The sequence below is a fragment of the Giraffa tippelskirchi genome, chromosome 5 (assembly GCF_054371585.1).
Source record: "Giraffa tippelskirchi isolate mGirTip1 chromosome 5, T2T-mGirTip1v1.2.pri, whole genome shotgun sequence".
Taxonomy (NCBI): Eukaryota; Metazoa; Chordata; class Mammalia; order Artiodactyla; family Giraffidae; genus Giraffa; species Giraffa tippelskirchi.
Genome location: NC_137279.1, coordinates 73,938,630 through 74,469,371, shown reverse-complemented (window position 1 = coordinate 74,469,371; position 530,742 = coordinate 73,938,630). Strand labels below are relative to the sequence as shown.

General features: G+C 45.1%; 6 protein-coding genes, 1 long non-coding RNA gene, 1 other non-coding gene and 2 pseudogenes across 70 annotated transcripts; 4 read left to right on the top strand and 6 right to left on the bottom strand.

Annotated features, from left to right (window-relative positions):
* Positions 1 to 17,191: 17,191 nt before the first annotated feature.
* Positions 17,192 to 23,032, bottom strand: AVPR1B (arginine vasopressin receptor 1B). The gene is made up of 2 exons (XM_081495551.1): positions 22,090 to 23,032; positions 17,192 to 17,520 (listed from the first exon to the last, which is right to left on the bottom strand). The coding sequence occupies exons 1-2, from the start codon at positions 23,030 to 23,032 to the stop codon at positions 17,192 to 17,194; spliced, it is 1,272 nt and encodes a 423-aa protein (XP_081351677.1).
* Positions 23,033 to 67,299: 44,267 nt separating this feature from the next.
* On the bottom strand, positions 67,300 to 69,194 carry LOC145506106 (14-3-3 protein zeta/delta-like; annotated as a pseudogene).
* A 38,267-nt stretch (positions 69,195 to 107,461) lies between these two features.
* Positions 107,462 to 121,076, bottom strand: FAM72A (family with sequence similarity 72 member A). 4 transcript variants are annotated; one of them, XM_081492051.1, is made up of 5 exons: positions 120,754 to 121,076; positions 120,117 to 120,296; positions 117,788 to 117,865; positions 112,468 to 112,592; positions 107,462 to 108,948 (listed from the first exon to the last, which is right to left on the bottom strand). In XM_081492051.1, the coding sequence occupies exons 2-5, from the start codon at positions 120,266 to 120,268 to the stop codon at positions 108,854 to 108,856; spliced, it is 450 nt and encodes a 149-aa protein (XP_081348177.1). In that variant the 5' UTR covers positions 120,269 to 120,296; positions 120,754 to 121,076; the 3' UTR covers positions 107,462 to 108,853. The 4 variants fall into 4 exon arrangements, with proteins under 4 accessions (XP_081348177.1, XP_081348178.1, XP_081348179.1 ...); XM_081492052.1 differs by having other exon boundaries at positions 120,750 to 120,949; XM_081492053.1 differs by lacking the exon at positions 120,754 to 121,076 and having other exon boundaries at positions 120,231 to 120,351.
* Positions 121,077 to 121,408: 332 nt separating this feature from the next.
* SRGAP2 (SLIT-ROBO Rho GTPase activating protein 2) lies at positions 121,409 to 379,453 on the top strand. Of its 50 annotated transcripts, none has more exons than XM_081492020.1 (24): positions 121,409 to 121,747; positions 123,556 to 124,164; positions 227,466 to 227,658; positions 257,561 to 257,723; positions 297,742 to 297,804; positions 304,915 to 305,130; positions 305,704 to 305,832; positions 313,135 to 313,356; positions 317,314 to 317,415; positions 318,416 to 318,613; positions 328,451 to 328,535; positions 331,277 to 331,304; positions 333,003 to 333,027; positions 341,717 to 341,777; positions 350,478 to 350,555; positions 351,470 to 351,604; positions 353,223 to 353,328; positions 362,400 to 362,624; positions 366,146 to 366,225; positions 368,271 to 368,451; positions 369,888 to 370,034; positions 373,223 to 373,258; positions 373,467 to 373,791; positions 376,123 to 379,453. In XM_081492020.1, exons 2-24 carry the CDS (start codon positions 124,098 to 124,100, stop codon positions 376,504 to 376,506), a joined length of 3,249 nt encoding a protein of 1,082 aa, XP_081348146.1. In that variant the 5' UTR covers positions 121,409 to 121,747; positions 123,556 to 124,097; the 3' UTR covers positions 376,507 to 379,453. The 50 variants fall into 50 exon arrangements, 25 of the variants coding, with proteins under 25 accessions (XP_081348146.1, XP_081348145.1, XP_081348150.1 ...); XM_081492019.1 differs by having other exon boundaries at positions 313,132 to 313,356; XM_081492024.1 differs by lacking the exon at positions 373,223 to 373,258.
* LOC145506738 (uncharacterized) lies at positions 194,845 to 195,453 on the bottom strand. The gene is made up of 2 exons (XR_014054269.1): positions 195,342 to 195,453; positions 194,845 to 195,210 (listed from the first exon to the last, which is right to left on the bottom strand). It is a non-coding gene; the product is annotated as an uncharacterized LOC145506738 (long non-coding RNA).
* On the bottom strand, positions 269,255 to 269,327 carry TRNAC-GCA (transfer RNA cysteine (anticodon GCA)). The gene has a single exon. It is a non-coding gene; the product is annotated as a tRNA-Cys (tRNA).
* Positions 379,454 to 384,709: 5,256 nt separating the features above from the next.
* On the top strand, positions 384,710 to 408,905 carry IKBKE (inhibitor of nuclear factor kappa B kinase subunit epsilon). 3 transcript variants are annotated; one of them, XM_081492018.1, is made up of 22 exons: positions 384,710 to 384,878; positions 385,460 to 385,533; positions 387,194 to 387,432; positions 388,096 to 388,236; positions 388,581 to 388,710; positions 389,839 to 390,020; positions 390,776 to 390,936; positions 391,698 to 391,808; positions 392,117 to 392,296; positions 392,940 to 393,136; positions 394,628 to 394,692; positions 394,781 to 394,866; positions 394,997 to 395,083; positions 398,238 to 398,313; positions 398,429 to 398,541; positions 400,281 to 400,357; positions 402,725 to 402,764; positions 403,480 to 403,581; positions 405,039 to 405,135; positions 405,837 to 405,949; positions 406,139 to 406,210; positions 407,857 to 408,905. In XM_081492018.1, the coding sequence occupies exons 3-22, from the start codon at positions 387,346 to 387,348 to the stop codon at positions 407,888 to 407,890; spliced, it is 2,151 nt and encodes a 716-aa protein (XP_081348144.1). In that variant the 5' UTR covers positions 384,710 to 384,878; positions 385,460 to 385,533; positions 387,194 to 387,345; the 3' UTR covers positions 407,891 to 408,905. The 3 variants fall into 3 exon arrangements, with proteins under 3 accessions (XP_081348144.1, XP_081348142.1, XP_081348143.1); XM_081492016.1 differs by having other exon boundaries at positions 394,781 to 394,872; XM_081492017.1 differs by lacking the exon at positions 385,460 to 385,533 and having other exon boundaries at positions 394,781 to 394,872.
* Positions 408,906 to 417,647: 8,742 nt separating this feature from the next.
* On the top strand, positions 417,648 to 490,783 carry RASSF5 (Ras association domain family member 5). 3 transcript variants are annotated; one of them, XM_081493274.1, is made up of 6 exons: positions 417,648 to 418,169; positions 444,599 to 444,720; positions 484,305 to 484,415; positions 485,486 to 485,783; positions 486,614 to 486,729; positions 488,279 to 490,783. In XM_081493274.1, the coding sequence occupies exons 1-6, from the start codon at positions 417,707 to 417,709 to the stop codon at positions 488,429 to 488,431; spliced, it is 1,263 nt and encodes a 420-aa protein (XP_081349400.1). In that variant the 5' UTR covers positions 417,648 to 417,706; the 3' UTR covers positions 488,432 to 490,783. The 3 variants fall into 3 exon arrangements, with proteins under 3 accessions (XP_081349400.1, XP_081349401.1, XP_081349402.1); XM_081493275.1 differs by lacking the exon at positions 486,614 to 486,729; XM_081493276.1 differs by lacking the exons at positions 417,648 to 418,169; positions 444,599 to 444,720 and adding an exon at positions 459,341 to 459,834.
* Positions 442,803 to 444,440, top strand: LOC145507482 (replication protein A 14 kDa subunit pseudogene; annotated as a pseudogene).
* A 2,579-nt stretch (positions 490,784 to 493,362) lies between the features above and the next one.
* EIF2D (eukaryotic translation initiation factor 2D) lies at positions 493,363 to 517,871 on the bottom strand. Of its 7 annotated transcripts, none has more exons than XM_081493267.1 (15): positions 516,822 to 517,871; positions 515,698 to 515,888; positions 513,819 to 513,902; positions 513,255 to 513,345; positions 510,475 to 510,582; positions 508,448 to 508,692; positions 507,884 to 508,001; positions 506,209 to 506,254; positions 505,697 to 505,800; positions 505,427 to 505,576; positions 504,972 to 505,061; positions 503,944 to 504,039; positions 502,581 to 502,701; positions 495,144 to 495,318; positions 493,363 to 493,572 (listed from the first exon to the last, which is right to left on the bottom strand). In XM_081493267.1, the coding sequence occupies exons 1-15, from the start codon at positions 517,268 to 517,270 to the stop codon at positions 493,502 to 493,504; spliced, it is 2,139 nt and encodes a 712-aa protein (XP_081349393.1). In that variant the 5' UTR covers positions 517,271 to 517,871; the 3' UTR covers positions 493,363 to 493,501. The 7 variants fall into 7 exon arrangements, 6 of the variants coding, with proteins under 6 accessions (XP_081349393.1, XP_081349394.1, XP_081349395.1 ...); XR_014054691.1 differs by lacking the exons at positions 493,363 to 493,572; positions 495,144 to 495,318 and adding exons at positions 499,453 to 501,357; positions 501,472 to 501,680; XM_081493268.1 differs by lacking the exon at positions 505,427 to 505,576.
* Between the last annotated feature and the right edge of the window lie 12,871 nt (positions 517,872 to 530,742).

Below are 530,742 nucleotides of genomic sequence, written 5' to 3'. Positions count from 1 at the left end.
TTCAAGAGCATGGTATATCTCTTATCTGTTTGTGTCATCTTTGATTTCTCTGATCAGTGTCTTAGTTTTCTGTACACAGGTCTTTTGTCTCCAGGCAGGTTTATTCCTAGGTGTTTTGTTTTTTTTCCAATGGTGAATGTGATTGTTTTCTTAATTTCTCTTTCTGATTTGTCATTGTTAGTGTATAGGAATGTAAGTGATTTCTGTGTGTTAATTTTGTATCCTGCGACTTTACTAAATTCACCAACTAGGGCTAGTAATTTTCTGGTGGCATCTTAAGGATTTTATGCATAGTATCATGTTATCTGCATACAGTAAGAGTTTTACTTTTCCTTTTCTAATCTGGATTCCTTTTATTTCTTTTTCTTCTTTGACTTCCAAAACTATATCATAATAGTTGTAGGAGTAGGCATCCCTGTCTTGTTCCTGATCTTAGAGAAAATGCTTTCAGTTTTTCACCATTGAGAATAATGTATGCTTTGAGTTTGTCATATATTGCCTTTATTATGTTGAGGTAAATTCCTTCTCCACCCATTTTCTGGAGAGTTTTTATCATAAATGGGTGTTGGATTTTGTCGGATGCTTTCTCTGCATATGTTGAGATTATCATGTGGTTTTTTCTTTCAATTTGTTAATATGGTGTATCAAATTTATTGATTTGCTTATATTGAAAAATCTTTGAATCGCTGAGATAAACCCCACTTAATCATAGTGTATGATACTTTTAATGTGTTGTTGGATTCTCTTTGCTAGAATTTTGTTGAGGATTTTTGCATCTAAGTCCATCAGTGATATTGGCCTACTTTTATTTTCTTGTAATGTCTTTGTCTGGTTTGGGTATCAGGGTGATGGTGGTCTTGTAGAATGAATTTTGGAGCATTTCTTCCTCTGCAATTTCTTTGAAAGAGTTTGAGCAGGATAGGTGTTAGCTCTTCTCTAAATGTTTGATAGAATTCACCAATGAAGCCATCTGGCACTAGATTTTTGTTTGTTGGAAGATTTTAGATCATAGTTTCAATTTCAGTTCTTGTGATTGGTCTATTCTTATTTTCTATTTCTTCATGGTTCAGTCTTGGAAGATTGTACTTCTCTAAGAATTTGTCCATTTCTTCTGGGTTGTTTATTTTGTTGGCATGTAGTTACTCATGATAGTCTCTTATGATCCTTCATATATCTGCATTGTCTGTTGCAACTTTTTTCTCATTTCTAATTTTATTGATTTGAGTATTCTGCCTCTTTTACTGATGAGTCTGGCTAATGGTTTGTCATTTATATATTTCTTCTCAAAGAACCAGCCTGTAGTTTTATTTGTCTTTGCTTTTGCTTTCTTCATTTCTTTTTCATTTAGTTTCTGCTCTGCTCTTTATAATTTCTTTCTATCTACTAACTTTTGGATTTACATGTTGTTGGGCTTTTTCTAGTTGCTCTAGATGTAAGGTTATGTTGTTTATTTCATGTTTTTCTCATTTCTTGAGATTGGCTTGTACTGCTATAAAATTCTCTCTTAGCCCTGCTTTTGCTGTCCCTAAAGCTTTTGGGTTGTCATGTATTCATTGTCATTTGTTTCCAGGTATTTTTTTTAATTTCCTCTTTGACTTCCTCAGTGACCTCTTGGTTATTTAGAAGCATATTGTTTAGCCTCCATGTATTTGTGGTTTTTTTACATTTTTTCCTGTAATTAATATCTAATCTCAAAATATTGTAATCAGAAAAAAACTGCTTGATACAATTTCAATTTTTTTTTTCAATTTACCAAGGCTTGATCTGTGACCCACGCTGGGATCTATCCTGGAGAACACTCTATGTGTACTTGAGAAAAAAGTGTATTCTGCTGCTTTTGGATGGAATGTCCTGTAGATATCAATTAGGCTGAACTAACGTATTTAAGGTTTGTGTTTCCTTGTTTTCTGTCTGGATGAACTGTCCGTTGGTGTGAGTGGGATGTTAAAGCCCCCCACTATTATTGTGCTACTGTCAATTTCCCCTTTTATAGCTGTTAGCATTGCCTTATATATTGAGGGCTCCTTTGTTGGGTGCATATATATTTATAATTATTATATGTTCTTCTTGGATTGATCCCTTGGTCATTATGTATTGTCCTTCCTTATCTCTTGTAACTTCTTTATTTTAAAGTTTATTTTACCTGATATAAGTACTGCTTCTTCAAATTTCTTTTGATTTCCATTTGCATGGAGTATCTTTTTCTAGCCCCTCACTTTCTAGTCTGTATGTGTCCCTAGATCTGAAGTGGGTCTCTTGTAGACAGCATATACATGGGTCTTGTTTTTGTATTCATTAAGCCAGTCTGTGTCTTTTGGTTTGAGCATTTAATCCATTTACATTTAAGGTAATTACTGATATATCTGATCCTATTACCATTTACTTTATTATTTTAAGTTGTTTTTGTAGACCTTTCTTCACCTTGTATTTCCTATCTGAAGAAGTTCCTTCAGCATTTGTTGTGAAGCTGGTTTGGTGGTATTGAATTCTCTTAACTTTTGCTTACAAGTAAAGCTTTTAATTTCTGTGAATCTGAATGAAATTCTTGCTGGGTAGAGTAATCTTGGTTGTGAGTTCTTTCCCTTTTATCATTTTAAGTATATCCTGTCATTCCCTTCAGGCCTGCAGAGTTTCTACTGAAAGATCACCTGTTAACCTTATGGGGATGTCATTGCATGATATTTGTTGCTTTTCCCTTTCTACTTTTAATATTTTTTCTTTGTGTTTAATTTTTGTTAGTTTCATTAATATGTGTCTTGGCATGTTTCTCTTTGAATTTATCCTGTATGGGACTCCCTGAGCTTCCTGGATTTGGTTGGCTATTTCCTTTCCTGTGTTAGGAAATTTTTTGACTATAATCTCCTCAAATATTTTCTCATACCCTTTCTTTTTCTCTTCTTCTTCTGGGACCCTTATAGTGCAAATGGTTGTCTGCTTAATGTATTCCCAGCAGTCTCTGTTACTATCATCATTTCTATTCACTCTTTTTTCTTTATTCTACTCTGTTTCAGTTATTTCCACTATTCTATCTTGCAGTTCATTTATCTGTTCTTCGGTCTCAGTTATTCTGCTATTGGTTCCCTCTAGTGTATTTTTTTCTCAGTTATTGTGCTGCTCATCACTGATCGTTCTTTATTTCTTCTAAGTCCTTGTTAAACACTTCTTGTATCTTTTCAGTCTGTGCCTCCATTTTGCTTATTTGTGCTTCCATTCAATTTCTGAAATTTTGGATCATCTTTACTACTATTACTCTGAATGCCTTTTTAGGTAGAGTACCTATTTCCTCTTCATTTATTGTTCTTGTCTGTTTTTACTTTGCTCCTTCATCTGCTGCATGTCTTCTTATTTTGTTCAACTTCCTGTGTTTGGGATCTCCTTTTTTCAGGCCACAGGATCATAGATCCTCTCACTTGTAGAGTCTGTTCCCAGTGGATGGTGTTGGACTAGTGCTTTGTGAAGATTTCCTGGTGAGGGGACTGGTGCCTGTGTTCTGGTGGGTGGAGCTGGATCTTGTTCCTCTGATGGGCATTGCCATGTCCAGTGATGTGTTTTAGGGTATTTGTGAGCTTATTATGGCTTTAGGCAGCCTGTCTGCCATTGGGGTGATCCAGGACTTAATGTTGAAATGGAGGCCTTTACGAGAGTCCTCACTGACTAATATTCAGTCAAGTCAGGAGTCCTCTGGTGTTCAACATCTGGCGCTCGGGTCACCTACCTTGAAGGTTCAGGCTCAACCCCTGGCTGGAGCATCAAGACTCCACAAGCTGCACAGCCAAAAAAAAAAGAAAGGATTCCCCATTTAAAATCTGTTGAGTTACCTGCTCAATATTATGTGGCAGCCTGGATGAGAGGGGAGTTTGTGGGGAGAATGGATACATCTATCTGTATAGCTGAGTCCCTTTGCTGTCCACCTGAAACTATCACAATATTGTTAATTTGTTATATTCCAATTTAAAATACAAAGATTAAAAAAAGTAAAATCTGTTGAGCTATTAAAAAAAAAAAAGAATCAATCAAACAAAGAAAAGAGAGACAAAACCCCAAGTCAACTCCACCTATCAGCAGATAATTGGATTAAAGATTTACTGAGCAAGGCCTTATGCACCAGAACAAAACACCAGACTCAGTTTTTCCCATGACCAGTCTCTCCCATCAAGCTTACACAAGTTTCTTAGTCTCCTCCATCTGGGAGCAGACAGAAGAAGCAAGAAGAACATCATTACAGAAAATGAATCAGCACGAAAAAGCAGAAGTTATGTCCCCAATTAAGGGACAAAATAAAACAAGATAAACAGAAAAACACACAAAGAGAAATTCACACACTCACACTCACTAAAAGAAAAGAAGGGAAAAAAAAGAAAGAGAAGAAACAAAAAGAAGAGAGTGATCAAACCAATAAATGAAAACCAACAGTAAAAACTAAACTAGAAAAAACACAAAAGCAAGAGTAAATCAAATGCAGAAAGCAAACAAAAGTAAGAGCAAAAAAAACATAAAACAACCACATCAATACAATCAAAAGAAAGAAAAGTAAAGACAAAAGCGAGAGGAGAACAGTGTGGAGATTGCTCAAAAAACTGGAAATAGAACTGCCATATGACCCAGCAATCCCACTGCTGGGCATACACACTGAGGAAACCAGAATTGAAAGAGATACGTGTACCCCAATGTTCATCGCAGCACTGTTTATAATAGCCAGGACATGGAAGCAGCCTAGATGTCCATCAGCAGACAAATGGATAAGGAAGCTGTGGTACATATACATAATGGAATATTACTCAGCCATTAAAAAGAATACATTCAAATCAGTTCTAATGAGGTGGATGAAACTGGAGCCTATTATACAGAGTGAAGTAAGCTAGAAAGAAAAACACCAATACCATATACTAACACATATATATGAAATGCAGTAAATCAGTAAAGATAATCCTGTATGTGAGACAGCAAAAGAGACACAGATGTATAGAACAGTATTATGGACTCTATGGGAGAGGGAGAGGGTGGGATGATATGGGAGAATGGCACTGAAGCATGTAAATTATCATATGTGAAACGAATCACCAGTCCAGGTTTGATGCGTGATACAGGGTGCTCGGGGCTGGTGCACCAGGATGACCCAGAGGGATGGGATGGGGAGGGAGGTGGGAGGGGGGGTTCTGGAAGGGGAACACATGTACGCGCATGGTGGATTCATGTCAATGTATGGCAAAACCAATACAATATTGTAAAGTTAAAAAATAGATAAATAAACTAATTTAAAATGTAAAAAATTAATTAATTAGTTAAACTGGATTTCCCACCATAATCTGACTAAAGCTACATGATACCCATATGATTGCAATAAACCTGCAAAACTGGGAGAGATAATAAATCATTGCTTTAAACCAAAAAAAAAAAAAAAAAAAAAAATCCAAGAAGTGAAGATAGATCAAGGTAAAATATAGTTAAAAAAGAAGGTCAAAACCAAGGGGGAAAAGCAATATAATGAAAACATACTGTGGAAATTGGAAAAAATAAATGTACTTAAAAATAAAAGCATAAAAATAAATTAAAGGAATAATAAAAAAGAACTACAATAGAACAAAACAAAAAAGAAGGAGTAGTAATAGACCTACAACTACTGCCTTTCTACTTCTTAGAAAGGTCTCTGGATGTGCCGTGGGCACTTGTGGGGTCAGTTCAGGTTCTGGTCTGGCCTTACTCCAGCTTGTACTTTTTTCCAAAGTCCACAATTGCCCCCAATATCCACAGCCTCAAATGTGGGAACGCATTATTTATTCAGATATTGCAGATGCAGGGCTTCCCATACCAATTGTGGAGATTTAATTCACCGCTCCTGCATTCTTGCCTGGAGAATCCCAGGGATGGCGGAGCCTGGTAGGCTGCCGTCTATGGGGTCGCACAGAGTCGGACACGACTGAAGCGACTTAGCAGCAGCAGCAGCATTCTTCTTCCTTGTCACACAGCTGGTGCTCAGCTTTGGTTCTGGCCCACCTCTGTTTGCATGCTGCCCTCCAGTGTCCGATTTTCCACCGAGACAAGAGAGGGGAAGGCGGCTGCTGGTTAGGGCTCACTTGCTCACTCAGGCTGGGGCAAGGGACATATGCAGCAGACAGGTTTGGGATGTGCAGGGAATGCCTTCATCGGAAGGGGCCGCAGAGAAGGTGCTACAGCCTGGGGCAGGGCCTGCGTTCTCCCAGGGGAATCAACCCCTGGGCACAGATCCCTCGGTGCTGCCAGGTGGCACAGGCTCCCAGGAAGGTGTGGGCAGTGACCTGTGCCCGCTCACAGCCTAGTGGAAGTGGGGCAGCTGTCATGCCCACCTCTTGGGTCAGAGCTGCAGCTCGCCCCACCTCTAGTGCTTGTGAAGGCGTGCCCTGTCGTCTGTGAGTGCGCGGAATTACAGCATCCCTGACCGGCCTGCCCTTTCCCTCGTATACGCTGCGTTGATGCTCTCTTGTCTCTCTGGCGAGCCCAGGCTTTTCCCTGGACTCCTGAAGCTATGTTGCATCTGTGCCCTCAAACTGTCTTCACGGCAGTCAACTCCAGTCCTCTCCCTGGGGTCTGACCTCTGAACCCGAGTCTCAGCACCCAGCCCCCACCCGCCTCAGCAGCCTTGTAGACAAGCATTTCAGGCTGCGGGGTGCTGTTGGCCCTGATCTCTATGCAAAATTCTCTCCACTATGCCCTCTGTACACCTGCTGCCGCACTCTCTTCTGAGATTCTGAAGCTTCCCCCATCCCCACTAGTGAGGGGGTTTCTGAGTGTATGGAAGCTTTTACTCTTTCATAGCTCCCTCCCAGAGGCACAGGTCCCATCCTGATTCCCTTGTCTCTCTATTTTCTTTTTCTTTCCTTCTTTCTTCCTACCTGGTTGTGTGGAGATTAGCTTGCCTTTTTGGAAATCTGAGGTGTTCTGCCAGCATTCAGTAGGTGTTCTGTAGAAATTGTTCCACGTACAGGTGTATATATTTTTTAAAGATTTATCTGTTTATAAATAGATAAATTTATCTATTGCACTGGGTCTTCATTGCTGTGCATGGGCTTTCTCTAGCTGTGGCAAGAGGAGCTACTCTTCCTTGTGGCGTGCAGGCTTCTCACTGTGCTGGCTTCTCTTGTTGCAGAGCATGGGCTCGTGGGCTTCAGTAGTTGTGACACATGGGCTCAGCAGTTGTGGCTGGTGGGAGTGCTGGCTCAGTAGGTGTGGTACATGGGCTTAGTTGGGCCATGCATGCAGACATAAATTTGATGTATTTCTGGGGAGGAAGGTGATCTCCAAGTCTTACTCCTCTGCCATCTTGAGAAATGGTCTATTTCTATACTTTCAAAATGGTCACCACAATAAGTCTAGCCACCCTCTGTCACCATACAAAGGTATTATATAATTACTGACCATATTCCCCACACTGTATATTTCATACCTGCAGCTCATTTATTTTGCAACAGTAAGTTCGTACCTCTTAATCTTCCTCATGTATTTCTCCCTCCCCTCCCCTTTTTCCCTCTGGCTACCATGTGTTTGTTCTCTGTATTACTCTGTTTATGTTTTGTTATGTTTGTTCATTTGTTTTTTATATTCCACATATAAGTGAAATCATACAGTATTTGTCTTTCTTTATTTGACTTATTTCACTTAACTTAATACCCTCTAGGTCCATTCGTATTGTTGCAAATAGCGAAATTTCATTCTTGTTATGGCTGAATATACATTCACACATACACACACACACACACATATATATGTATTTATATCTTATTTATCTGTTCATCCACTGATGGGCTTTCAGGCTGCTTCCACATCTTGGCTACTGTAAATAATGCTGCCGTGAACACAGGGGTATATATATATTTTTCAATTAGTGTTTTCATTTTCTTGGATAAATACTAAGGAGTAGAATTTCTGGATCACATGGTATCTCCACTTTTTATTTTTTGAGGAATCTCTGTACTGTTTTCTATAGCAGCTGTACCAGTTTATATTCCCACCAATAGTGCACAAGTGCAGGCTCCCTTTTTTTTTCACATTCTCCTCAACACTTATTTGTTGTCTCTTTGATAACAACCATTCTGACAGATGTAAGTTGACATCTCATTTTGGTTTTGACCTGCATTTGCCTTGAAGACTAGTGATGTTGAGCATCTTTTCATATGCTCATTGACCAACTGCATGTCTTTTTTAGAAAAACGTCTATTCATATCCTTTGCCATTTTCAAGCATTTTTTGTTGAGTTGTATGGGTTCTTTGTATATTTTGGGTATAAACTTCTTACTGGATATATCATTTGCAAATAACTTCTCTCATTCAGTAGATAGTCTTTTCATTTTGTTAATAGTTTCCTTTATGGTACAAAGTTTTTTAGTTTGATGTAGTCTCATATGTTTATTTTTGCTTCTGTTTCCCTTGCTTGAAGTGATGTATTTAAAAACCGTTGTTACTAAGACCAATGTCATAATGTGTATTGCCATTTTTTTCCTAAAAGTTTTATGGTTTCAGGTCTTGAATTTAAGTCTTTAATCCACTTTGAATTTACTTTTGTGCATGGTGTGAGAAAGCAATTGAGTTTGATTCTTGTGCATGTAGCTGTCCAGTTTTCCCAACACTATTTATTGGAGAGGCTGTCCTTTCCCCTTTTTATATTTTTGCCTTCTTTGTCATAGGTTAATTGCCAGTATAAGTGTGGGTTCATTTCTGGGCTCTCTATTCTGTTTCATTGATCTATGTTTCTGTTTTTGTGTCAGTACCATACTGTTTTGATTGCTGTAGATTTGGATTATAGTTTGAAACCAGAGATTGTGATACTTCCAGCTTTATTCTTCTTTCTCAAGATTGTTTTGGCTATCTGGGGTCTTTTGTGTTTCCATAAATTTTAGAATTATTTGTTATAGTTCTGTGGAAAATGCCATTTATATTTTGATAGAGATGGTATTGAGTATGTAGATTACCTTGGGTGTCATTTTAACAAGATTATTTCTTTCAATCAATGAGCACAGTATACTTTTCTGTTTGTGTCATCTTCAATTTCTTTCATTAGTGTCTTACAGCTTTCCAATTACAGCTTTTTACTTTCTTAGTTATATTTATTTCTAAATATTTTATTATTTTTGATACAACTGTAAATGGAATAATTTTCTTAATTTTACCTTCTGATAGTTTGTTGTTATTGTATAGAAATGCAACCAATTTCTGCATACTAATTTTGCATCCTCAACTTTACTAAATTCATTGATGAGCTCTTGTAATTTTTTGGTGGGAATCTTTAAGATTTTTCATGTATACTATTATGTCATCTGCAAACAGTAACAATTTTACTTATTCCTTTTTAATATGGATTCCTCATTTCTTTTTCTTGTCTAATTGCTATGGCTAGGACTTGCAATACAATGTTGGTTAAAAGTGGTGAGAGTGGGCATCTTTGTCTTGTTTTTCATTGTAGAACTTTCTTAGATGCTTTTAGCTCTTCACCACTGAGTATGATGTTAGCTATAGGCTTGTCATATATAATCTTTATTATGTTGAAATATGTTCCTTCTATACTCACTTTGTTGAACGTTTTTATTGTAAAGGGATACTGAATTTTCTCAAAAGCCTTTTCTACATCTATTGAGATGATCCCATGATTTTTATTCTTCAATTCATTAATGTGGTGTATCACATTGATTGATTTTTGGACATTGAAAAATCCTTGCAACTCTGAAATAAATTTCACTTGATCATGCTATATGATTCTTTTAATGTATTGTTATATGTTTTGCTAGTATTTTATGGAGGATTTTTTTCATCTATGTTCATCAGTGATATTTGCCTGTAATTTCCTTTTTTTGTGATATCTTTTTCTGGTTTTGGTACCAGAGTGAGGCTGGCCTTGTAGAATCAGTTTGAAGGCATTACTTTCTTTGCAAATAATTTGAGAAGGGTAAACATCTGGCTGAAGCAACTTAGCAGCAGCAGCAGCAAACATTAACTCTTCTCTAAATGTTTGGTAAAATTCACCTGTGAAGCTGTATGGTCCTGGACTTTTGTTTGTTGGAAGTTTTTTAAATTACTGATTCTCATTATTGATAGTTGGTTTGATCATATTTTCTATTTTTTCCTGATTCAATCACGGGAGATTGTACATTTCTAGAATTTGTGCATTTTTTCTAGGTTGCCCATTTTATCAACATATAGTACAATTCAAAGTAATCTCTTATGATTCTTTACATTTCTGTGGTGTTGGTTAGAACTTCTTTTTCACCTCTGATTTTATTTATTTGGCCCTTCTCTCTTTTTTTCTTGATAACTCTGGCCAAAGTTTCCTCAATTTTGTCTGAGCTTTTCTTAATGGGGAAAAAGAGTTTCTACTGATTAGAGAAACAGAATGAGGACTAAACACCACCAAAGCCAACAACAGTGACACTCTCTTTGCGTCCAGAAACAGAATTCTAGTTCTTATTGATCTCTTTTAAAAAGAAAAAAAAAGAATTAAAGATATGCTTAAGAGATTCAGATAGGTTATAGCACACCCAAGAGAGACTGGGAAGAGATACTGCTAAGACACATTCCACACCAGGAGAAAGGACAACTGTGGTAGCATGGACAGAATGCCTGCCTTCTGCTTTCTCCCAGAATAGACCCTACGAGTTGGGAGCATCATATATAAAAATAAGACTTTAGCATCTAGATGAGCTTAAGCGGTGCATCACCTAGTTGTGGAGACAGGCAAGAACATGTACACAACAACACATGACAAAGGAGAATTAACACAGAGCAACAAAACCAGAGCTCATCAGTGTTTACATTGGGTATAAGAATGTTAAGATCAGGTGGACCTAATCAGAAAAAGTAACTAGAGAGAGATGGTTTCTGATCTCAGTTTAGAAAAATGGGTGGCTGGATGGAAGAAGAGGCAGAAGGAAAGGGGGCAGGCCTGACCCAATGTAGGCAGGCACTCGATAAATTCTGCAGGGACTGACCTGAACTGAACTGCATGGAGAAATGTCTGAGTTCAGAAGCAGTGATGATACTGGGGAGCAGGAATTTGATGTCAGAGGAAAGAGAGACAAGAATGCCACTGCCCACCTGATTAAGGGGTATAATGAACTGTGCTAGGATTGGTTTCAAAGGCATGATTTTCAAGACAAATAAATATATCACAGAGGTTAACATTAGCACTCACCCCAGTTGCTTATAAGAGGAGGCCTTCTTTGAGAGTGCTGTTCAAGGTTAAAGGTGAAAGTGTGACTCCAAGTGACTCACAGAGATTTGATTGACCATCAACAGTGCAGATGACTTAGATGGTCTGAAAAGTGAACAGGAGAGTTTGGGCCAATAAGATAACGATTGGGGCCAGGTAATAATTTGACCTGATCCACATTGCTAGCCACATAGCTAGAAATAAAATGGCCTTTTAAATATATATATATATATATATATATATACCCTCCATGACCTTAAAGGGTTAGCTGCCTAAATCTGTATAAATGGTTTCCTGTACAGGTAATCACCCTTTGAGGAGTACAGTTTCTGGTACAATAAAGTCACTTTCTCCAGTAACGTATGTACACTTTCTCTGTATATCATCAGAACCTCCAGGGAAGAATTACGCTGCCCCGCTCTCGGTTCCTCTGTGAATAAGGACTGGATAAAAATCTCTCCAAAACTGTCTTATAACAAGGTACAGACAAACTGATTTGCTACTAGCAGCCAGTATAAGGCTGATTACATGCCAGTGATGAACTGGGAATGCACACTAGACCAGACTAAATGTGACCTGTCTGCCATGAAGTTTTAGTCTAAAGGAGCAAGCACCCACTGCCCACCATGGAATTGCAGCAGAATTCCATGAGGTAAACTATCTTATCGACCAGCAAGACCCACAGGGTGAAGAGGTATTTTATGCTCAACACCTGTTGGGTATTTGCCCTGGCCCAGAGGGGCTTCAAGAGGCCTTCTAACCCAAGACCCTGGCCTCTAAACCAAACACATAATGACTCCATCTTATTGGCTTTTTTTTTTTTTTTGAGGTCCCACTAGCTCCCTCATGCACTCACCCTTTCAGAAAAGAATCTCTATATTTAGATCCTCAACCTGCAGAAGAAACCTCTTGCTCTTTGCCCCTCTTTGCTAAATACATCCTCTGTGAACTTTGGGAGAAAGAAGTACATGTAAGCTGCTGAGAGCATGTCAGCTCTCAGGAGAGCATGTCAGCTCTCAGGAGAGCATGTCAGCTCTCAGGAGAGCTGGGTCAAATGCAAGACCAAGACTCTAGAACCTCAGGGAAAGTTAGTCTGGCATTAGAGCTGGGAAGACGCCCTGCAGGCCCCTGTGGGTCATTCACTGCGTCAGACCCACTTTTAGCTCCACACTGCCACCGTGTGGTCCCAGGGCAAATCCCAGGTCACTTGTCTTCTTTCCCCTTCAAGTGGGTGAGGGGCACCAGGAAGGTGGCTCGCCACAACTTGACATTTCCCCTGCCCCTGCTCTGCGGAAAGCTATCACAATTTTATTTTAGCTCACATATCTCGTTGTCATTGCCCGTAGGAAGCAAAAGTGACTGGAAAGTTGCTGGTTATCAAGCAGTTTTATTGGCCAATTTCTACCACATCTTTGGGTTCTGGACTCAGGAGTGAGTTGCTATGGCCTAGACGGAGGCTATAGCTCCTCAATAAATAGGAATACCTATTTGCATACAAAACACAAGTCATCTGGAAAATTACTGATGTAGACCAAACGACACAGAAAGCCACTCTGAGAAATGCCCGCAGTTAAGCAATTAACCTCCTCCTGCCATGTTCAGGCTCCTCCTGCCACCCCACAGTCCCCTGCCCCCCTACACAGCCCTCTACTTCCACATGGGCTCACAGGACTGAAGTACAGTAATTCACAGAGACCACAGGACAGCATAAACAATTCACAAAGGTGCTCAGCCCAGGGACAGTACAGCTCAATTTCTCCTGGGGTGAGCTGTCAGAAACGAGATTGACCCAGAGAGCGCCGAAGAATTGATGCTTTTGAATTGTGATGCTGAAGAAAACTCTTGAGAGTTCTTTGGACTGCAAGAAGGTCAAACCTGTCAATCCTAAAGAAAATCAGTCCTGACTATTCATTGGAAGGACTGATGCTGAAGCTGAAGCTCCAATACTTTGGCTACCTGATGCGAAGAGCCGACTCATTGGAAAAGACCCTGATGCTGGGAAAGATTGAGGGCGGGAGGAGAAGGCGATGACAGAGGATGAGATGGTTAGATTGTGTCACTGACTCAATGGCCATGAGTTTGAGCAAACTCCAGGAGGTGGTGAAGGACAGGGAAGCCTGGAGTGCTGCAGTCCATGGGTTTGAGAAGAGTCAGACATGACTTAGAGACTTAACAACCACAACAGAGAGCATGGGACCTCCTTCTTGCTCCCCATGGTGACCCACCTTCCTGGACCCTACCCAAGACCCTACTGCTGTCTCCGAATGCCTATGAGAGCTTCCTACACAGACTGCAAAAGACATCAATCATAGATCCAGACATCATCCTGCCATTTCCTTCAGGAGCCTCCTGGTTTATATTCCTGAGGCTCCCAGCCTGGTGTTCAGCTGTTCCCCATTGGCCTCATTACAGAACAGCACCAAGTTTCTGGAAAAGATCAAGTGTAGCCTTTCCATCGGAGAAGGCAATGGCACCCCACTCCAGTACTCTTGCCTGGAAAATCCCATGGACGGAGGAGCCTGGTAGGCTGCAGTCCATGGGGGTCGCTAAGAGTCTGACACGACTGAGTGACTTCACTTCCACTTTTCACTTGCATGCATTGGAGAAGGAAATGGCAACCCACGCCAGTGTTCTTGCCTGGAGAATCCCAGGGACGGCGAAGCCTGGTGGGCTGCCATCTATGGGGTCGCACAGAGTCGGACACGACTGAAGCGACTTAGCAGCAGCAGCCTTTCGGTGGGAGAAAAAGTGAGGGTCCCAAAACCACCATCACAAGTAAATCCCCCTTGTATAAAGGAAAGCTGGAAATATAATAGTGGGATTATATGCTACTCCTTGCTATAGGAAGCACAGAGTGGGCATGCGAGGGGCTCTGGCCAACCTTGATCCGGTCTCTTCTCTCCTCTCTACTGTAGCGTCTCCTGGGCCCAGTGCCTGGAAGCCAGCCACTGGATGTGATCCAGAGCCAGGCCACCATCCTCTCTAGCATCAGGAGAATGTTGTACAGTCTACAGCCTCACAAATGCCTCCCAGTAAGGCAGACATTGTTACTTCCATTTAACAAATGAGGTGCCAGTTGCTCAGAGAGATTAGATAACTTGCCCAAGTCCATACAGGTAGAAAAAGGGTGAGATCGGGACTCAAAACCAGGTTTGGGTTACAAGGCCAGTATCCCTTCTACCTCCCAGTTATTGTGATGAGCAAAGATTTACTTACTATCTACTGTGGCCCTAGGGTTAGAAACTGTGGTCTGAGGTGAGGATGGCTTATGTAAACAGGGGAAGGAGCAACTTCAAAAGCTTAGGCTGGCATGTGAGGTTCATAAGCCCAGCTCCAGCAGGACAGATGGACTGGGAAGAAGCAGTTGGATGTCAAGGGCTGACACAAGCAATGGCTGCAGTGAAGAGAGATAGTGGGTTCCCAATCTGCCTTGAGCCTTGATCCCATTAGGGCCTGCATCCCAGTTTCCAATTCTCTAGTATTGAAAGGCTGGGATGCTTTGCTCACTCACAGCACTCAGCTTAGTTCTTTTCTCTTAATGAGGCCTAAGGAGACTTCTTAGAGCTAAGTGGCCTCTTAAGTACTTCCCCAAAGCCACAGTCACTCCTCAAAGCTTCCCTAGGAGTGGAGGGCAGAGAGTGACTCTGTTCCCTAATGCTGCTCTCAAGAGCTCTTAATTAGATTAGCAATCCATACAGTAGCATAGCTTCATGGGTTTAGAAGTTCATGGGTTTACAAATTGCCTACATACTCACAGTCCTATTTGACCCTCATGATGAAGAGAGATTCCTTGGTAGCTCAGCTGGTAAAGAATCTGCCTGCAATGCAAGAGACCTCAGTTTGATCCCTGGGTCGGGAGGTTCCCCTGGAGAAGGGATAGGCTACCCACTCCAGTATTCTTGAGCTTTCCTGGTGGCTCAGATGGTAAAGAACCTGCCTGCAATGCAGGAGACCTGCATTCAGTTCCTCGGTTGAGAAGATCCCTTGGAGGAGGACACAGTAACCCACTCCAGTATTCTTGCCTGGAGAATTTTATGGACAGAGGAGCCTGGCAGGCTACAGTCCATTGGGTCACAAAGAGCTGGACACGACTGAGTGACTAAGCACACAGTGAAGAGAACCAGGTCACTGGTGGTGTCATGGTGTAGAACCAGGGCCTGACTTCAGCTAATGCTCTTTCTACCATCAAGACCATCACTTAGATTAGAACCAGAATCATGGAGGGAAGGTTATTCCAAGGTATAAATGCCACTGGAGATAATGAGGAGCAGAACAAAGTCCCAGCTTCCACCTGCCAGGGTCTCTTGGCATTAGCATCATGTAACTGCTGGCGATTGATGCTTTTGAACTGTGGTATTGGAGAAGACTCTTGAGAGTCCCTTGGACAGCAAGGAGATCCAACAAGTCCATCCTAAAGGAAATCAGTCCTGACTATTCATTGGAAGGACTGATGTTGAAGCTGAAACTCCAATATTTTGGCCACCTGATGCGAAGAACTGACTCATTTGAAAAGACCCTGATGCTGGGAAAGATTGAAGGCAGGAGAAGGGGACGACAGAGGATGAGATGGTTGGATGGCATCACCGACTCAATGGACATGAATTTGAGCAAGCTCCGGGAGTTGGTGATGGACGGGTAGGCCTGGTGTGCAGCAGTCCATGGGGTCTCAAAGAGTCAGACACAACTGAGAGACTGAACTAAACTGCTGGCAAAGGTGTACAGTATAGCCGTGGCAGGACCCACAGTCACCAGAATTGAGTCAAACAGTAAAAATGTCACTATCATGAAAATCCAACAATTCTTCTAGAGCTTATGGGTTAGGAAGTCCTTAGAAAGCGCTTCTCCAGTCTTGCAAGTCATGAAAGGTTTGAGCTGGGAAAGACCTTACAGAGCATCTCTATTCTGCAGGTGAGGTGCTGAGGTCCAGAGAGGGAGGTAAGTTCCCAAGGTCGTACAGATACTACCAGGCAGAGCCAGGTTTCCCATCCTGGGCTCCTGACTTGATCGTGGCAAGCATGTGATTTGTGTGGAAGCTCTGAAGAGCCTCAGACAAATCCAGAGCCATGACTAAGTCACACTTTCTCAAAGGATGTCCCCTCCATGCAGCCCAAGAGGCAGGAGCCATGTGGACCTCGTGAAGGGTGGGGAGTGTGTGTGTGCGACCAATCCCTGCTGCTTCCAAGACTTCCTCCCACTCAGAATTTGGTGACCATTTTCATCTCCTCTCCTCACTCATTCTTCCCACACTCACCTCAGTGGGCCATTCCACTGAGAATATGCAGTACTTTGCCTCATCACCCGTCCCAACTATAAATGAAGGTGTTTGGGAGAAGATAAGCAGCATTTGCAGAGTTTTTACCAGTTACCACGTGCTGTGCTACCCCTCAGCCCCCTTTGGTAGACTGGTGAGTATAGAGGCGAAGCCCCCACACCTGTTCACTTCTCTTCATCAAGCACATCTCTCTACCAACGCCCCCCTCCCACACACCCATCTCAGGATTCAAGTAGGGTCCACCTTGCAGTCATTCACTCCTTCTCTCTCCTGGCTGAACTGGGATGCACTAGTCAGATTAGGCTGGGACAAACAAGATAAGATACCAGCCTTTGAAGCCCTGCTGCCTGTGGACTCCCAGGCAGGAGAGCCCAGATCTGCAGCACCACATCTATCACACACGTGGTCCCCAGACACGCTGTGAATATGGCAGGATCAAGGAAGTAGACAGTCTGAGTCTCCTCGTCTCCCAGCAAGTGAGGTTGGGCGGGCAGCTATGACACCAAAGATAGGAGCAGCCTTTCTGGCCTCCTCACCTGCCTCAAGCCGAGTCAAAGGGCATAAATGTCATTGTCATGAAAATCCAACAATTCTTCTAGAGCCTACTGGTTAGGGTGTCCTTAGAGAACGCTTCTCCAATCTTGCAAAGTCATGAAGGCTTCTAACTGAAAAAGACCGTAGAGAGCATCAGTCTGGGCAGTGCTGAGATGGACAGAGATCCTCTGCCAGACTCTGGGGCGTGCTCCCTAAAAGATGCTGGTCTCAGTGGCGGCATCGCCTTCTACCTGCTCTGTGTCCTGCAGGGAGTCTTTGGGCCCAGGCCTCCTGCTGAGTCTGGGGCTGAGGCCACGGGCAGGCGGGCCACTGGAGCGGGTCAGCAGGGTGGCGTGGTGGCTGGACAGACTGCCGTTGGAGAGCCGCCTGCGCATCCTGGGCCCAGCGCCTCCACAGCAGGCCAGGCAGCGCAGGGAATGCAGCCACAGGTGGCTGTTGAAGCCCATGTAGATCCAGGGGTTGCAGCAGCTGCTGAGGTTGCCCAAAAGCATGGAGATGGTGAAAGCCACATTGGTTGAATCTGCCGAGGGAGAAGCACAAGGATTTCAGAGCTGGAAGGGACCTGGGAGAGAGTCCGCTCCCTGCGGAATTCACAGAAGGCAGCTGAATCCCAAGGAGGACCACGTGGGGTTCTATGATCAGAAAGGATCACAGCTGGAACTCAAACCTGGGACTCCTGACTCCACGGTTTTGCCTCACTGATTTATTTATTCATTTTGTGCCACAGGCTGATGACAGAAGCTGAGGCTTACTCTAAGCTGACTTTAGAGACACAGACATAGTCAGTGACAGGAGCAGCCCGAATCGGGTCACTATCTTTGTTCTGAAATCTTGAATCGTGAACCCCCTAATGGATGCTAAGCACAGGTGAGGCAATTGCTATAAAACCTGCTGGAAAAATGACCATGATTCTACCCAGTTCGGGCACACATACCTGCATTCTCATTCATGTCATAGATACAGGTACACACTGCCCTCTGAGGTCTTTGCTCCTTGACCCCTTAGGGTCCGTCCCAGTCATTCTGTCATTCAGTTACTGTCCCTGTGAGTATTGACTGTGCCAGGCCAGTGCTGGGGACCTGGTAGGGCAATCAGTGGCGCCTGACAGCCCTACAGGTCCCATGATGCCACGTCCAGCTGTGCAGCTTTTAGGTGCAGGGCATCCAGGCATCTCGTTCCTGGCCAGTACTGTTCTCTGTCGTCAGAAATTACATCCAGAGAATGTCCCTCCTGCAGGGAAAACTAATTTCTCTCCTGGACAGTCAAAATGTGAGCCTTCAAAGACTCTGATAAGACTCCTTCCAGATACAATACTCTTTCTGAAAACTAAATGAAACTTCTCGTGCCAACAGGAAAGCTGCTGGGATGGGCCCCAGCCTTCTGTCAGATGCACCATGGCTATAGCTATGGCATGGGTTGCCCACTGAGTTGCCCAGCTCTTTAGTGGAGGCTGTAGAATCACTGAGTGCCATGTCAGAGCTGGAAGGAATTAAGGGCTATGGCACAGATATGAACCTAGGTCTTCTCTCTTTAAAGCAGCAATTCTGCACCCTGCCACCATTTCAACCAGGTAACTCAAAGGCAAAGCTCAAGTGCCTGCTCTGTAAAGTGTCATGAAAGCTTCTGATACGCTGGTTCCTTGGGTGCTCTCCAGGGTGGTGCTTACAGCCCAAGAGAAGGGAAGATACAGGGTCAGGATGTTTGAGAGAAGGCCTGAGTCACAGAGTTGGGAAGCACAGGACAGCACAGAAGTGAGCAAGGAGGGAGCACTTGTAAGCAGAGGAGGGACCAGCCTCAGCAACAAACACAGGCTCCTGAAGCAGGAAGTCTTCTGGCCTGCAAATCAGTTAACTGAACACCTGGGGGCTGCAGAACATTTGAGAAGTTGCTTTGGCTAAGGGGTGGTGTTCATCCCATCTGCTCCATCAATATATGTATAGTGCCTAATCTAGGCCAGAGACTGAGGGTTTCCACAGGTTTATTCACTTGGGAAGCATCTGTTTGATTTGGCTCCCCGGAGCCAAGCCCAGGTCGGGGCTCAAGATGCGCCTGGAGCCCTGGAGTCTTCGGAGGCTCCAGCTCTCAGTCCTGGAGGGCAGACCCGCTACTAGTCACAGGAAGCTGCTACAGCACAGCCTGGCAGGAGCTCCACTGACAGTTGGGAGTGGGGCAAGGGCAAGGAGACAGCTTCCTGCCAAAGACTCGGGGACAAGCGGCCAGGAGGCCAGCATGTCGCGGAGGGACACTGGGTGTACTGGAAAGTAAGCTTAAAGTAGTGAATGTCTGCTCAACTCAGAATCCCCAAAGGGCTTCCGGTTTTCTGAGGGACACTTCTTTTCCTGTACTGCTTACTCGGAGAGGCCCTTGATAAGTGATGTCACTCTATATACGGGTCTGAGGGACAGGTTGATGATGGTGGTGACTACAGGAGGCAAGCAAGAAAGCTTCTCGTAGGTTCCTTGATAAAGGGCCTTCTCATCCCTGGTGCCATCAGCTCAACAATGATTGTTGGGAATAAGACAATAATAAAAGTTTGGATAAAGTTTGGCTTAAGAAGACTTTGATTCAATTCTTGGCTCCATCTCTTACTAGCAGTGGCAACTTGGACCTGTTATTTCACCTCTCTGAAGCTCAGATTACTTAGATGTCAAGGGGAGAAGGTCACCTTTAAGTAGCACAAGGCCTAAATGTGCTTGGCACATAGAAAGCCCTCTTTCCTTCTATTCTGTGCTTGACTTGAGTGGCTGCTGCTGCTGCTGTTGCTAAGTCGTTTCAGTTGTGTCCGACTCTGTGTGACCCCATAGACAGCAGCCCACCAGGCTCCGCTGTCCCTGGGATTCTCCAGGCAAGAACACTGGAGTGGGTTGCCATTTCCTTCTCCAATGCATGAAAGTGAAAAGTGGAAGTGAAGTCACTCAGTTGTGTCCGACTCTTCGTGATTCCATGGACTGCAGCCCACCAGGTTCCTCTGTCCATGGGATTCTCCAGGCCAAAAGTACTGCAGTGGGTTGCTATTGCCTTCTCTGGACTAGAGTTGGGGGGGGGTGGTGGTTAATATGGAGAAGGTTAGGGTTAATATGCTCATTGCTTAGAGGGTAATTTTATAAATAGCCTCTGGTCCACACTAGTGTCTGAAAGGTGGTTAAGAAGGGGTACAATCGGATTGTAATAATTCAGTGTTGCTGAACTCTTATTTTTTTAGTTTAAAAAAAATTATTTTTAATTGAAGAATAATTGCTTTACAATATTGTGTTGGTTTCTGCCATACATCAACGTGAATCTTGCTGAACTCTCTTGCAGAGCTGTGTTAATGTCATGAACAACCTTCCCCTTACTTCATCTTTCCAGAAAAGCAAAGTGTTTGGCTTGAGCGTGCCCTAGGATGAGCAGATTGAGATTAGAAACAATAGCACAGGGAAGGGGGATCACTCTAAGAGCTGGTAGGAGGTGGTAGTCTGAGTCCTCAGGAAATTTCTAGAGCAAACTGTGCAGAGGGCTTCCCTGGGGCAGTCATGTGCTGCACCCATCATATACCCCAAGCTGTGCATAAATTGTCTGCTGTACTACAGAGCACACAGTCACCCTGACAGGTGACTGCACACTTGTCCCCATGCCCTCTTTTTAGGGGAAAAGGAATAGACATCTTTGAATACCACTCTCCAGCATTTTGGCTGCCCAGAAACAGCACTTACCTTTCTCAGGACAAGCTCACCCCCAAATGGCCTGACCAATTGTCAGTATCTGAAACTTAGGCTGCCATCTATCTCACTCCAAAAAATGACCAGAATCAGGCCTCCCACATCCCAACTGGAACACAGTCCCCTTGGAAGGTCCCATTTTGTTATTCATGTAGGAGGAAGGCCCTTCTCTTCATCACTTCCACACCTAAAATGTGGAAAGCGGGGGCATGGAGTTGAGGAAAGAAACAAGGAGATTCCAGGCCTAGGTTCTATTTGTCACTTCGCCACTTCCTAGCTGTGTGGCCTTGGGCAGGTCATGTTTCCTCTCTGAGCCTCTGCTTTCTCATTAACAAGACAAAAGGGTTGAACTTGGAATTTCAGGGTTGTGCCCCAGGGCTAATTAATCGAAAATGGCTGTTGAAAAGGAGTTGAAAGTCTTGTTCAGGTGCAGGGGGGAAGAGTGCTGAGAGACACCCTTCATGGGCCACGAACTGCCATCTGGACCAAATCGTTGGAAAATCCCTTTCAAACAGTCTAGCAAACTGTCAGGTGCTCGGCCAAATCAGCTCATGGTCATATCTTCATTAGGGCCAAATAGTATTTTCAAATGCTTAAATTAGTTGCCAAAACTGTAAAATACGGAAATTTCACATAAAGATACTCACATGGCATGTTTTGACTGGCTGGGAGTTACAGCTGTCCCTTTTCACACAGGGACAGGCCCCGTCTTTAATTGCTTCACCTCTTTGTTGCCTGCCTGACCTTGGCAGCCACTGTGCTGTGCTGCCGTGCTGAGTCGCTTCAGTCCTGTCCAACTCTGTACAACCCTAAGGACTGTAGCCCGCTAGGCTCCTCTGTCCATGGGATTCTCCAGGCCAGAATACTTGAGTGGGTTGTCATGCCCTTCTCCAGGGGATCTTCCTGATCCAAGGATCAAACCCGCATCTCTTAAGTCTTCTGCATTGGCAGGCAGGGTTCTTTACCACTAGCGCCACCTGGGAAGGAGGCTCAAATGATAAAGAATCTGCCTGCAATGTGGGAGACCCAGGTTCAATCCCTGGGTCAGGAAGATCCCCTGGAGAAGGAAATGGGAACCCACTCCAGTATTCTGGCCTGGAGACTCCCATGGACAGAGGAGCCTGGAGGGCTACAGTCCGTGGGGTCACAAAGAGTCAGACACGACTAAGTAAGTAACAGGCACATAATACTAAATGAGATCTTCAAACAGCTTTGAAAGGATTGATGAGTGCATAGCGGAACAGGCACAGTCTTTAACTGCTTCGCCCATTTGTTGTCTGCCTGGCCCCGGGAGCCACTGTGACCCTGTCCTAATACCCTCCTTCTCTCTTCTCTGCATTTTTCTGCCTCATGCTCCTGCCTCTACCCTCCCAACCAGACCACACACTTGCCTTCATTGGGGGCATTCTCATCCCACACAGACCACATCTGGACGCTGAAGAAAGGTGCCCAGCAGGCGATATAGGCCAGTACAATGACGAAGGTCATCTTCACAGTTCGGATCTTGGCCCGCGAGATGGTGCTGATGCTGCTAACCCGGGAGGGCAGCCCCCGTGTGGCTGCCACCGGGCCACGAGGAGGGGAGGGCCTGTTCCCAGTGCCCCAACTCCCTCCTTCGGCCTGCCCAGCCTCTGTCTTGACTTTGAGGTTCTTGCAGATTTCGTGGCAGATGAGGCTGTAGCAGGCTGTGAGCATGGCCACAGGCAGGATGAAGATGGCCAGGGTGGTCCAGGTGATGTACGCCCGTGGACCCCAAGGGACGCGGAAGTCTGCCCAGCAGTCCAGCACTCCAGAGCCCTGGATCACCTCTCGTACAGAAAAAATGAAGACTTGAGGGAGGCTGAAGACAGCAGCCAGCAGCCAGGGAGCTGCGATGAGCGGGTAGGTGGACCGGCTGTGCTGCTGGAGGCTGCGCAGGGGGTGACAGACAGCCAGGTAGCGGTCCAGCGTCATGGCCAGTAGCATGTAGGTGGAAGCAAACATGCTCAGCACCTGCAGGTACTTGACGGCCCGGCAAAGTGGGTCGGGGCCCCGGAAGCGGTAGGTGATGTCCCATAGCAGCTGGGGCAGCACCTGGAAGAGCGCCACGCCCAGGTCGGTCAGGGCCAGGTGCAGCACGAACACCTGCATGCGGGAGCGCTTGCGGACTGGCTGTCCCACGGCCAGGAGCACCGTCAGGTTGCCCCCTGTCGCCAGCACCAAGACTGTGGCCAGGACACCGATCTCCACCTTAGCCAGCTCCTCATCCCGGCCCAGCCAGGGTGTGGTGGCGTTGGCGGCAGAGAGGGTGCTCCCTGGGGTAGAAGCAGCCATCCAAGGAGGCCTGGAATCCATAGTGGAAGTTTGCTGGGAGAGGAGGGGGCGGGGAGGCAGGGATGGACGCAGAATGTGAGTGCAAGTAGAGAGGCTGGAGGAATCAGGTGGAGTGGGCAGGAGGAGGTTAAAGATAGAAGAAAGGGGAAGGGTGGGGTGGCCAGAAGGAGGCTGAGACTGTGTGGCAAGAGTTAAGAGGGCAGGGGTAGAGAGGATGAAGGAGAGTGAGATAAGGAAGAAGATGCTGACCCAAGAGAGGGGAGGGGGAACCCGGGAGCCAAGGGAAGCAAGGGAAGCAAGGGTCAGGGAGCCAAGGAGTCGGGAAGGGGAGAATGGGCGAGGCTGTGCAAGGCGAGCCTTCTGGAAGGGTAAGAAGGCTGGGGGAGCTGGCACCACTCCCAAATGCACCGCAATCCACTTTCTCCAAACTGTCCTGGAAGCGGAAAGCAGGTGCCCCTAAGCCTGTTTGCAGGAGCGCTCCTGGCCAGAGGAGTCGCTGGAAAACGCAGCTGAGCCCACACGCCCCGGGTGGTAGCTGGGCGGGAACAGGTTTTATGCGCTCGCATCCAAGAGCAGCGGCAGATGGCTCCTGCCGGGGAGGGCGGGGTGACACCCATAAGCGACCAACCGCGGGGCCCAGAGAGGTTGGCTGGGGGCGGGGGACTCGAGGGAGGGTCCGGGAGGAGGGACAGAGGAGCAGGGGGACCCCGGACAGGGAGCCAGAGAAGCGGACGACGTGATGAGCGCTCACCGGCCGGCGGAACCCGTGGACAGATAAGCTCCCCTTGGCTTGCGCCTGGAATCGTCAGACTGTCTCCCAAGACAGGTGCACGCCCAGGGGATGGGTTGTGGCTGCCCACCTACTGGGGACCCCGAGGCCGGCAGCGCTGGTGGGTCCCTGTCCGGGGCTCCCCAATTTGCCCCCCAAGGGTGGCCAGGTGGGCGAGGGAGGGCCCCAGACGGAGCCCTTGGCCGTCGGCGTTGACATCTGACCGCAGGCTTGGGTGGAAACTTGGAGCCATAAAAGCGGGAAGAAAATAAAGTCAAGGCTGTGCGTGGAGAGGATGTTGCGGCTGGATGGGAGAGAGCGGGGTGGGAAGAGTCAGTCTTGGAGACCCGGGGTCCAGGGGAGGGTTTCGCCTCCAGGCTTCCCGTAGTCTTTCACCAGCAGTCACCTCAAGGCAGTTAACCACCCTGGGAGGTAGAAAACTGAGGTGGTGGAAGTTACAGGACTCACTCTTGAAGATCACAGAACTAGTGAAGCAGTGGAGGCAGGACTAGACCCAGTGCTTTTCCCAGAGCAACCTTTGCTAACATCCATGAGAGGCACAGGTGCAAATAAAAATAAACCACCAGGGCCCAGAGGAAGCTTACAGTTCAGTGGAGAAAGTGTAATAGTGCAGTGGTACTGGTTGTGGAATTCATTTTATTTTTAGTACATAGAGGAGGTGGATTACTGGGACTCCAGAGCAGAAGTTCCTTAGGAGTGACAACAGCATCGTCTGCTACCCTCAGAAAGTCCAGGGCCCATCATCATACCAGAGGTCCGCTTGTCTTGCCTTTTAATCAAACCAGACCCCCCTTTATAGTGTCATCCGTTCACCCATGTATCCAATTAAGGTCCCTTCTTGACTCGCCTCCATCCTACACAGCCTGCACATTCATCTCCAGCTCATCCTTCACAGTTCAAACACTCACCATTCCTCACCCAAAATAAGTTAGCATCTTCCTTTTGTGCTGTGCAACCCAAACCCTAACTTTGCACAGAGTTTGTTCTTTGTGAATAATCTTTTTTAAGTCTCTCTGCTGGATCATTCCCATTTTCAGGTAAACAAACTCTAGTGTTGTGCATTTAAAAAACATATACATAACCCACCTCAGATACTAGACCCTCACCTGCAGCTATTACAATCTCTTCCCTTTGACAGCAAAACTCAGAAGGGCTGTTTGTCTCCATCTTCTTACTTCCATTCATTTCTCGATGTATTTATTCATTTAAAATTATATGTAGTTAAACATATGATATCAAACTATATGTACCATTCTGGAAGTTGCTTTTTAAATTCCACTTTATTTTTTAGATCTGCCCATGGTAATACATAGATCTAGTTTATTTAATTTCTCATGCACACTACTGAAGTATGTGAATATAATGCATTTTGTTTATTCATGATTTTAGGTTACTTTCAGCTTTTTTAGCTATTTATTTTTTAATGCTACAATGAACATTCTTTATATATGCGTCCTTATGTTCATGTGTGAGACTTTCTCTCAGGTGTACATACAGATCTATATCCTTGATGTAAGTATTATTGGACCATACAATGTATGAATTTTCAATTAGATAGGCCCATATCTTAAATTTTGTCTCTAAATGTGTTGTGCTGATTTAGTCTCCCACCAGTTGCATTTGAGTTTTCCATCATCATCACAGTCAGACTTAATTTTCACCAATTTGATAGATATGAAATAGCATCTTATGTTGCTTTTATTTTCAATTTCTCTGACTATTAATTATTTTGAGTATCTTGCCATGTGTTTATTTGTTGTTTGGACTTTCGTGAGTTGTTTATATCCTCTGCACAATTTTTGATTAGATGCTTTTTCTTATCAGTTTGTAGGAAATCTCTATGTGTTTTGATATGAATCTTTTATGTATTCTGATACACTGCATATCTTCTCTAATCTGTCACTTATCTTTTGTTTATGGAATCATTTGTTACAAAGAAAGTTTAAATTTTAATGAAATCAGTATTTTCTTTTATCATTTCTGCTTTTTGTGACTTGTGTCCCCTATCTCAAGAACAGAGAGGTTCTGTATTTTTTTCTAACCCGTTTAACATTTGGTTTTCATTTTCTAGGTCTTAATCCATTTAGAATTTATTTTGTGTATGTATGAGGTAAGAATCACCTTCACTTTTTTCCCGCATGACGAATCAATTCTCAGCTTATTGAGTATTCCATTCCCACTGTCACCTGTATAATAAATTAAGTTTCAAAATCTGTATATGGTGCTATTTCTGGGGTCTCTGGTCTGTTCCATTATTTTATTTTTTATCCCTGTTCTATTATTTCACTGTTTTATGTTCTAAAGCTTTATAATAAACTTCAATGTATAGGGAAAAAGCCAACAAGCCTCCCTCTTGTTCTTATTGTCCAACCATTTTGGAAATTGTGAGGTTAGGTATCAGTTTGTCTAGTTCCACAAAAATTTCTATGAGTTTTCATTTGAAAGCATTGAATTTAGAGAATATTTGGGGGGAGAACTGACATATTTATAATTTTATTCAGATCTATTTTATGTCCTCCAATAATATTTAATAATTTTCTTCATAAATGTCTTCCCACAGAGGAGCCTGGTGGGTTACAGTCCATGGGACAGAAAGAGTTGGACACGACTAAGCGACTGAGCAGCAGGCACTTTTTCATAGGTTTACTCCCATGTACCTAGTAATTTCTGTTGCCACTTTACATAGAATTTTATTCTATCATATTTTCTAATAACTATTATTTGTTGGTTATTGCCAGTATTTGGGAGTAATATTGATTTTTTAACTTGCTCTTAAATTTAGCAATTGGCTGCACACTCATATTAGTAAATTATTTTGGACTATCTATGCTTATAATGTTCTCTGCAAACAGCAATCATTTTTTGTCTTTCATTCCAATTCTATTTAGCTCTTATTTCTTTTCCTTGTCTTAGTGTAATAGCTAAGAGCTCACTACAATGTTGAATAGCAGGCAGTATTGATTTCTGACTTAAGTGAAAATGCTTCTTAAGTTTCATCATTAAATATCGTACTTATGGTAGGTCCTCTTCATGTTGTAATTTTTAAAATATACTCATTTTTTACGTGCACATAGTTTAAAGATTTTATGTTCTTGGGCTCCAAAATCACTGAGGATAGTTGCTGTAGCCATGAAACAAAAGAGGCTTGCTCCTTGGAAGGAAAGCTATGACAAATCTAGACAGCATATTAAAAAGCAGAGACATTACTTTGCCAACAAAGGTCTATCTAGTCAAAGCTATGGTTTTTTCAGTAGTCACATATGGATGTAAGAGTTGGATCATAAAGAAGACTGAGTGCTGAGGAATTTATATTTTCAATTGTAGTGTTGGAGAAGACTCTTGAGAGTCCCTTGGACAGCAATGAAATCAAACCAATCAATCCTAAAGGAAATCAATTCTGAATATTCATTGGAAGGGCTGATGCTGAAGCTGAAGCTCCAGTACTTTGGACAACTCACGCGAAGAGCTGACTCATTGGAAAAGACCCTGATTCTGGGAAAGATTGAAGGCAAAACGAGAAGGGGCAGCAGAGGATGAGATGGTTAGATAGCATCACTGACTCAATGGACATGCATCTGAGCAAACTCTGGGAGATAGAGGAGGATAGAGGAGCCTGCAGTGCTGCAGTTCATGGGGTTGCAAAGAGTAGGATGTGACTTAGTGACTGACAGCAACAACTATATTGCCTTCCTCCTCCTGGAGGAGGGCATGGCAACCCACTCCAGTATTCTTGCCTGGAGAATCCACATGGACAGAGGAGCCTGGCTGGCTACAGTCCACGGGTTCTCAAAGAGTCAGACATGACTGAGCAACTAAGCTCAGCAATCTTCCCAATAGAATAATGGAAATAGTGAGTTTCCATCTGAGGCTGACTTTGTATGAACTGAAAGCTGAATCTGTAAGGACTAATAAAGATTGATAAAGTCTCTCACTCAAAAGATTTAAAAATTTTAGAAAGACCTGGTTCATCTTCAAATGATTTAATCTAATCCTTTACAAAAGGATTTGCTTCCATGGATTTGAATGTTGGCTATTATGTTATAACTAGTAGACTAAGATGCAGAGAAATCACAATTGAAATCCTTAGATGCCACTTCAAGTAAAGAAGAAAGAAGTGTTCTATTTTCATATGTTCAACTTGAGCGTAATATTTCCGGAAATAGACCTACAATGAAAAAGAAAATTTATTTGTATACCTATCAATAACTCTTCTGTTAATTATCTTCCATTTTGGCCAGAAGGGTGAACTCAAAATTCTTCCCACATTATTATTGGCCAGTGAAGAATGGAAAATGTGTGTTCCTCTTGTATCACACCAAGACCTGGGCAGAAGAAAGTAAATAAGGGTATTTTCCTCCTTAGCCTCTGGGTGCCAGGCATGCAGAGGCTTCTTCTTGGTTGGAACTCAGAATGCTCTTAGCATGTTGAGTTACTTGCCAGAGCTGGCACTTCAGAGAGATGCTTGGTTCCTTGTCTTCACACTCATCATCCACCAGGCGCTGGCCTTTCTCCTTCCCTGGGTAACCCTTGATTCAATGTCCCATAAGTGTCTAGATGGAGTAAGCGGTCTGGGAAAGATGGGCATTATGGGGACTAATGGACCTTTTATAGCCTTGTTGTAGCCATTGTCTTCTGTTAAGTTGGTTTAACCCTGAGACTGATGGAAAGCCAATGGGTAAAATAAGTTGGTATAGAGAATGGGAAAGGCATCTGAACAGGTGTTGAACTCAGGGACTCTCCAAAAGCCTCCAGGTCCTCTCACCACAAAACATCTTGAAAAGTCCTAGAATGTAGGAGTTGAAAGGGACTTATACCTTGGTTCAGACCAAGAGACTTAGGAGTGATAGAAAGAAACTCAGAGACCATCCAATCCCATTCTCTCCTTATCCAGAAATAAGTCCAACCTGAAAGCCAAAGACATGAGTGAGGTTCTCAACACCACATGGATATCGAAAGTGAGAGCCTGGCCGAGTCTGTCCGTGTGCTGTTTGCTCCATCACTCCCTCGGGACAGTGATTCTCCACCTTGACTGTACAATGCAAATCTCTTGAACAAACTGTAAAATGCTGAGGCCTCACCCACAGAGATTCTATTTGGATCCACTGCTGAAGGGCAAACGTTTTAGCACTGAAGCTGATAAAACACTGCTTGACCCATACTGAAAGGCCAGTAAGTTTTTGTTTAATATTAATTCAGAACTTAATGAGCACACACAAACAAATAGATTATCCCCAGCAGGTAAGGTTTTATTTCTCAACTTTATTGTAGACATTTAAAAATAGTCACAGAAGTAGAGAGACTACTGTAATTATTTTTATAGTACATAATTTGCCTTTAGATAGAGGTTTTCTGAAGAGTAGATCGGAGAAGTGACTAATGCTGCTGAGAATTCTGACACCCCCATGGGGCCAGGGTTGAGTTACCTGCATGCAGTATGTTTGGGAACCTCTCAGACCACATCCCCCCGAATATGTGGCTGTGAGAGATGCCGATGGGGGGACCTAGTGCCCAGGCATCCTGGCAACCAGAAACATAGCAAGCCACTGAAGATCAAGGGCCTTTTATACAATATGCATGTTTCCCAAGCCTGGCCTTAGGGCAGTCCTCAGTTCCAAGCAGAAGCAGAGTTAGTGCTAGACAGTGTCACCGGGGCGAGGGCTGTCTCCCAGAGGTATTCAGCTCTCTGGGGTGGCTTTTTAGAACAGGAAGTGATTCTGTTATGTTCAAATAACACCGCCTTTGACACCCATTAGAGGACGGTGAAACTTTCTCCATTAATTATCATCAGTTCATGAGAAAGTCTTGGTTTTGTTTACAAGCTCACTGTGGCTATCAGAACTCTAAATAAATTTCCTTGAAGTTTAATGAAATGAAAGCAGTGACTCACCGAGGATAAATGCACAGCATATCTCTCTAGTTTCCAGGTAAGCTAGTCCCCAGCCAACTTAGTGGTCTTGGCTGTTTGAGGTTAGGAGCCCTGGAAAGGGGAGCCCTGGGGTGGGGCACAGCTGCTGAGCTCATGAGATGAGGAAGGTGGGGGACAGCTGCTGAATCCTGCTTCTTCCTCTAGTGCTCCCCACGCCTCCAGAGAAGTAGAGTCTTGTCATTAAGCAGGTCCATGTACATCCCCCACCGGACCTCTGTTCAGCTATGTGGGAGGAGGGCAGTTTGCTTTCAGTGCCTTCCAAGCCTGCTGTGGGGATCTCTGTGCCTCTTTTCCTTTACTTCTTGCCCCACGCTCCATCCACGTTTCTAAACCCTCACGCTGTGCCCAGCAGCCCAGGGATCCCCACGGCAAGTTTTACTGCCCAGGTTGGGTAGGTAGATCGGTAAGTGACAGCCCTTGTTGGAGATATACCTCTTTATTTCTCCTCTCATCCACACTTACCTATTTGGTGACCTACTAATGGAGGGCAGTGGCAGGGAGCCCATTAATCTATATTGTTAACGCATACAGGTAGGTAGCGTGAAATGGTCAGGGCATCTATTATTCATCCCTGGTGATAACAATATCCCCAGCTTTAACCATAGCTCTTGGTACATAGTGGGTGCTCAATAAATGTTTATTAGAAAGACGGATGAAAGAAATGGAAAAATCACTGGACCTAAAGCCGGACCCACATTCTCCTCTTGGTGCTGTTCATAACTCAGTGTGTCTTTGATGATGTCACCTCATCACTCTGGCCTCAGTTTCCTCTTACATAAACCAAGGTGGTTGGATGAAATTTCCTGCATTGTCTCTTTTATGGTTCTAAGCTGGTACAAGTCCTGATCCGTCCTGAGAAGATATTAATACTTATGTTTAAAACAGACCTGAAAAACAATATTTAACCCAAGGAGAAGATCTAGTTCTGAAAACTCAGAGCCCACGCAGCCAGGAAATTCAAAGTCATGGGCCAGATTAGTTTTCTGGGGGCTGATTCTGACTCAGTGTCCCAGACAGCAGCAGGTATCAGCAACTGCCCCACAGAGGATGCCTGAAGGTCATGCAGCAGGACTAGATTGCAGGCGGTGCTGTGCAGGGGGTTGTGCAGGGGGTTGTGCAGTGTGACAGGCTCATCTCTGTGAGATGCCTCCCACCCCGGTCCATGCCCATGCCCTTCCCAGGGTCGACCTAAATTCACATCTGATCTCTAACATATTTCTACCATCAGAATTAGGTGTCCTGATTGCCTCAGTTCAAGGAACATCACTGTGGAGCCATCAAGGACTAGCTTAAAATGGAATTACCGATAAACAACAAGGACCTACTGTATGGAACAGAGAGCTATATTCAATATCGAACCCAGCCCTCCCAGAATTGCAGGCAGATCCTTTACCATCTGAGCCATCAGGGAAGCCCCAAGGTGAAAGTGAAAGTCTCTCAGTCGTGTCCACCTATTTGCAACCCCATGGACTATACAGTCCATAGAATTCTTCAGGCCAGAATACTGGAGTGGGTAGCTGTTCCCTCCTCCAGGGGATCTTCCCAACCTAGGGATTGAACCCAGGTCTCCCACATTGCAGGTGGATTCTTTACCATCTGAGCCACCAGGGAAGCCCATTCAATATCTAATAACCTATAATGAAAAAGAATCTGAAAAAGAATATATGTGTGTATGTGTGTATAACTGAATCATTTTGCTGTACACCTAAACAAAACACTGTAAATCAACTATATTTCAATTTAAAAAAAGAAATTACCAGTCTCTACAGTGAAGGCTTAATGAAAATAAAGAAGATATTGTGGAACAAAGATTACATAGGAGGGTGGATTTGAGTGATGTACAGACTTGACATGTATTAATTCTCACTGCAACCCTGAAAAATAAACACTGCGTTATAATCCTTTCTCTCTCACTCTCTTAATGGTAAGGAAATTGAGATGATCCACAGAGGTTAACTGACTTGCCCACAGAACCAGTAAGTGAGGGACCAAGATTCCAAATCTTTTCCAGAAATGACTCCAGAACTCAATCTTTCCAACGTTCGTAGGTACTTCGAAGCGGTGACAGAAAAAGATCACAGCATCCCCATTATCTACTTAATAAAACAATATTAATAACAATTAACATTTACAAACTCTTTGGAGTTGAAAAATTATTTTACATTATCTCACTTAATTCTCACCATAGTTCTTTCAGATGGTTATATCAGCCCTATTTTTAAGGAGAAGGATAATAAGGTTCAGAAGACCTAATTACTAGGCCAAGATCAGTTCAGTTCAGTTCAGTCGCTCAGTTGTGTCCAACTCTTTGTGACCTCATGGACTGCAGCATGCCAGGCTTCCCTGTCCATCACCAACTCCCAGAGTTTACTCAAACTCATGTCCATCGAGTCAGTGATGCCATCCAACCATCTCATCTTCTGCTGTCCCCTTCTCCTCCCACCTTCAATCTTTTCCAGCATCAGGGTCTTTTCAAATGAATCAGTTCTTCACATCAGGTGGCCAAAGTATTGGAGTTTCAGCTTCAACATCAGTCCTTCCAATGAATATTCAGGACTGATTTCCTTTAGGATTGACTGATTGGATCTCCTTGCAATCCAAGGGACTCTCAAGAGTCTTCTCCAACACCACAGTTCAAAAGCATCAATTCTTCAGCGCTCAGCTTTCTTTATAGTCCAACTCTCACATCCATACATGACTACTGGGAAAACCATAGCTTTTACTAGACAGAACTTTGTTGGCAAAGTAATGTCTCTGCTTTTTAATATGCTATCTAGGTTGGTCATAACTTTCCTTCCAAGGAGCAAGTGTCTTTTAATTTCATGGCTGCAGTCACCATCTGCAGTGATTTTGGAGCCCAAAACATAAAGTCTGACACTGTTACCATTGTTTCCCCATCTATTTGCCATGAAGTGATGGGACCAGATGCCATGATCTTAGTTTTCCGAATGTTGAGTTTTAAGACAACTTTTTCACTCTCCTCTTTCACTTTCATCAAGAGGCTCTTCAGTTCTTCTTTGCTTTCTGCCATAAGGGTGGTGTCATCCGCATATCTGAGGTTATTGATATTTCTCCTGGCAATCTTGATTCCAGCTTGTGTTTCTTCCAGCCCAGCATTTCTCATGATGTACTCTGCATATAAGTTAAATAGGCAGGGTGACAATATACAGCCTTGACGTACTCCTTTCCCAATTTGGAACCAGTCTGTTATTCCATGCCAAGATCAGGATTCCAAGGGTAGAATTTGTAAAAATCATTGCTCTAAGCCAAACTTCTTCTCAATTTTGTATTTCTGCCTCTTTTTTTTTTTTTTTTACCAGTCACACAGAATTGAAATTAAGGAATAATAGACGCAGGAGCTTTAAACATGGAAAGACTCTCAAGGTGACATCAAAGTGAAGCCTGAAAGCTCCTCAAAGGTGCTCCAGGGGCTGTCTTGGGGTGAAGGGAAGGTCAAGTTGGGGGAGGGGTTTCCAAGAAAAATTGTTATTCATAAAACTGGCACCAGAGTCTCTCTTACATAGAACTTGACTTGGCTTAGGAAAAGACCTAACAAACTTTAGGGAGATAGAGGTAAGACCCTAATGGTATGATCTGAAAGGCAGCAAGGAAGAGATGGTTGAGCCACTACCATAAAAAACAAGCCAAGATTTGGAAAGTGATGAAGAGAGAAGGGGAAAGGAGGGAGAAAGGATGGATATTACAGGTGAAGGCTAGTGCTGACTCAGCAGAAATGGCCCATGGGCCTTTTGAGAACAGGGAAGTCTCATTTTAGCTATCTGCTCCAGGGATTCTCTGATGTACACCTGTCCTTCCCATGTCCTCTTCATTCTACTACACAAACCTGCCTGGTAGGAGGACATTCCCTGCCTGGATGGGAAGAGGGTGGAGAAAAGGTTGCATCCTACATTTTGGTCAACATTGGGGTAGAGAGGAAGATGCAGAACGAGCATTCAGTAGAGCTAGATGGTGGAGCCCAAGGTGACTCGGGGTAAGCAAGGGCTTTGAACCTCATGCAGTGTGTGGGGTGAGGTTCAGAGGGTCTTCCCTGGATCTCAAGGAGCAGGTGACCTTGCTCCAAAGCAAGTGCTCCAAGTCGGGCTCCTTGCCTCCAAAGGCCCCTCAAATGACCCCACTTTTTCTACCTCCTGATTATTTATCCTGAAACACTGTTCACAACTCCTCCCTGTGCGTGTAGCCACGTGGTTTTCTGCTTATTAAATAAAATCAAATTTCTTAAGCCTGGCCTCTCCCACCATAGTCCACGAACCTTCTGCTCTTGTCAGGCTGTCTCCCCTTATATCCACACTGCTGCCTCTGTCCCCATACCTTGGCTGTGTTTTTCCTTTCAGCTGAAAAGTGCTGTGTGGGGCTGATGTCGGCAGGGGGCTAGCCCTGAGGCTGATGGCTGTTCTCGAGGCTCAGACCTTGAGATGCGGGGGATGGATACCTCTCTCAACACCCCAGAAGTTGTCCCAGATGGAAAGGCGCTCATCAAAAGGGGAAGGGACAACAGTCGTTGTGCGTAGGAGAGACTCAGAGCAGCACAGCATGGTGGGGCTAGAAGCCTGCTGGGCTGGGAGCCTCAGGGAGAGGAGTTTTTATGAGCAGGAAGAGCCCTGCCACCAGCTGTGCTGAAGGACACAGAGTGGAGGCCCCTCTGGCTGGTGACCTTCTATCATATCCCGACAATCGGGGCCGCGCTCAGCGGGCTGGCTGTGGAGGCAGACAGAGAAGTCAGCACGTGTACGTGGAGTGACATTCCTGTCACACAGGCCAATGTGTCAATCCTGGGACAGGAGAGCCTGGGGAGGGGAGGGTGGTGGGAGTGTAGGAGAGCTGCCAGACCAGGAGTCTGGGAACCACCTGAAGAGCGTGTGGAACCACAGACATGGGATCTCCCTGGTGGCCAGCAGGACCACAGCTCAGAAGCCTGGGTGAAGAGGACACCCAAGATGAGCAGAGATTTCAAGCCTAGGGTTATAACAATATTGCTGATGGGTGGTCTGAGCCAGAGAGCTGTTTGCTGTTGTTTTTGTTTGGGGATTTGTAATATTAATCTATTAAATGGAATTTGTGCCCCAGAAAGGGTCAATTGCTTTTAATAACTCATCTATGGCTGGTAATGAACTGAACAGATCACAGAGTTCCCAAGCACCTCAAGACCTGTTTGGGGGTAAGGTAAAGCCAGCCCATGAGCGCTTGGGATCAGAAGGGTCGTTTCCCATGCCTTTAAAAGGAAGAGCCTTCAGACTGAGTTTTCCTTCCCCTCTTAGGCCCTTTCTCTTTCTAAATCGTCATTACAGACGTGCCCAAGGGTTGACTCTGAAATGTGTGGTTATCTTTTCAAGCATTGTTTTTTCCCAGTTTCCTTTGCTTGAGTCATGGCAATGTCACAGGAGGAAGGCAAACAGTTTCCTTTTCCACAAAATGGGACAGTCAATATCTACTTGCAGGTTACTGTGAGGATATTGATTACCTGTGTGTGGTGCCTAATGGAGCTTAGCACACAGTAGGTGTTCAATGAAATACATGTCATATTATTTTTTAATCCTGCTACTGCTCTCCACTGCTTCTCCTGGCTCTCTCTTGTTCCCTTTCTCTTTTTAGGGAGTGAGCATGAAGTTTGGCAGTTAGGGCTTAAAATATATTTCAGTTAACTGTGGCCTCTTTTGGCAGTCTGCTATAGAGGGGTAAATGATAGTGTGGGCAGGCAGAGATGAAAAAGACCTTTCTTCAGTGATATAAGCACCTGGGTTATACCCAGACATCATTGACAGGACCATTTATCACCTTGATAATTCTCCAGGTGCACAGTGAAAGCCATTTATAAACTCCTTCCTCCTCTTTTCTCTTCTGAATATTTTAAAAAATCACTTCAGTGTGAAACTAATCAAGGATATTCTACTAGATACTGGAGTGAAGGAAATGGGGAACTAAAATCTTTTCACAGAAGATGAAATAGAGGTGCATTGATTTAAAAGCAACTAAACTCAATTTTTACCCATTTATTAGGTCCCTGCCAGATTTAAAAGAGAATCATTCTCAGTTTCAAGTCTGTGGACCCCCAGCACCACAGTCTCCTGTGAGTACTTGTCTGGAAACAAAAGGCAGGTTCCTGACCTCACTCTAGTCCTACCAGATCTATCTTTAATTGCAAGAGTTGAGGAGTCACATTTTAAATAAGTTCCCCATCAAACCTGAGAATCACAGCAACACAGGAAATATAAATGTGTACAGTTTGTATCTTTAGGCAACTTACAGTCTAGGTGGAGCTAATAAAAATGCAGGACAGTGACAAAATCACTGTGTGTTTAGGAAGAACTGGCAGCAGTGCACAGGATGGACTGGACTGTGAAGATGGACGTGGGGATCTGTTCAGAGGTGTTGGCAGTAAGCCTAGAGTGAGATAAGTGGAGGTAATGAAAAGGAGGGATAGTTGCCACATGTCAACCCCACATAGATGTGGGTTGTTCTTTTTTTTCAGTTGCAGGCAGTCACCAACTCCTTTTGGAAATTGGAAGGCTATAGATGACAGACTAATAAAAAGTATGAAATAGTATGAAAAAATTGATTCCATTCATGCTAACAGAGGCCCCAAGCGCTGGAAAGAGGATGATCTTTTTGAGTGTAATTCAGAATAAAACAACACTGAAGCTCACATAAGTGCTGAAATTTAAAAAGCTTTCTGAGTCTCCAGTTAGAATATTCTGGAGAAATTCACTAGAGCTGCTTTTTGCTTCTTTTTGGTTCCTCTGCTTTGCTGGGGCCTAAGTATGGGCTTAGTCTTTCTGTGAAATTGTCAGAACCAGCTACAGAGGCAAGGTGGGTAGAAATAAGTCAGGGGGTACTTTGGGAGAGGGTTCGAGATGGCGAGCTTTGAGCCAGATTTTACATGGGATGATGAACATAGAATAAAAGTAAGAAGGAAAGTGATTATAGGTGAAACTGACAGGTGTAGAGGAACCACAGTTTCTAGATAAAGATGAACTCAGTCCACATGGTTCTAGACTTTAGATAAGTGAGCCGGATGAGAAATGTGAATATTCCTCCAGAGCGGGGACAGGATGACTTCATTGTTCCGCTCCATTGCTGTCAGCGTTGGGTGCACAGGGATCTGAGACCTCAGAAGAAAGTACCTCTTAACTTAGGGGAAAGGGCCAGAAAATGCCCCTGGCAAAAATGTCAACTGGAAATGGATGCACTTGGCCTTTTTAGACACTGGGTTGGGTGGGGGGAGTGCCTTGTATCCATGAAGTCAAGAGCCCGAGTTGGAGATCCAAAGACACATCAGGATCTAAAAGGCCATGATAACATTTACAGTTAGAAAATGACAAATACCTGCTTATCTTTTTTCTGCCTATTTAATTTTTTTTAATTAATTTATTTTTTAATAAATTTATTTATTTTAGTTGGGGGCTAATTACTTTACAATATTGTAATAGTTTTTGCCATACATTGACATGAATCAGCCATGGGTTTACATGTGTTCCCCTTCCTGGACCCCCCACCCACCTCCCTCCCCATCCCATCCCTCTGGGTCATCCCATTGCCCCTTTAAACCAGCATTTTCTAAAACATTTCATCATAAGATCCTTTAAAAAATATGAAGAAGGAACTTTTCTGGTAGTCCAGTGGTTAGGACTCCCAGCTTCCACTCCAGAGGGGGAGGGTGGTGGGGGGAGTTCCAACCCTGGTCCAGAAACTAATATCCTGCCGGCTGTAGAAGTTGCCATCTAGCTCGCTGATTGAATCTGGCCCTGACATGTTTTGTTTGTTTAGAGAAACATTTTTCAAAACTTTGAATTGGTTGCTAATATTCTAAAAAAAAATCAGATGATTTCACCTAAAATCCGGAGTATTAACTTTTCTTGAAAATACTTGCAGCTGGTAACTTGGGGACCTCATTCCCACAAGGCCACAGTTGCTGGGTCATCATGAGAAGGGAGACAATCTCTCCAGGTTGCCAGAGTCCCCAAGATTCACCTTGTCCCCAGGACTTACTTTGTCCCCTCCCCACTGAGCATCAGCTGCCATTTATCCTCACACCTGTGCTATTATTTTCTTATAGGGAAGAGCACTAAGAAGCATATTTATGCTCAAACTGCTATTGAGATTATTCTTTTATTCAGCCTGATTCACTCTGCTACACACCTGGTCCCTGCTGCATATAAGCTGGCAAGCCCTGATATAACATCCATTCATGTTGCACAGAACCAGATGAAGGAAAGAGCCTGCAGGCTGCAAACCTCCCCAACAATCGCTCCATACATTGGTGTAGAAATGCCAGAACCTACACTACTGCAGACAGCCTTGGGCAGGGGCATTTCACATTAAGTCTCTTCCGTTTCCCAGAACCTCAAGATCACCTCCAGAAAGCATAACTGGAATGAAACTAATATGAAGAAAGCTGTCATCTTTTGAAATGGTGCTATAAGTGGCTAACAAAAAACTAGTTGTTTAGTCAGGACTCCCTGGTGGTCCAGTGGCTAACTTCCTCTGCAGGGTTCCATCTGTTCCTTGCAAATAAGACACTGCATACCATGGACCCTGACCAAAAAAAAAGAAGAACAGGTGCTCTCACAAAGAGGCGCATCTTGAGAAGAGCCCACTTAAAGGGTGTTGTGGAAAGAGAACAAAAAAAAAAAAAAAAAGGGTGTTGTGGGTGTAAAAACATCCGAGGAGGCTCGTCCGTGACCTCTTCTATTCACGTACACTGAGTAAAGTCTCCCTCACAGTCACTCCCTTTCTTTGGGCTGATTGTGTTCGCCAATCAGCCTCCTGTTATAAGCTCCATTAGGGAAACGTATGTCTTGGGAAGCTGCTGCTGCTGCTGCTAAGTCGCTTCAGTCGTGTCCGACTCTGTACGACCCCATAGATGGCAGCCCACCAGGCTCCACTGTCCCTGGGATTCTCCAGGAAAGAGCACTGGAGTGGGTTGCCATTTCCTCCTCAAGTGCATGAAAGGGAAAAGTGAAAGTGAGGTTGCTCAGTTGTGTCCGACTCTTAGCGACCCCATGGACTGTAGCCTACCAGGCTCCTCCATCCATGGGATTTTCCAGGCACGAGTACTGGAGTGGGTGCCATTGCCTTCTCTGGTCTTGGGAAGCAGGTGTGAATATTCTGGTCACAGGGCAGCCATGCTCATGCATTGCTCACTTTTAGATCAGTCTCCTGGAACACAGGCTTGAATCCCCCAAGACCTGAATTAATAAAACTGAGCTCCTCATCGTGCGAAGCTCAGGACCAGAATATTGACAAGCAGCATCTCACGAAGCAACAGGCTCCCTGGCCAGTCAGCCACCTTTCACTGCTATAGTGAGAGGGATCTGTTCAGTCCCATGAGCTCCAGGGTCTGCAGCTGGAGACCAGTGGGTCTAAATTTCCTGGGCTGCAGGAGATTTCTTGGTTCATTTGCTCCTGAGTTTTCGCTGTTCCCAGGAGATGTTACTGGTCTCTGCTCATTAGTTCCTCCTGCTGTACCTGACACAGAGGAGCATTCTGTAAACATTTATGGAACGAATTTTAGACAGAAACATATTAGCAGAAGCCAGATGACCCCACCGCTGCAACAGAGATGCCTAAGGGCATTCTTGCTCTGCTTAAGTGGCTATGCTTCTCTCTCAGGTTCTACGATTCAGCTTACTGCACTGACTGTGGCAGAGGGCAGAGCAAGGAGAGGTGAGAACAGAGCTGGCACTGGGCCCATCTAAAGTGAGGCCCTGAAGTGAAAGGGCAGCATTGCCCCAGCAGGCATCTCTCAGCTTCCCGGTCACGAGAAATCCTCCTGGGATCCCTGGATACCTGGGAGAGGGAAGGGAGAGGGGGAAGAAGGAAGGAGCATGTTCATCAGCTTGGTTTTCCTCTGAGACAGCAGGTGTCGGGTTAGAGCAGGGCGCAGAGGGCATCCTGCCTACTCAGAGGAGACAGGTGGCGGGGGGAGGGGGGCGGGAGGCAACACCGGGGAGGACGTGCATGCGGCCAGCCCTGCCCATAATGGTGAAAAATGCTATGTGCCCTTTACCTTTCAGTCTAGCAGGGTGTCCTGCCAGCCCCCCACAAGTGGTGAGTAAATGGAGGGCGCAGCAGACCCCCACCCTCACCTGGATCTCAGAGGAAAACTGCACATATAGATCAGTTCCTACGATGATGCCTGGGACTCCTACAGTGTTAGGTGCTTCTTCTGCGTTTTTCAGAAAGAATATTATAATGAACCCCTATGCCCACCACCTTGATTTAACATTATTTTTCATTCTGTCATAATTACTTCTTTTTAATGAAAATTCCAGACATCATGGAATACAAAGCTTTAAAAAATAAGGACATAGTTAAAATAGTATGTTTTATATTATGTGACTTTTACCACAATAAAAAACATTTAAAGGACATTGTTCTCACATAACCATGATACCATTATCATACCTAACAAAATGAATACTCAGTCCATGTTCAAATTTCCCCAACTGTCTCAAGAATAAATTTGTATGGTTGGTTTGTTGGCAGCAAAGCCTTTAGAACAGTGTTCCCAGCAGCCTCAGGCTTTTGCACAAATGTCTCAGAGAGCAGCAAGGGTGAGCTAAGGGGGAAGGAGACCTCCAGCCTGCTTCAGCCAGAGCAGGTTTATTATTAGGAACAAAAGGGGTTTTCTGTGAAGAAAAAAATTAGATTTGAAAATCATTTCCACAAAGCATTGCTTCTCTCAGATTTTTAAAGAAAATGTCTAGTGCATCCCTTGTGCCTCAGACAGTAAAGAATCTGCTTGCAGTGCAGGAGACCCGGCTTTGATCCCCAGGCCAGGAAGATTCTCTGGAGAAGGAAATGGTTACCCACTCCAGTATTCTTGCCTGGGAAACCCCATGGACAGAGGAGCCTGGCAGGCTACAGTCCATGGAGTTGCAAACAGCCGAACACAATTGAGCCACTAACTCTGTTTCTAGTGCTGTAACTGCCTTAAATCAAGGGCATAAGTTCCTAGTGGTGGTGTAGTGGGAACCCAGGGTGCAGGCAGGGAGATTTGGCTGAGTCCAGTGGCTGTAAATTGAGAGATTTTAATCTCTCTGGGCATGAACCGGGACTCACAGAAAAGACCTAGCCAGTGCCTGGAGTACTCTGGATCCACATGGTAGTTTTCCCCGCTGTGCTAACACACCTAATACTTTGCCCTTTCCCTTTCTAGATCTCAGTCTATGAATCTCACCTAGTTCTTGCTCATTTGTAGGGCAACTTTGCATACTCTGAGGCCAAAGAACTTTGAAACCCTTCCTGCCCAGTTTCTATTTTCAACTTTCTTAGGTCCTCTCTAAAGAACCTAATCTGGAGGAATGGTCTTCCAAAATTACATTACAGTTTGGCATTATCAAAGCCAGGTTAATAGAAAAGTATCAATAACATAGACCTATCCATTGCAAGGGCTTCCCAGGTGGCACTGATGTTATAGAACCCATCTGCCTATACAGGAGATACAAGAAACTTGATCTCTGGGTTGGGAAGATCCCTTGGTTGGGAAGATCTCCTGAAGAAGGGAATGGCCACCACCCCAGTATTCTTGCCTGGGAAATCCCATGGACAGAGGCCTGGCAGGCTACGGTCCATAGAGTTGCAAAGAGTCAGACACTGAAGTGACCGAGCGTGCACAAATGCATCTATTGCGAAGCAAGTGGTATTGAATCACAGATACAACACATAAGCAATCTGACCCAGCAAGGGGATGCAGTTGTTGCTGTAGCAGTCTAAAGACAAGCCTGGATAATGAGAGTAGTCAGAGATTCTAGTAAATGGTCATCTTTTCAGGGAATCTCAATAATCACAGCTTTCAATAACAAACAACTCAAGACCTTTGTCCTTTTTCAGGATATATGCCCAGATTAACCTGTCAAAATACTCAATTTGCTTTTGAGATGCTTGAAATTATATTTCACATGATGATATTTTCCTACCAGGTCTGTTCAACTGCAGAATTCAAAGCTCCATAAAGATGGTGACAATAGAGACTTCCCTGGAGGTCCAGTGGTTAGGACATGGGTTTAATCCCAGTCCAGGAAGATCCCATGTGCTTCAGAGCAACTAAACCTCCACACCACAACTACTGAGCCCTTGTGCAGCAACTACTGAAGCTCCCACACCTAGAACCCAGGCTCCGCAACAAGAAAAGACACAGCAATGAGAAGCTTGCACACCACAACTAGAGAATAGCTCCCACTTGCTGCAACTAGAGAAATGCTTATCCATTAATATGTAGATTATACACGAACAGTTTGGGCATAGGAAAAATCTGGGAATATGTGAACTGAGTCATCCTTTCCCATGGAGAAGGCAATGGCAACACACACCAGTACTCTTGCCTGGAAAATCCCATGAACAGAGGAGCCTGGTAGGCTGCAGTCCATGGGGTCGCTCACTTTCATGCAATGGATAAGGAAATGGCAACCCACTCCAGTGTTCTTGCCTGGAGAATCCCAGGGATGGGGGAGCCTGGTGGGCTGCCATCTATGGGGTCGCACAGGGTTGGACACAACTGAAGTGACTTAGCAGCAGCAGCAGCATCCTTTCCCAACACCAATATTTTCATTAATTACTTAAATAACAAGTAAATGTTACACATGAAAATATGCTCTCTGCTAACAAAACAGTAAACACCTGAAAGATTGTGACCATATCTTATATTCTTTTGCCATCCCCTCACCAGCTCAAATTTGGATGTGGAACTTATTGACTAAAGTTTGAAAAGTTGGGTTGTGTGGAATTTTCAGTAAACATGAAAAGCTATAAATTGATAGCAAAATTAACAGAGGAATCTTAAAACACTAAGAACTCTCACCCTCCCTTCATAACTCATCTCAGAGGTTACTTCCTTCAGACTGCCTTCCTTCACTTACCCAGGCAGGCTTGGTGCCTGCCTATTCTCTCTATTCTCTCTGAGTCCACCTGCTTGGTGAAGACCTCTGTAGATTAAAATATAGCACAGTTACTATAATGATTACCTTACCTAAGTTTCCCCCAAGACAAGCTGTTAGGTGTTTGAGGGAAGGGGTGGGGTCCCCTAGGCTGCCCAGGGAGATAGCTTCTCCTTATTTTTTGGATGGAGGGTTAATGGAGGACACACACGCCTGGCAGGGTTTTGTTCTGATAAGTTGGCAGGCATGCACAGAAACATTTGCAGGATTACTGCTCCATGTAAATATATGACAGTCCTCTCTACTCTCTTTTTCCTAAGAAGGTAAGAATGAAATGTTCTGGGAGGAGGAGAAAGGGAAAGGTAGTAGGCAAAGGTTACTAAACTTCAGCTGTGTTAACACAAGATAAGTAAGCCCTAGAGACACACTGGGCAGCACAGGGCCTGTAGTAAACAGTGCTGAGCTTACACATTTGCTAAGAGTGTAGATTTTGTCTTAAGTGTTCTTGAAACACACTCAAACAAATAATAGTAGATAAGAAGTGCAGGAGGAAACTTTTGAAGAGATGAACATGACATGGGGTGTACTGATGGTTTCATGGTTTTAACCAGCTTTCTGCAAGCTTATTGTGTTCTTAAATATGTACAGCTTTTTGTATGTCAGTTGTATCACAATAAAATGATTAAAAAAAAAAAAAGAATTCTAGGCCTTTGTGAGAGGAAGATGGTTTAGCCAGACATTGAAGATTTGGAGGTTGGACTTGCCTACCAGAATGAAGGCAGGAGACTTGGAGAGGGTTCACTCTGTTGTCCAAAATGGGAACAAGAGGAGCAGTCGGTAACACTGGCTGTGAGGAGAAGGGGCAACATCTCAGAGGACTCCACTAGCAGGGCCAAGGAAAAATTTCATCGGAGAGTGTGGGCCTTGAGAAAGAGGGGTCTGGCAGCCACAGATGGTGTAGCTGACAGGCCCCAGTGAAGGAGGTTATGGCTGTGAGCTGAGGGTGGCAGGAATCTAATCTTAGGAGCTGGCAGTCAGAGACAAGACAGTGACCCAGAGGATCAGGAGAAATGAAGTAAGACTCTGATTCCAGGTACTTCGTTACCAGACAACTAATCAAGGCAGGAATTCAACCGTGAGGGACAAGGCGGGTTCCAGACACTGCAATTGGAGAGAAGGGCATTGTGTTATGGGGTTTGGAGTGTGCAGCCTCAGAGTCCCATGCACAAGGCTCAAGCCTCTGCCGAGAGACCCAACAAGTTACTTAACCATTCTAGGTCCCAATCCACATCTGATAGGGTGAGGCTATTAGATGAAGCTATTGAAAGGAATGAACAGAGTTATGCTCAAGCAGGGCTTAGGACAGAGAAGGCAATGGCACCCCACTCCGGTACTCTTGCCTGGAAAATCCCATGGACGGAGGAGCCTGGTAGGCTACAGTCCGTGGGGTTGCTAAGAGTCAGACATGACTGAGCAACTTCACTTTCACTTTTCCCTTTCATGCACTGGAGAAGGAAATGGCAACCCACTCCAGTGCTCTTGCCTGGAGAATCCCAGGGACGGCGGAGCCTGGTGGGCTGCCATCTATGGGGTCACACAGAGTCGGACATGGCTGAAGCAACTTAGCAGCAGCAGCAGCAGGGCTTAGGACAGTGCATAGAGCATAGCAGGTGCTAAAATAGTAATTACAATAGTAATGATAATTCTGAAGGTTAATAGGAGTTCATAGTGTAGTAGTAGAATAATAGTGGTGATAATGGTAACAATGACTAACTAGCTAAGAGATCATGGCATCCAGTCCCATCACTTCATGGCAAACAGAAGGGAAAAAAGTGGAAGTGATGACAGATTTTATTTTCTTGGGTTCCAAAATCACTGAGGACAGTAAAGTAAAAAATGAAAGTAAAAAATGCTTTCTCCTTGGAAGGAAGGTGATGACAAACCTAGCTGTGCTGTGCTTAGTCGCTCAGCCATGTTCAACTCTTTGTGACCTCTTGAACTGTAGCCCTCCAGGCTCCTCTGTCCATGGGGATTCTCCAGGCAAGAACACTGGAGTGGGTTGTCATACCCTCCTCCAGGGGATCTTCCCAACCCAGGAGTTGAACCGGGTCTTCTGCACTGCAGGTGGATTCTTTACCAGTTGAGTTACCAGGGAAGCCCTGACAAACCTAGACAGCATATTAAAAATCAGAGACATCACTTTGCCAATAAAGGTCCATATAGTCAAAGCTATGGCTTTTTTTCCAGTAGTCATGTATGCATATGAGAGGTGGACCAAAAAGAAAGCTGAGGGCCAAGAACAAATAACCCCCGTGACAAAGAGTGCAGGCAGTGAGACAAAACAAATGCACACAAACCCCGGGACGCAGAGAGTGGACATGGGGAGCCGAAACAAGTCCACACTAGCTCAGCAACGCAGAGGCCAGCCTGCGGAGCTGAAACAAGTGCACACAAGCCCCGCCATGCAGAAGGTGGACCTCGGGAACTGAAAGTCCAGTGCACACAGCTATGCGACACAGAGGTGAGTGTAGGGGGCTGAGGGAAGCCCATGCAAGTCGCCACAATGCAGAAGGATCCACACAGGCACCTACCTAGAAAGTTTCAGACAGCAGCACAGGGCGGGACAGGAGAACAGAAGCACCAGCAATGATCCCAGGGACAAGCAGGGGCTGGCGACACTGCAGTTATGCTGAGAGAGCCATTTTGAAGCAGCTGCAGAAATAGATGAACCTAACACTGAGAAAGCTAGAACGACTGCCCAAAGGCATACTGAACCCATGGACACTCTAGAACCTACTACTCGACACTGCACTGCCCTTCAGAGGACGAAATCCAGCTCCATCAACCAGAACACAGGCACAAGCTCCGCCAACCAGGAAAACATCACAGGTCAGTAACCCAACCCCATCCACAGAGACAGACTCCACAACTAAGAACTATGACCTTAAAAACCCTTTTTAAAATTTTTCCTTTTTCATCTTTTTCTTTTTCTCTTATAAATCACACTGTTTATTCCCCCAACATATCTCTACCTTCACACTAGCATTTAGCGGTGCTGTGGAGATTTTCTCTTTGTTTTTTTTTTGTTATAAAAAAAATTCATTTTAAGATTCTTTCTTCTTATAAATCACACTGTTTATTCCCCAAAATATTTCCATCATCACATTAGCCGTTGCGGTGCTGTGGAGTTTTCTTCTTTGTGTTTCCTGTCAAAAAAAAGCAAGAAGAAAATTCATTTTAGGGTGTTTTTTTCTTCTCCTTCTAACTTTTTTTTCCTTTTTTTTGATGAGTTTTTTGGATTTTGTTTTGGATATAGTCAACTGCTTTTCATACTGTTCTTTACTGGCTGTAGCTATTCTTGAATATATATAAATCTTTTATATATATAAATCTTTTCCACACACGTCTCTTCATCTTTGCTTTTCAATTTTTTATTTTCTCTCTCAGTTTTTATTTTTTAAATTCTCTTCTCCACCCCTTCCTTTTCTCTTTTCCCTCCCTTCTTCTCTTTCTTTGTTCTCTCTCTTTTTTTATTCTCCCTTTTTTCCTTTACTCTTTCTTCTTTCACCAAGTAAGTTAAATGGTTGAGCTCTCTATGCTATATTCCCGAGTTAGCCTTCCACTCATGCTCAGATTTCCAGATTGAGCATTAGCTAACTCTGCTTTCAATTGGTTGATATCACCTCTGGTTTCCCTTGCTCACCAAGTCAATCTCCTGTACTCTTTTCTTTAGAATACTTTGGTTATAACTGTATGTGTGGAAGTGTGTATGTATATGTCCCAGTATTTCTGTAATTACCTACTTGATCTCTTCTCATTAGAACACAGGCACATCACCCCCAACAAGAAATCAACATAAACCACCCAACCAATGTTTCTCTCCAAGGGCAGAAATCAAAAGGAAGAAGTAATACAACCCTAAAGCCTGGGAAAAGGAGACCTCAAGTGGAGAAATTTAGAAAAAAAAAATGATGAAAAGACAGAGAAATACATCACAAATGAAAGATCAAGGTAGAAACTCACAAGACCAAATAAATGAAGAGGAAATAAGCAATCTCCCTGAAAGAGAATTCAGAATAATGATAGTAAAGATGCTCCAAGACTTGAAAATAGAATGGAGAAAATGCAAGAAGCATTTAACACAGTTAATACGATCACCAAGGGCATAGAAGAAATAAAGACTAAGCAAACAGAGATGAATAACACAATTACTGAAATTAAAAATACTCTAGAAGGAACCAATAGCAGAATAACTGAGACAGAGGAATGGATAAGTGAGCTGGAGGATAGAATGGTGGAAATAACTGCTGAAGAGCAGAATCAAGGGAAAGGAATGAAAAGAATTCAGGAAAGCCTCAGAGACCTTTGGGACAATACTAAACACACAAGTATTTGAGTTATAGGGGTCCCAGAGGAAGAAGAAAAAAATAAAGCACTAAGAAAATTTTTGAAGAAATTATAGTTGAAAACTCCCCCAACATGGGAAAGGAAATGGTCAATCAAGTCCAAGAAGTGCAGAGAGTCCACTACAGGTTAAACCCAAGGAGAAATGCATCAAGGCACATATTAATCAAGCTAACAGAGATTAAGCACAAAGAAAGAATATTAAAAGCAACAAGGGAAAAGCAACAAGTAAGATACAAGGGAAAACCCACACAATTAACAGTGGATCTTTCACCAGAAACTCAGGCCAGAAGAGAATGGCAGGATGTATTTAAAGTACTGAAAGAGAAAATCCTACAGCCATGATTACTATACCTGGCAAAGATCTCATTCAAAATTGATGGAGAAATCAAAAGCTTTATGGACTAGCAGATATTAAGAGAATTCAGCACCACCAAACTAGCCTTGCAACAAATACTAAAGAGGCTTACATAGCCAGTAAACACAAGAGAAAGGAAAGACCTATGAAAACAAACTCAAAACAACCAAGAAAATGCCAGTAGGAACATATGTATCAATAATTACCTTGAATGTAATTAAATTAAATGGATTAAATGCACCAACCAAAAGATACGGACTGATTGAATGGGTACAAAGACAAGACCCATATATATTCCACCTACAGAAGACCCACTTCAGACCTAGAGACACATACAGACTGAAAGTAAAAGGATGGAAAAAAATATCCCATGCGAATGGAAACCAAAAGAAAGCTGGAGTGGCAATCTTATTTCAGACAAAATAGACTTTAAAATAAAGAATATCATAAGATACAAAGAGGGCACTACATAATAATCAAGGGATCAATCCAAGAAGAAAACGTAACAATTGCAAATGTCTATGCACCCAACATAGGAGCACCTCAATACATAAGGCAAACACTAACAGGCATAAGAGGAGCAATTGACAGCAACACAATAATAGTAGGGGATTTTAACACCCCACTGTCATCAATGGACAGATCATCAAAACAGAGAATCAATAAGGAAACACAAACCTTAAATGAGACATTAGACCAAACAGACCTAACTGATATCTTCAGGACTTTCCATCCAAATGCAGAAGAATACACTTTCTTCTCAAGTGCACATGGAATATTCTCCAGGATAGACCCCATCTTGGGCCACAAATCAAGTCTCAGTAAATTTAAGAAAACTGAAATTGCATGAAGTATCTTCTCTGACCACAACGCTATAAGACTAGATATCAACTGCAGGAATAAAACAGTAAAATACAAAAACTCATGGAAATTAAACAATACATTACTAAAAAACAAAGAGGTTACTGAAGAAATAAAAAGAGAAACCAAAAGATGCCTAGAAACAAATGACAATGAAAACACGATGGCCCAAAACCTATGGGACTCAGCAAAAGCAGCTCTAAGAGAGAAGTTTGTAGTGATACAATCATACCTCAAGAAGCAAGAAAAGCATGAATAGACAGCGTAACTCTACATCTAAAGCAGCTGGAAAAAGAAGAACAAAAAGCCCCCAAAGTCAGCAGAAGGAAGGAGATCATAAAAACCAGAGCATAAATAAATAAAAAAGAAATGAAGGAAACAATAGCAAAGATTAATAAAACTAAAAGATGGTTCCTTGAGAAGATTAACAAAATTGACAAACTACTAGCCAGATTCATCAAGAAAAAAAAACGGAAAAAATCAAACCAATAAAATTAGAAATGAAAAAGGAGAGGTTATGACAGACAACACAGAAATACAAAGGATCATAAGAGAATATTATGAGCAACTATATGCTAATATGTTTAATGTGGATCACAATAAACTGTGGAAAATTCTAAAAGAGATGGGAATACCAGGCCACCTGACCTGCCTCTTGAGAAACCTGTATGCAGGTCAGGAAGCAACAGTTAGAACTGGACATGGAACAACAGACTGGTTCCAAATAGGGAAAGGAGTATGTCAAAGCTGTATATTGTCACCCTGCTTATTTAACTTATATGCAGAGTATATCATGAGAAACGCTGGGCTGGAGGAAGCACAAGCTGGAATCAAGATTGCTGGGAGAAATATCAATAACTGCAGATATGCAGATGACACCACCCTTATGGCAGAAAGTGAAGAAAAACTAAAGAGCCTCTCGACGAAAGTGAAAGAGAAGAGTGAAAAAGTTGACTTAAAGCTCAACATTCAGAAAACTAAGATCATGGCATCTGGTCCCATCACTTCATGGCAAATAGATGGGAAACACTGGAAACAGTGGCTGATTTTATTTTGGGGGGCTCCAAAATCACTGCAGATGGTGATTGCAGCCATGAAATTAAAAGACGCTTACTCCTTGGAAGGAAGGTTATGACCAACCCAGACAGTATATTAAAAGCAGAGACATTACTTTGTCAACAAAGATCCATCTAGTCAAGGCTATGGTTTTTCCAGTAGTCACGTATGGATGTGAGAGTTGGACTGTAAAGAAAGCTGAGCACAGACGAACCGATGGTTTTGAACTGTGGTGTTGGAGAAGACTCTTTAGAGTCCCTTGGACTGCAAGGAGATCCAACCAGTCCATCCTAAAGGATATCGGTCCTGGGTGTTCACTGGAAGGACTGATGTTGAAGCTGAAACTCCAATACTTTGGCCACCTGATGCAAAGAGCTGACTCATTTGAAAAGACCCTGATGCTGAGAAAGATTGAGGGCAGGAGGAGAAGGGGATGACAGAGGATGGGATGGTTGGATGGCATTACTGACTCAATGGAAATGAGTTTGGGTAAACTCCAGGAGTTGGTGATGGACAGGGAGGCCTGGCATGCTGCAGTTCATTGGGTGGCAAAGAGTCGGACGCAACTGAGTGACTGAACTGAACTGATATGCTAATAAACTGGACAACCTAGAGGAAATGGACAGATACTTAGAAGAGATAAGCCTCCCAAGACTGAACCAGGAAGAAATAGAAATTATGAACAACCCAATTACAAACACTGAAATTGAAGCAGTGATCAAAAATCTCCCCAAAAACAAATGCCCAGGGCCAAATGGCTTCACGGGGGGATTATATCAAACATTCAGAGAAGAGCTAATGCCTATTTTTCTGAAAATCTTTCAAAATACTGCAGAGGAAAGAACACTTCCAAACTCATTCTATGAGGCCACAATCACCCTGATACCAAAACCAGGAAAAGACAACACAAAAAAATAAAATTACAGGCCAATATCACTGATGAACATAGATGCAAAATCCTCAACAAAATTCTAGCAAACCTAACTCAACAACACATTAAAAAGCTCATACACCATGATCAAGTCGGATTTATTCCAGGGATGCAAGGATTCTTCAATATATGCAAATAAATCAATGTGATACACCATATCAACAAATTGAAACATAAAAGCCATATGATCCTCTCAATAGATGCAGAAAAAGCCTTCGACAAAATCCAGCACCCATTTATGATAAAAATGCTTCAAAAAATGGGCATAGAAGGAATCTACGTCAACATAGTAAAGGCTATATATGGAAAGCCCACAGCAAACATTATTCTCAATGGTGAAAAACTAAAAGCTTTCCCTCTAAGATTAGGAACAAGAAAAGGGTGTCCACTCTCAGCACTATTATTCAACATAATTTTGGAAGTCCTAGCTACAGCAATTAGAGAAGAAAAAGAAATAAAATTAATCCAGATTGGAAAAGAAGAAGTAAAGCTCTCACTCTTTGCAGATGACATGATACTATACCTAAAAACCCCAAAAGAAACCATCAGAAAATTACTAGAGCTCATCAATGAATTCAGCAAAGTCATGGGATACAAGGTCAATACACAGAAATCACTTGCACTCCTATATACTAATGGCACCCCACTCCAGTACTCTTGCCTGGAAAATCCCATGGACCGAGGAGCCTGGTAGGCTACAGTCCATGGGGTCGCTAAGAGTCGGACACGACTGAGCAAATTCACTTTCACTTTTCCCTTTCATGCACTGGAGAAGGAAATGGCAACCCACTCCAGTATTCTTGCCTGGAGAATCCCAGGGACGGCGGAGCCTGGTGGGCTGCCGTCTATGGGGTCTCACAGAGTCGGACACAACTGAAGCGACTTAGCAGCATACTAACAATGAAAAATTAGAAAGAGAAATTAAGGAATCAATACCATTCACCACTGAAACAAAAAGAATTAAATATCTAGGAATAAACCTACCTAAGGAAACAAAAATCCTGTATAAGAAAAACTATAAGACACTGATGAAAGAAATCAAAGATGACATAAACAGATGGAAAAATATTCCATGTCTTTGGGTGGGAAAAATCAATATTGTGAAAATGACTATACTACCAAATGCAATCTACAGATTCAATGCAATCCCTATCAAACTACCAATGGCATTTTTCACAGAACTAGAACAAAAAATTTCACATTTCATATGGAAACACAAAAGACCCTGAATAGCCAAAGCAGTCTTGAGAAAGAAGAATGGAGCTGGAGGAATCAACCTTCCTGACTTCAGATTATACTCCAAAGCTACAGTCACCAAGACAGTATGGTACTGGCACAAAAACAGAAATATAGACCAATGGAATAAGATAGAAATCCCAGAAATGAATCCACGCACCTATGGGTACCTTATTTTTGACAAAGGAGGCAATAATATACAGTGGGGCAAAGACAGCCTCTTCAGTAAGTGGTGCTGGGAAAACTGGACAGCTAGGTGCAAAAGAATGAAATTAGATCACTACCTAACACCATACACAAAGGTAAACTCAAAATGGATTAAAGGCCTAAATATAAGACAAGAAACTATTAAACTCTTAGAGGAGGACATAGGCAGAACACTTGATGGCATGAATCAAAGCATGATCTTCTATGACCCACCTCCCAGAGTAATGGAAATAACAACAAAAATAAAGTGAGACCTAATTAAACTTAAACGCTTTTGCACAACAAAGGAAACTACAAACAAGGTGAAAAGACAACCCTCAGAATGGGAGAAAATAATAGCAAGGGAAACAACTGATAAAGAATTAATTTCCAAAATATACAAACGGCTTATACAACTCAATACCAGAAAAGCAAACAACCCAATCAAAAAGTGGGAAAGGGACCTGAAGAGATATTTCTCCAAAAAAGACATACAGATAGTTACCAAGCACATGAAAAGATGTTCAACATCACTCATTATCAGAGATGCAAATCAGAACTACAGTGAGATACCATCTCACACCAGTCAGAATGGCCATCTTCAAAAAGTCTACAAACAATAAATGCTGGTGAGGGTGTGGAGGAAAGGGAACTCTCTTGCATTGCTGGTGGGAATGTAAACTGACACAGCCACTATGGAAGATGGTATGGAGACTTCGTAAAAAGCTAGGAATAAAACCACTATATGACTTAGCAATCCCACTCCTAGGCATATACTCTGAGGAAATAAAAACTGAAAAAGACAGATGTATCCCAATGTTCACTGCAGCTCTATTTACAACAGCTAGGACATGGAAACAACCTAGATGGCCATTGACAGATGAATGGGTAAAGAAGCTGTGGTACATATATACAATGGAATACTACTCAGCCATAAAAAGGAACACATTTGAATCTGTTTTAACGAGGTGAAAGAAACTACAGCCCATTAAACAGAGTGAAGTAAGTCAGAAAGAGAAATATAAATATCGTATACTGACACGTATATATGGAATCTGAAGAGATGGCCCTGATGAATTTATTTTCAGGATGGCAATGCAGAAACAGATATAGAGAACAGACCTATGGACAAGGTGGGAGGAGAGGAGGGAGAAGGGGAGATGTATGGATAGCCGATGGGAATTTGCTGTAAGACTCAGGGTAACTCAGACAGGGGCTCTGTGACAGGCTGAAGGGTGGGGTGGGAAGAGAGATGGGAGGGAGGTCTGGGAGGGAGGGGACATGGGTATAACTACGGCTGATTCTTGTTGATGTATGACAGATAACCACAAAATTCTGTAAAGCAATTATCCTTCAATTAAAAAATTTAAAAAAAGAAAGCTGAGGGCCAAAGAATTGATGCTTTCAAACTGTGGTGCTAGAGAAAACTTCTGAGAGTCCTTTGAAGTATGAAAAAATCAAACCAGTCATTCTTAAAGAAAATAAACCCTGAATATTCATCAGAAGGACTGATGCTGAAGCTGAAGCTCCAATACTTTGGCCACCTGATGTGAAGAGCTGACTCATTGGAAGAGACCCTGATGCTGGGAAAGATGAAAGAGAAAAAGAAAAGGGGGCAGCAGAGGATGAGATGGTTGGATAGCATCACTCAACGGACACAAATCTGAGCAAACTCGGGGAGATAGTGAAGGAGAGGGAAGCCTGGTGTACTGCAGTCCATGGGGGTCACAAATAGTCAGACACGACTTAGCAACTGAACAACAAAAGTTAAGGGTCTGATTGCTAGACTTGAGGAAGCTGGGAATTGGTGCTGAACTTGAAGTCAGACACCGGATTCCAGTGCTAGTTTTGCAAAATGATAGATATGTAATCTTCAAGCCAATCAACCTTTCTGAGCCTCAGTTTCCTATGTTGTCAAAAGGAGATGTTGACACTGGCAGTGCCCTCCTCCCAGAGCTCCTATGATTTCATCAGACCCAGGATCTGCCATCAACAACACGGCCCCTGCACCTAACAGACATTAATAGATGAATATGGCCTGAATCTGATGGTCAGGACTCTCCAAGCCTGACCTGAGGCTGATTTGAATGGGCTCATTTTTCCTTGCTGAGGCAAGATGAGGTCCAGGTGTGGGAGCAGGTTGCATCTGCCAATGTGTTTAAGTGGCCTCAGCTGAGTGACTGTGGCTTTGGTGTGGGTGGCACGGCAGAGACTTAGGCAGGTCACCATTTCCCCTTGGGCATAAACTGCCTCCAAATTATCCTGGCCATGACAATTAGAAAGCCTAAACTCACTCATGAAACTAGGCTTTGAGTTAAAAGGAACTTGTGGTTCTTTCTTTGACTTCTTCATCCATTTAGGTTGTTGTTATTGTGCAGATATTAAGTAACACATCATCAGCTTAACACCTCCCGCCTCTTTTTGGAGCGGACTTGGGCTGGAGGTTGCTCTAATGAGGGACCGGCTTTGCAGTTCCCTGCTAGATGAGCTAAGTCGTGTCTCACTATTTGTGACCCCATGAACTGCAGTACACCAAGCTCCCCTGTCCTTTACTTCCTGGAGTTTGCTCAGATTCATGTCCATTGAGTCAGTGATGCTATCTAACAATTTCATCTTCTGCTGCCCTCTTCTCTTCCTGCCCTCAATCTTTCCTAGTTGGGATCTTTTTCAGTGAGTTAGCTCTTCACATCAGGTGGCCAAAGTATTGGCGCTTCAGCTTCAATATCAGTCCTTCCAATGAATATTCAGGGTTGATTCCCTTTAAGACTGACTAGTTTGATCTCCTTGCTGTCCAAGGGACTCTTAAAAATTTTCTCCAGCGCCAAAATTTGAAAACATCAATTCTTTAGCATTCAGTCTTCTTTATGGTTCAGCTCTCACATGACTACTGAAAAAAACCATAACTTTGGCTATACGGACCTTTGCTGGCAAAGTGATATCTCTGCTTTTTAATATGCTGTCTAGGTTTGTCATAGCTTTCCTTCCAAGGAGCAAGTGTCTTTTAATTTCATTAATTTAGGTTGTAAATTCATTCATAAATGTTGGTTTGTTGGGAAATCTGGATGATCCAGCTTTGTGATTTTAACATAAAGCCAAATTTCTGGCCTTTTTTATTGCATACCAAGCTAACTGGAAAATTTGAAAGTAAATACATTTTAAAGAGAAAAAAAAAAGATAGAAGTGCCTGATACTGTGATGGGGTTTTTGCAACCTGCACATGTTGTCATTGTTTTGTTGCCTGTAAAAGAACTGGACAGAAAGTTCTATTTTCATTTTCTTCCAAACTGTTTATGTGACTAGGAAAGTGATAGTGTGTCTCTCAGAATATTTTAACTGCCTTGATGCAACCCTTTTAAAAAAACAAAGTCAATTATCCATGCAGAGCTCGCAGTGAGGTGGCTCTGAGTAAGGCCCAGCAGTGTTGCATTTGCAGATATCTGAAGTGGGAGCCATGGAGACCAGTATATCTGACGGCCTCGTATCTGTCCCCAAGACTTAGGAGAGCTGTTACATGGATGTTGGATCAGAGGTCATGAATGTACTCATCACACTTTATTCAATTTGTCTGGTGGATCTGGGGTCTGAGTTTTAAAAAGTTCTAAAGAGATGAGGGGCCACCTGCCCTGGTTGCCAGGACTGAGCATTTCCAGTAAATATGGGACAGCCTCCCAAATCTGGAGAGTGGTCCCCCTACTAAAGATCATCCCATTTTCTTACTGGTGGTGCCCACAAAAGGAGACCAGATAAGATAAGCAGAGACAGCACAACGCTTTTTAAAGCAGTGCCTGAATCAGAATCACCCAGAGGGCTCATTAAGAGCAGGTTGCTGGGACCTTTTATCAGAGTTTCCCTTTCAGTACATTTGGGGAGGACCCGAGAACTTGCACTTCTAACAAGTCCCCAAGTGGTGCTGATGCTGCTGGTGCGAGACTTCATTTAAGAGCCTCTGCTCTAAAGCACTGGAGTCTTAGCTACACGTTGAAAACACCTGAAAATTTTATAAACGGAAGTGGTGGTTGGGTCTCACTCCCAGATGTTCTGATTTGTTTGCTATGGGAGTTCTAATCCCCTCTCAGATGATTGTGTTCAGTCACTTCAGTCATGTCAGACTCTCTGCGACCCCATAGACTATAGCCCACCAGGCTCCACTGTCCATGGGATTCTCCAGGCAAGAATACTGGAGTGGGTTGCCATTTCCTCTTCTAGGAGATCTTCCCCACCCAGGGGTCAATCCTGCTTCTCCCGCATCTCCCACATCTCCCACATTGCAGACGGATTCTTTACCGCAGAGCTATCAAAGAAGCCCTCATGGGATTGTAACACGCAACAGAGTTTGAGATCACTGCTCTAAAAGGCCCTGCCACTCTTGAAGTGCTCTGACCTGAATTCATTTCCTGACACTTGTTCATCTGACATTCAACACATATTTGTAGAGCAACTACTGTGTACCATGCATTGTGTCAGAGGCTGGTTGATAATCCCTCCGTCCAGGAGCTACTATTTAGGGGGAAACATAGTGTAAACATGGCTTCCTAGGTGGCACTAATGGTAAAGAACCTGCCTGCCAATGCAGGAGGCATGAGAGATGATGGTTCAACCCTTGGGTCAGGAAGATCCCCTGGAGGAGGGCATTGCAACTCACTCCAGTATTCTTGCCTGGAGAATCCCATGGACAGAGGAATTTGGCAGGTTACAGTCCATGGGATTGCAAGAGTCAGACATGACTTAGTGACTGAACACAAGCACACACATCAATAATGTACAATTAAAAATAAATTGGAGATTAAGAGAAAGTTGTTAGGAGTCAGAGAGAAGAAGGGCATGCAAAGCAGAGTGATCTTGGACAGAAAAGTTACTGATGTTGAAGCTAAAGCTTGAAAAACTAGGAGCCAGCCATGCTGAGTGAGGGGAGAGGATGTTGATCACCAGAACTGAGGTCCCCTTTGTGCCCTGTGTGGGCTAATTCAGCAGATATTAAGTAACACACATCAATTTAACACATCCTGCCTCTTCTCTGAGTGGACTTGGGCTGGAGGTTGTTCTAATGAGGGCCCGACTTTGCAGTTCCCTGCTAGATGAGCTGGAGGTTCCAGGACTGCCAGCCAAGCAGGGAAGTCCAAAGCCAGGCCCTGTGGCTCAGGACTCGGGAGTCCCAGGTGCACAGCCATCTGCAGCAGCCCTTTGCATTATGTGGGGATTTTTAATTTATTGCCCAGACGGAGAGTTAGATTAAATGGTTCTGGCAGGTAACCAGAGACCCGAGGAGGGAGGGTGGCAGCGGGGGCAAAGCCTGGCTTGAGTGAACAGGTGTGGACATCCTCAGGGCAAGAGAAGGGGTGCATGTATAAACCCTTTGTCACTGAAAAATAATTGCAGAATACATGTGAGCTGAAACTGAATCCTTCTAAAGAGTAAATGAATATGCTTCATGCAGCTTTGCATGGCCAAGAACTTTCACCCTGTCCTAAACTGCACACAAAGGAGAAGAGAAGGGAGTCTTTGCTTCCTAGTTTTATAGTCAGTGATACAAAGGCTCAGAGGAGAAGGACTGTCTTAGGCTTCATGGATGGGGAGATGGGATGGATGCGCAGGCTTCCATTTGCCATCCTATCCTAGTTCCCAGTACTCTGACAACCTTGGAAAGAGCTCTGGGAGAAAGGACTTTTGCTAGGGGTGCAGCTTGTCTGGGACCTATGGAAAGAAGAATAAGAGTGAAATGAGCAAAAATGGGACAGATAAATGGGTCCCCATCATGTACTCAATAAACATTTACTGAGGGTACTGGGTATAAGAGAGACTCTACCCTAGGCAAGGGAAAGAGATAAAGGAGTCGTGTCCAACTCTGCATCTCCATGGATTGTAGCCCTCCAGGGTCCTCTGTCCACAGGATTTTCCAGGCAAGAATACTGGAGCAGGTTGCCATTTACTACTCTATATTTTACTTATATCTGCATTATTAACATCTGTCACATAGTAAAACCTCAACACATGGCTATGAAAAGAAATGATACAGATTTACTGAATTCACTCAAGTAGCCCTGACTATCAGTAGGCAGGACTGTTTTTCAAACACAGTAAAGTGTTTCCTTGACAGCGGTCTCTGTATGGAAGATCCTTGAGAAGAAGGGCACCTGAGAGAATAGGTAAGAAGATTAAGATTTTGAGAGAAAAAAAAAGAGATGAAATGATACTGCTTATATGTGGGATTTAAAAAATGATACAAATGAACTTATTTACAACACAAAAATAGGATCACAGACATAGAAAACAAACTTATGGTTACCAATGGGGAAGTAGGGGGATAAATTAAGAGTTTGGAATTAATACATACAACCTGGTGGTTGTGGTTTAGTCGCTAAGTCGTGTCTGATTTTGTGACCCCATAGACTGCAGCCTGCCAGGCTCCTCTGTCCATGGGATTCTCCAGGCAAGCGTACTGGAGTGGGGAGCCATTTCCTCCTCCAATATACACCCGACTGTATATAAAATGGATAACCAACAAGGACCTACTGTACAGCAAAGAAAACTATACTCAATGTCTTAATCATAACCTATAAAGAAAAGAATCTGAAAAAGAATATATATAGTTGTGTTAGTTTCAGGTATACTGCAAAGTGGTTCAGATATCTGAATCTAACAGAACCTTGTAAACTAACACAGCATTGAAATCAACTATACTTCAATTTAAAAAGCAATCAAATAAATGAGTCACACACATATACAAAGAACCTGTTTGTGACTCCAGGCAAATTCTGTTTATTAAATAAATGAAAGTTTTTTTTAAAAGAGGTGAGGTGAGAATCAACGCAAACAGAATAAGAAAAAAGAAAGAAATGTGGAAACTCGATGGAGAAAATCTAGAAAATAAAAGAGACATAATCAGACATACTACATATTCTGGGGTCAACAGAATTTCAAGGTCATAAAAGCCTAAACACTATACTGGGTAGATGGAAGAGAGGATCTCAGCACCCCTAAATGTGTGAAAGATTCATCTACCATGACTGGAAATAAATATATAATGTCTAAAATTGAAAATTCAAGACAAACTTCTAGATATTTATTTTTCAGATAGAGGAAGGGCAAAGAGTTCAAAGTGGTGGCTCTTGAACGAAAAGACAGAAGATACTCTAAAGATTTCCTCCACCCCTAGGTTAGTCTACCGGCTCTAACATTCTCCTCTGCTCAGACCTAGGCAGCAACCAGATCTGAACCCTTGGGCAACCAATCCTGTCCAAACAGAAAGAAGAGGTGCAGACAAGAGGTGTAAAGTGAAGAACAAAGTCAGGCCTTCGAACAGAGGGGGATTGTGAGGTTCCCCAGGCAGCTGTAAGGCTAACTTCCCAAGTCAAGATCTTTTAAAATGGTATTTGATTTTCTGAGTTGATTGGGAAACTTCAACCAAATAAAAAATACCTTCCTTCCTTCCTTCCTGAAATAATGGAGGAAACAACAGAAGGGAAGATGGGTCAAGGTAGGGTCAAAACTAATCTGGTTGCTCGTTGCTCAGATGGCCCAGTTTGCCCTGCACTGATTGGGCTTCACACAGCTTGAAGACAAGGAGAAGAAGCCCTTAGAAGAGAAATCACAAAGCAGAAGCAGAGAACAGAATGCCAGGGCTGGCCTGATCTCAGTGACCATCTTGTCTGATTGTCTCTTTGCCTGAAATGCAGGTGGTGAAGTTCAGTGCAGTTGGGCATGGAGGCAGACAGGGCAGAGTCTGACTCTTCCTGGTTCTCTTTCTTCTCTAGGGAGAGAGGAAAGATAAGCAGAACTTGTTCTATATTGTGAGCACTGGCTGGAAAGTAGGAGACCCAGATTCCAGCCCCCAAGCTAGTGAAAATCAATTGTTTAAACTTGGGAAAAATCACTTAATTGTGAGCCTGAATTGTCTCATTTGTGGGCTAGATGACATTCCATGAGATTCTGGGTTCACCCCCTAGAAAGCTGAGTGGCAAACTTGGAAAGAGATGTTTTATCCTCATGTCATGCCCAGAAGGCCTAATTCCATATAGAGAGGGCTAAAGTACACATATAGAAGCCCAGGTTCCAAAACCAGAGAGCCAGGTTCTATGCCTAGAGAGGTGGGATCCATATCAGGAAATACTTCTCAAGCCTAAAGTCAGATTCCACACCTAGAAGGCCAAGCTCCCTGTCTATAGAACCAGGTTTCACTTGGAGGACCAGATTATTTGCATAAAGGGAAGATTCACATCTACGAGAAGTAAATCAATGCCTCAGAGTCCAGATTTTATAGATGGAGTGCCTGGCAGACCAGGTCCCATGCATGTTAAACCAAACTTTCTTTAGGGGTACAATGTACTCACCTTCATAAGAGTCTTTCCATAAATTTCAATTACAATTTATACAATCCCATATCTTCCTAACCAAAATCTTCACTTTAACAGTAGATATCATGTGAGATTGGGAGTTTGACTTGCATTATAATTCAGCATGCCCCAGGATGATTTTCCAAGCTTGATTTTCAGCAATTATAGTCCTGTGGCTATAGGAGATAAGGATCTCTTTGAGAGCACATATAGAAGCTCTTTGTCATTTATACTGTGCTTGAGCTGGGAATTTGAATCCTTGAGCTCAACTTTTCTTTCACTATTCTATGCAGAAACATTAAGAGCAGCCAACCAATGTAATTATATTCTTTAGTTTTCCAAAAATGTTCAAAAGTATCATGCCACATCAGCAAAAGAAAAGACAAAAATCAAATTATCATCTCAGTAGGTGCAGGAAAAACATTTGATAAAATTCAACACCCATTCATGATAAAAAAAAAAAAACCTCCCACCAAAGTGAGTATAGAGAACACATTTCAACATAACAAAAACCGTTTATGACAAACCCACAGCCAACCTAATACTCAACAGTGAAAAGTTGAAAGCCTTCTCAACTAAATTCTGGAATGAGACAAGGTTGCCTACTCTCACCACTTCTATTCAATATAGTATTGGAAGTTCTAGCCACAATAATCAGATGAGAAAAAGAAATAAAATGTATCCAAATAGTATGATAAGTGGTGAAATTGTCATTATATGCAGATAACATGATACTCTATAGATAAAATCCTAAAGACTCCACACAAAAACTATTAGAACTGATAAACGAATTCAACAACGTAGCAAGATACAATATTAACATACAGAAATTTGTTGCATTTCTTTACACTAACAATGAAATATTAGAAACAGGAAATTTTAAAAATCTCATTTAAAGTCACATCAAAAAGATAAAATATCTAGGAATAAACCTGATCGAGAAAGTGAAAGACTTATATACAGATAACTATAAAATATTGATAAAGGAAATTAAATATGATGGAAAAATAGCCCATGCTCTTGAATTGGGAGAATTGATATTAAGGTAGCCATACTACCCAAAGCAATCTATGGATTTAATGTGATCCCTATCAAATTACCCATAACATTTTTCACAATACTAGAACAAATAATCCCAAAATTTATCTTGAACCACAAAAGACCCAGAATTGCCAAAGCAATCTTGAGGAAAAAAACAAAGCTAGAGACTTCAGAGAATTTCTACAAAGCTACAGTAATCAAAACAGCATGGTACTGCCAAAATAGTAGACATATAGATGAATGGAGCAGAATGGAGAGCCCAGAAATAAACCCACACATGGTCGTTTAATCCTTGACAAAGGAAAAAAGGCAGTCTCTTTAGCAAGTGGTGTTTGGAAACCTGAACAGCCACATGTAAGTCAATGAAGTTAGAACACTCCCTCATAACATACACAAAAGTAAATTAAAAATGGCTCAAAGACTTAAATATAAGAAACGACACCATAAATTCCTCAAAGAGAACATAGGCAAAACAGTCTCTGACATAAATTATAATAACATTTTCTTAGGTCAATCTCACAAGGCAAAAGAAATAAAAGCAAAAATAAACAAATGGGACCTAACCAATCTTATGTTTTTGCACAACAAAGGAAACCATAAACAAAATGAAAAGACAACCTACAATTGGGTAAAATATTTGTAAATGATGCAACCAATCTATACAGACAACTCACACAACTCAGTATAAAAAAAAAAAAAAAATGAGAAGACCTGAATAGACATTTCTCAAAAGGGCATACAAATGGCCAACATCATTGCCATGTTAAAGATGTTCAGTGTTGCTAATTACTAGAGAAATACAAGTCAAAACTACAAGAGGTATCACTTCATACTGGTCAGAATGGCCATCATCAAAAAGTCTATAAATAATAAATGCTGGATAGGGTGTGAAGAAAAGGGAACCCTTTATACTGTTGGTGGGAATGTAAATTGGTACAGACACTATGGAGAATATCATGGAAGTTCCTTAACAAGTTAAAAATGTTACAATATGATCCAGCAATCCCACTCCTCAGCATATATCCAGAAAAGACAAAAGTTCTTATTTGAAAAGATGTTCATAGCAGTGCTCTTCACAATAGCCAAGACATTGAAGCAATTTAAATGTCCATCAACAGATGAATAAAGAACATGTGATACATATATACAATGGAATATTACTCACTTGTAAAAAAGAATGAAATAATGCCATTTGCAGCAACATGGATAGACCTAGAGATTATCATACTCAGTGAAGTAAATCAGACAAATATATGATATCACTTATATGTGGAATCTAAAAATATGATACAAATGAACTTATTTACAAAACATAAACTGACTCACAGACACAGAAAACAAACTTACAGTTTCTGAAGGAGAAAGGGGAGGGAAAGGGCTAAATTAGGAATTTGTGATTAACAAATACACACTATTGTATGTAAAATAGATAGCCAACAAGGACCTACTATAAAGCACAGGGAGCTATATTCAATATCTTATAATAACCTGTAATGGAAAAAAATCTGAAAAAGTATATACATATGGATAACTGAATCACTTGGCTGTACAGCTGAAATTAACACAATATTGTACATAAATTATACTTCAATAAAAAGCAAAAATGAATAAGTATCATATACGGAGTCACCCAGCTCCTTGCTTCTTATAAATGGTTAATTAGATATGCAAATATGTTGCATATCTCTATAAACTGTTCACACTGTGGACTATCATTACTTTGCTTACTATAGGAAATAGAGTTATTAGTGTCTTTAGCATCTTTAAATCTTATCAGATCAGAGAGTCAATTCTAGAAATCCCAGAACCAGTTCAGAAAACTCATCCTTAAAATTCTGTTTTTATAGAAAACACTTGATTTTAAAATCTGTATTAGGGTTTTCCAGAGATACAGAAGCAGAAAATAGAATCTTATCAGATACACATAGGTAACATAGATGTATATGAGATTTATTATCAGAAATTGGCTGATGCTATTATGGAGGTTAAGAAGTCCCATGATTGGCCATCTGCAATTTAGAGACCCAGAAAAGTAAGTGGTATAATTCAGTCTGAGTCCGAAAGTCCAAGAACCAAGGAGCCAAAGATGTAAATCCCAATCTGAGGACCGGAGAAGAGACAAGAATTCCTATTTCAAGCAGTGAGTTGAGGGGAAAGGGATGACTTCCTCCTTTCTCCACTTTTTATTATATTCAGGCCCTCAACAGATTGGATGATGCCACTCACATTAGGGAGGGCAATCTGCTTAACTAAATTCATGGATTCATCTGGAGATAACCTTGGAGATGTATCCAGAAGTAATGTTTGATCTGGGCACTCTGCAGCCAGACGGGTAACACAAAAAATTAACAATCATGTGTTCTGTATACATAAAGTGCCAAATTCAGTGCTAGTAGTGCAGGCTCCATGCTCAGAGGTTGAGGTTCCAGACTTGAAAAGTTAAGATTCAAGGCCTAGATGACCAGGTTCAATACCCAGTAGGCTAGATGATATTCAAGTTCTACCTGAATGCCACAGAAAGCCAGGTTATAAGCTGAGAGGGAATGATATCACACAGTTTAGTAATTTATGGTGGGCTTTCCTGATAGCTCAGTTGGTAAAGAATCCATCTGCAACGCAAGAGACCCCAGGTTTAATTCCTGGGTCGGGAAGATCCTCTGGAGAAGGGATAGGCTACCCACTCCAGTATTCTGACCTGGAGAATTCTGTGGACTGTATAGTCAGTCCATGGGGTCACAAAGAGTTGGGCATGACTGAGTGACTTTCACTTTTCACTTTATTAATTTATGGCATGCTTGAAAGGCCTATTTCCATGACATAGAATATAGGAACTTTGGTTCTATATCTAGTGTGCCAGGTTATAGGCCTAGTAGGGCAGTTTTTATGCATGGAGAAACAAACTTTATGACTGAAATATCAGATTCCACATCTGGAATTCCAGCCTCCAGCCTTGTATGGCCATGTTCCATGTTGAGACATTGAAATTCATACATGGAGTGCAAGGTTCCAAACCATGCTTGGAGGTTGAGATTCCACATATGGAATGCCAGGTTCTAGTTTTGTGACTAGAGAGTCAAATAACTACTTTGAGATTTATGTTTCCACAGTGCAAAATTCAGGGTGTTTTTTTTCACATTTTAGGCCTACTTACTTATTTAGAGAACCAGATTCTACTTCTATAGATCAGTTCTTATGAATGTAAGACCTTGTATCCTTGTAACCTACCTAAAATTCTGGGTTCCATAATTGGCATGGAAGATTCCAAGCCAGAGTGACCAAGTTCCATGCTCAGTGGGCCAGATAACTTGCCTCGAGGTTCAGGTTCTAACCTAGAAGACCAGGTTCCAAGCTTGGAGAGAGCACTTTCACATAGGCTTCCATGAAATGACTGTAAGGCCTAATTCCATGCCTAAAGGGTCAGGATCCACATATAAAAGCAGAGGTTCCAACCCCAGAGTGCCAGATTTTACAACTAGAGAGGCAGGCTCACACCTGGAGAGAGTCTTCATGGATGGAATTCAGAATCCACATTTGAGGGCCAGGTTCCATGTTTGAAGGGCACATTCTATACCAGGAGGGCAACTTTTCATGCTTAGATGTTTAGGTTTCATGCCTAGAGGTCCAAGTTCCATGTCAATAGGCTTGGGCCTTGTGGACCAACACAATATATGACTGGAAAGGAAGACTCAACCTCTCAGGTGGTAAAGCATCTGCCTGCAATGCAGGAGACTTGGGTTCAATTCCTGGGTCAGGAAGATCCCTTGGAGAAGGAAATGGCAACCTACTCCAGTATTCTTGCCTGGAGAATCCCATAGACAGAGGAGTATGGCAGGCTACAGTCCATGGGATCACAAGAGTCAGACACTTAGTGACTAAACCACCACCACTACCACACGTAAATTAATACTTGCAATTCCAGATTTCATACACTGACTGCTATGTTCCATGCTTTGGGGACTATTCCATGTTTAGAGATTGAGATTCCTTTCATGCAACGTCAAGTTCCATGATTATAGCATCAGGTTCCATTTTGGGATATTGTGATTTTGTACTTAGAATGCTAACTTCCATGCCTGGGTGACCAGGTTCCATGTCTTAGGCAGCCAACTTCTATGACTGAAACACTGGACTTAGTCTCTGGAGTGCCAGGTTACACACTTACAAAGCCACATTCTGTACTGGAAGATTGAGATTCCACCTACTGTGTGCTATTCCACTTCTGTAAGTTTTAGGGATAGAGAGTCCTATGTGGGGTACCAGGATCCATGTTTGCAGGGCCAGGATCCATTCTGGAAAGTGATACTCCACACATGGAGCACCAGCTTCCATGCTTGGATATTGGAGTATCCCACATACATCAAATTTTATGTGTGGAGAAGCAGGATTCACACCTGGATTCATTCCATGTTTGGAGAGCTTAATCCCATAGTTGGAAAGTCATGTTCCATGTTTGAAGGGATGTATTTTTTTTCCATTCATAAAACTTTTATTCCACTTACATGAACTTAATACACATGTTCTTAACAATTATGCTTGGATTATTCATGAAAATCTCACAAGACATTAAAAAAGCTGGCCATCATCTCAAGTTATTTCCTGTTAACTATTTTTATAGCACATGCATGTTAGGCAAGTATCAAAAAAAAACCCAAAAAAGCAAAAAAAAAAAAAATCTTAAAAAGATAGTTAAACACATAGGTTTTTTTTGTTTTATTTTACTGCTTCACTTGATATCCATGAAGTAACAGATATCAAGCAATTCATTTTTACTGCATCTTTGCTTGTACATTTGTTCTTAGGTTGCTAATGCATTTAAATACAAATAAAATGAGTGTAGCTAAAATAATGAAAGCGAATAGCAGGTAGCTTTACAAATAATGGAACGTGAACCATTTAACCTCAGATATGCAGATGATACTACCCTTATGGCAGAAAGTGAAGAACTAAAGAGCCTCTTGATGAAAGTGAAAGAGGAGAGTGAAAAAATTGGCTTAAAGCTCAACATTCAGAAAACTAAGATCATGGCATCCGGTCCCATCACTTCATGGCAAACAGATAGGGAAAGAGTGGCTGACTTTATTTTGAGGGGCTCCAAAATCACTGCAGATGGTGATTGCAGCCATGAAATTAAAAGATGCTTACTCCTTGGAAAGAAAGTTATGACCAACCTGGACAGCATATTAAAAAGCAGAGACATTATTTTATCAAAAAAGGTCCGTCTAGTCAAGGCTATGGTTTTTCCAGTAGTCATGTATGGATGTGAGAGTTGGGCTATAAAGAAAGCTGAGAGCCGAAGAATTGATACTTTTGAACTGTGGTGTTGGAGGAGACTCTTGAGAGTCCCTTGGACTGCAAGGAGATCCAGTTAATCCACCCTAAAGGAGATCAGTCCTGGGTGTTCATTGGAAGGACGGATGTTGAAGCTGAAACTCCAATATTTTGGCCACCTGATGCCAAGAGCTGACTCATTTGAAAAGACCCTGATGCTGGGAAAGATTGAGGGCAGGAGGAGAAGGGGACGACAGAGGATGAGATGGTGGGATAGCATCACCGACTCAATGGACATGAGTCTGAGTAAGCTCCAGGAGTTGGTGCTGGATAGAGAGGCCTGGTGTGCTACAGTTCATGGGGTCGCAAACAGTCGGACACGACTGAGCAACTGAACTGAACGGAACTGAAACATTTCTGCCCTTATCCAGAGTAAACTGGGTCACAACCAAAGAACACTTCTGTAGCTGTAATCAATGGTGTGAACACTGAAACTGAGTATTGCACACATAACACAGTTTAACATGCACTATCTATAGGATATGCATTTCTACTACAGCCTTGGGAGTGCTCCAAACCTAAAAGTACCCACAACTATACCTGTGACTGGAACCAATTAGCCCTTTTAATCCCCACCAGGACAAACCAATATATATGCAGTTTTCTTTGCTTAGATATGGAAGCAGTTTTAACACTGGCCCTTGTGAAGCCACAATGTACCGAAAGTACTATACCAAACATTTATAACGTGTATAAAAATTCCACATCCCTATATTGACCACCTCAAGACGGTGTTTCAAGATAAAAACAGATAACTCCCCAAATGTTAACTGGCTCTATTCCCTTAATATTAAACATAAAAATCACATGGGAAATGTAGAAATTCAAATAGAAGTAGCATAAACCTGTCATAAATCATAAACAAAAAACTATTTGTGGGACAGCACAGATGACAAATGGTCCACTGTGTAAATTTCAGAATGAGGCAGACAAAAGTTAGAAGTTCGGTTAATTTTCCCCTCCTTCTCCTGCTTCAGCTTTGTCTCCTTGGGTATCCCATGTCCACCATGTCAAGTTGTCTCCAGGTAACTGCACTATTAGCATGCTACCTTTGTATGACTCTTCACTTAATGCATCAAGTTCAGCAATGGCTTCACCAAATGCTGTCTTTGCAAGACAGCAGATTTTCTCAGGGAAGTTGAAAATCTCATCATACAAAACAGAAAAGTTAAGGGCCAGACCCAATCTGATAGGATGTGTTGATTGCATTTTCTTTTTGCTGATTTCAAAAGCTTCTTGGTATGCTTGCTGTGACTGATCCACAATCCCTTTCTTGTCATCACCAGCAGCAACCTCAACCAAGGAACGGTAGTAGTTTTCTTTCATTTTCAAACAGAAGACTTTGCTCTCTGCTTGTGAAGCATTGGGGATCAAGAACTCTTCCAATAAAACCAAAAATAAGCAAAAGGGACCTAATTAAATTTAGGAGCTTTTGCACAACAAAGGAAACTGTAAGCAAGGTGACAAAGCAGCCCTTAGAATGGGAGAAAATAATAGCAAACAAAACAACTGACAAAGAATTAATCTCCAAAATATACAAGCAGCTCATGCAGCCCAATACCAGAAAAACAACAACCCAGTCAAAAAGTGGGCAAAAGACCTAAACAGACATTTCTCCAAAGAAGACATACAGAAGGCTAATAAACACATGAAAAGATGCTCAACATCACTCATTAGAGAAATACAAATCAAAACCACAATGTGGTTATCATTTCACATGATGGTCAAAATGGCCATCATCAAAAAGTTTATAAATAATAAATGCTAGAGAAGGTGTGGAGAAAATGGAACACTCTTACACTGTTGGTGGGAATGCAAACTGGTACAGCCTCTACAGTGTAGAAATTTCTTTAAAAACTGGGAATAGAACCGCCATATGACCCAACAATCACACTGCTGGGCGTACACCCTGAGGAAACCAGAACTGAAAGAGACACATGAACCCCAGTGTTCACTGCAGCACTATACACAATAGTTAGGACATGGAAGCAACCTAGATGTCCACCCGCAGATGAATGGATAAGCAAGTGGAATATTACTCAGCTATAAAAAGAAACACATTTGAGTCGGTTCTAATGATGTGAATGAAACTGGAGCCTATTATACAGAGTGAAATAAGTCAGAAAGAGAAAGACAAATACTGTATATTAACGTATATGTATATATATATATATATGGAATTTAGAAAGATGGTACCAACGATTCTACAGGCAGGGCAGCAAAGGAGACACAGATGTAAAGAACAGACTCTTGGACTCCGTGGGAGAAGGCGAGGGTGGGGTAATTTGAGAGAAAAGCACTGAAACACATGTAAAATAGATAACCCATGCAAGTTGGATGCATGAGGCAGGGCACACAAAGTCGGTGCTCTGGGACAACCCAGACGGATAGGATGGGGAGGGAGGTGGGAGGGGGGTTTAGGATGGTGGGGACAGATGTATGCCTGTGGCTGATTCACGCTGATGTATGGCAAAACCATCACAATATTGCAAAGTGATTATCCTTCAATTAAAATAAATAAATTTAAAAAAAACAACTTTTCAAAAAGAGACAGTACATCATTGCATATATCTCCTGGCTTGGTCTCTATTTTTTCTCCCTATTCTCAAGTCATCTTCTGTTTTTTTCTCAGCACCTTCCGTCTTCTGCCCAATACTTGAGATGACCCTTCAAGATGACCTATGGGCTCCTACAACATTTTTACAAGCAACTGAGAGAAGACTCCTCTCCTTATCGGCTAATTCGGCTCCTTGCTTGGTTACAGACTCCATGCAGGCTGCCATGTCATCATATCGCTCAGCCTGCTTGACCAGTTTAGCCTTCTGTACCAGCTCATTTTTATCCATGATGGGATGTTCTGTGTCCAAAGTGGGTGGCGGCAGATGGGCAAGACTTTGACCGGACATATTTTATACCTGCTTTATAGGTTTTCAGGGTTAGAGAACAAAGTTCTAAGCTGGGAGATCTAAGTCCCATACCTGTTCAGTGGATTATCATGTAGAGGATCAGATTATATGCTTGGAAAGGTAAAATTACACCTAAATCAGATTATATGCTTGGAGAGGTAATACTAGACCTAAAAAAGGCCTAAATCAATGCTTGAAAGTCCGTATTTCATATAGGAGTATCAGGTTCTATGCTTGGAGATTGAGATTCCATACATGGATTTTCTGTTTCCAACCTTGAAGAACAGGTTCCATGTCTTACATTTTTGAGAATCGATTTCTCACTTCCTAAATTCTAACAGTACTCTTTCTTAAAATTAATCTGCCTTGTAGCATGTCTGAAGTCAAGGTGTTATAGTAGCTCACTTTTCTACTTCCTCTTTCAGAACTGCTATCCTCTATTTTATTAAAAATGAATTAATGTGAAACAAAACACCATTCCAGGTTCGATGCATGAGACAAATGCTCAGGGCTGGGGCAGTGGGATGGCCCAGAGGAATGGGATCGGGGGGAGGTGGGAGGGGGGTTCAGGATGGGGAACACATGTAAACCCATGGCTGATTCATGTCAATGTATGGCAAAATCCACTACAATATTGTAAAGTAATTAGCCCCCAACTAAAATAAATAAATTTATTTTAAAAAATGAATTAATGAAAAAATGAATGGTGAACACTCTTAATGAGCTTACTTGTAGTTCATTGTACTGGAGTGAAATAACCTACAGGGTAGTGATGGGCAATTCAACATTTTGTAGTTAGGGAAGCCTTCTTTAGGCAAGATAATGTAAACCTACACTAAGCTTGTGTTTCTTTTCTATCTTATCCATATTTCTGATAAGGGCAAATTAAGGACTGTGTGGATCACAACAGCCTGTGGAAAATTCTTCAAGAGATGAGAATACCAGACCACCTTACCTGCCTCTTGAGAAATCTGTATGCAGGTCAAGAAGCAACAGTTAGAACTGGACATGGAACAACAGACTGGTTCCAAATTGGGAAAGGAGTACATCAAGGCTGTATATTGTCACCCTGCTTATTTAACTTATATGCAGGGTATGTCATGCAAAATGCCAGGCATGAAGCACAGGCTAGAACCAAGATTGCTGGGAGAAGTATCAATAACCTCAGAAACACAGATGACACCACCCTCATGGAAGAAAGTGAAGAAGAGAACTAAGATCAAGATGGCGGAGGAATAGGACGGGGAGACCACTCTCTCCTCCACAAATTTATCGAAAGAACATATGAACGCTGACCAAACTTCACAAAACTACTTCTGAAGGCTGGCAGAGGACGTCAGGCTTCCACAAAGACAGCGCATTATCTTCAAAAGAGGTAGGAGAAATTATAAAAGATAAAAAGAGAGACAAAAGAGTTAGGGACGGAGACCCGTCCCGGGGAGGGAGTCGTAAAAGAGGAGGAATTTCCAAGCACCAGGAAACCCTCTCACCGGCGGGTGTGGGGGAGGATTTCTTATCTCGGAGGGCAACGTAACTGGGAGGAAAAAATAAATAAAATCCAGATTACGTGCCTAAAGCAACTCCCAGCAAAGAACCCCAGACGCTCGCATCATCCGCCACCAGCAAGTGGGGGCTGAACGGAGAGGAGCGGGCGGCACTGCCTAGGGTAAGGACCGGGCCCGAGTGCCCCGAGGGCAATCTGAGGGAGCTAACGTGAGATAGTAACCTAAACTGTGGGGCAGCCAGAGAGAGAGAACTATCCCGCGAAAAGCCCAACTCTAAGGCACTGCCGGCCCGCTCACAGAACAAAGGACTGAGCGATACCAGAGGAGAGCTAGCCGGCTGCGGACCGCCCCATCCCCCGCCGGACACAGCGGGCAGGCGGGGCCCGCCAGAGCCGGAAAGGGGCAAACTCGGCCCCAGAGAGGGCACCCCCTACCAAACTGCAAACAGGCTCCCAGTTTCTAAGCAAAGACTGCCTGAGATCCCGGAAGGTCGACAGCCGCCGGGAGGGTCGCAGCCAGAAACCAGCTCCCCACAACCGACACAAAGCACACCGGAGCCGGGCGCGCCCGTAAACCGAGGCGGAGACCAGGGAGGTGATAAGCCGCACCGCCCCAACAGGGGGGAGCGCGCTCGCCAAACTCCTGGCCGCCTGAGCAGCTCCGACCGGGAACGGCACAAGCCGTGGGCGAAACCGAGTCTGCGCCTTTGTGGAGTAACCGGGAGCCTGAACCTGAGCGGCTTAGACCTGGGAAGTGCACGCATCTCAGGGCCCACTCCCCAGCCCACTCCCCGGGGGAGTAACCTGAAGCCTGAGCAGGGTAGACGGGGAAAGCACACACGCCGTGAGCGGGGACGAACCCAGTGCGGCCGAGACACTGCGAGCCCACCACACACACGCCAGATTTGCAGTGTTCCTTCCTCCCCACAGCACGATTGAACAAGCGAACCTAAAGAGATCACCTCCACTGCTTTGTTGCAGGGCGGAAATTAGTTACTGAAGAGATCTCCAAACAGAAGCCAAATAAACAGAGGGAAGCGCTTTGGAAGGGACAGGCCAACAGATTAAAATCCCTGTAGTTAATACCGACTGCATTGAAAAGGACCTACAGATCTTGAAAAGTATAAGCAGGAATAAGGATCTATCTGAAACTGAGCAGATCCCACACTGCTCACAACAGCTCCAGAGAAAGCCCGGGATATATATTTTTTTACTATTATTATTATTTTTTTTAATTTTTTTTTTAAATTAAAAAAATTTTTTTTCTCTTCTTTCCTTTTTCTTCAAGTCCTCTATTACACCTTTAACTTTCATTTTCATAACTCACTATTAACTTGCAAAAAAAAAAACCAACCCTATTTTTGAAGCAAACTACATACATATATCTTATACCTTTTGTGTTTTCTTTTTTTAATGTTTTTTCCTGTTTTACTTTTTTTCCTGTTTTACTGTTTTTTTTCTTTTTACACTGTTTCCTTTTTTTCTTTTATATTGTAAGTTTTATAAGAGTCTAACCTCTACTCTAGATTTTTAATCTTTGTTTTACATATTTGATATCAATTTTGTACAATTAAGAACCCAATCTTTAGGACCCATTTTTACTCAGGAGTGTGATCACTGGCCTGATTACTCTCTCCCCCTATTGATGCTCTTTCTTCTCCCCCAGGGAACCTCTATCTCCCACCCTCCTCCTTCTCTTCTCAACCCAATTCTGTGAATCTCTGAGGGTGATCTGGGTACTGGAGAACACTTCAGGAACAGGATACTGCCCAGATCTCTCTCTCCCCTCTTGATTCCTCCCTTTCTACTCATGCTCACCTCTATTACCTTCCTCCCCCCTCTCTATGTATCTCTGTGAACCACTCTGAGGGTTCCAAACTGTGGAATGCACAGAGGGAAGTGCTTACTGGCTAGATTGCTCTCTCTACATTTGAACTCCCCTCTTCCCCTCCTGGTCACCTCAACCCCCACCCCCCACCTCATCTCTCCATGTAACTCAGTGAACCTTTCTGGGTATCCCTCACTGTGGAGAATCTTTTCACCATTAACCTAAAAGTTTTATTATTGAGGCTGTATGGAAGTAGAAGTCTTGAGGCTACTGCAAGAATAAGACTGAAAGCCAGGGGAACATTAATTAATAAGAGACCATCCAATAGCCTCCATATATACACTGAAACCAAGCTCCACCCAAGAGCCAATAAGTTCCAGAGCAAGACATACCACGCAAATTCTCCAGCAACGCAGGAACATAGACCTGAGCATCAATATACAGGCTGCCCAGAGGCACACCAAATCCATAGACATCTCCAAAATTAATACTGGTCACTCCATTGCACTCTAGAGAGCAGAAATCCAGCTCCACCCATCAGAACACCGACACAAGCTCCCCCAACCAGGAAGCCTTGACAAGCCACCTGTCCAACCCCAACCACAGTGAGGAACCTCCACAATAAAGAGGAACTTCATACTACCAGAATACAGAAGGGCCACGCCTAACACAGCAATCTAAACAAGATGAAAAGGCAGAGAAATACTCAGCAAGTAAAGGAAAATGAGAAATGCCCACAAAACCAAACAAAAGAGGAGGAGATAGGGAATCTATCTGAAAAAGAATTTAGAATAATGATAATAAAAATGATCCAAAATCTTGAAAGCAAAATGGAGTTACAGATAAATAGCCTGGAGACAAAGATTGAGAAGATGCAAGAAATGTTTATCAAGGACTTAGAAGAAATAAAAAGGAGTCAATATAGAATGAATAATGAAATAAAGGAGATAAAAGACACTCTGGAGGGAACCAACAGTAGAATAACGGAGGCAGAAGATAGGATAAGTGAGGTAGAAGATAGAATGATGGAAATAAACGAAGCAGAGAGGAAAAAAGAAAAAAGAATCAAAAGAAATGAGGAAAACTTCAGGGACCTCTGGGACAATATGAAACACCCCAACATTCGAATCATAGGAGTCCCAGAAGAAGAAGATAAAAGGAAAGGCCATGAAAAAATACTCGAGGAGATAATAGTTGAAAATTTCCCTAAAATGAGGAAAGAAATAGTCACAGAAGTCCAAGAAACCCAGAGAGTTCCAAACAGGATAAACCCAAGGCGAAACACCCCAAGACACATATTAATCAAATTAACAAAGATCAAACACAAAGAACAAATATTAAAAGCAGCAAGGGAAAAACAACAAATAACACACAAGGGGATCCCCATAAGGATAACAGCTGATCTTTCAATAGAAACCCTTCAGGCTAGAAGGGAATGGCAGGACATACTTAAAGTAATGAAAGAGAATAATCTACAACCCAGATTACTGTACCCAGCAAGGATCTCATTCAGATATGAAGGAGAATTCAAAAGCTTTACAGACAAGCAAGAGCTGAGGGAATTCAGCACCACCAAACCAGCTCTCCAACAAATGCTAAAGGATCTTCTCTAAACAGGAAACACAGAAAGGATGTTTCAACACGAACTCAAAACAACAAAGTAAATGGCAACGGGATCATACTTATCAATAATTACCTTAAATGTAAATGGGTTGAATGCCCCAACCAAAAGACAAAGGCTTGCTGAATGGATACAAAAACAAGACCCCTATATATGCTGTCTACAAGAGACCCACCTCAAAACTAGGGACACACACAGGCTGAAAGTGAAGGGATGGAAAAACATATTTCATGCAAACGGAGACCAAAAGAAAGCAGGAGTCGCAATACTCATTTCAGATAAAATAGACTTTAAAATAAAGGATGTGAAAAGGGACAAAGAAGGACACTACATAAAGATCAAAGGATCAATCCAAGAAGAAGACGTAACAATCATAAATATATATGCACCCAACATAGGAGCACCACAATATATAAGGCAAATACTAATAAGTATGAAAGGGGAAATTAACAATAACACAATAATAGTGGGAGACTTTAATACTCCACTCACGCATATAGGTAGATCAACTAAACAGAAAATTAACAAGGAAACACAAACTTTAAATGATAAATTAGATTTAATTGATATTTACAGGACTTTCCACCCCAAAACAATCAATTTTACCTTTTTCTCAAGTGCACATGGAACTTTCTCCAGGATAGATCACATCCTGGGCTATAAATCTAGCCTTGGTAAATTCAGAAAAATTGAAATCATCCCAGCCATCTTCTCTGACCACAATGCAGTAAGATTAGACCTCAATTACAGGAAAAAAACTATTAAAAATTCCAACATATGGAGGCTAAACAACACGCTTCTGAATAACCAACAAATCACAGAAGAAATCAAAAAAGAAATAAAATTATGCATAGAAACGAGTGAAAATGAAAACACAACAACCCAAAACCTATGGGACACTGTAAAAGCAATACTAAGGGGAAGGTTCATAGCAATACAGGCGTACCTCAAGAAACAAGAAAAAAATCAAATAAATCAACTAACTCTACACCTAAAGCAACTAGAGAAGGAAGAAATGAAGAACCCCAGGGTCAGTAGAAGGAAAGAAATCTTAAAAATTAGGGCAGAAATAAATGCAAAAGAAACAAAAGAGACCATAGCAAAAATCAACAAAACTAAAAGCTGGTTTTTCGAGAAGATAAACAAAATTGACAAGCCATTAGCCAGACTCATCAAGAAACAAAGGGAGAAGAATCAGATCAACAAAATTAGAAATGAAAATGGAGAGATCACAACAGACTCCACAGAAATACAAAGGATCATAAGAGACTACTACCAACAGCTATATGCCAATAAAATGGACAACTTGGAAGAAATGGACAAATTCTTAGAAAAGTATAACTTTCCAAAACTGAACCAGGAAGAAATAGAAGATCTTAACAGACCCATCACAAGCACGGAAATCGAAACTGTAATCAGAAATCTTCCAGCAAACAAAAGCCCAGGACCAGACGGCTTCACAGCGGAATTCTACCAAAAATTTAGAGAAGAGCTAACACCTATCCTACTCAAACTCTTCCAGAAAATTGCAGAAGATGGTAAACTTCCAAACTCATTCTATGAGGCCACCATCACCCTAATTCCAAAACCAGACAAAGATGTCACAAAAAAGGAAAACTATAGGCCAATATCACTGATGAACATAGATGCAAAAATCCTTAATAAAATTCTAGCAAACAGAATCCAACATCATATTAAAAAGATCATACATCATGACCAAGTGGGCTTTATCCCAGGAATGCAAGGTTTTTTTAACATCCGCAAATCAATCAATGTAATACACCACATTAACAAATTGAAAGAAAAAAAACCATATGGTTATCTCAATAGATGCAGAAAAAGCCTTTGACAAAATTCAGCATCCATTTATGATAAAAACCCTCCAGAAAGCAGGAATAGAAGGAACATATCTCAACATAATAAAAGCTATATATGACAAACCCACAGCAAACATTATCCTCAATGGTGAAAAATTGAAAGCATTTCCCCTAAAGTCAGGAACAAGGCAAGGATGCCCACTTTCACCACTACTATTCAACATAGTTTTGGAAGTTTTGGCCACAGCAATCAGAGCTGAAAAAGAAATAAAAGGAATACAGATAGGAAAAGAAGAAGTAAAACTCTCACTGTTTGCAGATGACATGATCCTCTACATAGAAAACCCTAAAGACTCTACTAGAAAATTACTCGAGTTAATCAATGAATATAGTAAAGTTGCAGGATATAAAATTAACACACAGAAATCCCTTGCATTCCTATACTCCAATAATGAGAAAACAGAAAGAGAAATTAAGGAAACAATACCATTCACCATTGCAACAAAAAGAATAAAATACTTAGGAATATATCTACCTAAAGAAACAAAAGACTTATATATAGAAAACTATAAAACACTGATGAAAGAAATCAAAGAGGACACAAACAGATGGAGAAATATACCGTGTTCATGGATTGGAAGAATTAATATAGTGAAAATGAGTATACTACCCAAAGCAATCTATAGATTCAATGCAATCCCTATCAAGCTACCAATGGTATTTTTCACAGAACTAGAACAAATCATCTCACAATTTGTATGGAAATATAAGAAACCTCGAATAGCCAAAGCAATCTTGAGGAAGAAGAATGGAACTGGAGGAATCAACCTGCCTGACTTCAGGCTCTACTACAAAGCCACAGTCATCAAGACAGTACGGTACTGGCACAAAGATAGAAATATAGATCAATGGAACAAAATAGAAAGCCCAGAGATAAACCCACGCACATATGGACACCTTATCTTCGACAAAGGAGGCAAGAATATACAATGGAGAAAAGACAATCTCTTTAACAAGTGGTGCTGGGAAAACTGGTCAACCACTTGTAAAAGAATGAAACTAGAACACTTCCTAACACCGTACACAAAAATAAACTCAAAATGGATTAAAGATCTAAACGTAAGACCAGAAACTGTAAAACTCCTAGAGGAAAACATAGGCAAAACACTCTCCGACATAAATCACAGCAGGATCCTCCATGACCCACCTCCCAGAATATTGGAAATAAAAGCAAAAATAAACAAATGGGACCTAATTAAAATTAAAAGCTTTTGCACAACAAAGGAAACTATAAGCAAGGTGAAAAGACAGCCTTCAGAATGGGAGAAAATAATAGCAAACGAAGCAACAGACAAACAATTAATCTCAAAAATATACAAGCAACTTCTGCAGCTGAATTCCAGAAAAATAAACGACCCAATCAAAAAATGGGCCAAAGAACTAAACAGACATTTCTCCAAAGACGACATACAGATGGCTAACAAACACATGAAAAGATGCTCAACATCACTCATTATTAGAGAAATGCAAATCAAAACCACAATGAGGTATCATTTCACACCAGTCAGAATGGCTGCTATCCAAAAGTCTACAAGCAATAAATGCTGGAGAGGGTGTGGAGAAAAGGGAACCCTCTTACACTGTTGGTGGGAATGCAAACTAGTACAGCCACTATGGAGAACAGTGTGGAGATTCCTTAAAAAACTGGGAATAGAACTGCCATATGACCCAGCAATCCCACTGCTGGGCATATACATCGAGGAAACCAGAATTGAAAGAGACGCGTGTACCCCAATGTTCATCGCAGCACTGTTTACAATAGCCAGGACATGGAAGCAACCTAGATGTCCATCAGCAGACGAATGGATAAGGAAGCTGTGGTACATATACACAATGGAATATTACTCAGCCATTAAAAAAAATACATTTGAATCGGTTCTACTGAGATGGATGAAACTGGAGCCCATTATACAGAGTGAAGTAAGCCAGAAAGAAAAACACCAATACAGTATACTAATGCATATATATGGAATTTGAAAGATGGTAATGATAACCCTATATGCAAGACAGAATAAGAGACTCAGATGCATAGAACAATTTTATGGACTCTGAGGGAGAAGGTGAGGGTGGGACATTCTGGGAGAATAGCATTGAAACATGTATATTATCATATGTGAAACAGAACACCATTCCATGTTCGATGCATGAGACAAGGGCTCAGGGCCGGGGCAATGGGATAACCCAGAGGGATGGGATGGGGAGGGAGGTGGATGGGGGGTCCAGGAAGGGGAACACATGTAAACCCATGGCTGATTCATGTCAATGTATGGCAAAAACTATTACAATATTGTAAAGTAATTAGCCCCCAACTAAAATAAATAAATTTATAAAAAATAAAAATAAAAAAAAGATAAACTACATTCTTCAATTAAAGAGTGAGATGTTTTATTGTTTTCCATGATTATTTAATAATATGTTCTATGATCATTTTAAAACCTTGCCATCAAGAAGTATTCCATAGCATAATTTTAGATGATGCCTAACATAATAAAAAAAAAAAAAAAGAAAGAAAGTGAAGAAGAACTCAAGAGCCTCTTGATGAAAGTGAAAGAGGAAAGTGAAAAAGTTGGCTTAAAGCTCAACATTCAGAAAACTAAGATCATGGCATCTGGTCCCATCACTTCATGACAAGTATATGGGAAAACAATGGAAACAGTGAGAGATTTTTTATTTTGGGGGCTCCAAAATCACTGCAGATGGTGACTGCAGCCATGAAATTAAAAGATGCTTACTCCTTAGAAGAAAAGCTATGACCAACCCAGACAGCATATTAAAAAGCAGAGACATGACTTTGTCAATAAATGTCCGTCTAGTCAAAGCTACGGTTTTCCCAGTAGTCATGTGTGGATGTGAGAGTCAGACTATAAAGAAAGCTGAGTGCTGAAGAACTGATGCTTTTGAACTGTGGTGTTGGAGAAGACTCGAGAGTCCCTTGGACTGCAAGGAGATCCAACCAGTCAATCCTACAGGAAATCAGTCCTGAATATTCACTGGAAGAACTGATGCTGAAGCTGAAACTCCAATACTTTGGCCACCTGATGTGAACTGACTCATTGGAAAAGACCCTGATGCTGGGAAAGATTGAAACCAGGAGAAGGAGGATGAGATGGTTGGATGGTATCACTGACACAATGGACATGAGTTTGAGTAGGCTCCGGGAGTTGGTGATGGAAAGGGAAGCCTGGCGTGCTGCAGTCCATGCAAAGAATTGGACACAACTGAGCAACTGAACTGAACTGAACTGATAGTATAGAAATAAGGTGTGTTGGGATGTCCTAAATTCATGTATATTGTGGAATGAAGTGCAGGGAGTAACAAGAAATTATGTTTGATGATCTTATATCTTGCATCTCCTGGTTACTGTCAAAGAAAGCATTAATTATAGAAGAGTTCTATGAGATCAAAGCAGAAAGGATCAAAATATTGAGCTTAGCAGAGTCATTTCATCTAAACAAACTCATGGCAAAGCAAGACTGTGCCTTATTCACCCTTCCTCCTTCCCTCTCGCCCTTCTTTCCTCCATCCCTTCTTCTCTTCCTTCCTTTCCTTCTTCTGTCTTCTTATGCAGTTTAGCATTGATATCAAGATTTGTAAAATTTATGTTGGAGAATAGCAGTGTGCTATCAAATTTCACCTGCATTTATCCACATATCCGTTGAGAATTTTGCATTATTTCAAAGAGAAGATGAGAAATCCCATGTTTATTTCCAACAGATCAACATTAGACCTTTGTTAGGAAAATATATTGAAAGTAGAGGCACTTCCTTATTTCCTTAAACATTCATTCAAACTTGTAGAAGAAACATTTCATTCATTTTGGCCAAAAGATTATTGATATCATAAACTTATATTTAGTTTTTACTGGGGTGTAATGTCCTGCTGTTCCTCGTTAACCGCTATTCCAGTTAGTCATTTGTATTATGTACTTACTAGATTTATATTAACTTAATGGAGATATATTGTGAACCCAACTGTAAATAATGCACTTAAAATCATAATTACTATGTCTTTTGTAAACATCACACTTACTAGTAGCTCAGTCCCTTCTTTTCCTTTTGCTATTTATTCCCACAAGGTAGATTAACCTGCACTCTCAATGGAACATTTACTTACATAGAACAAAATGTTCCTAAAATGCAATTAGTATGTAATGATCTGAACACTTTAGAAAAGGAACTTCATTAAATTAATTTTGTTGCTATTGTTCAGTTGTGTCCAACTCTTTGCGACCCCATGAACCACAGCACGCCAGGCTTCCCTGTCCATCACCAACTCCTGGAGCTTACTCAGACTCATGTCCATTGAGTCGGTGATGCCATCCAACCATCTCATCCTCTGTCGTCCCCTTCTCCTCCTGCCCTCAATCTTTCCCAGCATCAAGGTCTTTCCAAATGAGTCAGCTCTTGGCATCAGGTGGCCAAAGTATTGGAGTTTCAGCTTCAACATCAGTCCTTCCAATGAACACCCAGGACTGATCTCCTTTAAGATTGACTGGTTGGATCTCCTTGCAGTCCAAGGGACTCTCAAGAGTCTTCTCCAACACCTTAGTTCAGAAGCATCAATTACTCGGTGCTCAGCCTTCTTTATAGTCCAACTCTCACATCCATACATGACCACTGGAAAAACCACAGCTTTGACTAGACAGACCTTGGTCAACAAGTAATGTCTCTGCTTTTTAAATTTATTTTGGAAGTACATAAATTAAAATCTTTATAGATCATTATTTAAAGGATATTACTAAGACATTTGCATAATCTCAAGAAGAGACAAGCAGAGAACCAAGTTTAGAATCTGGGTAGCCAGAACCAATCTAGCTGCCACTGTCCCTGTCACTGGACAGGCTGAAAGCTGGGTGGGAACACAATGCCAAGCCCCTGTTTCTACTTGGTCTAGAAGCTGGATGTCTCTCTGCCACCATCTGAATGAATTCTACCAGCCTCATCTTTCTGACAGTGTCATCCACACTGAAATCATGTGTAAGGACACTGATGGGAGGAGCCCAGGCCATAGCCTCGCCCTCTGGCTTCAAGGGAAGTTGGGAAAATGTGGCCATTTTCAAAAGGCGGGTCTCACTAGATGGAAGAGCTCCCAAATGTAGTGAGCTCTTCAAAGCACCTAGATGGCTAAAAGGAATGAGAAGTGCTACTACGCAAAGTTAGGTAGTAATGACATGATTTTTAAATACAAATATTTTGTTTAAATCACCATGTGATCAAGGATTGCATTATAATGTTCTTTTCACTATAATCTTTTTTATAACACAGACAATTTCCTGCTTTTCCCCATTAACAAACAATGCAGGCTTCTAGATTTACTTTAAATTAATTGAATGAAAAGGAAGGATTTAGTTAACAAGTAAGTCTTTAAAAGACATGTCTGTGTGTTGGTTTGGGGTTTGCAATCTAAAGTGGACATTGAACTTCTCTAAAGTAGACACTGAACTTCAAGGCTTGATTGTTTCATTTTGCTTTTGAGAAATGGGTTTACTTTAATAGAATTCCTTTTCAAAAGAAAGAACTTTTTATTGAAGTACAGTTGATTTACAATGTTGTATTAATTTCAGGTGTAAAAAAAGTGATTCAATTATATATATATATATTATTTTTCAGATTCTTTTCAATTATAGATATTATAACATGTTTAATATAGTTCCCTATCCTATATTTATAAATAAGTTCATATGCATCATTTTTTAGATTCCACATATAAGTTTTATCACAGCTTGTCTTTGACTTACTGATAATCTCTAGGTCCATCTATGTTGCTGCAATTGGCATTAGTTCATTCTTTTTTATGGCTGAGTAATATTCTATTGTACATATGTGTTACATGTTCTTTATCTTTTCATATATTTATGGACATTTAGGTTGCTTCCATGTCTTGGCTGTTGTAAAGAGTATTGCTATGACCTTTGGGATTCATGTATCTTTTCAAATTAGAATTTTCATCTTTTCTGGATATATGCTGAGGAGTCAGATTGCTGGATTACATGATAACTCTGTTTTTATTTTGTTAAGGAACTTTCATACTATTCTCCATAGTGGAGAATAGTACATACAGCAATTTAAATTCCCACCAGTGGTGTACAAGAATTCCCTTTTCTCTATACCTTATCCAGCATTTATCATTAGTAGACTTTTTGATGATGGCCATCTTAACCAGTATGAAATGATACCTCATTGTAGTTTTGATTTGCATTTCTCTAATAATTAGTGATGTTAAGCATATTTTCATGTGTCTGTTTGCCATCTATATGTCTTCTTTGGAGAAATGCTTATTTAGGTCCCCATTTTTTAATTGTTTGTTTAAATTTTTTTAATTTACTTATTTATTTTTGGCTGCATTCAGCCTTTGTTGCTGTGCATGGGCTTTCTCTACTTGCAGCGAGCAGGGGCTATTTTTTGTTGCAGTGCATGGGCCTCTCATTGCAGTGACTTCTCTTGTTGCAGAACATGGGCTCTAGAGCATGGACTTCAGTAGTTGTGGTGCATGGACTTAGTTGTCCTGTGGCATGTGAAATCTTCCTGGACCAAGGATTGAACCCATGTCCCTTGCATTACCAAATGCAAGATTCTTAACCACTGCACCACCAGGGAAGTCCTGAGTTGCTTGTTTTCTGATGTTGAGCTACTTTCACAGAATTTTAAAAAGTGAAGTAGATGCCAATCCCACTTTAAGGATGGAAGCCCCTGTGACAACATGATGTCAGGCAACATGAGACACTAGTTTAGGAAACATTGCTTTACTCTTCTCTGGGAAGTACTTGAATCTCAACTTCCTGCGGCTTCCTAAGTCAGCTTCTGACACAATCACAGCTGGGATGAAAATGGCTACACAGACTTGCCCTGCTGCCTGAGGTTCAGGTGGTCAGCCACCTGCTACCTCGTCTGAGCCTGCTTGCTGTTGAAATCATATTACATGCTTGAACTGATCAATGACGATATGGTCAGGGATATTTTGAGTGACTGCCTTCCAGTCTTCTGAAACAAAACATAAAGCTGATCTAAACCAAGAAATCAGAGGACTCTTCAGAGCAAGAAATCCATACTGCCCCTAGAACACCCACAATGTGGAACTGGGACCCTAGATGTCTGTGATGCAGGGTCAAGGGCAATCAGGCTCAGGTGGACCCTGTAACATCCTATTCTGTTTGGTTTTTCATTTACTGGGAATGAAGACTGTCTATACCCACAGTTTGCTGAAAAGCACTTACAAATAGCAACCTGAAACCTTTTATCTCATTTAGAAACAAAACAGTCAGAACCTTATCTTTACTTAATGCATATGGTGTTCCGGTTGTAACCAGTGATGTTTTAGTTTAAAAAATGACAGCAGCTTTTGCTTTTAACCAACCTATAAAATGGAGATGAAGGAATAGATTAAATAGTAAACTCGGGACCTAATCCCTTAGCAGCCTGTATAAGTCAGAAGTGAAGGCTCCTGCTTTTGAATAGACACCTGTTTGGAGTGATGAAGGAGCCTACCTTATCTATCACCTCTCCTCAAAAAGTCTGCAACCCAGGGCAGCCAGTGCCTGTGATGTGAATGGTGCCTAGGGAGGCTGAGAGAGAATCACTAGCTTCACTTACTAGGTCATGTGCCCAGTGTGGGGCCATCTGCCATGTGGTGGGACATGGTCCCTTGTTTCCCCATCACACCATAAGTTGCCACATTCAGAGTCCATCAACAGCTCCAAGACATGCAAGGGATAGCTGTCCTTCTTCTAACATAGTTGAGGAGATTGGAAGGCATCAAATAATAGTTCCTCTGAAATTTTGCACTCGACTGGACTCCTAGGCCAGGAGAGATGCCAGTCATGTTTTAATGGTCACCCTCCTCCATTCAGGCCTCGGACCCCTTTGAGAATTCAGTGAAAACTCTGAATACTCTCGGCTAAAACAATCACATGGATGCAATACACATACCAATTACATGTGCTGTTACAAGCCTGTGAAGCTCATCTACAGACCTCAGTTCTCATCTAAGTCCTTTCTAAACTGTTCTCCATACTGCTGCCAGGGTAAACTCGAAAAAAAAAAAAATGTGGAATTCTAAGTACATTCAGGAAAGACTCCAAGTTCCCAAGCATGGTGCTAACCCCCTTCACACACTTCTCACATCTTCTTGACCCACTGTTTTACTACAGCCATTGCTGCAGTGACTAGCTGTGTGCAAATGTGACCCGATCCCAGCCCTCCTCAGCTATCCCTCCCTTTTGTTCTGTCCTAGGCCTTCTGTACAAATGTTGTGTGGACCTCCGTGGGAACCTGCCCAACTACACTGTGCATGTGAGGGGGGAAGCATGAAAGAATTATTACCCCCTGAGACAGCAACTCTTGTCCAATGAGAGCCAGGAACTGGTGCATAAACATCCTCTCTTTCCTCTCTCAGGCAGACAACTCTGATCTTTTGTGGGATCAAGGCTTTCAGGGGAGATCCGCTCCATATATGCCCTTGGATTAGTTTTCCCTCTTTCCTTGTTTCACCTTCTAGGTTTCTCACTCCAGCTCCTTGGGAATTTCATCGCAAGGTGGACTATTTGAACACCAATCCTTCTCCAGGCTCTGCTCTTGGGAGGAACCAGGCCTGAAGATGGCATAAAAGGTCTTGCATGCCTTTCAAATCTTATCCTCTGCAGCTCCAACCAGCACACAGGGACTGTGGACTGCCCCATCCTGTTGAGCTGAGACTCAGCTGAAACATGCTGATGCTCCTCCTTGAGATGAAGTCTTCTCTGTCTTTCAAGTTATAGCTTGTCACCTTTTTCAGTAAAATGTCCATAAAAACCTCTCCCCAGTTTGTATTACCTGTCCTTCCCCTGGGTCCCCTAATCCCAAGATTCCCTATTCATGGCACTTATCAGATCACACTGTGATTACCCCTCTGCCCATCTGCCTCCCTCATTGGACTGAGAGCTTCTGGAGGCAGAGCCAGTGGGTTTTCTCTGTTTATCCATCTCAAGCCTAGGACTGTCTGGGACTCAAAATTGGAACTGAGTAATTATTTGTTGACAGATTGAACAAACAATGTATGAGATTTCTGAGATGAGCCTGGGGCAGGCAATATTTGGGTTTTTATCACATCTGGGCCCAAATGAAGCCAAGAGTAAAGTCCAGGTAGATGGCCCGCCTCTGGGCCCTGCAGAGATAGGACCTAGTCTGCATGGTTAGTATGCAGGACAGGCATCTTTTACAGAACAGCTGGTAAAATTCTGGTCTGGGTATTTTCCCCAATGGGCCTCCTGGGACTTTGCATGCTCTGCTGTGGGAAGCTGATCTCAAACACAAAATCTGTCGATGCTGTCTCTTTTCTAGGTCATGCTTCATAAAACAATTCAAGAAGTCACTTCTTCAGGTTTTACTTAACAGGATCCCTTTCAGAAGCCAAATTTGAAAGTTTGCAAAGGTGTGGGACATTTGGCTTATTTACCACTTATTTGCTGATGCCTTTGGGCAAATTCCCTGAACTCTCTGGGCTTCAGTGTCCCCATGTGCATGTAAGCCAATGTTGCAGGGCCTCCCACGCCCAGGGGCACCAGTGAGGCCACATTAACATCAGTGCTAGATCGTGTTGACCACCCAGCCTCTAGCCACACAACTGCACAGTCTTAGACCGTCTCATCTCCCCTGTCATTTCTGAGGTAGAGAACATAAAAACTGAGACATAAAGAAGAGGCTAAATAGCAGAATATCTGAAGCAGAAGAACGGATCAGTGATCTGGAAGATAGAATGGTGGAAATAACTGCTGAAGAGCAGAATAAAGTAAAAAGAATGAAAAGAACTAAGGATAGTCTCAGAGACCCCTGGGAAATATTAAATGCACTCAAATTACAGGGGTCCTAGAAAAGAAGAGAGAAATAAAGGCTATGAGAAAATTTTTGAAGAGATTATAGTTGAAAATATCCCCAACATGGGAAAGGAAATAGTCAATCAAGTCCAAGAAGTGCCAAGAGCCCATATAGGATAAACCTGAGGAAAAACACGCCAAGACACATACTAATCAAACTAACAAGGATTAAACACACAAAAAGAATAATAAAAGCAGCAAGGGAAAAGCAACAAGTAACATACAAGGGAATTCCCATATGTTTAACAGCTGACCTTTCAGCAGAAATTCTGCAGGCCAGAAGGGAGTGGCAGGATATATTTGAAGTACTGAAAGGGAAAAATCTTCAACCAAGATTACTCTACCCAGCAAGAATCTCATTCAAAACTGATGGAGAAATCAAAAGCTTTACAGAGAAGCAAAAGTTAAGAGAATTTTCTACCACCAAACCAGTTTTACAACAAATGTTAAAGGGACTGACATAGTCAAGAAATACAAGACAAGAAAAAGATCTACAAAAACAAACCTCAAACAATTAAGAAAAATGGCAATAGAAATATATATATATATATATATATATATCAATAATTACTTTAAATGTATATGGATTAAATGGTCCAACAAAAAAACACAGGCTGGCTGAATGGATACAAAAACAGAACTGTTATAGATGCTGTCTACAAGAAACCCATTTCAGACCCTAAAGACACATATAGACTGAAAGTGAGAGGATGGAAAAATATATTTCATGCAAATGGAAATGAAAAGAAAGCTGGAGTAGCAATCCTCATATCAGACAAAATAGACCTTAAAATAAAGAATATTACAAGAGATAAGGAAGGACACTATGTAATGATCAAGGAACAATCCAAGAGGGAGACATAACAATTGTAAATATCTATGCATACAACATAGGAGCACCTCAGTACATAAAAGAAACACTAACAGACATAACATAACAGAAGGAGAAATTGACAACAACACAATATAGTAGGAGACTTTAAACCCCACTTATACTAATGGACAGATCATCAAAACAGAAAATTAATAAGGAAACACAAGTCTTACATGGCACATTAGACCAGATGGATCTCATTGATATCTTCAGGACATTCCATCCAAATTGCAGATGAATACACCTTCTCAAGTACACATGGAACATTCTGCAGGATAGGCCACATCTTGGGTCACAAATCAAATCTCAGTAAATTTAAGAAAATTGAAATCATATCAAGCATCTTTTCTGACCGTAACACTATGAGACTAGATATCAATTACAAGAAAAGAAAAAACTGTAGAAAACACAAAAGCATGGAGATTAAACATTACTTTTCTAAATAATGAACAGGTAACTGAAGAAATCAAAAGGGAAATCACAAAATTCCTAGAAATAAATGACAATGAAAATACAATTCAAAACCTATTGGATGCAGCAAAAGCAGTTCTAAGAGGGAAGTTTATAGCAATACAATCCTACCTCAAGAAACAAGAAAAACATCAAATAGACAACCTAACTTTACACCTACAACAACTGGAAAAAGAAGAACAAAAACCCCAAAATTAGCAGAAGGAAAGAAATCATAAAGATCAGAGCAGAAATAAACAACAAAAGAAATGAAAGAAACAGTAGTAAAGATTAATAAAACTAAAAGCTGGTTCTTTGAGAAGATAAGCAAAATAGACAAACCTTTAGCCAGACTCACCAAGAAAAAAGAGAGACAAATCAAATCAACAAAATTAGAAACGAAAAAGGAGAGGTTACAACAGACAATGCAGAAATACAAAGGATTATAAGATACTATTATGAGCAACTACATGGCAATAAAAAGGATAACCTGGAAGAAATGGACAGATTCTTAGAATCCAAGACTGAACCAGGAAGAAATAGAAATTAAGAACAACCCAATTACAACCACTGAAATTGAAACTCAAAAATTTCCCAAAAAACAAAAGCCCAGGACCAGATAGCATCACAGGTGAATTCCATCAAACATTTAGAGAAGAGCTAATGCCTATTCTCCTAAAACTGTTTCAAAAAATTACAGAGGAAGGAGCAGTTCCAAACTCATTCTACAAGGCCACCATCACTCTGATGTCAAAACCAGACCAAGACAACACACAAAAAAGAAAATTACAGGCCAATATCACTGATGAACATAGGTGCAAAAATCCTCAACTAAATTTTAGCAAACAGAATTCAACAACACATTAAAAAGGTCACACACTATGATCAAGTTGGCTTTATTCCAGGGATGCAAGGATTCTTCAATATATGCAAATCAATCAATGTGATACACCATATTAACAAATTGAAAGATAAAAACCATATGATAATCTCAATAGATGCTAAAAAAGCCTTTGACAAAATTCAGCACCCATTTATGATTAAAACTCATCAAAAACTGGGCGTAGAAGGAGTCTACCTCAACATACTAAAGACTGTATATGGTAAGCCCACAGCAAACACTATTCTCAATGGTGAAAAACTGAAAGCATCAGGAGCAAGACAAGGGTGTCCACTCTCACCACTATTATTCAACATACTTTTGGAAGTCCTAGCTATGGCAATCAGAAAAGTAAAAGAAATAAAAGGAATCCATATAGGAAAAGAAGGAAAGCTCTCACTCTTTGCAGATGACATGATATTATACATAGAAAACCCTAAAGATACTATCAGAAAATTACTAGAACTAATCAGTGAATTTAGCAAAGTTGCAGGATACAAAATCAATACACAGAAATTGCTTGCATTCCTATATACTAACAATGAAAAATCAGAAAGAGAAATTAAAGAATCAATTCCATTCACCATTGCAACAAAAAGAATTAAATATCTAGGAATAAACCTACCTAAGGAGACCAGAGAATTGCATACAGAAAATTATAAGAAACTGATGAAAGAAATCAAAGACAACATAAATTGATGGAGAGATATTCCATGTTCCTGGGTGGGAAGAATCAATATTATGAAAATGACTATACTACCAAATGCAGTCTACAGATTCAATGCAATCCATATCAAACTACCAAAGGCATTTTTCACAGAATTAAAACAAAAAATTTCATATTTCATATAAAAACACAAAAGATCCCGAATAGCCAAAGCAGTCTTGAGAAAGAAGGATGGAGCTGGAGGAATCAATCTTCCTGACTTCAGCTTATACCACAAAGCTACAGTCATCAAGACAGTATGGTACTGGCACAAAAATAGAAATATAGACCAATGGAACAAGATAGAGAGCCCAGAGATAAACCCATGCACTTTTGGGTACCTTATTTTTGACAAAGGAGGCAAGAATATACAATGGGGCAATGATAGCCTCTTCAATAGATGGTGCTGGGAAAACTCAACAGCTACATGTAAAAGAATGAAATTAGAACACTTCCTAACACCATACACAAAGATAAACTCAAAATGGATTAAAGACCTAAATGTAAGACCAGAAACTATAAATCTCTTAGAGGAAACCATAGACAGAACACTTGATGACATAAATCAAAGCAAGATCCTCTATGACCCACTTACTAGAGTAATAGAAATAAAAACAAAAATAAACAAGTGGGACCTGATTAAATTTAAAAGCTTTTTCACAGCAAAAGAAGCTATAAACAAGGTGAAAAGACAACCCTCAGAATGGGAGAAAATAAAAGCAAAGGAAATAACTGACAGAGAATTAATTTCCAAAATATACAAGGAGCTTATACAACTCAATGCCAGAAAAACAAACAACCCAATCAAAAAGTGGAGAAAAGATCTAAACAGACATTTCTCCAAAGAAGACATACAGATGGCTAACAAACACATGAAAAGATGCTCAAGATCACTCATTACTAGAGAAATACAAATCAAAACTACAATGAGATATCACCTCATACCAGCCAGAATGGCCATCATGAAAAAGTCTACAAACATTAAATGCTGGAGAGAATGTGGAGAAAAGGGAACACTCTTGCACTGTTGGTGGAAATGTAAATTGATACAGCCACTCTGGAAGATGGTATGGAGATTTTGTATAAAACTAGGAATAAAACCACCATACGATCCAGCAATCTCACTCCTTACCCTGAGGAAACCAAAATTGAAAAAGACACATGTATCCCATTGTTCATTGTAGCACTATTTACAATAGCTAGAACATTGTAGCTAGCAATGTAGAAGCAACCTAGATGTCTGTTGACAGATGAATGGATAAAGAAGGTGTGGTACATATATGCAATGGAATATTACTCAGCCATAATAAGAATGCGTTTGAATCAGTTCTAATGAGATGGATAAACCTAGAGCCTATTATATAGAGTGAAGTAAGTCAGAAAAAGAAAGATAATTATCGTATACTAACACATAAAGATGGAATCTAGAAAGATGGTACCAATGAATTTATTTGCAGGGCAGCAATGGAGAAACAGGCATGTAGAATAGACTTATGGACACTGCGGGTGGGCAGGGGAGGTGGGAGAGGGTGAGATGCATGGAGAGAGTAACGTGGAAACTTACATTCCCATATGTAAAATAGATAGCCAATGGGAATTTGCTGTATGGCTCAGGAAACTCAAACAGGGGCTCTGTATCAACCTAGAGAGGTGGGATGGGGAGGGAAATGGGAGGGAGGTTTAGGAGGGAGGGGACATATGTATACCTATGGCTGATTCATGTTGAGGTTTGACAGAAAACAACAAAATTCTGTAAAGCAATTATCCTTCAATTAAAAAATAAGTAAATTTTTTTAAAAATAAAAATTACACACACACACACAAAAGAAGAAGAGGCCTAAATATATAACAAGCTCAGCAAATTCAGATGAAAAAAGACCTCATCGTTTCCATAGTTGTTTCTGGCTTTAAGGACAGCAGGTGGCAGCAGAATCAAGCTTTTTCATAGCAAGAAGCTTCTGGAGCTTCAGATGGTTTTCATAGGCGAGAAGCAGCTTTTAGTAAAACCCTTCCATCTAAAAATCTAAACACAGCAGGAGAACAAAAACAAGCAGAATGAGAAGCCAGTGTCATCAGCCTGGGCTACTAAAGACCCAAATGTCATCCTTTGCTGCCATCCTTGTCCTTCCAAGGAATTCCGAGATTTCTGTGGACCATGGCCTGGAAATCAAACTGGAGTGTGTCTCTCCTTGAATAGGATTCCTGTCCTGATGGTGCCTTTGTTGATTCTCCAGGAAACAGGCTGTCTTCAGGGTTGGGCTCCCTGGAGAGGTCAATCTAAATTCAGAACAAATTTATGCATGAAAAAGGGTTTCTTTGTTTTTTTGTTTTTTTAAAAAAAGAAATCTTGCATGTAATAAAAAGAAATGCAGTACTGCTATGTGCTGTAACACAGATGAACCTCCAAAACATCATGCTAAGTAAGTGAAAGAAGACAGTCACGAATGTATGATACCATTTATAGGAAATGTACAGAATAGGCAAATCAAGAGACAGAAAATAGATTAGTGGTTGTCTAAGGCTGGGGAGGTGGTGATTGTGGAGTGGCTTCTAATGAATACAAGGTTTCTTTTGGGGGTGATGAAAATGTTCTAAAATTAGATTCTGGTGACAGTTGCATAGCTCTAGAAATACACTAAAATCTAGTGAATTGTGTACTTTAAATGGGTGAACTTCATGATATGTAAAGTTATCTCAAAGCTGTTTAAAAAGAGAGAAAAGGAAAAGTATACATGGCTCGCTAATATATTTCAAATGAAAATAAATCTCAAATAACTATTCAAGGAGAGAAACAGAGACAGATGCAGGCAGGGAAAAGAAGAGACTCTGCAGCTGCCACAGAAAAGAATTGGAGGTTGGTTAGAAATAGGACTCTGGTTCATTGGGGAATTTTACTTTTTGTTTAGATACTGGTGTAATGATGGCATAATATGCTTCCTGCTTGGGCAAAACACTTTCAGTTCCTAAAGACTACAAATACTTACCTTAAGGAGTGACTGGATGTGGGGGGTGGCCATCTCACTGTTTTAGAGGATGAAGCTCTTCCTGGAAAGAAGACAGAATAAAGCAGTAGACACAGCAAATCTCTGAAGTCACACCTTCAAATCCTAGATCCTCTTCCTATTAGCTTTGAGGCATTGGTTCCTTTTTTATATCCATATCTTGAGGTTGAATAGGAATGACTTAGCACAAAATATGAAAATGCCTAGCCTGTAATAAACATGGAACTTATGTTATTTGCCTAGAATGTCCAGCCTTCCCAGCAAGAAGACACTATCTTACAGCTAAGCTGTGTCATGCTCTCCTGTTGCTCTTATGGCTCTAGGACTCTGAAGGTCTTCTCTCCTGAGCCCCAAACCTGCCCCCCCAGTTCATTTTCCATAAACAACCTCATTATCACTTTTTGCAGCAATGGCAATTCCCTGAGAATGGAAAATTAGTCGAAGAATCTGAGTAGAAGGGAACCCCTGTCCCTGACTACCTAAAGCACAAGATTAGTCAATAACACATGTCTATAATATAAGCCTGGATGCCAACGCTGCAGTGGAAAGACTGCCCACACCAGAACAATAGTGCCTGTATTAGAGAATTTGAGGTGTTATTATCAGAAGCACTTCTAGAAACTATAGAATATTACGATAAAATGTTAACACCTTAGTCAATATTGTACTTAAAATCCATGCACATTTTCAACTCCATAGTCATTCCAGTAGCTTTGGGGGAAATTATACTCGTTCATAGTGTAACGGATGAGAAAATGGACTAAGGAGCCAGACTGCCTTAAGGAGCCAGACTGCTTTGTTTTCAAGCTTGGCTCTGTCTCCTGTGAAAGCAGGGTAACTACTTATCCTCCTGGTACTTGTTTCCTCATATATCAACTGAGGGAATAATAGGATCCATTTTATAAGGTTATATAAGGATTCTGTGTGTTGATGTAGTATCCTTAGAACTGTGCTTGACATGTAGTAAGCACTCAATAAATCTGTTACAAATAGACAAGTGTTTATTGAATATAGTTGTGGCTTAATATGTGACACTGTTTTATGTTGGGAATACTAATGTCAAAGAAACAGAATGAGTCCTGCCTTCATGGAGCTTGCTTCCTGGTGGGAAGAGGCAAGCAACAACAACACATACATATGTGTCACTATGGAATGAACTGTGTCCTCCTTCCCCCAGTTCCTATGTTGAAGCCCTAACCCCCAATGCAATGATATTTGGAGGGAGAGCCTTTGGGAGGTAATTAGGACTAGATGAGGTCATGGAAGTGGGTCTTTCGTGAAGGGATCAGTGCTGTTATGAGAAGAGGAAGAGACCAGAGCTCGCTCTCTGCCATGTAAGGACACAGAAAGATGGTGACCATCTGCAAGCCAAGAAGAGCGCCCTCACCAGGAACCAAATCCACCAGCACCTGGAGTTTGGACTTCAAGTCTCAGAACTGCGACAAAGAAATATCTGTTGTTCAACAACCCAGTCCCTCTTATGTTGTTATAGTAGCCTGGGCAGGCTAATACAGATTTGTTTGTTAAATACATATTTGAAATAAGAACCTTGAATAGACACGTATCTGGTTTTACTGATGGAAAGAACCCTATACTAAACTATGGTGGGGAGCCTCCTTTCGCATCTTAGCAGTGATACCCGCTCTCCACAGAGTAGCCATGGACAAGTCACTTGATGACTCTTATTTTAGATGCCTGATCCCTGAAATGTGTGGTTCTGCCCATTTTATGGTTGGAATAGCAATTCACCTGGGTAATTTACACACATGAGTGTGCTAATACTTAGGGTGACTTAGAGTAGACACTGATTATCTCAACTGTGCTTTTCAAATGAGAGTTAATTGAATCCTAAATTTGGATTTGACTTCCTAGTTAGCGGTGTTTCCTTCCTGGAAAAGAAATAGTGTGTGTCAGACAGAGCAGCTCCTTCAGCTGATTTTTTTCTTTCTTCCTGGGCTTATTGTGAGCTCTGACTGTGCAGCTCTCCTCGAGCCTCTTCCTTTCCAGATAACAGCTGAGACAACAGAGCTCATGGTCTTCCCGAGGTTCTTTTGATAAATGGCTGACACATGATTGATTCATTCTCATTTCACCAGATACTTGCACAGAAAAGCCTTAGAGAGTGTAATAGCACAAGATAATCATTTTAAAAATTTTCAGACATTTTGTAAGATTTGATTTTTCTTCTTCCCTCACCTCTGAATGCTTTCACTGGAGTGTCTTAGATGTAAAAGATTCTTTTAAGTTCTTTTGCTCTTGGATCCTCCAATTCTCTGAGCAGGTGACAGCCTCTGGAAATGCATCTAAGGAAGCATCTTATCATTTCTGTCCTTTGATCCCTGGGAGCCTTCCACTACCAAGTGTGCTAAAGGAAATAAGAGTCTTCCCTGTTAGCTGCGATACAGTGGAATTGAGGTACAACCACAAAGAATTCAGACTAAATCCTATAATGGAGCTGCCAGACAGCTTGTGATGGAAGAAATATTTTTTCCTAGTGATGAGACTAGAAAGATCTTCATAAAACCAGAAAATGTATCATGTGCACTTCCAAAACTCCATCTTAGATCATTTGTCACAATGGAAAAAAATGAGATTTTTGAAATATTAAAAAGTAAGCTTAGTCTTACTCTTAAGATAAATACAAATAAAAATTACAAGAGGATGCTTAGCAGATTGGCTAAATTTTAAAATAACTTCCTCTGTTTTCATTTACATGTAAAGGTATTAAGAGTTTAATCTGCCTAGTGGAAGACAATTTACAGTATCTATCAAATTTTGTAGTGCACAAGGATTAGTAATTACTTGGATACAGTAATTCTACTTGCAGGAATTTATCCCACAGATCTTCCAGATGTGGGCTTCCCTGGTGCTTCAACGACAAAGAGTCTGCCTGCCAATGCAGGAGATGTGAGTTGGTCCCTAATGTGAATGGAGAAGGGAAGGGAGAAGGGAATGGCAACCTACTCCAGTTGCCTGGGAAATCCCATGGACAGAGGAGTCTAGTGGGCTACAGTCCATGTGGTCACAAAAGAGTCAGACATGATTTAGCGATTAAATGACAACAACAATCTTCCAGACATGTGCTCAAAGATGTAAGTATAAAGATAATTATTACAGAATTATTTGTAAGAGGAAAGAAAGAAAGAAATTTTAGAGGCTCATGAAGAAGACTGGGTAAATAATTTGATAAGCTAGAGTACATCCATATAATAAGATACTGCTAGAGAATTATCTTCATGATGTACAGCTATAGGGAGAAAAGGTAAAGAAGCATATGTAGGTAATCCCATTTGTTTAATATTCAGAAATGAGTGACACAGGTGTCATCTGGGGAGAGAAACTAGAAACCGGTTTTTCTTTTACACCCTTATCTTTCATTGTATACTTTTTTTAACATTTAGATTTGTGTACCATTTGTATGTATACTTCAAAAACTAATTAAAATTTCAACACTCACAGTAGTGACACAAAAACTCTATATGAATAATAACTTACATGTATTGAATTTTGCTGTATGTCAGGCACTGATTTTCTAAACCCTTTGCATGTACTTTTAAATTTAATTCACACCTTGTAGCATGGGTACTATTATTATCTCCATTTCACAGAGGGGAAAAATTGTGGTAGAGAGAGACTGAATAACTTGCCCAAGAATTCACACCTAGTCAGTGACAGAGCTGAGATTTGAGCCCAGACACCTTTGCTCTAAGATCAGAGTCTTAGCCGCTGAGTTATACTTCAGTTCAGTTGCTCAGTTGTGTCCAACTCTTTGCAACCCCATGGACTGCAGCATGCCATGCTTCCCTGTCCATCACCAACTCCCGGAGCTCACTCAATCTCATGTCCATTGAGTCAGTGATGCCATCCAATCACTTCATCCTCTGTTGTCCCCTTCCCCCCCTGCCCACAATCTTTCCCAGCATCAGGGTCTTTTCAAATGAGTCAATTCTTTGCATCAGGTGGCCAAAGTATTGGAGTTTCAGCTTCAGCATCAGTCCTTCCAATGAATATTCAGGACTGATTTCCCTTAGGATTGACTGGTTGGATCTCCTTGCAGTCCTAGGGACTCTCAAGAGTCTTCTCCAACACCACAGTTCAAAACTATCAATTCTTTGGCGCACAGCTTTCTTTATAGTCCAACTCTCATGTCCATACAAAACTACTGGAAAAACGAAAGCTTTGACTAGATGGACCTTTGTTGGCAAAGTAATGTCTCTGCTTTTTAATAAGCTGTCTAGGTTGGTCATAGCTCCTATGCGATTTCAGATCTCCATGACGAACTCTTCATTATAGTGTAGCCAATATGAAACTTAGGAAACAAACTCAGATGTGCAAGTATGTTTATGTTTTCTTTGAATCAACTTAGATCTGATTCCAAGTCCCCGTCTAACTTTCATGGCAGAAAATATAGTCTTAGTCATTATTGGGGCTCCAATAATTGTGCAAGGATTGTGCAAGGTCCTGGGGCCTTTCTTGCATGGTAGAGACCCTGTCAGTTGTCAACCAACCCTGGTCACCTCAGAGATGTCCACTGACCTAGTGCAAGACTCTCCAGCCACAGCTTGTAGTCTTACCCACTCTCACCTCTACATTTTGAGCTTCTGCATATTCTTGGGAGATTTTCTCCTTCCTTTTTCCTGCTACCTTCAAAGGCATGCTGAATACTCTCTTCAGTGAACTCAGATTTTATCTCAGTACAGGAAAATCATTCTGCAAAAAATCTCTAAGGTGAGAAATTACTGAGGGGCTTTCTAACTTGCTTAGATCAAAGGAGAAGAGAAAATACAAGAAGAAGACAGAGAAATTCATATTTCAATAAACTTTCTTGCCACAGAGTCATAGACATGGAAAACAGAGTAATTTTGGATTTGGAATTTACCTCCTTCTTCATTTCCTCTGCAAGTGTTTGGACTTGTGTAGTTCCAGAATGATGATTTTAATATTAAAAAAAAACCCATGTCTTCCATTGATAATAGATGTGGACTGAGACACATTTAACCCCTGTGATTTGAATACAAAGACATTGCTTTCCAAAAGGGACAAAACTCTGATGGCAAGCTGAGGACAGTCTCCGTTTACACCTTAAAAATAAATATCGGTCAAGTACCTGGCCCCTGCTCAGCTAACCAAAAAACCATAAATGCAGAAAAAAAAGATAAGATTGGGATCTAAGGAAGGAAGTGTTATTCCAAAGGCCTGGAATCAAAGAGAAGATATTTAAATAGAAACCAGTTTGATACCAAAATTTTAGGAGGGTTATTGCAGGCAGGAAGAAGATATATGATCTAAGTACAGAATCTTTGGACTACAGGAGCCTGGGTAAGAGGTCTGCCCCAAATTCCATCTGCCACCAGTGAAAGCAGAAAGGAAATGTGTAAAGCGAGCCAAGCCATGGGGAAAGAGTCCAAGATGGGTGTGCCTTCTGTGTGTTCAGTAATCGCATCCAGCTCAGCAAAGCTGAGTTTCTTTCCTCTTTGGACTACAATCCATTTTAATGAGCAAGGAGCATTTGATTAGAAGTTTCAGAAACTCAAATTTCCCTCAGCCTTTGTCTGAGTTTTGTAGAGGAAAAGGAATAGTGGCAAACATGCCTGTGAGTGCTCCTGGTCAGCTGATTCCTGGTCCTTTGCTCCACCTAGTGGATTTCCTTGCTGGAGAGGCTCTGAAAATAATACCTTGTTCCACCCCATTCTGTCCTGGTTCATATCAAGTGAGCTCTTTCCTTTATTTCCACTAAAGTCAAATGTACAGCTATGAGTCAGCAAATCGAATGCATCCCTTTTTTCTCTTCTTAATATAGAAATAGCATTATATGCATTATATGATCAGGAGTCACATATAGGCACGGAAAAGCATATTCCACTCATAATTGTATCCTCTGAGAGCCAAACTCAGTCAAACCTCAACAGAGTCATTTAACTGAATAATGGCTTGCCTACTTGTTAGATCCCAGGAGGCTTCTTGGAGAAATAATTGGTTAAATAGTCACAGAACTTTTTCAGGAAGTTTCTCATTCAATCATAAAAACAGATGAAAACATTGTAAAATACAGCAAAGCTAAGAATCTCAGGTACAAAGGGATTCAGAGCAGATTCTTAAGCAAAATCCATATGTGGAGATAAAGATTAGTATTGGTGTGGGTTTACACAATTAGAGTATAAAAAATAAACTCAACAATCTATACTTATTTGCTAGCTGATTTTCCCCTTGTTGGTCATAAGCCTTAAAGTCAATCAAATAGTTATTCTTTATCTCTTACCAATGGTTGATATTTAATTGCTGCTATGAATTGAATTGTGTTCCCCAAATATTTATATGTTAAAGTCTTAATCCCCAATATCTCAGAATATAACCTTATTTGGAAAAAGGGTCTTCACAGAGGTCATAAAGTTAAAATGAGGCCATTAGTGTGGGCCATAATCCAGCATGATTGGTGTCCTTATAAAAAGCAGAAATGTGGAGACCGACATACATCAAGGAAGAACACCATGAAGATGAAGACAGCTATCTACAAGCTAAGGGGAGAGGCCTGAAACAAACCCTTCTCTCACAGCCCTCAGCAGCAACCAACCCTCCTAAAATCTTGATTTCAGACTTCTAGCCTGCAGAACTGTGAGATAATAAATGTATGTTATTTAAGCCACCCAGTGTGGTACTTTGTCACAGCAGCCCGAGCAAACAAGTGCAATTGCCTCTGGCAAATGAATAAGAATCTCTCTGAAAAAACAAAATTAATCCGTAGAATAATAACATGTAATAACACATAATGTAATACTAACTCATGTCATATTATCTCTAATGGTTTAAAAAATGTCTTTTCAGTCATGATGTCATTTAAATTTTAACATAGACCTGTGAGACAGGCAGGATAGCATATAATAATCTGTAATCAAGAAAACACTAAAATATTAAAATTAACTAATCAACTTAGTTTAGAAATTTAAAAAGTAAATGCTAAATAAAAATAATTTTGCTTAAAAAAAATTAAATTAACCCATAGGATGCTAGAGTTGGAAAGGATCTTAGCATTCTAACAAATTGCTCAATCCCTTTGTTTTGAAATAAGATATCTAAAGTCACACAGCAAGTTGGTGATTTAGCCACTGTCTTAGCTCAGCCTTCAGTCCTTCCATTTCTCTCATAGGCTGCTGGATATTTCAAAGATGGTGGCAAAATGAGCCTTTGATGGTGATTAGATCCAGAACTTTTTGGAAAGAATTTCCTTGAGGACAATATGCAAACATAGACCCTTTCTCAGTTCAGTTCAGTCGCTCAGCTGGGTCCGACTCTTTGTGACTCCATGGACGCGGCACTCCAGGCTTCCCTGTCCATCAGGGACCCTTTCTAAGTATTTGCTAATGGAAGCACTTGCTAAATAGGAGAAATAACTGTTGGCTAGATGCCAGCCAGAAGATTGATGCCCACGTGGAACAGAGAGACAGGTAATTTGACCTCTGGCTGGGCTGATAGGACCCATCATCCCTCCAGACAGGTACTTGGTTGTGGTAAAGGTCTAGCTCTGGCTGGAGGGCTGCCCCCATACCACTGAGGGTGATTCACCAGAGTGACTTAATCATCTATGGGTCAGAGGCTCAGTTTCATGTGAGTGGGGTGGGGGCTGAGGAAACAGAGTCTGAGTAATGTTTCATGGTGGGTGTGGAGACTTGTTATAATAGTAAGCATGCTGTTTATTAGAGTACATGACACAGGTAATTGCCAGAGATCCCAAACCAGCTATCACCTAGGATTATGGAGATCTGATCTAACATGAGACAGAGAGCCCAGTTTCAGCTCCACAGCATAAGCCTTTGAAAAGTGTCCAGGAGTAATTGGCATTTAATCAATGCAATCATTATCCTAGCACATGGCTCCTGGAGCTTCAGGCCCTCTTATAAACACTGAGCTGCGAAAGGGAGAATATGTCCATTTAATTTCACCAGCAACAACATTTGATTTACAGTCCCGGATGAGGTCCAAGTGGAAATACATTCACACATTTTTATATTTGAGAAACACAGGTTCACTGTCAGTAAGAATTCAGTCTTGTATCAATGATAGTATAAACAGTGATGGGCATTTTCCCTTTACAGAGGCCTGATTAGCATTAATTTTGACAGACAGGAGAGTAAAATCTGTAACAGGCTGCTAAGCATTTGCTTTTCATTTAATCTTCTCTAAGCCTTCAATGAAACATGGGGAAGAATATGACTGCTCGTCTCTCCCCAAGATACAGAAGGAATGTATGCTACTTATAATTAAGGGACTCATAAATATTGATTTTGCTTTTGGTTTTGCTTCTTGAAGGGTTATCATTGGGCATTGAATTGAGTATTTAAAGGAGAATATACTTCTCTTGAAGGGCAGACACTGTTTTTAGGCCTATATCCTCTCTCCTTTTCCTAGCAGGAGTTCAGTTCACTTTCAACCACCCTGTAAAAGACAACTAGAAAAAAGAGAAGGCCCAATTTTCCCTCTTAGCATCTCACAAGTCTTTCCTGTAGGATCCTTAAGAGAAAGCAGGGAAGGAGAAAGAAGTATTCTTTAATTTTAAGGACCTATAAAATGGTTTCTTAGATCAATGGTAGTCTATTTCAGTGTTTTTCAAAGGGTACTCACAAATTACCCACTTCAGAATGACCTAAAAAACTTGTCGGCAACATAGATTGCCAGACCTCCTTACATGTTCTGAATCAGAATCAACGGCAGTAGGCCCTGGAGTCTACGTTGTTAACAAGTGTCTCCAGGGACTCCGATATGCACTAAATGGATTCTACTCACCTTCCCTTTGTCTCAACATTGCTGTTCCAGGGCTCGATCTCTTCTCTGTCTACACTTACTCCCTCAATTGCATCAAGCCTCCTGCCTTTAAAAGTTTTTATAGGCAAATAGTTCTCAAATGTGTATCTGCAGCCCACACCTCTTCGCTCAAACACCGGAATCCAACATCTAACTGCCTGATTGGTGTCTAATAGTCATATTAAAAATCAAACTCTAATTTTCTCTTTGAATTTGTTCTTTCTCATCTCAGTAACTGAGATCACAAATTCTTGATTCTGTCCTTCAATCTTCCTCACTTTCTCTTATACTCACTTCCAATCCTGTGAGCTCTTTTAAATATGCTCCAGATCTTCCTCTATTCCACGGGTTACTACAGCAGCCTCCTATTTGGTCTCTCTGCTATATCAGTTTCCTGTATCAATCATAGTTCAGTTGCAGATAACAGAAGCCAGTCTAGTTACCTGAAGCAGAAAGGGATTTAATGCAATTGTGGTAGATCCATGCTACAGAAATCCTTCCCATCCTATATACCTTTTTACAATGCAACTTTGTCATAACTCCCAAAAGGAAATGGAGTCTATATTTCCTTTCCCTTAAATCTGGGCTAGCTCTCTGATTAGCTTTGGCCAATAGAATGAGGCAGCTGTGATACTGTATGACTCCCAGACCTAACCGTAAGAGTTTTTTGCAGCTTCCATTTTTACCATCTTGGAAGGCAGCTTTCACATAAAGCAGCTTAAGCTAAATTACTGAAAGATGGAAATAGACATGAAGCGAGAGGGCTCAGACTTTTCATCATCCCTACCAAAATCCAAGACATGTAAAGGAGGCCATTTAGGACCTTCCAGCCCAGCAGAGCTGACAGCTACATACAACAACACACGTGAGCTCAAGTGAAATAATAAAAATGCCCAACCAACTTATATTTGGGGGGCATTCATTCACAGCAAAAATAACTGAATTATCAGTGAAGTTAAGACTTACAAAACCTTTGAAGGGCTCTAGGGGTATGCTCTAGGGTAGACCTCTAGGAACGACTCTCAGAATAATACTGCAGATGGCCTACTGGGGGAGATGCTACTTCTGCCATAATCTAAGAGTCAGGAAATCATCAACCACTTTCTAATTCCAGAAACACATCACCTTAGCCATTATTCAGGCATTGGGACGTTGCTACAAGATCTTCTGGCTGCAGAGCTAAATCACAGTCATTTTACATTAGCAAAATGAATAATTAATGTGCTGTCATTGCCTTTTCCCACTTAAGTTAGTTCTGAATTCAAGACTTGTGCAAATGCATATGACTAGCAAAAAGTAAATTATATTTGAATTTCTAGAGGCAGGAGAGTCTTCAAAATGTAATTTTTAGCTTTTTAGCCTACGTACTGCTGAAAGGCACAAAAGGAAGAATTTTTTTAATTGTTTTGTTTCCTATTATAGCACCTAATATAATACCAGTACTTAAGGGATGGTCATAAATATTTGTTAAATAATTGAACTAAAATTTGATAAAGGAGAGACATCATTTAGAAATGAATGCCCCTAGTTAGCCTAGAGGATGACATTCTGTACGTCTAAAACCCTGTTCCTGTCATTCCTTTTCATGAATATATCCTGGAGTATGAAGAAAGACTTACTTTCTTTTTAAGATTTTTTTGTGGACCATTTTAAAGTCTTTATTTAATTTGTTACAATATTGTTTCTGTTTCATGTTTTGGTTTTTTGGCCGTGGGACATATGGGATCTCAGGTACTGACCAGGGACTGAACCCACACCCCATGTACTGGAAGAAGTCTTAACCAATGGACCACCAAAGAGGTCCCAAGAAAGGTTTATAATTCAAGATTTTTTTCTTTCTGGTACTTGCCAATTTGACTATCATTGTGCAATTATCTTGAGTCAAACACATTAGGTTTCTTATGTAATAAATTTTCATCAAAAAGATGAATTTGGGAGGAAGGAAAAAAGTTTTTGAAGGGCAAGCTCTTCCATCTTTCCTGCTTCCCATGGCCTTGGCCACCATCTCTCTTTGAGGGCTTGTTCTTCAGGATACTGACAGCTTGATTTCTCTGGGTAACATCATGCAAAGGAAATTAGCTCAGTATGTCTTCTACTGAATCCCATCTGTAGTTCAATGTTTTAACGTATTTATGAACAAGACTACAGAGCAATTTTGATAAGACAAGGCAATGTTCCAGTCTCTGAGAATATTTTTCTCCAAAAGACATTTTCTAAAATACCACTGAACAGCCTGGAAATCCACCCCCACATGAGCAATCTCCAGAAAGCTTTTCAGGTGTCACAGCCATAATAGCAGGTGGTTCCTTTGGGTAGAAAAATTATGGCAAGGATAAGAGATAGAAAGCAAACTGTTTTGATATTCTGGGTACAGTTTTCCTCAGTGAATCATTCCCATATGCCTACTCTTACCATGGGCTCCTTTCCAAAGGGAGTAGGTTGTGTGAATGGAGGTGTAGATATGCATTCTGGTGGGCAAACTTCAAAGGTACCCATATTTGGCAGATCCAATTAATCTTTAGATATTTGTCAATCCACTCTTCTACAAGTCTCAAAAGGCAAAATTTGACTATGGATTTGATACCTGTTTTTGCTCCTCTCATAATAAATACTTAATCTTGTTATGAAGATCTAGTAGTGATCATCTGAGGCAAGACTGCTTCTGAAATTCCATATAAAAAGATTTTAAATGCAAGCATGTAAGGAACAGTAAGACCAGAACAATTTGCAAAAGATGGTCATTTAATTCACTTTTCTCTTATGAAATATTTGAGACATAAAAAAGTTAAGAGAACAAGTATTTATGCTCTAGTGATATTTTGTTGCTTGTAAGATAAAAATTTGGATTAATGAAAAAGACTTTGTTTCCAAATTAGAAATGCTAGAAATTAACAGTTTTGCCTAGTTTTTTTTTTTTTCTTTCTCTCTAGTGTGTAAGATTAGCATTCTTGTCATTTACAGGCATACCAAGTCTCCCTTACTGAAAAGGGAGATGCTATTGTCACCATCTAACTTAAATCAAAAACCTATCAAGGAAAAGATGTGTATAGGAAGATTCCTGATGGAAAACTTGACTTTACTCAGATGGAAGACAGCCACATTAAAAAGTAAAAGGGAAACATAGTCAGTCAGCTAACTAGTTCTGGCTTTTTCCAAATCTTAGAGTGGTGTCATTTACTATCTGTGTGACACTGGGCAAGCTCTTTAATGTCTTCACACTTCAGTTTCCTGAACTGTATGGTGAAGATCCTCTACCTCTTAGGGCTGCTACGTGTAGAACTCTTAGAATGGTGCTTGGTGTACAGTAAATCCTTAATAAATGTTAATTCACTTTCCTCTTCTTCCTCAACAAAATGTTAGCTCCACATGAGAGCAGAGAATTTGCCTGGTTTCATTCTGGATTCTCAGTTTCTGTTTTGCCCACAGTAGGTATTCAATAAATATTTGTTGGATGGACTAACTAATGAAAGTAGCTAGGTTTTGAGGCTAAGAGTGAAAGAGAATTTGTCCTAAGTTTCATAGCTAGTGAGGGAAAAACAGACCTCGGGTTTAAGGCAGGTTAGGGAGGTAGGAAAGAATCCGAAACTAAGATGAGCAGAGCAAGATTCTAGTTTAAATTCTTCTAACTCTCCGAGTGTTGAGATCAAGGTTTTCTTTCCTGATTTCTAAAATGTAACTTCCAATCATCCTGAGGATTAAATTAAACTGTGTATGAATGCTCACAATAAAATATAAAGGGATATACAACACAGATATTATTAATTTTTATCTCAGTAAGTTTGTCCATTGGATGATAATCAAATGATTCTATGAGAGAATCTTGGAAGAAAGAATCTTTAGCTAAGATTTAAGTACTAAAAATATTCAACCCCAGAGGTACCACAGACATAGACTAATTTTTTCCATCTGTGCAGTTTAGGGTAGATTTGGCATACACTCAATACCAGGCAAGAAAGAAACTATGGTTTAGGCTGCTTTTAAAGTAGAAAAAAAAAAAAAGGCAGAAAAAGAAACTATTTCCTTTTATAAGCATGAATGTTAGAATAGAGAAAGCCTTCATCGAGCAATTCTTCACTGAAGAAAGACTGTTTGATCCATATGCTCTCCTGCGTTTTCCCACTCCCCATTTTTGTTGTAAATAACAGTTGTTTTGTATATCATGATTTATGTATTATGATCACTTCCCTTTCACCAAAGAAAAGTAATATAGGCTATTCTTTATCAGCCACATGTGACTCCGAGGTCAAATGAGCAGTTCGTTGTAAGGTAAACTTCTTAGATTAGCAGTATTTAAAGACCTGGTTTCTAGAGTTAGGGATTACTCAAAACATTATGGCTTTAAGATTAGGCCCCACCCAAGATGCATCACCAGAGCCTGGGTTTGAGTTTGAGAAACTGACTTGAGAAAAAAGATAAAGGAGTAAAAAAAAAGTCATAATGGGTGAGCTGATGACTCACTGCCCCTTCCTTGAACTTCAAGAATGACAAGAAAGGAGAACATAGGGTCGTCAAGCTTCCAAGAACGACAAGACAGAAGAGGGAAGAAAGGCAGTGCCCCACTGCAGACCAGATGTTTCAAGAAAGAGAAGAAATTCAGGGCTTAAAGATTTATGTATGTTCTTAGAATATAGGCAACAAATATAATTTCCACAGTCAAGTTGTTAAGTGCATCAAAAAAAGGATACTAGAAACTGACTCTGTGTCACCCTATGGACTGTAGCCTGCCAGGCTCCTCTGACAATGGGATTCTCCAAGCAAGAATACTCGAGTGGGTTGTCATGCCCTTCTCCAGGGGATCTTCCTGACCCAGGAAGATGGTTTTCCAGTAGTCATGTGTGGATGTGAGAGTTGGACCATAAAGAAAGCTAAGCGCCAAAGAATTGATGCTTTTGAACTGTGGTGCTGTAGAAGACTCTTGAGAGTCCCTTGGACAGCAAGATCAAACCAGTCAATCCTAAAGAAAATCAGTCGTGAATATTCATTGGAAGGGCTGATGCTGAAGCTCCAATACTTTGGCCACCTGATGTGAAGAAGTGACATATTGGAAAAGACCTGATGCTGGGCAAGATTGAAGGCAGAAGGAAAAGGGGATGACAGAGGATGAGATGGTTGGATGGCATCACCAACTCTATGGACATGAGTTTGAGCAAGCTCCAGGAGTTGGTGATGGACAGAGAAGCCTGGCTGCAGTCTATGGGCCTGCTGAGTCGGATGCGACTGAACAATTGAACTGAGCTGAACTGACAATTCTTGGAAGGCATAGGGGACCACTTATAATTTACCAAATAAACTAGATACTTTTAAACTCCAGTCCATTGATTTACACTGCTCTCTCTGCCCAGAACTCTCTTCCTAGCTGGCAAGCCCCTAATGGGCTTCAAAGCCTGGCTCAAGTGGTTTTTTTCTCTGTAGGTTTCTTAACTTCTATTCTCTCCTACTACTCAGAATGATTATTCTTTTGTTTATGGAGCCATTGAACATTAAGCACCTCTTTTATTAAGTAGATTCACAAGGTTCTCTCCTTTCTCAAACTTACTGAATACTCCACAGGGGTATAGGTGAGCCTGTCATTGTGCAATTCTTGGCACACCATATGAGTATAATACAGGTTTGTTGAATTGATTCAAATATTATCAATAGAAGAGGACCAAAGCGTAAATAAATTTTCTAGGCCTGGGAATTATGTTAGGTATGAAAAGTGTATGCTAAATCCACATATAAGATTCTGCTTTTCGGTCTTACCAGAGAGCATGTAATTTATTCTTATTTTTTTAAAGTGTCATGAATATATTTCTCTAGATAAAACATTATTCACTTTTGGCTTAGAACTGGCCCTCCCATAACCCAGTTAGCCAAAAGGTAGCTGAGTAGTTTGAAATACTCTCCAGCTGGAGTGGAAGTACATTCGGGTTTTGCTTCAATCAGTGAAACCCTGCCTTGCTTTGCTTTTCAAAGAGCCTCTCAGTCAACCATAGCCTTTGAAAGCATGAGCAGAAGGGAAGTCAGATGAGCTCTGTTGAATTCTAAACTTGCCACATTTTCAACTCTAGTATTAAACTTTTCTTCTATAATTAAACAAATTAACTAAAGTAGTATATAATGTAGTATCAGTTTACTCTTTTATCTTATCCATTATGCCACTTTGTTCCAGAAAATCTTTAAGAGAGGTTCGGTTAAACGAAAAAAAACAAAAACCAAATTGTTCCACACTCGTCTCTTTGGTTCTTTTGGTGATCTTCTGTCAGTGCTGATAGTCAGGGTGAAAGAATTTTGGAAAAGTTTTCCAGTGCTAGTAACAGCATTTCTTGAAGCATCTTTTCTCTTTATACAGCAAATGATTATGCAATGCCCACAGGTCAGTTTTACCCTAAGACCCAGTGAGTTTCTTCAGCCTTGATTAGTCACGAGGCCCTCACCTAGGGCACAGAGCAAGGTAGTTGTTACCCAGAATGTGTCCCAGCTAAATAAAATCATAGCTGAGTCATGTCTGAGGGTGCTCAGAGGGAACAGCATAAAGATTAAGAGCAGGAGCTCTGGAGTCAGTGTGCTGTCTGAGTTTGAAGCTGGCCACACCTCTGACTGGTTATGTGACCTTAGACAAGCTTCTTAACTTCTCTATGTCTCACCTGTCCTATCAGTAGAAAAGAAATAATAATGGTAAGTGAATTAAATGTGTAAAGCACTTACATGGTAAGCATGCAATAAATGTTACCTCATATTATACACTTTATGTTTTTAGGCTACAATAAGAAATATTTTTCTCCATATTTTTATGTAAGAAAAGTGGATAAAATTAAAAAATTAAAACAAGGCTGGACATTTTTAGAACAAAACTTTATTTACAAAATCATAACTTGGTCTGTGTTGGTATCACTACTGACAAAATGCCTTTGGTTGAAATATAAGTTAAGGTGACAGATTGATTTTAGCAGTTCATAAAACAAGAAACCAACACTATCCCATTTTCCTATTTCTGTGTGGTTCTGAATACAGTTAAACAAAACAAAATTAAAAAAACCTTTATAATGTACAATGGCTTCAGCAAACCACTTCTCTAATTTTTTTTTCTATTTAAGTGTTGGGATGAGACAACTAATCTAAAATTTTCTATTTACAGAGAAAGCTCTAGAGAATGGGATAACTTAAAGATGGAGGTTAAATGGCTTTCACAATACAATATCCATATGATTTTATAAGAATATAAATAAATAATATTAGTCAACAGTACATATTGAAAATTTTCTGACAAATTCATTTATCCAGCATCATGCTGAGGAATCAAGAGGATTTCTCCATACATTTTCGAGTTTTAATTTATTTTATTTGCTGATTCACAAAGTCTTGCTCCATATTAACATAGTTATTGCCAATATAACATGTGATAACCAGTACCTCTGGAAACCAAATTTTTATTTTTAAAAATTCCCTGCTAAGCTTTACTTCCCAGCTGTGCTTCAAATATATATACATGCTTATACGCATGTTTATATGCATGGACTATGCATGCATATAAGCATGGTGATAAAGGTGTGGGTATTTAATGCCCCTTATTCAGGAATGTCAGAGAAGGCAATGGCACCCCACTCCAGTACTCTTGCCTAGAAAATCCCATGGATGGAGGAGCCTGGTAGGCCATGGGGTTGCTAAGAGTCAGACACAACTGAGCAACTTCACTTTCACTTTTCCCTTTCATGCACTGGAGAAGGAAATGGCAACCCACTCCAGTATTCTTGCCTGGAGAATCCCAGGGATGGCAGAGCCTGGTGGGCTGTCATCTATGGGGTCGCACAGAGTCAGACACGACTGAAGCAACTTAGCAGCAGCCGCAGCAACAGCATTCAGGAATGTAAAATTAAAGGCATCTGACATCTAACGGTAAGAAAAAATCACCCAGGTTGGAAGATAGTGGAGCGACATGTAAAAGATTCTTCTACCTGAATTTAAGAATACATCTATACTGGGAAGAGGGGTGGAGAGACAAAGGGTAAAAGTAGAAGCAGATGTAGAAGAAAAGAACTACATTGGTTCAATAAACTCAGGTAATTAATTTGAGACAACAAATAAATAAATCAACAAATGCTCCATTTTTGTCTTCCCAAAAAAGAAATCATTGACAAATCCTTACTAACAATTTTTAAAATTGGTCCATTAATATATTTTTTACAAAGGAAAAAGTTAAAATATTACATATTGAATATATCATAATTACAGTCATCTAATACACTCCTCCGCTGAGATATCTAACACGTCTTCATCTGTATTCTCTTCTACCTCTGGCAAGTTGCCCCAAAGTAGGAAATTTACACCTGAAAACAAAAGGTCATAAAATTATTTTGTGCTGACTACTGTCACAACTCAGAACAAGATATATAAAATCTTTTATGTAAACATTCTTATCTGAAATCATAGTGTTAGCAGTTAAGAGAAAAGCTAATAAAAAATGAACTGCAAATAACATGATTGATACCTAGATATTAAAACTATCTAACATCTAGAACATAACCATTCTTTAAACTCTTTTAATTAAGGGCTTGAATTCTAGGATCTTGGAACTCAAAAAGATATCAGGAGTTGATTTACTCAAACCTTGCCTCTAGCTACATTATGTCATAATCACTCTACACTGATAATTTTCAAATCTATTTTAATGACTTTTAAGAATGGGAATCTCACAAGATCTTTTTAGATTAAATGTCTCTTTGGAGGATGCATGGAAGGACTTGAATAAGTTTCCCCATCTCCTCAACAAGCATGGAGCTGCTGGTGCCTTTCTTCTGATTAAAAAAGTAGGGTGTTGGAGCCAGTTGTAATATGAACTGGGCTTCTCTGGTGGCTCAGATGGTAAAGAATCCTCCTGTAACACTTGAGACTTGGGTTCAAACCCTAGGTTGGGAAGATCCCCTGGAGAAGGAAATGGCTACCCACTCCAGTATTATTACCTGGAGAATTCCAAGGACAGAGGAGCTTGGTGAGCTACAGTTCATGGGGTCACAGGGTCAGACACGATCAAGTGACTAACACACACACAGACACATACACACATTGTATTATAACTTGAAAGCACTAAGTTGAAAAAAAATATTATTATTAACTGATATCTTGGAGAGCCAATAAGAAAGCAAATCTCAATGGTCCAGTTGTCAGTATGGATACAGGGAGGACTCAGCAACTCTGGATATCCACACTACACAGTGGGCTTCCCTGGTGGCTCAGGTGGTAAAGAATATGCCTGCAAAGCAGGAGACCCAGGTTTGATCCCTGGGCTGGGAAGATGCCCTGGAGAAGGGAATGGCAACCCACTCCAGTATTCTTGCCTGGGAAATCCCATGGACAGAGTAGCCGAGTGGGCTACAGTTCATGAGGTGACAAAGAGTCAGACACAACTTAGTGAGTAACACTTTGACACTGACTTGATATAGTGGCCACATGGTGGAATGGAATGAGCCAGGGTTTGGAGATTTGATTTGAATTCAGTTTCCACCACTAACAGTATACCATGGATGTGTTTACTATTTTTACTACAAATGTATATAACCACAGGCAATATACATTATTATTTTGTGTATCTAAATTTTTACAGTATAGTATTATATGTATCTCTTCTAATTTGCTTTTTTCATTCAATATTATGTTTTTGAGATCTGCCTATGTCCATATGTGTAGATTTAGCTTATTTAGCTCATTTCTTTTTATTTCTGTTGGACATTCCATTGTATGAATTAAAAAAAAATACAATCTTAAATTTAGCCCATCACTTATCCTTTTCTCTAACTGTCCGTTTTTCCCAGGTGCCCAAGGAGACATGCACAAGGATATGCACTGCTACGGTGTTAAACAGTGAAAACAATTAACTGTCTCTCTAGGTTAAGATACTGGAACTTAACCAGGCAAGAAATTAGCATCTATTTGATGCATAATGATGTCTATCATATTATTTTATATAATTTTTGTATGTTTGAATCATTTACAATAAAAGCACTTCTTTTCCCCCAAGAATGAATGATGTTTTGCTTTTGAACAGATGAAAGGATAGTAAGGAATCTCTAGGCTGAAATCTAAGGGACAATTAGAATGCATAAAGGTAAATGGAGAGCTGAACACAACTTATGTTTGGAGGGCATTTGCCAATTTCAGGGAATCTGAACTGAGGTCTCCCAAGCCCCCTCAAGAGAGTCTCAGGAAATCAGGTCTAGATGTGAAGGCTAACCTAGAACATAGACTTTCTGGGGCCCTTTCAGTCTAAACATTCTAGAATTTTATAAAGCTTGTATACAGATTCCTTTGATGTTGCTGATTCAGGTGATTCAAGGACAGCTGCAATGCCATGAGCAATTCTGCTTTATATGAACTGTCTAGAAAAATCTTCCTTCAAATCATAATATTAGGGTTACAGAGGAGAAGTTTGATATTGTTGGAGTCAATACTAAGAGACATGAGTGGCTCAGCACAATTGGTTCAAAGGAGAAAAAATAAACTGAGAGACTGGATCTGACAGAAGCAGCACCTTCCTTTCTCTGTTAAGAAGGAGGAAGGAAATCCTCTGATACATCTGTTTCTCATGGATTAGATTCAATGCAAATGGATGAATGCTGGGCTTTTCTCTTTGAAAAATTGACCAATATTAAAAAGTAAATCAAAACTGAAAAACCTCCACCCCGTGTTTTGAATTCTATGAAGCAGGAAAAACAGTATCAAAGCAGAAACTTCCTTTAATGTGTTCCATGAGCAACACAAATATAAAACTGGAGGCCTAAATTAGGAGCCTATATCTCACTTAGGGGAGTTCAGAGAAGTCTTCACTCAAAAATGGCCTTCTTAACATTCTAGAGCCTTAAATTAAGGCCTCCAAATGATGGGTTGAGAGTCACAAATGAATGTCAGGTGATTTTTTTTAAAAAAAGAGTCTATAAAAACCCAAGCATAATTGAAAGGTTTGAAGATCCTGACAACCTAGCTAACAACTCAAGATCTCGTAGTCTATGAAGGCAAATCATACTTCTAAAAAAAAAAAAAGAGTGTATTTTAAGTTCTGAAGAAAACTAAAACATACATTTAAAAACCTGAGAATGCCAACTTAGATGGTCAAATTATCTAAACTTGTTCTGTAAACTAAACTTCTATAAACTTTAGTTCTCACTGAAAAAAGTCTCAGTAAACTCAATGTGGTATGTCGTGTCAAGCAGATCTTAGACACTGAGAACGTGCGTCCACAGCAAACTGAAAGGCTGCAGACAATGTGAAATGCATTGTGTAGATGCACCTTAAGGGTTTGTTGTGTATGTTCCTATGGAACAAGCAGTTCAACGCATTGGTATGAAATATTTTCCTTGACTAAAATTTCATCATAATTTATTAATATAGATGTCAAAATGTCTATTTTTATCCTGAAGCAACATTACCAAATACAGTTTACCTAGTTATCCTTCCTCCCAGCTCCCAATGACCCTAGCCTCTTCCCTTGTCTTAAACACACACACACACATACATACAATTGGCTGTCAAATCTAAATGATTCCAAAATTTTCTGGAGCCATATTAAATATCAAAGCAGCAATTTAGAGCAATTAAAATATTAATTTTAAAAGACCAAGAAATCCAGCCAAGTTTGAGGCTCTTAAATATGATGTTGAAAACAGAAATGCAGTGAGTTTTGGCTAGTATTTGTTTCCATAAGCAAATGTTTGGGATTAAAGTTTCGAAGTTCTACTCTAGTAGATACAACCCAGGTGAGAAAGTCTCAGAGGGGATCCTGAAATGATCTATGGAGAGGTTCACTCAAATATTGATAGACAAATGTTACAGGAATTAAATTAATTGTTTCTTACCAGTAGAGTCTAATCTGTTAATACCATAAACTGCCTGGCTGTGAAACATCCAGAAGTGTCCGTTGTTGCAGGAAAGAAGGCAGGAACAACATGGAACAATCACGTGATAACCTACAATATTCCCACTAAAAGGAAAGTAAATATTATTAGATACAAGGTAATATCCGACCATGCAAACTTTTTAATGTGCTAATGTGAATAGACAGACCATATAAAGATCTTTTTTCCTCCTAACAACCTCCTTTGCTGGGATCTTTGGGATAGGAGTTACTCTGATAATAGTTAGAGTTCTACTATCAAGTGGGAAAGTAGTCTTAAATGAAATAATAGTAACATATTCTCAATTTCTTTGTTAGTATTGTTTTATGTGTTGTCCCTTCACAAGCTAGTTTCTAGTTGCCATAAGCTTGTGATTAGTCCAAATTTGATGGGCTGTACGACAAAATGCATTAAATAAACCCTGATGTGTGGATGAAAGGTTTTTGCTCTCCCCAGGACTATGGTAAGTTGGGTTCTTATATGTTCCAGCTCCATGCCAGCACCTAAAAACTGTTTCAACAGATGGAGGAGTAGGAAGACAGCATGAGCCCATGAAAACTGAACACAAGCTGGCTGCTCTAATTTTAGTCTCAGTGTTTTTGAAGAAATTCAGGAATGAAGCAAATCCACAGCTTCTAGAGAAAGTTGCAAAAGTTTTTGCTGTCTCCAGGGTTATCCTTATTAGAAATACCTCACTCTTCCATAGGTTTTTCTTCCCTATCTGAACACTTTAAGTAGACTGAATATACAGGGAACATTTTAGCTAGCAGTGTTTTGTTTTTTAAATGACAACATGAACTGCTTATACCTTGAGTTGTAAAACTTCCTATTATAGCTTGTTCCCATCCTATGAAATGTGAGTCAGTCATTTTTTCAATGCCCTACAAAAAATACTATAAAAGGTACCAGTCTACCTAAAACATGTCTTTTAATCATAATCTTCTTGAAAGGCAAACGAATGAAAGCAAAAGCTGTTCTTGCATTAGACTGACAGTTATTTGTAGGGCTATATTACAAGAATAAATTTTACAGCTTTAATTACCACCCATATTCATTCATTCATCCACTCATACTGCTAATATTTACAGAGCATCCACTATGTGTCAGGTACTGTTCTAGGTGCTAGGAATAAAGTCCTTGTGTTCATGGAGCTAACATTCTTGTAGGCACATCTCATATCATTTAGCTCCCTTATCAAAACTCCTTCAATGGCTTTCCATTGGCCAAAAATAAAAATCCAAAACCTTTCCTACCAAAGTTTGAAAGTGAAAGTGAAAATCGCTCAGTCGTGTCCGACTCTTTGGGACCCCATGGACTATACAGTCCAGGGAATTCTCCAGGCCAGAATACTGAAATGGGTAACCTTTCCCTCCCCCAGGGGATCTTCCCAACCCAGGGATCACACCCAGGTCTCCCGCATTGCAGGCAGATTCTTTACCAGCTGAGCCACAAGAAAAGCCCAAGAATACTGGAGTGGGTAGCCTATCCCTTCTCCAAACCAAAGTGTAGATCTGCGCTATCCAAAATGTGGCTACTGAGCACTTGAATTGGCTAGCCTGAATTGAAATGTGTTGGAAGTATAAAAAATAAACTTGATTTCAAAGACTAAGAATAAAAAATAAGAATGTAAAAATATTTCAATAATTTTTTATGTTAGTTACATATTGAAATGATAATACTTTGGATATATTAGGTTAAGTAAAATATCCAATAAAATTAATTTCAGGACTTTCTTGGTAGTCCAGTGGTTAAGAATCCGCCTGCTAAAAAAAAAAAAAAGAATCCGTCTGCTAATGCAGGGGACATGGGTTCAATCCCTGGTCCAGAAGATTCTACATGCTGTGGCGCAGCTAAGCTGTGCGCTGCAACTACTAGGCCACGCTCTAGAGCTCACAAGACGCAAATCCTAGCCTATGTTCTAGAGCTCATGAGCCCCAACTGCTGAGGCTGAGTGCTAAAACTACTAAAGTCAGTGTGCCTCAGAGCCTGTGCTCCATAGCAAGAGAAGCCACCACAGTGAGAAGCCTGCACACCACAGCTAGAGAGTAGCCCCTCTTGCTGCAGCTAAAGGAAGCCCATGTGCAGCAATGAAGACCCAGTGCAGCCAAACATAAATTAAAAACAACAAAATTTTTTTTTAATAAATTTATTTATTTTAGTTGGGGGCTAATTACTTTACAATATTGTAGTGGTTTTTGCCATACATTGACATGAATCAGCCATTGGTTTACATGTGTTCCCCATCCTGAACCCCCCGCCCACCTCCCTCCCCATCCCATCCCTCTGGGTCATCCCATTGCCCCAGCCTTGTGTCTCATGCATCGAACCTGGAATGGTGTTCTGTTTCACATATGATAATATACATGTTTCAATGCTATTCTCTCAGAATGTTGCACTCTCATCTTCTCCCTCAGAGTCCATAAGATGTCTATGCATCCGTATCTCTTGTTCTGTCTCGCATAGGGTTATCATTACCATCTTTCAAATTCCATATATATGCATTAGTATACTGTATTGGTGTTTTTCTTTCTGGCTTACTTCACTCTGTATAATAGGCTCCAGTTTCATCCATCTCAATAGAACTGATTCATATGTATTCTTTTTAATGGCTGAGTAATATTCCATTGTGTATATGTACCACTGCTTCCTTATCCATTCGTCTGCTGATGGACATCTAGGTTGCTTCCATGTCCTGGCTATTGTAAACAGTGCTGCGATGAACATTGGGGTACACGTGTCTCTTTCAACTCTGGTTTCCTCGGTGTGTATGCCCAGCAGTGGGGTTGCTGGGTCGTATGGCAGTTCTATTCCCAGTTTTTTAAGGAATCTCCACACCGTTCTCCATAGTGGCTGTACTAGTTTGCATTCCCACCAAAAGTGTAAGAGGGTTCCCTTTTCTCCACACCCTCTCCAGCATTTATTGCTTGTAGACTTTTGGATAGCAGCCATTCTGATGGGCGTGAAATGGTACCTCATTGTGGTTTTGATTTGCATTTCTCTAATAATGAGTGATGTTGAGCATCTTTTCATGTGTTTGTTAGCCATCTGTATGTCGTCTTTGGAGAAATGTCTGTTTAGTTCTTTGGCCCATTTTTTGATTGGGTCGTTTATTTTTCTGGAATTCAGCTGCAGGAGTTGCTTGTATATTTTTGAGATTAATTGTTTGTCCGTTGCTTCGTTTGCTATTATTTTCTCCCATTCTGAAGGCTGTCTTTTCACCTTGCTTACCGTTTCCTTTGTTGTGCAAAAGCTTTTAATTTTAATTAGGTCCCATTTGTTTATTTTTGCTTTTATTTCCAATATTCTGGGAGGTGGGTCATGGAGGATCCTGCTGTGATTTATATCGGAGAGTGTTTTGACTATGTTTTCCTCTAGGAGTTTTATAGTTTCTGGTCTTACGTTTAGATCTTTAATCCATTTTGAGTTTATTTTTGTGTATGGTGTTAGAAAGTGTTCTAGTTTCTTTCTTTTACAAGTGGTTGACCAGTTTTCCCAGCACCACTTGTTAAAGAGATTGTCTTTTCTCCATTGTATATTCTTGCCTCCTTTGTCGAAGATAAGGTGTCCATAGGTGTGTGGATTTATCTCTGGGCTTTCTATTTTGTTCCATTGATCTATATTTCTATCTTTGTGCCAGTACCATACTGTCTTGATGACTGTGGCTTTGTAGTAGAGCCTGAAGTCAGGCAGGTTGATTCCTCCAGTTCCATTCTTCTTTCTCAAGATTGCTTTGGCTATTCGAGGTTTTTTATATTTCCATACAAATTGTGAAATGATTTGCTCTAGTTCTGTGAAAAATACCATTGGTAGCTTGATAGGGATTGCATTGAATCTATAGATTGCTTTGGGTAGTATATTCATTTTCACTATATTATTTCTTCCAATCCATGAACACGGTATATTTCTCCATCTGTTTGTGTCCTCTTTGATTTCTTTCATCAGTGTAAAAACAATAAAATTTTTTAAAAACAAATTTCACTTGTTTTTATAAAGAAGAATACTTTTCTTCTTTATAAAAATACTTTTTATAAAGTATAAAAAGAAGTTACTGAAAATTTTAAAATTACATATGTGGCTTGCACACTTCTATTGGATGGTGTTGCTCTAGACTATCTGGATTCTGAGCGCATCTCTAATCTACCCAAACTTTCTCACCTGATGTTCACAATGTCTCAGCCACACTGGACATTGTCTTTTCTATTAGTTGATATGTTCTTCTTGCCTTGGCTGTTCCCTTGGCCTAGAACATTCTTCCTTTGGCTTCATCTTAGCTCATTTTTTAGGATTCAATTCCAGTGTTATCTTCCCTGACCATGTTATCTAAAATAGCTCTTACCCACTCTCTCAACCTTTATTATTCTGCATCATTTATTATTATTATTTCCTTTGGAATACTTCCCACCCTATTCAAGATCTTATTTATTTAAATATCTTATTGATTGATTGATTGCCTTCCAACCAGAATATAATGTTCAAAGGCCTTTGATTTTGTCTTCTTTATTGCTGAATTTCAGCCTCTAGAACAATGATGAGCACATGGTAGGACCTCAATATATAGTTTAAATGAATAAATGAAAGAAATTAGTCATGACCACACAAAAAGAGTTTGTTAATTTAAATGATTAAAATTTATAATCCAAATCCTATTTAAATGAGAAAATCTCATCTGTTTTTTCCCTAGGATTTAATCCCATAGGATTAATAATACTCAAGTCCGTTTGCCTCTCAAAAAATTATAGTAATAGCTTTCGTCTGACTTGTAATTTATAGTTTACCAAGTCTTTTAGCATTCATAATTCATTTGATCTTCACAACTCTATAGATAAATACAAAAATATTTTAATTTTTATCTCAAGAAGACTTCTTCTTTAGCACTTTTCCTCTAGCACTTCTGAGTGCTAAAACTACTAAAGTCAGAGGTTCAGAGGTTTAAGACAGTTATTCAAGGGAATAAGGGTAGGGCCAAGAGGGTAGAGCTCAAACCTGACTTTTATTACTGTAAATCTAAGTGTTTCCCCCACCCCCGAAACTACACTACCATTTTCTGAAAGTTAAAGCAGGTATTTGTTAACGCACTTCAAATAATTGTAAAGTCATATACAAATGTTAAGTGTCATAAGACTCTTTTAAAAGACATTTCTAAGTAACAAATGGTTTTTCACCTGTTCACTGCATGGGTGATAACCACTGCTTGATGCAGCCCACTGAACCTTTCTCTGTGCTTCAGTGTCAACAGTCATCTCCCAAACCCAGGGGTATTTGGAATATTGCCACACGTTACCATTTTAAACATGCAATGTCCTTCAGCTTACATTTGCAGATTTCAGTGAAATAGCATCTTCCAATGAAGTCCACTGCACTAGAGGAAAAAGTTTAGAGATAGTCAAATTTACTTTTAAAAGAATGTTGAGAAAATGACATAAAGTAAAATTTGCTATTTTAACCATTTTTCAGTGGATAGTTCATAAGTGTATTCACATTTTTTGGTGCAACAAATCTACAAGCTTTATTCATCTTTCGAAACTGAAAGTCTGCACCAATTAAATAACAATTCCTCATTTCCCTCTTCCCCCAGAACCTGGCTACCACCATTCTACTCTCTGTCTCTATGAATCTGACTACTTTAGATACCACAGATAAGTGGAATAATACAGTATTTGTCTTTTTGTGATTGAGTTATTTTTCTTAGCATAACATCTTCAAGGTCCATCCACGTTGTAGCAAATAAGAGGAAGGATATCCTTCCTTTTAAAGGATGGATAATATTTCATTATATGTATATACCACATTTTGTTTATTCATTCATTGCTGGACATTTGGGCTGCTTCAACATCTTGATTATTGCGAACAATAAGAACTTGAGTGTGCAGATATTTCTTCTAGATCTTGCACTAAATTCTTTTGAATATACACTCAGAAGTGGGATTGTTGGATCATATGGTAAATTTATTTTCAAGTTTTTGAGGAATTGTCATGTTATTTTCCCTAGTAGTGGCATCATTTCACATTTCTACCAACAGTGCACTAGGGTTCCAATTTTTCCCTACCTTTGCTACAATATGTACTTTTGATTGTGATTTAGCATGAATTTTAAAGACTCAAAGAGCTTAAAGGGACACTAAGAGAAATTGTAAGAGAACTATAGTATATGCTGCAAGGGTAAATAAATATTTGTGAGCTCACTATAAATATGACAAACCTTCCATTCAAAAAATCTTATGCATTCATTGGTTCACACACATCTTAGTACATTAATCCAATACCATTGTAAGCCCTACATGGAAGAGTAGTAAAGAGGAAACACTTGGTTGTATTAACAATTCACATATCGGAGCCCTCCTTATAACTATTCTATACTTACCATAGCTATTGCAAAGACGAATGGGTTAATATTTAAAACTGTTGTTTCTGTATGTGTTACTGAAAAGAAAAAGCACTAGACAAATCACTGAAACTTTGCAATAGTAGGGTCCAGATTTATTGTCTAGTGCTTTTTCTTTTTGCAACACATACACACACAGACAGAGGTAGTTATAATAATCCACTTATATTTATACTAAATGAGGGCCTTTGGCTTTGCCATTATGCATGACCACACTCAAACCAATGCAGATAAGATTTCAAGGGAGGAAAAGTTCACAGCTTTGAGTATATTTAATTTTTTAAAAAGTTTCTATCATCATCATGAAATTCTTTTTAAAGTATTCTGTTTATTGGTGTGTTTCGTCTGGCTCTGTGTCCAAAGAAGAGCTGTCCATGTATATTTTGGATAATTTCTCCTTTGCTTTCGTGACGAAGTTTCAATAAAGAGTAATATCTTGAAAACCATGTAAAGGCACACACGTGTTGACTATAGAAAGTACCTTTTTGAGTTAGAAAAAGGTATATTTAAATCAAATAAAGTGGCTATTTTTCCAAATAGGAAGCAAATTCTTAAAGATTCTACACCCAAACCTGGGTAGTGACTGAAAACAGAATTTAAAGGATTTAAGTATGCAAACAAATGCATAATATCTAAAGTAGGCTTTATGGGAGACACAGATTATTTTAGGGCTGTCTTTATTTCATCCCATAAAGATCTGTATGTCTTGCTCATTCAGAGTGAGGGAGATTACAAGGAAAGAGTATTGAATTAGGTGGACAATAGATCTGATTCAGCATGCCCATTGCCCCCCCCCCCCCCCCGCCGCCAAAACAAAGGTAGAACACTAGGAAATGTTTTTTGGAGTAAAAGTTTATGAATAAAAACAAAAAACTTAAATGATCTCTCTTCTCCAGCAGTACAGAGAATCTTGCTTAAATTACCTAGCCTCTCAGTCATGGGCTTGATCCAGTGAAAGGATGGTTGGGTAGGGCCAGGGATTCAACTTAAGGGATCACATGACTATAATTGAACTAGAAACATTACATCAGGACTGACCACTCTGGTTAAACCACAGACTTTGTCCAGACAGTCTACCCCCTTAGTTAAACTCCAAGGGGATCATCAGACTGCTGGGAGTGGCTGGAACACCGAAATGATAACCTCCTTGTTGACTCCAAGAGGTTCAAGCCATACACTTTTCCCATTTAGTTAAAGGCTACCGTTGCCCGCCACTAGCATGACTTACTTGGTAGGAGGGATGTCTGTAGAGAAAAGGTCTATTTCAGTGTCAGCCAGCAAAACAGCCTTCATTCCCCTAGAGCTGAGCACTTGTTTACAGAATTTGCAACACAGGATAGACACGCGACGGTCCTTGAAACTACAGCTGCTTGTAGACATGGCGTCTCGAAAGCTTTTCTGTTTTCCCCTTCGAGGGTAAAAGTAATATTTATTGAGTAGGAACAGAGAAGCAACAATCTTGGCTTTCTCTTTAACCTTCGGGGGTAAGGGAGAGCAATTTGAAGTGGGGAGCAGGCAAACTGCAAGATGCCTCGGGGAACTTCTCTACAGTTTTCCTGTCCTCCTCGTTGAAGGATCGTCTGTTCTTTAGTTCCTTTTGCAATTCCCTTAGCTTCTCGCTGACAGGCTCTTTTATCTACAGGTTCCTACTCAAGCCCCCTCGCTCGGAGCGCTCCGATTCCTCTCTCTCTCGGATATGGGGCTACCCACGTCTCCTCTGTGGAAATCTTTCCCCTCTCCTCAGGATTCAGAAACCCCCTCAGTTTTTCCCACAGGCGAGCGTGGGTATCCCCTAACCCTCCCACGACCCTCCTCCTCTCTGCCAGTTCGCGAGACCCCGGCTTCACTTCTTTCCCGGCACAGACCCCAGCCCTCAGCGTGCGGGCTCTCGCGTCGTTCCTCCTGCGTCTCCCTCCCCTCAGCTTTCCCTCGTGGCCCCCGCCGATCCCTGAAGTCTTTCCAGAGCGCGGGGGGCTGTCGGCTGGGTGGGGCAGAGGTCGCTTTGCGGGGCCCTCGGTCGGCGTTGGGGGTCTCTGCCACAGCACACGTCGCTTTTTGCTCGCTCTTCCGCTCTCTGCCTTTCCAACCCGCTGTCAGTTTGAATCGGCCGGCGCCGCGCACCGATTGGGAGAACTAGAGTTCGCCCACGTCCCGCATTGGAAGGCTCGGGAGCTGGCCTCTGAGGCGATCTCAGTGGCCAGGAACGCCGACGCCCCGCCCCAGTAACGGTGCCTAGATAAAACTCGGCTTGCTGGTTGGTAGAGCTTGGCCCCGTCTCCGATCTCATTGGTCCGGTCGCGAGGATTCGGCGAGCCCGCCTCTCGCCCGAGTAAGCGAACAAGGCACGCCCACCACGCTTCTCATTGGTAGACGTTCCACAGGACCCGCCGCGCTCTGCTCTGCATTGGTTAGAATTCTCCGCTACGCCCCGCCTCTCTTCCCCCGGTCCAATCAGCCGCGCCTCCCCTCAGAAGTGTGTGTTTGGCTGTTGGTTCTCTCTTAATCCCGCCCTTCCATTCTACTGTGGGGCTCGGCCGCCCGGGGAGGAGTTTAACTCTGTGACCACGCCTCGACGGTGCTGGTCACACCTCCAGGGTTTCGCCAGCTCCTCCTCCTCATTCCTGGTCTCGGGATCAGCTGTTCCTATTGGCTGCGGGCCCCATCGGTCGCTAGAAAGAGGGCGCTGATTGGCAGGAGGGCGGGCCCTGCTTCCCGGCGGGGTCCTGTGGAGTTGGCAGAGGCTCCTCGGGGGACTAGGGGGACCGATCTGCGTAGAAGCGGGTGGAGGGGACAAGAGGGGAGGAGAGCTCCGAATGGGAAGCGGAGCCGGGGGCGCAGGACCCGTCGCGTCAGAGCCAGGTAAAGGCTCCGTCCCTCTCCCTTTTCTTCTCGCCCGCCGCGGGAATGGAGCCCAGACTGGACAGACCGGGCGGCAGAGGCGGGAAGGAGAGGGCGCGGATGCCGCTCTCGGCATCGCCCTCGCTCTGCCGCCCGGAACCCCTCAGGCCCCCTCCCTCCGGACCCACTCCCCGTCTCCCGGTGCAGCCCACAGTGCTTCTTTAGGGCTGCATCTACGCCCTTTACCTTCCTGCCGGGGACCCTGCCTTGGCTCTCGCGCCGCGGCACCGTCAGCTCCCAGCCCCCTCCCCCAAGCCCCCTGCACACGCGCAGCCTCGGTGCACCTTTGGGCAGCCGTCGTTGGCATCATCCGTGACCGACGACTGCCCTCTGCCTCCGTCTCCAAGCCCTGGCGGAGAGCCCAGTCACAGCCCTGGACCCAGAAAGATGGGTGTTCCGCGCTGCTTCCGGGGCTCTTCTCCGGCCTCAGCCCCCCGGCCCGCCCGGAACGGGCCCCTCTTCACGCACTCGCCTTCCCAGACCTGCCTCTGCGTCCCCAGAGTTGCTAATATCCTAGCGCCGCCTGTACCACTGCGGCCCACGATAGTCTCTTAACGTCCCCCTCACCCCCAAGGTAGCCCTTCCCCTGCCCGCTCCCCGCCTATCAAGCATGTGCAGAAGCTCCACTCATCCCCCGTTTGCGTGCAGTCTTCGGACCCCACCTCTCACACCCCCCCTCCCCCTGCTTCCTGCCCGTCTGAAGCACCACACCGCCCCTCCGGCTCCCTGCTCCTCCCTCGCTGCGGCCCTTTCTCCAGGCGCGGGAAGTGGGAGACTCCCGGCGCGGAAGGGGAAAGGGGCGGCCAAAGAGGAAGGGTCGCCGCCGCGGCGCGTCCCGGAGCGAGACGCGCGGCTCTGCACTCGCGTCCTCGTCTCTCCCGCCTCCTGGGCCTGGGTTCGAGCGGAATCTCCTCGGGGACCTCCTGGTGCCAGGAGTCGGGGCTGCGAACCTCAACGACCTCCCCCTGCCCCCACCCTTCAGCCTGGGATTGGGTGCGGTGTCTGAGATCTCTGAGCTTAGGTGATCAATGAGGGGTGGCATTTAGAGTTGCTGTGGTCCCTGACTTGGGAGAGGCGGTGGCTGCCTTCCGTACCCCCCGCCCCCGCCCGGCCTGCCGTGTTTTCCCGACTCCGACCCTCGCCTCTAACCCGTTTCCTGCTTCTGCCGACCACATTGTTTTCCTGGATGTGTCCCACACCGAGCAGCCTTTTTTTTTCCCTGCAGATCACTCCCTCCCCCAACACTCCCCCCCCCCCCACATTTTGCTGCCAAGAGAAGCTAGTAACCAAAACAAAACAACTGGCAGGAGAGGCGGAGGGGAAGAAAAGTTGTGCCCGGGTGACTGGTCCCTTCCCGGCTTTGATCCCCTTTGAAGTCCAGTCAGTTGCCCCCGCCCGGGGTCGGGGGCCGTGTCGGAGGCAGGGCCGGGAGGGTTCCCTCCGGCTACCGCTGCCCAACGCTGGCAAGGCTCGGGAGGCCATCGAGGTGTCGCAGTCCCAGCCCGGAACCCCGCGTTCCCACCGCAGTCCCCACCCCAGGCCCGCGAAGGCCGCTGCTCCAAAGTGTTTTCTTTCAGCCTTAAAACAAAATCCGGAGGGAGCTTCCTTCCTCCCCACCTCGCTGCGCAGGGCTCTGCGGGCCGGGCGGCGTTTGGCTGAGATGAATGGGCACAGGCCAGGCTGGGAGCGATGTCCCTTACCTCACCCCCGCAGCGATTAGGATCTGCATTGGGGTTGATAGCCCCCTCCCCTTTTCCCTGCATTTACAGGCAAGTGAACCGGAGCAAACGACTTCCGATCCAGTCTGCGCTGCTGCGACTCCCGTTTGGGATTTGATTTGCAGCATCTTCGAGCCTGTGCAACAAAAACCCGCGAAACACGCCCAGCCCTCCCCCGGCACCCCGATACGCACCCACTCTCTCCCGGGGACCCAGCTGGGCGAGTCCACACCCCCGCACCCTCACACCATGTTGTGCGGAAGGACTTCCACTCCCCGCCTGTGTCGTTGATGTCAGACCCCAGGCCAGCCTCCGGGCGCTGCAGTTCTCCCGGCTAATGCTGAGGCTGCGGCTCGGGCTCTAGCACAGGAACCAGCCGCCGCCGCGCCCGGCCCCAGCGTCCACCGCCTGCATGTGCCCGCCGTAGCCGCCTGCCCAGCCCGCAGCCCGCGCTCCCCGGAGCGCTGGAGACCACCGCGGGGGGCCCCTTCTGCCCTCTGGAGAAACGGTCTTGGAGGTATTGATTTCGGCGGTTGGATTTTTCCCGTGGATCTATCAATTCACAATTCGAATTTGGAAGAAAGAAGGAAAACATGACGTCTCCAGCCAAATTCAAAAAGGATAAGGAGATCATAGCAGAGTACGATACTCAGGTCAAAGGTAAGGGCTTTGAAAAATAGCATAATGCATCTTCTCTGTAGACCATGGAGACACATTTCCCTGATTTGCAGGGTGTTCATTTCTTTGGGTGGAGCAGGTGGGGGCAGGCTGACCCTAGAAGTGGTTTCATAGGTGGGTCTGCGCCTCCGAGGGATTGTCCGTGGCAGGGGCCATAGGCTCTGGAAAGGCATTTTCGGAGTGGACTTTACAGTTGTCTGTAGGGCTGGTCATTATTTTGGTAGTCTTTTTCCCCAGGCTGAATAGAATGGGGGGAGGGGCAGGAGGTTCTTGGAGAGAAAAGGCGGCAATTTGCCTCTGGGTGTCTGGGTCAGGTTTCCTTGAAGGACAGCTGAAATCTGACAGGTGTTTGGGAATTTATTTCAGAGGTTGAAGAGGAGTCCAGGCAGAGAAAGGCAACCTTGAGAAGGTGTACCATTTGGAGAGCCCTGGGAGAGGCTGGGTGTTTTTTTCTGATGCACTATATCAAAACATGGTATTTACTATGCCATCAGGCACAGAAAGTCTGTAGCCACCTTGGGTGCACCTTGTACCTGCCTGGTCTTTGGTTGTCTGCATTCTGTCTGAGATCCAAGAACAGAAAGAATAAGGTCACTCACACCCAGTCTCCACCTTCACCTAAACCTGAATGGAGTTGGGATGTTGCCGGGTGGTGCTGATTCCGGAGAATGGGAAGACATCATTGTTTAACCCTTCTGTGCTGTTGTCTTCTGCTCCAGAATACGTGCGTTTAAAGGCCCTCATCCCTCTCTGCAAAATTATGAGGGGTAAAGCAAAATGTGGACCCAGAGAAAGCAAGTGACCTGTCGGCACATCTTTTCCACTGCCTGACTTGGCACATGAATCAAAACCCCTTCCCAGATAGCCTTTTTTAACCAGCAACACCCATGGAAGGGGTTCTTGCCTGTTAAAGAGCCCCAGCTTATGGTTGTATAAGGCACTGTCCCTTCCTGGCCAGTCACTAGAAAGAGCCATGTGGCTCTAGCCCATTGAGACCTCAGCTGGGGAGTGGGAGAGGTGGGTGGCCTTGAATGTTACACCACATGGTTGGAGCTCTGGGTTTTCCTTTGTTTCAGAGTGCAGAGGGAGGGGCCCCTCCTTCTTTCCCTGCGCCAATGCAAGGAGACCTTTTCCTATCCTAGAGGACTTAGGAAGGGCCATGCCTCCCCTCTTATGATTGCTGGGGGTATGAGTAGGGCAAGAGTTTGAAATGGGCAGCTGCTTTATCTCTTGGAAGGTTGGACGGTAGTTTGAGGTCCACATTGTGCCTGTGGGATCTTTTTAATGTCATTAGCTTGGTCAATGCTGGAGGTACCCTGAGGGACCTTCTATCCACTGGGCTGCAAAGAGATGGGGGAGTTGGCTGATGAATAGCTTCAGTTGAGCTGGGACTGGGAGAGGTATAGTTGTGAGGTATAATTGAGGTCTTGGCCTCTTGTCACTGTTCATAATCCCAGCCTATTTCTGTAAACAATAGGCTACTGGCCTCAGTGTCCTGTCCAGATGTACTGCAGTTTGCTGTTGGAATCCCCCCTGCAGTTTTAACCAGATATGTCAGTTTTGTTTTGTTTTTTAATACCTTCTATTCTTAACTGTTGCCATAGGGAGGAGCGTTAATAACTTTGACTTTCCCAGATTTCTCTCCAGAAGCATGCCATTTGACTCAGGTGCAAAGTGATTTCACACATTTATTTTTTGGAAGGTTCAGGACCGATAGGTGTTGAATTGTATCTGCTGATTCTCTGTTGGTGAAGGATTTCTCTCACAAGTGTCTCAAAATTAAACACTTTGTATATTTACAAACATTGCTCTTTGAGATGATGTAATGCAGTTGACTATTTGGGGTTTCTCTTCAGCCTTGCCACAGCAGGGGACTGCTTTGCTTTGCTTTGCACTGATATTTTTTCATTGACACTATTCAGCAACATAGAATTTTATAGGTGGCTGAGCATGATGTCTTACTCAGAGAATGTGCCTGATGAATGCTTATGAGACTGATTTGAATGGTTTAGTCCCTCATTTATAGCTGAGACAAGTGGAGAGAAATTAAGAGGCCTGTCCAAGGTCACACAGCTAGGTGGTAATTGATCTGAAACTAGAACCAGGTTATCGACTCCCAATTATCTGTTCTATTCTATTCATATTTACTATGAGATGTCATTTGACCAGAGTAGGGTCAATGTATCATTGATCATATCAGAGTAGGGTCAATTAAAAAGCCAAAATGTATCAATGGATAATAGTAGAAATAGTGATAATAATAGATTATATTTTGTGTGATCATTGTGTTCCAACCTGTCCCAAGTGCTTTGTAAGAATCGTCTCACTTAATCTTCACTTAAAACCTGGAGGTGAATCTTACTTCATTCTCTATTCACTGCATGAAGAAACTGAGGCTTAGAGAGGATAAAGAAGTCCTTCCAAGGTCACATAGCCAAACCACAGCAGCTGGACTCCACTTCTTTATTCATCAACTAGTTATTGAGTGTCTTGAATGGGTTCTGGGCACTGGTAACGTAGCTGTGAACAAGATGAAGTCCTCTCCCTCTTGAAGCTTTCAAACTAGAGTCTGTGTTCCCCATGGAAGATCTTGGAGATCTGTGTTCTTTGTAGAACTTGGAGACAAAGGACCTGGGTTTTGGGTTGGCTCTGCTCCCCTGCTAACTGGAAGCCCTTGGTCAGATTTATGATGTTTCAGCTTTTTATGTGTTGTGTGGGACTCATTGTGCTGCCAGTCTTACTTCTCTTACAGATGCCAGGATTAAAAAGAAAACTAGTTTTTTGGTCTGATGGTTAAGAGCGCAAGTTTTTGAGTCAAAGGGATCCAGGTTTAAATCTCAGTGCTGTCACTCGCTTGCCTCTCTCCCGGGGCAAGTTACCTGACTTGTCCAAGCCTCAGGATACTAACTTGAAAAACAGGCAGCATGATACATGTTTCCTAAGGTGGTTGTGAGGATTCAGTGAGATAGTGTATCAAAATCATTTAACACAGTATCTGGCAGTTGTAAATGGTCAGTAATAGTAAAGTGAAAGTGTTAGTTGCTCAGTCATAGCCAGCTCTTTGGGACCGCATGGACTGTAGTCCGCCAGGCTCCTCTGTCTGTGAGATTTCCCAGGCAAGAATACTGGAGTGGATTGCCATTCTCTTCTCCAGGGGATCTTCCCGACCCAGGAATTGAACCTGGGTCTCCTACGTTACAGGCAAATTCTTTACTGTCTGAGCCCCCAGAAACAGTAAGGTCTGCTTAATTGGGATGAACATTCAGTCCGTATTGCCTTTTCACTCCCAGAGTGTCAGTTGTAATGATAAGAAAGGAATCTAGGAATAAAACCTGGGTTATAGTTTAAGTTCCTCCAGTAGTAATGAAAAATATCCTGGTTCGGTCTCTTAAACCCTCTAGAACTGTTTCTCATTCTGAAAAGTGAACAAGTGAACTGTCTAATTGTTGGTCACTGTTATTCTGTGTATCTCTGACCGGAGTCCTGAGTCTTGCTTTTCAGTCAGAATGGTTTAAATCAAGAGGACCCTTAATGGACTTTGGGGAACCCTGCCTGTCTGTGGTTTTGGCTCCCTTTAAACCACCTGCTTGCACGTGCCCTGAAGGACTTCTGAGACTGCAGCCCCAACCCTACCCCAGTGTGGTTTTATGAGGGGCGTGCCTCCTTAGTCAGCCTGCCTCAGAGCTGCCTTCTTAAAAACTATCATTGTTTCTGGTTTGTGGGTGTTCAGATTCCTTTGAAAGTTCATGCCTTTCAATCTCTAACTCGAAAGCAGTAATATTCTTAGTACTTGTACATGGCTCAATTTACAAAGCGCTTCGTATACATTAATCTCTGGAAATTCTTGACAGATTCATGGTTATAACCTGAGGTCTTTTGGCCTCTAGTCTGTTAGCTTCTTTGGGGATTGGAGCAGAGAAAAGTGGTAAGGTGTGGGGCATAACCTTCACAAGAGGTGGTAACCTGGCTGGTATTTGGATGAGCTCACCTCATGGCAGACCCTCCCAGCTGTTGTCCTGAGCTTGTCCAAGGCTCCCTTTCCTATACCCTCTCCATACCTTGAGTTTCTAACATCCCCCAGAAAGCTTGAGATCCACAGTTAATGCAAATATTCCAGGAGGAATCATCTGAAACAGTGGCACTGTGTGCTGAGCTGTCAAATTCTCTTTCTTGAGAACATTAGGGGTCTTGTCTTTTTTTTTTTTTTTTTTAATGTCTTAGAAGAAAAGTGTATGTGCACCACAGAGCTGAGAAGTGAAATTTTGTAGTTTCCATCTGGAGCATTTTGATAGAAAAGCCTCAGGCCTTTGCCTGGAACAGTTTAACCCTTTCAGGACCCTTTCAGAGCAGATGAAATTTAAAACTCTAGACATATTGTGTGTGCACACACTTGGGAATGTGGATTGCTGGTATTTAAACAAGCTTTTTCTCTGGGGAGGTGAGAGCAGTTCTTCACTCCTGCCAACAAAGGTCTTCTTAGAATCTTCTTTCCTCCCAGCCCCCATCTCTCAAGGGAGCTTTAAATATAATCAGTTTGTGAAAAGCTGTAGTAAAACATCTCCTTGGAATCCCCAAGCAGATGCCATCATCTTCCTGTGAGATGATGGAAGGCACCTCTTCCGCTACTCAGGGAAGATAGAACTCTGTGGTAAGGTGAGAAAACGAAGCTCTTGGAATAAGTCTAGTCCTGTACTCTGTATCTCCAAGTTAAAAGGCCCTGGAGGAAGGTGGGGGGTAAAGAGCTGGGCCTGCTGTGTGCTGTGCAGAGAAGCAATGGATAGAAATAGGGTACGTGAGGAGTCCTTAACTTTTCCAGTTTCAGGCATTCTCTTGAGGAACGGGAACAGAAATTCCCTTTGGAGAACCCCATCTGGTAGTTATGTACCACACAGATTGAAAGCCTGGACAAGCCCTGATCATTGCTCTGTTATGAAATTTAACAGAGTTTGACTTGACCCTGCGATGTAGGGTCCACACCCTTTTAAAATCATCAGGTGCCCAGCCCCTGACTCATAAATGCCCATTGTTCACTGGACGTAAACGCGGGCTGCCAGTGGCACCTGTAGAGGACTCCTTCCAGAAGAGAGGTTTTCTTCACGAGTCATGATTACCTTAGACCCTAGACCTCTGAGTTCTTTGTTAGGAAAATATAATGTCATGTTGTGTGGAAAAAGAAGTTGATATTTCGATTTCGACTAGCAATAAAATTCAAATGAATAGTTTTAACTGGTGTGAGCTACAGAACTGGCCTTTTGGGGAATCTGGGAAGGTTACCTCAAAGTTGTTTGATTTAAAAATAAATAATGAGAGCACTTAAAATGTTTCTGAAAATTACAAAATAACACCTTTACTGATTTTACAATAATGTATAGGAACTCTCTTCTCTCTCTCTCTCTAATTGTGGTGAAATACACATATCATAAAATTTCCCATCTTAATCATTCTTAGGTATACAGTTCAGTGGCATTAATTACGTTCACATTGTTGTGTAACCATCACCACCATCTATCCACAAAACTCTTCAATGCAGAGTTGAAACTCTGGACCCATTAAACAGTAACTGCCACCCCTCCTCTGTTTGGTGACTCTAGGTACCTCTGTAAGTGGAATATACAGTATGTATCCTTTTATGACTGGCTTATTTCACTTAGCATAATGTATTAAAGGTTCATCCATGTTGTAGACACATGTTCATCCATGTGTCAGAATTTCCTTCCTTTATATATATATAATCCACATTTTAAAATTATATGTATAATATACATTTTTAAATCCAATCATCCATCCATGGACACTTGGATGGCTTCTCCCTTGTGGTTATTGCAAATAATGCTGCTATGAACATAGATATATTCTTATTTTTGAAAAATCTTGTCTACACTGAAGTTTTATAGGCTGCATATACATTTCTACATACTAATCACTTGTCTCGATTAAATTTTTAGAGTTAACATTAAAAAATACATATTCATAGTTCCATATTATGAATATATATTTATGTTCATAATATAAGCATTGTATATTAATAAAAATTTTATACCTTTTAATAACTACATAAATGACTAAATTTTCATTATATTTTTAACAACTTTATTGAGGTTTAATTGACATATAATAAACCACACATGTTTAAGGTATACATTTGATAAACTTTGACCTGTTATTTCTCCATGAAAGTATCACAATCAAGATAAATGAATGAAACCGTCACAAAATTTCTTCATCATAATGTGTTAATAAATGAATAGTATAATACCATATTATAGAAATGACATTAGGTTAAAAATTAATAAATAAAAGCTGAATATTACCAAGTTTTAAAAGGTAATGAATAAATGATGATCCAAGCCACCTAGATTGGTGCCTGGAAATTTTATTTAACCTTAGTAAATAAAAACAGTCTCACAGGGAAGTTGAGTTAATAATTATGTCACAGCCATTACTGTGTGTTTGGGAGGGAGGATACAGAATAAGGGAAGAAAGAAAAAAAATTCTTGGATATGTTATAAGTTGAAGTGTGACAGTGTCTCTTTTCCTATAGTCCTTGCTTAACTAGTTCTCTGGGCCCTGGGCCTCTTCTGAAGGGGTCACAGATGAGCCAGATGCCAAGGTGAGGGGCTGGGAGCCCCCTTGGGAGACCTGCTCAGAATTGTCTGAATATGGCTTCTTTCCCCTGATGACTGATTCTCTATTGTCCGTTGAATAGAAACTAACTTTCCAAGGTGAACATTACTTGGTCTTCAATACGGTTGCAACCTATCATTTCAACCATACTTTTTCATTTTATTTAAAATGAATTAGAGGCCTGTCTGGACTATTTGCCATTCTTCAGATGCATATACTATTAACTAATATTTTGCTGTTTGTTTGGGGTTTAATGTACTTAATTCTTACACCAACTGTGGTGGTTTAGTGGTTTAGTCGCTAAGTCATGTCCAGCTCTTGCAACCCCATAGATTGTAGACTGCCAGGATCTTCTTGTCCATGGAATTTCTCAGGCAACAATACTGGAGTGTTCACCAACTGTAGGAGGAATATATTGTTATTATCCTGTTTTGCTGATGAAGAAAATGAGGTGTAGAAGATTTAGTGACTCACCTAGGGTTTGTAGCTGGTGAATGACGAAACAGGAATTAGAGCCTTGGCCATCACTGGAGTCAAGTTTTTCTTCTTCTTTTTAAAAACTATTTATTTATTTAATTTATCTATTTGACTGCACTGGGTCTTACTTGCAGTACATGGGATCTTCAGCCTTTACTGCAGCGTGCTGGATCTTGTCTCCTGACCAGGGATGGACCCTGAGCCCTCTGCATTGGAAGTATGGAGTCTTAGCCACTGGACCAGCAGTGAAGTCTTCCCAAGTCAAGTTCTGAGTGCTTTCTCAGAATACTTCATCCCTGCACAGCCCCACATCTCCACCTACTGAAACCTCACCCTTCTAATAAAGCCCAGCTTTTCTGGGATGCCTTCTTTGGTCACACTGATCAGAAATGACCCTTCTCTCTAATTCACTCACTCACGTAGCACTATAGTTTATACTGCCTAAGGTTTTCAGTATTTGTCTTTCAGTCTTCTCTCCTCTCCTAGGCTTCTGGTGGGGATGTTTTGAGGTTTGGGAGTGCAATGCAAAGAGCATAGGCTTTGAAAGTAGCCCTTAGCAGGAATCATGTCAGCATCACCGCCTTCCCCTGCGTCCTTGTTCACTTAACTTCTCTTTCAAACCTCCTCTTCTGTGACATAGAGATAACAAAACCTACCATGCTGGTTTATTCTGAATGTGTGTAAAATTCTAGCTCTGTGTATGGCAAATACTAAGTGTTAAATAAGTAACTCTTATTATGTGAGGGGAGGAGAGTCCCTTCAGATGGAACAGGGTTGTAGCCTAAATGGTGGCTCTTAGTATATATATACTGGCTGTAATGATGAACACCTAAATGAATGACCTGGACTACTACAGGTAATATTTAAAAAAAAATAGTTTCTTAACTTGATGGTAACAATAAATCTTGCATAATACCACAAAAGTGATTTTTTAAAAAAACAAACTTATTGTTCTGCTGAGGTCATGGCATGAAAGACTGTTTACATCCATCACTGCCCACTTACCTTGCTCACATTTTATACTACTAGAAGGCTAAACTGCCTCTCATTTCCTTACTGTGTTATGTTATTTCATGCTTCATGCTTTATCCATGCTGTGTCTTTTTTTGGAATGGGTCCTTCTGAACCTGGAAAACTTATCCTTTAAAACCCAGCTCAGATGTCACCACCTCCAAGAAGTCTTCCCTGCTTATCTCTACTCTCTGCATAGTAACCCTGGGCAGGATTCCAAGCAGGATTCCTTAGTGTTTCTGCACAGGGCTGATCAACCCACCTTCAGCATCTCCTTAGCAGTTTCTTTTTATATTGTACTCATCATATTACATTGTAATCCCTTCATTTACTCCTCATTATTTACAACTAGCTGAGTACCTTGTGGACAGAATTGTCTTTTATTTGTTTCCATGTTTCTAGGCACAGAAATGAATAAATGCTTATAAATTGAACGTGACCCTTTTCTGAGTTGAGGTTGGATGTGGCAATGCCAGGATGCCTTGCTTCTGCATTTCTCTCCCTACTCCAATAACAAGCCTTCTCCTGTGTTAATGTTATTTGAAATTCAAAGTAGCTCAAGCATTGTGTATAATATCATTAGACAGGGACAGATACAAACTATATTGTGCTATGGAGGCTCCCCAGTGAGGGTGAGTTTTTCCTTATTTACTACCTGCTCTCTCCCATTAGAGTCATGGCCCTAGAGCTATACTTGAGTTCTTTAATCATGTCTCTTTCCTTAAAAATCTAGGAAAACATTAACTCTGAAATTCCAAAGAGTTTAATACAAAAGTAAGATTTTCTGGAGTTGAAGGAAAACACATTCTATATTTCTCCAGGATTTATTCATCATTCAAAACCAATATCCCAAGTCTAAATTTGAGAAAGTTTAGGTCTGTTTTGACCAGAAATTCAAACAGACTAGACCTGAAGAAGAATTGCTGGGATACTTCTTTGATGCATGGGTTTGGAGAGCTGCTGCCTCATTGGAAGCAGCTGCATAATCAACAGTAAAGGGGGAAGAAGAGTCCAAAGGGACAAACAGAAAAACTCTCCCCTCTAGTTTTTCAAGTCATTTGGTATTAAGTACCCTTGACTTTATTTATACATTGTGAATGAAGGGTTATGAACTTGAAATATATATTCGTGAGGAAGGAAAAGCAGCTGGGATGTGCACCTTCTCCATTTCTGTGGGTATTTTAGGATGCCATCTGTCAGGGAGAAGGCAAAGCCTTTTTTTTTTTTGACCTTTCTTCTAAAAAATGTGCTAATCCGCAGGCAGGTGACCCAGAAGGCACTGTGAAAGTTGGGACCTTGTCTTTGCTTCCTGAGCCCAGACTCTGCCTTTCGAATCAAGTATGATGGATAGGGTCTGAGTGCTGTCCCTAGAGAAGGTGACCTCACCAGCCATGGGCTCCACAGGAAGACACAGCACAGAAAACAAAGAGGTCCGGGAGCGTGAGCTGGCCTCAGAGCCGGAGATGTGCCAAGAGCTTTGAGAAATACATCCTGTTTCTGAAGAGTGGACAACAGTTTCTCCAAATATTGAACCCCCTTGGAGATCTGCTCCTTTTCCCCACTAGTGTTTTTCTTGTGTTTATTTATTTATTTGGGGCGAGGGTTGAGGATAGTTGAGCCAGATCTTGTCAGAGTAAGCTGCTCTTTGGGGAAGCATCTTGACTGAGGTACCTATTTTGGAGCAGTATTTCTTTGGGACCATAACAAATTGAACTACAGGACTGCACGGTTCCCTGGGAAACAGTGCTGGATTTGGAGTCAGAAAGCCTTGGTTCTCGATTGGCTTTGCCACTTACTGCTGTGATTCTGGGGGTCACTCACTTCAGGTCTCAAAATTGCTAGTTTCCTCTTCTGTAAAATCAGGATAACAATTCTTGGCCTTGGCTGATGATTGATGATGTTGTTGAAGATGACTAGCACTGAGTGAGTTCTTCTTATGTCTAAATTGTGTTTTAAGTGCTTTTGTTGTTGTTTAGTTGCTAACTCCTGTCCAACTCTTTAGCGACCCCATGGACTGTAACTCGCCATGCTCCTCTGTCCATGGGATTCTCCAGGCTAGAATACTGGAGTGGGTTGCCATTTCCTTCTCCAGGGGATCTTCCCAACGCAGGGATCAAATCTTCGTCGCCTCCATCGGCAGGCGGATTCTTCACCACTGAACCCCCGGGTAAGCCCTTTAAGTGCTTTAGGTACAGTCTTAACTCATGAATCTCCCAGCAGCCCTATGAGGTAGCTACTATTATTATCCCCAGTTGACAGAGGAGACTTGGGGAGGTTAAATAACTTACTCCAAAGCACATAGGTAGTCAGTGATAAAGGCAGAGTGGGGAACCAAGCCGCCTAAACATTGTTGTGTGGCTCCAATGAAAGAATTCATTTGAAATGCCTTTGAAACTGAAATGCTGTAGTCATTTAGTTGATTGTTCTCATTTCCTAGTATCTTAATGCAAAAAAGGAGTCCTAAATGCAGTAGTCTAAAGTCTCTGCCTGGTATACACCTATTTGATTTCTCATCTAAGAAAATAAAATTAGAAAATTTCTAAGGTCCTCCCCAGCATTCATGGTTCATTATTTTTGCTTATTTAAGATATTGAAGATGACAATTTTGCCCCTATTAAGCAGACACACGTGTAAGTACAAAACCCATTGTATTCTCTGAATGACACTCTCCCCAGTCTCAGGGCTTGCCATGTCTGTGTGGCTACTGCATACACCGAGGGTAGACCCCAGTGGTGGCACACCCAGGTGTGAAATTGAGGGGCGGGGTAATGACTTGAAGGGCTTCCCTGGTGGCTAAGATGGCAAAGAGTCTATCTGCAATACAGGAGACCCAGGTTCAATCCCTGGGTTGGGAAGATCCCCTGGAGAAGGAAATGACAACCCACTCCAGTATTCTTGCCTGGAGAATCCCACAGACAGAGGATCCTGGCAGGCTACAGTCCATGGGGCCACAGAGTCAGACATGACTGAATGACTAACACTTTGATAGTGACTTGGTGGGCCCCGAGGTGGACTTGTGATTGGGTTACTACGAACAATAAATGCTTTAATTAGGATAAATATAGTAAACCTAGGGATTCCACTAAGCTCAGAAACTTACAAACTGAGACAATCCTCTCCTGATAAGTTTTTCTCATCAATGTTGGTGGGCCAGAGATGGAACTTGTGTGACTCTTGGTATTTTAGTCACTTATGTTATGTGCAAAGCTTGAATTTAAAAGAAAAAGGAAGTTGGATGATTGTCTCTAATTAAAAGTAAAGAAATAAGGAAGTGAGAGGTTTTTAATTCCTGACATCTGGGCTGGGGCAAACTAGGGGGAGGTGGTGTGGATGTGGAACTGAGTAGGATTGATGTAAACATCTGGGCTGTGGGGTAAGTGACTTCAGGCTCTGCCAGGATACGGGGATGGCCTCTTGCATCTTCTATTCCTCTCCACATGGTAGGCCCTTGTCAATAAAGGGATTCCTTTGAGAAGTGTGATGAGGTATGCTGTAATACAGAATGGAAGTGTTTCCACGATTATGTTTGTTTTCTCTCCACGTAATGAATAGGCTAAGTAACAGTCTGTTGTTTTAAAATGAGTACTATTAATAATGATGACAGCTCATATTTTTTATCATTATAGCATTTAAAAAATATCATTCACAGGGAGGGGAGAGAGGGCTGTGGGGCCATGGAGGACTAGCTACATCGTGTTGGATGAGTCCTTCCACCTTTGGGATTCTCAGCTATAAAGTAGAAAGATAGATTACTGGTTCCTTGCTTCCTCATTTTTATGACATATGATCCAAAATGGTTATCTTCAAATGAGTTGACACACAGAGTTTTCACGTTGATAATTGTCCCGAGAGAAGGCTAGAAACCAGAGAACAGATATCGTAGTTCTTCCTACTTATTTCTCCTACTTCTGGTTTATGGTTTCATCTTCTTTTAAAAATTTTATTGGAGTATAGTTGATTTATAATATTGTGTTAGTTTCATGTGAACAGTAGAGTGATTCAGTTATACATATACATATTCATTCTTTTTCAGTCTTTTCTCATATAGATTATTACAGAATGTTGAGTAGACTACCCTGTTCTATATAGTAGGTCCTTGCTGATTATCTATTGTATGTATAGGTTAATCCTAAATTCCTAATTTATCCATTCCTACCATGTTTCTCTGTTGGTAATGATGAGTTTACTTTCGAAATCTGTGAGTCTGTTGCTGTTTTGTCAGTAAGTTCATTTATATAATTTTAAAAAATTAGATTTCACATATGAGTGTAAGGTTTCATCTTCAAATGAAATTAATAGGCTTTATGTTTTAGACATCCTTGGAGTCAGTTGTGCTGTATCTCTTGATCTCTCTCATTTATTCAGTGATTTGTGGTGATGTAAGTTCTCTCAGCTCTTTGCTGTCAGCAATTTTAAACAAACATTGAAGCATTTTGGGTAGATGATATCTGCTGCTTTGATTAAAGAGGTTCTTGATCTGGATGTTTTAAGACCAGTGACAACACAATTGTAAAACACCTAGTCTTTAAACCTAGCCTTTAAAACGACCATAGTGCTCCCACTGCCAGGCTAACATAGGTCGACCAGTTGGTTCTTTCTGATGGTGCATGTGTACCCATGAGTTTTTGCTCCCACTCAGTCCAGGGAGCAGGACTGCCAGTCCAGAAATGCTAGCTCTTCTGGATTCACCAGCAAAAGGTTAATCATTATCCAGGCGGAAACAAACCTCCCAAGTTTTTAACCTTCCATTGCCTCAAGCCTTGCTCCTCTCAGAAGACAATGTGTGCACGCTCACACACACACACACACTCTCTCTTAACAAAACTTAGTGTCAAACGATCTCATGTTCATGAGAGCTGGACTTACTTGGGAGGGGTACTTGTGTTCTGCAGGATCAGTGGGCATGATGTAAAAGCAGGGCTATTTAGCCTGTGGAGATTGAAGATAAGACTGTGATATGTAATTGAGTAAGAATTTGAAAAATTATCCGATAACATTAGGAGCAGCAGAGCACTCGCTCGTGTTCTTTTTTCTTTTTTTAATGCTTGAAACTATCTGGAGGAGGAGTAAGGAGCTAGCATTGTTTTCAGGGCCCGGGAACCCCCTCCAAACAGCCACACCCGTTTGCCTAGGCAGAGAGTGTGAGGTCTCTGAGAGATCCTGACAGATCATTTTTTCTTCTGGCCCTGGGCAATTCTTCAGTCTAATCATGTCAGGAAAAGGTATGTCAGCTAACCTTTAAAATCTTTTCCAGAAGAGTACACTGAACCCTACCTTTCCATCTTGTTCCAGTGACCTGTAAATGGTCAATTCCTTCATTTGCAGAGCTTGAAACAAGATAAAAAAGGAGGATAAACTGAACTCGTGCTTTTGCTTCTGCTACTGTCCCTTTGGACAGCCCTTTGCTTCACGTGGATTCTCAGTATCCAGGGGAAGGAGGAGGTAATTGACGAAACTTGTAAGGTGTTGGCTCATGGCTGCCAAGGTGTTCTTCTTCCCAGTCCCCTCCCCTCCTCTGTGCCACCAGGTTTGGTTCACCTTGTATTGAACGAGGAAATCATGAGCTAATTTCAATCCAGCATCCATTTATTGAGCACCTACTGTATGCTTTGTATGTGCTAGGTTGTGGGCATATAGAGGTAAATAACAAGGTTTTCCGGAGAAGGCAGTGGCACCCCACTTCAGTACTCTTGCCTGGAAAATCCCATGGACAGAGGAACCTGGTAGGCTGCAGCCCATGGGGTCGCTAGGAGTTGGACATGACTGAGCGACTTCACTTTCACTTTTCACTTTCATGCATTGAAGGAGGAAATGGCAACCCACTCCAGTGTTCTTGCCTGGAGAATCCCAGGGACAGGGGAGTCTGGTGGGCTTCCATCTATGGGGTGGCGCAGAGTCGGACACGACTGAAGTGACTTAGCAGCAGCAGCAACAAGGTTTTTGCTTTCAAGGAGCTTCAGCCTATTAAAAGGCATGGACAGATCATACAAATATGTGGTAGGACTACAGTGGAGGGATATAGAAGGCCCAGAAGGGGGAGAAATGAGTAACACTGATAAGGTTGTTGGGGGCCGGGGGCAGGGAATGGACTGTGATTACCTCCTGGTGTTAATAGAGCACTTGACAGTCTGAGAAATGCCTTTCCACACTTTATCTCATTTAACCTTTAACTGGTACTATATAGCAGGGTAGAGTGATTTCAGGCCTTTTTGCTTTTTGTTTTCTGGACTTTATTTAAAATACTTTAAATAAAATACTTTATTTTGAGATAATTATACATTCACATGCGGTCATCAGAAATAATGCAGAGATTGCATATACCTTTAATTTAGTTTCCCTCGATGGTTAACACTGTGCAAAATGATAGTACAGTGTCACAATCAGGACACTGAGATTGATATAGTCACAATGCTGAACAGTTCATCACTAACATTCATCACCTCAAGTTGGCCTGTTATAGGCCTGTCTTCCCCTTCACTTCATCCCACTTCCTTTAGTCCTTATTCCTTAACTCCTGGAAACACTACTAGTCTGTTCCCCGTGGTATGATCTTATCATTTCAAGATTATTATATAAATGGAATCATATAGTATACAACCTTTTAGGATTGGCTTTTTTTCCACTCAGCATAATTTTCTGGTGATCCTCCTAGGTTGTTGTGTGTATCATTAGTTGGTTCCTTTTTATTGCTGAATAGCCTTCCATTGTATGGATGTACCACAGTTTGTTAAGCATTTACCCATTGAGGGACAGCTAGGTTGTTTCTAGTTTTTTTTTTTTAATATAAATTTATTTGTTTTAATTGGAGGCTAATTAACTACAATATTGTAGTGGTTTTGCCATATGTCAACATGAATCCACCATGGGTGTACATGTGTTCCCCATCCTGAACCCCACTCCCACCTCCCTCCCCATCACATCCCTCTGGGTCATCCCAGTGCACTAGCCCCAAGCACCCTGTCTCATGCATCGAATCTGGACTGGCGATTTGTTTCACCTATGGTCATATACATGTTTCAATGCCATTTTTTAACTGTTATGAATAAAGTGGCTGTGGACATTCATGTATAGATTTTTGTGTGAAGATACGTTTTTTATAAAGTGTAGGTAAATTTTTTAATGAAAAGTTTATAGATTAGATGGTGAAGAATCTAGATTTTGCTATTCACTAGGAAGTGACTTCCCTGGTGGCTCAGATGGTAAAGCATCTGCCTACAATGCGGGAGACCTGGGTTCAATCCCTGGGTTGGGAAGATCTCCTGGAGAAGGAAATGACAACCCACTCCAGTATTCTTGCCTGGAAAATCCCATGGACAGAGGAGCCTGGTAGGCTACAGTCCATGGGGTTGCAAAGAGTCAGACACGACTGAGCAACTTCACTTACGAAGTGATATGTATTCCTAAAACTGATAACTTCTTGAGTCTTAATTTCCTCATTAATAAAGTAGCAAAATATATGTTCTGCTTACATCCTAGAGTTACGTAAACTGAGATAATATAAAACTAATAAAATATAAATGTTTCTAAGTGGGACAAGTTACCACCTCACTGTGTTTTCTAGGAGAATTGAGCTGGAAACATACCCAGAGTAGTTCTTAAATTAAAGTCTAGAAACAGCTTTTTTTTTAGGTGGTCTTTCTTTTACTTGTTATTGACATGTGGGTGTTTCTTATATACTGTGGTTACTTATCTTCTATTGGTGATATGGCTTGCAAATATCTTCACCCAGAGTTGGCTTATCTTCAGTTTTTATTGGATTCTTTGATGTATAAGAAATTTAAAATTTTAATATATTCAAATCTATCTAGCTTATCCTTTATTGTTTGGGCTTATTTTAGAATGCACATACACATAAACTTTCCTATCCTGAAATCATAAGGATATTCTCCTTTGTATTCTTTTAAATGTTTTTTAAGTTTCACCTTTCACAAATCTGACTTGCATAAATGCAGAATTTCTTTTTGTGAATGGTGTGAGGTTGGGATCTAACTTTATTTTCTGTTCTATGTGGCTAACCTTTTGTTCTGCTTCTGTTTGTTGAAAGGGGCCATCTTTTCCTCCATTAATATCTAATGTCACGTTTGGCCATGTATTAAGTTTACACATATTTGTGGGCAAAATGAGCTTGCCATCATGCTTAGTGGTGTTTAATACTGGGACGTGCGACAGGGGCTGTTGATGAAGAGCTGGATGTCTGCCTCCTGAGGTAGGCAGCTGTAGACTCTCATCATGTCTCCAACCATATCAACTCTGCTTTTATATTTGCTACATTGAGTGTCCACCTCAGATTTTATTTGAAGAGCTTCTTACATTAAAAACTTCTTTGAAGGTTTTAAAACTATAGTTTTAGTAAATTCTTGTTGGAAAGTGTTTCAGAGATAGCTGGAGGTCCCCTCTCTCATTTTGGGTTGAATTCCAAGAGTAAGCCTTGCAGAAGTCAGGACCTAGCGATGAGGGGAGAATGTATTTGCCAAATAAATACAGGATTTTGTGATTGACAGTAACCCTGAATATATCACCTATGTTACCCATAATTAGTGTATTGGTTCCACAAGAGATTTGGAGCTATCTAGAAACTAGCGGGTATCCTCTGCAGTTGCTTAAAGCAGTGGCAAAAAACAGCCAGTGTATGCAAAAAGTAATTTAAAAAATAATTTAGCCAACAGCAATACGAGAAATGACATCAGCCAGTGGATGACTGAAAATGAGTAGTATTGATAAGAACTTGAGGAATTCGGAGATGGGAGAGGTGTGGGCCAGAATGAATAGGACCTTGACCTACGGAGTAGGATTTGGCTCACTGGGGAGTAGGAGGAGAGAACAGAGGCTGTGTGTGCGCCTCCCTCAGTGGTGTTCCCACAGCCCCTCCGTGCTTGCCCCTCCCGCTTTACTTCCTACACCGAAATACAATGACAGTTCTATCCACGCTTACCCCGCCCCCAGGCCCTTCCCGCAGACACGCACTCCCTACCAGAAAGGCGCTTGTGAGCTCTTTGAGGGTGGGCAGCCTTTCATTTCCACGTTCCCAGCATCCAGCAGCGTGTTGGCATGTGGTGGGCACCCAAAAATGTTTGCTGAGTGAGTGAGTGAGTAGATTCTGGCTGGACCAGAGGAGAGTGAGATGGGGCTAGACGGATTTTGATGATCTTGAAGATTAGCCAGAGTCTGCCCTGTGCTGAAGTGGTCAAAACGATAGAGGCTGTCTGGGTTGAAGGACAGGGCCATGCAGTCCTGTTTCAGAGAGACTCTTTAGTTGCTCTGGGCTGGAAAGGGAGACCTGTCCATGCCCACACACTGCACACTACTAGTCTGTGCCCAGCCTGGAGGTTGGTGCTCTGAGTATGTTGTTAAATGTCAGTTCAGTTCAGTCGCTCAGTCGTGTCCGACTCTCTGAGACTCCATGGACTACAGCACGCCAGGCCTCCCTGTCCATCACCAACTCCTGAAGTTTACCCAAACCCATGTCCATTGAGTCGGTAATGCCATCCAACCATCTCATCTTCTGTTGTCCCCTTCTCCTCCTGCCGTCAATCTTTCCCAGCATCAGAGTCTTTTCCAATGAGTTAGCTCTTTGCATCAGGTGGCCAAAGTATTGGAGTTTCAGCTTCAACATCAGTCCTTCTAATGAACACCCAGGACTGATCTCTTTTAGGATGGACTGGTTGGATCTCCTTGCAATCCAAGGGACTCTCAAGAGTCTTCTCTAACATCATAGTTGTTAAATGTGACCTATTCTTGATGTCACCGACAGGGAGAATACAGTTCTCCATTTACTGAGCTAGCAAGCTGTGCTCAGACAGATGATCCAAGGTGACAGGTGTCTGGGGTGGGGCGGTAACTGAGGCCCAGGTCTGTTAGGCTCCCAAACCCACTTGTTCTTTTCCCATCAGTAGTACCATGTTTGTCCACATTATAGTTGGAGACACTACTAAGGTGGGAGAATAGGCTGTAGAGTCGGGTGTGGGAGCCAGGGCCAAGATAAGAGTTAGGAGTGCCTGGGGTTTCTAGCTTGGTAGACAGGATGATGGTGGCCGTGGCAGGAATAGACAAGGGGAAGTCAGGGTCGCTGCGCTTGCCAAGAGAGGGAGCATTATTCTAGACATCCTGAGTTGGAGGTGACAGTTCCATTCAAGCAGGCATTGCATCAGGCAAGTGACAGTGCCATCCCTTCCCTACTCCCTCCACCCCACTTTCATTAAATCTGTCATTTTCCTTTCTTCTAAATTGGGAATATTGCAGAGAAACGGTGAAATAGATGACACCTCGTGCACTTGCCAAATACCTGACCTCATTTGCAGCTTCTTTGCCTTTCAGTTTGAGAAACATTCTCCCTTGAAGGGGACTTACTGTTTGTGTCCAGGAATTAAGCATTTTCTTTACCCACTCCCTGTAGGGAATGAGTATGCCTAAACTAGGAAAGGAAAAACTGGAGCTCCGAGCTCCCCTGTTCTCTGATAAGCCTCTCTCCTGCCCGAGATTCGGTTAGAGGCCCCATCTGAGGGTCAGCCTGTGAGTTAAAGAATAGTCAAGTCAAACCCTGCCACCACCCTCCATGGCCTGGACTCCCATTGTTGATGAAGAGCTGGCAAAGGAACAAGTTATTTTAAAAGCATCCCAGGGAGTGTGGGAGAGGCAGAGTTCAGCACTGCATGGTTGGGTGGTGCCCGTGCTGTTTCAAGGTGTGGAAGCAGAAGTGGCTAATCCTCTTAATTTTCATAACTCTGGAATGATGAGATAGAGGGCTTGATTAGAGATTGTGATGTGGAATTTGTTGAGAGAGGAGATCAGGCTAAAGCTATTTATGGGAAAATATATTTGTGATATTGGCAGTTGCACTAAGTGGATTCCAATATCACCTCCAAAGGCTTTGAATTTTTAGTGTTATTTCTGTTTTGAGCAGAATGGCCTATGATTGCTTCTCATCCAATGTGCTGGATCCAAGCAGACTGTAGGAATTATTATCCTCCTCTTTTTTTCATCTCTGAGTAACCAGGATTACCTACAGTTGGCTTGGGAATTTTAAGCAACTGGATTTTAAACAGTTCAGTAGAAAAAAACCACCCAAATGGAGGTTAGAAGGCTTGCACACCAGTTCCAGTTTGACCCTTGCATTAACTACACATGTGCTTGCTCAGTCTCTCAGTCGTGTCCTACTCTTTGTGACCCTATGGACCATAGCCCTCCAAGCTGCTCTGTCCATGGAATTTCCCAGGCAAGAATACTGGCGTGTTTGCCATTTCCTACTCCAGGGGATCTTTTCGACCCAGGGATCAAAGCTGTGTCTCTTACATCTCCTCCATTGGCAAGCGGGTTCTTGCATTAACTCCATGGCCCTGAGTAAATCTGTAACCTCTCCTGACCTCAGTTTCTTCAAATATAAGATGATCCTGTAATAAGCATACCTAGGGATTGCTCTGTTGATTAAATAATATAATATTTGTGCATCTGCTTTGGAAATTACATGGTGCAAACAAGTATGCGTTAAGACTTTATTTGCTGTGGCAGAAGATGGTGGACAGTCTCCTGGAGTTTGTTTTAAAGGGGCTTGACCTATATAACATTGACTCCGGATGTTTGTTAAGGTGAATCACCCTCTGGGCCATGCTTGAAATGACATGCCATGTTATGGTGAACCTCTTTTGCAGTGCCCCAAGTCTAGGTTTGCTCTTACACAATTTGGGCGAGATTTATGTACACACCCATTCTTCCCCTTTAGGAACAAAACAGCAGCTTGGGCAGGATAGGCATCAAAAAAGTGACTTAGCAGGCAAATATGTGATTAATAATGTAGATTTGGCCTAAATATTAGTGTGGGCCTCTGTACAGATGGGTAAATGATAAACAGCAAGTCTGCCAAGTAAAACATATCAGGGAACCTATTGTCCTCCGTCTATGCTTAAAGCGAATATGCCGATGCTGTAGTCCATGTTCAAATACATTCATACCAGTTGCATTACTTTGCATTCATTTATTCACATCCTTTTCTCACATACTAAACTGTGAGCTCCTTGAAAGCAGGGACTGTCTCTGTTTATGTTTGCTTTTCTGGATCCCGTGTGATGCTTTGGCATACAGTAAATGTTTATTGGATGAATGAATGAATGAAACGCTTCACACTTTTATTCACTTAAAGGGATTTTTGTGAAAGGTGTAGATGTGTGATTATCTGTGTTGTCATCTGCTAATTTTATAGATATCTCAAACTGGAGACCCTCACTGCAGAGCAGGGACCTAGATTTATGCAAAGCTGACTTGTGGCAGCTACTGCCTCCTCCTTTGTCTGCCTCCAGCCAAGCTGCCTAGGCTGGATGGTGCAGAGATGAACGTGGACTCTATACCAGCCTGTGGTCTCTTAATAGAATAATGGCCTCCCTCAGTCCTCATCCCCTTTGCCTTCCTTCTGCCTCAGTCTTTCTTATGCACAAGGTTGTATTCATCACACTTCTTCCTTCCCTTCTCTTTTCCAGTGCTTATCCGTTCTCAAAGATCTTTCCAAATCTTTCTTGGTATTGGTGTATTCTTCATGAGTTAAAACCCAAACTGAACACCCTCCTCCAACATACCTTAATCATAATGGATGGACTAGTGATGAACCTGAAAGGAGAAAAACCCCTCCACAAGGTTCACAGTGAAATGAAAGCAATAAAACACCAGTGTTGTCAATGTTGGAAGCTTCTAAAAGTGCCCCTAAGCCTCCTGTGGAATCCCTGAAAGTTTCCATTTACATCCTCATCTTTCTCAAATGAAATTTTTTCTTTCTCAGGCATCAGTCTTAAACAACAAAGAAGGCAAAGCCCTCCACAACCTGTTTCTTAGTTTTGCACCAGTGAACAGTCCTATTGCCACTTAGTAGCTTTGTGACTTCGAAGAAGTTTCTAGGCTGTCTATGCCTCCATTTCCTCAACTGTTGATAATATCACCATGTTCTACCAAATACCACCTATTCACAGAGTCATGGTGAAGTTTCTGTTTTTGGAAAACTCTTTGTAGCTAACAAAGCGCCATATACATGTCAGTATTTCTGTTCTTACACTGGCTTTTCTATATCATGTTTCATTTGCACATGCTGGATATTTCACTTACATTGTGGGCTAAGTCAATTTCTTACCAGCCTGAGAACCGAAACACTATTGCATGCCTTTTATGGGGAAATGTGTTTGAACTTCAAATACAAATTTACAGATAATCTTATTATGCAGAATACTCTATTGGTAAATTAACTAAGGGCTATCTCTGCATTGTTAGGTATGGGTGACAGGAAGTCTATTTTATATTTCTTTTGTACCTGCCCTTGATGTTTTGCACAGTGCTGGACATTTAATATATACTATTGTTGATAGTTTGAAAAGCAATCTACTTATGACCTAGAATTGTTCTTGTTTAACAGCAATCTCAATGTCTTGACTTAATGTAAAACTGACTAATTTATCTTGGAGCCAGGAATGGGGAATTGGAGGACCTTCCTCTTGGGCAAAATAGACCTTCCTCTATTTTGGTCTTGAAACCTCCAAAGTTGGATACATTTGGAAACGAAAATCAAACCTACTTGCAAAAATGCTGTCTAAAAGAATGATGTATGTTTGCAGGCTCCTTAGGGTTATTTCTTTTCTTTTCTTTTCTTTTTTAAGATATTCTTTTTTAACTAGCCAAGGGAACCATTTCCCAACCACTTATCTTGTTGGAGGTGTTTCTGAAAAATATATCAAGTGTGGGAACCTGTGAGCATGGAGTTTATTTTTGTTGTTGTTCAGTTGCTCAGTCATGTCTGACTCTTTGAGACCCCATGGACTGCAGCATGCCAGGCTTCCCTGTCCTTCAGCATCTCCCAGAGCTTGCTCAAACTCATGTCTATTGAGTCGGTGATGCCATCCAGCCATCTTGCCCTCTGTCATCCCCTTCTTCTCCTCCTGCCTTCAATCTTTCTGAGCAGGATCTTTTCTAATGAATTGGCTCTTCGCATCAGGTGGCCAAAGTATGGGAGCTTCAGCTTCAGCGTCAGTCCTTCCAGTGAATATTCAGGATTGATTTCCTTTAAGATTGACTGGTTTGATCTCCTTGCAGTCCAAGGAACTCTTAAGAGTCTTCTCCAACACCACAGTTCAAAAGCAGTTTATTAAACTGCTTAAAACCAGTTTTCCTTCAATTGGGTAATCTTTAATGTCAACCACTGTACTTTTGTCTATAGAAACAACTCAAGTTTAGTCTTGGCTTACTCAGATTTAGACTATAGTACAGTTGGACTAGGGCTTCCCAAGTGGCTCAGTGGTAAAGAATCCACTTGGCAATGCAGGAGACTCTGATTCGATCCCTTGGGTCGGGAAGATCCCCTGGGGAAGGAAATGGCAACCCACTCCAGTATTCTTGCCTGGGAAATCCCATGGACAGAGGAGACTGGAAGGCTACAGTCCGTGGAGTTGCAGAACCAGACACGACTTAGCAACTAAACAACAACAACAGTTGGACTGGGCTGTAACTCAAGCAGTTGCTTAAGTCCAAATGTAAGCAATTGAGAGGTAGGGTTGACATTAGATAGAAGCCAGGTGCTTGTGGAGAAGGAAATGGCAACCCACTCCAGTGTTCTTGCCTGGAGAATCCCAGGGACGGCGGAGCCTGGTGGGCTGCTGTCTATGGGGTCGCACAGAGTCGGACATGACTGAAGTGACTTAGCAGCAGGTGCTTGTGAAGCAATAGTGTGAGACTACAAAGAAAGGCTATTGAATACTCTGTTCAAGGACTTTTAAAAAAAGAATAGAATATTTTTTTAAGGAAGGGTATAAGGTGGGATGTAATGGGGCTGCTTCTGAGTGGGGGAAGAAGGCTGGACCATAGGATCTTACAGTCTTAGTTCTATTTTGGAAGCTTCCTAAATTTGTGCCAAAGTTGTGTAATGACATTCACTACTGTTGAAGATCTTCTTTGTCTTATCTTGCAAGAATATCTTGATGAATGCTTAAATCATTAACAACTCATTAAAACTCTTTTGGTCATTTTCATTTTCTCCCAAGCTGAAACCTGGGTGTGGTGGAAACCTGTGCAGGCCTGCTTGGCTGGACTGCACCTGAACGCCCAGCAACTCCTAGCATCTTGGCTGTCAAAAAGCCACTGAATAAACAACCTAATTGTGATGGTGGAACTGATCACTGACTTGAAAAAGAAGAGAGAATGGTAGTGAAGGAGGCTCTCTTCAACCTGAAGGACTCTTCAGCAATTAACACCTTGCCTTTCTTTTTATGCAGTGTCTTTTTTTTTTTCCCTCAGAGACTGTATATGGGTTTTTGTTTTTTGTGTGTGTGTAATTTCAGAATTTCTATAGCTTCTTTCTTTCAGAGACTCAAAATACTTTTAGTTCTGTCATCTCATTTATTCTCTGTAGGAGCAGGAATTAGGTGTTGATGGAGATGAAGTGGTACATCACTCACTGGACTATGGTGTCCGTGTATCCGGCGATTACGAATAGGCGATTACGGTAGGAGTTCTTCTAGTTACTTGTTGTTCTAGTTCTTCTAGTTGCATAGATATAGGTATATCTATATATACATATGTATATATAGAGATATATATATATATACATATGTATATATATATATATATACGCACATACACACACATACCATACATGTATATGTATTTTACCTTATTTCGAACAAAATGGATGACAGTGTCACAGTTTAATGTCTCCTAAGTTACATATTAGTAATTTTCTATATTTTAAATATAGTATCTTACTTAGGCCTCATAAGGAAAGAAAGAAAGAAAAAGAAAGAGAGGAAAGATTTCTGCTTTTGTCTTGAGTTGTTGAACTTATTTGTCCCTTGGTAAGCTGATCAGTTGCCACTTGGAATGAGAGAAAGATGTTCAATCAATCAAAGTGTTTCTGCTACATTGGCATGCTTTGTAATGGAAATGAAAATGACAGCATGTTTTTGTCAGTTTAAATGAATAGGTTTCCTTCAGATCGATGCTAGAGTTGCTATTAGAGGTAACTCAGCCTGTGAATGCCGATGATTAATTATGGAGATGCCTGATGGAGGCTCTTGATTTTACCTCTGCATCTTGTAGATGTATTTCCCTGTTGGTGAAGTGTGTACCAGCTTTGGCATTTCTTGTGAGTACTGGAGTGAACTAGGACATCATCTCTGTGGGACCCACCAGAGGGCCTTACCCTGTTTTTGAAAGACTTCAATTTGATTTGTTTAAAATATGTTAATTCATTCATTCATTCATTCATGCACTCACCATGCATTGATGCGTGTCCACTTTGCACTGGGCTTTGGTCTGGTGCTAGAAATGGAGATACCACAAGATAGAGTAACTCTCTGCTTTCATGGAGCTGTAATCTTAGTGGGAGAAATATACAGTAAAGAGATACATGGATCTATTAGTAGCATAATGAAAGGTAGTCAAGTGTTCTGAAGGAAATAAAAATCAGATGGTATCGGGGTTCCCTGGTGGTCTAGTGGTTAGGATTTCAGGTTCTCAGTGCTGTGTCCCAGGTTCAATCCCTAGTCGGGGAACTGAGATCTTGCAAGCTGTGTGGTGTGCTCTTTCCACCCACTCTCCCAAAATATAAAAGAAAAAAAATAAAAGAAATCAGGTGACAGGTTCATGAGTGGCTGGCAGGGACTGGGGTGTGGGTGGAACTTACTTAACCTATGTGTGGTCAAGGAAGGCCTCTTGGATATGACTCCCAAGCTGACCTTGTAAGGGCAGATCTGGGGGCGAGGGAGCAAGGCTGCTAAGGTCTGAAGGTCCACAGAGCTGTGTATGTTTGAGGAATAGAGGCGGGGTCTGTGCAGCCAGAGGTAGAGAGCAGGTGGTAGAGGGCTATGGAGTGAGGTGGACAAGGCACACGGAGTCAGACCACATGGCTGGCCTAGAGAGGACTCTGCACTGATTCCCGTGGGTGCAATGTGAGGCCATAGAGGGCATCTGCAGGGGAGTGGCATGTCTGATTTACTTATATTTTTAAGATCATGCTACTTGCTGGGTGGAAAACAGGTATGGTTCCATTTGTTAACTGTAAGTTTGTTTTCTATGTCTGTGAGTCAGTCTGTTTCTGTTTTGTAAATAAGTTCATTTGCACTATTTTTTAGATTTCACATAAAAGTGATAATCATATGGTATTTGTCTTTCTCTTTCTAACTTACTTTACTTAGTATAATAATCTCTAGGTTCATCCATGTTGTTGCAAATGGCATTATCTTATTCTTTTATATGGCTGAGTAATATTCCATTATGTAGATAGATAGATATACCACATCTTCTTTATCCCAGAATGAATGGTATTCTCAAGATGGATTTAAAGGGAGCATTTGCAAGGATAAGTGGCAGGACTGTATGTGGATCTCTGATTTCCATTAATGCAGGATGGATAATACACCTTTCTGTGGGGCAGTGTTGCCACTTATAGCCCAAGCTCTGCAAGATGATATGGCAGGCTTGCAGATAAGACCTACATCTCTGCAGGCCCACTTGAACTTCTTTGTAAAGCCACTTGAACTTATCTGGAACAGTTTCAAGCTTTAGTTCTCCATTTGCCTGAGGCTGGGCAGAAAACTGGCTATTGGGTGTGATTGGGGGCTGTTGTCACGGTCCCCTGTCGGGGGGAATGGGCTAAAGATGTCTCTTCCACTCTTGGCTTTACCTGTTACAAAAACAGGTTTATGGTCTCTTTCCTTCCCTTGCTTGAAAGTGTTATTTATTTATACTTGAGAGTGAGATTGTGTCTGTTTCCTGTAAGAAGTTTTGATAAGGGTCCAGGTCTACTTAGATGCCAAATTAGGGAAGCAGAGTATCTCAGGGAAAAGTGCCCATGTACATACAGCCAGAGCTAGGAGACTGAGGCACCTGCAACTGAACCTACTTACCAATTTTGCTTAGCCTTGAACTCTTGCCTTCTGAGACAATTAGATTTCTAATTTTGATAATGACGGAGTTAGATTTGATAATCTCAGTCTCTTTTAGCTAATTTTAGCTGAGTGGGTTTGTACCTAACCTCCCAGGCTTCCAAGTTTTTCCCTTTGTGTCCTTCTGTGAGAAGCTCCTGCATTTTCTTTCCTTTTCCTCTGCCTGAAAGAGTGCCCTGTGGGCCCATGTAAGATGCCAGCTCACTAGTTTCCCCATGAAGGGGAGGGTGCCTGCTTCCAGAATGATATCTGCTGTGGTGTCTGCATTCTGGTTGGGTGGCCATGCTCCATGTTTGGCGCTTATCTGTGGGAACCAGAAGGGCCCCCACTCCCACAGTAACTGACTTTACATGGTGAGGGGGTGGGCAAATGGAAAGAATACTCAGGTCAGAGTTTTCCAGAGGGAAGATTTTTGAAACCATCAGCTATTAAATAGAATTTCCCTCCACACCTGCAGATTATCAGGAAATATATAGCAAGGAGATCCCAAGAGTCAGGGAGCAAACATGATTGTAGTTATGTCATAACAGCTTATCATTTTGTGCTTTTTGAAATTGAGTCACATATATGATGTCATGTGACCTTAAAATTCTGTAAGGTAAGCGGGGCAGAAATTATTAAAACCATTTAATAGATGAGGAAGGTGAAGCATTAGGTAGGTAAGTGTCTTGTCCAAGGTCCCACAATTAACAAGGGTGAACTAGAATTTCTGGTAGCTCAGCTGGTAAAGAATCCACCTGCAATGCAGGAGACCCCAGTTTGATTCCTGGGTCAGGCAGATTACCTGTAGAAGGGATAGGCTGCTACCCACTCCAGTATTTTTGGGCTTCCCTGGTGGCTCAGACGGTAAAGAATCCACCTGCAATTCGGGAGACTTGGGTTCTATCCCTGGGTTGAGAAGATCCCCTGGAGAAGGGAAGAGCTACCCACACCAGTATTCTGGTCTAGAGAATTCTATGGACAGAGGAGCCTGGCAGGCTACAGTCCACGGGGTCGCAAAGAGTTGGACACGATTGAGCAGCTTTCACTTTACTTTCAGAATTTTAGAATGCAGATTAAAAAAAAAAAGATTTTGTTAAGGTGTGATTTATATACTAGAAAATTCACCTGCTTAAAACCTAGAGTTTGGTGGGTTTTGACAAGTGTACACACTTGTGTAACCACAATCATGCTCAACATATTGAGGATTTCTATATCCCCCCAGATTCCCTCTCACTCGTTTGCATTAACTAATCCCCCCTATAAGATCTTTTGATGTCTAATCCAGTGCTCTCTTCACTGTCCCACACTCTGATTTCACAGCCTTTTCAGCTTTATCTTGCTGCAGAGAATACAGGCTGGCAGCCTGCCAGCCTTGTCATGTTGAGTTATGAGTGAATGGGAAGCTGGTGGATTGGTTACTCCACTGTTGTTGCCTTCTTCTCTTCTTCTTCCAGCTCCAGTCTACAGAATGTTCAAGTGGGTTCTCCTTCTTAGTAGAGCTTGAAGAACAGGACACCTGTCTGTACTGGTTTCCCTGTAGTCTGCTGAGGGGAGCTGGAGGTGATGGGTGGTGGAGGAGATTGCCTCTGGAGGCAGACTCCCGGATTGTCTGCTCAGTCTCCTCCATGGGAACCAGCTCACTGCTGCTTAGTTGCGGTTCCCCAAGGCCTGAAGCAATCCGAATCCCATGTCTGATGAATGAATCCCCAAAGTGTTGAAGATCCCAGCTCTGAAAAATGAGCAAACCCTGAAATTTCATAGTTATGTAGGGCGGGTCTGGGAGAGAACTCTCTCTTTGCACCTGAGCTATGTTCTGAGGAGAGACACTTGCGGAAATGCTGATCCTAAGTCCTGGATTTTGACCAGAGTGTCTGGCACATTCCAGAGGGTTCGGATGTCTGGCCAGGCTGATGTGTGGCGTCCAGCAAAGGAAGGAAAGGTGCCTGCCCCTTTTCATAGCTGGCATTGCCCCCAGACCAACAAGATAGAAGGTGATGTCCTACCTAGCAGAACCCCTAGAGCGTCTGCAGGGGTGACTCAGGATGCAGTCTTGCTTTTCTGAGGTGACATTGCTTCTATTTCACTGCCCATTTGGGGGCCAGCCCGTGTATATTAGCAATGATGACAGTCTTATCTTTCATTTGTTTTGGGATGCGTGGGTTTATAGGGTGCTTTTCTATCCATTATCTCCTCGTTCTTCTTGGTAAGGTCTAGTTACCTTCTGTGAGGGTAAAAGCACCATCTCTTCTGACTAGGACAGTGGGAAGGACAGAACAGACTCAGATTTCTCCTCTGCAAAGGCTCCTCTTAAATCAGGGGCTCTGCAGTATTGATTTTCTCCTAGTTATCTTTGCAAATTTCTCTGGCTTTGCAGAAAGGGGAAAAAGTCACTAGGCTGCATGCTTGAGCTTTGGGTTTCTCCTTAGCTGGCATCCCCCACCAGAAGAAATTCTTCTTTGAAGAATTGAGCCTCGGGCACTGGTTTTACCTTGCACACCCTTAACTGTCTAGCTCTCAACAGCTGGTGACCATCCCTCACCTCCATCTCTAGTTTGCTGAAGACAGCTCGGTGAGTCCCTGCTGTTGACTCCTTGACCTCACTGCTCTCCTGCAGGGGCCTCTTGTACTATATGGGCTTAGAAAACAGTGGGCTTCCTGTGTTTTGTCTACCAGCAAAGTTGGGTACCCAAAGGCCCCTGTGACAACACCATGTGGCTGATTCCAGTGTGCTGTGGGAAGACAATGTCAGAACAAAGACTTAGTTATGTGTATTTGATGTGGTTGCACAGAGATGGGGTCAAAGGTTGGCTCACGTCTGCAGAGAGAGGGACAACTCCAATTTTGCAGAGGTTACAGGCCGCAGTGATGCTGTTTCTTGCATTTCCCATTGGAGTTAGGTTTCTAAAGGTCCATGAAGGTTTCATTCCTTTTCATGCCCCAAGAGAGCTTTCCATAGCAAGCAAAGAAATGCAGGAAGTGGGTAGGATTTCAGGTGGCCAAGCAAAGAAAAGAGTGCCTTTTAAAGGAAAATTTTTTGGAAGTGCTCTGTGGGTGCTGCTGATCACCTGGGAGATGTTGGATTTATTTGACAGTTCCCATCTTCTGCTTAGGCTTCATGTATACACTGGTTTGGGAGCTAGGGAGGGGAATAATACCCTCCCCAAGGAGCTGTGGCTGAGCTCACCGTCCCCAGGACTAAAGCGAGCTGCTGTAGCTGAGAAGCAGTTTGGTTCAGCTCTCCCCAAAGAGCTCAGAGCTGTGCGGTTATTTCCGGTCTTTTTCCCCTCGTATCTTCCTCTTTTCAGTTTAAATCTTCCCTTCCATAGGGATTCTCAGCTACCTAACCCCCAGCTTTACAACGAGGCCCAGATGGACTGCACCCTCTCTCCTTTTCCCCTCAACAGCCTAATCACTTCTTCGCAGACTAGCTCGGAGGGAAGCAGCGTTTGTTCACCCGCCTCTTGGAAGGGCTGCACCCTACCAAGACAGATGGCGGCAGCCTAGCCTATTTTTATCTGTCTCCAGGGAAGAAGATTCCACAACCTATTTTGAAACCTGTTCCGTTGATTGACAGCCCTCAGATTAAGAATTTCTTGCTGATACCTGGCCTAAAATTTAACGGCTGTCATTGAAACTCATTTCCTTTTATTCCTTTGGAAGGAGAGGGATCCTTGAGGTCATCAGGGCCCACCCCTAATGAAGGAAATTAGAGACCCACAGATTTTCTGACTCCAAACTGAAATGGGAAATAGCTACTCATCCTCTCATTGAGGATCCCATTAGTTTTGGGATATGCCTTTGAAAGCACACATTTGGGTGCCATTGTGTGAGAATCAATTTAATTTTCTGGGGGAAAACAGTGATTCTGGAGTGGGAATGGGAGATGTAGAATACAAGGCATTAACTGCCTTACTCTATTTTGTTTCTAGTGAGAGAGTTAAATGATGCTTATAGAATTACCTTGCCTCTGTTGGCAAAGAAAATAAAAATACACTCAGCTCTCAATATACAAAGGCTTCTCCAGTTCTTTTCCCTCCTCTTGAACCATTCCCCTGTCTTTAAATGGAAAAAAAGGGGGTTGATATTTTTCTCTCCTCCATCAATGAGATCCTCTATATGTTAAATAAGTCTTTTAAAAATATTGTCAGGAGACTGAAACTCTGCTGAAGCCTCCCTTTTCACTCGGTTTTCTGATCCCGCAGACTTCTCTTGACACGAGGCATCGTGCTGCCTCCCTTGACAGATCGCATCTTGATGGCATAAAGCGCTGGTGGGAAGTTAATGATGTTGGTTCAGTTTCAGTGCCTGGTACCTTGTCATGTGGGACAGAAATCCAGCGTTCTATGCAAATTAACAGAAACGTATTAGACTGACTATCAAGGGGTTCTGCGAATGGATCTTGCTCCTCCTTAATAGTTAGGACTTTTCTCAATAAAACATCACCTGAGACGTTTCTCCTTGCAGAGATGACATCACATGCCAGGTTGGAACGTCAGATACTTGAATCAACAAACAAGCTGTGTCCAGAGCGGTGATCAAGGCTGGCCTGGCGTTTGGGGCATGCTTCATCTCTTGGCCCATGCTTCAGGCTCTGAGCAGTCAGTGTGCAGCTCATGCTTACAAAGGTTAGCATCTCAGTCTCTGGACATATGGCTAAAATTCCACCTGCATTTTGTTTGAGAGACATGTAATGAGTCTATTTTATAAAACCCCAGGTCAACCTTCTCTGCTACCTGGTTAGTTTGGACCAAGAGAATATAAACCCATTTTGCTATCAGCCTGAGAGAAACAGGCAAGTATAGTGGGGACACGTTCTTCCCTGGGTAATTGGACAAATAGTTGGTCAGTCAGCCCCAGAAGTCAGTTACAGCAGAGATTCTTAAAAAAGAAAAAAAGACACAATCCCTAAGCATTTTATTTAAATTTGTAAATAAATATACATACATTCACAAATCTTTTGATGTGGACCAGGGCTTTTTCTTTGTGAGGGTCTTCTGAGTAGAGTTCTGCTGACTTTCTTTCATAAACTCCACCTTTAACACATCATCTGTGATTTCTAAATTGTCTCTTTAAGTAAAATGAGTTCTTTAATACACTTGAGATAAATGCATAATGTTATAAAATGCATAACGTTTCTAGATTTTTTTAGTCCCACCAAAACAGTTTTTTACTGTGTCTTGTGTCTTGCCCATACCTAATTCATCAGCAATTTCTTTTACCAATTTGCCTTCATTAAGTCTTTCCAAAGCATTCAATTCATTTTTCATGGAAACAACTTTTTTATTCATGTTTAGTCACTTTATATAATACATAATTAAAATAATAAGTAAACCTATTGTGAACAGACTACAGACCCTAAAGAAGTACCCAGCCTGGCTGATGGGGCAGAAAGGAGCAGATACTAAAGAAAAAGGCCTACTACTAACAACCCAGCTAGTGTAAGTGTAGAGAGCAATTGAAGTATGTTGCATAAGCTGCCAAGTTAATTAAGAGAGCATCATCTGTATATATCTCTCCTTTTTGCATCTAGTGCTTGTTATATGAAATTTTACCTTAGCATCTATAATTGTAATTCCTCTATTAGACTATAAGTTTAGGAAGGACAAGACCCATGTCTTATTTATCAGTGTATCTCTAGTTGCCTAATATAGTGCCTGGCCCATCAGTTCAGTTCAGTTGCTCAGTCGTATCCGACTCTTTGCGACCCCGTGGACTGCAGCTTGCCAGACTTCCCTGTCCATCACCAACTCCTGGAGCTTGCTCAAATTCATGTCCATCAAGTCGGTGATGCCATTCAACCATCTCATCCTCTGTCGTCCCCTTCTCCTCCTGCCTTCAATCTTTCCCAGCATCAGGATCTGTTCCAGTGAGTCAGTTCTTCACATAAGGTGGCCAAAGTATTGGAGTTTCAGCTTCAGCATCAGTCCTTCCAATGAATATTCAGGACTGATTTCCTTTAGGATTGACTGGTTTGATCTCCTTGCAGTCCAAGGGACTCTCAAGAATCTTCTCCAACACCACAGTCCAAAAGCATCAATTCTTCAGTGCTCAGCTTTCTTTATAGTCCAGCTCTCATATCCATACATGACTACTGGAAAAACCATAACTTTGACTAGATGGACCTTTGTTAGCAAGGTAATGTCTCTGCTTTTTAATATGCTGTCTAGGTTGGTCATAGCTTTTCTTCCAAGAAACAAGCATCTTTTAATTTCATGGCTACACTCAACAACTGCAGTGATTTTGGAGCCCAAGAAGTATAAATTTTCTAATTGATTCTACATGTGTGTGTATGTGTATATACACATTCATATTTAGTATAGTACTGTACACATAGTCAAAGCCCAAAGCCTTTGACTGTGTGGATCACAACAAACTGTGGAAAATTCTGAAAGAGATGGGAATACCAAACCACCTGACCTGCCTCTTGAGAAATCTGTATGCAGGTCAGGAAGCAACAGTTAGAACTGGACATGGAACAACAGACTGGTTCCAAATAGGAAAAGAAGTACTTCAAGGCTGTATATTGTCACCCTGCTTATTTAACTTATATGCAGAATATATCATGAGAAATGCTGGGCTGGATGAAGCACAAGCTGGAATCAAGATTGCCAGGAGAAATATCAATAACCTCAGATATGCAGATGACACCACCCCTATGGCAGAAAGCAAAGAAGAACTAAAGAGCCTCTTGATGAAAGTGAAAGAGAAGAGTGAAAAAGTTGGCTTAAAGCTCAACATTCAGAAAACTGAGATCATGGCTTTCAGTCCCACTTCATGGCAAATAGATGGGGAAACAGTGGCTGACTTTATTTTTGGGGGCTCCAAAATCACTGCAGATGGTGATTGCAGCCATGAAATTAAAAGACGCTTACTCCTTGGAAGAAAAGTTATGACCAACCTGGACAGCATATTAAAGAGAAGAGACATTACTTTGCCGTCAAAGGTCTGTCTAGTCAAGGCAATGGTTTTTCCAATAGTTATGTATGGATGTGAGAGTTGGAGTATAAAGAAAGCTGAGCACCGAAGAATTGATGCTTTGGAACTGTAGTGTTGAAAAAGACTCTTGAGAGTCCCTTGGGACTGCAAGGATATGCAACCGGCCCATCCTGAAGGAAATCAGTCCTGTTTATTCGTTGGAAGGACTGATGTTGAAGCTGAAACTCCAATATTTTGGCCACCTGATGTGACAAACTGACTCATTTGAAAAGACCCTGATGCTGGGAAAAATTGAAGGCGGGAGCAGAAGGGGGCGACAGAGGATGAAATGGTTGGATAACATCTCCGACTCAATGGACATGAGTTTGGGTAAACTCCGGGAGTTGGTGATGGACAGGGAGGCCTGATGTGCTGCAGTCCATGGGGTCCCTAAGAGTCGGACATGACTGAGTGACTGAACTGAACTGAACTGTACACATAGTTGGTGCCAGACAGCTCTTTCTAAATAAATGGATCTATATGTATATCACTGCACATAATGTACTCAAAATCCAAATAAGAACCTTCAGAATATCTATTGTTTGGATTTTTTTGTTGTACTTGTTCCTTCTGTTTGCACAAGAGACTGAAATTGATCATGGGTTTGCCCTTGGGTTAGAATGACATATCTTTTAGGAAGGTCTTTCTTAATAATAGCTGTACTTCATTCTTAGAATAATAAAAATAATATCAATAATAATTAGTATTTACTGAGTGCTTACTGTGTGGCAGGCACTGTGCTAAATGTATATTATCTAAGTTAATTATCACAACCTAGAAAGGAGACACAACTAAGCATGTTGTGTTATTTATTCTTACAGATGTGGAACTTTTGGAAGGCCTCATCTTGGAACAATTGAATGATGAGTATAGTTTGTTTTCAGAGTGCTGCTTCTTGTTTTGGGGGTTTGGTCTCTCTAGGTGGGGTAAAAGGGGTCTTTGACTCCAAAGAGAAGGCCTAGAGGGAGAAGCTATACTTGCTTTCAGCTTTCTGGGAACCAGGGTAGGCACTCTCTGGACTCAGGAGAATAAAAAGCATCCTTGTGACTGTGAGTTGCTCAGGGTGTTTGAACAGCTCCTGGCAGATGGTAAGGAAAAGCAAAGGTGGCAGTGAGAACAAGCTACTGCAGAACATTGAATCCTGCCTGTCACTTCCCTCCCAGGCCTTTCACTGGTTGGAGGGCCCTTCTGAACTCCTGCTTCACTGGTCTGGATGTGTATGCACAAGCTGCTTGCAATCACCAACACAAACATCAGTGTGGGTCCTGGAAGCCTGGGGGCTGGGAGCTGGGCAAAGGGTGGCAGGGCTCCATTTTGGAAAGGTGACAATGGAAATAATTTTCCTAGCTGTTGGCATGAGATTGGTTCTGAGCTGAATTTAAGAGGAAGGTAGGGTCCTTGGTCTGTCTGTACTTTTGGGACCCAGCACATAACACAAGAGCTTTCCCGGAGGCTCAGTGGTTAAAAATCCGCCAGTATTGCAGGAGACACAGGTTTGATCCCTGGGTCGGGACGATCCCCTGGAGGAGAGCATGGCAACCCACTCCGGTATTCTTGCCTGCAGAATCCCATGGACAGAGGCTCCTGGCGGGCTATAGTCCATAGGGTTGCACAGTGTCAGACACGACTGAAGCAACCGAGCATACACACAGGTAACACAAAGCTTGTCTTCACAAATTCACTCACAGACAGAAGTGAATCTTTAAAAGTGCTAGTCTATCAGCCTGTTGGTCGAGAACAGTGACAGGAACAACAAGAAACCAAATGCCCATGAGCTGGCAAACAATTTCTTGTCAAGGCTACATCTGAATGTCAGACTTGTCTCTTTTGTAGGCTGGAAGGAGACAGCATTCAGAGACCACCTTCTCTAGTCCCCCTTCTCAAAGGAAAAGCTGTAGCTGATTTTGTGGTTACCTTTAACTTAATATAAAGACACCTTGGTCTGGAACTTAAAAGAAACGATTCTTGATGTACTTTTCAGCCAAAAAGCTTTTATGCCTCTGTGTGGCCATTTTTTCCCTACTTGTCTGCAGCAATTACAAGTTTTGACAAGAGTTGTAGATTTTGATTGAGGAGAGTGATCTTAGAATGAATTCTCTAGATCCTTTTTGGATTGTTTTATGTTCCTTGACAAAAAAGGCATTGATAACTGGTCTTACCAGTCCTTGGGTTTTATTCTGAACTGGATAAACCTGGCCAAGTCAGGGATTTCAGAGTAGGGAGAGAATGTTGCATAATGTGGGTCCTGTTGATGGAAATGTGTTGCCCCTGTCATCGCAGAAATCTTCTCCAGTTTGGCTTTAAACCCGCAGAGATGGATGAAACACCAGCATCCTAGTTGTGCATGTAAGCAGGACGTGTTCACACCTCATCCATATCTGTATATCACTTTTCTTCAGTTTCACATCCAGTTTCTGCTTTCCTGAGACAGAATGAAGTCATATAGCCCTCACAAAACCACTGGCCTTAAAAGCTCCCCTAGACAGAATCCTTACAGGGGCCTTGAGAGCTGGGGATCATTATCCCCATTTTACAGAGAGGAAGCTGAGGCTCACAGAAATTAAGTAATATGCTCAAGGTCATATAAATCCAAGGAACTGAGATCTAGGATTCCAAAGTCTGACTCAAAGTCTATGCTTTTCCCACAGGACTTCTGAACTTGACCTCAACCCTGTTTGCCATTTATGTTGCCTCTTACATTCCTTGGAAAAAAATGAACTAAAATGGGTGTGAGAGAGAAATAAGAGAAACCTAACTGTGAGTGTTCAGTTAGATGTTTGTGGGGGACCCTTGCTGTCAGATGGGAGCAGCCAGCCCTGTCATTTTCGTTTATGCTGACGGACTTCTTTCTCCTCCTGGGCTGACAGCCACTGCGTAGAAATAAGGATGCTGCTCAGAGGAGAGGAGCTAAATGTGGCTTCCTGTGATTTACATAATAAAATTAGAATCTCCCTAGTGGCCCTGTCCTGTCTGCTGGTGGCTGTGATGAACTGCACCACCCTGGGGACAGCTTCACTTAAGGGCCTCTCTGGGGTCATCAAGCCCACAAAGGGGCTTGGCATCAAATGTGCAGTTAAATTGATGAGATCAATTCATTAGGATAAAGACTTCCTTTACTTCCAAAGCAGTGTGGTGCTCGGACCAGTCTTTCCCCTTTAGAAGTAAAATATATAGATGAAAGATTTCATATTGGGAAGAGCTCTGAGCTGCCCTTTTTCCAGAGCTTTGATTATTTGAGGAGAGAGAAAGACTTCTTGAGCTTACATCAAAATATTCAACAGTGAAAGATGAATTTTTTTGAGGCTAGTTTGCTACCTGCTGTTTCTTTTAGAAACGATTTCTCTGTAGGTTTAAATGGTGACCCAAGTGCCTTTTTTAAGTCTTAGAGGAGTTTTACAAACATTGTGTGTGTGTGTGTGTGTGTGTGTGTGTGTGTGTGTGTATGTTTTACCTCTTTCAACTCTGACCACCTGACAGTCAGTCTAATGTCTTCCCTCATCTTGATCTTTTAATTCAACATTTAATTACCTATTTTGGTACACAATATGAATTAGACTTCTTTTTCTTTTTCTGAACTCATGAAAGGTATTCTAGCCCCCAGAAGGAATAATACTCCCCTCCCCCTACACCAGTGAATACTCCTTTCCAAAAGACAAATAGAAAGTGGTTTGGGTTTGTCCTTTTGCTTTAGTTCATAAAACATTGTTCACTTCCTTTGTTGTTGATGGTCTTAAACTTATAAAGTAAGGAAAATCAGTTGAAATCAAAAGATATTATTGAGAGAGAAAATGCTGCGGCCATACTCTCAGCTAGAGGCAGGCTTTTTAATTCATAATTTTCGACTTATTTGATTACAAAGTATAGTGACCCCTCTTCTTTTTTCTTCTGCTTTTCTTTCTAGTTCTATAATCAGGAGTCTGCTCTTATCTTTCTAGAGCTATAATTAGTAGTCTGGTTTAAGATATAAGAGCCTTGAAGTTCTTAACAGAAACACTAACTCACCTCATTTTACAGAGAGGCCACTCAGCCCCTACGAGTCATTCAGTCATTTGACAGACATCATTGAGCACTGACTATGTGTAAGAACTGTGATGGATGCCAGGGCTTTACAGACAGAACATGCTTCCTTCCTCTGAGTGTAGTATCTGATACAAACAACCAGGCAAATTCAGTGTGAGAGAGGTTGCAACTGAGCTGCACTTACAGCTCTGATTTTGTACTTTTCTGTAGAATAGCAGGTTCTATCCTGTGTTCTATTTTCCTGTTCACTTGCTTATTTCTCTGAGTTCTTGAGGGCCAGGAATGGCTATGAGTGTGGATATGAATGTGGATATGGTACAGATATGGAACAGATGAGTGAGAGGATGTGTGTTACCAATGGCGGGTGTGTTTAACAAGGGGTCCCATGGCTTTTAATGTACTTGCAAAATGTTGTAGTTCCTAAAGACTAACAGGATATAGTCTTGGGTAGAGCCACCTGGGAAACAATGGGTTTTGCATTCTTGCTTATTGCAATGTCCAGTTTGCTTTTTAGGATTCTATTAGGTTAAATGATATGAAATCATCATTTTGTAGGTAATTGCACATGGCTCAACCCAATACAAAGAGGCCAGTTTTATGGCCTTCTGGTCTTCTTAATGCTTAAGACATGCATAGAAATGAGGTTATTGGCAGGTATAGTGCACCCTAAACACTGCTACCAGGTTCCCATCTCTGAGTGTGGGTCTCTATTTGGAGCTTCAGAGAGGGAGCCTGTGCCCCAGCTGTTCTGTGACACTCAGCTCTGGAGTGTAATTGCTCAGTGCAGCGCCTTTTTGTAGACTGGACAGGGAATAAAACCACTGCTCTGTGCCCATTTAAAAATATTTTTGTTTACCTTGGAGAACATACAAGAACAGGGTTTCATGCATATATAAGAGAAAACAGCAAGTGAAAATGATGTGTACACAGCGGCATGAATGGGGTGCTATTCTTAGCTGGGACTCTAACCTAGAGAAGAACAGGAAACAAGATGTTTCTGAATGTGGACTCTGGCTGCCCCAGGCTAGAGCCAAGGGGCTTTTAGTCACAGAGAAACTCATGTAACTGCTAGTGTCCTCCACACCTTCCTCCTTTGGTAGAAAATTTTATATTTGTGTGTCTCACACTGAGATGGAGGAGGGGATGGCTTTCTCTGCTAAGGCATCTGGAGAGAGAGTAGAGAAAGGCTTGGGAAAGCAGGCTTCCAACCTGTCCTGCTTCTTCCATAGGAACGATCTGCGTTTGCGTGCTGGAGCTCCTCCTCTCACTCTTGAGTGGTTTAGCATCTGGGAAAGAGAGGGCTGCCTTGGCTGCCTGGATTCAACCTTCTTCAGAAACTTGTGTTCTTTGGTTCATTGTTTAGTCTCTCACATTGGGATTGAACCTGATTTTCCTTTGTAAGCCCAGGACTAGAAATGCCTGGTGTATGTTATAGCCACAGTGGATGCTGGCTACTTTCTAGTTGCCCAGTGACTGCCAGTTGATTTGAATCTATCAGGGTCTGGAGGCTGGACCAGTCACCCAGCTTCCCAGTCTGAGGGTGTGATTGATAGGGAGAATGTTTCTAGGTCGCATTTTCCTGGATTAGGATAGTGATAGTGTTAGCCAGGATTTGTATTGTCACTGTCATTACCACTGTCATTACCATTACTGTTCTTTATTATGAACATTCTTAGACTGGGCTTAGGGAGGTGATGTAAATATATTCAGTCCCCACCCTGTATGCTTGTTGTCTACTTTTTAAACATATTTATGTATTGGCTGCACCAAGTCTTGGTTGCAGCACCGGGGATCTTTGACTTTCGTTGTGGCATATGAGATCTTTAGCTGTAGCATGCAAACTCTTAGTTGCAGCATGTGGGATCTAGTTCCCTGACTGGGGATTGAACCTGGACCCCCTGCATTGGGAGCGCAGAGACTTTTAGCCATTGCACCACCAGGGAAATCTCTACTTATTGTCTAACACTGACAACAGCTCCAAACCAACATTTACAAGAGCGTGTCTTTGGGTAGAATCCAATATTAGATGGGTTTTCTTCAAGGAGGGCCTGAAATTGTGGCATTACGATTTATAGACTGTCTGAAAAGGGTCGGGCCTGTGTAGAAACCATTTCACTTCCTCATTTCTCTAAATGGAAAAAAAAAAATCTCATTTCCTTTCTTTCTTTCTTTCTTACTCAGAACCCATGGTCCATTCAGCCTACCCCAAAGTTATTATAGCCAGGTCACCCCTCTTAGAAAATTTTTTCTTCTTTTAGAGTGGTACATGGGAACCTCAGAATCAACTTTTACCTCTTTCCTGATCTGATTAAGATTGTGCAAAATGAGTATAGGGAAAACATCAGTTATAGACTTGACAACTGGTTCACAGCATGTTCCTGTTTGTGGTATCTCTGTGCTTAGACTATCTGAGGTCCCCATATTTGCCAGTTGTCAACGCTATATCACTGCTACAAGTTAGCCCCCTTAGGTAAGACAAGTGCCAATTAACATCATCTGATGGGGAGGAAGGGGCTTCCCAAGTGTCTCAGTGATGAAGAACCCACTGGCCAATGCAGGAGACACAGGGGGCGCGGGTTGGATTCCTGGGTCAGGAAGATCCTCTGGAGGAAGAAATTGCAACCCACTCCAGGATTCTTGCCTGGAGAATTTGGACAGAGGAATCTGGCAGGCTGCAGTCCATGGGGTCGCAAAGAGTTGGACACAACTGAACGACTGAGTACACGTAAGAGGGGAGAAAACAGAATTATAAGCTTCTGCATGGAAGTTGGTGACTACATCAGCACCAGACCTTGCAGACCTGGCTTGAAAAAATGTGAAGGTTACTGCCAAGAGTCCTTGTGAATCCAAGACCTCACCATCTTGATGCTGAGTTTGATGAGTAAACTTCAGGTAAAGCCTTCAGGTAAAGCCATTTCCAAGGGATCCTGAGAATGTGCCCCACTTGGTTGGATTGTGTAACATTTACTTTTTCTGACTTATGTCTGTTATTGAATTCTTTTTTGCATGCTTTCTTTCCCCTAGCTGCTGTTGATGATCTATGGGACACCAAAAATCCCAATGAAGGTAACTTTCTCTAAGAGCTATAGAAACAAGAGGCTATAGGATTGATCTTGCCCCTGATCCAACAATTGCAATCAGTTTTGTTGAACATGGTCAGGCCCGAGGTTGTCACTTTAGGTGTGTTCTGAGAAATGTGAAGTCTGACATGAGGTATGTACCAGGGAGGCTGGATAGGGAAATGGCTTCATAAAATAAAATAAAATAAAATATTCACATTGATGCCATCCCAAAGAACTTGTTTTTGGTTTTATAAACTCCATGTGGATCACAATATGTAAAGCCAGCTGAAGTGAAAGGGTGTCTGGATAGGAGAAATGAGATGAAGTTTTATCAGAGGCTGAAGATCTTCTGTTGCTTCCTAGTAGAAGTTCCTTTGATGTGGAATTTCTCTGTTTTGTCTAGCTAATTGAAATTATAGTCTGGTTTCTGTCCCTAAAGATGCTGCTATTGGCCTTATACTGCCTAATTTTCTTTGCTCATCAAATTGATGACATCAGGAATAAGACATGAGATCTAGTGTCTAAACATTAGTGTGGTTTTGGACGATAGGTTCCTTGGGTTCATAAGTTAGCAGAGAGAAACCAAGAGAGGCAGTATGGTATAACTCAGTTCAGTTCAGTCGCTCAGTCATGTCTGACTCTTTGCGATCCCATGAATTGCAGCCCGCCAGGCCTCCCTGTCCATCACCAACTCCCGGAGTTTACCCAAACCCATGTCCATCAAGTCGGTGATGCCATCCAGCCATCTCATCCTCTGTCATCCCTTCTCCTCCTGCCCCCAATCCTTCCCAGCATTAGGGTCTTTTCCAATGAGTCAACTCTTCACATGAGGTGGCCAAAGTATTGGAATTTCAGCTTCAACATCAGTCCTTCCAATGAACACTCAGGACTGATCTCCTTTAGGATGGACTGGTTGGATCTCCTTGCAGTCCAAGGGACTCTCAAGAGTCTTCTCCAACACTACAGTTCAAAATCATCAATTCTTTGGCGCTCACCTTTCTTCATCATCCAACTCTCACATCCATACCTGACCACTGGAAAAACCATAGCCTTGACTAGATGGACCTTTGTTGGCAAAGTAATGTCTCTGCTTTTAAATATGCTATCTAGGTTGGTCATAACCTTCCTTCCAAGGAGTAAGCATCTTTTAATTTCATGGCTGCAATCACCATCAGCAGTGATTTTGGAGCCCAAAAAAATAAAGTCTGACACTGTTTCCACATCTATTTTCCATGAAGTGATGGGACCAGATGCCATGATCTTAGTTTTCTGAATGTTGAGCTTTAAGCCAACTTTTTCACTCTCCTCTTTCACTTTCATCAAGAGGCTCTTTAGTTCTTCTTCACTTTCTGCCATAAGGGTGGTGTCATCTGCATATCTGAGGTTATTGATATTTCTCCCAGCAATCTTGATTCCAGCTTGTGTTTCTTCCAGCCCAGTGTTTCTCATGATGTACTCTGCATATAAGTTAAATAAGCAGGGTGACAATATACAGCCTTGACGTACTCCTTTTCCTATTTGGAACCAGTCTGTTGTTCCATGTCCAGTTCTAACTGTTGCTTCCTGACCTGCATACAGGTTTCTCAAGAGACAGGTCAGATGGTATAACTAGAAACAAACAAAACTCCAGACACACCTGGGCTGGGATCCTGGCTGTGCCATGTGTAAGCTATTTCACTTTGAGCACATCGTTTGATCTCCTAGAACCTCAGTAGTCTCAGTATAAAATGTGAGCAAAATAACTGCTTACCTTGTGGGGAGGTTATGAGATTAGAGCGAGTGAAGGTGGAAAGCCAGGAAGGGGCTGGCATATGGAAGCACACATCAGCTTCAGCTGTTTCTGTTACTAGCAATGGACTTAGCAATACACATGTCTGTCCCTCCATGCTTCCCACTTTTCCATTTGTAAAATGAATTTGACATTTCCTACTCAATGATTGACAGGGAGCCAAGTGAGATATCTGAGCTGGTGAGGATGGATCTTGGGTCCCAAGTTGGGGTTCTACAAGTTGTAGAACTGTATTAAAAACATACCCTGCTCATTTCCCCTTTTCCATCTCCCATTCAGAGTGTGGCTCGCTGGCCTTGTGCTTTAAATAGTCCTCAGATGGTGACTTGAATAGTGGATGAACACAATCCTTGTGGATCCATTTGCCTCGTGCTTGGGAATTCTATTCTTAGGCCACAATTGCCGGAATAGAAAGCATCTGACCCGACATCCCACTGGAGCCACGTGTGCCTGGTAATGGATTTCTTTGGGAAGCCGGAACAAAGGACTGGGTCTGCTTCTGTCGTTGAGTAGGCCAGGTAGGGGGCAGTCCATGAAAAACCAGCCTCCTCCTAATTGCCTGGAGTTTGTGAGTCTAGCTTACCTGGGACATCCCACATTATGGTCCTAGTTAAAGTTGACTCTGTTTACTCTGCTCCAGTCGAGGGGTCACAGGAGAATAAGGGCAGATAAGGTATTTACGGGTGAAACCTTTCCTGTTTTTCTCTCTCTCTCTCTCTTTTTTTTTTCCTTTCTGGATTTGTGATTAAAAGATTAGCAGCACTTGTTATTTATTGAGCAGAGCCCCACAAGGGAGGAGGGCTTTGGCATTTATTTTGCTCCTTCTATGAGTCCAGGGCTGTGCCAGCAGCATTTCATATCTTCATTTTTTTTTTTCCTCTTTATTTTTAGCCCCATAATACAGAGGTGGAAATTGAGGGTCAGAACTTGCCCAGGGGTTCTTGATGATGGGCCTTCTACTATCTCATACCTTGCATGCCATCTCTCCTGATAGATAGAAAACAGTGTGGTCATGTCAGGAAGATCCTGGTAATTTAAAAGTATCACTAAATGTTCATTAAACACCTGAATGTAGTTATTACATATGTGAGAGGCTGACCCCAACCCTGACTTTGGCATTTATGCAGTGTGTTGGTTTTCCAACTCTGGAGCCATGATGCTGATATCCTTCATAATATGGGGGTGTTTCTAAGAGCAGCCCAAGCATTTAATTATCTTACTAAAGACGTTGCTCTGTCTGTAGAGTATCTTTCTCCAGGAACCCTGGAGCTTCCAGAGACAAGATCTCAGCTTTATAACATCCCTGTCAAAACAGGAGAGTCTGAAATCATTTGCTCTCCTTATAGTGAGTGGGAGATTCAGGCACAGATGGGAGACAGAGGCACAGAAGTTAAATAAGTAGTCCAAAGTCACATCAGATGATTTTTGGCTGAGCTGACGAATCCGTCTAGGACTTGGTCTCCCGAATGTTGCAGCTCCCCTTACAGTGAAATTTGGTCTCTGCCACTTTACTTGTCTTATCTTTCTTCCTCCTTTTTCTCATTTGGTAAATAAGATGTTTCTCACACCTACTCCCTGATTACTGATGGATTTTAATTTAGCCCTTCAAAGTGATCAATGTCTTCACCAAGAAAACTGCTGCCAGAATGTGGTTTATAAAACACACCTTTATTGTTATTTCTCCTGATGCTGAATTTTCTGCTCCTATATTTTACACACTGTAAGAACCTTGGGTAACTTTGACAGAGAAGTTTCTCTAGTTGGGAATTGTTGCCTTTTCCAACAGTGCTATTCGGGGAAGGGGGAGGTCTAGAAATTTCTGTCCTCAGCTTCTCAGAGGAAGAGCATCAAGCACAGTCAAGGATGGCTGTGTCCTGTAAGAAATAGTACGGATTTGGCTTGTTTTATTTCTTGCCCGTGAATGTCCAGGAGTCTCCGGCGGAGGCACGGATCAGCGGTAGCCTGTTGCAGGGTTGGGGGTACTGAGTGCAGCAGTGCCTGCATGGGACCTTCTTTACCTCCACCATAGTTTGGCCTCAGGTCAAACAACAGGGAGTGAACACAGTCCCACCAATCAACAGAAAATTGAAGATTTACTGAGCATGGCCCCGCCCATCAGAACAAGACCCAGTTTCCCCCCAGTCAGTCTCTCCCTTCAGGAAGTTTCTGTAAGCCTCTTATCCTTCTCCATCAGAGGGCAAACAGAATGAAAACTACAATCACAGAAAACTAACCAATCTGACCACATGGATCACAGCCTTGTCTAACTCAATCAAACTATGAGCCATGCTGTGTAGGGCCACCTGAGACAGTAGGGTCATGGTGGAGAGTTCTGACAAAATGTGGTCCACTGGAGAAGGAAATGGCAAATCACTTCAGTATTCCTGCCTTGAGAACCCCACGAACAGTATGAAAAGGCAAAAAGATAGGACATTGAAAGATAAACTCCCCAGGTCGGTAGGTGCCCATTATGCTACTGGAGATCAGTGGAGAAATAACTCCAGAAAGAATGAAGAGACAGAGCCAAAGCAAAAACAATGCCCAGTTGTGGATGTGACTGGTGATAGAAATAAAGTCCGATGCTATAAAAAGCAATATTGCATAGGAACCTGGAATGTTAGGTCCATGAATCAAGGCAAATTGGGAGTGGTCAAACAGGAAATGGCAAGAGTGAACATTGACATTTTAGGAACCAGCCAACTAAAATGGACTGGAATGGGTGAATTAACTCAGATGACCATTATATCTACTACTGTGGGCAAGAATCCCTTAAAAGAAATGGAGTAGCCATCATAGTCAACAAAAAGAGTCCGAAATACAGTACTTGGGTGCAATCTCAATGACAGAATGATCTCTGTTCATTTCCAAGGCAAATCATTCAATATCACAGTAATCCAAGTCTATGCCCCGACCAGTAATGCTGAAGAAGCTGAAGTTGAATTGTTCTATCAAGACCTATAAGACCTTCTAAACTAACACCCCCAAAAGACGTCCTTTTCATTATAGGGGACTGGAATGCAAAAGTAGGAAGTCAAGAGATACCTGGAGTAACAGGCAAATTTGACCCTGGAGCATAAAATGAAGCAGGTCAAAGGCTAACAGGGTTTTGCCAAGAGAATGCACTGGTCATAGCAAACATGCTCTTCCAACAACACGAGAGAAGACTCTATATATGAACATCACTCAATACTGAAATCAGATTGTTTATATTCTTTGCAGCCGAAGATGGAGAAGCTCTATACAGTCAGCAAAAACAAGACCGGGAGCTGACTGTGGCTCAGATCATGAACTCCTTATTGCCAAATTCAGCCTTAAATTGAAGAAAGTAGGGAAAACCACTAGACCATTCAGTTGAGTTGAGTTCAGTTCAGTCTCTCAGTCCTGTCCAACTCTTTGCAACCCCATGGACTGCAGCACTCCAGGCCTCTCTGTCCATCACCAACTCCTGGGTTTACTCAAAATCATGTCCATTGAGTCGGTGATGCCATCCAACCATCTCATCCTCTATCATCCCCTTCTCCTGCCTTCAGTCTTTCCCAGCATCAGGGTTTTTTCAAAGACCATTCAGGTATGATCTAAATCAGATCCCTTACTATTATACAGTGAAAGTGACAAATGGATTCAAGGGGTTAGATCTAACAGAGAGCCTGAAGAACTATGGATGGAAGTTCGTGATATTGTACAGGAGGCAGTGATCAAGACCATCCCCAAGAAAAAGAAACGCAAAAAGGCAAAATGGTTGTCTCAGGAGGCCTTACAAATAGCTGAAAAAAGAAGAGAGGCTAAAGGCATAGGAGAAAAGGAAAGATAAACCCATTTGAATGCAGAGTTCCAAAGAATAGCAAGGAGAGATAAGAAAGCATTGATCACTGCAAAGAAATAGAGGAAAACAATAGAATGGGAAAGACTAGAGATCCCTTCAAGAAAATTAGAGATACCAAGGGAACATTTCATGCAAAGATGGGTGTAATAAAGGTCAGAAATGGTAGGGACCTAACAGAAGCAGAAGATATTAAGAAGACGTGACAAGAATACACAGAAGAACTATACAAAAAAGATCTTCATGACCCAAATAACCACTTTGGTATGATCACTCACCTAGAGCCACACATCCTGGAATGCAAAGTCAAGTGGGCCTTATGAAGCATCACTTCGAACAAAGCTAGTAGAGGTGATGGAATTCCAGTTGAGCTATTTCAAATCCTAAATGATGATGGTATTAAAGTGCTGCACTCAATATGCCAGCAGATTTGGAAAATTTAGCAGTGGCCACAGGACTGGAAAAGGTCAGTTTTCATTCCAGTTTCAAAGAAAGGCAATGCCAAAGAATGTTCAAACTACCACACAATTGCACTCATCTCACATGCTAGCAAAGTAATGCTCAAAATTCTCCAAGCCAGGCTTCAACAGTACGTGAACCATGAACTTCCAGATGTTGAAGCTGATTTTAGAAAAGGCAGAGGAACCAGAGATCAAATTGCCAACATCCGATGGATCATCGAAAAAGCAAGAGAGTACCAGAAAAACATCTACTCATGCTTTATTGACTATGCCAAAGCCTTTGACTGTGTGGATCACAACAAACTGTGGAAAATTCTGAAAGAGATGGGAATACCAGACCACCTGACCTGCTGCCTAAGAAATCTGTATGCAGGTCAGGAAGCAACAGTTAGAATTGGACATGGAACTACAGACTGGTTCCAAATCACGAAAGAAGTACGTCAAAGCTGTATATTGTCACCCTGCTTATTTAACTTATATGCAGAGTACATCATGAGAAATGCTGGGTTGGATGAATCACAAGCTAGAATCAAGGTTGCTGGGAGAAATATCAATAACCTCAGATACACAGATGACACCACCCTTATGGCAGAAATCGAAGAACTAAAGAGCCTCTTGATGAAAGTGAAAGAGGAGAGGGGAAAAGTTGGCTTAAAACTCAACATTCAGAAAACAAAGATCATGGCATCTGGTCCTATCACTTCATGGCAAATAGATGGGGAAACAATGGAAACAGTGAGAAACTTTATTTTTGGGGGCTCCAAAATCACTGCAGATGGTGATTGCAGCCATGAAATTAAAAGACACTGGTTTCTTGGAAGAAAACCTATGACCAACCTAGACAGCATATTAAAAAGCAGAGCGATTACTTTGCCAACAAAGGTCTATCTAGTCAAGGCTATGGTTTTTCCAGTGATCATGTATGGGTGTGAGAGTTGGAGTATAAAGAAAGCTGAGCGCCGCAGAATTCATGCTTTTGAACTGTGGTGTTGGAGAAGACTCTTGAGAGTCCCATGGACTGCAAGGAGATCCAACCAGTCCATCATAAAGGAAATCAGTCCTGAATATTCATTGGAAGGACTGATGCTGAAGCTGAAACTCCAATACTTTGGCCACCTGATGCGAAGAGCTGATTCATTTGAAAAGACCCTGATGCTGGGAAAGATTGAAGGTGGGAGGAGAAGGAGACGACAGAGGATGAGATGGTTGGATGGCATCACCGACTCGATGGACATGAGTTTGAGTAAGTTCTGGGAGTTGGTGATGGACAGGGAGGCCTGGTGTGCTGCAGTCCATGGGGTCACAAAGAGTTGGACATGACTGAACGACTGAACTGAACTGAACTGATTTCTTATATCTTGTAATAATGTTGTTATTCATAATCATACATTTCTAGTTACCCTCATGAGTCATTATTCATTAAAATATATGAGATTACTCATGAAACATTTCTCCCTATATTTTAGACAGGAGGTGCTAAGGGGGTGTGATTACATATGGCCACTTAGGAAAATAGCCATGTTGTTCAGATTCTCAGCTACATTATATGAAGTTTTCAGTCAGTTTCCCTACTTACCACTGCAAAGTTACAAAGGGGAACTTTTTCCAAAAAGAGATAGGTTCAACCAGGGGAAGGGATCCAAAGTTAGTGGATCAGTTAGTTAGTAAAATATGTCTAATGCCAAACGCTTTTTGTTTCCTGATGAACTATCCAACTGCAGATCTTCTGGCTTCATAATATATTTAGTTCACATTATTCATTCAGCATTTTCTGTATACTCATTCTGTGTTGGGTACCATGTGGGGCACTGAATGACAGAGATGAATAAACTCATAAGTCTCAAGATCTCACAGTAGATGTTGGAATGTAGTGTCATTTAGCGTCATTAGATTCTGCAGTAGTTCCAAGATGTCTCAAAATCCTGTGCCCCAGGATCCTATGCACTTCAGAGTATGCCATTCTCTGTCCTCCGTCCTTCCCTCTGCCCCTAGTCATTGCTACCCTGGGCCCAGCTGCTATCACCTCTTACCCGGACTATCTCAGCAACCTCCTAACTGGTCTCCCTGCCTTTTGCTTGCCACTCTTGCTTCTTCAGTCTACTGTCAGCACAACAGCTAGAGCAATCTTTTAAAAAGGAAGTTCAGATCATGTTACTCCTTGGTTCAAAACCACCAGTGCTTTTTTCATTCCATACATGATTGGGCTCCAACTATCTACTTGACCTTGCCTTCTACTGTTCTCTCCCTCTGACTCCTCTTCATCACTGTTGGGTTCATGGTGTCTGCTTTAACATGTCACCCATCCTGGACCTAGTCCTGTCTTAAGGCTCTGCTTTTCCCTTTGCCTGGAACATTCTTCCCCTGGGATCTACATGGCTCAGTGCCTTAGATCTCTGTTCAAAAAACAGATCTTTCCTGACCACTCTCTATTAAATGTACCCTCACCTTGTACTTCCTATTTAATTAGTCTGATTTGATTAGTCTGATTCCTCTTTCCCCTCACTAGAATATGAACTCTACAAGGGAAGGGATTTTGCTTGTTTTGTTCATGGCTGTAGCCCTAATACCTAGATGGTGCTCGGTGAATGTTTTTTGGTTGAATGAATGAATCAGCCTATTGCTGAATCACACAGTGAATTTTCTCTGTAGAGGGGGCTCTTGGACCAGTGGTGCACATCTCTCTGATGGCTGGTGTGGGGAGGACCTGGTCAGATTGGCTGTGTCTATATGGGAGGGAGTTTCAGTTTAGCATCATCACAGCTGGCTCCTATTGGGTGGAAGCCCACAGCTTTAGCCTTATTAGTATATCAATTTTTAGATATAAAGTCAGAGAATGTTAAGATTGAAAGGGATCTGAAAGACCATTAGGCCTACTTCTCTCTTACTGATGTGAGAATAAAAGTCTCGAGAGAGTAGGTGAATTACCCAGAGTCAAAACTTGTTAGGGTCAATCTAAAACCTCTGACATCTGATTTCATAGTCTTGACTACATCTAGTCTCCTCTGGCTAAGAGAGTTCACCGACTTTCAGACTGATAGTTTCTCTCCAGACTCCAAACAGGAGCTTTATCTGGATTACCTGGTTGGTGTAGATGGATGATGACCCTGCAATGTGTGGAAAATCCCGACGACTGACCGGCGTGAATGGGAACCACCCCAGATGTGCCAGGAGCACCACAGTCAGGCTCACTCTTCCATTGGCAGGAGCCGCATAGCATGGAAAGGAAACCAAAATCAAGATCCTTTGCCGCTCCAGTTGTTTTATTACATGTCACAGTCAGAACGTGTCTTCCATTTAAATTCAGAGTTTTTGATGAATGGCCAGACCAGCTGCAAGCCCTTTAGGCCAGAAGCCTTGATCTTGCCAACTGTTCATTTTCTCGATGGACTTCCTTATTTCGGGTATTTGTATCTAGCCAGCCTATTGTGGGCTTGTCAGAGGGGTGTAGAGCCCTCTCTTTGCCACAGTCAGTTTCCCCCATGTAGCATGTGTCCTGAAGCTGGCCTGCCTCCATCTTCTTTTTAAGTGTGTGTGTGTGTGGTCTTTTGTTAAGCAGGGTGAAGCGAGAGAGGACCCTCAAAAAGAGAAAAACTCCTCCAGCATTTGCGAGAACATGTTTGGGAGCTGACCAAGCTGTAATTGGGATGGCAGAAAAAAAGACTTAAATTTATTAATTTCTTGTCATCTGTTTTTGTGACATAAGGTACCCTGATTTGGGTTTAGAAAGCACTTTGACCACATATGAAGAATGTATCATATTAATTCCACTTTTGGTGGCCTCTTTAACTGTACCTATCAAATATATTATTGTTTCTGATATTGTTTATTACCTTAAAAAGCTTTATTTTGGTTCGGTTGCAAAATTTATTTTAGCTTAGTTTTCTTACATGAGATGGGCAAAATAAAGGCCAGAAAGTTTAGAGCTGTGTCCTGAGACACTCAGCAAAACACTAAGACCTAGAATTAGGAACCAGAGGTATTACTCTACTTACAGATTATTTCTTTTCAGGCTGGGCTAATGGAGTTTCTGAGCACCACTGAATTCTCCCTTCTACATCTCCAGATTTTGTAAGGTTGCATTTAGCCCTCTGGGGCTTGGGTGATTCTTAGATCTGGATTGCAGTGATTCACAGGAGCACTCAATATGGACAGGATGGACCTTGAGTAGTTGAATTCACACAAGGGTGGTGAGAGGGTCTCCTATCTTGGTTACTGTACATCTTCTTACCAGAGAGCTAGAGGAACAATCTTGACGTTAGGGGAACTCACTCTGATGTCTTGGGTTGTCCGGGATTGTCCTGGATTCTGACATCAAATACAGAATGCCCCGATTCTTAGGGGCAGAGACAGCTCTTCAGCCTGTGGGTTCAGGAACCAGGAAGTGGAATTCTTATCCATTCTTGTTTTCTATGCTACAAGTTACACTTTGAGATTTGAACCTGCCTCTTTCTTGCTTTCTCTTTTTGTTTCTCCAGTAGCAGTTGGAATTGGTTGCTCATTCAGACAAAAGCAAAAGGTATTTACCCAGCCTGGAAAATAAATGTGAACCCACATGGTCTTTTCCCAGCTTTTCTTTTTGCTCTCTTGATAGTATGTTAATTGTATTTTCTTTAGCAAACTTACCACCACCCCCCCCGCTCCATTCGCCCCCGCCTGCTGTCCCCCATTCTTTTGGCAGACATTATTACTGAAATTGGAGGAGCAGGTGAAGAGCTGTTTTAGGACTCTGGAAGAGTAGAGTACAGATGACAGTCTCAGCTGATAGTAGCCAGAGCCAGGGGGCTGGGGTCAGCCTGAGCTGGAATCAGTCAAATTAGCACAGCACTGACTCTTAAGTGTCAGGAATATGAGTGACCACAAAGTGTTAAACACATCTGGAAAGGGAGTCTGACCTCATCCCCAGCATCTGTGGGGAATACACACAGCCTTTAGACCCATTCCTCTTTGACCTTATAAAGATTCTTTAAAGAGGAATGCCCCTGAGTGGCTTTCTGGCCAGCTCACTTGCTCATTTATCTTGGAGGAGATATAAGGAGACAACCTGCCAGAGGGGCTGCACAGGTCCCGGAGGCAGATGGATTCCACGTCTAAAAGTGCTGAAGCTAAGAGACCAGGTCTTAGGGAGTTCCCAGGGGTCTGCTTTTCCTTTCCTCATTGTCCCTACAAAACTTTTCCTGGCAGCCAGTGTTGCTGTTTAGACGGTTTGTTCTCTGCTGTTTAAGTTGTTTGGCAGTGGTGTGTCAGGATGCGGGTTTTCTGAATGCTTTCCCAGCTGGTTACTTGAATGGTGGTTAGGGCGGGGTGTTCTGAGCCGCTGAGGCCAGTCTCCTGTCTGGACACTCACAGCTGAATTGGTGTGAGAACGTCATCTTTAGTCAGCGGCCTCTGGTGCTGCTGTGAGTGGCTCTTGAGATGTAGAGAGGGGGGAGCTGGGCAGTGATAGGTCTTTTTTTATTTCTTTTTTGTTGGTGAAGGAGTCCAGACCGCGAGTCAATGTGACTTTTACCCTTATCCTACGCATACTTCTCTGCTACCTGTTGCCACCTTTCTCAGCCTATAATATCCCTATTTCCCCTTGGTTGAATTTATTTAAGGGCTCCATTTTCAAAACCAGGTTCCTTTTTCGTTCCTGAGCCAACTATGACTAAAAAGTCAGTTCTATAAGCAGCCTCAGATCTACCACCTGGTAAACCATGCTGCCAGCCAGACCTGTGATCTGGGGTTCTTGATCCAGGGCTGGATCCCATAAAGCCCCTGTAACTTAGCACAAATCCTGCGAGTTGACTCAGCCCATCACAGCTAAACTTACCCCTCATATTCTAGCCTCTCTTAGAGGCAGAGGCCTTGCCTAAACCCTAAGCTGCTTGACTCCAGTTTCTGAATTGCTCTTTTTTGGTGGTGGTGGTTGTGGCCAGGAGAGGGTTTAAATATACACACAAGAAATATGATGAATCTCCATTTACCCAGCACCCAGATAAAACAGTTATTCCCATTTTGCCAAATTGGTTTCATCTTCCCCAAACCCCTTAAACATTTACTGTTATATAGGATATTCTAAATAATTACTTAATTCCTCACCTTGTCCACCTTTTAAAATCATTTTTCAGAATAATAAGTTCAGTTCAGTTCAGTTCACTCAGTCGTGTCCAACTCTTTGCAACCCCATGGCTAGTAATTTCAACAATTTTTTTGGTTTTTTCAAAAATATTATTATGAACTCAAAGATTTATTCTGTAGTGGATGTACCTCAACTGATTGCATTCATTATTTGTTGTTTTGGATGCTCACATTGCCTTATCGTACGTCAGTGGACATCCTTTCAATTTCATCCCATGTTCTTTTAAACTTCTTAAAAAATGTGTATCTATTTGTTTCTGGCTGTTCTGGGTCTCCATGGCCACTTGGACTTTTCTCTAGCAGCAGGTAGGGCCTGCTCTGTTGCCGTGTGCGGTCTTCTCATTCAGACAGCTTCTCTTGTTGCGGCGCGCAGGCTCTGGACAGAAGCCGTAGTTGCAACTCCCAGGCTCTAAAGCACAGGCTCAGTAGTTGGGGTGCACGGCTTAGTTGCTCCGTGACATATGGGATCTTCCAGGATCAGGGATCAAACCCATGTCTCCTGCATTGGCAGACAGATTCTTTACCACTGAGCCACCAAAGAAGCCCCATCCCATGTTCTTTTGACATTACCCCGTTGAACTTTGATAGCTTCCTTGGTTCCTGGCACAAGATGTTCCAGGCTCTGCCCGAGATGTGGAATCAGCTATCTCTTCAGGGGGCTTTGATTTCTTCCAGTAGAGTACACAGTCTGAGCTCTAAGACTGAATGACTTTTGTTAAGTGTCAACCTCCTCCTTGGGGACTACAGCCTGCTCCCTGCTCGTAGCCAGTGTGAGGTTTTGTTGAGAATCAGTGGATCAGTAGTCACCCACTGTGGAGTTCTGCCTCCCTCTGGTAACAATTCGTCTCTGAGAATCTTGTGTTCTACCCCCTGGTTCTGACACTCTTGCTTCGATCACCCTGAATTTGGCTGGACTCTGTGTGCCAACATCCCAAGATGGAATAGTTACCCGAGCCCATGCCTAATACCCAGTTAAGCAAGATTCTGTCTGGACTTAGCTTAACTTCTGCCCGCTGTGGGCACTGTGTTCCACCAGTTCCCAGCATTTCATTCATCTGAAACTCTGCCTTTCTCATCAAAATCTTATCTGGTCTTAAAGATTTACTGCTGCTTCCTGGGTGGTGAAGAACCAGCTCAGATGTTCCTGTGTCAGTTTGAGACTCTATAGGTCTGTCTCATGAGGTGAGTCCAACCCAGGTAGGATTAGACAGAGTAGGCTGGGGGGTTAGAGGGTGCTGTTGGCACAGCATGTACTTGGCTGACTTATTCTTAACTTTTTCTTTCCTCTTGTAATCCATGGGTTTCAGTACCTTCAGAGTGGTGTTTGGTAGGTTATCCTGTTGATTTTCAGCCAGGAAGTAGGATGTTCTGACTCTGTACCACTGGCAAAGGGATTTGAGAATAATTAAGGGGCTATGGTTTTGTTAAATGGAACAGTAAGAGGAGATGGCTTTGTAAAGAGACTGGGCAGCAGGGCCAATTGAATGGTTGGTTCTCAGCTCCCATATTGGCAGATCCTTGACAGGAATTTTGAATGGTCTCAAATCTAACAGATCTCTTGTACTTAACTTCAGAGGAAAGATTGTACTTAACTTCAGAGTAAAGATCCTTGAGATTGACTGTATACCTACCTGCCTTGAATGCTGTTTTGTGGCTCTCTGGAGGTTCTGTGTATAAGGTTTACTCATTTTGTTATTTTAGTTTAGCTTCTTTAAGTAGCCATTAAGATTGAGAAACCCAAGAGCCTTGTTCCCTCCCCTCCCCTCCTTGGGTTCTGCAGCTGGGTGCATTGGTGAACAGAGAGCAGCTAAGCTCGAAATGAAGTCAGCCAGGATCTAGCTCTGCTTCGTGCTTGCTCCAGGCCTCAGTCAAATTTACTACAGAGTAGCATGTGAAGTGGTTTAGGACGGCACTAACTTGCACTTCATTATATCCAGTGGGAGACTCAGTAATTTATAGCCTATCATTTCTGGAGTCTGGAGATGGCTTTGCTGAAGCAGATTCGATTACATTAGAAGAGAACCTAGCTGGGTGTGCCCAAGACTCAAAGCTTTTAGATGCTGAGTAAGGAGGCCATGTGAAGGGAACAGAAAGACTTGGAACTCAATCCCCCACCTGAGAAAGAGAGTAATAACATTCTGGGTTGGCCTCTTTTCATTTCCCTTTGATTCTGAGTAATAAATTCTCTCCTTACTTCCCGACTGAACAATTTGGGAGTCTGTATTCCCTAGAAAGACCCTGTTCTTGCACCCATCAGATTGAATTAGGTGAAAACTCCTTGGCCTTAATGAATGTTGAAGGATTTCAAAAGGCTAATGGAAATTCTTCTAAAAGTAACAATTTCCATTCTGTTGGTAAGACAGTTCTGCAGAAATTCCCTAGATGTCGTGAGCTATTTTATAAAGCAAAATAGCCAGCATTGGATTTTCTTTGCTAATAGATGACAGAGAGAATGCAGACATTTGAAATTCATGGAGGGAGACTCCCTGAGTTGCATTTTGGCTCAGGTGTTCTGCTGCCTTTCCTAACCCTTTTACCAGAGCTGCTCGCAAGAAAACAGCATGGGTAGATATGCTTTACTTCTTTCGCTGCCTCCTCCTTTTAGAAAGTGGTGAGGGGCTGGCTGCTTGCCAGGTAAAATCTGGATGACAAAATCCAAAGCTAGATTCAGAATTGTAAGCATAACCCCCACCTTGGTTGCTTACAAAGGAAAAACAAGAGAAGTCTTGTACACAGTTTTGCTTCATTGGGTTTAAGTGTATTTTTTCTTTAATTTTTATTTATTTATTTCTGACTGTGCTGGGTCTTCCTTGCTGCTTTGACTTTTTCTCTAGTTGTTATGTGTGGCTTCTCATTGTGGCGGTTTCTCTTATCGAGGAGTATGGGCTCTAGACACTCGGGTTTCAGCAGTTGCAGGTCCCAGGCTCTAGAACACAGGCTCAATAGCTGTGGCCCATGGGCTTAGTTGCTCCACGGTGTGTGGGATCTTCCCGGATCAGGGATTGAACCCATGAACCCTGCATTGGCCAGTGGATTCTTTACCACCGAATCACCAGGGAATCCCCTTTATTGGCTTTAAATGTGGTATTTGTTAAGTTCTCAAATTTTAATTTAGCCTTATAGTAGTTGCTATGCCGTTTTGAGAGTCCCTCTTGAGAGTCCCTTGGACTGCAAGGAGATCCAACCAGTCCATCCTAAAGGAAATAAGTCCTGAATGTTCATTGGAAGGACTGATGCTGAAGCTGAAACTCCAATACTTTGGCCACCTGATGCGAAGAGCTGACTCATTTGAAAAGACCCCAATGCTGGGAAAGATTGAAGGCAGGAGGAGAAGGGGATGACAGAGGATGAGATGGTTGGATGACGTCACCGACTCAATGGACGTGAGTTTGAGTAAACTCCGGGAGTTAGTGATGGACGAGGAGGCCTGGTGTGCTGCAGTCCATGGGGTCACAAAGAGTCAGATGTGACTGAGTGAGTGGACTGAACTGAACTGATGCCCTTTTTGGTTGATTGATTTTGTTCTACATTTATGGTGGGCCTACAGAATTCCTGGCACTCTGCTGGGAAGCTGAAATGAAAAGATGAACAAGACATGGTCCTTGCCACCTGTAGCTTGCAGTCTTAATGGGAGAGCATCAGTTGTGATAAGAGCTATAGTAGTCTTGAAACATACCTAACATTTGTATCCTAAAACCAGTGGGGAATCATGGGATTATTTTAAGCAAGGAAGTGACATGATTCAGTTTACATTTTAGAAAGATCACTGGTGGCAGTGAGGATACCAGTGATTTAGAAGGGGGAAGCTGGAGGCAATAACAATTCAGACAGATATTTATGAAGTCCCTGCTTGGTGCTAGGCATAGTTCTAGGTACTGGGAACCTCGAGATGAACAAAGCAAACAGTTTTTGCCCTCAGGAAGCCCACATTCTAGAGTTGGTGTGAGATTGGATAGACAGACAATATATATGTAACAAATGATATTTTTCAGGTGGTGATAAGTAATTTGAAGAAAATAAATAGAAAATAGATAAATGGAAGTTAGAATGGGCATTGGGGTAGGTGCAGACCTATTGGGGTAGTTAGCGCGGGCGGCTGTGAGAAATCGACGTCAGAGCTGAGGCAGCTACAGGAAGAAGTGGGGAAGAGTGGATCTGATGGGATGCACAGCAAGGGCAGGGACCCTGAGATGGGAACATGTTGGCACAGTGTTTGAGGCCTATAAAGAAGATCTGGGTGGAGCATAGGAGGAAGGGCAAGTGGTACTGAGGTGAGGTTGGAGGGCCTTGTGTGCCATGGGAAGGAATTCGGGTTCATTGAAGTGGAATGAAAAGCATTGCAATTAATTAAGTCAGAGATTGGCAAACTATGGCCCATGGGTCAAATCTGGCCTGCTGCCCATTTTTGTTAATAAAGCATATTGGAACACAGTCATCCCCATTGGTTTACGAATTGCCTATGGCTGTTTTACCTTACAAGAGCAGAGTTGAGTAGTTGTGACAGAAAACATATGGCTCAGAAGCCTTAAATATTTACTGGCTGGCCCTTTATAGAAAAAGTTTGCTGACCCCTGAATTCACTGATGTATTTATGTTTTGAGAAGACATTCTGGGTGCAGTGTAGAGAATGAATGGTAGGAGAAAGAGTATATCTGAATAGTTGAGACAAGAAATTACTAAATGTTGAACACCAGAAGGCAGGGTCATTTTACTTTTATTCCGTTTAAAAGCACCTAGCTCTTATCTGTCATCTTTAAATTTTGTTGAATGAATGATAAGCTATAGATTGTCAGTGACAGTGAAAATGAAAAGGAAGCAAGGCTTTGAGAGATATTCAGGAGGTTAAAAAATCAGTACAGCTCCTTACTGATGAGGTGGATAGAACTAGGGACAAGGCAGAAGGAGTGGGTTAGGTATCAGCTCTCTGGGTTAGGTATCTCGGTGCCTGGCTCTGCCATTAACTGAGACAGAGAGAGTGGAGCTAGAAAGGATGTATGTTGCCAGGGAGAAGGCCATGGGGAAGCTGGGACACCCAGGTAGGGATGTCCAAAAAGGAGTTGAAAGAGATCTGGAACTTAGTGGCATGAGACTGGGCTAGTGGTGCCAGGCATGTTGGAGTCATCAGCTGACAGAGGCTCTCCGGAGAAGAGGGTGGGGCTAGAACTCATGGCATTTATTTCCTCTGCAGACTTGGATCTAGGGAAGAGGCGAAGTACACTAGCTGTCTGGACAGTTTGCATCCGTTAGTCTGGTTGTCTCGTGATCATAGGATATTTTTTCTGTGGAGACTGGCAGGCTCCCATGAGGGCCTGCCTTACCCACTCTCTTGGATGTCAACCTCTTTCTCTTAAGTGGGATGACTGGGGCAGCTCTCGGGGCTCTTCCTTCCCAGACTCCCTGCTAACATGGAACATCTGTGGCCTTTTAACTCTGCAGTTGATCATGCCTGCATTTATCTCCTTGAGGATCTGGATAGGTAGGAAGGTCTTAGTTATCCTAGGTGTTTTGTTAAAGCAGGAACTCTCTGACCCCGGGGTTAGACAACTGGCTGAATTTTATTCATTTTGGTGCCAATCCTCTTAACCCAGAAAATTAAATAAATCCCTGCATGCCCTTCTGCTTCTCCTTTCTTTATTCTTGTCTAGGAAAGGGAAACTACAGAAGTGATTTATAAAAAAAGCACTTGTATTGAAAGTGGCCATAAGATAGTTGTAATCCTAGACTTGGATATAAATCTCCCTTCTTCACAAAAGTCCATTATGAAAACCCAAGAATAAAACCAGAATTATAAAAATGCAGAGGCTGCTCTCTACCCGGTTTTTAGTGGTGTCACATTTCTGTTTGCACATTTTAGGAGGAGGTAACCCAGTCTTAAGTATAATGTTCAAATTTTATGGGCCCTCATGTTTTATCAGTTTTTCCTTCCTTAGGGAAACAGTCAAGTAATAGTCCTTTTATTCTTCTCACCTAAATTATTACTGTCCTGAGGTTAGCGATGCCTAGCAGTCTCAGATAAGAAGTCTGAAACCTGGTCACTCGACCCCAAAGTGGAAATTGAGTCTCCTCCTAACCCTTACTACCACCGAATGAAGTATGTAGTAAAGGTAAATTAAAACATGGAAAATTATTTTTTAATGTATATGTTGAGAAAAATTACTTCCATCTTAGCTCTGGTCTGCTCAATAGACCCCCTGCCTCTTATTATATGCCACACAGTGGTGACTTATATATCAGTCTAGTATTTCTTTATGTAAACGCAAGCAAATAGGAATATGTATTCTTATTTCCCCATTACTCTTTTGTAAAAAGGCAGAGGCAGCATGTTATTTTATTTTGTTTTGTTCTTTGTTGTCATTGTGCTTTTTTTTTTTAAGTATAGTTGATTTGCAGTGTTGTATTAATTTCTGTTGTACACAGGAAGGTGACTTGGTTATACATGTATATACATTATTTTTTATATTCCTTTCCATTATGGTTTATCCCACCCAGAGCATTGAATATAGTATAGTTCCCTGTGCTTTATGGTAGGACCATGTCCATCCATTCTCTGTGTAATAGTTGGCATCTCCTTACCCCATGCTCCTGGTCCATCCCTCCCTCCCCTCACCATGGCAACCACAAGTCTGTTCTCTGTATCTATGTGTCTGTTTCTGCTTTGTGGATAGGTTTGTGTCATATTTTAGATTGCACGTATGCGTGATATCATGTAATATTTGTCTTTCTGCCTTACTTTACTTAGTATGCTAATCTGTAGTTCCATTCATGTTACTACAAATGCCATTATTTCACTCTTTTTTGTGGCTGAGTAGTATTCCTGTGTGTGTGTATCACATCGTTATGCATTCATCTGTTGATAGACATGTAGGTTGTTTCCATGTCTTGATTACTGTGAATAGTGAATAGTGCTGCTATGAAGATAGGGGTACATGTATGTTTTTGAATTATAGTTTTGTCCAGATATATGCCCAGCAGTGGGGTTGCTGGATCATACAGCAATTCTATTTTTGGTTTTCTGAAGAGCCTCCATACTGATTCTATAATGGCTGCATCAACTTACATTCCTACCGACAGTAGGAGTGTTCCCTTTTTTCCACACCCTCTCTAGTATTTGTTATTTGTAGATTTTTTTCATGATAAGGAAACGTGTTATATAATCTGTTCTATAACTTGCTTTCTGTTCTAAACAGTATGTCTTGGGGATCTTTTCATGCTGATACAGAAGGAGCTTCCTCGTTCTTTCCTCAGAGCTGCATAGTATTCCACTGTGTGGTTGGCCGCTCCTAGTTACATATGGACACTTGCATTGTTTCCAGTATTTGCTGTCACAGCACTGTCTCAGTGAACAAAGGCAGCTTTTTAAAGGCGTGCATAGCACTGCATGTGCAACTTAAAATAAGATTTTTATTCCTTATTCCTAGGATGCCAGTTGCTTTTATTGGTGATAAATTCCCAGTTACTGGAATTGATGAGTGAGACATTGGTAGTGGGACCGACATCCCTTCCTAACTCAAGAATCAGAAGTATGACTGCCCCATGGAAGCATACTGCTCTATCTCAGGTTTATTTTAATAATAAAATCTTAGGAAATTTTAATAATGAAACCTCTTTAAGGCCCTTTACTGAAGAAGTCTGAATCACTGATCACTGCAATTACTGCTGTGGCAGCTGTAGAGCAATTTAACAGGATAATAGTGAATAAGATAAATTACACTTTGGATTGTTAATGGATTGATATGCAGAAATATGCAAGGGAAGATGGTGTGAGGGAGGAGCGTCTTCTGAATTTCAGCACTCGGCTTTACAAAATAGGGCACTGGGCCATCGTAGCCGTTACTACTTGGGATGAGTCATTCTGTACCAACCTTTGGGGCCTTGTGGTGGGTAGAGCTCCTGTTTATTATAGACGACAAGTTGAGTTAATTCTCTTGTTTGTGTGCCTCTGTGGAGTGGGTGGAGATTCTAGGTAACTTGCTAATTGTCTTATTTAGAATATTCCTCTTTCTGCTAAGGAATTAGTTATCTTTGGTGTGAAAATAAGGACACAGACCCATTTTACAAATAGCTGCTGGCCAGGGGAATCACAGTTTTCTGCCAGGTGAGTGGTTTAAAAATGGCAGACTGGAAAAATAACTGTGGGAAGGTAACTGTTCCGCTCTTATTTACAAAACTAACATAGTCTGCCTGTGTGTTGGGCGTGGGGGAGGGGATAGATCAGTTAAGGAGTAAGTACAGTGCTTGCTTTGTGCGTCCTTCAGTTTGTGTTTAGGGGAGAGGAGTGGGGATGTGGGTCACATGGGGGAGAGGGGCTTACAGAGGACCCGGAGGAAGCAAAGCCAGGAGACCTGGCTGCAGTTCCACCCTTACGGACATTCTTTGGCACCTGGTCGCATTGTGGAGGCCTTAACATCTTCAGAGTATTGGTCTTCCACTTTCATTCTCTGTACAAAACACTTACACCCGTTATCTTGTTCCTCCCCGCCAAAGCCCTTAGGGCAGGAGACCAGAGCAGAAGAATGAGGCCTTTTCTTTCTCACTGTTTCATCAGCACTAACACTCCTCACACTGCCGTTGGATTTGGAGTAGGGTTAATATTAAAGCGAACTGAACTGGCGTGGAATGTAGAAAGCCCTTTTGGAAAAAGTCACAGGGGTAGAGCTGAGAGAACCAGGCAGGTAAGGGTGCTCCCCTGAGCTGGAGAAGGGCTGTGTCTAGGGAGGATGCCTCAGAAACTGTCTGGTCAGAGAATTTTGCGTTAAAATCATAGTTTGCCCTTTGAGCAAATAATCATTTTATGTGTAGAATAAATTTATAATCATTTTAATGTGTAAAATAAGGAGAATGATATCTAATGTGCAGAGTTGTTTTTTTTTAATGATTAAATGAGATAATATATACAAGTAGACTCTTATAGATGGGGCCTGCTACTATTATTAGAGAGTCTTCTAAAGGGGCTCCTTTATAGATTTGAAGAGAAGGAAGGTGCTTTCTATTGCATGAGGAGACTGGTACTTCTGGCAGTGAATCAAGAGGGCTGCCTTTAAGATTGGGAAACATATTGACAGTTGGGAGGAAGGTGTTAGTTACCATGGCAACTTGGGAATTCATTTGGAGAGAGAGTTGTGACTGGAGGTTATCTCACTGTGAGAGTCTGACTGGTGGAGATAAAAAAAGGCCTGTCTAGCAGGAATGAAATCACGCTCTATATCAGCAGGAAATACCAAGAGATTGGGGTCTAGAGAAAGTTCTGTACGTGGGTCAGAACGTTGTGTGGGCCTTCCGTGATAATCAGGGGCAAATGTGTCTTTGTGGGCCTAAATACTGATGCCAGTTTATTGCTTTTACACTCAGGTATTACTTGGATTAAAAAAGAAAATCTATGAATGGAATTTCTGTGAGGTTTTTCTTTTTTTGTTTTTGTTGTTGTCTTTTGGTCATCTTTCAGATGACATCAAAAACTCACTCATCTTCCTGCTGTTAGTTATCAGTCCCCAAGAAGGTGGGATTTTGAGTTACAGAGAGCGTGAGTACTGAGTGCATTTTAATCATTGAATTTGTTCCTGAGGTAAATGACATGATGAATACAGGTATTTCCTCTTAATTGGGCAATTAAGACATTTTCTGTTTATCAAGGCTCTTCCAGTAATATCACTTGATTACTGATCGTGAAAAGCTTTTTGGTCTGTTATATGTAATGCCCACTGTTAGTCTGATTCTTTAGTACCTCTGTTACCTGCTTCTCATTGCACCCTTGTCCAGACACAGAGGAAGGGGCCCAGTGAGCCGCCTTACAACGGCGTGAGTCTCGATGTTTTCTATCTGTCCCGTGTGAGCGCGTGGGCTTCCAGCGCTCATGTCCACTCCTGCTCTTCCCTTTGAAGTTAGATGTGACTTGCTCGGCCAGCAAATGTGGCTCTGCATGGTACTTGTGGGCAAGAACACTTGTCCGTCTAAGACAAAGCAATGTTCTTTTTTCATGCCTCAGTGATGTGATGTGAAAATTTATGACCAGGTAGATCCTCTGTCAGTCTGGCTCCTTGAACTACAGTGATGGACATATTCTCCCTCTTTTAACTCATGTTGGACACACAATAGAAGCAAGAAATGAACTTTTGTCATGTCCAGCCACTGAGATTTGAGGAATGTTTGTTACACAGCAGAACCCAGCCCATTATCACCGCTTCACTGTTTACTTGGCACATATTTTTTGGGTATTTGCTATAGGCTGGGTATGATTAAGTTAGGATATATAAGTGAACAAGACAGACAAACCTCTCCCTTCGTGGAGCTTACATTCTCTGAGGGAAATAGATAATAAATAAGTAAACAAATGAATAAAGTTAATTACAAATTGAGATAGGTGTTATGAAAGAAAATAAACAAACTCATGGGATAGACAAGTCTCGGAGAGCAAAGAGGTCATGAGAAGGAAATGGGAACCTCCCTAGAGCTGTTGTTAATTTTGTTTAGTTCCTCATGTTCTTTAGACTCTGGGTGCTTCCAGAGTAGTTTCATTTGCCTTAGGAAAAAAATAACACTGAAGTAAGAGAGAAATATGTCATAGTACTAAATTAAATAGCTAGAGTATTCCCAAATAAAATGACAACCAATGATATCAGTTTGCTTTTCATCTTTGAAAACTCATGAGTATCCCACTGGGTTTACTGGGAGATGAAATCAGAGTTTTGTTTGTATGTTGTGTTGAGTCCCTTGTGGCGAGCACCCATCTTCAGGAATCAGACTGTCCCATATGACATCTGGTTGCTTGGTGGACACTCGTCCAGTTAACCTGGTTCTTATCCTGAGGAGAAGTGGAACAGAGATGGATGCATAATCCTTATATTTTACCTAATACAATTTTGAAAGAAAATAGGATGATGGAATCATTTAAAATTTCCATAAATGTCCCCAATGAAAGTTTTGTATCTGGTTGTAATTTTTCTGAAAAAAAGCATAGGGATAGAGCTTAGTTCTGGTTGTTGAGGAATATTGGTTCTGCTGCCAACTGGCAGTGATTTATTTCATGTGACCATAAGACTGGAAGAAATCTCTTGGTACAAGAGTGGGTAACACCGATTCTGCTTTGGTGTGAAGAAGTCAGGAAAGTGGTGCTTGGAGTTGTAATGGGGAAGGAGAGCTTTGTCTGCTTTTCTTTTCTCCCGTTTGTTTGGGGCAAACCAGAGCAATCAGAATGAAGGAAGGTCAGGAGAGGAGACCTGTTTAAGTGATAGTTAATAGGAGAATCGACTCACTGAAAAACATTGGGCTTTAGAAGAGTACGGACTGCTGGATTCTGTGAGCAAATTCAGGAAAATGCTTTTGCAGTCTCAATGAAAAGGAATTCAGAGGGTTGGGCATGGTGATGCTTGCCTTTCATCAGTCAAACTAGTCTTATGATAGTCCTCGGAGGTAGACTGAGAATCTCTAAGCTGGAGCTCAGACTTTTTTTTTCCTTCTTGAGTATATCAGTCATCTCATGTTGGCATATGCTCCAAAAATCCCATCTGGGTGAAACTTTAGGGAAGTAGGAAGAATGGGGAAAAGTAAGAACTACTATGCATCCTGGCAAATATATGGGTATATTGATACAGTGTAAATTTCTGTGCCAGGACACATGCCGACAATTTAATGATGTGTATAGCAAAGTCCCTTGTTAGCCCCATTCAGAAACCCTAAAATGAGTTGGAAGACTGAAAGTATTGAAGCCTAAGGCCAAAAACAACTATCATGTTACCTAGGGTCTCATGAATAATTCAGCTAGTTTAATGCTTTTTCCATGGTGAAAATAAAGCTGAAATATTTGGCATAACGTAGGCAAATTGTACCCCCTTTTGGCAGGGGGGTTGTTATGAGGAATGTGAGGAAGGATGGGGTAAAATAAGGAATCTTTTCATATTTTTTTTAACCAAATATATAGAATCTCTCAACAGTCCACCTCTAAAAAAGTAAATATATAAAAATGCAAGTTGGGAGTTTAAAAGTGTTTCCTTTGAATGCTCACTAATAGCTGAAGTCTTGGGTTGGGTGTGAGAAGCACTCCAAAAATTGCTCCAAATGTCATAGGAGAGGGTGGTCAGAGAAATACCAAAAAGGAAGGAATGTCTGATATTCTTGGTGATACATAAGCCAAGGAGTGTTGGTGTGTTTCTGGAAAATAATAATAAAATAACAGTCCTTGGGCATGAACAAAAAGAGCTTAGAGATGTTTTTGAAAGTTGTGAGCAAATTGAATTACTGTAAATCAAATAATGATGTAGAAGTATTAGGAAAACATTGTAATAAGACATGCTAGAAGATTGGAATTATTTTTCATAAAGTGAAAATAGTTTCCTTCTCTCCAACCTAATTTTTAAATCTAGAAGTTAGCATGTTGCTTTAACGTAAATTGAGACTTTTGCTATCTAAGGGATAAAGCTCGAACATTCTGTGTCTTCAGACTGCAGTTCTTATCTCCTAAATAGGTGAATTCTGGTGGTTTTTTATACTTTTCTCTTAATAAGACAAGTGAGTTAATAGAATCTAAGAGTGTTCAAGCTGAAAGGAACTTAGAGATCATCTCATATAAGTCACTCGTTTGACAGAAACTGAGGCCTCGAGAGGTTATATGACTTGTCCGTAGTCTCCTGTTACAAAAGAGAGGTGACATTTTGAATAGGGCAAAACAAACTCAAAGGAAAAAAATTCTTATATATTAAAGAATAAATTGGGCTTCCCTGGTGGCTCAGTGGTAAGAATACCCTCTCCAGTGCAGGAGACACGGGTTTGATTCCTGATCCAGGAAGACCCCGCGTGGCACAGAGCAGCTAAATCCCTGCAGCACAGCCGCTGAGCTGGTGCCCTAGAGCCCAGCAGCCGCACTTGCTGAGCCCGAGTGTCACGGGCACGAGCACCCTAGAGTCCGTGCTCTACACAGGAGGAACCACCGCAACTGGAGAAAAGGCCTGCACAGCCAGGAAGACCCAGCACGGCCAAAACCGAGTAATTAACTAAAAAAAAAGAGTATATCGAAAGGGAGATAGACCTGGCTGGTGTGGTGTGTTTCTTTCATGATCCATGCCCTTTATTGCTTGAATATGGTGTGATGCCTAGAAGCGTAGTTGCCATTTTGTGATACGAAGTGCCGTGCTAATTCACTGACAAGTAACAGATGGAGCCTGGAATCCCTGATGACATCTTTAGGGTGCTTACTTCACCAGCTATGCACTTCTTGCTTCCAGGCTTTTTCACTGGAGTGCCTTTACATATCATGGACAAGGTAACTCCATACAGAACAACCAACAAATAGGACCAAAATTTAAAAAATCTGTTTGAAATCAGTAAGACATTACGGGGTCAAGATTCTGGAGAACAGGAAAACTCAGAGAATGGTCCTGGGGCAACTTTCCTTGTAGGGGCATCTGGAAGATGCAGCTGAGAGTCTGGAAACCTAGTAGAACTTTTACTTACAGGGCTACGGGTAAAAAACTGCATTCAGGACTTGCCAAGGAGAGTAGGCTCTAGTAAATACCCCAAGCTTTGGGTTGATACTCTGCATTTCTGAATTTTACGACTAAGCTTAAATTAGAAATTGACTAGCCCTCCCAAGGACAGAGGTCCAGCTTCAAACCCTCTAGCTGGCTAATTGGATTAAGGATCCTGATTAGATGGCTGTGTCTTAAATTATTTCTATAATTTTTTAATGTAAAATATTCAATTGACAATAAAGAAACAAGCAAATACATAAGGTGATATGAATATATGATTTGAAAACAAGAGAAATAACAGATGATAGAAACATCCATAGAGGATCCAAATAATGGAACACTGAATTTTCAATTGGAGAAAGAAAAAAAATATCTTCAAAGTGTTCATGGAATATAATTAAAGATAGACAAAAGTAAAGGTATAGATAAGAACAGAATAGTCATAGAATAATATATGTAAATTAGATATATATATATTCTGACAAATAGAAATAAAGGAAATAAAAATGAAGAGAAAGGAAGACTGGATGTAGAAGACATTACGATTGTTACAAAGTTAATAGGTAGAAGTTCAAAAGTTGACAAGCCTGACAAAGGTTGAAAACTGACAAGCCAAATAAAGGAGACTAAATGAGAAAAGGGGGCTATGGACAAAAAGTTTTAGTATAAAGATAATCACTAGAACAAAAATACCTACCCTCCCAAATAGAAAAATAAAGACTCTAAAATGAATATAGCATAGTAGAAACAGTAAAAATAGTGTAAAACAATATGACAGGGTTGAGACTGAAAATATCAGCGATATAAAAATATAAATGAGCCAAAATGCACCTAAATAAAAGGAAAATATTTTCAGTTTGGCTCTTAAGCAAAGTACAACTCTTTCCTATATATGAGAGACATACTTAAAGCAAAAGGATTCAGAAGGACTAAAATTAGCAAGATGACGGAAAGACACATACAAGGATGTTCTTAGCGGTATTATTTGTAAGAGTCAAACAACAATAAAATGCCTATCAGAAGTAGAGAGGATAAATATAAATTGTGTTGTATTCACATAGCAGAATACTGCTACAGTTATCGATTAGAATATATGAAGTAAAAGTACATGAAACAAGGATAAATCTTGTAATCATGCTATTGAATAGAAGAGGCACAAAACAAGAGTACATGGTATATCATTCCATTTAAAATTTTTTATTCCATTTTTATTTCAGATTTATTGAGGTATAATTGACATGTAAAATTATAAGATATTTAAGGTTTAAATCATGGTGGTTTGATACAAGTATATGTTGTGACCCACCCTCCACCCGCCTATTTAGTTAATTAACACATTCATCACCTCACATCTTTATCCTTTTGGGGGATTGTGGGAGGATGAGAACATTTCAATTCTACTCTCTTACAATACAGTGACATACATGGTTATTACCACTACAGATTTTGTTCTGCCTGTTTTTAACTTTCATATAACATATAATATTACATGTGTAATATGAACTTCATATATGATATATGAAGTTTTTATATATGTCAATATGTATGTGCAATATATAACATAAATATATGAAGTTTAAAAGCAGACAGAATGGTTAATTCATGTCAATGTATGGCAGAAATCAAACCAATATTGTAAAGCACTCATTGGTCAATTAAAAATAAACATATTTTAAAAAGAAAAAAAAAAAAGCAGGCAGAAGGAATCTACGGTGACACTAATCAGGATCACGGCCCTCTTGGGGGAAGGTAATGACTAGAAAGCAATGCAGAGGAACTTGTGGAAAAGTAGGGCACTGTTTCTCCATCTGGGTGCCAGTTGTGTGGTTTGGTTCCCTTTGTTGGAAACTCTTTAAGCTGGATATTTAAGAGTTGTGTCCTTTTCTATGTGTATGTTGCATTTTCATAAAAGCCCTACATTTCAAAGTATGAACTGTTAACAAGCAAAAGACAAAGTGTAGGGTAAAGTCTCATGAAATATTGAACTTAGTCATTGGGGAGAGTGATTTAAAATTCCAGTTTATATGAACATTGTCTCTAGACTATTGAAGCTATTTCCTTTTCCGTATGATAGGTCCAGTTTGCTCCTTGGATTTGTTTTTGCCATCTCCAGATTGAAAATAGAGTCTAGAAAAACAGGGGAGAGAATTCATAAGCAGATCTACACACACACAGAAATTGAGCACAGAGTAAACGTGCAATTTCAAATCGGTAGCATGGACGAGAGGAGTAGGTTCTTCAATAACTGGTTTTGAGGCAACTGGGTAGCCATTTAGAAAGTAAATTTTACTGGATCCCTATCTTCTTCTCTATATGAAAGTAAATTTTAGATGTATTAAAATATACATGTGAAAAATAAAACCATAAAAATACTAAAAACATGGGAGAACGCTTTTTAAAATCATGGAATATAATCTAAGCATGATACAGAAAATTCAGAAGCTTTTTGAAAAAAGATTAATAAATTTTGAAAGTTCTACATGGTTAAACATAAAGTCAAAAGAATAAACTGCAAAAAAATATTTGGCGCTCATGACAAAGGGCTAATTTCTTTTATAGATAAAGTGCTCACAGTCAGCAAAATGTGAAAAAAGTTCAGAATCTAAAATAAAAAATGAGCAAAGGGCATGGACCATTGATTCAAATAAAAAACCACAAAGATATTGCAACATATGATGCAGGAAAAGATACCCAGATCTCACTCATAATAGGGAAATACAAATTAAATTACAACTGTACCCTGTAACCATTTTTCACATATTAGAGAAAAACATATGCTAATACGTTGTGTTCTCTGGGTACAAGGAAGCAGGCACTTTTACCCTGTTGGTTGGGCAGTTTCTGAAAGAATTTAAAATGTGCATATCCTCTGACTTAGCAATTCCCTTCTAAGACTTTATTCTATAGTTATTCCCATATCTGTATTCAGAACGGCATTGTTTATGGTGCCAAAAACTTGAAAGCAATAACAAGGACCATCAAAAGGGAACTAGTTGAATAAATAAAAGCATAGCCATCCAGTGGAGTGCTATTGTGAAAAATCTCCAGGATATACTGTTAAATGAAAAAAACTTGGTAGAGAGGGGGTGGGGGGGCATATACACAAACGTTTGTATACACATAAGGTATATCTCGAGATATACAAGAAAATATTAATAGTATTTCCTTAGAGGTATAGAACTTTAAGGCAGGGTCAGGGGTAAGTGTGTCTACCTCTGGGAAGTGTGAATGTTATACTCCTTTAGGAAAACATAAGACAGAACAAAACAAGACCACTTCTACTGTCCATAGTAATTCTTAGCAGAGATGTTGTTGGCATTGGGGGTGTATTTCTGTCCCTTTGGACTAAATGCAAGCAGCACTGCTCCAGTCATTGTCGCAACCAAAAAATGCCCGTGTAGATCTGTAAGCACCCAGGGTGCAGGATGGGTTAGTGGTGCTGTTTGAGTTGAGAGTCTAACTTCTCTTCAGGGTTTCTCAGTTCCCAGATTCTGCTGGCCTAGCAGGGTCTTGTCACAGGCAGCTGTAGATTTTTATCTAGAGAGGAACTTATGGAAACTTCCCTTGTATGATTTCAGGTTTTTAGCCAGTAATGGTAGATGTTGACCTGGACCAGTGACTGGCTATTGAGCTCCAACTAGGAAGAGTTACATCTTTTCGGGGAGAGGGCTCCCTGATAGCTCAGCTGGTAAAGAATCCACCTGCAGTGCAGGAGACCCCAGTTCGATTCCTGGGTCAGGAAGATCCACTGGAGAAGGGGTAGGCTACCCACTCCAGTATTCTTGGGCTTCCCTTGTGGCTCAGCTGGTAAAGAATCTGTCTACAATGCGAGAGACCTGGGTTTGATCCCTGGGTTGGGAAGATCCCCTGGAGAAGGGAAAGGCTACCCACTCCAGTATTCTGGCCTGGAGAATTCCATGGACTGTATAGTCCGTGAGGTCACAAGAGTCGGACACGACTGAGCAACTTTCACATAGCCCTCAGGCTTTGGTGAAAATGGCCAAGAGTTCAGGAAGGTGGACTTTGGTTCCCTTCTCTTAAAAGACATGGAAGATTGGTTGTATCCCAATAAGACTGGCCGTTTTTCTGGAGTGTGCTCTTTAGCTTTTTTGTAACAATAACAAAATCCTTCTGTACTGTTCTGTGCCAGCAGAGTTTTCTGAGATGGAAGACAACAGATGTTTCTGTCAGAAGTTGGCGTCTTTCTCTCCCCTCACTGTGGTGTGCGCTTCCTCGCCCGGGCCCATGTAGCACTGAATTAACGTTGGAAACCTCTCTTAGGAGACTGGTGATGCAGAACCTATGAGGTCCTAATGTTTCTGGAGCCATAAGGAGAGAAGAAATGGCGGGGGGATGAGGGCTGTCTCCACCAGAGGGGGAACGTCCTCCTGACTGGTCTGCTTGCCAGTGGTGGCCAAGAGCTGTTTCTGACCCTCCTGAAAACAGAAGGCAAGCTTGTGAGACATTAGAGAAACCCCAAACCTTTAGGGATCTTTAGTTAAGCAGGGTCTTATAGCGTGACACACCTGGGGGTAAAAAGGTCACGGAAGAAGTCTGTCTTCTCAGAACATACCAGTAATAGTGATTCTTTATGCTGAGTCTTTTCTTGGGCACCACACTAAGCAAGTGCCTTCTGTTATAAATTAAATTTTTTCTAAGTGTGCACACTAAATCATGGGAAATTTCCACCCTTTCCCAACCCTCTAGATTTTCTCCTGTTTTAAAACACTGGACTTTATTCCGCTTTCAATATCCGCTGCTTCCCCCAACCCCACCATGGGTCATTCCCAGGGACTGCCTCAGAATTTTCTGTGCAGTGCTTGTGCTGATTTTCAAAAACATTTTCAGTGACTTTTATTCCTCTTTTCTAATTAGAAAAGCAACATGTTTATTATAGACAATTTGGAAAACACAGGAGAGCGAAATGAAGGGAATAATTATCAAGAGAGACTTTAACCTTTTCTTTATTAACACATGTGTTTATTTATCTATTCTCGTTTGTGCTGGGTCTTCATTGCTATACAACCTTTTCTCTGGTCATGATGCACGGGCTTCTCACTGCAGTGGCTTCTCTCATCTCGGATCACGGACTCTAGGGCACAGGCTCGGCGATGGTGGTCCACTGGCTCAGTTGCTTAGGCATATGGGATCTTCCTAGGTCAGGGATCAAACTCAGGTCTCCTGCGTTGGCTGGCGAATTAAGGAATTCGCCACTGAGCCACCAGGGAAACCCTCGACCTTTTCTTTTAAACTATCATTTTCTCTCCGTCTTTGCAGCCACAAACTCCTTCACTCCAGCTTTTACCTCTCTGAGGATCTGGGATCTGGAACACAGAGGGTCAGAGATATGGAACCCTATGTTACAAGGGTGCCTGAAAACTGCGGGCAGCCCCAGGCTGGCTCTGAAGCCTTGCAGAAGGGGAGAAGGCTCCGATTCTGGAGGACCTTTCTTTACCTCTGCTCACCTCCTTGGTGACTGAGACGGTAAAGAGTCTGCCTGCAATGCGGGAAACCCGGGTTTGATCCCTGGGTCGGGAAGATCCCCTGGAAAAGGGACTGGCAACCCACTCCAGTACCCTTCCCTGAAGAGTCCCATGGACAGAGGAGCCTGGCAGGCTACAGTTCATGACGTCACAAAGAGACAGACATGACTGAGCAACTAACACACACACACACACCCAAGGAGGATAGTTTCTGGGAAGAACAACAGGAGTGGTGTATACTAAACTGTACAGGGATTTTCCTCCCTATACCTGGTCAGCTTCTGCTGTTGGACAGGGGAGGAGGATGTCTAGGGATGTGTGTTTTCCACCAGAATTCCAGCTCTGTCACCGTGGCTTTCCTCTGTGTCTTTGCATTTTTAGAGCTTCTTTGTTGTGAAATACTGATTATTCACATTGTCGAATTTTTCAGAGTAATTGGGATCTGGACTGAGAATCCTTCTGCCTGAAGGCTTTGGACCTGTGCTTTTGGCCAGTTCCTAGTGGGTAAGGACAGTAGAAATAAGTGGCAGAGAGGGCTGATACTGCTTCACTTGCAGACTGACCCAGACCTTGGAGCAGCCCCTCTTGAGGCTCAAAAGAGACTGTCCTCCTAGAGGAAAACATAGGCAAAACACTCTCCGACATAAATCACAGCAGGATCCTCCATGACCCACCTCCCAGAATATTGGAAATAAAAGCAAAAATAAACAAATGGGACCTAATTAAAATTAAAAGCTTTTGCACAAAAAGGAAACTATAAGCAAGGTGAAAAGACAGCCTTCAGAATGGGAGAAAATAATAGCAAATGAAGCAACAGACAAACAATTAATCTCAAAAATATACAAGCAACTCCTGCAGCTGAATTCCAGAAAAATAAACGACCCAATCAAAAAATGGGCCAAAGAACTAAACAGACATTTCTCCAAAGACGACATACAGATGGCTAACAAACACATGAAAAGATGCTCAACATCACTCATTATTAGAGAAATGCAAATCAAAACCACAATGAGGTACCATTTCACGCCCATCAGAATGGCTGCTATCCAAAAGTCTACAAGCAATAAATGCTGGAGAGGGTGTGGAGAAAAGGGAACCCTCTTACACTTTTGGTGGGAATGCAAACTAGTACAGCCACTATGGAGAACAGTGTGGAGATTCCTTAAAAAACTGGGAATAGAACTGCCATACGACCCAGCAATCCCACTGCTGGGCATACACACCGAGGAAACCAGAGTTGAAAGAGACGCGTGTACCCCAATGTTCATCGCAGCACTGTTTACAATAGCCAGGACATGGAAGCAACCTAGATGTCCATCAGCAGAGGAATGGATAAGGAAGCAGTGGTACATATACACAATGGAATATTACTCAGCCATTAAAAAGAATACATATGAATCAGTTCTATTGAGATGGATGAAACTGGAGCCCATTATACAGAGTGAAGTAAGCCAGAAAGAAAAACACCAATACAGTATACTAATGCATATATATGGAATTTGAAAGATGGTAACGATAACCCTATATGTGAGACAGAATAAGAGACACACATGCATAGAACAGTCTTATGGACTCTGAGGGAGAAGGTGAGGGTGGGACGTTCTGGGAGAATAGCATTGAAACATGTATATTATCATATGTGAAACAGAACACCATTCCAGGTTCAATGCATGAGACAAATGCTCAGGGCTGGGGCAATGGGATGGATGACCCAGAGGGATGGGATGGGGAGGGAGGTGGGAGGGGGGTTCAGGATGGGGAACACATGTAAACCGATGGCTGATTCATGTCAATGTATGGCAAAAACCACTACAATATTGTAAAGTAATTAGCCCCCAACTAAAATAAATAAATTTATTAAAAAAAAAGAGAGAGAGAGACTGTCCTAGTTTTAATGACCCTCTGAGTTTAGGCTTCCGGGGAGACTTTTCATTTTCCGAAAACCCTTCTGAAGTTGAGAGCTGGGAATTTATGAGCTGTTCCAATTGGTGCCATTTTGTGTGTGTGATATCATATTGTGTTCCTATGACGACAACCAGATGTCAGGCTTGGGAAGACAGACATCATGGGGCAGGGAGCTTTGAAGAATTCCCTTGCTCCCAGTTTCTCTGATTTTTTTTCTCACTCTTTCACCCAGTCAATTCTGATACCCTAGTATCTTTTCCTGTATCCCAGATCAAGAGGTACTATTTAATTTCTATTTTTATTGGAATATAAGTGCTTTCCAATGTTGTGTTAGTCTCTGCTGTACGATGACGTGAATCGGCTGTATGTATCCATATATCCCTTCCGTCTTGGACCGCTCTCCCACTCCACCCCCACCATTCCATCCATCCAAGCATGGGGAATCTAGGAAAAAGGGACAGATCTTCTGTTTCCAGGGCAGGAAGAGAGAGCAGGTGTAGAGAACAGACGTGTGGATTCAGTGGGGGAAGGGAGGTGGGTGAATTGGGAGATTGAGGTTGACACATATACACTACCCTGTACTGTGTACCACTCCTGTGGTGCCATGTACCACGGACAGCCAGTGGGAACTTGCTGTGGAGCACAGGGCACTCAGCTCAGTGCTCTTTGAAGACATACTTCTCTTCCTTATTCTCTCTCTGAAAATTCTGTATTGTTCAGAACAGGATAGGGGGAAAGGGAGAGAAACAGACTTATTAATAACTTTGAAAGTTTAAAAACTACTTAATGAATGACTGCCCTTGAAGATTGTAATGTTTCAAAGAAGAGTATAATTTAATTTTCTTTCCACCATCCTTCCTGCCAGGTGGCTCATCAAGAAACATGTATGTGTTCCTAAGTGTTGCTGGCAACCCTCTGAATTCTCATGGCTTCTGCCTTGCCCACTTGACTTCCTTCTGTGTCCACTGTGGGGTGGGGATGGTGAGTAGGGACAAGGAAGCTGTTAGGAGTCACCTGGAGGCAGATGTCGCTTTTTTCTTGTCTATCCCTAACCGAGGGCCTCTGTGAGGTTTGCCCCAAAGTCTCCTCTTGATGCCTGAATGGGAGCCTGCTGTGCTGCACACTGATCAGGACTCTGACCCGTCATTGTTTGTCTTAACACAGAATGTAGTACTAAGTGCTCGGTAAAGATTTGTTAGATTGAAGTGTTGTGAATTAAATATGAGTTGTGTGTAATTTTATATTTAGTCTAAGTTACTTTTCAGATTATCTATTGCTGCTCTGAAGATTTTCATTTCCTGAATTTTCCTTTCTTTGTTTCTTTTCATCCACTTGCTTCCATTGTTCCAAATTTAGGCATACTGGAATTGAGACTAGATGGGTGTGAAAATAACTTTGTTCAGTCAGGGGAAGGTGGGGGAGATTCATTGATAAATCGTCAGAATCTTTTGTCTGGGTTTTAGGGTCAGAAAGTGGAAACCGTGGTAGAGCAGAAAGGACCAAAGTTGCCAGGAATACCTTGTTTTGCTTCAATCCCAGTTTGCCTTTGAGCATGTATATGCAGTGTGTTGACAGCAGGCCTTCCAGAGTCCTTGGGTTTAATGCTTACAGAAAACAGTTCCCACCCGGTCAGGTAGGGTGGGGTAAGGGGGACTCTTCCACTCTAAGGAGTTTTCCCTGGACCTTCTAGACCCACAGCAGCCCTTTAGCTCTTGGCACTGGGTTTCCCATGTCCCCCTACCCTGCCTCCACACCCCGCCCCCGCCCGCCATGAAAGTAAGGTTAAAAAGCCATAAGCTTTTTGTCTGTCCTGCTTTTAATCACTTTCCCAAGGCAGCAGCAAGTACAGTCCCCGTCCCTTACAACCCCTTCTATGTGGATATTAGACTGAGCATTTAACTTCTCCTTCTTTATGAAAATGCACATTAGCTGTTCAGAGACTTAATCTCCTAATGATTTGTGTATGTTGGTAAAGAGGAAAAACCATCGTCCCTGCCTGGTATACTCAGATGTTCCCTTTGGTACACTGATGGCAGGATTTCAAAAGTGAAGGACCATTTAATTTAATTTTGCAGATGGCAGGAAGTACTGCAGGAAGCTTGGTCACAATATGCCCCCTCCTGGGAGAGTGGCTTCAGTAAACTCAGGTTGCTTGAGGGGCTTAGATGTGAGGAATCTAACCCTCTGCCTTCTTTCTGCCTCTCCTTCCTCATAAAATGTGTTTTTCAGGAGTTGGGGGTGGGGGTGGGAAGGGAGACTGAAGAAAATTGCCTGGGTTGAGAAGCCAGTGACTGATATGAGATTGCCTTATGCAGTGATGCTGCTCTGGACATTTGGATTATGACCAGCTACAGATTAACCTTTGTTGGTAAAGTAATATCTCTGCTTTTTAGTATGCTGTCTAGGTTGGTCATAGCTTTTCTTCCAAGGAGCAAGTGTCTTTTAATTTCATGGCTGCAGTCACTATCTGCAGTGATTTCAGAGCCCAAAAAATAAAGTCTCTCACTGTTTCCATTGTTTCCCCATCTATTTACTATGAAGTGATGGAACCAGATGCCATGATCTTAGTTTTCTGAATGTTGAGCTTTAAGCCACCTTTTTCACTCTTCTGTTTCACTTTCATCAAGAGGCTCTTTAGTTCTTCTTCACTTTCTGCCGTAAGGGTGGTGTCATCTGCGTATCTGAGGTTATTGATATTTCTCCTGGCAATCCTGATTCCAACTTGTGCTTCATCCAGCCCAGCATTTCACATGGTGTACTCTGCATGTAAGTTAAATAAGCAGGGTGACAATATACAGCCTTGACATACTCCTTTCCTGATTTGGATCCAGTCTGTTGTTTTATGTCCAGTTCTAACTGTTGCTTCCTGACTTGCATACATATTTCTCAGGAGACAGGTCAGGTGGTCTGGTATTCACATCTCTTTAAGAATTTTCCACAGTTTGTTGTGATCCACACAGTCAAAGGCTTTGGTGTAGTCAATAAATCAAGTGTAGATGTTTCTCTGGAACTCTCTTGCTTTTTCGATGATCCAGCAGATGTTGGCAATTTGATCTCTGGTTCCTCTGCCTTTTCTAAATCCAGCTTGAACATCTTTACCAACAAAGGTCTGTCTAGTCAAAGCTATGGTTTTTCCAGTAGTCATGTATGGGTGTGAGAGTTGGACTGTAAAGAAAGCTGAGTGCCGAAGAACTGATGCTTTTGAACTGTGGTGTTGGAGAAGACTCTTGAGAGTCCCTTGGACTGCAAGGAGATCCAACCAGTCCATCCTAAAGGAAATCAGTCCTGAATATTCATTGGAAGGACTGATGCTGAAGCTGAAACTCCAATACTTTGGCCACCTGATGCAAAGAACCGACTCATTTGAAAAGACCTTGATGCTGGGAAATATTGAAGGTGGGAGGAGAAGGGGTCGACAGAGGATGAGATGGTTGGACGGCATCACCGACGCAATGAACATGAGTTTGAGTAGGCTCCGGGAGTTGGTGATGGACAGGGAAGCCTGGTGTGCTGCAGTCCATGGGCTCACAAAGTGACAGACATGACTGCGCAACTGAACTGACTGATTGACAGATTAACCTGTTCCCTCTTTAATTGTTTTAAGGCCTCAACCTTCTGAAATTGCCCCCTCGTGGCCTGAAGATTTCCCTTAGACTGGGGACTGTGCTTACTGGTGGAAAATATATCTAACCATCTCCTCCTCAGTGACATGGAGGAGAAGACCAATGGGGAAGCTTTTTTGGACTTTCCTTATTTTATTTGTAGAGTGATTCCCTTCCCACAGAGAAGCAAGCTTAGGATCCTGAGTTGTTATTGCACAGAGGCTAGTTATTTGTTGCTGAGGCCTGTTAAATTTCACGATTGGAAATCTAAGCTGTTGGCTCTTAAGCCAGCCCCCATAGTGCACACATGTCACCCTTGGGGCCATTCAGTTCAGTTCAGTTGCTCAGTTGTGTCCAACTCTTTGTGACCCCATGGACTGCAGCATGCCAGGCTTCCATGTCCAGCACCAACTCCTGGAGCTTGCTCAAACTCATGTCCATCGAGTCAGTGATGCCATCCAACCATCTCATCCTCTGTCATCCCCTTCTCCTCCCGCCTTCAGTCTTACCCAGCATCAGGATCTTTTCCAATGAGTCAGTTCGTCATATCAGGTGGCCATGGTATTGGAGTTTCAGCTTTAGCATTTGTCCTTCCAATGAATATTCAGGACTGATTTCTTTTAGGACTGACTGGTTGGATCTCCTTGCAGTCCAAGGGACTCTCAAGAGTCTTCTCCAACACCACAGTTCAAAAGCATCAATTCTTCGGCACTCAGCTTTCTTTATAGTCCAACTCTCACATCCATATGTGACTACTGGAAAAACCATAGCTTTGACTAGACGGACCTTTGTCGGCAAAGTAATGTTTCTGCCTTTTAATATGCTGTCTAAGTTGGTCATAGCTTTTCTTTCAAGGAACAAACGTCTTTTAATTTCATGGCTGTAGTCACCATCTGCAGTGATTTTGGAGCCCAAAAAATAAAGTCTCTCACTGTTTCCATTGTTTCCCCATCTATTTGCCATGAACTGATAGGACCAGATGCCATGATTTTTGTTTTTTTGAATGTTGAGTTTTAAGTCAGCTTTTTCACTCTTCTGTTTCACTTTCATCAAGAGGCTCTTTAGTTCTTCTTTGCTTTCTGCCATAAGTGTGGTGTCATCTGCATATCTGAGGTTGTTGATATTTCTGCCACCAATCTTGATTCCGGCTTGTGATTCATCCAGCCCAGCATTTCACATGATGTACTCTGCATATAAGTTAAATAAACAGGGTGATGATATACAGCCTTGCCATACTCCTTTCCCAATTTAGAACCAGTCAGATGTTCCATGTAAGGTTCTAACTGTTGCTTCTTGACCTGCATTCAGATTTCTCAGGAGACAGTTAAGGTGGTCTTGTATTCCCATCTCTCTAAGAATTTTCTAGTTTGTTGTGATCCACAGGATGAGAATTTCATTGTGTTACCTGATTTTCTATTTGTTTTGTTTTTAAGAGCTGTTCTGTTACTGCCTAAACTCACCAAGCAGATTTTCAAAGCACTGACCAGGGCCCTGACCACAGACTAGTTTTTCTGCCTGTAGGAAAATTGACTTTGCCAAACAGGTCATGAAACCAATTTTGTCCACCACTCACCAACTTTTTGAAAACGTAAACAGAATAATAGTGTTAAAAATAGGGTAGAAAAATATAAAAGTGTATTGGATATAGAAAGAATAAATATTGCACCAATTTTTAGGAGTGTGTATGTATGTATGTGTTTGTGTATGTATGTGTATGTATGTGTGTATACGTGTGTGTCTGTATATGTGCACATGTGTGTACGTGTGTGCACATGCATGTGTGTGTGTACGTGTGTGGGGGGGTATTGGGGCACAGTGTAACATGGACTGCTCATTATGGATCACAGTCAAAAAAGGTAAAACAGTGTCTTAGCCTGGCCAAATGTCATATTCCTTATTATGGATCTCGTGAGGACAGAAGAGGAGTGAGTGCCTAGGAAGGCTCTAGCTCTGTGAGATAAAAGTAGAAATTGAAATGACAGTTTTAAGCCGGAAAAACAACCCGGATTGGGTTTGCTACTCCTCTATAAGATAAAGAAGTTACTATGTCAGAAAATGATGTTGTTCGGGTCAACAGGAACTAAGCTGGTTGTTTCTCTCTGCACAAAGAGTTGTGCAATTTCCCGCAGGAACTCCCTCTGGAGGTGGAGAGGGAAGGGAAGGAAGACTGCAGTTAGGCAGAAATCTTCACTTTGAGTCTGGATGATCCAGGATTTCCATGGAGTTAACTCTGAGGCTTTGTTGGAATCTGCCAAAGATTCATTGTGGAAGACAGGGAAAGCGCAGCTCATTTACATTTGTTTCAGCTCGACATTTTGCCAGTTCTGCGCTAGGTGCTAGGATGTAACAATGAATAAGACATGGTCTTGGACTTGTGGCGCTCCTAGCCTGGCAGGGAAGACAGATGTAAATTGCTAATTACCGTACATTGTGCTGAGTGTCATAATAGAGAGTGTGCATGAAATGGTATTATGAATTAGAGGAACCATGCTTTCAGCCTTTCATTCTGAGAAATGCGCCATTTAATAATAAAGAACTAGAATAGGGTTGTTGTTTTTTTTTTCTTAAAATTTGGGGAAGTTACTCTATTGGAAAGGAAAATGAAATTTTTAAGCACATTGGGTTCAGGCTACTGTGCTATTTTATGTCATTTACTCTAAACATATTTTAATGTCTTAAAAATATTTTTTTTAAATAAAATTTTTTACTTGATCCCTTCCCTGGGTTGGGAACATCCCCTGGAGAAGGATCTGAATACTGCCCACTCCAGTATTCTGGCCTGAGAATTCCATGGACTGTGTAGTCCATGGGGTCACAAAGAGTCAGACATGACTGAGCAACTTTCACTTTCACATTTCACTTTCTGCCCAGAAAGTCTGGAGATGCATAAAGTAATTTAAAACTATTTTTTAGAATGTCCTTTAAAAATCTTGATAAAACAGTGGGAACTTGAGTGCTTTTTTGATGGAACCCATAACACATTGCTTTTATTTTCTCTTTCATCTTTAAAATCAGCAATAACTTTTGGGGACATGTAAAATCATGACTAATTTGACAAATTAGTTGAATTCATGCATGTCACAGATCTAGAACCTAGGTCTCCCAAATGCAGGCTAATTTACTCAGCTGCATTTGGACCAAGCCTGCCCCATAGCCTGTGGAACCAGATTGAATCAAGAGCTGAGTTTTAATGTCTTTTCTTTAGTTTTAATTTTGTTTAGCTTAGTGTTTTAAATCGTCAGCTGACATTTGCTCTGAATTTTGTTCCCATTGACAAATTGTGAGTACATCCATCTATGCGTTTGAAGGGTGGAGAGTTTTTTCAGAGGTGTGAAACGATCGGACAGCCTTTTAACTGTACATTCTGAAGCATTTACTTCTTGTCTCTGGGATTGAATAAAAACAGCTGGTAAAATCCTTTTCACTTAATTGTTTTGAGATGTGGCCTTCAAAGAGTGTGAGGTGGGTAGGCAGAGGATAAATATTTCTTTGTCACAGTTTCTCAGAAGAGGAAAGTGAAACCCAGAGACTCAAATCTTCTGATTCATGTAGATACCCTGCTGCTGCCTCTAATATCTGAATGATGGCACTGATCTACTCATAAGATCAGAGCATATGGTTATTTGGAGGCTAATATTTGAAAGCATGAGGCTTTTTGTGTTTTGTGGTGTATTTGCATTTCGCTTTATTTGGAATATTCAGATTGAGGGAGCCATTATAAGAAGAGTCTCAAAAGCCTTGAATCCTCCGAAAATAAAAAGTCTCACATTTCCCTTCTTCTGTGGCTCCCTGTTGGAGTGGAACACTTGTGTCATTAAAAACACTGTAGTTTGCTCATCTAATTTCTAGTCCATGTGTTAATGGCTTCCCATTGCTCTTAGGAAAAATTCCATTCTTCTTCAGAATATTTACAGTACTCTTCAGGGCTTGATCCCTGCCTCTCTTTTTAATCAGTCTTATTTATTTATTTTTTTTCACCCTCTCACTTAAACTCCATGCTTCAGCTACTCTGAATTTCTTAGATTTTTTTTTCAGTTCCTTGCATGTGGCTTCTTTTCTCTGGCCTCTGGGTCTTTGAACATAACTGTCTTCCCCAGTCCTACCTCTTCCTCTGGCTCACTCTGATCCTCCAAGACCTCTGGAGCCCCTTGCTGAGCCCAAGACCAGGTTAGGCTTGTCTCCTGTGTATTCCTACAGCACCCTCTTTCCCCTGACTCAGGGCTCATCACAGTGTGATAACTTTTATAGTCTTTCTCTGGTAGATTAGTGTCCTTGGGAAGGCAGGCCCAGGGTCAAGAGAAAAGAAGTTGGTTAGAATTACTGGAGTGTGATCAAAAAGACTTTTGTATTAAACTGGCATTTTGTAACGTTTTATAATTTATGAACTCCTTTCGGAGTAATATAATCTTGTGAACCCCCTCAAGTATTTAAAAGATAATGACACATTTTAAAAACTAATTTTTATTTGAGTATGGTTGCTTTATAATGTTTTGTTAGTTTCTTTGGTACAGCAAAATGAATCACCTATATGTAAACATATATCCCCTCTTTTTCAGATTTCCTTGCCATTTAGGTCACCACAGAGCATTGAATATAGTTCCCTGTGCTATACAGTAGATTCTCATTAGTTGACTATTTTATACATAATATATCAAGAGTGTATATATGTCAGTCCCAACCTCCCAATTCAACCTCCCCCCTGCCTATTTCCCCTTGATATCCATATGTCTGATCTCTATGTCTTTGTCTTTATTTCTGCTTTGCAAATAAGATCATCTATACCATTTTCTAGATTCTACATATATGCATCAATATGCAATATTTGTTTTTCTCTTTCTGACTTCACTCTGAATGAGTCTCTAGGTCCGTCTACATCTCTCCAACTGACCCAATTTTGTTCCTTTTTGTTGTCACTTTTATAAACTATAATAAGTGAATTTAGGTAAAATGTTTTCTTTTATATCAACATTATTAAAATTATAGTGTGTAGTTTATTTTAACATAGACAAAGTTTTAATAGCCTCCATTATATATATATATCGATAATTTTTTTATTTTCTCATTTAGCAGATGATAGGCAATATTTCATTTATTTAAATAAATTATGAAAGAAAGAATGTGCCAAAATAAATTTAAAAGTAAAATATTGTGCTTAATTTGGGGCCAACTTCATTAAAATGTAGTTGGAAATTTACTGACTTACTAATATATCCTCAGCAATCAATGCAAAGAAATAGAGGAAAACAACAGATTGGGAAAGACAAGAGATCTCTTCAAGAAAATTAGAGATACCAAAGGAACATTTCATGCAAAGATAGGCTCGATAAAGGACAGATATGGTATGGACCTAACAGAAGCAGAAGATATTAAGAAGAGGTGGCAAGAATACACAGAAGAACTGTACAAAAAGATCTTCACGACCCAGATAATCACGATGGTGTGATCACTCACCTACAGCCAGACATCCTGGAATGTAAAGTCAAGTGGGCCTTAGAAAGCATCGCTACGAACAAAGCTAGTGGAAGTGATGGAATTCCAGTTGAGCTATTTCAAATCCTGAAAGATGATGCTGTGAAAGTGCTGCACTCAATATGCCAGCAAATCTGGAAAACTCAGCAGTGGCCACAGGACTGGAAAAGGTCAGTTTTCGTTCCAATCCCAAAGAAAGGCAATGCCAAAGAATGCTCAAACTACCGCACAATTGCGCTCATCTCACACGCTAGTAAAGTAATGGTCAAAATTCTCCAACCCAGGCTTCCCCAATACATGAACCGTGAACTTCCAGATGTTCAAGCTGGTTTTAGAAAAGGCAGAGGAACCAGAAATCAAATTGCCAATATCCTCTGGATCATCGAAAAAGCAAGAGAGTTCCAGGAAAACATCTATTTCTGCTTTATTGACTATGCCAAAGCCTTTGACTGTGTGGATCACAATAAACTGTGGAAAATTCTGAAAGAGATGGGAATACCAGACCATCTGACCTATCTCTTGAGAAACCTGTATGCAGGTCAGGAAGCAACAGTTAGAACTGGACATGGAACAACAGACTGGTTCCAAATTGGAAAAGGAGTACGTCAAGGCTGTATATTGTCACCCTGCTTATTTAACTTATATGCAGAATACATCATGAGAGACGCTGGGCTGGAAGAAACACAAGCTGGAATCAAGATTGCCAGGAGAAATATCAATAACCTCAGATATGCAGATGACACCACCCTTATGGCAGAAAGTGAAGAAGAACTAAAGAGCCTCTTGATGAAGGTGAAAGAGGAGAGTGAAAAAGTTGGCTTAAAGCTCAACGTTCAGAAAACTAAGATCATGGCATCTGGTCCCATCACTTCATGGGAAATAGATGGGGAAACAGTGGAAACAGTGTCAGACTTTATTTTTGGGGGCTCCAAAATCACTGCTGATGGTGATTGCAGCCATGAAATTAAAAGATGCTTACTCCTTGGGAGGAAGGTTATGGCCAACGTAGATAGCATATTTAAAAGCAGAGACATTACTTTGCCAACAAAAGTCCGTCTAGTCAAGGCTATGGTTTTTCCAGTGGTCATGTATGGATGTGAGAGTTGGACGGTGAAGAAAGCTGAGCGCCGCAGAATTGATGCTTTTGAACTGTGGTGTTGGAGAAGACTCTTGAGCGTCCCTTGGACTGCAAGGAGATCCAATCAGTCCATCCTAAAGGAGATCAGTCCTGAGTGTTCATTGGAAGGACTGATGTTGAAGCTGAAACTCCAATACTTTGGCCACCTCATGCGAAGGGTTGACTCATTGGAAAAGACCCTAATGCTGGGTAGGATTGAGGGCAGGAGGAGAAGGGGACGACAGAGTATGAGATGGTTGGATGGCATCACTGACTCAATGGACATGGGTTTGGGTAGACTCCAGGAGTTGATGATGGACAGAGAGGCCTGGCTTGCTGCAATTCATGGGGTCGCAAAGAGTCAGACACGACTAAGCGACTGAACTGAACTGAATATATTTTAAAAAAATAAGGAAAACCTGATTTCTTGACCTAACATTTAGAATTTTTGTATTTTGCACTCAAAAAAAATGACATTATTAAACATAATTTTGAAAGTTTAAATGGTGAACTACCACAGATGGTTTCCACTGCATATCTTCCAGGGAATAACACATTGTAGGCATGGAATGCCTTTCTTCTAACAATTGAAAAGTCAGTTTGGTTATAGTTATTCCAAGATCTTATGTCATTAGTATTGGCTTTATTAGATTGAATCAGATGAATGCTACATAGTAAATTGTGAAGATCATCTTAATGTGAATTGGATGACTGAATTCTGATCTTATTCTACTAATTGACAATTGTATTTCATCATTAATGTTCTTTTGCTTCTTGTTTTTAATTCATAGCCCACTATGTTTATAAATTTTATTCTGTGCGGTGAAGAATTTAAAAAATGAAAAATATTCAGAGTGCTCAAAACCACCTTGGCCTAAATGGAGATTGCCAGGGGCTAGGGGGAAGGGAGAATGAGGAGTCAGTGTTTAATGGGTATAGAGTTGCAGTTGGGGAAGATGAAAGTTCTGGAGATGGACAGTAGTGATGGTTGCACAGTCTGAATGTACTTAATGCCACAGAACTTGACACTTAGAAATGGCTAAAATGATAAACTTAATATTGTGTATATTTTACCACAATAAAAAGATCACCTTGAAAAGAAATAGAAATAAAAATCACCTTGACCTTAATGATATCTGACCTGTCACCACTAACCATTATGTACAGTCATGTGATATACAGAGGCTCTAAACTGTTCAATTTTAAAGGAGAAATTGGGAAAACAATTAAATTATTGATATAAAAAAATGAAGTCACTACTCTGACTGCCATTGGTCACGTGAAGACCCTAGAACCCTTTTGTCAAGTGCTTGGGATACACAGTCTACTGATTGGTCAACAGCCTTAGAAAACGTAGGTGGATGAGTTAGGAGACCAAGGTTTGAATCCTATTTGGGATGGGTACCTTCTGCAGTGGGCTTCCCTGGTGGCTCAGCTTGTAAAGAATCTGCCCACAATGCGGGAGACCTGGGTTCAATCCCTGGGTTGGGAAGAACCCCTGGAGAAGGGAAAGGCTACCCACTCCAGTATTCTGGTCTGGAGAATTCCATGGACTGTATAGTCCATGGGGTTGCAAAGAGTCAGACACAACTGAGCAACTTCCACTTTCACCTTCTGCAGTAGGGCTTCCCTGGTGGCTCAGTTGGTAAAGAAACTGCCTGCAATGCAGGAGACCCAGGTTCAATCCCTGAGTTGGGAAGATCACCTAGAGAAGGAAAGGGCAACCCACTCTGATATTCTTGCCTGGGAAATCCCATGGACAGAGGAGCCTGGCAGGCTACCATCCCTGGGGTCACAAGAGTCGGACAAGACTTAGTGACTAAACAACCACCACCACATACATCCCATGATGCGTAATCCCTGGTCCACAGGCTCTTGCTGCTTCCTTCCTCATCATGGAAAGAGCAGAAGATGCAGGTAATACCGGAGATGAGGGGTATAAGGGAGGGACACTGAAACACAACCTAGCTTCTTGTGCCCTGCAGGCCTCACTCATTGGAGTCAAGGGGGAGGTCTTGTGCCCTCCACTTGCCCCAGGACCTCTTGGAGGTGGGAGAGGCAGGTCACTCCGTTTGCTGAATGACATTCCTAGGTGTTGCTGTAGGTTGTTTGGAGGGACAAGAACTTTTCCTGGTGGTGTGTGTATCCCTGGAGCTCACAGAGGCCCTTTTTTATCGTCTCACTGGCCCCTGTGTCTGTGTGACCCTGGTTATTACATGTTCAGAAGTGTCAGCTTGTTTGAAAGTGACTTATATTTTCTCTGTATTCCTGAAGACCTCATACTTTAATTTACAGGATGCTAACAGACTCTGGCATCTAGATTATGGCAGCAATATAATATTATAGTGAGAAGAGATATTTAGGAAAACTTTGTCAATTTTCATTCTCACTTGGGAGCCTTGTCTTCACACTCTTTAGTCAGTCCTGGGCAATTAAAACTTTTGTTCCAGTAAAGTTTCTTCCTAAAAAGTTTCATTAATTATGAAAAATGCCCTGTGGGCATTACATTGTAAACTCTTCTGTGGCTATCATAAATAATGGGGCAAAAACACACATATAGCAGACCTGATTAGATAATGCATCTCTCCTTTGATTTTTGATTGGTTTTCTACTTTAATTTTTAAAGGAATAGCTATTGCTTCCTTGTAAAATAAGCCCTCCTTATAAAATAAGAGATGCTTATTAAAAATACACAAAACTGAAAACTTCAAAGAAGTTAGCAATAAATTGTTCCAACTACCATTACACTAAGAGTTCTACATTCCTTCATTCAGTGAGCAGACATTGAGTGTTTACTATGTGTGAGGCACTGTGGCACCAGTGACCAGTAGTGAACAAGGCCCCTGGTCTCATGGGTATATGTTCTGGTAGAGGATGAGATGATAAATAACTAAATAGATTTGTAAGTGTCGTAAAGAAAAATATAATGGGATAAAGGCGTAGAGAGAGAGTGTCAGGGGCTCTTGCAAATGGAGTGGCCACATGGTTGCTCTGAGAAGGCAACACCTGGACAAAAAGAATTGAGTGAAGTGAGGAAGCTAACCGTGTGAATGTGCCCGGGGGGTGGTGTGCTTCAGGCCGAGGGAAAGCGAGGGAAAGCGTATGTAAAGGCCCGAAGGTCAGAGTGTGCTTGGCGTGTTCTGTGAATAGAGAGGCCAGTGTTGCTGGAGACTAGTGTCTAAGGTGAACATAATAGACTGGAGAGACAGCAAGGCTCTGGGCCATGTAAGGTTTAGAAAGCCCACAGCTGTTTTTCTCCAATGTGAAGGTGTTGGAGGATGATAAGCAGGGAATAGATTATAGGGCAATGAAGGTGGTGGCAGCAGGAACAGTTAGGAAACTAGCAAAATGATGCCAAGTTGGACTCATTTGGGAATGGTAGAGGGGGTAAGAAGTGATTTAATTCTGGTTGCATTTTGAAGATAGAGCAAACAGGATTTGCTGTTGAATTGGATTGGGAGTTTGAGAGAAAAGAATCAATAATAAATTTTTAGTTTCTAGGCCTGGAAAGTAAATGGTGGTGTCATTACTGAGACAGGGAACACAGAGATCAGGATGTGTATCAAGAATTCAGCTTTGGGCATGTTAAGTTTTAAGTACCTGCTAGCCATCCAAGAAGAAATGTTCAGTCCATTATAGGAGGCAGGAATTCAGGGAGAGGTCCAGACTAGAGATACAGATTTGGCCATCATCAGGCAAAGAACCAGAAGAGGTCTGCTGGGAAACAAGCAGAGATGGAATAGAGTCCCTTAACTGAAACCCAGGGTGTCAGCAGTTGGAGGCTGGGAGAGAGGAGGAAGGTCCAGGGAAGGAGACTGAGAATGTGAGTCCAGGGGCATATCAGGAGAGGGTGGTGTCCCGGGGCCAGAGAGGGATCCCCTCTGTCCAGGCCTGGGGGTAGTAAAGTAAGCAGGTCCCGAGAATCGGCTGCGTTTGGCAACGTGGTCACTGCGGCCCACCATGGAGTGGAAGGGGCTTCCCTGGTGGCTCAGCTCGCAGTGCAGGAGACCTGGGTTCCATCCCTGCGTCGGGAAGATCCCCTGGAGAGAGAAAGACTACCTGCTCCAGTATTCTTGCCTGGAGAATCCCATGGACAGAGGAGCCTGGCAGGCTATAGTCCATAGGGTCGCACAGAGTTGGACATGACTTAGCGACTTGCATCATCATCTATGGGAGAAGCAAGAGCCTGGTTACAGTGCGCTAAAGACAACCATTGCATGGACAAACATTCTGCGTTTTATTGTAAAGACAAGGCAAGATAAAAAAAAAGTACCTGGGGAGGAAGGGGGAGATCAAGTAACAGTTTGTTTTTTTAATAAGATGGGGGGAACATAGCATGTTTGCTTGCTTATGGATTTAATCCAGCAGAGAGGGGAAAATGATGATACAGAATATGTGTGTAATTTTAGGAGCAAGGGACTTGAGTGAGCAAGGAGGGGTGGGTTCTAGTGTGCAGGTGGAAAGATAACCTAGGCTAGGAGCTGAGGCAGGGAGGTTGGGGAAGGGAGGGTGGGAGTGGGAGATTTGGTGCCAGGCATGTGGACTTCCTCTTCCAGCGCGTACATTCGACACACGGAAACAGAATGGTGGTGGGCAAGAGCGAAATAATTGTAAAAGAGTGGCATTATGCCATATGTGCTTTAAAAATAAAAACAACTGAATTTCATTTTACAGAAGAAAGAGAAACTGAAGTGAAAGGAAAGAAAATGGTGAACTTTAGCTAAATGTTTCTTTTCCACAAAAGATCACAGTCCTTAAGTTCTCTCTAAGGTTAAGAAAATGATTGTGAAAATCATTAGGAGTCTGAAGTCATTGCTAATATTTTAAACTACCTTTTAAGCTAAATCTTTGCTTCTTGACAGACTGGCTGATCACTTGTCTGGAAGGATTCGGTAATTGATGTTCTTGCCCTTCCTTGTACCTCTCTTTCCCATCTCCCAGTTTTTATAGCTTATCTGATTTTTTTTCCTTGGCAGTGTTTCTAACATTTATATCCTGACCTGCATGCTCCCATTTTTAGGGTCTTGGAGCTGTATCTACTGTCTGTTCTTTTACCACTTCTTTGTTCCTGTGGTTTTGTTTTGATTAAGCTACTGTGTGCAGGATTTCTCTCTCAGGAGGGGTTCATGGGTCTATATAAGCTGAGATCTTTCTAGTTGGCAAATCTCTGAGCCTTTTTCACACCTGAACTTGAGGTGACTTGGCTTGCCATAATATTCTTGGATCACTGTGTCTCTCCCTTTGAATCCTTTTAGAACATGGCTCCACTTTCTTCAGGCCTCGAGGGTTGTCTGGAACAATCTGGAAAAATTGAGATTTTTCCAGAAAAAAAAAAAATCTGAGATACTCTGATTTTCCCCCATACTTTGTTAGACAATTTGTTTCTTTTCTCCATTGATTTTTAAATTTATCCTTTCTTTAACTTTGAAGTTCAGAAATTTAAACAGCATCTGTCTTAATGTTGATTATCTTATGTACATTTCCTGGTGTGTCATATCCCTTTTCTCCGACAGATTTAGTTCTTTTGTTTTAAGGAAATTGCTCTGTACAATATCCCTGGGTATTTGTTCTGTTTTGCTAATCTTCTTTTGCCTTTAATATGAGTCTTTTTAAGCCTTTTTATTTTTACACGCTGTTAATTAGATTCTTAAAAACCTTTAATTATGAAACATATCAAACATACACAAAAGTAGAGAGAATAGTGTTATGAACTTCATATCCCTATCACCTTGCTTCGAAAATCCTCAGTTCATGGCCAGTCTTGCTTTATCTATATGCTTGCCGCCGCCACCACCCCGCCCCCCCATCACTTTGAAGCAAATACCAGACATTATTCATCCTTGAATATTTCAGTATTTATCTCTAAGAGATAAGAACTCTTTTTCCCCCAACTTAATCATTAATAAGTTTCATCTGTTCTGTTTATAATCCATTTGTTAAATATATAATGACATTGCCTTGTTGTAGATCAGTAGCTTTTTTGCTCAGAAGGTGTGATGGTTGATTTACAGTTCAGTTCAGTTGCTCAGTCATGTCCAGCTCTTTGCGACCCCATGGACTGCAGCACGCCAGGCTTCCCTGTCCATCACCAACTCCCAGAGCCTACCCAAACTCATGTGCATTGAATCGGTGATGCCATCCAACCATCTCATCCTCTGTCATCTCCTTCTCCTCCTGCCTTCAATCTTTCCCAGCATCAAGGTCTTTTCCAATGAGTCAGTTCGTCATATCAGGTGGCCGAAGTATTGGAGTTTCAGCTTCAACATCAGTCCTTCCAATGAACACCCAGGACTGATCTCCTTTAGGATAGACTGGTTGTATCTCCTTGCAGTCCAAGGGACTCTCAAGAGTCTTCTCCAACACCACAGTTCAAAAGCATCAATTCTTCGGCACTCAGCTTTCTTCACCGTCCAACTCTCACATCCATACATGACCACTGGAAAAACCATAGCTTTGACTAGAGAGACCTTTGTTGGCAAAGTGATTTACAGTTTCTGGACTTCAAAATCAGGAAGGTGAAACTCAAAGGCCAGGCCAGGGAATTCTCCCTGGTGCGCAGTGGTGATGCCCTAGATTGGACAGCAGAGACAGGAGCTGTATAGACAGGAAGTATCTGTTGGTTCCTTGGTGTTCTCTGAGTTTCTAGTGTTCATGTGAAATGTGGAAGGAATAAGAGAAGGACCTAGAATTTACAGTTTCTTTTCAAGCCAGAAGTGAAACTTGAGTCCTTTCTGATTTAATAATAACCATGAAGAAGGAGCAGAGTCGTTTGAAGGCTCTGTTCTACTTCTGCCTTTGGTAGCCATGTGGTTTATTCCAGAGCTTTTTAAATCTGCAGGTCAAGACCTACTCGGTCAGGAGATCAAATTAGTGGGCCACAACTAGTGTTTAAAATATAAAAACTATCAGACTTTATGGCATATTTATTGTTTCATGTTATCTTGTGGTGTATGTGTTGTCTTATAAAAATTAGAAAGCCACTAATTTATTCTATTTAATTCTTATCACCTTGTATACCTTCTAAAGAACCCATGAGATAGATCTGATTTATATATTTAACAAAAACATAGATAGTACTTAAAATGTACCAGAAACTATTCTAATTACTTAACAAATATTAACTCATAAAAACTCTAAGAGGTAGGTTCTGTTATTAATGAACTTTGACACATGGAGGCATTGAGGCACAGAGAAGTTAAGTATAATTTGCCCAGGATCACATAGCTAGTAAGTGATGGAGCTGGCATTTTGAGCACAAGCTGTCTGTTGTCCAGTTATAGGCAGGCCAGTCATATATAATCAATAGCGATCATAGATCCACTTATTAAATACTTTCTATGCGCCAAGCAAGCTCATAGGAGGTTGAATGGTAACTCACATTTTACTCTGCTGCCTGTCCAGTTGATAGCATCTCTGGGTGGGCATGGACTTTTTGCTACTATTTCCTTCAAGAAGAAATGATATAAAGGTGTTTTCCATTCCACCCCAACACAAAATTCAGAGATAAGGCAATAAGAATGAGGACTTTTGTGAAAAGCTGAAGAAATTCAGGTATCTCTTGTTAACCAGTGTTGCCAACGAGAATGATAGGATTCCAGTATGAAAGGGAACAAAATGAGTCCATCTCTCAGTTTTAATTTTTAATCTTTAAAAAAATGTAGGAGAGTAGTTGAAGTGAAGTGAAAGTCACTTAGTCATGTCTGACTCTTTGTGACCCCTTGGACTGTAGCCTGCCAGGGTCCTCTGTCTATGGAATTCTCCAGGCAAGAATACTGGAGTGGGTAGCTGTTCCCTTCTCCAGGGGGTCTTCCAAAAGCCTCAGTTTTAGAACTGAACACATCTCGGTTTCAGTCCTATCATGATCTGTAACTATCTTGGTGACCTCAGGCAGTTAACTAACTCTCTGAGCCTCTCTGGTCCCATCTGGGAATTGGGAGGAACCATATGTGACTTTTAGTGGAATCTTACTGGACACTTTGTTGTTGTTGTTCAGTCGCTAAGTTGTGTCCAACTTTTTGTGACCCCGTAGGCTAGAGCATGCATGCCAGGCTTCTTTGTCTTTCACTATCTCCTGGAGTTTGCTCAAACTCATGTCTATTAAGTCGGTGAAGCTATCTAACCATTTCATCTTCTGCCTCCCTCTTCTCTTTTTGTCTTCAATCTTTCCCAGCATCAAGGTCTTTTCCAATGAGTCAGCTCTTCACATTAGATGGCCAAAATATTACAGCTTCAGCTTCAGCATCAATCCTTCCAATGAATATTCAGAGTTGATTTCCTTTAGGGTTGACTGGTTTGATCTCCTTGCTGTCCAAGGGAGTCTCAAGAGTGTTTTCCAGCACCACAGTTTAAAAACATCAATTCATCGCTGTTCAGCCTTCTTTATGGTGCAATTCTCATATCCATACATGACTACTGGAAAAACCATAGCTTTGACTATATGGACCTTTGTTAGCAAAGTGATGTCTCTGCTTTTTTATAAGCTTGTCTAGGTTTGTTATAGCTTTTCTTCCAAGGAGCAAGCGTCTTTTAATTTCATGGCTACAGTCTCCGTCCACAGTGATTTTGGAGCCTGAGAAAATAAAATCTACCACTGTTTCTGTTTTTCCCCCATCTATATACTAGATACTTGGCATATTAAACACCTTATCTACATTATCTCTTCTACTCTTTATAATAATCCACTCGTGTGGCTGTTGTTACAAACTCCATTTTATGGATAATGGAACAGACTTAGAGAGATTAAGTGCCTTATTCAGGGATACACAGCTAGCATGTGACAGAGCTAGAGTGAAAGCCAGGTCTTTCTGAATGTGAAGTTGGGCTCTTAACCATTCTGCTTTACTGCAAACTTATCCCACTGGGATGTTGTGAGGATTAAATGAGAAAACATACTTTTACACTTAAATGGTGACTCAACATTCTATGAGTCACCTAGAAAGTATTTAATAAATGGCATCTTTGATCATTACTGATTGTATACCTTCCTGTAACTTTTGTAGAGTCAGTTTACCTTTGCACAGAAAACAAATTATAGTCAATTACATCAGTTTTTATCCAATCACTTCACAAATATGCTGAGTCCATGAATGTTAGCTATTCTGAAGACCCTACTAAGCAGATACTTTCATTGGGAAATAAGTTTCATCAAGAAAAAAATTATCCTTCCAGCATCTAGCTAGAACAGTGTCTTAGTCTGGGTTTACTAGAATGCTGGTCCCCAGCCTTTTTGGCACCAGGAAGACAATTTTTCTGTGGACAAAGGGGCAGGGAATGGTTTCAGGATGATTCAAATGCATTACATTTACTGTGTACTTTATTTCTGATCTAATACCACCGCTGATCTGACAGGAGGTACTGATCCACAGCCCAGAGGTTGGGGACCCCTGTCCTAGAAAACAGAGCTATAGAGGCAAAAGCTTCCACTTGATTTGTGAGAGCCATCACAGGGAAGCATGAATAAGAAGAAAGGGAAAAAGAGAGCATGAATGTAAGGGACTCTTCAGACCCTGGGACAGCTTCATGAGAGGCTGATTGTTTGGTCTTGTGTGGTGATGCATAGCAGGCTGTCAGTCATGATTGCCATGATTAACAAACTGTTTGCCCGCTGTGTTCTTTAAGTGATTTGCAGTTACTGAAACCTTGATCCATCTCTTTCCATTCTCAGTCTACTTTCCTATCTCCTCTTCTTTTGATTTCCACCTCAATGAGGATGTCCCCAGGCTTAGACCTACATCTTTCATTCTCCATGCTTGCCATGGGCAGCCACATTCACTTTCATGGCTAACTTCATATTCTTGCTTCATCTACTTGCTGATGATGACTTGCAAATGTCTCCTTCCAGACCTGACCTCTCCTGAGAACTCCAGATTGGAAAACGAAACTGCATTTTCCAATAGGAAGTTCCATAGGTACTCTAAAAGCCAGGTGAATCTCCTGATCCTCTGTAGTCATCTTTGTTCCTTTTCCCAACAGCTAATAGGGACTTGGTCCTTGCTGGTGGAACTAAATCTTAAACAATGTGCAAATACCATAGGCCAAGATGGATCTTGCGCAAAATGAAGTAAATCCCCCAGAGCCAGCTTTCTAGGAATTTAGGGTCTGGATTTTAATATTGATCTGGTTGGTTATCCAATCAGTTGTACTGGAACCTTGAGCAGCATATAGTTTACTGTTGTGCATTCCTGTAGTGAACAGGTTGAAATTGAAGTTGATTAGTAGGGAAGTCTTGGGTTTTTAATTCTCCTTGTGCTGACTTTCTGCTTTTCAAGACCCCTACCTTGCTTTGTCCACAGTTTACAGATCCCTTTGGAGCAGTGGATCAGCTTGCCGAGCACGTGGGCCCTTTCTTGCTTTTCCACCCTGCTCTTTTTCTCCATACTTTTATGAGTAAACCTTCAAGACACTGTGCTATACTCACACCGCCTCCTTGGCCTGATGTGCCCATTTCTGTCTCCTCACCTTTGCTCTAGTAATCACAGCTCTCCTTCCTCTATCACCGTGTGTGTGTGTGTGTGTGTGTGTGTGTGTGTGTGTGTGTGTATGTGTTGTGCTCAGTCCTGTCCAACTCTTTGCGACTCCATGGACTCAAGTCCGCCAGGCTCCTCTGTCCATGGAATTCTCCTGGGAAGAATACTGTAGTGGATTACCATCCCTTTCTCTAGGGGATCTTCCTGACCCAGGGATCAAATCCATGTCCCCTGCACTGCAGGCAGATTGTTTACCATATGAGCCACCAGGGAAGCCCTCCATCACCCTTGAAAGTGAAAGTGTTAATTGCTTAGTTGTGTCCGACTCTTTGCGACCCCATAGACTGTAGCCTGCCAGGCTTCTCTGTCCATGGAATTCTCCAGGCAAGAATACTGGAATGGGTTGCCATTTCCTTCTCCAGGGGATCTTCCAGACCCGGGGATCGAACCCAGGTCTCCTGCATTGCAGGCTGATTCTCTACCAGTCCTTCCCAATTCAACGCCTGAATACTAACTCAGGCTGACTCTGGTTTACAGTGATCTCCTCTCTGAGCATAATTTGGGGCCATTATTTTGGCACTTAGCACAGTCCTATATAGTTGAATGCTTTTACTTTTAGCCGTTTTTCCAAATGGATTATAAGCTTCTTGAGAGCAAGACCATGCCTTATATTTTCTCGTATGCTTCAGTGAGCTGTCACTCAGATCTTTGCACAGAGATGGTTTAAGAGAAATATTTGCTAGACTTATTGGTTAATTATCACGGTCCTTGGAAATTGACTTCCACTTTACCTCTAGCAATGAATCAGGGGCATCAGACTAGGTGACAGTTACCAGAGGAGCTGTTGGTCATCTCGTTCCAAATTTGTAGTTTGTAGTACAAGTTAATTCTAGACTTTGGACCTCAGGAATTCTGTTTCTTAAACATCTCAGGCAAGGCCTAGGAGCTGAAATTACTACTTTGGTGTTTTGTGTGGCAGCTTGTTCATTTGGGAGCTTTTTGTCTTTGACTTTCTATTGAGTCACTTGAAAGAACCAAGGCAGCCTGCCAAGAGTAATCCTGATGATTAAACTTCATTGAGATAGTCCCCTTCACACCCTCCCGTCTCATTGGCTTTATGAGGTTGCTTTCTGTGTCTTCACTTGGGGGCTCGAAAGTTAATGAATCAATGTCCTCTGGAAATTCTCAAGGCCGTTTTTCTCCTCCTCTTTCCCCCTGGCTGGTTTCCCTTTGTCTCCAAAGTTGCATGCATTGTTCTTAGGTAGTGTGGAGTTAATGCAAGGGGAGGAAAGGTTCTTTTTTTCATAACTTTTGGGTGATTTACTGCACAGGGCAGACAGTTTTGAAGATGGCCAAATGTAAAGTTCGACCCAGAGAACTGTAGTGAAGGGAAAGCCAGAGAGGCCAGCACTCCAGGTTCCACCACCTCTCCTTCCTACCACTCAAACACTTAGGTTTGAACGCAGCCATCTCTCTCGTATGTCCAGTGTGCTCACTACAGCATGGAAACTCACTAGCTTCAGGATCACTGGCTCTAAAGTATGTACTTATTACTAGTGATTAGTGTTAGTATGTGTAGGGCTTTTCCATTCATGGGATTCTCCTACTGGTTTGACCTCAGCACTATTCAGCCTGGATTGTGAGTTAATGCTCACTCCATCAAAGGTCTAGAAACCCAGCCAGCAGACCTCCTCCACTCTTGATCTTTTGCATCATGACACAAACTTTCACTAGCTCGATTTCTGGCCTCTTGAAATCCATACTTCCCTGTTAGCCAATGGAGCTGCTCCTCTCTGTGCACCCTTATCTCTGACTGGGCCCTCCCATTACCCTTTGTTCTGGCGAGGCCAGCCTCCTCACTATCTCACAAAGAAGCCCGCGCTCAAACATTCCCATCTCCTGGCTTATGTTTTCTCTTCTTCTGGAATACTGTCTCCATTTCCTTACATTTATTGAAATTTTACTTTTTCTCAGAATACTAATTCAGACTTCTCTTTATTCGCATTTTCTCTCTTTAGCCTCTCCTTTCTTCTACAGATTTGGAGCCCTACTCTGTCAAGTATTTCCGTCTCAAAGAGTTTAGTCTTTCTCAAGGAGTCTTATTTTAGCAATGTTAGTTCCACTGCTCTGAGTTCTTAAAATTTGTTCAGTTCAGTCACTCAGTTGTGTCCGACTCTGAAACCCCATGGACTGCAGCACACCAGGCCTCCCTGTCCATCACCAGCTCCTGGAGCTTGTTCAAGCTCATGTCTAGAGGGTCGGTGATGCCATCCAACCATCTCATCCTCTGTCGTCCCCTTCTCCTCCCGCCTTCAGCCTTTCCCAGATCAGGGTCTTTTCCAATGAGTCAGTTCTTCGTGTTAGATGGCCAAAGTATTGGAGCTTCAGTTTCTGCATGAGTCCTTCCAATGAATATTCAGGACTGATTTCCTTTAGGATGGACTGGTTGGATCTCCTTGCAGCCCAAGGGACTCTCAAGTGTCTTCTCCAACACCATAGGTCAAAAGCATCAATTCTTCGGCGCTCAGCTTTCTTTATGATCCAGCTCTCACATCCATACATGACCACTGGAAAAACCATAGCCTTGACTAGATGGGCCTTTGTCGGTAAAGGAATGTTTCTGCTTTTTAATATGCTGTCTAGGTTGGTCATAGCTTTTCTTCCAAGGAGCAAAATGTCTTCTAATTTTGTGGCTGCAATCACTATCGGCAGTGATTTTGGAGCCCAAGAAAATAAAGTCTGTAGCCCAAGAAAATAAAACAAGTACTTTATTTGTATTTGTAATATTTATTCACAGTTTCATTCTTACAGTATACAATAACATGAAATTTATATATTTAATTTTATATCTTGCATAATTATATAAGATGTAAATAATTGCATATTTTTTGGAAAAGTATTATATGTTTTGATCATGTTTTTATAATTAGATTGCAAGTTCCTTGAGGGCAAGGACTTTCATGCTTCTGAATACTTGAGAATTTCCTACTTTGTTCACTAGGAATCCTTTGTTTGCAAGATACCAGAACCCCAGTGCAAACTATTTTAAGCAAAAGCTGAATGAGTTGGCTTATGGAAACTGACAGGAATGGAAAGGGACAGGAATAGGGCTGGCATCCAGCCATGATTGATTCAAGGGCCCAAGTTCCCCTTTTCCATATCTCAGCTCTGCTTCCTCTATTTCGGCTCCATTCTCAAAAGGGCTTTCGTCTTCTGGTGGCAAGATGGTGGCACTGTCTCAGACTGACGTTGTCTCCAGGTTTTGTAGCTCCTAAACAGTGCCTAGAGGTTACAGCCGCTAACTTTGGAGAGGACAGAGATGAAATCAGCTTTATTAAAAGCACATGGACTAAGATTCAGGGAGGATATAGATGCAAGGAAGAAAAATATGTCAAATCCGCATATTCTGGAAGCTTAGTAGCTATTTGTTGGTTGATGGTTTGGATTAACTGAGGTTTTTTCTGTGTCATATTCAGTCAAGTAAAGAGGAAAAAGGCCATCAATCACTCTCTTTGAGGAAGAATATTTGCTGTTTTCTAGTTTACTAAGAGTAGCTTGATAGCTTTTTTTTTTTTTGGCATACTAACTACTCAGAGATAAGTAATAACTTTCAGTCAGCTACTGAAAGATGTGATATATAGCAAGTGGTTTGAGGGTGATAATGTGTCTTCTCTCTGCTCTCAAAATACTGTGTGCATACCTCATTTATTTATATTACTATTTCTCTGTGTTTGTTGCAGTTCCTGACTACAGTTCCTAACTCAGTAGTTCCTGACAACTCTGCTAACTTTGTTGGAGGACTTTTGTCTTTGTACTTTCAGAGCACCTGGAAGGTGCTCAAATAAATATTTGCAACAAGAGTAAGTAAGGAAGAACTTGGGCTTAGGAATCCCAGGGGCCTGGGTTTCAGGCTTAGATCTTCAGCTAATGACAGTGTGATCCCCAGAAATTCCTTTCCCTTCTCTGGGCTCTGGTTCTCTCATAAAGAAAATTTTTGAAGGGCCTCCCATTACTGGGTTTGTAGAAAGGCAAACCTGCAGGTAAAAAGTGAGACTTGGCAAGGTATTCCAGCATTTTGTTTCCCAGGGAACAGCTTTGAGAGGAGCTGATGACTGTTGTGTTAAGAGGTCTTGGTAAGAGATATGGAGGGTAGAGCCTCCAAATGAGGTGAAAGCCTCAATTGTCTCCTTATATAACACTTGCTTGAAAGGTAGTAGGAATTCGTATTCCTGAGATGGCTGAGGTGACATCATGTGTTTGTGAAAGGCTTAAAAGCAGGTGAAGCAGATTTTGTGTAAAAAGACTGGCATCAGGCCTGGCCCCCCGTGGGGAACCCAGGCTGATCTCATGTTCCGCGGGCACTGAGCACAACCTGCGGGAGTGGCAGCTCCTGTCCCCCAGATGCCAGCATATCAAGGAGAAAGGAAGGACATGCCTGGGTTACTCTCCTGAAAGGTTACATCTTTCTCCCACCTGCCTCCCCACCCTCGTTTTCTCCTCAGAAATGTGGGAGTCATAGAAAGAGTTTCCGTACTACTTAATCAGAAAAAATTCCTGAAGAAGGAGATGAATTTTGAAAGAGGAAACAAATGGGGCTAGTATCCTTGGATTGGAAGCAATGAGCTAAACAGAATTCCCCAATACTCTGCTGACTGGTGAATTTCCTGGGGTTCTCTGAAGTGTGGACAGTTTTTAGACGACCGTGTCACCTGCAATGGCAGATGTTATATAACTTAGAGTCTTCATGATTGTCGCTGTGGCAGGGCCCTGTTTTTGTTAAGCAATCAATATCCTATTAGGTCTAGTTTTTCTTTGAATTTTATCTGTTTTTGTGACTTTCAGCATCTTCCTAAAAAAGGAAATGAACTTCCTTCTAACTCTCAGGACAGGTGTAGTTAGGGATCTCAGCTGTGGCCAAGCCCGGACAAGGAGTCAGCATGTCTTCGGGGAAGCTTTCTGGACGTGTGTGCTGATCCTAGATTTGAACTCATGCATGAAAACATTCCCTGCCAGGCTTTGATCCGACACCCTTCGGAAATGATGGGACGGTGATCTGCCAGTGGAGTTCAGTGTCCTGGCCAAGTTTGCTGTCCTAAGGGAAAGCCTCTAAGATTTGCTTTAAGAATATTCAATGCAGAACTGAAATTTAGCCCATACAAGTGGAGAAATGGAAACCAAGAATTCCTTCCTCCTTTTTGTGCCATTTTCCCCTTAGTTGGCAGGATGGCACTCAGCAGGACATGCTGTTTTGATGGGGTTCAACTTTTTTAATGAAAAATAATTCAAGTACTATAAAATTTACCCCTTTGAAATATACTGTTTGGTGGGATTTTTTTGTTTGTTTTTTGTTTTAGTATATTCAAAAGATCGTGCAACCGTCATCACTGGCTAGTTCCAGAACAATGGGGTTAAATTTTGACTTGAATCTTTGAATGAAATATTAACCAAAGGTTAGCTCTGATTTTCAGGAAATTTGCTCTAAAACTTTGGTCCCTTTTGCAAGGGAAGCTGCAATTTTTATTCAAGTATCATTTTTATAAAGCAAAGTAGAAAAACAATCAGAGAACACTAAAATTTTCTTAGTCTTGTTGCCTGATATCTTTGTCAGCTACTGATGATTTTTAAATCTTTGGTCTTTGAGGGGGGGAGGAGCTTCTTACCATGGCTATGTTATAATAAAGAATATTTGAAGCAAAAGCAATGAGACAATCTTTCCTGTCTTTTCCTTCCTTTTGTCAAGTCACACTTCAATAGTGTGACTTCAATAGGACTTGGGCCTGTTTTGTCCTGTCATTATCACCTAGCACAGGGTCTGCCATACAGTAGAAGCTCAGTAAAGATTTTCTGAACAAATGGGCTTGGCGAGGTGCCCAGGGGAGATCATTTTTGGCATGTATCACTTCAGGTCACTCATGGTGACCTTTGTACTTTGGCTTTCTGAATGGCCATTGATTTCATTTGTAGCCCTGAGATATACCTGCTTCTAGAAAGTGAGAACTTGACCTCTTCGACGTAGTTCTAAGGGCAAAACCTACAAAGACCCATCATCCCCAGCTCCCAGGAACTCTTATCCAACTATAAACTGGGTTTGCAAAGGCATCTTGAGTTGGTGTGGTGAAGCACGGTGTGGGTGGTGTGAGTGTGTCTTTGTGTGTATACACGTGTGCAGGTGCGTACTGGGCTAAGCACATGATGGAACTGTGAGAAATTCCTCCACATTTTTATAAATTGCCCCTTTCTTTTTTCTGCACTTGTAGTGTATTGGTAGGCCAGGGTGCAGAGGGGCCTCCAGCCTGGGCACATGGCCCAGGCGTGCTGGCTTTCAGTGGCCCATTGTTTCCTGCCCCTCCTATGCCTGGACAGAGGACCCGGACTGGCACAGCTGCCTTCTTGGGGACCATTGTTTGTCTTTGAAGCAGCAGCAGCAGTACAACCCTGAAGTAGCGCATTTTGCCTTGGACAGAGCAGCCATTCTGTCTTGGAGAGGCAGGCCTGGAGAGGGGGTGATGGGACTCTCCCTTAAGTGCCTGTGCAGAGGAGCTTGAGGGTGGGGGCCAGGGCAGCGCCTCCTTCCAGGCAGGTTGTGGGGCAGGGGTGATGCTCAGCGATGTGGCATCATTAACTGACCACAGTGGCAGGTGGTATCTCTTAGCAGAGACTCTTCTTTTGCTGGATCGAGTGGGAACATCCCATTCTCACTTCCTTCAAAGCTGCTCTGTAGAGGAGATCTAGGAAGTAGGAAGGAAGCCAGTCTGGTTGTGGACTAGTCAAAACATGGGCTAGATAGTGAGTCACTGGGCTTCTCCAAACTTGACTTTGGGGGCCTGAGTCACCACTGCAGCTGGAAGGTAGAGAAGGGGACGTTCCAGGTTTTGGAACCAGAGAAACTATGATGTTCCCCCTAAAATGCCCCCGAGACTTCAGACTCTTGTCTGTTTCTCACGTTTCCCTTCCCCACTGTCAGCCTCTTTGACAAGTCAAGGCAAACCTTAATTTGGCTTCAACCCCATTTGCCCCTAATTGTATGACCCTTTGGTAAATTACTTAACAAGTCATACTTCAGTTTTCTCATCAGTCAGGATAATTGGAGATAGCAATTATGGACTAGTAATAAAGATTAAATAAAATGATGTAAATAGAGGCCCATCAGAGATGTTCAGTAAACAGGTGCTTCTTTTCCTGCAGGGGCCCAGAGGGGATGCCTGAGGGTGGGGTGCACTTTGGGTAATGCTGCCCATTTGTTGAGGCACCTGAGGAAGTCAGGGTGGAATTCCATGCTGGCTGGATGCACGTGGGGGCTTCCTAGATTAATACACACATCTTAAAGGCCTCCTATGCAGTGCTTGTTCCTCGGACAGGACAGCCCTGGAGCAGTCTACCTCTGGAACTCCATGGGTATTGTAGGAATTTGCTTAGCCTTCTTTTTTTTCCAGCAGAGGTGGGCAGCATCCATCTTACCACGCTCCCCTTTCTGCTACCCTTAGGGAGTTTATTGAGGCAATGTTATAAAGAATTACAAGTGGCTCAGGGAGGACTGACTGCCCCCCTGTCTAGCCACATCCTCTTGCACATGTTACTGATTGGGTACCTGGAAAGCCTTTTTACCCTAAGATGCTCTGATTCTTATTATTTAATAGACAATTTGTGAGTAATATCAGTGAGCATAGTGAATATCCTCTCTGCTCACAGTCTGCCCACCCAGTGGCTTCTACTGTCAGCTGCTACTTCTGTCTGTCAAAGACAGAAAAGGGACAAAAGCCTCAAGGAATAGTCTCAACAAGGGTGTTGCCTTTAAGAGACCCAGAAAACCCTGGCAAGAACCAATGCCTGACATGCCCTCTGCAGATCTTTCCCCCTCAACATTCTTGTAATCAGACTCCAAAAAAAACACAGAACAAGAGAGCTTTGATGAATGATGAGGTAGGCAACTTTTCTGTGCAGCCTTCTGTCTGCTTGAAACAATCCTCTGGTGCTCAGTTTCAGTTCAGGTGAGGTTACTGCAGGCCTGTTTGGCCTTGGTGGTTGGCACAGGGGAGGCAGAGGGATAAAGAGGGTGAGAACTACAGTTATCACCCATAAAGGACCAGATACTTATGATATATCTGATATCTGTAAAAACAAACAAAAATGAAGATGGGGATGGATGGTGAACCTGTAGCTACTCCAAGGCGAAGCCAAATGCACCATTTGCCCATCCCTTATTGCTTCATAAAAGGAGTGGTTGGCAGGCTTTTCAGCATCATAGCTTCGTTCCTGGATTTGCCTCTCGTTTATCTACAGCTCAGATGAAAACTCGGATTCTGCACGCCCACCCCTTGCTTTACAGAGCGTAGTCTGAAAGCATTGTTACAACTCCACTGTTGGGAAATGAATTTGGAACATGCGGAAGGAAAGGCATAATAGTGCAGGTGCTCTTTTTCCCTGGGGTTGGAGTCACTGTCACAGCCTAAGCTGCTGGGGCTGAGCAGGCTTGCAGGGTCGGGGGCTGGGGGGACGCTGGGGAGGAAAGGGATGAAAGAAGTGACTCCACCGTGACTCAGATAGGGGTGGGGACAGAACTTCAGCAAGATGTGCACCGCAGGCCTTGCAGTCTGACTTTGGCAAGCTGCCTCCTGCGGGTGCCAGGTCTTGTCAGTAACAAATGCAGTATTGCATTTGAGGCAGATCTGGTTGTATCTGGAGCTGCCATTGCTGCAGTTTCAGAGAGCGTTTGCTAGCCCCGTATGTGGATTCTGGCCAGCCAGAAAGCTGCCAGGTTAGAGCTTAACCAGAAATATTTCTAGCTTTGACACAACAGAGGTTCTGAGCATGGGTGAGGATGAAGGATCAGAGATATGAGTAATATATAGTCAAAATACCAACTTGATTGTGTTCACTGGTATTGGAAACTATGGCCTCTGACTGACGGTGAGTGGTTTGCTTGCCCAGAGACCTAGGCGCTTGTTTCATTCTTGATTGCCGCTTCTTGTGCAGGGCCCTTCCTGTCTCCTTTAAAATACCTTGACCTCTCCCCTACTTCATGAAGATATGAAATACAGTTTGAAATAATGGGAGAAAGTATAAAAAGTAGGAGTTTGGCCTCTAAAGTTGAGTTGTTTGAGTTTGAATCCTGGCTCCACCACTTAATAGCTTAACTTCTCTAAGAGTTAGTTTTCCCATCTTTAAAATAGGGGTGAAAGTAATACTGACCTAATAGGATGGTCGGGAGATAATTCATTCGGCTCTCTGCCAGAAGGAAGCCCACATTCTGACGCTGTGTCTGAAATACAGTAAATTGCTTATTAAATGGTAGCCCTGAATATTATTATGTCTGATAAGCAGTTTTTCTTACCTGGTTTAGCAGATTCTTGGCTTCACTGTTCTTCAAGAGTTTGAAAAGTTGGTGAGTTGGTGGTGGTGCCTCACATCACATTTTAAAAAGTAAAGCCTTTAGGTTCCCCAGAACACAGGGAACAACTAGATGGAAGGGGTGAATGTTGGCATTATGGTTTTTTCTAGAGGTGTCTATCTGACTGCCTCACCTTGCTTTCGTTGCAGAGATCCGTGCTCAACTCACAGAGCAGATGAAATGCCTGGACCAGCAGTGTGAGCTCCGGGTACAGCTGTTGCAGGACCTCCAGGACTTCTTCCGCAAGAAGGCTGAGATCGAGATGGACTACTCCCGCAACCTGGAGAAGCTGGCAGAGCGCTTCCTGGCCAAGACGAGGAGCACCAAGGACCAGCAGTTCAAGTAGGGATGCTGTGCTGTTACTCCTAGAGACCTTGGCAGTGGGGTGTGTGTTGGAGGGAGGCATGGTGTGCCACCTCCATCCCATTGTATTCATGAAGCAGGTGACCTAGTGATTTCTAATTGCCTGAGGGTTGAGAGCCCTCCAGGACTTCATTTCCAGATCAGTCTTAGGTGCAGTTCAGCATTGTGGAGAGATCAGAATAAATCATGAACCATGCTTATAATAACAGCAAACACCTTCCCGTGTGCAAGCATAGTTCCAAAGGGCTTAACTCAATCTTTACAACTCCATGTTAGTTTTTGTTATGTCCCCAACATACAGGTGAGGAAACTGTGTTATAAAGAATTCAAGGAATAATGGCCCATGGCCTCTGTGTGTGTGTGGCTCACACACACACACACACACACACACACACACACACACACACACACCCCTAATAAATAAAAGGCAGAGCTGGAATCCAGACCCAGGCAATCTGGCTCTGGAGTCTGTGTTCTTAACCATTTCACTAAACTGTCTTTAACTGGAAGAAGTGGATGTTGTAGCCATAAATCTAAGTCGCTGTGCAGACAGTTGCTAAGGTCTATTCCTTCTGTATTTACAGTATTTTATACAACTGGCCCTTTCACTCTGTTCTCCCTACCACTGCCCTAGTTTAGATCATCTTCATCTTTGCCTGACTGATTGCAATACTTACTGTATCATCTTTAGCAGAGGTTCTCAATCCTGTCTGCACATTAGAATTCCCTGGAGAACTTTTTTAAAATGCTGAAACTGGGCCGCATTCCATATCAATTCAATCAGACTCTCTGGGAGTAAGGCCTGGGTAACAGTGTGGTGTAAAAGCTTCCCAGATGATTCTAACGAACAGCTTCTCCCCATCCCAATCTGCCTGATCTACTGTTACCAGATTTAGTCTTCCTGGAACACCCTGGGGGTCAGGCAATTTCTCTGTGCAGTGGCTCCTGGAGGTCTGTGTTCTTGATGCTCAAGTTGTGGTCCCTCAAGATCGGCACCGCCTAGGGGTTGGAAATGCAGAGTCTTGGGTCCTACCCCCAGATCCGCTGTAACAAGAGCCCCAGGTGACTGGTGCGTACAATTAAGTTTGTGAAGTGTTGCTCTGTTCACAAAGGTGTACACTCCTTGGCTTGGTCTTCAAGCCTGTCTACATCTGGCCCGACTAGCTTTCCAACCTTATTTCCTGTTTCTGCTCTGCTATCCCACAGCCAAACAGAACAGTAACTCCACTGGGCCTTTGTGCATCCTGTGATTTGAACTTATGTATCCGTTCTTTACATCTCTGCGTGTCAAAGCCATACCCATGTTTTAAGACCTTATGCAGATGGGACTTGTTTCTAGAATCTTTCTGGATTCTCCCAGAAGGACGAATGTTCTCCCTCTTCTAAATTCTTACAGCATTGTTTTTGTTGTTCTTTCATTAGGGCATTCAGAACTATCTGTCTTATATTATCTTCCCTTCGTGGACTTGTATAAGCTTTTGTGATTCATCATTCAGCCTCCCACAGGGCCTAATGTAATATATGATCCATGCTTACTAAATATTATTGGATGAATAAATGGATGAGTGGATTTAAGAATTAATGCCAAATGTATCTTATTTCCCTCTATTTTCTATTTTTGTTTATCACCCTAACAATTTGGGACACAATTTATTCTTTACAAGCCAGTTCTGAGCTATGAATATGGAGTCTAAGAATAAGGAGAACATATGACACTTTCAATACAAGCCAGAATGAGAATTTCCTCCAGATGTTTTATCTTGGGAGTCCCTTATCTTTTCCAAGTCCTGTTCTCTTTATGATAAGCAGTCCTGAGAGAATAAGATGTTATTTTAGTATATGATAAATGAAGATGGAAGGATTGTTTGCTTTAGAAAAATGATTCAAGGTTGGATTTATTCTCTTGATAACTCCTCCTAAGTTTAAAGTAGCCTGATTTTTAGTACTATATTATATTCTTATCTTAAGGGCACATTTACTAGAAATTAAAGTACAGATGCTGGGAAAGATTGAAGGCGAGAGGAGAAGGGGACAACAGAGATGAGATGGTTGGATAGCATCACCGACTCAATGGACATGAGCTTGAGTAAACTCTGGGAGTTGGTGATGGACAGGGAGGCCTGGCGTGCTGCAGTCCATGGGGTCGCAAAGAGTTGGACACAACTGAGTGACTGAGCTGAACTGAACTGAAGGTACAGATGTGCTGAACTGCTCTGATTACGATCACATACACAAAATAGGGTTTTTTCTCTAAGGCTGGGAGAATTGATTTCCCTTCTGATAAAGCTGGTATTGGGCTTCATTTTTCCCAAATAATCAGTGAATATTTCTTGAGAGCCAGCTATGTGCTCTGTGTTGCACAGGTATTGGAAGATATGAGACAGGTTGATTGGATGTCTCCATAGGGGGCCATATCTGGTTGGGAAGAAAAGATTTTTAATATAGGAAGCAATTAGAGATAAAGCAATAATGGTCTCATTAAGAGATGATTGGCTTTATGTAGGATATAGATGTGATAGGAGGTCAGTGATAAATCATCAGAAACAGATAAAGGATCTGGAATAATCAGGAGCATATTCATGAAACAAGTGGGCTTTAGGTTAGTCTTTAGAGGTAGATTTGTATAGGAGAGACTAGCACATACAGGAAAGAAGAGGCAGGTGTATTCGGTGGTGAGAGGCTAAAGGGGCGAGTGAGGGATGGATCCCGGAGCTTCCTTAAAAGGAGGCTTGAATGCATTCATCCAACAAATGTCTGTTGCACATTCCTTGAGTTCCTTCACAGTAGACGTTGTACCTTGGGATATAACAATGAACAAGTGCCGTCTTCCCCTTGGCACATTTAATAGAATAAGGATACAGGCGCTGAGCACATCACACAGTTAGATGGGTTGAGGTAGGTGCTGTGGAACCAAAGGACAAAGTGCTCCAAGCGCTTGGCGAGGGGGCTTTGCCGCTCCTTTGCTGTCACTTCATAGCTGGGTTACTGTAATAACTTCCTGTCGGAACTTATCCTGAGGCACCATCTACTTATTCAACAGACCCCTCTGAAATGCCTGCTGGGTACTGTGTCCTGTGCTGATTCCTTTGGAGACTGAGATAAGCTCTGGAATCTTGGCTAACAGGGAAAAGAGACATGTAAACAGTATAATGTAAAAAGGGCTTTAACAGAGGTATGAGCAAAATTTTATGAGAACACGTATTTTCCAAAGCATGGAAAATGAAGTTTAGGTAAGTAGACACCAAATAACGGTTCTTTAACAGACAAGCTGGGGAGTTAAGATTTGATGTGGAGTGTGATGGTGAGCCCTCTGGGTTCTTCCATGGGAAAGGAGACACGAGGGAAAATGGTAGAAGAATGAATGAATGTTTTATGGCAGAGAAGACCAAGATGGAGGTTTGGGGGAATAACCCATGTACAATGTGAGAGCATGCAAGGTTAGAGAAGAAGGAATGTATTCAAGTATTTGAGAAACTTAAGAAGACTGGGTGACTGATTGGGTAAAGAACTATAACCGTCAGAGGTGACCCAGTGTCTCTAACATGGTGACCTGGAAGAATTGGAGCATTTATGATAGATGTGGGGATGTTAAGGGAAGACCCGTTTTGGATGGTGAGCCTACTCTGAGCATGTCGGATTTGGGGCCATAGGAAGCCTGTCTGGTGGAGATGCACTACTGAGGTAAGAGGTTTTGACTAGGAATAGAGAGCAGACTCTGAGGTATAAAAGTGATCATGGAAGATATGCAATTATGTGAACTCAGGGAAGAGAAAGATAAGAACAAAGAGCTCAATCCAGGACCGAAGGCTTGCGCACACCCAGTTTTAGGGAGTAGTAAATGTTAATTATTAGAAGTAAAAGTTACCAGGAGAGTATGTGGGAGGGAAGGAGGAAGGAAACAAGGAGAGAGGGTGGTGTTTTTTTTTAAGCACTTAAAAGGATGGAAAGGATGTAGGTGTGTCTGATGAAACTAGCAGGCTTTCAAGTAGAAAATCTGTAAAAGTCAATCCCAGCAATTTCTTATTGATATTCTCCCATTATAAGCATTGTAAAGCAAAGATGACTAAAATGAGACCCAAACCCAAGAACTTCCTATCTATTAGAGTGAAACATGAAATTGCTGATTTTTGGAAGACACAAAAGTTCACAAAGTGGCCAATTCATGTGGTCTAGCCTAATAGAAGAGGCGATGAGACATACACACCGATGCATAGGACACAGGCAAGATGGTGAGAAGCTCATTTAGGGAGTCCAGGCAACATTGTTTCATACATAATTTATTCCTAAAAATGTACACGAGCCTTCCACGGAGAAGAGGTTTTCTGTTACTGTAAGTATATTTGTGAAATTATGAGTTACACCTCACCTGATGGACTTTGGCCACCTGATGAGAAGAGCTGACTCATTTGAAAAGACCCTGATGCTGGGAAAGATTGAAGGCAGGAGGAGAAGGGGACAACGGAGGATGAGATGGTTGGATGGCATCACCGACTCAATGGACATGTGTTTGGGTGGACTCCGGGAGTTGGTGACGGACAGGGAGGCCTGGTGTGCTGCGGTTCATGGTGTCACAACGAGTCGGACATGACTGAGTGACTGAACTGAACTGAACTGATGGACCTTGAGCCTTTTGTACTGTGTCTTTTATTTTCTTCTTTTTGCCACAGTTGAACCCATGGCAACTGCTTGAAGCATTTGAACCTGCTTAAATCCAGGGAGCATTTGAGGAATCTTGGTGGCTGGTGATTTCTAGCCTTGTCTTGTTCATACAGTGATGAGACTCTACTTCTCTGGTGGCAGCACCTGCATTTTTCCACTTCTCATTCATCTCTGCTTCGTAAAATGCAGCCAGGTATTTGGATGTTTGCACCTACAGGCATTGCTGTAGAAAGACAACCACACTGCTGAAACTGAGCTCACTCTTGGCAAACAGCACCACCAGACCACGCTTGAAACAGTTGTTAGCAACTGAAAATTGGCATTTTGGGCTCAGGAAAGGCTTTTTAGGTATATCTGTTTTGGTTAAGGAATAAGTTTGGCAGCTCTAATAGACCCAAATAATAGTATCTTACACAAACAGAGTTTGATTTTTCTCTCCTGTCATTATCTGGTCATTAGCTATCCTGGGCAGTGTTGGGATCCTTATTCCATCCCTAGAGTGTTGCCCTGGTTCTTTATGACCTAAGATGGCTCAGACCATCATGTCCCCATTCCAGCCAGAAAGAAAAACAAAAGGGCCAGGGGCAGATACATCCTTACCTTTTAAAGGTACAGTCTGGAAGTGCCACATACATCTCTTCAGCTCACATAGACGCATGGGTTTACTGAGCTACAAGGAAGGCTGGGAAATGTACTTTTTAACCTAAAGACCAGAAAGGAGAATTTCTATGAATGGAAGGGGAAAATAGTGGGGGACAATTAGCAGCCTCTGCCACGTTGTCTGTGTGTGATTTGCAAGAGGGCAGGCGTATGAAAGACCATTTCACTCATCCACTTTGAAAAGTGCCATAAATGCACAGAGAAGAGGGGGCTTTATGGAGGTGAGTTTCAGTGGATGGGAAATGGAAACATAAAAGTGCCAATACAAGTTATTAGTTTTATAAGCTTAATTCAATGGAAACAATCCAGAAGTTGTAGAAGTAGAATAAAAAAGTTGAGAAGGAAGCATTTTAGGCAGCAAGAACAGTGTTGATAGAGGCCCAGAGCTGGGGAAAACATAGCTGGTAGGTAACTCATCTGTTTTTCAAAAGAGCAGAAGCGATAAATGTGATAGGGACATAAGCCTGAAAAGTTGATAGGAACCAGATCACAGTGGTCTGTGAATGCCAGGCGACAAGAGTTTGGGCTTTATTCTGTAAGCATGGGGGGCCCATTGATAGTTCTGGAGCATATTTATAGATGGCTGTGCTTTGGAAAGGTAACTATGGCAACAATGCATAAGATCAGCTGGAGCAGAGAGACTGGAGGGAGATGCATTAGGAAGGGACGGCAGTGAGCCTCAGGTTAATGTGGGCCGATACTGAAGTCGTGCCCTGGAAACTCAAAAAAAAATGGGTCAGACATGAGGGCAAGAAGCAATTAAAGTCAAAGAAGCTGGGACAGAGGAAGGGCTGTGGGTTTCCTGGTCTCTGGAGTGGCAATTGTACTATATTTTCACTCAGCCAGCGAAGTGTAGCCTTGATTCTGCTGACTCTAGGACTGGTCCCTAGAATAGTTCATTCTCTGCCCAAAGCATCTCAGTGGGCACTCGTCACCTCCCCCGGAGCTGTAGCAGCTGTTGGCCCAGCAATGCCATGAATTTGTCTCCTTGTGCTGCCAGGAGAGCAGCTGCCAGCGGGAGCCCTGGACAGACGCTTCTCAGGGACATGGAAACTATTCAACTTGGGATGGGGTAGGTTGGCCAGGGCTGAAATTGGTCTACATGGTTTGTCCCACCCTTTTCCAGGCCAGTTTCTCAACCTGGCTAGATTTCAGCCCCTCATACTGGGTTAGGTTAGGTATTTTATTACAGTCTTAAGTGACCACATTTAAGGACCAGCGTTGCTGAACTGCTGTTTTCATCTTTTCTTGGACAGCTTCTTACTTGGAAGCGATTACCCTGTCTCTCTTTGGCTTGATTTTCTCTTCTGCTTTTCTCCTGCTCACCTTTGTCCTCTCTGACACCGTCTCAGTGCAAACACTCTCATTAAAGCTCACGCCAACTGTGACTCCATCGCAGAATCTGACCCCTTGGTTCCCCTCCCCTCTTCCCCCTACAGATAGAACTATAATGATTATCTCTATCTTATTCTGCTTTGTTTAAGATAAGTAATGTGGCTTCCTTCATCCCTTTGCATTGTTGGAGGACCCTATTAATGTTTAAAAATTCTATCTGCCTGATTTAAGAGCAGAGATATTATGTGAGGGTAGAAAGTCTTCCTAGGGAAGATGCTCTTGCATTTTCTTTGACTCCTTGAAGAGTCTAAATGTATTCCTATTTGTTGCTAAGCCTTTGATTATCTTTTTAAAGTGGAATCTGTGTTAATATTGCCCAGCAGGACTCTAATTGATAATGCGTTGGCTGGTTTGTTTGTTTGTTTGGCTTTTTTTTTTTCTCATAGACTTGCTGTAAATTGCCTTTCAGTCATAGCTCATTTGGTTTTGATCTCCTACTTTTAATAGCTCAGTTTTTTTCTTTTATTTTGAGGTAGGGTTGTGGGTTTGGGTTTTTGTTTTTCATATTGAGTTTTAGAGGAATACTCCTACACTGCTATCCTGCTGTGTTCCTTACAGAGACCTTATGCTACTTTATAACCCACTGCCAACATCTTGCCTTTTTTTCCCACTTTTCCTTCTCAACAACAAATATTTGTTGAACATTTTTAAAGTTATTAGTCTAGCCTCTTAGAGAGTCAATAAAGTGGAAGTAGTGGTTCTTTCCCACATGACTTTATAATCTCAAGTCAAGTCAATGGTGCTCCATCATGTCCAACTCTTTGCAACCCCATGAACTGTAGCCCACCAGGCTCCTCTGTCCATGGGATTTCCCAGGCAGGAATACTGGCATGGGTTGCCATTTCCTACTCCAGGGAATCTTCCTGACCTGCATCTCCTGTGTTTCCTACATTGCAGATGGATTGTTATCTGCTGGGTCATTGGGGAAGCCACTAACTTTATAATCTAATCAGGGACAAATTATGCCTGGATGTAATAACACAGATCTTCAGTGTAGGGCAATATGGGGTAAGTACCAAGTGTATGCTACAGGAGGCATAATGCACAGTTGGTCAGTCAGCAAACTTTCAAGAGGGGAATGGAATTTGAACCAGACCTTGAAAATGGCTAGGATTTTAACAGATGAAGATCAAGGGAAAGGAAAGATGTTGTAGCCAAGAGTAAAGTACAAAGCACTTTTGGGGTACAATAAGTAGACCGGTTTGGTTGGGGTAATGTGTATATAGAGGTCCTGGACTAAAGTAGATAAGACCATATCTTGGTGAACCTTGACTCTTAGCTAAGAGATTTGGCCTTATGCAGTGGACACTGGAAACCACTGAAGGTTTGCACAGCACATGTCCAAGCTGAGGTGTGAACTGGATTTAAGGATGATTAACCTTAACCTTGATGGTGATGGTTTGCTAAATGACAAGGAAGTTGAGACAGTGAAACCTGTTGTCATGGTAAGTAATAAGGGTCTAAATTAGGGTGGGATGGTAGGGATGAAAAGAATAGAAATTGATCCTTCAGTCCACTTAGCAAGCATGTATTGTGCTCTTTCCATGTGCCACATGCATGCCAGGCAGATGGATACTGCCCTCTACTCTCCTCCTGGAGCTTACAGTCTGGAGGCATATGGGAATCACCTGGTGCAGTAAGACTACAGGAATCACTGACTGATGGGATTTGGGTTCAAGTAATCTTGGCAGTACAAAAGAAAAAGGACTGTGAAGTTTCTTTTGGACTTGGGTGACAGGTAGATTAATGGTGCCTTTAATATAAATCCCAAAGTTAGGAGAAAGAGCTGTTTTTGAAGAGCTGAAATATGCGAAATTTGGATTTTTTAAGTTTAAGACATCGCAAGGATATTGAAGCTGGAATTTCTGTAATTGACAGAAAATGAATGGCTTTAGTCAGAGCTAAAGATCTGGACTATATTCAGAGCTAATGTGTGGGTTGTTAGAGATCTGGGGCGTGTTCATAGGGAGATGATGGTTGAGGCTGTGGAATGTTTGACTTCCCAACAGTAAAGGTGTTAGGAGTTTAAAAAGGGAAACTTGTATTGTCTGTGGTACTCAGATTGCAGAGAGTGAAAAGATATATTTGTTTGTGTATTCATTCAGTACCCATTTGGGAGACCTAATTATATACAGGCATTGAGCTAGGTACTAGGGATAGGAACAAGAAAATATCCTATTCTTGCTAACGTTAAATTAGCAGTATATTAAGGAAATACACATGGAAAGTAAGTCTTCATATTTGGCTAGTTATGAGTATGTAACTATTGGAAGGGGTGTGAGGGAGAGGACTTGGTTATCTCAGGAATCTGGTAGATGTTCCACCTGCAGTACTTTCAGTGGGAGGTTAGATACGTAATTCATTAAAGAGAAATTCTTGTAGCATCCATGTTCTTGGTCTTGGGCCCAGTATTTGAATGCGCACAGTCTGTTCAGTTATATCACCTGTTGCCAATGGATTTTTCCTCTGGAGCTGAGTTCCAAATTGCCCATCAACCTCCTTGGACAGCATTGGGTTGAAAAATAGAGTCAGTCGGCCATGGAGAGTATTATAGCTGTGATTGCAAATCAGAATAGATGAGGGCCAGAAAGTTCCTTTTTGAGTATTGTGTGCTTTTGAGGAGGGAAGTAGGAAAAAGCCTGAAGCTGCCAGAAGGAAGAACCCCTTATTTCCTGGGATCAGTGTGTCACTCATTTGTTTTGGATATATTTGGGAGCTGTTTGTTCCTTCAGGGAAACTTTGCCCAGAATTAGCATCTGGTGTTGAGCAAGGGTTGGTTTCCTTTTGCCATGGCTCAAGCTGACTTGGTTTAGAAACTAATGAAAGATCTGTTGGTGAGTTTTTCACTAGCCCTGTCCATATAGAACCTTCAGTATGGTTGAGTCCTTTTTGGAAGAGTTGGGAGGTCTCCTCACACCTGGATAAAAGACGATGGAAAAGACACAGGCAATTTAGGGGATCAGCAAGACAGAGTAGTGGTTTGTCTTTTGAATAGAGAAAGAATTCATTTGAAAGCTCTGTGGCAGGCTTTAAGACTTAGAAGAGCTTAGAGCTTTAATCCAGACAAATCTGGATCTTTCACTTATAGCTGTGTGACCTTGACCAAGTCACTTAACCCCTTTTTGCTTCAGTTTTCTCATCCATGATATGCGGAGAATAAAGTGTACCTTGAAGAGTTGCTCTAAAGATTAGATACAATATCTGTAAAGCACTAGCCAAGTGCCTATAACTTACTTTTTGTTGTTCAGTTGATAAGCCATGCCTGACTCTTTGCAACTCCATGGACTGCAGCGTGCCAGGCTTCTCTGTCCTCCACTATCTCCCAGAGTTTGCTCAAATTCATTTCCACTGAGTCGGTGATGCTTTCTAACCATCTCATCCTCTGCTGCCCCCTTCTCCTTTTGCCTTCAATCTTGCCCAGCATCAGGGTCTTTTCCAATGAGTAACTTACTAGCAGCTCAAAAAATGGTAGCTGACCTAATTGTCATCACCACAGAAGGAATGTAGCCTGATTGTCAAGATCACAGGTTCTGGAACCAGATTTTCTGAGCTCTGATCTAGGATTTTCTACTCACTAGCTATGTGATTTTATATGAAGGTTGTTAGCTGCCTCAGTTTTCTCATCTGCAAATCATGGATAATAAGAGTATCTACCTCATGGAGTTGTTCGGAGAAGGCAATGGCACCCCACTCCAGTACTCTTGCCTGAAAAATCCCATGGATGGAGGAGCCTGGTAGGCTGCAGTCCATGGGGTCGCAAAGAGTCGGACACAACTGAGTGACTTCACTTTCACTTTTCACTCTCATGCATTGGAGAAGGAAATGGCAACCTATTGCAGTGTTCTTGCTTGGAGAATCCCAGGGACGGGAGAGCCTGGTGGGCTGGTGTCTGTGGGGTCGCACAGAGTCAGACACGACTGAAGTGACTTAGCAGCAGCAGTATGGAGTTGTTACGCTGATTAAATGAATTTTAATGTGAAGCCTTTAGGACAATGTTTGACCCAAAGTAAATGTAAATAGCAGTGACAATTTTTTCTTGTCCAGCTCCTGAGGAGTTGGGACCAAAGATAGCCATACCATAGCTAATAGTAGATCAGATTCACCATTTATTCCCTAAGCAGAGTTAAGCACTCTTAAGCCTAGCCCTAGGTAATAGTATGTCAGTCTGCATTTACTTCAGTGACCCCTATGGGCCCTCTCGAATGACAGACTCTTTTTGCTTCTTGATTTTTATGATACGACTGCCTTGGGATGAAATATGTAATTAAGTGACTCTGTGTAATTATATGTCCAGTTCTTATAAAAACTCAGCAGTTGTGTGTTTTGTCCTATAAGGTGTCTTACTCATTAGGTGTCATGAACTGCCTTGAACCAGGTAGTTAACCCTGACTTGTTATTTTTAGATTCAGGCTCACCATCATCAAGAGGAGGAAATTTGTCTTACAACCACCCTCTGATGTCCTTGCCCTCACAGAGTTAATAGTTAGCACTAATTGCCTAATCATTAAAGGTGTAGTGTTGAGGCCCATAGGTCCCCACTGTGCTCCAGGTAAATAAAAGAACACCAGTCAGTCCTGTTCAGCCTCCTGCAGCAGCTACCATCAGGACCGGCAGGCCAGGGCAGCCCAAATCTCAGGCATGAGCACAACAAACTGTGGTTTATGGGGTTGTCTGTCTCATGAGGCCAAACAGAAGCTTACAAGCTTCTGCATAAATGACTTCATATCATTCTTTTAGTGCAGGGAATGATAGGGGGCAGGCTGGGAGCAAAACATGCTTTTATGCACAGTTGGGAGGATGTTGGAGGCTGGGGACTTTCTGTGTCTCCTGGGCTCTGCTATTGAGATGTCAGCAGGAGACACCTTGGTCTTTCAGCTTGCCAGGCACAGACCCTGGTGATCTTGTCCCTTAACAACAGTGCTGGGCACACGGAACTCTTAGTATTCATTTTCCTGGCTCTTGTAAGCCCATAATAACTCCACAGTAGACACAGGAAACAATGTGTGGTGGGTTCTTTCATTCTTAGAAATCCATAGCCAATTAAATGAATTGACTTTGATCCAGTTCTCTTTTAAAGGCAAAAGCCATGTCATCTTTATTGGGAGATGGCTGTGTTAAGTGGGAGGGTTTACAAGATAAGAAGAAGAGACAGTCTACTATAAGGACACTCATAATTGGAATGGGGAAAAATAAGGTCGGAAGAGAATAATAAGCACACATGTGCACGCGGGCACACGAATCTAAAAATAGGGGCCCGTGTAAAGCAAGTTTCAGTCGTCACCAGGAAGGGAGGGAAGGTGGAGGGATTGGGTGGTACTCGTGCTTGGTTCAGCCAGGGAGAGGTGCAGGATAGCAGTTATGTTCTCAATTAGATTTGGTCCCAAGCTAATTCAAGTAAAGACTTTAATATCTAATTTCTGTGCTGCACTGAAGTATCATGCTGTGAAAAGAAACGGAGTCATGTGGGAAGAGCTCAGTGTTAATGAAGGATTTAGGGAGAATGAGAAAAAAGTAGGGGTTTGGTTTTTCAGGTTTGAAATCCTTTCCACTATCTCCTGCCTTTATACACCTCCACCGGTCATTGGATCATTGCCCCATTTTAATTCAGGGAAGGTCAATGAACACAGCTCTGCTTCTTAGCATATTTTGGGTGCAGCTGGTTAAAGAGCCAGAATTAGAAAATGAATCGAACAAACTAGGATTATCTTCAGCGGGAGGATGCTGAGCTGTGTTTGCCGATTTCTGCTTAAGCAGTTGGGACAGGGCATCCTTGCATGAAATTCAGACATCCCTCCCTGGCAGCCTCTGTGTTAAAGTAGAGGTTGCAGAACAAGTCTGGCAGCTCTCAGCCTGAACCCTTGTAAACAACAGATGTTCATAACTAACTTCTGGGGGTGGGGGTGGGGGTTTCTGTTGATGCTTGAAATTCTTTGAATTTACAGGCAGCATCTCGAGGATTTAGCAAAAGGAGGAAGCTGTACAGAATTGATGCCGCAGCGTACAGGTGGAAATGATGCCTCACACGTTTCCTTTGGAAGACAAAGCACAGGCATTGAGTGGACTCTGAATAGAGGGCAGATAAACCCAGGAAGGCAGGCACAATTAAGAAAGGTTCGGCTTCTTAGGTTTATTGACTTTCTGCCTTTCTCTCCGCCTCCCTTTTTATACATGGGCTAGATTTGTCAGCTGCCTCCTTGATTCTGTTTTCTCTGGTCCTGGGTAGAAATGTGTGCCCTTCCCTACCACCAAGTTCTATATACACACACAGGCACGCACTCAGGCAGGTGTGCCACACACAGTTCATTAGCACTTCCTGATGCTTCTAATATGTGGATTAAATGGCATTGTTAGGGGCTTTGTCTTGGAGGCTAACCTGATTCTTGTACATTCTAAGTGTTGGTTTTGCCAGGTCTCAGTTACATCAGTAATTGGAAGTGAATGAAGATAATGTGGCTTATTAAGAATTCAGTTATGCTTCCTTTTTTTTTTTTTTAATCCTCAGCTCACTAAACTCCCAGCCCCCAGATATGCGTACTGAGTTTCCAGACAGATAATGACTGATTAGGAAACCCACTTTACAACAGAGTTTGGGGAAGCCATATGGAAAAAATATATATAATACATCTTTTTAGTAGGCATTCGTGATATCAAGTTAAAGAGACTGTAAAAAAGTTCTCACCTTTTAATCAAATGACAAAAGTGATTTGTCGGATCTCAACCTATTTTTGAGCCATTCTAGCCAGAAAGAGGAGAAGGCAATGGCACCCCACTCCAGTACTCTTGCCTAGAAAATCCCATGGATGGAGAAGCCTGGTAGGCTACAGTCCATGGGGTCGCTACGAGTCGGACACGACTGAGCAACTTCACTTTCACTTTTCCCTTTCATGCACTGGAGAAGGAAATGGCAACCCACTCCAGTATTCTTGCCTGTAGAATCCTAGGGACGGCGGAGCCTGGTGAGCTGCCGTCCACGGGGTCGCATAGAGTCGGACACGACTGAAGCGACTTAGCAGCAGCAGCAGCAGCAGCCAAAAAGAGTCGGCTTGAAAATCTTGGATAAGATTTTTCACTTATTTTGGGGGCTGAGAACCTTGTTCTATGCCCACTCCTGGCCCTCAAGTGAGTTAACATAGGAAGTTTTGGTGAACACCAATCTTAGCATGTGGGGTTCACTTATCCTTTCAGCAAACATTTATTCACCACTTATTCTAGGGCTGTTCTAGGAATTAAATATGCACAGAAGACTAAGCCAATATTTTAGCTTATAGAGGTTACCACTTAATGTGAAATATTTTAAGGTTTATATGTACGCATCTATGAATGTGTGTTGTGACAAGGTATAGAGTTCAAGATTGAGGAGCCAGAATTGTTGGGTGACCTTCTTGGTCACCTGTATTATTGTGATTCAGTAACAGATACTTGGCTCCATCATCATCAAGAGTGACCAGCAGTTTCTGGCAGCTGCTGGGGTCACAAAGACGCGTAGGACCCAACCTCTGCCCTCAGAAGACTGAAGGCTTATGAACAAGATAATAACACAGGTGGCATATATTTACTGCCAAAGGAAAGATGCAAGAACTGACTTCCTTTTCATCCAGAATGAGATCTTTAAAATTTTTGGACATTATTTAGACTCATAGAAGAGTTTTAAGAATCAGTCAGAGAATTTCTGTATACTGTTTCCCAGATTGTGGAAAAATATTAACATATTAACATTTGCCTTATATTTCTCTTTCTTTCCACACACAACTCATGCACATACATATTTTGTTTTTCTGAAACATTGAACATAGGTTATGGACATGATACCTTTTTAATCCTACATATTTCAATGTGTATTTACTAAATAAAAATAAGGTTGTTCTCTGACCTAATGGTAATATAGTTATCGAAATCAAAGTGTACATATTAACACAGTAACATTGTATAATCTACAAATATTCAGATCTACAATTTGTTTCAAATATTTCCTTTTTGGCGAAAGAAAGTCCAAGATTATGCATTTCATTTAACTATCTTGTCTAGTTTCCTTTAATGTGGAAAGATTTCCAGGTCTTTCTGTGTATTTTATGACATTGACATTTGAGGGGAGCATTCAGTCCAGCTATTTTGTAGAATATTCTCCAATTTGATACTTTCATTAATGTCTAACATTTCTTTATTTGGGTCATGTACTTCGGGCAGGAAAACCATAGAAGGGATATCCTACTGTTTTCAGTGTATTGTTCGTGATTTGTCCCATTTGAGGCCATGTAAATATTGTGTTATTCTTCAGACCTTACATTCGCTAGTTTTAGCATCTATTGATGATTCTTGTTTGAATCTATTATTACGATGGTTACCAAGTGGTAATTTTTCCAGTTGCCATCATTCCTTCTATGTTTATCTTATCACTTGGACTCTACTGTAAGGAAGAGGTTTCTCTCCCCTGCCATATTTGTTTGGTGGTTTGTTTGTTTGTTTATATCAGTGTGAATTCATGGATTTTAATTTTATTCAACAGTTTGCAGTCTTTGACATCTTTATTTTAATGCTCCCATTATCCCAGATTTGGCTGGTAGAGTCCCTTCAGACTGGTTCCTGTGTCCTTTTTACATGTCCCCATCATTCTTTGAGTACTTTTTATACTTCCTGGTACAGCAACAGGTTCTAGATACATTTTGTATTCTTTGCTTCAGCTTTAGAGCCATTTCTTCAAAAAGCCTTGATTTCTTTTAGTGGGAAATGGTTTTTAGAAACAATGGGTGGTAGATGTGCTCTTTGCTACTAGAACAGAATTGTTTATAGTCCCCCTGAATAGACAGAAGTAGTGAATGTAAGCATATACGCATACCCACGTGCTTCTATATCTCTGTCTATCTATCTATATTGGAGCCTGTAAATTCACATTGGTATCTTCAATTCAGTCCAACACTGCATGTTTTATTCTATTTTCTCCCCTTTCCATATTTGTGACTCTGTTATCTGAACACCGAGAGACCTGATACCCATTATCCGTATATGTATTTAATTTGCTCATTCCTAGAGTGTATACAAAGTAGTTTCAGAATTGCTAACCCATGCTCTGAAAAACGGAGAAGGCAATGGCACCCCACTCCCGTACTCTTGCCTGGAAAATCCCATGGATGGAGGAGCCTTGGTAGGCTACGGTCCATGGGGTCGCTAAGAGTCGGACACGACTGTGCGACTTCACTTTCACTTTTCCCTTTCATGCACTGGAGAAGGAAATGGCAACCCACTCCAGTATTCTTGCCTGGAGAATCCCAGGGACGGCGGAGCCTGGTGGGCTGCCGTCCACGGGGTCGCACAGAGTCGGACACGACTGAAGCGACTTAGCAGCAGCAGCTCTGAAAAAAGCATGACTACTACTAATTAGATTTCAATACTGGCTTGAAGTTCTTTGTTTTTGTCTGTTTTTAGCCTTAGGAACCAACATAGTGTTCAAAGGGCCACAAAGCATACATTGAGGACCATCCTGTGGACACACACACCCTTCCCTGGGCCTACCATGACTCTGGGAAAGCCCTATTAGGGCCTGGGACCCTTGCCGCTTTCTCCTAAAACCACTTCTCTCCCGTTCTCATTCTCCACGATCACCTAACTTCGCACCCAGGGAACCAAGAATCCAGCTTTTGTCTCAGTTCTTGGCTGTGACTGTGAGGACTGTTTACCAGTAGCTCATGTAATGTGCTGATATAGGGTCTCTGGAGGAGCTTGATCTGGTCCCTCAGAGGCGGAGCCTTGGGGCATTGCTCCTTGACACTGGAACTTGCAGAAGTTTGGGCCCTGTTTGCTGATTTCCAGTTCTGATGGCCCACTTACTTCTCCTCCTTGGCCTTCTTCACTCAGATGCACCGGCCTCTCCAGTAGTTCTTTTGCATCCATTCTGACCTGGACATTCTCTCCTCTCGGTCTGGGGATGGCTTCCAGACTCCCCTTCCTCTGCCCTGTTTGACCCTCCTCCTCTGTCTCCCACACACTCATTTTATTTTTCTCCTTCCTGCAGACACATGTAACATGGCCAGTGCTGCTGATCCCAGCTGTTCTGAGTCTTGCCTAAAGCTTAAGTTCAAAACCAGATGGACCCAAAGCACCCTAGATGCTGTGCCAATATCCACCACATGAAAACAAATTACTGAAAAGCATCAGGGAATCTTAGATTAGTTTTGAGGTCTGACTCTCTGTCTTCTCAGTGGTCCTCCCTGCCCACTCCCCCATCTCCCCTTGCCCCTTCTCACATTATACCTTCCCTCCCTTCCACCTCTACTCTGTGTGCCTCATTTGGCAAAACCTTAACCCCCATACTCATCCTCTTTACACACAGATAGGTGTGGGATGAGATGGCGTTGACATTGAGTCTGGGTTGTTCCTTTTTTTCTAACAGGCTGTTCCCTTTTTGAATCTTGCATCAAGGACTAAGGAATTTCTCTCCTCTTAGTCATGTAGAGAAAGTGAGGCTTGGTCTCTGTGTCTTTAAATGTGGGTATTAGTAAGCTGAAACTCCAATACTTTGGCCACCTCATGCAAAGAGTTGACTCACTGGAAAAGACCCTGATGCTGGGAAGGATTGGGGGCAGGAGGAGAAGGGGACGACAGAGGATGAGATGGTTAGATGGCATCACCAACTCAATGGACATGGGTTTGGGTGAACTCCGGGAGTTGGTGATGGACAGGGAGGCCTGGCGTGCTGCAGTTCATGGGGGTCGCAAAGAGTCAGACACGACTGAGCGACTGAACTGAGTAGGTCAGAGAAATCATTACATCGGGAATAAAGTGTATGTTCTTCTCGTGACTAATCAGCAGGGGTGCACAAAGGTGCCAGTGCCACAGGCTGCCCTGTGTACTCTGGACAGGGAGGATGCTCTTCGGATGGCTGTGACATTGTGCCCACACCATCGCTTTCAGAAACCTTATGCTTGGAATTTGCCATCAGCTTTCACCCAGTGTTCAGAGAGCATTGTTTAACTTCAACATTTCTAGTCACACTGAACACAAGAGGAAGGGAATCAATGTGGTGGGGCCACATATCTTACAGGGTACATTGCAACACTGGCAGTCATTTACAGAGCATCAGGAAAAAGTTGTTGACATAGTCCAGTAATTCTTGGTGTCTACTGTGACCAGAGTACCAGACGCTTTAGCAGTTGTCCCCAAGAGAGGTCCTCAGGGGATGGGCTTCTGAAAGTCAGGGACAAATTAAGATGTGTGTGTAATGACACCCTCCCTGCTCCCTCCCTCTAAGCTCTCCCTCCCTCTCGCTTTTTCCTCCCTTCTTTGAAGGTGAATACTTGGAAGAAAATCCTCAGATTCTCAAAAGGTTCTGGGGTGTGTAGTCACCCCCCAGAATATCTTGTACTGTGAGCTGGAATGCATACACAGACATATATATATATATGTGTGTGTGTGTTATATATGCCAGAGCTATAACCAAGAACAACATTTTTTTAAAGCAATACCTAGATATCTTTGCTCTATGTGATGTACTCTGATATTTCCTACTTTCTTCTATGGTATTCTGTTCCACTGTCTTCTGTTTCATTTTCTGAGAAATGCTAACTGGTGACCTACCAGAGGAGCCTGGTGGGCTGCTGTCCATGGGGTCGCATAGAGTCGGACACAACTGAAGCGACTTAGCATGCGTGCATGCATGCAATGGGCTGTATCCCACAGTTTGAAAAACATTTCTTTAAGAGCATTGGTTCTTAAAATTTTGGCATGCATAAAATTACCTGATATAGGTATTTAAAATGCAGACTTGAGCAGCCCTGCACTTGTAGCAAATCAGAATCTCTGGCGAGAGGGCCACAGGAATCCAGATTTTAAACCAGCACTACAGGAGATCCTGATGTAAGGTGATTTGGGGTCCTGAACACTCACACTTGGAGAAATTACTCCCTAATGGACTTTGGAGCTTGGCTGCTCAAGGCTTCAGATCACACATTTGCTTGGAGATGGTAGAGCTTAGTGGGTATCCTCTGAATCCAAACTGAGAATCTTCCCATTATAGTTACCCCAGGCACCCATGCTCACTCCTGGACCTTGCTGTGCTTTGATCTTCCTCTTTTTCCAAGATGTGTTATGGCCCTTGTGAAGGCAGAGAAGGAGTTAACTGAGGCCGCAGAAGGGGGCGGGAAGGAACTGAAGGGTCATTTTACAGAGTGGCTGGGGTGTGGCTCAGCCCTCCAGTAGGTGCCCAGAGTCAGTCCCAAATTAGAATGGGGTGGGATTGGAAACTGCTTTTCCTATTCACTTGCCTTTCATGTGTAACCACATGCAGTGTGTCAACATGCTTTCCGGCGCCGTTAGGCACCAACAGTTTTGCTCCCTCTGGGTTCACGGACCCTTGGTATTCCTGTTATGTGTTGTCTTAGAATAGCTCTTCGCTCTGGGGCTTGGGCAGCTGAGCACTGTCCATTAACTCTTTCAGCAACAGTGCTTTACAGTTGCTGAGGGCATCTTAGTTGAAATAGAGCAGCAACCACAATAAAATAAGAAAGCAATTGCTGGTCAGGAGACCTGGATCCTTGCCCTTGCTCTGCCACTATGTGTGACCCCAGGCTCCCTGAGCCTCAATTTCCTCACTTAGAAAATAAAATGACAAGTTTGGTTAGACTTTAGGCCATCTTGAAAGTCCCTTCTACCTCTGAAATTCCACAATTCTGTTTTTTCTTTTTTTCTTATTTTTGTACCCTCTGCTGCTTCCTTTTACACTTTAGAAGTCTTCCCTTTAAAGCCTCTCCTAGGTCTCCTGTCCACGGGAGACTCACTGAGGTTGGGAATTGCCAGAGAACCAGGATGAGTTAATAACAACAGAATGTATTCCTATTTAGTACACAGACAAGGTACAGAATTTATAAAGCAAGTTCTTTTCAAACTTGTATAATAAGGCCTGGGAATTTGGGGACGTGTTTGTCTTTTCAGATATGACTCTAGCTACTTTGTTTTGTGAACATAAATACATTGTATGAACTATCATGTAATAATAGTTATAACAATAATAACACATGATGATAATGATTTGTAAGTGTAGAACACTTTAGTGTTTATGATATTTCTTTATGGACATCACCTCCTTTGACTTGATCTTTCTGATAGCCATGTGAGTTAGGCAGGGCAGATCTGCTGTCCCCATTTATTTTTTCAAACAGATGAAGAAATGTTGAGGCCCAGATTGCATCTATGACATTTCCAAGTTTACTTGGTCAGCAAGTGGCAGAATTAAGACTAGACTGTAGGTCATTAGCATGGTTCAGGGTACTTTCCACACAGTACCATCTTGCTGGGATGGGGTATCATTGTTTACCGAGATGCCTTAAAGACCTGTAGAACTCAATAACCTACTAATTTGGAAATTGGCCAGGGCATCTCTTACTTCATCCAACCCTTTAAAATTTTGCCAGCAAAGTACTGGCATGCTTAATAATATGCTATAATTTAGAGCACACGAACCAGTGGGTGCACAAATTCAGTCACTCAACAACCACACAAATTCATGCTGCAGTAGTTGATTAGGCAAGATTGGTGGAGGCTGAAGATGTTAACTATTCTTTAAATGAGTTGTCTTACTGTACTCCATACTTGCTGTGGAGTTCTGTGGCTGTGACATCTGTCATTAATCAGTGCTGATTAACTACCCACCCATTCTTGGTGATAGACATTCATTGAATATTCCAAACTCTCCCCTGTTCTCAAGTGACTTCCTTTCAGTAAGGCAAGATAAATTTCAAAATAACACATGAGAACTGATGATGACGCAAGCAGCTGATCTGGTGACTGTTTAGACTTCGTTATACGTAGTTCTATAGTTTCACAGATCCCTGGGTTGGGAAGATCCTTGGAGAAGGAAATGGCAACCTGCTCCAGTATTCTTGCCTGGGAAAGAAATCCCATGGACAGAGGAGCCCAGCGGGCTACAGGCCATGGGTTGCAAAAGAGTCGGACACAACTCACAACTAAACAACAATTATAGTTTCACAGGACCAAATCACACTCCTTTGTTTCTCCTTTCTCATTGTTATCATGAGCCAAGTAAGGAAACACATTGTCTCAATAACAGGTATTCTGCAGGGGGAGGTTTGAATATTAGGGATACCCTTTCTTCCCAAGCGGCTTGTTGGTACTTGATATGTGTAAAGACCATTTGCCAGGCAGGGAGAGCTATTGGCTGTAGATTAAGCTTCTCCACTCCCGCCTGATGCCGGAGAGATGCCTTCTCCCAAGGTAGTGGTTACTACTTTGAAAATAAGTGTGTGGATCTCTGAGTGACATCATTCAAGTTTGGCGCAGACAGGTATTTATTTTTCTACAATGAACTACCAGGAGTGAGCCAGACTGTCTGTCTCAGTCATCTCCCAAGATTTCATTCATTTAAAAAATATGCTAACACATCTGCGAGTATTTTTTTCTCTGTACGTTTGTCATGTGCTATAATTACTTATGGGGTTTCTGGTGACATCTTGATTAACCAGAGAAGAAAAAACTGAAGATAATATTGTAGCATTATTCACCGATTATTCTATGGAATATATGGATCCAACTGTTAATGTAGATGGTTATAAAAATTTTTTAATGAAAAACATATATGACTTTTTTGTTCTTTGCTAATCAGTCATACCTTTGTTATGTCTTTTACTTTTGCTATGATATTTTATTTTAATTAGGTGAATTAATCAGCTCAGAACTTTAAATGATTATAGCCTATTTTGGGGAGCTGTCAGGGGGAAATTTTAATACTTAAGTAAATGTATAGGCCCTTAGTTTTCTGGATCATATTGGTATAGTTTTTCTTCTCCAGCATTTAGATTGTACCCAGGGTGCATTAAGAGGGTTTAGTAATCTCTTTGATTATGCCTCCCTCTAGTTCTAAGAATGCTAGTGGCAAGACATGGGATGTAAATAAAGGGAAGGACCCAGGTCTACAGCAGCTATGAGTGGTCTGGTGGTCAGGTAGATCTTCTAAGTCAGCCAAATCAGGGTTTCACAATGGGTCAGCCAAGTATCAAGACTGGGGTAAGATGTGGGTTATAGCTGATGGATAGTTTAGGAGCAGAAAAGCCATGTCTTGGATCCAGGAGGTCTGCAAACATGAAAGAAGCAGGTCAAAAGTAAGACTGTTGCTCCCTTTAACTCTAATGCTCAGAACAGTGCCTGGTATATAATAGGTGCTCAGTCAGTATTTGTTGCATCAATGAATGAAATAAGAAGACTTTAGAGATCAAGGACTCATAGGAGGCTGGACAATAAGCTGCCAGAAATCTTGGCAAGAAACCAGGATGGAAGATACTCACATCTTAGGTCAACCACCCTTCAACCAGTTCTCTTCTCACAGATCCACAGAGCTGTCTTGAGTGAAACTCTAACCTCCCCTCCCCACCATGAACATGGGTGGGGTAGGGGTGGTTGAAGGGAAGGCAAAATCTCTCACCTAGTATAAATTGATGGAGATATTTCCATTCAGCATCTATTAATACAATGGCTTGGGTTTGGGAACCACTCCCAGTTCTCTGACCTAACTCTGAGGGACCTTGGTCCTACAGTCATTCAGGAAATAGTCATTAAGATGTCATACACGTGCTAGTCCAGTTCTCAACTTCAAAGCAGATTCCTAAGCTCCCAGCTCTCGAATATGCCATTATCCCAAGGGTGTGGCTGGACTCCTTGGAACTGATCCAAAGCCACAAGAATTCCATTTCCATACAGCTCTTCCCCCACACATGATTATAGGGGACAGTTTAGACTATTTTGAGTAAGATGGGTACACCACTGCATGAATCCTTTCTAATCATCTGTCTAGGCCACTGAAGACAATTTGTAGTATTAACTTGTCCCTGAAAATTGGAGAGCTCATTTCTCCGTATGTAGAATATACATTTTCTGCCTTTGGCCCTTTTTTCTGTCTCTGAACTCTCCTACTGTGATCTCATTGCTGGCAAAGCTGAAGCTGTAGCTGTGATAAGCTCAGGGAAGTGTGCCTGCCCCCTCCGTGTCTGCCCGCCTGCCTATCTTTGAAAGATGCCTCCAGGCTCCTGCTGTACTACTGGGTCACACAACCAGCAGCAACCACTATAGGCAGAATCTTTTTCAAGTCAGTTCCCACCTTGGTGATTTTTTCTTCTTCTCCTTCTTCTTCTTTTAACACCTTCCCCAGCAAATCCCATCCATCCTCTGGCTTATCTGGGTCAGCAAGGGTCTGATTTTATGCATGGCACTGTCAAGCCATAAATCCACTGAGGCTTTGCCTCTCTATCCAGCAGGTTTGCTTCTGTCAGCATCAGCAAAATGCATAATAGAGAAAATAAGCCAGAAAGGCTAATAATACTCATCTGAATAAAATAATCTCTGGCTGCCTCAGTTCATTTCGTTTTAATCAAGGCACCAAGAAGGAATTTCGGTGTAGAAATCTGCCTCCTCCTTGTCACTAGTTTCCTGTCCAACTATCACTAAATGGTCCCTTTTATTATGTATATACCTTTTTTTTTTTAATCCTCCTCATAGCTAGGTACTCAATAATCTGTATTGGAAGATGTATTTGTTTAACTCATTTGGATTTTTGTCTAACAGCACATATATGTCTGTTTTCAAAAGTGAGAAACCACCTTCTTAGATATATCAACATTTGCATCTTCATATACAGACTGGCAGGTTTGAAAGGAATGGTGGGAAAGGGGGCCCAGTGGAAGCGCAGAAGCACCCAGACTTCTGGCAATCTGGTCTCGCTGTAGCTTCCTTCCTGTCTCCCTCAGCACAGTTCCCTGTGTGGAACGCAGGGCTGCTCCTTCACCTTGCCCCTTGGGGGAAGGACAGTGGAAGATTAAATTCTCCTCTCCCATTGTTATCTCCCTCACGTCTTCCCAGAGACTTACAGCTGCTTGGTTAATTGCCTGTTGCTGCTGTCTGATCCCAGCCATTATTTGCCGAGGGCTGTGCATTTGCAGCAGGCTGCGCTCTTGGCCCTGGCCCAGGGCCGGGTGAGAAGCATGTCAGAAATTGATGAATGCTGAATCCTAGTGTATTTGGAAATAAAAATAGTATTTCTTCACATTTGTATAGTGCTTTACTGTTGATGCAGTTCTTTTGCACCCACCATCTCATTTTAGCCACACAACAGCCTCGTGAGGTGGGCAAGGCAGAGACCACTGGTCCAAAAGGAAACAAATCTCGGTAGAGCACTGCAGGTGCTAAAGCCATCCCGGTAATGCCAGGCTTGCATCATGCAGCCCATCTGGAGACCTGTGAATGTAGCAGTTGTTAATTAAATGCTACCTTAGGCCAGGAGAGCTTTCAGGTTTACAATCATGCTTTGGAGATCTTGGGGGAGCTAGATGTTTAACAATAGGGCATGTGTCCATTTTGCAGATGAGACGACTGAAACCGGACAGGGGGGATAGAGAAAAAAGGAAAGTGTATTCTCGAGGTCAACAGAGACTGAGTTAACTGGGCCAACTGAGTTAGCTCTTCACCTTAGTTTTTTTTAGAGAAATCCCTTTAAGGATTTGGTGGCTAAGTGTGTTGAATGTCCATCAACAGTTTAAGTTGAAGGAGAAGAACTGGGCTAATGTACTTGAAGTTGATGATTCAACTGTACAGGTTTAGCTCTTTCAGTGCATTTATAATGATCAGTCTCGTCTGTGGATGCTTAGTTGGCTTGTGACTTTCTGGGCCTCCTTTTTTCTTTCCCCTCTTTTTTTTGACTCTAGAGTCATTCCCTCTCAATTACAATATTACATTTTCTTGATCTTCCTCCTGAAAAAAATTTTTAAGTAAGAAAAATACTTCTGGATATTTTGTCTGCTTTTTAGGGATTAGTGTTTGAGGAGGTTTGCAGCTGTTCAGCACATGCCTAAGGGATTCAGACCCTTTTCTTTAAAGGCCCAAGTATCACACAACCTAAGACTCCGGGGGCGGGGAAAGTAAAGAAACTGTACAAACAAATGATAGATGGAAAAGATATAAAGACAAATTTCAATCTCCTGACCAAACGAAGCTCCCTTGGCTCTAGCAGCCCCAAATAAAATCAAGCTGCAAAGCTGCTGGAGCAGGAAACCACTCTAGCAGAACCTTAATATGCTCCCTATGAAATCACGTCTCGTTGACTTGCTCGTTTTCCAGCCTGAAGTGTGTTTCGCCTTTGTTCGTGTTGGCTGGGAAAATCATCTCTACAGTAGAGTTGTGTTCCGCTCCTCCCACATGCCCCACATCTCTCCCACATCACTGTCCCAAAATAAATAAATGAATTAATTAAAACACCTCTGCTGGAAGGAGAAATAAGTCCAAAGGCATACAAACTCAAAGAACCAAAAATATTATATGAAAGCTACATTAATAGTAAAAGAGAGTGGGAAATCCTGGGAGAAACAGACAGCGGAGTCTAATATTATTTTGTTTTAGGGCCAGACTCCTTTTTTAAAAGAAAAATTTTACGCAGAGCTCTCATATATGCAGCAGGTTAAAGCAGTGTTTTATTGGTGTAAATCTACTTTTGAAGTACCAATTTATAATTAGTAGGAACGGTGAGGCTGGGTTTATGAACACCGATTATGAATCAGAGTTACAGGTTTATATCAGTTTCAGCATCAAAGTTATTTTAGGTTCTGGTTTGTGTTGTTCGGCATCAAGAAATCCTGACTCACACAGATGAGTTGTCATAATCTTGATATAGTTTTAAATTGATTTAGATGCTTGAAAAAGAAGGATGGTTTTTGTTTTAAATTTGAATCACTGACATTACCTAGAAGCTATTCCAATTCTCCTTCATCAGTATTAACTGGGTAAATGGAAATGTTTAATAAACTTGACAACATTGGTAATGAAATGAGATGGTACTGCGTGTGTTTATCCTTATTACCCAGCTATGGTCACCACGAGCCCAGCATAGGCCTCTGAGCCTTCTGTGGCACGCAGTTGAACTTGGCCACTGTGTGTCAAATCGTGTGCTCACCTGAACAGCTTTACCCAAGGAGACATGTAGGTTGAATTAAAAACTAAACCTGTACAGAGCAACACTCATTCTAATCGATAGCGTATTTTTCAAAGGTCTGGACCCATACATTGATTCTTTATTCCAAAACATGCATATAACAAAGCTCACCTGGGCAGCCCATGAGACATTAGTGGAATCTGCTGCAGGGAAACTGGGTCCTGGGCCCCTTAAATATTTCAATAGAGGTTGCGCATTTGAATGGGTGTATTACAGTTGTTTGAAATTGAAATGTAATGTTCTGTAATTCCAACGTTTCTCAGAATACATTATTAAAGCTCCTGCTCACTGAAACTAGGCTATGGTTTTTCCAGTGGTCATGTATGGATGTGAGAGTTGGACTATAAAGAAAGCTGAGCACAGAAGAATTGATGCTTTTGAACTGTGGTGTTGGGGAAGACTCTTGAGTAGTCCCTTGGACTGCAAGGAGATCCAACCAATCCATCCTAAAGGAGATCAGTCCTGGGTATTCATTGGAAGGACTGATGTTAGAGCTGAAACTCCAATACTTTGGCCACCTGATGCCAAGAGCTGACTCATTTGGAAAGACCCTGATGCTGGGAAGGATTGGGGGCAGGAGGAGAAGGGGATGACAGAAAATGAGATGGCTGGATGGCATCACCGACTCAATGGACATGGGTTTGGGTAAACTCCGGGAGTTGGTATGGACAGGGAGGCCTGGCATGCTGCAGTTCATGGGGTCACAAAGAGTCGGACACGACTGAGCAACTGAACTGAACTGAACTCACTGAAATAATAATGGCTGTCCCACCATATGCTGTAAGAATGGAAATAAATACATGTGATAAAAATATTGATACTTGTAGCCCCTTAGAAGTTCTTAATAAGTATAAATTTATGGGTGGTAAATGATAAGGCATTTTAAAAGATTCCCACTTCTTACCATCCTTATTAATTTATCTTTGTTTACTCAAGGCTCTGCATCCTTTTGCATGGTATTGGACTGGTTTCGCATCTCCTGCCTCCACTTGTGATCTGTGATATATTCAATACACGGGTGGACTAGCTGGCCCTTTGTGCCTCTAACCTTCTGTGATATTATAGGTCTTTCTTTGTCTCCCCACTGTATTGTGATAGCAGCACTTTTATAACCACTAAAGCCCCTACTACTGTACTTTGTTCATTTAAAACGCAAATGTTTATACACTTATAAATTTGAATTGTAGCGTTGTTTTTATGTGTGTAGACTGCCATAGGGAAGAACAAAGAGGGACCACCAACCCACAAGAAACAGATTGAAACCAGTTGTAAAGTTAAGGTCGTGTGAGATCTGCCGCTTTAAAAAGTGTGTGTGTTTGTGTGGTATATTCCATGCTTACTGAGGACATGGATGTCTTGCCACCCAGTAAAAATTAGGTTATTAAGGATTTTGTAACGGAGGCTAATTTGGAATCAGTTTGAAAGTTCTCTTTCAGTGGAAACATCAAATGTTGCTGAATGCCTGTGCTCTGATCTCACTGTTTTGAATTTAGGATTTTTCCTATTTACCTCTTTTTTTGTCCCCAGGCGCTAGAAATTTTGAAAGGTGTGAACTAATTACATGTATCTCTCTCTCTTAGCCAGAGAAGGCAATGGCACCCCACTCCAGTACTCTTGCCTAGAGAATCCCACGGACAGAGGAGCCTGGTAGGCTGCAGTCCATGGGGTCAGGAACAGTCAGACTCGACTGAGCGACTTCACTTTCACTTTTCACTTTTGTGCATTGGAGAAGGAAATGGCAACCCACTCCATTGTTCTTGCCTGGAGAATCCCAGGGACGGGGGAGCTTGGTGGGCTGCTGTCTATGGGGTCGCACAGAGTCAGACACGACTGAAGCGACTTAGCAGCAGCAGCAGCAGCTCTCTCTTAGCTAGTATATATTTTTAATTTCCATAGAAATCTTTTAATTTTCCTAGAAAGTGGATACAGTTGTTGCCACAGTGATCAGCACATACATGTTAGGGATTTTGACCACAGAAGCGTGGTGCCTGGGGCAGGGGGTGAGGGTAGAGGGCAGGTATAAAGCAGCTTCATAACTGTTCATGGGGTTCTCAAGGCAAAAATACTGAAGCGGTTTGCCATTGCCTTCTCCAGTGCAAGCCCTGGGAGTTGCTGATGGACAGGGAAGCCTGGTATGCTGCAGTCCCTGGGGTTGCAGAGTCGGACACGACTGAGCGACTGAACTGACTGAACTGATAAAGCAGTTTCAGTTTGGACTCGTAATATTCATTGGTTTGGAGTAGCCTCTTGGTACTGGTTAGACAGATATTTTGATTTAGTGGTCTGGTGTGTTCAGAAGCCACAGTAGGTGTGGTATGATTATTTGTTAATGGTTACCTTACGCCTGAGTTGAAAGAGCTCTTCTAAGTTGAATTCTGCCCTACAAGTCACAGGTGCCTGGCGCAAGAACAAAGCCAGTGCAGACTCGATAACCAAGCCATTCACAGCTTTCTTTCTTTGCATTAAGAGTCTGACTGTAGGGAAGCAAGAGGGGAAATGGGAACAAACAAGGTGTGATACTTTGCAGTGATTAAGAGCATTCTCTTTGCAATTACAGGGCTTCTTCTTGAATTCCAGCATTGCCACTTTTTAGCTGTATGAACTTGAACAAGATATGGTAACCTTTCTTAGTCCAACTTTTCCTCATCTGCTGAATGTGGTTGATAACCCCCACTTCGTCAGGTTTTGTAGGGTTCAAATTAAACAACATGAGTATAGGGCCCACCCATATGCCAAATACACAGTAAGCTCTTGATAAATAACCCTACTTTCTGTTTCTTTCCTTAAAGAAATCCACACTGCAGATGCAAAACTTTCTGTTGCTTAAATTAGTGCTTGGAGCTGATCATCTAATCAATAACTTTTTTAGATCACATCCTTTTCAGTAGAAATGAGCATCTAGGTTTAGTGCTTTACTGCTCCACTCAGGCTGTTAAGGTCTTCACAATACATGGTTCAGATAACGGTTTATGCTCTTGGTTGTATGGGACAAGAGAAGATGGCTCAGTCAATGAAATCAAACCTCCATGGATGCGTTCTGTGGGACTGAAGAATTTTCAGTGACTTTTTCATGGCAATTGTCTTCATTGAATCCTGTGAGAAAGAAATGTGAGGGATTTAGTCTGTAGCTTAGATTTTGTCAAGAGACTAACTTTTGCCTATAATCCTAGACACAAACCAAATATTGTAGTGGTTGAGGTCATGGAATTTGGAGTCAGACCTCCTAGAATCATTCTTGTCAGCACAGAACTGTGGTCTGGTCCCTGACTCCCTTTTACTGTCTCTGTGACTACGTACTAGCTGGCTGTGGCAAGTGACAACTCTGTGTGTGTATGTATGAGTTTTAATCAGTGAAATGAAGATAATGGTAATTCTTTTCTGATGGCAAGATGATGGAGGTTAGATGGGATAATGTATATAAAGCTTTTACCAAGTTTCTAGAACACACAGGTGTGGATGCTAAGTCACTTCAATTGTGCCAGGCTCTGCAACCCCATGGACTGTAGCCCACCAGGCTCCTCTGTACATGGGATTCTCTAGGCAAGAATACTGGAAGGGTTGCCATTTCCTTTTTCAGGGGATCTTCCCGACCCAGCGATCGAACTTGTGTCTCTTATGTCTCCAGCATTGGCAGGCGGGTTCTTTACCACTGCTAAGTTGCTTCAGTCGTGTCTGACTCTGTGCGACCCCATAGACGGCAGCCCACCAGGCTCCCCTGTTCCTGGGATTCTCCAGGCAAGAAGACTGGAGTGGGTTGCCATTTCCTTCTCCAATGAATGAAAGTGAAAATGAAAGGGAAGTCGCTCAGTTGAGTCTGACTCTTCCCGACCCCATGGACTGCAGCCTACCAGGCTCCTCCATTCATGGGATTTTCCCGGCAAGAGAACTGGAGTGGGGTGCCATTGCCTTAGCTCCACCTTATAGAACATAATAGATGCTCTACAGATAATCCTACTTCTTCTCTTCTTTCCCTGTTCCTATCACCGCCTTCTCCTTCTTCTTATTATTTTCTCCCTTTTTCCTCCACTGAGCTTTCAGAAAAAGAGAAAATTAGAGGTGCAGCTTCAGGAAAGGCATCTTTACTTCTGGTTTGGCTCTGATTGCTATGATTTTGTGACATGGACTGTAGTCAGAGATGTTGACTCTGCCTGTTCGCCAATGCTGATTTGTTTTCTTGCCGTTTCTCTGCAGGAAAGATCAGAATGTTCTCTCTCCAGTCAACTGCTGGAATCTCCTCCTAAACCAGGTGAAGCGGGAGAGCAGGGACCATACCACGCTGAGTGACATCTACCTGAATAATATCATTCCTCGATTTGTCCAAGTCAGTGAGGACTCAGGAAGACTCTTTAAAAAGGTAAATAGGCTATTTCTAACCACAGACACCATCTTGTAAATAAGAGAAAAAAATATCTTATTGGCCCACTTAAAAGGCTTTCCATGGGTCTTGCCCTACCATGTACTTATAGAGAGAAAACCTTGAATTGGCTCTTTTTCTTCCTTTCTCAGATGAATTTATAGTAGCCCTGGGAAAGGAACCATTTGCAAGGTACAACCCCAGGTCTGGCAGCATAATTCATAATTTGTGAATATTAATAATGACTGTATTTGGTTAATTTCCTAAGTGATTTGTGAAGCTGTTGAGATTCAGAGATGTTCTGTGTTTTATGATTTCCTCTTTTAGTTCATTTAGCACAGCCATGTATGTTTATGTTTTTAGTTTAGTTTTATTTCCAAGTTCTCATCTTGGTCAAGGTGAACTCATGAATTTGGTTATTCTTATCATGACATATCTTTGTCTTTGGTCCCTGAATGTGTGTGGTTTTTTTTTTTTGTGCTCCGAGATGGAACTTGAACCCATCCCTGAATGTTTTCTGAAGCTCAATTGTTTGTCACAATTCCTTGGGTATATGTCAAAAATTTTGACTAAGGAAAAACTCAAAATTAATTGTGATAATCTTAGGAAATTTATGCCAAATTCACCTGTCAGTAGTGGAACTAGCCTTTTGGAAACCCAGGAAGCTCTTTTCTAAGCTCTCTCAACCTGAGCTCTTAATGGCGTCATTTATTCATAACTTTTGGTTACAAATGGTGACAAACATCCCAACCATTGTACATGATGTACCATGTCTAACATTCAAGGTCTGACACTTCCAAAAGATTTTTTAGAAGGTGAATAACCTTCCCACAAGTGATATGTAAAAAAAGGATCTATTTATATAGAGGGGTATCATTGGTTTCATACATAGGGAATTCACTGGTTTCCAGTCAAAATCAGTGTTAAAATTTGAGGCTGGGGGAGAATGGACTTTGGTAAATAAGACTGTGGTCCATAGTAGCCTTAGCCCTTGGTCAGTTTTCTGATTCTTAACATAAGGAAGTGTACAGATCTCAGTAGGTCTGGAATTAGAACCCAATTTCTTTTTTTTAACCAGCATGAAAAAAGAACTACTTTAGAATTGTCCATCTACATAATTGCATCTGTGAAGGGGCTTTCCCTGTGTCATACAGATAGGATATTAAGGGTACAATCATCTGAGAATGAAAGAAGGAAGAGAAAGATAACTCCTTGCAGAGCTCATTGGCTATTTTTAGTGGCCCGGCTGTGCTGTGGTTGGGCCATACTTCATTTAGGGGCAAGGGTACTTTTCACCATATCCTCATGCTTCCTAGCATCTGCTCCAGCTTGCTTGTCATTAACTTGAATTATTCTGTAACATTTGGTGACACTGTATGTGACTAAAATTAATGACTGTAGTTAATAATACTGTATTCATTACTGGAACACTGCTAAGAGAGTAGATTTCAGGGGCTCTTTTCATACACACAAAAAAGGTAACTGTGATGAAATGATACATTATCTTGATTGTAGTAATCATTTCACTGTGTATGTGTATACTCAATCATTTTATACACCTGAAATATATAGAATTTTTATTAAAAAAATTTTTTAAGCCTTAGATGGAACCAGTGATCAGGTACCACTTCTCTACCATCTTTATAGCCACTTAGACCATCTCGAGAAGAAAAGGGGTTGATGGATAGTGTACTCCTCTATTTCCTCTGTTCATCTGAGAAGAAATTTTTATGAGAGATATTTAGCTATCTAGACTTCACCCCACCTGTCAGCTCCCTTTTCTCCAGTTTCACAAGGTTAGAGAAGAGCCAAGCTGAGAGAATCCTATAACCTCTACAGATTTTAGAGATGTTTATGCCAAAGGCAGTCAGTTACCAAAGCCACAAGTGTCCCTGGTCCCACAAATGCCATTCATGTTTCACCAAAGACCTAAGTGCATGGCATGTATATAAAACATGGTATGTATCCCCATCCACTCATGGCCTCCTTAAGCAATGCATTTCTATGCTGAGGGTGTAAGGAAGAATTTCTAATTAATCACTGGATTGTTTATATATTACATTTCATGGAAGAAAAGTGAATATATCATCGGCTTAAAGCTAAATGCATTTGTATAAACTGAAAACACCTGGTAACCAGCTTCCAGATTAAGAAACAAAATATTTCAGTACCCCCAGAAGTCCCCTCATGCTCCTTTCTTGTCACTAAGGGATTGGGAGGGGTGTCCCTAATCCCTAAGAATAGCACCACTCCTGACTTTTCACAGCAGAAATTAGTTTTGCTCAGTTTCATACTTTATATAAATAGAATCTTGCAGTGTGTACTCTTTTGTGTCTGGTTTTTCTCATTCAACATTGTATTTGTGAGATTTGTTCATATTGGTGTAGGTAATTGTAGATCATAGGACTTTCTCTTGACCTTTGTAACTTTTCATCAGTTAAATTATAGTGGATTAGAGATATCCTTAGGATTGTCAAATAACCAATGTTGACCATCCCACAGGGTGAATAACCTCTTTTCTTTCTCCCCTGGGGTCCAATGTAGGCAGAGAACTCTAAGGTAGAAGCTAGCTTGGCTGATCCTAAGAATAGATTAATTCTGTTTGGATGAAAACCCCTCTGCTTTCTAGTAATGGGCAAAGAAGCATTTTCTCTCCATACCTCACATTTTCAGTCTCCTTTGTTTAGAGTGTGTTGCACATGAAGGATTAGGATCCCACAGGTTGAGCTATAGTAATCAGATAAGAGAACCGAGGAGTGTCCCTGGCCACCCTGGCAGTTATGTGAAGCTTCTTGGGGCTTGCTTTATGCTCTTAAAGCAGAGCCCTTCCCTAAGAGATTCTTTCTCTTGGGCTCAGCTTAGCCAGTAACTCTGAAACTCTGGACAATTACCTTCTTTTTTATCTGCCTTAGTTCTCTCAAGTTTAAAGAAAACTGAGCTATAGGATCTTCATTCTGCCTTTGAAATCTAATGCACTGTAATTGTATGATGACAAAGACATCCTATACTGAGGGCTTCCTTCTGGTTGTTGGGTGACCTTTGTTAAACTGGGATAAGGTAAGCTGCAATCCCTGAGATAAGGATGGACAAAATTGGGTGTGGGTATAGAGAAGGAGCTAGCTTAAGCAGTGAAAGACCATATTTCTTAAAATATTGAAGTATTGTTTCAGATTCTTTTATCTACAATGGCCAGCAACCAAGAGATGCCACACTGAAATCCAAATATGTAGAATAAATACACCGCTTATTTTACCTGTAAATTTGGTTCCAGTAGCAAAAGGAAAAACCCACATTTCTCTGGAGACACAAAGAAAATGTACCTTTATTTCTGTTTCAGCTGTGGACACCTGAAAATTTACCAGTATTTTACATGAATTTGAATCTTCGCTTGTCACTGGCAAAAGTCATGGCTTTTCTTCCTTTAAACAAATTTGTTTTAATCTATAAAACTTAATGATTCTCCAGCAAAGGTTATAATCATCAAAACCAAAATTTTTGAACCCTTGTGTGTGAGGTACAGTATTAAGCACTTTGTATGCATTATCTTATTGAATCCTTACAACACTTCTATAAGGTAGTTATTACTATTACCCTTATTTTATGGGGGAAGAAACTGAGACTTCGAGAGATTAAGCAAGAAAAGAAATGAGGCTGGTATTTAAATACAGCCTTCAGGCTCTAGAACCCAAGGTTTTCCACCTACATGTTCTATTAAGCCTCTCTAGGTATTATATGCAGAGTAGAGGGTACTCTGGATTTTCTTGCTCTTTTTCATTGAATCCAGATATTTCACTGAGTTACAGAATTAAACTCACCTTTTCTTTAACACTCAACCCTTCAAAGGATCTGGAGGTGTTAAACATCACCATCCGGTTGTTTCTCCTACCTGGTGTCTGGGCAAGCACCTGATGCTGAAAGTGAAATTCGGCAGCTTGTTTTTCTCCCTAGGGACAGAATCTCTAGTAAGAGGGAAACAAAGACTCATTAAAGATGAGAGCTAACCGAAAATCTGACTCGAAACTCAGCTAATTTGGGGACGTCAGGGTGGCTGCACAGTTGGCCCCTCTTTGCTCTGAACCCCCTTAAAGGGTGCTCCCTGCTGGCCCTCTGGTTTGTGGTTATGTCTGCTGGGACATATTTTACATGTTGCCTGAAGTCCTGGTAGAGATTCCTTTAGCTAAATATAACATGTAGAGAAAGTAGCCTCCTGTCCACAACTTAGAAACAGGCGCACTTTGTCTAAGACTCCAGGGTAAATTGAGCCCGTTTGGTGCTCCTGACATCTCCTTTCATGTTATGAAAGCTCAGTCTGTCTAACCCCTGTTGGAACCAGGGTCTGGGCAAATATTATTGCTGCCACCTTCATTTGTTTAATGCGGTGGCTTCAAAAACGGGGGCCAAATTCTACCAACTCTGACTCTCAGCTCCATCTCGTCTCTGTGCGGGGCATGTCCTAAAGGATCCCACCAAGAAGAGAAATCGTTTCTCTCACTCTCTTAGTTTAAACTGAAATAAACTTGGATGTGCTTTTCCCACCGGGGAGAAGACCACCCTGTTCTCTCTCCCCCTCCTCACTTAGCCGGGACACTCTAAATGCACCTCCAACTTGGCTTTTCCAGTCACAGTTTCTAGCCCTTAACAGCTGTTTACTCTTAGGCTTGGAAGGCAGTCAGTTCAGACAGCCCTAAGACTGAATTTTATTCTGCTTGTTACGGTATTTCAGGTAACTGTTTTATCTTTATTACCCTAAGGTTCTATGGCAGAAAGTCAGGTTAAATTGAGAAAGCTAGGTCAGATTCCCAATAGACCAGTAGTTCTCAACTTCTTTTCGAGAGAGTCACTTGGGAAGTTTTTTTTAAAAAAAAATCTTTGTGACCTTGAAGAGACAAAGATTTCTTAGGATATCAAAAGCATGAACTATAAAAGAAAAAGAAAAAAAAAAAGAAAAAATGGACTTCATCAATTCTTGGACTTTTCTTCTTGGATAGATATTGTTAAGAAAATGAAAAATAAGCCATAGGACTGGGAGACTATATTTGCAATACACAGAACTCAATAATAAGATGATGGAATACCCAATTTTTTTTAAACAGGTAAAAGGTTTTAATAGGCATATTCACCAAAGAAGATATATATAAATGGCTAGTAAGCTCATGAAAAGATGCTCAATATCATTAATTATCAGGGAAATGCAAATTAAAACCACTATAAGGAGATATGCTACATATGCACTAGAATGGTTGAAATTAAGAAGACTGACAAAGGAATACAAGGGAACTGGGGGTTGTGGAAATGTCCTACACTCTTCATTATGGCCATGTGCCTTTGCCAAAATGTGTCATCATATATACTCAAAATGTATACGTTTTATTGTATTCAAATTATGCCTCAGTAAAATTGATTTAAAAGATAATAAAAGAATACCATGCCAAGGCCCCACTTCAGGACAGTTGAATCATGGTCTCTGGGATAGAGTCCAGCCAATTCTTGCATATAATCAGGGTTGAGAGTCACTGCTGTAGGTACCCTGGTTTCCATCTTGGAGAAACTCAAGAGCATAGAAGTATATGTGAAGCAGTAAAATCTTGTCCGTCTGTCTGTGGGTCATATTTTTCCCTGCTGCAGACAGTGTTGAAGCATCTAGGTCAGTTTGTCTAGGCAACTCATTGTAGTTTACCTTTATTCTTGGAGGATAACAAAGGGTGAATCTGGCTTTAGGGGTCACACTGAAAATAGGAGATGCAAGAAGGGTGCTGAGGAAGAATCATAAGAGAATCAATTAGTAGTTTCTCCAGGACCCTGAGGTGTTAGACATGTCCTTTTCCTATGAGATCAGTCAGAAGAGAATTGCCACGACCAGTCGGATTTCCTCTGGCACCAAGGAAATGGCTCTGGCAGTAAAAGAGGTTAAAAGGCGATTTAAAACTAAAAGCAGTACTTGTTACCTACCTACCTGTTTATCCCCTTTGGATACGATTTGCTATGGAGTCTCTGAGTCTAGCTGTTTGGCATAGATGAGGGGAGAGGATGATGATTCACCACAACGTTCTGTGGTGGTGGTGTCATAACTGGGAAGAGAAAAAATGACCTACGATGCTGATAGAGTTGAATGTCCCTGATGTATGTCCACAGGCTGAATATATGAAGAAAGCAATAGATTTCCAAAGGTTTTGTCCTGCCCTCTTGAGGACAGGTTTAACCTGAAGACGTTTCTAGGGGAAGGAGGAGATGATTGACTTACCCCTCCCTCTCTTCCCCAGTCCACCCTACAGCTTCTCCTCCACGAAACTCAGTATCTATTGTTGATTAAATTTCCTCCCTGTTCTAACAAGGTCACTAGCAGCGATGTGTGGTGCTTTACAGACAGCTGTTCCAGTTGCCCAGTTTATCTTGTTGGTAGCAAAACTCTGTTCCAATTAATTGAGCTTTAGTCTCTCATATGTGATGAAGAGATCCCCTTTGGAAAAAAGAATAGGATGTGAAGCTGAGCTTATTTGAGTAGGGAATGGAAGGCTGCCAGCTACTTCAAAGGTATCTCTGATGATAGTGGGGTGTCAGGTTTGCTGCCAAAGCCAGCATTGAGGGGAGCTTTGTACCTAGTGCTGTTTGTGGCATTTTAGCTTTGGTTTCTGTGACACTGGGTCAGAAGCATCTGTATCCTCCCCCTTGGGGCTTCTCTCTGGGTGTCCCAGGGTTCTTTTGGCCTTAGGAAGATTCAACCAAGAGGGAATGTGTGCATCAAAGATGCCTGCTTTGACTTAGGTTAGTTTATACATTTGCCTCTTTGGTGTTTCAGTTCTCACGTATATATGTGCCTTTTTTGAAAGAGCACAAGGTGTTCTGTGTAATGGTACTCCATCTTCATAAACCAAGGGGTGGTTAAGAGTATCAGGAGAGCAATTTTAAATTATGGAAAAGAGAGATGCAGTGGACAGAAAACAAAAATGTCTCCATGCCACCTTGTACATATTAGAATACTAGGAAAGCATGTAGTCAAGAAGTATTTTAGTGAAAACTGTATACACACCATTATGCTAGTGCTAAAGAGAGCTTAAAATTAAATTGAGGAGTAAGATTTGCCCTCAGGGGCCTTAGGGCTTTTCAGTCCATTTAAAGCTCCCAAAACTTTCTACGGGAGGATGATAAGAATACTAATAAATAACAAGCTTTCTTGAAATGCTTATATACATTTATTGTTGTTTAGTCACTCAGTCGTGTCCAACTCTTTTACAACCCCATGGACTATAGCCCACTAGGCTCCTCTGTCCATGGGATTCTCCAGGCAAGAGTACTGGAATGGGTTGCTATTTCCTTCTTCAGGGGATCTTCCCAACCCAGGGATCAAACCCCCGTCTCCTGCATTGACAGGCAAGTTCTTTACTGCTAAGCCATCAGGGAAGCCCTTTATATACCGTGCTGCTGCTGCTAAGTTGCTTCAGTCGTGTCCAACCCTGTGCAACCCTATAGACAGCAGCCCACCAGACTCCTCTGTAGGAGGCCCTAAATATATTTTCTCTAGTCTTTCCATCTATTTTGCAAGGTTTTTTTTCCCTTAGCTTTTTACATAAGTATAAAGTTGTTAGAGAAAGTGCTTGTATTGTAAAGTGTGCTGCTGCTGCTGCTAAGTCGCTTCAGTCGTGTCTGATTCTGTGCGACCCCATAGACGGCAGCCCACCAGGCTCCGCCGTCCTTGGGATTCTCCAGGCACCAACACTGGGGTGGGTTGCCATTTCCTTCTCCAATGCAGGAAAGTGAAAAGTGAAAGTGAAGTCGCTCAGTCGTGTCCGACTCTTAGCGACCCCATGGACTGCAGCCTACCAGGCTCCTCCGTCCATGGGATTTTCCAGCCGAGAGTACTGAAGTGGGTTGCCACTGCCTTTTCCCATTGTAAAGTGTACAGCTCTATGAATTTTTACAAATGGAACCAAGAGTGTAATTATTACCCAGATAAAGAAAAGAATGTTCCCAGTATCCCATGAGCCCCCTCTTTTGCCCCTTTCCATTCATTATCCTCTAAAAGCCACTAGCCTGACTTCAAACACAATATAAGTATTTGCTGTTTTTGAAAAAAAAATTATATAAATGGAATTTTATTCTTTCAACTATTTAACTATGGCATTTTTTTCTTGCCTTGTTTCTTCTGTTTATTATGAGGAGTCAGCTATGATTCTTATTGTTGTTCCCCTGGATGTAATGTTTTTGGAGATTGGGGGACTGCTTTTAATATTTCTTATTTTTTTAATATTTATTTATTTTTGACTGTGCTGGGTCTTTCTTGCTGTGCGTGGACTTTCTCTAGTTGCAGTGAGCGGAGGCTCCTCTCTGGTTGCAGTGTGCGGACTTATTGCAGTGGCTTCTCTTGTTGCAGAGCACAGGCTCTGGGGTGCACAGGCTTCCCTAGTTGTGGAGCAAAGGCTTAGTTGTCCCTGCAGCATGTGGAATCTTGCCGGATCAGGGATCAAACCCGTGAACCCTGCATTGGCAGGTGATTCTTAACCACTGGACTAGCAGGGCAAGTCTATTTTTTCTTTATCTTTGGTTTTTAGCAGTTTGACTATAATGAGTCTAAGAGTGGTGTTCATATTTTTTTTAATTTGACTTGGATAAGTACAATATCTAAATAACCTGGATCCATAGATAGTGGTTTTTTCTCAATTTGGGGAAAATTATGGGAAATATTTTTTCTGTCCTGCTTTCTCTTTTTGCTCTGACTCCAATTGCATGCTTGTTAGACTGCTTGATATAGGCACACAGGTCATTGAGGCAAGCTCTTTTTTCCCTGTGTGCTTCAGTTTAGATAATTTCTAAAGTTTACTGATCCTTTCTTGTTGTATCCAATCTGATATTCATGCCATCCAATACATGTTTTTATTTCAGCTGTTATATTTTTTAGTTTTATGATTTCCATTTGGTTCTTTAATTTTTTCTTACAGTTTCCATAGAACTCCTGAAAGTACCCCTCTCTTCATCTATTATTTTTAAAACATATTTGGCAATTATTTTAAAAAGTTCTTGTCTGCTGTTTTCAACATCTACATCATCTATGGTTCTGTTTCTGTTTATTACTGACTTTTTTCTCTTGACCATAACATTTATTTTTTCACATCTGCTAACATTTTATTTGGTATTGGACATTGTAGATGTCATTATTGATACTCCAATTGTGTTTAATCTTCCTCTGCAGAGTGTTAAGTTTTGATCTACTAGGCAGTTAAATTGATCACCTTGAGCTTGTAGGGAACTGGTTTTATGCTTTGTTAAAATGGGTCTATTTTGGTTTTGCCTGTAGTTCTGAAACATATTCTATGCACTTAAGTTATGACCTTTCTGGGGTTCCCATGGAAAGCCCTGGATGTGTATCAAGCCCTCTAACTTGTCAGGCTTTGAACTCCAAAGTCCGTCTCCCCTACAGTGGCAGTAGCTAGGATGACCAGCAGTCCCAGTTTGCCTGGGGGTGAGAAGCGAGTTCCTGGGACATGAGACTTTCCGTTTTATCCATTCTACTGTTGAGGACATTTGGATAAGTTTTCAGTTTGAGGCTATTATGAATAATGCTTCTATGCACATAATTTTGGAAAGTTATTTTTCTTCCCACTGTATAGTTGAAAAAACTAAAGCTTGCATTGGTAAAATACTCTTTTGTAAGACCAAGGAGAGGTGACATTGAAATCTGAAATCCCATGCTCTTTCTACAGCATCACCCTGCCACTCACGTTTCAGGATTTATAGGTGGCATCCTTAAAACATAGTTATTGCCAAATCAGATTGTTGAGCCTGGTCACAATCTGAGCTTTGATGACAGTGAATTCAAAACCTGCTTCTCTCTCCCCGTTTCCCCTTCCCTCTCCCGTGATCTCATCCTCATCTTCTCTACCTCTCCTTTTCCCCTTCTCTGTTTTTCTCTCTCTTCCTTCTTACTGTCCATTCTTTTGAGTAATCTTTTAAATTTTTATAGCACATGTGCATTGCAGAAATTAGAAAATATCAAGAAGCAAAAATATGATAACTAAAAAGCAGATTGTATTGTATATACTATTTTTATAATCTATTATTTTAGTCAAAATCTCCACTTACCCATTTCAGTAAATTTTCATTTCATCTAATAAGCAAAGCATATAAACATTTACCTAATTGACCTAAAGTGTCCTTGACACTTGGTTTTCCCAAGCTAGTATCTAATACACAGTGGTTGTATGTCCCTTAAGTCTACTTTAATCTAGTACTGTTTCTTTGCCATGATGCTGATTTGTTGCATAGACCAGACCAGTGTCCTACAGATTCTCCCTCCTTCTAGATTTGCCTAGTTGCTTCCTTGTTTTGTTATTTAACTTCTTCCCATATCCTGTATTTCCTGTAAATTGGAAGGTTCTATAGGCCAAACCTATTCATGATATATATTTTCGACTAGAATGTTTAGTAGGAGATGTTGGATACTTCATATTGCATCACATTGGGAAATTAACCCACCAATAATGATGCCACTGTTGACCGCCCCCCCAGATTAGGGTGACAGTTTGAACCCTCTATTTTACAGCTACATTTTTCTCACACAGTAAAAAGCCTGTAAAAAGTATTGTTTATGGTGCTCTCAAACAATGGCAACCCACTCCAGTACTCTTGCCTGGAAAATCCCATGGACGGAGGAGCCTGGTAGGCTGCAGTCCATAGGGTTGCTAAGAGTCGGACATGACTGAGCGGCTTCACTTTCACTTTTCACTTTCCTGCATTGGAGAAGGAAATGGCAACCCACTCCAGTGTTCTTGCCTGGAGAATCCCAGGGACGGCAGAGCCTGGTGGGCTGCCGTCTATGGGGTCACATAGAGTCGGACATGACTGAAGTGACTTAGCAGCAGCAGCAGCAGCAAACATATTTTGGGTGCCAGTTCAGTTGTTCATCTGATATTTTTTAACATCAACTGATAATCTCTGTACTTCTTATATTTGATTATAAGTTGCTTCTCTGAGAAAAGATTACTAATATAATTCATCAGGCACCATGAAAATAGATAGTAGTTTGTAAAAATGTATTACTACCAGGAGAAACTACGCTAATGGTATAGAAGCTGGCTAGATATCAGTTGTTTATTATAAGACTCACAGCAATAACAGAAATAAAAACTATAACTAATACTAAAAGGACTGATGCTGAAGCTGAAGTTCCAATATTTTGGCCACCTGATGTGAAGAACTGACTCATTAGTAAAGACCCTGGTGCTGGGAGAGATTGAAGGCAGGAGGAGAAGGGAACGACAGCAGATGAGATGGTTGGATGGCATCACTGACTCGATGAATATGAGTTTGAGCAAGCTCTGGGAGTTGGTGATGGACAGTTGCTGCAGTCTATGGGGTCGCAAAGAGTCGGACACAACTGAGTGACTTAACTGAAAGAAAAGAAAGAAGGATAGTGAAGTCGCTCAGCCATATCCGACTCTTTGCGACCCCATGGACCGTAGCCTACCAGGCTCCTCCATTCATGGGATTTTGCAGGCAAGAATACTGGAGTGAGTTGCCATTCCCTTCTCCAGAAGATCTTCCCAACCCAGGGATCGAACCTGGGTCCTCCCGCATTGCAGGCAGACGCTTTACCCTCTGAGCCACCAGGGAAGCCCTACTGAATACTAAAAGAGTGGTAACCATGCCTAAGGAATATGCTAAGTACTTTACATGTATTAACCTATTTAATCATCACAACAACCCTTTAAGATCGGTAGTGGTTTTATCATCTCCATTTATAGATAAGAACATGGGCAGAGGTTAAGCAATTTGTTCAAGGCCATACAGCTGACTGGTGGCAGATTTGGGATTTGTGGCTACTTGGCTCACTTCCTCTGTGTCATCTCTTCACATCACTGTGGTCTGCTCCCTCGCAGGTAGAAAGGTAGCAATCATTATATTGGGAAGCTAAAGGGCCGGTGCTTGTAAAGGAATTAATGACTTGTGCATTCTGCAGTAATACCTTTGGGTACTTTTGCCAGGCCAGAATTTCCCCTGTGCTCTTCTGACTCAGCTTCTTGCCCAGCTTGTCCCGAGAGAAAACAGGTATCTGATTTTAGCCTCCCTCCTCGCAGGACTGGCTTCTTTTGATTCCCCTATTTGTCTTTGTCAGGAGTTTTCCTTTGAGTTTCTTCCTGCTTGTCTGAACATGATTTTTAATTAAAATGTGAAAAAAAATTCTCCTTCTTTTGAGACAGCACCTGTAGTTTTTCTATTCTCTTCTTCTTTCCTTTAAGATACTGAACTTTTCAGATCTCATGGTTTTCCTACCTGATCATGCCCACCCCTTCGCCTTTTTGTTTTGTTCTTTCTTTTTCCGTCTTTGACTCTGTGCTCCACAAGTCATTAGGGTCTCTATCCAGCTTTCCTAGTATTTAGCCAACATGAAGCTTTCGGTTACTGGCTAATTTTGTCTGCACTAACTCTTTTCTTTGAGAGTCCATAGGAACTTATTTCTTATGAGCTCTTGAAATCATCCTGTGTTGAGCTAAGTAGTTATAGTTAAAGCCCAGGGACAAGACTGAGTAGCAACGTTTTCTGTCACCTTTGATTTGGAAGGAAACAAAAATCCCTTAGCTTAGTTTACTATTTTTTCCTAATTGTTAAAGTAATACATATTCTTCCAGCACATTGAGGGGAAAACAAAAATAATAAAAAGAAAATAATGATTACTTAGAATTAGTATTAACATTGTAAGGTGTATTTCTTTACAGTCTTTTTTCTATGTGTATTTTTCTTTAGAAAATTAAGATTATATTGTATATTATTTTGTATAATGTTTTTCATTTACCATTTTAACTGAACATTTTTTCCATGTCATTGCATCCTCTTTAAAAACGTGATTTTTAATGATTAGACAGCATTCTATTTGCTGATTATCCCACAGCTCATTCCTACATTCTTTATGGTTCTTTGGCTATGTTGTTTTGACTATCTGCTCGAACATGTTCTGGTATGTCCAGAAGCAATCCAGAATCTCATTTGTATCTTCCTGCAAGTCACTTGTTTGTAGGAATGCTTTCATTTGAAAATACCCTACTTCCACATGATATAAGGCAAGGAGAGAGGGTTTTCCCCTCTTCTTTTTTCCCCTTTTCTTCCTCTGTCTTCCTCACTATCTCCGAGTTCAGCCTGGAGCCTAGACCTCAGACCTGTGGCTGACCTGGGTGCTGGCTGGCTTAGTGGAATTCTTTTACTACATTAGGTTTCAGTTTCCTCATCTTTGCACTGGAGAATATTACTCATATGCTCACTTTTCTTTCCCAGAATGTTTACACACACACACACACACACACACACACACACACACACACACACACACACACACACACACACACACACACACACCCCAGTGGCTCAGACGTAAAGAATCTGCCCGCAATGCAGGAGATGTGGGTTTGATTGCTGGGTTGGAAAGATTCCCTGGAGGAGGGCATAGCAACCCACTCCAGTATTCTTGCCTGGAGAATTCCATAGACAGAGGAACCTGGTGAGCTATAAAGTACATGGGGTTGCAAAAGAGTCAGACATGACTGAAGCAACTTGGTGCATGCACGTGCACACACACACACACATGCACAAGAATATTATTTGTCATTAAAAAAACAAGATCCTACCATTTATGACAACGTGGATAAAGGAGGAGGGAATTATGCTAAGTGAAATAAGCCGGGCAGATAAAGGTAAATGCTGTAGGGTATCACTTATATATGGAATCCTTTTTTTAAAAGGCAATTTCATAGACATAGAGAACAGAATGGTGGTTGCCAGAGGTTGAGGGATAAATGGGGTGATGTAGCTTGAAGGGCACAAATTTTTAATTATAAGTTCTGAGGCTCTATAGTAAAGCACACAGTTAATAATATAGTATGTGTACTTGAAAGTTGCTGAGAGGAGATCTTAAGCCTTCTCACTACACACACAGGAGTTAACTATGTGAGGTGGTAGATATGCTAATTATCTAGATCTTGGTATTCATTCTACAGTGTATATCAGATCATCACTTTGTAGACTTTCAGTTCAGTTCAGTTCAGTCACTCAATCGTGTCCAACTCTTTGTGACCCCATGGACTGCACCACACCAGGCCTCCCTGTCCATCACCAACTCCCAGAGTTTACTCAAACTCATGTCCATTGAGTCAGTGATGCCATCCAACCATCTCATCCTCTGTCATCCCCTTCTCCTCCCGTCCCTTCTCCTCCCACCTTCAATCTTTCCCAGCATCAGGGTTTTTTCAAATGAGTCAGTTCTCTACATCAGGTGGCCAAAGTACTGGAGTTTCAGCTTCAACATCAGTCCTTCCGATGAATATCCAAGACTAATTTCCTTTAGGATGGACTGGCTGGATCTCCTTGCAGTCCAAGGGACTCTCAAGAGTCTTCTCCAACACCACAGTTCAAAAGCATCAATTCTTCAGCTCTCAGCTTTCTTTATAGTCCAACTCTCACATCCTTATGTAACTACTGGAAAAACTGTAGCCTTGACTAGATGGACCTTTGTTGGCAAAATAATGTTTCTGCTTTTGAATATGCTGTCTAGGTTGGTCATAACTTTCTTTCCAAGGAGTAAGCGTCTTTTAATTTCATGGCTGCAGTCACCATCTGCAGTGATTTTGGAGCCCCCAAAAATAAAGTCTGTCACTGTTTCCACTGTTTCCCCATCTATTTGCCATGAAGTGATGGGACCAGATGCCATGATCTTAGTTTTCTGAACGTTGAGCTTTAAGCCAACTTTTTCACTCTCCTCTTTCACTTTCATCAAGAGGCTCTTTAGTTCTTCTTCGTTTTCTGCCATAAAGGTGGTGTCATCTGTGTATCTGAGGTTATTGCTATTTCTCCTGGCAATCTTGATTCCAGCTTGTGCTTCATCCAGCCTAGCGTTTCTTATGATGTACTCTGCATGTAAGTTAAATAAGTAGGATGACAGTATACAGCTTTGACGTACTCCTTTTCCTATTTGGAACCAGTCTGTTGTTTCATGTCCAGTTCTAACTATTGCTTCGTGACCTGCATGCAGATTTCTCAAGAGGCAGGTCAGGTGGTCTGGTATTCCTATCTCTTTCAGAATTTTCCACAGTTTATTGTGATCCAAACAGTCAAAGGCTTTGGCATAGTCAATAAAGCAGAAATAGATGTTTTTTGGGAACTCTCTTGCTTTTTCGATGATCCAGCGGGTGTTGGCAATTTGATCTCTGGTTCCTCTGCCTTTTCTAAAACCAGCTTGAACATCTGGAAGTTCACGGTTCACATACTGTTGAAGCCTGGCTTGGAGAATTTTGAGCATTGCTTTACTAGCGTGTGAGATGAGTACAATTGTGCGGTAGTTTGAGCATTCTTTGGCATTGCCTTTCGTTGGGAGTGGAATGAAAGCTGACCTTTTCCAGTCCTGTGGCCACTGCTGAGTTTTCCAAATTTGCTGGCATATCGAGTGCAGCACTTTCACAGCATCATCTTTCAGGATTTGAAATAGCTCAACTGGAATTCCATCACCTCCACTAGCTTTACTTGTAGTGATGTTTCCTAAGGCCCACTTGACTTCACATTCCAGGATGTCTGGCTGTAGGTGAGTGATCACACCATCGTGATTATCTGGGTCATGAAGATCTTTTTTGTCCAGTTCTTCTGTGTATTCTTGCCACCTCTTCTTAATATCTTCTGTTTCTGTTAGGTCTATACCATTTCTGTCGTTTACTGTTCCCATCTTTGCATGAAATGTTCCCTAGGTATCTCTAATTTTCTTGAAGAGATCTCTAGTCCTTCCCATTCTATTGTTTTCCTCTATTTCTTTGCATTGATCACTGAAAAGTTGTAGACTTTAAATAAATACAATTGTGGTTTTTAATTATTCCTCAATAAAGTGAAGAAAGGGAAGAAAGCAAGGGCTCTGCAGAGCTCTGCTGATGTTCCTGTGGAGGAGGGCACCCCTTGCACTGCTCCTGCTGGGGCCGTCCTGCTGGGGCCGTCCTCGCCACTCTAAGCTAGTCTTCTTTAGCACCATATTATCATATAGGGTAGTGAGGAAATACAGAAGGCAAACTGGGAGATCCAGTCTTTAGCTTTAATCGTCTCTTCTCCACAGCTGAGATAATCCAGTCCTTCTGCCCACATTAGCATCGCATCCTTTCCTGCCTTGCGTCTTCCTATGACCTTGTTTTCCTTTTGATGTTCATTTTGAGAATGAAGAGTAGAAAAATGCTTTCTCTTTTTGCAGCTCTATGAGTCAGTGGCTTTTCTGAGTTCTTGAGTTCTCAGACAGGAAAACTGCAGAACCCACCTGATTCTTCTTTCAGGGACACTTTAAAAAGAGAGAGAGAGCACACTGCTTTATTTAAATCCAGGAGTACCACTATCAACCAGTTCATGCAGTTCATTTTAGTAAATATTATTAGATTATCTTTAATTGCTTGGTAGTCAAATTGGCACTATAGAAGAGCTGCAAAACAAGCTTAAAACATGGTTCAAGATCTTAGATTTCTTAAATCTCAGTTGGATAGACAGGCCATAGACTGCAGAGCAGGTTACAACTTAAAACATCAATTTAATGAATGGTACAGATAATTGGTTGTCTATAGAAGTTTGGACTTGCGCTTTCACTTTTCATAGAAGTTTGGAAAAGGCACAGGTTTATGAGAGGTGAGTCAGGCAAGCTTCATACAGGGCAACAAATTGAGCTGATGTTATTTTAATTATATGCCAGGATTCTTAATTAACCATCCATGTCTTATCTTCTGAAGATATCTTTTGATTATTTCCATATTACCTGGTGCCAACTTCCTTTCCTGTCTCTTTGTCCCCATTAGAGATGCCACCCATGAGAACAGTCTGACAGCTGCAGAGGCTTTGTTTCCCCAGCAGTGTGGGATGAGCTTGGTGCCTGAGTGTGCACGGTTTGATTGCCAACCAATGAGTCCAAGCTACTGGTCAGAGAAAGCCATTGACCGTTTTAGGTAGGGCAGTGAAATACTGAAAACCATTGCTTCCAGCAGCATTGATGGCTCAGTATGGTTTAGGGTGGAAGAAACTATTTGAGAGCCCACTACAGTAATTCAGGGGATAATAGAAACCAGTTTTTGGATAATGGCAATGGGAACTGAAGGAACAGGATTTTTTTTTTTTTTTGGCCATGCTGCTTGGTATGCAGGATCTTAGTTCCTCGACCAGGGATCAAACCCATGCCCCCTGCACTGAAAGCACAATCTTCAATATTTTGTCAAAATAAATAGGGTAAAGATGATGGAGGTGCCAGGACATTGTTGTTTCATGTAGGGTGCTCAGGAAAGGCCTCATTGATAAATTGGCATTTGACTTGATTCTTGGAAGAAACGAGGGAGTTTGCTATTTAGCTCTCTGAGGAAAATATTTCAGGTAGGGGAAACATGTCTAAGGCCATGAGGTGGGAAATGTGTTTTTCTTATTAAAGAAACAGCCTGATGGCCTTGCACTTGTGGGCAAGATGGAGAGTGGTGGGTGATGTGGTCAAGGATCAGGCAGTGGAACAGAGAATTGATAAGTCTGACTTCGGTTGAAAGAGGATTGTTCTGACTGCTGTGCTAAGAGAAGACTGGAGGAGGGACAAGGTAGGAGCAGACCAAGAAGACCAGTTAAGGAGGCCCCTGTAAGTAATTCAGGCAGGAGGTGATGGTGGGACGGAGTGGTATTAATAGATGTGGAGATCGTGAGATAAGGTCAGAGTCAGATATGTTTTGAAAATGGAGCCAGTAGCATTTGCTGCTGAATAAAAAGTGGTGTGTGGGGAAAAAAGAGTCAAAGATGATTCCAAGCATCTTGGCCTGAGCAATTGGAAGCTGGAGTTGCCATTTATTGGGGGAAAGTGTGTGAAATAATGAGGCTTCCCTTGTGGCTCAGACAGTAAAGAATCTGCCTGCAATGCAGGAGACGCGGGTTCAATCCCTGGGTCGGGAAGATCCCCTGGAGAAGGAAATGGCAACCCACTCCAGTATTCTTGCCTGGAGAATCCATGGACAGAGGAACCTGGCAAGCCACACTCCATAGGGTCGGGAAGAGTCTGACACACTCAGTCGAGCTACTAACACTTTCATTTCACACATATGATAGAGTCACTGATTCTAGGTCAGCCCTTTAATTAGTGAAGAATCCGAGAGTCAGGCGGAAGTGACTTGCCTTAAGTCACCCACTTAGGTAGTAGCAGAGGTGGGACCAACCTACCAGGTCAATACCATGCTTCCTGAGTTCAGTTTTAGGCATGGCGATGTGAAAGTTCAGTGAGGGTTAGGGTTGGATGGGAAATCCACAAATTAACCCCATAAAACTGACAGTGGAAAAGCTGATAGTGGAAGGCATGCAAGTGAGTGTTTGGAGAAAGGAGCAGTGGAGGCCCAGAGAGAGGATTTTAAGGAACCAGCAAAGAGGAGAGAAGAGCAAATTAAAAAGGGAAAAGGAAAATGAGAATAGCATGGCTCACAGAACCTAAGTGAGAAGAGCAGGATGCACTGGTGATGTTCTGAAAGGGTTGGAAAGAATGGGATCTGAGCAGATGTCATTCCATTTGGACTTTGAAATCTTGGGAGACTGTGGTGACTCACCGGAAAAGACCCTGAAGCTGGGAAAGATTGAAGGCAGGAGAAGGGGATGACACAGGATGAGATGGTTGGATGGTATCACCGACATGATGGACATGAATTTGAGCAAACTCCAGGAGACAATGGAGGACAGAGGAGCCTGGCATGCTGTAGTCCATGGGGTCACAAAGAGTTGGACATAACTGAGCAACTGAATTGAACTGAACTGTGGTGTCTTCAACATAATATCCATTCATGTTTTACGTACTTTTCTTAGCCTCACTTTACTAATAGTGAGGAGAAATACAATAGCATAAGGTGGAGACAGGAAATTTTATTTTCAAAAAATTCCCTTGCAACTCTAGTCTTACATTCTTATGAGTCTTACAGTAAAGTTTGACCATCCCAGACTTCTGCATGCCCTTTGGTAAACTGAATGAGCAAGCATCCTTCTTGCCCACTTTGTAAGGATAATAGTGGGAAAGGATATAAAACTGCTTTGAAAGAGAAATGTTCTATAAATCAAGATTCCTTTTCTAGTTGATGTTAACAGGTTTTTGATTTGAAAAAGTAACTTGATAGATAGAGCTATAAAAACACTTTACATTAGGGATGCATTAAATGCAGAGCACACTGATTGATAAAATTGATGTTGCTCTTTGAAACAACGTAGAATATTTCAGTTATCATTTGGATTAAATCTTGCTGGATTCCTAGGTCCATTAGACTCATATCACATCCTGTCTGGGTTTTAAATGTGATATAATTTCATTGACCTTTGCCCCCTAGGCCACACAGATCTTTCAAGCATTCATAGACTAGCATCAGTCTAACACAGGATGAGGTTTTCCATGCTGAGTTCTGAGCAGTCTGTCTGTTTTGGAGCTTCAGGCTAAAGCCCCAGTGGAGTTTTAATTTTGTCCTTCCAGTCCCCTTCACGTAACAGTCTATGAAGAGCAGGAATGGAAATTAATTGTACCTGCTGGCATTGTTAAAGTTATCAGTGCATATCCTCTCCTGGGCCAGGAAGATTAAAAAGGGTGTTGTAATCAGAGCAGATGATTTCTGACACAAGGGATGGGCTTCCTCCGAAGGTTGATGTAAGGATGTGATCCGAGCGTGTTGCCTCTGGCCTAATACCATATAGCTCGGGGCTATGTGGAATCTCTGCCTCAGCCTCCCGCCAGCCCTGGAGGAGAGCCAGGCGTCTGCTGTCTCCAGATAGGTCTCTTAGGTAGAAAATCAGTCCTTCTCACTGAAGACTAGCTTATTCCAGCTGTACATTCTTGACTGCAGGATGCAGTCAGGTGTCTTGGGTAGGTCAGGCCTGAGAGTCAGTCACACCTTGTTGAGGTGCACCCTGAATGAAGTAAGGCAATGTGCTGCTGCTCCCTGCTGATTCATTTCGCTTTAGCAAGCGTTTATTAAATGCTTCTTCAAGCACCAAGCTCAGCTCAGACATTTCTGCCTGCGTAGGTGCTGCAGAATTTTGTTGGTTTGGAATAAAGAGGCCTTTTTTGTAGATTACGAATCAAAGAAGACCCTGATTTGGGAGTAAGAGTCTCTTCCCCGCTTTGTCACTGACTCACAATGTGACCTCACTTTTTAATCTAAGACTTGGTTTTCTAATCTGTTCAACTACGAGTTTGGAGTCATATTTCCAAGACTGCTCCCTGAAATCCTGGAATGAAGTGCCAGAATTTTTAGAGAAGTGTTTGGTATTATCGTGGTTCTAACTGAAGACAGTGTTTGAGTTCTGACTCTGTGTAGCGTGTTGCCAGAGACTAAGATGGCATGGTGAGGACCCTGATCTCAGAGCAGAGTCTAGTGGGCAAAATGGGCACACAAATAAGCAATGATAGTGTAGTATAATAATGGGTTCTTCCTGGAGGAAAGCATGAGCTGAGGTTTGCCTTGTGAAGTCCTTTGAGTCTTAGTGGGGGAGAAGGAGAAGTGGGGTAGGGTGGTGAACAAGGATTCCTGGGAGATGAAACAGCCTCAGCAGAAGACAAGCAAATCGTGGCCGGGAACTGTAGATGCTCTGGGTGAGGACAGCAAGCATGCCTATAGAAGATGGCAAGTGATGAGGCTGAAGAGGCAGGCGGGGCTTGCATGCCTCACTGCAGAGCTTATAGTCCGAATTCAGCAAAGGGGAAGGCTCATAATGTCATTGTGCCTTTTTTTTTTAATTTTAACTTTTCATTTGGAAAATGACTTCAGACTTAAAAAGTTACAAAAGCAGTATAAAAAATTCCTATATACCCTTCACCTAAATTCCGCTAATGTTAAAGTCTCATATAACCAGAGTACAATGATCAAAATCAGGAAATGAGCACTGATTCAATACTATTACCTAATCTACTGGTCTAAATCAAGTTTTACCCGTTGCCCCACTTGTGTCCAGTTTCTGGTTCAGGATCCGGTTCAAGATTACACATGGCACCAAGTTTACCATCCCACTCATCCCGTTTAATCACTGACATTTCCTCTATCTTCCTTTGTCTTTCATGACTGACACTTGTGGATAGTTCCGGCCAGTTACTTTGTAGAATATCCCTCAATCTTGGTTTGTCTGCGGTTTCCTCATCATTAGATCTGATTAAACAGGTTTTGGCAAGAGCACCACATAAGTGATGCTGTGTATTTTATCAGGAGCCACTTCTGGTTGATTTTTCCCATTACTGGTGGTGATCATTCTGATTGCCTGGTTAAGATAGATGTCTGCCAGATTGCTTTACTATATGTTACTTTCTTTCCCTTGCACTTCAGATAACTTGTGGAAAGCATTTTTGAGACATGCAAATATCCTATTTCTCCTCATCTTTGCCCACTACTTTTTAGCATCTATACCTGCTTCTTAACTGAAACAGTCACAGTAATGGGTTTTACCAAGGGAGTACCATGGACAGATTTGCCTTTTAGAAAGGTTACTCTGAAATGTTTGGTTGTGAGAGAGTTTAGTAAAGCAAATACAGTTAAATAAAACTGTCTTGATAGTTCATGTAAGAAATGATGGGGTCCTAAATTAAGATAGTAGGAGGAGGCAAAGAGAAGATGGGGGAGACATTCCAGCTATATTTGAAATCAGAATGCACAGGACTTATATTTTGTGCTATAGATTTAAATCCTGGAAAAGTTATGAGATTAAAAAAATCATTTTCTCTAGATTATCTCTATATAACCGCTGGGTTATTCTTTTAAGAACTAGAGTAGCTGATTTTATTAAATATATTGTAGATCTTATTAAATGATGTTTTACAAGGTGTTGTTTCTCCTCTTGGGCAACTCTTGGACCAAATATCTTTTGTTTAACCCTTAGCCATTTCTAATCGCCAACACAGATGTGCTCATCTTTTGGTTATAGAATATGGTAAAATGTGATATTCTTCTCAATATCCCAGAGGCTGTCTCTGCTGGCCCTGTTCCCAAATTTCTGCCATCCTTTCTTTGCCCTAACAAAAAACCTAGAGCTATAGGCCATAGTCATGATTTGACAGCATCAAGGAAGCATTTCTTATCAGTTTTTCCAGAAAAAGAGAGAAAATATGCAAGTCAGCAAAAAAGAGGTGGAGGGCAAAGGCTCAGTTCTAGTTCTTACCTTAAGATGCAACATGGAGAAGATGTTTGTTTACTAGAGGGTAGCGAGCTTTTTTACCATGGCTTTGCAAGGGAGCTGAAAATCACTTTAGTTTTTCATGTCAGGGAGGTTAATTGGGTTTGTAGAATTACATGAGAACTTAGGGACTAGCCTAGGCATTTAGGATGGTTCCTGACCCCAGACCAATTGTTGACTTATCTAGGCAAGAGGAAATAAAATTGAGCTCAAGATTCTTCTTCCTCCAAAAGCTGTAGAGGACACACCCTGTTATAGTCTGGAGTCCTGCTTACTGGGTTTCTGAAAATCCTCTCATGGGTTGTGAGACAATACTCCTTTGGCTATATTTCTGTCCGTGGTGATGTGAGTTAATTAAACTGGCAAGCAGATAATGGCGGGAATGGGTTAGATGTCCCCAGCAAGAGGTCATGACGAAATGGATCTGTGGTTGACGAGAGGAATTTCAACACAGACCCAAATCAGTTCCTCAGATAGGTCGTCAAAGTTCCCCAGCTCTGCCTCAGGCTTCCTTGAATCTGACTCCTGGCCTGCAAGACTCAGACTTCAGAGGCTCTGCTGGGCATCACACAAATCAACTTAGGAAAGTGGTGATGAGCAGTGAGGCTCTTTTCAGGAGATACCACAGCATAGAAATCAGGTAACCTGGGCAGGGACCCAGGGCTCCAGATGGTTTCCTTGTTTATTTTTCTTACTAGCTTAATTCCCTACCACAGTTTTGAGATTTACTTCTGGCTGTGGTCTAGAGAAGCAGCTAAGAAAGGCAGGTTTGAATTTAAATCTAGTTTGTAGGTAAGACAATTGAAGTTTTCAGATTTTGCAAAATTATGGGTGAGTGGAGTAGAGACTAGGAAAGAAATGGCAGGCAACAAGCTGCTCTTTTCTAATTCTACATTCTAAAAACACTACTGTTGAGTAAATCCTGTCTTTTTTCCCCCCTTTGTTTTTTGTTTGTCTTTGTTGTTGTTTTTTTTTTGCTTCTGATACCGGCGTATATTTGCTTTAGAAAATATTTCTTGACCTCTCCAGAATATTTAGAGTTAATGAAAAATCATAAGAGCATGTCACAAACCTAGTGCGCTTTAAGCCTAGGGTTTACACATAAGATTGCCACACTCTGGCTTGGTGACCCTGACCCCATCTCCTCAACTTGCTGGCCTCAACCCTACATATTTTGCTTCGAAACCCTAATGCCGTGAAGAATGCGGAACTGACGAGTCCACGCATCTACAAGCTAGGACATCTTGATTAAATTAGTGTCAAGGGGGGTGGAGAGAAAGGCACAGTGACACAAAGGGCGTTTTGAGGAGCCCCGTAGCGCCTGTAGAGAATGAATGTTCTCGTTAAATATGGCCTTGACCTGCAGCTCCACAGATGCCAGAGACACAGCTCAACTGTCCCCAGAGGTTGGGGGTGGAGATAATCAGGGGGAGACGACAGCCTGGCATGGAAAGGCAGGAGTGTGGGAAGGCCCACTGTTGCTTTCTTTTTGCTATAACTTCAGCAATTGATTCTTTGATCACAACCCTTGTTTTTGCAATGGATCAATAAGTCCTTTCCTTTCCCCCGGATATTTGAACCTTCCCTCTGCTCCTCTCTTCTCTTCTGGGTACTAAGGGAACTCCTGAAAGCACCCATTGTCCTAAGCCTCTTTCCACTCCCTTCCTTGGGGCTCCCCAAGAAGACTGCTGCCTGAACTCTTTAGATCAGTGCCCCAAGACAGTGCTCACCCTTATCATTTACCCCCGACCTCATCCCATTCATCCTGAATTCCCAAGACTGGACGAAGAACAGATGATCTGTTCAGGGCTTTCACAGAGCCACTGCATTGGTGGGAAAGCAGTCATCAGTAACCCCTTGGCTTGGTTCTGTCTGCACAATGGCCAGGGTGCTTCATGAGATGTGCATTTGCCATTTGCTCTTTGAACTGCCAGCCATCCAAATACAGCAAATGGACTTAAAGCACATTAAGTTTTGGATTCCCTCCTTATAACTAGAATATCCTAGCAGCTTATTTTTATGGCTAACATACATGTTTCTCTTTTTAACAGATGGAATCATAACCTTTTATATATATACCCTAGGATTTTAAAAGTGATGCATCAAGGATATTCTTTTGTACTATCCCTCTCTTTCTTGCTATAAAATTTCATGGACCTTCATCCTCTCATTTTCCCTTAATAAATAATTATTGGGTGCTTACTATATTCAAGGCATTGTATAAGAAGAGGAAAATACAAATCTGACAAAAGAGCGTTGAACAGGAGTTTGTGTGTTCAAATTATAACTGCCATTTCACAGCTGTTTCCATGGGCAAATAACAACTTCTCTGAGATTTAGTATCTATAAAATGGAGATAATAATAAATACCTCATAGAGTTACTACAAAGATTAAATAAGTTTATGCCTATAAATGATTAGCATACACTAAGCACTGGGTAAATTAAGCTACAGTTAACTGTTTGTATTAACTACTAATTGCAAGAAATAGTCCAGACCCTTCAGAAGCTTATGCTATAGTTGAAAGGGAAGAAAACAGTTACATAAACAGCTGTAATCAAGGCATTGTACATATGAGGTGTCCCATAAGTGGCATAGATAATAATTGCTAGAGAATATGAGGCAGGCAGTAAAGGAGGAGCTCATGTTTAGCTTGATTGTTGAAGGAGGACCTGTGAACCAATGTGTATCAGCACAGACTCCATTCCTGCATTTGTGATAGACATCACCGATCAATCTGGGACTCTTCTGTTTTTCAGTTTTTAAAATTTGCAGTGTTGATATAGAAAAATAGGTAAAATATATATGTATAATAGGTAAGTTATAAGCAAACATCAAGGTAAGTAGCCACCCAGGTCAATACATAGAACCTTATCAGCGTTTCAAAAGTCCCTGCTGTGTACTCTTCCCCAGTCAGAGCCCTCTCTGTTCCTCCGCACTTGCCTAACTTTTGACAATGATAATTATTATTATTGCTTTTGTTAAACTGTAGCCTCTAGGTGTTCACCATTAAAGCACCATTTTGCCCGTCTCTGAACTTTACATAGTGAAATTATACTATATGTGTCCTTTTGTGTCTCGCTTCTTTTGCTTGCCACAGTTTGCGAGACTCATCCATGCTGTTGCATATTGCTGTACCTTGTGTATTTTCATTGCTGTAGGGTTCCATTCTATAAATTCACCACAATTTACTTATCCATTTTGTTATCGTTGGGCTATTAGGTTGTTTTCAGTTGGGACTGATGCAAACGATACTGCAGTGAACAATTCTCGTTTGTGCTTACTAAGGTGCATACCTAGTAGTGGAATTTCCGGTTTAAAACATTGGCATATCTTCCTTTTTATATAATGCTAAACTAACCCATTCCAATACTCTTGCCTGGAAAATCCCATGGATGGAGGAGCATGGTAGGCTACAGTCCATGGGGTCAACTGAGCGACTTCACTTTCACTTTCAAACTATTTCCCAAGTCACTTCAGTTCAGCCACTCAGTCATGTCCAACTCTCTGCGACCCCATGGACTGCAGCACACCAGGCTTCTTTGTCCATCACCAACTCCCAGAGCTTACTCAAACCCATGTCCTTCCAATTGGATGGTGATGCCATCCAATCATCTCATCCTCTGTTGCCCCTTCTCCTCCTGCCTTCAATCTTTCCCAGCATCAGGGTCTTTTCCAATCAGTCAGTTCCTCGCATCAGGTGGCCAAAGAACAGGAGCTTCAGCTTCAGCATCAGTCCTTCCAATGAATATTCAGGACTGATTTCCTTTAGGACCTCCCCAAAGTAGTTATTAGTAATTTTCACCCCCACCAGTTATTATCAGTTTTAATTTGCTGATAAGATAATTATCAACAAATTTGCAACAATCTGATTATACGAGTTTGATGGCTTTTCTTATTTTTATTGACCATTTAGATATATTGTTTAATAAAATGTCTATTAGGAATATTAATCCTTTTATTGGTTATATGGGTAGACATATTCTTCTACACTATGTTTTATTTTTTACTTTTCATATTTTCTATTGGCTAATAAAAGTTCATGATTTTAATGTACTTGTATTCATTTTTCTATGGTTAGTGCTTTTACTGCCATATTTAAGAGAGCCTTTCATGCCCTAAGGTCTTTAAGATATTCCAATGTATTGTCTCCTGACAGTCTTACAGTTTTATCTTTTACTTTATAGCCTTTAAGCCATCTCCATGAAATCAGTTTTTAAAAATCTATTGATTTATTTGGCTGTGCCAGGTCTTGATTGCAGCACATAGGATCTTTGGTCTTAGTTGTGCCATGGGAACTCTTTTGCTCCCTGACCAGCGGTCGAACGCAGGCCCCCTGCATTGGGAGCACAGCGGTTAGCCACTGGACCACTGTCACTTTTTATATATAAAGTGAGGTACACAGTTTAATTTTTTGAAAAGTTGCCATGCAATTTACATTTCACCATTGATTGAAAATTGTATCACACTCACACACTCACTTTATTTTAAAGTATATATATTGAAGATTTTATCCTGTACCAGATAGAGTAAATGCTTTACATACAGTAAGTGCACAGGTGAAATTTGAGCTCGGTTTTTAGTGAATTAAAATGCTTTCATAATTAGAAATGGAAAAGTAAGGAGTTCATGAGTGTGGAAGGGAAGTTAGAGTGGAAGGACAGTCCAAAAGGAAAGAAGACATTTCAGGACCAAAGAGAACGTAGAAACACGCTCAGCACCTTCAGAGGGTGGTGAGTAAACGAGTTTGGCTGAACCAGAGTATTTATGAGGAGAGCGCTTGAAACAAGGCTGAAGAGAGCCCTGACTGCCAGACCAAGGAGTCTGAACTTCATTCTGAGAGTCCTTGGGAGTGAAGGGAGATTTATTCATAGAAAAGCGATGTAACAGAGCTGCTGTTTCAGAAAGACTGAGCCTCTAATCCAAGGGCAGAGTAATAAGGGACCCTATGTGGTAGCTTCCCTGATAGCTCAGATGGTAACGAATCTGCTTGCAGTGCAGGAGACCCCAGTTCAATTCCTGGGTCAGGAAGATCCTCAGGAGAAGGGATAGGCTACCCACTCCAGTATTCTTGGGCTTCCCTTGTGGCTCAGCTGGTAAAGTATCTGCCTGCAATGCAGGAGACCTGGGTTCGATCCTTGGGTTGAGAAGATCCGCTGGAGAAGGGAAAGGCTACCCACTCCAGTATTCTGGCCTGGAGAATTCCCTGGACTGTATAGACCGTGGGGTCGCAAAGAGCTGGACAAAACTGAGTGACTTCCACTTTCACTATGTGGTAGTAGTAGCAGAGGGAGTGAAAAGGAGACAGATGTTGCATATATCATAAAGGAAAACCAGCAGCACATGGCCACTTATTGGAGACAATTAGAAGTCAAAGATTACTTTTTTCTGTTTTTATACTAGTGTCACTTAAGAAAGGCCAGTGTGCTGTTAAGGAATTTGGGATAATTGGTGGAGCTATTTTCACATATGGCCCAGGAATTAGATGGCCAAACCTTCAAGCCCCAAATGGCCCCATAGAAGACTTTGATATGTGCTCATTTTTAGAATTTCATGGGTAGTTCCTCCCTTTGGTGGACTTAAGGTTACCAGAGAATGCCTGAGATTTAAATCTGGAGTCTCAATCACTACAACTAATTTCAAATATGCCCTTTATATGAGGTGGATTCATCCTTCTCCTATCCTTTGATGGATTGTGGTTTTTGAAAAGCCCCTAAGGAAGTAATGAAGACCATATTTTAAACCTCAGGCTTGCTTCTCTTTTATTTTACCAGAGTATGTTGGTTACCATGTCCTGGGAAATGAAAAACTTTAAAACGTAAATGTGATAAGCCTTCACTTTCACCAGTATCATTCTTTCTTTCATACAGAGCATACTTATTAGATATCCACCATTGCACTGGACCTGATGAAGGCTACACATAAAGTAATGCCTGTCTTCAAAGTTTAAACTTTTGAGTTTTGCTACTAAGACAGCAGTTTAGGTAATTCATACCAACCCTTCTGCTTCTTTGGAGCTGCTTTTGCTGAGAGGCACCTGCTATTCTAGAAGAGAAGCCAAGCATAGCTTGTAATAATACCCTTATAGGGTTAACAGGACAAAAATTGGAATTCAGGCCAAGGAAGGGGGAGCCCTAGTAAACTTCCCCAGGTTTTGGGACCCCACAGGAATACAATTTAGAAGTAACAGTGAACCAGAAATAGACTTAAGCAGTCTCACAGGGACTGAAACCTAGCTTCAGATTATCTTAATCTTTAATTGGATTAAGTTGATCCAACATATCTAGTGACTATAAGAAATTTAAATCCTCTCTGGTGGAAGATGCTCGGAGAAGGCAATGGCACCCCACTCCAGTACTCCCGGGAACGGCGGAGCCTGGTGGGCTGCCGTCTATGGGGTCGCACAGAGTCGGACATGACTGAAGCGACTTAGCAGCAGCAGTGGAAGATGCTATCATCCTAGCCCTAATATCTCTCATTGTTTTGTATATGCAGTGCTAGTAAGAAAAGCAATAGATTTGTAGGAGGTCCATCTAATGGTTATCAACTTTAAATTAACTATGTTTATGAAGTCAAATAATAACAAAAAACTGGAAAATTATAAAAAAGAATCAAACAACTCAAAATGGATCAAAAGCATAAATTTAAGAGCTAAAACTTTTAGGAGAAAATGTAGTCATAAAGCTTTGTGACCTGGGATTAGGTGACAGTTTTTTAGGTGTGGCCCCAAACACAAGCACCAAAAGGAAGATGCACATAACTTGAAGTTCATAAAATTTTAAATTATTGTACTTCAAAGGAGAGTATCAAAAAAAATGAAGACAACCTGTATAATAGGAGAAAATATTTTTGAATCATATTTCTGATAAGGATCTAGTATCCAGAATATATAAAGAACTCTTACAACTCAACAATAAGGAGAGAAACAACCCAGTCTTTAAAAAGGCAAAAGGCTTGCATAGACATTTCTCTAAAGAAGGAATACACATGTCCAGGAAGCACAATGGTACTTTGTGAATTGTTTGGAATATGAGTTTTATCTCAGTGTTTAAAAAAGAAAGAATCAAACAGAAATTTGAGTATTGAAAAATACAGTAACTAAAATAAAGAGCTCAGTGTGAATTAAATAGCAGGTTTGACAAAGCTGACTAAAGAATTTAATGATGTAAAGTAATTAGCCCCCAACTAAAATAAATAAATTTATTTTAAAATAAAATAAAATAAAAAAGAATTAAAAAAAAAGAATTTAATGAATTGGAAGGTAGGTTAAAAAAAAATACATACTGAAGCTGAGAATGAGAAAAGAATGGAAAATACCAGCCCCCCCAAAAAAGAGTGTAAGAGACTTGTGGGATACGATAAAGGATTATGAACCCCAAGCAGGATAAATACAAAGAAAGTTACACTTAAGTGCATTATATTAAAATTGCTGAAAACTATGACATAGAAAAATCTTAAAAACAGCAAAGGAAAAAAAGAAAACTAACGTTATTTTCAAAGGAACTTCTGGCAGCTGATTTCTCAACAGAAACAATAGAAGAAAAGAGATAGTGGAATGAAATGCTGGAAGGGATAGCTTTCAAAAATGAAGGTGAATTAGACAGTTTCAGACAAAAACCTAATATAACTTCTCACCAGCAGAACTTGCACTAAAAGAAATACTGAATGGTATTTTTTTAGGCAGAAATAAAATGATCTCAGATAGAAGCGTGGAGATGCAGTGAAGAGTGAAGAGAAACAAAAAGTATGTATGAGTATACATCTAAATGAATACTGACTTAAAAAAAAATAATTTTTTGCAGGGTTTTAAACATATGTAAAATTAATGTAAATGGCAACAATAGAATCTATGTCTAGGCAGAAATTGGGAAATAGATTTAAAGGAATTGTCCAGAAAGTGGTAAGAGTATTAATTTATTTTGTTGATGTTGTTTAGTCTCTAGGTTGTGTCCAACTTTGTTGCAACCCCTTGAACTGTAGCCCACCAGGCTCCTCTGTCCATGGGATTTCCCAGGCAAGAATACTGGAGTGGGTTGCTAACCCAGGGATGTTTGTCTCCTGCATTGGCAGGTAGATTCTTTACCCTGAGCCACCAGGGAAGCCCATTAATTTATATTAGACTTTGGCAAGTCAAGGATATATGTCATAATTTAGGGTTATCACTAAAGAAATAGTATCTCTACCAATCTAAGAGAGGGGAAAACTGGATAAGTAAGAAATAGCCCCAAAATTGGTAAGAAAGATTCTGGTAAGGGCAAAACTATAGGCATATAGAACATAGCAATGGGTTCCAGGGGTTAAGGGTGGAGGGAGTTCAACTACAAAGAGGAAGGAAGAATAAATTTTTTTGGTGAGTGATAGAACTGTCCTGTGTCTTAATTGTGGCAGTGGTTACTCATTTTGTACACTTGTCAAAACGTTTAGGATAAACCAAAAAGAGTGACTTTTACTGATTTTTTTTTTAATGGAAGGAAAAAAGAAGATTAAAAAATGAGAAAAAGAGAACAAATAGCATCTAGGTAGTTGGTGGATTTAAGGCTAAATGTGTCAGTAATTACGATGAGTGTAAATAGATTCATGCAAAATAAAAAACAAACAGATTTTAAATAAACAAAACTGAAGTGTATAATTGCTTATAAAAGAAAGGATATAAGGATATAGAAAGAGTTAAAGCAAAATGATGGGAAAAGATAGCTGTGATAAAATCAGACCGGGTAGATTTTAATGCAAAAAGAATTATTAGAGATAAAGAAGGACATTTTGTAATAATTAAAGATTCAAGTTACCAGGAAGAAGTATATACTTAATAAGGCAACCTTAAAACATATAAATCAAAAGAGGACAGAATCAAAAGGATAGACAAATCATCAACCCCAGTGGGAGGTTTAATACACCGTATTTAGTGAACGATAAAGTAACCAGACAAAAACAAACATAAAAAATCAGTAAAAATATAGAAGATTTGAAAAGACAGTGAATAAACCTGGCCTAAATAGGCCCTGTCCCTAGCACCTGCAGGCAGACAGATGTTCTTTTTGGCAAATCTGGAAATTTTATAAATCCTGAAGTAAAGAGAAAAATTGAAGTTTTTAGGTGAGAAATCAGAGCTGGAGATTGGAAATCGTCAGTTCCAAACTCTGTACATCCTCTCTCTTACAATTCACTGATTTTTCACTGGGGATGAGGTAGGGTGCCTTCCTCCAAGGATGTAGACTTTTTCAACTGTCTGTGAACGGACAGGAGTGGCTGTGAGTGTGGACACCGTGTGGACAAAGACTAACGGGCGCAGACCACCACTGTCAATGAAGAAAGCTGTGCTCACTCAGAGCTCCACCCAGCACCAAGGAAATGCTTCCTAATCTTCTGCCAGTGAAGAACTCTGTCTCCTAGAGTTGGCTTTATGCTCCTGTCAGGTCTAACTCTGGCACCTGAAGTGTCAAGAAGATGCTGTCTTCATAAGGAAACCCCCTGCTCCCCTTTTACTCTCTGGACAGTGGGATTCTAAGGCCACTCCAGAAGTATGAGAACTACACAGATCCCTCAATGAACTGACTTTGCTGCCAGGTTCCTCTTTAAATTGTCTAATCAGCGATTTTCCCAGTGCCCCAGGCATTTCCTGTACGGGTGCTGCTGACTGTTTTACTTCCTACTAGGCTGCCCTGCATGCCATGTTCATGCTGCCAACTTTCAGATGGGCTCTATTAACCCCTATTCTCCCAGCCTGCTCCCAGTCATCTGGGAGCCACAGGGGTATTCTTCCTATCCCCCAACTCCTGGAATTCCTTACTGTAGGCATATGCTTACATCCACTTTATCAGTCTGGCTTTATCCCCACCTTCTTGCTGAGTTCCAACCCATTGTTTTTCCTCCAGAGTTCATTTTACAGCTGCTGAGAGATTTGTGTTCTCATGTTGCTTGTTTGCCTTTGTGTCTTTTGTCCCCTGTGTACCGATCTACACAATGATGCCATGGTCATCAAGACACCATTTCTATGCCTTTAGTGTCCTGCGTGGGGGATGGGGTGATCACTCATCTTCAACATGACCTCAAGAAATCCTTTAGCACTGGAGATCAGGACCTTAAAGACACCATTCCACTCCCACAGATCATTATCCTGAAGAGTTAAAGATGGAAATTTGCCAAGAGAAGGATCACAGTGATGGTTTAAGAAATGAAGCCTCGGACTTGTCTCTTTCCTTTTAAGGGACATTACTTTCAGCTTATTTTCTTAGTATTCAGTTCAGTTCAGTCACTCAGTCGTGTCCGACTCTGCAACCCAGGCTTCCCTGTCCATCACCAACTCCCGGAGCTTGCTCAGACTCATCGAATCGGTGATGCCATCCAACCAGCTCATCCTCTGTTGTCCCCTTCTCCTGCTGCCTTCAATCTTTCCCCGCATCAGGGTCTTTTCCAATGAGTCAGTTCTTCACGTCAGGTGGCCAAAGTATTGGAGTTTCAGCTTCAACATCAGACCTTCCAAAGAACACCCAGGACTGATCTCCTTTAGGATGGACTGGTTGGATCTCCTTGCAGTCCAAGGGACTCTCAAGAGTCTTCTCCAACACCACAGTTCAAAAGCACCAATTCTTCGGTGCTCAGCTTTCTTTATAGTCCAACTCTCACATCCAAACATATGGAAAAACCATAGCTTTGACTAGATGGACCTTTGTTGGCAAAGTAATGTCTCTGCTTAATATTACTTACCATTCTAAATTTTTACTTACTATTCTAATTTCTTAGTATTAGAATAGTCCATTCTAAGAGATTGCAACAACCTTGGGAGAACATTCAGATTGCTGTAGGGTTGTGTTTTAATACACTGTATCATCCAAGGTCTTGGGAGAGCAGAGGGCCTTCAGTCTCCTCCTGTCCCCCACCTCCACCCCACCCCTGCCTTAGTCCAGTGCGACTCAGCCTTGTCTGAATCAGATGTTTCCCTGACAGGAGGCTCTAGTCTGTTGTAACAGAGCATAGTAAGTATACATGGGAGATAGAAATTGAATCCATAGAGTTCACTGTCATAGCAAAGAATGGATTTTCTCCCAGGGCCCACTAGTGTTACTGTGGATTATTAAGTCTGACTACTCATACATTCCAGAACTTCTGGGAAAGCCTTAAGGAAATGGCCTTCAGAAACAAGCGCCCTAGAGAAGAAAGCTCTTGGGTTTCGTTAAACCAGAATTTAGTAATGGGCATTCTTTGTCTTCTCTGACCGAGGCAGCAGGGATTGTCCTACCTTTAGACATTTAATTTATGACCCCAATTGAACTAAGTCCCAGTTGTACATCTGAAAAGGATCTTTTCTGTTTAATCTACCTAGAGAGATAGAAAATAAATCTATCCTTTATTCTTTGCTTCTACAACCGCTGACCCCCGTTCACCAATTTCTTCCTTTTTGCTGAACACCTACTCCTCCCCTGTAGGAAAATTGCTTATTTCTTGCAGAGTTATTATTACTTTTGTTATTAGTGAAACTGGGGAGGGGAATAGATTGTGCAGCAGCAGTATAAGAAAAGCCAAAAATTCTTCTTCCCTGTGGTTGATAGAGCCTCTCTATTGGAGGGATTTAGCTACAGTACTGACTGAGGAGTAGCTTCTGTGAAAGCATGATGTGTAAGTCTAAATTTTTATCTAATTGATTATCGTACTGGCTACTGTGTACAATGCAGTGGGCTGGGCACCATGGAAGACAGAAATAGGGTTTAAAGTTATAGTCGGTCTCTTTCATTAGTTTTAGATGGTTTCATATCTTAGTAGCTTTGGGATTTTTTTAAGATTAAGTTCTTTAGATAAACAGGAATCTAATTGAGAAACCAGGTGTATTTCAAAAGGCAAGTTCTGAGATGGATAATGTGGCTCAGACTGTGTCAGGCTTCTGACATTTTCTTTTAAAATATGACTCTTGTTACAGAGAGAATTTAACTATGCTCATCTACTTGTGAGTGAAGGAGAACCTGGTGAGTTTTTAGTTTGTATGGTGTTGAGAAGCTCAAGGGATTCTTTAAAAATGAAATGTGACTGCTTTGGGGGTCACTTCTATTGAAGTAATATCTTTACAACGAGAAATACCTATTAGTAACTTAGAAAGGCAAATTCAAAGAAAAGTTTTGCTATGTAGTAGCAAGATTTTTTGAAATCACATTTCTGTTTCTAGCAAGCTAGGTTCTAACTTGCTCTGCAGTTAGGTCAAGTGTGGAAACCTCTTGGCTAAGATAGGAAAAGAAAATTCATCTTGAACTAGAAAACTAATATAAAAAATTCCATCTCTAGTAATGCTTTTGAGACTGGAAGAGCTGCATTCTGATAGGCTCAGACATCAGCCTAATGTCCATCTTTCTCAATAGACTGTAAACTTTTAAACTGTTTTGTATACTGCTATATGTGTGCATGCTCAGTCACTCATTCATGTCCAACTCTTTGCAACCCCATGGACTGCAGCATGCCAGGCTCCTCTGTCCATGGGATGTTCCAGGCGAACACTGAAGTGGGTTGCCATTTCCTCCTCCAGGAGGTCTTCCTGACCCGTCAAATCCATGTCTCCTGTGTCTCCTGCATTGGCAGACGGATTCTTTTATCACCAAGCCACCAGGGAAGCTCAGTATACTGCTATATTTCCAATTAAACCACAAGTTCTTGACATAATAGATGTTCTATAAATATTTGCCAATGGATTCTTAGAGATCACTCCTTAAAATCCAGCGTTTCCCGTCTTGCTTGCAGCTAGTAATTGAACCTGCTTCAAAGCATGTAACCAGCCAACTTGAGGGCCAAGTTACGTAGCACTTATCTTGATTGGTGGGCTTCTGGCACTATTTTCTTTATCAAGGCCACAATTTGTGGGTCTAGTGTTTTTAAACCTGTGTATAATGACTCATTGATTAATTGTAAAATGAATTTAGTAAATTATGGTTAGCATTAAAAACTTGAAGAAAAGAGAAAAGAATAGGAAATATCAGAATGCATTGCACATAAAAAACTATTTTTACTGTAGACACACACACATTATACTGGATTACAATTTTTTAAATGTATTTTTAGAAATATGTTCTACTCTATCTTCAGAAGGTAGAAGAACTTCAAAGGTGTTTCTTTCATGGCAGCTCCTAGCCTACCTCTCTATATGTCTTGCAATTCAGTATATTTGTATTTTTATGCTACCGTGGGCTCTCCAGAGGATCATCAAAGCACAGCCTTTCTAGACCCACCATGTGGTATCTTAGTCAGTGAGCGAAAGCTGGGTAGAAAGTGTCCCACCGCACAGCCACAAGTAGTGTGGCCACAGGGAAATCTAGAAGTCACTCCTGAGCTCTGAGCAGATCCCCCCACCCTGCACGCCCACTGCTGCATCCTGCAGCACCTATTTTGATGGGCTGAGTTGGGTCGGGGAGAGGCCACAGTGCCCGCTGTCACCCAGCGCTGGCCCTGCCGCTGCACAGCCACTACTTTTAGCCCAAAAACATTTCAGGCATAGCTCTAGCTCTTGAAAGTTGGCCACTTTGAAGTAGTGAGCCAGTGCCCCTGAAAACTGTCACTGTCCATCTGGTGACACTTCTCCTGCTGCCAGAGCTTTGTATAGGGTTCATGTCTCTTTCCTCTGAAATCTGTTCATGTAAATTCAGTTTCACGTTTTTTTAACAGTCAGTCTCAGAAGTATCTTTTGGGTAGGGAGGAGGGTAGCACTGGTGAAGGGAGCTATATGCCCTTGGAAATTCGATTCTTTCTTGGAAATCTGCTGACACAAGCTAATCGGCAAAGAACTAAATGACCCTACTGTTTCTACCTGCTAACAGGCTCAGCCTTGAGACCAGAGTGAAATTAGCTCTCACCACATGGCAGAGACATGCCTTCCTCTTTTTCTCTTTCATACAAATAAGGGGTAATTTCGTGCCTGTCAAATAATAGAGCTTTGTAGTATAGGTTGAGAGCCAGTAAGCAGCAGCCCCTCCTCCCCAACTTGCAAAGCCAAGTGGGTGCTGAGTAAGCACATAGAGAGTCAGGTAACCTCCCTGATGAGGACTGGTTTGAAAACCCTTTCCTAATCAGTGTTCTTTGGGAAGTGCTCACACAAGGCCCATCCCAGCTCAGGGAAGTATATTGCTCCAAAGGTGGGGGACCAATGTTCCACCAGCCCAGCCCATGGAACCTCATGTCTCCTTATATTTCTGCTGCAGTATCCTTGCTGTGGGTGAGGAGCTTTCAGAACTTGCTGGTCTTGGGGAAACGAGGCTGTGTGTTTCAGTTCTGTTGTCCAGGGCTGTTATCTGTTGGAGGACTCCCTGCCCATTTTGTAAGCACACAGCTGGCAGGCCCTGTTGCAATCTCGCTGCCTTCCGATCAGTCCCGCCCGGCAGCAGGCAGTTGGGGCCTGGGAAACACGCGGCCAAACAGTTGTGATGAGTGTCAAAATAAAAGCCCCGCCCGGGCACACCAGGGCCCTCCCCCCAGAGAACCAGCATTGTTCACTGTGCCACATCTCTAGTCTAAATTTAGGCATCTTCTCTTTTTTTCCAGGCAAAGATTACCATGCAAACATTTAAGAGAAAAACTTTGCCCAAAGTCATTTTTCCCCTTGACTTCTATTTGGTTTCCTGCGATGTTTAGATGACTCATTCTCTTCCAAGAAATTTTAAAGAAAAGAGATGCAGGCTGTGTGATAGTACACAAAGCCTGCTCTGTAGATTCTCTCTCTGTTCCCTGCCTCGGAGCCCCTTGCTGTTTTTTATAGGAAACGGAAAGGCCCCACAGTCTACATTGTCACGGCCTCACCAGGTCCTGTTGTTCCCAGGAATAAATGCCCCCTTTGTCTTTGGGTGGAGCCCCCTTGGAGCTTCCCAGTTCTGACAACTGCTCCACAGCGGACGCCAGCACGGAAGCCCTTTTCGGGTCGCTGGGGCCACACTTGCCCCCAGAGGCACACAGCTAAGGTTTCGGAAATGGAGACCGGTGGCCTTTTATCATCGGTGAAAGGAGAGGTACAGGCTATTTCCTGCCTCTCCCCTCGAGTCAGAATGGCTCCCGATGGCAGGGGGCTTTCTCATAACTGTAACCCGGCTAACAACACGTGTTAGCGCGCCCAGCCCTCAGCCAGAAGGAGAGTAAGTCAGGATCACTTCAGCAGCCTGTTCAAATAAACAGGGATAATAGTTGAGTCGGTCCTTTTCCAACTAATCAGTACACGAAAGGAAACATCTGCCTGGGTTTAATTGCTGTTCTATTGGTTATGCTTTTTCTCCCCTCCCTGTCCCATCTCCTGTGGGGGGCTAGATTATAAGTAACGGGTCAGCAGCAGGATAGGGGAGTGGGAGCCTTCTCCTGGAACCTCTGCCATCAAAACACCAGGAGGTGTAGGGGAGTCTGGGAGGCGGGCAGGGGGGGGTTGGCCTGGAGACCGGAGGGCAGGGCCTTTGGAAGTGATACTCGTGGTCACTTCCTGGCCTTGTTGCTGACTCTGGGACTGGTGGGTGAGTCATTTCGCCTCACTTCACCTCCTTGGACCTCTGCTACTTCCATGGAGCTCAGCTCTGCTCGCGATGGGAACCGTAGATGAAAGGCGTTTCCTCTTGTGGCTTCTTCCAGCGGTTGAGGGCGTTGAGCGGGAGTCATTTGGGGATAGTAAATTTAAGGTTGGCAAGGTACTCCTGAAGCCACCCATTTTGTAGAGCATCTTGGTCCCTGCGGAGAACCTGCTCATTATCTTCTACTCTATGGAGGGAGGCCAACCCACCGTCCACTGAAGTGGCCAGTGTTGGAATCTGATATGGACTCAAGAAGCCAGGCAAGAGATTGTGAAGAATTATAGAAAGGCAGAAGTTGGGAAAGAACTTAGGAATGTTTAAGCCAAAGACTTTCATTCTTTGGAAACAAAAACAGCAGTCCAGAGAGATGACCAGGTTGTCCAAACTTATCTTCTTGATGGTGGAGGAGCTAGAAATAGAAGAGTCTCATGATTGCTAATTCAGGGCTCCCTCCATCCCTCTCCGCACTACCAAGTGTAAAAATTCATGTCTGCTCACAACAAAGGTCACACACGTGTTATATTCCACAATATTCCATAATAGAAAAGTGGCAAAGTCTAAAAAGTGAAAATGATAGCTAAACATATAAGAAAAAAGTTTAGACTCACTAGAATCAAAGGACTGCAAATTAAAAGAGGATACCATATCAAATTTTCAAGACAAAAAAAAGTAAAAGAACACTCTTATATGCTTCTGGTGGTATTTTAAATGGGTACAGTTTTTCCCAAGGGCAATTTAATGGTGTAAGTTAGCAGTCTTTGACTCAGCAAGGTTACTTCTAGGAGAAAATAATCAAGGAGTGTGTGTAAATTATATACAAAGTAATTAAATGCAGCATATTTTATTATAAAAATTTGTATGCAAAGTTAATGTGCAAGAGTATAGGAACTTCATCAATGAAATCTTATTATAATGCTATGGAAGAATAATATATAAGGGAATATTCACAGCGTATGTCTAAGTGGATAAGTTACAGTGTGTATAATGCAATCCAAATTCCATAAACATTTTAGAGAGAAAAATGTATAACAAACCTGGAGTGGTGATTTCTGAGGAGTAGGAATTAAGGGTTGCATTTTCTTTTTTGAGATTTTCTACAGTTTTCTTATTTATTGCAATAAACATATATTCCTTTTGTAATCAGAAAAAAATATTTTTAAAGTCATACATCTTGAAAAAAAGCAAAATCTTAAATAATTATGTGTCTGACATAGAGAATGTCTTCCTTTCTTTGTTTGGGAGCTGAGGTGTTCCAGGGAGTAGTATTATACCACCTATTAGAAGGGGGTTGTTGGTATCTGATTTTTAGTAGGAAAGAACTAAGAGCTGGCAGAAGATAAAACAAGGGCTTTCCCTGTCAATAACCCCATGATGCCAATCAGTTTTATGTCCTGCTCTCATGGACTTTGCATAAACATTCAGTATCAAAGGCATGGCTCTTATTTCCTTCCTGCTTCCTTATTCTTTATTTCTACCCTTCTCCCCATATAGTTAGATGCCAGCCCTGGGCAGCAGCAGCAAAGAATCTGAGAGCTACCACTGCTTAAGGTTAATCTGTTGGAGACTCTTGATGTGTATTATGGACTTCCTTTGTGGCTCAGCTGGTAGGGAATCTGCCTGCAATACAGGAGACCTGGGGTTGATCCCTGGGTTGGGATCCCCTGGAGAAGGGAAAATCTACCCACTCCAGTATTCTGGCCTGCAGAATTCCATGGACTACAGTCCATGGGGTCGCAAAGAGTCGGACACAACTAAGAGACTTTCACTTTCACTTTCAATGTTTATTATCAGTCTCAAGTAACATTAGCAACCAGCCATGATTGACATACCACTGCCCTGGGAGTCTGGCGTTTCAACCAATAAAGCAATTAAGAGATATAACTTCTTTTTGCTTGGAGATTCCTATTTAGTCAGGTACTTTGAAGTCCTTGGATATTTTACTTATATACGCATGTCTATCTCATCCTATTTTACATCTTGCTTTGCTCCACAGTTCTCAGGAATGCCTGACTACAAGGATTCAAAAAAGCTCATCCCACCTAACTGTTGCTAAGTAGGTTGTAGCTTTCAGACCTTCTCTTTGGCAGCCAATTGAAAAATCAAAGGCCACAACCTATTTTCCCTCCACACAATTGCCTTTCCTAGACTCTCAAAGGGGCACATTTCATTTTATTAAAACTCTTTGAGTAATCTGACCATAATTTGACCTGATCGGAGTGGTTATCTGATTTGCTGGGTTAAATAATGGGCCTTAATTGAGTCTGCGTTATTTGTGGAGCCAGTGCTGCTCTTGCTTTTGTTGCCTCCTCCTCCTTCCTTCTGTTTCCCAGTTAACCTTCATTCTTCTTTCTTTGCAGAGTAAAGAAGTCGGCCAGCAGCTCCAAGATGATCTGATGAAGGTCCTGAATGAGCTCTACTCGGTAAATCAGCTGGGTTGCTTAGCTCTTTGACAAGCAGAGGGAAGCAGCATTTGGCAGCTTGTGGCCATAGTCACGTCAGCAACAGAGCTGAGCTGTGGTTGAAGACAGTGCATGGTCCCCACTGGGGATGACTTCACCCATCTCTTTTTGCACTCTTATTTTCAAACTGGAATGAGCCCAAAAACGCTTTCTCAAAATAAGATCCCTCCTTAGTTATGCAGGCTAACTCTGGCTTCTTTGGGGGCTTAATCACCAGAGACCAGCCAAGGTCTAGGTCACCAGCACAACTGACCCTCATGAATAGCAAATGAGGGACCCCGAACCTAATAGTAAGGAACTTAACTTCCATTGCTATTGCTCTTTGAATGGTACACGCCCTGTTGGAAAGGACCTGTTGTTCAAAGTTTTGCGTCAGTTCTCGGATTTATCTCCTGGTTTGAGACTAGAGCGAGTGCTCTAGAGGGAAGCAGCGTCCTCAGTGCCCTTAACATAAGGGACCAATTCAAGCAGAGAGAGCTTTGCATCGACTCCCTGAGGTTTTGTAAAGGCCACACCTCAGTGAAGGGCCAGGCTTTGGGTTTGGTGGAGAAAACACAGTCTGTTCCGAAGTGACCGGCACGGCAGGCACACGATGCCTGTGACTGACGCATGTTTCTTCAGGCACAGGGAGGTGGTGGGGCTGTTTTTGTCCTAGTCATGTTTCGTAATTAAAACAAACATGCACACCAAGGAAATTCCTGCTGCCGTACAGGGAATATTCCTATTGTGCAGCTAAAGCCTTTCAGGGCCCCTTCTCCAGCTGGGCTGTGCCAGGCCTTTGTGTCATTCTCCAGGGTTGCCCCATCCTGTTTTGGAGGCAAAATTAATTTCCTGTGTTTACTTGCTTATTCACTACAGTTTTTTTTTTTCTTTTTTTAATTCACAGGAAGGCAGGCAGTGGCAACATGTATCATAGGCATTTGGGATCAGAGAATTCCATGTTCTTTTTTTTTGATCCAAAAGCCAAGGTCTGGCCATGCTGTCAGGGCAACTGTTAAGCAAGTAGATAGGGTAGAGTGGTCATCAGTTTTGTCTCCAGTGATGCTCAGTTTGTTTGCAGTTTCTGCTCTGTGACTCTTCTGCTCTGAAGCCAAGTGGCTAGATGGTTCTCTTTGGTTCAGTTCCCAAGTCTTCATTTCTTTCAAATGAAGTTAAGCCTTTTTAAAAATAGAAGCATGTTCATGAACCATGTTCAGACTGGATGAGTTTCCTGAACCCCCTGGTCTTTTTAATACTTTACTTCTGCTCTTTATTTTTAGAGCATCTTCTAGGCACTATGAAGAGCTATTACTCCTTTCTTCTGGCAAATATTTCACCAGGATAGAAAATGACATGTGTAGTCATTATATGAATCCTTTTATTTTCCCATAAGCATCTTGGGTCTCTGCTATCACCCTTTCTAGGGAAGGGTAGGGTGAATAATCAGCAACCCCTAAACCAATTTAAATCCAGTATGCTGTTTCTGCAGGGGAACTGAAGGCAGCAGAGGAAGAGCAGTGTCTAGGGATCTGTTAGCTTTATTCTGCATCCTGGATCTCCTAGTGTACCATGATTTTTTTTGAAATAAATAAGTGAAAAGGCATACTTTGTTTTGGTGTGAGAAAGAAAACCTTGGAACTCACTGCTTTGGTCTGAGGAGGGCCAAGGTCGCACTTCCAGCTGTGGTCTTCAGGCAATCCAACATTGACCAGTGCTCACTGGCCACCGTGAGGCCACGGTCAGCACAGAAGCACTCACACTGGTGTGTGAACCAAGAATTGGCTGGGCATGGTGTCTCCTTCTATTAGGTGAGTTAGTACACACTCTTATAATCTATCTAAGGCCAGTAGACAGTAGGAGGAGAAAAATGAGCAGAGATGGAAAGTTCCAGAGAAGGCAAAACAGTCTGGTGCAGTGATCTCAATCAAGGGGATTTTTCGGGCAAGGGGACATTGGAAATGTCTGCAGACATTTGTGATTGTCACAAGTGGAGTAGGAGGTGCTGGAAGTCAGAATGCAACTGAAATCTTAGAATGTGCAGGACAGTCCCCCACAACCAAGAATTGTCTGGCCTAAAATGGTCAATAGTACCAACATTGAAAACCTCTGCTCTGATGACTAGAAGCTCCTGAATTAGGCAACCCAGATCTCCACCAGCTATATGATCTTAGGGGGTACTCCTGACTTCTGTGAGCCAGATCTCCACATATTCTGTATGCTGGTGTCTCCCATTTCCTGAGGGGTTGGGGGTTTGGGGGAATCATGCTTCATGAAATATCAGACTATAGTTAAGGGTCAGATGAGTTTGCAGATTGTTGGCCGTTAGAAAGTTCAGACAATAGAAGTATAAGTTTTTTCTCCTGGAGTGTAAAATAAGTATAGGACTGATCTGAGTAAGGTACCATGGCATTAGGGTGAGTAACTATCCCAGTGTGCCTGGGACTGAAGCCTTTCCTGGGACATGAGACTTTCAGCGCTGAGCCTAGGAAAGTCCTGAGTAACCCAGGGTGACTGTCACCCTACATGACAGTGGTTTCAAGCAGGAACTTGGGACTTTTGTATGCTGCCTCCAGGAGATACTTGTTGTACACACTCTCTCTGTCTGTCTCTCTCCCCCTCAGAGGAGTTAAGAAGAAAACAAGGAAGGACTTTTTGTAAGGAACTTTCCCCTCGTTTGACCTTTGGGAAGAGCTATAAGCAGTACAAGTTATTTGCAAGCATGGGATGAAGGAAACCAAGGATGTAAAGGAACCCAGCATATTCAGTGCTTCTTCTTTCCTTGTATCTGTCCTTAATGCCCGCAAATACCTCTTTTGGGGAGACTGATTACCTTTGGGTTGAGAATTTAGATATGTTTGAATCTTGGTAATCTAAGGGGCAGGACCCAGGTGTTCCCTAATAAAGATCCCTTTGGGCAAGAGGCCCAGATGCTCACCATAAGTGGCCAGCTGCCTTTCTGTACCTTCCTTTTTTCTGCCTGAAGGGCCTTTGATTTTCCTGACTTAGCACTCTGTGCCAGAGGCTGCTTGCCACAGCTGCTCTCAGAGAGCAATCCCAGGGAGCATTCTCCTCCACGTGCTCTTTACCCCCTAACAGACCGGCTAGTGTAGGCCATGATATCAGTGGTTTTCATTTTCTGACTGATGCATCAGGAATGCCTTTGAAGTCAGAGCACACTGCTACCCGCAGAACTCCAGAATTCTCTGCCTCGGTTATACTCCGAGGCTGTATCTGGAAAAGCCCAGCCAGCTCCCACAGGAAGGGGTGAAGGCGGGCGCGTACGGAAGTTACGTGGACTGGCTGAGTAGGAAGAGCCAGAGAAGCCCTAGGATTGAGAAAGAAAGACGAGGTTTTGGGACATTGAAGCTGTTGTCGCCCCACAGGTTTCAAGCTCCTGTACTACCCATGAATATCCCCTTGATTTGGTGCGGCAGCTGTCTGCAGAGCCACTTCAGACTGGAATTTAGCACCTGCTTCCTTGAAACAATGTCAGTTAATAGTCCCCAGCACTTGGCACTAGGGATACAAAGACATATAAGAGATGTCCTTGAACTCGAGGCATTAATTTTAACATAAGAGACAGAAAAGTAAAGCAGTAAGTAAAAGGTGAGGTGATGAATCTTTCACATGTATACACAGAAGAATGACATGAAGTCAGGCTCCTTGGAGAGATGTTTGAATTAAATCCTAATTGCCAAGGGCTCTTTTCTTGTTCTCTAAATGTTCCTTTTTTGTTGCATCCTGCTCTTGTTTCATGATGTATTGTCTTTTCATTTCTCAATGATCTTTCTAGGGATATTATTGATGGATTAATTTTGAAGTTTTCTTCTTTCTGTATACTTTCTGTTTTCTCCCAGATTGCTTGTTTTGGTCTTGGTCTTTCACGTTAGATATTTTGCTTAAATGTCTGGTAATCTTCAGTTGCCTGCTCATATTTTAAAGTGAGACACTAAATAGTGCTTAAAAGTTCTGTGTCAACTGTGGTCTTTACTGTAGGGTGATCTGACTGGACTGTATCCTTGGGAAAGCCCTGATGTCAGTATTCGTAGGTCTTTTGTATCAGGTGAGCAGTTCCCCCATATCAGGCTTTTCTGATCTCCTGCCTGTATCTAGGGTCTGAGTTGTGAAGAGGCCTGGCCATGTCAACATTCAGTATAGATTTTTCCTGTTTTAGTTTCAGTAGTCCTATCCTCAGCTGTGCCAGCTGTCCCCACACATAGACCCTCGCTAAGAAAATAAACCTCTCATCTTTCCAGCAGAGGGGCAGGGGAGGTCTGGAAGTCTAATTGTTCTCAGGTGCTCAGTACTTTTTGTTCTTAACCCCACCTTCATCCCACTTCCGTTGATTCTTCTGTGATTTAAGTCTGGTTGCTTCTTGCCTCTCCACTTTTCATCTTCTGCTTTCATTCTTTTTCTCAGTTTATAACTAAAAAATAACATAAAAACTCTTTTCTGTTATTTTGGTGTGGCTTGAGGAGGGAGCAGAATTAAAGACGTGAATTCAATATTTTGTTTTTCAAAGTAAAGTAAATTCCTTTTGTAAAACTGAGAATTTAGACTTCTGAATTTTTCCCCTAGTTTGTATTTGCTTCACTATATATATTTCTCCAACTCCTATCGTGAGTTCCCTATTTCTCCAACAGTTTTTTTTTACAATCAATTATTCAAGCTTTATCCTTAGTTTCCCCTTGAGTTGAAGGGCCCTAGTTATACTTCTCCTGTATTTGCACAGAGGACAGATTCAGTCATTTGGGCAATGATATTGATTGTAAATCTACCACTGTGTATATAACATTTCTTAACTGTGGAGAAGAAAGAAAAACACAAAAGAAGAAGTGGTGCTTACCCTTAGGAATTTATAGTTTCTTAGACGAGGTAGGGTTTTATTCTTTTAAATGGGTTGTTTGAGTTCTTTAAGTTCTTTAGGGGAAAGGAGTAATATACATTGTTAATTTTTATTATTTCATTTGTTGCCCTCTTGGCACTGTTCCTTTGAGCCTCCCCCTTTCTTTTTGTCCTTCATGTTCATTAACAGCATTTCCTCTTTATTTATTACACATCTTCACGGAATAAAAAGTCACTTTCTTAAAATCAATTCACTTTTATAACGGTTCACTCAAACTTTTGAATCCCTTAGTCACATTCAGATGAAAAGAGAAAAAGGAGCCTCCTATCTACCCTTCTTCAGCTAGAATAGCAGATACCTCTTTCTTGCTTCTTAGTCAATCTGGAAACCTGGAAGACAAATTACTTAGGAAGGTTTTTAATGCAGTCAGATGCTAAATATTGCTTCTCCTATGTAGAGAATATACAGAGTAGATCTTATACTTAAGGGAAATGTCAGGTTCAGAATAAGGTGAAGCTGATTTTAAACAATCCTCATCGAAAGTGAGACATCATTTAATGTCTAAAGCACTTTGATTTTGTCATTATCCCAATATTCTGTACTCCTTCCTCCACCTCCAGCTAAGGGAGGAGTATACATACCCACAAAATTCCTCTAACCCAGGATTTCTCAGCTTTGGAATCATGGACATTTGGGGCGAGGTAATACTGTAACAATGAAAAATCTCTCTAGGAATTGTTCTCCCAGGGGCCAAATTAGCCCCCATTTGAGACTACGGCTCTAACTCAACATTGATAAGGAAACCAGATTCGCTTTTTAAGCCTCTCTTGACTCAGTTTAGCCTTTCTTCCCACCTAATCCAGCGTGGCCCATACAGAAGGGAGACACTGGTGCTCAGTGACTAAGGACGTGAAATTTGTGGTCTGACAAACCTGGGTTTGAATCCTGATTCTGATTTGCTAGCTGTGTTACCTTGGATGTGATAGTTAATCTCTTTGAGCCTCAGTTTCCTCATCTTTAAAAGTGGAAATAATAGCATGTCTTTCATAGACTTGTTGTGAATGTTAAATGAGGTAACGTACATCAGGCCCCTGACACACAGCGTTGATTGAGATTATTATTATTACACCCTGGCCCTCCTCTGTTGTTCAGTCGCTGCCCACACACACATACACCCCAGCTCCTACACTCTCTGAATCTCCCACTGGTGGCATCAGAATGTCAGCACTCTTGAACTTCAGCTCGCTTGGTTTGTCATCAAGCATTTTTAATTTCCAGATAGAAGCAGAGGCTCCCTGTGTGGAAACAGAGAGCTCCACTCCAGCAGGGAGGTGCAGACACCTGGTGGCTGGAAGTAGTGTGTTTGGGAGGAAATGAAGGCAGGTCCCAGGCTTCCCAGCCTCCTCTTTAGGAAAAGGGACTAGACTTCCAAACCGTTGCTGTGATGAAAGATGTGAAAGTTGTATCCCCTCCTTTGATATTACATCCTTCCTTTGGCAATTCTGGTTTCACTTGATGTGGATTCTGTTCCTTCTTAGGCTCTTCCCTGAATTTTTCTGCAGGTTTACAGTCTTCATGGGGCTGTTGTCTAGACCACAGGATTGCTACAAGAATGAGAAAATGCATGTATAGCACTTGGCACATAGTCAGGGAAGTAGACTCAGTGCTCAGGAAGTGGTAGCTGCCCTTGTTCTTGCTGTGAGAGAGGGCATTTGATCTGGATAAAGCAAACCAGACGGATCCCCAGGACCCAAGGCCAGTAGAAAACAGGTTTGGAGCTGTTCTGCTTCCCCATTTCATATCTGAAAGTCCCCAAGGACAGGCTGCTCCACAGGCCACGCTGCCCTCTTTAGGGTCCCGGCCAGCCCAGGAAGGCTTTGCTCCTGGGGTCTGAGTGCAGATGTTTCCCATCTTGGACCTGTGAGATGACCAGTAATGGAAATTACCTATATAAAGGAAAAATGCTCACAAATGTTCATAAATAGGAGTAATTGATTCCTGGTGGAAGACATAAAATCATTCAAACAAATAAGACATGTTGGCTCCGTTCAAATACTGCTTTCCTGTGCTTTGGAGTGGTCTTTAATATGGGAAGTTTGCTGAACCAAACACGTATGAATTTTGCCCTTAAGGGTATGAGAATATTGCTCATGGAGGAGAGGTCCAGCTGAGTCTCTTAGCCTATAAAGCAAAGAGTTGACCCCAGTGGCTTGACCTCTAGGGGTGGGGGTGGGGGTGTCTTGCAGGTCATGAAGACATATCACATGTACAATGCCGACAGCATCAGTGCTCAGAGCAAGCTAAAGGAGGCGGAGAAGCAGGAGGAGAAGCAAATTGGAAAATCTGTGAAGCAGGAGGACCGGCAGACCCCACGCTCCCCTGACTCCACATCCAACGTCCGCATTGAGGAGAAGCATGTCCGGAGGAGCTCGGTGAAGAAGATCGAGAAGATGAAGGAGAAGGTGTGCAGGCTCTGGCAACTGTCGGGGCTGGGGAGGAACACTCTGGAAGTCGGGACTGATAGGAGGTTTCCAGTAAGCCCTCCGGAGAGCAGGACAAGGGAGTCCTGGGCCCCTTTAGTACCTAGTGACCTTGCACTCCACCCTGAAAGGAATCCTGGTTATGGGAAGAACCTGGGCATCTGCAGCAGACCAACAAGAAACAGTAGTCGCCTCTCCCAAGCCTGGGAGGGGAGCTGTAGACCTAGGGTTTGGCTTCAGATGTCAGGCGTTCAGAGGCAGGTATAGTGACACCTCCTTCAGGGTGGCGGTGCATGGGTGGAGGATGGAATTTACAGATAGAACCAAAGTGGGACACACGTCTAAAGTAGGAGCCTCACTAACCTTTCCTGGGCTGTTCTACATTATGCCCTTGAATCTCATTACACAGAATTAGAACCCAATTTAAGGCAGACGCACATAGGGAATAGCAGCACAATTGTGGTTCTTGAATGTACTGTACTTTTAATCTTTTAGAGAACAGTCTCCCCTCTTAAAAAAATAAAAAAGTAAAAATGAACTCTGTTCTCTTTTCAGCGCCAAGCTAAGTATACGGAGAATAAGCTGAAGGCCATTAAAGCCAGGAATGAGTACTTACTGGCCTTGGAAGCCACCAATGCATCTGTCTTCAAGTACTACATCCACGACCTGTCTGACCTTATTGATGTAAGTGCTTAAAGCCAAAGGGGCAAGGGTACAAGGTACACAGGGGTCCCTTGTCCTGATTCTGAAGATCTGGTCAGGAGTCTCCCAGTTCTGTTGCCCAGGCATCTTAGAGCATTTTGAGAACACTTATGAACATGGTAGCCATGATCCCTCTGGGGCTTGCCATGTACCAGGTATCAGATGAAGCACTTTACACTTCTTTTCATTCAGTCCTCCCTAGAATCCTGGGAGGAAGGCGTTATTACCTCCATTGTTACAGATTCAAATTCAGAGAGTTTAGATGACCTTACCCAGAATGAGCTGATAAGTGACAGAGGCAAAATTGGTACCTAGGTCTGATTAGTAAACCCACTGTGCACTTGTGTATTCCAGGAAATATTCCCTTAGCAGCTACTTGCCCATAGAACTGAGTGCCAAGAGCTAAAGGCTTAGAATGTCGTACCTTATTAGTTTATACAGTTCTTAATGTTTGTCAGTATTATCTCATTTGATTGTCATGTCACTCTTTTGGGTCAATATTACAATCTCCAATTTGTAGATAAGGAAATCTAGGTAGGGAGTCAGAAAAGTTCCTGCCCAAAGTTAAACTTCAAATTAGAGTCCTGGTCAGGAAGGTACCCAGATGCCCCTGACATCTGGCTCATACTTAGATATGTGACGCAAAGTTGATGAGAGATCAGAATCTTAGGCGCGTGTGTTTTGCGTGGGGCAGGCACAAGGGATAAGGGTTTTGTCTCTGGCCTTACTGGTCGGCTTTGGTTTGGTTTCTGCTGCTGCTTCTCCTTCGGAGGAGCCCGGTAGGCTGCAGTCTGTGGGATCGCAGAGAGTCGCTCACGACTGAGCAACTTCACTTCTTCACTGCTTTTCCTTACACCTTATAGTTAGGTCTTGCGATGGCTCTCACCTGCAGACACCAGTCTGGGCCAGTTCTGATCCGGTCCTGACTGCAGCTGCTTAAGTACCCCCACCTCTCCCCCCTGTATCAAAGTGAGGCGCCTGGAGCCATCCAACTCAGCTTCAGCCTCCCAGTCTCCAGGGCCTCAGGTAGAGCCTGGCCAGTCTCCTCGCAGAGGTCTGATACATGCCTCTAGCTGTCAGCAGGCAGCAACTGAGTTTTGTAAGCCTCTGGCCAGACCTCACATACTTGCCTGTCTACCTTGGTTTCTCTGCGAACGAACCTGCCACATTTCACCATGTTGTGTGTGGTTCTGGTCTAAGATTGACCACTGTGTAACTAGCTGGTTGACCTGAGACTTATCACAGAGCTGGTTTGAAACTCTGCTGTGTCTCCCGTCTACCCCCTGGCAAACTGATGAACTGGGCTAAATCATTGAGTACTTAAATCTGGCCTCACATCAGAGCTGCTTGGGGAAGGTTTCTAAAATAGCAATTTCTCTCTCCCTTCAGCCAGGGCTTTTTGAGTCAGTAGGTATCAGCCTGTTAATGCCCTGGGTGTCATCGTTTCACCGGATCAGTGGAGCCCTGATCCCTGTTCAGGCCTGCTGTGTTCTCTCTGCTTGTTGATGCCGATCTGAACACTGTCCTTCAACGGTGGTCAGAGCCTTAGACAGGATCCTTCCTCCTCCTCACAGAAACAGCTCCTCACTGTTGGAAGAGAGGCCTGTTCTCAGCATGAGGAGAGTCACTTCTTTCTTATGCTCACTCTCTGCTGTTTATATCACATTCGATTAAAAAAAATCATACCTGGGCGGTCCACCACACCTCTGCTGCGGGTTCTCCTTCTCTCTTTCTTTTGCCCCCAGGGTAGCTTTCTCTCCCCTTTCACCAAAACCCCGACCTATGCAGAAGAGAGAGGTACTGCTAAGTCAGTCACAATTCACAGACCCTCCATCAGATGTGAGTCGGTGTTTTTAAATCAGTCCAAGAAGCATGGTATTTTGCTCCTTATTATCATTTTTTAAAAAAAGAAGCTTGTTAAGAGTCTGTCTTCACAGGATGCTATGTGAGATGCCATTAACATTTAACCAGGGCATGGTTCTAGGTCACTAGAATCAAGTCCAGGCTGATAGTGTTCCAGGCCACATGGATAGTAAAACTGCTCTTGCTTTATTTTGTTTGTTTGTTGTTTGTGTTTTTGTTTTTCCTGGAGTGAAATTAATTAGTCTTTTAAAAGAGAAAAAGAAAGAAAGCTTATAACATTATTATGCTCTACAAATGTTCAGTAAGTATTTATTTGGGATGAGACTGTGTGCCCTGTAGCATCAAGGTACAAAAAGAATGAAATAATTCTTACCCTAGAGGTATTCATAGACATACAGAGAGATGATTTTTTATCTGACTGGCCAATTGCAGCACCAGAGCTAAGCACAGGAAGTCCTAGGACTGTGGTTTTCAAACCATAGGTCATGATCCATTAGAGGAGTCATGAAGGTTTGACTTATTTTATTTTAATGAATAAACTAGACTAGGATAGAGTAGAATAGGAAAGAAAACATCAGGGTACATTACTACTGCTAAGTCACCTCAGTCATGTCCGACTCTGTGCAACCCCATAGATGGCAGCCCAGCAGGCTCCGCCGTCCCTGGGATTCTCCAGGCAAGAACACTGGAGTGGGTTGCCATTTCCTTCATTACTAGTAAGGTTAAGTTTTATTTGGTAAAACTATTATGTTAGAGGTATGTTTGTGTGACAATATAAGATGTATTTCTTACTGTAAGTTGAAGGCCAAAAAAAGTTTGAGACCCACTGCACTAAGAACAGAGGAAGGTCTTTTAGTCTCTGTAAGCTCCCTGAGGGCAGGAACCAGCTCTCGTCTTTACCTTCATACATGTGTACATAAGTACAGGCTTACTACATAGCTGAGTACATAATCTGTTCATTAAAAGAATAGAAGAAAAAGGAGGAAGATGATTTCCTAAGCCAAGATTTGTTTCCTTTTTATGCCTTTCAGTACTGTTTTAATTGAGACCTAATTTGCATATAATGATTGAACGTGTGTTAAATTGCAAGAATTGTGATGAATCTTACACCCTTATAGCCTGTGTCTCTATCAAGATGTAGAATATTTCCATCACCTCAGAAAGTTCCTCTTTTCTCTTCCCGGTCAGTCTTCCACTCCGAGGCAACCACTGTTCTGATTTTCTTTGACTATGAATTAGTTTTGTCTGTTTCAGAACTTCACAAAGGTGGGCTTTTTATATAGTATATATGTATTTTTTAATCTGGCTTCAGTTGCCCAGCATGATGTTTTTGAGTTCCATTCGTGTTATTATATGTGTCAGTAGTTTCCTGCTTTTTCTTGCTGATCTGTTGACATTAAAATGGCCAAAAGGATGCTTTGGCCAGGAACCAGCAGTTAGAGCAGAAGTGGGGGAGAGCCCGGTTACCCCTTGGCTTTCTGATCTCGACAGTATCCAGAGCCTGCTTTGAGATGTGTGATGGCTCTTGTACCAGCCATTGCCATCTGTGTTATGGACACCATTCTGCCTCCTCCTTGGCAATGTCAAAGCTCATTGTGTGCTAAGGCATCGAGGTTAAGTGAAAGAAGTGATTTTTGTGGATGCCAGTCCATTCAAGGACTAGCCCTTCACTTCTTTTCATTGTATAGTATAAGATTTAATCTCAGATTGTAGGAATCCACTTGAAGCATCTTATACACACGAGGAAAACCTTGACTGAAGGCCAAAAAAGACATTCTGAAGTGACTTAAGATAGTCTAAGATCCGCAGGCTCCTTGGAATGTACTTTTCTCCCCCAGAAGCAGATGGATGAATGAAGAACCAGGCATTGTCCTCGTGGAGTTTGGTGAGTGCTGTGTGTGGGCAGAGAATCTGTGACACCATATGCACCCAAGTCAGACAGGAGAGAACCCAGCCTTCTCAATAGGACATTTTATTAAGGGCGATTATCTCTCGCTTCTATGAGAGCTTGAAGTGAGTATTACTTTTCTAGGCCTTCTCTAGATCTCTGGGCGAGACTATCAGCTGGTGAAGGGTTAATGAACCGTCAGTTCAAGTCATCACACATCTGGAAGGGCTATCATTAAATTCTTATAAAAATTTGATTTCCCCTGAGAGAGTTTTCATCAAACATTTATATAACCCAGAAATGGCCAGGGGAGCCCGGCATGGCCACAGAACTCATCAGAAGCCATGGAAAGCATACTTTGTCCCCATTGTGAGCAAAATAATGTGCTGCCTCTGCTCACTGGGATTCTACAGGGAACGGGGATGAAATATTCAAATCTTGTTTACCTAGCCTTGCGAGAAATTGCTTCTTTTCTGACGCCTCAGTTTCCGGCTGTTGCCCTTTCAGATATGTGGGTAGCCAAGGCTCTGGAAAACTATTCTGAATCTCCCTGGTCAGCTGAAGGCATAGACGAGCCAGAGGGCACACTGTGAGTCAGACCCCCACGCACTGGCACAGAGAAGCTCCAGAACAGTTATTACAATAAAGACTGGACTGGCCCGAGAAAGCTGTGTGTCTCCTGTAGGCCATCTAGAGTGAGCAAAACAAAAGGGCCACAACTGCCCACTTGACTGAGATCAGTATCCAGCCTAAGTGGATTATTTCCTCAGAGGCTAGAATCTGTACTCCTGGCATCAATCAATCAACTGATACTTATTAAATGACTACTATGAGCAGGGCCTAATGGTAAGGGACACTGGCCAAGCCTTCTTTGGAGGATGATGTGAAATGGCACATTACAGAATGAGGGAGTGTGTTCTGTGTCACCTAAGGGCTGCAGATGGATGTCATTCTGAGTGGAGGGTTAGTATGTGCCAGGGTTGTGGGGATGGCTGGCTTCCTGGAGGCTGAGAATTTGATTTGGATCTTGAAGATTGGGTCAAATTCCAGCAGGTGAGAGGAGTGAGAACCGTTTCAGGAAGAGAGAATGCCGGGAGCTGAAAGTCAGTGGACCTGGAGATACAGGTGATCGGTGTTAGTTTGGTCTGCATGGTGCTGGATATAAGTAAACATGTATTAGCTTCACAACCACCTCCGAGGCTGATGTTATCCCTCTGTGGGGCTCAGAGAGGTTAAGTAGCTTGCTAACAGTCATACATCTGATTTGAGGCCTCTGGTTTTCTAATACTCGACCCCAAACAATGAGTATGTCATTGGATTAGAACAGAAGAATCTGAAGACGAAAACAGAGGCAGATGATGTTAGATGGTGAGACTGAAGACAAATTACACTTTGTTCTGACCATTAACTTCACTTAACTTCACTGAGCCTCAGCTTTCTAGTGTGGAAAGTTAAAATAATACCCACCTTACTGGAGCTACTATGCAGAATTGAAATGCAAAATATACAGAAAGCGCTTAGCACACTGGCATAGAGTAAGCACACTTAATAAATGGAGGCATTTTTAAATTTCCCTACTGAGGAAGGTGGATGTTACCTTAGGAAAAAAATGAGAGCTATTATAGGTTCTTCAGCAGGGGAGTAGGTATAACAAAAGCCGTATTTTAGAACAGTGAAGCAGACAGCACTGTAAGATGATAAGAGTATGAATTAGGGTACAGGTAGTGAGAATGGAGAGGAAAGGGGAGTTACCAAAAATATGTGAAGGTTATGAAGCCTGCTTCTCCTAATTCTCTTCTGCACTGAAAAGTTCCCCCCACCTCCACCACATACTCAGCCCTGTGGGCATTGTTACTTCTGTTCATCAGACTTACAGGCATGAAATTCATCAGCGGGAGTCTACGCAGAGCTAGTCCGGAAGGTTTACAGGTTCAAGGGAGGCTTGGCTGGACCAGCAGCATCTCCCAGAGGAGAAAGGGCCCCTGCGTGTGCAGCCTCCCAATCAGCTGCTTTTGTCTAGCTTCCCTCCCAACTGAATTTAATGTCTTTCCATCCTCTGCCTCTAGTTAAGCTATAACTGCTGTTCTTCTGCACAGCCAGGCACCTGCCAGGGCCCGCTGGCACTGAATCCAGAGCCCAGCCTGACAAGCACTCTGTCGTAGAGCTTCTTGTTAAATGCTGGGAGGAAGAGGCGCATCACATGCTTTTTCTTGCCCAGCAGTGGCTGTTCCCAGTGTGATCATGAAGAGGGGGGAAGACTGGGGGAAGAGCTAATTTGATGCCTGCTTATGGAATGAAATGGCAATCAGGCAGATGGTCTCACTCTATCCATGGATTCTTCTCTGATATTTCATCTCAAGTTCTGGATCTCGAAACTGTTTGAGCAATAGAGAGGATAATGGATGACTGAGGAATTTAGATCTCTGGGTCCTTTGGGAGGGATGAGGAATAGAGTTACAGAATGCCATTGCTGAAGAGGGCCTCGGGGATTATGTTTAGTCCAAGTATTGATATTTTCAGTCTTACTCTTTAACAGAAGAATTCTTTCCTCAAATCAGACTTTACATAGAATCCTAAAATATTGAATAGAAAAAAAGGCAGAGTTGGTTTGGTTGAAGCAGGGATAGGAGGCTCTAAGTCCTACTAGTTGGGCTGCCCTCTCTTAAGGGCGGCCTGAGTACAGAACTGTAGAGCTCTGTGCTACAGCTTAAAAACATCTGCTGGCCAAATCTGTTCATTTCACAGTCGAGGAAATGGGTTCAGGGAGGGGGAATGGTTTTTCCAAGGTTGTTTGACTTCCTTTCCAGTGCTTTTTTTAATACTATTGCGTCTTTCATACCATTTTTTTTTCCATGTTATTTCAAAAAATCAGAATCCCTTAAGTGATGTGAATTTTCCCAGTAACACTTATATTTAGAAATTTCTGGTCTCAGAAATGCTGTTGGGCCAGAGCTTTAGTGCAGAAATCCTAATCTACAACAATGGCCTGTCTTAGAATGTTGGGAGTTTGCCGGGGGCGGAGGTTGATAACAACAGGGTTAGCCCCTCTCCCCCATTTCTCCTCTCACTAGAGTTCTCTTGCAACACCTCTGATTTCTAAGCCCTGAGTGCTGAAACGGCCTGACTTGGTTGGTACGTTGTAATGAAATCACAGGAACCCTGAAGGAGTGGCAGGCTACATTTTTATTGTTGAATTTTGTTACAGTGATATCCCCAGAAGAACCTGAAAATAGAAGACAATTCTCCTTAACTCCCAACTCTGTTTAATGTTTACTGAATAGCATGATTAAATAATTTCATTTTGTTCCATTGAGTCCTCTTCCTTTTGACTACCTCATGGTCCTCCAAGGAGTCCTACATATTGAACTAGGAGTCAAGAATGGAGAAATATCACCCAGATCGTGGAGGGCCAGCCTTCTTCCAGCTGCACAGCCAGCCTCGTTGATCAGCCCTGCCCTGGGGGCTGCCCTCCCCTCTGCCAAGCCTCGCAGCTGTCCTTAGTTTGCTCACGTGCCTTCTCCGCTCCACAGCAGTGCTGTGATTTAGGATACCACGCCAGCCTGAACCGTGCCCTACGCACCTTCCTCTCTGCTGAGCTGAACCTGGAACAGTCAAAGCATGAGGGTCTGGACGCCATCGAGAATGCTGTAGAAAACCTGGATGCCACCAGTGACAAGCAGCGCCTCATGGAGATGTACAACAACGTCTTCTGTCCACCTATGAAGTTTGAGTTCCAGCCCCACATGGGGGACATGGTGAGGCCCTCTTCCCACTCCCGCACCCCCAGGGGGCTTGAGCTCACTTGTGTCTGGATTTATTGCACTCAGGCCATGGTGTTCTTGGGAGGTCAAGGCTTGGGGCTGGCTTCATGTGGTGGGTGGAATCCATTCCACCCATTCAGCAGACAGCTCCTGGGAGCCTGCTGTCCACTAGGCTTGACCATAGACACGGGGTCAGAGCCCTCAGGGAGCTCACAGTTGACTGAGTTGACAGAAATATGCATAGAGAGGGGCACCTAGAGGGACTACCAGGATCAGAGGAGGTGAGAAACAGCCAGTGTGCTCTAAAAACTACTAACAGTTCCATATGATGAAAGGAAAAGGGAGGTGCAGTCCTCCAACTGGTGAGGCTAAAAGAAGGGAGGGCTGAGATGGAGCCAGATACTCAAGGTTTCTGATGGGGAGGGAGAGCCAAGCAAGGCGATGACATGATCTTCTGTCGTTTGTCAGAGTTCTGAAGGCGCTTATTCTTGGGTTCAGAAGTTTGTGATAAAAGGGATAGTTTTACTTAGGTATTGAACAAAAAAGAATGGATACTACAGAAAGGACAAGAGCTAAGATGTCACCCCTAAGAATGGCTGTCCAGGCAGCGGTGCCTGAATGTAGGGGTCTTGTTTCTGACTTTTTACCTCTGATGACTAAAACAAGAAGGGCCTAAATAAACTGAAGTGAGAGAAGAGAGAAGCTCTTTGGTTTTGGAACCTCTGAATCTTGAGGTTCCACTTCTGGTGTTTGTTCATATAGATCAAAGTGAATCTTCTTCCTGGGTTAGGAGACACCATTTGACCTTTGGATTAAATCAGAAGGAGGATATATAAGCTTACATAATAGAAAAGCTCAAGACAAATCTTCAGGCATGGGTGAATTGAGGACTAGGAATTACATCAAAAGACTCAATTTTTCTCTCTCTGCTTCATATCCTATGTTTTGCCTCTGTTCTCAAATAGGCTTTTATCCTGTGGAGGCAAGGAGCCTTCATTTGTAGCCTTATCCCCCTGTAGATTGAAATCCAACAGAAAGAACATCTGTTTCCTTGGGAATTCCTGGTGATTCAGTGGTTAGAACTCCATGGTTTCCCTGCTGCGTGCCCAGGTGTGACCCCTGCTCAGGGGAATTGAGATCCCGCAGACCACGAGCTGCGTGGTGCCGCCAAAATCACAGACAGAGTATCTTCTTCCCTCTGTCTCCATGGCTCTGATTGGGTGATGTGCTTATCCCTGACCAATCGCTGTGGTTGGTATCTGCAGTCAGCTGAGGCCATACCCTGCATCCTCAGGTTTGGGAAAGGCCCGTCCAAAGCACAGGGACTGAGTTGTGAGTGAAAATCTCCCCCTCAGAGGACAGTCAGGCCGAAGTTACCAGAAGAAGGAGGAATGAATGCTGGGTGACAGAAAAACAGCAGTGTCCTCTCAACAAGGGAACAGTGCTTCCATTAAGATGAACATCCAGATGCTCGTTAGAAAACGCTGCTCCAGAATGGGAGGTTGCAGCATCGGCAGTGGATATGCTGCCATCAGTAGGGCAGAGTGGAGACTGGGACATTTCTGTCCCAAGAACAGAGATGTGAGATGGTTTCTTTCCTCCTCTCCTTCTTGGGAGGGAAAACCAAACCGTTTCCAGTTTGTCTCCATTGCTGTGGCTCAGAAAATGTCAGTGTTGAACAGATGGGGAAGGGAGATGGCAGCATGTGCAGCTAGAATATGGGGGCGGGGTGTCACCGAGCCCCAGGAAGCCCCATTCCTCACCTGCTCTGGCTTCTGGTCAGACTTACCTTCCAGACCCCTTCTCCAGCTGCCACAGAGATTCCTTCCCAAGAAGCAGTGGAACTTGGGGACCAGCTGAGTGGAGTGATACTAATACATTTTCTGCTGTCGACTGCGTTGCCTTCTAAGCCCAGCAGCTTGTCTCCATAAAGGGGGATTCCAGACGCTGGGTGCTCAGGCTCCCTCTTTGCCCTGCCAGAGCCTCATTCCCATACTCCGGAGCACAGCTGGAATGCATTACCTTGCACCCCGGTAGAGGACCACTGCCAAAGCATGCATCAGCAGCCCTGCTGCTTCTTAAAGAAACAAGCATGGAGATGGTTTTCCCTCCGTGATTCCTGCCTGCTAGATTGAAGTTACTTTAAAAATCGATAGTTCAACATGTAAACCCATGGCTGATTCATGTCAATGTATGGCAAAAACTACTACAATATTGTAAAGTAATTAGCCCCCAACTAAAATAAATAAATTTATTAAAAAAAAAAAAAAAAACCTCATGTTGATGTTGAAAAAAAAAAAAAATCGATAGTTCAGTCTTCTGCCTGGGCCCTCCCTTTGTGTGATGCTAGCTGATCGGTGGCTGAGCCAGGCAGGGGCCAGGGCAAATCCTAGATCATGCAAAGGTTTTGCGTTCCAGCCTCGCCTTCATGTGAGTGGAGAAGAAAAAGCGATGAGAGGCCAGTCTTTCTTGGCCCCTGCAGCCATCTATCCCCAGTCAGTGAGGGCTGTGTATAGACTGTGGAGGCGAGGAGGGGGAGCTGCCTGGAAGTCCTTGAACTAGGGCCAAAGTTCGGGTGGCATTCGGACCGGAAGCCCTGAAGTTGGCCAAGGCCCTACACTGATTGGCGTTCTGGGGCACTCAGCACATGGACTGATGCCAAGCACTCTCCGATGTACTAGGAGGAGGCGCTTGGCTCTACCCTTGGTGCCCCCAGAGGCTCGTGGGGCTCTGGATGCCTGACTGGTGACATCAGGCAGCCAGAGAGTTTCACTATTGGCACCATCCCATCCTGGCCACCGAGCTTTCTCCATTGTGTCTGCTTATCCAAGAGCCAGAATGAAGTCAGCTCTCTTCAGATCTGAGAGCTGGCTCAGGCCAGCCTCTCAGCTGGGGGAGGAGGTCAAGTCAGTTGAGAGCTTAAAAGCCAATGGAGGAAAAGGTCAGGTCCCAGCCCCCTCCATCTGAAGAGAGGTTTTGTCTTTTCAAGCGAGAGAATGGTCTGTGGGCTTGGGAATGTGCCCACTCGTCGCCGGGGAAGGAGGAGGCTGGTTCTATCCAGATGTCTCTCCACAAACGAGAGGCTAAAGGACACGTGGTAGCAAGGTGACAGGAGCTGCCTGCACGTGGTCCTGCCTCGCAGTCTGCCAGCCTTCTGTTCTCATCTGTCATCCTGGGGATGGTGGGTGACCTCAGGCTCACGCCATCACCATGGCCCCATCAGGAGACAGTGGCTCAGCCATCCCCCTCACCTGGGACGAAGCTTATTGACAGCAGTCCTTGGGGGAAAGACAGACTTTTCTCCCACAGAGATCTGGTGAAGACCTGAAGTGAAATGAGGACTTTTTGAAAATGCCAGGTTCCACAAGATTCCATGCCCTCTGGGACCCTCTAGCATTGCCCGTGGACTTGCTCCTAGCTTCACGCTTTCTCTCATTGAGTCAGAGCTCTCATGCATGGCCCAGATTTATAAACACACGGTGACTTCCAGCAGCAGCACGTTAGCCTCCTGACCCACTTCTCTCCGGCTCTCACTCTGGTGCACAGCGGGGAACAAAGGCGGAGCCAGAGAGGTGGCCACTTGGACCTCTGGCAGGAAACCCTCCCTGTGCCAAAGCTTGTGTGCCTGGAGCCAGGGCTGCCTGAAGCCCTCCTCTCTGCCCTGACTCCGGCTTCCTGGGAGCCGCAGGCCCTCTATAGACCTGCCCCTGCCAAACACCAGGATAGAGGTGGGCTCCAAAGAGAGAGAGAGACCTTTTCAAACAGGTTCCATTCCTCCTCCTTGTGCTATTTGGTCCTAGCAGAGGTCTACACACTTTGGCTTTCGATTTTGTTTTCACATAGAAATTGTGAGCTTTACAGCTTGAATATGAGTCGTTTTATTAACAGTAATGGGCCTCTGACAAAAGATCTGTGTCCTCTCCCTGACCTGGTATTGCTTTCTTTTGGCAGGCATCCCAGCTCTGTGCCCAGCAGCCTGTCCAGAGTGAGCTGGTACAGAGATGCCAACAACTGCAGTCTCGCTTATCCACCCTGAAGATTGAGAATGAAGAGGTGAGTTTCCTGCTCAGGAGATTCACAGCTACCCTCTGAGTGTCCCTGTCGAACCTCTTGCTGTTCCCCATATGGGAGCAGGTGGAAGGAGCATGCAGGGAATGTCCAGGTTGCCGCAAACATTTCCTAGCCAAATGGAGGCTTGGATTTTCCCCTTCTGCTACATCCTGCCCTTGAACTCCAGGAAGTTGCTCTTGCATTGCCAAAGGTTGAACTCTATTTTTGAGCCTTCTGCAAAATGCTTTTTTCCCTGCCTTTACACATTTAATCAAAATGGCAGCTGTGTGAACAATATTGTGTCTCTGAAACCACCCCCTCCTGCCTGGCTTTTTCCAGCATTTTCAAACAAACAGAGGCCTTTGACTTTGACACTTCAAACATCTCCATCCTCTGGAAAAGGGCGACTTTCTTCTGGACCAGCGTATTTCCTTTCAACAACTAGTTCAAAAGGGCAGTGCAATTGATTATCAGCTCCTTATTCTTTTGAGCTCTTGTGACTTCTTACCTGAAATCTCAGTTAAGTCTTACTTTCCCTGGTAAGATCAAGAAAGCCTGGGAATGGGTCACTTGGTTTGCAAATGGGGAGACAGGTTCATTATTTGTTGAAGGTCAGGAAACAGAACCTGGGGCACTGTGGGACTAGGCCCATCATGCATTTTTAACCTGCTCTTTATATGATGGGGTTGGTTTGGATTTGTTTCATTCTCTCTCCCTGAGCATATCCAGTATAGCCAAGAACTAATCTTAAATTTTAAAAATAAACATTAAATAGCCAGGTCAAGCAGGCAGTGTGGGGGAGGTAGTGGGTTTTCAGTCCTTACTGAAGAGAGAAGGGTCCATGTGATGTTTACCACTCGCTCAGCACTGTTCAGCGGGAAGCAGAGCTGCAAGCCCGCCAACACCCCCTCCCTCCTGCCTCAGCTCACTTCTCCAAGCTTCTCCACCACCTACCGTTCTGTAGCCCACCCCTCATGCATCATGTTGGCCCTTATCATGACAGGTAAAGAAGACAATGGAGGCCACTCTGCAGACCATCCAGGACATTGTGACCGTTGAGGATTTCGATGTGTCTGATTGCTTCCAGTACAGCAACTCTATGGAATCCGTCAAGTCCACGGTCTCAGAAACCTTCATGAGCAAACCCAGCATCGCCAAGAGGAGAGCCAACCAGCAGGAGACAGAGCAGTTCTACTTCACGGTGAGGGGGCTCAGTGGCCTTTAAAGATCGTCTTTAGGCACTGCAGCACACATGAGCCGTTTGGATGCCAGGGTCTTTGTCAGGTATCTTCAGGGCAGTTTTTTAATATCTTCACTTGGATCCGGGCATGTTCGGAGACCATCTGTACACTTCAAGGCACAAATATTTACCAGTTGTGTGTCTACCAAGAATATTTTCTTCTTGAAGACGTTTTTAACCAGCTAGTAGACTTTGTTCACGACTTTCCTTCTCACCCCTGGGGTCGTCCCAGGGGGCTGCGTCTCCTGGTTCCTGAGAAGCACACTGAGATATTTTGGCTAGCATACCTTTCGGTTAAAATCTGTTATCTCTTCTAGTTGATGTGATGACTTTATAATTTGTGGCAATACAAAATTATTTTTCATAATAGTGGCTAAAACTCAAAGGGACAGGTAATGTGCCGCATTGTTAATTTGCAGAGAATTCTAAAACATTATATTTATATTTTGTTATTCATGCATCTCTCAGTCCTCTTTCAGACAGATGGACCCAGTTTTTTTTTAAGTAGTGTTAACAGTCCTTTGGAAGGTTGCTGGTTGGTCTTTGGTGCTACTTTTTAATAATTGAGTTATTTCGAGCTTGCCAAGTAGTATTTATTGCCTGAGCTAAAATTTATTTCCTAACCTTCTGACAACTACGAAAGAAGAAATTAAGTTTGCAGATGTGAGAGGAAATATAGTCAGTGAATATGCATACTGATTCTGAATGAGCAGAATTAACTTGTTTTTCAGTCAAGAAGCATAGTCTGCAAGTCGCAAATTGAATTTCTCCTGCAACTGGAACCATTTGTTTAATTCTTCTTTGAACACTGCCCTTTCTCCATTAGGAACACTAATGATTTGCTATCTCTTTTAAAGAAGAAACCTGTTTTTTCAAGCAGTTAAGCTAAGAATTCTTCAAAAATTTTTTAAGTCCTAGAGGAGACTGTTGAAAGGGCGTGATTTAACAGTATTGTACTTTTAAAATAACTTTTTTTTCTTGTTATATAAAACAAAACATGCTTATTATATAAACTTTAGAAGTAAGAAAGAAGAAACTAAAAATCACCCATAATCCCAAATATCTACAGATAATAGTGTTAGAATATATTCTCTTTCAGGCTTTTTTCTATGCATGCACATGGATGTGAACATGTATTTATAATTTTATTATAAAAATGGCATACTGCTGTGCATATTGTTTTATAATCTGCTGTTTTCACTTAAATGATTAATTTAAGTGAAAGCCATTTAATTATAACATGCTTTAAATATATTTATGAGTAAAATGCTAAAATCAATACAAGGAAAGAATACAATGACATTTTGGCTCATTCATTCATTTTTGTAAAATATATAGTTTTGTAGTAAGTACTCAAAAATGCTGAAAATTTATTATCCCTATCATCACTATAATTTATTCATTGAAAATTATTAAATTATTCATTGATCATTTATTAAGGATCTACTCTGACACTGTGCTATATAAGCTGGGAATGCTAAGAATATCAAATGAAAAGAATGGTGGAATTAGGCCTATGAAGGGAGAACTTCTTTTTTACTGCATGTATTTCTAAAGAATTACAGTAGGTTAATTTTGATAATTTAAAAAATAAATGTAAAAAATATTAAGTACATACATGCACACATATATGAATGGCAACCATGATGAATGAAGTTGGGGAAATATTTCACACAAAGCAACTTTGTGCTGATAAGGCAGAGAATCAAGAAAAGAATTCTCTGAGACCAGAGCAGCATGTGCAAAAGCATAAAAGGCATGAAAAATCTGGGACAGACTTGAGAAAAACTTCTTGTCTGTATCGAGGGCTGTGTACCTCCCTAAGCTTCTTTATCTCTGGAGGTTGTTAAATATTCGAGAGGCTTTAAATAATAGGATTGTCTGAGTGTTCTGTCTGGACTGCTTAGATACAACACTACTTAAATGACCCAATCTTGTTACATTGCAGAAGATTTCCATTTTTTGATTAAATGAGAATTTTGAACATAAAAATCTGTATTTAAGACTTCAGAAATTACTTCTGAACTCTAAGGGACGCTACATTTGTGTTTAAAATTGATCTTTAGTAAGAGCAGGAATGACCATATTCAAACTGGCGACCTCCCAAATCCTGCCCACCCTTTCACCTCTGTCTGAATGCGTTGATGTCCACTAACTCATTTCCTGTCTTTTGTGACCATAATGCTACTTATCAAAATTGTGTGTAAATTTCCTTGGGTAACAGAAAGCTTTTTTGTCCAGGCTTGTCTAGTAACAGGTTTGTAAAAGAGTTCACCATTTTTGTGATTGGTGTTTGGAATGCATCAGATAATTCAGTTCATGATAAAAAGGACTTTTGCAGGGGTGGGGGGGGGCAAAACGGCCATTTAAGAAAAGGTGGTGTGTGAATGTTCGCCAGGATGGCTGCCTGTGCTTGCCAAACCCACAAAGCCAAGACAGCTGCAGGTGTACTTTTCTTAGTCTTTTCTTTTACAAACATTTACCCTTGTATTTCCTGTGTTTCCCTGTGCGCTTCAAAGACGTCAGAGTATCTCCTCCTGGAAGTTCCCTTCTTTTGGAAAGTTGGAAAGAGGTCTCTTGTCACGGCTTTGACTCCTGGTAGTGTGCCTAGTGACCCAGAGGGCTGCTAGGAATACTTTCTGAGCACTCTTGGCTGTCATCAGATTGATCTGCCCAGATGACAGCAATTGGAAGCTTGAAGCATGACCTATAAAGGTCAGTCATTTGCAAGAGTACCAGGAAAATAATCATGAAATTTTAAAGCTTGAAGTGTTTTTTTAAAATTATCTAGCCAAATCTTCTCATTTGAAAGGTTTTTTTTAAGAACTAACAAACAACAAAAATTCAAAAAGGATGGGTAGCTTGACCAAGGTCTTCAGCAAGAGCTGAAGCCAGAACTCTGGTCTTCTGGTCTCCTGCTGTCAAGACACGGGCGTTTTCTCTGTTCCCTGATGAGGAAGCTGAGGTCAGGGGAAGGCTCGGGAACTGCTCAGCTTTCTGCTCTCCTTTGCTCTAAGTGAGAAGACAGAGGTTTTATGATCTCCTTGGCTTTGTATCACTTATCTGCTGTAACACGCAATCCAACACTGTCCACCTTTTTTCTCATTGCCTATTTTTATTGTAACTATTAAAGATTTTAGAAAAAGATGCAAAGATTTCAAAAAAGCAAGAAAGTCAAGCCTCTACCTGTTCCCAACCCCCACTTCCTGCCAGTGACTGACACCAGTTTCTTCTGTATCCTTCCAAAGGTGTTCTGTGTAGGCACAACCACTGATGCACCCTTTAATATAATATTATTACATTAGAAATACGAGAAAATAAAATAAATAGAAATACAAATGGAAGTGTATCATCAATACTGTTCTTCACTTTGCTATTTTTACTTAATTTATTTGGGATATTATCTTCAATTTATTCCAAAAAGATCTAACTCTTTTTTTAATGGCTGAGCAGAATTTCATTTATACAGACAGATGTTACATCATTCATTTAACCAGTTCCCTTCTCATAGGCTGTTGTTGTTGTTGTTGTTCAGTCACTCAGTCGTGTCTGACTATTTGCGACTCCATGACTGCAGCATGCCAAGCTCCCCTGTCCTTCACTATCTCCCGGAGTTTGCTCAGATTCATGTCCCTTGAGTCAGTGATGCTATCTAACCATCTTATCCTCTTCTTCCCCCTTCTCCTTTTGCCTTCAATCTTTCCCAGCATCAGGGTCTTTTCCAAGGAGTCAGCTCTTTGCATCAGGTGGCCAAAGTATTGGAGCTTCAGTATCAGTCTTTCCAATGAATATTCAGGGTTGATCTCCTTTAGGATTGACAGGTTTGATCTCCTTGCAGTTCCAGGGACTTTCAAAGAGTCTTCTCCAGCACCACAGTTCAAAAGCATCGATTCTTCAGTGCTCAGCCTTCTTTATGGTCCAACTCTCACATCTGTACATGACTACTGGAAAAACTGTAGCTTTGACTATATGGACTTTTGTCTACAAAGTAATGCCTCAGCTTTTTAAAATGCTGTCTAGGTTTGTCATGGCTTTCCTTCCAAAAAGCAAGCGTCTTTTAATTTCATGGCTACAGTCACCATCCGCAATGATTTTGGAGCCCCCCAAAATAAAATCTGTCACTGCTTCTACTTTTTCCCCTTCTATTTGCCATGAAGTGATGGGACCAGATACCATGATCTTAGTGTTTTGAATGTTGAGTTTTAAGCCAGCTTTTTCACTCTCCTCTTTCACTGTCATCAAGAGGCTCTTTTATTCCTCTTCACTTTCTGCCATTAGAGTGATATCACCTGCATATCTGGGATTGTTGCTATTTCTCTTGGCAAGCTTGATTCCAGTTTGTGATTCATCCAGACTGGCATTTTGCATGATATACTCTGCATGTAAGTTAAATAAGCAAGGTGACAGTATACAGCCTTGTCACATTCCTTTCCCAATTTTGAACCAGTCTGTTGTTCCATGTCCAGTTCTAAATGTTGCTTCTTGACCCACATCAGATTTGACAAGTAAGGTGGTCTGGCATTCCCATCTCTTTCAGAATTTTCCCGTTTGTTGTGATCCACACAGTCAAAGGCTTTAGCCTAGTCAGTGAAGCAGGAATAGATGTTTTTCTGAAATTCCCTTGCTTCCTCTATGATCCAGTGGATGTTGGCAGTTTGAACTCTGGTTCCTCTGCCTTTTCTAAAACCAGCTTATACATTTGGAAGTTCTCAGTTCACAAACTGCTGAAGTCTAGCTTGAAGGGTTTTGAGCATAACCTTACTAACATGTGAATGAGCGCAATTGTACAGTAGTTTGAACATTCTTTGGCATTGCCCTTATTTAGGATTGGAATGAAAACTGACCTTTTCCAGTCCTGTGGCCACTGCTGAGTTTTCAAAATTTGCTGACATATTAAGTGCAGCACTTTAACAGCATCATTTTTTAAGATCTGAAATAGCTCAACTGAAATTCCATCACCTCCAACTAGCTTTGTTCGTTGTAATACTTCCTAAGGCCCACTTGACTTCACACTCCAGGATGTCTGTCTCTAAGTGAGTGACCACACCATCATAGTTATTCAGGTCATTAAGACCTTTTTTGTACAGTTCTGTGTATTCTTGCCACCCCATCTTGATCTCTTCTGCTTCTGTTAGGTCCTTACTATTTCTGTCATTTTCATGCCCATCCTTGCATGAAATGTTCCCTCCATATCTCTAATTTTGTGAAGAGATCTCTAGTCTGCTCACTACCAGCTAAGTACTGTCAAACCCTACAGGTATTTCCTTGTGTGGGGATTGGAGTATGGGATTCTTGAATGGGAGAAGAAATGAGGAAGAATTGTTTATAAAATAAACAAAGCTAGGCTGCCTGAATTTGGAGGGACAGATTTGGGTAAGGTAAGAGGTTGTAGAGGAACCTGTTCCTTGGCCATTGAACAGACAGTGCTCTAAGACTGCTAGACGTGGTGTGATCCAAGATCTTTTTTTTCTTGGTATTCTCCAAGAATAAACAGATACATGATAAATGTGTACTAAGTGGGTACAAATGAATGAATGCCCCTGCCATGTCAATTCAACTGGGGAGATATGCTCCTGTTGAAAGGTTTGCTCTATTGTGTATTCTGTCTGACAGCTGTTTCCTGCTTTAAAAATTGACGGGTAGGAGGGGAAATGTCAGTGTGCTTGACTGGTGGGGAAGAAGGCCCAGGAATGACATCTGTGTGTCTCTGTGCACTGCCCGGGGCTGACTAGGCACAGCTCACTCCTCCCAGCCACCCCTTTCTCATCATGGTGGATACTTGTGACCTTGAGTTCACAGATTAAGTTTAATGCATAGGCAAGGTCCATGAATTGTATAGTACCATGATAAAAATGTATTTAAAGGGAGGAGGCATTTTAAAATTAAATTTGAAAACCTTTCTTGTGCCTCTTTTTTTTTTTTCTTTTTAAGGCTGAAGCCTGCTTTGAGTTTGTTTTTTGGTGTCACCACGAGGGTTGAGGATCTCACCTCCGCGACCAGAGATTGAGCCCCAGGACTTGGCAGTGAGAGTCCTAACCACTGGGCTGTCAGGGAGTTGCCAAGCTTTCTTAAGTATTAACATAGAGCAAAGAAATGTAGGGAAGGACTGTTTTTCAGTTAGTTGACCAAGTGATTCTGTATAAGGAACACTTTTGAGTATCTGCTGGTTCACGTCAGTCACAGTCATGTTTGTTATCTTTATTTCCTCTTGAACACCCTTGTGAAAAAAGATATTATCCCCATTTTTCAGTTAGGGAAACTTAGGTTCTGGGAGTTAAGTGACTTGCCCAAGGTCAGAAGAGTTAGCAAGTGGTAGGACTCAAATATACCAACTTAGCCTTCTTCACTTTATTGCAACTAAAATGTCTGTCAGAGAGGGTGGGTTCAAAAAGAAAAATTATCATACTAATCCTTTTCAATGAATAAAGCTCATCACTGACTGTTAATACTCAATTAAGAATTATTAGGGAAGAAATTAATGAGATATAAGAACTGAATTGAAGGTTCACAATGGCAAAAACCAAAATCATCCAATAAACTCTTGCTTCCCCTTCTACTTTTGAAAGAAATTCTCAGTTTTAGTAATATTGAGTGTTAAATGATGGCAGGTGGGAGCAGCTCATGGGATGTGGCAGTCAGACTGTGTTTTAGGAATGTGACTTCATTTTGGTGATCTGGAATTGACCGTGATCCTTGTCTTTCTTCTCCACTGAGGAAAAGTCCAGGTAATCACTTTACCTTTAGAAGTTTGGGGAGAGGAGCAGAGTAGAGGAAGTGGAATGAAAGAAAATTAATTACCTAATATTGGGACATGGTTTAGATAAGGAAAGTGGCTCTTATTGCCCAAGGAAGGATTTTGAAATTACTCATGAACAGTCCTTCTCCTGGCCCTGAATCTCCAGAATTCATTGAAAAGCACCTTCCTCCCTTGCCTTCAGCTGTCTCTGCTCCCCTCACTGTGTGTCAGGACAGCAGCACCTGAACCCTCTGAGCCCTCCCCCAGGGAAGCGCGGGCACTCTCCCATCAGCCTCTTGTAGAGATGAGTGCTTTATGGGCGGGACAGGAGAGTGATACATGGTATGCCTGCCAGTAGGACGCTTTTACCTCCGCATACCCAGCTTAGCTAGATGGAAAACTTCTAACCACTGTTTCCACTATTAGGGATGCAGGTCATACCTTGACACAGCTTTTGATCCTTCAGGATTTAGTGGAACCCAAAAAGGTAATTCATCATACCTCTTTATCAGATGGTTATTTATTTTAATGGTTCACTGAGTGACAGCTGGAGTTAAGCAGTGCACTGTGAACATGAAAGAAAAAAATGATTTCTGAAATCACAAGTATACGCATGAGTGACGGGAAGGAATTTGCATCTCCTTTCAGAATTTTGTCTGTTTTCTGAGCATTCTGGTCTCATTTTAAGGGTTACCATGGGCAAATTTTCCCTCATTAGGAAACCTTTAGAGTCTCCTTGGAATGAACTTCCAAAGAGGGGCCTCTGGCGGTTCAGATGTTCACAGTGGATGTTTCCTGAAGGTGTTTCACCTCTGAGACCTGAAGTACTGTTCCAAGCCTCACAGTTGGCATTGGTTGGGGATTAGGGTGTCTCGCTGGGAAGACTGACAGCAGGTGAGCTGGCAGCTGGAGCAGATGGGAAGAGGAAGGTGGCAACAGAGCCTGTTTTTAAGCAGATGTCCTCGTGCAGAAGCACAAAGGAGCAGAGGGAACAGGTCATGAGGGAAGCAGCAGAAACGACGTGGCACAGGGCTTGTTTGTCTTCTGTTTAATTCAGAGAGTAGGGGCGTACTTGGAGGCACGGTTAGTCACTGCTGAGGAAGGTTCTAGCCAGAGGAGAGTGAAACTGTTCATTTGTTTACTAATTTTCGAGGATATGTTGAGTGTCTGCTATCCGGTGGGCATAGTACTAAGTATCAGGGATGCAAAGAATAATGAATGCCATGGTCTCCAACCATAGAGAAGAGATCATCTGGAGGGAAAGAGACAGGAGCAACAAAGCCTCCACGGCAGGGCTGGGTGAGAACTGCTGTCAGAGATTTGCCAAGGTCTACGCAGGAGCATCTGGGTGAACGTGGGAGGGTGAAGATGAGCATCCCAGAGAAAGCTGCGTTTTTCTTTGTTTTTATAAGGGAGAGAGAGAAATATGCACTCAGTTGAAAGTTCACACTGTACAGAAAGGTAGAGAGATTTAAAGTAACTCACAGTTTTTTTACCTTTTCTTTCTACTTTCACCCCAAAGGCTTGATCTATACTTTTTGGTTAGTACTTTAAAAAAAAGACAGAACAATTATCATTTTAAGTGTTATATCCACTTACCTCTTCAACTACTTCATGGATCACCAGTGATTCACAGATCACACTCAGGGAGACACTGCCATTTTGCCTCTGAGTTTAGAAGTGGGCAGATGAGCCTGACCCAGCAGATGAACCATTGTAGCAGAAGATATCCAAGGCAAACTGAGATGCCTGTGAATAGCAGTGGGGCGGGGTGGGAAAGACACCATGATGAGAGTCCAAAGGCCTGGGATCCGGTTTGGCACCACCATTCACTGGATTGCAGCAATCAGCAATACCTGCTGCCTGTCCTCACCTGCAGTAAGGAACCCTGTATGCTGTATGGAAATATCCTGAGAGTCAAATGCACGCTAAAGTACTCTAAAAACTGGTTTTATTCTGCTTCTCTCCTTTTTCTGCTCCGCACTATAGTGGATTGAGCACTTTATCATAATGATTAAAAGCACATGTTGGGGACTTCTCTGGCAGTCCAGTGGTTACAACTCCAAACTTCCATTACAGTGGGTGCAGGTTCAATCCCCAGTCCGGGAACTAAGATCCCACATGCCACGCAGCGTGGCCAAAAAATAAATTAAAAAATAGTAACACATTGTATTGCCAAACTCCAGGTAGATACTGGCTCCACCACTCACTAATTGTTTGACCTAGACCCACTTACTGAATGAATCTCCCCAAATCTCCATGTCCTCATCCATAAAACGGGGATAATGGTTGTCATGGTTCATAGGGTTGTTTTGAAGACTGGCTGAATTGTCCAGGGAAATACAGTCTCTCACTGAGCAGACAAGGGTTGAGAGCAGTCAGTCACAAAGCACAGTGCAGCAGTCGTATTTTGACTGTTAGAACAGATGGGATCGCGTTTCCATAAACCTCATCTGTGTTTGGAAGCTCCAGTGTGTGTTATGCAAGTGGGGTGTGGCAGCCCCTCCCTCTGTGTGCTCAGAAATCCCAAGCTTTCTGCAGAGACTCCGTGCAGAATAGAGGAGCAGGCCAGTTAAAATACAGCTCAGATAGAGATGCTCTGAGTGCAGGGCTGGGCTGAACCTTGACACTGCTCCTGGTGTGAAGGAATGCACCCTGGGAGGGGCCTGGAGGAGAGGGTGTCAGGAGAGGGGACAAGCTGACAAGCCGCAGGTGTGTGTCCTCACACCAGGAAGGCGGGCTCGGTGAGTCCCTCCACTCGCAGCTCTTCGGTGGAGCTGAAAAAGATGGATGAGGGGCTCGGACTCAAGGAGATAGTTTTTTTTCAGTGGCCGACGTGGAGCTCCTAGGAAGACATAAAACAGGACACTAATCCACCAGGAAAATCAGCAGCTGCTCAGATGCTCAGGGCCTTTAAAAAAAAATAAAAAATGAACCCGGTGGAAATTGGGTCAGAAACCAAAGGCCCTCTTAGAAAGGGAATTGTACAGCTGAGCGTCTATGATTTTTTTTTTCTCCCCTTCTGGAGTCTGAATGTTCTTTGTCCTCCTCTTCCCTTACAGAAAATGAAGGAGTACCTGGAGGGCAGGAACCTCATCACCAAGCTACAAGCCAAGCACGACCTTCTCCAGAAAACCCTGGGAGAGAGTGAGTGTGGGCTCTGCTGGAGACTTGGCAGGAAGGGGCAGGCTGGGTCCTGGCACTAGTGCTGAGCACGTGCCTCCCTCCTCAGCAAAGTGGCCCCGATCTGGTTATGTGAACGCATTGCTTTTCCTCGCTTGTTCCATGTGGAAGGACACGCCCCAGATGACTGCTTGAGTAATGGGGAAAGGCTTAATGAAATACCAGTGTGCATCAGCTACTTGTTTCAATGGAGCATGCGTGCTCTCCGCCCCCTCCTGCACCTCCTCTGCTACTGCTGAGGCCAAGGAGCTGATGGGTTCTTTCCTCTCCCTTTGGTCAAACTTGGCTCCTCTGTGGCAGGACGGAGGCTGGATCTAGAAGGTAGGGAGCTGTGAGGTGAGCCACACAGCTGCTCTGAGCAAAGGAGAGGCATCCCAAGGGTGGGGTGCTGGGCAGACTGCAGCTGCCAGTAGCGTCAGGGTGGACAGTGGTTTTCTCTTGCTTTGAAGGGTCCTGGGGCTCAGAGGCAGCCCTCTCCTAGCTTTGGCCAGGCGGAGGCTCTGGTGCTGAGCAGACTGTCTGGTCTCATAAGATGATTTTAATCAGACCCTGGAAAGTATCAAGGCAGAGGAGTGGACTGGCACTCTGGACTTTCTCCTCAGCTGTCAAACAGAAGGCAGAAGTTGAAAGAGAAGCTTCCCTGGGGTTTTTGGCACCCTGCCCAGGTCTCCTGCCCAAATCTCTGCATCCTCTGATCAATGGGATTCCCAGGTCGGGGATGCCACTGAAAGCCCTGCCCCCTCCTCCTTGCCCCACTGATCTCCTTGCTTAAAGACAGGGCGGAGACAGGTAGTACACAGGTAGTACCGGCAGTGAAAGGCAAAACCTGCATTCTCACAGAGAGAGGATGTTCTCAAATAAATTCTTGAGCTCTCCTCAGACTGAGTGCAGAATCTAGGCAAGTGTACAGCACTCATTGGCTCAAATGCCCCAGGAATCAGAGCCCCACTTTCCATTCCAGAGCCTCCTAACCCACCCTTCTTACCCTGTTCTCCTACCCTGAACGATTCCCCCTGGTGATTAATTCTTTTATCTCTAATGTCTTTGATCTTGTGATTTTTAATGCATTTTCTTTTATGTGGTGAAAGCCTGTTAAGTAACTTCTGTTTTCTTCTCTCCCCAACTCCTCCCCCAACATACACACCCAAGGGACTCAGGCTGAACAGGTCTAAACTTTGCTTATAGAAAGTCTTTACTCTTGGGTTAGCAGATTGCTCCATAGGGAATCAGAGGAAAGAATGCCCAGAACTATTTGAAACAAGTTATAACTGTGATTTCTTTTTGCCAAAATAGTCTAAGTATGACCCATAAGTGAGATGGGGAACAAGCCTCAGAGCGTGAGAGAGAGACTCTGTGTGTGTGTGTGTGTGTGTGTGTATGTGAGAGAGAGAATGGGTTTGCAACATACATGCCTATACCAAATGTGCTACTTACAGGGGGCGAAGGTTGGCGACCGTTCATTAGTGCTGCACATTGCCTTCATCTAAAGATGACAAGTTCTGGCAATAGGAAAAAAATAGATCTTCCTGTGTGCAAGTCATCATGTCCCTGCCTTCTGTGTGCATTTGTCATCAAAACGCAAGAGCCCCTTGTTCTTGCCACAGAGAGATAATTGATGTGTATGAATATTCCAGAATGGAAATGGGACAGATGTTGGAAATAATGGCTCGGAATAATATTTTTGCAGATGAAAGCTGAGCCTTTAGTAAGAGAGACTGTTCGGGTGGGGGAGGGTGTTGTTCAATATGAGCTGAACTGTAATCAACAATTAGCAACCTTTAAAGGCAAGATAGAGCCCTGCCCTCCCCCCGCCCTTGCAGTTGCCTCTGCAGCAACGTGGGAGCTGATCTGTCCTCCAGCTCAGTTCTTGCTTACAGTTTCCCTGGTGTATCTAATACAGTCTCATACAGACTAAGCTCGGTTAACTGCGGACCCAAAAAAGCAACACAGATTACATAATGGCCCAAGTTTTTAAAAGCATAAGAATACTTCACATAAATGTTAAGGTCTTCAATCTCATTTTTTAAGGCTGGCTGTGGTCCTTTCAATTTAGTACTAGGGCCCGCTGTTGGATTGAGAGCCCCAGTCTAATAGCAGTATCAGCATTTTAAATCTCATACAGCCCAACCTGCTGGCACTGAGAATTTAGTATGAATCTAAAACGAGAGCTTCCACATATGGAGCATATTCTCCCCAAGTAACTATTCCTTCCTTCTTCCCCTTCCACTCTCCACCCTCAAGCACGTGTGTGTGTGTGTGTGTGTGTGTGTGTGTGTGTGTGTGTGTGCGCGCGCGCATGCGTATACTGAAGGGCAAGCAAGTTTGTCCCTCTCTCCCCACCATACACACACCAGTACACAGAGAAGAAAAGCTAAATTTCATTTCTGGGAATGTTTCTAATTGTTCTCTAAGGTATGACCCGCCTTACCATTTTTCCCCTGTGTCCACCCGTTTCCCCACTGGGAAGCAGACTTGGCAAGCAGACCAGAACTCCAGCAGCCCTGGGCTGGGAACAAGCAGCAGGAACAGCACTTGCCCGGAAAGAGGCCCTGGGTGCTGCCTTCTGTTTCTCCTGGAAGTCTAGTCACCACGTGAGGCTAGAGGCTCCCTGGGGAGATGGGCAGACACTGTCGTTCCTGGGAGCAGGTCTCGCCATTCACCTCATTTGCTTCAACACGTGCTTTTTGCCTCTGTCTTTCCAACAGGTCAGCGGACAGACTGCAGTCTGGCCAGGTAGGTGTGGCCTGGGACAGCCCTGGGGGGATGGAGAGAGACCCTTCCTGGGCGGGTAAAGAGCCAAGGAGCTGAGCTAGGGAGCTAGCCACATTGGATGGCTCTGCAAAGGAGTGGGCTAGGGCAGGGGTGGCTTCCATCCCTTTGCCTTGCTGACCCCATCTGGCCTTAAATGGAAATGAGGTTTGCTGAACAGAACTGAGTGAAGGGAATTATCATTTGCTGAAATAGTCCCAGTGACCTGAAATGGTCAATGCTGGAGGACCCTGGTAACCTCACCTGAGTGTCTAGACTTCACCATGTGGGTTTTGGGAAGTCTCTGACCCAGGGAAGGAAGATCAGAAGATAGCATTTGACCTGAGGATTTCTTTTACACGTGGAAAAGATGACAGCCTCTAATAGTGACTGTCACTGGATAATGAAATATTACGTTGCATTGCTCACCAACAGCATTGATACAAATCCTTGCCTGATGTACAAGTATGCAGCCCTCCCCGTCTTTCCCCACCTCCCCTGCCCTCCCCCACCCCAGCCAAATATTTTCCCTCTCAGTCATGGAGCTGCTATGAGAAAACGCATGAGTTGGTGGATAGCAAGGCTTTCATTCAGCCAGTGGTTCTCAGATGCCTACAAATGTGCTGATTTAATGCGGGAAAGAGCTGTAATGAGCTGGACTCCTTAGAGACCCCAGGTTAGCCCATTATATAAACCACTTATATCTGCCAGCACATACAATAATCATGAGGTCGTTTACAATTATAGGCTCATTATTCAAAAATACCTTCATTTGCCTTTCATCGTTTTGTCATTGTGGATTACAATAAAGATCCCATTAATATACTAGTCTTGTTGACTGGAGGGAACCAGGATAATGGAATTCTGTGGACTCTATCTTCTTGGTGATAGAGTCTTGGTCTGAGTTCGCCTGAAGTTCCATATCTGCAGAAGGCTCTATAGGAGTGAAAAGAGCTGAGCTGAATTTCTTTATGCTGGATTATTCACTGTTTGACCTTGGGCTATTTTCTTCCCCTCTCTGAACTCCAGTTCCTCATCTATAAGACAAGAGAGAGCATTCACCTAGATCCAGGAAGCTCTAGGATTCCAGAGAGTTCCTGAAGAGCAGCCTAGTGGAAGGGGCAGACAGTGCCCAACAGCCTGGCTCTGGTCCCTACCTCCTGCCTTTGCTCAGAGAGAGAGCTGCTCTCCTTGCTTGGGAGATTGCTGTCTGAATCAGATTCCCTTGGAGAAAAGGCTTCCAAAGCTAAACACAGCCTGAAAAACATTGACCTATGGAATCACCAAGATTCCTTCTAGTCTGGACCCTCTACCCTCTAAATTCCAGGAAAATCACTCCCTGCCTTTTCCCTAAGGATTTTCAAAAGAAAGAAAACCATAGCTTCCTTTGGTGTTTGTTAGTGTCTCCTTGCACATAGAAGTCTTCCTGTTGTCTAACCCATACATATTTTACTGCAAATTGAGCCAGTTCCCTCCGAGTCTCCTTTTGAATGGTGACAGACATTAAAAGCAGAGACCTCTAAGCTTTTGTGAAAAGTGCTTGATTGGGCTTTATTTGAAAGGTAACTTATCAAGTCTCTTAGCCACTTCTGGACCTGAGCTGATTAATGTGACTTATTTCATTAGCCACCTCACAGATTGTTTTTAATCCTGTTTTCTCTTTTTCCTCCCCATTGACCACAGGCGTAGCTCAACTGTGAGGAAACAGGTAAGGACCCTACAAAAGCCAGGTATGTCTGCAAAAATGGTGACATCCCAGATATTCATGGAGCTCCACAGTGGATGGGGAAGACACTTTCCTGACTTCATGCTAGCATTTGGAATGTACAGTTTAGTCATAGTCCTTGTGTGCTAAGTTGCTTCAGTTGTATCCAACTCTTTGTGACCATATGGACTGTAGCCCACTAGGCTCCTCTCTCCATTGAATTCTCCAGGCATGAGTACTGGAGTGGGTTGCCATTTCCTTCTTTGGGGGATCTTCCCAACCCAGGAATTGAACCCATGTCTCTTATGTCTCCTACATTGGTAGGCCGGTTCTTTACCACTAGTGCCACCTGGGAAGCCCCTCAGTCATAGTCTGTTTAATTACGGCAACTTTATTGATTTAGTGGGGCAGGGATGGCTATCTTTCTGACCTGGTTCTCTCCTCTCTAGCCATTTACCCTCTTACGTACCAGAGATCTGGTTTGACTGTGGCAGATTGGGCCAGAACTGTCTTTGGAGTGGCGCCCCTTCTCTAGGAGACCACGAAAGAGGCCTCACATTTCATACATAGGTACTAATGTGTCAGTAACTCACAGCAGCTAATACCTAGACCAAATCTGCAGATTTTTGTTTGTCTCTGGTTTCACGGTTATCCTATACGTATTTCTAAGACATGCTACAAATGTAAAGATTAAGTCTGGTCTAGGAATGATAAACAGGAGACATTGAACTCTGCAGTTTTGTGCATTATCTTCAGTATTGTATTAAGATCTGACCCTGAGCCTTGAGCAGCTAGCTCTCACAACCCACCCTAGGCGGGATCTTAGCACACCAGCAGTCTGTATCAGTGGGCAATCTAAACAGCAGTTGTGCTTCTTTTAAAAAAAAAATTAATTGAAGTTTTGGGTGTTTTTTTTTTTTTGGAAGTCACAAATTTGACTTCCTAATTATACTTTATGGCAAATACTAAAATGGTTTTGTATTCCCTAAGCTTGTACCAGCTATGCAGTCAATAGTTAGCAGGGAGGGAGTGGAGAGAGCTCAGAAATATCTTTGTGTCTACTCAAGGGAAAGCTGATCTAGGCTTTAAAAAATCGTTTTGGGTAATTCACAGTGGCTGTAGCCACAGGGAGATAATGGAATGTAGCGGGCACGTGGCTTCTGTGGCCGTGGCAGCCCCTGCAGGATCTTCAGCCGATCTCACTGCTTCAGCTGGCTGGGCCGTCCAGCTGGGGAAGTTGATAACACAGCCGGCATCTGCCTTTGCTTTGTGGTCACGATTTTTTTTTCCCTTCTCTATTTTGGATCTCCTTTTAATGAGAACACCATCAGATGCAATTACACATTTTTTAAATTATAAAAATGTCATTGCAGTTCTCTTTCCTCTTATTCCTCTATTTCATTCTTCTCCCCCTTTCTCTCATAATTTCATTTAAAACTAGAGAGGAATGAAGTGCCTCCCAGAGACCATTTATTACATTTAAAATTAATAGGTGGATATGTTAAAGAGGGAGCAAGCCCCCCTCAAGCCGCCCCCTTCTTCAAAAGTAAGAACAGGATTGAACTTGAAGTTTGTTGCTTTCATTTCCTGGACTGAAACTGAGCCTCCTATGAGTAGACAGAGCCTGGGTAGAAGGACTTCTATCTGGTTGCAGGAGTGCCAGAGGCCACAATTTGGCATCCACAATTTGGTGGTAAGCGTCCCTGGTTGGACTGTAATCAGAAAGGAGTGGCGCCCATCTGGTTTCCAACCTGCTGTGCCTAGCACGCTTACCTGGTGCTAGACTTGTACAAGGGTCCCCAGGTGCACCAAAACCCCAATCAAGTAAAGACTTTGCTTTCATGCACTTTTTTCCCAGCAGGTCAAATACAATGGTGGGTCGGTGTTTTTCTAAAATACTCAGGAAGGTAAATAGTAAGTAACATGGAAGAGGCATAATCTTGTGTAAGTAACCAGGAAATAAAATTTGTTTGGTTGTTTATGGCAAATCAGCCAAATAAGAAGAAGAACCTGGTAGCTTTTATTTTTGAGGGTCCCCAATGGGTTCCAGTCATTTTTGACTGTAGCAAAACCTACGATCAGACCATCTGACTTTTCTTTAAAAAAAAATGCCTCAACTGATTGCTTCTAAGCTTTCCCTGCTCCCATCAAGCCCAGAATTTTCTCTTTGCTGTTACTTCCATATCTTCTTTGCTGGCCCATCTTTCTCTGTTTCTCAAATTGTAGGCATTTCCCCATGGTTTGGTCCTCTTTTGACTTCCTTCCATACTCTCCCTTGTCACTTGTGTTGCCTTAGATGAATCTGCCTCGCTCCTTCCTGAAGCATCCACCTGTCCTGTAGTGCTATTGTTCGAAGCGTCCACCTGTCCTGTAGTGCTGTTGTCCAAAGCGTCCACCTGTCCTGTAGTGCTGTTGTTTGAAGCATCCTCTTGTCTTGTAGCACTGTTGTTTGAAGCGTCCACCTGTCCTGTAGTGCTGTTGTTCGGAGTCTTTGTATCTAACTCCTAACTGATAGGCAGGACATTGGTGCTCAGGAGTTGAGTTGGCACCTCCTACCCTCAATGTCTATCTCCTCAGCTTCCCAGCCACATCTTCAGTTTCTTAGCACCTCTCCTTACTTCTCTCCTTCTCTTATGGGGGACCCTCCATTCTTCATAATCCCTGAAGCCCCACATCTGAACTCTGATGCCTCTTTTTTCCTTATTACTGACGTGTAAACAAGAAAGTGGAAATCTAACAAGTGTATCAAAGATCAGTACCTGGTGAAATCCACGTGCGAGAAATTATGCCAAACAGTGGCACATTTAGACGTTTTCTGGCCACCTTCTGGATTGTTTTCCCCTGCAAATCACTGGACTCCTGCTTTACCATCTTTTCCAAGTTGTGTTTGCTACATTTCTCCCTCTACTTTTAGTTTAAAATTCCTTTCATCTGATTGAATGGGGATTTGACCCAATTATCCTTCAAGACCCCTTCCAATCCTGGGCTTATATGACCAAAAAGACTATAATCAGAAGAATTAAACCGACAGGGATTCTAACACTGGAGGAGGAAAGGGGAGAGGAAGAAAGGGAGAGATAGGCACTGAATAGGAACGCACACAGACCCTGCCCAGTCAGCTGTGTGCAGCATGATCGATGGTGAACTAAGAGTCCTCACTGGGCATGTTCTGGGGAAATGAATTCACTCAGACTTCAGAAATATTACAAGAAGAGAGTCTGAAGCCTTCGTGACTTTGTCCAGTATTTGTTTTCACTGGACTCTTGACTTAGGCTCCACTGGAGCAGTGGGGACTGGGAAAAACATGCCTCTGCAGTAGGACAGGTCCCCTCTGGGGCACTCTTGTCTGCAAGAGGTTATTGTCTAAACTGCTTCTGATGTACCACTGGTAGCCACGGACATGCAGCTTAATACCGTTGGTGCTCTGCTTTCTGCAACCCTGCACGCTTCCTTTTAACTACCATTGATGTCCCTTCTCCCACAAGTCTAGGCAGGATTTTGCACTCACACAACTCGTTGAAGCCCATAACCTGTGCTGCCTGACCTCCCTCCCTCTGGATCTTTATTATATTTAAACTTAAGGCCAGAAAAACTTTACATACACTCACATCATTGCCCTCATCACTACTGCTACTATTTGTAAATGATAAGTATGATAATGTTTGTAAACATAGAAAAGACCTCCAGAAACTGGGGTTTGGGAGTTTTTTATAGTGGAACCCATTTTCTTCATTAGTGTATGGAAAAGCTGATGAAAATTCTTCCTCTGAGATCACCCTAGGCTGACTGGTATAATTAGTGATGGCAACAAGAAGGCAGACACTGGCTACTGAAGCTGGAAGGCTGGAAGAAGCAGATGGGTCTGGGGTCAGGAGATGAGCATTTGGGTCACTGAGACCTTCCTGACTCCAGCTGCACCTTGGCACCCCAGCACTCCCTGTGACAGCATCATGGGTTCCCAGCACACTTGGGAGCTGGCTCTTCTCTCAGCCTGGCTTCTTCATGAGAGCCAATTGCTCCCCTGATAGCAGCCAAACTCCTGGCTACAGTAGAAAACTCAGAGCCAGGAGAGGGGTAAAACAAGCCTGTGAAATGGACAGGAGTCACAGGACAGTGGAGCACCTAGTCTCTCTCCTGAATGTGTAAAGCCCTTTCTGTTGTGTTATATAGTCGCTCAGTCCTGTCTGATTCTTTTTGACCTCATGGACTATCGCCTGCCAGTCTGCTCTGTCCATGGAATTCTCCAAGCAAGAATACTAGAATGGGTTTCCATGCCCTTCTCCAGGGGATCTTCCCAACCCAGGGATCGAACCCAGGTCTCCTGTACTGCAGGGGGGGTTCCTTACCACTGAGCCACCAGGGAGACCCAAAGGCCTTTCTAGCTAGGTTTAAAGTCATTCTGCCTGATCCCTTTCTTCCTTAGAGCTGAGTTATTAATGCATTTAGCTGCATTAGAAAACCCTACTGATTTTCAGTAATATTTGGTATTCACACCTGGCTATGTCTGCCAAGCTCCTGGGAGGCAGTATAGGTGGTAGTGAGATGTTTGGTCTCAGGGGGACACTACCCGGATTCCATCCTGATTCCTCTACTTACCAGCTATGTCCATAAGCAGCTATTTCACCTTGCTAAGCCTTCGTTTCCTCATTTGTCAAATGAAGATAATATTGATACACACCCTATAGGGCTGTTATCAGGAACAACCCATCTAAATCACTTAATACATGACCCAACACCTCTATCAACTCTTTTGTAAATGCAAAGCACTATGTTCATGTGCCAGTAGGAAATATTACCTTCCTCACCACCAACTCCTCCCCAGTTTGTAGATATCAAGTTAAGGCCCAAGTTCAGTTCAGTTCAGTCACTCAGTCGTGTCCAACTCTTTGCCACCCCATGGACTGCAGCACGCCAGGCCTCCCTGTCCATCACCAACTCCTGGAGTCCACCCAAACTCATGTCCATTGAGTTGGTGATACCATCCAACCATCTCATCCTCTGTCGTCCCCTTCTCCTCCTGCCCTCAATCTTTCCCAGCATCAGGGTCTTTTCAAATGAGTCAGCTTTTCACATCACGTGGCTAAAGTATTGGAGTTTCAGCTTCAGCATCAGTCCTTCCAATGAACACCCAGGACTGATCTCCTTTAGGATGGACTGGTTGGATCTCCTTGCAGTCCCAGGGACTCTCAAGAGTCTTCTCCAACACCACAGTTCAAAAGCATCAATTCTTCGGCGCTCAGCTTTCTTTATAGTTTAACTCTCAAATCCATACATGACTACTGGAAAACCCATAGCCTTGGCTAGACGGACCTTTGTAGGCAAAGTAATGTCTCTGCTTTTTCATATGCTGTCTAGGTTGGTCATAACTTTCCTTTCAAGGAATTTCCTGGCTGCAATCACCATCTACAGTGATTTTGGAGCCCCAAAAAATAAAGTCAGCCACTGTTTCCACTGTTTCCCTATTTGCCATGAAGTGATGGGACTGGATGCCATGATCTTAGTTTTCTGAATGTGGAACTTTAAGCCAACTTTTTCACTCTCCTCTTTCACTTTCATCAAGAAGCTCTTCAGTTCTTCTTCACCTACTGCCATAGGGTGGTGTCATCTGCATATCTGAGATTATTGATATTTCTCCCGGCAGTCTGGATTCCAGCTTGTGCTTCCTCCAGCCCAGCGTTTCTCATGATGTACTCTGCATATAAGTTAAATAAGCAAGGTAACAGTATACAGCCTTGACGTACTCCTTTTCCTATTTGGAACCAGTCTGTTGTTTCATGTCCAGTTCTAACTGTTGCATCCTGACCTGCATACAGGTTTCTCAAGAGGCAGGTCAGGTGGTCTGGTATTCCCATCTCTTTCAGAATTTTCCACATTTTTTTGTGATCCACACAGTCAAAGGCCTTGGCATAGTCAATAAAGCAGAAATAGATGTTTTTCTGGAACTCTCTTGCTTTTTCGATGATCCAACGGATGTTGGCAATTTGATCTCTGGTTCCTCTGCCTTTTCTAAATCCAGCCTGAACGTCTGGAAGTTCATGTTTCATGTATTGCTGAAGCCTGACTTGAAGAATTTTGAGCATTACTTTACTAGCGTGTTAGATGAGTGCAATTGTGCAGTAGTCTGAACATTCTTTGGCATTGCCTTTCTTTGGGATTGGAATGAAAACTGACCTTTTCCAGTCCTGTGGCCACTGCTGAGTTTTCCAAATTGCTGACATATTGAGTGCAGCACTTTCACAGCATCATCTTTTAGGATTTGAAATAGCTCAACCGGAATTCCATCACCTCCACTAGCTTTGTTCGTAGTGATGCTTCCTAAGACCCGCTTGACTTCACATTCCAGGATGTCTGGCTCTAGGTGAGTGATCACACCATCGTGATTATCTGGGTCGTGAAGATCTTTTTTGTACAGTTCTTCTGCATATTCTTGCCACCTCTTCTTAATCTCTTCTGTTTCTGTTAGATCCATACCATTTCTGTCCTTTATTGAGCCCATCTTTGAATGAAAAGTTCCCTTGGTATCTCTAATTTTCTTGAAGAGATCTCTAGTCTTTCCCATTTGGTTGTTTTCCTCTATTTCTTTGCATTGATTTCTTAGGAAGGCTTTCTTATCTCTCCTTGCTATTCTTTCGAACTCTGCATTCAAATGGGTAAATCTTTCCTTTTCTCCTTTGCTTTTCACTTCTCTTCTTTTCGACTTCCCTAGTGGCTCAGACGGTAAAGCGTCTGTCTACAATGCGGGAGACCTGGGTTCGATCCCTGGGTCGGGAAGATTCCCTGGAGAAGGAAATGGCAACCCACTCCAGTACTCTTGCCTATAAAATCCCATGGACGGAGGAGCTTGGTGCAGGCTACTGTCCATGGGGTCGCAAAGAGTCGGGCACGACTGAGCGACTTCACTTTCTTTCACTTTTCTCTTCTTTTCACAGCTATTTGTAAGGCCTCCTCAGACAGCCATTTTGCTTTTTTGCATTTCTTTTTCTTGGGGATCGTCTTGATCCCTGTCTCCTGTACAATGTCACGAACCTCCATCCACAGTTCATCAGGCACTCTGTCTATCAGATCTAGTCCCTTGAATCTAAGGCTCAAAAAAGCTAAATAAATGGCAGGGTTGTCTAGCAAAATGGCAGAGCAAAGATGGGTATCTGGGAGGCCTTAGTTTAGTACCAATTAGTCTCCACTGTGTCCAAGAGTTGGTTTTTTCTTTCTTGCCTTTTATACCAAACAAATCCCCATTGTGATGTTCCTGTAGATTCATTCCGCTACCTTCCACTGATATTAATTGAACACCTGCTGTGTGAGAGCATCTTAGCCAGCACTGGACACCAACAATTGACATGGGGGCTGCCCTGTGGAACTCGAACTGTAATGGTGACAAAATGCAAACAAATATTTATACCCACGCAATTAAGTCATAATCAGAGTGTGAAGGCCAAGTACAAGGTACTGAGACCTCATAGACAGGGGCTTTGATCTCATCTGGGGAGTCTAGAAAAGCAGCCCTAAGGAAGTGATACTTGTCCTGAGACCCTGTGGGTGGGGGTTCAGGGTGAGGAGAGCTTCCAGCAGCAGGAATGACTCCCTCAAATCCATGAGCAAAGGAGGACTTACAGAGGAGCAGAAGAGGGCCCAGTGTGGCTGAAACAGAATTGGAGAAGGAGCAGAAGGAGGCAAACCTGGATAAGATGCGACCCTGGACACACAAGGCTGCGGACAGAAAATAATGAGAGGTCTTTGACAGAGTTTAGCCAAGAGTAACTGATGAAATGGGCACTTTTAAAGCACTTGCAATATGGGAGACTTAGGTTCGATCCTCGGGTCGGGAAGATCCCCTGGAGGAGGGCACAGCAACCCACTCCAGGATTCTTGCCTGAAAAATCACATGGACAGAGGAGCCTGGTGGGCTACAGTCCATGGGGTCACAAAGAGTCAGACACAACTGAGCAACTAAGCATACAGCACCTTTAAAGATCATTAACCATGTATAAGGGAAGAAAAACTGATTTGTAGGATGTCGGAGGTAGGAATGGAGATACTGATGGATTGGACTGGGTTGGTGGCAGTAGAGATGAAGAGAAATAAATAGATTTAAGGGGTATTTAGGAGGAGATCAGTCCTGGGTGTTCATTGGAAGGGCTGATGTTGAAGCTGAAACTCCAATACTTTGGCCACCTCATGTGAAGAGTTGACTCATTGGAAAAGACCCTAATGCTGGGAAGGATTAGGGGCAGGAGGAGAAGGGGACGACAGAGGATGAGATGGTTGGATGGCATCACTGACTCGATGGACATGGGTTTGGGTAAACTCCGGGAGTTGGTGATGGATAGGGAGGCCTGGCGTGCTGCAATTCATGGGGTGGCAAAGAGTCGGACACAACTGAGTGACTGAACTGAACTGAACTGAGGAGGCAAAATACATGTATCTATTGATGGATCATATGGCCAGGGGTGGGCAGCTAGTTTGGAATAAAAGATGACTAGTTCCACATGGGACGTGCTGATGTAAGACTTCTGTGTGAGGCATTCCAAGTAGATGGTTGTGCATGTGCTTTGGGGCTCGGAGCACAGACTGGATGCTTCTTGTGGTCTGGCCTCTGATCCAGCTGAGACAAGCTCCATACAGTTTTGGTCCATTTTCTCTGACCCTGGGCTATCTCTGAAGAATCTAATGCTGTGTTTCTCTGGCTTTTCAGGATTCCAGCCAGGCAATTCCTCTGGTGGTAGAAAGCTGTATCCGGTTTATCAGCAGACATGGTAAGCAGGATTACAGCCTGGTCATATTTGTGCAAAGTTGGGAAGAACTTCCAGGAATTCTTTGCAGAGTGAGAACAGAGACTGGCTTCCCATCCTGACATTCTCAGAAAAGGAATAAAATCTTACTTGTTCACATAATGTTTGCTACCTCAGAATGGCCACACCTAAACACTGAGTGAAATGTATCATGTTTTTTAACCCCCAGGTGCCTTAGTTACTAACACACTCCCTTTCCTAGCTTGAGAGTGAGTTTTAAGTTATAGCTATCATGTGAGTAAGTCTAGCTGGCCTGACATGGTCATGGTCATTTCGCCATTACTAACGAGCTTTGCCTGTGTTGTTATCTCCTATTGCACTGCCTGGACCATTATGTCACATTGGCTTTCTGCAGCAGACTGCTTTGAAAACAAGCTCCTTTTATAATATTGCATTGACTCGTGGTAATATTCAGTTTTTATTCTGGTTTGGTCTTACTGGTTATGACATCTCCAGAGCTCAGTGAGTAGCTGCTCTTAAAGTTGTAGCCAACATTTGAGAGTCTGCAGGGGCTGGCTCCTTCTCAACCTAAGTCAGGTCATGCTGTCTTCTGCTTGGACGAAGCTGAATGTCATAAACTCCATTCCTCACCAGCTCCTAGGCTAGTTGGACAGGATTTAGGGAAAGAGGTGAATTACCAGAGAACCAGTCTTCCAAGTATAAGAGTGTTTAGAAAGCATAGATATCTGAGCAAGCGCTGTGAAGATTTCTAAGAACTGGGCATCAGAAGCTGTTTTTAGATGCTCTGCTGACTAGTGGCAATGGCACCCCACTCCAGTACTCTTGCCTGGAAAATCCCATGGACGGAGGAGCCTGGTAGGCTACAGTCCATGGGGTCGCTAAGAGTCGGACGACTGAGCGACTTCACTTTCACTTTTCCCTTTCATGCACTGGAGAAGGAAATGGCAACCCACTCCAGTATTCTTGCCTGGAGAATCCCAGGGACAGCGGAGCCTGGTGGGCTGCCGTCTATGGGGTCGCACAGAGTCGGACACGACTGAAGCGACTTAGCAGCAGCAGCTGACTAGTTATAGGAACAGTAACAGGATGACCTTCTTGCAGCTAAGGAGGTATGTAGATGATCACTTCTCTTAATTCAGAAGCAACCATTCTCTCTCCCTTCCTCCCCTTCCTCTTTCCCAATGAACTGGGACCTTGCTTGGGTTTGTTTTTAGAGTAGTAATTATTTTAGCATGCTTATGACTTATCTTCTAATCAGCTACAGTTTTTTCATCATATCTCCATTCACTAGAAGTAACACCATTATATAGAGCTATTGAACAATCAGCAACTATTTATCAAACCAGTTTTATAATTAAATGTTGAGTATCTCATGTAATTTATCGAATACTGTACTGAAAGTGAAAAACAGAATGGCTGTCTGGGTACAGGGTGACTGTAAGTGTACTGGTTGTTTACACTTGTGTTCGCATGGCTGGAAGCTAAGGCCCATGACTGCTGCCCAGCATCACAACAGAGTCCTGTACCACGTATCAATACCCAAGAAAAGATCAGTCAATATTCTACTGAGTGTGTATCAATTTTATACCATCAGAAAGTCATAAGTCAAACCACTGTATGTCAAGGACCACCTGTACACTTATTGATTGCTCATTGTATACCAAAAAAAGGTTCCTGTCCTCATGAGCCTTATATATATATCAGGTGTTGGTGGGTGTCATGAAGAAAAGTAAAACCAGGTGAGGAGGTGGAGAAGGGAGAGGGGATACTGCTCTAGGCAAGTTATTCAGGGAAATCCATAGGTCACCTAAAGTGACACGTGAGCAGTCCTGAAGGAAGTAGGGAGGGGACCACACAGGTAACTGGGGATGAGCGTTCTGGGGAGAAGGAACATTAGATGCATCATGTGCAGATGCACATGCAAGCAAGCATGCAGGATGCCAGTGAGGGTGGGGCAGCGTGAGTGGAGAAGGGAGTGGCAGGAGATGAAACCGGAGCCCAGACTCTTAGGATTTCACCGGCTAAGGTAGCTGTTTAGGTTTCATGAGCTGGGAAGCTCTTGGAGCTTTATGAACAGGGAATGATCTTTCTGAAGGATCACAGGCAGCTGTGTAGAGGTAAGACTATAGGAAGAAACAGAAAGCTGCTGCAGTAGGGAAGACGTGGCAGTCACCTGCCCGAGGCGTCAGCTGTGGAGTTGTTGACAAGTGATGGGTTCTGCTGTTCTGGCTCAAATGTACCTGTCCCTGCCCCATACAGGCACAGTACATGTGGAGGCCAAAACTTAGCACATATCTGTGGTGAGGCTCTGGAGAACAAGGCATGCTCACATGCTGCTGATGGGAATGAAAATTGGTACAACCCTTTTGAAGGGGGATTTGGCAGCATCTAACAAAACAACAGATACGCCAGTTTTCTGATCCAACAATCCTTCTAGGAATTTACCATGAAGATACACCTCCAAAATATGGAAATACATGTACACAAGGTTGTTTATTGCAGCATCGTTTGTAATTGCAAAATATTAGAAACAACCTAAATACCATACATGGATAAATAAAGAATAAACTATGGTATATCTGGTAGACAGAGTGCCTGAAGAACTGTGGACAGAGGTTCGTGACGTTGTACAGGAGACAGTGATCAAGACCATCCCCAAGAAAAAGAAATGCAAAAAGGCAAAATGGTTGTCTGACGAGGCCTGACAAATAGCTGAGAAAAGAAGAGAAGCTAAAGGCAAAGGAGAAAAGGAAAGATAAATCCATTTGAATGCAGAGTTCCAAAAAATAGCAAGGAGAGATAAGAAAGCCTTTCTCAGGATCAATGCAAAGAAATAGAGGAAAACAGTAGAATGGGAAAGACTATAGAGATCTCTTCAAGAAAATTAGAGATACCAAAGGAAATTTTCATGCAAAGATGGGCTCAATAAAGGACAGAAATGGTATGGACCTAACAGAAACAGAAGAGATTAAGAAGAGGTGGCAAGAATACGCAGAAGAACTGTACAAAAAAGATCTTCACGAGCCAGATAATCACAATGGTGTGATCACTCACCTGGAGCCAGACATCCTGGAATGTGAAGTCAAGTGGGCCTTATGAAGCATCACTACAAACAAAGCTAGTGGAGATGATGGAATTCCGGTTGAGCTATTTCAAATCCTAAAAGATGATGCTGTGAAAGTGCTGCACTCAATATGTCAGCAATTTGGAAAACTCAGCAGTGGCCACAGGACTGGAAAAGGTCAGTTTTCATTCCAATCCCAAAGAAAGGCAATACCAAAGAATGTTCAGACTACTGCACAATTGCACTCATCTCACATGCTAGCAAAGTAATGCTCAAAATTCTCCAAGCCAGGCTTCAACAGTATGTGAAACATGAACTTCCAGACGTTCAAGCTGGATTTAGAAAAGGCAGAGGAACCAGAGATCAAATTGCCAACATCTGCTGGATCATTGAAAAAGCAAGAGAGTTCCAGAAAAACATCTACTTTTGCTTTATTGACTAACCCAACGCCTTTGACTGTGTGGATCACAAGAAACTGTGGAAAATTCTGAAAGAGATGGGAATACCAGACCACCTGACCTGCCTCCTTAGAAATCTGTATGCAGGTCAAGAAGCAACAGTTAGAACTGGACATGGAACAACAGACTGGTTCCAAATCGGGAAAGTACGTCAAGGCCATATATTGTCACCCTGCTTATTTAACTTATATGCAGAATACATGATGAGAAATGCTGGGCTGGAAGAAACACAAGCTGGAATCAAGACTGCCGGGAGAAATATCAATAACTTCAGATATGCAGATGACACCACCTTTATGGCAGAAAGTGAAGAAGAGCTGAAGAGCGTCTTGATGAAAGTGAAAGAGGAGAGTGAAAAAGTTGGCTTAAAGCTCAACATTCAGAAAACCAAGATCATGGCATTTGGTCTCATCACTTCATGGCAAATAGATAGGGAAACAATGGAAATGGTGAGAGACTATGTTTTTGGGCTCCAAAATCACTCCAGATGGTGACTGCAGCCATGAAATTAAAAGACACGTGCTCCTTGGAAGAAAAGCTATGACCAGCCTAGACAGCATATTAGAAAGCAGGGACATTAGTTTACCAACAAAGGTCCCTCTAGTCAAAGCTATGGTTTTTCCAGTAGTCATGTATGGATGTGAGAGTTGGACTATAAAGAAAGCTGAGCGCCGAAGAATTGATGCTTTTGGTGATGTTGGAGAAGACTCTTGAGAGTCCCTTGGACTGCAAGGAGATCCAACCAGTCAATCCTAAAGGAAATCAGTCCCGAGTATTCATTGGAAGGACTGATGTTGAAGCTGAAACTCCAATACTCTGGCCACCTGACGCGAAGAACTGACTCATTGGAAAAGACCCTGATGCTGGGAAAGATTGAAGGCAGGAGGAGAAGGGGACAGCAGAGGATGAGATGATTGGATGGCATCACCGACGCGATGGACGTGAGTTTGAGTAGCCTCCAGGAGTTGCTGATGGACAGGGAAGCCTGTGCTGCAGTCCATGGGGTGGCAAAGAGTCAGACACAACCGAGCGACTGAACTGACTGAACTGAACTGATGGTATATCCACAGGGTGGGAAACTATGCAACTATAAAAAAAATAATAATAATGAGGAAGAGTTCCATGAAATGACCTGGAGAGATTGCCAGGATATACTGTCAAGTCGAAAAAAGCAAAGTGCAAAAGAGTATCTATAGCATGTTGCCTTTCATGTGAGAAAGAAGAGAGTGTAAGAATATACATGTGTATTCTCATTTCTGCAAAAAGAAATATAGGAAGAATGAATCCAAAAGCTAATATTCGACTGATTATCTGCATAGATAGGTGGAAAAGGGTAAGAATGGGGCATGAGATTGAAGTGACATTTCTCTGTTTCTTTTTGTGTAGTTTTGACTTTTAGAACTACATGGGTGTTTTCCATATTCAAAAGATAAACAAACATATAAAACAAGAATGTGGGTAAAACCCCAAATGGAATACAAACAGTAACAAATGAACCTAAGTGTGTTGCAAGTGAATAACACTGAGGAGATGAGGAAGAAAATAATCTAAGTATCTTTGAAAAGCAGTATTTTGATAACAAATAATGTACAGTAGTTGGTAATTTTTTTGTCACAGGATAGTGAGCTAGAACTAGCAATTCTGAGGCCATTTTACAAGATGGAACAAATTCCCTGGTGGTCCAGTGGTTAGGACTCCACACTTCCACTTCAGGGGGCACAGATTCAATCCCTGGTTGAGAAACTAAAATCCCAAAAGCTGTGCTGTGTGGCCGAAAAATAACTGTTGTTCAGAAAATTGAATTATTTCCCCCTAAATAGAGACTTATGGTATTCCTGAACTCCCTAAACATGATGGGTAATATTTGTACATGTACGTTTAATGGGGATAAGGGCCATAGCTTTTGTTAGCCCCAAAAATGTCTGTGTTCTACCAATTGCCAAAATTTGCACATCCTTACTATCTTCATGTTCCCTGGGAGGTGCTAGTGAGCTTCCCTGGGAGCTCAGTGATAAAAAATCTGCCTGCCAATGCAGGAGACGTGGGTTCAGTGCCTGGGTTGGGAAGATCCCCTGGAGGAGGGCATGGCAACCCGCTCCCATATTCTTGCCTGGAGAATCCCATGGACAGAGGAGCCTGGTAAGCTATGGTCCATGGGGTTGGAAAAGGGTCCGAACAACTTAGTGACTAAACAACATCAACGATATTCTGTGTGTGTGCATGCTAAGTTGCTTCAGTTGTGCCAACTCTTTGCGACCCTATGGACCGTGGCCCACCAGGCTTCTCTGTCCATGGGATTCTCCAGGCAAGAATACTGGAGTGGGTTGCCATGCCCTCCTCCAGGGAATCTTCCTGGCCCAGGTATTGAACCTGCGTCTCTTATGTCTCCTGCAATTGCCAGGTGGGTTCTTTACTACTAGTGCCACCTGGGAAGCCCACATTCATTCTAGTCCCCATTATATAGATGGGAAAACTGAGGTTCGCCTGTAAGTGGTAGGTCGGGGTGATCCAGGAAGACTTAAGGGAAGGGAAGGGATGTGAGGAAAAATTGAGACTCACTCAAGATGGAAAACCCCATCATTTTCATGAGGAAGGGAGCAGAGTCACATGAGCAGAAGTGGGTGTTGTAGCAAACATTTTGAGACTTCTCTAGGAGAGCAACTGTGTTCTTACTTTCAGAATCATCATCTAAAGATTCTGTCTGTTGAGCAGGAACACACAATGGCCCTTCTAAAGCCTGGGTTCTCAAGGGGGAATGGAAACTAGACAGAAAGGGACTTCAGTGCGTCTCAGGCCTGCTGCCTGGTTTTCAATAAGCTCTCCTATGATCTCTTCTTACCCTGGGCTTGTGCACCAAACTGGCTCGTCCTTGATGTCTAATCTATCAAAACGTGCCAAGGTGATCCTCTGTCAGCAAGCTGTTGGCTCCCCCAATGACATTGAACAGCCTGGTCCCTGAGATGACAGTTCCTTATATTTTACTGTGGTTTTGACAAGTCACTGAGTATGTGACTGCTTCTGTCAGAAACTTACTGTTCATGTTCTGTGTCTACACAGCATTATCTGGCTGTTACTCCCCACTGGTAACTACTGTAATGTGGTACTGTTACTTTGGGGTCCTGACATTGCCTGCCATTCTGATTCTGTGAGGGATAGTCTGGAGAGTCCCCTAGAGTAATGGACAGCTTCAGTCCTATTACAAGCGAAATAATTAAATTCCCTGTGCTTACTTCTTATGGTTGCTTCAGTTGGATTCAGAATTCCATCCTGGCCTGTATGGTTTACTTCAAAGAAGATAGAATTCATTCACCCTTCCTCATCAAGAGGGGAGTCCCAAAATAGTGGGCAAAATGTAACATTATTCTCTTTTGTTTTCCAAAAAAGGAAAGTGTTTGAGATTCGAAAGTTTCAGTAGATCATGCAGTAAGAGCAGGACTTTAACAAAATGCCCAAGATTGAGCCACAGAGCTCATGAGGAAAAGTGGACAGAGTTGATATGAGGAAAGACACTAGTTCAGTGCAGGCCCAGGGCTCGTGCTTCCTGGATCCACCCCTTTAGTTCTGAGTTGTGTGTGGGGGGCTCTCTGTGAGCTATGTCCATAGTCAGACTGACAAATGAGATTCCCCCCACTGCACTTTCACTCCAGTAGGCCCCGCAAGCCTGGTATTAAGGAATGAGTACATGATTGCAGCCAGAAGGCCTAGTTTTATGTCTTGACTCTGGTTCTTATCATCTATATAGCCTAAGGCAGGTCATTACTTATCAGTCCTCTCACCTGAAAATGGGCTTCCTGGTAACCCCTGCCTTGTGAGCCTATAAGCACATAAGCAATCGCCACACACATTAATTTTCCATGATTATTTTTACTCCAACAAACTTCAAAAAGACACAGTTTTCATGCACGTTATTCTAGTGTGGTATTCAGGTATGTTGCCTTTAGAGTCAAGCTGCAGTCAAGGACTAGTAGCTGGCATAGCACCTGTAATACTCGCTGTGGACTGATCACTCATCCTTTCTACATATCTGATTTACAACAGTGTATTACTTTCAGGTGTACAGCAAAGTGATTCAGTTATATATACACATATATCCATTCTTTTTCAGATTCTTTTCCCATATAAGTTATTACAGAATATTAAGTAGAGTTCCCTATGCTGTACAGTAGGTCCTTGTTGACTCTCTCTAATAGAGTATATATGTTAATCCCAACCTCCAAATTTATCCCTCCCCCCACCTTCCCCTTTGGTAACCATAAGTTTGTTTTTGAAGTCTGTATATATAAGTTCATTTGTATGTGTTTTTTAGACTCCACATGTGATAACATATGATAATTGTCTTTTTCTGTCTGAGTTAACTTAGTATGATAACCTCTAGGTCTATCCATGTTGCTGCAGATAGCATTATTTCATTCCTTTTTATGGCTGAGTAATATTCCATTGTGTATATGCACCGCACCTTCTTTATCCATTCCTCTGTTGATGGACATTTACGTTGCTTCAATGTCTTGGCTATTGTAAATAGTGCTGCAGTGAACATTAGGGCACATGTATCTTTTTGAATTATGTTTTTTTTGGGGGATTTATGCCCAGGAGTGGGATTGCTGGATCATATGGTAGTTCTATTTTTAGTTTTTTTAAGGAAACTCCACACTGTTCTCCATTGTGGCTATACCAATATATGTCCTCCCTTTTTCATAAGTAATGAGAGCATTGTCCCCTAGAACAGCTGAACAGTGTTAGGACAGCCGAGGTACTAATTATGATCTCACACCTTGGGAAACTCTGATCGTGTCTAATGGCTTGCCTGCCATGCTCCTGGATCATATCCCTGATCCTGGAGGATAAGGAGGTGACAGAAATCACCTCTCTACTTTGTGGGGGGTTCAGAGAGGCAAAGGCTGGAAAAGGAACCTGCTTCATAGAGTTGGTCAGAATCAGAAACAGCGTAGATGACTCTTCCTTTTAAGTCTCTGACTCGGTGCTTTCTTTAAGCCAGTGCCTCGTATTCATTGCAGTGACCTTTCCACCATCCCCATATAGGCTTTCTCCTCTGGCCTGAAGAAGAGAGACAGGATGCTTAAATACACACTAGCTGGGAGAGATAGACACTCAGCTAAGCTTGGCGCTGTGGTTGTGAATTTGCTTTTTTGTCTCCTTGATCACTGTTCCCTGTCTTTCTAGGGCTACAGCATGAAGGAATTTTCCGGGTGTCAGGATCCCAGGTGGAAGTGAATGACATCAAAAACGCCTTTGAGAGAGGTGAGGAAACAGCCTTCAAGATAAGGCCAGACATTTGCCAGTCCCCTGGGATAGTGGCGCCACCCTTTCTTCCCTGAGAGGTACCCAGAGTCAGCAAGCCAGCGTGCCTCCCCCTTCAGCCCAACCCCTTCCCTCTTGCAGACATCCTGCCCACCCCACCCTCCCAGATGTGCAGGGAGGTGCCGGGGACATCCCAGTTTCCTCCTTCCCAGCCCCTCTCTTCCTGCCTCTCTCCTGCAGACAGTCCACCCAAATCCAAGAAGCTAACTGCGATATCCGGGCAGTTTGCAGCTCTATCTGGAACCCTTGGTGGCAGGGCAAATGCACCTGTTCATCGCACTCCATTTATTATCTTATGGGCTATTAAAGTAGTGGGCAAACTTTGGCAATTTCCATGCCTGTAATGGATATATATAGTTTCAATTTGAGGTTGGTCCTACCATTAAATCTAATTATGTCTGATAGGAAACTGTCCATAGGGAGCGCCAGCATGCTTGTTCTCTTGCAAGTAGGTGTGCTTAGTTGCAGGCCAAGAAGGAGGAGAGCTAGTCAGAGGGGCGACCTCATCTCCCTCCCCTCGGGGCTCAGTCCCAGCCTGTTTTCATGATTCTTATGAGAGAGTCAATTGCCATGTCCCATCCCTGGCCCATAGGGAATGTCCCTGAGCTAGTCTGGCACACGCGTTAATGGTCGCTTGTGCCCCTCCTCTGACCCCAGGGCCCCTGAGCCTGAGCAGCCTTTACTTTTTCTAGTCCCTGGTTGCCCTGCTCACGGCCAGTGTGCTGAGTGGAGAGCTGATGGACTTCAGTGAAGACTTGAATAGGCCACTGCTTCCCTACCAGCTCTGCTTCATCCTGTATGTTTTTACCCCTCTCACTCTCTCTTTCCTTTTGGGGGGAATTTCTTACCCTCAGGAGAGGACCCCCTGGCTGGGGACCAGAATGACCATGACATGGACTCCATAGCCGGCGTCCTAAAGCTTTACTTCCGGGGGCTGGAGCACCCGCTCTTCCCCAAGGACATCTTCCACGACCTGATGGCCTGCGTCAGTAAGTACCCTGCCCGCAAACTGACTTCTGGGCTGGAGCAACAGGGAAATTTCCAGGTTTACAGTAATTTTTTTCTTTTCCCTCTGTGAAGTTTCTCTTCCTTGTTGTAAGGGAAGAAAAAGAGTGACTTTTCAGGAAGAATCTGGACCACAAGTTAGAACTCCTAGTTTTTCTTTCTGATTCACTTTAAACTGCTTTGCTGGGCTTTTATCTTTCTTAATATGTTCATATAGAAAATACAGTCCTTTTCAACTCTTAGAAGCTTATACATTAATACTTGTGCTTTTCATGATACACAGAGAGCATACATGTGTCACAAATATTTCCTGCTTGTTGCTTTAAGTATGACATGACTTATCTGTGAGATATGTTAACATGTGTTCTTCTAGGAATTCAAGCCCTCTGCACATTTAAAAGCAGTGATACGATATTTTCTCAGAGAGAGAGTCTCTACTTGATCTTTAGATAAAACAGATATCTTAGAGTTTCTCTGCTTCTTACTCTAAAATTTGGGGCTTGAAAAGCTACTCCTGGCCATTTATTATACTGGAACACCCTCTCATTTGTTGTCCATGGAAACATGGATAATATTAGGTCATTCTGGGAGCAGACTCCATTGAGATATGGTTCCAGAGGCTGAAGGAGGCAGTTCCTTTGAAATGAAGAAAAGTTTTCCCCCCAGATCAGTGAAGGTCTTCATACCCACCCCCAACACTCCCGCCCCCAGTTTCCAGTTTGATTTAGTACATCCCCTGAGAGCTCAGGAAGCTAGCTCCTTTGTTTTGTTGATTTACCCGTATTTGTGGGAGACCTAGTGGACCTGAGTTCTGTGGTTGACTGAGTAGATGCACCCCTCACGTCTTCACGTCTTCTTCCAGGACGGGGCCTGGGTGGAACATGCTAAGTGAATGGGGGTTGCCAGGATAGTACAGGGTATCTTGGCTGCCCAGTCCTCCCCTTGAGGTGTGCTCCTGATGCAGTATCTCCCACTTCGTTTTCACAGAAAGGCTCTAATAGAAAATGTCAATATCTACATGGCCCAACGTGATTGTGGGAAAGCGGGCCCTGGGGAGGTCCGGGCCTTGGGCCATACCTGGAGTCAGGAAAGTTCTCTGGTTTTCTCCCAGGTTATCACTGCTTGCACGGGGGCCTGCCAGTTCTCGCCTCTGGCCACCTGCCATCCCCGCTGCCGATAAGAGAGCAGGGACGATAAGCCAGACTTGTCCAGGGGCTGAGGGGAGCACGCGTGGAGTGGGCAGGATGGGACCTGGGCAGGCCCCCCTACCCCACACAGGCCCTCCAAGGCTGGGGACAGTCACAGCAGTTTCTGGGCAGCTCCTTGTTTTGGTGTTGTAATAAGGGGGTGCCGGATGCTCTGGGGAACTTGCCCAACCCTTCTGTGCCCAAGGAGCAGACATCTTAAGTCCTGCCCCAGTGAAGGGTCTGGAGCCCACGTGAGCCCCTTCGCCAAAGCCCCACCCCAAGGAGCCCCTCACACTGGCCCAGTTCTGTGTGAGCTGGAACTTTCCACTCTCTTTTACCAGCTGTGAGTCAGGGCCTTCTGACCACTAGTGCCTGGGATCCCAGTGGAGGGTAACACATGGCTTTCTTCTTTCAGCAATGGACAACCTGCAGGAGAGAGCTCTGCACATCCGGAAGGTCCTCCTGGTCCTCCCCAAAACCACTCTGATTATCATGAGATACCTCTTTGCCTTCCTCAATCAGTGAGTAGACTTCCCTGGGAGCAGCTGATCAGCCTCGGCTTCAGCCAGTGAAAGTTTATGTGGGGATCTCTGTTGATTCTTCCAGACCAACAAATACTTATTGAACACCTACTATGTGCTGGGCGTGGTTTTAGGATGAAAGAATACATTGTGAAATAGAGACAAAAGCCTAGATATCATTTGGCTCATGTTCTAGCAGAGGACACAGACAGTAACAGACTCATGAGGCAGTGTTAAGTGCTTAGAAGAAGAATAAAGAAATGCAAGTGAAGGGTCAGGGCAAGGGTGACGGAGGGGAGCCAGCACAGAGGGGTCGTCAGCAAAGGCCCCTCTGGGGAGACATGTGTGAACAGCAGCCTCCATGAAGGGAAGGAGGGAGCCAGGGTCAAGGTCATCAGGCTCCGAAAGCATGGCAACAGTGGATTTGGATTTGAAGAGGCCGTTGGAAAGTTTTCAGCAGAAGAATGTTGTGATCTGATTTTCTAATTTATTTTTAAAAGCTGCTTCGTGGAGAAGTTACTGTGCAGTCCCAGACCAGGGAGGGAAGGGTGGAGGGTGGGGGGAAGGATCAGGTTTGGGATCTATTTGGAGCACAGCCTGTACAGGACCTGCTGATGGGTAGGGTGTATGTAGAAAGAGAGAAATTCTGAATTTTTATCATGAGCAGTAGTACCGTTTGTGGAGTTGGGGAAGGCAAGACTTGGATGTGCTGATGTGGATATGTTAACTTGAGGCACCTACTAGTCCTCCAGGTGGAGAGTCTGAGTAGGCAGGTGCCTCCCCCCAGGCAGCTCTGTCTTTACCCGTTGGTTTCACTGCAGCACGTCCACCAGCTAGGCCAGAGAGTTTAAGTGAGCAACTTGAGGGCCAGATAAGGCCCATAGGTGTGTTCCCTCTAAGTCCACTGTGTCTTGAAAGCATTGAAGCATTTAAATATTAGGAGGTTTTACACTTAAAAGAAATCTAGATTTCTGGCTTCTCTTGAAAGACCATTAGACCTGGCCGTACTGGATCTGACACCCGCGTGGCCGCAGTTTCCTGTGGAGTAAGGGCTGCTGCCCAGATGTAATCCAGGGCCCCCAGTTCACCAGTCCGATTTCTCCCCAATACCCCCCAGTGCTGAGGCTGAATTCAGTTGTAATTATCATCTCTCTGGCTTTATGCCTTTTCATATAGTGGGGAAACATTTCTCTAGGTCTTTAAATCTATTTTAAAAAGGTGGGGGATAAAACTTAGACCAAAGGACTAGGGTGTTTTAGCTCTTATTTCTTTGTGAAAATGAAGAATCTTCCTAGTGGGTTAGTCTCTGCTTCAATGGAATACAAGTTCACAGGCCATCTCAGGAGCCTCAGCCTGCCTACAGACTAGGGTCAGCCTGACCTTGAGGCAGCCGTGTCAGTGGCCCCCGCCAGAGGCCTTTCTGGGGCCGCCACAGCATCCTCAGCCCTGTTGCCGGCCCTGCAGCCTGCTGCCTCCATGTGGTTCTGTCTGCAGCACTCACTAGCTGAGCCCTGACAGCACCACCACTGCCTGTAGTTGAGAAGCCCTCATGACTCACGCAGGGTGTCCCAGGCTGCCTGTTTCATGCAGACAGAAATAGAAACTCTAGCAATGACTCTCGAGCCAGCCGGTCCCCTCGGGGCCACCAGGCCACCATCGTTTCCCCTTGTGGATTGATACCTGCCCTCAGAGAGCCCAGTCTGCTCCCCAGAGCAAGAAGCATGATGGTCGTGGGGACAGGCAGGGGAGCTGGCAGGGTTTGGGGTGACTCTGTGTGTGAGCACAATGCACCCACTTTCTTCCCCACATTTCCTCCCTAAGTGGACAGGGAGGGGAAGCAGTAGAGTAACCATCATAAGAGAAGATCGCCACTGCTGAAGGAAACGTGGAAAATTGTACCAGTTCAATTGATGACTTCTGTTGTGTTTAACTTCTCTTTAAGGTTAAAAAAAGATTCACTTGCTCATCAAAGTACTTCATTGAAAAGATGCAACATTAATACCACAATATTTCCTAAACTGATAAATGGAATGCAGGACACAGGTGATAGAAAAGACCATCTGCCTGCATGAGAAGGTGACAGGTGACAAGTGGCCAAAGTTGGCAGGTAGTTCCCCATGGAGACTCTGCCTGGGCCCCGACTTTTAGGACCTCTCTCCTTTGCTATTATGTGTCCTGAGGATGTGTGTACTTTATTTCTGGCTATGGTCTTTTTTGGGGTTGTACAATCCTCTAGCTGAAGGAACTCTCAGAACTGAGACAGATAGGTAGATAGACAGACAGTTAGGTATGAAACTGTTTGCCAGTACACCAATGCTGTGTGGACTTGACCTGATTCCACATATTTCTGTGTAGGTAGTGTCCAATCCACTGTATGAACCTTAAGTACATGCCTGTCCAGTAGGCCTTGTTAATGATTAACATTATACTTTCTTAGCATCTGCATTGACTATCAGTTACTGTGTAACAAATTGCCCTAAAATTTAACAACTTCAAACAATAGGCATTTGTTATATGGTCTCAGTTTCTGTGGGTCGGGAATCTAGGTGCAGCTTAGCTGGGGGCCTCTAGCTGCAGGTTTCATGAGGTCGCAGTGAGTGTATTGGGAGCAGGACTGCAGTTTCTTCTGAAGGCTCGACTGGGAAAGGATCCACTTCCAAGTTCTCTCACGTGGTGTTGGCAGGATTCGGGTCCTTGCAGGTTGTTGGACTGAGGGCCTCCTTTTCCAGCTGGCTGTTGGCCAGGGGCCTCCATCAATTCTTCATCACATGGCCTCACCTTCAGAGCTGCTCATGACAGCTTCGCTCCAAGCAAGCAAGAGATCGTCCAAGACAGCAGCCAGTCTTTGTAACCTAATCTCAGAAGTGACAGCCCACCCCTTCTGCCATGCTCCGTTCACTAGATGTGAGTCAGTAAATCTAGCCCACACATACCGGGAGAGAACTACACAAGGCTGTGAGTACCAGTAGCAGGGACCATGGGGTGCATTTTAGAGGTTCCAGCCTCAGCAGCTGTACCACCCATTGGGGTTTTGCCCCAAAACAAACTGCAGGTAACTCCCCCTCACTGCTGCTGACTCCACTGCTTTCCTTTGAAACCTAATTTCTTCAGATTTCTTCTTTCTTTTAGTCTCTTGCTAATCAAGTGAGGTCCACAGACCAGCAGCATCAGCATCACTGGGGATTTTTTTTTTTAAGTCGGTCAGTCGTGTCCAACTCTTTGCAACCCCATGGACTACACAGTCCATGAAGTTCTCCAGGCCTTCTCCAAAGGATCTTCCCAACCCAGGGGTCAAACCCAGGTCTCCTGGATGGCAGGCAGATTCTTTACCAGCTGAGCCACTAGGAAAGCCCAAGAATACTGGAGTGGGTAGCCTATCCCTTCTCCAGTGGATCTTCCTGACTCAGGAGTTGAACTGAGGTTTCCTGCATTGCAGGCGCATTCTTTACCAGCTGAGCTATGATGGGGAGATTGTGAGAAATGCAGAGTCTCAGCCCCTCCTCCACCTCAGCCCCATGGCCTGTGAATCAGAATCTGTATTTTGACAAAATCCCCTGGTGAGTCATAGGCACATGAAAGTCCGAGAAGCATTGTTCTACGTCCTCAAATATTGCTCCATAATCTGGAAAAGGGAATTGACGGTGCTTCTCTCATTGTTAAGGCGCCTCAGCTGCTCTCCAGAAAAGCTGAATCTTCCTCTAAACTTCAGCATCTCAAGGGCCTCCCAGTTTGGAAAGATTCTGTCTGTGCTACTCTCCTGACTTCATAAGAAGTGTTTTAACCTCTATATATAAACAGACAAGTGGAATTGTGACTGGATTGTCTTGGAGGCTCACAGATACTCACGTGTTTATTCACTTATTTACATGTTTATATACATGTTTATTTACATGTTTATATTCACTTATATACATGTTTAACATGTATCTATTAATCATTTATTGTGTGCCGGGCCCTGTTTCAGTTGCTGGCTATCTAAGATTGCATCAAACAGTCAAAGTTTCTGCCCTCCTGGAGCCTATGTAGCACATAGAATTGGAGGAAGACAGGAAAAACTAATAACACGTGTCATATGTCAGGGGATAAGGGCTGTAGAGAAAATCGAAGCAAGTTAGTGAACTGGGAAGTGTGAGGGGTGAGTGTGAGGGTTTGCTCTTTAATATGCAGTGGTCAGGGCCGCCTCACTGAGCAGGTGACAGTGGGCAGTGGTGTAGGAGGAGGACCAAGAGAGAACAGGGTCCCAGAAGCCACATAATGTGTTTCAAGGAGGGTAAGATAATGTGATGACAGTTCAGCTAAGGAAAGGACTGAGAACTGACAGCAGCATGGGTGTCACTGGTGACCTTGATGTGTGTTGTCTTGAAGAGGGGAAAATCTTGATACTGTCAGTTCAAGCGAGAAGGGATGCTGACCACAGATAAACGTGGTGGACCCTGCAGTGGGGTGGTATTCAGCTACATGCTACTAAATTTTAAATAGGTGAAAGTAGTTACATTTCTGTTGTGTATATTTGACCATGATAAAGGGGGAGGCGGGGAGAGTGGATGTGTGAGTCTGCTAGGACAGCCATAACAGGATACCACAGACTGAGAGGCTCAAACAACAGAGGTTTGTTTCCTCACAGTTTTGGAGCCTGGTTGTCCAAGGTCAAGGTGCCAGCACGGTTGGTTTCTGGGGAGACCGCTCTCCTTGGCGTGTGGACGGCCACGGCGCCGTGTCCTCACATGGCCTTTCTTCTCTGCACACTGGGAGACAGAATTCTGGTCTCTTTCCTCTTCTTAGAAGGACACCGGTCCTGTAGGGTTGGGCCCACCCTTATGGCTGCATTTAACCCATATTATCTCCTTTAAGGCCCCATCCCTAAATACAGTCATACTGGGGCTTAGGGCATCAACAAATGAATGGGGGAGAGGGGACACAATTCAGTCCATAACAGCAGGGGTAAAGAAGAAGCAGAGTCAACAGATACAGACAACATTCAAATAATTTTATGATAGAGGAAAGAGAATGGGACAGTAATTTGATGTGGATAAGGAGTTAAGAGAGAATTTTGTTTTTAAGATGCACATTTGTATGCTAGTGGGGATGGGTCCCATAGAGAAGAACTGATGCTGGAGGAAAGAGCAAGGGAATTGCTGGAGTGATGTTCTTAAGGAGGGAAAAGAGGATGGGATTCACTGCATAGGGGGAAAGGCAGGTCAGTTAATAGACAAGGGAGCATGAAAGCTGCGGACAGGTGGCCTTACAGGCAAGGGCAGCAAGGGAATGCCTTTGAAGGGCCATCGGAAAGAGTCAGCCGTGATTCCTTTCCACTTCTCATCGCTTAAGGAGCCTTTTGGGGAAGTCTGTTAAAACACGGGTTTGTGGATGCTTAGCCCCACGTTTTGCCTGAGGCTGTGGTGAATACAATTTCTCTTCATCCCTTTCAAAACCTGAAATCCATCCTGATGCATAATATCTTACCCAGAGTCTGTTGGTTGCTGCCAAATCAAACCCCCAGGGTCTGTGAAGTTGAAGGTTTTTAAGTGAAATATCATATGTTTAAAACAGTCTGTTCAAAGCTTCTTGCTCTCCCTGAGGATTTAAGGTTTCAATTTGAGGATGCAGAGCCCTCAGCTTATTAGATAGTGACTGTCAGGAGATGAAGACAGTGGACTCCTGTAAACCAATTACTACCAAACTTCAGCAGCCTCACTCTCCCTTCCCTGACTGGAATCGCAGATCCTACGTCAACAAGCAAACTGGACTTGAAAATTACGTGGAAGCATGTAATTGCCTCAATTTATGATGAAAAGATTAGGGAACTAGAAAAAAACTATGGTAAGCAACGGAGCTAGTACTCAAAACCAGGTGTGCTTGATTCTAAAGGTTTTGGGATGTTTTGTATTTCTTTATAAATGTAATCAGAGAGACAAATTTGCATCATTTAAAAATAAAAATTCCAGAGAAGTACATGATGAAAAACAAGCTTCCCACACCAATCCTGATTTTCTCATTGCCCCCAGAAAACCTCTGTTCCTAATCACTACAGTGGACCTTTCGAAGGTGCTCAAAAGAAATTGAGATTAAATCAATTAGGAGAGTTCACTCCTGTTATGGATAGAAACTAAAGAAAATAAGTACAGCTGTTAGAGGAGATGGCATGTATAGAAGTCGATGGTGGTGGTTTAGTCGCTAAGTCGTGTCCAACTCTTGCGACCCCATGGACTGTAGCCTGCCAGGCTCCTCTGTCCATGGGATTCTCCAGGCAAGAATACTGAAGTGGGTTGCCATTTCCTTCTCCAGGGGATCTTCCTGATACCAAAAAAAAAAAAAAAATTAAAGAAGGAGCTATTACCATCATTATCCATTTTAGATATTACTTTTAAAAATAAAAATCCAGTGTTTTAAGTCTTATACTAGGTACAACCTTCATAGTCTTCAAGGGTTACTAGCACTGTTATATTATACACAAAAATGTGCATTTTTTATATACTCATGTGTGAATTTCTTTGGGTGAGAATCCTTAGTTTTTGTCAAATTCTTCTAGAAGCCTCCATTCCTCAAGTAGTTAAGAACTATGGCTTTACCCTCAAAACTTAGGTGTTCTAATTATAGATTGGAAAAGAAATAAGGATCTTGGTCTGTATTTTAATGGGAGTAAGAAATGGACCTGGATCCATAAGAAGTAGACCCCGGTCCACAAAGACATGTCCTCTCCAACCCTTAGAGTCCTTTGGACTACAAGGAGATCCAACCAGTCAATCCTAAAGGAAATCAGTTCTGAATATTCATTGGAAGGACTGATGTTGAACCTGAAACTCCAATACTTTGGCCACCTGATGCAAAGAGCTGACTCATTGGAAAAGACCCTGATGCTGGGAGAGATTAAAGGCAGGAGGAGAAGAGGACGACAGAGGATGAGATGGTTGGATGGCATCACCAACTCAATGGACATGGGTTTGGGTGAACTCCGGGAGTTGGTGATGGACAGGGAGGCCTGGCCTGCTGCAATTCAGGGGGTCACAAAGAGTTGGACACGACTGAGCGACTGAACTGAACTCCAGCCCTGGCCATTGTAGCCACCTAGGAGCTGAGCTGCCCTTTTCTTAGAAGACAGAGCAAGACTTCTCGTCACTCACAGAGCTTAGACTAGGACCCTCAGGCCTAGCGTTTATTTCACTTTAGCCACCAGGCTTTCCAAAAACTACTGTTTTTCTTTGAAAACAGTGTCAGATCACAAAAGAAACAGGGCCTTCCTCCTCCTTGTTCCTTTGTGAGGCAAGGAACCAGTCAGCCTGGGATGAGCCACAATTTTAGTCTCATGGCACCTCATGCCTCTGTTGTCCCTGCTGAGGTCCCCATGCTAATTAAGTCTCCTGTCTCTCTCAAGTTTTTATTTGTCCAAGAAGTCAACTTGGAAACTTCTGCCAGCCTTTTCTGAATCTCTGCTCTCTTTTAACTTAGGAGCTAGGGAAGGATTATAAAATTAAATTTTTAAAACTTTCTGTGATCAATCCTAGGTATTCATTGGTAGGACTGATTTTGAAGCTGAAACTCCAATACTTTGGCCACCTGATACAAAGAGCTGACTCATTTGAAAAGACCCTGATGCTGGGAAAGATTGAGGGCAGGAGGAGAAGGGGACGACAGAGGATGAGATGTTTGGATGGCATCACCGACTCAATGGACATGGGTTTGGGTGAACTCCAGGAGTTGGTGATGGACAGGGAGGCCTGGCGTGCTGCGGTCCATGGGGTCTCAAAGAGTTGGCCACAACTGAGCGACTGAACTGAACTGAACTGAACTGTGACGCAGTCCAGCCGCTGAGATCCATCAACTCTCCCATCCCAGGCCTCCCTGCCTTTGACCAGGTCCTAGAGAGCAGGGGTCCTCTGCCACAGCCGTTGTTTGTCGCTGTTCCCACTGCGTTGTCCCACTCCCATGTTCTGCAGTGATGCTCTGAGGGGGCGGGGCCATGCCTGAATCTTCCGTGAAGGAGAGAATCATCGAGTTACAGAGAGACCAGCTTGGTAGTTTGAGTCTGAATGCTGGATACACCAGAAATAAGCTGCCCAATTCTGAAGAACAGCTACTCAGATGAAGACAGCTGAGTCCCAGGCCTCTGGTTCAACACCAGGACTTTGGTATCCTCTGAAGATCAATCAGAAGCTGGTGCTGATGCCCATGAGGAAGGCAGAGCCCCTTAGCAGAACTCACATGTTTGCAGACTGCTGGGGTTGGGGGTACATCCAGAGTAGCCCAGCCTTCAATGTCACAGAGACCGGTGGGGACTCATCACTGAAGGGCTTGGGTCATTGGCCAGGGTTGGAGGTGTGGCTAGAGCAGCTGCTGGCTGAAAAGAGAGAGTTCCTAGAAGATGGTACCCGATGATGAGGTCAGACTGTGTCCAGGGGAAGCCTGCGCAGAAGCTGAGCTGCATGCGGACCTTTTCCTAAATAAATCCTGAGTGTACAGTAGAGGAGGATATTATGAAAATGAAAAACAATTACATTAGCTGTTCCAGAAAGGACTTGATGGAATACAAGAGCTAACTGGTTGGCTATTTATTAAAATAAATCTAGAGCTTAGAATGGAATATCCCTAATAATTTGATTGTTTTGCTATTTAAGAAGGCACATGATGCACAGCGCCTGTGCCTTCTGACCATGTCTTTACCAGAGCAGCCCATGTCTTTACCAGGGCTCTATCTGCTCTGGTCAGCTTAGTGAGCTGGTCTGTGGGGGCACATCCAACTCTGCAGAGCAGTGTGTCCTCGAGGCAGGGTGGATTTGGTGGGTAAAGTCCAGGGTGGGAGTAGGAACTGGGGGACCAGTAGGATGTGAACCAGGAGCTAGAGAAAGAGGAAGGGTAAGACCTGCAGAGAGGGACCTTCCTTGTCTCCTGAGTGCCTGTCCTGGCGGTCACTCCCTTCTCGCCTTGTAACTTTCTAGAAGGGCTCTGATACCCGGAGAAGCAGGTGGCTGCATGTGGCGCATCTGCTCTTGCTCCCGGCAGCGCCTCCTGTGATTGTGCTTTCTGGGCATTCATGCGAGTGCATTTCAGCCTTCGCTCTTTTCCTCCTCCTCCAGTTTATCACAGTTCAGTGAAGAGAACATGATGGACCCCTACAACCTCGCCATCTGCTTCGGGCCCTCGCTGATGTCAGTGCCTGAGGGCCACGACCAGGTGTCCTGCCAAGCCCACGTGAACGAGCTGATCAAAACCATCATCATCCAGCACGAGAATGTCTTCCCCAGCCCCCGGGAGCTGGAGGGCCCTGTCTACAGCAGAGGAGGGAGCATGGAGGATTACTGGTAGGGGGCTCAGGGCTGGAGGAGGGGAGGTGTCACCCACACCCACTGGCCTGGGGACCAGATGGCCCAGCGAGGGACGCACCCCGCTCCTCCCCACCTCCCCTTCTGCGGCACATCAAGCTGCCGGGACTGGGGGGTGCTGTCGGCCAAGCCCCACTTGACCCAAACTGTGGAGCAAGTACCACTTTAGGCTGCCATCCCTGAAAGATGTAATAACAATAGCAGGAACATTAATAATCTCCAGGAAAGGAAATTTGATCAGGTTGTACACAGAACTTCTGCTCATCAGGCAGCAGTCTCAGGCTCCTGCTCTAGGCTGGCTGTTGTGGGAGGAACAGTCCTGCATCCAGGGAATTCCTCTCTGATTGGGGAGAGTTCAGATAGGAGACGTAATTTGCTGACTGTGAGTTTATACAGTGGTAATTTAATAATGATCTCAGACATTTGTGATGAGAGAAGGGTAAGGTCCCTTTGCGGCAGGTTAGGCCCGGTCTCCCTCTAAAGTAGACTTGTCGTGAGTTTGCCTGGAAACCAAGATATAAAAGGAATCCTTCGGGCGTATCTTTACTAGACCCTTCCATTAGACAAATAACGAATCACCATTTCCATCTTATAGATTAAGTCGCTGCAATCTAGAGGCCAGGGACAGTCTTCAAGGCCACTCTGGTGGTAGGGATCCTAGGCCTGACTCCTTGACTCCATGCAGAGTGCCACCCACTGCCTCACAGTGCCCCCTGTATACCACTTACAGGGTCATTTTCCCACTAAACGCAAAGACAACTGCCCAGTATCCCTCACCGCCTCCTCCTCCCCCTCACTTCTTCCCCTAAACAGTGTTTCAGCCTGGGCTGAAAGCATAGGCCAGCCCCAGTCGGATTCCATCTGCATTCAACATCCGGAACCAATTCAACCAGCCCCATTGCTGTGGACTGGGGTCGGGGAGTACAGGGGAGGTGGCTTACTTCCTTAGAGGCCAGTCAGTCCATGCTTCTCCTTGATGCTCACACAAGGAGCCTCCAGCCCAAGGAGTGAGGAGAGTGCTCGCTGTATGTCTGCGAAGATAAAAATGCCACTGTTGCTGGGCTCGGTCTTGACTGTCCGGCAGATCCTAGCCTCTGGGGCTGAGCTGGAGAAACCTGGGCTTGCCAGCTCGGAGAGGAGGCTTTTGGTCACTCGCAGATGGCTTAGTGGGGACCAGGGAGGCGGTTCAGGTCTCAGCCTTCTGGCCGGTGGGCTCCGGGGAGCTGTCCTTGTGTATGTGACTTGGAGAATTGGTCTCCCTGGCCTGAGTATTGAAACGCTATGGAGTGGTGTTCCCAATTCCTGCCTCACCTCCCTGCTGGCATATCCCACTGCTGCAGGCTCTGGACTGCTTCCAGGGCACAGAGCCCCTCTGCCCACCGTCCGCTCCCCAGTCCCAGCCCAGCCTGGCAGGGGTGGCACAGAGGCATAGATGGGAGGGCAGCTGCCTCCTGGTTCTGTCCAAGGTCTTCTCCCAGGCCCTCTCGGCTGTGCGGCCGACATTTGTTGGCAGCCTCTGGGGAAACCGCAACATTAGTCAGGGGCTGTTACTCCCACAGACTGGGTGGCAGGCCAGAAGCACCCCAGGTTCAAGAGTGAATGACGCTGGGAAGGAGCCACGGTCTGACCGCTGGGTTCCTGGCCACTCAGAAGGCTCCGGCCTCTCCATCAGAAGAGCAAGAAGTGCCCGTGAAGTGAGCTAAGATGGACCCAAGGATCCTGGAGCTGGGCCGGGATTCAGCAGCCAGGAAAGGGGGGGCCAGGCCCCGGGGCCTCCCCGCCACCCCCTGCACCATGCTTACCAGCCGTGAAACTGGAACCCGGCTTTCCAGGACTGCCTGCAGTGTGGCATGCTGGGCTGCTGTTGAGACTGCAGCTGTTGGCAAGGCTGGGGTGCACATGGAGCAGGAGAAGCATAGCATTTAGGGCTCAAAGGAACCGTATAAAGCCTCAGCTTACCTTTACCTCAGGGCAGTGGTTTTCAAAGTGGGGTCCACAGACCAACAGCACCTGCCTTTTGTGGGCTGGTCAGAAATACAAGGGCTCCAGCTCCGCCCAGACGAGTGAATCAGAAACTCTGAGATTGGGTGAGGCAGTCAGTTTTCCACACGCCATCCAGGGCTCCCTCAAGTTTGAGCTGCTGCCTTAGTGAGTGGCCACACAAGTGAACTTAGAGACCTGGGGAAAAGAGAGCCTTTGTTTGCCCTGAGCACCCCGGAAATCCTGAGGGTTTCCAGAATGTCACCAAACTCCTTCAGAGGGTCTTCAGGCCCAGCAAACAGTGAGAAAGTATACCCACATTTTCTGATAAGGAGGAAGTTTTCCCACAATGCTGTCTCTTCTGGAGAGCCAGAGATGTCCCGGTTGCTGTTCAGAAGCCCAGAGAGTTCTGAGGTCCTCCCACAGTGTTCTCTGGGGTCTGGAGAGCCTCCGTAGAACTGGCTCACTTCACACGGGGTGATGGCCCATCTCATGAATAGGGAAGGGCTGTAACTCAGCCCGCACACACGCTCACATAGGCTCAAAGGTGAAAACTGAAGCCCGGATGTGGGATTGAGGGATGGTGGTATCTCCATGGAACTGCCTGAGAAGACTCGCTTGTTACTCCCTGCTGCCAGCAGAAGAAGCCTTAGAAACGAACAGGTTTTTCTCTGCTTCTCGGGAAGTGAGAGCCTCCTTGTGCCGCTCCCCCATATGCTCTGCAGTCCAGATCAGGGATAGAAAGAGCTTTCCTAACTTCCCTGCTCATTCTCGATCCTCCGCCCCGGGTGATCTTAGGCTCCATGAATTTTGTCAGGAGCTTGACCCAGCTCACATGCCCTGCCCTTTGCAGAGTCTAGCCCACAGCCAGCTTTCTTCCCCTGCTTTTGTTTCCCACTCATTTCTATGACTCACCTCCTACTTTCTCACCAGTACGAAACCACAAAGCAGCCAGAGACATCAAGCAAAATGAGAAAGAAGGAAAGAAAGCACTGCTTATTAATCACCCTTTCTTATTTCACTGAATCCTCGCACAACTCTGTGAGAAATATAGAGGTATATAGACCATTATCCTCAATTTATAGATTAAGTAGCTGAGGCTTAAAGAAATTAAGTAATTGCCCAGGGTCACACAGCTACCAAGTGTCAGAGCTGGTTTTTGGATCCAATTATATCCGATGCTAAAGCCCAGTGTTTCCCTTCCACCTTGCTCCTTCCAGGAACTAATTCACCTAAAGAAATGGCCCCTGAGGAGCTGAGTCATTCTATATTTTTGAAAAGATTTCTAAGTTGAAATGAGGTTCCCTTTGTGTCAAGATGTTTGTAAGTAAGTTCCATGTAGTCTCCAGTAGTTTTTGTAGCAGGAGCTAGCCTAGAGACTTCCCAGAGCCTTGTGTTTCATTATAAGCATCTGCCTGTAGTGTGTGATCAGGACTGAAGAGCAGAGGATAGAGTCCATGCCCAAGGAAGCTGTGTGAAAGAGAAGAGAAGAATTTTGGTTCCTCTTGCTTCTGTTGCAGTGACAGCCCTCACGGAGAGACTACCTCGGCTGAAGACTCAACCCAGGATGTGACCACAGAGCACCACACCAGCGATGACGGTACGAGGCCCCGAGTGGGGTCACCAAGCCGCTGGGGTGTGAAGCAGAAAGGAGCGGTTACACATCCTGTGCTCCTGATGATCACTCCCACCCTGCAGTCTCCTGGGAGCTGCTCCCAGCCCTCCTGGCTCCCATGCTCACGCCTTCCCTTTCTTGGAGGGACAGCCCACTCCCTCAGTTAGAGTAGTCTCTGTGTTAGAGCAGAGGCGCAGGGCTGGACCTCAGCCCTTGGCCCTTCTCGCCCCAGCTCCCTGCCCCTCGCTCACCTCCCAGCTCCTTGTGTCATCTGGCTGTCTCGCCAGCATACTGTCGGTCCCTTGTCACAGCCCAGACTCCTGCCAGGTAGCTGGAGACCAAAGTGAAGGAGCGCTCGTTTGAAAACCTGTGAGCCCGGGGAATAGTGAAGCTGGTTGCCAAGAACCCAGCAGAAGCAAGCCAGAGGGGGGTGGGAATCAGGACGCAGAAACCACATGCTCTCACGCCTGCCGACTGGAAAAACTGACCCTTTCCAAAGCGCAGACATGCGCTGCGCTGCCTGGCGGGTGTGCGTCGAGAGCTGGAATGCACAGCTGTCGTCCGTGGGCCTTAGCAGTGCCCATGATTTATTAGGGTCTGTCCGGCCAGCACATTCCCTGTCTCGCCAACAGTTCTACACCTCCATTTCTGGATCGCCTGGGCTCTGGAAGTCTCGGCAGCTGACAAGGGGGCCTCAGAATTTTCTGGGCATAAGCATGAAATGGCACAGTCTTCAATGTTCCCTGCTCCCTGCCTTGCTATGAATTCTGCAATCCTAGGCCATTTTTTAAAGGAGAAAAAAAAATTAGCATTGCTTATTTGGCTTCTGAGGTCAGATGGATCAATATGATAATTTGCCACACAATGGGAGAAGAGTCAGTGAACTAGGAAAATTTGTATTTGATTAGAGCCTAGTGTTCCCCGGCACTGCTAGAGGCTTTATATGTCTTATCTCCTACTTCCTAGTGAAACTGATAGAGCTGCTATTTAATAGTTAAGAAAACTGAGGCCAGAGACAAACCGAAGGCTGTGCGGAACTGAGACGGATATTTAGACAGGCCTGCTGTAGCGAATTCTCCAGCAGACCCACCAGCCCTGACTGTCTAGGTGTGGTCTTGTTTGAGAGCAGTGTTTCTTTCCACGACTCAGAATATCTGACTTTAACTCTAGGTTCCTGATTTCTGGGATCTTTCTTTTTGCTCGCCAACCTCTACCTGCAGCCCAGAACAGACCAGGAAAATGATACAGTAGTAACAGTGACTGATGCACGCAGCGCTTACTCTGGGCCCTCACTGTTCTGAGCACTTTTACAAATTGTTATTTATTGACTCCTCATGCCGACTTCATGAAAAAGGCACTATTCTTATCCTCATTTTATAGATGAGGAAACCGAAGCCTATACAAAAGTAGAAGTACATTGCCTTTGTAAACCTCTGTTAATTTTTCAAATCACTTCCATGTGCATTTTTCCATGTATTGGTCACAAAATATATTTCCATATTTTGCTCTTTGGAAAGCTGATTGGGTGAGTTATTTTCCCTTTATAGAGACTAAAAGTTCATGTTCTAGTAGGGGGAATGGATAACCTAAATAGATTATTTAAAATGCAATAATAAGTGTTCTAAATTAATGGAGTTATTTTACAGCTGAAGAGGAAATAATGCTTACAACTACAGTATGGCAGGTTCGATGATAGGGGTTGGCATAAAGCACTGTGGAAACACAAAGGAAGTTACTTGAGGAAGCAAGTGAAGTTTGAGTTGTGATTCAGTGTGTTTCATCAGGCAGGTGAGAGAGAAAGAGGGATTCCAGGTGGAGGGAACAGCAGGATCAAGGGCAAGGAAGGGCATGCAAGTGCTTTCAGTGGTTTGCACCATCTGCTCAGGAGTCGCTGGCTTATGTCATCCGTGGCTTATTTTCACACTAGCTTATCTTCCCACCACTGTGAGTTCAGCTAACTGGGCTCTTCCACCCAGTTGCCACGTCTGTGAGCCCCAGCAGCCTGTGTTTCCTTCTCTGCACCCCTCTAGAGTGTGAGCCCATCGAGGCCATTGCCAAGTTTGACTACGTGGGCCGCACAGCCCGAGAGCTGTCCTTCAAGAAGGGGGCATCTTTGCTGCTTTACCAGCGGGCTTCCGACGACTGGTGGGAAGGCCGACACAACGGCATCGACGGTCTCATCCCCCATCAGTACATCGTGGTCCAAGACACGTACGTTGGGCGCCCTGCACCCTTAGGGGCCCCTGGCCGCGCTGTGGGAGTGAGACCTCATTTCTGAAGCCCCGGATGATGAGGGAGACCAACCCCTAGGGGGCACCAGCACAGTTTGCGAGTGCTGCTCTTCCTTGGAAAGGTGCTCAGTCAGAGACTCGGGGGAGAATTGTTCTCAATCTCTCCACTCTACTCCTCCACTAGTCACATCCCGCCACCCCCAGCCCATGCTCATCCACATTTATACCTGATGAGTGATGATGAGGGCTAATTATCTGACCACTTAACAGTTCCTTTCTGGAAAGATCAGGTTGGGGAAACATTTTGATTTCTCTTTACTTTTTTCTTAAAACAATCGTGTTCCCCCCAACCTGTTCCACTTGTAAATGAAAATGTTGAGCTCATTTTCTAGTAGGAATGTAGCGTAAGCAGCTTTGTAGAAATAACCCAGCTCATTTAATGAGGTTGACGTGGGGAAAGACAGGGGAGAGGAGGGGGAAGAACGTCAGGGAGCCGAGGGCTGTGGGACAATCCCAGACAGACTTCCTTGCGTGGGCTGTCTGTGGAGTGCCACCCTTTGCAGCTGTGTCTCCCCCTCAGGAAGGCTTTTCCCCGTACCCCCCCAGACCTGCCCCCATGCCCTAGCGCCCTGCCTCTGCCCCCGACTCCCCTTGGATACGATGCTGTCAGTGTTTTTAGTCCTTCCCTTAATATTATTTTTTAAAGGTTGATATCCTGAATGAGTCTGCACCCTCCCAAGCCTCTCCCCGGCTCGCTCTGCGGGGAAGTCCTCCCTGTTGATAACATCGCATACCTGGTGGCCATCTGTGCGTGGACAGGACCCTCCCAAATTTAGCATTATGACTTCACCACAGGACCGAGAGAAGATGAATTGTGGGGGAGAAGGGGCTTTCTTTGTCATCAGTAGCCAGAGGGGCCAGGAGAGCAGTGGCGAGAAGTGGGACTGGCTTGGACGCTCTAAGCGGGGCTGGATGCGCTACGACAGAGTGTGGCGGGGTGCTGCCTCAACGCTGGCACCTCCAGAGCCACGGCAGAGCTGACTGTCCTTCCCCAGCGCTGCTCGGGACCTGAGCACATAAACCGCAACCTGCAGGAGGTGGCCCCAGCACAGCGCCCCAGGAGAGCAGCGAGGGGTAGAAGGCAGATGCCTCGAATCCAGGTGTCCCCTAGCCAAGCTTTCCGGAGGAGCTGAGGACCCCGCAGGACTCAGCAGGATTATTTATTTGTATTTAAGCGACCCCCCAGAGGCCCGTAGCTCCCCTTGCCTCCGCTCCCCGAGCCCAGCCAGGCGTCGCTGCTGCCTCAGAGCCATTGCGGGTCGCGTGTGTGTAGGGGGGGCCATCTTGCCGATTTAACATTGCTTTTTGTGTTGTTGTTTTCCCCTCCTGCCTGCCTGCCTGCCCCTCCTGCCCCAGCGAGGACGGTGTCGTGGAGAGGTCCAGCCCCAAGTCTGAGATTGAGGTCATTTCTGAGCCACCTGAAGAAAAGGTGACAGCCAGAGCGGGGGCCAGCTGTCCCAGTGGGGGTCATGTAGCCGATATTTATCTTGCAAACATCAACAAGTAAGCTCTGCTTTTCATTTTCTGCTCCCCTGAATGACTTGAGACACCCAGCCTCACCCTCTGGCCTAACTGCCCCCTCCATCCCTGTGCTGTGCGTAGGGCCCCCGCTCCCCAGCCCCACCGCTTGCATGTGCCCGCAGCTGCTGCAGGGCAGACAGGGCCGAGGAGACGTCCACAGACCCCGTCCGCAGGCCTGGCACGCGGCTGTCACCCTGAGGACCAAGTGTGCCCCGCTGTCCCCGAAGCGGCTGTCCGCTCAGGCCTTCCTGGCCGTCTGACCGCTAAAACTCTGGCCAAAGCTGCAGTCACTTCACACAGCTTAGTTTTTGTACTGTTTCTCAGAGGTGCCTTCTCTTTTTCAGTTTTGACTCCAGTAATAGTCTTTGACGTCTTCCTTGGCCCTGTCTGTTCAAAAATCCAAAGTCTCCTGTGTCTTCAGCCAGGTTCACGTTACCCCCGATCCTGCATTCACTTCCCTGGAGGAAAGGAGACCACTCCCCACCCCCGACGGAAAGCTCCGTCCTGCGATCTTCGTTCATTGCCTAACCCCAGCTCCCTTTCCTCTTGCCATTTCACACCAGAAGAAATAATTTGCCATTTTCCCCTACCGCTTTAGCCAGTGTATCATCCTGCCCTACTAGTCCTTGTGCAGATGCCCACTTCCATCCAGCAGGCTCGTAACTCTGCCCCCGGCTTTCATTGTGGCTGTTAGCAACATCCTGGGGTTTTTACTCCACTCACACCCTATCTGGCTGTCTAGAGGGATTCCACGCCCGTGTGCTGCTGCCTCCCCTAGAGATATTCAGGTTACTGGAGGACTAATCTCATCTCAAGGGGCCAGACACCAAGTCCCAAAGCCTACAGACCTCTTTCCGCCAGACCCTGAAACTTGGCCCAGTGCCAGCAGGATGCCAAGCCCCAGGGTGCTTCCGATGAATATGGATTGGAGATGATGTACAGTTTTTATTCCCCTCTGGCTTTGGAGGAATGAAATGATTTGCACATTGAAAACCTGTTAACCGTAGCCTCTGGATACTGAAACTGGAAGGAGAATAAAAGATGCTTGTTGTTTTTAAACTGCACCAGGTCGCCCAGATCTCTTGGCTTTATTCCAACCAGATGGTAGCAGGGGGAGTGTTTGGGGCACGTGGCTCTTTTCCATGTCTTTCACCCTCTTAGTAAAGTAGCTGATTCAGCTCACTTAGCCAGTATAGTTCTCATTTAAATCAGACTGGTAAAAAAGACTGAGGATTTTATTCATTTCCCTCCAGCTTCATACCCTGTTGGGAGGGCCAGCTAGTAAAATGTTAACTGTGGGCTGATCGCATTTTCTTCCTTATTTACAAGTCTGTGTTAATTATAAGCCTATAATCATAAGGTTGTAAGACTATAATTAACCCAGAAACCAAGGCAAGGTTGGTGGAGGGAGAGTTAGCTAATTAGTCGGGTACATATTTTTAAGCCGTCATATATTTGTTGCCATTTGTACAAAGGAATTGTAGAGAGTAGTAGCCAGAATAGTCAACAGATGAACATCTGGTAGAGTTTCTGTGAACTCCTTGGTTGTGGTATCAGGATGGGCTCTTAGAGGATGTGGTCTGCCCAGACTACCAGCTGGTCAGGGATGAGCAGCCGTTCCCTGGCATATCTTGCCCTTAGGACTGATTCAGCCATGCCTCCCGCCCCACTCAGCTCTCCACCCAAGCTCCTTCTCTCCTGAGTGCCCTGGGTTTTCTCTCACCCCTGGACCTTCCCATCTGTTGTCTCCTCACCTGGTCGATTCTTCTCCTTCTTCAAGACTCAACCTGATGATTGAGCTCTTTGGGGAAGCCTTTCTGACACCCCTGAATTCCTCAGGGCTGAGTTAGGTGCCCTTATTCTGTATTCCCAAAGCAATCTCAGGACTCAAGCTGGATCAGATCCCCCACCAGGCTGAGCTCCTTGAAACCAGGAACACTGTCTCCCTCTCTTTACATCCTGGGGGCCTGGCCCACACCAGCCACTCCATATGTCTGCCTCCTCAGCAGTTTTGGCCTTGTGAGTCAGCCCTCCTCAAGTGGAAAGAGGAAATCAGCAAAGAGTTATTCAGGTGTGGCCTTTCGTTTCAACTCCACACATTTATTGAGCACCTGTTACTGTGCCAAGTCATTCAGACAGGAATAAGATGTTCCCTGCCCTTGGAGCTCTCGGTCTGGCAAGGTGAATACCATACAGACAGGTAACTAAAAAGTGGTTCCATAGACGCCCTGAAGGAACAGAATTGAGAGCAATCAAATCTACCTACCAACGGGGGTGGGTGCCAGAGAAGACTTTGCAGAGGAAGAAAAGTCATTTCAACTGGACCTTATAAGACTCTGAGAACATCCTTTATCCACTCAAGAGTGGCTGATTCCCAAGGCCAAAACTACTGAGGCAGGCAGCCTCATGAGTGCTACACTGTGCCAGATCCCGGCCAGGTCCAGGGATTTATGACGAGGAAGACCTCCCCGGTCAATAGGACCAGGACTGGCTAGAATCCTGGCCCTGCCCCAAGGACTAGCTCCTTATCTTCAGGGCCTACCATGCTGGGCCTTCCCTTCTTCCATCCCTAACTCCCACCTCAGCCTCAGCGGCCCTTAGTAGATTCAAGATCAGAGCTGCCCAGTGGCCATCCCAAACCAAAAGTCGTATAGCCTCTTGCTTTAGATCCTTTAAATCTGATTCCAAGAGATAATGAAATTACTCAGCAGTAGGCAACACCTGTATGAGTAGGATTCTGCCAAACCATTTCGTCTGAGAGCCTTAGTGGGCTGAAACAAATTGACTCAGAGCCTGGGTTCAGCCCAGTGCTGGGTGACTTAGGGTCATATAGATGTATTTCCACCCTAGAAAATGCACAAGTGTGACCCGAGCTCTGTAGCATTGCAGCCTCTTGAAAAATACTCCGTTCCGTGTCTGTAGAGTAAGCAACAACAGCCTCTTGCCAAAGCCCAAAATAATTACAGTCTCGTCAGTGGACTAAGAAACATGCTAAAATTTGGGAAAGTCAGCTCTCCTTTTACCATCAGTTCCCTATCTCCTTGGTAATGGAGAGACTTTTTTTCCTATCTGGGGCCTGGTTTCCACTCAAAGCAGGTAACGGAGGGTGCCTTTTCATGAATCTGTCTCCCATTAGAAACTTTCACTTAATCAGACATTTCTTCTGACAGCACCTTACATCTCAAGAACTCAAAGCCCATGAGCAAGTAAGTATCCGTTTCTCCTTTGCCCAGGTCGGGGGTGGCAGGGGGACAGACCCAGAGAAAGCAAGGGAAGGTGAAACGAGAGGACGTGCTTTGTGTCCTCTTCTTCCCGAAGTCCCTGGGTGCTAACACCTGCCTCTCTCTCACTCATCCTGGCTTCCTCAGAGCCAGGGCTTCCTGATGACACTGCCCTTTCTGTTTGTCATTGAAGGCAAAGGAAGCGGCCAGAATCTGGGAGCATCCGGAAAACATTTCGGAGCGATGGCCACGGGCTGAGCAGTTCCCTGACTGATTCTGCCTCCCCGGGGGTGGGGGCTAGCTGCCGCCCGTCTTCCCAGCCCATCCTGAGCCAGAGCCTCCCCAAGGAAGGGCCGGATAAGTGTTCCATCAGTGGGCATGGAAGCCTCAACTCCATCAGCCGCCACTCATCGCTGAAGAATCGGCTGGACAGTCCGCAGATCCGGAAGACAGTGACAGCAGGAAGGTCAAAAAGCTTCAATAACCACCGGCCCATGGACCCTGAGGTCATTGCACAGGTAACTGGGGGCTCTTGGGCAAACAGGCACCATGAGTCTACTCTCATCACTGATGCTTAGTGCCCACACTCATGACGACGAGACTGGAAACAGAAATGTGCTTTGTACATTATACACTGAGTTCAGGCTCTGTTGGACACCTAGACCTGATAACAGGACTTTCCAAGAAATTTGTCAACCCCTCTCTCCCCAGAAATAACTCAAAGACAGAATAAAAGAATGCAGGTTTCTCGCTCATACATGAGCTATTTGCAAGCCTGTTGTAATTTTTAAAGCTAGTAGTTACAAATGGAGAATTTCTGATGGAGCCCATTCAGCACAAGTTTTGAGTCTTGAGACCCTGGTAGATTTCAGTGAAATTGCCCGAGTGATGAGACTCGGAGGTGATTCTGGCCACCTTTCCATATCGGTGTGCCATCCTCGTCATCCCTGAGGCTAATCTCTTGTTCCTAGTAATAGACCCATGACCAATCAACAATCTGCTCCTGGTTGTGAAAGACCCAGATAACTCTGCCACTGGGGACTCGGGCACCAGAAAGGTTTCCAGCCCAGGCTTCCAGAGTCAGTGGAGATGAGCCCCCTGGTTACAGGGTCTTCCGTCCGTGTATGCATCACACTGACAAATTTCTGTTTTCCATGAAATTATTAGAGATCCAGCCCCACCTCTAAAAATCCGACTCTCGGGGCTACTCCAAGCAGTTCACTCAGACGTCTCTCCCAACTCTATAACTTTCATTAGACCAGGTAGGAACTGAGGGCTCACTGCTGCCCTTTTCTGTCTCAACCAAGTTGAGAGTCTCTTCACCCCAACTTCCAGGGGGCAATAGAGCCCGGGTGTGGTCTCTATTGGCTTAATTGTGGTGCTCTGCTTCGGGAGGGTATATCTGGCAAGCACAGTATTAAGCTATGGGCCTGAGATGTCTTGCTTGGCTAGCCTTCTGTTTCTATGTCTCCCCTTAAGCTTTTGGCTGCAATCTGCCTTGCACTCCAGGAATCCTCCCAGCTCCCTCTTTGGCCAGGTGTTAGGAATGTCAGAATAGCTACATATCTGGGATAGCTACATACATAACTCCATCTGCAGAGCAGGACCAAAGAGGGAGACAGAGTTCTTTCTGAACAACTTTAAGGTTTGAGAGCATCGGAGGAATGAGTGAAATCGAACCACTGTCAACAGAAAGCATGGATCACCCTACAGGGGAAAGAAGCTTTAACCAGGGGCCTTTGCTTAAAACTTGCGATTTTCCCATGTGAGTTTAATCCCAAGGGAGGAGTCGTGTGGTTTTTTGGGGGTGCCAGACAGAGTGTGTGGAGAGGAGGGGAAGGAGCTGGGAGGTCTTCCTGTGAGGCAGCTGGCTGCATACAAAGGGTCTTTGGTTCTGCCTTGAGCCCCTGAACTAGGGCTGCTGTTTCCTAATATCTGGAGTAGTGCACTGTGACCTGATGGAGATTGGCCTATGTGGGCTCTGGCTTCCCCTCCTGGTCACTCCTTGGTCCCCTCCCACAGTGATGGGTGGAAGGAAATGGCTTCATCAAGATGGACACTCTCATAGGATCGGGTGGGGGGGGGGAGTGGCCTGATGAAGCTCCGGGCCAGGGCTCTTGAACCATCCCAGCCCTTGAGGAGGAAGGACTAACCCTCATAACCTTTGGCCTTTAAAGTCCAAGATAACAAAGATCATACTTCATCTCTACCACTTTTTTTTTTTAAATCCTTTATTATGTACAGTTTCAAGCAAAAGTAGAATGTGCATCCCATGGATATTGAGTCCCATGTACTCATGACCAGACTCCTGGCCACTCCTAACTCATCCACCTTTCCACTCCCTGCTGGATTACAGGTCATCTCCTCCAGGTGGCTCAGATGATAAAGAATCTGCCTGCCAAGCAGGAGATGTGGGTTTGATCCTTGGGTCGGGAAGATCCCCTGGAGAAAGAAATGGCAACCTACTCCAGTATTCTTGCTTGGGAAATTCCATGGACAGAGGGGCCTGCTGGGCTCTAGTCCACGGGGTTACAAAAGAGTCAGACATGACTTAGCAAATAACAACAACAACAAACATCCAGAGATACATCAGTGCATGTGTGTAAAACCTGAGGGTTGTATTTAAAAAGGATCTCATCCAGTCTATCTAAAGGGGGAAAAAACCTCATGAGAATGAAAGTCCTTCCCTCCCATCTGAACATCCACATTAAAGGGTTTGGGCCCAATAAAATCACCTGGACATCTCCTTGCCGGTGGTTTCTCCACGATTCGGCCCACGTTGTTGGAATAGGACCTTGGCGGGGGACTTCTCTCTCCCTGAGCCTCACGCCCTCCTCTCCCGTCCGCAGGATATTGAGGCGACCATGAACTCTGCCCTGAATGAGCTGCGGGAGCTAGAGCGTCAGAGCAGCGTCAAGCACACCCCAGACGTGGTTCTGGACACCTTGGAGCCCCTCAAGACCTCCCCTGTGGTGGCCCCCACTTCGGAGCCCTCCAGCCCCCTGCACACCCAGCTCCTCAAGGACCCCGAGCCCGCCTTCCAGCGCAGCGCCAGCACCGCTGGGGACATCGCCTGCGCCTTCCGGCCCGTCAAGTCTGTCAAGATGGCGGCCCCCGTCAAGCCTCCAGCCACGCGGCCCAAGCCCGCCGTCTTCCCCAAAACGAACGCCACCAGCCCCGGCGTCAACTCCTCCGCCTCTCCACAGTCCACTGACAAGTCGTGTACTGTCTGAGGGGCGTAATTTAATTATTCTAGACAAGGGGACTAGAGGGACTGACTGTTATTAAAAACCTTCCTATTTAACTAGCTTGGGGACTTCAGTTGAAACTTAGGTTCTAAGTTGTTCTTGCCTTCCCGTCGCCCAAAACCTTGAGAATGAAGCCCTCATTATCGCCCTTCCCCCAGCCCCCTGCTGTCCCCAGTCGTCGTAACCCAGCCAGCTACAGTACATGCTGTCCTTAGGTTAGCCAGAGATAGACCTGTCCACCACCAGGTCACTGTGAGGTCTGGTAGGGCAAGTCACGGGGCCCTGGGCTAGCGGCTCAGCCCCCGCAGACACACGGGATGCCTCACCAGACAGCTGGCCGCCGACAGCCGGCTCTCAGTGGCGTCTTGTTTTGGGTACCGATTACAGAGAATCATATACAGCCCATGCTCCGTCTTACACACACACACACACACACACGTAGATTTTTCTAGTCTGGCATGTGTAGCCTCCCCTGGTCCTAGATAGACCGTCTCTTTGTAAGTTATTGTGGCAGTTCACACAGGAGCCACCAGGGGTCTCTGTTTCCGTTACAAATCTCATTCTGTTTGGGCCAGAGAACCTAGCCTTTGCAATCTCTCCCATCAGACGAAATTTAGCAGGATGGGACTCGATCCTGTAAACTGTCTGGGGTTGGGAGTTTCTCTCTGTCTTCTTTCTGTTGGTGTGAATTGGTCATTGGTGTTCGCTTTTGCTCTCCTCCATTCTCTGGAACTACAACCTAATCTTATTATGGAACTTCTAAAGTTTTTCTGAATGTATAGACATTTCTCGGGGTCCTATCTTTGTCTCTGATGGACCATTTTCCATTTAAGACATTTTCCTGTATAAGACAGTTTTATAGTTGGTTCCTTTTAGGGTAAAGAGTCTTAAGACAGTTTTATTGTATTTGTGGCAGGTTTGGAAAAGGTAAGAAATGGGTCCTTCCACTTTTTTGGGTACTTAAGACATAAGATTTATTATCCTATTAAAAATTAAATTCAGCTTTGCTAATCCTAAAATCGTTCCCAAATGAAAATTTATTCTAAGTTTACCCCCTAGTTGGGTCATTCTACAACGTCTCTCTTCAGGGACCAATGGGGCTTAGGGAGCCCTAGTTAGATTAAAGAGAGACAGAGCCCCTTAAAACTGACCTCTATTTACCTGGACAAGGACAGCTAAGAGAACTCTGGCCCCATGGGCTTTAAAATCTTTCCAAGGCCTGAATCTAAGAAAATCAAAAATTGGATGCTGACTGTTTTGGACTCCTTTTGGCCTTTCTGGTTCTCCTCCAAAAAGCAAAAAAGCTTGTCTGCTTTAATCACTCTCCAGATCTGGTCCCAGCTCCTCCAACTCTCCCAGCATCATGCTGTCCCAGGGAGCCCAGTGCTAGGGATGCGCAGCGCACACCCCAGGCTCATGGGTCTCAGACGACTACTTGAGTTAAAGGTGAAACTCATTCCTCTTCTCTGTCTTCTGGTGTTTAAAGCTGCACTTTTTGCCTTGTTTTTCACAGTTTAGGAAAGATAGTGTGTTGCCATTCAGATAGGAAAATCTAAATTGTCTTAACTTTGGCCTTCTTAGGCCTTTTCAAATCAACATTTGGAAGCTGGTAGTCGTCTCTATGGAAAGCAGTAGGATTTTCCTCCTTCAGCATGAAGGGAAAGAGGAGCTCTATGGAAAGTTGCTAGTTAGAAATGTAGCCTGCAACATCAGGAAAATCATCTCACAGGCCAGGACGGAGAAATGAAGAACTCTTTCAGTGAGTGTGTCAGCCTGTGAGAGGCTACCCACAGTGCTCTGGGGTCTCAGCTTCTTTGCTCTGTGTGGTGGCCTGTCTTTGTCTGTCACCGGAACTTACGCAGGCCCTGAGCCAACAGAGGGCTTTCACAGCCAAGGATCTGTTTCCTTGCTGAAAATGAAACCCCACCCTCCACCTGACATTCCTTCTGATCTGACTGGTCAAAATTGGTGCCCGTACCCGCCCTTTTCCTCTTTTCCTGCCACGTCCTTCTCTTAAGAAAGAAAAGGCAAAACTTCCTTAATGACAACACCTTGGACCTGTTCTGTTGCTCCTGCCTTAGGTCTCTTTCAGCCCTGTACCTGACTTGTGTTCACCATCCCCGGGGTCAGGGTCCATCTGCTGATCTGCATCACAGACTGGACAGTGTGTGAGTGGTCATCTGCTACCCCCTCTCTGGGCTCTGAGTTTTCTTCCCCTCTCTGGTGCTCCTGACACCGATGAGATGGTCCTGCCCGAGGACTAGGAACCCTAGGAGGAGAATCCTTCTCGGCAGAGCTCATTGCAATCAACTGGAATCGAGGTTACACACTGTGATTTTTACACCGAAAAGCCAAGCAGAGCTGGCCACCCAGGGTCTCGGGAGACCAGTCTTCCTCAGATTAGCTTCCTAAACCAGCATGATGCTTCAAAGAGCCCCACTCTGCCCCTGGAGGCCTGGATCCTTTTCCTGGTGTGGACTCTGATGGGTCAGTCTTTGGGACACAGAGGTGGGGTGGAGCTACCAGCATCCCAATTTGGAAAAGAGAGGAGCTTGCAGCCAGCAGCCTGTAAACTGGAGACACTGGTCTCAGCCAACCTCCTCAGGGCGCCCTGGTTTCTCCCCAAAGAGATGAGGAGAGATGACGCCAGCAACAGGATGAACAGACCACTGGAAGGGCTGGTGTATATGTACTTCATGTTCAGAAGAGAAGTTAGATCTTCCAGGGAATTGCAATGTTGTGACGTCTGACTTGTATGTCACGTTTGTGTAAAATGGTATATTCTTTAAAATAGTGTTGATAACTGGAATATTGTATGTATGCTTGGAGATGCTTTGTGTGAACCTAAGACTGTCACTCAACAGATGTTGGATTGGGGAAAATCCAAAGCACAACTTCGAAATAAAATACATTTTTAGGTTTCGATGCTGCAGTTTCTGTCCCTTCTCCACTCCTTGACATCTCCAATCCAGGAGTCCCACTACCCAGGAGGGATTTTGATTTGTCTGCGGTTAATAGAGCCCTGCCTGGCAACAGAAAGAGAGATGGGGTGACCTCAGGAGTCAACCGTCTCCTCCCTTCCCCAGCAAGACACAGCAGAGGTGCGTCTGGAGGGTGGGTTTTTCTCCCCCAGCTTTTTCATCTAGCGCCTGTGTAGAAGCTAAGAGACTGTGTAGCAAGTCTTCCAGCCTCTCCATTGGGCAGTCTGTTGGCATGAGAACCGTTTCCTTACAGAACCCACCTCCCCTGTTTTCGGTGAGGACTGTTCTCATTGCTGTCTCTAGTCAGATTTCCCCACTTGCAGGAGTGGAGCCTGCAAAGTTGCTTGGAAGCTTTACCAGCCACAGCCGAGGTTGACTGAAGGTTTTATTTCTTCCACAATCAAAGCCCTGGGTCATCCTGCCCTTGGCAGCCCCCTGCCTCTGCAAGAAGGGCTGACACAGTGTTTGTGCTGCTGGCGCGGGGTGGGAGGCAATGCTTTCTCTCCCTTAGATTTTGACTCTAGCAGACCATAAATTCAAGGGTGATGTTATTCAAAGGTAGTCATTTGAAATGCATCCTGGAGCCCCTCGGGTCCACACTTACGTTTAGTGAGCTTATTGTAATACTAGAGGCCCCTGGGGTGGATCACATCTCATACCCAGTGTTCAAAGGTCACACAAGGTATCCTATCCCAGACACGTGTTATATGTATATTTTTTGTTCAGCTTTCTCATGCCCTTCTAACATGTCATCTCTTCTCCCTCATTTTATCGTAAAGCTCCAGCTTGATCCTGTCTTGCTGGATCCTTGGTCTTGGTTAAGTCAGAGTTGAAGCTCTTCTGCCTCCCTGTGCTGTGGTTGAGTTATCACTCCTGAGAGTCGGTTATGCGCTGTGAGATGAAGCTAGCGCTTAAGCTGTGAGCAGAGGACCCAAAAGCCTTTTCAGGGAGTCCTAAGGCATAGGCGGGTGATCCTTTTGGGGTCCCCTTATCTCACATATTCTGATGGGCGCATGATAGAAACTGGTGACAATGAACATAGTCAAAAAACACTCATTTGATCTAAACAGAAACCAAAAAAGAAGATCAGGTGGGTCTAAATTTAGGAAATAGTCTTTATGATGATCTAACTTAAATGTGTATATCCATAGGCATATGAAGCTTTCTTTCACTCAGGAGTCAGAAACCCTGCATATTACGTATGCCAAAGACTCTCTCACTAGTCAGTTAAGCCTCACTGTGCATCAAGGACTGTGATACAGTATTGAATAGGAGAAATAGAAAATAGAGCTTTCTGGTTTCAGGGAGGACAGAGAAATAAGCAAAATAAGTGTTATTCTAAAAATAATAAGATAGTGAGTGCCAGGGGAAAGAAGTAGAAAATTACTTGAGAATTCTGCTTGGCCTCGTCAAACCAAAATGACTATTAGGCATCCAGGTGGAAATATCAAATAACTGTTGGATATGGAGATTTAGACACAGATCATACCTGAACACAAATTTAGAAGCTATTATGTTATAGACGTATTCAAACTAGGAGATTCCCAGGAAGAACACATAAACGGGGAAGAAGAAGGTCCCAATAATTAGAGATCCAGCGGAGAAGAAGGAACCAGCAAAGAGGGCAGTGGGAGCGAGTGACAGAGGCAGGTGGCTGGGGGAGTCACAGAAATCCCAGGAGGAGGAAATGCTCCAACAAGGACTGGCTGTCATATGCCGTGGGGTGGATGAGGCCAGTGGAGAAACGTCACCCTTGTCAACAGCACCTGCCTTAGAGGGGAACAAGCTGACCGTTGTGAGTTGGCAGCACACGGGAAGGGTCGGGGAGGGAGAGTCAAACTCCTGGCCATTCATTCAAGGCTTTGCTTTGAATGCTTAGTCATTCAGTTGTGTCCGACCCTTTGCGACCCCAGGGACTGTAGCCCACCAGGCTCCCCTGTCCATGAGGATTCTCCAGGCAAGAATCCTGGCGTGGCTTGCCAGTTCCTTCTCTAGGTTGCTTTGAATGGGGGAGCATCAAAAGGGGTCAAGGCCCCAGGTTTTTCTTTTTAAAATGGACGATGTGGGGGCAGGTTTGCAAGGGCAGGACTCAGTAGAATGAGAGTGAAATTACAGAGCACAGATGGAAGGGCCGCCCGGGCCAGAGAAGAGGCACTTCGTCCATCTCAGGGGAGGGTAGGTGGGGAGTGGAGGTGGGATGGAAAGAGGAGGGAGTTGCCTCTCCATCGCTTGTTTTATTTCCAGCAAAGCTAAAGGCAAAGCCTCTAGCTGAGCTCATGGGAGGGGGTGGCGAGGAGAAGGTCTGGAGAGTTAAGAGGGTGAGTGAAGCGCTCACTTTTCCACACCAAGGACGACCGCACATGGTGGCCGGGCGCAGCCCCCACTGCACCGTCTCCCCCACAGTCTGGCCCTGACGGCAGGTTTGTCCCTCCTTCCCCCACCCAGAGCTTCTCCAAGACCTGCTCACTCAGCCCTTCGTTCAGAAGCGCCTGGCCATGCTGAGGACACGCTGCTCCCCTTCCACAAACCCCTGCCCTCACCCTGCCTGTCCTCTCCTCTAAGGCGCTGGGCAGGTGAGGCAGCTGACAAACAGCGCGAGCCATGTCAGGGCAGAAAAGGCAGCCAGCATCTCTTCAGGCCCTCCCGGGGAGTGGGCCCTGCACCTCGTTCTGTTTCCACACCGAGTGGACGAGAACCGTCAAAGGACTTGCTCAAGGCAAGTGAGGTCATGACTCAAACCTCAGACGGCAAAGCCCTGTCCTTCCTATGACCCAACTCGGCCTCCCTCTGGGGCAGCAGACGTGCGCTTTGTCCCTGAGAGCTGCCATCAAAGACCCCCAACACCCAACCTCGGGTCCTTTTGCTTCCTCTGAATTGCCACTTCTACGTCAACGACTCCTCAGAGCCACTCAGGAGAATGTGATGAGGCCTCTCACAGGCTCCCTCTTCCCCTCAGAAGCCCGCCAGTGTCCTCAGGTTAAACAAGGGCCGTGCTGCCCAGCTGAGACCAGCAGCTCCAAAGCACAGGCCAGACACTCGCTCATTCTGTCCACAGAGAGGATGTAACCTCACAGAGGATGCCAGCAAGACTCGGAGTGTCCCCACGTGGCAACCCCTGTCCACTGCACACCACTGTGCTTCTGCATGTTTTCCCGTGGCCTGGAATGCCGAACCTCCAACCCCTTCTCTGCCCATCCCTCCTCCCTCCAGAGTCTGGTTGAGTATCTTTTCTTCTCACAAACCCTTCTTGGTCATCAGCAGTCCCTCCTCCCTTCAGCCCCCCTCCGCCAAGTTCACAGAATCACTCCCTGCTGAAGCCTGTTTCTCATGGCCTTCACCATGCTCCTGGCGGTGGGGCTGGGGGTGCCTAGGTCTCCCCGTGTGTCTTCAGCACACAGTGCCCACGGGGCTGGCTTCCTGGGAGATGCTAGACACACAGTCATCGCACCGGAGAGCAAGGGTGCTGGTGGGGACCACACAGGCTCACTGGGGGCAAATGAGTTGCGCTTTAGCCGTAAGCTGGCTAAGCTGCAAATCGCAGTGACTTAAAACAACAAAGGTTGATTTCTCACCAAAGTTACACATCCCTTCCTTGTGGGCCAGCGGCGGGTGGGGGGCTCTGCTCCATAGTCACTCAGGGACCCAGACTGATCACATCTAACAGAGTCACACTATCACAGGGGCTGGCGGGGCTCGGGGTGGGTGGGGGGGTGGAGTGTTCTACATCAGTGATTAAATGCTTTGGTTAAGAAAACGTGGGGACTTCCCTGGTGGCACAGTGTATAAGAATCCACCTGCCAATGCAGGAGACACAGGTTTGATCCCTGGTGCAGGAGGATTCCACGTGTCGCAGAGCAACTAAGCCTGTGCGCCACAACCACTGAGCCTGAGCTCTAGAGGCTATGGGCAGCAACTGCTGAGGCCCGTGCACCCAGAGCCTGTGCTCTGCAACAAGAGAGGCCACCTCACAGCAACCAAGAGTAGCCTCTGTTCGCTGCAACGAGAGAAAGTCCATACAAAGCAACAAATACTTGATGCAGCAAAAAAAAAAAAAAAAAGACAGCAATAAAAAAAAATAAAGTAAATTAAAAAAATAGAAATCACAAGGCCCCGCCAAATCAGAGGGTCTCAAAGAAGTACAATTCTACCGTATAGCAAGCGAGGGGGAAAGCTGGGAATCCTGAGTGCAGAGCAGGAGGTCTGAGGGACGTTTAGACGGCAGGGCAGCCCCTCTGGGTCACGCCAGTATCTCTGCCTGCGGGGGCAGAGGCAGGGAGAGGCATCGCAGGCGCACCTCTGCACCTCGGAGAGCACTGGTCTCCTGTTCTGGTGTCACTGGGCTGGGGGTGGAGCTGCCGGAGGAAACCACCAGGTGTGGCCGTGGGAAAGTCCCTTCAGCTTTCTATTGAAACATGGAATTTCCTGGCTTTAACCATTTCTTATCCACTGCCACCTAGGAGCTGACCGGAGCTGGGCAGACGTCTCCAGCCTTCTCTGGAACTTGATCTGGGGATCTGGAATCCTGACTGGGCAGTTGCAACACCTGGGTTCCAGCCTCAGCTGATCTCTGAAGATTATGGGCAAATTCCCGAAGGTGTGTGAACCTCAATGACCTCAGTGCCTGTCTATAAAGCACTGTGCAGTTTCCCAGGCATTCCCAAGTAGGCTGTCGCACGTCACCCTCACACCCAATGAGGTAAATGTGACCATCCTCAGGCCTTGGGTGAGAAGACTGGCAGGGGTCTGTGCTGTGCTGGAGGTCACCCTGGAGGGCATGACCTGGGCTCCGGCGCTTCCTCTCAGACCTCTGCAGGCTCCCTGGAAAGATGAGTCAGACCAAACTTCTAGAAGTGGCTGGCCGTAGGTTCTGGACCTCCCTGGGGCTCCTGGGTGTGGGAAGTTGGCTTTCCCAGGCAGTTCTTCACTCGGTTAACTGGCCCAACCTGCTCTGTAGACTGTGGGCTGAGTTCCAAACTTCCCTGCTCGAGGTGAACCTCAGGGAGATACAGAAATAGCACCCCGCAGCCCACCACAGCCACCCAGCCTCAGTGCCCAGCCTCTTTCGTGGCTCAGACCCAGATTCTGTCGCCTCCACTTGGGAACTCAGATCATCCTCTTTCTCCTTCCTGCCGGGGTGGTGGCGGCAGCTGGCTGCCTCTGTCTCTTTAAGAGAGAGAAGGAACGAAATCAGGAAGTGGGAGAGAGCTGAGAGCCGAGGGCCGAGTTCCTGGGGCAGCACACAGCTGCCCATCTTCAGGTCTCTGAGACCCGTGGCCACCAGGATGCTACAGATGCGGCCCATGCAGGACAGCAAGCCCTGAAAGTCTGGGGGTGCCACGCAGTCCCACAGCCTGCCTGTCCCACAGCCAAGATGGGGTGAGTGTGCAGAGTCCACGCGGAGGAAAGGAAGGTTGAATGGGGGCGTCTGGGAGCCAGGCAGCTGCAGGATAGCGATCAGCGAAGTGCCACGGTGTTGGCCAGCCGGGGGCGGCTCTGCGGGGTCCTGCCCCCTTCCTGTATCTCTCTGAGGCTGCTGCCCCTCCCCCAGGTGCCCTGTGCACCATCTCAGATGGGCACCCTTGCAAAGGACGGCCTGGAGGTCCTGAGAGGCAGGGAGGGTTTGTTACGGTGCAGAGGAGAACTCCGACACTCCCTTCCAAGCATCCAATGCCAGCCTCCAGTGCTGCCTCTGTAATTTCCTTTTCTGCCTCGCTTCTGGGGCTGATTCTCACCTCTCCTAGGGTCCTGCTCACTGGCCCAAGGCCCTAAGGGGTAGGAGTGGCGAGGACAGTCTCCTGGAGCTGGGGATCAGTCTAGGCTGGAAACCCCCGGCTCTGTGGGGGAGGGTGACAAACAGGAAAGGGTTAAAGGGCTGGGGCTGGGAGGCCTTTGATGGAGGCTGAGAATCAAACTGCGCCCAGGGGTGCCTCTCATCCGCCCTCCTCTTTCCGGTGCAGCTCACCTCCTGGACTGGCCACAGACAGAAAGCATAGCACACTCTTGCCGGGGAGAGTCTCTGCCTGATCCGGGGGTAAGCGCTTCTGGCCGCTGTAGCCTGGAGACGGAGGGGGAGGGGATGGGGCAGCTGGTTCGTGGCTCCGCCGCCCACCACCCTCACCCATCCCAGCACCGCCCTTCTGGGCACCAGCTGCTGCGCTGGGGGCTGCGGAGCACGCCCACCTGACCAGATGTGCTGCCCGATGGCTCCTGGGCACAGCCCTGGCAGGAACAGGAGCAGAGCCCAGGGCACGCCAGCCCTGTGGGGCTCTGCCTTCTGTGCCACGCTGCCCTTCCCTCGCACCTACAGCTGTGTGAGGCCCCAGCACCAGACCTGCGGAGGACTCGGGAGGAGCTGAAGCCTCCCCTGACTGGAACTTTGGCCTTGATTTCAGGATATTCTATCTGGTTTCTCAGCCCCAGGCCCGCAGGCTGATTCCGCCACAGCCTCGGAGGGGAAACCTCACCAGCTCATTTCTGCTGAGCTATTATCTTGTCTTCAGAGAGACTCATCCCCTCAGCTGTTTCTATAAAATGCAAACAACCAATCCATCTTCTGAAACTGGAATTGACCCCTGATCTCTCCAAGTGGCCTCTGGCTCAAGGGATTGACTTTCTTAAGATTCCCATTTAAAAAAAAAAAAAGCTTACCTAAGGAACCGTGGGATTCCAGGCATAGTGACCCTAGGGTTGACCACCTTTGAGATGATAAAACAGAAAGCAGCCCGGTCTAGTCCAGCCTCATCTCAGAGTATCTAGGGGGTGGGGGCCCTGCTCATGCTCTCCCCAGGCATCCCATGAAGACCAGCCCTGGCCCCACTCTTCAGAGCAGCCCTGAATGGAACTCCTGAGGCTGCTCTCTCTGCAGTCAATTGCTTGAGAGGAACTGGCCTATGGGGAGAAGGGTGTGGGGGCAAATATGGGGAACAGAGCCACAGAGGGGTTTCAGATCCTCCCAAGGCCACCGGAGCTTCTGGGTGTGATGGTCTCCTGCCTCCCCCAGCTCTACACACACACACACACACACCCGTGCATACATGCTCACTCACACACACACATATTCATACATGCTCACTCACATACACAGACACTCACACCTGTGCATACTAACACACACACACATGCATACATGCTCACTCACACACACACACACACATGCATACATGCTCACTCACACACACACACACATGTGCACACATGCTCACTCACACACACGCTCCCTGCAGCAGCGCTTGCCTCCCCGAGTAGCGCTGACCTGGCCAGGCCAGCCTGCGGGCCGTGGGCTGACAGCAGCAGGAAGCGGTGGGCCCCGGGAGCGACGGGGAAGGCCCCAGCTCGTGTTGCAATCCTGGAGATTTGTGGTGATGTGGGTGACGCTGTCTGACCTGGAGCCCTTCCTTCAAGCACTCTTTCTGCTTCCTGGGACAATCCCAGGCCTGGATGCCAAAACTCAGAACTCCCAGTGCCGAAGAGAGGTGGCAGAGAAACGGGCTTGTCCCTGCAGAGTGGCCTGCCTGGGGCGGGGACGACAAGGATGTGCGGAGTTGGGACGCGGAGCAAGCCCTGTGGGGGACGGGGCCAGGCTGTGTGCGGGGACGGGGCCAGGCTGTGTGCCGAGGGCCTGGCAGTGGGGCTTCTTTGGGGGGAAGTTACTTAATCTTCCTGTGCTTTCCACTTCTGCCCCTGCCCCCTAGCCTCCGGAGTGACTGTGTGGAGCCCGTCAACAGGGTGGTCTCGGGCACAGCTACCGGCCAGGTGACCAATGTCCATCCCAGGTCAGGGGTGCCGTCCTGGATACCAGTGCGTTCTTTAGGGTGGAAGGCGGCCAGCAGGCTGGAAGCGGGAGATGCAGAGCACCGTCAATTACCTGTGGCACACGGATGACCTGCTGGGGCAGGGGGCCACGGCCAGTGTGTACAAAGCCCGCAACAAGGTAGGAGCCCAGCCGGCCCACCCCGCCCCGCGCACCCAGGAAGGCAGTCCCCAGTGGGCATCGGGGCTGGGGCGTGTCTGGGCAGGCTCCTCTGATCTGCACTGCCTGAGGCAGGGCAGGGGTGCAGGGGTCTGAAAAGGGCTTCTGGGGTGATGCCCATCGGGCACACCTTGGGGCTGGAGAGAGAGGGACGAAGCTGGGAGCCAACGTCCAGGGGAGCTGGCGGCAAATCTAGGAAGAGCAGGGGGGCAGTGGGACCCATTCGGATTTATCCTACCTTTATCACATTGAGGGCTGTACTGGATACATGAGACGCACTGCACTATCTTGGACGTAAGAGCTAAAGCCAGACAGGACGGTGCTGCTAACACCAGGGAGACTTAGCGGCCACCGTAGTAATTGCCAATAGCAACAGCAGCAGGAACAACAAACCATCCCCTGCGGGGTATCAGGTGTGCCAAGGTCCTGTCATCTCCCAGTGCTGCAGGCAGGACTGGCCATGGACCTCCCTGGGGAGGGGAAGGAGCTGAGGTTGGGAGCCCCCATCCCCAACCAGGCTACCATGGCTCATCCCTGGGGTTAGCTCTTCTGAGTGTGAACGGAAACCGGGAGGGGGTGTGCTCCCCGGGGCAGGGGTGCCATTTCTATTACCCCCCACGGCAGAAATCTGGGGAGCTGGTTGCTGTGAAGGTCTTCAACACGGCCAGCTACCTGCGGCCCCGCGAGGTGCAGGTGAGGGAGTTTGAGGTCCTGCGGAAGCTGAACCATCAGAACATCATCAAGCTCTTCGCGGTGGAGGAGACGGTGGGTCCGGTGCTCGGTCAGAGGAGCAGGGTCTTGTCTTTGACCCAGTCAGGTCACGGAATAATAGAAACTTGGGGACACGCTCATCAGTGGGCCACCCAGAGAGGAGGAAAGGATGCCAAGGGGCTGGGGGCAGTGCACAGGAAAATCAGGCTGTGGAGTGGGACCTAATCAAGGAAGGCTTCCTGGAAAAGGTGACCTCGGGCTCAGTTTGAGGTCAGAGGAGGGAAGGCCAGCTAGAAGTGGAAACCTATAAAACAGGGGCTCTGGGCCCGTGGCCGAGCCACCCCAGCTTGAGGAAGGGGAGAAGTGCCCTCCCCAAGAGCCCTTCCCTCTCCCCACAGGGGGCCGGCCGGCAGAAGGTGCTGGTGATGGAGTACTGCTCCAGCGGGAGCCTGCTGAGCGTGCTGGAGAGCCCCGAGCACGCCTTCGGGCTGCCTGAGGACGAGTTCCTGGTGGTGCTGCGCTGCGTGGGTGAGCCCCTCCCTGACCGCCCCCCCCCCCCCCGGGCGTCCCCTCCCCACCCCAGGCCAGCCCCAGACCCCGCCCTCAGCTGCAGGCAGAGTCCCAGGGTGGGTGTGGTGTTTCTGGAAGAAGCATCCAGACACGGAAGAACACTGGTATCTAAGAGGCGCCCCGCGCACAGACCTGGGACAGATGCTAGTGAACGGACAGAACCCAAGGGTCTGCTTCCTGCAAATTGGCAGTTTAAAACTCCAATTCCAGAATAAAATTAAAGACGGGTTGTACGTCATTGCTCATGACGGCACAATTCATAATGCTGTTGTTGTTCAGTCGCCCAGTCATGTCTGACTTTAAGTGACCCCATGGACTGCCTCCCTGTCCCTCACCATCTCCTCTTGTCTATTGTTCTTGCCTCTTGGCTATAATGAATAGTAATAGCCAAAGGGCAAAAACAATCCACACGTCAGACAGATGGATGGATAAACAAACTGTGCAACATGCATGTGATGGATTAAGTAGTTAATGTTAAAAAAGAAGGAAATTCGGACACTTGGATGAACCTGGAAGACATTGTGCTGAGTGAAAAAACCCAGCCACACAAGGACAACTACTGTATGATTTTTTTTATATGAGGAACCTAGAGAGATTCAGTCCATAGGGACACTAAGTAGAATGTCATCGCCAGGGGCTGAGGTTGAGGGTGTGGAGAGTGAGTGCTTAATGGGTGGAATTCCTGTCTGGGACAGTGATGGAGGTCCGGAGACGTGCGGTGATGCTGCACAGCCATGTCAATGTATTTAATGCCACTGATGCATACACTTAAAAATGGTTAAAATGCAATTTTGTTAGGTATATTTTACCACAATTTTTAAAAAAACCAAAAGATGGGGAGTAACTGAGTGCCCTCCTCTGGGAAGCAGAGTCACCATCCCCCTCGGTTTTCCAGGGAACCACAAGGCAACCCCGACACTCGAGACCCCTGTTCTTTGCCCCATGTCCATCTCTCTCCTCCTGCTATTCCTGAGGCCCCTGGGGACTCCTGGGTGTCACCCTCTGTCCACGTGGGTCCTTCCCTGGGGCGGGCCCTGCCACTGGGCGGCCCCGGCTGAGCCACTAGCAGCCCTGCGTCCATGGCAGTGGCCGGCATGAACCACCTGCGGGAGAATGGCATTGTGCACCGGGACATCAAGCCCGGGAACATCATGCGCCTGCTGGGCGAGGAGGGCCAGAGCATCTACAAGCTGACAGACTTTGGGGCCGCCCGCAAGCTGGACGACGACGAGAAGTTCGTCTCGGTCTATGGCACCGAGGAGTACCTGGTAAGCGAGCGTGGGGGCCGGCCCACGCCATGGGACTCTCAGCGCCCCTCTGGGGGCTCCGTCCAATTCCCCTGGGTCCAGGAGAGTCATCCCTCACCCCTAACCCTAACCCCAGAATAATTCGTTCTCTTCTCCAAGGCCAAAAAGTCAGTGCTGAGGCCTGCCCAGGCCCCCTGCATAGACCCCCTGCCAGACTCCCTGCCAGGCCTCCTGCATAGACCCCCTGCCCAGAAGCCCTGCAAGACCCCCTGCCAGACCCCCTGCCAGGCCCCCTGCCCAGGCCCCATGCCCAGACCCCCTGCCCAGACCCCCTGCCAGGCCCCTGGCCCAGACCCCCTACCAGGCCCCCTGCATAGACCCCCTGCCCAGACCCCCTGCCAGGCCCCTGGCCCAGACCCCCTACCAGACCCCCTGCATAGACCCCCTGCCAGGCCCCCTGCCAGGCCCCCTGCATAGACCCCCTGCCCAGACCCCCTGCATAGACCCCCTTCCCAGGCCTCCCTGGTTCAATCAAGCCCTTGATGAGATCCTCGTGGAGGATGGAACCCTGCTGGTCACCACTTTCCCCAGAGCAGAGGCCAGATAAGCCTGTGGCACACTAACTTTGGAGATGACCCAGGAGATGTATTCTGATGGTTCTGTTTCCTCCTAGAGGTGGGAGAAGGCAGTCTGAATGGGGGGCGGGTGGGGGGCTGGGGTGCTCAGGTCCTTGCCCCCTCCCCTTCCCTGACTGCTCTCTGGTTCCCCGGTGGCAGCATCCTGACATGTACGAGCGGGCAGTGCTTCGCAAGCCCCAGCAGAAAGTTTTTGGGGTGACCGTGGATCTTTGGAGCATCGGGGTGACCCTGTACCACGCAGCCACCGGCAGCCTGCCTTTCGTCCCCTTTGGCGGGCCCAGGCGCAACAAGGAGATCATGTACGGTGACCCACGGGGCAGGCGGCGGGCCAGGGCATCCCGTCGGTCCCCGCTGGGTCCCCCATTCGGCCTCTGACTCCAGGCCCTCTGGGCCCGCCCCCCAGCGCATGCACACTCCCTTTAGATGCTTGGATATCAGTCCATCAGACAAGAAGCCAAGCCTTGTCCCTGGCCGATGGGAGACCACATCCCAGTTCAGTGCTTCCCTTGAGCCCCACCCGCACCCCGTTTGGGCTGACCACATTTCAGCCGAGGTTCCCAAAGCAAGCTGCCCAAGGTCACAAAGCATGCCAGGGCAAACGACGGGGCGGGGGTAGGGAACAAGAATCCAGCCTCCTGATCCCAGGTCCCTCTGGGTTTCCTGCTGTCTCATCCAGAGGCTAGAGACTGTGGCTGCTCCCACTGAGGGCACGACCAGAGCAAAAGAGGTTTAAGGTGGATTTGCAGGAAGGTCGGTGCTCCTTCAGCTCAGGGGTCAGACCGGGCGGAATCTGTGTTAAGTTAGGGAAAGGGGAAGGAGCCTGCCTTGGATGGGGGCTGCAGGGTAGCTGGACTTTAGGGGGGGCGGGTGGACTGTGGAGTAGAGGGGAGGTGACTGGGACCAAGCACAGCACAGGCGCGTGGGGGAGGCAGGCGGGCACGGATGAGCGGTGCGGGGCAGAGGAAACAGACAGAGGAGACAGCAAGTCTCCGAGTCTGTCCTCCCTTGGAAGCGTGATGGGCAGGGCGGGGAGTCCTGGTGACCTGGTCCTGCCCCCCAGGTACCGCATCACCACGGAGAAGCCAGCCGGGGCCATTGCGGGCACCCAGAGGCGGGAGAACGGGCCCCTGGAGTGGAGCTACACCCTGCCCATCACCTGCCAGCTGTCCATGTGAGAGACACCCCGTAGGAGGGGCGGACGCGGACCCCAGCCTGGCCCTGGGTCCTCCTCTCAGCTGAGGCCTGGCCCAGCGGGAGCTCCCGCTGTGCCACTGGCTTGGGTTCCCCCTCTCCCGTCCCAGCCCCAGTGTCTCCCCCTGGAGCTGGAAGACCCTTCTGGCTTTTCCTCCCCACCCCACCCCGCCCCGCCCCTCGGTCCTGGCTCTCCAGGGCTTTCTCACCCATCACCCCTATTACCTCCTCCGGGAGGTTAAGTCTGGACCCCCAGCCCCTGACTGTCTCCGTGTCCCGGGGGGGCAGGGGTCTGCAGAGCCAGCTGGTACCCATCCTGGCCAACATCCTGGAGGTGGAGCAGGCCAAGTGCTGGGGCTTCGACCAGTTCTTTGCAGAAACCAGCGACATCCTGCAGCGAGGCGTGATCCACGTGTTCTCCCTGCCCCAGGCCGTCCTGCACCGCGTCTATGTCCACGCGCACAACACGTGAGTGGGCGCCAGGGCGGGGCCCGCCCCCCCACCCCGGGCCCAGGGGCCTGCCCCCGCCGGCTCTGTGGGGCGCTTAGATAGGATGCTTCTGGGTCCAATCTCAAGTTGTGAAAATACTAGTTCCATCAAGTTAACCAGTCTTCTTTGCTGGGAGCTTGAGAGATTCAGCAACCTTTACAAAGCTAACGTGCATTAGAAACCTTCTGAGGGGTGTGTGTGTGTGTGTGTGTGTGTGTGTGTGTGTGTGTGTGTGTGTGTGTGTGTGTGCACGCACACACTCACTGCCAGTGCATTCCCCAATGGATTGCTCGTAGAACCCTTTATTTCTGGAGCTTGCTGGGGGACTAGCTGAGTCCTAGTCCTGGGTGACCCTAGGGGACGAGGCTCCCTAGGTGCCTCTAGGGAGCATGGCAGGAGCGGGTGTGAAGGCAGAGGCTGGACACTGGACTTTGTCTCCATCCGCTGCAAGACACCACCTCTACCCTTTGTCTCCCAACCCTGGAGAGAAAAATCACCCAGTCCCTCCCTCTGAAAAGCGGAGCCCAAATCATAGCTGCGGTGTGGGTCACTCTGACACTGATTCCTGCCTGTTGACACCCCCTCCCCTCCTCCTTTCCTGCCTCTGTTCCTGGTTTTCTAGGATAGCCATCTTCCTGGAGGCCGTGTACGAGCAGACCAACGTGGCCCCCCAGCACCAGGAGTACCTCTTTGAGGGTCACCTGTGTGTCCTCGAGCCGGGCCTCTCTGCTCAGCACATCGCCCACACCACAGCGAGCAGCCCCCTGACCCTGTTCAGCACGGCCAGCGAGCCCCCCAAGGGGCTGGCCTTCAGGGACCGTGAGTAGGGCCACCCAGGCTGGACCTTTTCTCCTCCTCAATTTCTCTTCCAAGGGCCAGAGGCTTATAATCCAGGATGTTGATTCATTTGCTTTGTGGGTATGTCTTTGGGCCCCCGGGGTGTGGAGGCATCTCTTGGTTCTAATTCTGTGTACGCCTCTGAAATGCTGTGGGACTCGGGCTGGTGGCTTGACCAACCTGCGTCACAGCATCCAGAGATCTGTGATAGAAACTCCAAGGGAAACAGGGAGGGCTGGATTTCACCTGCTGTCCACAGTCCGTGCCTGATGGGAAGCCTCTGAGTTTGTGTTGAAGGAAGCAGGAGCCCAAGCTGCTGGAGAGAAGGGCAGGCAGTCAGGGACCCAGAGCTCTGTTCTGCAAGTTCTAGCAAACAATCACTCCTCATTTGAATGATGCCAGTTTCATCCTCCTCCTCAGGGTCCCCAAGGCTGGGAGGGGAATTCACCTTAAAACCCCTGAGTGTGAGGAGCGTTAGTCACCCAATTGTGTCCCACTCTTTGGAACCCAGTGGACTGTAGCCCACCAGGCTCCTCTGTCCATAGAATTCTCCAGGCAAAAATACTGGAGTGAGTTGCCATTCCCTTCTCCAAGGCATCTTTCCCACCCAGGGAGTGAACCTGGGTCTCCTGCATTGCAGGCGGATTCTTTACTGTCTGAGCCACCAGGGAAGCCCCAGTTCGCTCAGTCCTATGGGACTCTCCCGGAGAAGGCGATGGCAACCCACTCCGGTACTCTTGCCTGGAAACTCCCATGGACGGAGGAGCCTGGTGAGCTGCCGTCTATGGGGTCGCACAGAGTCGGACACGACTGAAGCGACTTCACTTTCGCTTTTCACTTTCATCCATTGGAGAAGGAAATGGCAACCCACTCCAGTGTTCTTGCCTGGAGAATCCCAGGGACGGGGGAGCCTGGTGGGCTGCCGTCTATGAGGTTGCACAGAGTCGGACACAACTGAAGCGACTTAGCAGCAGCAGCATCATGGGACTCTCTGACCCCGCGGACTGGGAGGGGTGGTTTGAGTCTCTTTTCTGCTGCCTTGGCTGTCGTTCTCCAGAGTGGGCACAAGGGGGCAGTGAGGGACTGCAGTTGTAAAAAAGCACTGTGATTGTGCAGTCACTTAGTCATGTCCAATTCTTTGCAACCCCGTGAATTATACAGTCCTTGGATTCTCCAGGCCAGAATACTGGAGTGGTAGCCTTTCCCTTCTCCAGAGGATCTCCCCAACCCAGGGATCAAACTCAGGTCTCCTGAATTGTGGGCAGATTCTTTACCAGCTGAGCCACCAGGGAAGCCATAAAGGAACACATTCAGGGCATTTAAGGCTTAGGAGGTGGGACTCTAGGCAAGCTGGGAAGCTGGAGGTGGCCCATAGGAGGTGCGGGCGAGTGTGAGCTGGGACGAGGAAAGATGCTCTCAGACCTCACCCAAGGCCAGACAGGCATCCCTCTCTGACCAAGTCTTCATCCGCAGCCGCTCTGGACGTTCCCAAGTTTGTCCCCAAAGTGGACCTGCAGGCAGATTACAGCACAGCTAAGGTGAGGGGGCAGCCCCCAGCTGGCAGGGAGGAGGGTTCCTGCAGGGGTCGGGGTACAGGACCTCACCCTGCCCGGCTGTGCGTTTCAGGGCATATTGGGTGCCGGCTACCAGGCCCTGCGGCTGGCACGGACTCTGCTGGGGGGGCAGGAGCTGATGGTTCGGGGGCTGCACTGGTTCGTGTGAGTGCCCTGAGGGCCGGGTGGGCGGGGCAGGAGAGGCAGCCCAGACTCGCTTTAGCACCACCATGGGGCTGGGCCCTGGGTTCCGGGAAGGAGGCAGCTCTGATTGGGCTCCCTTCGGCAGGGAGGTGCTCCAGGCCACGTGCAGGCGGACGCTGGAGGTCACGAGGATGGCTCTCCTCTTCCTCAGCAGCAGCCTCGGCACTGAGAGGTGGGTGTCCTGCCCAGGATGGGGCTGCAGCAGGCGCAGGGCCGGCCCCTCCTCTCTGTCTGTTCCTCCCCTTGGCTTTCCAGCAGTGCCGTTTGCCTCCTCCAATCCAGAGCTGCCGACCTCCCTGCCAGGCTGGCGGGGAGGGCTCGCCCTCCTGCCAACTGGCCGCACTCGCCTCCCCCACCATCCAGTCCCTCCGGGGGGTGGGCCTGTGGGGACCCTGCCCCCCAGGCTCCGAGGCAGCCCCCTGCCTCCAGGAGAAGGGGCCTCTGTCCTCCCCACCCCCCTCCTGAAGAGTGAGACCCTCAGCTGCCCTGGGCCCTGAGGCAGGGCTCTGAGCGAAGCACCCACCCACACGGGGCCCCTGGGCAAAGCAGCACACCCACCCGCAGGACGGAGGTGCAGGCAGGCTCATCCCCAGCATCCTCCTCCCGCCTCCCCTGGGCCTCCGTGTCCTCGCCTCCGAGGACTCCCTGCCCCAGTCCTAGGAGCTGCACACCCTCCACTCCTCTGACTTGGGCCAGTTCAGGGTGATGGGTTGGAAAAGGTAGAGACTGGGGAGGAGGAAACCACGCTGGAGGAAATGAGCCACAGGAAGAGTCCGGTGCCCAGTGCGCTGCTGAGCAGGTTCCCGCGCTGCGGTGCAGCTGGGAAAGGGGGGCCCTGCGGCCCGGGGAACCCGAGGGCAGCTGGAGCCTTTCCTGGTGACAGAGCAGAGGCTGTACCAGATGGGCGTGGCCCCCCTGCCCCTCACCCTGCAGCCCTTATTCTCTGGAAGTCTTGGGAGTTTCCCAGAAGCAGGTCGGCACTGCAGACCTGCTTTCTGCCTGGCGCTGGGCGGCAGCAGCTCTGACAGTGGACAGACAGGGCTGTGGCCATGCACGGAGCAGGAGGCGGGGTCTCCAGATGAGTCCCCAGCACGGCCGAGCCCCACCCCAGATGGTGACAGAGACAAAGGGCTGCAGACAGCAGGATCGGCTGGCATGCTCTGGTGAAGCTCCTCTGAGCAGGGCTCTGTTCGGGCACAGAGCAGGCCTCCAGGAGTGACGTGGCCCCAGGCCTGCAGAGGGCCCCCACTTACCTGGAGGAGACAGCCCTTCACTGGCATGTGCAGGTGGCCAGATGGTTGGGTGAAGGGAGACTAGAGATGGGTAGAAGAAACCAGGGAGGTCTTCCTGGAAGAAGTGAGACTTTTAAGGCCAGAATGTGAGCAAATAGCTGAGGGCCCTGTGCAGAGAGAGAGAAGGGGGCCATGACTGGAGGGGTGGGGAGGTGCTGACCCAATATAAAGCCCAAGATAATACAGTCTAGGTACTAACTTTCTGGTGATGTAACCAAACGCAGTGACTATCAGAGACTAGTACACGGATCCCGCTTAGACCTTCTTAAGTAGTATCTGGGAGCTGGGAGGTTGGACCGTGGTAAAATGAGCAGTCAGGATTTACCGTAGGTTCTTGAGTGGGAAGGAAATGTGCAGAGAGCATCTGGGTGTTTGCCCGTCTTCCCTGGGCTGAGAGAGCGGGCCCCAGGTAGCCCCAGGGCTGGAGTCGCAGGGTCTGCTGGCACGGTCTCTCCCCTTTGGGCTCTGAGGTCTCCTCTGAGGCGTGGTGGGTGTGGAGAGTTCAGGGCCAGGCAAGTGCCTACTCTTGGGCCTGTTTCAGCCTCCCGAGAAGGAGGGCGCTTCACCAGGCTCGTCACTGACCTGCAGCTGGCATCTGCCCACTGTCACCTTCCCTACCTGGGCCCCTGTTTCCTCCTTTTCAAACTGAGACGACTGACTGACCGCAGGGTCTCCCAGCCCCAGAGCCCCACAGTCCTGTTCTTTGCGGGACATGCTCAGGCCGGCAGGCTCTTCCGAGGTCTGAAGATACTGGCTGCCTCCCACCGAGAACCCGAAACAGAATCGTGAGACGAATGGCATGTTGGAAGAGCCCAGGCACATGTCCCAGCCTGGAGCCTCCCCTCGCCCCCCACGGTCCACCCGCTCTGAGCCCTGGAGACACCCCGGGCACCCCTGCCTTTGTCCCAAAGCCCCCCTGCCACCCGGAGGCCCCGCTCAGGCCCCAGGACTGACAGACCTGGGGACTCCCAGGGCTTCCCCACCCCACCCCACCCCACCCCCAAAAAGACTGTGTTTGTGTGGATGTGTTCTTTGATCCCACAAACACCTTTTATGGGAGCAGGAAAGTTTCTGTCCCCATTATATGGGTGCAGAGCCTGAGGCTTGGAAAGATAAAGTGATTCCCAGATCCTGCAGACAGGGGGTGTGGCAGCTGGGGCTAGGACTCTGACCTGCCCCTCCCAACTCCAGGTCCAGCTGGGCTGGGCAGCCTCATCCTTTTCTGCACAAGTATCCCATGCCCTGAAATCCATCCCTGTGCTGAATAATCTATTCGACACTGTGTGTGGGGCACCTGCCGGTGTGAGCACTGTCTTAGACACTGCCGGTGTGACAGCGAGCAGACCTGCCCTGCCTTCAGGAAGCCCCCACCCATTCCTGATTCTCTCCAATCCTCCTCCTCCCCAACCCCGCCCTCCCATTCCCACACCAAAACACACAGGTTTCTCCTTCCCTAATTATTATGGTATAAAAACAGCATATTATGGTATGCTAATTGTACTAAGTTAGAAAATACAGACCAACAAAAATGAAGTTAAAATGCTGTATCCTGCCGCTCAAGAGATACGATGTCTGCATATATCCTTCTCACTGGTTTTCTGTGACCAGCATGGCATTCCCTATACCTGCTATTTTATAACCTGCTTGTCTCAGCTTATGACTCTCTGGGTCAGTACGTTTCATCTATAGTCCTCGTCCATATTCAGATTTCCCTAGGTACCCGCCAGGTGTTCTTTTCTAGCTGGTTTCACCCCAAACCAGGATCCGATCTGAGACCATGCTTGGTGTCTGGTGGTTGTATTCCTTTATTGTTGTTGAGTCACTAAGATGTGTCTGACTCTTTGTGACCCCATGGACTGTAGCCACCAGGCTCCTCTGTTCATGGGATTCTCCAGGCAAGAGTACTGGAGTGAGTTCCATGTCCTTCTCCAGGGGAGCTTCCTGGCCCAGGGATAGAACCCACATCTCCGGCTTGGCAGGCGATTCTTTGCCACTGAGCCCATTCCTTACGTCTGTTTTCACCCTTCTCTCAAGGTTTAACGGCGTGCCTGGGGTACCTGAGCTCCAGGAACTGAAGAGGACCACAGAGCTGAGGTCCAGGCTGCGGAATGTGAGTGAGGCTGGGCTGATGGGTGGCCAGGAGCAGAGCTGAGAGCAGGGGTTCAGCCGGGCTCCTATCTGAGCCTCGCTAAGCACCCCGCTGGATCTGCCTTCGTGTCCCTCAGTTGGCTGAGGTCCTCTCCAGATGTTCCCACAACATCACGGAAACTCAGAAGACCCTGAGCAACCTGCACTCTGAGCTGGTGAAGAACCGGGATCAGGTACATGAGGACAGAAGGTCTGTGGGATTTTCTTCTTGACGGGCTGGAGGTGGGACAAGGGCGAGGCCGCAACAGGCCCAGTGGCCCCATTAGGAGTCAGCCTGCCTCCCCTCTTCCCTTGGCAAGGATGCTGGGGTCTGCGGGTCGGGGTGGGGAACCCAGGGCTGTCCAAGGCCTTCCCATGAGACTGGCCAGAGGAGGCAAGGATCTGGGGCCCTGCCCCAGCTGGGAGTTGAGAGTGAATTCTGAGTCTTAGAGGTGCAGTAGTTCCAAATGGAAGAAACATTGCGTTCCCCACCTCTTCAGAATCCTTGCTCTGGTCAGACCCCGGACTGGGTCCTCCTACTTCCATGTGTCATCTTCGAATCAGTAATGATACTACTACTCTCGCGCTCCTTTTATAGATGAGGGGGCTTCATTTGCCCCGAGACACAGCCAAGAAGTGACAAAGGATAGACAGAGGGCTCCAGGTCAGGTCTGCCTGCCTCCAGAGCCTGTGTGCTCCGCCTACACCAGGAATTTATCCCCAGGAATCCCCAGTCTCCATTCAGACAAACAGCAAAATCCCCGTCACCCCTTCCCCCACAGCCTGTGTGCAGAGCCCCTGCCTGCCTCCTGGGCTTTGACCAGGACGTGGTCCGCTCCTCCAGCCCCCCATAGTCAGTGTCTGCACAGATCCACACACCCAGGTCCCCAATTCTGAATTCAGAAAGCTCTGAAAACCTCGGAGCTGATTCTTCACTGTCTTAGCTGCAGAACCTGACCTGAACTGACACGAGGCTCTTCCTGATCTTTATTTATCCCACTTAAGTGACTATTCTTATGGTCCTGAAGGTCGAAGGTGTGTGATGACGGGATGCTGTCCCAGACCACCCCAGGGGGTTCCACGATATAATGTTTGTGTGCTGACCCACCTTTCTCAAATCAGAGGGTGGGTCTGAATTTGAAACACATCTGGCCCCAGCCTTTTGGACAAAGACTGGACCTGGGATCTTGTCCACTCCAGATGCCAGGAGGGCAGGGTCCTGGGGTCCACAGGGTCGTGGGAACAAGTGTGGGCTCTCCAGAGATAGCTGAGACGGGGTCCTGGGAGGAGCTGCAGGGAGGAAGTGAAGCCAAACAGGCCTGGGGGTGGGGAAGAACTGCCCCCCACACACACCCCAACATCTCAAACAGGGTATCCTGAAAAAGAGAAGGAAGAGACAGTAACGACCTTAAAGCCCAGGCCGAGTGGGTAGAGAGGTCATCTCTGAACTCCCCGTCTACAGGCAGGACCGAGGACCTGGATTCATCCTCGTTTCAAACAAGGGTTGTCGCTTCATGATTTAATTCCTTCTCCGTGCTCAGAAAGCACGACTTTTGCTCTTGCCAGGGGACAGAAGTTCCTGCTAGGCTCCGGCACACAGCTGCCAACCACCTCTCCTGGTCCGGGGCCCAGGGCTCCTTCCCAGAACCTCTTCTCAAGCCCTGTTGGGTAGCAAAGGTCACCTTCCTGCCGCCTGTCCTACTGGCTTCTTCCGTGTGTGTGAGAGAGAGAATAAACACAGGAATGAGAAATGACTAGCTAACCAGAAGACGCCTCAAACAGACTTAGAAACAGAAGAGTCACCCCCACTCCCAGACTGGCCCCCAGAACTGTGGCCCCCCAAGCACGAGGCTCCTTCTGCAGGGAGACAGCCCCCTTCTCCCACAGCCATCCCCTCCCTGCCCTCACCCTTGACCCGTGCGGTTCGATTCTTCTGTCTCCTGCCCACAGCATCCAGCAGATTCAGTGTTGTTTGGACAAGATGTACCTCATCTACAAACAGTTCAAGAAATCCAGAATGAGGCCAGGTGAGCCACGGGGAGAGCAAACCTCCCTCATCTCCCCTCCCTCCTTCCTTCCGGTTACTGGCTGTTCTTAATACCGCAGCAGCATCGGGTGGTGCAGCTGGCCTGGGGTACGGGGGGTGGGGAGGGGTGGGGGGCTCCCTGCAGACCACTGAGGGACCTGAGCCTTTCCTGTGCCCGTTGCCATGTGGGGGCTCAGCTGAGACCTGGGTGCTATAGGAGAGGTGGCCTGACCAAGACCCCTCATCTTTGCAGAGCACTTTACGGTTTAAGAAGTACTTCCCTGTCCATGTGTCTCTAGCTCACTAAAGTCATCAAGCTTTCCAGAAAGGGGAGGATGGGGAGAAGTACCAGTTAGCATCACTGGTCCAGGAGGGGGAGCCTGGGGAGGCCCCAGCTGACTCATGGGGTTAGGGAGGTAACACACTCCAGAAACTGACCCTCTGGCCCACAAGCCCCTAGCATTTCCTCATGTGCAGGAAATCGACATTTGAGGGCTTGGGCTTTATTGCAAAGCTCTCTTCCACCCCTAGGATTATCTAAAAAGTACTGTCCCATAGAAATATAATGCCAGGCACATTTGTAATTTTAAGTTCGCTAGCAGCCAAAATGTAAAAAGTTTCTAACAGGTGAAATTTACTTTAATAATGTATTTTATTCCACCTAATATATTCGAACTGTCATTTCAGCATGTAATCAATAGAAACAGTTATTAAAGAGATATTTTTACAGTCTTATTCTGTGCTAAGTCTTCGCAGTCCCACATGTATTTTACACTTACTGGGCATCTCTATTCAGAAGCTAATTTCTTTAAGAAAATTACATGTACTTTTACCAAAACAATAAAGCTGTGTTTGATAGGGAAAAAACGTTGCACACTGCTTTAGTTTTTAAATTTAATCGAATTCGTTAAGTTAAAACAAAAATTCAGTTTCTCTGTCATATTAGCTGTACTGGCCACATTTCAAGTTCTAAGTAGCCACATGGCCGCTGTATTGGACATGCAGTTTCTGAAAGATGATTGTCTCTCCTTGGGAGCCTCAGTCCTGACCTCGGAGGGAGTACAGCTCAGGAGATGGGAAAACAAAGACTCCCCTGTTCCCTGAAGCCAGGAGGCCGTGGGCTCAAGAAGCCTGGCCTGACACCCAGTTGACCACCTTTGCTGTGATGTTAGGAGCCCTCTGGAGGTTTCTCTGCCTCCATCACTGGAATTCTGTCATCCTGTGACCACTACACTTCTGAACATCTCCATGTGCTGGGCACTGTCCTACGGGCTGCACATATTTTTTAAAATTTATTTGATGCTCATAAAAATCGTAAGACACTATTAACCTCCCCATTTTAAACTGAGACACAGGAAAGTTAAGTAACCCAGGCAACCTGGGTCCAGGTACTTTGAGCCACCCCATTTTACAGCCTCTAAAAGAATTTCACCTGTATCAGTGAGTCCTTTATTAAAGTGTATAAAGAACCAGGACGAATAACACTTCACTGCCAACACCTGGGAAAAGATGGCATTGTGGAAAATGCCCCGTCATTTTCGGGGCACTTTCTCACTTTACCTTCACTCCCATCCTATGTGTTACAAATGACAGATAAGGCAAAATCAATTGCTTACAGCGCCCTGCTATAACAGGAAGGAGGCAGGCCTGGGCCTTGTCCTAGATAGCCTGGACCTCACAGTCAGCTAGCTGAGTACAGGGCCCAGGACAAAGAGGCCGGGGAGGGAGGCGATTCTGCTATCGGGAGTGTTGGGAGTGGGCAGAAAGAGACCCCCAGCAGCAGGAACCGCCTTATCACGTCATGTTTCTGCCACTACCAGAGGCCATTCCCCTGGAGTCCAGGAGAGGGCAGCACCTCCCTAGTGCAGAGAGCATTAGGCTGCTTCCAAGGCAGTGAGAAGCTCAGCCCTGCTGGCAACAGTGCTGGTAACAGTGCTGGGCTGAGAAGGGAAGGTCAAAGGTGGTGGCCTGCCTTAAGTGACACTTTGCTGCAGATCCTAGCTGCCTGCAGCCCGAATATTCAGGGATGGAGTCCACAAGCTGTTGGCATCTGCCTTGCTGGGAGGAGGACTGGATGAGGGGTCAGGGCTGACCACACATGCTTCAAGGACCGTCTCATCCACCAGCGCCCACCTGGAGCGATCCCTGGGTGCCCGTGCCGTCACCCCCGATGTGGGCCTCCTCCTGCTCATAATGTAGGGTCTCGGGTGCTCGTCTCCCTCAGCCTGTCCTTCTGGCTCCGCGGGGCTTGGAGCATCAGGCAGGGCCCAGGCTGCCGCCGTCACCCTTGCAGCTCGCCCAGCCCTTGTGCCGTTCTGCTCTGCTGACCGGTCGCATAGGTGACCTCGGCCCTGTCTGTCTCCTTCAGGGCTTGGCTACAATGAAGAACAGATTCACAAGCTGGATAAGTGAGTGGCCTGTGCCCCGGCAGGCGGGTGAGCCGGAGGGGGGGGTGTCGCCAGGGGACAGTGAGTCTCTGTGCCAGACACGAGGCGGTAAAGGGCTCTGGCCCCAGGCCCCAGCTGGGCAGGAGGAAAGCTGGGGGGGCACTAACTCTGGGGCCAGGGGAAGTTTCTCAGCAGCAGTCTTGATGGAACTGGATTGACTCCGGTATGAACATGATTGTGTGAAGGCTTTCCTTCCCTGTTGCCCTCGCTGATTAACCACTTACGACTGTCTGCTCTGGACTCTTTCTGCTCTAGCCTGGGCTCTTCTTTGGATGTCCCTCTGCTTCTCTGTCTCCTGGACACTCTTCTTCCAGGAAGCCTCCCTGATTTCATGCTTATTTGAGGACTCACTCTGCCAGTTACATGCCCCCACCCCTGACTACACACACAGACACACACGCACCCATCTCTCCTTCCCTCTGGGGGCTGAGCTCGAGCGCGTGTGTTTCCTGACACCCCTGATCCTTCTCTCACATACTTCTGCTGGGGTGTGCCGTGTGCTGGCCACTCTGACCATCACCATGCATGTGAGTGAGCACCGTCACCTCCTTTGGGGAGGTGGTCCTGCTCTGGACCGAGGGGCTGGATATTCGGGTGCTGGAGGCCCCAGGATTCTAGGCTTGTGCACACATGGCTCTGGCTGCTCATCTCTGTGCCTTGGTTTCTGTCTTTTCAGGATGAATTTTAGTCATTTAGCCAAAAGGCTCCTGCAGGTGTTCCAGGAGGAATGTGTGCAGAAGTACCAGGCATCCCTGGTCACACATGGCAAGCGAATGAGGTAACACTGGCCCTCCCTTCTGAACTCATGGGCCCCAGGGCCCTCCAGGCCTGGCCCTTCCCGGCCTCAGACAGCCCTGGGCTTTGCGGAGCCCCAGCTGAGAGGGTGGAGAAGGCACTGGCCGTACTCTTGCCTGGAAAATCCCAGGGACAGAGGAGCCTGGTGGGCTGCCATCTATGGGGTCGCACAGAGTCGGACACGACTGACGCGATTTAGCAGCAGCAGCAGCTGAGAGGGAGGTGGTAATAAAGAAACAAAAACAAAAGCAACAACAAAGAAAGGTGGTTCTGTGGCCCTGGATGAACCAGGCAGTCTGCTGGGTGATTTCTATATGCTCACTCATTTAATCTCACAAGGTCTGTCCTCTGCAGTGGATACTATCACCCCATTTCACAGATGAGGAAACTGAGGCTCACAGAACACCTGCTTCCTTAATACCACACCACTAGTAAATAGCATTGGAGAAGGCAATGGCAACCCACTCCAGTGTTCTTGCCTGGAGAATCCCATGGACAGGGGAGCCTGGTAGGCTGCAGTCCATGGGGGTTGCTAAGAGTCGTACATGACTGAAGCGACTTAGCAGCAGCAGCAGCAGTAAATAGCAGACCCAGACTAGCATATGGGTATGACCGCGTCTAAAATCTAGATTTTCTCCATTGTCTCAAGTGGTTGTGTTCAGAAGCCCCCTCTCTGGGGACTGAGATGAGGACACGTGGCCTGGGAAGCAGGGGCAGGCGGGGGGCCCCATGTGGAACCCCCTCCATGCTGTCCCCTGGGGAGTGTTTGGTTTCTGCCCCTCAGACAAGCCCCTTCCCTGAGACAAGAGGGCCTCTTCCAGGAGCTGCGGGTTCTAAGGATGGAGAGGAGACTCACCTTAGAAGACAGCTGCCACCTCCCCCACTGGAAGCCACCCCCAATTCAGACCTAATGGTCTGGAGTAGGGCTTGGCCGTCAGTATTTGAATGCTCCTCAGTGACTCTAATGTGTCCCCAGTGTTGAGAGCCGATGGTTGAAGCCCTCTGGGAGCTGGTGCTCTTTTTGTGTTGTGGGGCAGTGTCCTTGCTCACTCCCTCTGCTTAGAGAGAGAAGAGAATTCATAACAGTCTTAAAGGTGATTTGCTCTGGAAATGAGGGCATCAGCAGGCCCTGGTTTGAGCGCCCCAGAGCGGGCGGTCTGGCCTCTCTGGAGCCTGACCCAGGCCCTCGCTTACTAACCTCACTGGCTCGTGTGCCCCAGCCCGGGAGGGGTGTGCAGCCCACGGTGGTGATTCTGCCAGGACCCTCATCACCACCTTTACCTGGGACAGGTGTGGACTGAGGGCACCTGGAAGGGCAGAGGCAGGGAGGGTGGCCAGCGCCGGGCACCCACCCACCCCAGCCTCTGCCCCGGGAAACCTCTCCGTGTCTGTGCTGCCCAGGTGGCGGGCCGGGCCCTGACGTTTCTCTGCTCTCTCCAGGCTGGTGCACGAGACCCGCAACCACCTGCGCCTGGTGGGCTGCTCCGTGGCCGCCTGTACCACGGAAGCCCAGGGAGCCCAGGAGAGCCTCAGCAAGGTGGGGCGCTTCAGGGCCCTGGCCATGCCAAGGAGAGCCGCGCCAGTAGGACACCCGGGAGGCATCTGGGCCATTCCCCTGCCTCAGGGCAGAGCTGTCCTTGACCACGTCTGAGCACTCTGGTGTGGCATGGAAGGTCTCTGACCCACCAGAATAGAAGGCAGTTCCTAGTGTTCTCAGAACAAGGCTGCTCATTAACAGGGCAGAGGCTCCCAAACCCTGGGACCTCTTCTGGGCCCCGTGCAACCTGGCAGGCTCCCTGAGGGAGGTGACCTGAACGCTCCTTGGTCTTTTGATCTGTTCTCCTCAAAAAGACCAACTCAGACAACTCTGGGAGGCCACTTGCTTTGCCAGCAGGGACAGAGAAGGGCTGTTCTTCAAGGAGTGAGGCCCACACGGCTCCTCCTCTCCCTAGCACAGGACACATTCTTTCAGAGATGGTGCTGGGCTGCCCTACTCCTTCTCTGCATCTTTTGACTCAACTGTGTTCTGACAGGTACAAGTCAGACACAGAGGGGGGCCTGACAGTCTGCACCCCATGCTCCCAGGATAAGAAGGAGGGGCTTGTGGGAAATTACTGACACTCCAGGGATGTGGGCTGGGGATAATTTTGTTACGTATATCTTATGCCTCCCTGCACCTCCAGTGTGCCCAGCACCTGAGCTGGCTTATCCCTTCTGACTAAAGCGTGGCTCTTTCAGATCATTGACCGACTATCTCACCAGCTCCTGCAGGACAGAACACAGGGGGCTCAGGCCTCCCCACCCCCAACAGCTCCTTATCCCAGCTCTGCACTGAAGGACCTAGTTCTCCAGTAAGTGCCAGAGAGGGGGTGTGTGTGCGTGTGAGCATGTGTGTTAGGGGCTTTGTCTCTTGCCAGGCCCAGGAGGTGGGAATGAGGCTTGGTGGGGCTTTGGGGGAAGGGGGGCTCCCAGGAAAGGTCTAGGCAAAGGCTTGCCTTGGTCCTTAGCCACCACTGCCTCTCTTGCTTGGCCTTGAACAGCATGCAAGAGCTCTACGGGGAGATGAAGGTGCTGGCGTCTGACCTCCAGGACAACAACCGCATCATTGAAGGGTGAGGAGTCCCCGCTGTGCAGGGTGTAGGAAGGCTGGGTCCTCCAGCTGCCCTTGCCCCAGGGCCACAAGCCCTGGGCCTGCCCAGGCAGGTTTGATGACAGGGGTCCATTGTCCAGGGCTTTGACCTTGCCCCGGGTTAGTCGATGTGCTTACCAGGTGGAGGTTTTCACTGTGGTCTGTAGGATGTGAATGGGCCTCAGGGCAGTGAGGGATGAAGGCTGGGAGGTATGCGGATTTGCGGCCGTGTCCAACTCTGCATGAATGTGGCCTCTGCCTGATGCCCAGACCAACTCCTTTAACCGTACGACCATCCTCAGAGTGTTGATGACCCAGGAAAAGCAGAGCAGAGCTGGGAGAACTGGCCCAGGGTGCAGGCCCTGTGTTAGAGGCTCTGTGTCATCGCTGGACGGGAGTCCACTCCTGGGCTAGGGGAGGGTGGAAGTAGGGAGGATACTGGCAGATGCCACAGGGCTCAGCCTTTGGATTTTGAGTAAAATTCACAAAAGAAAGCTGGAGAATAACAAGAGTGACCGGCTTCTCATATTACCAAATAAGCACCATTGGAAGGGGAAAAAACCCTGCCATCTAGAAGTCTCACTTTCAAAAGTGTGTTTGAACACCAAAGAGAAGGAAGGACACAATCTGAGAAGCAAGGGTGGTCCTATTTACACATATACACACTCACACGTGCATGCACGCACCTCCCACGTCTTCCCCATCATCCTTATGTCTGTCACTTCCCCATCTGGGAGCCAAAGAGTCCGCAGAGATTCCTGCCGAATGTGACCCTGACTGCTCCTCACCGACGGTGCAACCCCGAGGAAGTTTCTTTGGCTCTGAGCTCAACCATGTGCATAGAGATTCTACCTCCTGGTGCTAATGAAGGGATTAAATGGGATGAGAGATGCAATGTGCTGGTAGGGAACAGTGCACAGAGCCAGGATTCACTAAATGGTAGGTGTTTCCTGAGGTCATGCCAGGCCCAGCTGCCAAAATTGGGGCCAGGAGGTAGGGAAGCTGGGAGCAGAGCTCATGGCTGTTCCTAGAGTTTCAGAGGGTCCTTGGGTTAAGAAGGCATCCCAGGTCACATTCCGGCAAGAGGAGAACCCATCCTCTTAAATACCCACAAGGAGAAGATTTGACAGCTTCTTAGAAAGATTTTCTGAAACAGCCCTTAGGGGCAGGAAGTTCTAATATTAGTGCCGACATAAATTTTTCTTGCTGTGATATGTAGTCTATTTACAGAGAGCTCACATTTTTATTTTAGTGGATTTTTACTTCCTGATTCAGAGCTGTAACCGAAGAGCATAAAGAAACCATCTGAATTCCCTTTCCCCTCCTCTTAACCTGTGGCTGCACTGGAGTCCCCAGGGGAGCTTTTAAAAGGAACAGATGCCTGGGTCTTGGCCTCAGAGGCTCTGACCTCTGCTTGGAGTTGGGGATTTTCATAAGCTTTCCAGATGATTCTAACGTGTAGCCAGAGATGAGAACAGAGTTCTTGTCAGTGGACGCAGGCGCTCCGAGAAGAGAGCGGAGGGCCTGAACAGCCCGCTGCCCCTGAAAGCTGACGGTGTGGGGCCCTGGGTGGGGTCTTCTGGCTTCTCCACCTGGGCAGGGGACACTAACCAGTGCCTTTCTTTACAGGCTAAGCAGGGTCCCACTGGCTCCTGACATCTGAGCTTGGGGATGTGCACACGGCATCCTGAAGCATTACAGTCATTCAAACACTGCCCCGCTGCCTGCGCTGGGGGATCCAGCAGGACGGTGCCGGGTCCACCTCACCAGCCTACCTCCCTCCTGGCCGACAGCTGGGAGTTGCCTGCATTACCTTCCGCTGCCTTTCTGGGGGCCCTGGCCAGCCCCTCTGTCTTCCTCGCCTGTGCAGCGAACCTGCTGGACTGTGGGGGCCGAGGCTCCCAAACACCGTCCCTCCCGCCTGCCCTGGTTTGCAGGGCTTCACTCCTCAGGGAACAGAAGAGGAGGCCTCCCGAAGGCTCCCCAGGGTGCCAGGTCAAACCACTCCAGCCTCGTCTTCCTTCCTCTTCAGGTGTTCCATGTTGAACAAACAGACCTCTCCCATCTCCCATGGCTGCTGAGGGTCACCGTCGAGGTCTCAGGCATGACATCCCAATTTCCCGTTCCCTCCAGTCAGACTGAGCCTAAAGCTGAGGAACGGGGTTTTCAAGGCCAGGGCCCGTGTCTCGGGGGCCTTCCCCCTCCCTCTGGGGCACCGCCAGATTTGGGAGTTCGCAGCCAGCGGCATCAACAGTAGCTGTGCCAGTTAGCACAGGCACGTGAGGCCGGAGCCCCAAGGAAGTCAAGGCCTGCAGCTTTCAGAAATGAAATAAACAGGACCCTTTTCTGGGTGGCTGTCACTGGGCTGATTCGGGAGGCAGGGAGGGCTCTAGGCTGCGTGTGCTCCGAGATCTGTGAGGAGAAGGACTAGGAGATGGAGGCAGGACATCTCACTTCCTCCGTTTCCCTGATCGGGAGCCTGGTTTCAGGGAGGCGCCCTGGGAGGCTGACCTCCTGCTGGGGTCTCTCTCTTTTCCGGCTCCCTGTCATTTGTCAACTGGCAGGGAGGGTCTCTGTTTTTCTTTTTTAACCTCAAAACCTCTATCCAAGTGCCTATTCCTTTCCACCCACCCCCCACCACTGTTCAGCTGGCCCTAAATATCAGTTGAACACAGTCCTATGGGTCGTTTTGCAAATTGCCTCTTTTTGCCTAGAAGCTGGAGTGGTGCCAGGGTGGGGCATTCCGATTTGTGCACATCTAGTCTTTCCCTTGCAGGGTAGCCCCCTCTCCCTTCACCAGAGCTGCCTGCCCTGCTAGCCTAGGGGTGGGGGAAGGGGTGTGCGGTAAAGTGGCTCCAGCAGGGGCGGGAAAGAGCGAGGAGCCCTGCTTGGTGCTTTGAAGCATGGAGACCCGGGAATCCCTCCTGGAGCTTCTGCATCCTCAGCGGCTATTCCACCTGAGGGCCCAGCAGGGCAGCACTGAGGAAGGCTGGGTCCTGGAGTCCTGCGTTATCTGGGCCTCTCCTCTATGGGGAGACCAGCGCCCTGTAAGGACCCTGGGAGGGCCGCTGGGTGTGCTTGTCTCAGGCTTTCTGGTGCCACCTGGGCCTCAGGCCCTGGGCCACTCAGGCTGGGCGGGCTCAGGTTCTGGGTTCCCAGAAGTCAGCCATGGCTCCGACGGCCCTGGACACCGGGCCCCCTCCGGTCCGCCCCGCCCGCGAGAAGTGCAGGCCGACACTCCTGGCTCCTCAGTGGCCCTGCAGGGACGTCCCACGGCGGATTTTCCCTGGCAGCCGTGGCTGCTTCTAAGACCCTGTATGATCAGTGGAGCCATAGGATCCTCGAAAGCCAAGCACAGATTTAGGGGAATGATATGATCCAGGCTCTGTGGTCTCATGAGCAAAGGCCAGCAAGGGACCCTCAGAAGTGTCACTGTGATTCTGTGCTGCAGAGCCCCTGACATGGGTGCCCCAGCCCCCCAGCCCAGCAGGGCTTCTAATGCGCTCTCCGTGGGGAGCACGGAACTGGACCCAGGCCCATGACCTTGTCCAGTTCCTCCAGAACCTGGTAAGACCCCCCCTCCCCCGCCAGCAGGTGTCTGATGACCTCTGTTCTCTCTAGTGATTCCTAACATGACACTTCAAATGCAGCGCCCATTCAGGTTCTCAGACGTGAACTGGGCACCTGCTGGGTGCCAGGCCCTGGGAAGGGAGCCAGAGCTACGTGGCGACTGAGGTGCCATGCCCGCCCTTGAGGAGCTCACCCCGATGGGGAAAGGCCCTTCAGCACCACGGAAGCGGGCAGAGACAGGAAGGCACAGCTCGGGGGGGCGGCCCACCTCACCACTGTCAGAGGGCGGGCATCAGGGCGCAGGCAGGGGTCAGGGAACGACTTGGGGAGCAGGTGACTGCAGAGTGGGGTCTTGGCAGGTGAGCAAGGTTACCTGGCAGAGAAGGCATGGGAGGTGTTCCTGGCAGGGGGACCCGCCTCAGCGTGGAAGGAATGGCAGGCATGTGTGTCACTGCTGAGCACAGTGAAGTGGGAAGTGGGCGTTGAGGACCAGGCAGAGCCAGACCCAGAAGCTGCTAGTCAGCCACTCGAAGGAACGCTGGCTTCACCTCAGGGAGCTGCAGAGACAGATTTTAGGTCAAGTCCAACTGATATTTTAAAGACACCTGTGCCTGTGTGGAGGGTGGACTGAAACTCCATGTAAGATAGAGACAGCATCTTTCAAAGCTGTGGGTAGGGACAGATTCTGTGTTTCCACAAGGGGTCTGAAACACTCCCTGGGGTCTCTGCACACCCTCCCGGCCCTGCCTCCCGTGGCTGAGGCCACCACGAAGGCTGGGTGGGAAAACCGGAGCCCTTGTCTCTGATTGGCCTCATCGGTGGCTCAGGTCCGTCACAAACCTTGGGGAAGAGTCCATGCAGCATTTGGATCGACAGTGAACATGCCATTAAAACAGGCCGCTCAGTTCAAGGGGCCACCTAGAAGGAAGCAGGGGAGACGTGCCGGGGCCCTGGAGGGGCTGGTGCCTCTTCCTGAGCCCTGCAGCCTCAGGGTGATAGTTACTGCAACTCTCAGAATCTATGCAGTTTCCTCTTTACAGACAGGCATTCTGGTTCAAAACCCAGATTCTGGGACCCTCCCCACCTCCTGATTCCGATCTGTAAGGGTGTGGCCCTGGAGCCTGCCTTATTGATGCTTCCCCCTTGATTCTCCCACAAGCTCTAAAGTTCAAGGACACTGAGGCAGAGTCTGCAGCCTCCAGTAGAGGCTGTATGGACTCCCGGTATGGGCCCGTGGGCAGCGGTGGTACACCGGACCAGGCGCCAGCCCACAGCCTGATGGCTGAGGCTGGGGAGGCAGGTCTAAGGGACAGCGGTGTGGCCTCCCTCCTGGGCCAGCACGTGCTCTCTGAGGCCGCCTCCGTGCAGCAGGGACAGCCCCAGAGGATTTCCACAGCTGGCCGCCCGGGGTTCACCTCCAAACTGCTTCAGTGATTTTGCAAAGGGTGGAATTCCTGGCTGCTTTTTGCTTCATCTCTCTCACACACACACCCCCAGCAAAAGAACTCTGTAATCTAGCAACCCCGATGGGAGGTGGTGAGGAATGAGCCAGCGTGACCTGAAGTAGCTTCAGTGTATTCTTGGAAGCTCAGAATCACTGTGGGCACTTGACACAGTCCGGTCCTTGTGAGGCTGAGCGAGAAGGAGGGAGAAGAGTGGGAGTGAAGAAAGGAGGGAAGGATGGGGAGGAAGGGAGAGGTAGAGGGATGGAGAGGGAGAGACAGTGAGAGGCGAGAGGGGGCAGAAGTGAGAGGAACTGGTGGAGGCCCAGAGGAGGGACAGGCATGTGTGTGCACACACGCACACATGCTTCCAATGGGAAGCGGCCCAGGCCCCTCTGCCCCTCTGGCCCGCCCCTGCCCTGGCCAATGGCTTCCGGTGCCGCCGATGGCTTAGTCCTGGAACGTCCGTGGCTGTGGCTCGGCGGCCCCCGCCGGCTGAGGGCAAAAGCTGCTGACAAACGTACCTGGAATATCTGAGTTTTTCCAACACAGAGAGAAGAAACATACACAGACAAACCAGCCTTATCGTGAGCCTGGCAGAGTGGCTGGGGATGGAAGAGTTCCACAGCTGAGACACAGATGGAGGAGGCACCTCTACACTGTGGGAAAGCCAGCCCCATCCCCTCACATCCTTCACAGTGATGCTGCCCCAGGAGCCCGCATGCTCCTGCTCACACTGCCAGCCCAGTTTGCCCCTCTGGCCACCAGGCAGCGTCAAGGACCTAGGGGGATCCCCTCAGGAGCACTGGTGTTACACAAAAAGCCCAAGCCCCTGAGAATGGAGATGCTGCCCCGACCCCCCACCCTTGGCCAGTTACTAGCACATGAAGGCAGAGAATCCACCCTGGTGACCAGCAACTTTGGAGGACGTACCCGAGTCCTAAATGGAGCTCCCAACACCACCCCACTTCTCCCGGCTCCCACACATCCTGGTGAGCCTTCTATTCTCCCCAGACCAGACAGTTCCTTCATCTCCCCCTCCCTGGGTGCAGGGGCCATGGCTTGAAGGGATACTAAGAGATAAATTCTGTATTAGGTACAGGTTGGGAGCCTACAGAGTTCATTTTGCTAAACATATAATGAGCACCTCCTATTTGTCCTGCACAGTGGGACCAGAAGGACTGACAAGACCCAAGTGAGGAGGGCAAAAATGTGCAAACCTAACTGTGACTCATGTTAGGATGATGTGGATGCAGGAGAAACAATGAGTTAGGGCTGGCTGTCTCTGGGAAGACCCTATGGAGGGCCTGCTATCTGGACTAGACTTTGAAAGTTGAACAAGATTGCAACAGAGAGAGAAAAATGGGGAAAGATTTTCTTCAAACAGTACCTACAAAGTGAGATCAGAGGTTTTAAACGCTGCCATTTTTACCACACCAGCTGGACAGTGCAAAGGCAAAATCACAGATCTCAATCCAACCTGTGACACCTTTGGGGGCCAGTCACATGTCTTCTCTGACCCTCAGTTCTTTCATCTGTAAAATAGGCATGCCAGCCACTTCACAAAGTTGCTATGAAGATGAGGTCATTCAAGCCAAGGGTGCTTGCCATATAGCAGGTATTCAATGCATGTTTCTAGAGTAAATATGTATAACACATTGCACTTTACAAAGGACCATCACAAACACTTTAATTCCCCAACAATGTGTTGTCACGGTCCCTGCTCACAGTCTAGCAGTGAAAGGTGCTCCCCACTTTCTGAGAGGCTAAGCTCTGCATGCAGAAGCTGCGGGAGAGGAAGGAAGCTGTGAGGAAAAGCCATCCTCCAGCAGTTTCTCAAGGTAAGAGCACTTTTCCTCAGGTGTCTACAGAGGAGCTCACACAGTCCCAACTGCCCACTGCCTTGGTCCCATTTTCAGAGTGTGGTCTCTTGAGTCATGTTCATCAAACTCACATAAAATACAAGCCAATGTCCAGATTTAGGGAAATGATCTCTGCAGGGGGGGGTCTGGAGTCCACATTCGGAAGAAACTCATGCTCATAAAGTTTGGGAAGGTTGGAGGGCCATTATGCCTGCTGCTCCTTCAGCCTGGACCTCCCTGGCTCAGACAGACAAAGGGCTGCCTCCACTCAGGGCTGTGTTTAAACATCTGCCCCTCAGAGAGGTGCTTCTTGCCTCCAGTCCAATCCAACAGCCCCTGCCGCTCTCTGTCCCTCACTGGGCTTTGTTTGTCATCGAGTGCACATGACCTGAGGCTCTGTTACACCCAGGTTGACATATCTATTAGCTGACTCTTCCCCTAAACTTATATTTAGCTTCAGGAACATGGCCATTTCACTGTTGCACCTTTAATGCCTAAAATAGCACCTGAGATATAATAGATATTAGGTGATCACTTGTTAAATGAGTAATTGCTCTGTGCTCTTAAAGATGGCAGGGAGGGGTCATTTGTGCTGTTGACCAAGTACTTCCAGCTCTTTTGCCATCCTGAGCACAAGGAAGGAATACACTTCCTGCCCTCCTTGTGGAGGGTGGGCTATAGAACTAATTCTAGCGTTGCGGAGCAGCGAACAGGAGTAGCTGGAGCTTTTTGCATGCTAATGTCGGAGCCTCGGGGATCTCTGCGCCCCTCTGGTTTCGTGCTGAGCAACAGCCTACATGGCGGCTCCATCAGCCTGGATCCCTGAGTGACTCTGAGGAACAAAGTCTCCCTACCAACAGGCGAAGGGCATGTGATGTGAGTGAGAAAGCAGTCTCTGCTTGAAAGGCACTGGGACGTGGGGGGTTGTAGCCTGACCTGTCCTAACAGGTCCAGTGACCCCAACCAGACAGTTGTACTGGCAGAATCCCTGGGAGATCCCTAAGTCCCTTTGGGGGTTTCAGGCGACTTCAAATGCCTCCAAGCCTGACAAACCCAGAAACTTCCCCTTCAGAAAGTCAGGCCACATTCTCTCCTCCTCTTTTCCTTCCTACTAGGAAGCTCCCTGGTGGGTGGGGGCATGGGGTGGGGTGGGGTGAGGGTGTTAGGAGGTAGCCTTGAAACAACTCACCCACTGGGGGAACCAAGAGACCACCTTTGAAGTGACCTCACACACTCAAACTCACTGTCAGCATCCTTCCCTTTGGTCAAAAGGAAAAACAGCACACCCACTCTTCTGGGAGTGAGTCACAAGCAGAAAAAAAGTCAGTGGCTCTGAGCCAAGAGGATCTGCTAACAAGGGGAGAAAACGCCAGTGGAGGTGTCTCAGCAGATGCTGTGGTCTCACGCTTGTGGCCGGCATGACCACAGACCAACCCGAGCAGTTCTGAAGTTCAAGCACCAGACATTACCCCCAAGTCCTGACCCTACCATGAGACTGGAGTTTATTTAGTACTTCTCTGAGGAAGGAAAATGGGTTGCATGTGTGCACGCGTGTGTGTGTGTGATGGGAGAGGATGCTCTTCTGGGGAAGAAGGAGACTGGGCTGGGAAAGATGACATCAGAAGAGGCAAGTTCCCAGCAGAGAGCCTTCTGCTGGGGTCCAGGAGAGGCAGCAGCCTCGCCCGATCTCAGTCTCTAGCTCAGGGAGATGAACTGGGAGATAAATTTGATACACTTTTCAAGTTGGTTACATGGAGTTATGTTATCTCCACTTTCATCTCCCTTCAGTCCCTGAAGCCAAATGCAGGGCTCTGCTATCCCCCACCACTCCTCCAGATCAGAGCTGGGGCAGGACAACCAAACCAGAGCACTTTTCTGCCCAGCTCAGGAACCTGGGCAAAGGGGTTTACGCCTGATTATTCCAGATAGTCCTCAGTTTCCCAGGGCCAGAGGAGACACTCATCCCATGAGCCGCTCCATCCCAGGAATCTGAGCTGGGCTGCCCAAACTCCTGCTGAGGGGAGGGGGATGCAGGACAGAAATGGCCATTGTTGGCAGTTTCACAAATGGCATTTCAAAACTGGCTCCTTAGTGACGCACTCTCTGCCAGGTCCCTTCTCCTTGCTACATCAGACTATCACCAGAGCTCGAACTTGATCCACATCCTGGACTTCACCCAGCCCTCTGCTCTCCCAGGGTTGGAGGAAGTGATCTTCAAACAAGTCTCACACCTGTGGCCAGAGATGGATAATAGAGGGCGAATTCAAACAAATGTATATGCAATACAGGTTTCTACACTGGCCTCTCGAGAACTGCTTGCAGAAGAAGTGGGAGAGATGGGGGGAAAGACCACAAAGGCAAACTGGTCTTTTCTGGGTCAACATCTGCCAGAAAGCATTGCAGAATTAGCCCCCACTGTGTTTTTCTCAGTCGTATCCCACTGATCTTCACCTGCTCTGCGGGGCAAACAGCAGAGAATCCTATTTTCTTCTTGCCACCTTCGATCTAAAGTAATAGACCAGCAGCATCAACACTGCCTGGGAACGTGTTTAAAAAGCAAAATCTCAAACTGTTACATATACGATGGACAAACAATGAGGTTTTGCTGCATAGTACAGGGCACTATAGTCAATATCCTGTAATAAACCATAATGGAACAGAAAAAAATACCAAACCCCAGGCCCAGACAAACTGACTCAGAAACTCATGGGGTGGAGCTCAGTAATCTGTAATTCAACAAGCCCTCCAGGTGATTGTGATGTATGGTAGCACTTGAAAACTACTGATGTAGAGAAAGCAAGGTTCAGACAGGGGAGAGGAGAGGTGCAGGAGGGGAGCAGGGGTCGGGGGGTGGCTGTGGCTCACAGGCCCACATCTCACACCTTCTGCTTCATAGCTCTGTGCTCTTGGCCACGTTCTTGCCATGCACTCAGAATTGGCCTCATGAGGTGAGAACCTTTGGTGAGACCCAGGGATCAAAGAATCCATGACTGCCGCCACCATGAGGGAGAAGCCGTGGGCCAAAGCAAGCTGGGCATTCCCTGGCCTCTGGACTGTTGAAATTTTAGGAATCACCTAAAAACGAACCTCCAAGGGGAAATCCAACAGCAAAAGTGAAGATTCCCCTAGAAGACACTAGGGGGAGACCCATCTCTGGCCTCGGAAGGGGAGGGAACAACTCAGGTCTAGAAGAATTCAGACCATGTGTTGCTCAAGTTGATTTGCTGGTGACCTCTACTAAATCAACCAAACTGAACCGCGCCTTTCGAGAGGACTGTCAGTGACCACTGAGTCAGAGTGATGGAACCAGAGAGGATGAGAAAAGCATCAAGTGTCTGCTCACTTCCAGTCCATAAACTGGCTAAGGGAACTACAGAGGCTAGAGAGGGCCCGGGGTCACACAGCAGGTCTGTGACGGGACACACAGGTTCAGAGCCCCAGCAGTCCCGGTTTTCCACCCAGGAGAGACGGTCAGGACCGGTTACCTACTTGGTGCGACCCATGGCTAAAAGACAATGCTAGCCTTTTGTTCAAAAACGATTAAGGCTTTCATGGCGAAGACAGCAGAGCATTAAAGTCGAAAGGAGGAAGGAGGCTGTGAAGCCTGTCTTCGAACTGATAGAAAGGAATCTCTCTCTGAGTCCCACAGGCGGGCTGTCCACACCATTTACAAAGCAGGGCTTTTGCGGGCGGGGGTGGTGGTGATATTTCCACAGTAATTACTAGAACAGCTATGGGGAGAGGCAGATTTGACTTAGGAAGGAAAGCTCTCCCAACCCACGGGGCGCCGGACTGTTCGCACAGACCTAGGATCTCCAGAACTCCAGTCTTCCGGGAAAGGACTATCCTACCGGCCAGGGCTGCTGCGAAAGGGGAAATCCAACCAGAGTGAACGTGGAGAGCGGACAGCCCGCTGCCATCAGCATCGGAAGCGTCCCCCGCCGTCACGGGACTCGGAGCCGCGGCTGGCCCGCGAGCCGGAGCCGGGTATCCCCTACCTGCGCCCGGCTCGGCGCGCGCGGGGGCAGCGGACTGCGGCGAGCGAGAGAGGGGAAGGGCCGGGGGACGCGTCCCTCCGGTCGGCGTGAAAACCGGGAGGTCAGCGGGCAGACCCCGAGCCAGTGGACGTCTCCCTGGACCCCATCCTCCGTTTCTAAGCCCTTCCCTCCGGCCGGCTCCCTCCTCGGGGCGGGTTGGGGTGTGGATTGGGGGCGTGGGAACCTGGGGTTGGCGGGTGGAAATCTGGGGTTGGGGTGAAGGATGGGAGAGGAGAGGAGGTAGGGCTGAAGGCAGGAGACTCCCCCAGAATGCCTTTTCTGAGTTGTCCTGTAAAGAAGCTTTCCACGTGCAATCCTTCAGCTGCCCCGGCTACCTGAAGACTCCCCGAAATCCACACTCACCCAGGCGTCCCCTACTACCGCCCCTGCCCCTCGTGCGGTCGGTGGTTCCCTCGAGTCGTCCTTCCTGCCTCTCCGAGGTCTCCCCGCCCCCGCCCCGCCCCGCAGGCTGCGGTGCCTTTAAAGGCGCGCCGGTCTGGGGCCGCCCCGCTCTCGAGGCGGACTCGGGAGGAGCGCCAACGCGGAGAGCCGCTGCGGCCAGCCCGGCATGGCCATGGCGTCCCCGGCCATCGGGCAGCGCCCGTACCGGCTGCTCTTGGAGCCAGAACCGCCACGCTATCTGCAGAGCCTGAGCGGCCCCGAGCCGCCGCCGCCGCCGCCGCCCCCGGGCCACTCCTCGCGCCGCTGCGCCCCCGCGCCCCTCTCCACTGCGCCCGGGGCGCACGAGAGACGCGGTGCCCGGAGGGCCGCCCGGGGGGACCCGGAGCCCCAGCCCCGGGCCTCCCGACCCGCTCGCCCTCTCCGGCCTGGTCTGCAGCAGAGACTGCGGCGGCGGCCTGGAGCGCCCCGGCCCCGCGACGTGCGCAGCATCTTCGAGCAGCGGCAGGATCCCCGCGTCCCGGCGGAGCGAGGCGAGGGCCACTGCTTCGCGGAACTGGCGCTGCTGGGCGGCCGGGGCTGGTGCGACCTGTGCGCGCGAGAGGTGTGGCGGCGGGCGCTGCGCTGCGCTAGTAAGTGTGGGGGCCGGAGGGGGGCGCTGCGCTGCGCTAGTAAGCGCGAGGGCCGGGGCCCGGGGGTCGGGGGGGGCGGGCGCTTAGCTAGTAAGTGTGAGGGCTGGTGGAGGGGAGGGGGCGGCGCGGGAAGACCGCCGTCCGCCCGCGAGCAGCTGCGAGTGAGCCGGCTGGGGCGAGCCGAGAGGGGCGCTGCCCTGTCCGGCTCCAGGGGAGACCTGGATTTTCACCGATGGAGGTAGCCCCTGGACACTCTGCTCCTTAGAGCCCCGCCCTGTGTGCTCTAGTGCCTAGGTATGCTTATGCGGTATTTAACAAACACCTCTTCCTCTGACAGGTGCGCGCCTCGCCCCTCTCCAGATACAGCCAGTACACACACAGACACACACATGCACAAAGGCTGGGGTTGATGCCTGATGCTACAAGATCAATCCCTTGTCTGCAATGCCTTCTCTTGCTTTTGTTGTAGCCTCTTGAGGGTGGGTTCCTGAGATGACCATTTGGCCCGTGCTTATTAGGGTAATGGAAGATGACTTGGTGTTGGTCTGCCTATGGTACAGACCCATGGCACATGCCTGCCTGTGGTACCCCCTTCCTCCAGGGTGACCTGTGGGGACAGGGAAGAGACCTGGTTGGGCTTTGGATGGACAGAGGCCATGAGGCTTGAGAAGAGCTTGAAATGACCCTGGATCCGTGCCCTCTCCCGCCTTCCACCTCTGGCCCCTCAGACCTTTGCCCTCTGCTCTGATGTTTGGCTGGGCCCTGCTTCCTCCTCTTCCTCCTACTGGCTACTGCTCCAGTCATCAAGCTTGAGAATTACCCAACTACCTGCCCTGTCTCACCCTCCCCAGAGCTCTCAGGTCCTTCCAGCCTCCTCCTGAGCCAGAATCTTCTCAAAGCCTGACTATAAAACACTGGACATCCACTGTATAGATTTTCTGAGCACATTTGCTGTCTTCTTAGGGGGTTGTTATTTTTCTCTTCCAGCAGTTAGGTGTGTTTATTTCTTCAGTGGTGTTTCTTTTCTTCTTTTCCTATTAGATTTATCTAGAAAAATAGATTTCTTCTTTTCCTATTCCCCACCCCATATTTGCTGTTGCCATGTTCGGCAGACAATACCCACACCCATGTGCGTATGTGTTTATATAGATAGTTTAAATATCTGAAGCACAAAGCGCAGACAATGGCACAACCTCTAGAAAGCATCTCTGGAAATGGCTTGGGGTTGCATCTTTCAGCCAAGCCTCTTCCCACATGACAGCAGCCCTGCATCTCCCATCCAGCTGCAGCCTTGTGCAGCAGCAACTATCACAACCTCATCAGGAAAGCCTGACCTTGCCTCTCTGCAGTCCCCAGCCAAGGCTGTGCAGTGTGCTTCCCACTGCAGCTGGCTTCAGGGAAGCAGAGCTCAGACTCGAAGCCAGGATCGAGCAGAAGAGGAGTGTGGGAAGGGGGAGTGGGTTCTGCTCCTTCCATCATCAGAACTCAGTTCAGGTGCTAATTAGAAAGGAAAGGGCAATAGATACAGAAATGTGTGATGTGGGTGGAGGGCTGCTGTCACTTGGCAAATCGCCCTGACCTTCAGTAGAATCAAATGCAACTTTCCCCCTGATGTGTTTGCAGCTTTTGCCCTCTCAAGGGCCCTGGGGTACTTTACTGCCTCCCAACAGTAACACAGAGAGGGAGTATCCCCATTGTAATGGATTTTAATGTGCTGGAATCCCAGGAAAGCTGCTTCATTGGAATTCTAGTTTGTATTAGGACATTGAGGACTTCCAATTGGTCCAGTGGTTAGGACTCCGTGCTTCCACTGCAGAGCTTGATCCCTCATCAGGAAACTTAATATATTGCATGCTGTGCAGCATGGCAAAAACAGAGAAAAGTTTAAAAATAAGAGTGAAAAAGACACTGGAGGACTGTGTCAGTTGTTGAACATTTGGCATATAGTTTTATGACTTGCGGGGTTGTTGTTGGTAATGGTGTCTGTGTGTTTATTTGTGTATATGCGTGATACTCCATGATTAAATGAATTTATTCAGGGCTTCCCTTGTGGCTCAGCTGGTAAAGAATCCACCTGCAATGCAGAAGACCTGGGTTTGATCCCTGGGTTGGGAAGATCCCCTGGAGAAGGGAAAGGCTACCCACTCCAGTACTCTGGCCTGGAGAATTCCATGAATTCCATGGGGTCGCAAAGAGTCGGACACTACTGAGCGACTTTCACTTTCATACTTTCACATTAGATAGTTTCTTGTGAAAGGAAACCCCAGGTGAACAAGCATGTCCTCTGATTTCTGTGTGACTTGGTAGCCCTCAGCTAGGTGGGTTAATACCAACCAGGGATGTCTGAACACTAGAGAGGAAACAGAGTTGGAATCAAGAGGCTACAGAGAGGAGCCTCTGTTTGTCATTATTAATATTTAACTGATTGTGGACTTGTAGCTGGATGGTAACAGTTGAGAAATGTTCTGATGGCTGGCAGGTAGAGACACAGCAGGCCATACTCACCAATCATCTTTCTTTCAACTGAAGTTCTAATTCCATGGTGGGGTGGGTTTGTTTTATCTTTGTTTTAAAAAGCAAGGGTCAGAACCATGACTTTTGAAAGGCAGTACTCTGCAGTGCCTAAGAGAACAGCCTGGAACCAGAAGACCTAGGTTTGAATCCTGATTCTGCCAATTAGTCTCTGTGTGACCCTGGGTACCTCTGTGTTCCACTTCTGTGTTTTAAAAAATTGAGATGATAGCATTACCTTCTCAGTTGTGTTAATGTGAGAATTAAATGAATTAATATATGGAAAGGGCTTAGAACAGTGCCTGGTAGAAGGCAACATAAATGTTTAGGGCAGTATGAATGTTATTATTATCACCTCCCATCCCGCGGCTGTAACAATTTGCCTGGGCTCCCGATACTTCTTAGGATCACCTTTCCAAACAGTGAGAGCAGTTTTCCAACTCGCTTGATTGCTGAGCTGAGTGGGAAAGAGGGTGTCCTGCGCATCCCAGGCGGTGCAGGGCAGGGCACTAACCACAGTGCCACTCCTGCCTGCTGTGGGCATCCTCACAGCGTGTTGGTGGCCTTGAGGTCATCAGGACCCTGGCACCTTGTATTTGTACCACTTGTCCCTAGCATCAAGCACAGTCTCATGGCTGATAAAGACGGTCATCTGTTTTTGCTATTAAATCTCCTGGCTCTTGGAAACATGTGGAGGGACAGCGGGTATGTAAATGACATCTGTCTCAGCAGGAGGTTGACACTGGGTAGGAGCTATGTTGGCAAAATGGGCTTTTAATAAGGGAAGCGTTTAGAAAACTGTCTTCCCACTGCCATTTCAGTGAAAATTCCTCTATCTCAAGCTTATCCCTACTTCAAGGACTGTAACTGAGCTCTGGTTAATGCTGGATTTGCCAACAGGAGAAGTTCAAAGTTGATATTCATTTCCAGGATTAAAGAACTCGTGTTTATTAGATAGAGAAGGAAATCTGGTGGGGATTGGGAGGGGGAGAGAGAGGTAGATTATATGAAGTCATGTGTGTGTGTCTGGGGGAGGGGGGACAGTGGCCATGGTGAGGATCCATTTCCATCATTCCAAGAGGGAATGGCCAGTAGCACACAACCCTTGGAACTCTCATGGACTGCCCTTTGCCTTTATTCTCAGGGAGTGTCCCTTACAGGTTGTGGACCCTTTCTTCTATAGAAGGAACACAGAGTTAACCTTTCATCTTGTTTTGGTAGATGCATTAGCCATCTTGGAGTATGAAATAGTCTGGAAAATGGGAAAAGCTAAGTCCAACTCCACACTGAGAGAGGGATACTTGGATATGCCTTGCACATTACTAGTGGAGTGGGTCCTCTCTGGAGGGGTGTGTTCAGAGCTGTAAAGGGTCACGGGATTGGGGTTATAGGGTGAAGGGGGGCCCTGGGGCTCACCATCCTGACCTCCCCCTCCTGTGGGAGACCTGAATTATGGTGGGAGTGGGAGGTGTTTGCCACGGAGCCTGCTGGCATGGGAACAGGGACCTCCTGGGTGAGGAGGTCTGGTATCTCACAGAGCCCCTTGTCGAGCCTTGCTAGCTATGTCTCATCACAGCATCAGTGGTCGAGCTTAACCCACCTCTCTGCACAGACTGGACGCCCCGTGTGACAGCCACAGAGTCCCACAGACCCAGCCCCTCTCTTGGGTTCTTTGCAGAAGAGGTTACTGGGACATGGACAATGAGTCTCTCTGTAGCAGACCCAGGAACCTGGGGCACTTGGAAAGTGTTTTATTTGTCCAGGACACCTGGTAGCACTGAAGTATGTGGCTTAAAGTATTTTCATTAATTCAGGCCCATGTTTGGCTTTGGAGGTTAGGAAAATTAAGCCCTGAAATGGACATTTTGTTGTTAGAGAGAGAGAGTGGAATCCCCCACCTCCCTTCCCTCCCCTGCTTCTGGCTCTGATTGGGGTTTTTTTCTTGGGGAAAGTCCTGGTGGAGGGGTGGGGGCCATGGGAGGGCAGAGAAGGGACCTGGAAGGCTTTGAGAGAGGCCATTTGAGGTCCCCAGGCTGTTGCTCTCTGTTTCTTCCCCTCCCTGCTTCCTGTGTTTTCACAAGATGAAAGTGAAAGGATTAAATGTGGGTTTAATTTTTTCCCGCTATCCATCAGAGCATAAAATTTTCTGATTATGGAGTAAGAGGGGCTTGAATCCCAGGTACAGTCAAAAATGATTAATGCCACTTGTCTGCCAGCCTAATTAGACTTGGTAATGAACGTGTGTGTTCTCCTGATGACCCTGCAGAGTTATTAGGGGGAAGTGAATTGACATCTCCCCTCAGCTATGTGGGCTTGATCCTCTCTCTTCTCCCCAAGTTTACCAGTAAATTCAGCTGGCGCCAAGCCTGGCAGATAGGCCTTGTAGGGCAGGGGAAAGACAGCCCCCAGCTCTGCCTGGCTGCTGAGGGGACCCTGTAGCCCCGGGAAGCTGGCTGCAGCCTGAAGGCAGGAGCCAGGGGCTCAGAGAGCGGCTGAGACTCAGGGCAGGCCCGGTGCGGCTCTAAGAATGATACGCCCCGGAGGAATTCTTCACGGGTCCACAGTGCCTTTCCTCTGAGGAGCCTACAGCCTTTGCCTGCTGTGTCCACATTCATCCCAGAGCAGATTCACGAGGTCAGGACAGAGAGAAGGAGGCGCCCGTCCACCTGGTAGGGGCAGGGGAGCTTAGAGCCTCATGTTGGGCAAACCCGACCGGCCCTGAAGGTGGCCTGGACCAGCTCAGGCTGTCATGCCATTTCCTGCCTTTGGTCCACACCCAGCATCTGGGGGACCTCCGGCTGCTGCCCACGGGGCATCTCAGCCCTTGCCTCCCCAGGGCTCTCCCGCAGGGCGCTCCCGATCCTCACCCGTCAGCCCGCAGTGTCCCGGGAGAAGGAGCTGCGTTCTGCTCTGGCCCTGCCTGCTGAGACGCTGTGAAGGCTGCTGAGGCCTCATCAGAGGCCCTTCCTGGTGGCTGTCCTCCTCCGATGACTCAGTGAGCACCTTGGACAGGTGTTTGTGGCTGTGCAGAGCAGGCAGACGGGACATCCCTCCCCAAGGCCGGCTTCCCGCCTCTCAGAGGGCCTCACCCCACCCCACCGCCCCCCGGGGTCTGGGTCGCTTTCCCTTGGCTGGGTCGGGGAGTGCTGCAGGCAGCTGACGCTGGCAAGGCCAGCCCTGACCCGGGAGATGGTTGTGCCTTTAGTCACTTTCGGTTTTTCTCCAAGAGTTTTGGCAGCTTCTCCGTACATGTTCAGGGCCGGATCTCAGGGCTGGGAGGGGCTCTGGGCCAGCTTTTGGGCTTCGGTGGGGTGAGGGGATGACGGCAGGGAGGACGGCAGGCTCAGTCCCCTGGTAGAAGTGGAGTAAAAATTGGCCCCGGGGAGGACTCACAGGAGTGCTCCCCCAAGGTCAGCACCATCTTGACCTGGACCTGGGAGGTGATCTTGGGTGTTCTTGAAGGGTCCCCTGCCCCCTGCCAGTGTGGGCAAAGCCTGGCGGAGTCTGGGAGCCCTCCGCTGTGGGGTGTTGGCCACCGTGGCTGGCAGGTTCACGCAGGGCCTGTTCGAGCCTGCCTGTGGTTCCTGGCACGGAGAGCATTCTTGAGAGATGTACCCACAGGGAAAGCTGGGATGCTGGGCTCTCGTTTGCCTTGTTTGGAGAGGAAGGGGGAAGCGCGGCAGGGTCTGTCCTGGCATCAGCAGCTCCGTGCCCAGCCCCCTGGTGGAGAGCACTCTGTCCTGTGAGCCCTGACTGCTGTAGTGCCCCCAGATGTTCTGCAGGGTGTTCCGGCTCACCCCCATTCCCCTGGCCTCATTGAGGGCATCGGTGGGGTAGCGGGGCACGAACAGACGTTGTGTCGAGGGTTGGAAAGAGGGGTGGTGTTGAAAACTTCAAGCAGTTCCCATGTGTCACTGGGCGGGCAGGCAGGCAGGCAGGTAGCCGGGTATGTCTCTCGCCTGTGACCACAGTGAGGCTGGGTCGTGTTTACTGTTCAGCGGAGGGCCTGCAGGCCACCTTCTATTCCCCCTCCCTGTTTCTTGAACAAACATTTCCAGGGCGGAGCAGATCTTACTCAGACGTCTGCAGTGGCTGTTGGCTTAGGACTGCTAAAACATGAAAACTTGGCTTCTGTGTACCTTTCATAAATCAAACCACAGGTCCGCAAAAGTCAGGCCTGAAAGAACAGTGATGTTCTTTGCCCATTTTGTTTTTTTTTTTTAATCCTTTTGTGTTTTGTTTCTCCCGGATGCCGGATCTGGGAAAGAATCGTCATATTTGCTGAAGATGCAAATTGGTATTCCGTGAGTCTACAAAGATGGGGATATTCATGTGAAACAAGAAAGTACTGAGAATGGCCAAGGAACTGTGGGAGCAGAGATCAGTTTATCTCAGAGGTGACTTGGCCGCATCTAAAGTGTTTTCTTGCCTACTGGCTCTGCTGGGCCCAGCAGCACCCTTGAGAGACAGGCAGGGCTGGTTGGATCATGGTCATCTCACAGACCAGGAGACCCAGCATTCAGAGAGTCAACGGCTTCTCTGATGACCCAGAGGGTTAGCAGCAAAACCAGCACCAGAACCCAACAGAGTAGCATTTTGCCCCATGAGCTAATGTCACTGAACGTGCCAGTTAGTGGAGCTTCCTCTTTCACCTGCCAACAAATGCTGAAATGTCCCTAAGAAGAGATACAGAAAGAGAGAGAGGTGAGCCGAGGGGTGGGTAAGCCCTGTACAAGCTAGAGGATCAGTCAGGCTCTGGACAACTGAGAGCTGGCGGCCCTTCAGCCTGTCTTCAGGGTTTGCTTTCTAAATAGATTTTCAGCATGTGTAAATCATGAGGTCCTGAAAAAAAAGGTGACGTTTTTCTTCAATCTCAAGATAAAAGGAACAAGTGTGTCTGTCCCCACCACTACCCCACTAGTGTTAGGTGTGTGTAGGGGGGTGGGCGTGGACATGCAGGTTGAAGATCTTTTCCTGGAACAGAAAAGATCCTCCTTGCTGTGACCCAGCGTCAGAGTTCATGACACAGGATTGACCATGAACCTAAGAGAAATTAGGTTGTGTCTCAGAGGGGACAACTATGGGAAGAAGAGTTGGATTGGGACTGGAAAATAAACTGAGGTTTGTATTGTGGGCTTCCTCCCTGTCCCGGGCAATGATGTAGCTGAGTTGGGGACGGCAAAAAGCACCCCCCACCCCAACTCTGACAGTGTTTCTCCAGGTCAGGTTCATATTTGGGTGTCATCACTTACTTTCCTTGCTGACTTGGCGGAAGCTGTTTTTTCCATCTAAGTTAAATGGAAGCTGGAGGCTTTGTGGTTTCTGTTGAAACAATTATGTCCTTTCTGCAACTGAGGAAAGTATTAAAAATCCAAAGAAAACTCAGAGATGCCTTATTATTCAAATGGAACAAAAGATTCCAGCTGTAACTTGAGAGTTTTTAGAAAAAAGAGATTGAGCATACAGTATGTAAATGTCTCTTCTAGTGATGAAAGTTTTTAAAAGCAATCTGGAAGGACCTTTTTATAAATAGGTATATCAAGGTGAGAAATTTTTGCAACCCCAGCATGTAGGATGGTGAAGGGTGTTCCTCCAGATTATGTTGGCCTTGGCTGCACTCTTCGGCATGGTCAGAGGGTCAGTGCTTAGATGTTGGGGCAGCAAGAGGTCACTGTGTTCCTCCTAAAATATCGCTACAGTAGACAACCTATCCAAGTTTTCAAAAGATCAGGAGTGAGGATTCTAGAACCTTCCAAAGAACTGTCTGGCTTCTCAGCCAGTTCTTTCCTGCTGGCTTACCCAGTGACTTAACCTGTCCACAAAACATCTCTGTGATGAGGAAACGGGGAAGTGAGATCAGTGCCTCCTCAAGCCCAAGTGGGGCATTCAGGAGGGATTTTCCCCCATGACACATGACTCACGATTTAAAATTCCCCCGGCATGTGCATGTCCTCTTCTCTGAGCATGACAGTGGGAATGCCACCCTTGTCTGTCCTTAGCCAGGCGGGAGAGCCTGGGTCCTTGTGAAGATCTTACGTCCCAGTGGGGCCAGGAACCTGGGCTCCAGCCTCGCACGGTGAGCTGCTATCATCTCAGGACCTGGACTCACTTGTGAGGCTTGTCTATGCAGAGCTGCTGGGTAAACTTGTTGTTTAGTCGCTATTGTGTCTGACTCTCTTGCAACCCCATGGACTATAGCCCAACAGGTTCCTCTGTCCATGGAATTCTCCCAGCAAGAATACTGGAGTGAGCAGTCATTCCCTTCTCCAGGGGATCTTCCCGACCCAGGGATCGAACCCAGGTCTCCTGCATTGGCAGGTGGATTCTTCACCACTGAGCCACCAGGGAAGCTGCTGGGTAAACTAGAGGATCACAAAAAAGACCATTAGCAGCCCAGTCCCCCATGAGGAAGCATTAGGGAGAAACAACCAGTGTCCCAGCCCGAGGAAGGGGGCATTTGGGGACATCTCTGTATTAAATAGATGACTTATAAACTATGTGCCTTATTGTTCCTGCACCAAGTGCTGAGGGCCTCAGCAGGGAGGGGTGGTCTAGCTGAGTCCTCCTGGCCAGAGCTCCTGTGAGGGGGCAGGTGCAGTTTAGGTTTGTTCTACCATTTTCTCCTCTCGGTGGCCAGAGGACCTTGCCTCTGGGATATGATGCCATTCAGCGTTCTCTGTGGCCTGGGGAAGAACCACAGCATAAAGGGGTGGGAGCAGGTTGGTGGCTGCACGAGGGCCCACGGAACTCTCAGCTGAACTCGTGAACCTTTCTGGACTCAGCCCACAGAGGTGTAAGTGCAGCTTCCTTGGTCCTCTGGGGTCGCTCTCCTTTGGTTGAAGGAGAGCGCCCCCCTTCATGTGAAGCAGGGCCCTGCCGGCGGCTGGTGGGTGAGTTCTGCAGTCTCTGGGCAGCACAGGAGCAGGACCCCTCTCCCTGGTCTTCCTAGAAGGTTCTGCCATCTGTCCACCTCTAATCGCCCACCTTGCCCAGGTGACAGCCCGTCTGGGGACTTCTCCCCCAGGACTTGGGTGCTTCTGCGAGTCATGTTGAGGGGACACCCTATGAACCCCATGTTAGGGCAAGAGAACAACAGCTCTGCCTCTCCATGCATGTGTGCTTGCCTACTCAGTCGTTTCAGTCGTGTCTGACTCTGCAACCCCATGGACTGCAGCCCGCCAGGCCCCTCTGTCCGTGGGATTCTCCAGGCAAGGATACTGGAGTGGGTTGCTGTCTCCTCCTTCAGGGGACCTTCCCCACCCAGGGATTGAACCCGAGTCTCTTACCTCTCCTTCATTGGCAGACAGGTTCTTTACCACTAGCACTGCCTGGGAAGCCCTCTGCCTCTTCACGGGAGACTGTTCTCTTTCTCCCTCCAATTCCTGTCGCCTCTTCTCTGCTCCGGTATTTGCTCTCAGATAAGTGGTCTGACCCTCTTAAGGCAACACCGCTTCCTAGGGGCCCTGGCAGCTGAGAGCTCTTCCCCCACTCCAGGCTTAGCCTGGGAGGATGTGAATTAGCCGGTTGTCCCTTAGGAACCTGTGCAGCTGGTAAAGCATTATTAATCCGACATCCCCAAAGAGATCCATTAACGAGTTCCTGGGTTGGGCACCCGCGTGAGGTAACCGATCATTCCTGTCGTCTGCTGAAACTTTGGAGACGTTGATTTTTCAGATTCACAGGCGCTCCTGAGAAGCGAGGCACGGGGCGGGCTCTTTCTGCAGCCTGTTTGGGGGCATGTTTATCTTATCAAGCTAAAAGCCCCAGGAATAGAAAGTTTTCCGCTGAGGGGAGGTGGAGGGGATGGGACCTCAGCTGGGAAGAAGGCATCTGTCCGGCTGGGCTGCTGCTGGCCCGGGTCCCCGGTGCCCTGGCCTGCCTTCGGAGGAGCAGGGAGGCTGGGTTGATTGCAGCAAAGCCTGGCTCACACAAGGCCTGGAGTCCTCCTGGGCCAGTGGCTCCCGCTTCATCGCTCTGTCTCTGACACCAGGCCTGGAGAGAAGCTAGTGATCCGCCCGCAGCCCAGCGGGATGACTGAGGGCCGGGTGGAGGAGGCGGCCTCTGCCTGCTTCGGAACCATCACCTTGCGACTCCAGCGCCTCTTCCACAGGCTCCCCAAGGGCCACTGGGGGTCCCTAAAGCCCCAGGCCCTTCAGGGGTTCCGCCCTGACACCCGGCTGGCTGGAGGTAGGTCCGGGTCACTCCAGCTGGGGGTGTTCAGGAGTAGGGGGGCCAGGCTAGCGGCCTTCTCCCTGGGGAAGGCCATGAGGGAGCCCCTGGACGCCTGGTATTTCATGCTGAGCTCAGCACCCCTCCTTGGCCCTCCTGACTCCCGGGGACCAACATTCAGATGCTGCCAACCTGCCAGGTTTAGGCGGGACTTCAGAAGTCCAGGTTGGCTGTGGGTTTTAGCAGCTTTTCCTTGACTGAGCATGAGAGCCAAGCAGTCACCCCAATCCAGTCCCTGAATGGGTGGAATACAGACGGGCATCTTGAGTGACCCCTCTTTTCCATTTCTGGGCATCCTGTGGCTCCCAGGGGCATCACACCTTGCCAAGCTGCTGAGTTGGCCTTCTCAGGACCCCGGGGCAGTGAAATTTCCTAGCCAAGGCTTCTCACCTGCATGGTTAGTGGAGGTGCCTTTCAGGGGCTGGAGGCTGCAGGGTGGAACACGGCTGGACAGGAGCCGCAGCCCTGCCGTGACTGGCTGCAGACACCTCCCGCAGCACGAACTGGGGTGAGAGCCGTCCTCGCTGGGGAAGGGTAACGGGACGGAGTAGCTGAGTGGAAGATGAGGAGGAGAGACTGTAGCAATTCAAAGTTTCATGGGATCGGAGATCATCGACTCTTTTTTTTTTTCTTCAAACAAAGGAGGCAAAGGGCAAAACAAGCTGGTGGCCGATCCAGGACTGGGACTGGGCACCTGCCTTCCAGTCTAGCCTTCTGCCTGCTGGAGCAGACTAGTTACTCTATCTTGCATTTCTGCAGCTCTCTTCTGCTAAAGATCCAAGGGATTTGTGTTTATCTGGGTTTTTTATTTGTTTGTTTTAAATATCATTTATTCCATCCAGATCTCTATATGCTGAGGGTGGGAAAGCGGTGATTCTGTTTCACAGATGAGATGGCCCACAGAAGTCAGGCCTCTGGCCGAGGGTCAGAGCCACGCGGTCAGGCCAGAAACTCCTCCCTGACGGGTTCTGCTCATCTTCCTGGCCTCTAGCTGCCTCTCTTTGATGGCTGGATCTTTGGTACCCATAAGCTTTCCCCTTTGTCTCCATGCTGTTCTCTCACACATTCAGGCACAGGTAGGCATCTGGGTGGATCACAACACTGAGCCTTAGGGACAGAACTAAACTGAAAGATCGTCTCTGAGCTCAATTTGTGAAAGCATTTAAAAGATCGCATGATCTTAGCTGTGGAAAATCTGATTTTCCTGATTACAGTTTTACGGCTTAAAAAGTGAGAATTTTAATTCCCTAGATCTCATCCCTATTTGGAGACAAATACTATTCAGCCAGCCTAAATGATTTATCCTCATCAATAGCCTAATACACACTGTGACCCTCAGAGAGAGGATGGCTGAAGACCGAGTTTGTCAATTTAAATGTTCATTTGTGTCTTCCCATCCACCCTCTTCCCTCCACCCCCACTTACGAATTATTCAACAGAGCATCTCCTTGCTCTTTTGCTCTTCAGCCCAAAGAGCTATAGATTTAATGGAACCAATCAGGCCTGGAGTGGCAAGCATTGAGGTCAGGGCAGATATGGCACTGCAGCTACGGCTTGTTCGACTTGTGTCAGCATTTGGTTAGATTGACTGGAAGAGGAGGGGCGAGACAGGACGCGCAGAGATGGCGGGAATGGTGGACAGTGGAAGGCTGCAGCTCCGTGAGCGACCTGTAATGTAGCGTTTAAGGGAAGGGGCTTGGAGCCAGGCCAGCTTCATTTTAACCTTACTGAAGTACAGTTGATTTACAATGTTGTGTTTAATTTCTGCTGTACAGCAAAGTGACTCAATTATACAGACACACACACATATATACATGTTATTTTCCATTACAGTTTGTCACAGGATAGTGAGTATAGTTCCCTGTGCTATACGGTAGGACCTTGTTTATCCATCCTGTGCATAACAGTTTGTACCTGCTTACCCCAAACTCTCATCCGTCCTTCCCTCCCACGCCGTCCCTCCCCCTTGGGAACCACAAGTCTGTTCTCTATATTTGTATGTCTGTTTCTTTTTCATAGGTATATTAGTTTGTGTCATCTTTTAGAGTCCACATATAAATGATATCATATGGTATCTGTCTTTTTCTGACTTACTTTGATTAGTACAACATGATAATCTCTAGATCTACTCATGAGGCAGGCCCAAATGAGTCTGGACCTTGGATACTGAGTGGGAGGGCCTTCCTTGTACAGGTTAACCTCTCTGAGCCTCAGTTTTTCCCAGCATTAAATGAAGCCAAGGATCCCCACCTCCGGCTGGTGTTATATGGGTTAAATATGACCTCAGCAGAAACCAGTTGACATGATGCTGGTCACACAGCAGACCCCTCACCAGCAACTGCTCCCAGAAAGACTTTTAGCAATGACTCACCCTGGGTCATCTGTACCAGCCTCCAACATACTGGGCCAAGGTGGGCCACTCACATCTCAGTAAAAGAGATAGGGTTTGAAGATTTGCCCAGACAGAAGTAGAGGAAGGCCATGAAACTATTAAACACCTTCTCTGGAAAAATTCCTATCATTGAATTTATCATGCCACTTAACAGACAGGGCTGGATTAGCCCACTGGGCATCCTTAGAAGCAGAGCAGGTGTGTTGCCAAGGAGCAAGTCATAGATCATTATAAAAGGCTGCTCAGGGGTCAGCAGGATGGTGGTCCTGGCTACAGGGATACAGCTGTAAAGAAGGCATTGTGTGCCTCCTGCAGAGAGGGCCTCAGATGTAATCTATTTACTTTTCTCCTCCTGCAAAAGCCTTCTTTCACCCAGTTGGTTGGTGATTGGCACTCTGAAATCGAATGACATCAGAGCAAGTGTGGAAAACCCAGTTGGCCTCAGCAGCCTGGCTGTCCCGTGAGGCTGAGCCTCTGCTCCTGGCCTCCTATGACCTCCCGGCGCTCAGATCAGGCATGCCTGTGTGCAGACACCTGCGCATGCTTTCACACCTGCACACCTGTGGAAGCTTTAGCCCCTGCCCTGCGGCCTGCCAATGCCTAGGCATGGCTTCTCGCGAAGCTCTTTGGCTGTCCTTATCTCTGGGGTCTGTGGAACACTACCAAAAATATACTCAAGCTTAGCAAGAGGCCAGGTGGCCTTTTGCCCCTTCTCAGAGATGGTATCTGCTTTAAAAACAAAAGCAAAAAACCAAAAAACCTCTCAAACTCCTCCATGTTACGTCTGCCCCTCGCTGCTGGGCCCATGCCTTGTCTCTCCCAGCTGCCCAGGCTCCTGCACGTGTCCCAGGGATGGGGCCCTGAGCCCTGGAGGGGGGACCCCACCTACTTCGTCTCTCCTACACCCAGAGCAGAGTGACACATGCCTGGAGGAAGCAGAGGCCCCTTCTGAGCTGCCCGGAGCTGAGATGGCATCGGCAGCTCCACACTGGCTTTAGTTTTCGTGGGCTTGTTGCTGTTTCTTAAATCACCTTAAACCCAACTATCCACAGTGGTATTTTTATAAAAAAAAATTTTATTGGAGTATGATTGGTTTACAATATTGTGTTAGTTTCTGCTGTAAAACAAAGTGAATCAGTTATACATGTATCCATTCCACTCTTTTTAAAGTTCTTTTCCCATATAGGTCATTACAGAGTATTGAGAAGAGTTCTCTGTGCTAATCAGTAGGTCCTTATTACTTATGTATTTTAAAAACATTTTATTTATTTATTTATCTGGCTCCACTGAGTTTTAGTTGCGGCATGCGGGATCTAGCTCGTCCCCCAGGGATCGAACCCAGGGCGCCCTGCCCTCAGAGGGTGGAGTCTTGGCCACTGGACCATCAGGGAAGTCCCAGTTCTCTCTTATGTACAGGAGTCTGTGCATGCCAATCCCCACCTCCCGATTTATCCCTCCTGCCCCACCCCTGGCTTCCTCCTTGGTAACCATGTTTGTTTTCTACATCTGTGACTCTCTGCTTTGTAAATAGGTTCATTTGTACCATTTTTTTAGATTCTGCCTATAAGTGATATCATATGATATTTATCTGTTTCTGTCTGACTTATTTCATTCAGTATGACAATCTCTAGATCCATCCATGTTGCTATAAATGGCAGTATTTTGTTCTTTCCTATAGCTATCTACAGTGTTTTAAACAAATTTTTTAAGTGCTTTGGAAATAAGATTTATCTTTTCCTGTGATGACAATCAAAACAGGATTTTAATAGCTGTATTAAAAATATATGTGTATATATTCAAAGTTATATATATATATGTATACTCCTTTTATATCCTTATATGTATATATATACATATATATATGTATATATATACTTTTCCTTTTACACAAGTTTTTGTATAAAACCAGCTGTCCTTTGGAGCAATACTTAACCTTGGTAGGCCCCTAATAAATGCATGCGTGCACACATGGAAAACTGACTAGTAATTAGGTAGATGTGGAAAGACAGGAGACATACTTGTCATAAAAAGATTTAACTCTGTCCCTCAGAGTATGTCTGTCCTGATGGGTGTGTGTACTTTAATTGTCACAGATCAAAAATTGTGCTGTAAAAAAAAAAAATTGTGCCATGTCTTTGCACGTCTGTCTGCATGGCCACACCCTATTCAAACCAAATTCAACTTGGACCTTTTTGGATATGGTGTCAGACGGTCCAGATGACAAGCCTCCTACAGACGTGAGAAATGAGGTTCATTTGGCTTTCCCACCTCACATCATTTACTTGTATGTTTTACCAAAGTCTGTGGCCTCCTGCAATTATTGGCCAAGGGGGGATTTTCAGAGATGCTCCGTGACGTTGCACTGAGGGCCTGCAAACTCACCTACCTCTGTCTTCTCTACCCACATTTCCTCCTGATCATCATTTTTGTGTGTAAGACCCCAGTACTACAGCATTAGAAGTCCAATAAAAAGGGCACATCTCTTTAAGATGCTTGAGGCATCATTGGCAAACATAATGCATACAAAATATAATACCACCCTGGTGGCTCAGACGGTAAAGCGTCTGCCTACAGTGCGGGAGACCTGGGTTCGATCCCTGGGTTGGGAAGATCCCATGGAGAAGGAAATGTCAATTCACTCCAGTACTCTTGCCTGGAAAATCACATGGACGGAGGAGCGTGATAGGATACAGTCCACGGGGTCGCAGAGTCAGACACCACTGAGAAACCAAAAATTTCAGTCAACCGAAAGATTGATTAAAATTAAAAATAGTTTTGCTGTTGTAAAAAGACTGAATCAATTTAAAAGTGGAGTTAATTTTAGATAGCCATGTGATCTATACTTTTGACAGAATGTAAATACTGTAAACACTGGAAGTGTAAATAATGTGGTATAGTGAAAATCAGGGGGTGGGGACAGAGTTGACAGGAGGGAGAGTTCTAGCGCAGTCCTGGCAGGGAGTTAGTTAATGCGATCAAAACATGAAGCATGAATTGTTAAAAGTGGACTCAACCCTATGAAACTTGTTTGTGATTTTAAATACATATACACATCCACACAGGGCTTCCCAGGTGGCACTAGTGGTAACGTAGCTGCCTGCCGATGCAGGAGATGTGAGAGATGCAGGTTCGATCCATGGGTTGGGAAGATCTGCTGGCAGCCTGCTCCAGTGTTCTTGCCTGGAGAATCCCATGGACAGTGGAGCCTGGAGGGCTGCAGTCCACGGGGTGGCAAAGAGTCAGACACGACTGAAGCAACGCAGCATGGACACACACGTGCAGACATCCACAGGAGGCAGGATGGAGGGAACGCTTCAGGGTATAGCACCCCCAAAGAGCTAAGTGGCATGAAACAGACCACATGGGCAGGTGTCCTGGGGTCAGGCCCTGGCCCCCGCCTCACGGCCTGACCCCCCTCGCTCCTGCAACTTCCATCTGAACTTGCCGTGAACCATCTTGCCCCCACCCCCTCCACGGGCCCCTCCCAGAACACCCCCACCCGACACACTTGGCCTGTTCTGACCACAGCGCTTGCCCTTTGTTGGGGCTTTCAGCCTAGGGATGTGTGGTTGTGTTGCAGACAGATGAATAATGGGCCTGCCCAAGAGGCACACCCACCCACACCCACCCACGTGGGACGGGATCGTGCCTCTGCAGGCCGGCCTGGGTGCCAAGCTGGGGAAGAGGGTGCAGGGGACACGCCAAGCCTGCTTGGAGCTGTGACCACCGAGAAGCCAGGCTCAGGGAAAGAGCAACTGCCCCGTTAGACCCAGGGACCAAGGCCCCAGGGAGGAATTGTAAATATCTGCTTTGGCTCCTGAGCAACAACTCAGAGGAATGCTTTGCCTTTCCCTTCAGTACAAAAGGGCGGCTTGAGAGTGCACACGTCACCCCTCCAGCCCTGCCGCACGCGCCCTCGATGCGTCACTTGGAAGGAGGGGGTGGCCCAGGGTCTTGATGTGGCATTGTGTCCTCAACTCATCCCAGGCTCTTTGCATCACCCCCGGCGCCTTCGCTCCCTTGACCTGCTTGACCCGGGGCCCTGCTTTCCACGAAGCCTGCTCATCCCAACTGCATTTTACGTGGGGACGCAACATCCCATCCAGACTTGAGCGTGTTCAGGAGCATTCCCTCATGGCTCTTTGACAACATCCCAGTGCCGCCAGCCACCTGTATCTCCTGTCCGTGGGAGGGCTGGCATCTCTAACCGAGAACACAGGCCTGACTTCCAGGCCGATCCTACCAAGACAGTGCCCTCCCTTTTGGCTTCCTGGCTTGCATTCCGGCACAGTCTGTAAGGTGCGTGTGTATGTGTGTGTGTAGCTGGGGCTGTGTGGTGTGAGAAGGCAGCTGTGTGTCTCCAGGCCCTCCAGGCTGGGGTCGGGGGTGCTGGGTGCCCTCAGCAGTGGCCTGTCCTCTGAAACAAGGAACTGCATTGTATGGCCTTGAGGGCCCTGGGGTTCCAGTTTCCTCCTGGAAACGTGAAGATGCAGACATCCTGAGCGGCAGGCCTGACCCCCGGAGTGGGGAGTTTCCATTCTCTTGCTGCCAGCCTCACGAGAAGTTCAACCAGGAGTATGAAAAATGTAGAGACTGTGTTGATTCTAGCAGTGGCCACAGATCTCCAAGGCTGACAGATCCGTCCGCCTCTCTCCCTCCCCTCTGTCCAGCACTACCCATCCTCTTGTGACTCTGCCTCACTCCCTGGGCCACCAGAAGCGGTGCTGGAGGGAGGTGGGGCAGGTAGAGGAACTTAAGGACAGGAGAGTTGCATGATTCGTCTTACCTAATACATTGGAAGAGGACCCCAAACTGAGAGATTTGAAGACTGGCAACCTGCCTGCCAGTGCAGGAGACATAGATGTAGGTTCGATCCCTGGGTCAGGAAGATCCCCTGGAGGAGGGCATGGCAACCCACTCCAGTTTGCTTGCCTGGGAAATCCCGGGGACAGAGGAGCCTGATGGACTACAGTCCATAGGATCACAGAGTCAGACATGACTGAAGCAACTTGGCATGCAGGTATGCGTGCACATACATCATGCACTGAGTCAACAGGAATCCTGGTTCCCAGACTCAGGAGTCCCAGTGTTGAAAGTGACAGCTGCCGTCTGTTGGGCATCTGCTATGTGCGGGCACTGTGGGGTGCTTTACACACTCTAATTTTGGCAACAAAGCTGCAGGTAAGGAGGATATCATTAGTTCCATTGTGCAGATGAGGAAACTGTGACATCTCGTAACCAATGAGAAGCAGAGCGCGCATCCAGACCCTGATCTGTGTAGCTCTGGAGGCCAGATTTTGTGCACTTCAAAACTGATTGAGTGTTTTGCTGTTCACACCCTTTCTCAAGGACCTCTATCATGCACATTAAACAGTGTCCTTCAAGGGGCCACACGGCTTGCCTGAGAATCTCTGACTTACAGCTGCCGAGTGGGAGCACTTTGGTGCTCCAGGCATGTGTCCATTGCTTGCTGCTCTTCTGCCATCCTCATCTTTGCATGTGATGTGGCAGTTGGCTCTGTTTGGGTGTCACAGGAAGCGGAGCTGCAGAGCCTGGGACTCTGAACAGGGAGGGTGGAGAGTCCACTGCTCGTGGGGCTTGACCTTGACTGAGGAGCTGGCCTCTCTGGTACTCAGCGAGGAGCTCAGTGCCAGGATTTCTGGCTGTTGCCCCAGTAGCTCCTAATCTCCCAGGGATGAAGGGACTGTGGATGCAGAAGCAGGCCAGAATGGCCTGGTGGGCTGGGCCTCAAGCCGTGAACTGGCACCTCCCAGGACAAGGCAGAGGCCTTGGAGAGGGGCGTTCTTGCTGCTACCTGCCAGCGCAGAGGAAGAAGCACTGCTCGCCCACATCACTAGACCCCATGCTCTCTTCTGGCCTTGGGTCATCCTAACCCCCATCCCTCATGAAGCCCATCCCCTGGCGTCAAGTAGTGCGGAGTAGGGAGGACCAAGAGCAGGTGGAGGGGACAGTTTACCAGAAAGTAGGGCTACTGAAAAGCAGCAAGGTGTGATGGATTTCCACACCCAATTTTGCCACTCACTAGCCATGAGGGTCTCAAGAAGTCTCTTAACCATTCCAAGCCTCAGTTTCCTCATTTCTAAAATAGGAATGTGTGCATTAGTTGCTTAGTCCTGTCCAACTCTTTGCAACCCCATAGACTGTAGCCCACCAGTACCCCCTGTCCATGGGATTCTCCAGGCAAAAACACTAGAGTGGTTGCCATTTCCTTCTCCAAAAGGAACTATAGAAAGAAAGAAAGTGAAGTCACTCAGTCGTGTCTGACTTTTTGTGACCCCGTGGACTGTAGCCTACCAGGCTCCTCCATCCATGGAGTTCTCCAGGCAAGAATCCTGGAGTGGGTTGCCATTTCCTTCTCCACTAAAATAGGAGTAGAACAGTGGGACTGGAAACTTCTGTCCACATGTAAACCCGCATGCAGATGTTTATAGCAGCTTTATCCATGCCTCCAACACTTGGAAGCAACCAAGATGTCCTTCATAGGCGAATGCCTAAAGAAACTGCAGTATATCCAGACAATGGAATAACATTCAGAATTTAAAAGAGATGAAAAGACATGGAGGTACCTTAAATGCATATTCCTAAGTGAAAGGAGCCGGTCTGAAAAGGCTGTGGAGTGTGTGTGACATTCTGGAAAAGACAAGATGACAGAGGCAGTAAAAACAAATCAGTGGTTACCAAGGATTAGCGAGGAGGAAGGGATGGATAGGCAGAGCACAGAGATACTTAGGGTGGTGAAACTACGCTGTGAGACACTGCCATGGTGGATGCATGTCGTTATCCATTTGTCCAAACCCGCGGGATGCACAGCACCAGAAGCGGACCCTGACATAAACGGTGGACTCAGGGTGACCGTGACCGCTCAGCACGGGCTCATCAGCTGTAACCATTGGGCCACTCAGACGGGGGATGTTAGTAAGGGGAGGCTATGCATGTCTGGGGGCAGTGGGTACTCAGGAACTCTCTATATACTTCTGCTCAATTTGCTGTGAACCTAAAACTGCTCTAAAGAATAAAGTCTGATAGGGATATAAACATATCATGCATGCATAGTATTGATAATGTGGAAGCATGTATATGAAGTGTCTGGCACATTGGAGGTAGTGAATAATGGTAGTTGCTGTCATCACAGTGTGGGTCCGGGATTTTTCTTTGTTCATTTTTTGGTGGTATTTTTTCCATTAGTAAAGAATATAGATTCAATTTAAAAAATTCAAAAACAAAATTTAGGAACTATAAAGAGGAAAAACAGTTGAAATCTCATTACTCAGAGCAAACATATCACCTTCCAGATTTCTCTCTGTGCATAATGTATATGTAGGTATGTGTATGTTTTTATATAACCAGGACCATAAAACAGAACCTTTTTTCTCTTTCAATGATATACTTGTGGACCTCTTTCCAAACTGATCAATATGAATCTACATCATCTTATGTAATGGCTAAATAGTATTTCATTTTAAAATATAACTGTAATTGGCCCCCTGTAGATGGATATGGGGTATTTCTAGTATTTTGTTGCCATGAACAACTGTGTGATGAACCTTTTTTTGGAGACATATATAGAGACAGATAAATACATATTCCTGCAGGAAACTGTTACCACCAAGAAGGCAAGAACCTTCTCATGTACCCACATCCTCTTTAATACTAAAAGCAACCAATTTTGGTTAACAACTTTCTCTTCTGAAACTATAGCAAGATTTTAGAAGTTCAAATATTGAAGGGGCTGGGTAGGAATGCAGGGAGGAGAGACAGGCAGGCGGAGGTGCCTGTCTGAGGTGGGGAGGGTTGCCCCTCTCCAGGCTCCATGAACAGCTGGCGCCTCACCTGTGCGGGGGCTTGAGGCTGGGGGCATCCTCTGCTCAGCCTGGGGAGGGGGCTCAGTGGGGGTCTGAGGGACTTCCCAGGTGGCTCTGTAGTAAAGAACCTGCCAGCCAGCGCAGGAGGTGTGGGTTCAGTTCCTGGGTCAGGAAGACCCTCTGGAGGAGGAATAGGCAACCCACTCCAGTATTCTTGCCTGGAGAATCCCGTGGACAGAGGAGCCTGGAGGGTCACAAAGAGTCACGCAGGGGCACATGTGAGGATGCATCCAGGCCTTTGTGTCAGGACTCAGTGGGTCTGGGGGAGGTCAGGGCACACTGATGCGAGGAACACAGACGGGCTTCTGGGATGAGGATGCCAGGGGCTGTGACTGCTGGGGAGGCTGACTTGGATTTTAGCTGGTTAATAAAAATAGTTAATATTTATTGATCTCTTAGTTTGTGTCAGGTGTTGTATTGTGATTTACATAATTACCTCATTTAATGCTCTTAGCAGCTCTGTAAAGCAGGTACTTACTCTAAGTCCACCCTCTTTCCATTTCCCCATAGCACAGGACAGGTCCCAAGGAGAACGGGGGGAAGTGGTTAATTTGTTCCAAGGCTGACCTTGTCCAGGAAGGCCCGGGGTACCCAGGGGACAGACACAGAGCTCCTGGACTCAGAGGCTGCTACGCTTCCCCACGGGCCTCGGAAGTGGCTCTGGTCACGGGGTGAGAAGCTGCTCTTCACTGACCTGGGAGTGACCGCTGGGGAGGCCTGTGGGCACGCTGTAACCCAACTCTGTGTCCTGGGAGCCTGCCTGCCTTCACCCCACATCCCGGCTCTGACTGGGGGAGGGAGAGTGAAGCGGACCACTCCTGCTGTCTTGAGATCTTGCATACAAGCCTGGGATGAAAGGGCCTGAAGGGTTCCTTATCAACAGAATGCATCTGGTTGAGAAAAATTAACCTCTTTGTAGGCCTGTGTGCCTGTGTGCCTGTGTGCGTGTGCGTGTGCGTGTGCGTGTGTGTGTGTGTGCATTTGGCCACTGGGATCAGGCAAGAACTAACTTTGGCAACCCTGGGGACTAAAGGGAGGTTTGTAGCTTTTGCATCTTGGAAAACAATCTCCAAAATGTTCCAGGCGGAGTTCACCTCCTCCAGGCTCAAGTGGAAGAAAGATGCATCTTGGGACTAGCTTGACATGGCCTCTGGACCTGACCCCCTCGCTGGGGACGATGCTTTGGTATGACCTTCAGGGACCCAGAAGGCCAGGAGCAGGGCTGGTGGGAGGTGGCGGAGGTCCCGGCCTTGGCTCAGCTCTCCACGTCCTGCTTCCTGTGCCAGGCTGCCGCTGACCTCTGGGGTCTGTGAGGAACCCCCTCTGTTTGAGACTGAGGGCTCTGGGGTTCTTAATACTGCTCAGGGTTTGTGTTATGGGTTGAATTATATCCGCCACACCTAAAAACATATTGAAGTTCTCATCATAGTACATCAGAACGTGAACTTGTTTGGAAACAAGGTAGTAGCAAGCATAATTACTTAGGAAGAGGTCTGGCTCAGACCGTAAAGAATATGCCTGCAATGTGGGGGACCTGGGTTCGATCCCTGGGTCAGGAAGATCCCCTGGAGGAGGGTACGGCAACCTACTTCAGTATTGTTGCCTGGAGAATCCCCATGGTCAGAGGAGCCTGGAGCGCTACAGCCCATGGGGTCGCAAAGAGTCAGACACGACTGAGCGACTAGGCACAGCACAGGAAGAGGTCATGCTCCAGTAGGAGTGTCCCCTAACCCAATACGACTGGCGTCACGTGAAGGTGACCAGATGCAGACAGAGCACACGGGGACAGCAGGCCCTTGGGACCTGTCCTGTGCTATGGGGAAATGGAAAGAGGCTGGACTTAGAGATGGAGGCAGAGCTTGCAGTCCTGCAACTATAGGCTGAGGGACACCAGAGATCCTACCAGCAATCTTCCAGAAGCTGGGAAAAGGCAAGGAAGGGTCCTCCCGCAGTCTTTAGGAGGAGCATGACCCTCCTGACAATTTGATTTCAGACTTCTAGCCTCCAGAACTGAGAGAAAATAAATTTCGGTTCTAAGTCACCTGGTCGGTGGTGCTTTGTTAGAGCAGCAAGGAAACCAGAACAGCCTGGGTCTGAGGGGGCCCAGGAGCCCTTCTCCATCCGGGCACACGGGCTGCTCCCAGAAGAAGGGCCCCTCTCAGGGTGCGTCTCCATCTTGCCTTCTGTCTCGGGGGAGAGATGGCCTGTGCGGGCTGAAGTGCTGGGTCCCGCTGGAACACAACGCTGCCTTTGCAGCCTCGTGAGTGTCCACACTCAGAGCACTGGGGCCTGCTGGCTGTGGCTGGCGGGGTCCGCTTCTGGTGCGGAGAAGGACCTGAGGACTCTGACTTCATCTCTGCTGGCCTCAAAGCCCTGGGCTTAGCATTTCCAGGGGCCAGGAAATATCAAGACGTGCTTTGGTGGTTTTGCTCCAGTCTGTGATTACATGGTCTGATGGAATAGACTCATTGGTGCTCAAGTGTGCTTTTTATAAGATCCCAAACCACTCCTCCTGGACTCTTCTGTTCCCTGGCTCTGTCCAGGTCGCATCAGACCCATAATAAAAAAGAAATCTTTCTGTGGTTTTGGTGCTCTTTTCAGAGTGTGTGTGTCAGTGAGAGACAGACAGACAGACGTGGAGAGACGGAGGTGCACAGGTGGACACAGAGTGCCCGAGTTGGCAGGGCGCAGCTGAAAGAAGAGACTGCAGGGCTGCATCCTGTCTCCAGATGCTCTCGCCTTTGGGAGCCAGTAGCAGCCCTCCCTCGGGGCAGAGCTGGCGGGCTCCCACCGGCTGGCAGCCCCGGAGCATTCTTCACGCTCTGAGCCAGCCAGGAGCCGCACAGGTGTGTCCCAGCAGCGCAGCCCGGAACAAGGCTTCTCTGTGTGGGCGCTGGCCTCGGGGCTTCCTTATCAAAGCGCCAGCATTTCTGGGCAGCGGAGACTCAGCCTGCACACCCTCCCCCTGCCTTCCACCCTGCTGGGGGTGAGGTCGTCCTCACCCTGGGCAGAGATGTCCTCTGGGGGCCCAGGAATGCATGGGGGCGCTGGGAGGGGTGTGGTGTGTGGCCCTGAGCGGGCCCATGCAGCCCCTGTGCAGGTGAGAAAGCTTCCCTGGAGCAGGGCCGGGAAGGCTCTGAGGGAGGCGGCGTCGCGGTGGGCTGCGTCTGGTGGGCCTGGCCTGCAGGCACAGGGGAAGCGAGCAGCTGGGCTCCTGAGTGCCATCCCGGAGGGTGCTCGGGGCTTCAGAGCGTGGAGTCAGAAGGCAGCAGGGTTCTGGAATCCCCAGGTGCTACGCTGTGGCATCAACAGCAGAAACTGTACAAGGAGCGTGGTCCCTGCGCTCATCTTTGGGAATGGAAGAGAACGTAGTGGCTGCAAGAGAGTGGTGGTCTCAATCCGAAACCCCCCCGAGAGCCTGGGGAGAAGAAGAGACCCACCTCCACCACCAGCCCCAGGCAGAGCGCTTAAGCAGCTTTAAGAAGACGGCCAAGGACTCCCCTGGAGGCCCAGCAGTTAGGAATCCTCCTTGCAGTGCAGGAGACGTGGGTTCAATCCCCGGCTGGGGGATGAGGATCCCGCATCCCTGGGACGAGTGCCACAACCACTGACGCTGGCATGCCGTATGTAGAGAGTCTGCGTGCCTCAACAAAACATCCCACAGGACGCAAGGAAGACCCTGAGTGCCACAGTAAGGCCCGACACAACCAAATAAGTCATTGCACATAAAACCTGACACAACCAAATAAGTTCTTAATAAAAAAAATTTTTTTTAAAAGAAGGCGGTCCACATGTGCTGAGGTTCTGGAGCTTGTTCAAAGGGAGGAGGCTGAGCCCTCATCAATCAGAAGTTTTCCTCGTCTCCAGGTTATCCAGACGAGCCCAGGCTGCCATGTCCCCCTCCACACTCCGACTTCACCATCGGGCAGGCTTCTCACGGACACTGTAGCTGCCTCCCCCAGCCGGGCCTTCCCGCTGAGCTGCGGCTCCTGCAGGACAGGTGCCCCCGGCAGGCCCAGCAGATGCTGTGGGAGCCAGCCTCAGATTGAGACATTGCTCGTGGGTGTGTGCTCACTTCTCTTGCTGCCAACCTTTTTCACTCCCATTCTCCACACACACCCCCTTCCCTCACTGGTCCCAGCCTCGCTGCCTCCTGCCCTCTTCAGCTTCACCCTTCTGCCCAGGAGGTTCCAGAGAGGCAGGCGGAGGCTGCTCACAGCCCTGGCTCAGCCAGTGAGCTGTGTGTCATTGGGCACCTCGCTTTACCTCTCTGAGCCTCAGCTTCTCTATCTCTAAGGTATTCCCCAACGCTCTTCTCAACTCTGGGCATTATGTCTTACTTCCGTGGAGGTGACGTTGTTTAGGAAATAAAGGTGAGGTTTCCCCCGAGGCACCTAGTTCGGGATGCTGTCTGTAGGCTGTGTCAGCCGGGTTAGAGAAGCTGACACATTTCTAGATGGGGTAGGGTCAGAGACAGGTGACAGCCCTTCCTGTTGATGATAATGCCTTTGTCCCTGGCGGCACCTTTAATTTGTTAAGACCTCCCCTGTAACTAAAAACATCCTTGTGCACTGAGTGAGGCAGTTACTACCTATACTTTACAGACGGCAAAACAAGGCCCAGAAAGTTAAGTCCTTCCGCAGGGATCTGTGACCCCTGACGATTAACAGAAATTAGTAGAGAGCATGCCAGCCTGAAGGCAGATGACCTAAGAGAAAGTCAGCAAAGTCCCTGGGCCCCACTTTCCCGTCTGTAAAGTAGCAGTGATAACCGTCTCAGGGCCATGCGGCTTGCTTCCTGCCAGCTGCCTGCCTTGCGTTGCAATCACGGTGGACATGATGGAGTCGCCCAAGGCACGCATCAACGCCAGCATGCTAGCTCAGTTCACCAAAAAGCCAGTGAGCTTCATAGGAAGGCTGGAGAAGATTCATCCCACTGGGAAAATGTTTATTCTTTCTCATGGTGAAGGAAGAAATGGAACTACTGAGTTGATGGAGCCTCTTGAAGAAATCTCTGGAATCGTGGAAGTAGTTGGAAGAGTAACTGCCAAGGCAACCATTGTGTGTGCATCTTATGTCCAGTTTAAAGAAGATAATCATCCTTTTGATCTTGGACTTTACAATGAGGCTGTGGAGATTACCCATGAGTTCCCTCAGTTTTTTCCTTTGGCGGTTGTGCAGTATGGTTGAACTTGATGAATTTTTATGATTGCCAGTGAGCTACACTGAAGACTATTAAAGGAGGCCCCTGATATTTGAAGGAGCAATTCCTGTGATTTTTAATATTTAATTTGTTCTCTTCTTAATTTCATTTACCTAACTTTATTAGACATTCCAGTGTGCCATTTCTGACAGAACTGGCTTATTGACAGTTCTCACCTAAGTTCCTAATCCGCCTGTGGTTCTCCCCTCCAGACTGTAAATTCACCTGCCACCCCGAGTGCCGCAGCCTGATCCAACTGGACTGCACTCGGCAGAACGGCACCTCCCGGGACAGACCGTCTCCAGAGAGCACCCTCGCTGGGACCTTCAGCCAGGTAGGCAGCATGGACCGTGGGGTTTGACCTCTGAGGGCTCCAGGCTCCCCTCACCCCCACGAGCTCTGGTGAGCGGGAGGTGCACGAGTGTTCCTTGTTCGCCGGATGTTGGGGTCCTGTTCTTGCCAGATGAGGTCCAGAGACACACTCAGATTCTTCACCCACTTCTGATTGGGGGGGGGTGGGGATTCACCACCAAAGCAACCCTCCGATGCACTGAGTGTCCTGCAACTCAGCTCCACTCTGGCACTTTCTGTGCCCCGCCCCACCACCACTCCAGACACCGATCACAAGGCCATGCTGTCGCCTGTGCCCCTGATCCACTGGCTACAGATCCAAGTTTCCACAGCTCCTTCCTTGGGCTCAGTTACTTTGCTACTGCAGCTCACAGAACTCAGAGGCATCTTTCACCTACTAGATTACCAATTTATTATAAAAGGATGTAACGAGAACATCCAGATGGAAGCGATGCAGATGGCAAGGTATGCAGGAGGGACACAGAGCTTCCATGCCCTCTCCCAGCACTGCTCTCTCCACACCTCCCCATGTTCACCCACCCAGCTCTCCAACCCCATCCTTTCAGGGTTTTATGGCAGCTTGATTACATAGACATGACTGATCAAATCCCTGGCCACTGGCAACCAATGCATCCTCCAGCCCCTCTCCACTGCCCAGAGGCCTGGGGGCTGGGAGGGAAAGTCCCTATCCTCTAACGCTTGGTAGGTCCTCCATACCTGCATCCTTAGGTGGGGGCCAAGGTCACCTCATTAACACAGGAAACACCTTTCTGGCTCTCTGTACTTAGGAACTTCTAAGGGTTTTTGGAGCTCTGTGCCTGAAACAGAGAGACACCAAGGATATACTTCTTATGATAAATCACAGGGTGGCACACCCTTGCCAAGGGGCTGGGGGCATCGAACAGGGTGGAAGCCCCAGGGAAGCCTGCTGCTCTTGAGAAGTGCCCTGTAGTCCACCCAGGCACAGAGCCTGCCTTGCCCTAGGGCTCCAGCCATGGGATGGGGTATGGGTGTGGGCAGGGGTCCCAGGGAAAGCTCCTGAGGATCCTCTGAAGTCTCACAGCCCTGGAGTAGCAGGGGTGCTGGCGCTGAGGCTTCTTAGTGCATTGTCCTGCCAGCCAGCCAGCCAGACCAAGTCAGCTTCAGAGGGACTGCACAAGTGTTCTTTCCCTGTGTCAGAGCACCAGGAAGTTGATGCCCAAAGCAGTTCTTGATTCTGGGCTTTGCTGAGGCACTTGAACCAGGATGTATCCGACCTCTGATGTCAAGCATTTGGGAGGGAGACAGGAGAGCTTTGTTTTTAAACCTTGCATTGAACACACATTGATTTATCTGCTATGTGCCAAGCACTGGTAAGAGTGGGGATAATAAATGATCTGTTACAGTTTTTGTCCTCAGAGAGCTTACATTCTGGCAGGGGAGGCAAAATACAACCAAATAGTATATACTGTGATACATGTTTCAATAAAAGTATAAACCAAGTGTTCTGAGTATACACTGCACAGGGAAGTGCAGTTTCTGTTGGGAGAAATCAGGGAATACTTCCCAGAGGAGGTGACATTTCCTCCAAGCCTTAGTGTATGAGTCGAAGGTTGTTGGTCAAGGAAGTAAGGAGTGTCCCAGGATGTCATCTATTTATTTATTTAACAAATATGTTTTGAATGTAGACCATGTGCCAAGCCCAGGAATGCTGGAGACTTAGTGATACAGTCAAGTAGGAGCAGCACTTTAAATAAATCCCCGGTTTCTGAGGGGAAATACCTGGGTGCCATGAGAGACAACACATGCTGAATGACTGGTTATTTCCTCAAGACAATACAAGTGGGCCTGGGGAACTGGGGTCCAGTCCTGAGTCCCCAGACTCGCCACCCACACATGCTTTTTCCAGCCATGATGTACCTGCTAAACAATGTTCAGGTCACCAGGTCCACCCATGGGTGCTACCAGCCTCCCTGCTGCTGTTCCCCAGGCCTTTCCTCCCACTGGGAAAGTAGTAGAGGAAGCAAATATGATGTGTATTTTTATTAAAATGATATTAAGTCTGTTCTAAAAATATTTTTTAAAATTCTGTGTATCTGGGAGAAACTTGCAGACACCAGGGCACCTGGCCTCCCCTCTCCACGTCTCCCATGCCCCGTGGCCAGGGCTCAACTGAACCTCTGGGAGCCCGAGCCGTGGGGCAGCCCAGGCCATCCGCCCTGGGCCGGTGGGCCGGTGGGACGTGTCGTCCCAGTCTCAGTCCCAGGCACCACCCACCCAGGCTCTGGCATCGTGAACAGAGCTGTGCAGTTCTACACTCGGCACAAATACTCCTAGAACAAGCTGCCAGCCCATGTGACATAGAGTCTTGGAAATTCACAGAATATGAGAAGGAGGTTGTCCTGTACACTATCTGCAATCAGTGGCAATATAGAAATAACTTAAACATGTCAAGAAAGATGAACACACATACTATGCAGAACTGTACAGTCAAGACCATCTCATGCTGTATGTACCCTTACCATTCATTGGATATCATGGCAAAGGCCCTGAGGATAACACCATGTTCATATTATCCTGGGATTATGGAGGATGTTCAGAACAGTGAGAAAAGTTATGATTCATTGCCCAGTTTTACTGCTGCTGCCTGGCTAAGACTTCTTGGCATTGGAAGAAACCAGTCCATGGATATGATGAATCAGTGTAGATCATCAAAAAATTTTTTCCGAAGGAAAACTGCCTATTACCTTTTACCAGTAAAGCTGGTGGTAAAGAACGTGCCTGCAATGCGGGAGACCTGGATTCGATCCCTGGGTTGGGAAGATCCCCTGGAGAAGGGAAAGGCTACCCACTCCAGTATTCTGGCCTGGAGAATTCCATGGACTGTATAGTCCATGGGGTCGCAGAGTCGGACATGACTGAGCAACTTTCACTTTTCAATTGCCATAGACGCATAGTGGGTGGTGCAGGCTGGCTGTGTCACAGAAGATGAGATAAAGATATACACTTAGCCTGAGAAATGCACTATTGATAAGATCATTGATGCAGACCCTCAGGTCTCTGGATCACTAGATTACAGTGTGGTACATAGCTTATATGGGGCTTCCCAGGTGGTGCTAATGGTAAAGAACCTGCCTGCCAATGCAGGAGATGTAAGAGACATAGGTTCGATCATGGGTTGGGAAGATCCCCTGGAGGAGGGCATGGCAACCCATTTCGTTACTCTTGCCTGGAGAATCCCATGGATAGAAGAGCTTGGCGGGCTACGGTCCACAGGGTCGCACAGAGTCAGACACAACTGGAGCAACTTAGCATGCATGCGCATTGTTTATATAACAAAGGATTTATTTATCTGGGTGTACCAATATCTGGTGACGGTTGTATAGCAGTCCCTCCTCTTGACCATATTGTAATGAATCAGTGCAAGGTGATTATTTTGAAATGCTCTAAGGTGTTTGTTTCAATAGATGAGCATACTAATGCTGCAGAGCTTACAAATGTCCTTGAGATAGACCTGTCCCTGGTTAAAAATGTGGTAGCTCAGTGGTTAAGAATCCACCTACCAATGTAGGAGACATGGGTTTGATCCTTGATCCAGGAAGATCCCACATGCAGCAAAGCAACTAAGCCCGTGCGCCACAACTATTGAACCTGTGCTCCAGAGCCTGGGGGCCAAAACTGCTGAAGCTCACATGCCCTGAAACCCGTGCTCCACAACAAGAGAAGCCACAGCAATGAGAAGCAGTCATGGCAATGAGAAGCAGTCATGGCAGTGAGAAGCAGTCGCGGCAGTGAGAAGCAGTCGCGGCAGTGAGAAGCAGTCGCGGCAGTGAGAAGCAGTCGCGGCAGTGAGAAGCAGTCGCGGCAGTGAGAAGCAGTCGCGGCAGTGAGATGCAGTCGCGGCAGTGAGAAGCAGTCATGGCAGTGAGAAGCAGTCATGGCAGTGAGATGCAGTCATGGCAGTGAGATGCAGTACAACTAGAGCGTAGCCCCCGCTCGCCGCAACTAGAGAAAAATTAGCACAGCAGTGAAGACCCAGTACGGCCATAATTAAATAAATAAAACTATTTTTTTAAAAAAAGAAGGGACAAGTAATACATTTGGATCAACTTCATTCATCGTGGAGGAATGTCCCATTCCTAAACAGATTCAAGTAACTCATGAATTTAGTATGAGAATAAAACTTCTGTACATCCTCCACATACTTCGGAATTGGAGCTGTCTATACCAGAGTCTGCATGTAACCAGACCTCTCGGGAGGGCCATGCCCCGTCCAGGGTGAGAAAAGGAAGGGAGACAAATCTGACCCCCAAGCCCTGGTGAATGATGCAGACTTTTGCGGAAGACTTTCTTTAGAAGGTGGAGGGGGGAGGTTACATAGCACACCATAGAGCAATGCCTCCTAAATTTCTTATTTAAACTATTTCTCCCACTTTCTTTTCCATTGGGAACTTCCAAGTCTGTCTTCTTTTCTGTTCCCCTTGAGCCTGCCCAGCCCACTACAGCCTGAATTTCTACTTTGGCTCTCTGTTTCTCCCTCTGGAGCAACAGGTCTCAAACGGGGGTGGTTTTGCACTCCCCTCTCCACTGGGTCATTGGCAGTGACTGGAGACATTTTTAGCAGTCACAGCTTAGAGGAGGCTACTAGCACCCAGTAGGCAGAGGCCTGGGATGCTGCTAAACAGATTCCAGTTGTACAGGAAAGCCCCTCCCATTTCACCTCCCGCACAACAATCATCTAGACTCAAATGTGAACAGTGCAGTTTGAGAAACCCAAACTAAGCCCCACTTAGCCAACTCTCTCAAGTGCCAGGAGGGGGGAGGGGGAGCAGGAAGCCCCGGAGCAGGGCCTGGAGTTTGCTGGATGCCTGTCTCATCCTCAGAATTTCAACAGTGAGCAGGTGTTTCCAAGTCTGAGTATTTGGGAGCAGAGTGACTCCCCTCCTTCCGTTGGGGAGACGTGTCAACCTTGGAATTTTCTGACAAGCTGAATCAGGGCTGTGTCTAGAGCAGAACCACCACAAAAATACAGAAGGAGCCAAGAGCCCCTCGTGGGGCAGAGCAGCCCCCACAGCAGCCAGCCTGGAGTGGGGTTTGCTCAGTGGGGTTCACTCCAGGGCTGGCTGGGTTGGGCTGCAGTGTTTGCCTTGGACAGGCCCGGCTGCATGCTTCGGCACAACTGGGGCAGCACCTAGCCTTCTATCAATAAAACCTGGGCCCTACTCCAGCCGTGCTCGCCTTTTCTAAAAAGCCTGTTTGTGCTGATTTCCGCCTTGGCTCGATTTTCTGTTGCATACCAGGATGGGGCTTTGCGTTCACCTTGACCTCGTCACCTGGTCTGAGCTACCCAAATGTTCAAGTGCCATTTTCAGGGGGCGGGGAGGGGGTTTGTTGCCGGGCCCTGGTCAGAGCTTTGCCAGTTTGGAGGCACATGACTGTTAGGAGGTCTTGGCCTGGTGGCATTTCTCTGCTCTGCTGTTTAAGGAAAAGAAAAATCATTGATCTTCCTCCATCCAGAAGGAACCACTGTTCGTTAACATTTTTACATTTTCTTCCTGTACACTCATACATTTTTCAAAACACAGTTGAGATCATCCTGTCGATAAGCGCTTGGCCTCAACCTTTAAAAAGCAGTAATCCCAAGGTTCAGGCTGTCTTCTCTCTGCCATGCCAGACAGAGGTGGGGAGGGAGGAAGCCGGGACGGGTGTTTGAGGGGGCTGGAACGGGCTTGGAGCCCCAGCTGCACTCAGAAGGTTTGTGGGTTGTGCACGCCTCTCTCAGGTGGAGGAACAGAGGAGGTGTGGCTGCGAGCTGCCCATGCTTTTGTCTGTCTCTCCTTGGAGATCTCTGAGGTCTGGGATGTCTGGCTTTTCTCTTGGGTACCCTTTGCTGACCAACCAAATCCCTTCAAGTCCACCCAGATCCCCTCTTCAGTTTAAGGCTGTTTCCTAGAGGACGTGGTTGCCATCAGCTGAAGACCATAATACGTTGCCAAAACTGCTGCAGTTCCCTTATTAGGGAGCATGCCCCAAAGGCTTTACCCTTCAGGTGGTCCTCTTACCCTGTCACCCCTGTGATGAAAAAATCCCAGGGGCTCCCCAGTGCCCTTGGGACAAAGTGAGACCTCTGCTGGTTTGGCTTGGTCCTTTCCTTGCCTTCCCAAGAGAGGAAGCCCCTGCCCACAGCTGTTGATCCTTACCAGGACCTGTTGCTGCTCAGAGGGGCCTGGCAGCTCTGTCCCCGGGCTTTGGTGCCCCTTTTCTTGGCACGTGGAATGCACAGGTGACTAGACAAAAACATCAGCACTCTCCCTCCCACTCAAATCTCTTGTGGCCGGCGATGGAATCTCATGTCCATCGGGCCCAGATTCCCTCCCCTCCTGGTGGCACTGCAGAACCCAGGAGGAGGATTCAGAAATGAGGCTCTCGGTCCTGGTCTGCAAGTCCAGCCCCGCCCGCTGCAGTTCCCACACCTCCCTCAGGCACTTTCCACACTGAGGACTCTGGCCATATCAATAGTCCACCTGTGCTACTATTTACTTAATATTCCTCTTCAAACAGATTTCTTTTATTAAACTTAAACTTATGTTAGAGGAAAAAGTTTCAATCCTTGAATCACCATTGATGTACTTAGGATTTTTTTTTCCTGACATACATAATTAATATTTAATCTGTAAAATTAAAAAAGCAGTATGCCTAAGGACTGTCTCAGATTCCTTCCACATGTAATTATAGAGCCAGGCATTGTATTAAAATCCTTTCCAGTGCCCTCAGTGGGCAGCAAAGACTGGTCTCTGGTCATCTGGTGCCCCATATACCAGCGCATTGGGTCCAGCCGCTGCCTCCTGGGCACTGTGATCAGTAGAGAGAACTGTAGGGGTACCAGGAAGGAAATTCCAGCCACTGGCACTAAGACCCATGTGCTTTTCCAAAGGAGGGATGGATCTGCATGTACTGACAAGGGATAGTGCCAACAGAGACAAGCCACCCAGTGGTACATACAAGACAATCCATTTGTACTTTGTACGTGTGTGTGTGTGTGTGTAAATTTGTGTGAGAGTGAGGGCCTGCAGGGCACCCAACCAACTGCTGGAAGAGATTTCACCTTGGGAGGGTGTGGGAGGTGGCCAGGGTAGAGTGAGAGAACCCTTGACTTTTGCTGTTTGCTTCAGGGCTATCTGAATAACCCGATGCTGTCCAGATGGTTCTAGTGTAATATTTCTAAAAGATAATACCTTTTTTCTTAAAAGAAAGACCCCTGGCCTGGATGACAGGAGAGCTCGGTTCTAATTCAGACTGTGCAGATGACATTCTGGACATGTGACCGGGCACAAGCCTCTTAGTTCCCCTGAGCCTCAGGTTTCTCCTCTGAGCAATGGTGGTTCTGTGGCTCCAGCAAGAAGATGTAGGTGAAAGCATGTTGGTGTCACCAGGTAACATTCCAGGGCCGTCTCTGGAGCCTTCAACAGCCTTATTGGATTTTTTTTTTAAATCATGTCACCCTATGATGGAAACCTCCGGCAGCTTCCTATTACCCTCAAAATCAGTCTGAATCTAGCTTAGCACACCAAACCCTTCATGGGCTGGCTCTGCCTACTCTCCACAATACCAGAAAGATGCATTCTTCTCCTGGACATAAAACCAGGGCGCTATGGCTTTGTGGTTTGGCGGGTACTCTTGCTACAAGACACGATTATCCCCTTCTTTGCGGCCTGTTATTGCTCTGCTCTGTTGATAAAACCCTGTCCGCCTTAACCAAAGGGACGGGGGCTGGCCGGCTGGCGTTTCAGCCCTCCCAGTCAGGTAGCCCGGCCTTTCTCCGCGTGTCCCCCGGCCCCACCTGCAGCCCCCCGCGGTCCTGCCCTCGCAGGGCGCCCGCTGCAATCGCCTCCCGCGGCCCCTGCAACCGCGGAGCAGTGACCCAGCTGGCCCGGACTGCCGGGTTTCCTGGCTCCCGGCCCTGTCCTGTCTCCGCAGCCGCACCTCCGTCGCCCTGCTCTGCCCCTGCCGAGGGCTCGCTTTTCCGAACCCTTCAGGAGGATGCCCCCGCCCCCAGCCCGGCGCCACACGCCGAACCCAGAGCCGCCACACGGGGGAGCCACGGAGCCGGAAGGGAAGCGCCGCGGGGACCCGGTCTGTCTCTGCAGAGGCTGGGGCTCCCTAAGGAGCATTCCCGATAGATGCGTGTACACCTCTCTAGGGATTCTGGTCCTGGGTGTCCCCTGAAATGCTCTAAAGGTTTATCAGGCTGAATTGTGATAACAACGTTAGCTAACATTTGTTGAGGCACACCATGTGCTCTGTCTGCTTCTTTTATCAATTATTGAGAGAGGGGTGTTGAAATCTCCAACTCTAATTGTAGATTTGGCTACTTCTCCTTCCAATTCTATCTTGTACTTTGAAGCTCCATTATTCAGTGCGTAAACACTTAACATTATTACAGTCACTGGATTAATTGACCCTTTTCATTATGAAATAAACTTCTCTATCTTTGGCCGTATTCTTTGTTCTGAAACCGACTTTGTCCGATGTTGATATAGCCACTGCAGCATTCTTTTGATTACCATTAGCATGTTATTTTTTAATCCATCCTTTTATTTTAGGCTGTTTGTGTCTTTATATTTAAAGGTCATGTCTTACAGAAAGCAAGTAGTTGAATCTTGTTTTTCTTAATCCAATTGGATCATCTCTGCTCTTTGAGTTATTTAGTTCATTTGCATTTAATGTGGTTATTGATATAATTAGATTTGAAGTCTATCATCTTGCTGTTTGTTTTCTATTCGCCCTATTTGTTCTTTGTTTCCTTTTCTTCCTTCTTTTGGATTAATTGAATACACTTTACAATTCTATTTTACCTCATTTGTTGCCAGCCCATCCACAGGTGCCAAAGGAAGGGGCCAGTCCCCAGGCACCTTGCTCCCTCTCCACAGATTTCCCTCCATGCTCTAGAAACCAGAAGTGCTGGCCAAAGCTGTCAGTGATTCCACTCCACTAAACAGCTGCCTCTAACAGGAGCTGCCCTAAGGCCTGTCTGACAGCCCAGGGGAGCTCAGTTCTGATCAGACAATGGGTAATGGCTTCCCAACCAGGAGGCTTGATATCCTGGCTCTAAGGACAGCCAGAGCTCCAGCCCTTACTTCTCTAGAAATGCTTAAGCACTGGAGATGTAGCTCTATGCCCCTCACAGCCCCACCCACTCCTCCCGGCCTAGAATCAGTAGGTGCCTGAGATGACCTCTGGCTGGGCCAGCTCGTCCTGAGGCTCTAAGGAGGCAACAACCCTCTCTAAGTGTAGTAGTGCAAGAGTTGTTCACACATCTCACATCTGTGACCACATTGCCCTGGCTCCTGGAGGACTGAAGAGATCACATGAGGGATGGGATTGTTGGTCAGAAACATCTTTTATGATTCTCTAGTTTCCCTAAAGGGGGGCAGCTAGAAGGCCAACTCCCCAGGCCTGCCTCAGACCCAGCAACAGCCCTCCAGGGCCTCCGCCTCTTAGTCTGGGCTGATCTACCTGTCTTCGGTGTGTGTGTCAGGGCCCTAGCAAAGCTGGCCACCTGATAGCCCAGCAAGAGAAGCGTGGAGAGGGCTAGAAGCCCCGGAAAACTCACTCTCGATGAGTCAGCCTCAGTGGTGTTTAGCCACATACCTCTCACAACAGGAAGTCATCGGGGGAAGCTGAGCTCTGTGCTGTGCACACAGTCTAATGCTGCCAAATGCTGCTCTCAGGACACGGGGTGGCAGTAAGATTCACCCCAGAGAGGACATCTGAGAAAGGCTGCTTCCGAGAGGTGCTGGGAAGGTGGGGGAGGTGTGGCCGTGGGCGGTGAACGTGCGTCAGGAAGCGGGTGGACACGGGAGGGCTCTGACAGGCGGAGGAAACCGAGAGCAAGACCACGAGAGGGGAGGGCGGCTGCTGGGAACACAAGGCGACCGTGTGTGCCTGTAAGGAGGGATGCCTGATTGTGGCTGGAGGTGGGTACGACCTGTAGTCTGGGCACATGCTATGAAGGGCCCTGAAGGACCTGCTCTGGAGTTTAGGATATTGTTGTAGGCACTGGGGTGTCACTGGAGGCAGGACAACTGTGGTGGAAAATTGCCAGACACAGAGGCTCTGGGTTTGAAATCTGATCCCACTATTTATTTGCTCTTTGGCTTTGGGCAAATCAGCCATCCTGAGTCTCATTTCACTCATCTGTTAAAATACGTTCTTACGGGGTTGTGACAATATACAGCCTTGATGTACTCCTTTCCCAATTTTGAACCAGTCCCTTGTTCCATGTCTGGGGGATTAAGTGCAAGAATGGAGTATATGAGAGCTCGGTAGCTTCAATATGACATCTTATTTCATGTTGTTCAGACTGACTGTTAGGAGAAAGCAGGGACTATGTGTTCTTCGGAACACCCAGTCTAGTGCTTGCCATGTAGAAAGTGCTCAGTAATTATTTGTTGAATAAATGAATAAGCTTGATACTATGTCTTGATCCTCAATACTTACTCAATAATCATTAGTTGACATCTGAATGGGAAGATTTTAGGATACACTAACCCTGATCAGATCTCAGTCTAGAAGGGTAACTTTGGCAACAAGACAGTGGGGAGTTTGGAGGAGTTGAGATGGGAACAAAGGAAATTATTGGAAGGCTTTGCAGTAATCTGTGCTAATGGCATCTATCAGATAGGAAATTCTAAAGAAGGGGGAGCAGGGGGAAGGTGAGACCCTGAATAATCAGCTCCGTTTGGACCTGTTGAGAGGGAGGCCATAGTGGGGAGGGCTGGGTACCTGGTGAAGGCATCCATCTAGAGTACCTGGGGGACAGGGCATCATGAGACAGGTCAAGTGTGGTTGATGCCATTGGCCTAGACTCAGCTCCCAGGGACAGTGTGAACACAGAGCTGGGTGGAGAACACAGTCAGTGGCTGAACTCTGGAAAACCCCAGTGAGCCAAAGGGAAGACAGGGTCATAGGCAGACTCCTGACTTGTCTGTGACAGGCTCCAATGCCAGGCAGGGTGACTGTTCTGCGGACGGTCAGGGGGTAGGTTCTGCATGCACTGTGTGCACTTGTGCAGCGCATTTAAGGGTCTGGCTCTGGAGTTAGACCAGCTGGGCTGATTTGACTCCACCAGGAACTAGCACGTCTGACTGTGTGCAGGATACTCAACCTGCCAGAACCTCCTCTTCCACTCTGTAGAGATATTGAACTGTAGCCTCCTCTCCCGTTTGCTGTAGGGATTAAATGAAATGAAGCACATAAAATTACTAGGACAGCATCTGCACAAGGCAGCTAATAAAGTCACTCCAAACGGTTTCTGGGGTGGGTTGGCACCTCACCTGGTTTTCGGCCTCTGAATATGTTTGTCGGTCATGAGGCCCCAAACCTGATCTCTGGACCCCTCCATTGGTCCTGGATGAGGAGACCTGAGGTTCAAAGTTGCTGAAGTTCCCATAGCAAGCTAGAGTTGGAGCTGGCCTGGAATACCAGCCCCCTGGCTTTCATTTTTGCACCACAGCTTTCCTGGAACACAGACCCACAGGGTGGATTTGACAAGGGATCTGGCCACGTGTCAGGATGGCATCTGAGAGAGGAAGAAAGTTTCAAATGATGTCTTTCATCATCTGATGCTCTGAGACAGAGAAGTCACCCATCCACCACTTCAGTGGGGCTTTCTGAATCTACCCCCCTCCCCCAAACAGGGATGCCATTGCTCTGGGGCTCTGGATGCTGCAGCTTCAGGTTCAGACTCCTCTTTCTGGGACCAGGAACAAGAACAGTCAGTTCCTATCCTTAGCACGTTCACTTCCAGAAGCATGAAGGGCTGTTTCCTAGGCTCTTCCTGCTGCCTTCTCCCCTCCCACGGCCAGGTTATCACCACTGTTGATTATTCATGGGGAAGAGGTGCAGACAGGGTCACTGGGCACTGAAAGGAATCCAGTCTTCCTCCCTTTGGGACTATGGAGCTTCAGTCTGGATTTTTCCTCCTGGAGGCTGGCCAACTTGTATCACATGTGATCTTTGCTGGCTTCAAAGAGTCCCAGGGTCCTCGCCAGCACCGTCTCTGCTTTGCTTGGCTTCCTTCCAAGCCTAGACTCATTGACAGGTGGAGTAGGGTAGACATACAGACACCAACTAGGCTTTGAAAATATGTCATGACCTATGATGGAACATATTGCTTCCCTCGGTTTCCTCATCTGTGAAGTGGGAGTAAAACCTGCTATCAAGGTTGCAGAGCAACCCAACTGATGAGGTGAAGGGACTTTGAAAAGACCTATTCAGATGTCAATTTTCATAATATTTGAACTGGCAGGGAGCAACACCCTAAAAGAATATGGTGTCACTCAGGCCTTTTCCTAAGTGGATCTGGCATCTAGTGTGCTGCTCACAAGGAGAGTCTCACACTGACTCCTGGGGTACTTTGAAAAGCTTGTTATTAGCTGTATTTTAAGATTGTACATTTTGAATGTGTAGTGCTGCAGTTGCTCTGCAGAGGTCAGTGTGTACTCCAAGGACACAGTGTGGCCCGAGAATCTGGGGCCTATTTTTCCCTTAAATATTGAATTCCCACTGAGCAACGAGGCTCCTTTTATAAGGAAACGTGTTCTTTCACTGGCCAGACAAAGCAGGCAGGCTGTTGCTGATGGCCCAGGGGTCATGCAAATCCCCCTCCCTGTAGTGTTCACCATCCTGACATCGGCCCTGGAGGTGCTGGTGAGGCCAAAACTAGCTTCCTTTCCCTGGACCATAGTCTCTGGGGTAAACCACCCCCCAACAAAGTGAAAGTAAAGTCACTCAGTTGTGTCCCCATGGACTATACCATATGTGGAATTCTCCAGGCCAGAATACTGGAGTGGGTAGTCTTTCCCTTCTCCAGGGGATCTTCCCAACCCAGGGATCGAACCCAGGTTTCCTGCATTGCAGGTGGATTCTTTTACCAACTGAGTTATGACGGAAGCCTCACCCAACAAAACAGTCTTTAAAATATTCATTTGAAGAGCAGATTGCTCCAAAACCTACTTTCAACCTCACTAACGTGAGTTCATCCCTGGAAACACGTGGTAGCTCACCCCAGCCCCTCCCCACCTGGTTCCCTCCACTTGTTATCTCCTGGCCAGGGCAGGCGGCTACTGGTATCAACTGTCCCAGAGCTGGGCAGCTCAGCGGGCCGCGGCATGGGCTCTCAGCTAGCTCCTGTTCGTGCCTGCCAGGCGCTCGCAGGCTTCTGGAAAAAAGACTGTGTGGGAGGATGGAGCCAAATTGGGCTGCAGTTGAAACCATCCTGAGCACTGACGGATTTGACTAAGACGGGGGAGGAAGAGGGTTCCTCGCAAAAGTAGCCAGAGCTTAAAATGGAGCTGGCAGCTTGCAGTCTGGGGGCTGAGTCTAGCCCTTTACCCAGCTTGTGCCCCAAGACAGGATGCTTTTTGGAACTACAGGAGACACAGACTTGGAGAAAGTCCTGATAACCCCTCTCAGCCACTCTGAGCGTTTCCAGGGCCCCCAGGGCCCCCAGGCCATCAGACTCCACGAGCATGGTGCCCCTGAGGTTGCTAGGCTCTAAGGCTTGTTTTCTTTTCCGGAGACTCCAAGCCCCTCTCTGCTGAAAGACAGCACACACAACGCATCAGTCCCATCTCTTCTGAGAGACGGCATCACACTAAGAGCACAGGCCCTAGGACTGCCAAGACCCGGGTCTGAGTCCCAGCACACTTGTCCTACCAATGTGACTCTGAGCTTCGGTTTCCTCACCCGTAAAAAGGGAATAATAATCTCTATCCCGAGGCTGTTGGGAAATGACAGACTGCATGTAAATCACCAGGCACAGAGAGTAACTGCTGTAGGTGAATTTGAAGGATTCAGCCCTAGTCCGAGGAAGGTGTTCCTTCATCCAGCCTAATGGAGAAATGTAATTGAGCTGTCCTTGATGAGGATGACAACATCTGGCAAAGACCCCTCTTGGCCAGACCCCGCGCCCCCCCCCCCCCCGCCCGGAATTAAATGCACTACTAACCTGGGTGGTGTCTGCAGGCGCCTTTAGAAACCTGAGGCTTCCTGGGGCCAAGTTCCTGGGGTGGGTAGAAGGGCCTGCTTACTCTGCAGATTGCTATAACTTTGCATCTGATTTGCATATGCTTGGAGGTGGGGGGGCCCTGCAGTTTCTTCTGGCATTTCCGAGTTAAAATATTGCTGCTTCTCCAAGCAGGCCAGATATTGATTTTCTTCCCCTGCAGTCACTTCTCTAACCACTCCGATGGGCCTGGCTCCTTCACCCAGGAATGGGGAATGAGAGGGTGGAGGAGGCAGAGGATGGGGGGAAGGGAGGCGCGACGGTGTGGGCCTAGGAGCTCCTGCTACTCCTGAACCCCAGCCGTTCTAGGGGAGGAGAAGGAGCTGCGACCAGGAGGATGAAGACAGTACAGAGGGCATTTTCTCCCTCGTCCCATCCCAGTTCATTCCCGCCCGGCATCCCTGCTCTGACTCTGGGGATGCCCCGGGTCCACTTGCCAGTGTGGTCCAGCGGCAGGGTGGGGATGCGCAGGCCTGGGGCGGGAGGGCCCGGAGGGGCGTGGCGACCGCCGGGGCCTGGAGGAACCTTGCGAGAGGAAGTGGCTTCGAACCCCTCTGCGCAGCGCGCGGGGCAGGAGCGGCGCGGAGGTGGGGGCCCTGCCGAGAAGGGCTCGGCGCGGGGTGGAGCGGGGCGCCAGCGCGGAGGGCGCGAAGGCGCAGATGCCCAGTGAGTTGCAGAGCGAGGTGCGTCGCGCGGCGTCCAGGTCTGACCGCCTCCGGGAGACAGGTTACCCCGCCGCCTGAGCCCTTCGGGCCCCAGTGTGAAAAGCGAGGCGGCCGGCGCCGGGTCCGCCCGGTAACGGACTCGCTCCCCGGCGGGGCTAGAAGCTCGCGCCGCGGCCGCCTGGTGAAGGGTCCCGGCCTCCCTGAGCCTCACCCCGAGCGCCCCCAGCTGATGCCCTCGCAGCCTCCGGCCGGGGCTCCGGGCTAGATGACGGTGGACAGCAGCATGAGCAGTGGGTACTGTAGCCTGGAGGAGGAACTGGAGGACTGCTTCTTCACCGCCAAGACCACCTTCTTCAGAAATGTGCAGAGCAAACGTCCTTCGAAGGTAAACGTAATGATACAAGAGGCTTTCATGGGGGGGAAGCAAGCTCTGTGGTCTAGAAGGGAAACCTGGCTCCTGGCAGACAGGCTGTCAACATCTTACAGGAGTGGGTGGGCAGTTGCCCTGCGGGCCCTCTTGAACTTGTTGACTGAGCGGACCCGGATTGGATCTGGAGCCCTTTGGGGACCACCGGCAAACACTGGTCTTTTTTTTTTTTTTTTTTTTAATGTTCTTTTCAGCATTTCCTGTCCCCGGACCTTTTCAAAATGGCTCTCTAGGATTTGGGGACAGCGCTTGGCTCCTGGTTGGGTGACATGCTCACCTGTGCCTGGAAGGGTGACCTTCCCCCAAATCCGAGCTCTGAAGCTCCAGGTGGCAAGTGGACAGCCCCTTGTCCCTCATTAAAGATAACATTGCTAGGTTGAGACTTCCGTATTGCAAATGGCCAGAAACCATCTTAAAACACAGCCCAGCAACTTTGCAGAAGTCCAGGGTGTTTTTAGAAGCAAACTAAAACTTCTCTCCTAGGTCATTGTGCTGCTACCATGTTGACTTCCTGAGCTAGCTAGGGGTAACCTAAAGGGGTTTGCGTGTGTCCCCTAACGCAGCTGTGTATGCTAGACATCCAGCTCACCTGAGTCCGCTGGCCGCACTCTGCCCGTTGCAGCCATGTGTCTGCTACATGGCAGTGGCGACAGAGCTCTATTTATTTGTTTTGTTATCTAGATGAGAGGACTGCAAGCCAGGTCCTTGCCTAAATGGGCCTGTTTGTAGACAGAAGTGAGTGGTTACATTTTATAGGTGTATGCAGGCTCATAATTAATTCAGCAGTCCTACATCGAGTCAAATTAGCTAAAAACTTCCCCAGATCTGACTCTGGGGCCTCTGTAGTTAATAATTCATCTTGCCTGTAGGCCCCACATTTGCTAGGTTCTGCCCATCAAACAAATGCACTGTGAGAGGACGCCCAAGAATCAGCAGAGAAGTTTTCATTTTAGTGTTCGAAGAATCAACTACAACAGGCCTGTGCTCTGGGGCACCCCTTTGAGAAACTGGGGCAGGGGGTCAGGAGGGCTCATGCGGAGAGCATGGCTGCTAAGGGAGAGTGTCCAGCTCTCCCCTGGGGTTCTTGCCTCAACGTGTATACCCCCTTCTACCCTCACCCCCACCCATATACATATTTAAGGGCACTCCAGCTGTCTAGGGTCTTTATTTAGGCCAGTGGATCTCAGCCTTAGCTGCACACTGGAATTGCCTACTGAGATTTAGAAAATATGGGTTCTTGGGTCCCACAGCACAGAAGTCTGATTTCATTGGTCTGGGGTGAAGCCTGGGCATCAAGATTTTGAAAAGCTCACCTGTTACTTCTGAGATGCAACTGAGGTTGAGAACCATTGCCCTAGAGAGTTTTGCTGCTGCTGGGTAGGAAATGGTTCCTGTTTTTAGAACAAAGTTTAGCTGCTGCACTTGCTGCCAGCCAGGCTGTAATCCCTCGGCCCTAGAAGGTGGGCTTTTTGTGCGATTGGGTAGAGGAAGGGGCACGGCAGAGCTGAGGCTTCTTTCACATGGCAGATAAAAAAGGTATCTGTTTCTGGTGATTCTTGGGAGAAATAGGGATATTTTACAATAAAATATGCAGGGGCTTCCCTGGTGGCTCAGATGGTAAAGAATCTGCCTACAATGCGGGAGACCGAGGTTCAGTCTCTGGGTTGGAAAGATCCTCTGGAGAAGGAAATGGCAACCCACTCCAGTGTTCTTGCCTGGAGAATTCCTTGGACAGAAGAGCCTGGCGGGCTACAGTCCATGGGGCCACAAAGAGTTGGACATGACTGAGTAACTAACACTTTCACTTTTTTTTCATACTGGCGTGGGGAGGTGACTTGTTTTTTGACCCAAATAGCCTTCTCTCATTCTCCCCCAAAACCCTTTCCAGGGATCACTCTTGAAAACACACTTTCAGCTTTGTACCTACGTCCCCTCTCTCTTTGCAACCGCAGTAACTCCAGCTTTGTCTGGTTCTTGAATCCATTGCATGGCATGAGGTCTCTGCACAGCCCCCTACCTCGTTTTCGCAAGTTTGTAAGCCCTCAGAGGGTGGGAATCCCTTCCGAGAAATGGATTTTATTGAACCCCACATAGGGTGATAAGGATAATGCCTCAGAGAGAGAGAGATGGACATGGCCCCTCTTGTCCTTGGCCTCTGCCCAGCTACAGTGTGTGCGGAGTCTTGACTGAGATTCAGAACTGCTGTTGGAGACAGCTTCCTCAGCACCAGCCTTGCCATCTGTACAGCCCTCTCCACGGAGACGGGGTGCAGGGCCGCCTCTCGTTTGGGGGCAAACACTGGGTGGCACCACTGGCTGTGCAGGGGTGCACGTCGCTGGCGTAGGAACCAGGATGCTTCATCCACATATCTCAGTCTCCTGTCCTTCTACATGCTTTTCCAGCTTTAAAACACTTCAGGTCTCTCTTCTCCCTTGGAGCCACCTCTAGAAAGGATTTCCAAGAGATCGGCCATATCCTGGCCCCATTCTGACTCCTATCATTGCTTTTTTCCCTACCCAGTCTGAGTTCCCAAGAGAATTTCTCCTTCCTGTCTCCAAGGAAAGGCATTTATGTGTTTCCCGGTCGCCGAGAGACTGAGGCCCTCATTCGGGAAAGGCCTGAGCCGGCGTCTATAAATAGCCTTGTCAGAGCAACCTGTATCTGCCAGTCTGTCGTGTGCCTGGCTGGAGCGGAACAGCGAGGGGAAGCCTCCCGCGGTCCTGGGAGCCTTCACTGGCCCAGCCTCCAGGGAGCTCCCGAGACCTCTGTCCAGCCCTTTCAGTGGGGGGCAGGAGCGTGGGGGAGAGAGGGGCCATGCGCAGCCAGGAGGCCCTGAAGGTGGAGCGGCAGCACCAGAGGAAGTGGGGCCAGGCCCTGGGCCCAGCTGGTTCCCTCCGTTCAGAAAGCAGCAGCTCCGGGGCCCCAGCCCTCCTCTGAGACGGCCACAGAGCCCCAGTCTTCAGTCTGTTTCAGGGGGCGGAGGTGGTGCCCTGCAGGGACTTCTCCCTTGGCTGCTGGGCACGATTAGGTCATTTGCCCTGGATCATGTCTCCAAATGGAGCCCCCGGTGGCTTGGGGGAACCCCAACCTGAGAGCTCAGAAGTGCAGACCAAGCAGCTCTCCAGAAGGTGGCCATACGGTCACCTGGTTCAAGACATTGGCGTCAGGGTAGGAGTCATTCGAGGCCACCCAGCAAGTTCCTCACGGACCCCCAGGGTTGGAACCTGTATTTCTCATCTCCCAGCCCGGAGGTTTTTCTGCTTTAGGCCCACAGAAGGCAGGGTTTGGTGATTTGTGGGCCTGGTGCCTGTGATCTCTGACCGTCCCTGCCAGCTACTCCTGTCTTCCTGTCTGGGATGTGACCCTAGAAGGGAGGTGAGCTTCACTCCCCTCAGTTCCCCAGGTGCCTGCAGGGGCGGCAGTTCCGGGCTCTGAACTCTGAGCAGGGACACGGACACGCTGAGTTTTCTCTGCATGTTCCGCAGGCTCTGGGACCCCAGGCACCACCCAGACCACTGGGGTGAATGCTTTGGGGACACAGAAAGCCTCCTGCTTGCAGAATGTCCGAGCTGGAAGGACCCGAGTCTAGCAACTGTTTACAGATGGAGAGGCTGAAGCCAGAGAGGCACGAGGTCATCAGCAGACCAAACATCTGGCTGGGTGGGGTCTCTTGAACACCTTGTCAGGAGCTTTTCTGGGTCTTCATCACTCAGTGGTGACAGGGACAGTCCTTGTCCACTCAGAGCCTTCTACACAGTGGAAGAAGCCAAACAGCCTCAGGCTAGGAAAGGGGTACGGGGTCCTTGCACCCCTCTGTTCCTAAGGCACAGTATGGCCCACGAGTGTTCATTCTACACTTGGTACTAACAGGGGTCCCTGTCATCAGTCCCAGAATCTTACAAGTTCTTCTTAGCATCTCTCCTAGGTAGTGCTTGCTGTATCTTTGTCGTGTGTGTTTTCTTTGTGGCTACGGAGGCAGAAGGTTGGGCTCTATCTGTGGTTAAAGTATAGTATATACTTAAGCACAGCTGGAATGTATTCCCATCCCCCCCCTCCCCACCCCGGGCCCTTCCTGGTCTACATTGACACCATTGATTTTTGAAAAATTTAAGGAAGATGCAAAGAGGAAGGGGCGCAGTCCCAGAGGTCACAGGACAAAGCCACTCCCAGTTCCATCTTTGCACTTGCCTCCTCTCCTCTCGCCTGGCCGCTTGGCCCCTCCGTGGACAAGGCTCTATGGTTCCAGGGACGTCATGCAAGCCTGACCAGTCAGGGAAATCCCTATCTCTCTGCCTGCAGCAGGCGTACCCAGGCCTCCGCCTCCATACCTGCCCCTGACCTTCTTGGCGTGAGAAATAAAGGACACTAAAATAAGTTAGTTCCAAATTTGAACAATAAAGATAAAAATCTTCAGCGCCGCTGGACCATCTCTACTGTTTTATGTGCTTTCTCGGAAGCCTGCCCAGCCCACGACTCACCTCTCCACGCTGGCAGGGCCTGCAATACCCTCCCTCTGGGGCTGGAGTCTGTGGGGCCCAGCGGCCTGCTGCTGCTCTGGCCCTTCTCAGCATTGCTTTTCTCCATGACGATGGTAAGCCGTGTGAGATCAGGACTCGCGTCCCCTGCAGGTGCTACGCAGCAGCAGCCACTGCTTACAGAAGCCAGCGCTGGCTGAATGCTGGTCAAGTTTAATCGCTGCGCCGTCTCTCTTGCATCCTATGTAATCAGGGTGGACTGACATGTCACAAACAGCCCCATTATTTTCAGTCCTCAGATACAACAGACGCTTATTTCCCTCTTTAAGGAAAGTTACATTGGCAGGTGGGACTCAGGATGACACGTGGGAGAGTCTGTGGGTCAGGCCCGGAAGTGGTGTGTGTGTTCTACGCCCCTGGCCATTGGCCAGAACTCAGTCACGTGGCCACTCCTAACCACAGGGAGGTTGAGAAATGAAATACAGCTGTGAGCCCAGGTGGACGAGGAGGCCGGTTGTGGTGAACACTTAGCCGTCTCTGCCACGCATCCCTCCTCCCACCTCTGCCCAACCACCTTGGGAAACTCTGCTCTGCTCTCTTGGTGAAGGGCTGCAACCCTTGTCTCTTTGACTTTGTACCTCTCTGTCTGTCACCGAGGAGGTGCTGTTCCTGGGGTGGGTGACCCTATCTCCCCCAGCTACACTGGGAACTTTTGGAGGAAAGGTGCTTTTCCTTACTCAGCACTGCCCTGATTCCTGTTAGCATCTGAAGCCTTCAGTGGTGCTCACGGGTTGACCCTGGCCACTGACATCGGAAATCTCTCTTTGGATCGCTTTTTGATAATGGACAGTCAAGGGCCCCACTCTAGACTTCTTGGCTCCTGACTCTTTGAAGGTAGGACCTTCAAATCTGCTTTTGTAAAATACATCTCCCTTGGTGACTCTCATAGAAAGTCTGAGAACCACCTGTTTAGGAAATATTTGGTAATTGATGGCTCCAGTTGGAATGTAAGATGAGCATTTATGACAGATTCCTAGGCTGGAAGCCCAGGAGACTTTTTGTTCCTGGTCACTCAGCTAAGTAGAGACAGCCCTGAGGACCCAGAGCCCCGGGTGCCTGCTCAAAGCAATCTGCATTACTCTCAGCACTGCATGCTGGCAGGGATGTTGAGGGGATAGTCCTTGGTGATCATGACTGGTTCATGATGGAACAGAAGCCACACAGAACTGTAAGCCAAGTCCTGGCTTCTCAGCTCAACTCCAGCTCTTAGCTGAGGGGCTGTGGCCAAGACACTTCAACCCTCCAGACTCAGGCACTTCATCTGGTCCTTTCAACGAGTGTCACATGAGCCTGTCCTTTTCTACTTTAACTGAGAGTCCTTCCCCACTTTGCATGGGAGCAGAGCCTTCTTAGCAGTTTCTCATGGGACTGGCAGAGAGAGATCCTGACTGCTAAGTGCTCTAAATTGTAAGGACTTCCCTAGGGTGGGGTTGGGAAAAGGGCCTGAATGGTTGACACGAGCTCCTTCTCCAGGACCACCTGGGACTCACCCAAGACATCCTCCCTTTTGTGTTCCAGATTCCTCCATTCCCACTCAACCCTTTCTCTTCACACGTTTAGACTTTATCCAGACTTGGCCCGCTTTTTCCTCTAAAGTTACAGCTCAGCACACATGTAACACCCATTCACCCACGTTGTTTTGGGAGAAAGGAAAATTTTACACAGCTCTCAACCCTGAATCCCAGCTCTTAGTTTACACCGTCAGGCTGGACGCTGGATCCAGGTTCCAAGCCATGAGCTGGACAGGGAGGCGCCATCAGGCTCACCCTGGGTGCCCAGCAGCCTGTGTTCCCAGCCCTCTGCTGATCTTGACTCGCCAGGTAACCCACACCTGTGTGCTTTTCAGCTCTGGGATCCTCCTGTATGGAGGACCGAGACCTGTCTTCGTTCAGGACCTCATTTCCTCTTCTGAATGGCTCGGTCTACCCATAAGATAGCACCCCAGTCCTGGCAAGGCATATTCTCTGGGGATAAGAGGACCAGATCAATTTGCCAGGAACCAGGGGCATTTAATTGCAGAACCAGGAGGTAGAGGCAGAACGCTGCAGGTTGGACTCGCTGAGCCAGCGGCGTCTGTCCGTGGTTCTGTTCTGGTTCCCATCTCTTCTCCTCTCCCACCCCACCCCAGCTTTATGTGCAGCTCCCCAGACTACATCCCCCATCTCACTTCTCTTCTTAGCTGTAGAATAAAGTTTTCTGTAGCCTGTCGGAGGTCTCTCATGCCCCTCAGATGCCTAAAATTTAATGTGTCCAGAACCAGCTCGTAGCTTCACCCATGATTAATCTCCCTCCCTGTCTCTGCCTTGTCCTCCTAGCCCCCCACCTTTGGCACCTGAAGGATCTCCCCTCTCACACCTTCCATCCAGTCTGTCACTGTGGCTTCTGCCTCCATGATGTGGTCTATCCTTTCTGTCCCCCACCCTGCCCTACTTAGTTGGGGGCTTGTCAACTCTTCCCAGGATGCTCCAGGAGGTCACCCAACCAGTTTCCCTTCTGTTTCCTCCCCTTCTGTGTACCCTGCATTCGATAGCATGCCATTCTGGTGTCCCAAAGCCTTCAGGGCCTCCCCTTTACTTCCAGAACAAAGTCCACACTGGTTCCTGCCTGTTAATGTTGCATCCAAAATGCCGCAATGCCTGGCCTCAATCAAAACGCTGTGTTTTCAATTTTCTTATAGCATGGGGCCAGGGGGTCGGGGGATACAGAGATGGATAAAATGTATAAAGACCTATGGCCCCAGCCACACTGTGCAGCAGACCCCAGTTGCTCCCCTTCCCCACCCGTGAAGGGTTTGTTTGGATGGAGGCCCGTGGGCAGAGGGTCCCCTGGGGGAGGACATTGCGTCTGCCCTGCAGCCACATGGCTTTCATCAGGAGGTGGTGGCAGCTCCCAAGATTGGGCGGGGGTGGGGGGACTGACCCCCAGAATCAGAGGGCCTGGGCGTAGATAACCCAGGAGGGGGCTGGGGACAAGCTGGCAGCGACAGGACTGCAGCCACCGTGGCGGGGAGGGGGGGGGTAGTTGGAGGAGATCAGCTTAGCCTGTGAAAAGCAGCGACTCCTGGAGCTGGAGGAGACTGTGATGGGTCGTTACAGCCATTCCCTTGTTTCTGAGCAGCCCTACATGTAGTTCCCACAGGTAGGGGAGGGAACCTGTGCTCATCACACCGTCGTCCTCCAACCCATTTATCAGCCCTTCCTTGTCCATGGTGCTACACAACGTGGCTCCAGCTGGTTGGATCCCTGCTGCCCGTGAGGCTACAATCCTAGGTTAAAAAAAAAAAAAGTAGGGAGGGCGGCAGCGTGTTTCCACCTGACAGACCACACTGGCAGAGTTTCTGTTGCTGTCAAGCCAGAAGGCTGGCACGTTCAACGAGGTCCTATGTGAGAGGTTTTAGCCAAGGGTGAGGCCCACACCCCACGCTCACCCAACTCCAGAACACACACTCTTCCCACCACACCCACCACACACGTGGCATCTTGGGTGAGAGTCAAGTTTTGAAAGGCTCCAAATAACCTCAGGTATCCCAGCTCTCGTCTGGTCACCTGCTGCAGGAAGCTGTCTTTATATTATTTGTTCTTTGCCTGATGTTAAAATCCAGGCAGTTTTCTCCTGTTCGGGTCTTGGGAAACCTGATCACCGTACACTATCAGCATCCCTTCACCAGCTTCGAGTCTGCGAGTCCCTCCTTCTCCTCCTTATCTCCTGTCTCTCCCTGAGCATGAGGGGTGGTGTTGGGCTGTCCCCCACACTGTGATGTGGGCGACAAGAGGCACGGGGGCTTCAGGGACCAGCCTTGCAGCAGAGGATACGAGACCAGGCCCTCTGTTGGCCTGAACACATGGAGAGGCAGGTACAACCGTGGGCAGGTACAACCTCCATAGTCATACATGGCTGGGAAAGTGTGCGTTAGCGAGGAGAATGGGCGTGTTGGTGGGTCCCGGTGTTCATAGAACATTTCCAGTTGCAACTTGATGCTTCCTTCTTTCTGCTCCCCGAAAACCACCATATCCTCCTCTCCTACCCCTCATTTTGATGGTCTATAATTTTCTGGATGAGGAACCGTATCTTGTTTAGCACTGTGTCCCCGGCACATGGCAGGCACTAAATGCATGCTTGATAAAGGAGGAGGGGGCTTGGAGGTTCTTCCTCACAAAAATTCTTTCCCTAAGGGGTGGTGGGCGCTCCCGGAGGGCACACACAGAGCACTTTAGGCTAAGCGTGTGAAAGCGGATCTCGGGACTGTGAGAAAGGGAAACTTGCTGAGATTCGGGATGCAGAATCAATGGATTTTTCCAGTGACTCTGAAAAGAAAAATCTCATTGAGTGAGCAGAAAATGCAAGGACAACTTTCCAAACAGAGCGGCTCCTCCATCCCGTCTGTGATTGCTCAGCTGTTTGCCCTGCAGGGTGAGGGCGGGCAGCACTGGGTCACTAAGCAACTGGGCCCTGGCAGCTGCTGGCAAGAGTTGGGCTGGCCCGTCCTCCGGGGGGGGGGCCCCCAGGGGGTCGGGGCAGAGGGCCCACGCAGGGAGAGCCTTGGGGATTTCTCCTGTCTGCCTTTCAGCCGTGGGAGTGGCAGGGTGGGGAGCAGGGAGTCAATACACGTCTCCCTTGTTTCACTTTCCCAGTTTAATTCTAAGCAAGTGAAGACCCTGGGTTGGTGATCCCAGTACTTTGAGCATTCTCAGACAGCCCAGCTGGACTGGGCAGGGACTCCAGGCCCTCAAGTGGGCCCAGCAGTGGGCCTGGGAACCCATGCCCCCAACCTTCCCTCTGGGTGACCTCAGGAGGCCTCCCTGCTCTCAGCCTCATTTTCCCCTTCTGTAAAATGGGGAGACTCGGCCCTCCAGGGGAGAGTAATTGCTAGAGAGGGCCCAGCATCTGGCTGTGAGAATGCATGGAGAACTCCTGGGTTTGGGATGATTAAGGCCATCTTGAGAAATGCAGATGGGGGTTGAACTGTGATGTGAGGAGGTAGGGTTCTCCATGGGGGTGTGAGGAGTCATAAGGCTCTGTTCACAGAACAGAGAAACGGCAGGAACCGGGTCTGTTGGGAAGTGGTTAGAATTTAAAATAATAATTATTGGGCCTAATGTGTGCCAGGCACTGTTCTAAGTGTGGAGACTCATTTAATCCTCACATTAACTGCAGTTGCCCCATGAACAGTGCAGGTTTGAACTGCATGGGTCCACTTGTCTTCAGATGCTTTTCAGTAGTACGTACTATGGTACTACGTGGTCTGTGGTTAGCTGAATCCACAGATGCAGGGTACTGAGGGCCTACCATGTGCCATATGCCATTAACCCCAGCATTGATTAAGGGTCAGTTGTACATATGGTTTTCATTTAGCTGTGAGGAAACTGAGGCACTGAAGGGGGTCAGGGGTCCAATAGTAGCAAGGGGCAGACCCAGAACTTGGGCCTGAGTGATCTAAAGCCAGGGCTCCTAGCCCCTAAACTGTCCTGCCTCTCCTGTAGCTCTTTCCAGAATTACCCAAATAACTGAAGCCCCAGCAGTGAGGCGGGAAGATGCCCACAGATGTAACCCCATGTCAACAGCATTCGTCTGGGAGATGCTTTACCAGGCTATTTAGGAGAGAGGAAACCAGATGTCCCTGCCCCTGAGGCTGTAGGGTACAGCAAGAGAACGCACACGTGGAAACACTCTGAGCCACTCAATAGCCAACCAAGACGTTTCAGTGTCAGGTAATCTTGGAGCACCGTGTGGGCGGGTTAGCAGGGCAGGCAGCACAGGGTGAGACGCTGTGTGGGGGCGGGTGGTGAGGCTCTAGCTCCCAGCACCAGCCCAGCACGCAAAACTGAAGGCATGGATGGGGCTTCCAGCTAGAGGGGAGCCCAGAAGGGCCCACTCCAGCAGCAGGGCCGGCGCTGGTATCCAGCCACCCTTCCCCTCCTGGCAGGCATGGCCATGCGGGGGCAGGGAGCTAAGTGTTGGCTCCCACGTGCCACTCGCCACCCTGGAATTCTCTGAATCATCTATGGCGCTGGATGCCCTGCCCGGCACATGTTGGGAGAAGGGGTGCCTTCTGTCCTGGTGCCCGTGTCCTGGGAAGGGGCCTGTGATTAGAACACATGAGCTAGGGAACTTCCCTCGTGGTCCAGTGGTTATGATTTCACCTTCCAGTGCAGGGGGGGAGGGTTTGATCCTTGATCAGGAAGCTAAGATCCCACATGCCTCGTGGCCAAAACACCAAAACATAAAACAAGCAATATCAACAAATTCAATAAAGACTTTAAAAATGGTCCTTGTTCAAAAAAAAAATTCTTAAAAAAGAACACATGAGCTGGACTCCTAGAGCCACCCATCTCTCATGGCCCAGGGACTCTGCAGGGCTCTCAGAGCACACGGAGTCCTAGAAGCGGAGAAACCCTGTGTTCAAAGCCTTCGTGTGCAGAGACATCACTAGGTGAGAGCAAGGAAAGGATCCTGTGATGGGGATGGGGAACTTTGATGGCCAGCCAATCCCCAGCTCCCAGCTTGGTGACTTCAAGAGAACCCCACAACTCTGTGTCCTGCAGAAACTGTGTTGCCCCGAATCTTCCTTTTCCTGTCGCAGCCACCTCTCTGGGTGTGTATGAGCTAGCAAAGCCAGGTTGCTTCTTGCCGGAGGCCAGCCATGACAGGCTTAGGGTAGAGCATCTGAAGCAGATGGGAAGTGCCCGCTACTGGAGTCACCCCATGACTCAGGTTTCCACAGTGTGGGTAATGGGACCGTTCATCTCAAGGCCCGTTTCAGATCCCTGAGCCCAGGCTTCTGGGTTGTGCCCGAGCTCCCCTCTGGAGGGTCAGCTAAGAAGCTGTGTGACCCTCTCCTGGCTGCAGCGACTCCTCTGAGCGGAGGGGGCTATCCAGATCACCCCGAAGCTTCAGCCATTTCTCAGCGCACCTGACAGGAGAGTGGCTGGGCCTAAGAAAAGAGACTGGTCCCAGAAGTCCTGGGAGGAGGCCCCACTTGCTTAGAAGTAGGATTGAGTCCTCATTTTCCTGGGATAGAGGAAGTAAAAGACACTCCTAACTTTAAAGAACCAGATGAATCCAGCTGGTTATATGGCCTCCTGGTTCCCCTGCCTTTGGAATCTTCTTTTTAAATTGTTTGCTACAATTTTGTTAATTGGTGATATTGCATATCACCAATATCAGTGATATTGGTCTGTAGTTTTCTTTTTTGTGGCATCTTTGACTGGTTTTGGTATTAGGGTAATGGTGGCCTCATAGAATGAGTTTGGTGGTTTACCTTCCTCTGCAATTTTCTGGAAGAGCTTGAGTAGGATAGGTGTTAGCTCTTCTCTAAATTTTTGGTAGAATTCACCTGTGAAGCCATCTGGTCCTGGGCTTTTGTTTGTTGGAAGATTTTTTATTACAGTTTCGATTTCCATGCTTGTGATGGGTCTGTTAAGATTTTCTATTTCTTCCTGGTTCAGTTTTGGAAGGTTACACTTTTCTAAGAATTCATCCATTTCTTCCAAGTTGTCCGTTTTATTGGCATATAGTTGCTGATAGTAGTCTCTTATAATCCTTTGTATTTCTGTGTTGTCTGTTGTGATTTCTCCATTTTCATTTCTAATTTTATTGGTTTGATTCTTCTTCCTTTTTTTTTTGATGAGTCTGGCTAATGGCTTGTCTATTTTATTTGTCTTCTCAAAGAACCAGCTTTTAGTTTTGTTGATTTTTGCTATAGTCGCCTTTGTTTCTTTTTCATTTATTTCTGCCCTGATTTTTATGATTTCTTATCTTCTACTAACCCTGGGGTTCTTCATTTCTTCTTTTTCTAGTTGCTTTAGGTGTAAAGTTAGGTTATTTATTTGATTTTTCTCTTGTTTCTTGGGGTAAGCCTGTACTGCTATGAACCTTCCCCTTAGCACTGCTTTTACTGAATCCCATAGGTTTTGGATTGTCGTGTTTTTATTTTCATTCATTTCTATGCATATTTTGATTTCTTTTTTGATTTATTCTGTGATTTGTTGGTTATTCAGAAGCGTGTTGTTTAGCCTCCATATGTTTGTATTTTTAACAGTTTTTTTTTTCCTGTAGTTGACATCTAATCTTACTGCATTGTGATCAGAAAAGATGCTTGAAATGATTTCAATTTTTTTTAATTTACCAAGGCTAGAAATATGGCCCAGGATGTGACCTGTCCTGGAGAATGTTCTGTGTGCACTTAAGAAAAAGGTGAAATTCATTGTTTTGGGGTGGAATGTCCTATAGATATCAATTATGTTTAACTGGTCCATTGTATCATTTAAAGTTTGTGTTTCCTTGCTAATTTTCTGTTTAGTTGATCTATCCATAGGTGTGAGTGGGGTATTAAAGCCTCCCACTATTATTGTGTTACTTTTAATTTCCCCTTTCATACTTGTTAGCATTTGCCTTACATATTGTGAATCTTTTTTTTTATTGTAATAATAATATATATATATAAAACATATATATGTTACCATTTTAACCATTTCTAAGTGTGTATTTCTGTGGCATTAAGCACCTTCACATGATTGTACCACCACTGTCACCATGCTCTCTGGAACTTTCACATCTTCTGAACTCTGTACCCATTAGACCATAACTCCTATTTGCTCCCTCCCCACAGTGCCTGGCAACCACTCTTCTACTTTCTGTCTCTTTGATTACTCTAGGAACCTCATATAAGTGGAATCATAAGGTGTTTGTCTTTTTGACTGGCTTCTTTCACTTAGCATGATGTTGTCAAGGTCCATCCGTGTTGTAGTATGTGTCAGAATTTCCTTCCTTTTTATGGATGAGTAATATTCCACTGTTTATCCAGCTGTCCATCAATGGGTTGCTTCCACATCTTGGCTATTGAGAGCCGTGCTACTATGAACATGAGTGTGCAAATCTCTGTTCAGGTCCTGCTTTCACTTCTTTGGGTTTATATTCAGAAGTAGAATTGCTGGATAATATGGTAATTTCATGTTTAATCTTTTGAGGACTACCATACCATTTTCCCTAGCAGCTACACCATTTTCCATTCCCACCAGCAGTGTACACAGGTTATTATTTTTCTGTGTTTTTGATAATAGACACCCTAATAGGTGTGAGATTGTATCTCATTGTGGTTTTGATTTGCATTTCCCTAATGACTGGTGATGTCAAATATCTTTTCATCTGCCTGTTGGTCATTTGTATATCTCCTTTTGAGAAGTATCTATTCAAGTCCTTTGTCCATTTTTAATGGGGCTGTTGTTTTTCTGTTGTGAATTATAGGGGCTCTTTATATATTCTGGATCTTGATTCCCTTATCAGACATATGATTTGCAATGGAATCCTCTTTAAATTGACTCTAAAAGAGCCAAGTCCAGTCTTTGAAGGGACTGAATTCTAGGCCGAGGTATGCGGACCCACTCACACACCCTGCCCACCATTTTCCCTGATTCACTCCGCAGTGCTCTAGTCCTGGGTTCTCTGGGAATACAGAGATGGAAATGGTACGAATCCTGGCGTTGGGGTGCTCATGGTCTGCTGGTGGAGAAAGGCTTAGGCATGACTCATGCTACTATGTAGAAGATGAAGCCAGTGCTGGAATAATTGGGCATAAGCTGCTGTTATTGAAGAATCCACTAATTCTAGATAGAAGAGAAGGATTAAGGAAAGTATCCCCAAGAGATATGTCAGTTCCAGGGGGAGCAAATTCTCTCTCAGATGAAGAGAAAAACCTCTCATCCTGAATGATCAAACTAAGATGTTAGGGAGACCGAGAGGAGACAGGGACCTAGAAGGAAATTCAGTGAGGTAGAATAACTGAAAAATAGACTTTCTCATGTCCTAGAAGCTCTTGAGGGCACAAGAGAATGACCCAAGGGAAAATTCCCATGGCCACTGAAGCCGAGTGGGTGTCACCCTATTCTGCCTGGACTCACACTTTAGACCCCTGAGCTACAAAGAGGGGCCTGCTTCATGAAGGCCCAGGAGAGGGGAGAACAGAAATGGAAGGAGTTTGCATCATCTACCCTCAGATATAGAGTGCAGGCATCTCCTCTGATTTCTAGTTATTGTCCCAAGAGTAAATAGATAGTGCCATGGAGCAGGAATCCTCTAGGCCCCTTAGACAATTCTGGAATCTTTCATTTCCCTAGGTTTGTTTTTGGGGTTTTGTGTGTATGTGGACGTGTGTGTCTTATTGCTTCTTGGTGTTTTATTCATTAAGCAAATATTTAATGGCCCCTCCTGTGTGCCAGGTGCCGTTCTAGGAATTGTGTCTGTGAACAAAGTTGTCTCTGCCCTTACGAAGCTTCCATTCTGTGTCCAAGCTGCAGGGATGTGTGCTGATCTTGAGAGGAAGCCAGTACACCTGTGTCCAGGCCAGGCTGGGGGTGGGGCAGGGGAAGGGCCTGTCAGGAACACCTCCAGGGTGGAGTACAAGGATGCAGCTTTACAGAGGACAGAAGAACAAGCAGCATCCTGGGGCCCACAGGAGACAGAGAAAGAGAGGGAGGGAGGCCCTCTAGAGCTGAGAGGGTGCCCCAGGGGCTGGGGTTTGCCCAGGACTTTCCTGATTTTGCACTGAAAGTCCCACATCCTGAGAAAACTCAGTTCCAAGCAAACTGGGACAGCTGGTCACCCTGCCTGGGACTCGAGCTGAAGGCACCCCCTGCTTATCCAGGGGCCTGGAATATTTGAGGAGCTCACAAAAATACTTTAATTCTTTTTAAAATCAGAAGGAAAAAAATGAACTTTTAAGTTGAAGAAAGTACTTTTTGTGACATTAATATATTTGTCCTTATAGCAACCATAACATATAATTTCCAATATCTTTTTCTGGAGAAAAGCCTGAAAAGGAAAGTAGACACCCAAGAGTGATAAAGTGGGCCAGACTGAAAGGCCTGTTGGGGATCCAGGGTCAGGGGAAGAGGACTCCACGTGGGTTCAGTCCCCGCAACCAAACTTCCCTTTGCCCTCCAGATGTATGACTATTGAGCCTGCTGGTGCATTCCATGGCTGCGTGCTGGGTGCCATCCATTGAGTGCTTACTGTGTACTTATATTGTGCTAAGCCCTTCCAGATGTGCAATCTCAGTCTATCTCTGCATAAAATGTATAAAGAAGACCTGCTTGTCTGCATTTCTCAGGCAAAGCAACCTGAGTCTCAGTGAGATTGACTTGCCCACGTTCACAGACGACCAAGGGTATGGCTGGCAGAGGCCGACAACATGGCTCAGTGGGTAGCAACATACCTCCCTCATTTTGAGGACTAAATGAGATTATGTCCGTGAACCGTGAACCCCGAGAATGCCTCACTAAGATGATGAGGCAACTGCAGGCCTGAATTGAAACGCCTCAGCTCCCAGGCACAGGGCTCTCCCAGCCTCCTGCATGGGGCTCCTGCTACCTCAGATGGCCTGCTCCTGTCTGTAGACTGAGAGGGCCGTGTGAAAACATGAGGGTCGCCGTGATAGCTCCAGGACACACTGGCAGCCCAGAGTCCATGAGTAGGACACCCATACCCTCGGAGCTGGGCTGGGCTGGGCTGCCTGGATTGCACCCAGGCTGGTCCCAGCTTGCGCCATGCTTCCTCTGGTGTCCACAGGATGCGCATCTCTGTCTTCCCTCCTCCAATAACCCATGGGCTCCAAGGATGGGAACCACAACCCATCAGTTTCATGTCCCAAGGTGCCTTTCACAGTCCCCAACCCATGAGCAATTCAATCAGTCACTGTTGACTGACTGTCTACATTGACCATCTGCTCCATATTTTGTCTTTGGTGAGTTCAGTCTCTTTCTAGTTTCCTTCTCTCTGTTTTGTTTTTTTTTTAAATTGCTTCTCCTCTATATCCCCCCAAAGCAACTCAAATTCCACATGGTTCTGCTTGTTCTGCTTGTTAGGCTTCCTAGTGGCTCAGAGGGTAGAGTCTGCCTGCAATGCAGGAGACCCAGGTTCAATCCCTGGGTTGGGAAGATCCCCTGGAGAAGGAAATGGCAACCCACTCCAGTATTCTTGCCTGGAGAATCCCATGGAGAGCAGAGCCTGGTGGGCTACAGTCATGGGGTCGCAAAGAGTAGTAGACTACTGAGCGACTTCACTTTTACTTTCTGCTTGTTCAGATGGCTCCATGTCCCTGCTGGCTCAGATGGTAAAGAATCTGCCTGCAATGTGAGAGACCCGGGTTTGATCCCTGGGTCAGGAACATCCCCTGGAGAAGGAACTGGCAACCCACTCCAGTATTCTTGCCTAGAGAATCCTATGGACAAAGGAGCCTGGCGGGCTATAGTCCATGGGGTCACAAAGAGTCAAACATGACTGAGCAACTGACACATGCTTCCTTCTCACCTTCCCCTTTTGGGACTAATCTGTCAGGGACCATAGTTTAGGAGTTTCTGGTTCTTTTACTTCGGAACACTGGACAGCTCCATAGAGGAACTTGTGAGAATCAACCCACTCTATGGGTGGGGCTGGGAACCCAGCTCATCAGGACACGGGAGGGGTCCCTGTGGTGAAGCCCCACCAGGCTTCTTCTTTCCCGTTTGATTTAGGCTATCACAAAGGGGCCAGTGAGCCTTGAATGTGATCTGGGCATCGAGCAGGGTGTTCTGAACCCAGCCTGGCTGGCAGGTGCCTGCCCTGTTCCTTCAGAGGTTCCTTCTTAGGACGAGCTGAGTGGAGACCCCAGGGTTGGTGTCAGGCCGGCTGTGGGCAGCAGACTGGAGCAGAAGACGTCTATAGGTGGTCATTCCCCTGCAGCGGCTGCCGGAGGCTCTCTTCCCAGACGGAGGCTGGAGATGGTTTCCACCCAAGAGGCAAAAGAATTGCTGCTGACAGATTTGCTAAGAGCTAAGAAAGAGGAAATGTGGCAAAGGCTCATGGTGACCAGCTTCCGGGAGAGTTTTTGTTTTGCTTTCTTGAACTGTGTGACTTCAGAAGGTGTGGACCTACTCAAACTTGGGCAGCATAGGGTCTGGCAGACACATAGAGAAGCCAGTGGCAAGTAAGGAGCAAAGTCAAGTCATGGAGAAACGTTAGGCAGGTTCTGAGTGTGGCTGTAGACCCGTCATCACTGCTGCGGCTCAGACCATCCAACCCCAGCACTCCCCTCCAGAGGCCCCCAGCCCACACCCAGTTCTCTGAAGCAGAAGAGGAAGCAGTGATGAAAGAAACCACCCTATCCTACCTTCTGTGTAAAATCTTAGAGTTGCAGAGGGGCCTTAGAGCTTCTCTGGTCTGGCTTCATGATCTCTCAGATGAGGAAACTGAGGCCCTGGGAGGGGAAGTGACTCACCAGAGGTCACAGGTCATTTAATGGTCTTGTGTTCATCCTCAGCAAGAAACTGCCAAGAGCTAACAGCTTCCCACCAAAGCCTGCAACCCCACACAGCCCGCACCTTCTCGCGGTGCAGGTCAGTGTGAGGTGCTCCTGGACCTGATTGGTATCCATGCCGGGCTGAGTATCACCTTAGCTAGTCCACTCTTTCCCTGCCACTCAATCAACAGGTATTTATTTATCTGTCAGGTCCTTGGAGGTCAGCCTAGTTCTCCACTGAGCCCCTGCAGGGGATGCAAAAAAAGAATAATTGTCAGATATCACATCTGATTCCCTCCAGGGAGCGTCTAACTGGACAGTTGGGATTAACACATGTGGAACAATAATTGAACAATAAAAGGCAGCATATAATTAGATGCTAAAGTAGCCATACAGGCTGTGAAGGCACCTCCACAGGTTCTTGCAGTGGTGGAGGTAACGTTAGCAGGCAGCTGCAGAGGTCCATGGCATGTGGGGATTTGCAGGTTTGCTGTGACAGGAATCTGAGGCTGTGAGGTTGTGGGGCTGGGGGCTGGGAGTGTCTCTGAGCCAGTGGTGAGTGCACCTGTACCTTTCCTCAGCCAACTTGCTACCTCCTCTTGAGGGAAGGGTGGAGAGAGAGAACGCTGATAAAGTGAAAAGATTTTTTCTACTTGTGGACAATGTCCACAAGTGAGAGTGAAGTTACCAACGGCCCATCCACTGGTGCTGGGAGGAAATAAATACACTGGAAACACCTGCTTCTTGATACAACCATGCTATCAGGAGAAAGATGGGGACCAGTACAAACCTGTATGTGCCTTTCTCCATTGGGGAATTAAGGTGTCAGGGATCTAAGAGATGAGGAGAGCAGAGAATGAGGAGATTGCAGCGAGCCTGAGAAACGTCCTCCACAGAGAACGTGGAACTAGGGAGGATGGGGGTTGTGTGTTCTAGGCAGAGAGACCACACAGACAACAGAGAAGAACAGAGGTGGCAGACTACTGTCCATGGGCCAGAATCCGCAAATAAAGCTTTACTGAAACTACACTCATTCTGTGATCACTGTCTGCTACCATGGCAGAGGTGAGTAGTAGTGGAGACTAGATATATTGCAGAGCCTGAAATATTTGCTGCATGGCCCTTTACAGAAAATTTGCTAAGCACTAGTGTGGAGAAAGGAATGAACAAACCCTATGGCACATAGGCCAGTCCAAAGGGAGTGCTCCAGGAAAGTGAGAAATGAGATTGGCTCACGGAGGTGGGACTTTGTATGCCTGGAGTAATAGAGCGCTTGTCTTTGGACAAGTTCGATCATTTCCAGGATACCCCCTATTTCATTTGGCTTTACCTTTACTTCAGTCCTATGAGGCAATAAATGATTTACACAGATGAGGAAGCTAAGGCTTAAAGACACGATCCAACTCTCTCAAGATCGCTTTGTTAGCAGTGGGAGTCAGAATCTGAACACAGGCTTGTGCTCATCCTGTAGGTGTTGCCTGAGCCTCTAACCTGTGCCAAGCTGGAACTCAGCTCTGGGATTCCACGGTGGAGAAGACGGGTGCCTCTCTCACAGAACTTAGTCCAGATTGCAATACAAGACTCACTGCACTGTAATTCCTAGCAGAAAGTGAGACTGTTTTCTCCCCACATAGGAATGGGCCCATTGAAGGTTCTTGAGCAAACATTTATTATCTGCTTTGTGCCCAGAGCCACCTGATGTAGAGAAGAGACCTAAGTATGGTGTAAGTCATTAGGGAGCTTCAGTCTAGTTGGGAACAAAAACCAAGCTGGGTAGTCTATGCGGAGGTTGATATAAGTAGATGGGTATTCAAGTGCAGGACAGTATAGTGTTAGCTTTGAATGTAGGTTAGCTTTAAACTTCCTGGGGCTCTGTTTCCTCATCTGTGAAATGAGTATAATAATAGTACTTTCCTCATAAACTTGTGGTGGGAGTGAAATGAGCTAACAGTACAGACTAAGTGAGAAGAACAGTACCTGCACAGAGCTAGGCAGTAAATAACAGCAAAGCATTATTGTTATCATTCAGGGCTGAGGTGATCAGGGAGGCCTTGACAGCTGAGGGACTTCAGACAGACGGGAGTAAGATGGTGAAAGCAGTGTGCAAGAAGAGGCTGACAAGTTTAAAAACAGGGAAAGTGAAATTTCTGGCAAAAAAAAAAAATGTGGTTTGTATGATTTAGGTCCAGAAAAAAAAGAGGGCCTGAATGTATCTGATGGCTCCAGTAGGTTCTCCTCAGCCCACTCCTCACTCTGGGGGTGCCCCTTGTTGCTGGGGCTTTGTGGGGTTCCCTGTGCTCAGCAGGGGAGACTAAAGGCCACTGGCTTCACTCAGAGTCCTCTCAGCTCAGTGGGTCACTTCCCAGTGACCCAAATTAAGTCTTTATATCATTGATCGAAATGCAAGATTAGCCGGTGTTTGGGTTTTTTTCTTAAAGTAAAATTCAGCTTGGCATAAATCTGCTCTGAGATGGGCCCCAGACCACCAGAGGATGGTCCTCTCTTTTTTTGGTGTAATGGGTACTTAAATTGGAAAGTTTGAGGATCACTGTTTCAGGACGTTTCTCCACTCTGAGGCCTAGCATTAAGCCTCTTCACCTGGCTGTACCCCAATAACCCTGAGAGTTAAGAGAGGACACCACCCTTTCCATGGCTTAGGACCTAGGAACACAAATCTGCTTTCACCAGTGCCCTGGATGTGCTGGATGCATTAGGAAGAGCTCAACCATCTGCCACCCATGCCAGGAGCTTAATCAGAGCATCCATGCCAGAGACACCGAGATGTGTCAGCCTCCTAGGAGAGACACCTCACAGGACAATGCCTGTATCTTTAAAACTATAACAGGGTCAATTTCCCATTCTGTCTCCATCTTGGGCCACCCCTGGAAACAACACTGTCTGGTTTCTAGCTTCGTATCCATAGATGGAGGCAAATCTTTCACTTTGAGGATTCACTTTGAGGACCTGAGAATTCAGCAGGTGAATAGAAAGTGGGGTCTTTGACTTACCCTCTGAAGACTGCAGACACTGGATATTGCCTTCTCGGTAAACCTTGGGGGCATTGGGTATCTGTGGGTGCCAAAGCGTTAACCCTGCAGCTGGATGGGGACCCTGGAGGTCTGAAATTGCATGGGAGTTCTTCTCCAACACTGCTGCACGTTAGCGTCGCCTGGGAGACTTTTAAAATCCATCTGCCCAGGCTGCACCTCAGACCACTTAAATCAGAACCTCCAGGAGGGAGCCCAGGTGTTGTGTTTGTGAGGCTCCCCCAGAGGCGTCCGCGTGCAGCCAAGTTTAAGAAGCACTGGTCTAGATTTTCTACCATCTCTGGAATGGGAACGGGGAGTGGACGGTCCTGGCGGTGGCTGGCTGGCTGATTGACTGGCGTGCTTTGGGAGCCAATTCATTAGGTCCTCAGGTTAGATCTTGTCTGCCAGCTCTGGTGTGGGCAGCAGCCTGGGGTGCTGCCCTCTGAGGGTGGAAGATTCAGCGTGCCAGCCAGACAGGGCTCCTGGCACTCCCGGACGGGGTGGGAAGCGGGATGGCTGTGTTCTGCGTCAGTCCTGCAGAGAGTGCCCACAGCCGCTTGCGTCACTTCCCGAGGTTTGTGGTGGGAAGCGGGGGATAGATGGGTTATCTGCTGAAGGGAAAGAGAACAGGAAGGAAAATCTTTAGGTTAAGGCCGCTCTGACTCTTACTGTTCAAAAACAGGCTGGAATACTGGCCTTTGAAAGCCATGATGCAGCTGCCCTTTCTAACAGGGAAATGGCTGTAGCGCATTTGGAAACCAAGAGAGATCTTCCAGGAGCTTCTGCAGTTTTCTCTCCATCACTTAACTCTTTTCTATAGAGGAGCCTGAGAAGGCTGTTAACCCCTAAGGAGCAAGAGCCTGCATGTTTCATAGATGAACAGAATGGAGCATGTGTAATAATAACTGGACGCTGGTCTTTCTGACTGGAAGCTTCCAGAGGGCAGCACGCACACCCAGTCCCATAGAGAGGTGCCCAGCGGGTTAGGGGCTGGGGTGAGGCCTCCAGGAACTAAGCAGGGAGGGATGAGGAATGAGATGCTTCACTGTGAGGGTTCCTGGGGAACAAGTCAACAGCGAATGAAGATGGATGTACAGCTCACACCACCTGCTGCTCCCCTCCAGCAGAAGGGAGTCCCCCGGGGACTACTCCTCCTGGGTGGTCCTCGATGGACTCAGGGTCCTGTCCCAGGGATCTGAGTGGCTACATAGGAGACAGGTGAGCCCTTTCCTGGAATCCTGGTGCCTCCCGCCGGGAGACGGGAGTCCCTCCTTGACATCTTTACAGGTGACATGGTGGCCTCCCAGGTCTTGAGGCTTCTGGGGACCCACAAATCAGACACACCTTAGATGAACATCTCACAGGTCAGTAATGTATCAGTCTTGGTGAGGAGGCTGCTCATCCCGGCCTCGGAGCATGGAATTTCAGTGATCACCGTGAGGGTGGCAGACGTGGGCTCTCCTGTGTTGACCACATGCTGATTGGAGACGATCACCATCAGGCAGACTTGATGGACTGGGTAACAGCCCCCACGCAGATACTTACTAGCAGTAGGACCACACACGTGTTTCTTAACCTGTCTGAGCTTCTGTCTGTAACCTGTAAAATAGGAACAGCATATTTAGTGTGTAAGAGACGGTGTGTGGATGTACAGTGCTCTTCTGATCAGCATCCTCAGAGAAGAGTACAGAGAGGAGCAGTCAGGCCCCCAGAATATGCTGTGATGGAAAAAGGACGTCAGCACATCTCCGTGCTGAGGCCCGCGTGTGGGAGGCACGCCAGCTCCCCTCAGCAGCCCGAGCTTGACGTCTTACCGGCCCTGTGGGATTGGAAAGTGCGAGGAGGAAGTGAAGGCGTCCTGCCGAGTGTGACTTGTCTCCCACAGGCTGGCGACACCGGGCAGCTCTGCCCCAGGAATCCAGTGTGTTCAGCTGGGTGATGCTGTGATGGCAGCGTGGCTGTGAAATTCCCCAGCCAAACCAGACAGATGCCCCCAGGTTGGGGTGCTGCGTGATGGCAGCCTGTAGAAAATGATCGCCCTCTGGGCCTCAGTTTCCTCATTTGCCAAAGGAGAATCCCGACCCACTCTGGGGTCCACTGGACTTCTGAGACAGGCAAATTCTAGGCCAATTTTGACCAACCTGTTTATTCCCGCAAACTGGCTCCTACACGCTCAGCCGCACAGGAACAGCATGAAGACAAAGCCAGGAGGGTGGGTGGCAGTGGACTTGAGAGAAACTCAGGGAACTGACAGACGGATAGAGCTGCTTAGACCCCAGAATTCTCCCCTGGACTGTCTGCGCAGTGTGAAGGACACTGACCTTCACGTCCTCAGCTTCATTCTTCCTGGAGGGGGTCTGGGGCGGGGGGTGTGGTCAGAAGAATCCATTGTGGTGTTGTGGAAAGAACGCAGCAGAACAGACGAGTCCCTTGTGGCTCTGCAGACTGTAGGGCTGGAGGCAGGTCCCTAAACTCTTGGTCTCGGTTGTCTCACCCATGAAATGTGAGTGATAAACTGGATCTCGCAGTTTGGTTCTGAGGATTAACTGAGACAATGCATACCGAGCACTTGGCACGGAGGAGGCTCCCAGTGAACACAGGCCAACCCTGTGCCCCAGCGGAGAAGAGTTATCCCCTCGGTTATCAGAGAAGGCTGCAGCCCCCTGCTCCCACCAGTCGCGCATTCATTTGATAAATACGTATATGTGTGTGTGTGTGTATGTATGTGTGTATGTATGTGTGTATATGTGTGTGTATGTATGTGTGTATATGTATGTATGTGTGTATGTATTTGTGTGTTTATGTGTGTGTGTGTGTGTTAGTTGCTCAGTCATGTCTGACTCTTTGAGACCCCATGGTCTGTAGCCCACCAGTCTCCTCTGTCCATGGGATTTCCCAGGCAAGAATACTAGAGTGGGTTGCCATTTCTTTCTCCAGGGGATCTTCCCAACTCAAGGATCAAACCCAGGTCTCCTGCACTACAGGCTGTCTGAGCCACCAGGGAAGCCCATATATATACTTATTGTGTGCAAAGCCCTGGGACCTGGGGCCTGAACTGATGTCCTTGTGCCCTTGGCCCCCTCAGTCTGCTGTCATTCCCTTCAGCATACGCTGGGACCATGTGTGCATTCCTCTCTCCAGCTGTATTGTTACTTGCTTAAGGAGACTACTACGGCTTGCATTTCTTTGCATCTCCCATAGCATCTGAATGCATCTTTCTGTAGCAGCCCTCAATGAGCAAAACAGCGTTGCTGATTCGGCAGATCCCTACCGCCAGTGCCTGTGTGCCGGGCCCTTTCACGTCGGTCTTGCAGTAAGCCTGAAGGGTGGGGTATTGTCCCCATTTCACAGGCGAGGAGATTGGCACTTAGAAAGGTTTCAGCCACTTCCTCAGGGTAGCCGGCCAGGCAGTTATCACAGCTGGCATTTGACCTTCTATTGTTCTCAGCCTGAGTCCATCCCATTCACTCCGTGAGGCTGGTGCTTACTCACTCTTGGTTGGAGAGAGCTTTGGGAGGAAGCGGTCACTCCCTTTCTCATCCTGAAAAGCATGTGCGATGCGCATGTCCACATTCACGTCTGTGTCTGTTCCAGAACGACTGTAAGCCCCCTGAGGAGCCTCAGCGCCCGCCCACTCTGCAGGAGATCAAGCAGAAGATTGAGAGCTACAACGCCCGGGAGAAGAACTGCCTGGGCATGAAGCTGGTGAGCATCTGCCCCCGCTCCTCGCCCCTCCCCCCCACTCTCGCTCACAGCCCCTTCCACTTTGGCTCCCCTCTTCCCCCTCGGAATCCTGGGGCTCCCCTGTCCGGGAGGGCGCTCCCCTTTCTTTGGGGCTCTGGAGGCCTCCAAGCTTATGTGAGGCCAAGAGCCTGGGCTGTCCATGCTCTGGGGAAACAGACTGGGCTATGGAATGAGACCCAGATCCAGTCTCTGGCTCTTTCTAAGTCGTAGCTTTGGGAAACCTTAACCTCTCTGAGCTTCAGTATAAAGTAGAGACATTAGTGCCCATGTGTCAAAGCACGTGTAGGCGTTAAATGATGCACAAGTGACTAGGGGCCCAGGAAGCCCTAGGCAAGGGGAGCTGGCAGCCCCTCTCCCCTTCTTGGTCCGTAAGTCATGTGCCTGGGCAGCCTGCCTGACTGTGCAGAGCTCAGAGAGAAGAGGGCACAGCTTCATGCTAGTTCAGAACGGCCATCTTCAGAGGAGACACTGGAGGAGCCCTGCCCCCTGCTGGTGTTTGGTGGCAACTGGCTCTTTGGGGAGTCAGCCAGATGGACGCCAGAAAAATCCAGTCGTAGAGGGACTGGAGTTTAAATCTCGAGGTTTTTCGAGAGAGATATAGGAGGAAATTCAGTGCCCTGGTTCTCCGAGGATCTTATCACAGAGCCTTCCTGCTCCTCCTTGGTTTGGAGGGGACGACAGAGAGGCCATTCCAGACCCTGCCTCTTGGCCTGGGGACACAGCAGAGGCAATCGCCCTGTCTACCTGGTGGCAGGGGATTTGAGGCAAGCAGCGTGAGCTCCTAGGAAGGGGAAGCCGCAGCAGTAGCTAGGTACTGCGGGCCTTCTCCTGCCTCTGCCCTGCCAGCATCCCTAGGTCAGCAGAGGCAGGAGAGAACTCAGGGAGGCAGATGGTGCAGGTGTGGCTGGGATGGCACTGCATCAGGAAGGGCCTCTGCAGCCCAGCGGGTCTGGAGCCCCGGCCCTGAGTGGCAGGTGGGAGATGTGGCGAGACAGGCCCGCCCTGACCGCACCCAACCTGCACCCTGGCAGAGCGAGGACGGCACCTACACGGGCTTCGTCAAGGTGCACCTGAAGCTGCAGCGGCCTGTGACGGTCCCCGCCGGGATCCGGCCCCAGTCCATCTACGACGCCATCAAGGACGTGGACCCGGCGGCCACCACGGACAAGCGCACGTCCTTCTACCTGCCGCTCGACGCTGTCAAGCAGCTGCACATCAGCAGCACCACCACGGTCAGCGAGGTCATCCAGGGGCTGCTCAAGAAGTTCATGGTCGTGGACAATCCCCAGAAGTTTGCGCTTTTTAAGCAGATACACAAGGATGGGCAAGGTATGAGAGAGCGAGCTCTACCAGAGCTCTCCACCCAGAAACTACCCTTCCTGACTCTGGTTGGGCGAGCCCAGTCACACTTGAATGGGAGGGGTGGGCTTCTCGTGGCGCCGAAGCCCAACCTCCCGTGTGGCATCAGGTCTGCGGGAGGACCTCACGGGGTGCTGCCCACCCACTGGGCCCCTCCCTTCACACATGGCTGCAGGAAACATATCCCTGGGCGTTCACTTCCTAATCTGTGGAATGGGACCACTCCCTCGAACCTTTGGGGGGATGACGTGAGTGGAAACACGCTTCACACCCTAGCAGACACTGACAGTACCGGTTGTTACCCTTTATTCCTACCAGACTCATTTCGTTAGGTTGAAAGGATGGCTAGAAACACCCCTGCATCCCAATCGGTCCCGGCCATCCTGAGCCCCTGCCCTTCTACTCTAAGGCGAGCCCAGCCCCTTCTCTTGGTTTGCAGTGCTCTTCTTTTTTTTTTTTGGTTTTTTGAGTTTATTTGTCTTACTGTCATTTTGAAGCTAAATCAATTAAGAATTTTTCCTTCCTCTAGGAAGGAAAATAGTTCTCTATTTGTAGACTGAGTAGTTTGTTTTTTTTTTAATTGGAGTCTAATTACTTTACAATACTGTAGTGGTTTTTGCCATACATTGACATGACTCAGCCATAGGTGTACATGTGTTCCCCATCCTGAACCCCCCTCCCACCTCCCTCCCCATCCCATCCCTCAGGGTCATCCCAGTGCTCTGGCCCTGAGCGCCCTGTCTCATGCATCGAACCTGGACTGGTGATCTGTTTCACATATGGTAATATGCATGTTGCAGTGCTCTCCCAGAAACTCTCAGTCGCTGACTGCCCCCTCTACCTGCGCTTACTCGCCGGGCCTGACACGGACATCCTCAGCTTCGTGCTAAAGGAGAATGAGACTGGAGAGGTGGAGGTAGGTCCGGGCGCCTGCGCCTGTTGCAAAGACCCAGCCCACGGGGCGCCGGGTGGGCGCGGTCCTCACCCCCCAGCGTGGCTGGAGACGGCCCCGCAGCTGCTGAGCTGGGCGAGTGTGGCCCAAAGTCAGCGCTGAAGTCAGGATTGAAAGTGCTCTGGGGAAGCAGGTCAGGGCCTGTGTCTGGCAAGACCTGTGGAAAGACAGGATTCCATGTGCCTATTTCCGAACACTCAGGGTGGAGGGGTGCTGAGAACCTCCCTGTGTTCCACCCAGCGTTTCGCTCCTGAGGATGTCCGGAGGCCCAGCAAGCTCCAACTCTGGGCTTCCCTGGGCACGGGTATTGCTGAGTTAGTTGTCTCTCCCTAGTTCTTGAAAACAGACCTCGCTACCCCAAGCGAAGCACCCAGCCTGCAGTATGATGTGGGGTGAGACCAAGCTGGTGCTCCCCACGTCCTGGGGTACCTGGGATGGCGGCGGGTGCATCTCGTAGAGTTTGTCACACCACCTTCAGTGCAGGCTTGGGGTTTGCAGAAGCAGTCTTGGGGGTCTCTGTGGAAATTTGGGGGATCTAGGCCTACCTTTTTCCCGCCTCCACCAGGAAGCTCTGCTTTCCCTCCATTTGATAGACTGAGAGGTTTTATTGGGACAAAGTATTCCACAGAAACTGTTTGAACCTTGCTGGCCCCATGGGAACCTCACAGGCCTGGGGTTTCAAGGCCTGGGTTCTTTTGCAGCTAGAAGCTCTGTGACCGTGGTTCCCTCCGTGGACTTCAGTTTTCTCACTTCTCCAATGTGGGGATTAAACCAGATAAACCTTGATGTTCCTTTGTGCTCAAAGAGCTTAGGAGTCAAAGTCCCTGACCCCACAGGGGCCTCAGTTCCTGGGTCAGCCAGGAGAAGCTGGACTTGCCTTCTGTCCTGAGAGGCCAGGTCCCACCGGCCAGGCCCAGGCCTGTCAGGCCCTACAGAGCTGTGCAAGCGACTCATCTCATTATCTGCACTGCCAGCCTCGGGAGGCAGACACCCTAATTCCACGGCAGATGAGAAAACAGCTGAGAAGGGTGGAGTTCTGTGCTCAGGGTCACACGGCGGAGCCAGGCTGACACCCAGTCTCCTGAGTCCAAGCCCAGCTCTCCTCCAGATGTCACTCTGGGGGCTGCATGCTGGGGACCTGTTGCTGGTCAGCCCCAAAGCAGACAGCTCCAGGGAGTCACTAGGGTCTCAGGCAGCTCCAGCATCACGGTTAGGATCTCAGCTGCTACTGAGAAATTTAAGATTATTGATTCTCCAATAAATATGGCTTAAGCCAATAAAATACTCATAAGCCAATCAAAATAGGATTTATGGACTACTAATTCTTGGCCACGAGATGCCAGGATTTGAAATTCTGTTGCTGATATGGCATGGAGACCTCAAGTTTTATTCATCACACCTGCCTATTCTATAGCAAGCGGTGTGAAGGGGGAGCTAGCAGGACCCCTCTGTCATGTGATGTCTAACCTGTCTCCTGTTCTCTCTCTCCCCCAATCTCCCTCTCGCCTCCCAGTGGGATGCCTTCTCCATCCCTGAGCTCCAGAACTTCTTAACGATCCTGGAGAAAGAGGAGCAGGACAAAGTCCAACAAGTGCAGAAGAAGTACAACAAGTTTAGGCAGAAACTGGAGGAGGCCTTAAGAAAATCCCAGGGCAAACCTGCCTAGCCAGTCCAGCCTCCCCTTCTCCTGAAAGCCCGCGGATTTAATTTTTATTATTAATTATTATTTTGCAACAGACACTTTCTCAGGACACCTCTGGCGGGTGCATCTGTGCCCGCCCATCAGTTCCAGATGCGTCACAATGCCTCTGGCAGCCGCGTGTGCATGCAGGCGCGGAACCTGCCTGTAACCATCTGTGCCCTCTGCACACCACCCCAGAGCAGTGCACGCTCATGTGAAAGATCGGCCGCCTCGTCTCGCCATCTGCAAGCCTTCCGCAGACCAAATAGCTGCCTCTCCCTACACCAGCTGGCAAAGGAAAGAAAAGGGTTTTAGAGATATGTGTTCTTTCTCTGGACTTTAGTCTTCTTCAATTTTTCTTATTTGCCATCCACAGTTCCTTTATTTATGAGTCCAGAACTATAGCATATTCCTTTAGCAGGTCTGAGCTAAGCCCCTGAAATAGGACAATGCTCATAGAAGAATTGTCCCAGGACTTCCCTTGTGATCCAGTGGCTAAGACTCTGAGCTCCCAAAGCACGGGGCCCAGGTTTGATCCCCGGTAGGGGAACTAGATCCCACATGCCTCAACTAAAATATCCTGCGTGCTACAACGAAGACCCTGTGCAGTCAAATAAATATTAAAGAAAGAGAATGTTCCCCCACTGTCCTCAGGCACCCATTGCTCACGCTTAAGGGATGGTCATAAAGCTTCTAACCTCAGAGGCTCGGGTCAGAAGCACCAAAGCTGAGGCTGCCTGAGAGATTTCCAGAGAAGCTGCAGCTGCCCTGGCCCTGACGGCCCGAGTCTGTACACGTGTAAACCCAAAGGCATTTATATCTGTGTGCGTGTGGTCTTCAGCCACACCTTCCTCAACTCTTTAAGTTACAATTTTGAATTTAATGTTGCCATCATCCTCATCGATTCCACTAAGGGGAAACCAGCCATTTAACCATTTTTAAAGTCTCCTGCTGAGTGCAGAATTCATACGGTCGAAGCCAAAACGTGTTGCAGGTAAACGTGTCCAAGCTGTCTTCAGGCCTCCCCAGCTCGCAGCCACGGCGCCTGGCTGCCTCAGTTCCCCTTCGGCCTCCAGCACCGCCTCTCTCCTCCCTCTGGACTCTGGGATCTCCAGGTGTTGCTGGAGGAGCTGCCTTGATTACGGAGGGGGAACCCTCCATCTCAGCCAACTTGGGAATCCTTCGTGGTCTGCAGCATTGTCAGCTGTGGGGCTGGCCTCCTGCTGACCTCAGTGCCTTTTTGTGTTCGGAGAGAGTCAGGAACCTGGGCCTTTGCTTGAGGCTCTGCTGCTGGCTTGCTCCTGCCAGGAAGTGGACCACGGCAGTGTGGGAGACAAGGACAGGGGAGCCTGCCCTCCAAGCATGGGATGAGGGTCACAGAGCTCCTATCCATCTAAGGTCCTGAGCTCTGACTTCCTAGAAGTGAGGTCAAACCCCTGGACAGGGCAGATCAGATTCCTGACTCTACATTTGTACTGGCTCCTTCCTTAGGTTCAAACTTAAAACCAGCCAAACAATTCAAGCCAGGAGCCAGGACTGCAGAGACACTCCAGAGCAGAGGGAGAAGGACTATGAACTTTCAAAACGGGGCCGGTTTTCCAATCCAGCCTCTAAGAGACCCATTTCTTCGCTATTCTCTGCCTTCCCCAGTCCTTCTTGGGTCGGTTCAAGCCCAAGCTTCTTTGTGTAGCCTCACAAGTTCCCTCCCTGAGTCCACCTCGCCCCTGATCCTAGAAGGAATGCAGAACCTTCATCGTGCAAACTTCTTGGTCTTCAGAGCTGCAAACACAGGACGAGCTAAGCAGCTCAAAAAGATGTTTTCCATCATAAAAACCCTAGTTATCTGCCATCTCCTGCTCAGCCTTATCACTTCCCTCCCTTAAAACCCCCTCTCCCTGCTGTGGACGGGGCGGGCGCATGTCCCGCTGCATGTCTGTAACATGAACAGAAGGCACGCTGCCGCCACTGCTGGGAATGCTGCTGAGCCCCCCTCGGATGGGGTGGCAGTTTTATTTTTGAGAAGAAAAAGAAGTCATGTACATATATACATAAAGGCATATAGCTATATATATAAAGAGATGGGGTGTTTATGAAATAAGAAAACTGGGAAAATTCAGACTTTATCAAAAGCACAGTTAGACCAAGGGACCCAGGCTGGGGTCCGAGCCTCCGAAATAGCAGTGAGTAGGGAGTATCCCTTCTCTCCCAGGGTGGGCATGACTGCTGGAGTGCCTTCTACCGTTGTGTTGTCCAGTGTGTTCTGAGGCTGTTTTCTTTTGAAATGTCTTTCTTATATGGGTTTTAAAAAAAAGTAATAAAAGCTTGTTGCAAAAATGATTCAGATGGGAGGTGTGTTCCTTGAACCTACCCCTCTCGGGGAAATCTGGGAAATCTCGTGGAAATGGTGGACCTGAGAGAGGGGTAGGGACAGAGGAACACACACACTTCAAGGCCAAGTCAGATTTTCTTTTGCCAGTGAACAGAGGGATGAAGGCTTCTGTTCAAACCGTCTAGAGAACACCTTCCAGAGGCACGGGCTGGAGGCGCTGCCACAGTGACGGGTTATTCTCCGTCCCCACAAAGCAGGAAAGCAGAGGGACTCACTATAGAAAGAGCACTTTGAAGAGGGGGGGTGGGGGTGGGGTTTCTGGATCGAAGGATGATTAAACACCAGAACAGGCTACTGAGTTAAGCAATGATTCTTCTATTTCTGGAATTATTTTAAAATCAGATAGGAAGAAGTCTTTGAACGTTTGCGATCATCTCACCCGGAGGAAAGGGCTAGATGACTAAGACAGTCATTTCACCTTAGCTCTGATGTCCATCAAAGGAATATCTCAGTAATCGTGGTGATAACCATATAAAAGTTATTAAAAAGGAATTCTCGCCTCCCTTCCAGTATTGATCACAATGCGATCAACAAGGGCCCTCAGAGTTCATCCGATCCACCCTGACCTCCCCCTAGGAGAGCACCCCTGTCCAAGAGACATTCTTAAAAGTGTCCAGGAATGGGGTACAGCTGTAACGTTTGCTCACTCCAAGAGGTATATCTTTCAATAATTTTCCCCAAACCCAGAAGTGAACCAGTTTCTGCGTTTCACTGAAACTCATTTGGTTACAATGTGGGATTAAGTTCAAAGCTGCAGGTTTGACCTTGGTGTAGATTATTTGGCTTAACACATAGAAAAAGGAATCCATTGCACAGCCTAACACACCCTTGCCTCCTCCCATGTACCTATGGTATTCGTGAGGAGAAAAGGGAAGATGAATCAGTGCAAAATGTGTCACCATTACTGGAAAAACCATCTGAAGCACGTCTTGACAGCACTGTGTCATGGCAGAATTCTGGGTCAAACCACAGTGAAGACTGATGTCCACTGCAGACCTAGCCTCACCATTTACCGGCTTGTGTCTTTAGTAGGGGTGAACAAGGCAAGACACAATTCTGAGCCTCCAATCCCTCCAAGGTTGTGCTAAACAAATTATGTCTGTGAAACAACTTTATAAAGCACTGTTTTCTTGGGAGAAGGAAACGGCAACCCACTCCAGTACTCTTGCCTGGAGAATCCTATGGGCAGAGAAGCCTGGCAGGCTTCAGTCCGTGGGGTTGCAAGAGTCGGGCAGGACTGAGCGACTAAACCACCACGTGTTTTCTATGTGTTGTTTGAATTCATATGAGGGCCGTATTTCACGACTACTCTAACTCCCTCAGATTCAACTCTGTCCAAGGCTTCTGTTGTAACAGAATCTTGTTTGGGGTCAACTTCTAGAAACCTCTTTCTCAGTTTCATATGCTTATGTTAACAGAGCAGATCAGTACAATGACATAGTTTATTTACAGTGAGTCAGCAGTGAAAAGGCCAATTATTCACAGCCTCATGACAAAAGGCAAGGGACCTCACAGACATTTTCATATTCATCCCTTTCTTCTTATTCAAGCCCTAGGTGGGGAATTTGTGAATATTATGGGTATTTTCGAGTCTTTATCTTGGTTTAAAAAAAAAAGAGATGAGCAAGAAAAAAAAAGTAAACTGAAGTTTACTTTTATTTAAGTAATTTAAGTATTTTAAGTAATTTTTTTTTTTTTTGATGGTAAAAAGCAAATAACTCTGCAGTTATTTGGCTCAGCCCTCCTCCTTCCTATTGCACAAGAGGCCCCTGGTACAGAAATGACTGCCACAGACTGAGCAGGGACCACAGCAGGGGTTCTGAATCTTTTCACATGATCCAGCTGGGAACTAGACAAAAGCATGGTAACCTCTTTTAGGAAAATGATCATACAAAATTTTATGCACTATTTCAGAGAACTCCATGGACCCTCTAAACACCTTGTCCATGAGCCCCAGGTAAAGAAGTTTGAGGCTAAAGAAAGCATTTGTTGGTTAAGACTCTTCACTGTAGCCAAGTCATCTATCCTGTAGCCACATCACAACTTACAGCTATTAGTGGCAGTTGTCAATGTTGAGGAAAAATTACTGTTGTATAGAAACCCATGTCCTATGTGCTTTCATTGTTTATTTCTGGTCTAGCCTAAACTTTGCTCAAGGAAGAGATAACTGTTCCTTCTTTTGAATGATGACAAATATAAACATATAAATAGCCCTTTAGATATCTGAAGGAGTGATTTTGGGGCTAGGAAGTTGATTAGGTAGTAAGAATGCTGCTGCTGCTGCTAAGTAAGAATAGCAAGAGGTTATTGAATATTTGGTAGAGGACTTTAAAAACAGGTAGGCTCCCCCTACCTGAACTCTGGATGGGCTATTGGGCCTTGAAAGCAGAGTACACACCAAAATGACTGAAACCACATGAATGGAAGAGCACCCTACAACGGCCTCTAGTGTTCAATTCAAATGGCTTCGAACCTGAAAACTTAGTACAACAGTTTAGCTAAGTGGAAGAAACAAAAGGGAATCAAATTCAGATTAGAATAAAAATTTATTTTGGTAAAGAATTATATATATATTTTTTTAATTTGCAAAAACAGAAAATACTCATATAAATTACCGGCCCACAGCTTGGATTTCCACTGGATCAACCACATGAAACAAGAGTCTGTCATTTCTTCTTGCCAGGTTTAGAGGCCTTTTCCAGGCCTTGGATGTGTTTTCGAGGAAGCCGATACTCTTCTACAATCCAAAAGGCAGAAACTCCTCAGTGAGGTTTGTGCATGCTCTCTCCCGCCCGCTCCTTCCCCTCTGTCTACAATGACCCTCCTTTGCCCTGATTTGCAAAGTCCCCGGGTGGCACAAGCAGTAAGGAACCCGCCTGCCAGTGCAGGAGACGTAAGAGACACGGGTTCGATCCCTGGGTTTGAAAGATCCCCTGGAGAAGGAAATGGCAACCCCCTCCAGTATTCTTGCCTGGAGAATCCCAGAGGAGCCTGGTGGGCTACAGGCCAATAGGTTGCAAAGAGGTGAATATGACTGAAGCAACTCAGTATGCATGCCGAGGTCCCCAACCTGCACAGCCACCTCCTGGCCCTCCTGCCCCACTCTGTTCATTTCCGCCTGCAAGCCTCAGTTCAAACTGTTTCCATCACATGACCTGCTCTTCTACACCCAGCTTGCACTCAACCCCTGCAGGATGGACCATACATCCTCAGGCCTCAAGGCTGACGTCTTTCAGCAACTTACACGTTCATAACTACTTTCTAGGTGTACTTCAGGCATTTATAATTTTCCCATAAGAGAGAATGCATGTGTCTGAGTTCAGTTATGTGTTTATCTTTTTTCCTCTGTCTCTCATATGGGGCTCTTCACTTAAAGGGGTGCAGCTCTAAAAGTTAACTGCGGGGTACAACCTTAGACCATAAAGTAAGTTTGCTTAGTGAGCATTTACTATGCGCCAGAACTTGGGCATGAAAAAGGTAAGGTCTCTGATTCAAGATGCTCATTCTAACAGGGAGTTCAGATAGCAGAATAAATTAGCCCAGTTGTAGACACTACTCAGAAATACAAACACAATTGGAAAGTGCTATGTTAGCAGTTTTTTAAATGTGAATTTAAGGAAACAGAAAATTTTAAAATGGGACATGTTCTAAGACAGGCTTCCTGTGGCCCCTGAGCTGGACCAATGAGCCTTTAAGGCTGCAAGAGGCTGTGAGAGGCCATTTGAGGTTAGGGGACCACACGGAGGAAAGCAGCCAGGTGTGAAAGCAGAGGTGCACGCAGGGAACAGCAAGGAGACCAGAATGGCTGAGGCCTGGCCTGGGAGTCAGGGACCTGCCAGAGAAGGTGGAGAGAAGATGGAGCTGGACTGGGTGGGTCTTGCTCATTGAACTTAAAGAGTTTATTCCGCAAATCAAGGTTTGGAGCCCAACTACAGCACTGAACACCTGAATTATCTCAGTACAAAGTACTGAACCTGTTTCTTCATCTGTAAAACAGAAACGGTTCTTCAGCATCATTATGATTAAGAGAGATCAAGCCTGCAAAAAGCCTAGCAAAGTGCCTAGCAAAGTTTGGGTGCTCCACAAATGTTTTATAAAAAAGGAAAACCAGAAAGAAAACTTCTCTACTAGGATTGTGGATAAAACATTGAATTTGGGGGCTAAAAGATAAAGGGCAAACATTAGTTCCACCTCTCGCTGGCTGCTAAAAACTATGTATATGGTAAACTCACTAGAGTGAGTTTAGTTGGTAGGAAGATCTTTGCCAAATGAGACTAACGTCTCTGCTTCTTCAGGGGGGATGCTCACCGAGCAACAGCTGGCCAAGGTGGTGGATCTGATTGCCTTGGATCTGAACCTGCAGGCTGTCCTTGAGCCCCGGAGCAGGAGTGACGGTAGTGCTAGCCTGGCAGCGCTGCTGGAGGGTGGCAGCCACTGAGCGTGGGTCCAGGCCATAGGCCTCCAAGTTCCGGACCACGGTCACCTGGTGAAACAAAAGACTGATGGTGGGTATAGACCACATGCCCGCCCTCCAGAAACCTTCCAGGGCCTCTGCAGCCTCCTTACCCTGCTGTGTTCACCATCCTTATAAGCATATCTATTCATTCAAATAATTAATTTTCGTGCTTCTAATTGAAGTTTTCTTTTTATCCCATCCAATACAGGCATACCTCAGAGATTCTGTGGGTTCGATTCCAGACCCACCATGATAAAGTGAATATTACAGTAAAATGAATCACATGAATTGTTTGGTTTCCCAGTGCATATGGAAGTTACATTCTTATGCAAATCAAAACTACAATGACGAGAATCACCTCACACCAGTCAGAATGGCCATCATTAAATTCTACAAATAATGAATGCTAGAGAGGGTGTGGAGAAAAGGGAATCCTCTTACAGTCTCGGTGGGAATATAAATTGGTACAGCCACTATGGAGAACAGTATGGAGGTTTCTCAAAAAACTAAAAGAACTACCATATAATCCAGTCATTCCACTGCTGGGCATATATCCAAGCAAAACTATAATTCAAAAAGACACATGTAACCCTATGCTCATAGCAGTATTATTTACAACAGCCAAAACATGGAAACAACCTACAACAGATGAACGGATAAAGATGTGATACATGGAATATTACTCAGCCATAAAAAAGAACAAAATAATGCCATTTGCTGCAACATGGATGGATCTAGAGATGATCACACTAAGCGAAGTAAATCAGAAAGAGAAAGACAAATACCATATGATATCATCTATATGTAGCATCTAAAATATAACACAAATAAACATATCTAAGAAACAGATATGTTTGTTTCCAAGGCAAACCATTCAGTATCTCGGTAATCCAAGTCTATGCCCCGATGATCACACTAAGCGAAGTAAATCAGAAAGAGAAAGACAAATACCATATGATATCATCTATATGTAGCATCTAAAATATAGCACAAATAAACATATCTAAGAAACAGATATGTTTGTTTCCAAGGCAAACCATTCAGTATCTCGGTAATCCAAGTCTATGCCCCACCCTGAAGAAGCTGAAGTTGAACGGTTCTATGAAGACCTACAAGACCTTTTAGAATTAACACCCAAAAAAGATGTCCTTTTCATTATAGGGGACTGGAATACAAAAGTAGGAAGTCAAGAAACACCTGGAGTAACAGGCAAATTTGGCCTTGGAGTACAGAATGAAGCAGGGCAAAGGCTAATAGAATTCTGCCAAGAGAACACACTGGTCATAGTAAACACCCAAGAGAAGACTACACATGGACATCACCAGATGGCCAACACCAAAATCAGATTGATTATATTCTTTGCAGCCAAAGATGGAGAAGCTCTATACAGTCAGCAAAAACAAGACCAGGAGCTGACTGTGGCTCAGACCATGAACTCCTTACTGCCAAATTTAGACTTAAATTGAAGAAAGTGGGGAAAACCACTAGACCATTCAGCTATGACCTAAATCAAATCTCTTACAATTATACAGTGGAAGTGAGAAATAGATTCAAGGGATTATATCTAATAGACAGATTGCCTGATGAACTATGGATGGAGGTTCATGACATTGTACAGGAGACAGGGATCAAGACCATCCCCAAGAAAAAGAAATGCAAAAATGCAAAGTGGCTGTCTGAGGAGGCCTTACAAATAGTTGTGAAAAGAAGAGAAGCAAAAAGCAAAGGAGAAAAGGAAAGATATTCCCATCTGAATGCAGTGTTCCAAAGAATAGCAAGGAGAGATAAGAAAGCCTTCTTCAGCAATCAATGCAAAGAAATAGAGGAAAACAATAGAATGGGAAAGACTAGAGATCTCTTCAAGATACCAAGGAAACATTTCATGCAAAGATGGGGTCAATAAAGAACAGAAATGGTACGGACCTAACAGAAGCAGAAGATATTAAGAAGAGGTGACAAGAATACACAGAAGAACTGTTCAAAAGAAATCTTCATGACCCAGATAATCACGATGGTGTGATCACTCACCTAGAGCCAGACATCCTGGAATATGACGTCAAGAGGGCCTTAGGAAGTATCACTACGAACAAAGCTAGTGGTGGTGATGAAATTCCAGTTGAGCTATTTCAAATCCTAAAAGATGATGCTATGAAAGTGCTGCACTCAATATGCCAGCAAATTTGGAAAACTCAGCAGTGGCCACAGGACTAGAAAAGGTCCGTTTTCATTCCAATCCCTAAGGAAGACAATGCCAAAGAATGCTCAAACTACCACACAATTGCACTCATCTCACATGCTAGTACGGAGAAGGCAATAGCAACCCACTCCAGTACTCTTGCCTGGAAAATCCCATGGATGGAGGAGCCTGGTAGGCTGCAGTCCATGGGGTCGCAAAGAGTCGGACACGACTGAGCAACTTCACTTTCACTTTTTACTTTCATGCACTGGAGAAGGAAATGGCAACCCACTCCAATGTTCTTGCCTGGAGAATCCCAGGGAAGGCACAGCCTGGTGGGCTGCTGTCTATGGGGTCGCACAGAGTGGGACACAAGTGAAGCGACTTAGCAGCAGCAGCAGCACATGCTACTAAAGTAATGCTCAAAATTCTCCAAGCCAGGCTTCAACAATACATGAACCGTGAACTTCTGTATGTTCAAGCTGGATTTAGAAAAGGCAGAGGAACCAGAGATCAAATTGCCAACATCCACTGGATCATCAAAAAAGCAAGAGAGTTCCAGAAAAATATCTATTTCTGCTTTATTGACTATGCCAAAGCCTTTGACTGTGTGAGTCACAATAAACTGTGGAAAATTCTGAAAGAGATGGGAATACCAGACCACCTGACCTGCCTCTTGAGAAATCTGTATGCAGGAGAGGAAGCAACGGTTAGAACTGGACATGGAACAACAGACTGGTTCCAAATAGGAAAAGGAGTATGTCAAGGCTGTATATTGTCACCCTGCTTATTTAACTTATATGCAAGTACATCATGAGAAACACTGGGCTGGATGAAGCACAAGCTGGAATCAAGATTGCCCGGGAGAAATATCAGTAACCTCAGATATGCAGATGACACCACCCTTATGGCAGAACGTGAAGAAGAACTAAAGAGCCTCTTGATGAAAGTCAAAGAGGAGAGTGAAAATGTTGGCTTAAAGCTCAACATTCAGAAAACTAAGATCATGGCATCCAGTCCCATCACTTCATGGCAGATAGATGAGGAAACAGTGGAAACTGTGGCAGACTTTATTTTTGGGGGCTCCAAAATCACTGCAGATGGTGACTGCAGCCATGAAATAAAAAGATGCTTACTACTTGGATGGAAAGTTATGACCAACCTAGACAGCATATTAAAAAGCAGAGCATTACTTTGCGAACAAAGGTCTGTCTAGTCAAAGCTATGGTTTTTCCAGTGGTCATGTATGGATGTGAGAGTTGGACTATAAAGAAAGCTGAGCGCCGAAGAATTGATGCTTTTGAACTGTGGTGTTGGAGAAGACTCTTGAGAGTCCCCTGGACTTCAAGGAGATCCACCAGTCCATCCTAAAGCAGGTCAGTCCTGGGTGTTCATTGGAAGGACTGATGTTGAAGCTGAAACTCCAATACTTTGGCCACCTGATGTGAAGAGCTGACTCACTGGAAAAGACCCTGATGCTGGGAAAGATTGAGGGCAGAAGAAGGGGACAACAGAGGATGAGATGGTTAGATGGCATCACCAACTCGATGAACTATGGGTTTGGGTGGACTCCGGGAGTTGGTGATGGACAAGGAAGCCTGGCGTGCTGCGGTTCATGGGGTCGCAAAGAGTGAGCGACTGAACTGAAGAAACAGACACGGGCTCACAGACAGAGGGGAAGTGGTGGGTGAGGGAAGGACTGGGAGTCTGGGATTAGCAGATGCAAACTAGTATATACGAGATGGATAAAGAACAAGTTCCTACTGTATAGTACAGAGAACTATATTCAATATTCTGGGATAAACCATAATGGAAAAGAATATAAAAAAGACTAAATATATATAAGTGAATCACTTTGTATACAGCAGAAATTAAAAGCAACATTGTAAATCAGCTGTACTTCAACAAAACATCATTAAAAAGTTATGCTTTCAGTATACTGTTAACTGTGCAATAACATTATACGTTAAAAAACAAAGTATATACCTTAATTTAAAAATACTTTATTTGTAAAAAGTGCCCCCCCATCACCTGAGCCTTCAATGAGGTGTAATCTTTTCCACAATAGTAACATCAAAGGTCATGGTCACAGACCACCATAATAGATAATAATGAAAAAGTCTGAAATATTGCAGGAATGACTGAGATGTCACACAGACGCAGGAAGTGAGCACTGCTGGTGAAATGGCACCAACAGACTTGCTTGACCCAAAAGTTGCCACAAGCAACTTTCAATTTGAAAATTTTTTCAATTTGAAAAAAAAAACCAGTCTGCAAAGCATAATAAAATGAACCACAATAAAACAAGGTGTGCCTGTATATATTACATATTATATTTAGTGGGACAGATACTCTATCCCATATAGAACATGTACTTTTGTTTGTTCGTTAAGTTGCTAAGTTGTGCCCAAATCTTTGCGACCATATGCGCCATAGCCCACCAGGCGCCTCTGTCCATGGATTTCCCAGGCAAGAATACAGGGGTGGGTTCCCATTTCCTTTTCCTACATATGCTTTTTCTACAGTTTTTTAAATTTTTTTTTAATGGAGAATTTAAAACATAAATAAAAGTAGAAGAGTACAATAAGCCCCCATGTACTCATCACCAATTTCAAGAATTATCAACTCATGACCAACCGTGATTCATCTATATCCCCATCCACCCCCATTCCTATGTTCAGTTCAGTTGCTCAGTCGTGTAAAAGTCTTTGCGACCCCATGAATCGCAGCACACCAGGCCTCCCTGTCCATCACCAACTCCCGGAGTTTACCCAAACTCATGTCCATCGAGTCAGTGATGCCATCCAGCCATTTCATCCTCTGTTGTCCCCTTCTCCTCCTGCCCTCAATCCTTCCCAGCATCAGGATCTCTTCCAACGAGTCAACTCTTCACATCAGGTGGCCAAAGTATTGGAGTTTCAGCTTCAACATCAGTCCTTCCAATGAACACTCAGGATTGATCTCTTTTAGGATGGACTGATTGGATCTCCTTGCAGTCCAAGGGACTCTCAAGAGTCTTCTCCAACACCACAGTTCAAAAGCATCAATTCTTCGGCACTCAGCTTTCTTCACAGTCCAACTCTCACATCCATACATGACTACTGGAAAAACCATAGCCTTGACTAGACAGACCTTTGTTGGCCAAGTAATGTCTCTGCTTTTTAATATGCTATCTAGGTTGGTCATAACTTTCCTTCCAAGAAGTAAGCGTCTTTTAATTTCATGGCTGCAATCACTATCAGCAGTGATTTTGGAGCCCCCAAAAATAAAGTCTGACACTGTTTCCCCATCTATTTCCCATGAAGTGATGGGACCGGATGCCATGATCTTAGTTTTCTGAATGTTGAGCTTTAAGCCAACATTTTCACTCTCCTCTTTCACTTTCATCAAGAGGCTTTTTAGTTCCTCTTCATTTTCTGCCATAACGGTGGTGTCATCTGCCTATCTGAGGTTATTGATAGTTCTCCCGGGCAATCTTGATTCCAGCTTGTGCTTCATCCAGCCCAGCGTTTCTCATGATATACTCTGCATATAAGTTAAATAAGCAGGGTGACAATATACAGCCTTGACATACTCCTCTTCCTATTTGGAACCAGTCTGTTGTTCCATGTCCAGTTCTAACTGTTGCTTCCTGACCTGCATACAGGTTTCTCAAGAGGCAGGTCAGGTGGTCTGGTATTCCCATCTCTTGAAGAATTTTCCACAGTTTATTGTGATCCACACCGTCAAAGGCTTTGGCATAGTCAATACAGCAGAAATAGATGTTTTTCTGGAACTCTCTTGCTTTTTTGATGATCCAGTGGATGTTGGCAATTTGATCTCTGGTTCCTCTGCCTTTTCTAAATCCAGCTTGAACATCTGGAAGTTCACCGTTCATGTATTGCTGAAGCCTGGCTTGGAGAATTTTGAGCATTACTTTACTAGCATGTGAGATGAGTTCAATTGTGTGGTAGTTTGAGCATTCTTTGGCATTGCCTTTCTTTGGGATTGGAATTAAAACTGACCTTTTCCAGTCCTGTGGACACTGCTGACTTTTCCAAATTTGCTGGCATATTGAGTGCAGCACTTTCACAGCATCATCTTTCAGGATTTGAAATACCTCAACTGGAATTCCATCACCTCCACTAGCTTTGTTCGCAGTGATGCTTTCTAAGGCCCACTTGACTTCACATTCCAGGATGTCTGGCTCTAGGTTACTTTAAAGCAAATCCTCCTAGAAATCCCATCGACAAATATTTCAGTATGTATCTCTAAGAGATAAGGGCTCTTTTTAACATAAAAACAAAATCATCATTGTATATAATTACACATTCAAGAAATGGTGGCTATTGCTAATTATTAAACTTATCATCACTTGGTTCTCATTTATTGAACATTTATATGCCAAGCAGTATTGTAAATATTTCACTGACATATATTCCTTCATTTGATCCTCACAGTGCCTTATGAGGTAGGTATTATCCCCATTCTTCATACAAGGAAACTCAGGCAAAAATGACATTAAGTATCATGCTCGAAGTCAAGCAGCAAAGCAAAGGCCACATTGGAACCCAGTCTGTAATCTCAAAGCCTACGCTCATAACCACACACTTCTGGAGTCTGTCTTTTGGGACTTCTACCCAATAATCCTATTTCTCTCTTCTCAAGACAGACAAAATAAGTGCAGCCCTTTTCCCAAGGACAGTTTTTCACATATTTGAGGACAGATGTAATTTGTTCTTACGACTGTGTTGCCAAGCTAAACACGCTCAGTTCCTTCAGTGATTCTTTACCAGTTATTTTCCCTGAACAAGGCCCAAGAGGTAACAAAAAAGAGAAGAGCTGAAGGCCCATACCAGAATTCTAAGAAAAAAGTAAATATAAGATCTTGTTTACTTTCAGAACCAGGCTCTAGCAAGTTTCCTAGCACAAAATCCTAGAGGACAGTGAGGGAGAGGGTCAGCTTCACCTGTTTTACATAGAACACAGCCCAGTCATACAAACATGGGTGTTTCCTAAACAACTTGTGAAGTGTTTGAGGCCAATCTAAAAATCTCCAATCACATTAGAGAGACTAGAACTTAGCAAGAAGATTAAATCACCATCTTCAAACGTTGTATCTTTTAAAAATTACCTTTTTGTTCGAAGCTCTCTGTGCTAGGGTAATGTCAATTGGGCAGATCCTGCCTTTCTTCACAATGGGCTCTTGTCCCCGAAAGGTCACTTGATAGGCAGGCTGCAATTTTTCCAGACATCTGAAATGGGAGTTAACGAGTTGGAGGCTGATAACGCCAGCAGAAGCCATTTCCTCATAGCTCGCGCCCAGCAGGCGGCTGGATGGAAGCTGATCTTGCAGGCAGTGGTTCGCCTCTGGCTGCAGAGTGGAATCATGCAAATCAACTAGGGAGCTGCACCCCAGACCAACTGAGTCAGAAACTCTGATCAAGAAGATCCATTTTTTAAAAATGTGCTACTGTAATTGCTTCACACTACTGTGTCGGTTTCTGCAGTGCAGCAAAGTGAATCAGCCATACGTATACAAGTATCTCCGCTTTTTTGGATTTCCTTCCCATTTAGGTCACCACAGAGCACCAAGTAGAGTTCTCTGTGCTACACAGAAGGTTCTCAAGGAAGATACATTTTTTTTAAGCTCCCCAACATGCAGCCACAGCGGAGATACACTGACTCAGGGAAGGGAACATCTGAGATGAGCCCCTGGAAACTGTCCACAGGTCTGGCCTTCTGAAAATCTGCCCAGCGGCCTTGTGGCAGATTCCTGTCTCAAGACTCTACCTTACCCAGCCAGATAAAGCACAGCTTCGCATTTCTGACTGGTTCCAATCATGCACCTCTTCTAGACGCCTTTACCAAAAGGAATTTGTACCTTTTGTCTAACCAGATTTTCTTTGCTAGCGTATATATTGCGAGAGACAAACTTGTTCTATAAAGAGCCCGATGGTAATATTTCAGGCTTTAAGAGCCATATGGTCCCTTTTGAAATTACTCAACTTTGCCATTTAGCAAGAACACAGAGTAGAGATATGTAAACAAATGGGTGTGGCTGTGTGCCAATAAGATCTTATTTACAAAACAGGTAGCAGGCCAGATCTGGCCCACAGGCAACAGTTTGCTAACTCCTGATATAAATTATTTTCGGTTTTGGTTTCATGGAAAAGCAAAGGTATAAGAACCCTTCCTTTGAAAAGATTTTAAGACAATCCCCATCCCCCACTCCCACTTTCTGTTTCTCTTTTTGAAGTTCTTATTTTTAATTAATGTTCTTTTCCTCTCTCCTTCTCTTCTATATTGTGTTGGCCCAAATCATCCCAAGACCCTCCACATCAGAATTACTCACGCCTGTGTTTATGCAGAGTGACCCAGTGTGAATTATGGAACGGAAGTCAGAGACGATGACAGTGACAATCCTGATGTCCGATGCGATAGACATTAAGGGGAAGGGATGGAAATGTTGGAGAGGGGCTCCCAATCCCCACTACCTGCTCAGGAGACTGTCCCATGGAAGCTTCATGACCGTGTGCTGTTCATCCTTCTCTAAGATGCAGTCACAAAGGATAGGATCCAATTTCACGAGACTAAAGGGAAATAAGAAGCAATAAATAGCCCCAGGATTCGTCTCTTATGTGTTGTTCATGGGCAATCAGGATTATTGGAACCAACTAGGGGTTCACAGTCCAGGATGCAACGTATTCTCTGGATGGGAGGTACACATATGCTTTCCTAGGATAAAGGAGAAGTAGGCAGTGAAGCGGAAAGTGGTATGGGAAAAAAAATGCGAAGACTGGCATCCCTGGCTCAGTTATGCTATTAACTAACCATGATGAAGCCAGTAGTTTCCAACTTTTGGATCACGAGCTTATCTTTTGTAATTAACAACAACAAAAAATTAGTGGAACACTCTTCCTTTAGTGGTTTACCTTCTGTATCCACTTACTAGGAAAACAGAGAATACCATAAAGCTAAGATGGCTTTGGTAAAATTTTTTGAAGTTTTCATTTTGTTCCTCACAATAGCACCTGCATTTGACAATCAACGGTAGATATATACGTTCAGGTCACTCTTGTTGTTTAGTCACTAGGTCATATCCAACTCTTTTGCAACCCTATGGATTGTAGGCTGCCAGGATTCTCTGTCCATGGTATTATCCCAAGCAAGAATAATGGAGTGGGTTGCCATTTCCTCCTCCAGGGGAACTTCCCAACCCAGTGATAGAACCTAGATGTCCTGCATCAGCAAGTGGATTCTTCACCACTGAATCACCAGGGAAGCCTCAAGATACGTATGAGATGATGCTTCTTCAGGCTGCAGTCAGTGTGGACAGTATATATGGATCTGACTACCCTAGCCACAACTCTAACTGTCCACGGCCTATGGTTTAGAAACCACCAGCCTTGGTTATTTCTAGAAGGCTGAGATCCCCTGCACCCCACCCTCCCAGCCAGCCCCCACATCTATTGAAGGTGAGTGTGGAAAGACGTAGGGCAAGCCCTCCTCCTCATCCACTCACTTTTTGTTGTCTGCATCCACTAGGTCGTTTTCCTTGGCGTAGTTAATGACAACTGTTCGGACCTCACTGCCCTCCAGGACACTCCCTTTCCTGGGTGAGAAGCGACCAGGAGGTTACTCACGCTGTGCTGGGGGACAAACCGCAAACACCAAGACTCACTCCCTGCTCAGCAGGGCGCTGTCCTCGGCTTCTCCAGCTCTGCGTTTGTTCTTCCCTTCTCCTGCCTGAGGCCCGCAGGGCCATGTCACAGGTAGAAAAGGGAGAGGCCTACTCTCTCGCTCACTTAGTCCGGAGACCCTGCCCAGGGGAAGGAGGCTTGAAGCTGGGTCTGGGGGGAGGGAAAGGAGAGGGGCAGAGCAGGTTTTGCCAGTCACAGAAGAGCACTACTCAGGCTGAGAGGGTTATAGGCCAGAACACCAAGCAGGCAAGAGACAGGCTGCTCTCCGCAAACTCACTTGTGGCCAGACTCCTGGAAGAGCAGGGTCATGCTGGCTGGGACACAGTAGAGGGGTTTTATATCTGGAGGGTGATAGGGCTGTCCCCTGCTACCCTCCTGGATTGTCTGGGAGGTCGGGGAGGGCTCGGGTATGACGAAAGATGTGATCCTGAAACCCAGCAGAAGGAAAGAAAAAGCACATTTTACACTGGTGTCTCAGAGCTCCCCAGTCCTGGCCCAGGTGCCCCGGAGCCAGCTGAGCTGCAGCGAGCAGGCCCCCGGCACTCACCTCGGGTGCTTCCAGTCCACGGCCACAATGCTCTCCACCCCTTTGCTCAGCTCCCGCACCTGTATAATCTGCTCCTGCTGCATGTGCTGCAGGAACTTAGACAGCTAAGGGAGAGAGGGCCAGCGGTAGGGGGCCTCATCGACTCTGCACACGCGCTGAGCACCTACGATGTGCCAGACGCCGATCTAAGCAGGGCCTGGGAAGGGACGCGGGACAGTCCCTGTCCTCGTCCAGCTAGGAAGTGAGGGGCCCCATCCTGAGGGCTGGGGACTAACGGGTGAAGCCTTTTGGAACTCGGATTGAGTATAAAGGGGTGGGAGGGAGAGAGGGGAGTGGGTACCCACCCAACTGCCTCAGCCCCGGGAGAGCTTTCTTATCCCACTATACCTGGAATCAAAAAGCTTAACTCTAGCATCAGCCCTGCAGACAGGGCTTCCCCACATCAACCAGCTCACGCCACGAGTGCCCTACACAGCTCCCTGTGCGGGTGTGCAGAGAAGGGGCCCACTTACCTTTTTGTAGCTTGACTTCTTTATGTCCAGCTGTCGTCCTTCAGGGCTGATGGCAGATGGAAAAGGCAAGTTAAGCTAACAAAGCAGTAGGGTGAGACCTGTCTGACGCTGAAAGGAGGCCGTTTCCTCAGCCTTCCTCCAGGATGCTCGAGAAGAGGCCACTGTTCCAGAACTTTCTGCTCGGTGGCAGCATCAGAAAGAGGTAAAGACTTCAGACACTCTAAACCCTTGCTGTCCCACACACATTCCTGTGAAGAGGGAATGTTCTCTGCTATCAATGTGGTGGGCACATGCCACATGTGGATATTAAGCACTTGAAATGTGACTAATGTGACTGAGGAAATACATTTTAAATTTCATTTAATTTTAATTTAAACAGCCACACATGGCTCATGGCTACTGTACTAGGTACAGTTTTAGATTCCTCTCAAACTAGACGATCTTCTGTGTCCTCAGAAGTTTCACCTCCAGGTGAGTCTTTCTAACACCAAGCTCACTGTGGCAGCCAGGCTAGAGCAGGATTTGGCAAACTACATCCTGCAGACCAACTCCAGCAATACCCGTTCATCTACTGCCTATGGCTGCTTCAAGGCCACAGGGGCAGACATGCAGAGCTGCAGAAGAGGCTGTATGGTCTAAAATAATTACTGTCTGACTCCTTATCGAAAAAGCTTGGCGTCTCTACCCCACAGCTGTTAGTTCTGGTGGGAGAAGTCCCTAATGAAGGTTCCTCAGAACATACATCTTCTCTGAATATGTGATAAGCAATAGCAGTTTGGATTCACAGGGATCCTTTCTAGAACCCATCCCAGGTTAAGAACCTCTACCCTAGAGAATATTCCAGGATCCCTTTTCCCAGTTACTTGCAACCCAGCAAGGTCAGGACAAATTACCAAGTATCCTGCCACACACTCCAGACCTCATGCTTGTATAGAATCCCTTAAAGAAGCTCACATGAAGAGGAAGAGAATCACATTAAAATCATTAAAAAAAAAGAGAGAGAGCAAAATTCTCAAAAAGAAAGAAGTTCAGACTTAGGGTGAAAACCAATAAGCAAATCTCCTGACATGATAATATTCACTGGTTGCTTATGAAATGTCAGGCTATTTGATTTTGATGGCAACCTTACAAGTGTTGGGAATGAGGGCTCTACGAAGCCTGTTTACAGGTTCAAATCCGCCCTGCTCTAACACCCTGGGAAGCTGGCTTCTGAGCCCAGCTTCAAAGTCCAGAAGTTATCTACACGTAACAATACTCCCTCTGCTGGTGGCTTGTGTTTGGGGCTGGCGTGGGAGGTTCACACTGACTCTTCCTTCTGATAGAAGCTCATCCAGCCCACCTACTCTTCAGAAAAGCATGAGGGGATTGGACTTTCAGACACAGGCTGCCCCAGGATACTTCCTGGATGGGACATGCTGCCTGATTTGCGAGAGAGCCCAGCTTCACCAGAGCAGAGGCAGGGCTCAGAGCACCTTGGGAATTTTAGCCTCGTTTCCGCAACATCCTTTCACTGGCTCACATTTAAGCTTTTAAAAGTCAGTATTTGCTAGATCAACCCTCCACTTCCCGCTTTCCACATCACGTTCCTCAGGCAACTCCCCCATCAGCCTGGTCCCATCCGATCACCGAGAAGCAGGAGAGGGCCCCCTGCCCCCCGCCCCCAGACCCTCCGTACCAGCAGGAGAACATGTGGCTGCCCAGGAGAGTGCTGGTGAGCAACGGGAGGTCAGCCTTTCTGACACAGCACTTCAAAGCATGCAAGAAGCATCTCTGCAGCAGCTCATCCATTTGCTCTGCAAGGAGAACAGGAAAACCTCATCCTTCCTGAGGGATGCAGAGGCCTGCGCGGTGACATCCCCCCTCACTCCCGGGTTCTGAGGGAGCCCACTGCCTGGCGCCAAAGCACCTAGACTCTCCAGAACATGGAGCCTTCGCAGAAGGCTGACCCCAGAGGAGGCAGCAGGTCACAGGGTCCCAGCCAGCCAGACGCAAACACTTCTGTGGCAGAGAAGTCAGAGCCAGAGAAACCCTGGCGGGCTGTGCAGCTGGGCCCACAGGAACTCGGGAAAACGTGACTTACGTGGAAAAGACTCCAAGGTGAGACAGCAAAGTGCTGGGCACCACCCTGACCAAAGCCAAGGCCAACTCCCTCCCCTCCCAGAGGCCTAGTCAGAAGCAGCGCAGAGCACGTCAGCCTCCTGCGCTGGGAGCAGAGGCCCTGCTACCCTCAGAGCTGTACCTTGAAGGGTCTTGCTGTCCATGGGGTCCAGGTTCAGGCCCCCCAGGCCGGGGTCTTCCGTGGCTTCTAACGAGGACTTCTCACACCTCCGCTGGACCTCCTCCTCCTCACCCTCCAGGGTCAGGTGCCTCATGTCACCCTGCAGGGCGGTGTCGGCTTTGACACATCCCTTCTCTTCACTGAGATCGGAGGGGTCCAGGGCCAGTGGGGCAATGGACGGTGGACTGGATTTGTCTCCAGATCGCCTGCAAAAACCTCACGTTAGAAACACCAAGTGGCAGCCACCACACCCTCCAACCCTGGTCAGGGGGCCAGCGGGGATCCAGAGAGAATGAGTCACAGGCAGGGGTGTCCAGAGTGGCCAGAGAGCCTGGGTATGCATCTCAACTCTGTCTCCAGTTCTGGACCCAGAGAAGTCCCATGCCTCAGTTTCCTCATCTCTGAAATGGAGAGAGGAATTCTTGCCTCCTCCTTATCCCAAAGGAATACTAATAATATTAACAGGAATTCAGGGACAGAGAAAAATTAAAGACAATATAGTTATATAGAAGCCCCCCCAAAAGTATTCCCTTCATATGAATTAAAAATAAAACCACTTTGAATTAAAAAGCAAAATTAAGATTGCAAATGCATCTGTAGTACCAGTGGTGAAATACAAACCCAAGGCTGAGAGTAGAGAACAAAGTACAAATAACTGAACTGCTCAAGACTGCAAAACAGCTGCTTCTGTGTTAAACCAGAATGCAATCCAAAACAGATAAATGACAAGGACCTGTTGTATAGCACAGTAACTATATTCAATATCTTATAATAAACTTTAATGGAAAAGAATCTGAAAAAGAAGATATATGTACATATCTGTATCTGGAATCACTAGATATACTAGTGATCACTAAAATCACTTTGCTGTACACCTGAAACTAACACACTGGAAATAAACTATACCTCAATCAAAAAAAAAAGGCAACCTAACCTGCAGAGTAGAGATTACAATGGTCTATGCCATTAAGCCTTCTGAAGACAGGATGGTAAAAGCAAAAAGCTTTACCTTAACTAAGATTATGCAAGTCAAACTAAGTTTACTAACAGCTGCAACAAGGCTTTTAATGAGGCTAATAGTGAGGCCTGAGTGCATGATCAGGCTATTGTGATCATGTAAATACTGAAAGTATTTTCAAAGAGTGGGAGGATGGGAGACAAGGCAGCTGCTGATAAAACGATTTAGACAACAAGACCTTAATTTCTCACACTGACAGAAAACAAGGAGCTGGGAGCTCCTGAGTAAGCAGCCTGCAAATGTCTGCTGAGACCCAGATGGATGAGGCTATACCTCCAGCAAAGCAGGGTCTGGCTGATACTCGTAAAATGAATAACTCGAAGACTGACTAAAAATGTAATGGGTAAATCTATACCAACAGGCCACACACTTGGCCAAAGGACCAGGTACACTGTTTTTGAGAAGAGCCCTATTTACTATTTTGGCTAAAAGACTAGAAAATAAGCAGAAAATAAGCTCTGAGAGCAAGTGCCAGAGAGCAAGGGTCACAGTGAGAAAGGGCAACTTCCGTAATGAGGAGGAGATCCAAAACGTAAAACTTAAACAACATAACAGTAACCAGATTACCACCCTGGAGCCTGAGGAGCAACTCTGCTTTGATTTGGATTCAGATGTGAGAATTTCTGAGCCCTCGTCATAGGGCCAGGAGATGCCTGAATGTACACGGCAGAAAAGGCCAGATGGACCAGTGCTATAAAAAGAAAGACACTGCTGCTCTGAGAGAGAAGACAATCCCCAAGGCCTTCTTCGAGGCCTAGGATTCTACAATTCACCTAGAAAATAATTCAAGTTCTCTGTAACTTCCTCTCTAAAAAGGAAAAACAAGAAAGTCTTTTCTTCACATTGAGCAAGGAAATTAATGTCTGCCCAGAAACAGGACACAGCAGGGACCAAAACTCTCACTTCTGAACCCAGGCCCTGGGCTCTCCCCACCCAGCTTCCCTGTAGAACAGACAAACCCTGAACCCACCACAAGTGGTCCTGGTAGGTGTGCAGCACAGAGAAGCCCCTTCCCTTCAGACCTGAGGTCAGCATCTCAGCTGTGGACATGGCGGCAACTCCGACGGCAACGGGGGCTCTGAGGAGGAGACAAGGGTCAGGAAAGTCTTCCAGGAGGGCACACGTCAGGACCGGCTTTCTCACGTGCTCAAAGCACCACGGTTGCAAATCTGAAGCACCCACTTATACCACAGAAGGAAAACTCAGTGCAGTCTCAATCCTCTTCAAGTTACCTATAAATATGACTTTCAAAGAGTCAGACACGACGAAGCTATTAATACATACACACACACACACAAACACACATACACACACGTACCATATACGACTTTCAAAAATCCCTTGACCAAATATCCCTTCTGGGTAAGTAACTCATCTACTGATATTATCACTGTTTTATCCCTATTACGAATCAAACCCAGACAGGACTCAGAAGGATATTTAAAAGTTCTCTTTCTTTAATTTCAAAAATAAAAATTATTCACGCAGGTTCAATCCCTGGTCAGGGAAATAAGATCCCACGTGTCACGCAGGAGGCCAAAGTAAGAGGAAGCCTTCCTATTTGCAAGTTGAGAAGGGAAGTCTTTCACGCGCCATAAAGTAGGCCAATGAATGCCATCGGGAAGAGAGAAGACAGATGTGTGGTACCAACTAGAGGTTCCTTCTGAATTGGCTCTTATAACAGGGTAGCCATCTAAGAACTGAACGTGTCCATAATAGCCAAAAAAAGAAGACCCCACATTTATAATAACTACAGAAAACTTCCAAAGCCCAAATGGGGAGTCTCTGTCATCCCAGTGTTACTCAAGCATTGCTCACACACTGCCTGTAAGGATCGGTGTCTAGCTGTCTAACAGTAGGGGAATATACAAGCCTGGCAAGGTTGCCTGGACCCAAGGGAGAAGATTCAAGGACTGAATTCCCAACACCTGAACTGCAAAAAAATATCTGCTAATCTGGTGGCTCCACTTATTGTGCCCATGGGTCAATTCCTGCCACAGAATCTTTGAATTTGGATTCTTTCCTACTTCATAAAAGAAGGGTCCTTGTCTTCCACCTTTGGAAGGGTCATTGGCTCAAAAACTTCAGTCTCGAATATGGCTTGCAGTTTTAATAAACTCCCTTGTGCCCTCATCCTCGGCCATAAACCGCCCAGGCTTCCTTTCAAATACATTCTAAACGTCAAACTAAGCAGGCCAAATACACATTTCCATCGTTTTCTCCTATCTGGGATAGAATACTGGGGGGGAATAAACAATAATATCACCATTCTTTTCAACAGCCAAGTTTTGCTACAGGTAAACAGGAAGGAAACCTTTCTAGGCACCTGGTGCCAAAAGCTTCAAGGAAAATAGGAGACTATGAGCAGCAAAAATGAGATCTTTAAACACTGACACGCCCCCCACCCTCAAGGCCTACAACCTTTCTCCCTCAAAAAAGCAATGAGTAAAATAATGAGATGTCACTTTTCATTCAGGATGTCACAAATGAATATAACCCATCATATCCAGCGTCAGTGAGCATGTACGGAAACAGGCTCCATATATCCTGTAGGTGGAATGAAAACTGATAGGGTTTTTGTAGGGCAACAGAAGACGTGCACAATCATCAGCCAAACAGCTCTGCTTCTTAGCATCTACTTTAGGAAAATACTGGCCCTGGTGTCCCCAGAAGCATTAGGAAGCTTTTGTTTGTGACAAAGTAAAGGCAACCACAGTGTCCACCGGAAGAGGACCTTCTCCATCACCCCACAGCAGGTAAAATGATTCAGCTTATCTGTGCTTGCTGACATGGACAATGTTCACATTATCTGAACTAAAAAAATACTAGGGATAGAGTTTGTTTGTATTTTTAAACATACACACCCCACATCAGACATTTTATATGTGCATGTATATATGCACTGAAGAAGGCTGGCAAGGCTACACATCAGAATGATGATGGTTACTTCTAGGAGAAAAGAATTATGGGGTGAGTGGGTTTTGATTTTTCATAACTGTTCATATGATTACTTCCTAAATTATTTTGAAAAAGAAGCAGTGTGCTGATAGCCAAACAACCCTATAAATAGGCTAAAAAAACCCCACTAAATTATACAGTTGAAATAGGTGCATTTTACAGTATATAAACTATATCTCCCTCAATTAATCTATTAAAAATAATTAAAAGATGATGATGATGTGGATGTTGGACAAAAATAGTCTTGAAGTCATGGAAGGCAGGAAAGCAAGAAAATATCACAGGAGACTAAGAAGACATGACAACTAAATGCAAGGTGGTACCCTAGATTGGATCCTTGAACAAAAAAAATTTTTTAAATACATATACACAGTGGGAAAACCAGGAAAATATGAATAAACTCTGTAATAGTGTCAACAGGACTGAACCAATGTTAATTCCTTAGTTTTGATAACTGTACTGTGGTTATATATGATGTTATCAAGACAAGCTGGGTAAGAAGTATATCAGGACTCTGTATTATCTTTGCAACTTGTCTGTAAATCTAAAAAAAAAATTTTTAGGGAGAAAAAATTAAATTTTATAAAAGGAGAAGCAGCAGCAGGAACAAACATACTTGGCCCAGATGTGTGCACACTCCACAGGCTCACTGCCATTCCCACTCTTGGGATTTTTCAGGAAGAATCTGTTTTCTCTTTTAATCCTTTATCCACATGCTGTGAAGCTGTCATTCCCACCCTTCCCAAGTTTTCCCTAAGTTTGCCCCCTTGAGGCCACTGACCGGCACAGTACCTGTTCCCCACCAACGCAACGGCACAGAGGTCGCCCTTCTGTACCTGAGGCAGGCCAGCAGGGGGCACCACTAGTCCCGGCAGCATCAAATCTGCAGCAAACAAAAGCGTCACAGCTAATTCCACAGTTCACTTCATCGTTATTCATTCAGTCAACAAATGTTCATTAACTATCAACTACATTATTCATAATGAAAGTAGAAAGCAGCAGTCTGAGTATCAGATCACCCTTTGGGAGGCTAGTGGTCAAACTGAAGGACCAAGCCAAGGGTCTAGTTTCCGTGATCTATCCTAGTCTGGTTTCCCCAAGTCATCTTATTAACCTAAAGGATAGCCAACAGCGATTCACAAGGCACTTCATGCCACTTATCTTATTTAAGACTTACAGCAGGATCTTTCAGGCCCAGGGAGTTTGTGGAAGCCGCCAAGTGAGAGATGCAAAAGACATGGGGGGAAACTCCATTCTTCAATTGTATGAATGCACGAAATGGGTACATTTATTAAATAGTTGGTTTTTTTGAAGTAGGTTTTAGACAGTATCCAGAATATAAGAAAATACTCTTACCTGCTCCCCCCACCAGTTTTTCGAGCACCAGAGGCCATGTTGTAAACGTTGGTAGAAGATCGGGATAAGACCACAAGGTATACACTGTCCAAAGAGAGGGTCAGAAAACACTTACTGCCAAAACTCAACCCTCTGGAGAATGGGCCAAGCCAAATACTAGGTCATGTTCATCAAAACACAGAGAAAAAACTCAACTCAAAGCTAGAGAGAGGGTGGAGGGGGGATGTCCAAAGAAGCTGCATCCTTTTTTTTAAATTAGGCTACCTCAAGTTTGTAAAGCAGTTTATATGTCATGTGCTATTTATTTCAGAATCTTTGCTTCCTTTAGTCCTAGAGAGCTGATTCTTTACATACTGAGTTCTTTGCAGTAGTTTCTCTCAATCTGTGATCTTGAGAAGTTATCATTTTTACTGGTAGGAAGACACACATGAAGTGAACTACAGCTTTAAGAGATTAACTGCCGAAGCTGGATATTTACATGTAAGGCTAAAACTAGTGATTAGGTAAACATCTGCTTTTGCCTGTCCAGTATCCCTTTCCCCTACTCTGGGAATCAAGTGCCCCTTTTCCTGTGGGAAACATTCCATACAGCTTACATGGGGCTGACTCCCTTCTTAAAGACGCTGCAGCCTTGAAGAAGGCAGAGACTTAAGAAACTGGATGTCACTTGAGCCTTGAAGGCACCTATTGCTTTGCCCGGACTGCAGGAGCAGAAGAAAAGGGCCATAGTGGATCAAAGTATGGACAGAGACCCAACAGGGATTTCATTTATGACCTCAGAAGCAAGAAATCCAAAACCAGAGCACCAGCCTATAAGACATTTTGAAATTTTTTCACACTTATTATTTTTATTCCCTCTGTTTCTATAGTCATTAGCAGGGGCTTGTATGTGTACAACAGCAAAGTGGGGTAGGAGTAGGGGTGGCCTGGGGTAGGAAACTGCATTGCATTGCTACAGCCAAGCTAGGAGGAAGAAAAGCCCCAAAGGACAAAGTAGAAGACAGCAGGAGAGGAGAAGAGGAAAAGACACTGACTCTGTGAAACCTGTGAGGAAAGCAAGCAACAAAATCCTGAGAGCCAGAGAGAGCATAAGAAAGAATTCTGGTGAGGTATCTCGACCAAAGTCCATCACTAAGACAGCTGGGTATGGAGTTTAATTATTTCAGCTTCTTTCCCATCATAATATCTCTTCAGTATCTTAAGAAAAGTGCACTAGTGACAGTTTTAAGAAACATTTTTTACATGCCCTGAAACTCCAGGGGCTTCCCTGGTAGCTCAGTTGGTAAAGAATCTGCCTGCAATGCAGGAGACCCTGGTTTGATTCCTGGGTTGGAAAGATTGCCTGGAGAAAGCATAGGCTACCCAGTTCAGTATTCTTGGGCTTCCTTGGTGGTTCAGTCGGTAAAAAGAATCTACCTGCAATGCAGGAAACCTGGGTTTGATCCCTGGGTTGGGAAGATCCCCTGGAGAAGAGAATGGCTAGCCACTCCAGTATTCTGGCCTGGAGAATTCCATGGAGTAAACAGTCCATGGGGTCACAAAGATCTGACATGACTGAGAGACTTTCATTTCACTGAAACTCCATCCTTTCCAAGACCTCTGCTCCATTCCTAGTCAACCCTCTAGAAACAAGTGTTTCTTCACCTTAGCATTTCCCTTGGCAACAACCCTTGCTTTTTGTTAGCCCTTTTTTCCCCCTCCCTTCTATAACAGTTTCTGGTTTTGTATGATCCAATTCTAGGGACACAAAACACAAAAAAATTCTTAGGGAGATTTTACATTCATTTGTTTTAAGGAAGACAGGTTAATGGAAGAAATAAGGAGAAACAGACATTAGGCAGAGACCACAGTAATGGCCGTCTCCACCCCACTGCCATACCTGTTGGATACAGATTTTTCTCCAGTTCAAACAGGATGGGGTTACCACCACTCACGTACACAGTCACTGCATCTCCTCTGTGAGCATACAGCTTTACAATGTTGAGCTCTTCCTTTCCAGGTACTAACTCAGAGACCTGATCGGTTCCAAGAGTGGGGAAAACAGCTGTCACATCAGCCCGAAGCTTTCTCCTGTAGAGGGCACACATACCTGGTATGAATGCTGCCTGGATAGATTTTAATAAATATTGAGGACTCAGAAAGACTTACTATAAAGTCATGAGGACCAAGGAAGTCTGGTTGATGATGCCCTATTCTCACACACTCTTCCAAAACATCCCATTATCTTTCTCATCCAGTGTCTCATCTATTTTCACATGTTCCTGAGGCATGTCTTTCCACTTCACAAAGAAAGAAAGAAAAAACTGAGACCCGGTGAGCAATCCAAGTTAGCCTGCCACTGGAAACTCAGTCCTGCCTTCCTGACTTCACGCATAGCTCTTGGATCTGCCCCTTTCTCATATATGGCTGGCAAATCTAACAGCTTAAACAGACACACCAGGGCATCAAGAATGACAACTAGAGAACACTGGTTCCAAAATCCCCAAGGTGATATCTGCGTTTGCAACACTGTCTGAACAGATACAGTTACCACGTATGCCTCATCCACTTCCACCTGACCCTCCATGTGTCTCTCCCGCCAGATATGAGAAGTGTCTAGTCACTTGTCATATACCGGTAGTTCTCTGTGCCCCATCCAATCTCTCCCAAGGGACTCAAAGCTCCAAGTAAGGCAGGAATCCCGTATTCCTTCATTTCTTCATCCTCCACTACACTTTGAACAAACTGCAGTCAATACGCGCTGACTGAATTACGTTTCTTTGAAACTCACTATAATATCCAAAAAAAAGACAGCCTGGGAGATAACTCGGGCCTCCTCTCCCATTTTCACCCTCAAAATATGTCTAACTCACCCGTGCCCCGCTCTGGGATCCCTTCTCCGACTGTGCCCCTCGGCCTCCACCCCATGTCGACTGACCGAGCACAGAAAGGCTGCGAGCTGGTCAAGCTCGAGAGACGCCTGGGTGCCCTCGTGGACAGGCACGGACCCCTCTTCCCCCTCACCTGTCCGACCCCTTGATGGCCGTGTTGGACTTGACCCGAAAGGCCTTGGCAAACATGTCCGCTGGAGTGGCCTGGGGAAGAGAAGGAGACCACAGACGCCGCGAGCTGTCAGGAAAGCGGACGCACGGCGGCTGCCAGGCCCGCGGCCCTGGGGGCAGCCATGCTGGGGCCCGGCTGGGAAAGCGGCCCGGCTGGAAACCGGGCCCGCTCAGCTTCGCGGCCGCCCCTAGCGGCAAAGCCGAGAACTGAAGCCCGGGAGGCGGGACTGTGATTCCTGCGCAGAGCGGTGCGCCCGGCTCCTTCATCCTGGCCGCCTGGTTCTGCGCCTGCGCGAGCGATAGGCGCCGGTCCCGTTGCTGTAACCCTTCGGGAGCTGGTTCTGCGCCTGCGCAAGCGGCAGGCGCGAGTTCTGCTGCAGTAACCCTTCGGGACCAAGAGATGGCGTTCATTTCCACTCCATCAACGCCTCATGTGTCGAGTAGGCCCTCTGCCAGCTCTCATCCCATTAACTTTAGTTCAGCTGCACAAAGTTAATTGAACTTTTGGGTTTTATTAAAATCGCAGGCCTCTTGAATGCTTTTCTTAAGGGCTTTTGTTTATTAAGGTCTTTACATTTTATTGTAGACTATGGGCCACAGCTGGAATTCTGAGATTTTTCTCCTCCCTGTGTTTAAATTTACATGATGTGATAATAACAAGGGATCCACTTTAGTCCCAGATTTGACCTCCTACTAAGAGGAAAAAACTATTCAAATGATCTTCAAATCTGTTCTTTAAAACAGCTTTGGATATGGTTTGGGTGGACTCCGGGAGTTGGTGATGGACAGGGAGGCCTGGCGTACTGTGACTCATGGGGTCGCAAAGAGTCGGACACGACTGAGTGACTGAGCTAAACTGAACTGAACTAATGTACCTTTTACATTCAGGCTTCCCAGGTAGCTGCAGTGGTAAAGAATCCTGCTGCCAAGGCAGAAGAGGCAAGAGATGCAGGTTCCATCCCTGGGTGGGGAAGATACCTGGAGTAGGAAATGTCAAACTGCTCCAGTATTCTTGCCTGGAAAATTCAATGGACAGAAGAGCCTGGTGGGCTACAGCCCACTGGGTCACAAAGAGTTGTATGTGACTGAGTGACTAAGCATGCACCCATGTATGTTTTTGCATTTAGGCATTATTTCCTGGGGGGGGGGGGTGTTTTCACAGCAATTTTTAAAATACAGAGTGCTCAAGAAAGAATAATTTTTGAGACATAGTAAGATCAAATTATGGTTTGGCTTCTCCCTAGCAGTTTGATCTTTGCCAATGGTTTATCCTTTCTGAAACTCTTACATTCTCTAAGATGTGGAGGTAATATCTACCTCACTGGGCTTCTGTGAGAAACGATTGAGATGTAATTTGTATGTAATATGTAATATTATGTATGTAATATGTATGTAATATGTTGCACAGTGTTTTGAAATTTTCCAATAAATTGTAGATATTAATCCAAAACAAAGAAAAAAAAATCAGTCTCAGAGAGAGGTGAGAGTTTGGGTTTCCCTGAAAGGGATTGTTATGTACCCTGGAGACACAGATTTAAACACCTGGGGTCCTGGCCCCTACTAAGATTAATTTTGCTTATGAAAACTTCAGAGCAGAGTGTCCATCCACCAAGAAAAAAAAAATCCTAATTGCTTTCATTTGATGACACAGTTACATAAAGGAGAAGTCCACCTTGGCTGTATAAAGATTAGATCTTCAACAGTCTCTGTCCACCACCATTTCTGCCTCTAATGTGGGGCCAGCCCCAACTCCAGCTCCTCCTACACTTCTGACCCATCACGCCTTTATTCTGAACCACCCAGCCACAAAGTCAAAGTCAGAGGAGCCCAGAGGAGGGGAGGGCCATAGATCCTTGTTCCCTTGGGCCCCCACCCAGCCACACTCAGCGGGTGTGATGCCAGACTCTGTGCTGTTGACCAGGCCTATTGCAATATAGCCACCAAAGGAATCTCTGTCCAAGGAGCTGAGGAAGGATATTCAAGGGAAGATTAGAAATTTCAAGCTGGGAAAACTATTGTACATACCAGATGTCCTGGATAAGAAGGCATAGATTATCAACCTAAAAATTAATTTGTGGTTGACAAGTAGGAGCCAAGACCCAAGGGGACCTCTGACCTTGCTTCTAACCTGCCTGGAAACAGTGCTGTGAGTACCCTGACTTCCTGCTGTGAGTGCAAGCCTTGCAGCACCACAGATAAGATAAGGGACAAATCTTGGGGCTGTTGAGCCCCTGAAGGGGGCCCTGACCAACCAAGCCCCCTGCTTAACATTCCAAATTTTATACTACAAAACAAACAGCATTAACATGAAACCAGAGCTGCAATTTGCTCACAGATTGATGATGATATCAGTTTGTGTCCTGGGATTATAAACGGGAACCCTGACTGCAATCTTTGAAGTCTCACCCACAGAACAGACATGCTGCCTGAGACCTCTTTCCAATTGGGACTCCAGATGTGCTGTGACCAGGGACTTCCCAGCTCTGATTAAGTCTGGATGTTGGTCAAAACCCAATTTGGTGATGTATCCTCTGCTCTTTCTATTTCTCTTTTTCTTTTAATGTTAGTACATTGAAAGTAAGCTAAATAGCTCTCTAATAAATATTTGTATTATTTATTTGTATAAAACAAGTGGCTTATTTTGTTAACAAGTCCTTTGAACCTGAGATGAAAGTAAAAACTTTTGACAAAACAGTATGATGCCTACCTGTCCTTTTCTTTTCTTGGACTTCTCAAATTAAATATTCAACTGGACATTTAAAAAAATCTCTTTTCCTCTTCATTGCCTTCCCCAAACTCATACCCAAAAACTAATGAATTTGAAGATCTCAGGTGAGGCATGTAGGAAGCTTCAGACACTGGCAATTGGGCAAAAAAAGATTTGTAGAGCTGCTCGCAAGCAAAACCTTTTACATCTCAGAAAGTTACAGTTATCTCCTTCCCTGGGATAGACCTGGAAGGGACTGATCTAAGGTTTCTGTGGAAGAAACCTGTTGTTGGAAACTCTCAGAACCTCCCAGACTCGGTGAAAACGCCACAGATGACCCGCATTCCCAGGACCTTTGAGCTCGGAGCCGGATGTCTGTGGTGAGGAGGAGGGAAAAGCCAAGCGCGGGGGATGACTGAGCAGGAAAGGAAGCCCTGCCGCCAAGCAATGGGCCTCCTGTTGTGGCCTTAAGAGGGAAGACCAGGCAGGGGATGGGAAGTCTAGATGCAAAGCTCGGGGGCTGAGTCAAGATGCTTCTAAACTTCAAAGTCAGGATTTCAAAAAGTACCAGACCCTCAGAGAAATGTTCTGTTTTAACTGATGCCTAATATATCAATACTTCTGGATCCTCTGATCAAACCTAGAGCTAGAACCTCCCAGATCGTACAACAGAAGCTGGAGATAAAAGAGGTGCAGGGGACAAGTGCCGGGCATATTTTACAGGATGTCACAGTTCCTCTGGTTTTGTGCTGTCCACAGCACAGCCAAGCCCAGACAGGCTGGACATTATCATTTTGTTTCTGGAGGACTTGAAGGCAAGAGAATTTCTAGAACCTGGGATTGGGCAACACCCTGGAGTATGAGAAGGCTGGATGTTTAGGGGTGGATGTACAGAGCAGGGAAGCTGGGGAAGAAAGGCAGGAACATCGGCTCCTGTCTGCAGATGTTGATGTCCGCTTCGTTTGGGTGAACATCTTTGCTCAGCTCAATGGTGTCAGCCCAGCCTAGGAGTCAGGCCCAGCCTGCAGAGACCCTGTAAATTAAGAGCAGAGACAGTTGATACTAAAGTATCCACTGCATCTAGTCACACTGCCCCACTGCCTTGCTCATCTACCTCCTTCCATTCCACTGTTCCTCAGGTGACACAGGATCAGTGACAGGGAAAAACACCTTGTGACAATCGAGGCAGAGATTGGAGGGATGCAGTTGCAAGTCAAGGAGCGCCAAGGGCTGCCAACAGCACCCCAAGGTGAGAGAGACACGGAACGTGGCCTCCCTCAGAGTCTCTGGAAGGAGCCCACCCTGCTGACACTTTGGTTTTGTATGTATATAAATATTCTTTTTTTAAAGATAAATGTATTTATTTATTTTTGACTGGGCTGGGTCTTCATTGCTGCGAGGGCTTTTCTCTAGTTGCAGCAAGCAGGCGCTGGTCTGCAGTTGTGGTGTGTGGGCTTCTTATGGCAGTGGTTTGTCTTGTGTGCGTGGGCTCAAGGGCTCATGCACTTCAGGAGTTGCCCTGAGTGGACTCATTAGCTGTGGTTCCCAGGCTCTAGAGCCCAGGCTCAATAGCTGTGGCCCATGGGTTCAGTGGCTCTGAGTATAGAATCTGGGATCTTCCCAGACCAGGGATCGAACCTGTGTCTCCTGCATTGGCAGGTGGATTGTTTACTTCTGAGCCACCAGAGAAGCCCTTAATATTTTTATTTATTTATTTGGCTGTACCAGGTCTTAATTGAGGCCTGTGGGGTCTAGTTCCCTGACCAGGGATCAAACCTGGGTCTCCTGCATTGGGAGCATGGAGACTTAGCCACAGGGAAGTCCTGACACTTTAATTTTAGACTTCTGGCCTCCCAAACTGCTGAGAGAATAAATTTCTGTTGTTTTTAGCCATAGAATTTGTGATAATTTGTTACCACAAACCAATACAAGAGAAACTAATATAAGCCCTGTGATACTAATACAAGAGAAATAAAAATGCATCCTCACAAAAAGATCTGTACACAATGTTCATGGAAGCTTTATTCATAATAGCTCCAAACTGGAAACAGCTCACATGTTCACTGACAGGTGACTGGATAAACATGGTAAATCCACTCAGTGGACTCATACTCCTTAAGAAAAAGAATAAATGACTAAGATACACCCATATGGGCAAATCTCAGAAGCAACTTGTTGAGAGAAAGAAGCCAGACCCTGAAGAGAACATACTATAATTCGATTTATATGAAAGTCAAGAACAAGCACCCACTCCAGTATTCTTGCCTGGAAAATTCCACGGACAGAGGAGTCTGGCGGGCGACAGTCCGTGGGGTCACATAGTTGGACACGACTGAGCATGCATGCACAAGAACAAGCAACGCTAATCTATGGTAGTTGTCTCTGAGGTGACATCATTAATTGATAAGGGGCCCAAGGGAACTTTCTGAGGTTATAGAAATAGTCTATATCTTGATTGGGGGGTGTGTTTCACAGGGGTACAAATTGGTCAAACTCATCAAAACATACTCTTAAGATCTGCGCATTTTACTGGGTGTAAAATTTACCTTAAAAATGGTAACTACAAAAAATCCAAAAATGAAAAAGGTGGGGAATACAATTATATGGACTTGAATATATGTGAGAGTTTGTGTTTCCAGGAAAAAGGTGGGAGAGGGGAATTACTTAGGGTGATTCTTCCAAGATCAGATTTCAAGTCTAATCCAAAGTAGTTCAGATAAATATTTTATTCCTACCTATAGGGTTGCCAGATTTAGCAAACAAAAATAGGTGTCCAGTTAAATTTGAATTTCATATGAAAAATGAATAATTTTTTGAATCACTGTATCCCAAATCTTGCATGAGACATATTTGTACCCTACCTATGATTCTGTCATATAGTGAGAATATGCTAGTAATCTGTGAGGTCCAGCCAAGGAAAGGCAGGTAAAACCAGAGAAAAAAGGACTATCTTGGGAAAGTGAGTGGAAACTGTTCAATTCCTATAGTAAGTATAACCTCAGTGACTAATTGAATTTGTGAGAGCTGATTCTTGGTGACTAAAAAACAAAAAGGGGCTAGGGCATGCAGATTATGGTGTGTGGATGGATCTGTGCACCTAGCGATGGGCTTTGCCTATAAAAGACACCTGTAAAAAAATCTGATTTTGGTGCACATAATCTGGAGGACAGGAAGCAGAAACTATGGGTTTGAGATCACATTCACATTTATGCTATTTCCTGCAAAGCTTAGGCAGTCTACAAAGAAAGCTATTTGTTTAAACAGAGACTGCATGAGAGAAGATGATACTTGCCTTCTAATCATCAAATCCCAGGGAAAACAAAAATGTGCTCATCGCTTTTTTAGAGGTCAGTTTTAAAAAGTCACATTTCCTTTCCATCACTCTCTGGTTCCCAGGGCCACGGTATGTCTGGGAATGCTTGGTATGAGGACATACTGCTCTTCAGTGAGCCTCTTTTTTCCTTTTTTTGGCCACACTGCACAGCTTGTGGGATATTAGTTCCCCAACCAGGGATCAAACCCAGGCCCCTGCAGCGAAAGCACCAAGCCCTAACCGCTGGACCGCCAGGGAATTTCCTCAGTGAGCCTTTCTTAACCTTCATACTCAGTAGGGTAAAGGAGCACAAACCAGATTATAGGTGGAGTTTTCTAAAGTTATCTTTTTCCTTATCGAGAACTGTGATTTCCCGATTCACTTGTGCTTTCTGCATCCAAGGACAGCAGATGTAAAAGGCTCAGGGGAGGGAGCAAGTCCTGGGGCTCGGGACAGCAGGGAAACCCACCAGGAGCTCAGGAAGCCTGAAGAAAAGAGGCTGCTTTCCAAGGCCCGCTGGAAGTATACTTCATGATCTCTGTGGCTCCTTGGGGGCCTTACTGCAGAAAGACTGTTTCTTCATGAGCAAGACCAGGTTTTTGTCTTAAAAAGCAAGCAAACAAATAAAAATGAAGACTTCCCTGCATCAGGTGACCAGCAAGTACAATTTTGAAGGGAGGAGTGGATTTTAAGACAGAGATTTCCATTTATCAGGGAATGGTTTCTAAAATTCTGGTGACATTGTCATCTTTACTGAGAGCCTCCTATGTGCCTGGTACTGTACTTGATGTGGGGGATATGAAGATTATCAACAAAACAAAGTTCCTGTCTTAGGGAGTGAGACAGACCCATGCACACATTGTTATAATCAAGGCCAGTGGAAGTACCTGGAATTCCTTCAAACCTAGATATGTGCTTATTTGTTTAGAGGAGAGAGGGACTGAGCTGGTCAGGGAAAAGAGCAGAGAGGAAGACCTCCAGCTTTGAGACTTCAAATCCCTGCAGATAAGAGTACCCACCATTCTTAGAAGGCAATTTTGACATCATCAGTTTTTCTGAATGTTTCTTGGGACTCTTACATTTGTCCCCTAACTGTCCCCACAAGGCACTTATCCAAGTATTTCTTCTAGGCACGTATGGTTGTCTCCACTAGAGAAATCCAGATATACACACTATTTTCATTCATACATTTTCAGTTAATTTTAACTCCCCTAGTGGATTAACTCCTGGGAAAATGTTTGACTACAACTTCCCTTAATCCAGCTTTTATTATGATACAAAGACATACATGAAATGAGAGGATTACGAACACTGAGACATATTGAGGGGCCTTAGTATTGGGATTAAATTATCTCGCATGGGGAATACTTCACAAATTGTTTTACAGAGCATGGGAGGGGGGTGCATTTTTGATGGAGAGGGCAACCTGCCTGCCTCATTCAGGTGACGGGCGAGATGCATTGCAAAGCCTGGCATCCAGACATTTGAGATCTGGGAAGGTGAAGATTTCCAGTAGTCAGGTGACCCAGTGCGAATTTTCAGGATTTAAGTGACATCAGAAAAGCTGATCTCCATGTCCAGCTGTAGTAAATATCAGTGGGTTTTGCTGCCCAACTCCATTCATCCCTTTTCTGGAAACTGCTCTAGCGATTTTTCTCTGGAGAACTGCTATCTCCCTAACTCCTTGTCCAATGTACTTCAGATGACACTGCTTTTGGCTCCAGGTGGCTCCAGCCTGACCAATTACGGCATCGCATTTTCCTAGTCAGAGATTTTGGTTCAAGAATGGAGCCAATCAAAGCCAACAATATATAGTTAGACTTTGTGGAGACTACTAAAAGAGAGAGAGCTTTTCCACTAAGTTGATCCTGAAAGTGTCAGTAGGCAGCCTGAGAATGAAGCCAGTGTGGAGGAAGGAACAGGCACACGCCATGCCTGAATTTAGCCCTATTGCTTTTAAAAATTATTTTCAAATGTTTATAAGACATTTTCTTTAAGAAGTTCTAGTTGGGTTTTTTGATATTTGTAATAGAAAAGGTCCTGACCTGTACACTAGGTGACAGAGAACAAGTTTCCTTGGCCCAGGTGCCTTGAGTAAGCAGGTTTAGTGGGCTTCAGAGGTCCAGATAACTCAGTAGGACTTGGTCTCCCAGGTCTACACTAGTGAGTTCCAGACTTTATTGATGAACAACAGCCACCACAAACATATTAATGGAGCTCCTTACCAAGAAATTCTTGATCACCCTATCTAGAGAAATGGAGGATGGGCAGGAAGTGATATTTTTCAAAAGTACCCATAACATTTATCTGTTGCAGCACCCCAGAATTTAGTAGCTTAAAATAACAATAACTGTGTTTGTTCACAGTCCTTGAGGGGCTGTTGACCTGGTTTTTCTGTTAGCTTTGCTTGGGATCCTGATGGGGCTGCTATCATCTGTCAACTCATTTCCTCTCTTGTTAGCAGTTGCTGTTGGTTGAGGGTTCTCCACTAATCTAGTTCAGATTTGTCCACATGGTGGCAGCATCTGAATGAGAGAGAGCAAGAAGGAAGGAAGAAAAGGAGAAAAAAGAAAGAAAGAAAGAAACTGTGAGGTCTCTGAGGCCTAAACTCAGACCAATTTTGTTGCATTCTGCTGGTCACAGCAAGTCACATGGCTAGCCAGAGTCAGGAACTGGGAAACTAGTCTTCACCACCTGATGGGAGCAGCTGCAAAGAATATGTGGCTATGTTTAATTTACCACAGTACTCAAGCTTCTTAAGCTTTAATGTAACAAATTACCACAAACTTAGTGGGTTAAAACAACACAGATATAATATCTTACAGTTCTAAAGGCCAGAAGTCCTAAAATCAAATTACTGGCAGAGCTGTGTTCTTTCTGAAGGCTTTATGGGAATGTTTCCTTGCTTTTTCCAGCTTCTAGAGGCCAGTTTTATTCCTTGATTTGTGTCCCCTTCCTCAAACTTTAAGACCAAAAACAAGCATCGTATATCCCATCCCTCCCCCCAACTTCTGCTTCCGTTGTTACATCTTTTCTGACCCTCCTGCCTCCCTCTTCCATTTTATAAGATGTTTGTGATTACATTGGACCCATCCTGATAATTTAGGATAATGTCCCTAATTTAAGATCCTTAATAATGTTTCAAAGTCCCTTTTGCCATATAAGGTGACTTACTGACAGGTTCTGGGGATCAGGACATGGACATATTTGGAAGACCATATTCTGTCCAACATATTTGGGAATTTTATATCAAGGGAAACTGTCACACAATTCAAAGGATCCAGTGATCTAGTTTGGGTTACCTTGACAGGCTCTGAGAGGTCAGGCAGTCAAAGGACTGAGCTTTAAAATCAAGCAGATGAAGGTTTACATTCTAGTTCACCACTGGGGGGGAAAAAAAAAGAAAGAAACATACTGTGACAGTTGTGATTAAGTTTTATTTGGGGCAAAATAAAGACTATATCCCAGGAGACAGCTTCTGTGATAACTCTGAGGGATTGCTTTGAAGGGGTAAAGGGGAAGAAGAGTATATATATGATGATGGTGAAGAGGGATACATGTAATCAAGTACACATTTTGGCAGAAGTTTGCTGTTAGTCACAAGAAACATATGTCTCCATTAATGATTTTAGTGCTTTTGAGAAGATACGAGAAGATGCAAGAAATTGGCCTTGTAAAACCTCCTCCTAAAAATATCTAACTAAACGAATGCCTGTTCTGCCAGTTTTTCTCAGAGCAGAGTGCCTCACCCCTGATTTCCACCCTGAACCCCTTTCAGGGTGAGCTGCAGGTCAGCAACTACAGTGGCTTCATTCTTGTGGTGCCAGATGGCAAGTGATAAGTTTTAGTTGGCAGTGTCCAATCATGGTCATAAATTTGACCGTGGTTTGGGAGACATTTAGTGACTATTTGTCCCACGGTGTTAAGGAACACCTAGGTCTGGTGAGGCTCTCATCAACAGGCAACTCAGTGTGCTATTACCAGGCCAGGCCCTACTAATAAAGCCAAAAGTCTCTGAATCACAAGACAGTCTTACTAGTCTATTGTGGTCCAGGACATGATGCTCTCTTGTTGCTTTTTCCCACACCTAGAATTACACTATATAATCATTGATCTGGTATAGAACTATCTATCTGGTCAACTGCTTCTAGTCACCTAGTCATCATTTTACCACTCAGTCACACACATTTGGCAATGCAAAAAACAACAATTTTGTAAAACAGGCAAGGTACAAATGATATAGCTAGTAGCATTAGAAAGGTTATAAGTAAGAATTTAAGCTAAGAACTTCTATTAGGTGCAGCCAGTATATTCCCAGGTCATCTGACTTAGTCTGTTCTGTGCCAATCCTTATATTTAAGGGAAGTTATATACCAGCATTGCTCATAAGGCACCCAACCCGATTTCCTACTGCTGTTAGCTAGTTATCCTTTGTATGATTTAATTGTTCCTGACATAAAGGAGCCTTTAAACTTAAATGTCCATAGCCTGGTGTTAACCACATAAATATATACCGCAATTGTGGGAGGTTCCTTCTAATAAAAACAGGAGGTTGTAGTTTTTAACTGAGATTTGGCTCAGTATTCTGATTGAGCTTGAGTGATCCTAAAAGAAAATTCATTTTATAGTAGGAGCCAGAGCAGTTATTATTAATTGGCCAGGTGAGGGGGTCCCACTTAGTAATGTCAGTAGTGGCCTAAAGAGAACTATAAATTCCTCAGTACCATTTTTCTAGATTCCGTGTATATGCATTAGAATACAATATTTATCTTTCTCTTTCTAACTTACTTCACTCTGTATAATAGGTTCTAGGTTCATCCACCTCATCCTAACTGACTCAAATGCATTCCTATTTGTGGCTGAATAATATTCCATTGTGTATATGTACCATAACTCCTTTATCCATTCATCTGTCGATGGACATCTAGATTGCTTCCATGTTCTAGCTATTGTAAATAGTGCTGCAATGAACAGTGGGATATCTGTGTCTTTTTCAATTTTGGTTTCCTCAGGCTATATGCCTAGGACTGGGATTGCTGGGTCATATGGTGGTTTTATTCCTAGTTTTTTAAGGAATCTCCATACCATCTTCCATAGTGGCTGTATCAATTTACATTCCAACCAACAGTGCAAGAGGGTTCCCTCTTCACACCCTCTCCAGCATTGTTTGTAGACTTTTTGATGTTGGCCATTCTGACCGGTGTGAGGTGATATCTCACTGTAGTTTTGATTTGCATTTCTCTAATAATGAGTGATGTTGAGCAGCTTTTCGTGTGTTTGTTAGCCATCTTATGTCTTCTTTGGAGAAATGTCTGTTTAGGTCTTTTTCCCATTTTTTGATTGGGCAGTTTGTTTCTCTGGTATTGAGTTATATGAGCTGCTTGTATATTTTGGAAATTAATCCTTTGTCAGTTGTTTCATTTGCTATTATTTTCTCCCATTCTGAGGGTTGTCTTTTCACCTTGCTTAAGGTTTCCTGTGCTGTGCAAAAGCTTTTGAGTTTAATCAGGTCCCACTAGTTTACTTTTGTTTTTTATTTTTGTTACTCTAGGAGGTGAGTCATAGAGGATCTTGCTTTGATTTATGTCATTGAGTGTTCTGCCTATGTTTTCCTCTAAGAGTTTTATAGTTTTTGGTCTTACATTTAGATCTTTAACCCATTTTGAGTTTATCTTGTGTCTGGTGATAGGAAGTGTTCTAATTTCATTCTTCTACATGTAGCTGTCCAGTTTTCCCAGTACCATCTATTGAAGAGGCTGTCTTTGCCCCATTGTATATTCTTACCTCCTTTGTCAAAAATAAGGTACCCATAGGTGCATGGGTTTCTTTCTGGGCTTTCTATCTTGTTCCATTGGTCTATATTTCTGTTTTTGTGTAAGTACCATACTGTCCTGATGACTGTAGCTTTGGAGTATAATCTGAAGTCAGGAAGGTTGATTCCTCCAGCTCCATTCTTCTTTCTCAAGACTGCTTTGGCTATTCAGGGTCTTTTGTGTTTCCATATGAATTGTGAAATTTTTTGTTCTAGCTCTGTGAAAAATGCCATTGGTAATTTGATAGGGATCACATTGAATCTGTAGATTGCATTTGGTAGTATAGCCATTTTCACAATATTGATGCTTCCTACCCAGGAACATGGAATATCTCTCCATCTGTTTATGTCACCTTTGATTTCCTTCACTAGTGTCTTATAATTTTCTATGTACAGTTCTTTTGTCTCCTTAGATAAGTTATTCCTAGATATTTAATTCTTTTTGTTGCAATGGTGAATGGGATTAATTCCTTAATTTCTCTTTCTGATTTTCATTGTTAGTATATAGAAATGCAAGTGATTTCTGTGTGTTGATTTTGTATCCTGCAACTTTGCTAAATTCACTGATTAGCTCTAATAATTTTCTGATACTATCTTTAGGGTTTTCTATGTACAATATCATGTCATCTGCAAACGGTGAGAGCTTTACTTCTTCTTTTCCAATCTGGATTCCTTTTATTTCTTTTTCTTCTCTGCTGTAGCTAGGACTTCCAGAACTATGTTGAATAATAGTGGCAAAAGTGGACACCCTTGTCTTGTTCCTGATCTTAGGGGGAATGCTTTCAGTTTTTCACCATTGAGAATAATGTTTGCTGTAGGCTTATCATATATGGTCTTTACTAGGTTGAGGTTCTATGTACATTTTTTGAAGAGTTTTAATCATAAATGGGTGCTGAATTTTGTCAAAGGCTTTTTCTGCATCTATTGAAATTATCATATGGTTTTTATCTTTCAAATTGTTAATATGGTGTATCACATTGATTGATTTGCATATATTGAAGAATCCTTACATCCCTGGAATAAACCCAACTTGATCGTGGTGTGTGAGATTTTTGATGTGTTTCTGAATTCTGTTTGCTAAAATTTTGTTGAGAATTTTTGCATCTACATTCATCAGTGATATTGGCCTGTAGTTTTCTTTTTTGGTGTTGTCGTCTGCTAACAAAACCAGAATTTAATATCCACTAAAACCTAATCTTTTCTCTCTATAATTGCCCTCATTTTTACCAAATATAGCCAAATTAAGACTAATTTGTTTGCATATTAAATATGCTCTTAATAAACTTGGTCTGATCACTTATATAAGTGTAACTGATGTAATAGGCTCTTTTAAATCAACTGTTAGGAAATTTTCATAAAGAGTCTCAGATTGAACTTTTTTAAAGGTCTCTCAGGGCAAGGAAAGCAATGCCAAAGGCTTGTCACAGATTTTGCTTTACAGATTTGGGTGAATTCCTTCCTTTTCAAGGTTCCCAAAATATCACCAGCCAGGAGGCTGCCTTCCTCATTCAACTCATAAGGCTATTGGGAACCTATGAGTTTCCAATTTCTGGAGGACTCAGGTAGGGAGAAAAGATAAATGTTTCAATTCTGTTTACAAGGGTATACCTTACCAAATTGCTGTAAGTCACAATTAACTAGAGGGGAAAAGTTTGCTTATAGTCAGAAAACACAGATTGAAAACAGTAATGCTCTAGATAGAAACCATAAAAATTATAACCACATTTACCCCTTCACTCAGTTCTATGTAAATAATCACTTCTATTAATAGTTTTACAAAGCCATCAAGTTTTCCACTAGAATTTTTTTAAATTCTTACCCAGTTTGGCAATGTGATCTGAAAGTTATCAGAAACCTATAGTTGTCAAAAAGTCGTTGCTATGACTCTTTGTGAAGAGGAAGCATTTTTGCAAAGGCATAAGTGTAAAACAATAACTGTCTATAAGTGACAAAAGACTTAAGGCACCGTTAAAAACCTGATTACAATGCAATAGACAAACTTTGTTACTACTGTGACATTTTAATATTTTCAGATAATAACCAGAATTATG

Excerpts from the sequence above, each read along its gene's own strand:
- AVPR1B (XM_081495551.1), bottom strand. The coding sequence starts at position 23,032 with ATGGATTCCAGGCCTCCTTGGATGGCTGCTTCTACCCCAGGGAGCACC. Across the intron at positions 17,521-22,089 it reads TGAGAATGCCCCCAATGAAG|ATTCAACCAATGTGGCTTTC; the intron begins GCAAGTGTGTGG and ends CTCCCTCGGCAG.
- FAM72A (XM_081492051.1), bottom strand. The coding sequence starts at position 120,268 with ATGTCTACAAGCAGCTGTAGTTTCAAGGACCGTCGCGTGTCTATCCTG. Across the intron at positions 117,866-120,116 it reads ACAGACATCCCTCCTACCAA|TGCAGTGGACTTCATTGGAA; the intron begins GTAAGTCATGCT and ends TTTTTCCTCTAG. Across the intron at positions 112,593-117,787 it reads GACATTGCATGTTTAAAATG|TGGGAATATTGTAGGTTATC; the intron begins GTAACGTGTGGC and ends CTTTCCTTTTAG.
- SRGAP2 (XM_081492019.1), top strand. The coding sequence starts at position 124,098 with ATGACGTCTCCAGCCAAATTCAAAAAGGATAAGGAGATCATAGCAGAG. Across the intron at positions 318,614-328,450 it reads CAGAGCAGTTCTACTTCACG|AAAATGAAGGAGTACCTGGA; the intron begins GTGAGGGGGCTC and ends CTTCCCTTACAG. Across the intron at positions 350,556-351,469 it reads CAAAAACGCCTTTGAGAGAG|GAGAGGACCCCCTGGCTGGG; the intron begins GTGAGGAAACAG and ends TCTTACCCTCAG.
- IKBKE (XM_081492017.1), top strand. The coding sequence starts at position 387,346 with ATGCAGAGCACCGTCAATTACCTGTGGCACACGGATGACCTGCTGGGG. Across the intron at positions 388,237-388,580 it reads TCTTCGCGGTGGAGGAGACG|GGGGCCGGCCGGCAGAAGGT; the intron begins GTGGGTCCGGTG and ends CTCTCCCCACAG. Across the intron at positions 403,582-405,038 it reads ACACATGGCAAGCGAATGAG|GCTGGTGCACGAGACCCGCA; the intron begins GTAACACTGGCC and ends TGCTCTCTCCAG.
- RASSF5 (XM_081493274.1), top strand. The coding sequence starts at position 417,707 with ATGGCCATGGCGTCCCCGGCCATCGGGCAGCGCCCGTACCGGCTGCTC. Across the intron at positions 418,170-444,598 it reads GCGGGCGCTGCGCTGCGCTA|ACTGTAAATTCACCTGCCAC; the intron begins GTAAGTGTGGGG and ends TCTCCCCTCCAG. Across the intron at positions 484,416-485,485 it reads ACTGCCTGGGCATGAAGCTG|AGCGAGGACGGCACCTACAC; the intron begins GTGAGCATCTGC and ends GCACCCTGGCAG.
- EIF2D (XM_081493267.1), bottom strand. The coding sequence starts at position 517,270 with ATGAACGCCATCTCTTGGTCCCGAAGGGTTACTGCAGCAGAACTCGCG. Across the intron at positions 502,702-503,943 it reads TGGGACAGTCTCCTGAGCAG|ATGTCTGGAAAAATTGCAGC; the intron begins GTAGTGGGGATT and ends CTCCCATTTCAG. Across the intron at positions 493,573-495,143 it reads CCTTGGCCAGCTGTTGCTCG|AAGAGTATCGGCTTCCTCGA; the intron begins GTGAGCATCCCC and ends TTTGGATTGTAG.